General features: G+C 42.4%; 5 protein-coding genes and 1 non-coding gene across 26 annotated transcripts; 4 read left to right on the forward strand and 2 right to left on the reverse strand.

The window, feature by feature from the left end:
* The first annotated feature begins 21,119 nt into the window (after nucleotides 1–21,119).
* On the forward strand, nucleotides 21,120–26,315 carry LHX1 (LIM homeobox 1). Its single transcript, XM_026517531.4, has 5 exons — nucleotides 21,120–21,432; nucleotides 23,345–23,571; nucleotides 23,668–23,945; nucleotides 25,321–25,486; nucleotides 25,830–26,315. The coding sequence occupies exons 1-5, from the start codon at nucleotides 21,263–21,265 to the stop codon at nucleotides 26,207–26,209; spliced, it is 1,221 nt and encodes a 406-aa protein (XP_026373316.1). The 5' UTR covers nucleotides 21,120–21,262; the 3' UTR covers nucleotides 26,210–26,315.
* Nucleotides 26,316–32,177: 5,862 nt separating this feature from the next.
* On the forward strand, nucleotides 32,178–131,758 carry AATF (apoptosis antagonizing transcription factor). The gene is made up of 12 exons (XM_026517543.4): nucleotides 32,178–32,444; nucleotides 33,396–33,578; nucleotides 35,797–36,228; nucleotides 36,685–36,822; nucleotides 68,816–68,930; nucleotides 70,737–70,938; nucleotides 71,669–71,833; nucleotides 73,169–73,252; nucleotides 99,471–99,538; nucleotides 101,378–101,458; nucleotides 109,759–109,830; nucleotides 131,412–131,758. Exons 1-12 carry the CDS (start codon nucleotides 32,360–32,362, stop codon nucleotides 131,473–131,475), a joined length of 1,689 nt encoding a protein of 562 aa, XP_026373328.1. The 5' UTR covers nucleotides 32,178–32,359; the 3' UTR covers nucleotides 131,476–131,758.
* Nucleotides 131,759–132,982: 1,224 nt separating this feature from the next.
* Nucleotides 132,983–413,368, reverse strand: ACACA (acetyl-CoA carboxylase alpha). 15 transcript variants are annotated; one of them, XM_044390787.3, is made up of 57 exons: nucleotides 413,114–413,368; nucleotides 392,384–392,495; nucleotides 376,301–376,347; nucleotides 372,746–372,998; nucleotides 343,541–343,673; nucleotides 341,893–342,031; nucleotides 334,807–334,916; nucleotides 333,915–333,996; nucleotides 332,883–332,981; nucleotides 331,293–331,399; nucleotides 327,623–327,733; nucleotides 321,847–322,056; nucleotides 317,547–317,717; nucleotides 315,559–315,720; nucleotides 315,033–315,196; nucleotides 311,041–311,191; nucleotides 309,716–309,819; nucleotides 307,557–307,638; nucleotides 306,976–307,121; nucleotides 306,034–306,184; nucleotides 304,603–304,737; nucleotides 304,106–304,252; nucleotides 303,352–303,540; nucleotides 302,325–302,425; nucleotides 301,491–301,579; nucleotides 297,123–297,247; nucleotides 290,106–290,219; nucleotides 288,775–288,888; nucleotides 287,671–287,760; nucleotides 286,013–286,131; nucleotides 275,160–275,183; nucleotides 272,368–272,511; nucleotides 271,482–271,578; nucleotides 270,445–270,552; nucleotides 266,247–266,303; nucleotides 265,960–266,004; nucleotides 259,230–259,271; nucleotides 257,969–258,184; nucleotides 257,055–257,210; nucleotides 254,699–254,902; nucleotides 249,551–249,706; nucleotides 247,662–247,808; nucleotides 232,745–233,014; nucleotides 229,024–229,121; nucleotides 224,759–224,879; nucleotides 223,826–223,936; nucleotides 199,054–199,197; nucleotides 198,369–198,489; nucleotides 195,128–195,224; nucleotides 191,975–192,071; nucleotides 190,698–190,833; nucleotides 183,940–184,117; nucleotides 182,084–182,196; nucleotides 169,062–169,216; nucleotides 168,207–168,377; nucleotides 161,272–161,408; nucleotides 157,412–159,680 (listed from the first exon to the last, which is right to left on the reverse strand). In XM_044390787.3, exons 4-57 carry the CDS (start codon nucleotides 372,970–372,972, stop codon nucleotides 159,557–159,559), a joined length of 7,041 nt encoding a protein of 2,346 aa, XP_044246722.1. In that variant the 5' UTR covers nucleotides 372,973–372,998; nucleotides 376,301–376,347; nucleotides 392,384–392,495; nucleotides 413,114–413,368; the 3' UTR covers nucleotides 157,412–159,556. The 15 variants fall into 15 exon arrangements, with proteins under 15 accessions (XP_057173752.1, XP_044246722.1, XP_026373320.1 ...); XM_057317769.1 differs by lacking the exons at nucleotides 157,412–159,680; nucleotides 392,384–392,495; nucleotides 413,114–413,368 and adding exons at nucleotides 132,983–133,711; nucleotides 393,754–394,034; XM_026517535.4 differs by lacking the exon at nucleotides 392,384–392,495.
* On the reverse strand, nucleotides 175,909–176,099 carry LOC113269230 (U2 spliceosomal RNA). The gene has a single exon (XR_003321387.2). It is a non-coding gene; the product is annotated as a U2 spliceosomal RNA (small nuclear RNA).
* On the forward strand, nucleotides 399,888–416,811 carry CUNH17orf78 (chromosome unknown C17orf78 homolog). 2 transcript variants are annotated; one of them, XM_026517551.4, is made up of 7 exons: nucleotides 399,888–400,003; nucleotides 401,477–401,563; nucleotides 402,071–402,316; nucleotides 408,396–408,554; nucleotides 409,542–409,666; nucleotides 410,285–410,419; nucleotides 412,861–416,811. In XM_026517551.4, the coding sequence occupies exons 1-7, from the start codon at nucleotides 399,946–399,948 to the stop codon at nucleotides 412,936–412,938; spliced, it is 888 nt and encodes a 295-aa protein (XP_026373336.1). In that variant the 5' UTR covers nucleotides 399,888–399,945; the 3' UTR covers nucleotides 412,939–416,811. The 2 variants fall into 2 exon arrangements, with proteins under 2 accessions (XP_026373336.1, XP_044246728.1); XM_044390793.3 differs by lacking the exons at nucleotides 408,396–408,554; nucleotides 409,542–409,666; nucleotides 412,861–416,811 and having other exon boundaries at nucleotides 410,285–410,666.
* Nucleotides 416,812–416,874: 63 nt separating this feature from the next.
* On the forward strand, nucleotides 416,875–485,294 carry TADA2A (transcriptional adaptor 2A). Of its 6 annotated transcripts, none has more exons than XM_057317775.1 (18): nucleotides 416,887–417,088; nucleotides 419,248–419,347; nucleotides 435,208–435,361; nucleotides 439,893–440,020; nucleotides 445,923–446,029; nucleotides 447,130–447,189; nucleotides 455,945–456,036; nucleotides 457,962–458,119; nucleotides 459,392–459,480; nucleotides 460,691–460,763; nucleotides 469,212–469,275; nucleotides 470,627–470,670; nucleotides 473,863–473,973; nucleotides 475,854–475,925; nucleotides 478,870–479,002; nucleotides 480,221–480,264; nucleotides 482,390–482,463; nucleotides 483,798–485,294. In XM_057317775.1, exons 4-18 carry the CDS (start codon nucleotides 439,996–439,998, stop codon nucleotides 483,981–483,983), a joined length of 1,332 nt encoding a protein of 443 aa, XP_057173758.1. In that variant the 5' UTR covers nucleotides 416,887–417,088; nucleotides 419,248–419,347; nucleotides 435,208–435,361; nucleotides 439,893–439,995; the 3' UTR covers nucleotides 483,984–485,294. The 6 variants fall into 6 exon arrangements, with proteins under 6 accessions (XP_026373331.1, XP_057173758.1, XP_048079417.1 ...); XM_048223460.2 differs by lacking the exon at nucleotides 419,248–419,347 and adding an exon at nucleotides 426,739–426,841 and having other exon boundaries at nucleotides 416,888–417,088; XM_026517546.4 differs by lacking the exon at nucleotides 419,248–419,347 and having other exon boundaries at nucleotides 416,875–417,088.
* Nucleotides 485,295–494,667: the final 9,373 nt, after the last annotated feature.

Raw genomic sequence — 494,667 nt, forward strand, 5'->3', positions numbered from 1 at the left:
GTCCAGGGTCAGCACGCTTGGGTTCCTATCCCAGTTCTGCCTTTCAGCAGCTGGCGAGAGGGGAGGGCTGGCTAGCTCACGTATCTGTGCCTCGGTTTACTTCTCTGTAACATGGGTAGAAGAATAGCTATCACTTGTCTTGCGGTCATGTTATTAGGAAATTAAGCTTCCTCCCTTGTCCCATCTTGGTGGGGTGGGGGCAGAATTTGGAGTGAAGCCACAAGGAAGGGAGGAGAGAGGGAAGCAAAACTCAATCTGAGCCTACAAATCAAAGTCTGATTAAATTATCTCTACATCTGGATCTCTACACCCAGGCTGGCCATGAAAGTCCCTCCCACCTGTGTGAAGCACGCCACAGCTTATAGCCAGCCCGCTCATCACCCTGGGGCAGGGAAGAAACAGGTTCAGAGAGGGGAAGAGCTTCCTGGGTCCTATGCCACTGCTGAGCCTGGAGCCCAGACCCTTGGCTCCTTTGGGCACAATGTCCTTTATCCATGGTCTTTCTGAGTGATGAGAAACACAAAGGGGGTCCAGAATGGGTCACTCCAGCTGGCCAGGAGCAGGGACTGGCCCACCTCTGCCGGGACGAGCCTGGCCCAAGGTGGACCTCTGCACATGCAGGCTCCAGCACTCCAGCTCGGCCAATCCCCCTGCTCCCCCCCCCCCACCACACACACACCGGGCCAGAGACCACAGCACCTGAAGCTTTCGTGTTCCCTCCCTCACCATCTCAACTCTGCACCCCGTGGACTCCCAGGCAGGGTGTTTGATCATTTCACACTACGTCAGGATCTCCTTTATAAAGCCAGAGAGTCTGCAGAGATGGTCTCTAAAACCCTTTCAGACCCGCTGTTCTTGGATTCTGGGTGTCCTCCAAAGAATACAGGTCCCACGTCTGCCGTATATGCCCTGACACACCAAGGCATGCCGTGATTCCCCTTTCCTTTGGGGATCCCTCTCACCTGTAATGGCCTAATGGGTCCCCCCGTCACTCTCCATCACCCTCCACCTCCACCCCAACCTTCTCCTGCATAGTGATGAACCACCAGACATGGTCCCCAAGACACCAAGCCTCGGAAAAAGTTCTCCTTCACTCTGATCAAATCTGAAGTCAATTTGGAGGCCAGTGGGAGGAATGGAGCTGATTGAGTTTAATAAAAAGAGCTCAGCTGGGTTGTCTTCCGGGAGGAGTGTCTGGAAATGGAAATCTGCACTGCGGCTTTCTAGGGCTCAGTATGCCTTTCCTACCACTGCACCCCACCCCAGGGCCAGCGGGATATGTTGCAGGGAGGAAGGGGGATGCTCTGGAAGCAAGTGGTAAAGACGCTTTTCTGACTGCCCTTCCTTCCAGCAAAAAAAAATAAAAGCAGCACTATTGGATGCCCACCCTGTGTCAGGCACAGCACTAGGCCATTTACTCGAATTATCTGCGCTTAGAGAGGAGGGCATTTGCTCTGAGTTCGTCTCCAGGCGCCGTGGGCATCTGGGGCTAGGGCTGGCTAGCTTTGGGACCAAAAATCCGCCAAATTTGGCCACGAAAGGCAGAGCAGGAAAGTTGCAGTGAAAGATAAGGAAATTGCGGTCCGCTACGTCCCCGCAGCCCGTGTGCGCGCACGCACACGCACACAGGTGCACGCGCACACGGGCACGCGCGCAGGCGCACAGGTTCCCCCCTCTCTCTCTCGGCCAGGTGGCTGCAGGCTTCAGAGGCCAGAGACCCAGGGGAGGAGGCTGGCCCTGGAAGTTCGAACGTAAGAAGCCAGAGGTACAAGAGGTGAGGTGAATTCTCGGCTTTCCAGGAAAGAAGGCTGCCTCCGAACCGGAGTGGTGGGAGCCCCGGAAAGTCCGGGACGAGGCAAAGGGACGCGGGCACCGCGTCTGCTCTTTATCCCACTAATACCTCTTGAGAAGTGATAGCTCTCCAGAGCCAAAGCTCCTGCCACGAGGCTTAACATGGCCACTTTGGGGGGAGAAAAAAGAAAAACCCTCTGCTCCAGGAACGTAACAACAGAAAATAATTAAGGTCTAATAAGGTCAGTGTTCCACCTTAACACCTTTTCAGTTCCAGTTAAAACCTCTACTAATTTGCCAAGAAAAACCAGCCTCACTGGGGTCTTATTATTTGAATCACGTCCTGTCTCTTAATTTAAACGAGAGACTCACATAAGGATTTTTTTTATTTTAAATTACAATGCGACTTTCTTCCAGTTGATTACGGTATATGACTCTCTGTTGGAAGGCCATTATTTTTTGCTATGATTTACAAAGCATTTAAAGTGAAATCAATGTAATAAATATTGAAGTATTGTAATAGATAATTCCATATATTTAACCAGAGACACAGCACAGCCCTGGTCTGGGCAGCCGGGAGAGGAGCGGGGGGGAAAAAGTGGGGTGGGAGAGTGACCTGGTATTAACGCGAAGGGTGACGTCTCTGCTTTTCTCCTGGATTCATTTGGCAGGATTCACTGAGTACTCCTTAAGGTTCTGTACACTGGACGTGGGACTGTGGCGAGTTGTGGGTGCCCCAGCCGCGTCCTCCCGGCGCCGCAGACTCTGGAGAAATTCCCCTGCAATGGAGGGGACCAGAAGTGGAGATCACCGGAACCTGTGTAAGGAGCTCGGGGATGGGAAGGGGGTTCAACAGAGAGAAGAGGCCTCTGGGGAAGGGAACGGTGGGACAAGTCAGGAAAGGCTTTCCCTAGCTTCTCCCCTTCTTCCCCTCCCCTCCTCAGCTCTTCTTCCCTCCCCTTCTGGGTCCTCATCCCGCTTTGGATGGAGCTGTCTCTAGACCTCTGGCTGTAGCTCAGCTGGGAGCAAACAGCCCAGCATTCACAGCCCCGAAAGCTCACGATGCGGGAAGAGGTATGAAAGGGGAGACGGTGCACCGGTGTGACCTCGTGCTCTGTACCGCCATCCTCGTGCTCTGTACCGCCATCCTCGTGCTCTGTACCGCAAGGAGATGGCCTCGCTCCAGCCTCTTTACACATAAGGAGTCAGATTTGCAGCTTCTTGCTCTCTCCCTCCAGGGAGCTGGGCTGGAGCACAGCCCCCACAGTGCAGGCCAAGACAACTTCCCCAGCTGGCCTACTTTGCCCAGGGACAGGAGCCTTGGTGTCTCTTAAAGGCAAACGTCAAGCTGTCCTCCTACCTGCCTCCCCAGTCACAGAAAGTACCCAGAAGCAGGTTCCTTTCCAGCTGCCGCATGCCCCATGGGGAGCCCCCTGCTTCTTCCCGTCTTCGGACGTTGCTTGTGGGTCACACAGCTGCTCCCAGGTTCCTGGCTTGATTCGGAAATTCACACCCACCAGCGAGGGAAGCACACAGGGGGCACCAGCCTGTGGGTTGGTCCCCATCACACACCTCGAGTGTGGGCAATACACTCTGTCTGCAGAGCCGTTCAAGTGCCATGAAGGTCTTAGAAAAGATTTTGTGGTCTGTACGCTGCAGGCTTGCAATGGAGCATGGCTGGTGCTTGCGCAGGCACGCACACACTCGCACGTTTAGCAGGTCTCAGAGGAAGAAGATGTATTGTCCCTTGCCTTCCCACCCCAAGCCTGAACCCAAGCCCCAAGTCCCTAGCTCTGAACATTTTCCGCCATAAATCCCAGGAGGGGACATGCAGAGGGAAAGGGAGCAGAGAGAAGAGATTTACAGCAAACTTGCTTCCTGACACCTCTTTGGCCCATCCCATAAAATAACAATATCACCAGATAAATCACACAGAGTCTCGGGGGACCTTACCCTTGTCCTTGTGGGGTCTTTGGTGGAAGTCAGTGGGTCACGGTCAGAGGATTCCAGCCAGCTGGGTTCTCCCTGACAATATCAGTCCTGGATAGCATGGAGAGGGGGGTGACTCAGATCTAATCCCTGGAGCATGGGGGTGGGGGTGTAGAGAATAGGGTGAGGGTAGAGAACATTGGCTATCATCATCCAAGAGAGAACATGGCATGAGCAAATCCCAGCTGAAACTCCTAGCTGTGTGACTTTGGGCAAATTACTTAACATCCCTGGGCCTTGATTTATGTCTCTGTAAATGCAGGTCATAGAATATCCCCCAGACAGGGTATGTGTGAGGAGTTATTGAGAACACTATATGTCAGAGTTCCTGGCATACACTTAGACTGTGGTTAACTATTATAATCACAAATGTCTTCCCTCCCCTAAGATACAAAACACCATGGCAGTGTTCCCAGCAGAGGGGATCGAATGTTGGCCCTTTCCAGAGAGACACCAGGCTGCCTCCACTCGTCTTTGACTGTTGTTTCCATGTTAGCCTGCAATATTAGAAAGGCCGGGCTCCCCGTTAACTCGCAATGTGACTGTGAGCGGGTTTTTTCCCATCTCTAGGCCTCAGGTCCCCATCTGTAAAGTGAAGAGGGGGAAATTACTTGGTCTTTAAGGCCCTGTCCAACATCACATCATCACCCAACAATTAGGACCAATTCCCAATGGGCACTGGAGCCAAAAACGAGCAGGCAGGACGGAGGCTGCCGGCCCTGAGGCCAGCTGAGGTCGGCACGGGCATGTGGGCCGGGAAGCAGCAGTCACCATCCTGGGAAAGAACTGAAGGACTCCACTTGGCTGGTCTTCAAATCCCCGACCACCACAAGCAAGAGACCCCCTGATTACAGCCCAGGGCACCAGTCCGGGTCTGTGGCCTCCCAGTGCTTGTCCTGCAGCCAGAGGGAGGGCTGCGTTCCCGCACGTGGAGCTGGGTGGGCAGGAGCCCCCCTCCAGCCTAATCCCGCACACCTAGAGAGACATGGGCTTCCCTGCAGCAGGTGCAGCCCCCCGCCTCCCCCAACCCCCAGCCAAGTCTGGCTCCCCCACCCCTGAAGCATCTCCCTAGGCTCCAGCCCTCCCTCCTCCTCTCCTTCCTCTCCCTTCTCCTTCCCCATGTCCCCTCTTCCTCTCCAATGCTGCTTCTTGGCTTTATTTTCCTTCCTCTCCCCCCCCACTTCATTTCTTCCTTTCTCATCCTCCTCCTGGTTCTCCTGCCTGCTCCTTCCCTCCTTCATTTTCTTCCCTCTGGGCCTCGTTCCTGGAACCAAGGTGCCACTGTCTTGAGGGAGTGACTATGTGGGGGGCTGGGGAGCTGGAAGGGGGCACGCTCTGGCCTGACCGACACCCCCCCCCCCCGGGTCTCTCCAGCCGCAGGAGGATCTGGAGTTCACCCGCAGGGCAGCTGTCAGCAGCTCCAGAGACGGATGAATGAACACGTAGAGGGGTGGGGAGGCGAAGGTGCTGGGGAGGGAGCCGTCTTCAAATAAAAATGAAAGGAACATGCTGGACAAAATAATGGGGCTGTTTAATAATAAGTCCTGCCCAAGACACCTCTGCCCTAAGACCCAGCCCTCCTGCCCCTGTCCCCGGCCCTGAAGTTTCCCTCAGCACAGAGGCCCCCCATCAGTGTCCCCAATCCTTTGGGTAGGCCAGAGAGCAGGAGACACCCCCCCCACACACACACACACAAGTCCCCAGACCCCTGCACCCCTCCCAGCCTTCCCCATCTTCCACTGAGGGATGGGTGGGATTGGGGCCCCTGGCAACCTGTTCCCAGAGTGATGTCTGGGCAGATTACTGCCCCAAGGCTGGCAAGCCTACTAGGAGGCCTTTGTGGGGGAGAAGGTGGGGGGTGAGGAGAAGGGGATTTTCCATTCTCCAAGCAACTGGATTACACAGTCAGGGGATCAGGGAATAACTTGCTGCTTAAGCTGCCTCTTCACAGCCCAGCCTCTGCCCTGGCTCTCAGCCTCCCATTCTCAGCAGGGATTTTAGCCAGCCTAGCCTCGCCTGCTTATAAGGTGTCTTTCTCATGGTCTGAGTCAGCCTTGAGGGCAAAACCAAGTCTCACCTCCTTCTATCCCCCGGAGCTATGACACAAGGGAGGAGCTCAAAAGGGATCAGCTGGCCACTACCTCCACCAACCCTCACCTTCCATGAAGACCTCAGGTCTGGAGATGGAGCTGGAGGGTGTGGCTCAGAGAGGTGAAGCGACTTGCTCTGAGTCACACAGCACATGAAGGGTAACCAAGATGGTTTCCTGACTATGGCAGGATTTATGGAAGCATGTTCTCTGCAAAGTGAGCCAGATCTATGCCAGGGACGGGAAGGGGCCCTAGACTCTAATGTTCTTACTAGAAGGAGGTTTGCTGCTGAGTTTTCCTGAGCCCCACCATGAACTTTAGAGGGAAGGGAGCCCAGCTTCCATTTGGTTACTCAAGACCAGACCAAATCAGGTGGTGGAGGGCAGGGGAGGTGGGAAGGAGATTAGGCTTAAAGAATCCAAAGTCTTAAGGTCTAGTTCCAGCCTTACCACTAACTAGCTGTGTGGCCTTGGGCAAACCACCTCCCCTCTCTGAGCTTCGGTTTATCTTATCTGCAAAATGGAGATAACATCTCTTTCAAAATTGTTTTGAAGGTACTGGAAGAGCATCAGGCTTAGCATCTGGTATCTCCTAGCTGTTCCAAATAATGGTGGGAGCAGAATTGTATCTCCCTTACCCAGAGCTGCGCCCACTCCCCAGAACAAGAGGCCCCACTGCACATTCAGGCCACTGGTTCTTCCCACTGGGAGGGCAAATCCATCATGTTCAGCAAACTATTGCCCCACCCCATGTAAGGTTATTGGGGGGTCATGCCCCCACACCCTGTGTCCGCTTTCTAGAAAGAGGCCCAAGGCTCCCCACCCTAGCTCCATGTGGCACATAGAGCCCTCTTGCTGACAGAGGGTCATCTCTGACCTTCCTAATGGCCTACGTTCCTTCCAGCCAGAAAATTCTATGATCCTGTGACCCCTAAAAGCCCTGTCCTGCTAATGGTTTTATGATCTTCCCTAGGCATCCTCTCTGTGCCCTCCCTAACCCCCAATCCCTCTCAGTAGGTCCTAGTCAAAATAAACAACATTTATGACCAGAGCAGGATTCAAGGTCTGCATTGCAAACAAATGTGGAGCCCTTTGAAGGTGCCCGGGGAATCCATCACGTCCTGGGGTGTGATGCTCCCCAGGCCCAAGGGGAGGTAGGCCCTGGGAAGGGGCGCGGGCGTGGGAAGCTGGGCTCTGGCTCTAGATTTAGAATCCGAGGATCTTGTGCAGTGTCTGGGGCTCCCTCCTTAGCAACAGGCCTGCCCTCCGTGCCGGGGAAGTGAGGGGAAAGGAGGAAGGGTAGCCCGGCCCGAGGTGTCCGCTGTGATCAGCCACCTTTCCCGCCCTATGTGCAGGCTCCCCTGGGGGCCAAGGCCTGACTTGGCATGTCATCAGGGGGGACAGGAACAAAATGAAAGGGGGGGAATCAGAGGCAAAGGGAGAAATAGCATGCGTGGACGGGAGATGTAGAGCTGAAACCACAGAGGTCCAGGCCCCATCACGGCCTCCAGTGCCCAGTGGGCACACTAGAACAACTTCCCTAAAGAAAACTAGTCCAAACGCCTTCAGGGGAAAATCAACCCAGCCGAGCCTGTTTTGTCAGCCGGCCAGTGGAGCTGAGGAGAGAGAGGGAGAGAGTGGGAGAGAGAGAGAACCGGCCAGTGATGAGTTTCTCGGGGCGGGGGGGGGGGCATCAACTTTGGGGAGTGATAGCACGGAGGCAGAAGTGGAGGCCCTCCATCTAGAATGAACCCTTGTCCTCCACCATCCCCACCTGCCCCGCCTCTTACCAGCATCCCCCACCGGAGAAAGGGCCCACAGGCCGGCAGCCCACTCTTCCCGGCTCTGCCTTCCACCTGCCACGTGGCTGAGGCGCCCCAGCCGGGCTCAGCCTCCTCTGGCAGGTGCGGGACCGCGAGCCGATTTGTGTTCAAGGGGGACTGGCTCTGTCTGGGGAACAGTTGTTGGAGAATATTAAGGTAGGATTCCCAAAGGCCCAAGTCTGACAGCAGCTTTCTAGGACACGCAGCTCAAGGCTTTCTTCAGCCACTTCGCCAGCCTCCAGAACTGGGGCATGGGCCGAGGGGCTGCTGTTCCCTGACTCAGAGCTGGGGGAGGGAAAAATACCCCCCCCCGGGGCCTGTGCCTTATCATTTACCCTACTAAAAATACTCTGCCACCCGCCAGGTTGGGTGGGGAGCTAGACATAAAATGTGGGCAGGTGGCAAGGTTTCTATCAGTGATCAGGCGCCTGCTTATAGCATTTGCATATGTGGCATATAATTAATGTTTGATGAGTGAGAGTCTGAGAGAGGGGGGATTGGAACAAAGAAGGAAACAAAGAGACACCTGGAAACACGGGCATGAGTTTTTCCAGGATCCATATAGTTTGTTCAAAAATGATCCACTTCCGAAACTGAAAGAATGATTTTAATGGCCTCGTGGGGTCGTCAGCCAGTGAATCAGAACTTTCAGCAGAGTGCCCTGGTGCCCAGCATGGTGCTTTTATTTATATTTATATATATATAATTTTAAAAAGTCCTCCAGAGCACAGAGTTTTAGGGCTAGAAAGGCCTTAGAGACTATCTAGGCCAGTGGGTCTCAACATCGGTTCAATATATAGAATCGCCTGGGGTGCTTTTAAAAACATAAGATGCTGGGCACCCACCTCCAGACAGTCTGATCTCATTGGTCTGGGATGGAGCCCAGGTGTCTGTATTTTTTTAAAAACTCCCCAGATGATTCTACTGTGTACCCAGGACTGAGAACCCCTGGTCTGGGCCAATACTTCACTTTACAGAGGCAGAAAGTGAGGCCCAGAGAGCAGGTGACCTAGGCTTACACAGACAAGTGGCAGCAGAAACAGGACCACAGAAGCCACTCAGGTATCCTGACAGTAAACGAGCAAATAAAACATCGATGGGCTTGTGGAGGCGTCCCTAGCTGCGGAGACCAGCTACCCACCCCCCGTCCCACCCCCACCCCCCCAGTTTCATCTTATTTTCATCAGAGGCCAGGCAGGCTGGCATCTTGACCCCGTTCCTTCTGGCCTTCCATTCTGGAGGCCTCAGGGCTCATACAGGACAAACACCCAATTCAAATACTGTCCACCAGGTCTGGAGCCTCCGAGAGTAACGGGGCAGCTGCGACACCGTGGCCAGATGGAGTGTTGTCGCTGGACAGCCCAGAGCAGGGGTGTGGGAGGACGTGTGTACAAAGGTGCACGTGTACATAGATGCACACGTATGTAGGAGGCCCCTGCACGGGGGCGCTCGCGTGAGAACACTTCCATGTGTGCGTATGACTGCACCTGTGGGACGGCCTGCGCGTTCGGCATCCGTTTACGCAGCATGGTGTGAGACCGCACGTGGGAGAGCGCCCAGGGCTCTGAAATGTGCTGTGCGTGGTAAGTTGTATACGAGTGCGTCCAGCTGGATCTCCGCTTACAGCCTCGACGTTTACATCCACCGGTGGAGGCCCGCCTGTGACAGTGTGTGTGGGGCTGGCCGGCCCTGGAAGTGTACAACAGGCAGCCTGGGGGTGCAGGGGGCAAGTTCATGTGGAGAGAGAAGAGGTTTCTGCGGCTTCCATCACATTTCTTCCAAGTAATCACTGGGAAATATATGCGTTGGAAAACTCTATCTTTCATGCTTAAATATATCTCGGCAAATATAAATGAAACATGATATTGTGTCAGCTGAGATGCTACACATTAATATTGTTTATCATTGATAGAATTAAATAGCCCATGCAAGCCCCGGTAGCATTCCTTACGATTTTATTTAACACTGTTATGGCCGAGCGGCATTTGGCAAATGGCCGTAGATGACAGCAACCAGTGCAGAGTCTGCAGGCCGTCATATGCACAGGAGGGTCCTCTAACATCCGACCCGTCCCCATCTTTGAGCTCAACTTATTCCCCTTCTTTCCCCGAACCTGATTAAGACCCAGCCCTTCGCACTTCCCTAGGAGGTCTCTGCACCCTAAAGACAGATAACCTGGAGGGTGAGGACGTGGGGCAGGGAAGAGATAACGCTCTAAGACCCGGTCTCTGGAATGTCTCTGCTTCTCCCTAGTCTGTCAGAGGCGGCCCCAAGCCCCAGCATGTGTGAAAAACGGGAGACCAAAGGAAGCATTTTTATAGGTTCTGCAGACCCTCGGGGTTGACCGACAAAGTTATTCATTCAGAGTGAGTAAAAAAGAGCATTGGACTTATCAAATTAGTAATAAATCCTTCATTAAAAGAGTCACAAAAATGGTTCCTTTTTAAAGGGGTAGCCGGATTGTCCCTTGAGACCAAATGAGAACAACCTTCCACGTAGTTACTGGCCTGCCAAGCCCACCTTTCAAGATCTGTGCCGCCCCCTGGCCTAGGCTGTTGGCTAAGTCACGAATGGCCTGAGGGAAAAGAAAACTCGAGACCTGGAAGTCCAAATGGGAACATGAGCAAGAAAATGGAAGAACCACACACGAGGCTCATACAGGCCCAAAATGCACCTTCCCAGCCAGCGGGCCGTGAAAAGAGGTTGCATTTACTTTCCAAAGATGATGAATAAGTGGAATTTGTAGGTCTTTCCACAACTTGAAAAGGCCTTCTGAATCTCCCAGGAACCAGGGCCAAGATCCCACATGGAACCCCCAAACCCTGCTCTATGGGGTCTGTTTACCTGCCCTGGGCTTCATTCTGGCGTGGCACCAAGATTGAGCCAAGGAGCGCCCGACACCTGCGTTCCTGTGCCCTAAGTTTCTCTAACTTCTCCGCTACCAGAGCCCCAAGGCCTCGAAGGGGAGGACAGCCAAAAGTAGTTGGAGCAGCCGTTCGCCCAGCAGGTGCCACCGCAGTGAAGCGGCCATCAGAACTATGCTTGCAGACACCTGCCAGCCCCTTTCCCCCAGCAGGGACAACAGCCAACCTGCCCGGGGGACCGCTGAATGCTAGCACCAAAAAAGTATTGGATCATCTTCACACCGCTGAAGCCAGGAAGTTGGCTCTCCGGAGCCTGGTGCCGTGGGCTGCCTCCTGAGTAAATCTAGAAAAAGAAGTTTCCTAATGTTTGGATTGAGAAGTAGGAATGGTGAAAAGCACCCACCAATGTTTGTGCCTCTCCCCAACACACACACAGACACACGCACGCAGACACACATCCTGTCCATGCAGACAAATCATGAATCATCTCCGTGGCTGAACATTCTAGCGTTCGGCAGTAATCTCAGAGGCCCGAGGTTTTCAGGCAAATCCCAGGTCTGTGCACAAGGACACTGCATAAATCCCTCCCCTTATGAAAGGCCAGTCTGAGCAGATGGGACCAGTCTTAAGTAAACGGCAGAGCCCTCCCTTGGTCCACCTCAAGAGGAGTGGCAGAGGGCTGGTCCTACCAGCCCGGGGAGCAGAGAGTGGCAGAAGCTGCTCATTTTGGGGCTCATGTTCGCATCCCCAACTTATCTCTCCGAGGGAGGCGTCCGTTTGACCACACCATCCTCCCTCCCCTCCCCCAAGAGGGAATCATATCTGAAGTCAGTCCGGAGGAGCCAGCCACAGACCAAGTAGAGGCCAGAACTGAGAAACCAAACCTGAGCGCTGGAGAGTTTGGCCGGGGCCAGGAGCAGGGAAGAGGCCAAAGGGCCCCTCGTACCCAATGGCTCTGCACGCCAAGCGTGGGGAAAATAACCTCACACCTCCTCCACTTTCTGATAATCTGCTTCATTAATATTTATTAAACAAAAGATTGAGGAAAAAAAAAAAAAAGGAAAGGCCAGATAATTAAACACTCAGTGGCCGTAGAGGATTCCTCCACTCTGATCTCTTGCTGGCCTCCCACCTGCAGCCTAGGCCAAGCGTGTGCACTGTGCCATCAACCTCCTCGGCCCTGCCCATCTCCCCAGGTGTGTCAAGAAGACATGAGGCAGGTGGATGGAGGAAGAGACAGACCCAGGCACCCCAGGTGCTCACCAGGAAATGCATGGACTGTGAAATTACACCAGGGCTGGACAACTTACCACCACACTGGAACCCTTGGGACACTGAAATAATTAACTTGCTAATCAGCTACACCTTGCTCTTTCCTTTCTTCCTGGAAAAAAACAATCGCAGATCGCCTTCAACATCAGGTTCCTATGTCAATCACCTGGAGACAAATGATGCTTGAGAAGAAATAGACTCTCGGCCTCCATGCAGACCGCAATGGGTCGTACCAAGTCAGGCCTCCTCTTCTTCCCCACCCCTTTCCACCAGGCCCCGGGGAGGGTACACAGAGACAGAATGGTTCTGGAGATGCAGGGTTTTTTTCCGTCCACGCCACAGAGCTTTTCCATCTCCGCTAAGCTCTCTTGCTTTCAGCCCTCTTTAGCCTGCTTGCTGGCGCTAAACAGCCAAGATCCATGTGGAGAAAAGAGGATTGATTAGAATCATAATAATAATCCCTGGCATTCGTCCGGCTTTAGCGTTTACAAAATGTTTTCCCACATTATCTCATTCGGTCGGAGCTGGAAGGGACCTTAGCAAGCATTTAACCTAATACAGGTGGGGAAACTGAGGCCCAGGAAGGTTCACTCACTTCCCCAAAGGCCACAGCTAAGGACAGCATGGTTGGTTCCCCCCATGTTCATTGTCTAGAGATCCAGTGCCGCCTCTCATCCCCTGGAAAGAGGAAAAGAGCATAATCACCTTTTTGGTCCACAGTGGTTATAGAAAGAAATCACAACATTAGAAGAGGAGGACCTGAGAATGAATAGAACTCTTGGAAGAAATGGTTTGAGGGGTTGGGAGTAGGAAGACTAGTCAAGTCCTGAACGGCACACATCAATTAACACACTTCCCTCTCTCTCTTTGTCCGCTCAATCTCCCCCTTCTCTCCGGGTTCGAAAATACGAACATAATGCAGTTTGGGATCTAGGGCTTAATTCGGCCGTAGGTCCCGGGGGGAAGCGAGGAGTGGGGCGTGTTTCTCGGATTCCAATCTGGCACCTCCACTCCCAGGATTCTCAGCATGACGGGCTCGCGTGTGCGTACGTGTGTCCACCCAAGACATTGGATTTAGCGGTGAAAAACAGGCATCTTGATCCTTTCACAGATCAGATGATTTGCAAATTAATAGCACTTTCCCCCCAAGGCTCTGAGGAGGTGGGAAAAAAAAAAAGATTTCTGGTGAAGAGAGGGAAGAAAAGGGTGGAAAAATAGAAAACGGGGAAAGGAAGCACAATGACAGTGGATTCTGTAGGAAAATACTTCCCCGCCAAGGTGCGCGTGTGTTTGAATGTGGGTCTCCGCTTTTCCACTGGGCCACCTTGCCCACCCCGTTGCCCCAGCCCGTCGGAAGGGAAGCGGCTCCTTTGTGTGTTCATTTATTTCTAAGCTCAACTCTTTTCCCTCGAAAACTCCTTCTTCTCCCTGTTGAGCTGACCATGCTTCTGGATTTATGAAGAGAGATGTTTTAGCAGAAATCCCCCAGAGTGTCCCATCAGCCCTAAATCCCATGCCCGCTCACCCCCCCAAGACCCCATGACACACAGCATACCAACACGGCCTCCTCTTGCCTATGCATTAGCCATCCATTGCGGCAACCTGACATCTCTCACACATAAAACCGTAAGAGAGAAATAAAATATCTGTCTCTTGGCGAAAATAAAGCTTTGCCTCCCTCCTGATGTATAGGATATAAAATAAAGCCGCGGCTCCAATAGTGGCTTTTCCTTATGCCGGAGTTGCCTTTGCACACACGGAGACAATGAAGACCGATGGTTTGGGACGAGGCCCAGCCTCCTGGGGCCGCCTTCACCCTTTTTTATTAGCGCGTCTCTCTCCCCGCCCCCCCCCTTTTCTTTCTTCTTCACTTTCTTTCCTTTCTGGTTTGGATTTGCCTTTTATATGTCCTTCTCTTTCTCTCCTCTGGAACTTTATTCCTCTTGTTCACTTTCTTTCTACAGCGTGACAGAGACAGGGAGGGAAGAGCCACGTTTCTCACCTTCTTGGACATGCCTGCCAGGCCTCCCGCCTCCCCCTTCCCAGACCCCTAGCTCTCTCAGGACTGCCAGCCCCTATGACGAATTTTGCTGTTACTGCTTGGGCATTTGCTTTGGTCAAATGTACAAATGTTCCCAAAGGACAATTAAGAATGTGTTTAGTGGGGGGTGGGAGGGAAGGGGATTTTTTTTTTTTTTCTGGGGAGCTGCCCTTCCCTACTCCTCCTTCTCTCCAGGCTAAGCAGTTTATGCATCTCAGCAATTATTTATTTAGCCTCTGAGGAGTGCAACAGAGCAGAGCTGCCACCTCAAAGGGGTGAGAGTTGACATTCACCTCCCAAACCCAAGCCTCAAAGCCGCATCATCAAACCAACTGTGGGCCTTGGGCCCCTTCCGGCCAGCTCAGCTACCAAGGAGTTGATCCAAGTCCAACAACCTCTCCCCTGCCTCTTTCTCAGTCCTGAGAACTGAGGGTGCTGTGGGAGAAAGTAAGAGGGGCCCCTCCCCATGCTCTCACACAGATAGAATTGTCCCCTTCACAGTCACTGAGATGTGGTCATCTGCCCGCCTTCCCACATACCTGACACTCTCTCCCACCCTCCCAACCTTTTTTCTCCTCTGTCTCTGGAGACCTCGCTCTTGCCAGGTGCACTGTTCTCCTCTGTGCTTCTGTATGTCTCCACCTGTGTCTGAGTTGGGTTTGTTTCTAGAAGCTTCTTCCCATCCTTGCCCGGCCTCATCCCTTCCGCTGGTCTCCCTCCATCTACCCAAGGCTGCTTCCCAACGCATTCAAAACTTCACCTGCTCTACTAGGGGCTGCAGGACACATCCCAGGCCCTGGGAAGACTAAGTCGTGACTGAAAGAAGGGGGTGCAGGGCCTGGGCTCCTGGAGGAACAGCAGGGGAGGGGGAACTTTGGTGTTGCCTGAAGGTAGGAAATGTCCAGCAGAGGGGCAGTGGGTGCCTTTCAGCCTCCGAGATGGATGACAGGCTTCAGTGCGTATGTGGACAGTTTCCCGCCACCCCTAATATTAGATCTTTATGAATGTAAACATGGAGAGGCTGGTGAGGCAGGAGCATCTGTTGAATTCTGCCCCCCCAAAGGGGAGGGGGGCTTAAAGCTGCCAAATCCAGAAAGAACTCAATCCTAGACCCAAACGTGGTTAGCTTTAGGGGTCTCTCTCCCCCCGTCTTTGATATCTCTCCAGTTATCTGCAGTGACCACTACCATCAGGTAAGGGGAGAGAGTCAATTAGTGAGAGGATTAATTACTCTGAGGCTGGAGCCCCGTTTGTCTTCCTTCCTGGGTGTGAGTGTGTGTTCAGACAGAGGAACACGGGCACGCACCCAAATACACATTGTTGTCACGCCGTCTTAGACGTTTTATTTATTTGTTGGATTCCTGCCCAGAGCCGCTCACACGCTTTTCCACGGGCACTGAGTCGCCCACCAAACATGCCGCCTCCTTTTCTCCCGCCTACAAACGCGACTGTCATACACCCGCGCATCCACGAGTCCCGCCGGATGTCCCCCCAGCGTCTGCAGGGTGCCCGGCTGCACGCCTCTCCCCGCCGCCTTTTATGCGCTGGGTGTCTTTCTGGGTCTCTTCTGTTTCTTTTCCTCTACTCCACGCATTTCCCCCAATGCGTCTTCCCTCCTTTTATCCCTGCTTACTTTTCCACATTCCTTTTCTTTCCCCTGGTTTTCGGTCCTTATTCCCTTTCCCTGTCGTCTCCCCTCAGTTCCGTGTCTCTCTCCCCCTCTTTCTCCCCTGCCTCCTCCACTCACCCTCTCCTTTCGCGCCTACCCACCACCGGTCTCAGCTCCGCGGCACTGCCTTGCATCTGAGATCGCCACGCTTGACCTTCCCCCCCCTTTCCAAGCCCGGGGTCCCCCTCCCCCCGTCCCCAGTCCCCGTGGGAAGCCAGCCTTGTTTACCCAGCCCGAGCGCACACCGTGAAGCCCCGGCCGGATGCTGCCCTTTCCCGGCCTCGCGGTCCCCCACCCCCTCCCATCCCCAACTTGGGAACTACCGCTGGGGCAAAGTACACAGCGGTGCAAGGTGACATGCCCCCACCCCAAATTTCTCATCTTCCGTAGTGCACTGGCCCAGGGATCTCAGACCAACCGCCTAACTTGGGTTTCTCTCCCGGGGAAAAAGGAGATATGACTAATCCCCCCCCCCCTTCCGTACTATGTGGTTCAGGGGAGAGAGTGATATAAACTGTAAAGTGCACACAAGTAGGGCGTTTCCAGGAGTGAGTTATGGAGGGAGAGTAAGGCAACCTGAGTCAGGAGCGAAGGCGGGAGGGAAAGGAGAGAGCCGGAGACGTAGGATCAGATTCAAGGGCCCGGGGCCAAAGTTTCCTGCGTCGCCATCTGTGGCGTCCTACCGAGTCTGTGCGTTATGCGGACTCTGGGCCCCCTGGAAAAGACCCTCTCGCTCTCTCCTTCCTCCCTCTGCCTGCACCCGCGAGCCCGGTTGCGCCCGGTGCCTCAAGCCCCGCGCTGTTAACTGCCTAGAGTCCGCTCCACCGCAAGTGCCTCCTTTCACCGCCTCACCGGGCTTTTCTGGGGGTGGCGGGCTGCACAGGGGCGCGCTGGGCGAGGGAGGGGAGCCGCCAGGGGCGGTCGCCGCTCTCGCATCTACAGCAGCTGACCGTGCCGGGCCGGCTCCGGTCCTTGGGCCACGCGAGCCACTCGGGAACGTCAGGGAGCAAGGCGATCTGGGGCTGGGAACCACGGAGGTCACGGAAGGAAAGCGGATGCAGGAGGGGGCGCCATCAGTCCCCCCAAAACTGCAGGGCGTCCGGGGAGGGCTAGCAGAACCCCACCGTCCCCAGTTCCCCAGTAGGGTGCCGCCTCTCGGGACCCTCAAGGCGCTTCTCAGAAGGGAAACTCGTGCTGTGAAAGCCGCTTCCTGGCCCCTCTGGGGCCTTTTCCAAGAGAGCCTGGGGATGAGGTGGAGAGGATTCCGCGGCCACTGAGGGAAGACTCGGCGGCGAAATTGCACCCCGCCTAGAGCTTACGTGCCCTGGGGGCGGTGTGCGTGGTTGTGGGTCTGCTACTTGGAGGTCCTTGGTGGGAAAGCGCTGTGTGTACTTCAGGACGCCGGCAGTAAGTGTGGTGGTGAGGGTGAGAAGGGAAGGTTGGTGCTCTTCGCGGAGCAGCCATTGGTTTAAATGCAGAGCTGAGCTGAGAGCCTTCAGAGCCGGCTAATTTGGAAAGCTGGGTCAGTTTTCTCTCCATGACTGGGCCAAATACATTTTAAAATAAAAGCTCAATGGAAACGAAAAAAAAAAAAAACACAAACCACATTAATAGAGTGTGCTGTCGCCGTGGAGGCGTTAAATCTGGACTTTAAACCCAGAATCGGGAGCCCAGAGGAGCGCCTAGAGCTGCGCTCCGGGACTCCCTGGTAGACACCGGGGTTGGTTCCCGCAGACCTGTTTACTGAACCATCTGGACACAGGGACAAGCAGAGCCTGAAGCCCCAGAGCCCGAGTCCCGTTCTCGTCCTCAACTCCCCTATCGCGCTGGTCCGCCCGCAGGGAGGGGCCCTCTTTCCCCTACGTCGAGGTCCCAAGATCACAGCACCCCCAAACGGGTGGAGCAGCCCCCTCCTGTACACCCGAAAGAAGGCAGCGGGCCTTGGGTTCAGGAAGGGCCCGCAGCCGGGTCCAGCTGTCGCCCCGTAGGTCCCCGCCGGCCGCCTTCCACCCCCCGCGGCCCCTCTGCTTTGCATGAGAAGGAGCCCAGCTGGGACGGGGGCGGGGGTTGAGCCACTCGGGACTCGGTCGGCTTTAGATTCCAGAAAGGGGCGGTTGGGTCGAGGGCGCTAGCGGCGAGAACCAGGACAGCTGGGGGCGGGGGGGAGCGTGGGGACCGATGGACTGGACTAGCCCCTCCCGGCGGGTCTCATCCAACGCAGCGGGCTGGGGAGGCACCTCGGGCTCCGGGTGGAGGAGATGGGGTCCCCTGAGCCAAGCAGCTCCTAGCGCGTCCGCGGGAGCTGGAATACTGGCTACGGATCGGCTCGTTCCTGAGAGCGTCGGGTGGGCTGGAGGAGCACAAAAACCTACTCCGATCTCGCGAAGCCGGCCTGCGGGGTTGGAGAACCGCCCTCCCCTTCTTACTCCTGACCTGAGCTGGGCCCGGAGAGAGGCCCACGGAGGGGGCTGATGAGAGAGAGAGAGAGAGAGAGAGAACCGTCCGCAACACTCCGCCCTCCACGCAGCGGGGAACCCCAGCCCAGGTGTTTTTGGAGAGGGTGCGGAGAAGATGTTAGAGGCCCCGCACCCAGAGGTCTGGATGGGCGGAGCGCCAAAGAGGCGCACGCCGGACCTCGGCTTTGGCTTCCAATGAAAAGGTGACGCGGGAGGCAAGGTGGAGGCTGCCGGCCGCCTCGGGGTTGCAGGATGGTGCGGAAAGAAGATTGAAGGCAGGAAAGGGGCGTTGGCAAAGCCCTAAAACTCCACTCCGGCAGAGCGCAAACCAAATTTTCTGTAGCGGCTTCCCGGTTCGTCCGAAGAGGGTATTCCATTTAAAAGGATCCCGGGCCGGCTCAGGTTCATTGCAATGGCGTTTCAGTGCGCATTTTCCCCAACTTAGTCCCGGGCCCTTGTGTGGGATGTCCGAGTCCCGCACCACGAGTGGGATCGAAAGGCCAATTCCAAAATACCCGCTAGACCTGGCTAGCTGCCCATCCTTATTTTCTTCCTCACTAGGGTTGAATGCGCCTTCTTAGCACCCTCTCCCCTCCAAAAAACAAAAAAACAAAATACGAGGAGCAAAACCAGACTGCCCAGCCCTGCCACCTTCAGATCTCACGAAAAATCCCGGTTTAGCACAGAAATGGTGCTGTCGAAACGGAATTTGGTGCTCGACTGGAGTAAGTCAGGAAACCAGAGTGACTCTTCGAGGCTAGGGTACTCAGGACCCGGACCTGAACTCCACGTTTGGAATAATCTGCCCCCAGGCAGTGGTCCCGAGGTTATATTCGGAATTAGGGAGGTAAGGGCTCCCTGAGGAGTGAACTACAGGGGGTGTGGTCTGCGGTTGTCTCGGAAAGCTAGCCGGGAGCCTAGAACAGGGGAGGAGGAGAAGCCAAGCCGGGCCCACTCAGCCCGCGCGCTGCACACCCGAATCCATTGCAGCCTCTCGGTGGAGCCCCAGACGTCCCTGCTCCCCACTGCCACTAGGACCACCCGCCAGCCGCCACTGATGCCCTGCGGTTTCCCGCCTAGCCGTTTGTAAAAGGTGTCTCCGGATCACAGTTTTCTCACAACTTCTCGCCTGGGTTGCAACTCCTCACCCGAAGCGCTTCCCCACCCACTCCTTTCCCCCACCCCGGCGCAGCGCCTCCGGTCTCCCCCGCCCCCACCAGGAAACCGCCGGAATCAACTTTCCAAGACCGCGCCGCAGGGAACAGACACCCAGATCTCCCGGAGACCTAGACCCTGTGGACTTTGGATGGACTGGGGGAGGAGGCACGGAGGGACCGAAGGAGGAGGATTCTGTGGCCCTCCCTCCCCCACTCCCGCTAAGATGCGCGCTGTGCTCCGGACAAACTTCTAGGCCAAGAAAGCACGAAGAAGGAGGGGGGAAAAAAACACCCGCTGAATTGCAAAGTCAAACAGTTCACCAGGGCCGCCGGAGCTCCCGGACCCAGCTGCACCCCAACCTTCGACAAGGCTCCACCTTGGAATAATCCCACCGTCCAACAGTACTCTGCGCTCTGCCTGCGCCTACCCACGCTCTCTCTCAGTCCTTCCCATCGAAATCGAGGCCTTACCGGAGCAGGAGGGGCTCGGGCACCTCGATGCCCGCCGCCCGCACCAGGCCGGGCCGCGGATGCGGCCGCCACTGATCCTCTAAACGCGGTCTCCCGGCACTCTCCCCGGCCGGGGGATGCAGAATGGTTTACAGAGGGACCGCGAGCCGCTGATTGGTCGCAGGCCGCGGTGACGTCGGCGGGCGCTGCATTAAGGCGAGGGGGCTTCCAGAGCTCAGCCAACAGCCAGGAGCAGTGACCGAGCCGCCGGAGCTGGGGAGAGACGCGCCAGGGCGGCGGACTGGGCCAGGAGACCAGGGACAGAGGGACGCTTGTCCGGGGACGGCCAGCAACGAACTGCGGCCTGGGCGGCGACGGCAGCGGCCCTTGCTGAGCTGTTCCAGCCGCGCAGAACTGTAGCTGCTGCACCAGGACGTTTTTTCAAAGCTCTCCAAGCTACTCCTCCTCCCCCCGACTCCTCCCGCCGCAAAAGAAAAAAAAAAGGAAGGAAGGAAGGAAACTGGCTAGAAAGGAAACCCAGATTTGCCACCACAACGAAAAAAAGGGGGAAAGGAAAAGAAAGTCAAGCGACTGTGGGGTTGGACGCAGGCAGCCGGAGCGCGGGCCGAGCGATGCGGGGCTGCGCGCCCAGGCGGCCGCGAGTTGTGACTGGAGCCACGATGCACGGCCAGGCGCGGTGAGGAGCCAGAGCGTATCACCTCCCCGAAGGAGTCCAGGAGCAGGGAGGGCCGTTCCGAAAACACGGAGGCCGCCCGGCAGGCCACGGGCCGAGGTGACGGGGCTGGGGCGGTGGGGAGCGAGCAAGCGCACCTGGCTGCGTCCGGCTGGAGTTGTCCCTCTGCGTTCACGATTGACACAAACACTTCTCCAAACGGGGGGAATCTAAGCAACAACAACAATCAACAACGAGATCTTCCTCCTGCTTTCCCCTCCCTACCTCCCTCCTCCCTCGTCCCTTGGCCTGCCCCCGCCCCCTCCCCCAGGCCCACCGCGGGCGCCCCGCGCGTCCGGACCCGCTGCGCGATGCCGGCAGTTTAGGATCCAAAGCTTCTCCACTCGTTTTGTTCTTTTCTTAAAAAAAAAAAAAAAAAAAAAAAAAAGAGGAGGGGAAATCCCGGTCGGTGGCAGGCAGCCCGGCACACACACACCCGCCCTCATACCCCGACAAAAGCAGATGCACTTTGACTTCTGACAGCTCTACCTCAAGCCCAGGAGAACTCCACGGCGCTTTCCCTGCAACCCGAGCTCGCTGCGTCCTCCTCTTCCTTCTCCGACTCCGTTTTATTTATTTCTGTTCCCGTCGCCGTTCTCGGTGACCTTCAGTCCTCCGCGGGCTCTGGGCAGAAGAGTCGCTTTCTCGCCCGCCACAGACTCTTCCTTGCCCCAGGAGCTGCAGCGGTGCTGCTGTGCCCCAGGGCCCTGGGACTCCCAGGCTGCACACTCCACCGAGGTGCCCTCCGCTCCCCATCGGCCTCCTTTTCACCCCCTTTAGAGTTCCTGGTGCGGGTTTTGGCTTGCACCCCCAGTGTGTCTCCTCTTTTTGGAGGGGCTGGGGAGCTCTTGCTGACGTCTTCAGGAGTCGTCCCCTAGGCTCTACCTGCTCTTCTCTCTCCCGGCCTCACCCGACCAAACCAAAGACCATGGTGCACTGTGCCGGCTGCAAAAGGCCCATCCTGGACCGCTTCCTCTTGAACGTGCTGGACAGGGCCTGGCATGTCAAGTGTGTCCAGTGCTGTGAATGTAAATGCAACCTGACCGAGAAGTGCTTCTCCCGGGAAGGCAAGCTCTACTGCAAGAACGACTTTTTCCGGTGAGTACTTCCCTGGCGCGCCTCTGCTGCTCCCTCCCTGCGGGCCCTTCCCGGCCAGCTTCGGATCAGAGGTCAGCGTGGCCGAAGCAACCGCGTTAGGAGCAGCCTTGGAGAGGGCAGCCAAGTCCCACGGGCACCCGCCTCTTTGCCAGCTGGCGCGCTGGGCGCCCGGGACGCGGCCCTGCTGGCGTCCTGGAAATTGTGGGTCCCCGCTTGGCTGCACGTGCCTGGGAAGAAAGGGTGTGAGTGGGCTTGAGCCCAGGAGCCCCTCCAAGCTTAGAAGGAGGCAGCACAGCCTGGGGGTTGTAACCCCAGCTGCTGTCTTTCCCCCTCACACAGAGCTCTCCAGCAACTGCATTCTCCGAGCAGCCCAGGTTGCTCGCCCTCCTGGCTAAGCTTAGAAGCCCGGGCTAGATCCATGCCACTGCTTTTCGTCTCCAAAAGATCTTGGCGGGAACCGCTGAGGCTTTTGCGTTGGAGTGTGTGAGTCCCTTGCCTTGGCGGCGAAAGGGAAAAACTCTGCCCTAATGCCTACGGTGCACATTCCAGGGTGTTCTTGAAACCCCGACTGGCCTCCAAGCGCTGGCCTGGGCAAACTGCACCGCGCCTGTGAAATGCCCGAAGGCTCCAGCCTCCGGGAAGACTTTTCCCCTCCGCCTCCCGGCTGCCTGGGTTGGTGGGAGGGTCGGCCTCCACCCAATGCGAACCTCGGCTTTGTGGCGGAGGCTCAGCTTGGAGATCTCCTAAGCACTGCCCGCCATCCCCTTGTCCCACCTTCTTGCCGAAACCGGGAAAAACCCAGGCCTGGCTCGCCTGAGCCGGGACTTCTCCAGACGCCCCTCCTTCGTTTAGCATTTTAATTTATTCTCTTAAACGTCCTATCTTACCACGAAACCCACACAAACACAAAAGTCAACCGAGAAGAACAGGAGCAAATGCGAATTTTAATTCCTCTGTACTGGTTTGAAACCTCCCAGTTTACTCGGTTGACTTGGTCTCTGCTCTCCTCTGAGTTTTTGGTGACAGATCAAACTGGGAGGGGTGGGGGTGCAAAACCATCTGGGTCACTTTGCTCAGAGGCTCAGAACGCTCTGTCCCCAAAGCTGCCCCCGGAAGCGTGTCTCTGATTGCGGGGAACCACGGAGAAAAGCGCTGTGCAGGCTGGTGTCGCCGGGAGCAAGCGCAGGCTGAGCCTCCGAACCTCGGCCGCGCCTGGTGTCCCCGATACTGGCTGGAGCCGAACCGGAGAACGGCGAACGGTGCCAGTTGCCAGTGGGCCCCGGAGGCCTGGCTCCCGCAAAGCGCAGCCCGGGACGTAGAGCCCTGCGGTGGCTCTAGCTTGCGCCAGCCGGCTGGGCTTTGGGATTGAACGTGGCGGCGGCCGAGCTGCAGCCGTCTGCGCGCTCCGCGGCTGTTTCTTTACCTGCGGCGGGACTGGACCTTGCCAACCCTCAGCCTACGCGCGGGTCCTTCTGCGGTGAGAGGCGATGCTAGGAGAGAAAAGCGGCGCTCGGGACGCGTTTACATGGAACTCTAATTCGAATTTGACTGTTCTCTGCATCTAATAGGGAAATAAGTGCCTCCCTCCCCCTTCCAATCGCCGCCTTGACGCCTTCTTCCGCAGGCGCTCTTTTCTTCTGGGACAACACTGGGCATGAGGCTGGGGCAGGGGGGGGGGGGGCAGCTCGAGATCCCTCGCTCTCATTCTAACCATGCGTATCTCCTCACTGACTTTTCACTGGTGCCCCGCGCCCTCTCCTGCCTTCTTGCCTGCTCGATCGGCATTGTGCCTCTTTTTGGCTGTCTCTCTTCTTTTCCTTCTTCCTCTTCTTCCTCCTCTTTCTCTATCTTCTTTTTCCTGGCCTCTGTTCTCCCCCCGCCCCTTGCCAACCCATCCTCTCCCATCCCGCAGGTGTTTCGGTACCAAATGCGCAGGCTGCGCACAGGGCATCTCCCCTAGCGACCTGGTGCGGAGAGCGCGGAGCAAAGTGTTTCATCTAAACTGCTTCACCTGCATGATGTGTAACAAGCAGCTCTCCACTGGCGAGGAGCTCTATATCATCGACGAGAACAAATTCGTCTGCAAAGAGGATTACCTAAGCAACAGCAGTGTCGCCAAAGAGAACAGCCTCCACTCGGGTGAGGCCCCAATTCCCAGGTCGCTAGGGGCGGGCGGGTCCTGGGGGAAGAAGGCCCACTGAGGCCGCTGCTCACCTGTCCCTTCCCTCTCCGCAGCCACCACAGGCAGTGACCCCAGTTTGTCTCCGGACTCCCAAGACCCATCACAGGATGATGCCAAGGACTCGGAGAGCGCCAACGTATCGGACAAGGAAGGGGGCAGCAACGAGAATGACGACCAGAACCTGGGCGCCAAGCGGCGGGGGCCGCGCACCACCATCAAGGCGAAGCAGCTGGAAACTCTGAAGGCAGCCTTCGCTGCTACTCCCAAGCCCACGCGCCATATCCGGGAGCAGCTGGCTCAGGAGACTGGCCTCAACATGCGTGTCATCCAGGTCAGGGCCTGGGTGTGCCGCTCAGTTTGCCCCCTTCCCATTCAGACCCACATGGCTCCTCTAGGCAGGCACCCAGGCCAAGCTGGGGCAACCCAGCCTCAAAGAGGGGAGTGCGTCCTGGGAGGCTGGAGGGGGGAGGGCTAGAGAGGCCCAGACACACCCCTACCCTGTCGACCTGTGCTGTGCTGCCCCATTGCGTAGGGCATCTGGAAATCCCTAGGCTCCCTCCATTTCCCAATTCGAAGCTGGTGATGGTAGTGGCAGAGGGGGAGGGCTGGGGAGCTCAGCATGAGGCTGGAAGAGGGGACATTGTTGGACACTGCTAGGGAGTTAGGACCCTTTCTTCTGCACCACCCACCTAGTTTGGAAGGAGCCCACAGGTCTCTGAACATGCCAGAATTAATCAGCTCCACTGGCTTCTCCGCAACACAGATCACCCTCTGCGTCCCCCACCTACTTCGTGGGTCTCTTGCCTCAGTTAGACAAGCCCCAGAGCAGAGATGTCTTCTCCAGAGAGAGATGGGGTGTCCTGGTTTGAAGGGGGGAGTCCTGGGCTGGAGTCAGCTCAGCCTCTGGCGGTCTAGAGTGGGATAGGGACAGGAGATGGACATCTGGGCATCTGTGCCAGTGTGTTGTGAGGACTTGGGGCTGCATGTGATTTGGGCCTGAATCTCCCGCCCAAGGTTAGGTGTCTGGTTCACCTGCGGAGGCTCTGTGAGGATGTGGTGGACGTGCCTGGGAAGCTGAGTGTGCCTGGGCACCGAGGCAGGCTGCCCTCCACCGGAGGCCTTGCGGCCCCTGGGAGGCTGTGCCAACGTGTGCATAGTGAATGGAAGGTTGCACGTCTGTGTCCTTGTCAGTGAGAGGCTGTGGATAAGTATATTTGGCACTGGGAGATTTGCGTGGATGTGAAAAGGAGATTGTGGGTTTGGGTGTCACTATCATTGGTAGACTGAGTGTCAACAGGAGGCTGTTTAGTTCTCTGTCACGATCATGCGGAGGAGGGGGCTGCCAGGAACCGTGAACGGGAAGCTGCGTGTGTCTGACACTATTTGGGGAGGCTGAGTGTCAATGTGGGTACAGCCCCCAGAAGCTGTGACAGTGTGACTGTTGGAAACAACTCCAGCTGCCTCACGTCGGGCAGGGAGGCTTGCCCAGGTTCCCGGTCGGGAATCCCGTACATCATTGGCTCCCGGGCCGCCCCTGGCGGCCCTGCTCAGAGACATAACCCCCACACACTACCCAACACCACACACTCGGAACGCTAAGTCGAGCTAGCGGTTGGAAGGGTTAGGGGCCGATCGGCCGCTCACCTGAAGTGGGGGTGGGGGTGGGGAGGATCTCGGGGCCTCACTTCGCCGCGTGTGTGCTCCAGGTCTGGTTCCAGAACAGACGCTCCAAGGAACGGAGGATGAAGCAGTTGAGCGCGCTGGGCGCCAGGCGCCACGCCTTCTTCCGCAGTCCGCGCCGGATGCGGCCGCTCGTGGACCGCCTGGAGCCGGGCGAGCTCATCCCCAACGGGCCCTTCTCCTTCTACGGAGGTGAGTGTGCCGCCGAGTGGCAGGGCGCGGCCAGCCGGGGTTGGCTTCGTTGGAAGCGGGCGGCGGTGCGGGAGGCGCTTCTGGTTTTCTGGAGAGAAGTGGCGAGCGGGGGAGAGATGGAGAAGGCTGGGGAGTAAATCAGGGGTCGGTAGTCGAGACCGAGGGCCGAATTCCCGGCCGTGAACGAGGCGGGTGGGCTGGTAGGGAGCAGCTCCAGTGTTTGCACCAGGCCTCCTCCCGGCTGCCAGCCCCGCAGGGGGAGCCCCCCCGCCGCGAGTTCGGCGAGTCGCCTCTCTCGTCCTTCCTGCTCCGCCCTGACCTCCTCCGCCCCGCTGCTCCGCAGATTACCAGGGCGAGTACTACGGGCCCGGGGGCAACTACGACTTCTTCCCGCAAGGCCCCCCGTCCTCGCAGGCGCAGACGCCAGTGGACCTGCCCTTCGTGCCGTCGTCCGGGCCCTCCGGGACGCCCCTGGGCGGCCTGGAGCACCCGCTGCCCGGCCACCACCCGTCGAGCGAGGCGCAGCGGTTCACCGACATCCTGGCGCATCCCCCCGGGGACTCGCCCAGCCCTGAGCCCAGCCTGCCTGGCCCTCTGCACTCAATGTCGGCGGAGGTCTTCGGGCCCAGCCCGCCCTTCTCATCGCTGTCGGTCAACGGCGGGGCGAGCTATGGGAACCACCTGTCTCACCCCCCCGAAATGAACGAGGCGGCCGTGTGGTAGCGGGATGTCGCACGGTCCGCGGAGTTGGTGGTTGTACAGAAATGAACCTTTATTTAAGAAAAATAGAAAAAAGAAGAAAAAAAACATAAAAAAGCAACTCCCCCCCCCCCCCCCACACACACTTCCTTCAGCCTCGGGGACCATTTTCCGTCTGAGGAGTCCGGATGGGAAAGGGGGACAAGAAACAGGATCCAAATCCGCCGGGAGGTAGAACCGGGATCCGTGCGCCGTCTGGCAAGGTGCAGAACTGCGGCTCCCGAAGGGAAATGCAGACCTCTCCCCGTCTTCCACCTGGACCCGGTGGCGGGGACAGACTCCCCGAGCGCGCGCGCCTGGCCCGAGGGCGGCACAGGAACACCCACGGCGGCCACGGGGGCGCACAGCCAGTGGTGACGCCAGGAGCCGCGGCGACGGAGGCCGAGAGGCACAGCCGGGTGAGGGAGGTGGAGCAGCCCGGGCCACTCCGGGCCGGCCAAGAGGGTTCTGGCTCCGGGAAGTCTCTCACTAGTGTTGTCTCAGTGTTCAGGAGCCGCGACAACAAACTCTTATAGCTTCAGAAACGCCGACCCGCTGTGCATCAGGTGGGACTATATATATATATTTTTTGTCTATCTGGGTTTTTGGTTTTTGTTTTTGCCAAAATTGCAAAATTCTAAATGTAAAGCCCTCAGTATCAACTCTTCTACCTTCACAAAGCTCTACACACACACACACACACACACACACACACACACCCTGGATAGGATGGTCTCCAGCCAGACCTCTCAGTAAAATGACTTGAACATCAACTGTGCAAGAAAGTATTCTATCTTCACACATACAAAAAAAAAAAAAAAAGTTAAAAAAAAGACTATTGAACTAAAAACAGTCAACTGTTTACGTATAATGTTAAATTCAGGAGTTCAGTGTTTTATTAATAGATCCTGTTTTGAAACCTCTTGTTCAAAAACAAAATGTTTTGAGCAATCAACCAAAATTGTTCATTTTCTTTTCCTGTAGATGTTCTGACAGATTTGCAGGGCTCACAGCTCACTGTGCTAGTATGTAAAAAGGTGTTGTTTACACAAGGCAAAGAGAAAACATGATATTCAGACACTTGCCAAATAGAATAATTATAGCACAAATACTGTAAAGGTGCCTGGCACCACAACCTGAGAAAGTGTTAAAAAAAAAAAAAAGTGTTACAAGGTTTAAAAAAACATCTTTGCTAATTTTTAGTCCTGTTGAACATTCATGGAATTGTTAATATGACTTATATAGACCCACACAGGTTTTATTTTTGTGTCTTTAAAATAAAAGTCCAAAATATTTAAATTTTATGGTCAAATATGCAGTCAACAGCTGCTACTTTTTTCTTTATATATTAAATTTCTCATATGTCTTTTATTGTTCTGATAAACCTAAGCTTGTGTGACCTCCAGTGCATATTAGACCATTCACTGTATGAAAGAAAACATGTTGAATAAATTTGTGAGTTTTTAATAAAAATAGAAAATCTGATGTTTAGATAATTGGCGTGTTATTGCTTGTTTTAAGAAGTAGAGGGGAGGGGCGCCTGGGTGGCACAGCGGTTAGGTGTCTGCCTTCGGCTCAGGGCGTGATCCCGGCATTACGGGATCGAGCCCCACATCAGGCTCCTCTGCTATGAGCCTGCTTCTTCCTCTCCCACTCCCCCTGCTTGTGTTCCCTCTCTCGCTGGCTGTCTCTCTCTCTGTTGAATAAATAAATAAAATCTTAAAAAAAAAAAAAAAGAGGGAGGCCTGCTGGGGAGCTGAATGGCCCCTCAGAAGCCAGGAGGAAGAGAGGCAGAAGTGGGGTATCTTTTTACCATGGCTGTGGCTGAATCCCCTTGCTAATGCCAGTCTAGCTTTTCTCTGTGGCTTCCTGCTGTTATTAACTGAGGATTTGCATTCTGTGGGTTTAACTGATATAGTTGAAGAGATATTTGCTGATAAGTTAATATAGAATTTGAAATAGAAATCAAATCCAGGGCTAAAAATGAGTGCTCCCACTATGATTAGGCATGAGATCCCATGCACTCCATCTATCCCCCATTCTGCACATGTGGAACTGGACTTGGGAAAGTCAGTTACCTGTAAATATATAGTTAGAGGCCGTCCTTTTCAGTTTCAATTCCCTTCCCATAGATAATCCTGCTCTCTAATTTGGCGGTTTAAAAGATAATATAAAATGAATGTATAGTAAAGCTAGAAATTAAATACTTTAATCCCTTTCAGGGAACTGGCGTGAAGTAGTTGCTTTATAGTGTTTGTTACATTTGAAGTTTCCTAGAGGGAAAACTATTTTGCCTGGCACAAGAGACATACTACCTTTCTCTGAGAGATGAGCAAAAAATAACCAATATAGAAATCAAATTTCGCCTGGGAGTTGCCAATACGTTCTGAAAAGTACTTCAACCCCTTCCAAGCCTTCATTAAACATGGAAGGAATTTAAATATTTATCTACTATGGAATGCGTGTGTGTTTTAACTATTAGATGCTAGTAGAGTTCCCGAATTTCTTTATCACCTAGATTTCAGTCTGGATTATTTATTTCGTTTTAAAAATCAAAGGTTTTACATTAAATGATATGTAATTTCCATTGTCATCTTCATATTTTGTTAAGACACAACCAAGTGTATCTTTCCTGCAGGGAAGGCTTTAAAATAAGCAATATTTCACCGCATCCGTATGACGGTTTGTCTAATGGGGAAGACTATCAGGGAGGAACCTGACAGTGTTCTTTCAGAAATCCGAATTTATGAAATACGGGGAGATTTTTGAAACTCCTAGCCTCTGCCTGCAGCACAATTCTTTATCTGCTTTGTATGCAGTCCCTGGATCGGCTGTTTTTGCCCTTTTAGCATTTATATACATTAAATCACGGGCAACTTATTCATTATAGCCACCCCCTTTAAAGACATTCATTTAACTGAACGTACGCTCATGGGAAGCTGCATTTTTCCTATCAGGGCTGCTGAATTATTTAGCAGCTTTATTGTGGAATCGGGTACTTGTTAAGCGTTTTGAGTTGGGCGCTCAGTGTGGACTTATTCATCTCTCGGACTCCGTGGCAACAGGGAACCCTTCGCTCTTGGCTCTGTATACTGAACCCTAACAAATACCTGAACAGGTGGCAAAGCTTAGCAGTCAAATTGGGAGCCGCCTGAGAGGAAGAGGTCCAGAAATATCAGGGACCATTCTTGCCATCAGAGCAGCGCTGGCCCTAAGGCGCAGAGAGGTGCTGAGCCATCCGCAGGCGGTGCCTGGGGGCTCCCAGGAGAGGCTCCAGGGCCTCAGAGGAGTACCAAGGCGGTCCCCTCTCTCCTAGGACTGCAGTCTCCTCTCCAGTTGGGCTTGGCAGTTAGCTTTCTCCCTGCGGCCATCTTAAAGCTGTCACCTCTGTGCCTCTGGCCATCTGCCCTCAGGGTTCCAGCCTGCTCTGGTCTAGGGAGCCAAAGCTCCCCCACCCAACTCCCCCAGGCTGGAGGAGATTGGGGGCTGCTTTAGGGGTAGACAAGGTCGGGGAGAACTATACATGGAGAGCCAGGACTGGCATTGGCAGGGACCTGGGACCTGGGGATTGATGGCATTTGAGAAGGGAGGCAGGCAAGAACCGGGTTTTCCTAAACTCCTGAAACACCCCGTCATCAGAAAAGTTGATTGGGACAATGGGGGTGGGGGGAGTGGTAATCCAATGTCACCCCTGCCCATCTTCTGCTATTCCTACATCTGTCTGTCACTTTGCAGCCTTTAGGCAGCAGGCAGAGAACTGTGAACCAGGAGACCCTCTGACCTCCTCTGGAGAGGACTGTTCTTTTTGGAGAGTGCTCCCATTTATTGCCATCCCTCTGGCCATCAAATCTGCTCTCATCCCCGGAGCAGTCAGAGGCTTAAGTCTCTTCTAGCAGGTATAGCCTTTGAAATACCCTCTCTTGTAGTCCACCCTCCACCTCCAGACTGGTTCCCAACAGGAAACCCTTTCTCCCTTCTCAAGACACTAGAATGAAAGCAGGAAGGGCCCCCTAGAGAGAGCATTTAAGAGGGTGCTCCCCACCCCGTGCCTCAACTTCTCTCAGTTGCATATTAAGTCCTAGAATTCTTTCCTCTGGCCTCCCCTCCCTACCCTCAGTATGGGTTAAGAAAGCAGGAGCAACTTTTTGGGGGCCCTGGGATCTGTGTGACTGGAGTAGAGTAGTCTTGATTCCTTCTTCCAAAGGCTTCCCAAGTCAGTGGGGACCAGGACAGAGAAGAGAGAGTAGGGAAGAAGAACTCGGCATTTTCTGCCCAGAATCATCCACCAGTGTCCTGTTTGCATGACAGCATAGAAGTGGTCTCTGACCTGTCTTGCCTCCCTCCCCCTTGTCTCTCTTTTCTTTACCCTGAAGGCAAGGATTCTAAGCACTATTGTTCAAAATAGGAAGGGAAGGGGATTGGGGGAGGTAGTTTCCTAAACATGGAGAGAAACATTTTTGTCCTTTGAAGCCCAAGGGGCTGGTTCCCTGTTGCAGCCTGAGGGGCTTGCTTTTGCTCTGGAGGTCCAAGACCGCAGGCACCAGACTGCCATTACAGAGGAGAGGTTAACAAAAACAAACAAACAAAGCTGTTTTCTAGCCTGAATTCTCTTGGTGCTGATAAAAAGCAGTTTTCTTTTGCCTTAATCCCCTGCCTAGCGGACTCCCGTCCTAGCCTGTCATTCTTTCCCTTTCCTGTTTGTGGGGGTCTAGCCTATGACAGGTTCTCCTTCCCCTTTTGCAACCACCTAAGAAGGGGACATGCAATAAGCCTCACTAAAGTGATGGACTCTTATTGCTCCTGACCCTCAGGGCATATTAAGACTGTGAAAGTCAGGGACCCTCACTTCCCTTAAGATCCACAGGAAACACTGGTGAGCTGAGGGTTCTTAGGCTGTTCGGCTGTGGGATCCAACTGGCCTGGAACCATTAACACTCTTTTCTGGGCTCTTTTCATACAGTTTCTGTTTAGGAGGTTCTAGGTTTCTACAGGTGACCTCGAACAGATACTGGAAGGCTAGATCACTTTGAACTCACCCTCATCATCCCTTATTGCCATTTCTGTTTACAAGTTTGTCTGCCCCCCTGGGCTGATCACCTTCAGGAGAGAATTTAACTTGCTCATCTTTGTATCTCATCTAGCAGTGCCTGCCACACAGCGGGCAGTTAGGGAACGCTTCATGAAGGAGAGAGAATATAAAGGGATTGTATCTTTCCGTGTGACTGGGTGTAATTAAATTGATCCTATTAAGTCTTTATATTCTGAGTCTACTACCTGTGCCCATCTAACCGTAGACGTGAGTTTTTCTGCATTTGTGCACCAGTTTCAAGTGTCTGAGTACGCCTTCATCGTTGCACAGATATCAGTAATGAGGGTATGGAGTAGAGCAATCACCACCACCCCCTTTTCCCTAAGACAAGGCTACTTGGAGAAACTACAGAATTGATCTTTATTTATGAACAGTAGGTGCGATTTCTAATTATTCCTATTAATAACGACGCCCACAGTCCGCCTCACACTTACACATGCACATCCCCGACGTAGGATTCTTAAATCCTGACCACGACGGGTCACAGGCGTGTGCCCGGCCCCCAGACTCCTCCAACTTGTTAAATGCCAAACCTGTTTTGGTTCCAGTCTGTGCGTGCTCGAAAGCGCACCTGAGGCTGGAGATGCTTACCCTTCACTCCCCTCTCTTTTTTAAATCAGCCACCATAAGCCATGGCCACACCACACTTTATTTCTAAGTGAATCTCGGGGAAATCTTGAAGCGTATATTATGCAAAGGGACAAGGGTCGCGCGTATTGCAACGTCTGTTCAGCGCCAGCGGCGGCCACGTGCCCTCGCGCGCTCCCGGACCGCCTCACACCCGCCCCCCCCCCCCCTCCACGCACGCGCACGCGCGCCGGGACCCCGACAATCCCTACAGCCTTCCGCCTTCTCCCTAGCAACGCCCGTAGTGACACGCAGGCCCCGCCCCCTCCCGGAAGTGGCCTGCTGGAGCGAGAGCTGGGTTCTGCGCGGTCCCCGGCTGTTCTGGCGGTAGTCTCCCGGCGACAGGGCCCGGCGGGGAGAGAGCGACCCGGCCGGGGCTGCACACTGACGAGCGCGGCGCGGAGCGAGACCTGGTGACGATGGCGGGGCCGCTGGCGCTGCAGCTGGAACAGTTGTTGAACCCGCGCCCGCGCGAGGCCGATCCTGAGGCCGACCCAGAGGAGGGTGAGGCCTGACTGGGAAAAGGCCACGTGCGGAGCGGTGGGTCCGGCCCAGGGCAGACCCGGGCGGCGCGAGCGGGGCCGGCAGCCAGGCCTCTCCGCCTGCCCTTCTCGGCTCGCCGTGGCGCAGAGGAAAATAGCCTCCCGGGAGGGTGGCCCCGGGCTTGGGAGGAGGGCTTCTGCTTCTTTCTGACCCGCAGGCTAGACTTGGTGCTTGGGTGGGCGGAGCATCCCGGCGACTCGGGCTTCGAGGTCTGTTGCAGGGAACCCACGGTCTGGTAGTTGGCTGGAAGTTATCTTTCAGGATGCCTTTGCTGGTATTGAGTTAGAAATGAGAAGGAAGTCTCAGCCGTTTTTTCAGTCGTCCTGTCCCTGAGAACTTAACTTGGAGATTGAAGGAGAAGTGGGATTCCGTGGTGCTGTTAAAGCCTCCTTAGGTCTCAAGACACTTGCTCAGGGGCTGACGAATGAGACTGGTGCTCTGTAAGTTGGTGTTCAAGGTCTCGTCGGGAGTAATCCTGCTTTAGGCTGGAATCAGAGAAGTGTGAGGAAGGAAGAATAAGGAAGGATAAATGTGAGTGCTGGACCGTGTCTGAGGAATATTGGTTGAAGGAGCTGGGGCTGTTGAGCCAGGATAAGCAAACTCCCTTAGGGATGGGGTGGAGTGAGGATAGATGGCTGACTTAAAATATTTGAGCGACTGTCACAAATGGAAGAGGAATTAGACGCGTTTTTATGATCCAAGGCATAGAAATATGTTCTTCTAGTCAGTGCAGAGGTCAGCTTTCTGTTCAGGAACACCAGTAAGGTTGTGGTCTGTCTTGAAAGGTAATGAGTTTCCTGTTCCTGGAAGCTGGGATTTTGTAGAGTGTGAGTTAAAAGGGTTGGATAGGGTTACCATTAAAGTTCCTTCTAACCTGGAGATTCTGATTATTTTCCCACCCCTCCCCTACAGCCACTGCTGCCAGAGTGATTGACAGGTTTGATGAAGGAGAAGGTGATTTCCTGGTGGTGGGTAACATTAGGAAACTGGCATCAGCCTCCCTCTTGGACACAGACAAAAGGTACTCTGGCAAGGCCACCTCTAGAAAAGCTTGGAAGGAGGACCATTGGGAGCAGACTCTGCCAGGTTCATCTGGTGAGTAGACATTTGCATGGTACTTTCTCTTTCTTCCCTACTTTTTTGAGGTTAAAGTTGTGTTTTTTTGTGGGTTTTGGTTTGTTTTTTGTTTTGTTTTGTTTGGTTTTGTTTTTTTTTGATTGTCACTGCAAGACTAGTCTGTGTGTGCCCCCACTTATTGTCTTAGGAGAGACTATGATTTGGGCATTAGAAAGGATCTTAAGAGGTACTTAATTTCAGTTCGTAAGCAATCTAAAGCGCAGAGCCATTAAGTTTCTATAATTCTTATGTTTAGCCTAATGGTTCACCCTAAAATGGAGAGAAAAGGCAGTGCATATTGGGTATTGGACAGGGCTATAGGTTGAAAAAGAATGACATCTAATGAACAGGCTACTCATGGATTTTGACCCTTTTCCTTTGGTTTTTCTTTTCTTTTTTTTTTTTTTTAAGATTTTGTTTATTAATTTGACAGAGAAACAGCCAGCGAGAGAGGGAACACAAGCAGGGGGAGTGGGAGAGGAAGAAGCAGGCTTCCAGCGGAGGAGCCTGATGTGGGGCTCGATCCCAGAACGCTGGGATCACACCATGAGCCAAAGGCAGACGCTTAATGACTGCGCCACCCAGGCGCCCCTTCCTTTGGTTTTTCAAGTCTTGCGTTGGCTCACTGGATAATTGTAATTTGTGAAGCTCATTTTTTGCCATTGTAAATATAGCATAATTCTTCCCTCTCCCCTTCAAGAGCCTTCGGAGAATGTGAGGACATGAGCTTATAGGTTTAAAACATTATAAGTTTCTCAGTGGAAAAAAGGAGGGGCTGGATATGGTGATTACTGAGTGGATGCCATCTTTTTTTTCCTTTAGAGAGGTGTCATTTTGAGAATCCACAGATACTATAAAAGAAACTATCATTCAGGTCATGATACCCATGATTTGGCCTTTGATAAAGTTCTGGGGGCACCTGATAAGCTCATTTCACATTCTTTGCCTAGAGAGTGATAAAAGGACCAGTCGTGAGACAAATATTTATTGGGCTTTTACCATATGTCAGGCATTGTGGTAAGTTCTTTAAGTGCTAAGAAACCGGAACACAGCAAGTCTTCAAAAGATGTTACTGTTATCCTTACATGTATCATTTCATTTGATATTCCCAGTAGTTTATGAAGTTGATAGTATTTATCCCCATTTTACAGGGAAGGAAATTGAGGGACAGATTGGTTATGTAACTTGCTCAAGGTCATACAGCTAGTAAGCAGAAGAGCCAGGATTCAGATAAGGCAGTCTGACTCCAAGATCTATATTCTTAACTGCTACTCTATGAATAGACCTTAATCTGAGAAATGGCGCACATTTAAAGAACTTAAATGATTAATTTTTGCTATTTTTGCACTTAGTTTTTGTGTTTATATTTTGACAGTCCTCTCCATGTCTTGAGTTTATATATAGTTCTTTAAAGAAGTGCTGAAGACCTACCACATAAGCTGTTACGTATGTTTAATCAATAAAATTATAATGTCTCCTTAAGATGAAGCCAATTCCCCACCCTTTCAGGAGAGTTAGATGGATCCGTTTGCATACACCGTGTACTAATGACACTATAATGACAATAATGATATGAATGTTGGCAAGCATATCTACCACTCCCACCAGGCTATGAACCCCTCCCCACAGGTATTACATTCTGCTTGTCATTTCTTAGCTTTTATCTACACCTGGCTCATAATAGGTACTTAATACGTATTTAATAAATAGGGTACACTGGTGTCATAGAGATTGTACACTTGGGATGGTTAACGATAAATTATATTTTTTCAGATGTAGGTTTGGGAAAAGTGTTAATTCCCTTATTTGAAATCTTACTATTCTTCAAGGTCCAGACCAAAGGCTACCTCTTTCTTAAAAAGCCTTGTTTAAATCTACTTGTCCCACACCTAAAATTTCTACCTTCTCTGGGTTATCGAAACTTTGTCAAGTCTTGTCTTTGGTACAGTTTCGAAGGGTCAGTTTTTCCCATTAGAACCTTTCGTAGGGTAAGACCCATGTTTTGTTCATCTTTGCTTCTCCCTTTAGCATTTTAGACATAGTAGATGTACAATACATATTTGAATTGAATTGAGTACAATAATACATTTTATTTTTTTGATGGATGCTGTAGTCCTTTATTTGAAATGAAAGATCTGGCCTAGTGTTTGTCTCCAGGTAACATCCATCTTTTTTCCTTCTTTCGCCTCTTGTTTAGACAAGGAGATATCTGATGAGGAAGAGTCTGGAGATGGAGATTCAGAGGGGCTGGGTCTGGAGGGATCCGACGAGGATGCCCTGAGTGCTGCTGAGGAAGAGGAGTATGATAATGACGGGGACGGTAGTCCAGCCTGGAAGAAGCGGGGCCGAGGCCGCCCTGGGAAAACACCGGGTTTTAGTGTCCAGAGCATCCGTGACTTTGAAAAATTCACCGAGGGGATGGATGACCTTGGTAGCAGTGAGGAAGAGGAAGATGAAGAGGAGGAGAGTGGCATGGAAGAAGGGGATGGGGAGGAAGACTCCTCGGGTGAGAGTGAGGAAGATAGGGCTGAAGACAGGAATAGTGGAGACGACGGTGTAGTGATGACCTTTTCCAGTGCCAAAGTTTCCGAGGAAGTGGAGAAAGGAAGAGCTGTGAAGAACCAGATAGGTTTGTCCATGGTTTTGCTATTTTCAGAGTGTCTGCATTTTCTCTCCTGTTTGTTTGTTCTGGCTGTTCCCTCGCTCCTGTGTCCTTCCAGTTAATTTGTGATATGCCTCACCTACCTAGAGGCCTGAAGTCCCAGTCTTCTCTGCTTAGCCAGTCATTTCTACACTGGGATGCTTAGCTGGTTCTGTTCTAGGCCTTTGGCAGCTGTGGGATATTGAAGAGAAAACAGTTTTCTCTTCTCTTTGGGCTTTAGCTTTCCCTCTCTCGTCTAGCAGATATTTGCTTCCAAGATACTGAATTTATTTCTTATAATGGCGAGTACTGTCATGGCAAGAAGCTCTGATAAAGCTGTGCTTCGTAGAGACTGGTGTGATTTCCTATCCCTGCACCCCCCCCCCATCCCCCAACCCAGGAAGATTTTGTAACTGAGGAATGAAATTCCTTTGTCTTTCTCAGCACTGTGGGACCAGCTCTTGGAAGGAAGGATCAAGCTACAAAAAGCTCTGTTGACCACCAATCAGCTTCCTCAACCAGATGTTTTCCCTATTTTCAAGGACAAAGGTGGCCCAGAATTTGCCAGCGCCCTAAAAAATAGTAAGAATACTTATGCCATCTGGGGATACTTAGAACCACTGGGGTACATTGGGACACACTGAAATTGTGTTTTTAGCACCATAGAGTTGAAGAAGAGAAGATTTGGTTTTAGTGACAATATGGTACAGAATGGTTTTTACCTTTTTTTTTTTTTTTTTTTTTTAAAAGAACAGCAATATAACTTACAAAATGAAGACAACTTGGATTGAAATGGATTGGGTACTTGAGTCATGTCTATTCCACTTTTCTTTCTTTTCTTTTTTTTTTTTTTTAAAGATTTTATTCATTCACTTGAGAGAGAGAGAGAGAGAGGCAGAGCATAAGCAGGGGGAGAGGCAGAGAGAGAGGGAGAAGCAGACTCCCTGCTGAGCTGGGTGCCCAACATGGGGCTCAATCCTAGGACTTGAAGATCATGACCTGAGCCGAAGGCAGACGCTTAACCATCTGAACCACCCAGGCGCTCCTCTTTTTTTTCTTTTTCTTTTTCTTTTTTTTTTAAAGATTTTCTTTATGTATTTATTTGAGAGAGTGGGGGGGGTGGAAGGGAGCAGAGGGAGAGGGGCAAGCGGACGTCCTGCTGCACATGGAGCCCAGTGCGGGGCCTGATCCCAGGACCCTGAGATCGTGACCTAAGCTGAAATCAAGAGTCAGACGCTCAACTGACTGAACCACCCGGTGCCTCTGTTACACTTTTGTCTTACTGCCTTTACTTCTTCCCCCTTCCCTTGCCTTTCTGAGTTACTTTTTTAAGTAACTCAGAACTCTATTTGCAAACCCGCTGATATAGAACAAAAGAGAGAATGAGTGGCCAATCCCTGTTCATTTTGGTAGTATCGTGCTTACAAGGTGCTTTTCCTTGTTGGGAGGTTTCTACAAAACATGCTAAGACAGTCTTATTTATATCTCTCTTCGGGTTGCATAGAGTGAGCCAAGGTGATGACTGCAGAGGGAGGAAAAAGTTTTGGGAGAGAATTGCCGAGCTATAAAGCCCAAGAATTGTAGAAGAGGAATTTAGAAATTACTTGGTTTGCAGTCCCCTCATTTTACAGATGAGAAAACCAGGGCCCAGAGAGAATGAGTTGCCCAAGGTTATAGAGCTTGCTCATGACGGCAAACCAGACTCCACCTTTCCTGCCTTTACTGTTGAGAAGTCTTCCTTCTGCACTGCCTTGCGCCATACGGGCTGTGTGCTGTGTGCCCAAGGGCACCAAAGGAGGGGGGCAGAGTGAGATTTGGGCTTAGTGCACTGTGGTTGGAATCGCTATCCCTTATTTGCATGCTGAGACCTAAGTGTTTTCATTTCTTCTTTAAAACTTTTTTGTTTTTTTGTTTTAAAGATTTTATTTATTTGGGGCACCTGGGTGGCTCAGTCGTTGAGTGTCTGCCTTCGGCTTCAGGTCATGATCCCAGGGTTCTGGGATCGAGCCCCGCTTCGGACTCCCTGCTTAGTGGGAAGGCTGCTTTTCCCTCTCCCAGTCCCCCTGCTTGTGTTCCCTCTCTCGCTGTCTCTGTGTCTGTCAAATAAAATATTAAAAAAAAAAGATTTTATTTATTTATGTGAGAGAGAGCACAAGCAGGGGTGGGGGGTAGTGCAGAGGCAGAGGGCAAAGCAGATTCTCTGCTGAGCAAGGAGCCTGATGCAGGGCTCGATCCCAGAACTCTGGAATCATGACCTGAGCCAAAGGCAGACGCTTTTTTTTTTTTTTTATATTATGTTAATCACCATACAGTACATCCCTGGTTTCCGATGTAAGGCTCGATGATTCATTAGTTGTGTATAACACCCAGTGCACCGTGCAATACGTGGGGTTTTTTGTTTTTTTGTTTTTTTTTTAATGCAAAGGCAGACTCTTAACTGACTGAGCCACCCAAGCGTCCCAGAACTTGTTTTTATAGTATTACGGCGTTAGAGTTGTAAGGACCTGAGGAGGACATCTGCCTCCGGGTAGAATCACCTTATCCTTCAAAGTCAATATGTAGGATTTCTAGGGTAGGCAATTCTGCAAACCTTTCTTGTGGAAAATACCTGTTTTGTTTTGTTTTGTTTTGTTTTGTTTTGTTTTGTTTTGTTTTAACATGAACTCTGTGCCACACGTGGGGCTCAAACTCACAGTCCGGAAATCAAGAGTCACGTGCCCTATGGACGCAGCCAGCCAGGGGCCCCCGGAATACCTGTTTTTTTTTTTTTTTGTTTGTTTGTTTTTTTAAAGGATCTTCTTTTGTTTCATTATTTTATAGTTTTCATTTTTTTTTTTTTAAGATTTTATTTATTTATTCGACAGAGATAGAGACAGCCAGTGAGAGAGGGAACACAAGCAGGGGGAGTGGGAGAGGAAGAAACAGGCTCCCAGCGGAGGAGCCTGATGTGGGGCTCGATCCCATAATGCCGGGATCACGCCCTGAGCCAAAGGCAGACACCCAACCGCTGTGCCACCCAGGCGCCCCCGGAATACCTGCTTTAATGTGGAGTTGCTTCCTGGGGTGCAGCCTGTAGGTTTCACGTTCTGCTGTACTTGAAGTCAGGAGCCCTGCAGACACTGTGAGGGCAGGTCTGTACTATCTCCTCCGCCAGCTTTCCCCCCTTTCTTCCCTTAAATAAATGATAGGCAGTTTTCAAAATTTTTGAGATTTTTGGAGCACTTACCTGCTGTTTTCTTTTTCTTTCTTTTTTTTTTTTTTTCCAAGTAAACTCTTTGCCCAACATAGGGCTCGAACCCACGACGCCAAGATCAAGAATTGCATGCTCTGGGGCGCCTGGGTGGCACAGCGGTTGAGCGTCTGCCTTCGGCTCAGGGCGTGATCCCGGCGTTCTGGGATCGAGCCCCACATCAGGCTCCTCCGCTATGAGCCTGCTTCTTCCTCTCCCACTCCCCCTGCTTGTGTTCCCTCTCTCGCTGGCTGTCTCTCTCTCTGTCGAATAAATAAATAAAATCTTTAAAAAAAAAAAAAAGGAATTGCATGCTCTACCGACTGAGTGAGCCAGGTGCCCCATTTCCCTGCTATTTTTAGTGCCCTGGTACCCTAATTCTTGGTGGTATGCTTTGGAGTGAGGCCTAGACTGCTCTAGGTTAAATGTCTGAAGTGTTTCATGAGGAGACCTTCCCATTTTGTTATTTATTCTTGCTTGATCCTTTCCTGGTTTTTTTTTTTTTTTTTAATTCATCTTAAAATATTGTTATTTTAAGGTCAACACATTCCTGTTCTTGAGTACAGCGTAGTTTCCTTAGCTACTGTAATATTACTTAGTTTTATTTGCAACTGTTCTGCTCTTCTTAATCTTTTCTTTGTTCTTAACCAATTCCCTCTTTGTCTCATTGGTAAACTCCAGGTGATGCGACAGATGTCTGTTACAGTGTGACAGGATGGGTTGCAGTGGAGGAGGGAGAAGAAAGGCATGTTTGTTTAGCGTCACATATTCTAAGATGGGAGAGTGGAGAATATTCTGTTAAGTAGCATTTGTGCACATCTTAAGGGTGGCTAATTTTTTTTTAAGACTTCTCTTTAAAGACTTATTTATTTATTTATTTTGAGAGAGAGAGCATGGGATGGCGGGGCAGAGGGAGAGAGGGTCCCAACGGACTCTGCACTGAGCACAAAGCCCAACTCACGACCCTGAGATCATGACCTGAGCGGAAACCAAGGGTCGGACACTCAACCAACTGTGCCATCCAGGCGCCCCTAAGGTTTTATTTTTAAGTCATCTCTGCACCCAACAAGGGGCTCGGAACTCATAACCCCAAGATCAAGAGTTGCATGCTCTACCGACTGAACCAGCCAGGCGCCCAGGGTGGCTATTTTTTGTTTGTTTCCAGTCTTACAACAGTATGACATAATATGTTGTATCCCTCCCTGTGTTGGTAAACAGTTCTAGAAAAACTGAGCTGCATTACTCTGGATGTACCATTTATGCTGTGCTATAGCACAGTATGGCTGGTGTGGACCCTAGGCTGAATTTGTACTGACCCCAGAAGTGGCACTGGAACTTACTGTCTTTAATTAAATCTCTTGTCAGTTCCCTGGGTCTTAGAGTTAAAGTTAGACCGCCTGGCTTCAGATTCCATCTCAGTGGTGGATTTGCCTATTGACCTTGGGCAGGTTACTTAACTTCACAGCAAGGGGTCGATGGGATGGTTGTGAGGATTGAAGGGCATGATCGGTATAAAGCATTAGCACAGGGTCTGGCACACAGCGCCCCACAGATGTTAGGTGTGGGTATTTTTCTGCTGAAAGAGGCATTGGTAATGGTCAGCCATGTGAATCATGGCCATCAGTGTCATGACCATCATCCCCACTGTCTTCAGTGTTTTTTGATTTTTTATTAGTATTCAAATTTCCTATATAACTTAAATTAAGCATTTGTTCTGGAACTTGTAAGGTTACATTCTTCTTTAATGCTTTTTTAATTCAGCTTTTGTCTCCTAACTATGAAAAGATGCCCAGAGATTTCCTTGCCACCAGAGCCAGCTGCTACCTCCTTGAAGCATTCAACCTTTCCTTGAAATGTTTGGCTTTGGCTTTGGCTTTGGTGACACTATGAAAGCTGTTTGGGTTCTCCTGCCTTTCTGGTTTCTTCTCATTTCGTACTCCTTTTATCCTCTCAACGTCAGTTTCATCGCATGTGGGATCCTGTTCTCAGGTTGCGTTTTCTTGATATATTCTCTCCTTGTCACTGCTGTTTACTCTCATTGTCCTAAAGTAGCCTCTGAAGCAGCAGAGTTTTTAACCACAGTAAACGGATGAGCAGCGTGCCATTCTAACGTCAGCACCGTAAGCTCTGCCGCAAGCCACGTAAGTATCTCCTACCTTCCCCAGCACACATGCACTTAGTCCCCAATCACCGTGGCGTTACGTGTTGGTAATTATAACTCTTGAAGTGTTAAGTAGTTTCAGAGACATTCTTTGATATTTTAGTAGTTGCATACGTAGTAAGTCATAAAGTAACCTTAGCAAAATTCAGGGATTTTCTCTGCCAAAAGCATTTCTCTAAAGAGGTCACCTTTTCCTTTCTGTTTTTCTTTTTTAAAAGTTCTACAAGATTAGGAGGCAGGTCTTTTATGTTGGTGGCAGTGGTGTATAAGGAAGAAGACAAGTTACTTAAGGAAACCTGAGCATGAGTTATTAAAAAATTGTCATTATGGAATATATCAAACTTATATAAAAGCATGGAGAATTGTACAGTGAACCCACATACCTTTACCAGCTAAGCACCATCAACTCCTGGCCAATCTTACTTCATCTGTATTTATACTAGCTCTCCCTTTACTTCTGGATTAGTGTGAAGCAAATAGCAGACATTCTATCATTTTATCAGTAAATCAGCATGTATCTCTAAGAGGTTTTTTTTTTTAAGATTTTATTTATTTGTTTGACAGAGAGAGAGACAGCCAGCGAGAGAGGGAACACAAGCAGGGGGAGTGGGAGAGGAACAAGCAGGCCCCCAGCGGAGGAGCCTGATGTGGGGCTCGATCCCAGAACGCCGGGATCACGCCCTGAGCTGAAGGCAGACGCTTAACTCTTGAGCCACCCAGGCGCCCCTCTAATAAAAGGGTTTTTAAAAAAATCACAATACCAGGCTCAATGGGTTAAGAGTCTGACTCTTGATTTCGGTTCAGGTCCTGATCTCAGGGTCTCGGGCTCCCTGCTCAGTGGGGAGTCTACTTGGGATCCTCTCCCTTTTCCCCTGCCCCTCCCCACGCTTGTGTGCACACGTTCTCTAAGATAAATAAATCTTTAAAAAAGAAAAAAAATCATAATACCGTTATTTCACGTAAAAACATTAGCAGTGACTTCTTAATAAGCGTAACTGATTTTAATGGGTGGGAGAATTGAGAGAGCATTTCTAACAGGCCCTTTCTACTATCTTTTTCAGAGTTTGCTCTATAGCTTTAAATGAAGTGATTAAAGGAAAGCCAAACTTCAGCCATAATAAGTTGACCTTTTAGTGAAATGCATGTTATTAATGTATTTAATGAGATGCATTACAAACTGCAGTGAGCACCATGTTTCATTACAGGTCTAAAATGCAATATCATTAAAGACCTTTAATAGAAACAATGGTTGACATTTTGCTATTTCCCATAAGCAAAAGAATCCAAGAACAGAGTATAATGTAATATAAATATAGAGGAAGTGTTGAGATTCTTTACTTGCCTACAAGTATAAAAACAAATTCCACTGTTAATAAATTACATCGTATTTGCTCCCTCCCATCTTCCCACTTCTAGCTTACATTCACCCTCTCCTCACTCTGTGGCCCTTCCGCCAGCCCTTCAACTATTTTGACTTGAATAGACTACAGTTTTTAATGCTAATTTGATCTCAGCACGAGTAGACACCTTAAGAATAACTTTTCGTTTTTCTTTTTTTGAGTATTTATTTATTTATTTATTTATTTATTTATTTATTTATTTATTTATTGTGTGAGCAGGGGAGGGTCAGAGAGAGAGAGAGAGAGAGAGAGAGAGAGAGAATCTCAAGCAGACCCCGCACTGAGCGTGGAGCCCAGCTTGCGGCTCGGTCTCATGACCCTGAGATCAAGACCTGAGCCTAAATCAAGAGTTGGACACTTAAGTGACTGAGTCACCCAGTTGCCCCTTAAGAATAACTTTTTAAATTTTGAGTAAGTCATGGGCAGTCATGGAGTTTTTATAGCTAATGTTTCTGTTTTGTTTTTAAAATTTTATTTATTTTTAAAGTAGGCAATAGATTCACAGGGCTCAAAATTCAAAAGATATCAAACTCTTATATAGAAAATTTTGTTTCCTCCCCTTGTGCTGCTCAGGAATGGCCACCAGTTCCCTATCCCTTAGACAACTAGTATTATCAGTGAAATTCTCCCCTTTTTAAATTACTTAGCTGCCTTAGGTGACAAATGCATGAACATCTATTTCTGTGTTCTCTCATTTAATAACTTATGGGTTCATGGCAGAGTTTTCACAGATGATATGTAAAACCCTGGAACATTCTTAATTACTTGGGATAAGTTTAAGTGGAGCTTGGGACAGAGGTATTTGCAAGCTTCTCCTAGTGTAGCGTTGTGTAGGATTAAGGACCCTTGTTACTGTAGACTTCATCTAGCAAAAGTGATATAAGATTGATCTTTTTGTCTTAGCTGATGTCTCATTTTTTAAAATGTCTTTACTATTTTAATTATAAAATTATATCATGCTTACTTCAGAAATTCAGAAAATACATAAAAGCATAAAGAAGAAAATAAGGATTATCTGCAGTCCTACTGCCCAGAGGTAACCACAGTTGTCATTTTGATGAATAACCTTTCAGATCTTTTTCTGTGCTTACACACACACACACACACGCGCACGCACGCGCATACACGCGCGCGCGCTCCTTTTGGGAAAAAAAAATGGAATCAAATATGTACTATTTTTAAGCTTATTTTTTCTATTTAATATATCGTTTCATGTCCGTATATTTAGATGTACATCAGCATTTTCAGCGGCTACAGAATATTCCATTTTATAGATTTACTACAGTTTATTTAACCAATCTGTGTTGATGGATGCTTAGGTTTATTGTAGCTTTTCACTTCTATAAAGCATGCTTTGATAAACATCCTTGTACATATATATTTGTGCAATTTGTCTAAAAGTAGCCCTTTGATAGAAATATAATGTAAGCCACATATGTAATTCAAAATTTTATATTAACTACATTAAGAAAAAGTCTAGGAAAACACGTAAAATTAACTTGTATTTTCTATTTTATTTAACCCCATGTATCAAAAATACTTTAACATGTAGTCGATGTACAAATATTAGTGAGGTACATTATGTATCTTTTTTTCATGTTAAATCTTTGAAGTCCAGAGTATATCCTGTGTTTACAGCTCATCTCAATTTGGACTAACCACATTTTGGCTGCTCAGTAGCCACATATGGCCAGTGGATACTGTATTGGACAGCACGGATCTGTGTTCCCTGGAAATGCATTGCTGGGACAAAGGGATTGTGCTTTTTTTTTTTTTTTTAAGACTTTTGGAACATATTGCCAAATTGGTCCTTAGAAGAATTGCAACAATTGAAATTCTCATCTGTGACTGTTTTCCTACTCTCCTGCTACCTCAGAGCATTATTGATCTCTTATTTTTCCTAAACTGTAGGTGGGAAATGAAGGCAATCATTTCTTGATAACTTTCTGTTTGATATTTACATAATACCTGTTGATTTAGCAGTGAAATGTATGCTACGTTTTGTCTATTTATTGGAGAATGAGTTTTGTGTAGGAAGACTTTTCGTCCCTTTTGAGCTACTTATTACTTAATTTGTCCAACCTGGTTAATCAGGCATTTATGTTATGTAGAGAGTAAAATGGGGTCACAGAGCAGGTGCTTTTCCAAAGTAACTAAGTCGGTAGGACCAGGAGGAGAGGTTGGTATGCAGCAATTCCACCGGCCTTGAAGAGATGAGCCCTCGGTCGCCGAGCTGTGGAAGCATGAAAACAACTGACACCAGTCTAGTCAGAAAGTTCGTTCAGTCGGTTTGGGTTTCTTAGGAATAGGCTTGTCTTTGGCCGCAGAAGCAAGAAGCAACCTCGACTTGGAGTAGCCAGTAAGAGTAGTGGTTCCCGAATAGGATCACTTGACCTGTTGTATTCGCGGGGACGCTGTGCGCTTCCTTGTCTGTTGGAGCCTCGTTATATGAACATTTAATTAACCCACTTTTAGCTATAGGTGCCTGGCCAAAACGCGAAGTAGTGCAGAAATTCTGCCTGCCATTGTGTTGAGTGAGCCAGCGCCCCGGGGGAGCCGGCGTGAGGTGGCGGGCGGGGTCTGTAGTTGCCTCTCCAGTGAGCATCTCGTGGGACCGACGGGCTCTGGTGTTTAAACTTACAGCACGGCCCCTGAATGTGATCATCGACAGCAGTGTTCACCGGCTGAACCAGCTGTGTGCTCCGGAGCTTGCGGCGAGGAACTGTCTGGGTCCCGCTTGCGGAGAGACAGTGCAGCGCTGAACCTGATGGGCAGTTTCAGGGATTTTCCGGTTTTGTGAGAACTTGATTTCTGCTTTATGCTCAGGCTTGAGAAGCTAACCACTGCAGAAGATACTACTCTCCTTTATTACTGTTATTCGTGTCTTAAAACCTGTGTTTAAATCATTTTATTAATATCATACAGGAATATAATAAGTACTACCGAAGCATTCAGGAAGACAGCACTAGCCCTTTGTCTTACGTTTAGTCTCAGTCTATTTCTGTTTTACTTCTGTAATTTTAGATAGCTTGTTTATATCTGTTTCTTTTTTTTCTTTTTTAAAGATTTTATTTATCTGAGAGAGGGAGAGGGTGAGGGAGAGCAGAGAGGGAGAAGCAGACTCCCCACCGAGCAGCCCAATATGGGACTCCGTCCCAGGACCCTGAGATCAAGACCTGAGCCAAAGGCAAATGCTTACGTGACCGAGTGCCCCGGGCGCCCCGCATATCTGTTTCTTGGTTCATTTACTCTCTGTTATGACAGATGAGGGTGCTACTGACAGGCTGAGTAAGCTGAGAGTTGGCCGCTTAATTTAGCAACATACCTGGGACCTTGGTGAGCAGTTTTGGTGGAGTGGGATACAGGCTTGACAGGAATGGGTTTTGCATGAGGATGGGAGAAAGGGATTTGAGGTAGTGAGTGTAGACAACTCTTTGTAGAGATGTGGCTTTAAAGGGGAGCAGAGAGATGGGACATTAGATGGAAAAAGATGTGGAGTCAGAAGTGTTTTGATTATTTTGAGACTCGAGAAGTAAGCTGCGTGATTGTATGTTGGTAAGAATGATCCGTGTGCTGTAGCGCGTCCTTGGTAGGTAAGTGGACCTGGGACTAGTGCACAAGAAGGGTGGCCTTCGACAGTGGCATGGACAATTTAACTGTTCTGACAGCTGGGAAGGTAGTGTATAAATAGACACCAATAGGTAGGAGTCTGAACATTCTCTTTTGATAGTTCTATTTTCTTCGAAGTAGAAGCCAAGGTCGTAAATTGTGAATGAGGAATAGGGGATGAGATAGCAGAAATTTTGAGGAAAACGTATGAGACAGTCATCCCGTCTGCTTTCTGCTGCAGGACCAGGAGCCCAGTGCAGTGTGTTGACCCCGGGAGTTGAAAACCTGTAAAGTGCATTTACAGTGTTATTACCATGTAAATAGGGTGTAATGGCAGGGCAGGGAAGAACTGGAGACTTACACTTTTTTTCAGAGTCATGGTTTCTAGGCTACTCAAAGGAGAATGCTCTTAGTGTAGTTTAAGTTCCTAGTTCCTGTTTCCAGTAGATCTTTTCTTAATAGCCCTTCATCGGGCGGCGGCTGGCGGTCGGTTGATCTTCTGACTCTTGGTTTTGGCTTGGGTCATGATCTCAGGGTCATGGGATCGAGCCCTGCCTCAGGCTCTGTGCACAGCGTGGAGTCGGCTTGAGATTCTCTCTCATTCCCTCTCCCTCTGCCCCCTCCCCACTCATGTGCGTGTGCACTCTCTCTCTCAAATAAATAAATAAATCTTAAAAAAACAAAAACAAAAAACCTGCATCGGCTGCTTCAAACCACGGTGTATTTTTGTTTGCTTCACATTCAGACTATTAATCTGTTACATCATTTTTCCCTTAGGTCTCTGATCCCTACCCCCCCCACCCCCACCCCGTAGCTCAGTTTTAGCTCAGTCTTTTCCCCCCAAACTTTCAATCATGCCATCTCTGCTTCTGTGTTTTCCCAGTTTGAACTGGTTGTTTCCTGGGACATTTTCTTTCTTTTTTTTTTTCATAGCTCTTCTTGGAGCTATTTTTGGGCTCTTTTGTCTTCCTTAATCTCAGTTTACTTTGTCAGTTTGTTGCCCAAAAGTGTGTGGGGAGTAAATTTATTTGAGTTCTCTCTCTCTTTTTTTTTTTAAGATTTTATTTATTTGTCAGAGAGTGTGTGCGTGTGAGCACAAGCAGAGAGAGAAGCAGGCTCCCTGCTAAGCAAGGAGCCCGATGTGGGACTCGATCCCAGGACCCTGGGATCATGACCTGAGCCGAAGGCAGATACATAACCGACTGAGCCAACCGATTTGAGTTCTTGTAGATTTAAAAATACTGTGCCTCCATTCTTCATTGATACATTCTTAATTGATTGGGTATAAATTTCTAGATTGCAAATGACTTTCCCTCAGAGTTGGAAAGTGCTGCTCTGTTCTAGTTTGCTGCTGCTGCTGCAAGAGATCGGCTTGGTGCCTTCAAACAGCTCACGATTCATTTATTTATTACATTACAGTCCTGGAGGTGATAAGTCCTAAAACCAGGTCGTCATCATGGCTTTGCTCCTTTTGGAGGCTCTAGAGGAGCATGTTTCCTTGGCATTTCCAGCTTCTATAAGCTGCGCGCATTCCTGGGCTCGTGGCTCTGCTCCACCTTCAAAACCAGTGTCATCCCTCCAGCCTCTCTCTTCCTGACTCTGACCCTACTACCTTCCCCTTATAAGGACCTTGTGGCTACATTGGGCCCACCTGGCTAATTCAGGATGCCCATCCCAGCTCAGACCCTTAACATGTATCTATAAAGCCCTTTCGCCATGTCAGGTAACACATGCACAGCTTCTGGGGGTTAGGACGTGAGCTTCTTTGGGGGGCCATTCAACCTGCCGCATGCTCTCTTAGCTGTTATCTGAGTGTTAGTGAGGAGAAGGTTGCTGCTCTGAGTTTCACTCCTTTGTGGGTGCCTTGTGTTCCTCTCTGGAAGTGTTTGGGATCTTTACTTTTGGTTTTCTGAAATTGCCTGAAGGGGTATCTGGGTATGGGTCCTTCTTCATTCATTGTGCTGAGGACTTCCTGGGCCCTGTTTGCCTTAACACTGGCTTCCTTCAGTTTGGGGAAATCTCTTCTAATATGTCTTTGATAATTTCCTTTCCTCCATTTACTCCGCTCTCTTTTAGATACTAAACTGGGTTAGTGTGCCTCTTATGTGTTTCTTCTCTAGCATTTTCCATCTTTTTGTGATTTTTCATGTCTGTCTGATTTCCAGTTGTTGTGTTTTTTTTTGGTAATCCTTTTTTCATCTGTAAGAGACCCTTTGTTTTCTGAATGTTCCTTTTCTGTGTAATTCATATACTTGAGTATATTGTGTACACTTATAAATTTTTGGTTTTGTCTTATATTTACTGTAGTTCCTAAAATTGTTCTAGCTCCACCAGCTTTTCTGTTTACCTTGGAATTTTTACTCTTTTTATTTTTTTTAATGCTTTGTGTATTTTATTTTATTATTTTTTTAAAGTAATCTCTATATCCAGCATGGGACTCGAACTCATGACCCTGACATCAAGAGTCACATGCTCTACCAACTGAGCCAGCCCCTTTATGTAATATATATATAATATATATAAAAGATTTAGTTGAGAGAGGGAGAGTGGGAGTGAGCATGCGGAAGGGGGAGGGGCAGAGGGCGTCTCAAGCAGACTCTGCACTGAGTGTGGAGCCTGACCTGGGTCTCGATCTCAGGACCCTGAGATCATGACCTGAGCCAAAACCAGGAGTCAGATGTTCAACCAACTGTGCCACCCAGGTGCCCCTAAAGCAACAATTATATTTTTAATTATTTTGTTGGGTTTTTTTTGGACTCCATGGATTTCTGTCCATATCTCTAATTAACAAGTTTTGTTTCTACTTGATTTTTCAGTTTTAGGCATTATCTGTTGGTGTTTCATTATGAAAATGAGGATTTAGCTCTTGTTCCTACTACACTCATATACAGTTTCTATCCCTTCATGGTTGTATATTGTAATTTGGTTAGATCAATAGTCAGTATTTACATTATTATGTCTGTGTAAACACCATTCACAGCTGAGCCGTGTAATATATATACTATGATTATTTGTCCTTTCCCACACATCATTTTGTTTTCTAGAGTTAATAATTGTTACATTTCTGTTTGTATTGTTTTCTGTGCAGTTATTTAAGCCCAGACTTTTCTCTAGTTGTCTGAATCTCCTCTCACGATACTCAGTTGCATCAGATATTCTGCCAATTTATCTTCCTCTTCCAGGGTCTTTTGCCCTGCTCTAATCTGGACTGTTATCTTCTCTGGTGCCCAGCTATCAGGTCGGCATCTCCCTTCCTCAGCCTGGGGATTACCGTAGCTTCTCACTTCTGTGCGTCCCCTACTCCAGGATCTTTCTTGGCTTACTCCCTTATTTTGGTGAAGTGTATCCTTTAGTAGTTTGCTGAGAAATGGTGCAGGAGAGGTAAACTATTGAGAGCTTGATTGTCTGAAAATATCTTTATTCTGTCATCACGATTGATTGTATAGAATTCTATACAATATAGAATTGTGTATAGAATTCTATAAAATATTCCATTGCCTTCCACCCTCCAGAGTTGCTCTTGATAAGTCAAGCTATTCTGATTCCCAATCTTACTGTTTTTTCCTCCCCTTTTGGAAGCTGGGGACTTCTCTTTATCTGCAGAGTTCTGAAATTTCATGGTGCTGTGCCCTGGTGCAGATCTGTTCTATCCACTGCACGGAGTACTCAGGACGTTTTCTACCTGGACACCCATCTTTCAGGCCTGGAAATGTCTTTGAAATCATTTTGTTCATGATTTTCTTTCCTCTGTTTTTCTTTCTTTTTTTTTTGGAAGACCTATCATTTGATGTTAATCTGTTCCTCTGATTTCTTTCTTTTTTTCCTCTTCAACTTTCCATTCTCCCTTCTCTCTCCTTCTTTTCTTTTATGGTTCTACTTTTTTAAAAGATTTTATTTTATTTATTTATTTATTTATTTAAAAGATTTTATTTCTTTATTTGACAGAGAGAGAGACAGCCAGCGAGAGAGGGAACACAAGCAGGGGGAGTGGGAGAGGAAGAAGCAGGCTCCCAGCAGAGGAGCCTGATGTGGGGCTTGATCCCATAACGCCGGGATCACGCCCTGAGCCGAAGGCAGACGCTTAACCGCTGTGCCACCCAGGCGCCCCTAAAAGATTTTATTTTTAAGTAATCTCTATACCCAACTTGGGGCTCAAACTTTGAACCCCAAAATCGAGAATCGCACATTCCACTGACTGAGCCAGCCAGGTGCCCCTGGTTCTCCTTTCTAAGATATTTCCTCAGCTTTGTTTTCAAACCCTTCCATCCAGCATTTTTATTTCTTCTATCATTTCAATGTTATTTCTCTGAGAATCTACATGATACATATTTTCTTTAAGTGTTCTTCCTACATAGTTTGTTCCCTCCATGCTTTCTTTTTTTTTAAGTGTATGTATTCTTTTTTTTTTTTTTTAAAGATTCTGTTTGAGAGAGAGAGAGAGCGAGCATGAGTGGGGAGCCAGACGTGGGACTTGATCTCAGAACCCTGGGATCATGACCTGCGCCCAAGGCAGACGCTTAACCGACTAAACCACCCAGGCGACCCATTCCTTCCATGCTTTCTTTTCTTTTGTTTTAATCCCTGTAAAACATGATAGATGTTTTTTTTGGATGTTTGGTAATCCTTTCCTCTCTGTTGACTTTTAAGAGTAGGGTACTGGGGCACCTGGCTGGCTAGTTGGAAGAGCATGCAACTCTTTATCTCAGGGTCATAAGTTTGAGCCCCACATTGCGTGTAGAGATTACTTAAATAATTAAAACTTAAAAAAAAAAGTAGGGTACCAAAAAGTTAATTAGAAGTTCGTATGTTTAGATTGGGCTCTTTTCTGAGTTTTCCATTGTGAAGTGATCTATGCGGGCCATATTTGGGGAATCTCAGTGTCAGTATCTTCAGGTCTTTGTTCCTATGGGATCATAGCTAGAGGAATGCCAGCATTCTAACAGGTGGGCAGGCTAGGGATCTGAGCAGTCAGTCTCTGAACTTCAGTTTATTTCCTCTGTTTTTAATGTTATGGCCTTTGCCCTCCACTATGTCTGGTGTTCTCCTATCTAGAGACACTATGTTTAACTCTCTTCAGAGGATAAAGCTCTTAGCTTCTGCCTGTGGGAAAGGATCTGGTATATTGACTGCTTTTAGCCCTGTCTTGCTCTCCTCTTCTAGAGGTGCCTATCACTGCCAGTTCCTGAATCTTCTGGGGTTCTGTTCAAGGACCATAAGGGGACTGCTTCTCATTCTTCTTCACTGCTAACACCAGAGTCAACCTGCCCAGGTTTGTTAATGTCAGTTATTAATTTGTCTGTTTTTTAAAACCTGGTTTATTGAGGTGTAATTGACATGCAGCAAACTGTGTTAAGGGTCCCATCGCTCTGCTCCCCTTTAAAGCCATATCCCTAGGAAGAGTTGTCTGTATTCATTATCTCAGATCCCTTTTTCCTATTCTCTCATGAACCCATTCCTATTCTCTCATGAACCCAATGGCAGAATCTACCATTCTACCCAGACTGCCCACCAGGGTCACATGTGACCCCCCACTTTGCTGAATGAAATGGTCAGTTCTTAATCCTCAGCTTACTTACCCTGTCAGCATTTGTACAATTTGACGTGTATACACCCACGAAACCATTATTACAATGAAGACAATGAACATAGTCTTCATCCCCAGAAGTTCCTTCAGCTTCTTTATAATCTTTCCTTCCTGCCTCTCCCTGTCCCTAAGCAACCACTAATCTGTTTTCTGTCACTATAGTTTGTGTTTTCTAGAATTTTATATAAATGGAATCCTATAGTTGGTGCTGTTTTTTTTGGTCTTTATTTTGAGATTCATCTACGTTTTTGCATATGTCAGTAGTTCATTGCCTGTTACTGCTGAGTGATAGTTCCGTAGACGGATACACACGGGTTTTTTGTTCTAGTTATTGGCTATTACAAATAAAGTTGCTGTGAACATTTGTGTACATGTTTTTATATGCATGTACTTTCATTTCTCCTGGATAACTAAGAATGGAATGGCTGAGTCACGTGGTTAGTATATGATTAACTTTTTTTCTTTTTATTCTTTTTGTTTTTTAAAAAGTAATCTCTACACTCGGTGTGGGGCTCAGACTCACAATCAGAGTGTTGCATGCTCTACTGACTGAGCCAGCCAGACACCCCAGCATATGTTTAACTTTTAAAGGAACTGCTAAGCTGTTTTCCAAAGTAGTTATACCATTTTATAATCCCATCAGCAGTGTGCACGAGTTCCAGATGCCCCGCATCCTCGTAAGCGCTTGGTGTGGTCAGACTTCTTAATTTTAAGGATTCTTTTTTTTTTTTTTTTTTTTTTAGATTTGATTTGTTTATTTGAGAGAGAGAGTGTGCAAGAGAGCACAAGCGAGGGGAGGGGCAGAGGGGGAGGGAGAGAGAGAGATTCTCAACCAGACTCCGCACTGAGCATGGAGCCAGACTTAGGGCTCCATCCCATGACCCCAAGACCATGACCCGAGCCGAAACCAAGAGTCAGGCACTCAACCAACTGAGCCACCCAGGCGCCCCCCGGGCGTGCTGATAACTATATGGTCCACTGACTTGAGCTTAAGAAACTGAGTCACTATCCTCTCTTTCTAATACTTTGTCCTCTCTTTGTGGGTTTATTCCTTTAAAAGTTACTTTAATCAGTGGAATAGAATAGAGTTCAGATATAGATTCACAGAAATATGGACAATTGACTTTTTACAAAGGTACAAAGTCAGTTCAATGGAGAAGGGATAGTCTTTTCAACAAATGGTGCTACAACAATAGTACATTTATTTGCAAAAGAATGAACTCCAACCTGTAGCTCACACTTTATACAAAAATTAACACAAAAGAGATCAGTAACTGAAAGTGGAGCCAGAACTATTAGGTGTTTTGAAGAAAACGGGGGAGAAAAAGCCTCACGACCTTGGGTTAGACAGTTTTTAGATATGACATCAAAAGCATAATCCATAAAAGAACAAATTGACAAGTTGGGCTAATTCAGAATTAAAATCTTTTGCTCTGTGAAAAGATGTGTTCACAGAATGAAAAGACAGGTTACAGACCTGGAGAGAATATTTGCAAATTGGACAAATCTGACAAAGGACTTAGGTCCAGAATATATGAAAAACTCTCAAAAAAAAAAAAACAAAAACCACCTCTAAAACTTGAACAATAAAAAAGAGGGCAAAAGATTTGGACGGGAACTTACCCAAGGAAAGTATATGCTGGCAAAGAAGTGCATGAAAAGATGTTCAACGTAATCATTAGTGTTGAGGGAAATGCAGATGAAAACCACAATGAAATGAAAACCACAATGAAATGCCACTTCATACCTATTCGAGTGACTAAAAACTAACACCTGACAGCACCAAGTGACACCTAGGGTGCAGAGCAGTCGAGCTTTCAGACCTTCCTGGTGGGAATGCAAACTAGGGGAGAGTCGAGTGGTTTTTTTATTCAGTTAAACATACTTTTACCAGCTCTTCCACAGAACGGCTTAGATGTTTACCGTAGAGAAGTGAAAGCGTATCTGCACACAAAGCTTGTCCGTGCATGTTTATAGCGGCTTTATTCATAATCATCAAAAAATAGAAACAGCCCACATGTCCTCCAGTAGACAAATAGATAAACAAATTGTGGTACATTATTCAGCAATAAAAAGGAACAGGTTATTGATAAATGCGGAAACGCGGATGAAACTCAGAGGTCTTATGCTAAGTGAAAGAGGCCAGTCTCAGAAGTTCGATTATATATTTTACAGTTCCATTTATGTTGCCATTCTGGAAAAAGTAGAACTACAGGGATGGGAGAACACATTAGGGGCTGCAGAGATTAGGGGCGGATGAAGGGTCTGACTGCAGAGGGGCAACCCTGCTCTCTTTGTTCCTGGAAGTTTCTATTTTCCTCTTCAGTAGCCTCATTTCCTTGGAGTGTTTTCCACCTGTTTTTCCACCGTGGTTCCCCGCTGAACCCTACAGCTTGGCTTGATTGTGGACATTTTGCTTGGATTGAGGGGGCGGGGGTGGGGGAATAGTTGTGTGCTTATTCCCGGATAAGTCTGGGAATATTTCTTATGGTAATGGATACATGATACAGTACTTCCAGGGGCGGAGGAATGGGCTGCATCAACCTATAGTGTCATTTTTTGCTTGAAAAATATATCTTTGGTACTAAAACCTTACCCAGAAGAGAATAATAGATTGCACAGAGCTTCTAGGTTTTGATGTGGGTTAGAACTGAAAAATGAGATGTCTTTAAACTCTTTTTCCTTTTCTCTTTGATAAGTGATATAATGTGGTTTGGACACTCAGAGATTCCTGAGATTCCAGGTTCTGGTTGATGATTTACTGCAAAATTGCTTATAAATTGAAGTAGAAAATGTTTTGCAGACCTGGCAGCTTTCTGGCTTCACACCCATTTGTCACCCAGCATTTCCCTTTGTGTATAGAACAAGAATTAATTAGGCTGCACTGCAGGAAAAGTTTATGGCTATAATTTATATAGGATGAATTTCTTTTTAAAGAGACAGCATTGTTTTGTTATACCTATATACATATAAGTGTGTATATATATAAAGTGATTTTTTTCTCTTCAAGCAGTGTCTGTGAGCTTCCAGAGTAAGCCTTCATTTTTCTGCCTCATGCAAGACATTGGTGGACTAGATGCTTTTATAGTGATTGCTTTCTGATCAGACTGTTGGTTTTCTGTTTCTTGTTTTTAAATTCATTGTGTGCTAGCGAGCAGCACTCAGTTGTAGGTTTGCATTTTAGACATCGGTCAGACTTGTCTGGTTTCCAGAGCTTTATATTTTTTTGGTCTCTTCGAAGAGTTAGGATTCTGTCTTTTTTTTTTTTTTTTTTTTTTAGGGTCTTGCTCATTCAATTAATGTTTTCATAATCAATGCAAGTCAGAACTTGCAATTTGTTCCTGATTTGCACATTAAAGAGCTCCATTAATTAAGGATCCTGGTGTTTGGCATGTTCCCGCAGGATCCGTGCATTATTTACACGGTGAAAGTGCAAGATGCACGCTTCGCAGTTGTAGTGGCAATCGCAGTTAATCCTGCCTTTTCTCTTTCTTTCTTCTTCTTTTTTGCTTGTGAATAACAATTAATTCACAACTCATTGAAACTCCTCAGGGATACATTGGACCAAAATAGGAACAAGTGATCCAAATGAGGGGGCCACAGTGGAAGAGTAGAAAGTAAATCCTTTGTTTAAAGGGGGAAATCCCCCTGGAAGATACAGAGAATTGATGTGTTTGGTTTTTGTTGGTTGTTGCACTTGGCTGAATGTAGGAGGCATAATGGTGTTGAGTTGTAATTCTGTTTACTCTGATTTGGCAGATTTTTTTTTCCTCTCCGTAATAGTAGTTGTACTGATAAATGAAATTGCCTTTCAGAACCCAAATGACCCCAGAGATTTAGACAAACATACCTCTATGCTTGTGTCAAGTAAGCTGTTTCACAATATTCCTATTTTTAGTTGCTTTTTCGTGGAATCACTTTCCAGGGTGTTGGGCGCTGTTACCATTTCTTTGGAAGCTTCGTCTAAGGCAGAGGTTGTGTAAGAGGCTGTAAAAAGCAGTTGGAAACATGAAATCAGATCACTGGTTCAGCAGGCTCCTCCTTTCTGGTCTCAGCCATGGCTAATGCTTATCTATTCTTTTTTTTTTTTTTTTAAAGATTTTATTTATTTATGTGACAGAGAGACAGCCAGCGAGAGAGGGAACACAGCAGGGGGAGTGGGAGAGGAAGAAGCAGGCTCACAGTGGAAGAGCCTGATGTGGGACTCGATCCCGGATCGCCAGGATCACGCCCTGAGCCGAAGGCAGACGCTTTAACGACTGCGCCACCCAGGCGCCCCAATGCTTATCTATTCTTAATGCATTTTCCTAATAGTAGCTAGTCTATCTTTAAAAATACCATGAGAAGCTGCAAAGCATTTTCAAGAGTGGAGACATTTTTTCTCCAATATTTATGAAGCTTGCTGGGGATTTCGTGGGACTTAATTTGTCCCTGTGTTCTTCTGCTACTATATATGTAGATATAGATATATAAAATCCATATGTATCTTTATATAAGTGTATGTGTATATAATATTCACTGTAAAAAATAAATACACAGTATTGATGTATGTAAAGGAAAAAGTAAAAGTTCTCCCACTTTCCCAAATCGCTGTACCTTCTTCTCCGAGAAAACAATGTGAGGTGGTTTATCCCGGACATTTTAAAGTGTATATATTTTCTTCCACTATATATATTTTTTTCCATTAAGTTTTAGTGGAAGTTTGATGAGGGAAGAGGATGGGAAGACCAGTTTGAGGGGGAAAAAAAAGGGCTATAAGGTTGCTTAAGAATTGTCTTAGAGAAAATCTGAATATCATGATACCTTTAAAACATAATTCTCTGTTGATTATTGTAATTATTAGATTTATAACCTGATCCCAAATAAGTTTATCCATATGATTTGCTTTGAAAGTTTGTTATACTTGGACTGCACTTGACTTTAGTTTGAGTTCTTTAGGAATTTTTAATTCACTTTCATATAATATTGATTGTTTTGCTTGGTGTTTACTTTGAGATCTATCACATTCTGTTTTTCTTGAGGCACTTGGATAAATTTGCCTCTGGATAATACCCCAAATGCTACTATTTTGAGAAGAGTTCTGACTAGGTATTCATACTATTTCATACAAGGAAATTTTTTTTATTCTGTATTATTTTTAAAAAATTATTTTTGAAGGAATCTCTATGCCCAATGTGGGGCTTAAACTCATGACCGCAAGATCAAGGGTTGCACACTGTACCGACTAAGCCAGCCAGGTGCCCGCATACAAGGAAAATTTTTATGTGAAGACAAGCTATTTAGACAGTCTTAAAGATTCTTAAATTTTCAAGATGGTACATGAATGTTATGTGGTGAGGTTTGGGGGAAGGGCAGAGATAGACATTCTAACTCAAGTTCTAATTAGAAAGCATTTCTGGTGTCCTCAGTAAGACTCATAAAAGACTATGAGTGAAAAGAAATCAAATGTGACAATTCGAGAACCAGGATGATCAATTTACTTCTCTCTCGGTATTTTCATCACGCAAGTACAATGTCAGATGCCCTTATACTTAAAACTAATAAAAATAGCTCCAATTTGGTACTTGTGCGCTACTCTCCAGACACTGTGTTAAGTTCTTTACAGATGTCTCATTTAGTCCCCAAAGCATCCTACGAAGTAGGTGCTAATAACTGTGCCATATATATGAAGTAGTAAGGCCTTGCAGAGGGTTAAGGACCTTGCTCAAGGTCACACGGCTAGTTAGAGGCAAAAGTCAGTGTGGGTCTGCTCCACTGCATAACCTCTGCTCTTGGCCACGCCACCCAAGCACTGTGCATGCAGTTTAACTCTTTTGTCTGGATTTTTGTTGTCGTTGTTGTTTTTTAAGATTTATTTATTTATTTGAGAGAGAGCTCGCATGAGCAGGGAGAGGGGCAGAAGGGGAGAGAAAATCCCAGGCAGACTTCCCACAGGGCGTGATCTCTGAGCCCTTGGACTCTGAGATCATGACCTGAACCGAAATCAAGAGTCGGGTGCTCAACAGACTGAGTCACCCAGGTGTCCTGCTTTTTTCTTCTTTTTAAAGAAAGTATGAGGGTTACGGAATAAATGCCAGAGCTTGAAGAGGTGAAGGCAGGAGCAATATGGAGGTGAAGTTGTTGTAAAACAGAAGGTTTAGGTGAGTAGTAATTGTATCCTTCAGTTTTTTCTAAGATCTTCCCCACATACTGCCTTTCAGTAAGAGAGCTAGAAGGGCCCCGGGGTTTAGCTGATCTCTTCCTGTAGGTAGGTAAGCCTTTTTTTAAATGATAGAGAAATCTATCAATAGGCTTTTTTCTTACTATAACATATTTATGATATGGTAAGGAATTTATGATATGTTATGATAAGGAATATGATACATATTCCTTAAATCAAATTTACTAAACGGCCAAAAGAAAAGTAAGGGAAGTAATCTTCTCTGATCTCAGCAGCTCGAGTTAAGTACTTTTAATACTTTGTTGTATGGTATATATCTTTTCCAATTTTTTTCCCCACTGTGGGCACGTAGTTAGAACTAAGGTGGAACCATATTCTATATTCTGTTTTGCAATCTGTTTTTTTTTTCCTACTTAACAAAGATCATGAATATTTTTCCATGTCGTTAAATATCGTTCTACAGGATTATTTTTAATGGCAGCATAGACTTTCCATCATAGGGATAGTTTAACCGGTTTTTTATTGTTGGACATTTGGATTGTTTCCGGTTTTCATTTTTATAAGTAATGTACTAAACATCATTGTTACTAAATCTTTACTTACATCCATGATTACTTTGTTGTATAAAATAAATTTCTAGGTGTGGAATTAGTATGTGTTCTAAGGATACGTGAAATGTTAAGGCTTTTGATCTGTGTTGCCAAATTGCCCTCCAGAAAGGTGGTATCACTTCACATTCTGACCTTCTTTATATGAATGTCAAGTTTCCCTTATCCTTGTCAACACTGGACTTCATAATTTTGTTTCATCTTTGTCACTTTGATAAATGGAAAATGATTTCTGCTTATTTTGGTTTACAGTTTTTAAAATTTACACTTCCCAGTGTTGAATGAGGGTAAACATTTTTTTCCTTACATTTATTAGTCCTTGGCATTTCTTTTGTGAATCACACAGGGGAAATTTTAGACTAGTTCTAGGGATAGATGATCTCCTTATCAGTCAAACTAATGGCCACCTCTAATTTCTCCTGCCTTTATTTTAATCTGTTTCTCCTTGTTTGATTTTCTGTTGACAGGCAGAATTACTTCTACCTCAGAAGACCTCTTTGTACTATTGTATATATTTAGTCTTAATTATGTTTTTTAGTAGTCATAAAAGTAAAATGTGTTTATAGTAAAAATATATATTTTTTCAAACAGTATTGTTCCCCCTCCTCCCCAACAGTACTGAAATGTAACATGGATTGTGAAAGTCTTCTTTTTCCCTCCTGTAAATAGCACTCTTCAGAGGTAACCATTTTTAGCAATTTGGCATATATCCTTCCAGATACTTCGTCAGTTTAAACTTTTTTTAAACCATAAATGACATCCCACTTTGCATCATCCCATGTTAATGAATATAAATATGCCTTTTCTTTCTTAAAAAAAACACAACTTGGCTATCTTTGTTTTCTTTTTCTTTTTCCTGAAGTATTTTAAATTAAATTATAATCATCATGCCAGCTTGCCTCTAAATACTTATGTAAGTGGTTCCTAAAAAATGAGAATGTTTCTTACATAATACTGTCATCTCACCTAAGCAAATTAATACTTCCTAAAAATCCTAATGATACTAATGATATGTCCGCTCCATATTCTGATTACTTCCATTATCCCAGAAAGTATTATGTAGTTTAGTTTATTCAGAACAAGTTCTGTTTATAATTATCCTTTTCAACAGCTGTGCAGAAAGTTATCTGGCTAAACTAAATTAATTTAACCAATCCCCTATAAATGGGCCCTTAAGATGTTCGCAGTTTTTACCAGTTATAAACAATGCTAAAAATAATGTTTTTGGACCTGCCTCTTTTGCTCTCTTATCTGATTATTTTGTTAGGATTAATTTCTAGAAATGGAATAGTAGGGTCAGGTGGTATGCATGTGCAAACCTTTGATACATTTTGCCAGATTGCTTTCTGGATGTGTTGTGCTAATTAAACTCTTATCGGTTGTATATGAAGAGTGCCCCTTTCCTCACATTCTTGCCCACATCCAGTAGTATCAGAAAAATATAACATTGTTTTAGGTTTCTTTCTCTTTTCTTTCTTCTCTTTTTCTTTTTTTTTTTTTCCCCTTAAGTGAGGCCAAACATCTGTTCTGATGTGTTTGGCCATTTGAATTTTGGAGACTATTAATCCATTTCTTACCATTCTTTTTTTTCACATTAAGTAAATATCCCTTCATTTTGCCTTACCGGGCCTGCCTTCTGTCCATATAGATTTGGGCTTCCTTTACTTTCTCCACTTTGTTTTTCCTAGTGTGGGAACCAGATTTGGTCATAGCATTTTAACAGAGCCTGACTAGTATTGTATTTTGTTTTTGTTTTTGTTATTATCATGTAGTGGTATTAGGGAGGGAGGGCAGTTTTGTCATTTCTTTTTTTCTTTTTTTTTAAGATTTTATTTATTCATTTGAGAGAGAGAGAGAGAGAGAGAGAGCATGAGCGGGGGGAGGGGCAAAAGGAGAGGGAAAAGCAGGCCCCGTGCCCTCCCCCCCCCCCCCCCCCCCCCCCCGGGATCATGACCTGAGCCGAAACAGATGCTTAACCGAGTGAGCCACCCAGGTGCCCATGTTTTGTCGTTTCTTATAATTGAAAATGGCGTTATACTTTGCTTTCCAGATTGTTTTGATACGTGACCATTTAAGGAAACATTGATGTAGAAAATGAATAATATGTAGTTCTTTTTAAAGCTTGTAGTAGTGTTTCATTTTCTCTTCGGTATGACAGCGGTATGATAGTACCCACCTCCAAGGGTTATTGAGAGGGTTTAAATGAGTTGTGTAATACATAGAAAGTGCCTAGACTAGGGCCTGCCCCTTTGTGGGTTCTTCATGATGTTAACTGTTAATAGCGATAGTACAGTCTTTTCTTAGACTGTAGCTCTATGGCCACAGTATTTGTTTCCCCCTTCTTAAAAGGGTTATGTAAATGAATACCAGTACTATACTTGCCGTTACGCCTTTGAAGACTTCAAATGGACATAGAAGAACATGCCAAGAAATTATTAGGCTGCCATTTTTATTCATTTATTCATTCAGCAACCTGCCATCTGCCAACACCAGGCATACCAAGGTGAATTGTTCACAATCCCCATCTCCAGGACCTCGTAGTAAGTTGTGGAGATAGGTAAACCACTTCTAAGGCATAAATATTTAAGTGTTTTCACGTGAAAGCAACCTCCCAAAGTGTTTTCATTTTGGGTTGGCAAATCAATCAATTAGTCTTACTAATATTAAAAGAAACACGACAACAGTCTTATTTTCTGAGCCTCATTTCATCCATCTAAGTGGTGATGATTACTCTGTCTTCATGTGACTGCATTGTAACGTTTGTAAGTTCTTCGATCTGGTAAGATGGTTTTGAGACTCTTAGGAGTAGCCTGTAAAAAGTTAAGTTTGATGACTTTGCTTTTGTTAACAGAAGTCAGTTCGTCGAGGATACGTACTTGTTGCAGCTAGCGAATATGTAGTTCGCATTTGGTTGGCTGGTCAGCATTTACATTTGGAAATGAGAGTGTAATTCGATGTTCTGCCACGTGGCTGAGGAGGCATCATTGCTCTGGAACGAACATGTGTTTGTAGAATACTTTTTGGGGCCCAGGTGATGTGTTGGATGCCAAAGTGACAGGATGGGGTCTGTGCTCTCAAGTAGCTTACAACGTAGTGAAATCAGACTCAGCACAGTATGACAAGTGCTGGAGCAGTGGTGTGAATGAGGCTGAGAAAGGAGTGGTTGACTCTGCCTGGGAATCCCCATTTTCCCAGCCCACACAGTAGAGAGAATTTGGGCATTTAAGTTAGGAGTAGTTTCATTGCCTAAGAGGCTGTTTGTTTAAAGGCTTTTTCATAAGAAAGGATCAGGCTGTTTTATATGAAACGGAGAGGGTAACTTGAGTTGGATTGTGGTTCTAATTTTATTGTGAGTAGGTTTTCTGACTTCAAAGTTTACTTTAAATTTTAGTAACATTTTAAATTATAAAGGTAATATATGCTTATAAAATATTCAGCTGTTCAAAAGTATGTCAAGTAAAAATGAAAGTATCTCTTCTCTCCCTGGGTAACTCTCATTAGACAGTTTAAACAATTACTTGTAAATAAGCTTGGATTTTAAGCACCCCGTATTCTGAGCATTTATTCTTTCTGTTCAAAGGGGGAAAATACATTTCCCTTTTTAGGGAAGTACCGCGGAGCAGTGGAGGTTGTCTGGGGCCTGTGTAGTGGATTCCGGGAAGTACATTGATCAGTTAGGTTGCTGTGTCCTATAGGGCTTTTTAAGGATTTATTGACACACTTCATCAAGGTATTTGAGGCAGTATTCAGGGAAACCTAAGAAGTTCTGCAGTTCTTTTCCCTTCCTTATAAATTCACGCCTGGTCAGAAATTACAGCTTGAGTGGGATGTCCCTCCACAGAACTCAAATGCATGCTATCTATCATGTTACTTAGTGCGGTGGCAGTAATGTAAAATGTTACGGATTTTTTTTTTCTTTTTTCTTTTTGCTTCTTTCTGTGAGGGGGCTCACCCAACATATTTTATCATATGTCTCTTCATCTCTCCCTATTTCAGCTTCCACTTATTCCCCCAATTCCCCACATCATTCTCTTAAGAGAAAAAAAATCAGTTTTGTCCACCGAGTCCTCTTTCTTACTTGATTTAATATGTCTTGGGTTGAATGTTTCTCACAAAAACACTTTGCATTCAGAATTAGCCTATCAAACCGTTTCCTCCATGGACTCCTCCACAGACTGCACACTTTCCACTGTGGGGCCCCCTGAGGTATGGAAACCCAAGGCTGCTTTTGGCTTTAGCCGTCATGACTTTAGAATATCAGTCCCCATGCTCTGCTTTGAAAAGTTATCCTGCTGGTGGTTTTGTACCATTAAAAAAATTCTGCTTTCGGTCCGCAGAACCAACCAGCCAACCAACACACGGAGACAGAACTCCTTATCCTGTTCCAGTTAAAACCACAGCCCTCATAGTAACACATCACTTATCCAGATCTGGGAATACATACGTGCACACACTGTATATATGTATACATACGTGGAAATATACGAAGTCTAGGTGGACACACATTGGAGATGATAGCAGCTCATCCGTATGGTTGGTGTTCAGGAATTTGCAACCTGCAGTACTCTTTCTTACTGGCAACGCCATTCTGCTTGGGGAATATAGAACAAGCCCAAACAGTAATACTGACAGAATTCGGAATTATGATACAGTGGGGCCTTCACGTAATTCTTTGTTGAAGAAGTTAGGGCCTAAATGTTAAGCCTTATTGTTATTCTGAGTTGATAATCTCTGCCTTGCTTTAATAATTTTTCCTCATGCCTGGGTAGCCCGCGAGTTGCACAATAATCACTCACACAGCTTTGTAATCAATGCCCAAAGTAATAGGATTCCTCTGGCCACCGGCAATTAATAAATTTGTGTCTTTTTTAAAACACTAGCAAGTCGGGCCTGAAATACGACTGACTGGCTCTCCTCATTTGCATATTTATTGCAGTGGAAAAATTCTTACCAGATGATTGATGCTGAGCCTGCCTCTTGAATTCCAAGCAGCACATTATTATGAAATGAAAAATGCCGGCCATACAGTTGATTAAAGTTGAAGACAGTGGAATCGGTGTTTTTTAAGATTGTGGGAGAATTAAAGGCATATTTTAATAGATGTTGACAAGAAGTGAACTAACAAAAGCAAAGCAAAGGATTTGCTTGAAAAGATTTAATCAAACGTCTTTCTTGGGGGATTAATTGCCGGGGATGACTAGTGCAAGTGGCAGGCGTGTGTGGATTTGAATGAAAAGTATTGTTCTCAGGCCAATATATCGTGTGTCATTTTGACCTATAGTTTAGCTCTGGTTCTAGAGTTACTTTTGAAGGGGAAAAAAATGCTCTCGTAATCTATACATTCTATTCTAGTTCATTGTATTTATCTGGCGTAATAGGAATGTGGGAATTTATGTATACTTGTACATAAATTATTGTATGTTTTCAGGTTTATTTTTAAAATAACTGTAGAGATATTTAAAAACTGATAAGGTAAGCTTTATTTTAGTTATAAATTCACTCTCTGCATCCCCCCTCCAATCCCCTTGCCAGAAGTTGTACTTATTGGTTTATAATCTAATTAATGAACTGTGCCTATGTCCAAACTTATTCTCTGCCTCCAAGTTTATGTTGCACAGCCAAGATGAATCAGGGAGAAAAATAAAGCTGTTAGGTGAAAATGGTTTTTAGATTGGTGACATTTTATATATAGAACGCTTGCATATGGGTAGCGTGTAAGTGAATACTTAATACAGGAATCGATGAATACTAGCTCAGTCCTAGCACTGTCGATCAGTACAAGCACAACTTGAGATTTTCACCACGTGAAAGATGGTGATTTTTTTTGATAGTGATATACTTTCCATATCCACAGCATTTAAAAATGTATGACATGCCTTAATATATAAAAACATGTTTATTATTTTCCACCTAAATTCTGTGAGATACACAGACGAAGGATTATCTACATTTTACAGATGAGAAAATTGCGACTCGAAGATTAAATTGGTCTGCTCAGTATAAAATGACTAGTCAGTAATAGTGTCAGTTAGAATACAGGGCTCCTGACCCTTAGTAAAGCACTCTTTCCATTGATTCTCTACTTGGAAAATTATTCCTAAAGCTGGTGCCCAGATGCTCAGGTTGTATCTTGATAATATGGTGAGGCGTATGTCCTTCTTAATCTGCTCTTAAGGGAAAGGCCTCTGGAAATGGACCATGTAGGACAAAATAAACATATATATCCTTGACAGTCTCCATTTGTTTTGTGGCCACGTGCCAAGGGGGAGAGGAGAAAGTATATGCCTCTCTGCTGCTTTTTTTAACTTGTAACTCTGACAGTAATTAGGAGAAAAATAAACGGTGAATTAGAAACTGCTGGTTCCATTCTCTTCATTTTTCATAGGGTTGAACAAATAGAATTCGGTCCTATGTGAATGATAAAAAGAAGGTTCGTTGCGGTTTTGTTTTGTGTTTTGGCTGGGAAGAATCCACTGTCGGATTTGAGTCTCCAGGAGAGTCTTTCCTCGCTCTTGGCAGCTGTGGCTTTGAGGAGGCCTGCCGTATCCAGCAAAGGATTGTCTGGCCTCTTCGGATTTTACATAAAACCTTAGTGGAAGGAAATGTGGCCCTAATATTGCAAAGAAATGAGAATTGGGTTCTTTCTTCTCTGTCTCTTTAGAGGAAGCTGTCCATGTGTTGGTCACTGGTGACTTTACTTTGATAAACGTTTTTTTTCTTTTTCTTTATTTCTTCTTCTTCTTCTTCTTCTTTTTTTTTTTTTTTGGGTGTGTGTGTGTGTGTGTGTGTGTGTGGTTAGAAGCACAGAATTGCAGATTTCATCTCTGGTAGGTCTCTTGACACTTTGATGCATGGTGGTGCTATCCCTGAATGGAGCTTAAATACTTCAGGGCTACTTTCTGACTGGGTGAAGGGGTGTATAAAATGAGAACATATGAGAGAGTATTAACAGAAAGGCACACTTTGATTTACTGATATTGGCTCTCTGCTTTCTTGTTGGATTGATATGCTGTCTAATATATCTGCAATGGATTTTTTTTAAACTGACTTGAACAAAATAAAAAGGCTTGTATAGCTACTTGAAAGTGGCCCTTAAAAGTAGCAGTCTCTTCGTTGGATGTTTTCACAGTTCTTGGTTAAGCTACATGTGAGAGTCACGTTATGACCTGCTTGCTGGGGGCCAGCAGCTATGAGCGTTACAGACTGCTCTGCAGCTCACCCCCCGCTTGGCTCCTGATTTCCTGTTTTACATCATGGATGCATGGCACCTACAGGAAGTAAGGGGCAGGCACCTGCTTTTCTTGTTCTTTTTTTTTTTTTTTTAAGATTTTATTTATTTATTTGACAGAGAGCACAATCAGGGAGGGAGGCAGAGGGAGAAGCAGGCTCCCTGCTGAGCAAGGAGCCCAGCGCCGGGCTTGATCCCAGCACCCTGGGATCATGACCTGAGCCGAAGGCAGACGCTTAACCAACTGAGCCGCCCAGGTGCCCCTTTTAAATTTTTCATTGTGGCAAAAAACACATAACCTAAAATTTACCTAACATAGAATTTATCCTAACTGTTTTTTTCATTTTCCAAATCTATTTTTAAATTTTCATTCCTGTATAGTTAACATACAGTGTTATATTAGTTTCAGGTGTACAATATGGGGATTCAAAAATTTATCCTAACCGTTTCTAAGTGTACAGTTCAGTAGTGTTAAGTGTATTCGCATTGTTGTGTTACCAATCTACAGAACTTTCCGTCTTGTAGGACTAGAGCCCTATACCTGTTAAACAAGTCTCCATTCCCCTCTCCCCCAGGCCCTAGTAACCCCCATCCTACTTTCTGTCTCTATGAATTTGACAACTCTAGGTACCTCCTATAAGTGGAATGATACAGTTCCTATCTTTTTATGGCTAGCTTATTGCACTCAGCATAATGTCCCCAAGGTTCATCCATGTGTTGTAGCCCATGTCAGAATTTCTTTCTTTTTAAAGGCTGAATAATATTCCATTGTTTTTTTTCCCTGTTCTTTTTGACTAGGCTCAAGATTGAAAGGTAATAGATGATTTTTTTCTGTACAGAGATGAACTGGGATGGTAGAATTATTTATTATGCCCTGCTTTGGAAACACTTAAAGTGTTTTTTTTTTTCAATTGTGTTAAAATATACATGACATAAAATTTACCAGCTTAACTATTTATAGGTATATAGTTCAGTATCATTAAGTACATTCACATGGCTATCCCAACATCCCCACCATCCATCTCCAGAACTTTTTCATCATCTCAGTCTGAAACTCTGTATCCGTTGAACAGGAACAGATGTCCATTCCGCTGTCCTCTGCACCCCTGACCACCACCGTTCTGCTTTCTGCTTCTGTAAATTCGACTGTTCTAGGTCCCTCGTGTAAGTGAAATCACACAGTATTTGTGCTTTTGCGACTGGCTTATTTCACTTAGCATAAGATTTTCAAGGTTAGGTCTTGGGAATTTTGAAAACTACTTTGCAAATGCAAAATTGGTTTGTGTTTTCACTTTGGAAAACATGGGCTCTGTTTCTTAAGATATAACCTTTTCTAGAGAAGGCACTAAAAACTGTGGCTAATGCTAACTGAAGTTTGTGTGGGCTGAAGTCCATATGGAATATAAAGTAACAATGAATGTAGGGATTGCTAAATGAAAGTAGGGGTGCTTGTGAGAAGGTTATAGTTATTTAAGGGAAAGGGAAGGCGTGAGAGAAGCATGGCCAGAGATGATTCGACAGCCATTACCGATAATAAGAATGGAAAATCACACGATTTAGCAGTGGATTAAATACATCGAATAAGGGCACCAAAATGTCAGTGATCGCCTATGAAAACACATTAAACAGAGAAATCAGACAAGGGAGAAATCTTAGGAAGAACAAAGTTCTGGTTCTGATGTGGTGTATTTGGAGGAGTAATGAGCATCCACGTGGAGATTTTCTTGCAGGTGCTGGAAATGTGGACGCTCGATAATAGGAGAGACGTCTGAGTGCTACCAACGCAGAAACAGTGATTATCAGTGTCTAGTTAGCCCCTTTAGCAGGATTAGGCTGATAAAGAAGGTAAGAGTTCAGTTCTCAGAGGGCCAGTTTTTCTCCTGAACGTTCTTAGCCGTAGACTGTGTACTTAATCCTGACCAGCTGTATTCCATACGCATTCCGTCGGCTATGTGGAGAACCAGCTAAGAACATGTTCTTGATATGCAAAATTTTAATACACAGTTCAGTACTGCAAATAGTAAGTCATTAGCTTGGGTTTCGTACGTGAACAAGAACTTTTCATAGGAATATGTGCGGGGAGACTGTATGTATGAGATGGCAGTTCAAAGCAGAGGCAAGTGAGATCTGAGAGAGGGCAGTGGTGGTGGCGGCAGTAGGGGTCCCAGGACAAAGTTGTGCTCTTTAGAAGAGGAGGAATTGCTTAAGGAGTTGATTGATAGAGGGATAATCCAGGAGGTCGATGGGTTACCTGTAGAAACTAACACCATAGGAAAAACGATTGGTTATGGTGACAGGCAGGGAAGGAGTTTGTCAATCTTACTGAATTTAAGAACTCACAATTTATTGCAGACCCTTTCCTACACACCTTACGTATGTTTACCTCACTTGTTCCTCACAACAAGCCTGTGAAGTACGCACTGGAATTATTTCCTTTCAGGAATTCTGTGTTTCAGAAAGTTCTTAGTCCCCGGCTGCCCTTTGCCTGCCCCCCCCACCCTGGCCAGAACTGCTCGGGAGTCTTGAATTACAGGCATTGCCTACTTTGGAGAATTGTAGGTAATTGATTGTTCCTTCTCTGTGCTTTATTTTCCAGGTCACAAAGCCCTTAAAGCATTGTTGAGGTCACTGGCAGATCTTCAGGAAGAGTTGCTTTTCCAGTACCCAGACACTAGGTACTTAGTCGATGGGACAAAGCCCAAAGCGGAGAGGTAAGGAAGGAATGGAGCTATGGGGCTGCTTATTTTAATCTGAGTAGTTTCCCATCATTTTTCAAAAAGAAAGCCAACTCTTCTGTAGGCAGATATCAGACTTACTGTTAGTAAAACAGAAGGACCTTCTTACATTTAACTGGTGGCCAGGATGGCACACGAATTGGGAATTAGGTTTTCCATTTTTATATTTACTTGTACCTGCTTTTCTTTGTGGGCTTCCGCAAGAGGCTTGCCTTTTCTTCAGACCTATTGAAATTAGGAGATGAAGGGCGCCTGGGTGGTGAGTCAGTGGAGTGTACGACTCCTGGTTTCAACTCGGCTGTGGTCTCAGAGTGGTGAGAGGTAGCCCCGTGTCAGGTTTCGCACTCAGAGTGGAGTTGGCTTGAGACTCTCTCTTCTCCTCCCTTTGCCCCTCCCCAGCGCAAATAAATAAATACATAAATAAATACATAAATAAATATTTTTTTAAAAAATTAGGAGATGAAAGCACGTTTTTAATTTTTATTCTTTTTTTTTTAAAGATTTTATTTGAGAGAGAGCAGGCGAGCGCATGAGTGGGAGGGGTCAGAGGAAGAGGGAGAAGCTGATCCCCCACTGAGCAGGCAGCCAGATGTGGAGCTCGATCATGACCTGGGCTGAAAGCAGATGCTTAACCAACGGAGCCACCCAGGCGCCCCTTAATTTTAGTTCTTTTTCTCTCTCTCTTTCTCTTTTTTTTGAAGATTTTATTTGTTGATGGTGGGGGGGGAGAGAGAGCACAAGCAGGCTAAGTGGCAGGTAGAGGGAGAAGTAGGCTCCCTGCTGAGCAAGGAGCCTGATGCGGGACTGGGCCCGGGACCCTGAGATCATGACCTGAGCTGAAGGCAGGCACTTAACCGACTGAGCCACCCAGGCGCCCCTTAATTTTAATTCTTAATTAATGCTTATGAAGCACTTTGTGCCAATAGCATGGGATTGCTGGTCACAGCCGTCTCCTTATCAGTGAGGGGAAGAAGCAGTTATTTTGAAGGGTGGAAGATGTTCAGATAAGATTGGAATAAACTTTACTTTTTCTGAAGTTGTCAACATTTGATGAAGGATTTTCCACAGCCCTCCTCCACCACCCATTGTTTGAACCTGCTGTATATGGTACCTGCTTGCTTTTTTTCCTTTGGGCTTGTCCTTTGCTCCATTCTTTTTTACTGAATTAGTTGGAGGGACAACAAGCGAGCTCGCATTTATTGAGCACCCACAGCGTGTTGGGGTGGGTAGTCCAGTGAGTATAAGCGGCTTGATAGAGGCTGTATTACTCTCTCCGAGCAGTTGCCTGTTGCAGTGTAGTTGCCCACTGTTCGAGTTTTCTTCACATTCAACTCTCTTCCTTTGATTCAACTAATGTTATTCAGCTTTCCTGAACAATTGGTTACAGGGAGACACATTTCCCTTATTGATCTGGGGATTAAGGTCATAAAAGTATGATTATGTGTTTAATTTTTAAAGACTGTCTTGTAACAGTATAGGCCTGGTTCATACGCATTTCTAATAATGTTTTTACAACCTCATTTATTTTTACGGTTTGCTTACCTTCCAAAAAAATATTTCGAAGCCAGTAGGTTTTATATTTATTTGAAAAGTTACTTGAGTTTTTGATTGACCTCACGAACATTCTTTCCAAACAAAAAACGCCACCTTCACATCTGTGGTGGTTTTTAAAATGTAGACAGAATAGGGAAGGCCTAAATACTCTGGACTTCATGTGAGCCTAGCTTTTGACTTGGGTAATATTTGTTTACATTGAACTTAATGTTCTTACTGGTTTTTTAGTGAGGAGGAGATTTCCAGTGAAGATGAAGAGCTAGTAGAAGAGAAGAGGAAGCAGAGAAGGCCCCCACCAAAGAGGAAGCTGGAGCTGGAGGACTATCCCAGCTTCATGGCGAAGCGATTTGCCGACTTTACCGTCTACAGGAACCGTACACTTCAGAAGTGGCATGATAAAACCAAGCTGGCTTCTGGAAAATTGGGGAAGGCAAGTGTGTGTGTGTGTGTGTGTGTGTGTGTGTGTGTGTGTGTGTGTAACAGTTTGTGGCAACCTGAAGCAGTTTTAAGAAATTGGAACTACAGCTCGTTGATATGGATAATGTCATGATGTAATAGGAATCAGTCATTTCTACAGAAAAATTTACTGAACTACCATTCAGACCTGGGATTTTAATTTTATTAGAAAGAATATTTTGGGGACACCTGGGTGGCTCAGTCAGTTAAGCCTCTGACTCTTGATGTCAGCTCATGTCCTGATCTCAGGGTCAAGAGATCCAGCCCCACATCAGGCTCCATACTCGGTGAGGAGTCTGCTCGGGTTTCTCTCTTTCCCTCTGCCCCTGCTCGAGCGCTCTCACACGTACTCTCTCTCAAATAAATAAATAAATGACATCTTTTTAAAAAAAGAATATTTTGTTGTAGAAATTGTGGCCTTGTAAGTGTTCAAATATTTGGGAATACAAAATACTGAAAGAAATGGATTTTTCAACAGTTATGAAAGGTGTGGGAGTTAATCCCTGGGTATACGACCTGCCTTAGACTAATTTTTTTTTTTCCTGAGAACAATTACAGCCATTCACAAACTCAGTCGTAACACCAAGTCCCTCTGAAAGGAGGATTGTCTTTTTCTCTGCTGACACAGAAAGATAGAGAAACCAATGTAGCTGCCTTCAGCACAGACTTTCTGCATTATCTGACACTGGTTAATGTTGTTGCAGGGTTTTGGTGCCTTTGAACGCTCAATCTTGACTCAGATCGATCATATTCTGATGGACAAAGAAAGATTACTTCGAAGGACACAGACCAAGCGCTCCATCTACCGAGTTCTTGGCAAACCTGAACCGGCAGAGCAGCCTCTCCCGGAGAGTTTGCCAGGACAGCCGGTAAGAGCTCTGTGATGCTGGGCGATTACAGGGAGCGGTTTCTGTGAGGCTAATTAGCTGAAGAATCTGGTCACTTGCTTGTAGGTGTTGCTCTTGGTATAAGAAGGTAGTGAAAGAAAGGGAAAAAAGCACTACTTTACTAGATTGTAAATTTACTAGAAACAGTTTATGGGACGAGAAAGTTCTTTTAAAATGGAGCTATTATTAACTTGTGTGCAGTCTTCTCTTATTTTTGAGTTTGACATGAGTCTGGTAACGGAAGCATTCGTCATCCAATTTTTAAAAATTCAATTTTAAAGCTACTTCTCTAGAAATGTAGTACTTAGGAAGTGTGTACTTTAGGCTCTATGTCCGATGTTTCGATCCTATAGAAAAGGATCCAGTATTGGAACAAATTCTTTCGTTTAAAGGAAACTTTTATTTATAGAAATACATACTTGATGATTTTTTTCAGTGTTCAGAAGAATTTAAAATGAAAAGTGAAATTCTGCTTCTCGGATTAAACCAGTGTTCATAATTATAACAAGGCATTTTCTATTCATCTAACTGTATATGCATAGAACACACACACACACACACACACACATATATAAAACATGGTTCTATTTTTTTTAATGAAATGGGATGGATATATGTGTTATACATACATAAAATGTTATATACTCTATATAAAATCTTAACAGTTTTTTAAATTTAATTTTTCCTAGGCACTTTTCCAAATCATTACATAGAGATTTATCTCGTTTTTCCTAATATTAGGCTGTGGGGTATTCCATTGTGTGGATGTGTACTATACTATAATTTATTCAAACAGTGGCTATTTATGTTGTATCTAGCTTTAGAAGCAGTGCTATAGGAAAACATTCATGAGCATTTATAATACGTGTATTTGTGTGAACATGTGGATAGATTTCTCAAAGTGAAAATGTCAAATTAAAGAGAATACACATTTTAAAAATCCTGATAGATGTTACTGATTGCCTCCAAAAAGGTTGCATTAATTTCCATTTCTACCAGTTCAGTTTTCTGGTACTGAGTGTTGCCAGTTTTAGAGCTGAAAAATGGTGTGTTCTCATTTTAGTTCTCATGTATTTAATTTGAAGGAGGTTAAACATATTTTGTATGATTATTGATGATTTGTGGTTCTTTTCCTGTCAGGTGCCTAATTAATGTCTTTGCCCACTTTTTTATTGGAATGTTTTTGTTCTTTAATTTTAACAGCTCTTTATATCTTAAGGAAAGCTGCTTTGACTGTTAATACACATTATTTGTAGTAGCTACATTACTTTGATAACCCCTTTGAATTCACTACTTCCTTTTTTCTCCTTGATATAGGAGATCCTTCCTCAAGCCCCTGCCAATGCCCACCTGAAGGACTTGGATGGTGAAATCTTTGATGATGATGACTTTTACCACCAGGTGTGATTTTTACACTTTTCTTCTGTTACACATCAGGTTTTAGCATTTTTTTTTTTTTAAGATTTTATTTATTTGGCAGAGAGAGAGAGTGAGGAAGGGAACACAAGCTGGGGGAGTGGGAGCAGGAGAAGCAGGCTTCCCACTGAGCCTGATGTGGGGCTTGATCCCAGGACCCTGGGATTATGACCTGAGCTGAAGCAGATGCTTACCAACTGAGCCACCCAGGCGCCCCCAGTTTTAGCATTTTAAAACTAGCTCATAGAATTCTCTGACCAAAAGGTGGCTTACTTTGGAAGGAGGATAGAGTCAGGGAGTTAGAACTGCTATCTTTAGAATTGACTTACTGTGTAGTTCTGAGTCTTTTGGTGTTGTTGTTGTTGTTGTTGTTGTTTAAAGAGTTTATGTTTTTAAAATAATCTCTACATCCTGTGTGGGGCTCAGGTTCACAACCTGGAGGTCTAGAGTCTCACGCTCCGCCAGCTGAGCCAGCCAGGCACTCCTGTTGTTCTGCTTCTGTGTTGTATTTTTCCTTTTGAAATGAAAACGGCTACAACTACTTTGTTAGTTGCTGCAGAGTGTAAAGTAACTGTAAAACAGCTGCACCTTCTTTGAGTGAAGTGGTTTATTCTTTCTCAACCGTTTTTGCTAATGTTAATAGAGGACTTTTTGTTAGTTATTTGGTTTCTTGTCCTGTTGCTATTAGATTGGGATATGGAGCTAAAGGGCTGGGCTCCCAGAGTCCTTGAATTGCACTTCTGGTTCTATTGCCTATTAAGCGTCTTGTCTTTGGTGTGTGTGTGTGTGCGCGTGTGTGTGTCTGTGCTCGCATGTGTGCAGGGGCACGTGTCTGTTCAAATCAGTAAGTATGTATTGAGATTGTCTGCTACTATTGATAATAATAATAGTGTAGTGTTTTGAAGACAGACAGAATTGGCAGGAGTTGAAATGTGGCCAGTTCTTGATATTTCTTCCCAAATGTCCCCCAGTTCTTTCCCTGACATTATTATCTGCTGGTATGCTGCTCTTTTTAATGATGCTAGTGACTGTAAAGGTAGACTAAACATTTGGGCTGTTTTAAAGATCTAAAATAATTTCCTGTAATCCTGGGTCTCCTGATAAGTCATACTTAATGAAATGTGCTCTAGGATGTACCCTTTCTAGCTCTGGAGAATCAAGGATGCTGTTCAGCAGTGATACACCAGCTTTTGTTGAGCCATTACTTACTGAGATATTCTTTTCTTCTCTGCTGAATTTTTAGTGTGTTAACTTTTGTGTTAAATTTACAACTGCTTGTTGAAGGTTTAGCCATGATGACCATGTTATGTATTTGGAATATGAAGGAAGGAATGTGGGGAAAATTACACTACAAGGCCAGTAGAACAGGTGATTCTGTATAGGGGATAGCTCTGAGTCTTTGCCCTAAGAAGAGAAATAATAATCTTTCTATTCACTCTGCGATGTTCGGTGAAATTATTGCCGTAAGTGAGCCTTAGAAGTAATGATGAGAGGGTATGGGAAAGAGGATTGGTGTGTCCTCAGGTGTTCCTAGTCAGAGGTCCTGATTCTTTTTTCCTTTTCTTCTCTTATTATATCCATTTGTCAGAAGAGTAGGGAACTCTATTTTGTTCTAGGGTGTCTAAGGAAGTACCTGATATGGGATATTAATGCTGTATAATTGTGTGAGATCATGGGAGACAATCAGAAATGCTCCAGTCTTCATTAATTGAAGTGTGTATTGTTCGATGGAAAGTGCATCATAAATTAAATAGGCTTAATAAAATAAACCGAAATTACCGAGGAGAAGTTGCTTCCACTGGCAGTCCTTAGTCTGAAAGATTTTTAAAAAAATTTTTTAAATCTTTTTTTTGCCTGCAGGTCTGTTTAAAAAAAAAAATAGCATTACTTGATTGGCCCTTCATCCCAATTAATAATTTTACCTTCGATAAATTCTGATTTCAGAGTTATGACTAGTCACATCTTAGCTTTTCCCCTTGCTGGTTAATTGGGGTGCTGGGGTTAATCTAAATTAAAACTTAAACTAATAGAGGTCAGCAAGGCAGCTGAAACACCTGAGTGAAACAAATGGGGCTGCCAGGCGCAACTTTATCTTGGCCGTTTCCCAAGAGGGAAGTGGCAGCAAATTGGAGTTGTTTCAGCCTTCTGTAAAGGTGAATGATGGGTGACACTTGTTAATGTATAGCATCTCCGGAAGCATTCCAGATTGCTTTGCCGCTGTACCAACTGCTGCCGTCCGTGCACAGTCAGTAGGAACTGGACCAGTTGCCAACATCTGGCAGCACAGCAAGGAATGGGTGCAAGTCTCGAAACCCCGCCAATTCTAAATATGGTGCTTAGAACTGTGCGGGCTTTAATCACTTGCCACTCTTTGGCAGCGGGCTCCGACAGCTTATCCTAGCCTCGTACATCACGTCCCGACATCTGCGGAGCCGCGAGGCAGCTGCACATTCATTTTCTTTTCTTGCCTTTTCTCTTTGCCTCCTATTCCTCCTCTTCTTCTTCCCACTCCCCCCACCCCCCTGCCTCCCTTCAGTTTTCCTCTCCCTCCCCAATATACTTCTTGGGAGAGATGATCTGTAAAGATTACTGCTTCATTGTGTGCAAGTAATTGTGGTGATGCCGGGCCCTTGACAGACACAGCGCAGCACCTGTTCTGCTGACCTGGTTAATTTCTTCTGTTGAGTGGGATTTGCCCGAGATTGGAGCTGAAGCCAATTCAATGATAAGGCTAAAGAAAATGGCTGTATGTTTTCTGTCACCTCCCAATTAAATTGGCTTCATAAAGTGCTTTCCTTTATTTGTCAGGGTAGTAAGCCTGAGCTAAGTGTTGCATTCAGAAGTGGTACAATGTATTACAATGGGCCTGTGAGTTTTCATTTGTGTTTTTTTTATGTGGTCATATGGAAGAGCTGGGTGGTGAATATAATACACTTCGCCTTTTCTTTTTTTTTTAAACCATACTTGAAGCCAGACTCTTTGGGTCCATGTTTTGTAAGGAAGAGATTATAGCCACATTGAATTTTAATGTTTCATTGTAAGGGTTTAAAGGCTTACTTGGTTAATTCAGGCTGTGTAAATGCCCTCACTACTGAGGATGATGTTCAGGGTCAGAATACCCGACATACACACACATTCTCCCCCCCCCCCCCCCTTGTTTCATAATGGGCCTTAAATCACTACAACTTTGAAGATATATCTGTGTTATTTAATAAAGGTACATATGTATAGGTATGTACATGTGTGTGTATATACATATACGTAGAGAGAGGGGCACTGAGGGGTATCAGATATCATAAGTAATCATATCATACTTCCTGGAAGCCATGTAGTAAATGGCAACACGAGTACTTGATCTCAAGACTTTTTAGGCCAAGTCCTGTTCTTTCCGTTCCTATATTTCTTAAATATTTCATTCTTGAGCCATAAAAAAACTTCACTACAGTATTACACCTTTCAGTTTGTAAATAAGCTGCATTTTCTTAGAACCAAAGAAACATTATTTGTGTTAGGAAGTCATTCTTTTCTCTTAGAAGGCGAATGATAAATTGAACTCCTGTTACTTAACAATTCTAATGAAAAAATTAGCTTTATGGTTGTGCTGCTGGTTTGGAAACTGGAATTGCTGAAAGCTTGAAGTATACCCAGTGGGAAGATTTTATGAGAGAAACTGTTCACCTGCTGCAGGCGTTTCTGAGTTTCCCTCTCAAGTGGAATTAGTTTGCATTTGGCCTATTTCTTGTCAAAGCTCATCCCTAAAGACAATTCCACGAAACAGGAAGGTTGAAAATGACCACAAAGGATGAGCCATTGAGAAATGTTTTCAGTATCTGTTTTTTATTTTCACTATCCTGTTTACTGAGTTCTATGAGATGTGTTGTCTGTATCACCATGTAAGGTTTTTCTTTTGTTTTGACTTGCTTTTTTTAAACCATCAGTTGATCTTTGACTTGATACGCCTGCATTCTTAAAGATTTGAGGAAGGACTAACATTTACTGAACACTAGTTCTGTGCCAGCTCCTTGGCTGAGTAGATCGGTACTTACATACATCTTTATTTAATCCCCACAAGATCTCCAGGTTGAGATATGACTGCACTTAGCAATGAGCAATACGAAGTGACTGCTTTTATTCTTTTCATATCCCAGACCTCAAACTAGTTTCTTGTCACTTCATGAGGTATTTTGTTCTGAAAGGACTAATTGAGCTTAGATATTGACAAATCGATACCTGGATTTCTAAGGGTTCATTAGGATTTTGTATGTTGCTTCTAGCGCTGTTTAGTTTTGATCTGGTTTGTCCTGTCACTTTGAATTTAACCAGGAGTGTCTAGAGAAAGGGATAATAGGTTTTGCTCTTTCGATGACCACTTTGATTGGTTAAATTCCTCCTTTCACATGCCATCAGGGCATGTCTATAACTGACCTTGCCACATGCTGGACTTAGACATTTGATAATGCCATAAACAAGTGATTACTAATTCGGTGAACTATTAAAAGTCGATAATGTTAAGAAATAGGGAAGAGGCGAGCTTTCTGACGAGATGGTTTACCTTAATTAAATCGGTGAGTGATTAATATGGACGGTTGATGTGGTGGCTTTAATTGCATACGTTTAGACCTTAGCGTGAGTAAGATGTCTCAAGCCATTCCTGTGGTTAATGGCAATACTGTATTCTTAACTGTTGGTATAGATCTTTCCAGCGGTTCAGTTGATGGTTAATGATATATTTTAAAGTTTGATTTGAACCTACTCCTTTTAATTAGTTGTAAAAAAAAACAGATACCTTCTGGTTCAGAGCAGTATTTAATTTTTAGTTTTACTTTTAAATGTTACTGTTATTTGAGATGTGGGTTGTGTTTCTTAAAAATTTTGTAAAACTTATTACACATAGACCTGTATGATGGTTTTAGAGAGGATGTATATATATGAAATACATATACTTGAAAATTGAAATTATGGCAAAAATATAGCAGAGGATCAGGTTTCTTGAGGCATAGTATAAGTTTAAAAAACAACAAAACCACCTGGGGCACCTGGGTGTCTTAGTTGGTTGAGTGTTCGATTCTTGATTTTGGCTCAAGTCATGATCTCAGGGTCAAGTGTCGGGTTTCGCGCTGGGGCAGGGAGTCCGCTTGGGATTCTCCCCCTCCCTCTGCCCCTCCCCCCGTGCATTCTCTCTCTCTCTGCCCCCCTTCAAATAAATAAATAAAACTTAAAAAAACAAAACAAAAACAACTCAAACCAAATACCAATGTCCAGTTAAACTTCAGTTTTAATAATTACAAGATTATTTTGTGTACCATGTGTAAGAATTTTATTTGAGATACATTCTAGCTTCTGTGCTGCCATCGTTATCTGTCAGTGTTTAGACCCAAATTCCGCATCAGTATTGGCGTTCGATTGCTAGCGTGGGCTTGCTATTGTGGAGGCTGCGTGCGATACGAGACCCAAAGCCACATTTTAAATGCCAGGTCCAGAAATTTCATTCAACAGTGGTGTCGAGGGAAAGTACACGCGGCGGGTCCTCGTTTCGTTCAGTTTCCTTGCTTTAAAAAACATCAGAGCATGACTTAGTATTACTCCCTCGTTTAACAAAGGTAACACCTTGGAACAAAGCCTGGAACCGTACATTTTATGGAGCCAGCTAGCAAAGAGATAAGAATTGGCTTAGAACTGTTGAAGAAACTTTTTCAGACACAAGTGGTACCTTGGGAGTTTACTAGGCAAATATGTGGCCAAAATTGCCTTTTCTATACTAATAAGTACAATGTCACCCAGCTGAGTATAAATCAAACATAGGACTCCAGCAGTATTTTAGTGGCCCCAAGTGAAGAATTTGGTACTTCTCAGGAAATGGGGAACACTATCTGTTCCCTAAAGTGAATATGATGTCTTCTTATTAAATCATACTCGATGTATATAGCTCCTTTAAAGTAAATTGTAGGGAAAATGATTTGGCATAGAAAGGGGAAGTTAATAAGCATCTTTAAGAATTTTTGTGTATTGTGGATCTAGAATAGAACATAATTGCTTTAAAGTTAGATAGCATCTTTGAAGCACATCAAGGCCAAACTGTCTTTTCACACAAACTGGAGCCTAAAGCAAGTACATGCCTAGTAGAGGGTCACCCTACTTAGTGAGTTAGGACATTGAAATCCAAGAATTCTTGCTCCCGGTTTGATTTTCTTTCCAGTATATTAAGCTGCCCTTTGATCTAACATGTTTGAAAATCCATTTGAAAATTTCCTTTTCAGAACATACCTGTTTAGGAAGTTGGAGGCCCAGTGAGCGTGTCTGTTTGCACTCTGACGATTCATATGTATCACTTTTATGCAATTATGAACTTCATTCAATTAACATTTATTATACCAGATGCTAGGTTTATAAAGACTAAGAAGACAGAATCTCTGCCCAAGGAATTTGTGTCATCCAACAGGAGTGAGATTCTCTCTTAATTTGTATGGTCCCGTAGCTTCGCCTTCATTAAAGTTCGTGTGGAGAAAGTAAATGGTGAAAGAGAGTAATCAGGTCCTTGATACAAAAACATACATGTAGTTCTCTGGTGTCTGCCTCAAGCACTGATTTGCGTACCAGTTTTCCCCCAACATATACCTGATCTGCTTCCTAAAGTCATTTTCTATAACTCCTAAAAGACCCCAAGAGGGGTGCCTGGGTGGCTCAGTCAGTTGAACATCTCACTCTTGGTTTTGGCTTAGGTCATGATCTCGGTGTCCTGGATTGGAGCCCTTCGTGGGGCTCTGCACTCAGCGGGGAGTCTGCTTGTCTCCCCCTCTCTCTGTCCCTCCCCTAGCTTGTGTGTGCGGGCGCACGTGCATGTGTGCGCCCTCTCTCTCAAATAAAGCTTTAAAAAATAAAATAAAATAAAATACGCTAAGAGATGCTGTTTGATATAAACTCTGGATAGTATAAAATCCCTCTTTTCCAAGAATGTAGTAATTGTTACAAGCTGGATTGAGATGCCGGCATCCACTGAAACTTATTTCAGGTTTGGAGGGTATTGGTATTGGAGGGTTCATTTAGCTATGGCCTACTTTTGTATATTTCTGAAATTTTCTATAATATAAAGTTAAGGAGAAAAAAAGCCTTCAGATTTCTTTCTTCCTTGCATCATTTGTTCAATAAATATTTGTATACATGCTATGTCTTTTTGAGTAACTGCTATTTTAGGCTGTGCTGTGCTGTCGAATGCAGTAGCTGCTAGCCACATGTAACTATTTAAGTTTAAATTAATTAAAATAGATTTAAGTTATAAATTCAGTTCCTCAGTCATAATGGCCACATTTCAAGTGCTACATGGCCACATGTGCTATTGGCTATGCTACTGGACAGTGCACAGACAGAACTTTCCCTCGTCATAGAAAGTTCTCTTGGAGCTCTGTTAGGGGCTACAACAAAGCAAAGTTCTGTCGTTGTGAGCCTCCATTCTAGCTTAGAGCTAGGACGAAAGGGGAAATGTATTGTGACTGTACAGTAGAAAATTCTAAAACCGGGTATGAGTGAAGGGAATACTAGGGTAGGGATGGGATGGTTACTGTTCTTATGTAGGAGGTTCAGGGGATAAGGCTGTATTTGAGCAGAGACCCAAGGGAGATAAATAACAGCCATGCAGGTATCTGGAGGAAGTTGGGCACAAAAGGCAAGTGCAGAGGCTCTGAGACACAGTGGAGGCTAGCATGTTCTAGAAAATTCAAGGAGGCCAGTGTCACTGGGGTGGAGTAGACAAGAAAGAGTGCTGGGAGAGGAGGAAAGAGAGGTTAACGGAGGGCCAGGTACTGTAGGACTGTGTAAGCTACTCTAGCACTTTGGCTTTTATTGTGACTGAGATGGGAAACCACTAAAGGGTTTTGATCAGAGGAGTTGCATGATTGGACTAATATTTTAAAAGAATCTCTCTTTCTGGCTCGTGTTGAGAAAAAACTGTAGGCGGTAAGGTGGCAGACAGGAAACCAGTTAAGAGAGTCTAGTGTGATAATTAGGCAAGAGATGGTGGTAGCTGGGATTGGGTGGTTTTGTAGGAGTGCTGAGTGGTTGGATTCTGAATTTATGTTCAAAGTGAACTGATAGGATTTGCTGTTGGATTTCATATGGGGTGTGGGAAGAGAGGAGTCCAGGATGACTTTAAGGTTTTTGGCCTGAGCAATTGGAAGGATGAAATTGCCATTTACTGAGATGGGGAAAACAATGAGAGAAGCTAATTTGGAGGAGAAATCTGGAACTTAGTTTTGGTTTTATTAAGCTCTTCTTTTTCCCTCTGTGGACCCGTTTTGGCTTTAATTATTTTGACCATCAGTTATATTAAGTTTAGATTACCTCTAAAACATTCATATGGAGTTGTTGACGAGGTAATTATATCTATAATTTTGGAGTTCATGGGAAGGTCTGGGCTTGAGGGTATAAATTTGATAGCCATCAGCATATAGATTGTATTTAATACTATGAGACTGAACAAGATTACCTAGAGAATGAAACGAGAGAAAAAAAAGAATTGATTCAAACCCTGAGTCCTGGGACATTGAAACATTTAGAGGTTGGCAGATGAAGGGTAACCAGCAAAGGTGATTGAGAAGGAGCAACTGGTAAGCTAAGAGAGTGAAGGAAGAGTGATTTCCCAGGTTCCATATAAAAGTATTTCAAGAAGGAGGAAATACAGTGTCATCCTGATACCCAAACCAGACAAAAGCAGCACAAGAAAAGAAAATTACAGACCAATACCTCTTACGAATATAGATGCAAGAGTCCACAGAGTACTAGCAGACTCAATCCAGCAACACATAAAAAAGATTATGTACCATAACCAAGTGGGATTTAGCCCAGGAACACAAGGTTGGTTTAACATAAAAAAAAATCAATTAATGTAATACACCATATCAATAGAATAAGGACAAAAAACCATATGATCACCTCAGTAGATGCAGAAAAAGAACATTTAGCCCTTCCATGATAAAAACATACAGCTAACAAAAACAAAAATAAAAACACCGCCACCACATAATGCAAACTGGGATAGAAGGAACTTTTTTACTTGATAAAGAACATCTGTGAAAACCCACTTTCACCTACTCAATGGTGGAAGACTGAATGCTTTCCTCTAAGTTTAGGAACACAACAAATATGTCTGTTCTTGCCACTAACATTCAACATTGTTCTGGAGGTCCTAGACAGAACAGTTAGGCATGAAAAAGAAATAAAGGTGTCCAAATTGGAGGGGAAGAAGTAAAACTATCTCTTATATGCAGATGGCATGATCTATATATATTTCATATATAGAAGATCCCAAAGAAGCCACCAAAAAACTATCAGCTAACAAACAAATTCAGCAAAATTGCAGGATACAAGATATACACAAAAAAATCAATTGTGTTTCTGTGCACCAGCTGTGAGTAATCTGAAAAGGAAAACTATTCCATTTATAATAGTATCCGAAAGAATAAAATATCTGGGAATAAATTTAACCAAGGAGGTGAAATATTTGTACACTGAAAACTATAAACATTGTTGAAAGAAATTTTATAAGACCTGAATAAATGGAAAGTCATCCTATGTTCATAGAGTAGAGGAGTTAATGTTCTTGAGGTGGCAGTACTCTCTGGACTGATCTTCAGATTCAATACAATCCCTATCAAAATCCCAGCTGCCTCTTTGTAGAAATTGATAAACCGATCCTAAAATTCATATGGAAATACAAGGGACCCGGAATAGCCAAAACCATCTTGAAAAAGAAGAACAGAATTGGAAGACTCATACTTCCTAATTTCAAACCTTACTACAAATCTATAATAATTAAGGTGTTTTAGTACCAGCTTAAAGTTAGGTATATAGATCAATGGATTATAATCGAGAATCTAGGAAATAAACCTTTACATTTATGGTCAATTGGCATTCAACAAGGGTGCCAAGACTATACAATGGGGAATGAACTGTCTTTTCAACAAATAGTGCTGGGACAAATGGATGTCCACATGCAAAAGAATGAAGTTGGTGCCCTCCCTCAACCTACACAAAAAATAGTTCAAAATGGATCACGTACCTAAATGTAAAAGCTCAAAGTATAAAACTTTTATTTTATTTTATTTTATTTTATTTATTTTTTATTTTTTTTTTAAAGATTTTATTTATTTGTTTGACAGAGATAGAGACAGCCAGTGAGAGAGGGAACACAAGCAGGGGGAGTGGGAGAGGAAGAAGCAGGCTCATAGCGGAGGAGCCTGATGTGGGGCTCGATCCCGGAACGCCGGGATCACTCCCTGAGCCGAAGGCAGGCGCTTAACCGCTGTGCCACCCAGGCGCCCCAAAGTATAAAACTTTTAGAAGAAGGCGTAGGGGTAAATCTTCATGAGCTTTGATTAGGAAATGGGTTCTTAGATAGGACTTTAAAGGCACAAGTGACAAAAGAAAAAAATGGGTGAATTGGACTTCAATGAAAAAAAAAACTTTGGTGCTGTAAAAGGTACCTTCAGAAAAGTGAAAAGACCCACAGAGAGAGAGGGAGAAGCAGACTCCCTGCTGAACAGGGGGCCCAACGCGAGGCTCGATCCCAGGACCCTGAGATCATGACATGAGCCAAAGGCAGATGCTTAACTGACTGAGCCACCCAGGCACCCCTCCAAAGTAAATATTTGAATGACCAGTAAAAAGGTGCTCAACATCATTCGTTTTTAGGGAAATACAAATCAAAAGCACGACGAATGCCACCTTACACTACTAAGATGGCTATAATCAAAAAGATGATACAGCAAGTATCAGCAAGGATATGGAACATTTGGAACCCTTACACGTTGCTGGTGGGAGTATAAATTGGTGCAGCCTCTGTGGAAAACAGTTTGTCAGTTCCTCAAAACCTTAAGCTTAGAGTTACCATATGACCTGGCAATGTCACTGTTAAATATGTATCCAAGAGAAGTGAAAGTGTGTGCCCACACTAAGATTCATATATGCATATTCGCAGCTTTATTCATAATAGCCACAAAGAAAACAGTCCGGATGTCCCTTAACCGATAAATGGATAAACAAATGCTGTGTATCCGTGCAATAGAGTATTATTCAGCTATAAAAAGGAAAGAAGTACTGATAATTGCTACAGCATGAATAAGCCTTGAAAATATTATGCTAAGTGAACGATGCCGGTCACAAAAGACTGCATATTGTATGATTCTATATATATGAGATATCCAGAAAAGACACATCTGTATAGAGAGAAAGTGGAATAATGGTTGCCTAGGGTTGGGGGGGTCGTAGGAGGGAAATAGGAAGTGACAAGTCTTGGGTAATGGGTTTCTTTTAGGAGTGATGAAAATATTCTAAAATCGGTGATGGTGATGATTGCACGACTCTGAATGTACAAACCATGAATCGTACAGCTGAAATTGGTGAATTGTACGGTTTGTGAATTATATCTGAATAAAACTTTTTTTTAACTCCCAACCCTGAGATCAAGAGTCAGACACTTTACTGAGTGAGCCACCCAGATATCCCAAAACTTTTTTTTTAAAGAAGAGAGTGACTTATGTCAATTGCTGCAGATCGAGTGAGATATGGACTGAGAATTGACCATTGGTGGTGGCAAGTGGGAGTCATAGTGACCTTGACAAGAACTCTTTTGGTAGAATGATGGAGTAGGTTCAAGAAAGAATGAAAGGCGAAAAATCGGAGACGCTGCATATAGACAGCCGTCCAGGGGGTTTGCTGTAACGAGAATAGAGAACTAGAGCAGCTGGAAGGGGAAGTGGAGGTTTGGGAGAGTGTTTTGTTTTGTTTTGTTTTGTTTTGTTTTGTTTTGTTTTGTTTAAGATAAGAGATGTACTTTGTATGCTGATGGAAATGATTCAGTGAGGGAAATGGATGTTTCAGAAGAGAGGCGAGAATTGCTGGGGAGTATTCAGGTCAAGAGGGGTTGGTCTGACGGACCGTTCATCCATACGTATTAGAGGGAAGGCAGAGTATATGGGTACACTTGCAAGTAGATACGGTAGAAGCTTGTGGAAATTCTCATCTGGCTGCTTTTGTCTTGTTTTATTGTACTTTATGAATTAAGAAGCCATGAGTGAGAAGATGTGGCAGGGGCTGGAGGTTTGAGAAAAGAAGAGGTATGGCAGAGTCCCCTGACAGAGTGGGACAATGAGTGGAGATGAAACTGCTGGGGAATTGTCCGGTAGCACCAAAGATCCACGTGAGGTCAGTGCGAACGGCTTCACGAGGGGGAGACCAGTTCACACGGTCTTGTCTTTTTCTCCAGCCAATTCAGCTGCATGGATACAGGTACTGAGATTTAATATGGTTGGGGGTTTTGCCAAGGGAGTACAGATACATAATCCCTGCGTTTCTGAAGTTTAAAAAGTTCTGAAAACTCATAGTTTTTTGTTTTGTTTTGGTAAGTTTGGCAAATTTTTGTGGTGGCAACATCTGATCTGAAAGGTCACGAAGCTATTATAAACCTATAAGCCTTTATTTCTCCCACCTAGTGGAGATGATTCATATATTTTGCTGCAGAAATATTCATGTGTTAGACTTTAGTGTGCTGTCCCAGACTCTGCTGCGGCATTTGTGTTTTATACACTGTCTTATTCTCCTAAAATCCTAAAAATTCTGAATTCCAAGACCCATCAGTCCCCAAGGGATCACGAATCTGTTTGACAAAAGGATATTATATCATGCAAGGGAGTTGAGAGTGTGTACCAGGAGTGACTATCCTGATGGACTGTGGAGTCCTTTCCATCTGAGGAAGGAGGGGAGTGAGCACGTGAGGAGAAGAGGCAAGGTGCTGCAAAGGTGTGGGGATCAATGGGTTATTGATCCTGGTGGGGCCGAAGAATTATTGGAGTCTGAATGCTAGAAGGAGAATGTTGGAAACACAGGGAGAGGGTTTGTTTCAGCTGGACTTTCATCCCTAAAGGACATCATTACCGAGCACAAGTTGGTACTACCCTTCCAGTTTCTTCTTTGTGAATCCTTTTAGTAAAATTTTCTCTAGTTCTGAATGACTTCCTCCTTATTTTTCCAATACAAAAGATATGTTGTTTGATGCCATTAAAAGAAACATTGCCCAGGAATGCCCAGAAATAGTCAGTGACTGAGCTGGGGTTCCAGAGGATATATAACCCTTCTTCCCACCTTTATTAAAAATAGAAGGGAAAAAAAGATACACACCAGGACATCCATCTGGTGATCAGGGGGCATAATACTGGAAATGGGGACTGTTGGAAATTCTGAATAATAGAACTCTCTGTCCATTGTTACTTTGGTATGGATTAGAAAGAATGGCTAAATGCAGTCACTTGCTTCTTGTAAAATTGTTTTTATTTGTAAGAAAAAGAAAGGAAAAGCAATTGTCAAAAAAAGAAGTTCTTTAGCATTCGAGTTGCTTAATTCTTCCCCTGTCTGCACACATCAGGGCCTAATACTGATAGTGATTTACTTACACTCCCAGTTAATAATTAGACGTGGGGAGACATTATATATCATGCCTAATGGAATATATGGGATCTGATGAGAAAGTTTTCTGTTTTGACTAATAAATTTTAACCCAGATGGCCAAGCCTAGTGAAATATTATGGCCTTTGAAATATTTTAGAACTTGTGCTGAGAAAACAGTGTTACTTTATTCAGTGAATGAATTTATCATCCCTTCCAAATCATAGCTTACTTGGCTCTCGCTCTGGAGTGGAGGCCTGATGCAGCACTGAATCAGAAAGTGGAAAAACCAATCAAATCCTTAAAGACCAAGGGCAGCGAGGCAGAGTCAGGCCGACTTTCAGTGGTAGCCTCTAGCTATACGTTTTCTTATTTTAGTAACCGAAGGTGGGTTATTTGTAACGTCAGTATTAAGATGCTTCTTGGATTTTATTCACACATCCTGACTTCTCTCCATTCTTCTCTGTGCTACTCTTCCTGTAACTATTGTACTTGCCATTGCAGAAGCTAGGTGCTCTTCATCCCTGATCACAAGATCTAGAAGAATGCTTGCTACATAACTCTTGTCATTTTAGAAATGGTATGCTGTGTGCAAGGCAGCGTGCAGAGTTCTGTGGGAGGTGAGCATTTGAGTCATACTATACCCTGCCTTCGGGAAGCTTACAGCCAGGCAGAGGAGGTGACAGAAATATAAACAACCAGCATGCTTGGCGAGGGGATATGAAAGAACTCAGAAGAGAGCGAAGTTAAGAACAGTTAGGATTTGAGAAGCCTGCAGGGAGGAGGAGATGGCATTTGATCTGAGCCTTCAAAGGATAGATAGCACGTTAATAGAGTGAGACTGGAGACTGGCCGGAGGCGGGCTGGGGCTACCTCCCCCTAGGTGGGGCTGGGGCTATGCTACTCTCCCCCTGAATGGAGGGGATCATGCGATCAGAGGGTAGTGGCCAGAGTTGCAGGTCATGGAAAGGGGATAGCAGTTATGTTCAAATGGAATAAAGGGTAAAGGAGAGGGTCTCCTTTGCTCTAATTTATCATGGTCCAGTTTGGAAAAGTCCTATAACCAATAGCATACTTCTCAAGTATCGACTTAACATTTCTGTGAATTTTCTATGCTTTTAAATTTTCTTCATTCTGCTTTTTCTTCATTTTGTATCTAATCTGTCAAAAATCAGTAGAAAGGAAAACTGAATTATTGTACTCATTCATTGTTAGCATCTGTCTGGTGGTGATTTGGCTATGGAAAGTGTTGAATTTTTTTGCCCCAGGGGTGCCTGGGTGGCTCAGTCATTAAGGGTCTGCCTTCGGCTCAGTGATCCTGGCATTGTGGGATCAAGCCCCGCATCAGGCTATTCCGCTGGGAGCCTGCTTCTTCCTCTCCCGCTCCCCCTGCTTGTGTTCCCTCTCTCGCTGGCTGTCTCTATCTCTGTCGAATAAATAAATAAAATCGTAAAAAAAAAAAAAAAAAGAATTTTTTTGCCCCCAATGGGGTTTGGGGATTATTATTGTTATCTGATGTTGACGGTGTCTCTATTTATTGAATACTTAAATTTTGCTTAAATGCATTACTTTTATCATCTTCTAAAATACCAAATCAACTATTATGAGATAAAATTATTACTTCCTTATGGTTGAGGAAACTGAATCTCTGAAGAGGTCAAATAACTTCTCCCAGATTATACAGCTAATAAGGGGCATAGCTGGGATTCAGAACCCAGGTCTGTCAGACTCCAAAGCCATGGTGTTAAACTGACTCATGGACAGATATTTACAGTTAAACTGAATTATGCAGCACACACATTCACATAATGAAAGCTCATATCTAGAATCATTAGATTTTAGAAGTGGGAGAGGGAAACCTGAGATTTGGAATTTGAAAAACGTATTTCATAAATAAAAGATGTTTAAGTAAAAAAACACAATATTGAAATTAATTCAGATTTCTATAATAAAGATATCAAGGGGCGCCTGGGTGGCTCAGTCGTTAAGCGTCTGCCTTCGGCTCAGGGCGTGATCCCGGCGTTCTGGGATCGAGCCCCGCATCAGGCTCCTCCACTGGGAGCCTGCTTCTTCCTCTCCCACTCCCCCTGCTTGTGTTCCCTCTCTCGCTGGCTGTCTGTCTCTCTGTCAAATGAATAAATAAAAAATCTTAAAAAAAAAAAAGATATCAAGACATCTTTTTTTCAATAAAAGGACCATCTCAAAGAGACTGTAGAAAGAGGATATGGATGGACAAAAGATCTGTTCCCTCTCTTCTTTTCCTGAGAAGAACCAACCTTTTCCTTTGAGAAATGAGATCCAAGAGGGAGGCTAGATCTACATCATTTTAACATTAAAAGAATGAGAAGTGATTTAAGATCTTTTAATTCATTTGGATTAATTTTTGGTTTTGTTTTAAAGATTTATTTATTTAGGGCGCCTGGGTGGCTCAGTCAGTTAAGCGTCTGCCTTCGCCTTAGGTCATGATCCCAGAGTCCTGGGATCAAGTCCTGCATCGGGCTCCCTGCTCCTCGGGGAGCCTGCTTCTCTCTGCCTCTGCTGCTCCCCGTGCTTGTGCTCTCTCCCTCTCTGTCCGTCTCTTGTGAATAAATAAATAAAATCATCTTTTTTTTTTTAAAAAAAAAGGAAATTCTTTTTTAAAAAAGTTATTTATTTGGGGGGTGAGTGGGGGGGAGGGCGGGGGAGGGAAGGGGAGAGAGAGTGAGAGAATCTCAAGCAGACTCCCTGCTGAGTGCAGAGCCTGATGCGGGGCTTAATCCCATGATCCCGACATCATGTCTGGAGCCAAAATAAAGAGTTGGACACTCATAAAGAAGATGTGGTATATATATACAATGGAATGCTACTCAGCCATCAAAAAATGAAATCTTTCCATTTGCAACAACATGGAACTGGAGGGTATTATGCTAAGCAAAATAAGGGAGTCAGAGAAAGCCAATTATATGATCTCACTGATAAGTGGAATTCAAGAAACAAAACAGAGGATCATAGGGGAAGAGAGGAAAAAATAAAACAAGATGAAACCAGAGAGGGAGACAAACCATAAGAGACTCTTAATCATAGGAAACAAGCTGAGGGTTGCTGGAGGGGAAGGAGGTGGGGGGATGGGGTAACTGGGTGATAGACACTAAGGAGGGCACATGATGTAATGAGCACCGGGTATTCTATAAGACTGATGAATCACTGACCTCTACCTCTAAAACCAATAATACATTATATGATAATTAATTGAATTTAACTTTAAAAATGAAAAAAAAAAAAAAAAAAGTCAGACACTCAACCAACTGAGCCACCCAGGCATCCTGTTTTTGTTTTTTTAATTCAAGTACTCTTGGGATGGTTTTTAAAAAGGGTAATTCTTTTTTTTTTTTTTTTAAAGATTTTATTTATTAGAGAAAGAGAGAATGTGCACTCGTGCACAAGCAGAGGGGAGGGACAGAGGGAGAAGCAGGCTCCCCACTGAGCAGGGAGCCCAATGCAGGGCTCAATCCCAGAACTCTGGAATCATGACGTGAGCCGAAGGCAGACACTTAACTGACTGAGCCACCCAGGTTTCCCAAAAAGGGTAATTCTTGAGTTGATGCAAGGAAATGGGTCAATTCATATTTTTAATGCTGAGGTGCGTTGCACAAAGAAAACTAGTTCTGTAGCTCTGTAAGAAATAAACTTTCATGGACATATTCATTCATATCTTCAAGGATCTTGGTTTTATTTTCCTAATTCATGCAGGTTGACTATTATTAATGAATCAATGAGTAAGTCAAGAACAATATAATAAATGAAGGAGGAAACAAAGGGTAGTTCTCACCCACTTAAAACAAACCACCGACTTCTCTGGGCCCTACTAAGACATGTGGGAAAGAGAGTATTGTTTGGGGAGGAGATTTGCGGATAATGGTAATGACATCAGTTGCTTAGGTAGATTGTGGACTCTGGATTAGAGGAGAGGGTAGGCATTAATCAAGTAATCCGTTAACAACAAGTAAATTAAGTACAACAAAAGCAGAGTAGTGTGTGTATGTGTGTAGGGTGCAGTTAAGAAATGTTTCCCTAAAGAAGAGTGATTAAACCGAGACTACCGAATGAGTAACAAGGGAAGTGGGGCACATGCAGGTAAATGGTTAGGGAAGCATGCCCCCGGCATTGCCCGTGCAGGAAGGGCTCTGTGATGGGAGTGGGCCCGGGATCATTTCAGGTACAGAAAAAAGACTGTTGAGACTGGAGCACAGAGATGGAGGGTTAGTCTGGAGAGGGTAGATAAGGGACCAGACTGTTGAGCCTTGAGGCTGTAATAAGAATTTTATCCTCTGGTGTACCTGCATTTTAAAAATATTACTCTGACCGGGGCACCTGGGAGGCTCAGTCAGCTAAGCACCTGACTCTTGATTTCTCAGGTTATGATCTCAGGATTGTGAGATCGAGCTCTGCACCGGGTGTAGAGCCGACTTAAGATTTTCACTCTCTCCCTCTGCCCCCCCCCAACTTGTGTGCGCACATGCGCGCTCGCTCTCAAAAAAAATTACAATTAGGAGAGCAAAATGGAGGAGGGGCAAGAGTAAATATAGGGAAATTATACTAACTCAGGTGAGACCATGTCTGTTTTATTTTTCATTGTTTCCCAGCATATTTAATACATATTTATGGAATGAACGAAAATGATAATAACCTATAGTACAATACAGGCAGTGGAGGTAGATTAAAATGGACAGATTCATGAATGAGTGGGTCACATACACAGGACTTGGAGACGAATTAGATATTGAATGTAAAGGAAAAGGAATTCCAGGGATAACTCTGAGGTCATTGAAGTCTTGAGAACAGAATGAAACTCTTGGAGAAAGCACGTGGAGTGAGAAGAAAAAGCAGCTTAGAACTGAGTCTTGGGGAATGTTAGCAGGTAATGTTTGGGCAGAGAAGATGGCTGAATGTGGAATAAAACCAGGGAGATGCCTCAGATGCCAAGAAAGAGTGTTTTAGGAAGGTGAGAATGTCCAGTGCTTCTGCTTCAAGAAGTCTAGTAGGATGAGTCATGACACATGTCCATTATACATGGAGATCTTGAGACCTTGGCATGAGTTGTTTCAGTAGAACAATGGAGGCAAAAATTTTCGCTCTTGCAGAGTTGGTTGAGGAGTGAATAGGCAATGTGGAAAGAAAACAGAGAAAAAAGTTACCTATGGGGAGTGGGTTACTTTATGGCAATTTTATACTGTAGGCATTTACAGTAACTCCTTCCCAGCTATTTGAAATTATAGTATATGTAGATTTATTTTTTTTTACATACTTTAAATATAGTAGATAAAAATTGAAAGTAACTCCTTTGGGGGTTAATTTGAAAGACTGGAGAGCTGAGAACAAAAAAATGTGGTAAAGCAGGAAGCAGAGCAGAAACAGATATATTTTCATGAGGATTTCTTGTGGGAGCTAGAGAGGAAGCTGAAGGAAGAGTAAACCCAAGCCTTGGGATTCTGCTTTTGGTATCTCAGTGAGAGCGGGCCTGAAACACATGTAGGAAAAGTTGACTGCACTTGTTTTCCATGTGGTCTATGTATTGGGGAGGGAGTTCAAAAAATTCTGACTCAGCTAGACTAAGTAAGTTAAATAGAGGGTTGCCCCAAGCTTTTTTCCATCTCAAGCATCTGTGGCTATGAACCATGGAAGCCTGAAAGGTTAGGAATCAATAACTGTGGGTCACAAATTCAGAAAGCCAAGGAATATGTGGCCATAAAATCAAATACTTTAAAAAGTACTTGGTGTTTTTGGCAAGAGTGCCAAAGCAGTTCAGTGGGAAAAAGAATAGTCTTTCAGCAAATGGTGCAATTGGATATGCACATGCAAGAGGATGAAGTTGGACCCCTACTTCACAGCATACACAAAAGTTAACTTAAAATGGATCATAGATCTAAATATAAGAGCTAAAGTTATAAAACCCTTAGAAGAAAACATAGAAGTAAATATTCATGACTGTGGATTATGATTTCTTAGATATAGCCCCAGAAGCACAAATGACAAAAGGAAAAATCGGACTACAAAATTCAAAACTCTTCTGCAAATGATACCATCAAGAAGGTGAAAAGACAACCCACAGAATGGGAGTTTGATAAGGGACCAGTATCTAGACTATATAAAGAACTCTTACAGCTCAATAATAAAAAGACAGCCTAATTAAAGAATGGCCAAGGCATCTGAATATAGACATTTCTCCATAGAAGACATACGAATGATCAATAAGCACAAGAGGATGCTGAACCTCGTTAGCCGTCAGGGAAATGCAGATCAGAACCACACTGAAGTGATCCTTTATACCCAGCAGGATGGCTGCAATCAAAAAGTCAGATCATAACGAGTGCTGACGAGGATGTAGAAAAGTCAGACCTGTCCAACACTGCTGGTGGGAATGTAAGGTGGTCCACCTACTTTGGAAAACAGGCTGGCAGTTCCTCAAGATGTCAAACATTAGAGTTACTATGTGACGTAGCAATTCCACTCATAGGTATTTATCCAAGAGAAATGAAAGCACATGTCTGCACAAAAACTTGTCATGAACATCCATAGCAGCATTCATAATAACTGTAGGGTGGAGACAACTCAAATATCCCTCAATTAATGAATAGGTAAAATATGGTATTATCTGTACAATGGACTATCATTCAGCTATAAAAAGGAAGTACTGATATATGCTAAAACGTGCATAAACCTTGGAACACATGTTAAATCAAATATGCTAGTCATAAAAGACCATAAATTGTATGATTGCATTTATATGAAATGTCTGGAATGGGCATATCCTAAAGACCTATTAGGGATGGCTTAGGGCTATGGGAGTATGTGGGTGGGGCTTACTGGGGATGATAGCTAATAGGTTTGGGGTTTCTTTTAGGTGGAATGAAAATGTTCTAAGATTAAATGTGGTGGTGATTGTACAACTCTGTGAATTTACCAAAGTACACTGAATTAATACATTTTGCGTGGGTGAATCATACAGTAAGTGAATTATAGCTCAGTAAAGTTGTTAACAGTTCCTTGGTGTTAGCAGCAGCAAATCGAAGTCAGTGTTATCGGTATTATTTCTGGTGTGTTGCCATGTTTTGTTTTTGGGAGCAGAAAAATATTCATAAGGGCTTTAATCAATATATCCTAGATCCTTCTGTCTTTTTCCTCTGTGGGAATTACAAAATTTCTCAGTGTGAATTTGCAGACTGGCAGGATTTTCAGAACACCTGTAATGCCCTCCCCCTTACCACAGGGGATATGATCCAAAACTCCCAGTGGATCACCGAAACCATGGTTAGTACCAAACCCTAAATACGCTGTTTTTTCCTGCACATATGTACTATGATAAAAGTTTAATTGATGAGTTAGGCGCAGTAAGAGAATAGTAACAATAGCTAACAATGAAATAGAACAATTGTAGCAGTATACTGTAATAAAAATGTGAATGTGGTCTCTATCTTATTATACTGTACTCCCCCTTCTTGTGATGATGTGACATGATAAGATGCCTACGTGATGAGACGTAGTGAGGGGAATGGCGCAGGCATGCGACAATAGCGTCAGGCTCCCGTGGACCTTCTGATGACCCATCAGGAGGCGGCTCATCTGCTTCTGCACCCCAGTTGGTGGCGGGTAACTAGAAGCAGGGATAAGGTGGGGACTACTGTATACTCTGGACATTGCCAAATAAATCCCGATAAATTCTTCTTGGGTCATGCATTATCTAAGAAATGGTAAAGTATTATGTTGCTGAGAAGTTTTGGAGGGCAAAAACTTCCAATACTTTATTTGGGTTTTAAATAGTATGTTTATACTACTGTTGATTTATCAGTTTCAGTCATTTATCAAATCATCTTGAGTTCCCTTGTGGCAGTGAGCTGCTAGCCCTTCTGTACTTTCTGCCTCCACACTTCTCTTCTCCGTTCTCTTCGTGTACTTATTGTCACAGTTTTGTGAAAAGTCCCTGTTTACAATGTAATACCCAAGTAAATGTACTGTGATTATATTTCCTTGCACACTTGTTTTTTCCAAGAGCTAATAATGCCCGTTTTCAAAAGATATGCTTAGTGTTCTGTGTATCTCCTCTTTCCCCCCGCACACCGAATGCCTTGAATACATCATCGAACCTATCATACCTCCCCTCCCTCTGCCTTTTTCCCCTGGAGACCTTATTTCTAGGGCTCTCTGGACTCTGTTCCTTTCTGGAACGGTTGCTGTCTGGGCCTCTGCCATCAGTACTCTCGGGCCCTGCCTTTGCTGCTCTCCTGAGTTAGACCTGTTTTCTGACCTCTCCCGTCTTTTCTCCTTCTGCTGTATGCACTCCTTTTAGGGAGACGCATCTTCCTGGGAAGGAGCACGTGGAAAGTAAATCACGTGTGAAGATGTCTCCTGTAAGTCTCATACTTGGTTAATCCTTTGTGTATGGAATTTGCAGTCGAAAGTCCTTCTCAGAATTTTGAAGGTATTGCCCTGCGGTGCTCTGCTACTTGCTGTTGCTATTGAAACGTCTAGTCCCGCTTAGTTTTCATTTCTGAATATGTAGGGTGACTATATAATTTCTTGCCAAAACTGGGACATTTGAGGTACTAGCCTGAAAGAATACTAGGACAACAGGCATAAACCAGGACTCTCTGGGGTAAACTGGGACATACGGTCACCCTCTTTATATGTGACCTATTTTTTCTGTAAGCATTTAGGATCTTCTCTGTACTTCCGGTGTTCCACATTTCATGCTGATGTGTCTTGGGAAAGGTCTTTTTTCATTCGTTGGACTAGATTTTTGCAGGCTCATTCCTGTCCTTCGGTTTGGGAAATTGTCATTACTGTTTCTCTGATTGTCTTGCCTTTTTAGTTGGACGCTTGACATTCTGGATTGTCCTCTAGATTTTTTTCTTCTCTTACAGATAAGCAAGCGGATGTTATCTTTTTGCCTTTTTGTTTTATAGCTGAAGGATTTTTGTTCATTTTCCAGTTCTTCTATTGAAATTTATTTATTTTTTCTGTTTTGTGTTTAATTTCTTGTTTTACTCTTTTCTCACAGCATCCTGTTCTTATGGGAGTGTATTTTCTTTTCACTTCTCTAAGGGTGTCCATTCTTCTTTCTTTCTTTTTTTGAGTTTCTTTTGTTTTCCTCATTACTTTCCTGTGTTCCCTCTTCTCCTACCTGCTTTGGTCTGTAGGGACCTTAACTCAGATGCCAAGGGATCCTTAACTCTCTGCCTATTTAGTAGTAAGACATCCCCAATATCTCTGAAACCTGAGCAGAGCTTTTGGGCTCCTTTAGAATTGCACTGTGAACTAACGTCTTGTTTGGAATACTCTTCAAGTGACAGAACTTGGAGATGTTTTCTGGGGAGTGGAGGGATCAACCATGCAGTTTCTCCAAGAGCGACTCCTCTGCTCTCCTGCCTGGGGATTTTGTGTCAGGATGCTGTGTGTAGGGTAAGGAAGGAGGCAGAAGTTTCTAGGGATTGGCATAGCGCCTTTCCCTTCTCCCTCATCCCAGCCTTCTGTGCCTCACAGCCTTCTGTCTGGAGCTTCTGGGGCTCAGTTTTTCCAGAGAAGAAAACTTCTTTTCTCCCGGTGAGAGAGGGTGGGAGAGGGGGATAGTCACTTGTGGGATAGTGGAGAAGACCAGTGGCACTGGCCCCTCCCCCTTCTCCCTCTTCTGTGGTAACTGCCCAGAGCTCCTCCTCACAGGGATTCTGTGGGCCTCATTAGTTCCACCCTCACCTTTGTTCCCTCTGGGCACTTGGGTGATAACTGCCTTTTACTCTTCCATCTCCTGACTGTCTTTGAAAAATTTATGAAAATCTGCTCTCATTAACTCTCCCTTTCTCTTCTTTCTCGTGGGTTAATACATTCGTTTTATTCCTCTCCTGTCTTTTAGAGGGTTGAGAAGGGAGAAGAGATAAACTAATGTGTTCAATCTGCCATTTTTAACTGATTGTGGCGTGCATTTTTCTAGACAAAGTATTATAAATGCTGATTAGATGCTGAGCAGTACCATCAGGGCTATTGCTCATGTATGTTGTTATGGGTTAAATAGGTTTTTGTGGGCTGACCTGGAAACCTAACATCTATGATTTTCCCCTAGAACCAGAGAAGCAGTCAAGCTTTTGTGAGCTGACCCTGGAATTTAAACAGTCTAGAACAAAAATATTTCACGCATGTCTCCATTTTCCAAGTCACAAAGAAAATTACAAATATTGTGTCAGAAATCAAAAGCTCCAATAACTGTAACAGAAACCTGTATTTTAATGGAAAAGTCTATGCATAAAGTTAAGCTATAAAAATTGAACTGAGAAGCAAAATTAAATTATTCAGCCATATTCCTAAAGCTTAATTTTTCAGTAACTTTTCTGAAAGCAGTTTTACTAACTAAATTAAAACCCAGTGATTGTGTTAGCTGTGGGAAATAGCAATAGCCACGGGAACAGTCTGTTTACTTGTCTTTTCTGGCTGCTTTCTTATTCCTGCCTTGCACACAACAGGATTTTCTGCAACACCGGACTGAGTAAAGTCCACTTGGCCAGATTGACCAGTAAAAGCATCTCCCTTGTTACGAATGACTAAGAGTCGCTGTGCAGGGCACTTGAGTAGTGAAAATGCAGCGCAGAGTACGGGCAGTACAGAGTGCTCGAAAGTAAATGCCGCATCAACTTGGTGTTTGAATCGCGGGACCACTGCGAACGCAACAGACCCACGGTAGCCGTGCGGCTCCAGTCTCCAGCCTTCGGGAAGGGCATACGCATGGGGCTTTCTTGCCGAGGATCACCCTGTTGTGCTGGGGCAGCCTTCCGCGAGCACTTGTTCCCAGTGGCCATGACAGCCCCGGTCTCAAGGGATCAGAGATGATTAGGAAAATCAGAAACTGTTGTTCCAGTCTCTTCTGTGGCTGGAACAAGGTAAAGGCAATGGGTTGCAGCCCCTCTATTATTTCCCATCCCTTTTCGTATTTTCTTTCCCTTCTTTTTCTTCTGTTTTTCTTATCAGCCTCTCCCCCTTCTACCCCTCCCCCCCAGCCATGCTTCTGACAGAACATTGACTGGGAACCAGGAGCCCATTTTGGCTCAGCCTTCAGGGCAGCTGTTGACTGAGTAGCAGTGCTACACGGGTTTACTGTGTCGTATGTCTGTGTAACACTGGATTTGGATCTTGTATTTAGCTGCCAGGAGTGACTGTGATGAAGTAGGGGAGATAAACTGATAGATTGGCTGCCAGAAAGATGTTGGGAATCAATCAGATAAACAGGGTAGAGAAATAGCTTGCTGTTTTCTAGTGATAATAAACCAGTGGCCTCTGGTCCCCGCATTTTTAAACGTAATTGCTGTAGTAATAATGTCCAAAATAAGCAAATGAAAAAACATCACAGGAGGGTTTTTAATTGCGATCGAGATATCCTTTTCCCTTTTGCAATAAAGATTCATCTTATATGGAAATGAACATTTCTATAAATTTGTTTTACATCTTCCTGTGCCTCCTTACATAAACAAATGAAAATTAGAGAGTGAACTACTTTCATAGGAATTTATTCCTCCTTCGCTGTCCTCCCACAGACTTCAGCTGTTTAACTTGGTGACATATCTGTATTGCTGCCATGCCTCACCTACGAAATCATTACCTTTTTTGGTGAAGAAACAAGTTTTAAAGTCAAACCTGTATGACTGACAGATGATGAGCAGGATTGTTTTAGTGTCTCCCCTTGGAGTTCTCGCAGAAGACTTCTGGGATTTTTAATCTCCGTGGCTATTTCCCTGCACATAGCACTTGTATGGGAGAGATGTATCCAATTTTATTATCGTAATTTAAAACTCTCCTCCTTTAACGTTTAACCTTTCTTTATTTTTAAGCAGGCTCCACGCCCAGCGTGGGGCTCCAGCTCACGACCCTGAGGTCAGGAGTCACATGCTCTCCCGACTGAACCAGCCGGGCGCCCCTAATGTTTAATTTTTAAACATTACTTCTCTTCACCTAGGACTTTAAGATCCAACGCATATTCTTAAGTCTGTGGAAAAGGTATAGCTTTACACTCCGGTCATATGCCGTGGACTGCCCAGGACTAAGAGCAGAGTAGGAGAGCAGTTTAGAGTTCCCATGGAGTTCACTGTGTGGGATGAGAGACTGGTTCTCTTTGTAGTATTTGGGGTACACACATATGACTCCTGTCAGGTTCCCTTTTAAAATTGTCATGGCCGTCATTGTGTTGGTGTCATACGTGGTTAAATCTCTTTGTAGTAAGCATGGTGGAGTACCAGCCATGGAAAACAAGAGAATGAAGTTCACACTTTTAATTATATGTAATAAAGGCTGTTGCCTGAGGAAGACCTTCCTGACTATTGGAGGTTGTCGGTCAGAAGTTAAGCATGTACTATTATCCTATTGGTGAGAAGCTGATGTGTTTTCCTTTTTGCCATACAGCCTTTCCCACCTGACCTTTTAAAGATTCTCCATTGGTATCGATGAGGTGGACAAAACTAATCATAAAAGCAATGAAGGGAATGTTGCACACTCATTGATCCATTTGAAATGAACTGCAGTACAATAAGTCTTCCAAATGGACTTCTGTTCCCAGCTATTGCTATAGCCACCTTTTTAAAGATATATAAATATGAAAGGGTTAATGGGAATTCAGTCATGCTCTTGCCACTGGGTTGTCCCTTATTGATTGTAGTTTTAGAGCTGTCACTGTGCCATTCAGAATTCCTATTGTGCCCTTTTAAAGTCACTTGGTGCTGGGAGATGATAAATAAATCAGTTGCTTTCCTTTTTCTCCTAGCTCCTTCGAGAACTCATAGAACGGAAGACCAGCTCCTTGGATCCCAATGATCAGGTGGCCATGGGAAGGTAATTTAGATATGGCTTTCTCTTCATGCAAGCAGCCTGTATAAAGTTTCTCCCTTTGAGTCCCCTTAATTCTGCCTCAAAGGCAGTGATTGGCCCTGTAATTGTAAAAGTTAAGCAACATTAAAAAAAAAAAAATGTTAAGACAATAAGAGCTAGAATGACAAGGTGATGGAAATCCTGTTTACCCTACACCTTGCCTTAAGTGCAGTTGAATAAGAAATTATAAAGCCCTTATATGTCTTTGTTTTAGGCTTTGTTTTTCAAAGTCCTTCTTATGCTCTTTGCTCTCTAATTTGGGCTGTGATTGTATCTGTATCAGTCTCTGACCACTGGATAAAAAGCAACCACCCAAATGTGTGCTCTCAGCTGTCAGAATGTGGCACTGTGCACAACAGGTTCCTTGCTCATAGTTGAATCTGCTTTGTTCGAGTCTGCCCTAATTTAGACCTCCACCCCTTCAGTAAAAGCCTCGGCACAATTAGAAATGGAACATGGCAGCATTACCCAGATGTCAGGGTAGAATGTAAAGTAGTGAAGGAAGGCTCTTGTGTGTATGCTTCATCCTGTGGTTGGAAAATAAAAAGGGCATTTAGAGTGCTACCTAATGAATAGTGTACATTTAAACAGCCATGAGCCATAATTTGCAAAAGCATGAAAGGAAACAAAAGCTGCGAGTGCCAGAATGGGATTCTGGGCAGAGCAGCATTTTGAGAACGCAATCAAAAATTGGTGTTGATGAAATAATTTTATTTGAGTAAAATATTATTTGGGTTTTAGGATAGGATATTGTTGATATTTTGTGTATCTCTGGAATGCTATAGAGAGCTGTTCACTATAAATTTAATGTGATACAGCAAATTGCATTTAAGTGGTGATTATATTGTACATTTATCTGACTTTACAATAAAATAGATTATGGTAATTAAGATTATATTAAGATTACAGTAATTGGATTTCCCTAGATTATTTTTTTCTGATGTTGAGTTTTCGTTGTATAAATCAGGTAAGATGACTAGCTGCTGCTGTTTCTCCTTTTTTTCACATTTGTTCGTGTGAGGAATTTATGAAGATTTTTCTTAACCAGTATCCTTTATTTGAAAAAGTAATTCCTTTTCATCTAAAATGACTTCGGAATATGTGAATCTTGTTTGGATCCTGATTCAAACAAACTAACTGTCAAAGTGAGATGATCGAGGAAATTTGAAGACTGACTCAGTATTTGGTAGTAAAGAATTACTGCTAACTTTTTTGTAGGTGTGACAGTCATATTGAGACGATATTGGGGGGAAAGAACCCTTAGTTCTCAGCAGCACATTCTTAAATACTACCGATGAAATGAAAATTAAGATGGCCACAAAGCTAGTGTCAGTAATGAATAATTGTAAAAAATTAGCAAACATTGGAAAGTGCCAGAAAAGGCACTTGGGTATTAACAAAGGGAAAATGGAAGAATTCCTGTATTTAAACCAAACAGCAGTTGCAGTATTAGTGGAACATCCTGCACAGCTGAAACACTGAAAGCAAACCCAAACAGCTCTACTCAGTTTGCTGGCTTTTCCTGAGGACTGCGAGATTTAGTGCCCGTCACAGCAACTCTCGATACTAAGGAGCATTGTTAACCAAATTCGCTGTAGAATTTCCCAGCTGCCATTTGTTTTTTTATCATTGCACAAATCCTCTTCAATTGATTAGTTGCTTTGGCCCCAGACTCTCTTGAGGAACTTGATGTGGGTTGATGATTTCTTCTGCGGGGTTGCTAGTGAGAAAAATTCCAATTTGTCAATAGGTATAACTATTTCTGTTAGTGATGATGCATAACATTGCTTGTGAATTTCCCAGACAGTGGCTTGCGATCCAGAAGTTACGAAGCAAAATCCACAAGAAAGTAGATAGGAAAGCCAGCAAAGGAAGGAAACTCCGGTGAGTTACTTTTTAGAAAAGATTTTAACGTGTTACGGCTCTTGTATTTTGGCTGTTGTGTCAATTCTCTATTTCTTTCGATGATTCTGTTTTTAAGGATCAGAGAAATAACGAAAACGATATTTGGGCTTTTTGGGGACTCAGTTTTTCTTACTCTGAAATGGAAATACTATAGTTTCAGTTCCTTTTTGTTCTGCTATAAGGGGATGGGTTAAATTACACCTGCATTTTCCTGAAAGAGAAATAAGATAGCTGCAGTTGTCTTCGTTTTCTTAGGTTTTTGTTTGTTTGTTTTATTGTTTTTTTTCCTAAAGTGAGAGAAAATGGGAGTGGGGAGGGAAGGGGAGAGAGAGAGAATCCTAAGCAGGCTCCACGCCCAGCCTGGAGCCTGATGCGGCCCTCGTTCTCATGACCCTGAGACCACGACCTGACCTGAAATCAAGAGTTTAATGCCCAACTGACTGAGCCACCCAGGGGCCCTGAATTTTTCTTAGTGTTAAAAAGCGATGTCTATGGAACAATATGACAGTTTTACTTTGGATGCTTCTTTAGACTAGGATTATATCGGTCCATTTTCATGAGGCCATACATGTACACACTATGCTAAGAAGATACAAATGAAGGATCCCAGAGAATGTTAACTATGTGCTTAAATGAGATGAGAAATACAATTTTTTTTAAGATTTTATTTTTAAGCAAGCTCTTCACCCAACATGGGGCTCAAACTACAAACCCGAGGTCAAGAGTCACACACTCCACCCACTGAGCCAGCCAGGTGCCCAGAGAAATACAATTTTTATGAGAAAACAGATTTCTGACTATAGGAAAACCCTCAGTCTTGTGTGTGTGTACGTATGGTATACAGATAGATAATATTTTATTATATGTCTGTTACATAATATCTTCCATGTCAAAGAAACTACTTATGATTGAGGTGCACAAGAAAAAAAAATTCTTAAACTCATTGTGTTAGGACAGTTTAGACAGATAGCTAATTCCACATCCTTATTAGACTGCCTGTCATTGAATTCCCTTTAGACATATGTGGATCTGTCTCATATTTAAGTGACTTCAGAGAAGCAGATTTCACTCCTTAATTAATTAACCTGTTTTTGTTTTTAATAAACTCACCAGGAAATACGTATTTCTGTCTAACTTTGCAGAAGTGTAAAGCAGCTTTTCACCATCTTTTTATTCAAAGTCACTTTCTTAAATCTCAGATTAAACTGTTATGATTTAACTTTTTTCACATTTGGAATTTTCAAGTCTTCATACTTCTCCAGATTTGTTTTTAGTGGGATGGTTAAGAGCATAGACTCAAGAGCCAAACTTACTCTTTAATGTTGAGATCAGATTTTTCTCCAGTACTGTGCCTTTAAAATTGCAGCTTTATGAGACTATGAATGTTCTCTAGAGGGAGGAGCCTGGAATCCTGGGAGGCTTGGGTTCACTGTCTGGCTGTATGATTTTGGTTGTCCTTTTATCTCTGTAGCTCACTTTTCTCATTTACTAAGTAGCAATAATAATCCCTGCTTTATAGATTTGATTTGAAAATTAAAGTGACGTGTAAATGTCCGGTACATAGTAAGCATTCAAAAGTGTTAATTTCCTTGGTTTCTCTTGTGTTTACCTGTTGCTATTGCTGTTGCAAATATACCATCTTCAAAAGAATTGAGAGAGGAGAATATCCCTTTTCTATATTATTGTTAAGGCAAGTAGCTATATGTGTGTGCCCCTTGAGGGCAAGAATTGTGCTCCCTTATTCTTTATGACAATTCCAACCTTTCATTAATCAGCCAGATGATGTTTTGGGGTGATTATGTCGTTAAAATTAACACGCTCACCAGGTAGGGAGAAATGGCTATAACCTTAAACATAACACGGAGTAAGAAACCTGGGTGAGTGTTGGGAAAGTGAGTACTTTTCTAGCATGGCAAATAACTTAGGAGAACATGAGTCTGTTGTTTCCCAAATCAAAATACACTATCATGGTTATTATTTATTAAGTTGAAAGGAAAAAAACAGGAGTTTGTTTTAATAGCATGTGTTTTTCTTATATTAATTTACTAAGCTAACCTCAATCAACTGTTCCTTAGAGGTACGGTCACTGCAAATATATACACCTGGTTTTGTAGCATTTCGATAGTAATTTAGATTCACATCTGCCCATATATCCAGAGACATTTAAAGTCTTATTCTGGCAACAGGCAAGTGAGAGACAGACCTTCTATTTATTTTATTTATTTATTTATTTTTAAAGATTTTATTTATTTATTTGACAGAGATAGAGACAGCCAGCGAGAGAGGGAACACAAGCAGGGGGAGTGGGAGAGGAAGAAGCAGGCTCATAGCGGAGGAGCCTGATGTGGGGCTCGATCCCAGAACGCCGGGATCACGCCCTGAGCCGAAGGCAGACGCTTAACCGCTGTGCCACCCAGGCGCCCCCAGAACATTCTCTTTCAATGGGGCTAAACATTACAATGTAAGACGCGGTTAATTAAAGGTAAGAAAGGAGGGGCACCTGGGTGGCGCAGGCAGTTGAGCTTTCGACTCCTGATTGTGGCTGGGGTTATGACCTTGTAGGTTGTGTGATTGGGCCCCGAGTCAGGCTCCTTGGTTAGAGGGGAGTCTGCTTGGGATTCTCCCCCTCCGCCCCTCCTCCCTGCTCATTCTCTCTCTCTCTCTCTCTCTCTCATAAATAAATAAATCTTTTTTTTTCCCCAATAAAAAAGGATTCCTTCTGAAGTTCTAGGAACTGTATTAGGTTCCAGGTAAGACCCATTCTGCCGTTGAGGAGTATGTCCGGGAGAAGATGGCATTGGGGTGCCTGGGTGGCTCAGTTGGTTAAGTGTTGTCTGACTCTTGGTTTTGGCTCAGGTCATGATCTCAGGGTCGTAAGATCAGACCCCCACGTTGGACTGCACACTGGGCGTGGATCTCGCTGAAGATTCTCTCTCCCTTTCCCTCTGCAACCCCCTCCCCGCTCCCCCATGTGCTCTCTTTCTCTTAAAAAAAAAAAGAGAGAGAGAAAAGCCAACAAGCAATAAGCAGACAGCGATGCTGTGCGGGAAGTGCTGTGCTGGAGGTCCTCCTGGTGTCGGGGTCACCTGCTTGCCCTTGAGGGAGTGCAGGCTGCTCAGGAAGACTTAGACTAAGACGCCATCCACACTTCACACTGAGCGGACTAGAAGAGTCAGCCTGGCGAAAGGCCAAAGAGAATAATATTTGCCAAAACACAGACTTGAGAGTGTACGTGGCCATTTTGGGAACTGTAATTAAATTTGTTTTGGCAGAAAATTCACGTGACTATGGGGGAATGGCAGGAGATGAGGCTGTATGAGTAGGTGAGTGCTAGGTCATGGCCATGCTAAGAATTTGGGCTTTATTCTGTAGACGGTAGTGAGTCATGGAAAACAAAGGAAGACTGAGGAACTGTCGTAGAGTGAAGGAGACTAAGGAGATATCGCAGGTAGGTACAGTTTGGGTCCTAGATTGGATCCTGGAAAAAAAAAAAAGAACACGAGGTAAAAATCGGTGAAATTTGAAAGCTGTGTAATTTGGATAGTAGTATTGTGCCAGAGTTAATTTCCTGATTTTGATAATTGCATTATGTTTACATAAATTGTTAGCTCTAGAGGAAGCTGGGCAGGGGTATGCATGAACTCTCTCTCCTACATGTGCAGTCATTCTGCAAGTCTAAAATTACTACAAATTAATTATTGAATTAAAAAGTTTTGGGGGCGCCTGGGTGGCTCGGTCATTAAGTGCCTGCCTTCGGCTCAGGGCGTGATCCTGGAGTCCTGGGATCGAGCCCCACATCAGGCTCCTCTGCTATGAGCCTGCTTCTTCCTCTCCCACTCCCCCTGCTTGTGTTCCCTCTCTCACTGGCTGACTCTCTCTCTGTCAAATAAATAAATAAAATCTTAAAAAAAAAAAAAAAAAAAAAGTTTGGGGCTGGGTTGCCTGGGTGGCTTAGTCGGTTGAGTGTCTGACTCTTGATTTTGGCTCAGGTCCTGGTCTCGGGGTTGTGAGATGGAGTCCCATGTAGGTTGTGCGCTGGGCGTGGAGCCTGCCTGGGGTTCTCTCTCTCTCTCTCTCTCTCCCCCCCTCCCCATCATGTCCCCCACCAAAATAAGTTTAGGGCTCCACACTGGGCTTGGAGCCTACTTTAAAAAAAAAAGTTTTTAAAAAAGGTCCTATGTTTTGCATTGTTTTGCAGTTTTGTCATCCATATTCACCAGGCTTTCCTGCGACCAGGAATATGAGGGATGTGGTCAGAATCAGAGAATGATCTTTATTAATAGCAACAGTGATAACATTTATTAAACTCTGCTAAGCAGTGTACATACCACAGACTCTGGAGCTTACCTGTCCAGGTTTGAACCTTACTCTTCTATTTACCCGCCTGGAGACCTTGGGCAAGTTAGTTTACATCCGTGCTTCAGTTTCGTCACCTGTGAAACGCGTATATTCATAAAAGTCACATCTCGGAGGGTTGGTATCAGATTAGATGCACTAATTCCTGTAAAGTGCTTTGAGAAGAGAAGTAACTCACAGCCCGTACAGACCTGGGAAGTCACCAGTCAGGATTTGAGCTGACTGGTCTGATTGCGGAGCCCATGCTTTGACCTGTGGCCTGTTTTGTTTCTCTGGGCAGGACTTACTGGCCTCTGCAGGCACCAGAATGACATATTGGATACATTAGCGTTCTGCCCCGAAGGATTAAACAAGTAGCCAGGCTAGATGAAACTATTATAAATAACTTCTTTACATGAGACCTCAAGAAGGGCTGGTAGGTATGGCAGTGGTCGTCACCGACACTGGGTTCCACTAGGAAGCAGGTTCTGCTCTTTGTTTGTGGTAGAGCTGGAGAGAGAAGATTTCCAGAAATGTCGTGGCAGAGACGAACATTAGTTAAATGATAGCAGGTTAATGGCAGCTTGTTAGTTGGATGCTAGAAAATAATTTATTTTTTTAAAAAAGGAATATTTGTTTTGGGGAAATAATTATAACGGTTGATTATCAGTATTTTTACTACTTATATTTAAGTAGTTCTGATCTTGATTTAACCAGAATTCATAATGGAAGTGAATTAAATTCGGCCTTTTAGTAACAGGATGTCTTACTGTGTTTGTCTGTTCTTCTGCAGCAAAATGACGTTTATCTTTTCTTAGTATGCTTGTTGAAAGGTGTTTTAATACTAAAACATGCATCCCTCCTCAGCAGCACTGAGATTAGATGAAATCTACTGCATTAAGTACACATTACTAAATTGTCTTCAATGTGATTACTTCTTAAAGTCTGTCTTTCGTCATGCTGTTGATAGTTATTGAATATATTGTATTAAAATGTAAAGGTATTCCACAGATCAGCAACATCCAATAAAAATGTGTATTACATATGTGATGTTAAATGTTTTAGTGGCCACATTTCAAAAGTAAGAGGAATCAGGTGGACTTAATAATATATTTCACTTAGGGGCATCTGAAGGGCTCAGATGGTCAAGCGTCTGCCTTTGGCTCAGGTCATGATCCCAGGGTCCTGGGATCGAGCCCTGCATCAGGCGCCCTGCTCAGTGGGGAGCCTGCTTCTCCCTCTACCCTTCCCCCCTGCTCTTTCACTCTCTCAAATAAATAAAGTCTTTAAAAAATATTTAACCCAATATATCAAAAATATTATTACCCAATATTTCAACAATTTATTATTTTAAAACTATTAATAGTATATTTTACATTCTTTTTTTAATCTGGAGTCTTCAAAATCTGGTGCACTTCTCATTTTGGCACATCTGCAGCAGTCAGACTAGCCATGGTTTCAAGGGCTCGCATAACCGCACGTGGCCAGTGACTGCTGAATCGGACAGTACAACTGTGGAGTGGAGCTCGTAGTCTTTGTCCAGAGAGTGGATTAAACCACTCTTTGAATACAGCCAAGAAGAGTATTCCTTTTTTCAGATGGACACCAAAGTTTGGTGAAGTCTAAAGACATTAAAATGCATTTATTAGTAATACTTATGCTTTATACTTAAAAAAAATAGTTGTGTGAATATTTATATTCTCATACATCAACATAACCTTTGAGAGGGTATTTTGGTTCAGTCTTTCAATTTTCAATATATGTACCTTTTGATTCACCAGCAATTTCACATTTCAGAATTTATCCCGAAGAAATATATGAATATGCAATAATTTATATATAAGAAGTTTTTTAAAGATTTTATTTATTTATTTGACAGAGAGAGAGACAGCGAGAGAGGGAACATAAGCAGGGGAGTGGGAGAGGGAGAAGCAGGCTAACTGCCAACCAACGAGCCCGATGCAAGGCTTGATCCCGGGACCCTGGGATCATGACCTGAGCCGAAGGCAGAAGCTTAACAACGACTGAGCCACCCAGGCGCCGCTGTGTATAAGAATCTTGACTTTAACACTGTTTAGTATGGTTTTTAAAGGGGAGCAATCTATATAAATGCCCATTAATGGGAGTTTAAATAAATTATAATATATTGACACAATGGAATATTCTGCAACTATGAAAAAGATTAGAATATGACATGGTTCAGTGGGAAAAAGTGTCATATAGAATATTAAGTATATTACAATCTCCCTTTTGTGTGAAAAATGTATGAGGTTATATTGGTCTTAGATACGGAACATGCTACAGCCACACTTAACAGTTTTAGTTAGCAGGGATTATTTCTGGGGGATAGGACTACAGGAATCTTGTCAGTTTTCTACATGTTTGTATTTGAATCATTTTTATAAGAATTATATATTACGTTCTATAATTAGGTAGCAGACATTTTAAAAAAACCACTATGCACAGAGATTTTGTTTTTGCATCTTAAGAAACGTGAACAATGGGAAGCAATATAAATGTTCAAAATGTATTATAGTATTTCCACTCCTGGGAATTGTATACAGCTACCCAGATATTGTTATGGGACAGTGCTTACAATGCTAAGTGAAAAAAAGAGAATACAAAATTGTGTGTGTGTGTGTAACAGGATGACTATGAAAAACAGACATAACTAATCGAAATGTTAACAGCTCTCTGTAGGTGCAGGAACTATGCATTTTGTGTGTGTGCTTTGTTGTTTTTTCCCCATATTTTCTATAATGAATTTATACTTTTCCTATTACTCTTGTAATGGGAAAAATCTCATCACTATTGTTATTGTAAAATTCATTTGTTAAAAAAAAGAATGAAATTTGGGAGGCTTAGCTGTGGGTGGTATTATAGAGAATCAAATTACTCGATATGTGTAAAAATGTTTGTAATACTGTAAAGCTAACATTATGTACATAAAAATATTTATCGTATTTTTGTTTGTGGATAGTATTCTGCCCAAGTAGAATTTTGTGGGTTTTTAAAAAGATTTTATTTATTTTTTAGGTAATTTCTATCCGCAGCATGGGGCTCAAACTTACAACCCGGAGATCAAGAGTCACATGATCTCTACCGACTGAGCCAGCCAGGCGCCCCCCAGTAGAGTTTTTTTGGTTAGAGTTTTATAACATGCATATTGTCATACAGCCTCTTCTAGTATAATGAACAGAAAGGGCTACCTCCTGTGAATTCTCTTTGGTATAATTTGGTCCGTATAAGGTCATATAGTTGTTCAGCTCCTTTCATCAGAGGATCTCAAAGCACTTTGTACAGAAATACCCCTTTTTTTTTTCTGTTGGTGAGAAATGGAAGTGATATCATTTAAATTTCTATAACACCATGACTTGAAGATCTAAGGATCAAACTTGTTATGTACTCAGATGTACTCCTTCATTTAAAGATGGGTGAAATGAAAGACTGGATCTAGTGAATAGAGATGATGTGGAATTCTGGAAGCCTTTTCTGACTCAGAAAACCAGTGCTAATGAGCGATGGTGGTGCGAGGCATGGCATCTGGGTGTTGTACCAGTACTGTGCTTACTACCTCCTAGTAATGATTGAGATGTACTTAGAGGAGGAAAATGGGGTACTCAGGTCCTCCTTCTCGTCTATCTGGAGTCATGTTTAAGGGTTAGTATATTGCTCAAGGGCACAAGCGTGTCTCCTCTTTTTTGGAACTATGATGTAAATGTTGAACTGTTATTTACAATGTGCTGTGATGAGACTTTTCTCCTGTAATATTAAGAAAAAGAGGGAAATACATTTGTGATTAGTGTGTGCCTATGAATTGTTCTCCAGTCCACTCTGGAGTCAGATGTGATCAGTTCTGGAGTTTGTTAACTCATGGAATGTGTTTCCTTTTCTTGGTTATTAGTTACTAATGTCGCTGCCTGTTTGTTTCCGGCTTTATTTAGGTTTCATGTCCTCAGCAAGCTACTGAGCTTCATGGCACCTATTGACCACACTACAATGAATGATGATGCCAGGTGAGTAATAGATTAATTATGTGTCTCAAATGGCTTCATGACAGCCTGATATTGACCTGTTCTACAGCCTGTCGCCCTCTCCATTTCTTCTTATCAGTTAACCATTTGTCATTGGCATCATAGCAAGGGTCCTTGTCACATTTCTTCACCCCATAATTACTGTGGAACCAAACCAAAATTTCCGTAAATATGAATGCTGCCTCTGGTCGTTTTTTTGTTTGTTTTTGCTCTTTTGGTTTTAACTTTAGCCACCTGCTTAGGACATCTAGGCTTTTCTCTAGGACAGAAAGGTGGGTCAGGACAGCACATGCACTTGCTTTATGCGGCTGGGGGTTTTGTGTATATGCTCTCCTTTTTAGAATGTCTCTAGAGACTGCTCTAGAGATGTGCATTATGTTGTGTTTGTTCAGGCTGCTGTTGAGGATTTTTTTTTTTTTTTTTGTATTTTACAAAAGAAGTACATGCTCATTTTATAAACAGAAACAAGATAGAAATGTATGCAAAAAATCTGTCCTCAATATTGCAATTAATAGATAGCCATTTTTAAAGACTGATTGCTTCTATATTAGCTAGGATTCTGCTACATTGTAATATTTTTATATTACTTATTTAGCCAGTTGCTTCGCTTTCATTTGTTTGCCATTCATTTATTCATTTATATCAGTATGAACTCATGCTTTCCTATTTTATTCAATGAATTATAACCAATTACTGTCATTAATTTTTATTTGAAATTGTGCCACATTGATGGAAGCCCTTTCGAGCTGGCTCTTGTCCTTTTGAGATGACCCCATTCCTTGAGTATGTTCTTACTTTCTGGCACAGCAGGGTGTTCTAGGCTTGTCTTATACTTTCCCTGTTCCAGCCCTGGAGTCAGTCTTTCTCTGAGGAGTTCTGATTCTTTCTTGTGGATTGTGGTATTTAGAAACCAAGATCTGTGTGCTAAGGGTGTTCGTTGTCACCGGGTTTCACTGTTCCCAGGCGCTCTCAGTGGAGGGAGCTAGGAAATGTGCGCATGTAAATATATACACATTCAGGAGAGAGCCACTTGTAGCATCTCTGAATGTTTCCTTTCAGTCTTTTTAAAAAATTTTTCCTGTACGTTCTATTTATGTATGTCTGTATGTATTTTAATGTAATCTCTGTGCCCAACATGGGGCTCGAACTCATGACCGTGAGGTCAAGGGTCACGTGCTCCGCTGACTGAGCCAGCCAGGCACCCTCCTTTCAGTCGTTATGAGTTTCCTTTGAGAATGTTCTTGTTTTTCTTTAGAATATGACTAAAATTGTATTCTGTTGTGAATTTTTTCTCTTAAATATTTTGTATACTGTGAACATTTTCACGTCAGTCACATTCAAAAATTTTGAATGACTGTATAACATTTTTATATTGCTTATTTAGTCATTCCCTAATTGTTGGACATTTAAATGATTTTTAATTATTGTAAATAATGTTGTGATAGACATTTGTAAGCATAAATCTTTACCAAGTGAAATTATTGGTCCTAGGGTAAGCACATAAGGGTTTTGCCAGCTTTATATTTCAAAGTACACTTAACCTTTTTATTTGAGAATATTTCATTTGCTACTAAGCCTCATCAGATTTTCTATCCTGGCCTAAAAAGTAGTAGATCTGCAAGTTGAGGTGAACACAGTAATTACTTATTTTTTGTTTGCTTTTGTTCAGTACTTTGAGTACAAAAGAGCTTATGGAGGGTCCTGAGTACATTTGTACTCAAAACTTTGTGACTTCACGTCCTCTCCTGTGCTTTGCAAATGAATGCCTTTGTCTGGCTGGGGTTTTTTTGTTTATTTGTTTCCATTTATTTCTGGATCTACTCTGTTTTTTTGAAAGTACAGAGTAAATTGAGTGCAACTTGCAATCCCTGTCAAGACAACATGGGAGATTATATGAACAGGAAAGGAAGACTAGACGCTCAAAAACGAAAACAAACCCATTAAGGAAACATGATTACCGCAGGCATAAAGTGTGAAACTCAGCATAATATTAGTGGCGTCTTTTGAATACAGTATTACTACTAGATCATTTAGAAACAACTTTTTGTCCTTCGTAGTTGGGATTTTTCTTGAATCACCTAATATCCCAGGGGCACTTAGTTTTCCTGAATCTTATTTATTCACATAATTTCTGAGGGTTGCTACCAAATGCTAGCCAAAGATGATTTGAAAATCACTGTATTTAGGATTATGTTGGACTTGGTCTGCAAGAATCTTAAAACCTGCCTACACTCAGGGCGTGATCCCGGCGTTATGGGATCGAGCCCCATATCAGGCTCCTCCGCTATGAGCCTGCTTCTTCCTCTCCCACTCCTCCTGCTTGTGTTCCCTCTCTCGCTGGCTGTCTCTATCTCTGTTGAATAAATAAATAAAGTCTTAAAAAATAAATAAATAAAACCTGCCTACAGAGGCATAAGCAAATGAGTTTATTTTTTTGACAGAAAAATTTTAGGGGTAGCATGAAATTATTGGCAGTGGTTTTCCCTTCTCAGTGATATAAGGGCCAGCATCTCTTAGTCTTTCTCTTGTGGTCCCAAGATGGCGGCTGCAGTTTTAGCCATGAAACATGTTCACGGTAGGAAGAAGAGAGGAAAGAAGTGGTGTCAGATTTATCTGCTCTCTTTTATCAGAAAAGTAAAAGCTTCGCTAGAATCCCCTCCAAACGTCTCATATCTCATTAGTTAGAACTGTACTACCTGGCTACTTCAGGTGGGGCAGGCAGGGGAGAAGGGGTTGGGAATGTTTGTTGGGTAATAGTCCTTCTGGCATTCAGTGTTTCTGGGGGAGAAAAGGCTGTCCCTTGTGGACTGATTGCTTATTATCAGCATTGTTCTCCAGCTCGTTTAGCCCACTTAACAAGGAATTTAATAAAAGTCTTGTAGCTGGAGAACGGAGCATGTGTTTTTGCCACAGTGCACTCTATTCCCATTGTGTTTCGTAAGGAGAAGAGGCATTTATCCACATTACTGCTTGGGTTCCATAGTCTGAATAAGCCAGATTAACTGGGGGTAAAGGAACTGGGCATTAGCTCTCTCTGCTTCTAGTATCCAGATTCTCAGGGCAGAAGGAGGCAGTCATAGCTTGACCTATTTTGTTTTTCTTTGGGTAATACCATAACTGGTGACAGTCTGGCACTACACCTTTTTGTCTCCTGCTTTGTATACCACAAAATATCACTGAGGAATTGGACACGTTCGTAGTTGTTAGAATACCAATATCGGCGCATAATACTTTTCTTCAAATGAATAGTTTTGGGTTTGCTAAGTTACAGATCTGTCATTCTTGGTGTGCATGTATGAATAGAGAATTTTTTTATGATTTTGAGATAGAGAAGGACTTTGTAAGCATGATACCAAGGCCAGAAGCCAGAAGCCGTAGGGAAAAATATTAATAGATCTGACGACCTGAAAGTCACATTGAAAAAGACATCGAAAACAAAGTGATAAGTAAATGACAGACTGGCACGAAAAAGTTCAATATATGGCATTTTTCTTTACTATGTAAAATCGTAAAGAATTTTTACAAGTCTCTAAGAATCCCAGTAAAAATAACGGGCAAAGCATGTCAACAAGCAAACTTAGAAATCATTAAAAAAAAATCTCAAATAGCTAAAAAACAAAGACTGTCAACCTCATTAATCAAAGAAATGCAAATTAAAATGAGATTTCATTTTTTCCCCTATTAAATTATAAAACATTAAAAGTTTGGTAACCTCCTGTGTTGATGGTGTGGGGAAACAGACGCTTCCTTGTACCATTGTTGGGAATGTAATTGGCAAAATGATTTTGGAGGGCTGTTTGGCAATGTGTGTCAGAATTTTAAATGTATACTTATCTGATGACCCAGAAAAATCTACTTCTAGGAATTGACCTGAGGAAGTATAGCGAGTTGGCAGATATATTCGTATGAAGAATCTTTACATTGTGTGTCAACTGTACTTCAGTAAAATAAATAAGTAAATAAATATGATCTCGTGGGTTTTGAGATTGAGCTTGAGGGATTCTCTCCCTCTGGCCCTCTCCTCCACTTTCTCCCCCCCTTTCTCTCTCTCTCAAATAAATAAATCTTAAAAAACTATTTAAAAATAAATAAATAGGAAATACAGAACAAAACAGGAACCTTTGTTGCAACATGATTTATAATGGGGGAATAAACAACCTCAATGACCTTCAATAAGCAACTAGTTAAATAAATCACAGTAAGATCATTCAATGAAATTGTAAACGGCTGTTAAAGGATGAAGTGACATTGTATTAACAATGTTCAGCTACAAAATACTATATTATAATCCATCTTTTGAGTAAATAGGTATGTATGATAGGAAAAGAAAAGTGATACCTTTAAAAAAATTGATTATACTATCAAATTTCCAGGTTATTTTGTTAACTAGAAAAAGAAACCATGTTTGTAACATGATCCCCTTATGTTTTGAAAATAGAGATTCAACAGGCATATATGTATAGATATGTATGTATATGTTACAGTGGTTAGGGAAATGTCTAGGAAGACCACATATGCATCATAATATTGACACTGTTTACCTGTGGGGAAAGGAATGGCATGAAGGAAGGGCGGTGAGGGAAACTCAGTGTTTTGTTTTTTATGCTTCTGTTTTGATCCGGTCTTTTGCCATAAGAACGTATTCGTAGAAGTTACATTAAAAAAAAAAAGTTACATTAAAAAGTATGAATCTGAAATAATGGATATCAGACTCCACATACTTGTTGCTGGGTGGAGGGAGTAGAAAACGCATTTTACTTTCTAGTCTATGCATTTTCATAGTGTTCGAAATTTTTCTGCAGTAAGCTTATACTGCCTTTTATCAACAGAAAAAGAAAAGGACATTTTCGATTTGAAAATTATATATATAATATACAGAGGAAACGGGAAGGTGTTGATTATTTCTGTGTTGAAGTATGTGAATGAAAGATCTTTTCCTTATGGTTTCCACCGTAGGGACCATATGGATAAAACTGGCTTTTTAGTACCTGCCTAGGGTCTCTTCCCATTACCCTCTGCCCCCTTTTTAAATCATGGTAAAGTACACATACATTTTGTAGCACTTTTGATTTCTTATTCCCAGAAGCAGCTCCGCCTGTGGTTCCTACCTTAGCCAGGTCTGGAGAGAGAACCCTTTCTCTTTGTCCCTTGGTTCCAGTTTATTGTTCTACATGTGGCTAAATTCCCCCATGCTTGGGTTTTCGGGGGGAGAAGCGGGACAGAATCTGAGTGCCATTTACTCGTTCTTGAATCCCCAGTTTGAGCTACAATCATCCAATTTGAGCTAAAAAAAATTTGCGCCTGGTCAAATTGAATTGAAACTGGAACATAGTTCTCATTAAGGGAGAGGATAGAAGAGATCTTTAACACGGGGTATTAAAATACCCTTAGTGGAGAGAGAAGTGTTATCTTTAAAAGGATCTTTAAAAGGCAATGGCATCTTCATTTTGTTTCTCCTGTGATGTGGTCTGTGTAGTGTTATCTGTTTAGTTAATTTCTGCTGATACATATTCTTTTCTCATGCTAGGAATTTTCTTCAAGAGATCTTTTTTTTTTTTTTAAACCTTTTAAATGCAAAGTAGCCAGTTTGTGTCCCCCTGTTACGACATTTCCCTTTGGGGACATTTCTTTGTAGATAAACTTTGGGTACTAATTTCAATGCTTTTTATGTGCTTTCAGGTTGCCTGTGTTAGTGAAAGTCTCACGAAAGCCCTGATACTCTTTACGTGCTGGGCCAGTAGATCTTTACTGCATTAGGAGGCAGGCGCGTGGTTTCTGTTGCAGGCCCGCTGAACATCCCCAGTATTGAGAGAAAACCAAAGAAATGCCGCTTTGCCCGTGTGTTACGTGTTTGCATGCAAGGAAGGAAGTTACCAGAGCCTAACGATGATCGCTGACTTTGCCAAGCCCTTGGTACTCTTGGCGCGGGGCAGCTCAGCTCCAGAGCAACTGCCGTTTGCCCTTTGGGGTCATCTTTGCTAAGAGGGAAAGTATTGTGTGATACTGGAGAGACAGGGTTATCAGTGGGCTAAGGGAGAGAGAGGGCTGGGGTGGGGGGGTTTGCCTGTGTTTTTCAAAGACCCTCCGAGGCAGGATTTATAAAGAAGTGAATTCTTCCTCATTTGTCGACGTAGGTCAGATATAAAATGCTGGTGTGACAAATAGGAGAAGCAGATTCTGGGCAAGACCTCTGAGACAGGTCAAGCAAGATATGTTCCAAACCGGTGGCCACCGCCTCAGATTTGGGAAGGAAATCCACGTGCACCCGGCACTCCGTCTCGTGGCACACCCCTCCCCAGAGCATTTTGGCTGTGGGCCCGGCGAGGGTCTGCGTGGCCACTGGCGGCCTGGTGCGCTCCAAAGAAACGTCGTGTCCACCTCGCATGCGCTGCTGCTTCGGACAGCGGCTCTTACATAAATTCTGTTCGGGGACCATCGGTTTCGAGGTTAGCTTATTAAGTATTTTCCTGAGAAGCTGTGTTTCTTATTACAAAAATGATAGCAGTATTAACACTTTATAGGTACCCTATTCCTTTGCAAAGAACTTAAATTCTCAGTAGAAACAGTAAGAATTTCCATGTTAGCCCCCAGTTTTCTTCCCCACAGTAAAGAACCACTTTTCCCACTCCTTCTATGAAGCTGCTGGCGTTAAAAGAGAACGAAGAGAGGACCCTTTCATGATGACCACTAAACAGCAAGTACTTTACTGTTTTACATCTGGAGTTTTAGAAAGGAAATGTACAAAGGTAATCCAGCCTTGTAAAGTGCTTTGTCAACATCACTGCCCCGTTGTTCTTGAGGTGCCTTGGTATAATGGAATTCGTACAGGCAATTTATCTTCGGCTTGCCATTTTTGTGTGTGGGTCTGCACCCTAGACATGGGCACATTCTACCACTCTCCCGATGATGCTCTTTTCCCCCCAGTTGGTAACCCAGAGGTTACATAGGCCATTTTTTACTCCATCTGCCTACTTTACCCCTTTATGTAATAGAAATGTACACTGCATCATGGGGAAGTATTCTGGTAGTTTGCTTGGCATTTGAGAGCACATCAGCTAATAAGCCCAGAAGTACCCTCCACAGAGCGTGTGTGGTTGGTTAAAGACTTGCAAGCGAGAATGGTTAAGATACAGATGCTTTCTCTGAGGCTTCTTATCTCCTAAAAAGACACAGGTTATTCTGACAGGTGAAACAAGTCCGGGCAAATATGCAACATTGATCTAATCAGCAGGAACGAGAGCAATATTTTCCCTGGTGCTGCCTCTTACCAGCGTCATTAAAGGCTCCCATTACTCTTTTATTAGAGGTTCCCTCTCTTCCTTATCAGATTACAGAATGAACATAACTCACAGCAGTGATTTGATCTCTTGTTAAAGAGGATTACAGCTTTGCATTAACTCGGATTGACACAGTTTATAATTCGCTTGTTGATACTCGGGTGGGCGGCATCACACGTTTGACCCCCCAGCAGTGCTGAGGGAAAGGACCCCCATATATCATCATTAAAGATGGCGTCCAGCACAGAGATAGGAGGCGTGGGGCCTTCCTCCTCCGGTAATGTCAGAAAGGACAAAGGAAACATTCTCAAGTTCAAAGCTGAGACGTGGGCCGGAGTTTTAAAACTGGATTGAAAGCTGTGATTGTTTCTTCTGTTTTTCCTGATTTGCTGCTGTTCAGTCTTACACAGTTCTAGTGAATTTGCATTCTCAAATTGAAGCCTTGGTTCCAAGCAGGATGTAGAGTGATAAAAGCACATCTTCTAGAAAGAGATTGTGGATGTTGAACAGATAAATCTTTCCTCAGAATGGGGCTTCTTGACTATAGTTCTCATTCGGTTAAGTTCCTGTCATTTCTTCAAAGGATCGTGAATCCTTTTTTTCCCCCAAAGGGATCTTTCACATTCTTTAAAGTGGTTATAAATGTTTCTCTTAAGAACTTATTGTTTTTAAGTTCTGGCATTTTATTATTACTGTCTTTTAAAATATATTATCTTACAACATTGTATTAATCACAGCCAAGTATCCTGCAGGTGGATAGGCAATAGCTAAATGTTTTTCACCTAATTTAGATTAAGTCCTACATTTCCCACAATGATCGCTGAGCCAATGTTAGGTTGCTAAGATCTGTAGACCACTTCTGTTTCTAAGTGCATTCATCCTTTGCTCTGAGTTCTTCACCCTGAGCTACCCTGTTTCTGATGGGCAACGAAATGACACAGAGTAATAACATCATATTCCACTTACTGAGCATTTACTATGTACTAGACCCTGCATTAAGCCCTTCATGTACCTTTTCATTCAGTCCTTCGAAGAAACCACTGAAGTGGTTGACATTATCTGCCTTTTATGATAAGAATACTGAGGCATAGGGGTGCCTGGCTGGCTCAGCCAGTAGGGCGTGCCACTCTTGATCTTGGGATTGTGAGTTCGAGCCCCACATTGGGTGTGGAACCTACTTTAAAAAAAAAAAAGAAGGGGCACCTGGGTGGCTCAGTCTGTTTAGCATCTGCTTTTGGCTCAGGTTGTGATCCCGGGGCCCTGGGTTCAAGCCCCGAGTTGGGCTCCCTGCTTAGCTTCTGCTTCTCTCTCTTCCCTGCTTGTGCTCTCTGTCGCTGTCTCTGTCTCTCAAATAAATAAAATCTTTAAAAAAACAAAAAAGAACCCTGACGCATAGAGCTATTAAGTAACTGGCCCAAGTTAAACAGCAAGTAAGTAGTGGACCTGATCTGTGCATTTGGGAATGTGAATTCAAACCTGCTGCTGTTTCCAAGGCATCAGCAAGCTTTCAGAAATGTCTGGGAATGGCGCGCCAGAGGGAAGCTCCTTCTCCCCATCCTCAGTATACGTAGAAGAACCTTTCTCTCAATTAAACACTTGTTTGGGGGTGGGCGGGGGAGACTCTTTTGGATTAAAATGACTTTTTCTTTTCCTTTTTTTGTTTTAAAATAGAGGTGCTTTTTACACGGGAGGGGGGGTTGTCTAACACCTCATTCACATCTTAGTATGAATCACTGAATTTCCAGACCTGCTCTTATGCCCACACCATTCTTCTGGTTACAAAGACCCTGAACCTTATAATCAGCTTTGAAACCTCATTTAGAGTATCAGTCAGCTTGCCCTTACAGCTTGCCCGTATTCGGCTGCCTGTCACCTACTTTCCTTAGAGGTGGTATCTTCTTTTCCCCCTGTAATAAGAACAATACATGCGTATGGAAGAAAATTTGGAAAATACAGAAAAGACAAAGAAAAATTCATCTCTTATGTGCTATTGAGAGTTGACATTTATACTTTCATATGTTTTCTTACAGAATTTTTTTGTGTATGTGTTTTATAAAGATATATTTATATATATGTTTGAATCCCCTTTTTTGATGAACTTTGTTATAAGCATTTTAACAGCATTAAGTTTTTAAAAGACATTGTAATATGTAATATCCAATTATGAAATATTGTTTCTGATTATTTTTATTTCTCTTTAATACTGCAGTGAACGTATTTGTGCAGAAGTCTGTATTTTAAGTTTTGCTGTGTCTTTAGAATAGATTCTTGGAAGACTAATTCTTGGGTCAGAGGCATAACTTTTGAATGATTCTTGATTGGTCCGACTAATTTACATGCCGTTGCTCCCTTGCCAGCTGAGGCTTGTCATTACACCTTCGGTCATATGAAGGGTTATGTTTCGAAAGTATTTTCAATTTTGAAGTGCTGAAAGTTATTTTTTTATAAGTTTATAACAAGTGACAGACACTTTACTGATCTACGGGGTACTGGACACTGAACTAAGTAATGTTTATTTTCTCATTTAAGAGTAAATTTGAAGAGTCCGTGTATTTATTAATCATTCATATTTCTGCTTTATCCTTTAATTATTTTTCTTTTGAGTTTTAGTTTTTCTTTGCAATTTGTATGAATTCTATCTATTATGGTTATATACCATATTTCCTAATTTTTGCAGATTTTTTCCCATTTTGCTTGCCTGTTGATACATTTCAGTGGCCTCTACTGTCTGTCTCTGTCTCTTTTTAAGTCAGACCTTTCTTTATACTTCGCACATGGACTATTGCACCGGCAGTCCCTTAACCACCAGTCTGATCTAATCAGCTCTGTGTCTCGCCAGATGAGACCTTCCTAGAATACCGCTTCGAGCATGTGTTCCTTGTTGCCTGTAGAATTGAACCTGTGCTCTCGACCCTGCCCCTCAAGGCCTTGCTCCCTCTCTCCCCTCATCACGTTTGGGTATGTACACCTTGTGCTGTCCCCAGAACACCCCCCCACACACTTCTTGCACTCCTGTGTTTCCATTCTGCTCACCTAACCCAGGGCATCTCCTCACCCCTTCCTCACCTTGGTTGGGATGTTCAGAGCCCTCAACCAATACAGCCTTTCTGGGGAGACCTATGAGTCCCCTTTCCACACTGAGCTGGGGGCTCGCTCTTCCTTGAACCCCTACTTTATTTGTTCTTCTTTAATGCTCTTTATTACAGCTCACAAAAGCACTTGATATGGGGGTTTATCTTCTCGCTAAGAACGCTTAACTTATGGAGTGCCTGGCTGGCTCAGTCGGAGAGCATGCGACTCTTGATCTCAGGGTCGTGAGTTCGAGCTCCACATTGGGTATAAAGATCACTTAAATAAATAAACTTTAGGAAAAAAGAACAAGAATGCTTAACTTGTAAGTCAAAGTAGCGTGCATATGTGTACTGTAATCTCGTATTTGGTTTTGTATCAAAGTTTTATGCTCATACATTTGGAAAATATGTTTTGCTTCTAGTTTTATCTCGCCTTATTGCATAACATTTTTGTAGCACAAGTATTATTTGCAAAACCATATCATGTCCTTTCCACGTTGATGTCAGCCTCCCGAAGCTAGAGAACTAGCGCGGGAGGGCACCTGAGCGCGTTTTGCCCCGGCGCTCATGCGGCGCGACCCCAGAGGACGCTTCCCTTGGTGACTTCGTCTCCTTTTTTACGAAGCCAAAATAGTCCTTGCTTGTGAGAGTCTTGAGAATGAAATGTTCTTTTAAATTTTTTGTTTCTGAGGAGGACTATTTTAAACGTAATCTGTACAATTACCTAAACAAAGAAAATGTATGTTTTCACATGGGTAAATATCATTGTCCCTTTGCCTGCAGCACAAACATAGCCATTTCTGTGCAAACTGAAAAAAGTTGGCTGTAGGTCTCCTGTCTGAAATGCCTTTAAAGGCTTTCAGCTTATAAGTCTATTTACAATTTGCTGGTAAGACTATTTTTGCAAACAGTCCTATAAGACAGATGAACAGAAGTTTTTGCCTCTTTCACCGAAATCTCCAAATCTTCTAACTCCTTTAATATCCTTTCCCCAGCTCCCCAGCACCTCGTCCCTGTCTAGATCGCATGCTGCATTCGCCCCCTGGCCGCGCCCCTGAGGAGCTGTGGGTTCCGTCTCCGGGCAAAACATGGCACGCGAGCGCCATGTTCTTAGCTCTTGGCCATGTCGGAAGATGCCCGGAAATGAAGAGTCCAGCTCTGGGACTCCTCATTCCCAACCCTTTACTTAGAGAGTTTTTGAGGTCATTTTTATGGAGGATGAACCTTGGGAAAAGATCTTTCAAGAACACTCTTGTATTTCTGTCACTTCCAAGAGCGCACACTATAAACTTTGTATTCTGTAGGAGGTTTCCTCCTGTCCGTCTTGCCTGTGGGACCTACACTGGATTTGGTTTCTGGTGGCCCTCCTACAAATTATTGGTTACTGTGGAAATACGGAGAACATAGACAGGGCTCTGTGATGACCAGTTACAGCTTTAGGTCAGTTTTTTGGACTGCTTGCTGGATTTGTTTGATTTAAGAAGAAAACCGTGTGGAATGGATTCTGGATGTGCGTTAGCAAGGCGTAACAGTCCCTGGTTTACCTTTTGTTATTTTTAGTGTTGGTAGTAAGTGTCAAACCAAAAAAGGATATTTAGATAAAGGGCATTGCCTCATTGTACGTTGAGTTCAAGGTCCTGGGAAGCGCTGCATTTGTAATGGGAAGCTATTACTAACTACCCTGGAAATGAGGTCTTGAATGAGCCATAACCACACCTTGTGTTTTATCCATTGTCTCCCTCTGGGGAGCAGAACACTTTATAAACATTAACTCTTTTACCCTCTGGGCACCTCCACTTAAAAGGTAAATAAGACTGAAGGCTCTTTCTTCTCCAATATAGATGAAGCAGCATCAGCCCAGTGAGGGAAATTACTTGATCAGAGGCAGGGGAGGCGTTCGTGGCCTGAGGTGTTCGGAGTCCCAGTAGTGGGCCTGGACAGCGTGGTGGCCGCTGACACCCAGGAGACTGCCGCTCTGTGTGGTTCCCCTTTCCGCTTCTCAGCCTGGTGGGGGCTGGGCCTTTGTCTCACGTGGAATGTGAAATGCTGCAGAGACGCGCGATTGTTCTTCAGCGCTTTGTGCTCCTTTATAAGAAAGAAGAAATCGATACACGTTTTCTCCTACACGCACTTGGCAGCCCTCCGCCTCCTCGCCCACCGCCCAGTCCTACATGGGAGGCACAGCTAGGCCCCCGAACAGACTCCAGCGGCGGAGATGCAAACTCCTCGTTTTACACTTAGCCGTTGGGCTTTTTAAAACCCGCCTTCTAGCTGGCCAAGGTCATCAGACTGCTGGCTGCAGTGACTGGTCGGTGACCCAGGTTGGGGGAGATGCCCTGTTGCGGACACCCGGAGGCCACAGGGTCCCGGTCGCTACTCCTGGGGAGGGTTGACGTGGCAGATGTCTGGGACAAACCTTTTTTCTCAAATTTCCCATTTACAGGGAAGAGGAAGAAGTTCTTCGAAGGATACTACTAAAAACCAAAAAGATCGACAGAGGGAGGGCAGCATCAGTTTTCATTCTATCAGTTAATACAAGTGGACTGTCCAAGCCAGAGCTCTGTCTCAGGGTGTGTGTTATGTTCGAATCAGAAAATGTGCTGTCAATACCTGGAACTCTGGAGCTTCCTGCCGATAAGCAACTAAGTGTGGGATTTGAGTGACAAAGAATATGCTGCCATTATTAACAGATGGGAGTTGAGGTGACAGCCAGCGTAGCCTTGCAGGGCCCAGGGCACAGTGCCTAGGTGAGGGCATCGGACCCCGGCGGTGGAGATTGTTAGAGCTGAGAGCGTGGATGAGATTGGTGGGGGGGGCGGGGAAGAGGCAAGAGAGGAGGGCCAAGAACAGAGGCTAGGAGAAGGTCTATACTCCCGGCCAGGAGGAGTATGAAAAAGACAAAGAGGGAGGAGGAGCAAAGGACAACACAAGATCCTTGCACCCCAGTTGCACCCCAGGGCGGAGACTGTCAGGACTTAAGGGTCAGCAGCTAAGGAGCCTGGCCCCGAGGGCCTGCTGGTACCTTACGCCCCACCCTCAGGCCCGGCCACAGCAGGGTTGGTGCCTGGTGTTCGTGTGCCCTGTCGTCGCTGCTTTTGTTTGGAGTGGTCCTGGGCTTTCTTGTTAAACAAGTCCTCCAGCTGATTACCAGGAGTACTAGAAAGCCGTGCTGAAACTCTGTGGGTTGCCAGTAAACACCTTCACTAATTTCCATGTGTTCTGACCCCCAAAAGTAGGAGTTAAACTGGAGCTGAGAGACGCAGCACAGGCCGCCCCCCAGGCCCTGGGTCGCTGGGCAGCAGCCTTGATAGGGACACAAATGTAACTCGCGTGTCAGTCTCCCCTTCAGTGCGGTTGGAGGAAGTGATTCACGTCTAAGCAGTGAAGCATCCCCGGGCTTTTAACAGGAGCTGTTAGAGGGGCTGCTGTTTGAACAAGGAGCTTCATCTTCCTGAAGCCAGCAGTCACAAAACCGTAAACACAACACCGGCCAACTCTATTGCCAGGATCGTGGGGGCCTGACGTTAATATTAAACATCTCCAGCAAGGCAGAGAGCTCTGCGGCCCAGCCACAGAATAAAAATAAATAAAAATAAAGAGAAAACCCTGCTAAAAGCGGTGAGATGATTTGTCGTCTTTCCTGAGCGAGGCCATTTGTCTTCTCTCGCATCAAATCTGTTATAAAACAGTCAAACTGTGAAAGTGGAAATCATCCCAGGAATATGGAATATTAATGCACAGGGAAGGAGGCCACATCCCTTTTGTCTGGAGTGCCAGTGTCGTCCCCCCCACCCTTTGCCACCACTACCCTTTTTTTGCTAGTCCACCACGGTAAGTTATTTTTCTTTAAAAGAATTGGACTCAGAGCTAGCGGTAGGGGTAACAGAAGTTTCAAGTATTTTCCTTCCTTTGTTCAAGCGAAGTGAGTGTAGCTGACTTGAGGACCAGGAAGGAGCCCGAGTGAGGAACCAGCCCTGTGTAGATTCGGCCCCCGTTCCGTCTCTCCCCGGCCCTCTTCCCTCTCCTTCCTTTCCCGAGCCTTTCAGTTCCTTTGTTTGGGCCCTCAACCTGCTTCTGTGAACATTTATAAATCTCTAGTCTGTCTGATCTTTAGGAGACAGGCCAGAGGCCGCATGTCACCATCTGTAATTTAAAGCTGCAGAGCTAAAAGCATTTGCAGAGGTTTGAAGGACCTAGTTCTGACCCGACCAAAAGAGCGAATTGGAACAGACCTTCTAGAGTCTCCTTCAAGCACGGGGAGGATGGTGATGAGGGCAGACACACTAGGTAATTTATGGGCCAGTTTGCTGGGAGCCACGCCACTGGACGAGTCCTTAGAACCGCGTCGTGTACTGCCACCTCGTGGCGGACTCGGGCGGCTGCCGATCAGCCCGCGGCTGCTTGGAGACTTGCCTTGTCTCCAGATTTAGGTAATTGTTGATGGATGTGGGCATCCTCCGAGTCCTGCTACTTGGCTAACTTGATCCTGTTAAGAAATAAGTCCTAGTTAAGAGAAGGTTGCTTTCTTTTCTTTTTATCTCATTTCTTGGGTGTGTGTGTTGAGGAGGGAGTTGGTATTGAATTGTGATGAGATTCTGGAAAGGAGCCTGTGATCCACTTTTTGTTGCTGGGGGATGTTGGGAGGAGAGCGAGGGAGAGGAATCCTAAATTTTCTACCGTCATGATTTCTGTATGTTGTCCTAAGAGCTGCCTGTGTGTGTCTCTTCACTTGGCTTGCGCCCCTGACAATCCAGTCTTGGAGACAGGTTCCAGCACGTGTCTGTGCCTCTGATGCCATTCCTGTGACGTGCTAGGGTGTACCCTGCACCACAGCCCCCAAAGAGCACAGGGCAATTGCTTGCCATTTGGATCGAAACATTTCCCGTTAGATCACGGAAGCATTTCTCACACACCTTTCTCTCACCTGTAAAGTCACTGATACAGAGTAAGAATGGCTCTCGGTCAGAGGAGGGAGAAGGAATGAAAGATTAAACGAAGGCACCATTTTGTGTCTCGTGTTTTGGGGAGCTGACCACAAAGCATTGAGAGGGTCGGGGTCCGGAGGATCGCTTTGTTTGGGGTCATTGGTATGTGTCTAGCAGGGATTGGCAAGATACCTCTTTCAGGCGCTATTAGGAAGAGAGCCGAAGCTCCGTGAAGGCAGGGAAGTGCTGAGCACAGCGGAGGGAAGAGAGCCGCGCTCGGCCCACTTTGACCTAGCGAGGCTGCACCCGGAGTGTCAGGATGGGCTTGGAGGGCGGAGGGCCTGACCGTCGGGATGCCCGGGCTTCGTCACAGCAGGAAGGAACGGTTGGTTTTCACCTAGCAGAGGGCAGATTTATTTAGGGAACGACTTCACATCATGGAAAGGCCACTGCAGGGAAGGGCAGCGCGCTGCGTTCCTCTGGGCTCTGGAGGGCCAGCCGGGGGCCCGGGGGCGGCACAGACCGGCGAGCGGGGTGCCACGAGCGGAGGAGCCCCTGCTGTCGTCGCGGCCTCGCAGTCTGCCACACAGCCTGACGCCGTGCACACAGGCGGTCTGATGGGTGTTGGGCATGGATCGTACGTTTGCGTTCCGTTTTGAGGTGGGGACCACATCTGATCGTGTTTCCAAGCTTCCGCAGCTCTAGTAAGCACCTGGCTTTCAGAACACTAACGCGGAACGGGGCAGGCATCAGGAACGTGGCTGGGGACTCTGCAGAGCACCGCTGTTACCCGCGACCCCGCGGGTCGGGGCGCATTTCTGTTCCACCTCTTCCTACACTGACCCCTGCGGATTCGGATCCGGTCGGGATTCCGCTGGTCGGAAGGAACCCTGCGTCTCTCTTCGCTTTGTGTGCGTCCTCATCTTTTTCTTCTTTGGTGGCCATGTAGGGGCTGGAGTGAAGCAGGCAGATGCTGCGTGCTTGTGTGGGGGCCGCGGCGTGCGCGGGGTGCTCAGGGAGAGGGAGTCGGTGCAAGGAAGGAAGGGCCACGGCGTGCTCGGGGTTGTGTCAGGTGTCTTTGGGAAGAGCCCCCCACACACCATGAAGCAACAAATGAACAATTTCGAATTAATCAAGGGCAAATTATGTGTATAATTTTAATCAGGAAAGCACAGTACTGTCTCCGCTGGCACATTTGGGGGACTGGCTCAGAACTGTGCCGAACACTTGCTCGGAGAAGGCCGTGTGCTTGGGGGGCCATGCCGGGTTCTCCAGGGAGCAGCGGCTGTGCTGCTTGCTTCCCACTCTGTGACCGCCCCTGGCCGCAGGGACAGGTGTGTAGAGCTCAGGGATGTCCCTGAAGCTTTGGGGCGTCCGAGACAAAGTAGGAGGAGGGCGGTGCTCGGGAGCACGGCCAGTGCGGTTCCTCCTGGACCCCGACGCTGCAGGCCGCTGACCTAGTGAACTGAAAGCCCCACACACGTCCTGTATGGTGTGATGGGCCCCTTTGTACCGACTGCCCCAGCAACACCGTGAAAGACACGGGTTTATGTTGCGGTCAGTGGGAAGTGCACGTGGAGAACCGAAAGGAACACATTGGGGTGCAAATACGCAGGTGCACCCCAGTCTTCTTACACACGCCTCCTGCTCCCGCCTCATGGAGGGCTGCTTCAGACCTCGCCCACCGCCCAAGTGATTGTACCCCACAGATCCCTCGACTGCGGTACTTTGAGTCTCTCCAGAAGAATCATGTCATAAATAAGCCGAATCCTAACACACACACACACACATTCTGTCTTTATGGAAAATGGCTGCTAATCCATGATCATTTTTTTTCCAGAAACAGGTTTTATGATAATATAGTAAAAATATTAAATTAGAAAATGCCTCACTAAGGGTTATAAAACCTTACTACACTAGAGATAGGTAATTATCCCCTCTACAGCCTAAATGACAGTTTAAAAGAAATAAAAATGTTAGTGCTCATTACTTGCTTTTGTAGGTTGCAATAAAGGGTAAGTTAAATTTTAATTCAAGGAAGGGCCCCTGCTATCGACCTTCTACCTTAGGTCCAAGTCTTGTTAATTACTCTGTAGGTTATTCTCCTGCATGATACGAACATTAATACATTTTCCACAGTGGACATTCCCACTGGCCATTGAGGCCGGGAGGGTGGGGGAAGGGTAACGGGGGAAGGTGTTTCAGCTCAGTGATTCAAATCTTGATTCTTGAAGTGATAGGGAGCAGGAATTATGTTTTTTTTTTTTTAACCAAGTTCATTATGCATAGCCTTAAGGGGACCTCAAGTATTAAACTGTACACTTACCCTAGAGAATCAGACGGAGACAAGGTTAACCTGAAGGATTGATAGTTGAGCTTCTCTGCATGGCTAAATCCCGGTTCGGAAAGATGCTGCAGGGGAAAATGTTCTGTGTGGCAGAAGGCAGTCTGACCCGCTGTCCCATGGTGCCTTTTTATTACCCAGTTTTATTTTTAGTTTTGTTTTCCTTGGGATGGGGAAAGGGATATGGACAGGTTCCTTTTTTTTGAAGATGCCTTTGCCTTCCCCTCAGCACTGGCGCCACGTCGTGTGCGTGTGTGCGTGTGGGGGAGACGCAGTGCTCCCCGGCCCTGAGTCTTCACACTGGGGTGTGCAGAGACTCCCCAAGGGGAAAGGACATACACATTTTTGGAGAATAGATTTCCAGATGTGTGTTCTTTCCCCGAGTGGGGCAGCTGGAGAATGCACCTGGGCCAGGGCCTCCGGTCTCGCCTGTCACAGTTGTCCCCCCACCTGCTGCGCAGCCCACCGAGCCCCTCCTCTCTCTGACGTGGAGGGTTCCCGCTCCTGGGCGCTGAGCAGGAGCGGGCCTCACGGCACGGATGCGGGGATTGAGAATGGAGGGCCCCAGCACTGGGGAACAAGGCCCTGTGGCTCGGAGGGGTCCAGGGCTCTATTTCCTACAGAGCTGCAGGACACCCTAATTGAGCTGTCAGCTGGCACATCATTAAAATCAGTTTTTGGTGGTAAATCACTGTGCGGTTTTGGGGGGTATGTAATTCAGAAGGAATCAAAAGGACTGGGGGACATTGCTGTAACAAAACTCCCCTGTCCCCGTGTGCTTGTTCACATGACGAGGTGTCTCTGCACTTGTGTTTGCAAAATCCGACAGACAGGAATGGCCTGGATGCTGAGCACTCTTTCATTCCGGCGATAAATACTGCTCACCACGGGTACGCGACAGGCCTCGTCCGTAGCATGAAGACATGCGGTTCCAGTAACGTTTTACACAGTTACGTGTATTAAATTTTCACCAAAATTATAATATGGTTTATTTTACTATTGTATATGTCGATTGTATTCTAATAATAATAATTGTGTAATAATACCACAATCCAGAAGTACTTTTTTAATTACTTAGAGCCTTATGGTGTCAAGAGATGAAAATATTTTCATTTCAACCGCTGAAATTTCAAAAAGTGTTTCAATTTACATACTTATTTTTTGTGGCCAAGAAGTATAATCGGGTGATCAATAAAAGACTTTCAAGCATAAAAGAATTAGGACAAAAATCTGTCGGGAAAAATCAAATGGAAATACAAGTTTAAAAAGGAGAGAAAGCTATAAAATTTCCAAGGTAAAGAGTATGTTTATGTGTTATTTAAATGAATGATGATGGGTATCAAGTCAGTATGGCACGTACATTCCATTGGGTGCTTTACAGAAGAAATGTACAAGTTTTATTCCAAAAGTTAGTATTCACAAGATCCTGGTAATTATGTCCTTTGTGACTATTAAATTTAGTGAGAAAAATTCCTGTTTGTGAGGGGGCTACGTGATTTTGTAGAACTGTTGCAGGAGGTGGGCAGGCAGACTCCGGCCCGGCCCCCACACCGCGTGGCCGCCTTGGCCCCCCGCCCGCCGCGTGGGCCACCGCAAGGAGCCTCTGCGGGGAACGGCGCGCTGGGGCCGCACTGAGCAGAGCCGTTGGCGCCGGGGGGCTTCGTCCTGGTGGTGCCCCGCTGGGGCTGAGAAACAGCAGAGGGGGGAACGGGAAAGTCCGTTCCAGGCCGTCGCCCTGTTCTTGGTCAGCGACAGTGAGACTGGAATGGGGGGGCAGGGGGGTTGAGATGCTGTGACGGTAGAGCCGGTCACTGAGGAGGGCCCGGGGCTGCAGTGACATCGGAGGTTTTAGATCGGAACCATCCCTTGCTCTTCGTGTGTGTGTGTCTCTCTCTCTCAAACTGTTGTAAGACCCCAGACCCCTCAGCCTTCCAAGTTGCTTTGCCACGAACAGCTGCATATGTTTGTCAGCTTTGTCCACCTGCGTGTGAAATGATGTTCTATCAAAACACGGGTTTCAGCATTTCACTCGTGCTCCCGACACGCGAACCCCGCTGCGGCCGGTCACCGGCGCGGGCGGGCTCCCGATGTCGCCGCGCCGAGCGGAGGCACTCGCCGTAATGACGGGGTCCGGGCAGCCGAGCAGGTCCTCTCGTCGGCCCGCGCAGCCTTAAAGCCATACTGTCCTTTTGTCCTGGTCGCCATCCCCTCCGTGCCGTGTCGTTTTGTGCGGGGAAGTGACCAGAGAGACTTGTACTTGTGGGCAAATAGGCCACCGCGAGATCCCGGGAGGCCTGCTCCGGCCGCTGTCCTCCGGGTGATGGAGCTGGTGATCTGGAAGCCACCGCCTCTGCAAGTGGGGCTTCGTGCCTCCCGTTTGCGTGCGGTCAGCAGCGCCCTCCACGCAGCCTGTGCCCGCGGGCTGGCCGGGGCGGGCGGGCAGGTGCCCGGCGGAGGAAGGACGGAGGGAGCGGAGCTGCGGGTGAGGCTGCGGCCCCTGTCTCCAGGCCTCGGAGCTGGTCGGTAGTTCAGTGCTGCTGCTGGCCTGTTCTTAGGCACAATCCCCGCGTAGTACTAGAGACCCCCGTTTCCTCGCCTGCGCCCCTCTGCCTGCCCTCTGCTCCCCAGCACAATAGGGTCAGGCTGCATTCCGGGCCACTGCGGCTTCTTCTTGAGGATTTTCCCTTTTTTAGAAGTTTTCATAGGCTACCTTTATTGCTGGACTTTCTAATGATAGTACGCTGTTGCTGGCCACCACCAGAGCAGAATGACATAGGACACAGACTCGTACGCTTTTGTGTTGAAGTCTTGTTACACCGAAATAGCTGTTTGAAGGGTGTGCTTTGGTGTTTTGTGCTGTTTGGAAAGTCAGATTTGTGGAAGTTGGCTCTCAGGTAACGAGGACACTTTTAAAAGCCATTTTCTTAGCCAGGATGGCAGGCTATCTTCAAGGGTTAGATCTTGAAGGTGTAAAACAGAGCAGACACAGCTTTCTTGTGGGGTCGTTCCCTGGCTGGCACGTGACTGTGGGCGCCCGGCCTCCCTCCGTGAGCGTTAGTGGCCCGACCTTCACGCAGAAGCAGCTGCGGGGCCCCCGCCTCTGCCGGCCGTGTTTCCTCCGTGGCTCAGCACCCGCCTCACATCTCCGCAGGGAGAACCTGTGCCCTGTGCACAGGGAACGTGTTTGGGAGCTCCAGTGACGAGGGCAGGAGAGAGTCCTACCTCACCCCTTTTCAGATTTCTGGGCCTTGGCAGAGGACTTTGGCCTGGTGGTGGTGTGTGTCGCATTTAACGGCAGAAACAGAGGTTGGAAGGGATACTTTATTTTCAGGGACCCAAGACCCTGGCATACTATCCTTTTCTAAATTTCGAAGCCCAGCTCTAGAAATAAATTAGCCGATCGAATTATTTATTAGATTGAAAATAGATAAAAGGGGCCACGGGAGTGGGGAAGAACCTTGGTTCTACCACCAAACGGCTGCACATGTGATAGTAATTGGAATCTTGTTGCCAGGTCATTTTCATTGTTTTTCAAGGACTGCCAAGTCTAAGAAAATGTATGAAAACTAAATCATATCCCCCTACATCCCATGTCTGATTGAATCCTCCTCGTCGTGTGGCGGTCTCATACATCCTATTAAAATATTCAATCTTGTTTTCTTACTTGAAGAGCCTGTCTGTAAAGGGCAAACTTATAGAAAACTCATTCCCTGGAGACAGGTATCCAGCCACACCGGACTATTGACATATTTTACTATTTGATTGGCTGCTTCTAGGTTCTTCCTTCCTTTGTATTTGTGAGTAAGGGCTCTGGGATGCATTTTTAATTACGCGACTGTGTTGGCCGTTGAAGAAACCAGTGGGGGCATTTCCCAGCTTCTCGGTTCTTGTTGAACCTTGAAAACGGAACCAGTGTGTTTACCAATTTGTTTTGTTTGTCTTCCAGGACCGAGTTGTATCGATCTCTTTTTGGGCAGCTCCGCCCTCCTGACGAAGGCCAGAGGGACTGACCACACCCGCCGCTCTTGCTGCAGGCCCGAGGCGGGGCCTCCGGACACACGGACATGTGGACATGCGGACATACCGCCTTGGCCAGCCCCAGATGCAGGAAGCCATCGGTCCAAGGCTTTGGGCTAGTTGGGAAGTCCTGGGAAGGTGCGGGGTTCAGAGCATGTGCCTAGTAAGTCCCAGGAAGCCTGGAGTCAAGCGTGCCTGCCCCCCACACTTCAGTCTGCCGGGGACCCACACCCCACGCTCGTTCCCCGTCACAAATAAACCATGTTGTTATGGCCACTGCCGTGCGCGTGGTGTCTTAAGCAGCACGGAGTAAGTCGGCTTTAGAGCTCTGGTCGGGGGACAGGTTCGTGGGAAGGGTTTTCACTTCTTTCTAGTCACATGGCCTCCTCCCACGATATAAAGTTCACAGAAGCCAGGATGCTGCTTATGGGTGCATCACGTTTGGTGATGGATCGTGGCTCCGAGGAGGAGGGGGTCCCCGGAAACCTATCAACTGTGCCCGGGAGACTTTGTAACTGGGAGGCATTTGCCTGTTTGTGGCAAATACAGATCCCTGACTTCTTTCTCCTTTCCTCTTTTTCCCCCTATAGATTCTTCCAGAGTCCTTTTCCATTCTGACCATTCTTAAATCACTTTATTGAGATGAGCTCTGGTGTAAATCTAGCAAGAGGAAATGATTCACTTGTTTTTCATCCAAAGGTCAAAAGCTGGAAATTAAATCCCCATAAGGGGGATTTATTGGCCTGCTGTGGTCAATATGCAATGAAGATTATCTTGCATAAGTAATGTGTGCGTCCCAGCGCTCACGACTGACCACCCCCAGCTCCTTTGGCCACATCTTTACGTAGAGCTGCGGAATTCGAGAAGAAGCGTGCATTCAGTTGCAGTGCGTAACTAGCCACTGTTGTTAACGTCAGGTTCCGATACTGTTTCAAAAAGTCAGAACCAAGTGACAGATTTCGGTGCCCGGGAATCCCACATATCGCACGGCCTCGGTGTCTGGGGACCGCGCATCGTGCCTGGAGGCTGGGCTCCAGATGAAGTGAGTCGTGCGTGTAATCTGCTTCCCAGTGTAGGGTGAACATCAGAGTGGCTGCTGAGCTCGGGATGGGGCAGACGGGGGAGGGGGGTTCCATCTCACATTAATTGGACCTTGGTACGTGGTGATTTGTTTCTCTTGTCTCAGTAGTTCCCTCTTGGGCTTGACTGTCAGGGAAATGTTTAATTTTCAGTGTGTCTCCAGTTACCCAAAAGATCAATCAACAGGAATAGAGTTACCTCACATTTACTCCCTTCAAAATTATCACTTTTTAAAATAGAGAACTTCCAATCCTGTCCACCTAGCCTGAGGAGTCCGAATCACGCACATTAGAACAGCAATAAGTAACCTCCTAGTACTGAACTTCCGGTGAGCCTGACGCTGACCTCCGTTTCCTAAAGAGATCGAATCTTTGTCACGGTCACCCTTGACCTGATGAAGAAAAAGATTTAAACAGGTACTTGAAGATATTTGGAGTCCGACGTGTTTAATTAAAATGAATTAAAATCAGGAGAGATGAGAAAGGACAGAATTTTCAGTAAAGAGAAGCTTGCATTTTAAAATTCAGAAGACCACCCTCCTTCCAGCCAAGAATAAATTGGAAACTATTTTAATTGACACGGATACTGCAATTCAACTGTTATTAGAAAGACAGATTAGTTGATTGATTTGCATTTTAATAAAACTAATACTTTACATTTTGGTAGCTAATGCTGATTTTCAAATGAGGTGAGAACTGTTATCATGAGTTTCAATCCAGGGCCCTTTTTCAGTGTTGACTGAAGCATTCCTCCCTTTGTGTGGAGTTTGCTTATTTTCTTTTTGCCCAGCTGACTACACGCACGACACCCATAAGCCACAGACCTTGGAGAGCTCACCGGGACGGCGAGGCGAGGCGGTGAGCTGCTCCCAGCGGGGCTCCTCCGATTGCACCCCCGACGGGGCTGGCAGAAGGTGGTGGGCCCCTCCCCTCGGGGCTGCTTTCTTGCCTTAGATTATTGTACACTAACAACTAATGACAGAAAAGTAGAAGGGACAATAAGACTTAAGTCTCGGCCGAACTCCTACCTCCCCCAGAAACAGCCACCTCCCGTTATCCACAGTTCAGGACTCCAGAGCCGTCCTTCCTGTACGGGCGCCTCGACGTGGCGTGGCCTGTCTGTTCTCCCCGTCTGTTCTCCCCAGGGCAGCTGCGGGGGGAAGACTTGGTGTTTACTTCAGCTTGTTTGACATTTTCTACTCACTCTTTTAAAAAAAACAAACTATGCGTGCGGCCACACCTCCCCCTCCACATAACACATACACCCCCACTGGGAACCACTGGCGCATACAGAGAATCCTGCATTCGAATATTAATAGTACAGTAAGAGGGGCATGCCGCTCCCTGTCTCAGGGTTGCAAGTGTGAGCCCCATGTTGGGTGTAGAGATTACTTAAAATCTTTAAGGGCACCTGGGTGGCTCAGTTGGTTAAGCGTCTGATTCTGGATTTCGGCTCAGGTCATGATCTCAGGGCCCTGGGATCCAGCCCCGTGTCAGGCTCCGAGCTTAGCAGGGGGTCTGCTTGAGATTCTCCCTCTCCCTCTGCCCTCCTCCCACTTGCGTTCTCTCGCTCTCTAAAATAAATAAATCTTGAAAAAAATAAAATCTTAAAAAAAGAGGTACAGTAAGGGATTATTTCCGTGTTTTTACAGGTACCTTTTAAGTCATTTAATTGCTAATTAATAATTCCACTTGGGGCCTGTATCTTCAGCACTTAGCCCTGCAGTTAAACATTTAATTGTTAACAATTATTTGCCATTACGAATAATGTTACTGTCCAATATTTGTACATGAAACTCGTTTATTGTCTTTTGAAATAATTTTTTTTTAGGGGCACCTGGGTGGCTCAGTAGGTTAAGCGTCTGCCTTCGGCTCAGGTCATGATCTCAGGGTCCTGGGATTGAGCCCAGCATTGGACTCCCTGCTCATCGGGGAGTCTGCTGCTCCCTCTCCCTCTGCCCCTCCCCCACTTGCGTGCATGCTCTCGGTCTCCCACTCAAATAAATAAAATCTTAAAAAAAAAAAATTTTTTTTTTGGCATATATTTTTAGGAGTAAAGTGAACCAAGGGAAAGAAAGTCAAACTATTTGGAAGGCTCTTGGTTCGTATTATGGAGGCTGATTTTAGCGCCCTGTTCACTGCTCACTCGCCCTCGGCCGCCGCTCTGCAGCAAAGGGTGTGGAGAGGCAGAGAGGAGACTGGCCCAGGAGCCTGATCCTGGGGTTTATTTCTTGCCCCCCAGGGAACCCTGCAAATCAGCATCCTCCTCTGGGAGGATTAAAGAGCTGCCGCCTATAATGTGTTTGGAGATGCTCCCATGAAGGATGGCGGAGAAATAGAAAGCGACACCATCATCTCCCTCCTCGGCCCCCATATCTTTTTTCTGGCTGCTAGGTCGGGTATAATTTGCTTTCCACTCTCCCCTCCAGCTTTCAGGCTCGTGCTGCTTTCGGGGTCTTCATCCTGGGGATCCCGCAGGTGGGTTTCCCTCGCCTCGCATGGCTGTGCGCTCCTCCCCGCTGCTCTGTGTGGTCCTTGGCGGGTCGCCGTTCTCTCCAGGGGTCGCCATCCAGGAGCATCATTCGGAAACCCTGAGAACCAGCAGAGCACTGGGGCAAGAGCAGTGGGGCAAGCCCGCCCCGAGCAGTCCAGCACCGCGCTCTGTGTCTCCAGCTAAGAAACACCGTTTCATTTTAGAGGTTGGCTTTCCCGGTCCCCCTGTACTTTGCTACGAGCTCTCCAAGATCGCCGCCTCTTCACCTCTTCACGTTTCCTCTGGAGGGAGCTGAGTTCGAGGCACAGAATGAATCCAAATGCGACATTCGTCATCAACCTTGGAACTGCTCCCCAGGGACATAGCAGACACTGTGACCGTGGGATGTGGTGATGCCAAGATCCAAGTCTCCCCGGGCCAGACTCACGAATGAGGCAGCCACCTGTCTCAGCAAAACTTCGCAGACAAGCCAAGGTAAAGGTCAGGAGGCCCGCGGCCACGGGTGCCCCAGCGCAGGGGTGTCATGGGGGGGCTGCACGCCGCCCCGCCTCTGCGGCCCTGCGTCCCCGCATCCCCGTGCTTAATAAAGACAGATCCAAGCAGCGAGCCTCAGCCCAAGCAGAGGAACCTTGTTTTCTACATCTGAGTCTGTGTTTTCACTTCTTAAATTTAGGCGCGTGCGTGGGTGGTGGGGCACTTGTGCGAGGAATTACATCACACTTGCCTTCGTCATTTTTTAAAGCTCATGTACCTCATTTCCTTTCCATCTTTCTTGACTTTCTCTTTCTTCTTAACGTCTCCAAAATAATTGCCAGCAGTTTGGCAAGTTGGTTCACTAATCCCCTCCCAAGCCGCGGGTGCAGGCCGCCCTGCTGCCCCGGTGGATCCGGGTCGTGCGCAGCCGTGCTGGCCGAGCCCCGCCGTGCCTCGGCTCTGCCTCCCGCCCGCGCCGGGGTCTGCCCCCGGGCCGCTGCCGCAGCGGCGTCTATACTCCTGAGAAGGCTGCTGCTTTTATTTCCCCTTGTTCCGGGTTCTCAGTTCATTTGTCGAGGTCAAGGACACTGAATTCTCGGGAAAGAAAATTTAAAAGAGTGTAAAAACCACCACCACCACCACCCAACCACCACCAATCCCGCATCACTGATAGGGTAGAAGAATGTAAGGTCCCCAACAGGCACGGTGACAGTAACATAAAGGTCCCACCGCCCCCCTTCCCCCCCCCACCTTCCTGTCTGTGACTGGAGAGGAAATGAGCTGGGGCCACTCTGGGTGGCAGCCTCCCAACACGGGCTGGGGCTGCCCCCTCCTCCGGGCCTGCCCTTCCCCACCGCGGGGACTGCTGGGTCCATCTAGGGCTGGGGTTACGGGCGCCTGCAGGGACTCGGGGGCACAGCCTAGTCCAGGAATGGGTGTGTGCGGCCTTCCGAGCAAAGCACGGATAGGAACAAAAGGTGGAGCGGGAAGAATCCTGAACTAGAAATGAAACCTGCTAGGGTTTGACCTTGAGGAAGTCGGTTAACCTCTGGGCGTCAGGCTCCTACTTAGTAAGGTGAGGCTCAGTTAACACTTCTAGGCTTCTGTGTGCAAGTAAAGGCAGCTCCGAAGACTTGGTTTAGCGGAGGCTCAAGGATGTTGTTCACGTCCATTTACACATATGTTGTCGACCTCCCGCCGTGAGCCAGGCCGTGGAGGCTTAGGGAAGGGCCGTGGGGGCAGCTGACCCAGTCTCTGGGTGCATGTCTATTCCCCTGCACTGGAGAGTTCTGCGTGCTCCCACTTGGGTCTGATCAAAGCTGCTACATCCTCTGGAACTGCCTCTGTTAATCCCGGCGGGCAGTCCTGGGAGGCCGGGCTCTGAGCCCCCTTCCAGGCTTGGCGCCACTTCCCACGGTTCTGGTTCCCCCGGGTGAGAGCTCGGCCTGGCGGGACGGCACTGCCCTGGGGCTCTGCGGTCCGGCCCGGGGTCCTGCGGCGGACAGCCAGGGGCCAGGTGCGTTGCTAGCGTCCCGCGGCGGACAGCCAGGGGCCAGGTGCGTTGCCAGGCAGGTGCGGCTGATAACGGAGCCCAAAGCAATGAGCCCGCGGCTCTGTGATTTCTGCCCCTCCACAGCCTGGGCAGCTTTGAGCTCCCAGTGTCCCTTCCGCTCTCCCGTGAGGAGTTCTGCAGAGCCCAGGAGAAGCTTCTAGGCCTAGCTGTGTCCCGAACATCTAGACCAGTGTCGTCCAACAGAACTTTCTGGGATGATGGGGTATAATCCCGTCACTCTGTGCTACTGCATACACTCGTCACTAGCCACATGTGGTTTTGGGCGTTTGCAGTGTGGCCAATGGCTTACTCTACCGGATGGCTCAGGTCTGGACAAGTATTTCCCAACTGTTCGCAAGTCACAGCGAACATGGAACACGGAGTCGTAGATCAACAGAGGGGGCAGCGAGCACTACCAGCCGTCCCAGGACAGAGGGGTGCAGTGTCTTCACACGCCAGGTATGTGAGCAGAAGGGCCTGCTTGAGACTTTGGGGTGGCTGGGCTGTGACCTGGGGTACAAAGTCGGGGTGGGGAGGCAGGGGCTTCCTGCCTGGGTACCCGGGGTGGTGGGGGAGGCGCCTGGGAGGCTAGCCCGGCCCCACACCTCCTCCTGAAGGATCCTCGAGACTCCCCGCTGCCTTCAACTTACTCTGCGGCTTGACTCTTGCGTCCTTTAAAGTTGTCGCGCACTGCACTTGGTTTTGAGAGCGAAATGTAAGGCTAATACGGAGCCCTTCAAATGTGATAACTCCCGAGTTCACATTGTTTGAGGAGATAAGCCGCAAGGAGCAGGTGCTTTTGAATTCACTTATCAGCGTTTTAGCAGGCTCCTCGTCCGGCCTCGCCCCCCACCCAGGTGCTGTGATGTTCTCAGAGGACCTCGGCTCTCCAGGCCCCGGGGCCACCGTTTCATGTGCTGACCTTGCTGGTAAGGTCAGGCCTTTGTTCCCGGCGGGGTTGCGCGGCCCAGGTGTGCGTAGTACCGCGGGTGGGAGAGGGGCTCCGGCTGCCGCCTGGGGACTGAGCGCCCCCTCTCCTCCCGTGACGGGTGACTCAAGCCTTTGGAGCCCTGTGGAAGGGGTGCATTTTAGAGTCACATCCTGTTCTTCCTGAAGGAGGGTAAGAGGAACAAAAGGAAGCCCTTGTTCTCCGTTATATAATTAAATGGAGATTTTCCTTCCTGAAGGAGCAAAAAGAGGCCAAGGACAGCCTAATTGAAACCTCAGGATTGCTTCTCCAAGAGTGGCCTGAGCGGGTGGGCCAGGGGAGACTGCCACCTCTGGCTGGCGGGGGCCCACGCCAACGGGCTCCTGGGGCGCCCTGGCTGCCCTCCTCCGGAGGGGACAGTCTGTTTGGCCCGGGAGCCTCCCCTTTGCTTCCTGTTGGGAGAGGCCCAATTGTCGTCCTGGTGGGTCTGCCGCTCCCGCAAACAGCAGCCCACAGCTGGTCACGACAGGGCCCTAGGGCCGTCGCACGTCCGAGCCTCTCTTCAGCCAGACTGGCTCTTCTGAAGTTATTCCTTTCCAAAGAAGTCATGGAAAATAGTGATGTTTTATTAATTGCAGATATGGCTGCTAATTAGAACCCAGGCGTGCGCTCTCTCTACCTGTTTATACACTTGCTCGGGAGCGGAAGGACTTTCTCCTCTCTCCTTCCCTCTCCCCCACCCCCCAGATGAGAATTTCAACTTTAAGACAAACAACTTCATTTACAAGTGTGTCTCTAATTAGCTGCAGAATTAGGAAAGCTGAGTTTTCCCCCATAGATCGGCTAAACCCTCGAGGGAGACTGGTGGAATAGAGAGAATCGCATTTCCAATTATTTTGTTGAATTGCTAATTTAGTTATTGTGCCTGGTGTAATTGTGATGGGTATTGGGTGTGCAATTCAATTTGTTTTAAATATTTGTGGGAAGGCTGATCAGTAATGGAGCTGACCTATTTTGTGGCCCAAATTGAGAAAAAAAGACTAAAACACAACAGCCACAAAGATATAGTTTGTTTCCATTTTTATTTTGATCTCTCTCATCCCTCGTAAGACCATTGATGCAACGAAAGGATTAAATTAAAAGATGGCAGCACTTTGATCTTCTCCCTTTGAAAGCTGAACCGTCCTTGGCAGTTTAACATGCAGATATTTTAGGGTAGCGTTTTAGACGCGTTGCTGGAGTTGAGTACTTTCCACCTCCCCTAATTGCGTTTCTGTGTGTGCCTAGCAGCGGTTTGGGTGTGTGACTTTTGAATAGTGAAGAAAGTCGTGGAGGTAGTGCCTGCAGTGAACAGTGCAACGGGCGGGAGCCCGAGGCAGAGCCCAGAGCCTGCGTGGTCAGGAAGGCGCCTTCCCCCCCAGGGCGGTACCGCTCCAGGGGCTGGTGACCGGGGTCCCCACCCGGGTGGCACTGGCCCGGTGCTCCCCCCACGATGGGCCCAGCTGCTGCGTGGGGGAGCCTGTGCCCTTGTGACAAGGGTTCGGCTCAGCGTGCGGTTCCCGGTTCCCACGCTGCTGGCGGTGAGTCGGGGGGCGGGGGGCTCCTCGCTGGCCAAGCTCGATCTTGCTTCTTCGGAGTCTCCCCACCGCTCACCAGCCTCTGAACCGGAGGGAGCATCCATGCCGTAGTATTGCTCCCGGGCCTGCTGAGTAAATCCCTCCAGTCTGGGCCTGGAGTGGGGCTGTGGCTTGTCAGGCTGATGAGCAGAGAGGGCTCTGCAGGGACTGGAGGCCACAGAAACGTGCAGGACCCCAGAACACGGAGTCCTCTGCCCCGTTACTGGGACATGTGTGGGTGGATGCCAGGTATCGCCACGGTCAAGGTTGCTTTCTCGGGCACAGCGTGTAGGGTGTGCTTGGGCTAGACCAGAGGGTGGCAGGCCAGAATAGATTTTGAGGAAAGGTAATAATAAATAAGATGGGTCATAGAAGCAGCTGTTTTAATGACTTCGATCCTAAAAGGATCGTGTTGTAACTCAATTAACTTAGAAAGGTGCCAGGGTCTGTTTCGTGCTTAGCCGCCCAGTAGAAGTTTGGACTTCACGATTCGAATGCAGGAGCTGCCGGGGGCCTGGGCAGGCGCTTCGGGCCCAGGTGGTCTTGCTTCTCTGGTCACCAGATCCGGAGGAGGAGCTGGTCCTGCGGGAGGACAGGCAGGAAGACGGTCCTCTTCCAAGCAGTGCCACGCGCTAACTGTGAACACTACCCTGGGGTCGCGGAGCATCTCCGCGGGGAGAACCGTGGGTGTGGGAGGGGGGTGCAAAGGCAGGAGGCAGGCTTTTGGCTGCTGGTGGTGAGGTTCGCGTACGCCTACCCTTCTCGGGTTATGGACTCGCACACTTTACGTACTGAAGTGTGATTCACGTACCATGAAGTTCACAGGCTGTAAATGCACAATTCTGTGATTTTTTTAAGTAAACTTGTGCTACCATCCACACACTCCTAGAACATTTTCATCAACCCAACACGCACCTCGATGCTGGTTTGCCGTTCCGCACGGTGGCTGACGTGCTTTCTGCGGCCGTGGAGCTGTCTTTCTGCGTGTTTCCTAGAAGCAGAATCCTACCCTGTGTCTGGCCTCTCTCACTCAGCACAAGCTTCGGCCACGTCGCATGCCACGGCGCTGGGTTCTTTCTCGGGACCGCCGCCGTCCCCACCACGTTTGGTTTGTCTGTTCACCCGCTTACGAACACCTGGGTTATTTCCAGGTCTCCGCTGGCATGTGTAAAGCCGACACAAACCAACACAACTGTTTGTGGGACGTGTTTTTCGTTTCTCTTGGGTGGATACCAGGCACGGAGTTGCTAGGTCATACGGTAAGTTCATGTTTACTTTCTTAAGAAATGGCCAAACTGTCTTCCGAAGCGGCACCACACTGCGTTCCCACCAGCAACGTGTGATGTTCCAGGCGCTCCACATTCCTGCTAATACTTCTTATTGTCTCAGGATTCTAGCCATTCTGGTAAACAATGGACTCTTGCGGCTTTAATTTATATTTGCCTAGTGACTGACGATGCGGAACGGCTATCATGTGTTTATTAGTCATCCACATATCTACCTTCCTTGGTGAAATGTCTATTCAAGTCTTTTGCTCATTTTTATTTTTTTAAAAGATGTATTTATTTTAGAGAATGTGGGGGGGATGGGAGGAGAAGTGGGGGGGAAGGGAGAGGAGCAAGCTGACTCCGCACTGAGTGCGGAGACTGATGCTGGGCTCCAACTCGCAACCCTGAGACCATGACCTGAGCTAAATAAAATCAAGAGTCAGATGCTTAACCAACTGAGCCACCCAGGTGCCCCTCTTTGCTCATTTTTAATCGAGTTGCTTGTCTTACTATATTATGAGTTCTTTATATATTCTAAATACAAATCTTTTCTCAGATAAGACTTGCAAAACATTTTCTCCCAGACTAGTTTTGCTAGGCTTTTTATTTTCTTAGTGCTGTCTTTTGACTCACAAATGTTTTTAATTTTGATGGTGTAATTTATCAATTTTTTTCTCTTATGGGTTGTGTTTTTGAGGTCATATCTAAGAAATCTTTGTTCAACCCAAGGTCACAAAGATTTTCTCCTCTGTTTTCTTCCAGAATTTTTGTTAAGTTTTAGAGCTTACATTTAGGTCTATAATCCATCTTGAGTTAGTTTTTGCCTATGGTGTGAGGGTCTAAAAATATAATTTTGCATATGCATATCCAGTTGTTCCAGTACCCTTGGTTGAAAAGACTATTTCTCCCCCCCATTGAATTGCCTTCATTTTTTTGTCAAAAATCAATTGACCATAAATGTGAGGATGTATTTCAAGACTCTTAATTTTGTTCCATTCTGTTTGCCAGTATTTATACTAGCGAGAGTTTTGAAAATGGATAGGTTAAGTCTGCCAAATTTTTATCAAAATTGTTTTGGCTATTCTCGGTTCTTTACAATTCCATATAAATTTCAGTATAAATTTGTTAATTTCTATAAAAATGCTTAATGGGATTTTGATAGGGATTACATTTACTCCATAGATCAAGTTAGGGAGAATTGGGATCTTAACAACATTGAGTCTTCCAATCCATGAACATGGAATGTCTCTTTATGTTCAGTTTCTCTCCACGGTGTTTTATAATTTTCAGTGTACAAATACTGCACTTCTTTTGTTAAATTTCTTCATTACTATTCTACCATTATTGATGCTATTGTCAATGCATATTTCTATAGTTTTATTTTTGGGTTGCTCCTTGCTAGTATACAGAAAGACAGTTGATTTTTTTTTTTTTTTGTATATTGATCTGACTTTACTGAATATTTTTATTCTAGTTTTTAAAAACCTCCTCCCATACGATCATGCCCTCTGTAAATTAAGATAATTTTAATCCTTTCTTTCCAATCTACAAGCCTATAATATTTATTTAGCAACTATTGCACTGGCTGGAACTCCCAATATGACACTGAGTAGAATGGCAAGAGTCAATATTCTTGCCTTGTTCCTGATTTTAGGAGGGAAAAGTATTCAATCTTTCACCATCAGGTATGATGTTAGTTTGGTTTTTTTTATAGATGCCCTTTGTCAGGTTGAGAAAATTCCTTTCTTTTCATTGTTTGTTGAGAATTTTTATTTAGAATGGGTGTTGAATTTTACCAAAGGTTTTTTCTGCATCTATTGAGGTGATCATGTGGTTTTTGTCCTTTATTAGTCTGGTGTATTACATTAATTGATTTGGATGTTAAACTAACTTGGCACTCCTGGGACAAATCCCACCTGGCTGCTGTGATGTATAATTTTTTCTAATATGTTGCTGGATTTGGTTTGCTAATATTTGCTAAGAATTTTTGCATCCATGTTCATGAGGGATATTGGTCTGTGGTTTTCCTTTCTTGTGATGTCTTTGCTTTGGTATCAGGATAATACTGACCTCAGAGAATGAATTGGAAAATGTTTTCCGTCTTCTGAAAGAGTTTGTGGAAGATTGGTATTTCTTCTTTTAGAAATTTGATAAGAAAATTCATCAATGAAGCCTTCCAGGACTGGGCTTTTCTTTGTGGGAAGATTTTTTATTATTAACTTGATTTCTTCACTTGTTATAGGTCTATTCAGATTTTCTGTTTCTTCTCAAGTCAGTTTTTATAAATGGTGTCTTTCTAGGAATTTGTTTATAATATTCCTTTATAATTCTTTTAATTTCAGAAGGGTCACTAGCAAGATCTCTTTCATTCCTGATTTTGGAAATTGGTGTCTTCTCTCTTCTTGTTTGTCAATTTTTGTTGATCATTTCAAATAACTGACTTTTGGCTTTATTAATTTTTATTTATTGCTTTTTGTTTTCTGTTTCATTAGTTACCACTCTCATCTTTCTTTTTTACTCCAGTCTGCTTGCTTTGGGTTTAGGTTTTTTTTGTTTTGTTTTGTTTTGTTTTTTCCAGTTTCTTAGGATGGAAGTTTAAGTTATTGATCCAGACCTGTTACTATTGACTTCTCTATTTCTTCTTTTATTTACTTCTGTCAATTTTTAAGATAAATAATCATGGTTCTTTATTCAAATGTATAAATATTTACCATGGCCTCATAGTGTGTCTCCTGATTTCTCCTCTAAGTTCACTCTCCATAATGTTCATCGTGCCCAGGCCTCTGGCCTCTAGGCATTGTTCTCTTGCTAGGATGATCAACCCTCCTGGTTTGACCAGCACATTTCCATGGCTTTTAAATTTTTTTAAAAAATGTAAATTGAAGTATAGTGGACATATATTAAATTAGTTTCAGGTCTATAAACAGTGATTCAATTATATACATTACAAAATGCTCATCACAAGTGTATTACAACATTACTGTCTGTATCTCATTGTGGTTCACCTCGCATTTCTCTAGTCATTGGTGATGTTGAGCATCTTTTCATATTCTTTTTTTTTTTTTTTAAGATTTTATTTATTTATTTGACAGAGAGAGAGACAGCCAGCGAGAGAGGGAACACAAGCAGGGGGAGTGGGAGAGGAAGAAGCAGGCTCCCAGCGGAGGAGCCTGATGTGGGGCTCGATCCCACAACACCGGGATCACGCCCTGAGCCAAAGGCAGACGCTTAACGACTGAGCCACCCAGGCGTCCCATCTTTTCATATTCTTGTTGGCCCTTCATCTATAATCTTCAGAGAAGTATCTATTCAAGTCATATACCCATTTTAAAATCAGGTTATTTGGGTTTTTGTTGTTGAATTGTAGAAGTTCTTTATACATTCTGCATATTAACTCTTTATTAGATATGTGATTTGCGTTTACTACATATTTTTAAGTCATTTTCTTGGTGGTTCTAGGGATTACATTACAGGTTATTTGAGAGCACTGACTCCTAATGACTATACCACCAGGGATATTTGAGATTAACAAAGATCAATTTTTCTTCCCCTTACTCTGTGTAGTTGTAATATTTTTTACATTTATATATGCTATAAACCCCCAAATACAAAGATATAATTATTGCTTTAGCAATCTTTTTATTTTTTTTCTTATTCAGCTACGTTTTTCTTTTTTTTTAAATTGAAGTGTAGTTAGGCCATCCACTTCTGTATCAGTTAGGAAGGCCGTTGGGTTTGAGGTTGGTGTTGAGGACAATAACTGTCATGACTTCCAGTGCTTTGATGAGACCTCAGATGTGAGGCCTTCTGGCCAAGGATCTGTGATTTCATATTGTTGGAATGTTTGCTGTATCTCTGGGGGTCGCAGCTTTCTATAAGTTTGCTGTGGCTGAGCCAAGAAAGAAGGCGTATGCAGATTTCTACAGAAATTACGATTCCATGAAAGATGTTGAGGAGATGAAGAAGGCTGGTATCTTTCAGAGTGCAAAGTGATTTTGGAATGTAAAGCATTTCTTTGGGTTGAGTTCCATTGAAGTTTGTCACTGACCTGTGTTCCTGAACTATGAAACATGAATATTGGGTTATGGAATGGTTTCTCTTGATAAATAAATTGAAAAAAATCGAAGCATAGTTAACATGGAATATGTTTTATGCAATCTTATCTATATATTTACCTTTTCAAATGCCTGTTTATTTCTTTGTGCAGATTCAAATTACTGTCTGGGATCATTTCTTTATAGCTTGAATGATTGCCTTTAGTATTTCTTGTAAGGCAGGTCTTCTAGCAATAAATTCTTAAGGTCTTTTTCCTGGGAATGTCTTTATGTCACCTTTGGTTTTTTTGTTAAGATTTTATTTTTGGGGCGCCTGGGTGGCTCAGTCAGTTAAGCATCTGACTCTTGATCTCAGGTCAGGTCTTGATCTAAGGTCGTGAGTTCAGGCCCCATGTTGGGCTCTACACCTAGTGTGAAGCCTACTTAAAAAAAAAAAAAAGGATTTTATTATTTTTTTTAAGTGATCTCTACACCAAAATGGGTCTCGAACTCACAACCCTGAGGCAGCCAAGCACCCCTCATCTTTGTTTTAAGGATAGTTTTGCTAGGGGAGCATGGGTGGCTCAGCCATTAAGCATCTGCCTTGGCTCAGGTCATGATCCCAGGGTCCTGAGATCGAGCCCCACATCGGGCTCCCTTCTCGGCGGGAAGCCTGCTTCTCCCTCTCACACTCCCCTTGCTTGTGTTCCTTCTCTTGCTGTATCTCTCTGTTAAATAAGTAAATAAAATCTTAAAAAAAAAAAAAGATAGTTTTGCTGGTTATAGGATCCTTGTTTGACAGGTTTGGGTTGTTTTTTTTTTTTTTTTCTCCTTGCAGCACTTTGAATATATCAGTCCACTGCCTTCTGGTTTCCATTGCTGTTATTTGTCATTTGGTTTTTGTTTTGTTGTTCCTCTATATGCAATGAGTTCTCCTAGCTCCTTTCAAGATTTTCTCTTTGTATTTCAGCAGGTTGGCTATAATGTATCTAGGTATAGTTCTCTTTGTATTTATCCTTCTTGGGATTTATTGAGCTTCTTGGATCTACAGATTGTTGTCCATCATATTTGGGAAGTTTTAGTCATTATATCTTCAAATATTTTTTTTCTGCCCCTTTTTTCCCTCTCTGCTTCTGGCATTCTCACCACACGTAAATTGGCATACCTGATGTTACCGTGGTCTCTTAGGCTCTGTTCTTCACGTTGGATGATTTCTATTGCTCTACAAGTTTACAGATTTTTTCCTTCTGCCTTCTTGAATCTACGATTAAGTTCCACTAGTTAATTTTTCATTTGTTATTGTACTTTTCAACTCCAGATTTTTAAAAATTGTGGTAAATAGGGGCGCCTGAGTGGCTCAGTTGGTTAAGCGTCTGCCTTTGGGTCAGGTCATGATCCTGGAGTCCTGGGATCGAGCCCTGCATCAGGCTCCCTGCTCAGTGGAGAGCCTGCTTCTCCCTCTGCCTGCTGCTCCCCCTAGTTGTGCTCTCTCTCTCTCTCACTCTCGCTCTATCTCAAATAATATAAAATCTTTTAAAAAATTGTAAATATACATAACAAACTTTACTGTTTTAACAGTTTTTAAGTGTACAGTTCAATGGCATTAAGTATATTCACACTGTTATGCAACCATCCCCACTATCCATCTCCAGAACTCTTTCATTATCCCAAACTGAAACCCTGTACCCATAAAATGATAAGTCCCCATTTCCTCCTCCCTTCAGCCTCTGGTAAGCACTATGCTACTTTGTCTCTGTGAATTTGACAATTCTAGATACCTCATATAAGGGGAATCATGCGATATTTCCTATTTTGTGTCTGGAGTAATGTGTCATTTAGCATAAATGTCTTCAAGGCTTATCTCTATTATAGCACATATCAGAATTTTATTCAAAATTTACTTCACAAATTTCTGTAATAGATGATATGAAGCCTTTATCTGCTGAGTTCAACATCTGCACCTACAATGAAACAGTTTCTATTGTCTGTTTTTTATTTCTTCTGAGCTGGGGATGGGTTTTGCTCTCCTGTTTCTTTGATTGTCTCAATTTTTTTGTTGAAAATTGCACATTTTTATAATATAGCAACTATGGATTCTGACTTTTCTCCCCAAAGGTGTTTTTTTGTGTGTTTTTTTTTTTTTTGCTTTTGTTTTGTTTAATAACTTGACTAAATCTGTGGATTCTGTTTCCCCCATGGTATGCAGAAGCTAACGTCTCTGCTCAGGTTTTCTTTTTAAAAATTCTTGCTTTGGGGCACCTGGGTGGCTCAGTCAGTTAAGCATCTGCTTTCAGCTCATGTCATAATCCCAAGGTCCTGGGATCAAGCCCCACATTGGGCTCTCTGCTCAGCGGGGAGCCTCCTCCCTTTCCCTCTGCCTGCCACTTTGCCTATTTGTGTGTGCTCTCTCTCTCAAATAAATAAATAAATAAATAAATAAAATCTTTGTAAAAAATTTAAAAAATAAAAATTCTTGTTTTGGGGCACCTGGGTGACTCAGTCAGTTAAGCATCTGACTTTAGCTCAGGTCATGATCTCAGGGTCCTGGGATCAAGCCCCACATTGGGCTCCCCGTTTAGTGGGGAGTCTGCTTATCCTTCTCTCTCTGTCCCTCCCCCTGCTTGTGCTTTGTCTCTCTCTCAAATAAAATCTTTTTAAAATTCTTTTTATTTTTTAAAATTTATTTTAAAGTTATTTTAATACCTAATGTGGGGCTCGACCTCACCACCCTGAGATCTAGAGTTACATGCTCTTCTGACTGAGCCGGCCAGGCGCCCCACTCATTCTTCTGTTTAAGCCTAACTTCATAGGTATCACCCTTGTGACTGATGGTCAGCCAGTCACCTAATGGTCAGTCAAAAGTTTGAGCAGATGTTGCACTCAAAGACCTTGTGCCACTAAGGCTTCTACTTTCTGTTAATTGTGTGTGTGTGTGTGTGTGTGTGTGTGTGTGTGTGTGTGTGTGTGTTGAGGAACACATTAAAAATTTAGGCAGTTTTTTAATCTGTTCTGGCTTTTGCTTTCTGATGGGCCCTCTTGCATCTCCTCTACACATGTGTGTAAGTTCACAGCCAGTTTGCTGTGTGTGGATAGATGGGACCCTCTCTGGTCTTTCCTTCCTGGAGAACTTATAAGTCCCCTTATATAAGAGTGTCTTATTTCTCATGGCTGTTAAAGTTTTGGCTAGACTGCTGGTCTGTTGTTTCCCACTGAGATTAATCCTGTTACTGACAACGTCACTGGATATGGAATGTTTTTACGCAGACTTTAGCTTCATCCATGATCCCAGATTAGAATCCTTCTAGATATGGAAGGGATCTTAGGGAATTTCTCATTCAGCCTCTCCTTATACACTCTAGGGAAACTAAGACTCCAGAAGGCCCTTGAGCTGCTCAAGGCCCCACTGTAAGCACACCCAGACTTAGAGCTCAGCCTTTTCTGTCTTAGTCCATTGGCTGCGGTAACAAAGTACCACCAACTGGATAGCTTCTAAGCAACAGCAATTCTATTTTTATTTTAAAGGTTTTACTTATTTGAGAGAGAGAGAGAGAGAGCGAGCAGGGGGAGGAGCAGAGGGAATGGCAGACTCCCCACTGAGCATGGATCCCAGAGCAGGGCTTGATCCCACGACCCTGAGATGACCTGAGCCGAAATCAAGAGTCGGTTGCTCAACTGACTGAGCCACCCAGGCGCCCCAACAGAAATTTATTTCTAACAGTTCTGGGAGCTGGAAGTCCAAGACGAGGGTACCACGTGTTTGGATGAGGGCTTTCTTCTAGGTCATAGACTTCTTGTTATATCCTCACATGGCAGAAGGGGTCTCTCTGGATTCTCTTTTATAAGGCACTGAGCCTATTCATGAGGACTCTGTTCTCATGACTTAAGTACCTCCCAAAGGCCCCAGCTACTACTACCATCACCTGTGGGGGTTGGGATTGCAACATAAATGGGGGGAGGAGAAACATTTAGACCATAGCATTCTGTCTCCAGCGCTTACCATTCACGTCCTCATCACATGGACACTAGCCTTTCCATGCCAACAGCCCCAAAAGCCTTAACTCATTCCAGCATCAACTTAAGAGTCTAAGAGTCAAAGTCTCATCTAAACAGCATCCAAGTCAGATATGTGTGAGACTCAAGGTATGATTCCTCCTGAGGTAAATTCCCCTCCAGCCACGAACCGTGAAATCAAACAGATTAGGTACTTCCGAAACACAGTGGGGGGAAGGCACAGGACAGACATTACCATTCCAAAAGAACTAGAGAAAGAAGGGGTGACCGGTCCCAAGCTAATCCAAAGCCCAAAAGGCAAACATTAAATCTTAAGGTTGAGAACCGTCTTTAACTTGATGTTCTGCCACCTGCCAGGCACACTGAGTGGGGGTCTTGTCTTTCAGACACACTGGACCCCCTGGGGTCTACCTGCCCCCATGGCTTTGCTGGACACAGTCCACACAGCAGCTCTCCTGGGCTAGAATAAAGTGTCAGCAGCACTACCGTGGAGTCTTCAGGAGGGGCCCCACCCCACGGCTCTGCTGGGCAAGGGTCTGGTGCTTTGGGTGGGCTCATTATCTGGCCTATTAAAACCCAGGCAATGTGGGCCCCCCAGCCCCCAGCCTTTTGCAACTGAGGTGGCTCTCATGATCTCTGAATTGCCTTTGGGGTCCTTCTTCCCTTGTCTTTCTTTTTTTTTTCCCCAGTAGGCTGTATGCCCGGCGTGGGGCTCAAACTCATGACCCCTAGATCTAGAGTCACATGCTCTACCAACTCGGCCAGGCGCCCCAATCTTCTCCCTTGTCTTACAGAAAAGAGCGTGTTAGAAGCTGAGTAGTTCTAGGATCCCCTCCTGTAAAGTCTAAGTCCAACAATCTTCCTCCTTTGCTTCCAGTCTCCTTCCCCTGAAGTCCGCGCATTATGCTTACGCTAATTTCCGTATCAAAGGGTCCCTGGCCCTACCCTTGCGTTTTCTTCAGAACATCCTTCCTCATTTTTTGCAATAGGGATATGGAGCATTTTTCAAACTTTACATTTCTGCTTCCCTTTTCACAATTCTCCCTTTCAAGTCCTTTTTCTCTTCTCACATTTTACTATAAAAATTCAGGAGAAGCCAAGCTGCACCTTCAATACTTTGCTTAGAAACAGCTTTATTGCTCCCAAGTTCTACCTCCCACAAAATACTGGAACATGAACGCAATTCAGCCAAGTTCTTTGCCACTTTTTAACAAGGATCACCCTTCCTCGAATTTCCCATAACACATTCCTCATTTCTGTTGGAAGCACCGTCAGAATGACCATATTTCTATCAGCATTCAGTTGGCCGTCACTTATGATTCTCCAAGAAGACGGAGGCTTTCTCTACAGCTCTCTTCCTCTTCTGAGCCCTCACCCAAATCACATGTAAGGTCTGTCCATGGCAATGTAGGCTTTTTCTCCAAACCTCCAAACTCTTCCAAAGCCACTTCTACGTTTTTAGGTTTGTTACAGCTCCTCACTCCTGGTATCATTTTTTTTTTATTTTGGCTTTATTGAGGCATAATTGACATACATAATTGTAAGATATTTGAAGTGTATACTGTGGTGATTTGCTACACAGGTGCATTGTGAAAGGATTCTTTCCATTTACTCAACACTGTGTGTGTGTGTGTGTGTGTGTGTGTGTGTGAGAGAGAGAGAGAGAGAGAGAGAACACAATTCCTGCCGTCTTATATTTCCATTATATGATACAGCGTTATCAACTGTAGTCCCCATGTTGTACGCTAGATCCTCGGACCTTATTCATCTTATAGCTGCAAGTTCGTACTCTTTTCCCAAACCCTTTCGCCCCAACCCCCACCAAGCCCCTGGCAATCACTTTTTCCCTCTATTTGTATGAATTTGAGGGTTTTGTGGTTTTTTTTTTTTATATTATTATTCCACATACAAGTGATACCATACAGTATTTGTCTTTCTCTGTTTGGCTTCTTTTTTTTTTTTTTTTTTTAAAGATTTTATTTATTTATTTGACAGAGGCAGAGACAGCCAGTGAGAGAGGGAACACAAGCAGGGGGAGTGGGAGAGGAAGAAGCAGGCTCATAGCAGAGGAGCCTGATGTGGGGCTCGATCCCAGGACTCTGGGATCGCCCTGAGCCGAAGGCAGACGCTTTAACCGCTGTGCCACCCAGGCGCCCCTGTTTGGCTTCTTTTACATAGGATAATGTCCTTAAAGTCCACCCGTGTTGTCACAAATGGCAGGATTCCCTTCTTTCTCGTGGCTGAGTGGGGTTCCTTTATATATGTGTGCATCTCACATCTTCATTATCCATTCGTCTGCTGATGGACACTTAGCTTGTTTCCATATGGTGGCTATTGTGAATAATTCTGTAATGTGGGAGTACAGATATCAACATTGTTTTCATTTTCTTTTCTTTTTTTATAATAATTTTTTATTATGTTATGTTAGTCACCATACAGTATATCCTTAGTTTTTGATGTAATGTTCCATGATTCATTATTTGCGTATAACACCCAGTGCACCATGCAATATGTGCCCTCCTTACTACCCATCACCAGCCTATCCCATTCCCCCACCCCCCTCCCTTCTGAAGCCCTCAGTTTGTTTCCCAGAGTCCACAGTTTTTCGTGGTTCATTCTCCCTTCTGTTTACCCCCCCTTCATTCTTCCCTTCCTTCTCCTACCAATCTTCCTGCTATTTCTTATGTTCTATAAATGAGTGAAACCATATGATAATTGTCTTTCTCTGCTTGACTTATTTCACTTAGCATAATCTCCTCCAGTCCCATCCATGTTGCTGCAAATGTGGGGTAATTGTTCTTTCTGATGGCTGAGTAATATTCCATTGTATATATGGACCACATCTTCTTTATCCATTTGTCTGTTGAAGGGCATCTCGGCTCCTTCCACAGTTTAGCTATTGTGGACAATGCTGCTATGAACATATTGCCCTTCTCTTCACTACAGCTGTATCTTTGGGGTAAATACCCAGTAGTGCAATTGCTGGATCATAGGGTAGCTCTATTTTTAACTTTTTAAGGGACCTCCACACTGTTTTCCAAAATGGCTGTACCAACTTGCAGTCCCACCAACAGTGTAAGAGGGATCCCCTTTCTCCACATTCTCTCCAACAATTGTTTCTTGCCTTGACAATTTTTGCCATTCTGTCGTAAGGTGGTATCTCAATGTGGCTTTGATTTGAATTTCCCTGATGGCTAATGATTTTGAACATTTTTTCATGTGTCTGTTAGCCATTTGTATGTCTTCATTGGAAAAGTGTCTGTTCTGGGGCGCCTGGGTGGCTCAGTTGTTAAGCGTCTGCCTTCGGCTCAGGGCATGATCCTGGCGTTCTGGGATCGAGCCCCACATCGGGCTCCTCTGCTATGAGCCTGCTTCTTCCTCTCCCACTCCCCCTGCTTGTGTTCCCTCTCTCGCTGGCTGTCTCTCTCTGTCAAATAAATAAATAAAATCTTTAAAAAAAAAAAAAGAAAAGAAAAGTGTCTGTTCATATCTGCTGCCCGTTTTTTGATTTATTTCTCATGTATTGAGTTTTTCTTTGGCTGTATACCCAGAAGTGGGATTTCTGGATCACATGGTAGTTCTATTTTTAAATCTTTAAAGAAACCGCATACTATTTTCCATAGTGGCTGCACCAATTTACATTCCCACCAACAGTGCACAAGTTTTTCTTTCTTTCACATTCTCCCGCAACACTTGTTATCTCTTGTCTTTGATGTTAGCCATTCTGACCGGCGTGAGGTGATATCTCCTTGTGGTTTTGATTTGCGTTTTCCCTGATGATGAATGGTGAACACGTTTTCATGTACTTGTTGGCCATTTGTTGGTCATCTTTGGAAAAATGTCTATTCAGTTCCTCTTCTTTTAATCAGATGGTTTATTTTGCTGGGGGTTGTTATGAGTTCTTTATATATTTAGGATATTAACCCTTTATCAGATAGATGGTTTGCAAATATTTTCTCCCATAGGTTGCCTTTTCATTCATTCTGTTGGTGGTTTACTTTGCTGTGCAGAAGCTTTTTAGTTTAATGTAGTACCACTTGTTTATTTTTGCTTTTGTTGCCTTTGCTTTTGGTGTAAAATTCAAAAAATCATTGTCAAGACTGATGTCAAGGAGTTTAGCCCTTACGTTTTCTTCTAGGAGTTTATGGTTTCAGGTTTTACATACAAGTTTCTAATCCATTTTGAGTTGATTTTTTTTGTTGGTATAAAGGTCTGGTTTCATTCTTTTGCATGTGGCTGTCCAGTTTTCCCAACAGTATTTATTGAAGCAACTATCATTTTCCCCTTGTATATTCTGGGTTCCTTTGTTGTAAACTAATTGACCTTACATGCCTGGGGTTATTTCTGGGTTCTCTATTCTGTTCTATTGATCTGTGTGTCTGTTTTTATGCCAATACCATGACGTTTTGATGACTATAGCTTTGTAATATAGTTTGAAATCAGGAAGTGTGATGCCTCTAGCTTCATTCTTCTTTTTCAGTATTACTTTGGCTATATGGGGTCTCCTGTGGTTCCATGCAAATTTTAGAATTATTACTTCTAGGGGCGCCTGGGTAGCGCAGTCGTTAAAGCGTCTGCCTTCGGCTCAGGGCGTGATCCTGGCGTTCCGGGATCGAGTCCCACATCAGGCTCCTCCGCTGGGAGCCTGCTTCTTCCTCTCCCACTCCCCCTGCTTGTGTTCCCTCTCTCGCTGGCTGTCTCTGTCAAATAAATAAATAAATAAATCTTTAAAAAAAAAAAAAAAAGAATTATTACTTCTAGTTCTATGAAACATGTCATTTTGGTAGAATATTTTGATAGGGATTGCACTGAATCTGTAGATTGGGTAGTATGGATATTTTAACAATACTAATTTTTCTAGTCTGTGAACATAGAGTATTTTTCCATTTATTTGTGTCTTCTTCAATTTATTTCATCAGTGTCTTATAGTTTTCAGCGTATGGATCTTTTTCCTTGGTAAAATTTGTTCCTAGGTTTTTCTTTTTTTTAATTCACTCACAAATGGGATTTTCTTAATTTCTCTAATAGTTTATTATTGTATAGAAATGCAACTGATTTTTGTGTATTGATTTTTGTATCCTACAACTTTACTGAACTCATTATTCTAATAATTTTTTGGTTGCATCTTTAGGGAGATATATATAATATATTTAATTTTTGCTTTGACATGATACATATATGATATATAGATATATCAGTGATATGATAGTGATATATATATCATAGTGTTTTACTTCTTCCTTTCCAATTTATATGCATTTTCTTTCTTGCCTCATTGCTCTGGCTAGGACTTCCAGTACTACATTGAATAGAAGTGGCAAGAATGGGCATCCTTATCTTTTTTTCTGATCCTTTATCTTTTTTCTGATCTTCGATCGTAGAAGAAAAGCTTTTAGCTTTACATCGTTGAGTTTGGTATTGCTGTGGGTTTGTCATATTGGTCCTCTGTTATGTGGAGGTACATTCCCTCTATATAGCCACCTGCTTCCACATGTTTAGGTTTGTTACGGTACCATTGTGGTCCGAGTTTTTGGTCTTAGTCCATTTGGACTGCCACAACAAAATGGAAGTCTGAGACTAGAATGCCAGCACGGTCAGGTGCGGGCTCTCTCCTGGGGTCCCCGACTTCATGTTGTATTTTCACATGATGAAAAAGGGAAGGGATCTGTCTGGATCCTCTTAGAAGGCACTAATCCTGTTCATGAAGGGTGCACCCTTATGACTCAAGCACCACCCAAACCCCCACCTTCTAATATATCACTGTCGGGGGCTAGGATTTCAACACATCAATTTTGGGGGACCTTCAGACCATAGCAGTCCTCAGTGACACTTTTGCATTGTGTCCATGTAACTAGTGTCTGAAGACAATCCCTAGATTTCTGCTCAGGTAAGGGGGACGGTTCTCTGAAAGCTTTGAGGAAGATACTCCAGAGCGATGAGAGACCCTGTATCTTGTGAGCACAAGGAAGGGGTAGAGCATGGAGAACCCTAACATATATTGAGAATTTGCTGTGATGTCCGTCGCTTGATTTGTGTTAACTAACAAGGCAATTTTCCAAAAGCCCCTTTGAGTTCTTTGTTATTATCCATATTTCACAAATTAAGGATGCACGAACTTTTCCAAAGAATAGGAATGAGGGACCAGATATTTGAAACCAGCTCAGGCTTATTCCAAAGTCTGTGCTCTTTTACGTGGCCTGAAAATACCCACCCGTGTTAGCATGGACAAGAGTGTTCTGTTAGCTTTTTCTCAAGTTAGGGCCTGGGTGTCTTTAGTCCTTTCTGTCTCTCCTCACCCCCAATCCTTCCTGCTCACTCCAGATCAGTCGTCGATAAGAATGTTTGGGATTAGGCCCATCATTAAGCCACCTGTGAGCTCCAGTCTGTTTCCTCTTCTTATGGTGCCCAATGGGCAGAGCCCACTTGGTGGCTCCAGGTCCTCTCAGGGCTGAGACACCATTATCCTCTCCCACCCCATCCTCTTTGCACCCCTCCCCCAACCTCAGGGAATCTTGTTTTTGAAGATTTTGCCTACTCAAACACTGCATTTATGAAGATGTCCTGTTCCCATTACTTATTATCATTAACTGGAACTTCTGGCCAGCATGAGGTAGCCAGCACTACCTGGGGTGGCAAACTGTCATCAGAAAGACAGTGGCAGGGTGAGCCTCAGCTGAGGCACACCCAGGATTGCTGGAGTATTGAAAACAGCTGACAGTTGCTTATTATCTCTATGCCTCCTGGGGTGGCCTGGGCTTATTATCCTAGGTGACCCCCCCGGCTCACTGACATACACACATGGAGCTGGGCTTGAAGCTAGATTTCCTGGCACACAAGGCAGTGGTCTTTTCACTCAGGCTGCTTTCTAAACTTTTGTACCCTGTCTTCCCATGCCCCCAAACCACCAAATGTCTCCCACTCTCTCCAGGACCAATCTTCTTCCTTGGCCTAGCACTTAAAGGGATCCGTGATCGTCACCTGCTTGCTTTCAGATGTCATTGTCCTTCCTGCCCTAAAGCACTGCTGTGTTCCTCTCCCAACATTCCTCGCGTCCCTTGAGAACTTTGCAAATGTTGGTGCTCTGACTTGAGACCCCTTGCCTTCCTTTCCCTTCTGGAAACCACTCTCTACCGGGAGGCTTCGGCCCTTCATTGTCTGCACACTCATGTGGCTCTTACCACTTTCTGCCTCACTGTCTGGAGCAGGTGGGCTCAGCTTTCGGCTTTCCAGTGCTCAGCCAGGGAGCCAGCATTTGAGTTCCCCTCCCAGCTCGGTTCCTCTCTGGGCCTCTCGGCAAGCCTTGCACATTGGGTCCTCCCTGTGGTGGCAATTAGGCAGTTGTATTCATCACGATGGCCGTGTTTTTCAGCTGGGGAAATGTTGGCGGGCCTAGGACTAGAACACGGAATCCCTGCTGTTCTTATTATCCCGGTAATACCAGTGAAGGTTTTAAATTTTTCTTTTATTAAAAAGACTAATGAAAGTAATATCACTCCCTAACAGAAGAAAGCATTGTGTGTGTCAGGAAATTTCCCGGAGCAGAGTCTTTCCCCATTCTTCTTGCTGACCTTCCCCAGAACCACCAACAGGTGTGGGCTGAGAGCAAGGACAGCTTCAAGGTCCTATCTTGGGGTCTGCCTCTCATCTGCGTAGGGAGGAGGGAAGCAGGCCCAAGGCCTCTAAGGCCAACCAGGATTCCCTGCCCATGGAGGGCGGCAGCTGGTGGCAAAGAGTAGTAATTTCCCCTCGGATCTCCCTTCTTATTATTCTTTCTAAGAACATCTACCTTAGAGTGATTCAAATGGATATATATTTACAATATATTAATTATGTAGACATATAAAATATATTTAAAATAAAACATTTAGGAAAAACCACCCTCTGCTTTGCTAAACATCCCAGACAGCATACCAAGTTTAACAATCAGCATAGGTCAGTGTCTCCTTTCCCTACTGTCTTGTGGCTTCTACCTTTCTTTGCAAATGTTTAGGGATTGGTGTTTGCTCTTTGCTTCAACCACATGGATTTATAGAGAGAAACTGAGGCAGAGGGTTGAAGGCACACAAGCATGAGATTCCTGCCCCTAGTGCCTTTTTGTGCCCAAAGTTAGGGTTCAAAATCCATTAAGCAGCTAAATTATTCAGAGAATCCATAACCTTTCCATAAAACTGGCTTGAGGTGAGCTCTGAAAATGGTTCACTCTTCACTTGACCCAGAAAATTCCACAAAATCATGCAAACCTTTTAAGACCACCCCTGAAACTGCCAGGCCAGCAAGGGTGTGTGGTCTGAAAAGCCCCGCAGTCTCTGAACGGTGTGACTTTGCAGAAGCCACGCATGCATGCTGGGCTGTCCCTCTAAGGGTTCAGCTTCAGCAGCCAAACAGGGGCTCACCCTACCACTGCCGAAAGCTCCCCTGCTCAGGGGAACACGAAAGAGGTCGCTGGGCACGGGTTGAAATGACAAACAGTGACTCTTCTACAAATGTGGAGGTTTATTTCAACAAAATGTGAAAAGAATACAATTTACTGATGCTCCTTGCTCATCAGGGTATGTGTCCCTCGAATTCTCAATGAGACCAGTGAAGGCTGCTTTGTGAACTAAGTGAATATGGCCATCTCAGCTCAGGCAAGTCTTGTCAATGCATCACTGATACTCCTCCGAGCTCAGTAACCTCACGTATGCAACGGGCTGGGGGAGTATCAGGTTGCTCACGTTCTATGGCTCTTCCTGGCTTCTCTGTAAGAAGAATCCCCGTCCGGGGGAGACCTGCAGGGAGGCACTCTGGGGACAGGGGGGTAGGCCATACAGACATCTAGAGAGGAACTCTGGTGAAGGGGGAGAGGTAAAACAAGTGTGACCCGCCCTGCCTCTGAAGAAATGCCAGGGCAAGCAGAGGGGTTTGTACCGCCTACAGGTATACGGAATCTTACTAATTACGGAAAAGAATAATCTGGTCCAAGACAAATCCAGTTTTTACTTAAGCTGATACCAGCAGTAGTGGATGCTTCTTTCTGGACTGAACGTTGTTCCCCACCCCTTCCTGCCCTCGTCGATGGTGCTGAACGCCTGCACTTCGCACCAGGGCAGCCTGGCCGAGGCGCCGAGCTCCCGAGAGCAGTCAGTGATGTATCCGGTGCCCATCTGCACAAGCGGTTCCCGGAGAAGGGAGGCGGGGCTCCTTGTGCGCGGACTATAGCGTTAAGGCTCAAAACTGTAGCTCGTACGAAAGTGTTCATACCACTGCACCGAAATGTCTTAGTGATTTATTTCCTCCTTGGTCATCAGTGACAAATGCAATTAGCTGCACCGTAAGACCCGGACGGTCCACCAGCCGCTCTCGCTTTAGGAACACCGACGGGGGAATGCGCACGCTCTCTCCTCCTTGAGTAATAAACTCCCTCCACCACTGGTGAGGAGGCCCCTGCCGCTGGCCAGGGAGGGACCGGTGAGCCCGGAAGACAGCAGCACCACGACGGAGTTGTAGGTCAGCTTAAGGTCACGTGGATTCTGTGTTCCCGGGAAGCCTGCTCACACGGGGAAGGCCGGCTCCTGGTGCTGAGAGCAGAGACGTCAGCAGGGTTCCTTTCAGCAGCTGTGGGGAGACCAGCCGTACCGCTGCTAGGAGAGTCACCCTGGAAATAGAGCGGAGTGACTCTGTAGGCACTAGTGACCTTTTATAACTATCAAAGCTCCAGGCTTCATAGTAAGTAGTAACCTTCCAAGTCCTAAAAAAGAGAGACTGTCGGGCCCACTCCCCCTGTGGCATGAAGTAACTACTTCCCATCAGCCACAGAAAGGGCCGCTCCCCCAGGCTCCTCTTCGGCCCCAGCTCAGGCTACTGCACTATGTGACTCCCAGCAGGTCAACAGCTGGTGAGCGGTGACATGCAAGGTAGGGTAGGCCAACCATCTTTCCATTTGCTCTAAGGGAATCAAACCCACAGTCGAGGCCCCTAAATCAACAACAGTGACTCGGTCTGCTTCCTGGATCATGGTTTTGCCCTCATCTTTGAGTTCCCACGGAGCTTGCAGATTTTATACTCCATGAAGAAGAGACAGGTACCTTGGTGTGAGTAAATTGGGAACTATTCCTCTCCAGCACCTAGTGCGTACCAGGCTGAACATGGAGGTAAAAAAAAAAAAAAGAAAGACTCGGGGCTTCCTCCTCGCCCTGGCCCTCGTCTGTTGCCGGCGGCCGCAGGCTCATGGGGCCAGGGGCGAGGGCGGGCTGCCGACTGCCTGACACCGCCGCCCATTTCCCTGGGCTGGGGCCGGGGAGCTGTCAGGCCAGGAGCAGCAGCCCTGCTTTTGTGTAGTGAGGCCTCATGGTACAGTCTTGTACCCTTCATTGCCTTCGCAGGTCCTGGCAGGGACAGAGGGCTGCAGTCCCAGACAAGGTAATAAATACTGAACGGGACAGGTGTGACCGCTGGGGGCTTTGTGATCCTATATCCCGGTACGTCATGCATAACCCGAAAACGTTCAAGGGGAAGCAAAATGCCACTTGGATTCCAGCGCTGGGTCTCCTGTGCCTTCTCAGTAGAGTGGTTTTGGCTATAAGAGGCAGCTCTAGCCCTTTTCTCCAGAGGCAGGGCGGGGATGGGCAGGAAGCCCTTTCTACGTTGAAGGGGAGTCCATGGTGGAGAGGATCCGCACGACTTCTGCTCGCTGCGTGGGTGAGATGTGCTGAGTCATGTGAACGATGGAGTCCATGGCAACCTCGGGATTGGCCTGTACCAAGCTGGAGAGAGGATTGCGGACGGTGAGGAAGAGAGAGCAGCAGCGTCTAGATGACGGGAGCTTAAGAACTGTCTGGGAGCATGCTGACAGAACCCACTGCAGCTTCCCCAGCCACCCCTCACCGGATTTGTCTTCCTACATGAAGAGTCGCCAGCAGCAAGGCAACTACGAGATGGACCTGACACGTTTCGCTACGCCAGAAAGTAAGGAATTAAAACAAAAACAAAGACGAAAACCCAAAAAAACCCCCTAATAAAAGCAGTGGGGGTGTGTCACAAAGAAAATGGAACCGGCACAAAGGTGTTCCTACTGGCTCAGTCTGGGACATTTTGGGCATTGAAGTGAGTGTAATAATGAATTGCAAATTATTAAAAAAATAGAAATTCATTATTGGTGTAGACTAATGAATACATACATGAATGGAGAAAGAAGACTTCATGCTTACAGGAGAACTGGAGTGGGGACTGTGGAGGACAGAGTTGGAAAGTTATCCTTTTGCAACCTCGCCGTAAAGGCCGGCTCAGACCAGAGCCCTCCACGGGTGCTGGATCTAGGCGGGAATCCTGCTGAGGAACAGGGTACCTGCGACGGCCCTCCAGTGTCTCCCCCCAGACTGACTGTTTATCGGGTGCAATGGGGGAGATCAGTAAGTAGCATCTTGACCAGGTGATTCTAACACCAGGAGGGGCAGATGACATCATGTCTCCAGATGTGGTACCCCCGTGAAGGCCACTTCAGGGATGTAATATTCCAGTGTAATATTAATCATGAGAAAACATCAGATGACAGCAAAACGAGCAATGTTCTACAAACGGTGGACTAGGTAAAAGCTTCCATCAGTGGTGGGGCGCCTGGGTAGCTCAGTCGGTTAAGTGTCCGACTCTTGACTTCGGCTCAGGTCATAAGATCAAGCCCCGCACTGCACTCAGCACAGAGTGTGCAGCCTGCTTGGTATTCTCTCTCTCCTTTCCCTCTCAAAAAAACCCCTATCAACGTTAAATTTACTAAAATTGCTCCTACTGTGGTTAGGTAAGAGCAAACACACTTTACTATCTGGGGCAAAGGGCCGTGATCCATGTCACTCATCCTCGGTAGGTTTATGGGAGGGTGTATCTATGGGAAAGCAAGCGCACTCCTCACAAGTGATAAAGCAAAGGGGGTAAACTGTAAATAATGGGTCCCCCTGAGTACAGATCTGTCTCCCGAACTGACATTTATGTCCCCAGCCGCCTCCACCACCCACTCGATGGAGAACACTGAAAACTCTTGGCTGTGGGAGGGGAGGAGCTGCTAGGCCGTGCTTTTCGCACAGAATCGTTCGTCCAGTCTGAGGATCACTTGGAGGTACCGGTCGGGCACAGTGAACTAGGCCTTCGTCTCGTGGAGATCCCTAAGTGCCCGAGGGACCAGGAGCGGAGAAACAACTGTGTTTCTGGGCTCTGTTTTTATCAGAGGGTCAACTACAGCGGTCTCAAACAGAAAACCCCACAAAGATCATAAGGCATCTTCTCACGATCTGTTCTTAAATCTTTGCTCCTTCCCAGGAAGCGAGCCCAGCTTCTCCTACAGAAATCCCCCGCTGTGGGTCTCACCTGCGGATCTGCTTCAGGACGTAGTCTCTGCTGATATACTTGATGTTTTCCTCGATTACTGAGCGAACACCATCTTCCTCGGTCAGCTGCTTCTCCAGCCACTCCACCAGATCCTTGTTATTGTCCCAAACGTAGGCCTGCAAACAGACAACTCTTGGTCAAACACCAGAGGCTAAGCCAGGCTGGACACCCTGATTGTTCACGGTTCTGCACGACTGCTGGCCTTGTAGTGGAAAGAGGCCTCAGGACAGGAGTGTCCTCATTCTCTTTTCTTTTTTTGGTACAAGATGCCTCTTGAAGCATCCACTTGGGCTCCTGGAGGCACCCAGGTTCACACTCTGACTTCAGTCCTATCACTGTAGGTCTCTACCTACTCCACAAAGGCTGACAGACTGGAACCAGCTGATGGGCTGGAGAGAAACAGTTAAAAGCCCGAATTGTTTAGTGCAGTGCTGATTGAGAGGCGCCTGCCTGGCTCACACAGTGGAGCACGTGACTCTTGATCTCGTGGTTGTGAGTGTGAGACCCACGTGGGTGTAGAGTTTACCTAAAAAATAGAAGTCAACGTGTGTTTAAAAAAACCTAAGGGGTGCCGGGGTGGCTCAGTCGTTGAGCATCCGACTCTTGATTTCTGCTCAGGTCATGATCTCGGGGTTGTGAGATCGAGCCTGGTGTCCAGCTCCATGCTCAGTGCAGAGCCTGCTTGAGATTCTCTCTCTCCCTCCCCCCTCCACCCCCTGCTTGCGTGTGCACTCTAAATATCTGTAAAAAAAATTCAAATGAAACGTTGTCTTTTCTGAGGAGGTGATCCACAATTCTTAAACTGTAAGTCTCTAGCCCCTGCCAGGCTGGCAGAGGACTTGCGCGGTTGGGGAAGCCTTGATGCTAGGGGAGAGCCACTAGGTCAGAAACCTACCCCCCATTTTACTGTCTGTGAGAATATTCCAAAGGGGTAAGGTGTCTGTAACCCTGAAAATCTCAACAAACCACCTTGTGCCTCCTTTTTTTCGAGATCATTTAGCTGAGTATTTCCTAGGTAGTTGACTACATAATAATTCAGGAGTGTGTTAGAAACCTAATAGCCTTCTCCTTGCTCTCTTCTCCTCTCATTTTCTTTACAAATCATTTAGGAATCGTTTTGTTAATGGTTTCCGGAAAACCAAGTACCACCATTAGGGCTCATTCATATTTATGTCATTTTGTTTGGGTAATTAAACACAAAGCTCGTCATTTAAAGGTGCGCTATCCTTCTCTGTTATCACTAACGAAGTCAAAGTCAGAATGACAATGAGTTTGGCGCTGTAATTTAATAGGTGGGTGCATTAGGGACTCTCAGAGGCTTTGAGGCTTGAGACGTGGCTCAGGAAACCTGTATACAAGCAAGGCGTCGGAGCCATGGCTGTCACTGCAGGAGCCAGGAGGCACAGAGGGAATGTCGTCTTCACCCCCCTCAAGGGCAGCATGCAGTCAGAAACAGCGCTGTGCGGTTTTCTAACTTTCTACTTCATGCCTTCAAAAGGAATGGCTTCTCGTAGACTCTCACTTCCACATCTCTCACTTAGCCGGTGAGTTAGCTGTGACCGCTTATTTATTACATCATGTGACTGGCTTCCACGTTTCTAAAAATTCTTAAGGAGCCCTTCACAGTGGAAGGATTAAGGAGCAGGGGATTAAGGGTCAGCAGTGTGCCCTTCCTCGTTCTTTAATGCAGTTCTTTTTCTGGCCCCCAACGTGCCCTCTGTTTGGGACAGCGGATACAAAGATCAGCTCTCCTAGCGAGGGTGTGATGGCCAAGCCAGTGTCAGCCCGAGCCTCGGTCAGGACTTCTGCTGCCATCTCTGAGGCAAAGGGCAGGGAAGTGTCTTGTTCGGAAGGAAAGGAGGTGCGTGGCCATGTCTTCCCCACACTGCAGTGGTCTTCTCTCCGGTATCCCCGGCGCCATGCGCCCCACATATGGACTGGATACATTGGGACTCTTACCCACTGCCGCCGAACTCGGACATCTCCAACTCTATCGTTGGTAATTTAGACTTCTCCATGGCTTGAGGACTTAGGCACAGGCCCTTACTTATGCAGATTTTGAGGGTTGGAAAAAATAAAACAGTGAATGCTTCTTGGGTTTCAGAATGGGAAACAAAACAAAACTAGATTTACCCAAGAATCCCAAAGCCTTTAGGAGAATATTTAATACTCTTATTAATCATTTTTAATCCGTTTGCTTTTAATTAAGAAACAGCATGATGCTTTCCTATCAACATATGCCAGGGAGCAGATTAATTGTGGCTTAAGATAACTCTCCTTGATTGGTGTAATGTATTAGCTAACGAGACGCCTGCTTCTAACGATGCTCAGACACTGCGCTGGAAAGCCAGCTACCCTCTAGAGAGAACTCTGCCTTCCCCTCCCGCAGCCACAGGATATGCCAGGTGTTGAAATTAACCATTTCAAAAGTTCCTAGACAGGAATTAAGGGCAACACGTATGAAAGATTTGCTGTTCGCTCTAAATACGACAACTGGACGACAACCACCAAGCCAAACCTCAGTCAAGCGTCCATCATGGCAGCGTATGCCAAGGCGATGGGGTCCCAAACCCTCGTCAATAGCATTTGCAGCAGGAACAAACAAACGTCAGCACCCACAGTGCCACAGGGTTTTCTTAACGGGCCTGGGAGGGTGTAGGGTACTGCAAGGCTCCCTTCTACGGAGTTAAGGAGGCTACAGTTCCCTACCTGCCCTCCGAGAACCAAGATGTAAGGCTCATCATCCCAGCCATCCAGAAGGACGGGCCAACCCTATTCCCAGAAAGGGAAGCCCTTATCATTTCCCTCCTTAACATTATGAAAACGTGGCTGATTATTTCCAGTGTGGATTTTAAAAGCAAGTGTGAAATGCTGGGCTGCTAATCTCATGACAGGCCTGGGCTCACGAGTCGCCTGCCTCACACTCATCCCAATCGAACATTTTAATACCAATAAAGTATTGATAATTAAACATCGCCACACTGGCCTTACAGTACCTGTTCAGCGGATGCTTTATCCTTCTCTGCATCAGTGGATAAGAATCTCGGGCACTACGCAGCCTCACTAATTGTACGTAGTAATTAGTCTATCGCACAAAATCTAAATGACCTGTTTAGAAAGTCTCCTTTCTAAGGATTGGATAGCTGTTAAGTCCTCCTTATTCAGTGTACAGGAGGACCAGAGAGTGACCAGGGCACAGTCTGATGAATCTGAGTCCTGATTACCATGCCCTGTAGATAACTCAACTGGGGAGCTTTCTGGAGATACCTCCGGCAGTGTGATTTTTTTTTTTTTTCTGAGGCTTTGGAGTAAAACAGCAAACAGCCATGTGGGCTGGGGTGGCCTGTGGACCCTGTCTCCTCAGAGCTACTCTGGTCTCAGCCCCACCCAGGGCCAAAAAAATGTTTCCCAGGTTCTGTCTTCCCTCCTCCTTCCCTGGCCCGAAATCAGAAGTTCGGTGCATGGGACTTGGCCAGGGGTAGCATGAGACCGGGCTTTGGGGACAGGGGAAATCAGACAAGCCCATCAATGGTGCTTTTTCCTCTGTCATCCTCCCAAGGGCCTCCACTGACCGACCATCTCGTTTGGAAATCCAGAGTAAGCGTGAGTGGGTGGTGAATGACCCGGATCACAAGACCGTATTACGGCACCCTAGCCTGTGGGTAAGTTAGAGCAAGCCACGTCAAAGGACACGTACTGAGACTCGACTGTGCTCACGGCTCCTGCCACAATCGTGAAGTCACACCTGTAGCTCTTAGTTCACCCTCTGATGTGTGCTGAGCTGAGCGAAGAGGAGCGAACAGGCGTCTTTTGAGTGTCTACTAAGTGCCAGGCACTGTGCTCCATACCTTCTTTATCGTGTCATTTAAAACTCACTCAACCCTGTGAAAGAAACGTCATCTCTGCTTTACACAGGAGGGGACGGAGGCTTAAATAAACACCATATCCAAGTCTGCAAGGCTGGGGTGTGCAACGTTTGTGAGATTCCAAGACCACGTTCTGCTCACGGCCCCACACAGAGTTCTCATCTCGGTTTCTACTCCTGGGGCTTGGGGGAAAATCAGTCTTTGAAATACCACATAACTCAGACTGTGGATCTAAGAATCGAGACCGAGAACCTACCCGCACAACAGACACGCACTGTGTTCCTATGACCCAATTTAAACCCCAGTTCTTGGTACTGTTTGCAGGGACCTGCAGTGATGCTTTGCCTCTCTCTGCAGCGAAGCCCTAGGCCATAAACCTTACTATTTCCTACAACAGGACTGTCCCAGTGGGTTCCGGTGGAGTCCCGTGACTCTCAGGAAGAGTCCTCTATGGGAAACAAAAGACTTGCCCTGCTAAGTTACATAACATCGCAGTGTCTTCAAATTTTCTGTCCCCAAATCTCTTTAGGATTAAGATTAAAAGACAGATTCTCTGGGACAAAAAAACACACCGCATGGCTCACAGATACCTATCGCTAAATGCCTTTCCCTGCCAGTAACCGCACTGAGGATCAGAAGGTTACTTCCCGGTGCAAAGCCAAGGTCTGGACTTGGCCGGTATTTGCACCTGAGACACAGTGCACAATATCTATCACTGTTTGAAGAACCAATGGTGGGGGGGATGACATTTTTAAGGTTTTAAGCCATTCCCAAATACGGAGCCGATTCTGTGTCAGCCCTTCCCAGGCAGCAGAGACGGCGTTTCAACTGTGCAACACTTTCTTCTCTCAAGGGCGCTCCAGATTTTATCACCCACCCCACACTAAACTAGGTCCTGCTGAGGCTGCAGAATATGGAAGGAGGTTTCAAAGCCACATCGCAGCATCGCCGCCCGCCCTTTCTCTCCTCAGCTGTCGTCCCGTAGTACGGAGCTCAAGAGAATGTGGTCTTTTGTAGGCAGGAGGGAGGGAATAGCCTTAGTTCCTGGGTACGGTTGGTTCCCAGCACCTCGGGCGGCGGCCTCCTGCCTGTGGGGCCGGGGTTGTCTCCTGCACTCGATTTCCAGCTGGAGTCTGTGCACACACAGCCCACTGTTCTCTCCACCTCGACGACACGGCAAGGACTGGCTTCTCCGGATGCACCGTCCCCTGGATACAGGATGCTAAGGAACTGAAGGGCCTATTCACTCACTTCATGCTCGGAGGGAAGCTATTCCTTCTCCTCATCCTTGTGCTTACTGAGGCCATGCACGTCCATTACTGACTAATGTGGTAGGGAGGCGGTGCGGGCCTCTCCTGGCCACACACACACACTCCATTTACCTAGCCGGCCACTCTGAACTGGAGAACAACCTCTTATTTTACACTTGCGTGACTTTCAATGCCAACTTCCACTAGGAGCTGCCAGTAGCCACTGACAAAATTGTCTCACTCAATTATGATGCCACAGACTGACCTTAACCTGAACCAGATGTCACATAAGGCTGCGCTTGCCTGCTGCACATCTGAAATATTTATCTAAAAAAGCTTTTCAGTCGTAAAGAAATGGGTAGGCTTAACAGAGGTGAATCTTAGAAGCACCCAGATTCACTGGCTTTAACAATGACGGCAAATCTTGGGAGTTCCTCCCTGAGAACAGTCCGCAGAGACGTCAAGCAACACTTCGCAAGAAGAGGCTGAAGGGACCGCCCTCCCTCAGTACGCTAACCCATGAGGCACCAAATGTTCCGATCAAAACAGCTATCAGGAAAAGACACTTTCGGCACATACACCAATATCCTGATAAATGGATATATGACCTGTATGATTTACTTTTAACTCATATAATAACTATGAATGAAGGTCAATTTCTTTTTCTTAGTAAAAGTAAATAGAGAAAAGTTCTAACTCTTTCTTCTCATCCTCCCATAGACTGTCTTGTGCAGCCCACAATTCCAGGGGCAAATACTGGTGTCTGGTCAACCTGGGCTCAGACCCGCCCATCCCAGTCCTGGGGCAAGAGCACCAGGGACACTTTCTCAGTGGGGGCACTGGTCCAAGCCCTGCGTCCTCTCCATGAGATCATCCCAAGAAGATGTGGGATTCTTGGTTCCCTGCAGACAGGGTGGACACTTCCTTCCAGCTCAGATTTGAAATCAGAAGATCTGTAGTTGAAGCCCCAGCATCTTCCTGCCCACATAACCATCACCTCTGATTAGGCTTCTTGCTCCTGACTCCTGCAGTTCCACCCCCCAGCCAGCCTCCCAAGTGGCCTTCCTACAACACAAATCAGAGTATGTCACTCTGCTGCTTTAAATACTTCAGTGGCTCCCCGCAGACTGCAGTCCAAACCCTCAACACACCTTCCATGGCCCCGCACGATCCCAGTCTCTTGGGATCTCTTGCCATCTTGAAATATTTGCAGTGCTTTGGATGCATGACACTCTTGCTATCAGGCCCTGAAACATGCCATTCCTTCTTCCTGGAACGTTCCTCCTACCTTCCCCCCACCCCTCACCCCCATCCCAACCTTTTCTTCTGGTTCATTCCTACTTTGTTTTCAGGTCTGCTGAGACACCACTTCTAGAAGTCCTCGACTCTCCTTCCCACAGAGGGGCTCCGGTGTCCTCCTCTGTGCTCCATGATGTCCTGGGTTTGCTATGTGTAATATCGGCCACACTGTTGTACATGACCTCTTGGCCAATCCATCTCCCCCTTGAGATGATGGGCTCTGTGTCAATAGGAAGAGCATCTGCCTCTTTCACTTTCCAGGGCTAATGCAGTATCTGGTACATAGTAAGTCTTCAAAAAGGTTTGCTGAATGACAGAATGAGCAGCAAAAAATGTCCTATGACCTCTTCTAACAAGCCACTGTGACATGTCACTGTGTGGAGAGGAAACAGGGCTTAGGCCTGTAGGCTTCCCTTTCACTTCTGCCTCTAGGGGCCTGAGGATTCTCGGGTGGGGTAAGGAGCAGAGCACGAAGGCTCTTCTGAGGGCACCCACCTACCTTCACAGTTCCTTCCACTTCTACAAACCAACGCCGTAACATGGCCTGAATCTGGCCATCGGTCAGCTCTGGGTTGGCATTGTGGATTTTCTTTTTGACCAGGTCCTCCAGCAGGAGACGCCTCAGCCGCCAGTAGAAGAAGGTACGGGATGTTTTCCAGTCCAGGATATCCTACGTACAGACAAGAATAAGCCTAGTCACCTCAGCCCTAATCCTTGCCCAGTGCCCAGTCCACAGGGAACTCCACCGGCACAAAACCCTGATCACTAGCAAGCCCCGTAGAGACATAACAGCTGGCCGGGACTCTAGCTCCTGCCGCTGTCTCCCCAGTTCGGAGCTACAGCCCCCTGTCCAGAGTACTGCGCACGGCAACAGGCCTCGTTAATGTGAGCCCCACCCATGGCTGAGATGTTCTGGGGAGGAGGCTGTGAACCTCCAGATAATGAGACAATACGGACCTGGTTTGGAGCAGAATGGCTCGAACAACCTGCACACGGATCAAATGTGAACTGCCTGCTGCGGGAACCCTGACACTGGGTCCACAGCCTGAGGACCGCTGGGGAAGCTGTCCCCAGTGGAGCCACATGAGACTCAGTTTCCCACCAGTAAAATGGAGCCTGCCTTCTGAGGAGTCCATGGTCATGTAAATCAGAAATTGTTTTGGGGTGATAACAGATACACGAAAAAGGGAAAAGTCTCTCCAAAAAAAAAAAGGAAACGGTTTGATCTGCACAAGTTGTTTCAATCCAACCCTAACAGTTCCCTGCTTGTGAGCCTATGTGCACGAGACATACACTCGCTTGCTTGCTCGCGGGTCTCTGACAAGTCAGGAGAAGTGGCAACCACTGTACTTACGTTAATAACACCCTTCTCCTGCATCCGGCCTGGTGTGTCGTGCAAGTCAGCAAACTGCACGGCTACCTGATGGTAAATGGGAATTAGGAATTCCTCCCGCTCCTTCAACTTGTTCTCCAGCTCCTTCCGCTCAGCTGGGCTTAGCTCTGGGGTGCCTGCAATTAAATAAACCTGCCCGTCACACTGTGTGGTGACCAGGAATCTCTCTGCACAGAAGCAGCCATAGTCACAGGAAGCTCAAAAACACTGCCCCGCTCTCTGTGGCCTGGCTCTCCATTGTGTTTACCACCTCTTTGCTGAATAACAGAACTCTGTGAGATGCCAGACTGGTCCTTATCTTGCCATGGGGAGCCCACATGTCCTCCTCTCCCTGTGGAGGTCACAACTGTAAAAGCAGCCATGGGAGTCCCTCTCCCCAGGTCTTTCTCTGAGCAGGTGCAAACAACGGCCTAGGGGCCTGTGTCTCTCATTGTCTCACTGACTGACAGCCAGGCCCCTCCTTCCCCGTGCAAGACACCATGCCCGTGCCTGACTGACCAGCATTAGAGCAGCTGGACTATTCTGCATGTGCGACAGGGGAGGGGGGCAGTCGCTATGCCTCCAGGCCCAGACCAGCAGCCCCTTCTCCCATGTCCACACAAGTCTCCCGCCGGAGGACTCCTACAGTTGCAAGCTGCTGTTACTCCACAGCTGCTAATCTCAGGTTTGAAAACTCTTAACCTGAAATCAGAACAGACTCTAATTACAGCCAGATCTGTGTGTCTTATGCCAGCTCAACAGATGGGATTAGCCAGCTTCCTAGTCTACACCTGGGCCGCTACTGCCAGAGCCAACCCCTGACCAGAGTGATAAAGACATTCTAGTTCTTGGGCTAAAAGTGAAGCAAGAGGGGAAAAGAGAATGAATGGCAGTCCACAAATCCTATTTGGATCACTGAGCTTCTAAGCACACAGTACCCTCACTCAACAGATTCCTGTAAAGAATCTACAGTTCTTTGTAACAGGGAGGACCCCCCTCCCCCACCTTCAGTCAGTCGTGTCCCAGTAGAGGTGCTGCTATGTTATGCTTTTCTTCCTAATTACTCCCAGAATAGGACTTGTAATCAATACTGAAAATTTAGCTGCCTGCCTAGTAGAGAGTGGTAAGTCTAGCTGAAGGAGCAATAGGTGACAGCCCCTGGTGTGGGGGACAACCTGAAGTGCTTTGTCACCAAAGCTGACAAATAAATACATGACCACAGGTGATGGGCTGCAGAAGAGAAAGGTCTATTTCAAGCATGTCCGTCTGGGAACAGGCCTTGCTTTTTATGCCACTATGAATCATATGCCATAAACAGCCTTGGGCTGCTGAGTGAGCTGTAAGTATTACAGATAAACACATGTTAATAGAACAGGGATGTAGCCACAGGACCCAGTTTTATTTTTATGAGGCTTTTTAGATGCCCACCTCCACCTCCGTTGTTTTTTTTTTTTTAAAGCCCATCACTACTTGAAAACCACAAGGAAGAGAGCTGATGGCTATCTCTTCTTGGGAGCTCACACAGGGCATATCACATTGGGGCCCTAACACTCAGCAGCCTTCTTTCCACACCAGGCAGAGCAGGGCTGTGGGATCAGATGAAGGCCCATCCATTCTGGGGTGGATCTGCCTAAAGAATAGATGGGAGGAGAGCCAACTGATTTCTTCTGAGATGAGACGATCTCAGTTGTAACACCCTAGACAAACATTTTTCCTTCTCTAGTAAGAGGAACACAGACTCCTTGGAGAAATAGCTGATTCCAGGGCTGGGGCAGGAAAAACAGAAGATGAGCCTGGAACACACTGTCATAAAAAGCAAGAAAGCACTCAAGTGATTGAGACATGTTAAAAGGACACAGGAGTCAGTGTGAACGTGTTCCCACTGGCCAGATCTGAGACAGTCTGAGCATCAAATTCATCAAAAATAGGACAATGATATTAATTACCAGAATATTTATGGAATGAAATAACCTGTGAGTCCATCCTAATATAAATAATTAAATGGGGGAAGAGGGAAGGGAAAGTTCTCCCTTCCAGCAGAATATTTAATAGACGTCGAAGGAATGATAGAATTAGGAAATCACCATTTTACCACCATCACAGCACTTGATTCTGCCAATTATCAATGGGTACGAAAACTAGTGGGTGAGAGTTTGTTGAGGAACAGAATATTTACATTGTCTCAAAGTATCTCCTCACAAATTACTATTAGCAAACAAAACCTGAAACAAGTAATCACAATTACCATCACCAAGAGCAGGACAAACTTACATATGCCTCCTGATATGATGTCCTGATCATAAATAACACTTCTGGAATATTCCTGCCCAAAATGCATTATCTGAATTTAGCCATGGGGAAATAGAAACAAAACCCAGACTGAGGAACATGCTACAAAAAAGGGGCCTGTGGTGCCTGACTGGCTCGGTTGGTAGAGCATGTGCCTCTTGATCTTAGGGTTGTGAGTTCAAGGCCCGCAATGGGTGTAGAGATTACTTAAAAAAATCTTACTCCCACCAACAAAAAAAAGGTGGCCTGTATTCTTCAAAAAAAGGTCAAGATGATGACAGACTAAGTAATTGAAAAGAGGTTGCAGTGTGTGGTCTAGGGTTAGATCTCAGATCTGAACAACAACAAGTCTGTAAAGGATATTATTATTCATATCAAGTGACTTGATATGAACCATGAATCAGATAGTAGTATTGTATCAGTGTTCTAGTTCCTGATGTAGATAAGTGTCTTGTGTTACAGAAGAGAAAGCCTGTGTTCTTAGAAACACACACTAAATATCTATGGATAAAGGAGCATGAGGTCTACAAATGACTGTCAGATGGTCTGCAGAAACTGTATGTGGGTGTGCTTGGAGAGAGTGGGCAAGCAAGCCCATGTACGTGAACACACAGAAACAATAAAGCGAATGGGACAAGATGTTACCAACAGGTAAATCTAAGAAAAAGGCATCAGAAGTCCTTTGTACTGGGGCGCCTGGGTGGCTCAGTCGTTAAGCGTCTGCCTTCAGCTCAGGGCGTGATCCCGGAGTCCTGGGATCGAGCCCCACATCAGGCTTCTCCACTGGGAGCCTGCTTCTTCCTCTCCCACTCCCCCTGCCTGTGTTCCCTCTCTCGCTGGCTGTCTCTCTCTCTGTCAAATAAATAAATAAAATCTTAAAAAAAAAAAAAGTCCTTTGTACTATTCTAGTAACTATTCGGTGAAATTATATCAAATGGAAAGTTAAAAAGTAAGCCAAGCTAAAGAAATGTTTTTCCTGGCTCCCTGATGCCTAAAATCAGAAGTCAAAGTTAATATCTGTGGGTACAGGGCACTATTCTAAGTGCTTTGTATCTATTAACTCAATCCTTACGACAACCTCAAAGCTGGTATTCTTACTATCCCCACCTTACAGGTGAGCAAACTGAGGCACTGAGAATTTATCTAACTCAACTCACCAAGGTCACAAAACTAGCAAGGGGCAAAAGCCAAGTTTCAGGTACAGCTGCATGGCCCCCAGAGATTTGGGGCACTATGTTATCTTGTCTCTTCTTGCTTACTTGGGTCAGAGGACAAGGAAGTGCTTCAGTAGCAGAATCTCGTTCATTTCAGGAAAGGCTAAAGGATGATGGCAGGCTTCTGGCTGAAACAGCTCAAGTTCCATCTTAGTCCCATTCCGTAACTGAGACCAAGACAATGTCTCCAATAATTCCTGCTCTGTAGATCAGACACGGTTTCCTGGGCACGCCTAAGATTTTTTTTTTTAAACTTTGTCCTAATATATATTTCTTAAAGATTTTATTTATTTATTTGAGAGAAGAGACAGAGCACGAGCAGGGGGGAAGGGGGGAGGGAGAAGCAGACTCCCCGCTGAGTAGGGAGCCTGATGCGGGACTCCATCCCAGGACCCCGGGATCGTGACCTGAGCCAAAGGCAGACACCGAACTGATGGAGCCACCCAGGCGGTATGTCCTAATATTTTTGTAAACACTGATCATATTTACCACATTACATTTAAAGTATCTGTTTATAGATTACCCTGAATCAGGCATGTCTGTTGAATTGTTTCTTTATACCCCAAGTCCCGAATAAAGAGTGTGGCCCGTAGCATTACTCACTGAACATCCATCCTCCAACTTTCTTTACATTCCGCTCACCCACCTTCACGTTGCTATGAACACAGTGCTACGTGGATTTGGTTGCACTGTTTCAGAACACCCAAAGTGAAGTTTTTATGTGAGCCCAGACCTGGTTCCTTGGGTGCCAGGGTGAAACAGAAATGTTCACTTCGTCTGTGAGTGGGCAGTCAGCTCTCCATTAAACAAGCAAGCAGTGGCTTTAAACTCGTTCATTACAGTGCTCCAAGAACTTGCCCTTTTGATGCTCTTGGGGAGTGTTTAAAAGTTCATGTAGATGGCTTCTGCGACATGGGACCTGAAAGGCACTGGGCCTTTCTCTCTACATCACTTGCCCCCCTACCCTCCTTGTCTTCCACTTTTCGGTCTAAGGCTGCCCATGACTTAGAAATTATGCACACTTCTCACTAAGGGCAGAGTGCTTGGTATCCCCTGTGAATCACGTGACTGTATGTTTTACTCCTTAATCAGACGGTAAGTCTGAGCTTGGGAGAACACATTGTTTGCTCTTGTAAGAAATAGGCCGGACTCTAAGTCCAGAGCCACATTCAGGCACAGCGATGCCCAGGCAGGAGACTGGTTGTAAGCGGGACTACAGTCTTACAACACTTCTGTACCGGCTGGCAAGCAGTCACAGTCCTAAGCGCCCTGAGCATCCACTGCCCCCACCCTGGGAACTGGGGCCACTCATGCTCCAACCCCAGGGCCCCTGAAACCTGCTGGGCAGGCCTAAGATTTAAGGGTAGCTCCTCATGTTACTGTGAGATCAAGAACCAACAACAGCGGGTAAAATCACAGCCCGGCCAGGGACAAGGGATGGTAGGACCAAGGATATGGATGAATAGAAAGTTCCAGACCTTTAGAACATCCTCCCTCTGGGTAAACCACCAACACTGTGCTTACGTATGTGTGCACCCGCACGTGTACTGTATATGTACCCCTGTACTATCTACAGCGCACACCATTTACCGAGCACTCACTGTGTGCCAGGCGCCACACTTAGCGCCTTCGGGATCACATAGCTCGTAAGTCACCATGCACAATTCAGACCTAGTTCTGGTCAGCTGTTAACACTGCTACCAAGCTGCAGTCGTCAATGTCACTGAGCGCTTTCCAAATTGCTTCACACACATCGTCTCTAATCCTTATAACAACCCAACCTTACAGACAGGGCATCTACTTTACAAATGAGAAAAACCAAGGCTCTGAAATGTAAAGCTACGTGCCCAATGGCATCCAGCTCTCACGTCGCAAAGTCTGGATTTAGACTTGGGTCTGGCTATCTCCAAAGCTTGTGTTCTTCCACACGAAATGCACCCACATCGGCCAAGCAGCTATCCTGGCAGTGGCCACAGAAGGGCAGATCAGCTGGAGGGTTTGGTTCACTGTGTTAGGAAAGGAGTTAAGAGCACGGCTCAGCGCCGGGTGCAGAGGGCAAGGACTTCTGGGCTTAGGAGCATGGCATTCTGGAAACAAGGTCTTGGCTTTACAAAGTTGGAGGGACAGAAGGGTGGCTCCTGGACTAACAGAGGTCTTGTCAAGCCAGTCAAGCTATTCCAGAGCTCTAAAAGAGTAACAGACTAAACACCTGCAATGCTCTGGCCCTCCTGAGACTAGGAAGATCAGAGCATTCCCCCAAAGGTTGCCTTGTTTGACTCCTTCCTTAATGCCTCTGATCGCAGTTCAAGACCTACCTCAAAAAAGCATCAAAGCAAGGAACAGACAGATGTAGAGGACGTGTGTATTTTAAAATGCACACGAGAAAGTCAAGGATTTGTGTGCTTTAAGTGGGGGGAGAAAAGGTTTGCTAAATTTTATTTTCTAAAAATACGAGGCTGCTCTTAAGCTAGTTAGACCCTTGTGTAGCACACCAAGGGCCCCCCTCTCCTTGTACAGCAAAGCAGCCAGCCCTGGTAATGATTTAGGGGAGATTAACAAATATGTCAATGTCTATTTTCTGCTTAATTTAAAAGCGGCGTCTATAAAGATTTTTGACTTCTGAACCCTGTTCGCCTGAAAGAAAGAAGGTAAGAATGAGGAGGGGGATAAAGAGTGATTACCCTATCATTGATCGTTTGTCAGGAGCATTCCTTATTCACTGGACTATTGTAAAAAGCTAAGCTCTCGATCAATCCTGTAAGCTCCCTGTACAATTAAATATCTTGGAATGGTTTTCTTTCTTTTCTAGCCAGATTGCAGGGCCTCAGGGTTTTTAGGAAAGCAAGTCGTTGTGTGCGTGTGTTTAAGAATATGCTACAGGGAGGAAAGTCATTCTTTTTCTAGAATCCTACTTTAGGAAAAGGCTGAAATAATGGGAGAAGAAAGGTAGATTACTCCCATCTCTACCTTCCCCAAATAAAAAGTCCCCATGAACTCCCAAAAATCCAACCTTAGAGTTAAAAATATTTTAATGTAAAGAGCTGAATCCAGAAGGAGGGTATACTAGTCCGATCAAATGAGGAAAGCTAACATTACTGTGGTGGTACCATGTGCAGAAATGCTGAAGTACCTTTCCTTTCCTCCTCACAAACACCCTCAAAGATGGGTACCTTACAGATGAGGAAACCGAGGCTCAAAAAAAGGAAGTAACGTGCTCAAGGCTGCGAAGCCAGGAAACTGTGGAGCTGGGATCTGGGCTTAGATAGTCTGGCTTCAGAGCTCATGCTCTTTTTAAATTCATTTTATATTTTTAAAATTTCCCCCAGAGTGGGTGCACGGTTCCTGGAAGTACTGCAATAGCAGGTCGACAAGTGCAGTGGACGGAGCAAGCTTCTATTCTGTCTCCTAATTCCAAAAATCCGTTTAATATATTGTCCTCGGATGGAGGACGTATCAGATATTAAACTGATAAGAACAGATACTATACTTGATCTTAGCCAAAAGGCCGAGAAGCGATATAGAGCCAGTGCCCTTTAAATGAAACAAGTTAAATTGACCCACAAGTGTCCACAGGGCAGCAGCCTGTCAGGTGTTCCTGGGGCCAGGACATAATGAAAAGCCACGTTTCTCCTCCATGGGGTCAAAGCTGGAGAGAAGCTTCCGAGGAGAGACCTGATTTCTGTAGCAGGAGGTGTTTTTTACCCAGCCATGACACTGAAGGAGGGCAGGAGGAGGGGAGCCTCACCCTATGGACGGGCAGATCACATCCTATGGTGGAGGATTTGGGGGCAGGGGTGAGACCTTCAAAGCTCAGAATAAAAATCAGACTGGTAGGCTGAAAATTCTCCTCTCAGCCAAAGACAAAAGAAATCTCTTGTGCTCAGTTTCTCGTTTATGTAACAACGATCCTAAGCTGGCAAAAAGGAAAAATGTTTAATAAAAGAATGTGATATTAAAGTGTTTTTTATTTTCTAGTTACACTAAGAAGCCTATGTAAATTTAAACCCAATTTCAACTTTTATGGGTCCTTCTTCCTTGTCTTAAGAAAGCAATTTGCTTTGATTGGTTAAATACTTATGAAGCCAAAGAGAAGGACGAGACCACTCTCCTCGCTCAACTCCAGAATATCTCAGATACAAGAACACACATCAGTACCTCAACCTGGAGACTGAAAAATCAGCATAAAAAAGACTGGAATCTTATTAAGATTCAGAAGTACAAACATAAGTAGCTGTTTAAAAGATCTGTGTAATCACATTTTCGATGTTGAAAGAAATTTCCCTGTAAAGATAGTAAGATAGGATGGAAAAAAAAACAAACAAAAAAACCCCTGCAAAACGATTTCTGTATCCATCACAGGTGTGCCTTTCTTTACACAAAAGCATTCTGGAAAAACTGAGTAAATCAGATCCTGTTTTAAATGCCTTCAGGGAGCTATTTAGAAGGAACCCTGCAGTGAATCCTTTGGTAAAGCAAATAATCCTTTTGTAATGGGAATAATTTCTCCCACCTATCTAGTTTTTTTAAAATCCCATTTTCATATATCTGCTTTTCTTCAAAGGGGGCCACACCTATCTAAATATACAACTGCATTTGCATACTGATTTTAACAGCAATCCTCTCAGGGATGTTTAACCCTAGGTTCCTTGCTATGGTGTTAGTACTCCGCTGTTCATATTTTTAAAAATCATTACAGTAAACCAGGAGATTTCCAAATAGGAATCAAAGACTCTGTTACTGCCCCTGCAGCCCTGTGCCCCCACGCAAACAGTCCACGCAGAAGAGTCAGGAAGCCGCACAGAATTCTCTGAATTCTTGAGGCAGTTAAGTCTCAAAGTCTTTACTATTTTCCTTTCCTTAGTTGCTAGCCTACTCCCCCAGTCTAGCAGGTCAAGGGATGGCATGGCTCTGGGTCAACTGAGGCCAGGCAGGGAACAGGGTCTCTCAGACATATTCTGATGACAGCCCACAGGCAGACAGAAGCTTACGTTCAATTCAACAAAAATGCCAGCCAGGTCTCTCCGTCTGACAGAACTGTGAATCACTGCTTCCTGGGATGAGGCAAGCCCAAGTGCTTTTAGAAATGCAACCTGATGAATGGAACAGACCAAAACAGCCCCTTCTCCTTCCCAGAAAATGCTGTCACTATTGCACCAGATTGCCTCACACCGAAGACCTTGTAAATCAGCGTGATGAGGTGCGTGGCAGGATGCCGCTAATTCAGGGAAGAGGCACCATCCCATAATCTCTCCTCATGGGCCTGCCTCCCCCAGAGCCCAGTGCTTGGACGGCCATGGTGCCAAGTGAGGACACTGAGTGTGTACAAGAGTTGACAGGGCAAGAGGCCACTTCCCACGCTTTAGAACCAGAACTTCTTTCCCTTCCGCCTTTCCGGGCAAGAGATGCTGCTTTCTGACTCAAACAAGCAACTCTAGCTCTTTTCAGTTTACAACATTTTGAAGATGGACACAAGTGATGGAAAAGCACACACAGCTCAGATACTTCGATCACTTCTGCCAGAAAACCAGCTTAACCCCAGAATCCCCTTAACCCAAGGAAGTGTCCTTTTCCTGTTATCTGGATGCTAAAGAGAAGGCTTGGGAGGAAGGCATTCCCGTAGATGTCTGCGGACATATCTATCCTCACCTGAAGCCACAATACTGCCTTGGGGAGAGGGTGTGCTGGGTGGAAGGGCCAGCGCGGGCCAGCCTCAGCGCTCAGCCGGAGCTGCCCTTGCTTGAGTCAGACCGTCCCTCTCAGGGCGTGCTCCATGTAGGCACAGCCAAGCCGCTGCCTGGCAGGCTGCCCGGTTGGCTGGGAACAGGGCCACGTTCGAAACGTGTGTCTGGAGCAGGATAGCATCTCACGAAGTGGCTCCTTTGCCTAAAGACTGTGTTGAGGGAGAGAGATGGAGGGGAACTTATGATTGCTTCACGCTTGGACTGGACAGCGCTTGCTCTCTCTCAATTGATTTGTCATTTCCCTCCTAGCACAAGATGAGGGTAAGGATCCAGGAGAAAATCTCAGGTCCTGGCGTCAAGAGGCCAGGCTAGGAAGGCCATCTTACGCTGCAGCCACTCCCTGCTCCTGGCTCTCTGAGGAGGCAGAAGGATGTCAGGGAGACACGAAGAGGCCATGGACGGCTGGGGCTCTATTTCCAGAGAAGGAATTCAATTTCCTTAAGGTAACCAGACTGGTAGGATGTTATCTGCCCTGCACGGACTCTACCAAGCCTGTTCTGAGAATCCGGCAGTGCGACACTATGGTATTTGGGCTTATATCACATTTCTTTCTCTCTTTACCTCTATCAGGAATCAACGTATGTGCTGTGTTCATGCTCTATGATAATCATGTAACGACAAACTAGTAATTCACCTTCTACCCAAAAGAACTATATAAAATGACGAAAGGTCAGCTTTTAAAAATAAGAAATCCAAAAGAGATGAAGTTAGCGGTTCAGAAATTAAATATTACTCATTATCCTTAGAGAATAAATAGTAATTATGTTTTTGAGCGCAGTTAATCAGTTGTGCATTGGTTTGTCTAAGTGTTCTGACAGCATGCTCCCCAGTGCAGAGGCCGATCTGGGAAGAGACTGGGAACATAAGGTAACATCCACTCCTACAGGCTTCTTCCTGAATCAGATTTTTCTCAATGGAATTGGCTTTAGATGACAAAGGGAAAGAATTCCTGTTTAGTTTTGATCAGGCTCAGTACTCAGCTGAGGTAAAATCTGGGGAAATCCTGAGAAAAGTAGAGCACAGGGAACTACAATCCCATTCTGGGCTCTCACGTACATTATTTTGTGTCTTATGATTTGAGTCTTCTTTTTGCCTTACCCTCTCAATCTGGAAAATGAGAGGTCATTTTCACCCACTTTGTGAAAAAGCACCTTGGCAGTCTTTGGTTCTAGGCACTGATTGAGAAAGAAGCCAAAAGCCGAAGCAAACCCCAAAGAAGCTGAGTTCCTAGCATGTCCTGTAACACCCCTGCTGGCCTGTGACCCCACAAATACACCTGGTATGTATGATCTCTCTGAAAAACCACAATTGCCTGAGGGACAACACCACTTCTTCTATTTCTTTCGTATTTCGTTTCCTATACCACTTGTTCCAAAAGTAGACCCATGCCACAGAGATACCAAACGTGGCTGCCTGCTTCTTCTGACGATTCGTGTGGGAAGGAAATGACACCAATCCCCATGTTTGAAAAATGCTTCGTGGATTCAAAGCGAGCGCACATTCGTCTGATCTTCACAGTGGCTAGGTTGGGGGCGTTATCCCCACTCTTAGATGAAGAAGCTAATGTTTGGAGGAGTTAAAACAATTTACCTGCACGCAACCTAACCGAAACTTGTACATGATTATTTTTATTCTAGATCCACTCTCGCGTTCCCGCCCTGCCCTGGGCCGGAGCCTGCTTCCCATTTAGCAGACTAAGGATTCTTTCTCTAGTGCCATTTTGGTCAAGGTTAAATAAATACGGTTTTCTTCAATGTGGAGAGGAAATTGATAATGAGATGATTTGTAACAAATGATTAAACGGCCATCACTTGGGAATCTCCTCCCTCTCCCCTTCCTGTATTTCAAAAGTGAAAAGGTGCTGGGTGAAGGTGGGAGCGATATCACTTTCCTTCAAGAGAAAGAAGCTTCGGCCCCACACCCCTCACCATCCAGTGGTTCTGCAAACAGATGTCAGAGAGGATCCCTCTTCCTACCACCCAGTTACTCTGAAGGGATGATAACAGCCATTGGGGGGTTAAAAAGAGGCAGTGAACCCCCAGTTAATGAGTAGGAATTCAGCAGGCAGTGTAAGATAAATGGAGCTCTCTCTGCTTCTGCTAGAGTCAGCATGAACTGCGGCCCTGCGGCTTGTTGGTGGCAAATGGAGTGCGCGAAATATCAAAGGGCAGTGATCCAGAAGAAGACCGACTTTGACAAATTTTAAATTGGCCAGAAAGAAAACCAGCAAAAAAGGGGGAAAAAAAAAAAAAGAAGAAGAAGAAGAAGAAAAAATGAAAAAAACAAAAAAGGAGAGAAAATTACACAATTCACTGTGTCCTGCAATTGTGGCACTGCTGCCTTTGTACAGAATTAGTGGTAAAAACAGCAGCGACGATTGCCTGATGCTGGGAGCAATTATGAGCCATCTAAGTGAGATGCTTATCAGTGGCCGAAGCTTTTAGAGCTCTCTCTCTACACAGTTGTGAGTAACTTGCTCTCGAGCTGCAGTTCCTTTAATTAAAGTGTATAGGGCTGGTCAGAAGTAATTATCCTGTTTGGTGAAGAAAGAGAAAAACACCACCTCAACAATTCTGGGTGGCAATAGATTTTAGAAACAGCTTTGCCAATTCTTGTTGTATGTGTGCGCTTCCCATAAAAGGATCAGGCCAAGATGGGTTAGAGTTATTGGCGGTTGTTACCTAATGGCAAACAATGGGACGCACACAGGGTTCATTAGAACCGCAGTCACTGTGTTTGGCAAGCAAGCTGGCTCAGCGCTCCAAACTGCCGGGATGTGCAGTCTCTGGAGTGCAGACAAGCGCTTGGAAATTTTTGTGTCTCTAGATGGTGAGCGTATAAAGAGGCCGCAAATAGTACTTTATTAATTTACTATTTGAAACAAAAAATGAACTAGCACCTCTCTTTTTTGTGCCTTCCATTCACGGAGTTTCACTACCTTTTAAAGCCAACCACTGCGTTCCTTTAGAAAAACAAAACCAAAACAAACCAACAAATCAAAGAACCTCAAGCAATTATCTTCACTAACCATACACGGCAAGGGGCTCGATGGGAGATCTGGGCAGAAAGGTGTGTTTTAAGGGACCTGAAACTCATTTGGTCTCTGGACTCAACACAGGGCTCCGAGGGTTCAGGCCTATGTGCAAACTGCAGCGTCTTCCAAAAGCTCCAAAAACAAACGAGCAAGAGAGTAGTGGCCGGAAGCATCACGCGCCAGTGTTCCCGGGCTACTGCTGCCACGGCCTCTGTGTGGAAGCGCACAGGGCACAATCTTTAGTTCTGTTTCTCTAGCTCGGGATGGCCCCCGAACACCACCTGGGTAGGTCTCCAGCTTCTCTGTCCCAGGACACTGACTCTCACATCCCTCAGAAACGAGGCAGGCTAGTCCAAAGACATAGACAGAAACAGGACATTGAAGCCTAGCATACTCTCTGCCTGATTAGGCTGCCCCCCCGACAGCAACTTCTAGCTAATCATTCTTTACAAGGACATCCACACGGCCAGAAAGATGGGCTATGTGCATGATAAGAAAATACCAGAAGAAAACTTGGGTGACTTTTGCTTTTTTTAGGTCCCACTTTCCCTCCTATTACATACACTATTTCATTCTACCAGGGCTCTTACCATATAGAGGACAGTAAATAAAGATTATCATGAATTTGATCAAATGCTTCAGTGCCTCCTCCCCTGGCCTATGAATGCACTCATTACAAATCAGCTGAATGGCTCATTGATTTGCCAGGAGGACAAGCAGACATACCCAATCGCTCAGCCAAGCGAATGTAGACTGGGTCCACCCGACGCATGGTTTTCACCAGATCCTTTCTGCGGAATTTGATTTCTACTGTCCCCTCTGGCTCCAGAACTGATCCCCTGGATCCAAGAGAAACAAAACAGAAATAGAGGCACTTTAAAGGAAGGAGACAACAGAATGAGGCCGGTTACAATTTGCAGACCGGGAAATAGCTTCATTATGGTTTTGGCCACCCATGGCTCACAGAAGGAACCCCGGGGAGGGAAGCAGGCATCAGAAAGTGTCTATGTGGGGTGTGAGAAAGGCCAGGCAAAAAGCAATTAAAATAATTCTCATTACCACACCAGTCTACTTCCATCTCAAAAGAGGAATACAGATTCCACCATCTACAGCTGATAAGGGTAACAGGAATCACATTCTTTTCCAGGAAAAAAGAAAAAGACGATGTGGGCACAGTGGCAGGGGAACAACCTCCAGCACTTAGTCTGTACAATGAGGGGTCAATGCCGATGGGTCCCACACACAGCGGTCAGTCTGCTGGCAGGATCCCCACGGGAGGGAAAACATTCTGCCTACCGCTATGGAGAGGTCTCAGGGTCATTTCTAGTTTCTAGTGCATACTGATGATGTCCTATCACCAGGAACTTGACAACTTAAAAAACAACCACCACCACCTTTTACATTAAGAAAAAAAAATTACAGCTAATACTTACTATGTACATGGCACTGTTCTAAGTGCTTACATATAAAGCTTCATAGCAATCCTATACGAGTCTGCATCCCCTATGAGGGAAGCAACGAGTATCCCTCAGCTTACCGAGGAGGAAACTAAGGAAACTAAGGGCATTAAGAGACTTGTCCAAGCCTAACACATGACAGGACTGCACCTGCAGTCAGGTGGTCTTGTTCCACAGTCTGCAGAGGAACTGTCTGTGATCTGGTATCAGATCAGGGGCTAGATTTGGATTTAAAAATAGTAAGTCCCTCAGTACAGACAGCTAGCCTAGTGATTTTGCAATAAAACTACTGGACTCTCCCAAGCAGCTGTTGAAGTAGGAGGCTAAAATCACGGGGAAAGACAGAAACAGGTACTCTGATAAAATGATCGGACGCAGGAATTGGCATGGAAAATGTCAAGGAAACACAATGTGAAATTTACCTGTTTTGGAAAGGGTTGAAAACAGATTATGAAAGTAAGCTGGATGTGGTCTGTTTTACTTAAGTATTTTCAAGGACCACCTCCCGACAAAAGCCTGGGACTTTCTCTTGCAGTTCTCTGGGTGCTGTGAGCACGGTGCTCTCCAAGGCTTCTAGAATGCCAGAGTGAGCAGCGCTGGTTTGGAGTCACAGAATGTGGGTGCTGTGGGGGCACCTCAGTGGCGAGCAGCTCATCCCACAGACAAGCAGCAGCGGTCCAAGGAGAGTAAGGCTGCTTCAGGTTCCTCGCCAGCCAGTGGCAGAGCTGGGTGAAGACCCTAGAACTCCACAGACTAAGAATTTAGTCCTTCCACTCCAACTTGCCTTGAGCTCCCTCTGTCACATGTCTAAGAAAGAGAGAGTCATCAGGCCTATCTGCACAAGAACAGGAGAGACTCTCTCCAAGTCTCTCCCAGTGCCTGGAATAGAGGACATTTTGGTAAAAGAATCTGGGCTGTGGGATCCCACTGGGAAAGCCTGACTCCCACCTGCTTTCCTTCTCATCCTAGCAGACACTATTTAGAAAATCTCTTTCGCTGACCTTGGAGACCTCTGGGAATAGACAGATTCAAATAAAGTTCTCTTGGTTATGATGTTCTCCAGGAGGAAACCAACAGTTAGAGGATCCCTAGAGGCAGGGAATGGAAATGAAGAAGGAACGCTACCTGCTCTCTCGGTCAGCATACATCTCCATGTGCCGGGGGTTGATGGTGGGGTCGATCACAACCCAGGAGCCCCCCCGGAGCTCAGCCTGAGGAGGAATGTACACCAGCACCGGCTGGGAGCACTCCCGTAAGCTATCCACAATGTAAGCACCAAACTTCAGCACTTGGTCGTACATATCTGTGGAGAATGAGACAAATCAGAAATCGTGAAACAGTGCTTCCAAATATTGTTCACATCATGGCACACATAGAAAATAACACAGTGTGCCTCCACGAAGAGACTGCTCATACCAGAGGTGACAGGCCTGGGGGTTCAGCCACCCCGGGTCCTGTCCGGCCACCCGGAAGACTGAGAGGAGGGGTATTTCCACCTGTATTCTGTTCAAGACTGCAGGGGATCTTCAAAAGCACAAGAGAAGTGTACTGTCTTTCATAAGACACAGTGTGCAAGCCCTATGGATTGCCTATCCACTTTATAGCCTTTCTGAATTGCTGGATTCGGGTCTCATCACATTAATTCACACTTGCTCTACAAATGCTGAGTATTTTTCATGTCAATATGTGATCTCTCTCACTACATTAAGTTTTCTGAAGGAAGGAACTATTCGAGCTCTTTTCGAGTCTTCTCGTGATACTTAGAATATGATAAGCTCTTAAAATGTGCAGCTAATGGAAATGAAGCCTTCAAAAATTTTATCTTCAAAAACGGCCTCTTTCCTCTTTGTATCCCCAGTGTCTCGTCTGGTGCCTCGAACACAGTCAGTGCTCAGGAAGCGTCTGCTGAAGGAGCGGGTAAGCACATACACACGTCGGAGAGAACACAACCAGAAAGAACAAATTCTTTCTCAGGGCATCAATGAGAGAAAAAACTGAAAATGCATATGTAGTTATTGGAAATGTCACACAGCCACGTAAAAACAAGAGTCACCTCTTCATTTTGCTAAAGAGCACACCTTGTAACCCCCCAGGGCCAGGAGCAGCCTGAAGAAAAGGCGCCCTGGTGCATCAATAAAGTGAGTCCTTGGAAAGTAGGATTGGTTATCATTTATTTCCCAACAATTTATGGACCTCTTCCCATCTCCTAGCCCCCTGAAGTCTACACATGGCTAAAGTTTTAGGTTTATGATTCTAGATGTTTAATGAGCACTTCAGTGGAACCACAATGGATCCTTTCTAAACACCAAATAACAGGTTCAACGGAGTTCAAACTTTCCTATCAAAGCAAGGATCTCAATTTGGAATAAATCAATTCTGGAAATCCAAAGCAGAGAAGCATTTTTCAGAAAGTTAAGAGCAAACCCAAATAGAAAATGCTTTCATTGTAGTTACTGGCAAATTAAACTGCCACCTTCTCCAAAGTAAAAATGGCTCTCTCTGTACAAACCATCAGTGAGCACACTTCACCGCAAAGTATATGCCTCTCTCTATTGCTGGGCCTGGCCGCTCTGGGACGGCTTCAGAAACTCCAAAAATGCAGAAGTTGCTCCAAGGAAAAACTCCCTACTCTATGAGGAATGTGTATGGTCACATACCCTGTATATATGATCAGAGCAAAGACATTTATTCCTTTGGGAGGAAAGCAAAGACCAAAAAAATTTACTGCTAATTACACAACTGCTGTATGAAGAGCAGGAATAAAGGACTTTAAGCGCTTTACGCTAATTCTGCGGTTATGAAAATAATTGCTCAGTTCAAATTATTTTAACTAAATTAATTCTTTAGTGGATATTTCAACCAGTGCTACATAATAAAATAATTGTGTAATTAGCAGTACATTTTTCAGTGTTGCCAAGAGTACAGTCTCAGTCTCAGAACAAGTAAGAGAAAGGAGTGGCCCTCGGTGGTATTGCGCGCAGAGAAGAAATGGAACGCGGATAAAAGGAGAAAGCGAAACAGCAGAAAACAGTGTGCAAAGTCATCCTATGTGAGAGGAAAAAGTAAGCAGAGGGAAACGAAGATAGTTTCCAGGCTCTTCCCTCACTTCTGTTTGTTAAAGATCTAAATTAAAATCTGTCCGTACTACCTACGATGAACAGACCCAGCCCCTAGAAAGAAAGGAAGGACTTTATTTAAAATGTGCGCCCACTTATTTAAATTTAAAAAAACCCAAGTTTGTAGGATATGCAGTTTGGGAGGAAGCTGAATCTGTGTGCATTTTTTGCTGTTGTGAAATGAACTTTGGTCTCTCTTTTTCATCACCATGGCTAATTTGCTGTGCACCATGGAGCATGATTTCAGATACATACACATATGAATCGTTTAATCATTAGAAAACCATGTTCTTACATCCATGTTATCGGTGAGTAAACTGAGGCTTAAATAAGTGAATAAACGGCAGAGGTAAAATTCGAACCCAGATCTTTTGGGCTCTGAAGTCCACTTTCCGTGACTTCGTTCTTACTGGGAGGAAAGAGCATGAGGCTGAGGTAACCCGCTTTCCGGCATCTGATACAATGGCTGAGTAAAATCAAAACCAGAAAAGAGACTGGAATAAATGACTGAAGATTTGTAAAATTCTCCTGGATGTTTTTGTATGTTCGGAAACGTCAGCAATTGTACTGATGACACTACTAGCTACCTGAAGGGCTTGGGTCTGACTGCCGAGCAATTATCTCCAGGCCCCACGACTGTGAGTAGCGAAGGGGTATCAGGCTTCATTAAAGCTGACAAGCTTGGGACCGCAAACAATGCCTCCATCTAACCTAGAACACCAACAGACCTGCAATCCAGCCATCAAAACACCCAAAAGCAACAAAGGCTATTAAAATATAAATGGACACACACGAAACAAACTGTACAAACAACACGCTCATGATGAATCACAGCGGCCCCAAACCACACATTCTGAAAGGCAGGTTGAAGCACCGGCTACAGTCTGACACACGTTTGTCTGAAATCCCTTCACATTTGAGACAGAGCAAAAAAGCACAGCCAAGAGTCGCAGGGGAGAATGTATTCCCGGGGGTTTAGGCTAGACCTCAGTCTAGGGAATTTTAAAGCTATGCATATGCTGACTGCCAGTTCTCAGGCCATGAGAAAAGCAACTGAGAATGGAAAATACTGATAGGTTCTTCAGTGGAGAGGCGGGGGCTTGGCACTTCCTAAGCACTATGAGCAAAGCACATCTGCATATGCTCACACAGCCTTTCCAGGGTGTTCTCAGCATCCAGGCACCAACCCTGCCTAGGGCCTGCATTGTTACACAACATGGATAAACCGTGGCAGCCACATGCACCAAACAAGGGAGCAGGGTGGTAGGGTGTTTCCACAGTGCCCCATACTCTTGAAACTGGAACAGATCTTATTGGCTTGGGGCGAGATTATCTGTTAGAAGCTGAAGGTAAACATTAGACACACACAAGCCGCACATACATAACGTGTCTCATCAGTTCATTATGGCCGGCTGACACAGTATTTCGACAACCGAGTAATCAGAGACTTTAAAATAGACTTTCATTTCAGTTAAAGTTTTCAATAAATGTTTTTTTATTGTTATTTATAACCTGTCCCAGGAAAAAATAATAAGTATAACATGAAAAGCCAACTGAGAGTGACCCTGTAGCACCAGCAGTGAGGCAGCTTAATATCACTGGGATTTGCATCCTATCAAGCTATTCATGCTGAGGCTGGGACCCTGGTGCTAATTTCTAGTAAATTTCACGCTTGATGTCTCCCTGTTGTGGGTCATTGCCGGTTCGTCTAAATAAACTGCTTCCAAATGGCTCTTCCATCTAAATATTCAGCCAGTTTTTATAATTTAATTTTGCATTATGCTGAATAGCCTTCCGGCCAGATAGAACTCATTGGAAAAAAAGCACCAATACCATCTTGACATACTTTTATTTATTTATTTATATTTTTACTGCTCGAATTAGACCTCCTAGGCTGACTAGTAAAGAGTTTTTTTTTTCCCTCCACTAATGTCAATTTTCAGCATAGCAAGAGCTGTCTCTAATCTTTTCCTACTCATTACACACAATTTTGGAGTCATTTTACCCACAGTGCAGTCGGCTCCTGGCTGTGTGTTTGTGTGCACTGAGGGATGGCATAATTGTTTATTTTCCCTCCCTGCATAATCCCCAGCCAGTATTGAAACCAAAACTGCAAACATCTCCCCAAGGGATATGGAATGACTCTCAGCTTAGGTCCCTTTACATGAGATAATATGTAGAAAACATCCTGACCTGTATGTAAATATGAACGGCGATGTTCTTTCCCCTCCTACGTTCACACTGATCTCTATCTTCCCCAAAGCTTATTTATCTTAAGTGATGTGTGAACGGATGCAGCAGCACCAAGATTCAGAAGGCAGAACTGGCCCTCGTCTATACCGGACCAGTAACTCATTTTTGACCAGGGGCAGGGGAGTAGGGGGATGGGGGAATTTATTGTTTAATGGGTACAGATTTTATGTCATGGATGATGAAAAGGTTTGGGGTATATTTAGTGCTGACGGTTATGTAACACTGTGTATATATTTAATGCCACTAAATTGTACAGTCACAGATGGATAAAATGATAAATATTATGTGTATTTTGTGGCAATAAAAAAAATATACAACTCCTATCTGAACTCTTGAAGTTTCTTGTCACAATAACCAAGAACAACTTCAAAGCAGAGGGCAGGTGGGTGGCTAATAACTTTCTCAGGAACCTACACAGTCTATTCTAGAGATGTCCTAGTAAAGCTGGCTTGGTCCTAGGCTCTAAACTCAGCCAACTGTGCTACAGGAAGCCAGACAGATCTGTGTTCCTCTCCCAGCTCTGTCATTTTTTTGCTAAACGATCTTGGGAAATTTACTTTACCTAAGTCTCAGTGTATATAAAATGCCGATAAATAGTATAGCCTACCCCTTAGAAGGGCTTGTTGTGATGATTATGTGACGATAGTGCGTGTGAAATGGTTAGCACAGCCTCTGGTAAAAGGAGCTCAACAAATCTTAATTGTTGTCGTTCTTATTGTTACATGGCTAGCAGCCAATCTGGGCCTGAGCCAGAACATGCAGCAGGGCTCAGGCTTTTCCTACAAGCGGCAAACTTCTGAACTTTGAACTCCTTAGGACAAAAGAGCCAGGCTGGCTTACTCCTAAGTAATGTCAGGAAGAGTGAATTCCTGATGGCCCCTGGGAAGAGGGGTAACTAAGGAGTACCAGCATTGCCTTCTCAAAGTCTTAATGTAAATCTTCCAGCCAAGAAATCTGGGATCAAGTGAAACTGGATGCCAAATAAACCTCACGTATATGAATGAAAGGCCTTTCAGGCTCCTCCCCCGGAAAAAAACCACTTCAGGACAGTATCATACTCTTTTCAACACCGTAGTATTCTGTTCAAGACATTTTTCTCGACTCCTTGAGGCAATGTCTGTCGCTGACTCAGTTTTGTTTTCTCAGAAGTAGCTAGCAGAGGTGCTACACATAGGAACTCAATAAAAATGTGCAGGACTGACTTGTTTAACCTATGCTTTCAACATCGCATGGCATTTCCACTGATTTATTCTCTTCGTCATAAAATAATTCACCTGAGAGTCTATAAAAATATACAAACATTAATTTGCACATACAGCCCAAGTCTCCCCCAAGAAAAGTACAAAATGTGGTAGTTCTCCAGCAAATATGGGCAAAGGGGAACTTTACAGCTTAAAAAAAGAAAAGAAAAACCACCCTAGTCTTCTGTATTTTGCCAGGGAAGCCTGGCCGTCCAGGGCTTTTCCGAGCCAGGTGAAGGGAAAGTTGTTGGCACAAGGTTCGAATCTTTCTTCACACACAGCTGATCATCTATAAAAGGGTAACTTTCTCAGGCTTTTCCTCCCTCAGAGTGAGAGATGCTCCTGCCCCAAGCTATTTCTGGGTTCATTGTTTCACATTTTATACGTCCTTATCTCTGAGGAGATAAGGACGTATAAAATGTCCTTTTTATACACTCTACTCCAGCATTGCCAACTCCTCCCTCCTTCCGTTCCCCTAATTCATTCTACTACTTCAGAACCTTCAGGTGTCCCCCAGCGAACAAAGTTGACATTGACCAGTGTATTCATCCCCTCCTGGTAAGTAGTCTCTGGCCCCAGCATGGCCACCAATCTCTAGCCACTGGAGAGAGCGCTTCGCTGCTATGAGAGGGAGAAAGAATTTCCTTTGGTGCCCCTGAACCATCCACGGTGGCTCTGCACAGGGAGGATTCTCAGTAAACGGTGATACTAGCTGCCTACATCACTAAGTGATTCCCATAGCACAGAACAGAGCCTGTATAATAATGGTCTAATATGCTGGAGCCACCGGCCCAGGGCTGTTGTTGGATAATAATAAAATACACCACAAATTACCACAAAGAACAGCTTCTGGTACAGAATTTGTTTGTTTTCTTCTGGTGAAGGCTAATTTCAGTATCTACCTCAGTCATGATAGAGCGTTAGAGCACAGCATCAACAAAGATCATGCCCAGAAAAGAGGGACAGAGGCTAGCACGATCACAATTCACCAGGACCATCGAAACAGTCCATCATTCACCTGTGACAGCTAAATCCACAACAGCAGCCCATCTAGATCACACTAGTAGACTGTTCTGAAATTTTGTATGGAACTGAAAAACACACAGTATGTATGCACTCACGCTGCAACTCAGAAGATGTATTTCAGAGGAAGTATAATCCCCAAAAGCCTAGGGTGACGGACTGTCAGGACACCCGTTGGCTCTGCCCAGTGTGAACCCTCCCTCCCTGTGCTGTACAGTTATGCCCCTCCAGCCCAGAGCAGGCCAATTACCTTTCATCCCACCAGAGAAGCCTCTCCAATTGGCAAAGACCATGAGAGGCAGCCCTTCACGGTTGAAGTCCTTGATAGCCTGATAGGTCTTAAACGCAGAGTCTGGGAACCAAACCTGGCCAGCCTGCTGGATTATCTATGGGGGAAAGTCAAAAAGGAAGACACGATTAACAACAGAGCTTGAGGAGGAATTTTGACAAGGTGAACAAGATTGTACTTGTTTACTTTAAAAACTCAACCAAAGCAGACAGAAACTGTCGTTCATCGAGAGGATCATCTTTGAAGTCAAAAAGAAGAAAGGACCCTGGATCTCCGACTTTGTTAAATACTCTACTTTTTAAGTCCTGATTACACCACCACTCCTCAGTCAGGAAGAGGAAACCTTGCTGCTTCTAATGGAAGAACGCAGTCTCGGGAATCCTCATTGTAGGCTTCCTGAGGGCAACGGTAAGTCACTCAACTCCACTGGTCCTCAAAACAAGCCGACTGTACGCAGTCTCCAGTCCTCTGACCCCTTGTTTAGTACAAGCATTCTCTGTACCACGGTTGGTCAACAGACACTTGGTGTGACACTGCTGAGTAACCTGTTTCCTCGTCCCTCCCACCCCTCATTTTCTGACTCTTGTCAGGATGTGAAAATATAATCTACCCTTTTAAAACAGAGCTGAGTGATGGTGTTCACATTTGCCATTAGGGCGGACTTCTTAATTCTAGTAACAGCTCACCCATGTGTGTGTTCAGAGAATCTGGGACCAAAGAGCCCTCAGCTGCCTTTCCGTAAGACCATCTCCCTAACAAACACAGACTGTTCTCTAGCATCAACAAGACCACTACAAAGGCCTAAGTAATTTTTTAGTAGAATTTAGCTGGTAGTCCATTTAGAGTCATCTTTTTTTTTTTTTTTTAAAGATTTTATTTAATTGACAGAGTTAGAGACAGCCAGCAAGAGACAGCCAGAGAGAGAGACAACACAAGCAGGGGGAGTGGGAGAGGAAGAAGCAGGCTCATAGTGGAGGAGCCTGATGTGGGGCTCGATCCCACAATGCCAGGATCACGCCCTGAGCCGAAGGCAGACGCTCAACCGCTGTGCCACCCAGGAGCCCCCCATTTAGAGTCATCTTAAAAGTGAACACATGACAGTCTGAAATTATTCAAGGATGCAGACTACCATTCCCTCCAAAACTTGTGGCTTGCAATGCCCCCAGTATATCCACAGGCTCTGCAGAAGGGAAAGCCAGCTCCGAGCACAGAAGCACAGGGTACTCGAGGTTACCAACCTTGGCTTCAGAATCCAGGTTTGCAGGATCAGCGGGGATACTCAGTTCCACTGTTCGGGTTTCTACGGCAACTACTCCCACAGGTATTCCTCCTAGCCTGATAAAAAATGAGCCAAAGAGGAACCCAACGTATGTAAACAGGTCAGTCAGTCATTTCTTTTCCAGACCCACGTCAAAAGATTAGGGTGTGTGTGGGGGGGAGACTGGAAACTGCAAATACAGAGAACAGGGGGGAAATCTGACTCTTCTAGGGGTAGGAGACTACCCTCAGAATCACTCCTGCTCTCCACCACATATACATTCAAACCCAGGGTTGTCCTAGGGGAATCTCAGCAGTTAGACCCCACAGTCCGGATGTGTGTGCTCATACATGTAGGCGTGCACGCACACACCGTTTTCTGTGGACGCCAAATGAAACTTCTCAGATCGTTCTACAGCATCTCTTTGGTGAAGACAGAGGGAAAAGGTCTGAAAGGTAGGAGGCGCCTGAAATCCCACTGGGCATGCGAATGGGTGATGTGTAGGTGTGTTATGGAGATGATGAAAAACATGTGCCAAGGGTACAGAGGTGGTTAAATAAGCCCTTAACTTTCTCTTTCTCTGGAAAAGAGCAGTGGCACAGGGATAACTTGCAATCGTTACTCTCGGTGAAACAGGTGATCTATATTGAAAGTATGCATTTAATCTCCCACATGTTAATTTAAAAAACTCTTCAGGAGCTCAAAGCCTCTGCATCTATGCTGCATGACACCTCCCAACTTGATCCTCAGAAAGATTTCCTAGTAAAAATCAGGAAGAAAGAGAGGGAGAGTGACTGTGGGGGGAGGGGTGGCAGCTGCTGCAGGTACAGGGTGAGTCCTTACTCTGGAAAACGTGATTCAATCTTCACTTGCTCAGCTGCATTCCTTGGGGCCGAGGCTGGGATGGGTTATAGTCTCTCATTCCCCACAGCATCTCCATAACAAACTTTTCCATGAGGGATGGTCTTTGGCTGTTACACTGGCTACTGGAAATGGATTCTTGTCATCACAAGAGGCCTGACAGGGGCCTGAGTGGGGACCACCCACCCCCTTGTCACTTGCCTGCACTGAATCAGAATCAAAAGCCCTCTAGACAACCAGACAACGAGCAGGAGGTACACAGGAGGGTTTAGAAATATTTCTGTTCACAATGATTAACAATCCAACTGGAAACTTGTAATTGCAAAAGCCACCCTAAATCGGTAACTTATAACTTATATATTAGGGCCCATGTGACCTAATAAAGAACATCTTTATCCGAGTATTACAGTTATTTATTGAACTTGAAAACAGCTCAGAACAACTTCTGTTTTCTATTATACTTCATATAAATTTTATCAGGCTAGCACATGAAGATGCTACATCTTGTTTTATAGTGTGTCCCTGGACAAGGTGCCATGGAATAATAAAAGACAATTTACAGCCAATAGCACACATATTCCAAACATACATACCAAAGATGAGTTTTGGCAGCACTTACAGTAACAATCCCAGAAGAATACATTTATATTTATTTCTCGAAATGCCATTGCTTTTGAAAGAAGCTAGCTCCATTTGTGTTTTATATACTTGTGAGCATGTGTATGTGTTTGGAGTAAGAAGCCCAGAACTCATCAGATGGAAAGAAAGGAAGAAGTCAGAGTGAGGGTTGCAATAAACAATGGCGGAGCTAACTAAAGCCAGGCTGACTGATCTTGCTCACAGAACAATCCCTTTTCTTCCAATCATAAGTGTAAAGCATTATTCTCTTGTTTCCCGTGGGAGGATCTTAAAAGACCTTCACAAAGGTTTCGCTTTCTGTGGCTTAAAATCTGTCATGTTTTTAACAGACAGGGACACTGAAGCAGCACAGGTAACAGGCAAATTTTCAAAAAAGTTGGTCTGAGTGTGATGTGAGGACCCTCTGTAAAAAAAAAAAAACGACCGATGCTGGAAAGGGGGGCTCTCTCTCTAGTGCAACCCCCACGCCCCCTCCCCAGTAGGAATTTTGCCAGGCACAAAGAATAGTTCTCACTGGGCCCCAGAAGCCTGTGGTGAGGGTAGAAGACCTGAGACGGGAGAGAAAACGGGAGCTGGCCCCTGTGAGTTTCAGTCTGGGCTGACTCCAGGCCGGACTCTTATTCTGAGTCACAGTGGAAGATCCTGTCTGTTGGATTTGCCATCTGATGGCTCCTTGTCATTGGCAGCGTGAGACGTGCTTACCTGCTGTACTGAGAGAACCACAAAGCCTAGAATTATTTTCAAGGCTAGAATCTAAATCTCAACCCAATGTGGCATGTTTGAGAATCTTGAGCAGGTGCCACTTTTCACCAAGATAAGGAAAACTGATTGCCCCCGAGAGGAAGGTGAGCTCCAGATGTGGGTCCCTAGGGCAGCATGTCTCTGCAGTGCAGAACGAGATTAAGATCAGCCTTGGCAGGTGCTCGTTATAGCGAGCGCCACAGATTATCTCGCGCAGAGCTTGCTGGTGAGTGAAGCACTTCTTAGAGTGGGTATTAAAATTTAATAGAAACTTCAATTTCCCATTTGAAAAATAGAGGTAGCCCGGCAAATCTATTCCAGTTTATTTTACTCATTCCTGTTTCAGGTAAACTTTTTTCTTTGCAATTCAAATCTGATGATAAGCCAGTGTCGTGAATTTGTTACACTTAAATAATCTTGATGCCAGGACGGAACTTCTTCTAGGTTACATAGATCTTTTGGGTTCCATGGCAAGGTAGAGGAGTCGGGTTCATTTGTCACCTACTTCAGAAAGAAAAAGGTCTTTGGGGAAGGGGAAGGTCACTGGTGGGCTGTGGCTATTGTATTTGGGCTTTACAGCCCTCAAAGAGCTTTTCCTTCAGTATTACAAAAAGGAAATGTGAAAACCAGACTTCAGATGAAACGCATTGTTGGAGTGATACAGTAAATGACTACTGGGAACCAGCACTCCAGTTATGCTGCCTTGGGCATGTCTATAATCCAATATTCTTAGAAAGTTTAGACAAAGAGAACATTATTGGTAAAAAAAACAAAACCAAAACCAAAACCAAAAAAAAAACCCAATAACCCAAAAACCTCGATAGTCATGGCCCCTTCCTTTCTTATTTTTAGTTGGGAGGAAGAAGAGTTTCCAAAACAAGAGCGCCCTTACCTGGCTCTGCCGACCACCACAGTCTGGGCCCAGGGCTGCATGATCTCTGAGAAAGATCCATAGTCAAAAAATCCACTCAACCACTGACCTTTCTGGGCTACAGAAGGGAAGGAAAGAGGACAAAGGGAATAAAGACCGTCAATCCACTGAAAAAGCACCGGAACTGGCAAATTTAAGGTTGGATTTGGGGGACTGTTTTGGGGAGGTTGTTGGTGTTTTTAACCATATTATAATAGATGCAGGCATTACGCAGCTGAATGCTCATCTGCCTTCAGACACCATCTCCTATTTCATTTGCTAGTCTGCATAAAAAGAATCATTTATCAGCAAAAGCATCATTTATTGTTAAACGATGGGGTTCAGCTAGCAGAGAGTTTGCATGCTTTTAAATAAATAACTTGGCTTTTTTCAAAACGCTCCAAAAATTTGTCAAAAGGCAGGCAAGTCATTAAAGTGTTTTCAAAATGTCTATTTCTATTTTAAAACTTAGCTTACAGTTTTGTTTGATTCCACAGACTTTTTTTAATGGAAAGCTGAAGACAGCCAATTATAAGTATTAATGATCAGATGAGGACCCAAATTTGGGGAAAAGAAAAGGGACTTGGCTTCTCTGCTAAAAAAAGCAACAAGATACGTCCACTTTACTTACAGCTCAAAAAGTATAATCTTTCTACAAGAAAGGGCCATGCCCATATACTCTTGACACACAGCAAAAATATAACGGTTAAGATGCACACACTTAACGTCATTAACCTCCCCTGCACACAGAATTTCCTTCGGTGGCAAGAAACGTAACTTTCGACATCGTAGGTTAAGAAAAAAACTTTTGTTCCACAGGTATCCGTGTTTGACCAAGGCCCCATAAAAGCTTCTGCAAATAACTGTTTCCTAGCTTGCCCCTCAGCTCACGGTTTCTCAGTGATCCTTCTAATTTGAACATGGCCCTCCGCCCCCTAAAAACCCAAGTCCAAAACCAATTAAAAGTGGAGATCCGAGCAAGCTAACCTCTGCTGACTTAAACAGGATGGAGAGTGTTTTATCAAGACTAAATTTGTAATTACTGTGTTCTACATTCCTTGCCTCTATGGCCCCAGTGTAAAATGTGATCATCCATTTCAAAATTATCTCTCTATCGTGAGCCCAAAGCTGATCGTTTAGATTCTGGTCTCGTGTTGGGCGTCAGTTTGAAGAATATCACAGCACTATCTCCTCTAATAAATGACTTTAACTTTTCACCTAGAAGATATCTGCTTTAACTTATCACAGGGAATCATCTGCTTTCTTTAACGCTTCCACTAAATTAAAATCTGAAGTCACTCGATTTGGGAGCGAGCGTTAGCTGTGCACAGACAGCAGGATGAATTACTAGGGAGTCGATGAAAAAATATTATCCCAAAAACAGAAAACTTAGTTTATCACAAATTTCATTTTATTCTGTGGATCTCATTAATAATGGCCAGGATAATGCCCACCTACATACACACACATCTGTTCACCCCACGAAAGAGGGCTCAAATTTTGATGAAGGTTCTAAATCAAACTTCTAAGTGCATCAGGATACTGAAATTGTAACCTCATATGCTTGGATCATTTTATGATTCTTACTTCAATTAAGAATGATTTGGAACAACAGAATTCATCAAAATGGAAGGGTTTCTTTAAAAACCCTCCTGCCTTGTATGTTGATTGGGGGAGGGGACTCACTGGTGGGCTATGGCTAGTGTAGGTAGACTTCACCCCCCGATCCCCCAAAGAACACGTTGTGTTCAGTTCAGATGTAGAATTTAGAAGCCAGCTAAGATGCACCCACCTCCTCCCCGGATGATTCCCAGGAGGACTCACAGATTCCTGCTCTGAATTCTCCCAGAAAAGTACTGGATTTTAAGGCTGACAGGTGTTTTAGGTTCATAGTTCTTATCATAATCATACAAATGAGAGGTAGGGAGATTACTATGGTGATTTTTCTGGCTATGTAAGAAAAACTAGTTTTATCAAGAGCAGCAAGAAAAGGCATTGAAGACAATAGGTAAAATTTTAAATTAAAATTCCTCTCGTGATTTTTCTATACTATCTATAGTTGGGCTGTAGATTAAGCCCTAATTCCTAAGTAATAGCTGTGTGACCTTGCACAAATCACTTAACTTCTCTGGGCTTGTGAAGTGGTAATCTCTTTTTATCTCTGAGAAGTAGACAGCCCAAATAAGATAATGTATACGGAAGTGCTTTGTAGTCCCACCTAGCTCAGAGTGGGTACTGACAAAGGTTTAAGTCTTCCTTATGCAGACTTCTTTTTTCTTTCAACAAAATCACAGTGACTCTTAAATTTAATGAATTATTTTCTGCACTTGCTTTCTTTGAAATAGTTGCAATAAATATGCAAAAAAAGAACAAACACCTTCTCAAACAACCTGAAAAAAAATAGATGCAAAATGTAGCAGAGGGATTTGGGGCTTCACAAAAGAACCACCTGACCAGCAAAGGTTTGTTCAAACAGCTTAATGGACCGACAAACACGAATGTACACTCACCTTACCTGGAGACACCCCTTTTCCTCTGTTTTGTTTTTGTTTTAAAGATAGGTAAAACCAGCCATAAGACAGAGTGATGTATTACATAAACACGTGGGAAAGGTTTGTTCTCACTCGATATATTTATAAAATTAAGAGTTCTGGACAATCTCTTCGTGAATGATGATCTTACAAAGTAACCTTACATTAATAACTAAAGCAAGTACCAGTACTTTTACCAATATCATAAAAAAAGAAGGGTACGTGCAGGGTGCATGCTCGGAAATAGCTTGCCGAGAAGAGTGCAGTCACGTTCCACACCAAAGGGCCAAATACCTTTTCTAAAACTGATCTGATTAATCTCTGTTTACAGAGCCTAGACGGTCAAAGGTTCTATGACTTTATTGCTTAGATTTAACTGTTTTAAAGTATTTGAACCTGTTAAGTAATAAGTGCTTTAATAACAGAATTAACAGAAGGAATGTATTAGTGACTGCCCTGCGTATGCCTCAGTGACTGACTTATACATCTAATTTCATTTGGTTCTCATTTGTTCTTGAAGGATTTTCCACCTTGATCTTCAGAGAGCTGTTTTAAAGATTTGTCTCATTTGCACAGCTCCTTTAGTAGCTCTGTTTTGTCACATACTATTGTGCAGCAATTGGTTAGTGATTAAAAGGAAGACTGACAACCTGAGGGCCAGGGTACTACCGGACCCTCAAATATATACCTACTTGGGTGAGGTCGGCCTGCTAGCATCCATCGAGGATCATATGGGGCCTTCGTGGGAACAAACTCGATGATTCTATCTATAGGATCCTTGGAGTTCAGGAGAGGAACTGAACTGCACACACTCTAAAAGTGGTTGGGAGGAAAGAGCACAGCAATCAGTGAAAACAGCAGGCCCATGGTCCTGATGCAGCCACAGTCGTTACAAGGACAGTAGGTACCAAATACAGAATCGTACCCATCCGTCCCAGTCATCAGCTACAGGCGTCCCGGCTGTATGCCAAGCCCTGAGAACATGCCCAGGTCTCAAGTCTCATGTAGGAGCCTGGCAAAAAGTGGTACATTCTGACTCTTGATTTCCGTGTACCCACACTTGATGGGAAGCTTCCCGGGGGACGGATGGCTATTATGAAAGAGAAAACCCAGTGATCTGAGCCCAGAGAGGCCATCAAGGCTTCTGTGACTGGGGAAAACATCGGAAAGGGGCCTAACCAATGGAATCCAAAGGCATTTTAAAGGTAGAAGCCCAAAGATGGTTGCAAGAAAAAGAGAAACCAGTAAGTTACAGAGGAATATTTCATTAAACAGTTTCTCCACCATAAAGAGGAGACCTCAAACAAAGAGGCCGCGTGAGCTGCAGTGGGAAGGCCAGGTGCTGGGAGCTTTGTCTGCTGGCTGGGAAGTGCTCACCTTTGGCATGTAAGACAGCCAGTGCAGGACAGTGAAAACCCCTTCGAAGTCATCGCAAACGATGCTGTGGGTCACCCCATTGTTGTGCATGATCTGGATGCCCCCGAGCTGGTTATTGGAGGTATATACCTCCCGCCCAAGGACCTGGAGGAACAAGCAAGAGAAGACACTTGTCTTGACAGAAATAAAGGCAAAGTCTATTCTGTGATTCTCAGTAAAATGGGTTTTTTTTCTCCACAAGACACAGATTCCAGCCTCTGTGGGTTGTTCGGAGGGACTATCTGGACATTTATCTTAAAAAGAAAGCTGAGAAAATAAAAAAGGCTTTTTTTGAACAATCATAGATACCGTTGCAATTTAAAATCCAGCAAGCCTCTCCCTCTCCCTCCTAGCTGCCACAGACAGGTGTTAGCACACTTCGACTCACCTAGAACCGTGGGGGGGAGGGGGGTGAGGTTGTGACCCGGAGGTGCAGGCTACCCCAGTGTCTGCAGGCCGGCGGATTGCTGCACATATACACAGAGGTAACATGCCTGTCTTTTGACAATCTTCAGTGACAAGTCTCACTTAAATGCTGTGAGGTTTGCATCCCTAATTTTTTTAAAAGGATTACTTTTCCCCTTACATCTGATTTTTAAAGCTGGTCCCCACACACAAGTCTTAAGGCTGGCAAAATCCGGAAGCATCTCATACATACATGAACCCTTGAGTTTAAAGTCATCTTTGTGTGCTGGGTGGAGGGCAGTGATTTATACCCAAGCCCGCCTCTCCTCTGTCCTTCTCTCCCAAGGTTCCAGGGAATACAGAAGGCCTCTATCCCCGGTATATTCCTGGAGGAGTTTAACCCCTGTGAGGTTGAAAGGCACCTGCAATTGGAAACCAGGACGTTTCCTTTAAAGAAGGAGAAAAAATAGGAAGAAAAAATATTCGTGGACTTGGAAATTGTAGGGTTTCTTTTCCCGTAGAAGACTGGTTAATCATTTCTTTCAGGGAGGGAGGTTTTCTGACCCAGCAATGGAAGCCGGGCAGCCTGATCACGGACTACTGCCAACTGCTGAGTGTGTAGTAATTGCCAGGCATCTAGGGTAGCCCTGGAGAGCTCTAAACAGTTGTAGAGCGCTTACTGTGTTTTACCTTTTCTCTTCCCTCTCCCCTCCTCCTTCAGAAAATAACCACAACACAAATTTGCTTCCTTAGTAACTTTCATTCATTTTCAGTCTCTGGGAAGAATCTAATAAAGGGAAGGCCAGCATGTTCTACCTGTATATTCCCATCTTGCCCCTTCCTGTTAGGAGCTTTGAGATGTTCCCTTCATGCTGGGTCAGCCCTGACATCAAGTCCCTGAAAAGGATGAGGAAGTTGGCCACCAAAGTCATCACCTCAGTGTGACCCAGCTGGCCTCCGTTCCACTGAACTTCAGCTGGGAGGGGAGGAAGAGAGTCTTCTGAAAGGAATATGGAAAGCCAAAGTGCTTTCCTTGGTAAGGAAGTGCAGAGAACCAGTCTTTGTAGACAGCCCTGAGCTGAGTGACATGCCGGCAAGTCCTCTGAAGGAGCCCCAGGAACAGGGGAGACTGTATGTGACCACTGGGCTCCCCCTCCTCCTCTCAGTCTGTCTTTAATCTCAGCCCAGGCACTGTGGCTCCTTTCTCATTCTCCTGCTGTCTCTTTCCATTTGCCCTCTCTCTGACTGATACACTGATCTCTCGGTCACTCGGCTTTCTGCTCCACTGAGTCCATATTACTAATAACACCTCCGCCACGGCCAGTTTACCTCATGAAGGCAGGAGCACATCATTACAAAATAAACTCATAACTTTGACATTCTAGCAAATACACGCCGTTTGTTATTTTGATGGCTTTAGTCTTTCTAACAGGCAGAGGGCATTACATACCTGTTTCATTTATATCTTTAAATGTGTGCACACATGTATAGTCGCACATGCATCAGGAAACAAAACAGAACAAAAAACCAACCCAAAACAAATATCCAAAGCAGTCAGTTGATGGGGGACCCTGGTGGAAGCAAAAACCCTGTCACTCAGGGAGGCCATGCTCTGATCTGGCTCTGGTTTTATGGAAGTCATAAACCCGATGGCCCACAACTGGTCCTTCTGGGACAGATCGCCTCTCTGCCAGAAGTCATTCAGCGTGATCAGCAGTATTTTTAATTATTAAAATAAAATTGGAAAGGGGAAAAAGAAATAAAAAGGAGACACTGCACTGACCCTGAATATCTGATATTTGCAATCTGTGTCAGGAGCCAAGAACTCCTTGCTGCCTAGAGGAGAACTGGGGCTGTTTCCTACTCAAAAAGATGGTCTTCTTTCCTAGGAAACACTATTTCTAGTAGTTGATAATGTCCACCTTCTTAGAACCTCACATCCCTCCAAAATGAGTGATGGATTAAAGAAGGACCAATCTTGGCAAAAGGGACCAAAGCAGACCAAGAGCTGCTCAGCTGTCCGAATACATCTTCCTCACACATCTTTGTCCCTCATTTCAAAAGAAAAGAGCATCCAGGACCAGGGCTACTCTCGGAGGCTCTGCCACTTGCCCATTCCATCCCATATTCATATAAATTAATGGGAGACAAACCTGGAGGGAGCAAGAGTTTAATCACCTAGCACACCTTCCTTTTACAAGCAAAACTCAGCTTCTGAAGCTTTGGCATTGTTCTGAAAAGGCAGTATTTGTACACTGGATTCAGAAAGAAACCTAACCAGGGCTTACCACAACCAAGCACACTATTTCTGGACTAAAGAAATGTTTGTCATGTGAGAAAATTCATTTACTTTGGGAATTAAAAGGGAAAAATTAGAGGCTAGACTAACAGAGCCTCCAAATGGCTCTCTCTGACCAGCCCTATCTTAGGGGGTGGGGGTGGGGAGGGAAGGACCCGCAGAAATGAAACCTGCTTCACTAATCACAACCAAAAGCTAACAATCATAGCTACTTTACAATCGGTGACGGGAAAGCAGTACCCTCCGGTTCATCTTCAATGACCGTATGTTCGGAGCAGGCACCAGTAGAATGAGGGTGCACACAATCGCTCCTGATTTATAGGGGTCGTTGCTGACTCAAGTGGTTTTAATGATTTTAGAATACTTCACAACAAAAGCTTCAACCAAAGAAGCAGGATCTGGGCTAGGACAAAATCCATTCTGCCTAACTCTGAAATGATCACGCTGGAACAGTTATGCAAACCCCGATCAGCATCTAGGAAGGCAGAGAAAAGAGCCCACATAGACGGTACCACTGTTTTATTCTTGGGCGTCGCCCTACCATTTCACAGAAAAATGTGGGGTGAACAACCCTCACTGACTTAGTATCTTCATGAAGTAGGAGAGCTTTATTCATCAGCTTCTCAACTGCGACATAAACATTGCTACACAGATCGAGTTGCTGGCCATCTTCCATTTTCCCAAATTACGTTTCTCACATTTTCTACTGCGTGATGCAAACTTTTAATTTATCTTCCCAACAAGCGTCAGTAATCATATTTCAACACAGGAACCATTCTAACAGAGGTGGCTCCCGAGGCCCCACGTTGCTGCTCCCCGGGTTTAGGTGCAGAAGCAGTACCGTAAAACATTAGGAACAGGCACCACGTCAGGGGCCGCCGCCGAAGAGTGCCCTCCCCACAGAACTGAACAGGGCCGACTCTGAGGGGAAAGACGATCTTCATTCACTCGATATAAACTTAAGTCTCATCCAGCCCTTCATTCACTGCAGCTGGCAGACCTGAGCATGAAGGGCGCCACATAAAAGCCAGTGATTAGCAGAGACACAACTGTTAAAGGCTCCACCGAAGACGCTACACGGCCTTTGGAAATTTCGAGATACAGAAGAAGTACAAATGAATGCAGTCATACATACATGCTAAGGCCTCTGCTGCTGTTGCTGCTTATCTAGAGACACTGCAGACAGCTCAGGTTTACCATAGCTGACAGGCAATGAAAACAGTCTAATATACCGCCTGCTCTCTCCCTTAAATCCCTTTTTGGAGATCAAGATAAACACGTTCTTCCTTTCCCCAGTGCTCCAGACGTTTGACTGAAGTGGCAGAGCATTGTGAGGTTTTGTGCAAATGAAATCACTATGTAATACTGAATAAGTATAGTATTTACTTGTCAGGTTATCTGTCAGCACAGGCATTGAGATTTCCAAGTTTCATAGATGCAACTTAGCTCAATTTTTTAAAAAACTGCCTTTGTCCTGATATACACATTATGTTAGGGGCCTTTAGACTTACAGGCAAATATTTGCAATCATGTGCTGAAGATGTGAAAAATAATGATGCATATCGATGGAATAAAAAATGAAATCTGCTGCTTTTCCCCCTTTAGCCAATCTTTCCCCCTTTAAACAATTCTTGGGTCAGGGCAATCTTCTATTTAAAGAAGCAGGAAGTATAAAATTCCTCTTGCATCTAAGAATTTAGGCTATACAAACTGAGTCCTTGCTGCAATCCTCCTTCTCGTTAGAATATTTTCACCCTCAAGAGGATGTGAGGAGGGGTTTTGTACATTTCCCAAGCAATTATCATTACTGGACCTCGTTCATGATTCTAGATATTAGAGTCACTGTGGGATCTGTCAAGTTATTGATAAAGGTTTGGCTAAGGCAGAAAGAGAGATACGGAAAAAAAATAAGTGGGAGCAGGAAAAAAGTGGTAAAATAGGGACAAAAGAAAGGAGGAAAATGAGAGAGGAAAAGGGAGGGGGAGAAAAGAGGAAGGGAAAGAAAAAACTGCAATAGCTCATCTACTCATGCTGCTGACACCCTCCTCCCTGACCTGAGAGGACTACATTTTTAAAAGCTGACAAGTAATTCAATCTCCAATTAACAATTTTAAGTGGTGCAGCACATATTACTGTGTAAATGTTTCTCCAGGAATATATCCAAGGGTGAATGGAATTAAATCTCTAGGGAGACAGAACCGGTGCCAATGCAACCAAGAACATTTGGGGTTCCCAAAACACAGCCTCTTGATATACAGACTCAGGGTTACAACTTCCTCTCCCCTCTTCATTGCCACTTGTCACTGGCAAACTGGAGTGCTGGCTGGCAGCTGGTAGTCTAGAGTTGGGGGTAGAGAAGGGACTCAGCCTCTGACCTGAGCCACAACTGGATTCAAGACCACCCACTGCAAGACCAAAAACCTCTCCGCACACAGCAGTATTATGAAGTGATCGGGTCTGCTGATGGGTAAATTGGGAGTAAAAAGGACTGCGCAATCAGTGGTGGGAGAAGATAGTTAACCAAGGGGAGATGAAGATACAGGCCACTGGAAGACCTCTGCTTACTGAAAGGTGGGGAAAACAGAGGAATGAGTCAGATGGCAGAAGGATGACAAGGATTTGAAGGTGGACTGTGTGAGGAACAGAAATGCATTTTTAATGTAATGGGGGTAGAGAAGAGCCACATGACTGCTTACCTATCAAATGTATGAGAAAAGGCATAGGCTTCTGGAGCGAAAACTGCCAAAGAGAAATCACTTCTCTCAGGGATCCAACAACTGTTCATTGATCTACAGACTTGAATGTACTGACAATAAATTGCTTCCAAATATGGAAATTTTAAAAAGTCTGGTTTATTGAGGTATAATTTACATATAGAAAAAACCATTTTTAGGTGTAGAATTCTATGAATTTTGGCAAATATATATATACTCATATAACCACTATCAAAATCACCCCAGAAGTTTCCCTCTAGGAGGCAGGATCGAGATGGTGGAGCAAGAAGACCATGAGTTCACATTCTCCCACGGACAACCCAGAACTATGACTACATACAGAAAAACTCTCTCTGAAAATGAGCTGAAGACTAGCAGAAAAGATTTTACACAACTAAGAATATAAAGAAAAAGCCACATCAAGATGAGGAGGCAAGGCAATATTAGGTCTAGTCAGGACACACACCCCTGGCATGGTGACCCACAAACGGGAGGGATATTGCAACCACAGAGGTCCTCCCTGAGGAATGAGGGGTCCAGGCCCCACACCGGGTTCCTCAGTTCAGAGGACCTGCACCAGGAAGCAGAGCCCCCATAACATCTGGCTTTGAAAACCAGTAGGGCTTATGTCTAGGAGGGCAGCAGGAAACAGACTATACTTAAAGGGCTCTCACAATTTTACTCCCTCCAAATCCCAGTGCAGAGGCAGTAGTTTGAAAAGTGTGGGGGTTACATGTGAAGGAGACTCACTGACTAATTTTAGGGCATGTGCTAGAGGGGCAGAGATCTGCTGGAACATTCTCCATGGAAGGAAGCGTGGGCAGGTACAATTTTCTTCACCCCCTCTTCTACCTAGTTGGCCCGGTGGTGGTGAGAGACAGTTGTGACACTCTCCATCTCCCTTGCTAGCACTACTCACCACACTCCAGCATTCCCCTATGGACTCCCCACCCCCCCACACCCGGGGGAAGCCTCTGCCAACACCAGAGCAACACCAGAGCCCCTCTCCTCCAGTGACCCCTGCCTTGAGGGGCCAGCCTCACACACCAGCAAGTCTGCACTAACTGTGGCTCAGCCTCAACAGGAAGGTGCATGTGGCCCGCAGGGGATATCCCAGGGGGTACCTGGATTGAGTGAACAGGGTGGTTTTGTGCTACTGGCGCCAAAGGATACTCTCTATACAAAGACACTTCTTCAAGACTAGGAGGTAAAACTGATCTACCTAATACATAAAACAAACACAGAGAGTTAAGCAAAATGAGGAGATGAGAGAACACATTCCAAGTGAAAGAATAAGACAAAAATCTCAGGAAAAGAACTAAATGAAATGGAAATACGCAATCCGCTAGATAAAGAGTTCAAAGTAATGATCATAAAGATGCTCACTATACTCAGGAAAGGAATGGAAGAACACAACAAGAACATCAACAAAGAGAAAATATAAAAATGAACAAATCAGAAGAATACAATAACTGAAATGAAAAACACACTACAGAGGATCAACAGCAGATTAGATAATGCAGAAGAATGGATCAGCAATGTGGAAGATAAGAGTAGTTAAACCCACACAACGAGAACAGCAAAAAGAAAAAAAAGAATGAAAAAATGAGGATAGTTTCAGGGACTTCTGGGAAAACATCAAGCATACCAACATTTGCATTATAGGAGTCCCAGAAGGAAAAGAGAAAAGGAAAGGGACAGAAAACCTGTTTGAAGAAATAATGGCTGAAAATTTCCCTGACTTGGGGAAGGAAGCAGACATCCAAATCCAGGAAACACAGTCCCAAATAAGATGAACCCAAGGAGATCCACACCAAGACATAACACTATACTATACATCACTATATTGATTATAATACAGTATAATCAAAGTGTCAATAGTGAAAGAGGGAATCTTAAGGGAAGTAAGAGAAAAACTTATTATGTACAAGGGGACCCCCATAAGACCATGAGCTGATTTTTCAGCATAAACTTTACAGGCCAGAAGAGAGTGGCATGATATATTCAAAGTGCTGAAAGGAAAGAACTTACAACCAAGAACAGTTCACCCAGCAAGGTTATCACTCAGAATAGGAGAGATAAGGAGTTTCCCAGACAAGCAAAAGCTAAAGGAGTTCATCCCCACCAAACCAGCCTTAACGAGAAATATTAAAGGGACTTCTTTAAATGGAAAAGGCCATCACTAGAAATAAGAAAATTATTAAAATTATTATAAAGAAAAAGTCTAACTGGTAAAGGCAAAAATATGGTAAAGGTAGTGGATCAACTATCTACATAATTAGCATGAAGGTTAAAAGACAAACGTAGTGAAAATCATCCAGACCTACAATAGAGGTCAAAAGATACACAAAATAGTAAGATGTAAAATATGACATCAAAAACATAAAATGTGGGTTGGGGGGTGAAAATGTAGTGCTTTTAGAATGCACTTGAACTTAAGTGACCATCAACTTAAAATAGCTCTATATACACAGGATGTCATATATGAACCCATGGTAACTCCAAACCAAATATCTATAATAGATACACAGAAGATAAAGGGATGTAAGCATAACACTAAAGAGGTCACCAAATCACAAAGGAAGAGAATATGAGAAGAAAGTGCCAGAGAAGATTAACAAAAACATCCAGAAAACAATCAACAAAATGGCAGTAAGTACATATGTATCAATAATTACTTTACACATAAATGGACTAAATGCTCCAATCAAAAGACATAGGGTGGCTGAATGAATTAAAAAAACAAAAAAACAAAAAACAAGACCACCTATATGCTGCCTACACTTCAGATCAGAGACTCACTTCAGAACTAAAGACACACAGACTGAAAGTGAAGGGATGGAAAAAGATATTCCATGCAAATGGAAATAAAAGAAATCTGGGGTAGCAATACTTATATCAGACAAGATAGACTTTAAAACAAATACTGTAAGAAGACACGAAGAAGGGCATTACATAATGATAAAGGGATCAATCCAACAAGAGGATATAACAATTTCAAATAGCTATACAAACAACATAGGGGTACCTAAATACATAAAACAAATATTAACCAATATAAAGGGAGAAACTGACAGTAATACAATAATAGCAGGGGACTTTAATACCCCACTTATATCAATGGATAGATCACTCAGACAGAAAAATCAACAAAGAAACAGTGGCTTTGAATGACACATTATACCAGATGGACCTAACAGATATGTATGTGTATGTGTATATAACATTCCATCCAAAACCAGCAGAATACACATTCATTTCAAATGCACATGAAACATCCTCCAAGACAGATCATATGTTAGGCCACAAAACAAGTCTCAATAAATTTAAGAAGACTGAAATCACATCAAGCATCTTTTCTGACCACAATGGTGTAAACTCGAAATCAATTACAAGAAAACTGGAAAGAAATACAAACATGTGGAGGATAAACACTACACTTGCTACTAAACAACCAATGGGTCACTGAAGAAATCAAAGAGGATATCAAAAAATACCTTGAGACAAATGAAAATGGAAACACAACATTCCAAAATCTATAGGATACAGCAAAAGCAGTTCTAAGGAGAGATGTTCATAGCAATGCAGGCCTACTTCAGTAAACAACAACAACAAAAACACCTCACATAAACAACCTAACCTTAAACCTAATGAACTAGAAAAAGGACAAAGCCCAAAGTTAGTGGAAAGAAGGAAATAATAAAGATCAGAGTGGAAATAAAATGAAACAGACTAAAAAGACAACAGAAATGATCAATGAAACTAAGAACTGGTTCTTAGAAAAGATAAACAATTGATAAACCTTTAGCCATACTCATAAGAAAAAGAGAGGGCCCAAATAGGTAAAATCAGAAATGAAAGGGAAGTTACAACCAATACAACAGAAATATAAAGGATCATAACAGACTACAATGAACAATTATATGCCAACAAATAGGACAACTTAGAAAAAAATGGATACATTTCTAGAAACATACAATCTTCAAAGACTGAATCAGGAATAAATAAAAAATCTGAACAGACCAAATACTATTAATGAAATTGAATCAGTAACCAAAAACTCCCGAAAAAACAAAAGTCCAGGACCAGATGGTTTCATAGGTGAATTCTACCATTTAAAAAAGAGTTAATATGTATCCTTCTCAAACTATTCTAAAATATTCAAAAGAATACTTCCTTTTTTTTTTTTTTAAAGATTTTATTTATTTATTTGACAGAGATAGAGACAGCCAGCGAGAGAGGGAACACAAGCAGGGGGAGTGGGAGAGGAAGAAACAGGCTCATAGCGGAGGAGCCTGATGTGGGGCTCGATCCCAGAACGCCGGGATCACGCCCTGAGCCGAAGGCAGAGGATCACTCCCTGAGCCGAAGGCAGAGGCTTAACCGCTGTGCCACCCAGGCGCCCCACTTCCTTTTTTTTTTCTTAAAGATTTTATTTATTTATTTGACAGAGAGAGAGCACAAGTAGGCAGAGCGACAGGCAGAGGGAGGGGGAGAAGCAGGCTCTCCACTGAGCAGGGAGCCCGATGCGGGGCTCGATCCCAGGATCCTAGGATCATGACCTGAGCTGAAGGCAGCCGCTTAACCAACTGAGCCACCCAGGTGTCCCGAAAAGAATACTTCTGAACTCATTCTATGAGGCCAGCATTACCCTGATAACAAAACCACAAAGCACGACCAAAGGGAAAAAAAAAATTACAGGCCAATATCCTGATGAACGTAAATGCACAAATCCTTAAAAAAAAAAAAAAAAAAAAAAAAAAAAAAAAACTAGCAAACTAAATTCAACAATTCATTAAAAGGTTAATACACCATGATTATGTGGGATATATTCCAGTGATACAAGGATGGTTCAATATCTGCAAATGAATCAATGTAATACTCCACATTAACAAAAAGATATATAAAAATCATATGATCATCTCAATAAATGCAGAAAAGCATTTAATAAAAATCAATATCCATTTATAATAAAAACTCAACAAAATGGGTATGGAGAGAACATACCTCAACATAATAAAAGGCATAGATGACAAAGCCACAGCTAACATCATACTCAACAGTGAAAAGCTGAAAACTTTCCCTCTATGATCAAGAATAAGATAAGGATGCCCACTGCCACCACTTTTATTCAAAACAGTATTGGAAGTCCTAGCCACAGCAATCAGACAAGAAAAAGAAATAAAAGGCATCCAAATTAGAAAAGAAGTAAACACCTATTTACTGTCATGATTTGCAGATGACATAATACTATACAGAAACCCCCAAAGGCCCCACCAAAAAACTATTAGATCTGGGGCACCTGGATGGCTCAGTCGGTTAAGTTAAGTGTCTGCCTTCGGCTCAGGTCATGACCCCAGAGTCCTGGAATCAAGCCCCACATCAGGCTCCCTGCTCAGCGGGGAGTCTGATTCTTCCCTCTTCCTCTGACCTTCCTCCTGCTCCTTCACTCTCTCTCTCAAGTAAATAAATAAAAAACTATAAGAATTAATAAATGAATTTAGTAAAGTTCCAGGATACAAAATTAATATACAGAAATCTGCTGTATTTCTATAGATTAATAATTAACTAGCAGAAAGAGAATTTAAGAAACCAATCCCACTTACATTTGCAACAAAAAGAATAAAACGCCTAGAATTAAATTTAACCAAGGAGGTGAAAGATGTACTCTGAAAACTATAAAACACTGATGAAAGAAACTGAAAAAGACACAAATAAATGGACGGATATTCCATACTCATGGACTGGAAGAATTAATATTGTTTAAATGTCCACATTAGCTAAAGGAATCTACAGAGTCAATGCAATCCCCATCAAAATACCCTATCAAAATGGCATTTTTCACAGGACTAGAACACATAATCCTAAAATTTCTATGAAACCACAAAAGATCAAAATAGCCAAAGCACTCCTGATAAAGAAGAACAAAGCTGGAAGTATCACACTCCCTGATTTCAAACTATATTACAAAGCTGTAAGTAATCAAAGGATTATGGTATCGGCACAAAAACAGACACATAGATCAATGGAACAGAATACAGCATTCAGAAATAAATCCATGCTTATATGGCCAATTAATTTTCAACAAAGGAGGCAACAATATACAATAAGGAAAAGACAGTCTCTTCAATAAATGGTTTTGGAAAAAAATGGACAATTACAGGCAAAAGAATAAAACTGGACTATTTTCTTACAGCATATATGAAAGTACACTCAAAATGGCTTAAAGACTTAAATTTAAGACTGGAAAGCATAAAACCCCTAGAAGAAAACATATGCAGTAAGTTTTTTGACATAAGTCTTAGCAATATTTTTTTGGATTGGTCTCCTCAGGCAAGAGCAATAAAAACAAAAATAAACCAATAGGACTTCATCAAACTAAAAAGGTTTTGCACAGTGAAGCAAACTATCAACAACATGAAAAGGCGACCTAATGAATGGGAGATATTTGCAAATGATATATCCAATAAGTAAATATCCCAAATATATAAAGAATGCACATAACTCAGTATCAAAAAAATGAACAATCCAATTAAAAAATAGACACAGAACCTGAATAGACAAAGATCTATTCTGTTCTCCAAAGATGACATACAGATGGCCGAGAGGCACATGAAAAGATCACTAATCATCAGGGAAATGCAAACCAAAACCACAATAAGATACCACCTCACATCTGTCAGAATGGCTAGTATCAAAAACAAACAAACAAATGAGAAATAACAAGTGTTGGAGAAGGATGAAGAGAAAAGGGAATCTTCATGCACTGGTGATGGGAATGCAAATGGGAGCAGCCACTGTATGGAGGTTCCTCAAAAAATTAAAAATAGAATTACCATATGACCCAGAAATTCCACTTCTGGGTATTTAACCAAACAAAATGAAAACACTAATTAAAAAAGATACATGTACTCCTATGTTCATTGCAGCATTTTTTACAATAGCCACAGTATGGAAGCAACCCAAGTGTCCATCAATAAATGAATGGATAGTGAAGATGTGTGGGGTGTGGGTGTATAATGGAATATTACTCAGCCATAAAAAATCTTTCCATTTGTGATAATAGGATGGACCTAGAAGATATTATGCTAACTGAAATAAATCAGAGAAAGACAAATGCCATATGGTTTCATTTATATGCAGAATCTAAAAAACAAATGAACAAACCAAACAAATGGACTCAGAAAACAGAATGGTGTTTACCAGAGAGAAGTGTGTGCGTGGGAGGGTGGACAAAATAGGGGAAGGAGATTAAAAGGTACAAACTTCTAATTACAAAATAAGTAAGTCATGGGCATGTAATGTACAACAGAAGGAATGTAGTTAACAATATGGTGGGGCACCTAGGTGGCTCAGTTGGTTAAGCAGCTGCCTTCAGCTTGGTCATGATCTCAGGGTCCTGGGACTGAGTCCTGCATTGGGCTCCTTGCTATGGAGAGCCTGCTTCTCCCTCTGCCTGCCACTCCCCATGCTTGTGCTCTCTCTCTCTCTTCCCCTGACAAATAAATAAAATCTTTTTAAAAACCCCAATATGGTAACAACTTTGTATGATAACTGATGGTAGCTAGTTGTACGGTGGTGATCACTTCATAACGCACACAACTGTTGAAACACTTTTGTTGTATACCTGAAACCAGTATGGTATGTCAACTACACTCGAATTAAAAAATTTCCCTTATCTCTTTTGTAATCAATTTCCTTCTCCCATGCATTCTGCCTCGACAGTTTTAGCCTTTCTAGGATGTTATATAAATGGAGTCATATGTTACATAGTATTTGGAATCTAGTTTCTTTCAGTTAGTGTAACGCATCTGAGATTCATTTATGCCAACGTAGGTGTCAGAAGTTCCTTTTCACTGCGGTGTAGTATTCCATTTTATAGAAATACCTATAACTTGTTCATCTGTTTGCCTCTTGGTGGACAGTTGGGTAATTGGGTAGTTTCCAGTTTGGGGGAAATTATGAATAAAGCTCCTATTGACATTTGTGGACAGGTTTTTGTGTGGATGTAAATCTCATTTCTCCCAGGAATAGAACTGCTAGGTTGTATGGCAAATGTTTAATATTTTTTTTAAAAAAAGGTGAACGTTTTCTCTTTTCTTTTTTTATTGAAGTACAATTAACATACAGTGTTATACCAGCTTCAAGTATACAACAAAATGGTTCAGCAATTTTATATATTATTCAGTGCTTATCTAGATAAGTGTACTTTTAATCCTCTTCACCTATTTCATGCGTGGCCCCCATCCAACTCCCCTCTACAAATCACCATTTTGTTCTCTGTAGTAAGAGTCTGTTTTTTTGCCTTTTTTCCTTTGTTCATTTGTTTTGTTTCTTAAATTCCACAAAGGAGTGAAATCACAAGGTATCTTTCTCTGACTGGCTTATTTCACTTCGCAATATAGCTTCTAAGTCCATCCATGTTGTTGCAAATGGCAAGATCTCATTCTTCTTTAAACTTTTTCAAAGTAGCTGTACTGTTTTACATTTCCACCAATATGTACAAGAGTTCCAGTTGTTCTGCATTCTCACAAATACTTAGTTCTGTCAGTTAAAAATTTTCTTTATTAAAAACATAGTTTTCCTTTATTTTAGTGGTACCTAATTATGGTTTTAAATTTGCATTTCCCTAATGATGAACATCCTTTCATGTGCTCATTTACCATCCTCATATCTTTTTGATGAAATGTCTGCTCAAATTTTTAAAGAAAAATTAAACCCATTTTTTAATTTTTAAAAAAGATTTATTTTAGAAAGAGTGTGGGATTGGGGGGGCAGAGGGAGAGAAAGAATCCCGAGCAGACTCCCCACTGAGTGTGGAGCCCAGTATGGGGCTCCATCCCACAACCCTGAGATTATGACCTGAGCCCAAATCAAGAACTGGATGCTTAACTGACTGAGCCACCCAGGTGCCCCCAAATTAAACCCATTTTTAAAATGACTGTGTTGTTTTCTTATAATTGAGTTGTGAGAATTCTTCATATATTCTTAATAACATTCTTCTATCAGATGTTTTCAAAAGATGGAAAACGTTTCAAAAATCCCAGTGGTTTTCTGATGAGGATATAAGACACGAGGTTGGTGTGGAAAGGCAGAGGGCTGTATGCCTGTGCCCACCAGCGGCTAGGCAAAGAGTTCAGTGCTTGCTGGGGCCTGGCTTCTTGTGGAGTCACACCAACTGCTCATCTCGGCAGCCGTTTTGTGTTTTCTTATTTAAATGTGGTGGGCAGCGATTTTATGTTTTTACCCTTAGAACACATGAAAAGTCTGTTACTGTCTTTCAAGTCTAAATTTGAAGCTCCATGAAAGCAGAAATCATCCTTGTATACCCACAGCACAAGAACAGAACTTTACACATAACCGGCATGCAGTAAATGCATACGAACTGCCATAATTCTTAGTGCTCTATAAAAACTCAGCTTTGATTTATATTTTCAGCAAGTTGAGCTACTACAAGCAAAAGAAATCTTCCATATTAGTGTTATAAAAGTGTAGCAGCTTTTTTAAGCAAAATGAGTGGTTCAATTTTCCCATCCTTTTAGTTTTCCCCAGTGCAGACACTGGGTTTTTCTTTTGAAATTCTTTACCTGAGCCTGAATTAAGCTAGTAACTGTAATATAAAGTCATATTATATTAGGGTGGCTCTACTGAGCTGCATAAACCTGCTTTATCTGTTGAGAAAAGGCATATTTTATCAATGGGTCAGATAGAAAATGAAGATACTGAAAACTTGATTATATGTTCCAATGGTCTTCACTTCTCATATTTGCATCTTATGCTGTTAGTGAAATTTGGGTGGGTTCTTTTCCTTAATAACATTGATTTCTCAATTTCTCTTCTGTGCATACTATTTTGAAAGGCTTAAATTCCAGACACTGAGACATTATTAAAATTAGGAACCAGTCAAGAATCAACCAGAAAAACTTGGCACTTGGGCATGGTAATCTGTAGTTCAATCTAACCAGCTCTTAAAGCTTCTCCTTTCATAATTCAACACTCCTGACTGTGTACATTAGCTGATTAGATGTGTGAAGATGGCCACTATGAGTGAGAGGGGACATAGCTAGATTTGGATCCAGCATTCTAGGGAATGTCCCCCTAGAATGATGAACAGCCAGGAGCCAGGTTTCTAAACAGTCCCATTTCCTGTGTCTTTATCATATTCACACCGCAGCCTGTGCACAGCTAGAGCCCAGGTCTGTCTTTCTCCCACGAAAGACTGGAGTCCTTGCATTCCTAATCTACCAACGTGTGCAGTTCTTGCACTTTTAATTTATGAGTGTTTGGGGGGGAACTCTCTGACGTGGGAACATATTGGCTCGGTCTAATGCTTGGAGATTATTAAACTTGGAGCTATGCTCCACTATCAAGTCTACAGATCTTTTATTTAGAAGATATGGTGCTCTAAATGCACAAAGAGCTCCCTGTCACCTTCACATTAAAGCCCCTAGTGCCTGGTAAATGGAATTATATAGCTGTCATCTCCTTTCCCCAAAGTTTTAAGAGTACAATGGGCTCATTTTTTCACACTCCATCCCAGCTTCAGAACTAAGAGACCTACTTTGTATTGATTTAAGGTCTCAGAAATAAATAAACCTGCTTCACCGCTGTGATTCACAACAAATTCATGATACACTATTGCATGATATATTTCAAGCTCTTGCTCTGGCTCTCTTTTTCCTCTGGTGAGTGATGGGGGAGGTGGGAGGTAGTGGGGAGCTGCAAAGCTGACAGCCTGATGGTTATTGGAGATGGCTGCTGACTGCAAATCCAAGAACAGACACTGTTGGAGGAATATGGTTTTTTTTTTTTTTTTTTAAACTGGGGGGCAGGGGTGAGAAGCTAATTTACTTGGGTTTCAGGCTGGGGCTGGGGAGAAGAAAGGTTAAAGGGAGAAGAGAAGGGTAAATGGAATAGCAAAGCTTCCAGTGAGCACTAATTTGCAAAGACAGAGCTACGAACATTTATAGAAAGAGAGAAAGGTGAAGAAAATCCAGCATAAGAAGGTGTAACATATGACTGACTGGAAAATGAAGAAGCTGAACTGCTCTGCCCAAGGTATCATGCTCACAGTCCTAAGAGGGCTCTCAGCTTGAGTTCAGGGACAATGTTTTGCTAGAGGCAGAAAGCGCAGAGACCCTGCATGCTACGGAACCTGTAAGACAGAGGCATTTCTTCACTCCAACACTCAGAAAGCAGCACAATCCTGGAAGTTGGAATGGACACTCTGGAGACAGGGCGGAGAGATGACCAAGGTGCACACATAGAAAGTGAGCCGGAGACTGCTCGCTGATGTGAGAGGGAAATAAATTCTAGCATTTTAGATTTGGTTGTGTGCCCTTAGAGCTTCAGAGTACCTCAGTCTACATTACCTTTACTGATTCCTGAAAGAAGTACTACCTAACTTTGGACCCAGTGAGTTTTAACTAGCATCTAAATACACAGCACCCAAGAAAACATCCTCCAACCGTGTATAGGGTCAACAAGGTAGGTGGTGGGGAAGCAGGAGATAGTCAGGCTGTTAAAGCCTTGCATGACACTGTAGACCCCCAACCTTCTAGAGACTACTTCCAAATGGTGTAAGTTTTAGCTGTTCCTCTTGTAATTCTGACTTATTTCACAGTTTTGACTGGCAAGAATGTTATTTACGAATCCAGTTTCCTTTCTATCTTTCGATAGCATTTTCATCTTTACTATGCTTGTTCTTAAGACAAGGCCAGACTCTGAAAGCAAAGTACTAGGGAAAGATTTTAGTTCCATTCAGTTCCACACAGGTTACACCATAACACTGGGAGCTGCTTTGCTAATTTTGAATACCACTTTTTAAGAGGAACTAGTCTGTCTATGCCAAGGAGCAGACTAGCTAAATGTAAGAAAGAACTTCATATAGATGAAAGGGACTGGCTCATAAAGTACTGAGCTCCCGTTCAGTTGGGTTTTGCAAGCATAACCGAATGAATATTTGGCAGTGGTATTACAGAGGAAATTCAAACAATGGACTTTTGAGGAACTTCCACTCCCAACAATTATAATTCTACGGCCAGTTGTTGTCATCCACAGTAACAACATTACCACCATCATTACTATGTGGCATTTATTTTTTTGTAATATGGATAAGAAATGAGATGAAGAATTTTTTTCAATAATTATGCTTTACAACTCCCATTCCTAATCTTGCTACTATGTAATAACTTCACACATCACTAATATGTAATCTTTCTAGTATATAACACCCTAATATGTAGCAACTATTTTAGATCTTACCCACACTCATCCCCAATCTATCCTCTCCCTCTCCAGCCTAACATGGTTCCCTGGCTACAAATTAATATACATCTTCACAGCATAAGACTACTAGAAATTAAAGAGAATTTAAAGTTAAGAGATCTTCTGGTCTTCACCTTAAGATGGGAAATATGTTTTATAAAGAGGAAACTGAGGCCCAAATAGATGAAAGCCCAAAGTTACTCACCTAGTAATGGCAGGGAGGGGAATGATCAAAAGTTTTTGTTTGCTTTTTCTTTCTTTCTTTCTTCTTTTTTTTTTTAATCTAAAGGTTTTGTAACTTCAAGAAGTTTGAGCAAATTTTAAGAGGCTGTCCAAGACGGTAATTCCTGAGTCTAAATGTAATGCCCCAGGCAGGGCCTCAGAGCTTCCACTTCATCTAGAAGTTCAGCACTGATACTTATCTGAGGTTCTCCCAAGTCATTAGTTTCCAAGCCACCATACCTACAGAGGGCTCTCAGAGGCAATGTTTCCAGTGGAACTCTGAAGGGAAATTCTACCCTGCAAGATCTCCAAACCAGAGGATCAGGCTGAGGGCAGATCACAATGACTCACTAATGGAGTCAAACATACCTAAGGAACCAAGGTGAAACATAAAACACCCCCCTGAAGGACTACCAAACCCGAGGAACATCAAATGAAACACAAAACCACCTCCACACGGGGCCAGGTTTGCCCGTCTATGTGTGTGTGTGTTTGGGGAATTGAGGAACAGGGCTAGAAAACTAAGGAGATGTGCCCATTGCAATCCCTTCTGAGAACTCATTCATAATGCTAAAGAGAAGCTTACTAAGAAAGGAAGCTCAAATGCCCTCTTTAAAAGGAGAGCGAGCCCATCTGGAGCTTCCGGAATACAGGGACTGTCTATTGTGAAAATAAGTAGTTGGGGACTTTTAAAAATGCAAATTGCTGGTCTGATCCTTAGAGTGATTATGGGCTATTGTATCAACAAGTCCTTGGGGACTCCTGTAGACAGATGACTGACACATATACTACCCTATCAGGACTGAACATGGTGCCTCTGACGTTAATGGCTTTCCAAAGTACGGTAATTGTCTTTAGATAACATCCATTGGGAAAGTCAATACATGAACGTATTGCCAATGTGAGGACTGACATCTAACATTTTCTTAAAGGAATTTTTGCCCTCAAAGGACCAGAAAGTATAGAGAAGGTTGTGTTTGTATTTCCTTCCCAGGGCCTGGAACATAAGTTGCAATGAGAAAGGACTCTATATTCATCTTAGGGAACACTACAACAGTGTCAGTGATTTACCTATATTAACTCATTTAATCCTCACAAGACCTGGTGAACAGGTACTATTATCATCCTCATTTACAGTTAGTACAACTGTGACCCAGGAAAGTTAAGAAAATTGCCCCAAGGTCATACAACTAGTAGGTGGCAGAGCCAGGAATTAAACCCAGGTAATTTGGCTCTAGTGTCCATGTTCTTAACCATTCCAGCTCTTTAAGTTCTGTGAAAGTTACAATGCTGACTCACAGCAAGAGCTAAATTATCTCTCCTTAAAAAAAAAAAAAAAAAAAAAAAATTATTTTTTTAAGTAATCTCTACACCCAGTGTGGGGCTCGAACTCACGACCCCAAGACCAACAGTCACATGCTCTACTGACTAAGCCAGCCAGGTGCCCCTCTCTCCTTCCCTTCTGAGCCTCCATGACTCTCTCATCTTGTGTCACAGAGTCACAGGTGAGTATAGAGAACATACAGTACAGGTCACTGGTGCCATGGGAGGAACTCTGATACTGTATCCAACAAAGTGAGTAACAACTTCACATTTCATATTGCACAGATACATAAAAACATGTTTGAAAACTGAGATCCAGAGAAGGACTTGTATCATGTCTCAAAAGCAAGATTACAATTAGGGCCCTACGGGCCTAACATATATAGCCCTAGCCACACCACCACATAAGCTCTTTTTTTCCTGGCAGATTCAGTAGAAACAGGGAAAGGGAGATGATATTATGGGATCCCCCCCCCCCAAAGGAGAAGCTTTAAAATGTCACATATCAACTCCTGAACGAATCTAGAATCCATCTATCATAGCCATTGGCACATGCCTATCTCCACAGACAATTAGGACAGGCTATAAACCGCAAATTCTGATTTCTCTGTGTATACCTCACTACGTCTGGGGGATGGACTGGGAACTAGCAGCTCTCATTTACATCAATGTTCCCTTACAATACTAGTCCTTCAAGCCTGCCCACAACCTAATGTCATGTTAAATATATTGCGAAGAAACAGAGAGGAGTGATGGAGTGGGGCAAGTAAATCTGAAAGTTCCTGGAAATACCCAGTGGCACCTTGACTCAGGAGTTTATGACTATACAAACTGTCCCAGTCCCTTAAGGTCCCATCTTGCCAGCTCCCCAAGCACATAGGTTGTTGTCTTTCCCAGACTAGCATGACACCCTTCGAGCCATGTAGTTTGTCCATCCGGTCTGCCTTACCACTCGGTGAGGCATTCTGAGCCATCTGCCACCTATAGCCTACTATCTGTAGAGCTAGGAACCTATGGTCTTCTACCTTGGGTGACATGACATCGCAGACCCTTGGAAGCTTCTCTAAGTCATGGCATCATGCTCATGACATTTGCACAAAAAGGAAAATGACCAGAGCAACTTCTCTTCTCAGGCCTTATGGACACTAAGCACAAGGGACTGAGCCCATCTTGAATGAAACTTGGGGGACATGGAAATTCACGTTCTCATGCTGATTTAGTCTCTGCCAATGGAGCCAAGTCACTTTATCTCTGTTTTAGTCTTCCCATCTGTGAAACAGCCCTGACACCACTAGCTCACCCCAGAAGGCCGCAAGGAGCTGGACTGATGTCCTTGGTTTTAAGTTTCAAATAAAGTCATCCAGACTGCTTCTAATCACCAGCCCACTGCCTTTAGTTCAAATGGCAAATCTGTTCCTGCAGCACTTAAGAAAACCCGGGTACCACACTTCTCAACTTGGTAATATTCTGAATGTTTTACAAATAACTATGGGCAACCAAGAGCAAGACAGACAAGGAAAGAGATTATACAAATACTAAGATAACAAGGGGAAAGAGATAAAAATACAAATGCGGAAAGCACTTTCTGGTTTTGGAACAAAAGACACAGTGGCAAAGGATTGTGCCCATGAATAAAATGTGTAAATGTACAGTAAAAACACTGAACGTAAAAAACAGGAAACCGCTAGAATATTTATATTTTATTTGCAGGTTACTACTGTTGGCTACAAAAAGAAAACCTTTAAAAAGTAAGAGTCTTTGGAAGCAAAAGGTAGGAAGGTCTAAACTAATTAAAAACAGGCCGGCTAACGACGGGCAACATCACGTGTGCACGGAGATGGAGTGTGGCCATAAAAGCTTGACGCATGCGTGCAATGTATTAAGTTGGGAATGTGTGTCTCTCCAGCTTCATATCTATTAAAGGAACAAACAATTTACATGTTGCTGTATCACAGGAGTATGATATGTGGTGTGTCAACTCTTTCTCTTCAAACTGAACCATGGTAAGTCAAATCAGTGATGGCGTTTGGGGGTGGGGTGGGGAGGGGAGGAGAAAAGCAGGGAGAAAGAAAGTTTCAAAAAAATCTCTGCCTCAGCAAAAGTTTTCATTAAAATTTTAGACAAATGATCCCTGTGTCCTTCTCCCTTGCTGCCTGGGGCTCCATGCTATTTCTATGCAAATAACAACCTCGTGGTTTATATCTTATTATTTCCACCGGAGCTGCAGCGACATGACCTGAGACGTGTAAGAGGTGGGGGGGGGGGGGGAGGGAGTTGGAGAAGAGAGAGAAAGAGAGAGAGAAAAGAGGGAGAAAGGGAGAGAGAGATGGAGTGGGTGTTCACTCAAGTGTGAAAAAATATTGTCAGGAGTGAGCGTCAAGAACAAAAAAAAAATTGCAGGGATAACGTGTTTATTTCAGTCCCCCCACCCCCAACCCCCACCCTACCCTCCCTTGCAAACCGGCACCTTTTAAAATTCATTGGGCATCAGGCGATCATGCACAATCCATCTGCTTTCACTTTATCATTTGCATTTCATGCCTCCTGGCTTTTGATGTGCTGATACTTTGATGCAGTCAGGAGACGCGCATTATCATTATTTCAATTTTCAAAGGGGTCAACGGGATCGGCACTTGCACACACAGATTTCTTTTTTCCTACAACCTCTACACACCCCCTCCCTTCCTATTCTTCACCCCAATGTTTAACATAAAGGATGAGGACTCAGAAAGGTGGGGGTCAAATGTTTACAGTCTCAAGCTTGCGTATACCACCTCCATTTCCACTTTGCACAGGTACACGCATACCCGAGCAAAATGGCCAAGGCTTAAGGAGGCTCTACACTGTTTTCAGACACACACAAAGACTTCCTCACACATGGATACTCAGGGAGGCACACAGAGAGAAGGAGAGGGATCAAGAAGCAAGATACAGACACAAAGGGACAGAGACGAGCACTCACCCAGGAAGAGGCTGGCACTCAAAGCGACCTGCACACACCCAGAGACAGAGAGACTCCTACAGAAAGAAAGGCAAACAGAGATGTGGAAAGACACCACTAGACAAAGACAGAACAGGCAAAAGGAGTGAGTCGGAGGAAGCAATCTTAAGCGTGCAGCTTCCGTATACTGTCCTTTTTCATACTGGATAGGCGAAGGGGCACACAGGACATTCTGAATGAATCTGCATGAAATCGGGTGTCTTCCAACAACATGTTTGTGTACATAAGAGGCGCTGACGTGAAAACAGTGAAGCCGGCAGAGCAGGATTAGGTAACCTCTATAACTTGATCACTCCCTTCAGCTACAAATGATAATGTCCTTCTGGAAAGGAGCATTGTTTGGTAAGTTACAGCTGCAGCTTTCCTCGTCTTTTCCCCTGCAACTACACTTCTCCTTCAACAAGCAGCCCAGTAGGCTAGGAAGAGGGGGAACATAATAAATCTGATCAGAACAATTCAACCAGATTTTAAGAAAAATTCCCTCGTGCTTTCTTTATGGCACAAATGAAATTCAACTAGCAAGTTTTAAGGCAAAAAAAACCCCCAAAACCCAAACAAACAAAACCCCCCAGAAGCAGCAACAACAGCTTCGCTTTTTGTATTGTTTTTTGTGTATAACATATCATTAGGGAGAAAATAAGAAAACGTAACTAAATACTTTCAGAAATTAGCTCTTTGTCCAGGTATGGGAACATCGTGCGAATACAGGAGTCTTCTTTAAATTCCACCCTTACAGATAATCACACCTACGATTCTTTTCAACATTCATCAACATCTCGTTCTAAGAAGATATCCAAAAGAGCAACCTAAAAAAAAAATTAAGACTCTCAGCAGTTCCTCTCACTGCAATCGTCTCCCTTCAGTTGTGGCAGGTCACAATCTTTATTTCTAAGCCACTTTCCAAAAAGGGACCGGGGTATCCAAGTTTGCCATTGTTAGCACTGCTTTGCCTTTCCTTGGAGGGAAAAGCAAGCCCAGAGAAGGATACGGACCTCATAGGAATGTAGAGAGCAAACTGATCACATCAAATGTTTCTCCTCATCTGACATCTCCGAAAGCTAATTGGACCAATGGATGTATCAACTTTTAAAAAACGAGGTAACAGGACACTTGATTCCTATCCTTCCACTGCAAAGTCAAGGCTTGATAAAGTTTGTGCAAGGCTAGTAAACCCGGTGTCCGATACAACTCGACATGCATATAACTCAAGATAAAGCACCAAATCATGTAAGACAGAAGAAAAGGGAACTGAAGCTGTCATGAGGACCAACGCTTTGCCAGGTGCTCAGGTACTTTTACTTCTGTTTTCTCATTTGATCTCTACCACATCATTTAAGTGTGTAAATTATCATCCCCCTTTGACAGATAAAGAAAGCGGAGGAGCTGAGAGGTTATATGAGTTACACAAGGTCAGCCAGCCAGTCCCAGACTATTACATATTCCTGGCTCTGGAGAGAAAATAATTTTCCTCTGTCTGAGGGGAGAAGTCAGAACTACATCGTCTTTTGTATACCCAGGTATTCTTAGATAGTTTCACTCTTACAAGCAGTGACCTCACCAACTTCTCCCCCCCTTTGGAAAAGCCCCTATGAGCTTGGATTAAAAAGGCACAAGAATTCTTCCTTCCTTCCTTCCTTCCTTCCTTCCTTCCTTCCTTCCTTCCTCCCTCCCTCCCTCCCTCTTTTAAAGTATTTATTTGAGAGACAGAGAGAGACAGAGGGTGAGCACGGGGTGGGGGGGGGGGGTGGGGGCAGAGAGGCAGAAGGAGAAGAAAGAGAGAAACCTCACGCAGACTCCCCACTGAGCACAAAGCCTGACTCAGGGCTCAATCCCACAACCCCGAGATCATGACCTGAGCTGAAATCAAGAGTCAGACACCCAATCGACTGAGTCACCCAGGCATCTCGTGCAAGGGATGATAAATCTTTGACATACTCTTTCCCAGCAATCCATCCATGCATCTGTCCACTCATCTCTCCATTCGATATTTACCAATTACTTCCTCTATGTACAAGGGGACCACCCTTAAGTGTTCTTTTTAAGAGGTACATTCACAAATTTCTCAGAACGTTAAAACTTGATATTGTCAACACGTTCAGAAGATGTTTCAGAGACAGTTCTGCGTCTAGGAATAGATCTCTTCACTTATTCATAGATGAGAGAAAGGGAAGGAGGGCAGGAAAAAAGCATTCAATTAATTCTCTTTCTAGAAAGACATCAGAATGTAAACCCTTTGAAGCAAGAGTTCTATATTTGGTTTGTTCACGAACATATCCACAGGGCTTGGAACAGTGCCTGGCACCTAGTAGGTCCTCAAAATATTTAATACAATAAATGAATGAATAGGTAAGCAAGGCGATGGTCAGGAAAGATGGAGGGAGAGGGAAATAGATTGAGGGAGGCATGGCCTGAATGGTTTCTCCTCAATCAGGATCTTGAATTAAGAATTCACAATCATCTTCAAACAGCTTCACATACTTCTCCCAGACCCTAGAAACTTACTTTGTTGAGGGCCCCGGCTCCAGTCAGAATTAAGTGAGAATTTTCAACCTGGATGGTTCTCTGTCCCAGCCGGACAAGGTAAGCTCCAATCCCAATGGCCCGGCATGTAACCTTCAAAAAGAATAAATTAAAAAAAAGAGAGAGCGAGAGAGAAAAAATAATAAATTTTACATGTCATGTATTTACGTCCCTCCCAAGCTGTAAGAACTAAGGCACAGATGTATATAAAATCCACATTAACGACAATAACAAAAAAGATTGCTTTTTACAAAGTTTTCCTTTTTTTTTTTTTTAAAGATTTTATTTATTTATTCGACAGGATAGAGACAGCCAGCGAGAGAGGGAACACAAGCAGGGGGAGTGGGAGAGGAAGAAGCAGGCTCATAGCGGAGGAGCCTGATGTGGGGCTTGATCCCAGAACGCCGGGATCACGCCCTGAGCGGAAGGCAGACGCTTAACCGCTGTGCCACCCAGGCGCCCCTTTACAAAGTTTTCCTGATTAATAATATTAAGCCCCATAATTCCCCACAGAAAAGAAGGTAGAGAATTTGCTGAATGATTCAAGTATTAGACACTCAAAGGTTCATAGGCCCTTTACTTCTCTTATACTTTTGCCTCTTTCACAGATGCTTGGTATCTACACTAGGGGTAAGAATAAGGCAAGCAGTAAAAAAGAAATTCAAGCTGTTACAGCTCTGTTAGAATGGTTAGAGAAATAAAAAGTTAAACTAAAGGCTAAAACGAGGTGCTAGGTTTATCTGGGAAATTCAATTATTTACATTGTAATGCACAGTTAAAATCAAATTGCAGATATATAATTTTTAAGAAATGCTCTCATTTGGGACTGAATAGCAGAGATGGGACCAAAAAAAAAAAAATCCTCCTAGTCACACAGTCAGTTCTTCAAAAATGTCACATTCTGTTAAGATTTACCAGGCTGATGGTGATGATCTCATCATAGGCCAATGAGGATTCTCCAGCAATCATTCCAGAGCCTCGAAGGTTCTCTACTCCAAGTCCCTCTTCCTTCCCAATAATATCAGTTATCTTGTACCTATTGGATACAGCCATGCCAAATTATAAAGGTTAAACACAAGAATTACAATCCATTAAAATAATAATCACCATTAAAAGGCTGCTAAAAGCATCCTAAAAGCTTATTTAAAGCCAGCGCTCTCTACTCTTCTTATACTTTTCATTCACGTATCTTTCCTCCTTAGCTTGGTGCCTATTTTTGCTGGAAGCAATACAGTATAGCAGAAAGAGCAAATCTGAAATTAAGCAGACAGGTTTAAATCCCTGCTCTAACACATGCAGCCATGTAACTCTGCAGATAATAGTAACTTCTGTAAAATGGAGATAATGTCTACCTCTAAGGGTTGACATGAGAGTTAAATTAAAGCAACAAAGAAAGGGCTCGACACATAGATGGCGCTCCGATTTTAGATGCCCTCTCTTACTTTCTAGAACAAGTTTCTTAAAAGTGGGGTCAATGTAGATCTCTCTATAATCAGCAAAAGCCATTAAATCAACACTTTTAGATAAATGTTACAAAGGAATAAAAAAAAATTCAGAGGCGAGTGAGAATGCTCAGCCCAATTTCTCAAGTCAAAAAATCCTTTCTCTTTCTAAGATGGGGACTAAGGGTTAAGACCAAAACAGTACATGCCCATTCCTGCTCTTTCGTAAATATTCTGTACATACAAGGAGGGGTCCTGGCCCTGATGTTCTGGAGGGGCAAGTGGAATGTGTGTGGAAGTGAAATACTGGCCAAGTGTCCAGAAAGCATCCTGTGGATCCAGTGGGAACCACTCATCCGTCTTCTTGGCAGGGGATTAGGAGTGATAGCTGATAATGGGAAGTGGGAGATGGGGAATGCAACTAATAAAAGAAAGGAAAAATACAAAATTGGAAGTAGAGAATGGTGTATATTATTTACTGTTCTGTGTGTACCCAGAAAGCTTGGCACTGGGCATAGCTTAATAAATTGAAATAATAAATAAATATCCCACAGTGGCTCTTAAACTACTTTTTTTGCCCTCATATTTCTCTGTTCTCTTCATTCTTTACTTCTAACCTTCTACCAATTTCCTCCCTTTGCCCTTATCCTTGGCCTCTGGCTTTGCATCTTCGCTTCCCAGATTCCCTTGCCTTTCTATTTTTAGCCTCTCCCAGGAATTCTCCAATTCTTCCTTTTGCTCTGTACCTAGGCTCTAAATTCTACAGTTATGTTGCAGGTAAAGCTAATCTCCCTTAAGGGGTTAATGAGCCACAATAATTGGAGGGGGGCTTAAAGTGTCCTTTTTGGAAGGCTCACATGCCAATGTAGTCACAAACACTCATGGGTCCAGTCAGCCTTCCCTGCAAAGCAGATCTTTTCCCTCCTAAGGACTACATATCGCTTCACAGGTATTCATGTCTTGCTAAATGGCATCTTCTCCCTTTGTATTACATGAAAAAGAATACAAATTTCCTGTTTTCTGCTCTACATTCTGAGTCTTCTACCATTAAGACTATCATTCTTTGAAGTAGTACTAAATTTTAATGTTATTTGTAATAAAAATCTTTGTATGGTATAATACAATTAACAAAACACATTCGTAAATACATATTATTTTTGATCCTCACAGCAATCCACTGTGATAGGTAAAATCCTATTATTACAGATAATAGTGGCCAGGATTTTTGGCTGCTAACTATGTACTCAGTGCTGTGCTAAGGGCTTTACATTTATTAATTTACTTAATCTTCATTTTACAGATGAGGAAACTGTAGCGGAGAGAAAAATGACTTGCTTTAACAAAAGCAATATACAAAATCAATAGCTTTTTTTAAAAAAAGATTTTATTTATTTGAGAGAAAGCACGAAGGGGGGGAGGGGAGAGGGAGAAGCAGACTCCCCGCTGAGTGGGGAGCCCAATACAGGGCTCGATCCTGGGACCCCGGGATCATGACCTGAGCCGAAGGCAGACGCTTAACTGACTGAACCACCCAGGTGCCCCACAAAATCAATAGTTTTTTAAAATATCTTTAATAAAGAGTTAAAAAATACAATGGGGAGGAAGAATCCCATTCAGAATAGCAAGAAAAAGTGCAAAATATTTAGGAATCAACATTTAAAAAGTGGCAAGATCCCCTTATACCCACATTGTGCACCACGGTACCTCTGGCGTCACAGTGCAATGCCAGGGGCACTGCAGGATATTTTAAGTATCTGGGAGAAACACTATGTTATGTAATATCTGTTGGGTTCCACATGAACTACTAGGTTTAGGTAGTTCATAATTAAACATTAGACAATGCTCCATTCCTTTTGACAGTGTCCTATCTTTGCAAGCTGGGTTTTCAGTTTCTGTGAAAAAAAAACCCAAGTTCTGTACAAAAAAAATCAGTCCAGAATAAGAAACAAGGGTGGCTATATCCAAGCTGAATCTTGGATTTGTCTTGAGATTTCGTACAGATGCAGATATCCCATTAGTAAGTAATTGTAATTATTTAAAAATGAAAAAAAAAAGGCTTTCCATTTATGTGTTTGATACTTCCCAAATAATTATCGTTAGAATATAGATACTTATGAAGTTGTTTGGGTCTGACTACTTAATAAACAGAAACATTGGGTATATCTTTTAGCCCAAAGGTGCTGTGAAAACATTACTGAGACAGCAAGGGTGTTATGAATCAAGAAAGACTGGGAACTTCTAGCATAACCTACACGAAGAAAACAACAACTTTAAAAGATACACCTGAATAAATGGAAAAACATATACCATGTTTCTTGCTGGGAAAAGTTAATATTATGAAGATGTCAGATCTTCCTAAATTAATTTATAAATGTAATGTAATTTGAATCAAAATCATTACGGAAAGTTTTGGTAATTAAAAAAATGAGTCTAATATAAAAAGATAAAAATAGCTAATAAAACATAGTGAAAAAAATTAAGAATGTGGGGAAATCTGCCCCATTAGAATAGTTAGAATAATGTGGCATTAGCTCAAGAACAGACAGCACAAAAAAAACAATACAAAGCCTAGTAATTGAGTTGAGATTATTATAAAAGTGAGGAAAGCATGCATTATTCAATAAATGATACTGGAGTAGTTGATTAACATTCTGGAAAACACTTGCAGATAGATTGTAAAAATGTTTAACCTCACTAGTATTCAAAAATACCAGTTAAAGTAATTGTTGTTTTTATCTTATTAATTGACAATAATCAATATTGGCAAGGGGGGAGAAAAATTAAAGGGGAATACTCTCATATTGCTGATGGGTGTGCAGATCTTGGGAGGGCAATCTGAAATTATCAAAAATATCTTTAAAATAGACATATTTTTGGCCAGTAATTCCACTTTTAAGAATTAGCCAAAAGGGAATAATGAGAGATATTCCTAAAAGTTTTTATAAAAAAGCATTTAGCCCAGGAATATAGCAGTAAATAGTGGGAATAATCTGAATGTTCAAAAAATATATATTTATTATGATAAAATACTATGAAGCCATTAAATATCATATTCTCAAAAAATATTTTAAGAATACATAAAAATTTCCCCCAAAATAGTTTTTAGTGAAAAGAACAAATTACAAAAGAGTTTTTTATTATGATTCTGATTATGTAGAAAGAAGGCCTATATATACAGAAAAGACAGCAAGAATATAATATACATTAATAATTGTTATCTCTCGGGCACCGGGGTGGCTCAGCTGGTTGAGTCCGGCTCTTGATTTCTGCTCAGGTCATGATCTCAGGATCATGAGATCGAGCCCCATGGGGGGAGGAGGGGCTCTGCACTCAGAGGGGAGTCTGCTACAGATTTTCTCTCTCTCCCTCTCCTTCTGCCCCTCCCCCAGCTCACACTTGCGCCCTCTTTCTCGAAAATAATAAATAAATCTTAAAAAAAAAAATTGTTATCTCTCGGTAGGATTGTAGCTGATTTTTATTTCTTCTTCATAATTATTTACATGTTCCAACTTTTCTAAAATGAATAAATGCTATGAACATAATTTAAAAACCTCAATCAATAAGGTCTTTCAGCTAATTAGTGGTAGAGCTACGATACAAACCTAAGAGTTCCAGATCACGTAACGAGCAATCTTCACTGCTCTTCAAGGTCATGATCAGCAGGACAGTGAGGAAGAAATGATCATATTCTCCTTTCTTTAATCCATGGCCAAGTTATTCTACTACATGTACACCTACCTGGATTCTCCCTCGTCCTCTACATGTTCACAGTGGACAGAGTTGAGAGCACTGACTCTCTTGTAATCCTGAGGGGTCAGATATAAATATTTGTATCCCTGTGAAGCACAAAGAGTTTTTAACTCATTATTTGCCATCAGCACATAACCAGAAGTCCCAGCAGAGCATGCATAACACAGCTTCTTCCAAAGCCAGCTTTAAATCGTGCCACATCGTTTCCTAGAGTTCGTCAAATACAATACCAGCATCGACAGTTCTCCTTTGAAAGATGGAAGGTGCCTATTTCTCCAGCCACTGACTGTCCTTGAAACAAGATATCTTGTAGCTACAACTGGAAGTATATTCCACCCACTTCATTTTCATCAGGGTTAAAGCGTCATTTTCTGATCTTTTGTGACACCTCTGTTAAAGATGTCAACACAAAATTAAAGAACTGTGTGGATTACTATTCTTTAGGTTCTCAAATCCACAGCACAATCAAAATATAAATAGGTAAGAGATAATCGAAAGGGTCACAAAGCTGGGAGGGCAATATTAAAATCGGAACTCTACGCAGTGATAATCACCAGTGAACGCTGAATTCATGCTTTTTGCTGTTTTCAATAAACAACTCGTAATTTCTATTTACATTTAAAAAATTATACTAACTTTTTGTAATTATTTTTGCACATACATACACACACAAAGTAGGGTTATAGGATACATGTGTTTAACTTAAGTGAATTAGTCACGCAGCCAAAAGAAAAAAAAAGAAAGAAAGAAAGTAAGTAAGCAGAAGACGACGTTTTAAATACTGTGAGAAATTATGCCAGCGTTTAACTCAATGAATTTGTCCCCCAGTGAGCACAACATGGGAGAGACATGAATCTGCCACTGAATTTGTATAACTTATGACAAGAACCTTGTAGTGCTGAGGGTCATTAGTATGTCAGTCACCACATATTTACTGAGTGCCTCTTATGCATAAGGTACTATTCCAGGCACTGGAAAAACAGGAATGAACAAAACAGACAAAATTTCCTGGCCTTATGGAACTTAAATACTAGTGAGAGAGACTGAAAATACACAAATAGATAAAACGTATACTATTAATGAGATTATAATGTTTAAGGAAAAAAAGAAAGAGTCGAGAAAGGAGACAAGCGTTGCAAGGGTTGAACTTTTAGAAAGAAAGGCCCAGGGAAGGCTTCACTGAAAGTGGCATATGAGTAAGGCCTTAAAGAACAGAGGAAACAAAACACAAGGATATCAGGATGTGTGTGTGTGTGTGTGGGGGGATTCTAGGCAGAAGGAACTGTAGGTGCAGAAGTGCGGAGGCATGACTGTGCCTCATGAAGTTCCAGAAAGAGTAAGCAGGCCTATGAAGCCAGCGTGGAGTAAGACTGTCTGCAGCAAGAGATGACGGCAGGGTGGTATTGGAAGGTAAAGCTATGTAGGGCCTTGGGTTAAAATTCATGTAACACAAAACTGGCCATATTTTTTAAAGTAAGCTCTATGCCTAATGTAGGGCTTGAACTCACAACCCCGAGATCAAGAGTCACATGCTCCACCAGCTGAGCCAGCCAGACACCCCAAAACTGGACATTTTAAAATGAAAAATTCAGTAGTTTTTAGTATATTCTGATGCTGTGCAACCATCACCACTCTCTGATTCTAGGGCATTTCCATCACCCCAAAAAGAAACACAGTCACCAACAATTTTTATACACTTTTAATATGAGTTCTATTGAAGTATAATTTACATGCAATAAAATTCATTGATTCATTGATTTTAAGTGTGATGAGTTCTGATGAATGTTGATACTTGGGAAATCACCACCATAGTCAAAATATAGACTATTTCCATCATCCCCTGAAACACTCTTACATTTAGAAGATGTCTCTGTGAAGGAGACTGAAGAGGAGCAGTTAGGAAGATAAAAAGGAGACTCTGGGGCCGTAGAAGCCAAGAGGAGAATGTATTTCAAGGATGAAGGAGTGACCAACTGTGTCAAAGGCTGCTGAGACATCGAATAACTCAGATGAAGACTGAGAGTTATGACAGAATTTCACGGTATGGAATCCACGATGCCCCCGACAAAGCAGCTACAGTGGGCTGGTGAGGGTGCGCGCCTAACTGAAGCGGGTTCCAAAGGAATGGGACGAGAGTATCTGGAGATAGCAAGAAGAGACAATTCTTTCAAGAAGCTTTGGTGTCAATAAGGATAGTGAATGGAGGACTAAGTAGATTCAGTAGAGGGGGAAAAACGAGGATGCAAGAAGGAAAGGGTTAAGCGTGTAAGAGGAGTGATTGGCCGTAGATTGGAGCAGGGGCTGTTCATCCAAAGTACAGGGGGGATGGCAGAGAATAAAGGCACAGATGCAGATATGTGAGAGCTTGTGGATGCTCTCTTCTCGTTCCTTCTAATTCCTCAGTGAACTGGGGAGCAAGGTCGTCAGCTAAGAGGGGGGAGGGGGCAAGAGGGTTTCGGCAGTTTAAGGAGAGAGGAGAAGATGTGAAATTGTCATTCGGGAGGCTCATACATGAATTTAAAGTAAGACCAGTCTATAGCACGGGATATTTTTCTCTATCAGCGTTCAGCTATGCAGGTTCACGTATGTGAGTAGATGGAGAATATTGGCTTTAAACAAGGTTTTTTGTAAAGAGACAGAGTAAGCAGAATAAGGAGAGAAGCAAAAGAGTTGAGGGTATAGGGAAGGTGGTAATTATAATACAATTATAATGATTAACCTATGATTGACCATAGAATGTAAGCTGAGCATGTGAGGGAGAGAAGGATAGAAGGTGGGAGCACCGACAGCTGCAGGTTCCGGTGGGTTCAAAGGATTGCTGGAGTTGGTGTACTACAGAGAAAGAGTTGGAAACACAGGATGGAGGGGTGGCAAAGAAAGGGATGGCTGAAATCAAGATCATGGGGAAGAGGAGGCAGACAGGAAGTCAAGGATCTAAGAGGCTGAATTATGGGATGGATCGTGTATATGGATATAGAAGTCACCCAGAATTATAACAGGGCTCATTATGTTGGGGAGAGTGACAGTGTGCCAGCAAATAAAACATGCAAAGAATGAGAAGGAGTGACCGAAGAGGTGGGGACCACTCTAGTAAGTGGTGGTGTGGCACAGTCTGATGACATGAGATTCGAAGATAGGCGTTTCCAGAGAGAAAGGTGGGGGAGAAGGGCCTGGAAGTAGTGATGAGGCACAAAGAAGACACTCTTCTCTCTCCAGGCTCAGTGAGACAAGGGAAAGAGAGAAGAGAGATATCAGTCACTCTTTAAGAGGGCTACAGGGAAAGCGGGTGTCTTTAGAGGACAGGCAGATTTCAAGTACAGAACAATCAGAGAAGAAGCTGAGGATACAAGGGCTTTTGTAGATGACTGACCATAAGTCCTGGAAGCCACAGTGGAATAGTTTAAAGATAGATATTTCTGGCTTAGCATGTCTCATGCTGAATGCATATCTATTTCCTCTAGTGTTCAACCCAAGAAACAGCAATCTATTTCAAAGCTGGAGGGAAAAAAAAACTAGGTGAATATACTGAGAGCCAATTTGTCTCCAACATGGTTATGGCTCACTGTAAGTGCTGACTTTTGAACTTAAACCTCTACCTCTTCCCCAACCTCTTTATTTGTGTAGACGCATGCACACACACACACACACACACACACACACACACACACCCATATATTGTCTTGAAATTTTATCTTTGCTTAGTCTGTACCTTGTAAGGATCCTCAGGATCTACCCAGGCCACATGAAACATATGACGAATTTCTTCTGCCAGTCCAATTCTTGCTCCACTGTTGGCTGCTACAAAGATGCGTGGGATACCCTCTGCCCTGGCAAGCTCAGAAGCTCTAAGAAACAGCAAATCCTCCTGCGGCCCAAAGGACCCAATTCGGTATGTGATGTCATTCCCAATAACAATGATATCTCGGCCTTCTGGGTATTCAGGACTTTTAAGGGTCATTTTCCAAGCTACCATGCCAATCTGCAAAGGCATAGAGAAACAAATAAATAGAAGCTTCTTACATGCAGAGTTTTTTTCAGGTTCCTTGAAGGTATCAGACTATACCTTAGACACAGCCTTCATGTAAAGATATATAGTGCTGAAGAGCCAAGTTTCCTGTGGGAAACTAAAACAAACATTCTAGCACACTTCTCTAGGTTATGGTGAGAATAGCTGGCTTACTATGTATTTCACAGTGGTGTCAATCTGCTTAAAGATGGAAAAACCAAAGTCTAAATGCACTCAAGACACACGTGGAAGAATGCCATGGTGCAGGGAATTAAATCCCAAACTCCCTAAGTTACTATCCTATCTACTAACAATCTAGTTCCATCTTCTGTGAGATTCTTTCTGAGAAGCTTCTTACACATGTGAGGAGACCAGAAAGAGAATCACCTGTCACGAACTATACCACTTTTGTGAACCTGGATCCTTTCACTGTTCTCTAGCACTTGACAGGAGTAATAGCAGCGTTCTTTACCGGCTTGCCTTAGGTATCTTCCATTTCTGCAAGAATTCACTAGAGCTCAACACTGCATCCTTGTAAGCATCTTTTGCCACTTTCTTCCGGCACCAGAAAACCAAAGCACACAAGGAACGATACATGTAAATCTCTGTTCTCTGTTCAGTAGCATCTGACCAGCCACATGAATAAATGATATTGACTCAGAAGGCAGGGGGTGACATGTCTCTTCCCAAACCCTCCCAGCCCTCTCTTCTTTTAATCCCCTTCTGTATGAGATCTAGTCAATCCTACTTGTTTATTTGCTAGTTCCATTTCTTTTCTATTCACTCACACCCCAGTTACAGCTGCAGTTTTTCATGCCTGCCTGTCTGTTTCCCTATACCTGGATAAGTAATGTTTTCCATTCTTTTTTTTCCCCCCATTTCTTTCTGTCTCCCCCACACACACTCCCACCCCCTCCACTCGCTCCCAAACACAAAGCCTACCAGATGAGCATTCCTGGTCCTGCCTAATGGAGCCCAGCCACATCTGCAGCCTTGGTCCCTCATCCCCAGGCTGCTGCATATCACCTCATTGGGGAGCCGGCCATCAAGAAGGGCCATTAACAGATGTAAATAGCAGCATCCCTGGAAAGCCACATGCATCACCCAGACTCAACCGGGCCAGTGATCATAAGCTCTGAGTACACATTCCTCAATCCAATTGCACATCCACTGTAATCAGGCTGGTTGAAGCTTTCCACACAGCTATTTGTGATTCTCAGCATTAAGAAATATATATATGAAACACCCACAGATAAATATAAACTATTTAATGTATCATACCATTGGCCAAATACAAATCAAAATGGATATAATACACACACAAAAAAATCCAATCACCTTCCGAGATAAGGTATTACTCTATCTGCTCATTAAAGACACAGAAAGGAAGGAGAAACAGATCTTCCAAAATATAGCAGGGAGAAACTGCAAACATCGGGATAACTTTGGTCATGGTTTTTAAGAAGCTCGCTAATATAATGCCTGTGTGGGGAGAAATATTTTACACCTGCCTTCTCACGTGGCCCTCTAACCTAACATCTCTTTTGTTTTTCAGGAAGGAAAAGCTATTTCCTCTAAATGCATTTGTAGGTAGGAAGATTGGGTTTTACACCAAATTTTATGATATATTAACCTTAGCCACCTAGGCTAGAAGTAGCTTAGAAACAAGCCTTGAAGACTACTTCAGCATTTGCATGCTAATGCAAACATTGTGTCTGTGTGGTACTGGGCAGGCAAATAATACTCTTATCTTTTGTTATTACCTGGGGACTCTAACTGTGTCACTTGGGCAGTCAGTTCAGCAATTGGCTAGGTCATTATGCTTGCAATATTGACTTCTAATTAGGTGTCAACACAGCAGCACCAAGAACACACTACTCTTTATCAATGTCTTTCCAAAGTGTGTTCCTCATCGACCACCTCCCTCCTCCTTTAAAAGTACCATTACAGAACAGAGAGTTCTATCCCAGTCTTTGTATAGTCAGATTCCCTACCAGAAGAGATTAAGTTTTGAGTAAGTATAACGGATAAACATCCAAGAAAGCATCTATTGCTCAACTTATCCTGAAATTCAGATTTTATTGCTAACTGTTCAATTAGTAGGCCAGAAACGGTAGGGCAGATAATGGAGAAAATGGGCTTTGGAGTCAAACTAACTTGGATCCATATACAGGCCTTATCACTTGCTGATTGTGTGACCTTGGAAAAACAACTGTATTGAGCTTCAGTGTCCCCACATACAAAAGTAACCATGCCTACGGGTTTGATGAATCAACTATCCCAAACGGTAACCTATTATATTAACTTCAACATACAGAATTTGCCCGTTTCTCTCCTCTCAATCTATCCAAATCTCACCCATTCCAAAAAGATTCATTCAAATTCCATTTCCTCAGTAAAGCTTTGCCTAGCCTCAAGTGACCCCTTTCTTCTCCGATCTCCTACTAAGACCTTCATGTAGAGAATTCATTTGATAATTAATCATATATTGCCTAGGACCGTTTTTAGCTTGCCAGCCTAAACCATTATATCATCTCCTCCAGTGCCTAGCAGGATCCCTACACATAATATGGGAGTAATAAATATTTGCTGGTTCCACAGTCATTTCATTTTTTAAATGATTCTTGGAAAATAGTCAACACCAAGGGCTTAGAAAACTGTCTATGACTTATCTCTAGGGATCACAGAAAAACAGTCCTAAACATCATTCAACTATGTTTTTAAAAAATAATAAGAATAATAGCTACCATTAACTGAACACCTATCACATGCTGTACTATACTAAATATGGACAAATACTGACAATAGTTAAGAGGTTGGCCTGGGGAGTGTCAGCCTACCTTGGTCCAAATCTCAGCTTTATTCTAGCTGTTATCATCTTGGACCAATCACTTAATTTCATACAGTCTCAATTCTTCCAATTATAAAAAGTTCTCAAATTATTGCCATGAGAAAACTAAGGCGTAGAAGAATTAAGTTGTCCTTATAGCTAGTATGTTTATTTTTTAAAATACAGTTCACAGAATTTCCTTTACTAGAGAAATTAAGGAAGCATATTCCAGACTAGTGCCATTGCAATTAGCGGAAACAATATGGAAAGATGAACATCAGTTATAACACAGACATAAACGTCACTGACACCTAAATGCAATGTGATATTCTGGAACAGAAAAGGGACATTTGTAGAAAAACCGGTGAAATCCAAAACAAAGTCTGTATTTTACTTATTAGTATTGTACCAATGTTAGTTCAAAGTTTTGATAATTATACCATGCTTATACAAAATGTCAACATTAGAAAAATCAATGGTTTCACTTAGATATGTTTTAACACACCTCTTTCAGCAGACAAAGATTATTTGAGCAAAAAGAACAACGTAAGATGTTAACATTAGGAACTCTCTGTACTATCTTCGTAACTTTTCTGTAAATCTAATATATTTTAAGATAAACAGTTAAAAAATAAATGTGATGATAAAAACTTTTCCCTCTTTTGGAGGGAAGTAAACAGGCTAATAAGGTCATCATTAGTATTCTGTACAGCCTTACGAAATGATGGCTATGAAGACTATGAATAGCATATTAAAATACCCATGATATGATACTAAATTTGAAGAAGTGGTAAAACAAACTTGTCTGTATACCATAATAACTGTGAGACGCAAAAGAGTGTGGTGGTTAAGGACAGAGACTCAGAAGCCAGACTTGGAGAATGTGAATCTAACAGAATCTGACTCTGACAGAATAGAGATTCAGTCAGTTTTCTAGCCATTTACGTAAGTTCCTGACCTCTACGTACCTCAGTTTCCTCATCAGTAAAATGGGGTAATAATACCCTCTTCTATAAAGTTTGTTGTGAGGATTAAATCCATGGTGAGCCTTAAAACAGCATCTGGCACGTAATGTTACAACACTATCTACAGGCGTGTTGGGGCGGCGGGGGGGAAATGGGGACGAAATGAAAAAAAAAATAGCAAAATGAGATGATAATTATTTTTAGAATGATGGGCTTGTGTAGGGCTTTTTTTCCCTATTCTCTAAATTCTCCTTAAATGTGTTTAAAATTGTCAATGCGATATAAGTTTAAAAAGGAACTAAGAAAAGACTACCAGAGCTCTTCGCTGAGGGACAGGTATATGAAAACTTATATTATTATCTCTACTTTAGCATACCATAAAAAAAAATTTTTTTTAAAGGGAAAAGTATCTCCCCAGCCTGAGGATTTCTCATACTTTACAAAAGGTGACTCTACATTTTAGTCTTACCGCAACAGATCAGATTTATATAAAGTTAGAAGGAGAGAGAAACACATGAAAATTAAAAATAAAGACTCACCTCGAAGGGAGAAGAATATGAAGAACTGCCTTAGTTTGTTGGGGCTAACGTTTCACTTTTAAAAAAGAAATGCTCTGCAATAATGTAGTAGAATGTAAACATATGTATATATAGGTTTATACAATATTAATATCTCTACCTGAGAAGTAACTGCTTCAGTGTTTTTCTGGTCTGATGGTTAAATACATATTTATACTTTTAAAGTCAATATTTGTACAATAGACAAGAACAGTGCCTATCAGCTAAATACATATTTAGGACTGTACCACATGTATTACAAACATGTACTAAAATCGAAAGCTTATATTTATACAGAGCCTTTCATCTTGAAGGGGGCTAAAGAGCTTTACAAACATATGTACATAAAAGGATGTTCGCACTGATAGGCAGGCAAGGTATCCATTCACCCACTCCCCTATGTCTTCCAGCAGCCCGGGTTAGGAACACATGGTGTCAACAGATGCAGGTCTATAACAGCTGCAAAGACATGTAACACAATAATCCGCCTTGTGATCCACAGTCATTGGAAGAGGGCTTGCAACTTGAGAACAGCAACCGCTCTCCTCCAGTGCAGAAGCACCACGGCCATTTCCAGCTTTGTGTTTTTAAATTATTCTCTACCAAACTCAACTAATCACTTGACAAAATTGAATTTGATACTGGAAATGGTTTCTGAATGCAAAATACTTTCTGTCTGATGATGAGAAGTAGGTTGAGAAACGCTTCCCCCTGCCCTTGTTAGATTTAGAGAGAGAGAGGGAGAAAAAAAAAAGGGTCACAACATTCAGGAGAAATGGTTCAAAATATGCTATCTAAGAATAGCTTTGTCTCAGAGGATTGGGTCATTACTTCAGAAGACAGTCATATTCTCCCCCTATTTAATTAGGACACTGTAAGTTTTTCAGTCAAATTACTTTATATAGATGGGTCTATCTATGTTATATACACAATGGAGACTTTATATTGAAAATTCTGCAATCACTATAAAAGCATACACAAGTGTGACAATGTGATTAGGAATGTGACATTCACTGATTTCACCTAAGCCCAAGTTGCCTAGTCCATTAACTGAAAAATAATAACGAAAGGAAATTCCATCACTGCATCCCCTTCTTCCAGCTTCTCTCCCTCCAGTGCTTTGATGCAGGAGCAACCTGGTGAAAATGACACTCCAGGACTGAGGGCAGCAGCCTGAGAGGGTCTGCCAGAGTGGGTGGGTTTATGGCCTCAGGAGGTTCAGACTCAGGCGCCGAGGCCGGGGCAGTGCACAAGCTTCTCTCCTGACCACTGACTTACCAAGTGGTTCCACCCACTTCCTGCCAATTACGTTTTCATTAACATAGCCATAAATAATTTAAAAATATGTAATTTCAGATGATTTTTGATAACAGGATGTTCCGATTAGCACGTTTCTTAGGTTTAGGGTTATCAACCCAAACTAATTAAAATGAAAAAAGGGAAGAGGATCAAAAGAGTTAGTGTGTAACACCCAGTGCACCATGCAATATGTGCCCTCCTTAATACCCATCACCGGGCTAGCCCATTAATGAATCATGGAACTTTACATCAAAAACTAGGGATGTACTGTATGGTGACTAACATAATATAATAAAAAAATATTATTATTAAAAAAAACCCAAAAGAGTTAGTGTGAATAAGCAAAAGATGAGCAGAAATAAATATCTGTCTTACGCAAGTCCTAAGGAAGAAAATATTTCTTTGGCCACAGTCTGATTCTGGAATAAACACACGCAAGTGAGGGAGGAGGGGATGGGGAGGAGAAAGCAAGCAGAAAAGAACAGTCTTATTTAACTGTTTTTATGTGGGTAAAATGATTTGTGCCACAGTATTTCCATAAGAAGTGGGACCATTATTTTCCTGTAGAAACACATTTGGTTTGAAAAGTATCACTGGACAGGATGTGAAAATCAAACCGAATGAATTATTCACAACCCCCGATCAGAGGTGATCATTATTTCTGATGCTCCAAACAGTGATTAGGATTCTGCCCTGAGATGTCATTTTCTCGCTGAGTAACACCAGCGACACAGAAAGGCATTATCTATCTATCCATACATGTATTTTTTCTCCTGGGAGGACCTTGGTTTCATGTTACTATAACAGATACTAAAAACATGACAATATTAACATTTATTCTGATGGTGCCCATAAATGCCATTAGCCTGACACAAAGTGTCAACACTAATCATGACCCAAAATTAACACCAAAATTGACATCAACATTAATTGTACTATCAGTGTGAGCCGAATGTGCAACTGTACACATGCATGCACGCACGCGCACACACGTACACTTTCCAAAGCTGCTGTTACTACAAAATAAAATACTAATATTAGCTCAACCAATAAATTTGAAGGGAAAGCTGAGGGGCAAAACAGGACAGGATTGTGTTTTTAAGAATGTAAGAAGCATCCATCAACTGTAGCTATGCTGTGGGAAGCAGTAAAAGAATATCTTTGCCATGGTTGCCTTTCTTATATCTCCCCACTTTCAGTTCAGCTGTAATAATAGTTTTCTAGGTGGACTTAAATATAGGTGAGACTGTGGCTGATATGTTAAAGCTTTATTTTCCATGCTAAGTCTAAAAGTTGAAATTTTCTGGCAAAGCCTCCCGTAGCTATTGTTTTACTACTCCTCATGCCAGAGGACCATCCTGCAAGGCCCTGGAGCGGCAATACAAAGAATTCTAGAGCGTTAGAGCTGAGATGGACCTAAGCATTATCTGCACATTGAGGATGAGAAAACCAAGACCCAACGAGAAGGAATGTGAACTTGAGTTCCTTTACAGATACATAATAAAGTGTGACCTCCCCCCTTTTGTTTTTCTTTTTGTTTTTTAAAGATTTATTTGCTTATTTAAGAGAGAGAGAGAGGGAGGGAGAGAGAGAGAAATGCGCACGCACAAGCGAGCATCATCAGGAGAGGGAGAGGAGAGAGATTCACAAGCAGATTCCATGCTGAGCACAGAGTCCAACATAGGGCTCGATCTCACAACTCTGAGATCACGACCTGAGCCGAAACCAAGAGTCAGAGCTTAACCAACTACACCATGCAGCACCCCAACCTCTTCCCCTTTTGTATGTTGTGTGGAATATTAAATCTTCACTTTCAGTTAGATACTATCAAAAAATAATTACAATATTAACTCATGTTAGAATCTCATGAAAAAAAACATATCTGATGGAATAGTAGAAAATACTGTATGGGTGTTAAAATGTGCCTTTTTAAACCACAAGGCAATACGATATTTGACATAATTTGTGCCATTCAGAAAAACCATGCTGAAAAAATGTCAATGCCTTTCCATATTGTAATATCTGCTGGATATCATATGCCGTTGCCTAGTGTTGTATGATCACATAAAAGAGCTGAAAACAATTTTCTTAACAGCTGAAAAACTCTCTTTTTCATGCTTGGATAATTCAAAAATGGCAGAACAAACTTACCTCAACCTTTCCAAAAAGCAATAAAAGGGTAAGAAAAATACCATTTTTGGAGCAGAAAAATTTCATCCCAGAGGTAATTTCTTGAAAATATTACTGAAGATTAGAAACAATAATTTTGAACAGGGGAGTTATCTCTCCCTGCAATATTTATAAACATGAAACCACAGTAATTTTATGCATAATACACACAATGCTTTTAGGAAACATACCAATTTTTTTTTAAACATGCAATAAAGCACATATAAGCCAGGGGTGTTTGAGAAATGGGGCACAGGAGTAATTGGATGACATGGAAATTAAGCAAGTGGGCCTACTCCAGTTCAAGAAGCCTTGCCCATGAATCACAGAGACGAATATGAACTCTGACGCGCCACGCTACCCCTCGTCCTCTGCTGTCATCTGTTGCTGTCCTGATGTTCATTATTGCCTTTATAGTTGGAGCTTGACATGGGCTACTATATCACATCCTTTTTCCGTAAAATCTTAAAACTTAAGATGTACAAAAATGCTGGCAAGTACATTCTTTTGTTTAAAGGCTATCTCTAGGACTGACTTTTGAAGGGGACTGAGGAGCCTCCACAAGTTCTGCTTTAGTAGGCCAATGGATGCATTAGGATTTTCAGCCAGTCAAGCTCATTGGGCCTTTGTTTGCTAATAATGAAACGAGTCAAACGAACGAATCCACCTGTTGAAAAATCTCCAATACCCATAGTAGCCACTTAGAGGGAATTCTGAGAAAAGTTATATGCAAAGTAAATAGGTGACGGGGATAAAGGAGGGCACTTGTAATGAGCACTGAGTGTTGTATGTAAGCGATGAATCACTGAATTCTACACCTGAAAATAACATTACGCTCCATGCTAACTAGCTGGAATTTAAATAAAAATTTGAAGAAAAAAAAAAAGCAAAGTATAATGAATCCCAAAAGAAGAGTGTTGGAAATTCATTAGAAGTAATTCCGTGGCAGGAAGACCTATTTTTCAAAATTAGCCTCAATATTTTTCTAATGGCGGGCTCAACTCTGGTTGTGAGGATCATTTTAGACAAAGACTCATACCCAAACATGCTCACTTACAAAGATGGTAAAATAGCAGTTTTAAATAAAACTATCTTAACCACATATTTCATAACCTGTCTTTTTCTGTACTTGAAATTCATATCTTATTAAGCCTAAAAGGATTCAAGAGTAGGGTTTCCTTTTTTGAAGCCCTTGATGAAAAAATAACACAAGCACAAATTATGAATGTTTACATGTAATCAGTGGCGTGTGATACTTTTCTGCTGAGGATCTCAAAGCACTTACAAACATTTCCCCATCTTCAGGGACAGATTGGTGGCAAGGACCATTAGTCTCTTTTTATAACTTGAACAATCAGTGCACAGACCATGGTCCTGTTTTTCAGATCTGCCTTCTTCAGGTCTATTTCAAAGCTCACCTTCAGCATACTGCAGTACAAATATGCCTTTTTTCTAACACATATCTAAAAGATTGACATGGACTCAATTTCTACACCCAGCATGAAAAGGTAAACTGATTTCAAAAGAATGAAACAAAAGCAGAGTAAAATACATCCAAATCAGCTTCACATTCATGAAGCTATTCTGAGGTTAAATCGAGTAAAACAATACACAGAAGTCTAATGCTAGACTAGAAAAATATTTGGGTTCTGTGTGCATGAGAAATGGACTCAAGCCCACAAATGTACACACTCTTCTTCAGTCAGTTTCAAAGCATAATCGGTTCCACTAGAATTTGAGTCCAGGATAACCCAAACAATGCCTTTGAGAGCATAGAAAATGTCAACCAGGTGAATTCAGACAGAGGGTTATGGTGTTTTTCCTAAAATAAGAGGTCCTTTGGGTTAAGAGGTCCAGCCAGAATTGTCAAAGTGGATCTGATTTCTTCCCATCTTGCAGGCTTCTGTAAGCTTACCAATTTCCTTTTCCTACTAACTCCTAAATTTTTTTTTGTTTTTATACTCAAATTAGAGATTTCAAAGGATCACAACAACATAAAAGTGACGAGCAGTGTGAAAATGATAGGATCTGTTTAAGCAGTCATTAGATGCAGGGGTTTTTGTCATATCACTCTCTGTATTTTTCCGTAAGTTTAAAATATTTTATAATTAAAAAAATCACAGACACTTACACCTTGCTGAAACTGAACATCAACGCATTGCCAACAACTAACTAGGGGCAAGGCTGAGCAGTTCTAGAACTGAATTCCTAATTCCCACCATCCCTACCCTTCCACCTCAAGAGCATAAAAGATACCAGTCACGAGGGCAACCAGCCTTTAAACTTTAATCTACACCTTTTTTTCCTCCTTAATCATCCTCTTCCTAAAAAAAAATGTGTCCTGTAAAAATGTGTAGTAAGGTTCACCAGATCTGCACCGGAAGAGTTAAAAATGCAATTGCCTACTGGAGGAACACCAGGCAAAGCCCACCATACCAACTGAAAAAAAGGGGTTAAGATACCACTGGATCAGCCTCACCAAACAGGGCAATTCCAGAGGCTTGTCTAAATGCCAAGGTGCTGAGAAGGAAAAACCCTGACACCTAGCGCCCATCTGAAGAAATGAAGCCTTGCGGTGACTACAATTCTTAAGTGTGGTAGTAGTGTGCGTGACGGTGATCGTTAAACTGCATTCAATTTCCAATATGCTAATGTCCCAGAAAAAAACTTTAAGGAAAAAATTTAATACCACGGAAGAATTCCAGTCCTTCATTACTGATCCTTTCGGAATACAAATCCTGTACCTAATTATTATAGCTGCTTCTAAACAGAGAATCTTCTCATCTCAGTTTCTCATTATGACAGGAGAGATGAGAGGGAGGGTCTGTGTTTTTAAAAAGCCTGTGTGCCAAAAGAGTAAGGAAAACAGGGTCCTACTTTCTGTCCACACCAAAAGTGCTGTAAAAGTTGCCTATCCTATCTTTCATCACTGCCCAATTTAGAGATGCATGATCTAAGTTCACAAAGCAGTTAAAGGAAATACAATAAAAGAATGCTAATAACATTTCAGAACAACAACAACAACAACAACAACAAAACTCGGTTTCACGAAGGCTAGTGTTTCCTTTGTCCTACACCAGGCTAAGTTAAGTTGTTCTCTGTCAAGTCCGTTACCACCCTTGGCTTGATCTTAGCCTGAGCCTTTTAATAACAGGATTTAGTGCGACAAGCAGCTGCAGTGGATTGTGAACTGTTACTCAACATGTTCCCACCTGCAATTATGGCTTCCACCAAATGATCAAAACAGGTTAGCAAACTGGCAGGAAAATGAAAACAATTCCTCCAAAATTGAGAAGCAGTAAAACTAGAACTGTTGGTTAGCTGCATTTCCTCTATGTCCAGGCTCAACAGCACACATTCATCTAGCCGTGTATTTACATACGGTGCCCATCACCGTAGCATCATAGCCGCTAGAATTGAAATAAGTTTAGTCTATGTTTCAATCACATTTTCCACAATTTTCATCTTTACTTGAAACTATTAAAAAAAAAAAAAAAACCCTAGACAACTCATCTTTGGAGCTATTTGCAAGTAACATAGTTCACAGATTTGGTCTACATCTCTTTTATTCCTACTCTAAATTCATACTAAACGCAATGCCATTCAAACCTGACAATGAGAAAAATGTGCTCTCCTCTACTTCCATCATGAATAAGGTGGCATGCCTTCAGTTATAGCTTTCTTGATGCGGAAGGGACAACTAGGAAAACAGAGAGGAGAAAGTGGCTAACACCACATCAGAAAATCTCTCTTTCTCCCGCTTTTAACATGGGTACAATGTTCAAAATGCAGGTCACATCTCTGCTGAAAACAGCCAATATTCTTTCTCAAATGGCAAACAAGTTACCTAAAACTAAATGGAACTGAATTGTTCCAACTCCTGGTCCCATCACCATTTTACCTATTTACTGTCCTGGGGGAAAAAAAAAAACAGGGAAGAAAGCCTGGCCACCCATACAGTCGGTGGTCTGGTAAGTACAGGTTTTCTGCCTTTGATTATGGGGAAAAGCATCTCGATTCATGGGAAACTCTGCAGGAAGCCCTTGTTTTACCTTCATTCCTTACATCCATGCGCTAGCTTTTAACCCAGAAACTCCATCCTTTAAGGTAACGCAGCATCCCCCACAATGACGACCTGGCAGAGCCGTCACCTTTGCAGACCACCACATTATGCTGATTTAATGTCTATGCAGCACCAGTGCATTTACATGGAGCCTTGGCTCTCAGAACATTAACGGGTCAGTTTTGTATTCCTTTTTTTAATAAAACTATTTCTCAAGGCTCTGTTCAGATGCCCATTCTCTTTGGGACAGGACAGGTTTGCTCCCAATCTCATCAGCATGAGCTCTTTTCTTTCCCTTCACATCACTCTTGGGGTAATACGTAGAGTGCCAGGCTCATGACAAACTTGTCTCTTTGGCCAAAGAAAATTAAACTGCAATAGCTGAAAGTCAACTTGCTCCGATAAAACTGGGCTCAGCATGAGGAAATACATCCCACTGACACCCCGTCATCTCTTAGGCACAGCTGTCGTTCAGGGTTCTGAGTGCTGAAACTCCATCTTTAGATTGGTCAGTTTCTCAGCGGACATGCACCATTGTATGCTCAAGCTATTGGTAACGGAGTTTGATACTAATACCCCAACCTCATTCCTGTTGCGCAATGCCCTATAATCTAGCTGCAGCCACTGACTGACTTCACCAGCCGTCCCAGGCATTAGTCACTAACTGCTCACAAAAGAACATCAGTCTTACTCCTCCCGAGCTCAAAGACTCAGAAACAGCAAGCTAACAACTCCGCCTCAATCCTAGTCAATCATGTGAAGAAAAGGAAAAGAGAACAAAGAAAATAGGCAACTAAGGAGGGAAAAGAGTAGAACAAGAAGAAAGTGAGAACTGACAAAAAGCAAAAAAATAAAAAATATAAAAAATTTCAAATACAATTAGATTTCTCGATTTCAAGATTATTAAAGCACTGGGCAAAGGGAAACATATGGCCCCTATACTGACTCTCTAATCCTCATAATGATAGTACTCTTCGGCTCTTTAAGACATCCCTCTTCCACCCAGGTTTGTTGGGTCTTAAAAGGGTTAAAAAAAACCTTTAATTTTTTTTTTTTATTCTTTTCTGTGTGTGTGTGTGTGTGTGTGGTCTTTGGGTACAGAGTCCCGTATAATAAGACTATTTGTATTCATACTGGCAGAGTAAACACTACATGTTCATGCCCAGGCAGCTCTGTGCTTGTAATTTCAGCAAGAACAGAGCTCTGTCCCTCTGGGACTTCACTATTCCCTCAGTCTCCATTCGCTCAAACACAGAATGAGAGCAGAGAGAAAGCAGAAGAGAAAGATCATGGCAAGAGGTTTCACACAGCAGTGCTGCTAGCTTTCACGTGGCCAAATATCTCATCTTTTTGTTTTAATTACATTAGTTAAAACCGTTTTTCTCTCAGGCCCATGTTCACAAGGGTACCTTCCATTCCTAAAGACTACACTGTTGAATGAATCAGAAATTAAGTCTACACAATGAAGCTTTTCTTTGCTGTTGAGGGGCTCACTACGTAGATGCTACATTGTGGCACAAACCACAACTTTGTGTGTTAACAAGTATATGTCTATTCTCGTCAAAATTCCATGCATCTTTCTTCCTTTCACCTCTCGCTATTGCTATTTGTTGAGGCGTTAGATTAGAAGAACTCCTATAGTCTGACATTCTCCACCTAGTCCCATGCTTGCATCCATCTTAATGCCAATTCATCTACTTTTGGCATCCACTGGTGTACTTACTGAAACAGCACACACCTTGTATATACAGTAACATTTTTTGAAAAAGATACTGCAAAAATGGAAAATGCCACATATTACCTCCAAAGGTCTACCCAGCCTGTTTATGGAGAATACCTGGGTAAAGATAACTCTTTCTAAAGAATGAGATTTATCTATTCTATCTAAGGTTGAAATAAAAACCTATCTCTTTTTAGGTCTATTATTTTTGTTATTTTGATTGTAACTGTACATTAGAAGCATAAAATCAGGAAGAGGAGGACACAGGCCATGGGACAGAATACGACTTTGTATCATTATTCACAGTGCACCATAAGAGAGGGGATTCCAATGCCAGAAAATGAATTCTTAGGTAACTATCAGAAATGGGCTTCTGCTACTTTCTTTTATGTTTAAATCCCTGGTTCTGACTGAGCCCCTTTAAGAATATATTTACCATGATCATAACAGCACCATATCAAATTACCTGAGCACAGAAAACATGACCAAAAAAAGTATACTAGTATGTAAGTATTCAAATAAAAAAAAAACATAAAGCAAAACAGTATTTTAACTGTTTTTATTATAGACAAATCTCAAAATTTCAAGTATGTACAAGAATAGAGAAAATGGTCTATTCCAATGGACCTATCATCCAGCTTTGATTAACAACTCATGAACAATCTTGTTTCATCTATAGTGAAATCTCACCCCTCCATTACTCTGAAGCAAACACTGGATCATTTCACCTGTAACTATTTTAAATAGGTATGTCCAACAGAAAAAAATTACTCTTTTTTAGAAAAATTGCAACACCATTTAAAAAATACTATCACACCTAAAAAATTAATAATTCCTTGATATTTAGTCAATATTCTCTCCCTAAAGACCTCTACCAGCAAGACTACTATGCTACCTACGTAGCACCTAAATTAATGTAGGATCCAAATTAATGCTATTTAATGACCACCTCCATGGAAAGCTGCTACTAGTGGACACAGAGATTAAGGAAAGGGGGAAGGGGACTCAGCTACTTGCCTCATTTCCTCCTGGAAGCCTGTTCATGTGGACCAGCTGACCTTGATCATCCAACACGAGCTCCGTATAGGTCAGCATGTCAGAAGGCAGAGGGGGTGATGGAAGGAATGCTTGAGTGGACATAGACTCCCAGAGTTTGATCAGAGACTAGGGGAGGAGAGAAGTTTGACTCATCAGTGACAATGAGCAATTCAACATACACAAAAATAAATATTAAGTTTCAGTCAATCTGGTTTTGCTCTTTCCTTTCCAAGTGTTCTGCTGAGCATCAAAGCATTAGGCCAAATTCTGCACCTCTCATTCTCAGTGAAAAAACAGATTTGTAATTATTTTTCACATAATGTTTTTCACATGTCTAAAGCAGGCACTTTTCCAACAAAGTCAAATTGCTGAGTGATTCTGAATCAGCACTAGAGCATTAACTAACACAACAGACCTAACAAACAGACGTGACTACCCCCCCCCCCAGGAAAATTAAAATAAAAATCGGAGTAAGTACCATTAATCCCTCTTTTAAAAAATGGAAGAAAAACCCAGAAGAATAGAAAAAGACCTAGGAAAAGTGCTATGACATTCAGCAAATACAAAGAAAACCTGAGAAGGCAAGAATAAAGCTTCTACTAGAGGGTCAGGGGAAGCATCCTCTTTCTAATGCCTTTTCAGATCTATTGGGCTGAATTTTGCTCAAATCTGAGCAGACTGATCCACTTAAAAACCATTATAATTTCCATTTCTAACTTTGTTTTACCAAAACAAATGCCTCATGAAGTGGGAACTGGTTGTTTCTTTGCTTGTCTCAAAGCAACATTTAAAGGCAATATGATGCATTCATACCCAGATGTTCCAATCACGGTGTTTATGTCTAGTCTATAGGGAGAATTATATAGAATGACATTTCTATTTATAGTTCTGGCATTGGGGAACAGAACCAACACTCAACTTGTAGGCTAATAATGCTGGTAATACTAAATGAAGATAGCTATGTTTCTAGAGAGAGAACTTGTAAACAAATGACTACATAAAGGAAATCTTCGGTACTTGTGAATAATACAGGAATTACAGATAGACTATTTACCAAGGCCACATATATTACTTTATTAAAATTCAAATGTAGTAATACTGGTAGTACTGACTAGGAGACTTGGAAAAATCCTATATTCATAGATTTTTTTTTTTTTTTTTAAGGACAAATTCAGTATTCTTTTGATACTTTGTCTGTTGCATTTTCTGCTGCGGATGTACTTTTCTTGCCTTCCATTGACGGAAGAAAAATCTGCAGCACGGAGATGATTCACCATACAGATCAAAGGAATTTATTTTCATATAAAGGATGAGAATCATAATGCCGTATTTTCTCACACTAGTTTTTATTCAGCTATAATAAATCTCACACAAAAGAATTGATACTTTAAAGTGTGTGTCATGAACTCTATATCCATTTGTATATGTTATCGGCATTGATTCTCATCATATTAACCTAGGCTATCAGCTAAAGACCTGGGCTATCTTGGAAAATAGGAAAAAGAGAATTAGAGTTTCAAACCTCTTTTTTAACATCCATAATTTGATTATAGGTTTAAGAGATACATACCTGAACATAACTCCTCACACAGGTCACTGTAACCTACCATCACAGGCATGCTGTCTCAGTTTACTTTCTTCTACTTAACAGAGGCTTCTATCCTCACTACTCCCCCTTTTAATTCATAAAGAACTACCCAATATTGGAGTTGGCAGTAACCAAATCCCAAACGAGATAGAAATGAGTGGTGTTAAGATATTTCCTGCTCTTTGGGAGTGTCCCCATTTCAGGCTAAGCTGCCTCTAGTGGAAATTCAGGAAAAACCCTCTTTGGAACATACGAGAGCCCTCCAGTTAGCCGCCTTTACCTGTCGAAACATCTCTGGGATATCATATATGTATGTTGTCCCCAAGGATTGTGCCTGGAATCTCTTTGATTGAAGCAGGTCTTTGGTGACGTATGGAGTGTTGATTAACATTCCATGCAGTGGTCCCTGTTTGTCCCCATACGCCTGAAACATGATCTGCAGGAGAAAGACAATGGTATGGGGAATTCAGAAAGAATAAAATCAGCTGCCTAGATGGGCTTTTTTCATAAATGCTATTTCTTGAAACACATTTTTGGTGGGTTGAGTAGCTAAGACATGCCTTTACACATTGGGTAGTGTTCTCACCTCTCTACAGATGATCCAAAAAATGGTATGTGACCAATGACACACCATGGGCTGCTCTCACTTTTGGATTACTGAAATCAACAAGAAAGCATAGTACAACTTCACATCTCAGAGACAGACTGACAATGCTTGCCTTCTAAAGTGACTTGAATCCATGTACTCAGAAATGAAGTGTGTCAGCTAACAAGTCTGAGCAGTCCTCACAGTTAAGTTGAGGAACAACTACGCACGGAAGAGAATTCTGCTCTTTCCCCAACAGAAGGCCAGGTCAAGGCTCTACCCTACTATCCATGCTTTAGTCTACTTGATAAGAAGGTGCTTCATGTTATTAGCCAGACAAAGGCTTCAAAGATTTCTGCCAGAAATGGATTTCATCCATGAATCTAGCTAGTCAGTTCTCGTTAGCTCATAAGACATAGCCTGTAGTAAATGTTATTATATATATTTATATGATGTAGATATATATGTTTATCTCCCCAGCATACTATGTCTACAACTAGTGAATAGCTTCTGCAATACCTATATTGTCACCTAATGAAATCTCCACAACAGTTTTTAATCATTTTAACTCAAACATTTCTAGAAGAGTACTTCATACTCCCTATATTTAGATAGTTTTATTTGCTTATGAATATTTATAAGGGATGCCATTACTTCAATTCAGTTAATATTTACTGAGTGCCCAGAGGTTGTATGACACTAAACTAGGCACTTTATGCATGAATACATAAAATATAGATTCCCAACACAGTGAATACAAATGTGGGAAATAAGGGTATGTGTGTATACTCACATACCTATTCTGGTCTAAAATAGATAAGCTTAAGTCCACCATTAAGGAATAGATTTGTGAACCCGATACATAGGCTTAACAACAGAATTAAGTACTTTCCCAAACCCTGGACGCCATTTAGCTAAGTGAATCCTTAGCCTCCTACCTCAGAGGAACAAATATGTTCTACTGACTTGTCAGTCGGGTCCTATATTGGGCAAAAATTGTCTTGGGCGGCTTATAACCCCACAGAAGGGAGCTTCCAGTCCTATTCCACATGACTAATAATGGTCAAAGTCACTGGGGAGGAGGTAGAATTAGCAATGTCTTAGGTAGAAATGGTAATGTTTTAAGAGATTCAAAGTGTTAAGTGAGGTCAGGGTGTTAGAATGAGAAAAATAGACTCAGGAGAGAAACTAAATCAAAATAAGAAGAAGGAGTAAAAGCAGGAGGTTCTTGAGACTACATTCCTGTCTGTTGGGAAAGACAAGAGCTGTGGGTAGAGTCTGAGACTCACTTTTGCCAAGGTGGAATGAAGGCAGGCTGGTCATTAGTTAAGCAACGTAACTGAGAAAGGGGACTGGAGAAAGCCCTCTAGGTAGACTCTGCTGGTGGGAATTTAAAATAGTATGACTACTTCGGCAAACAGTTTAGCAGTTTCTTATAAAGTTAAACATACACTTACTGTGACCCAGTAATCATACTCATAGATTTACCTAAGAGAAATGAAAACGTATCTACATAAAGACTTGTAAATGAATGTTCATATGGCAGCTTTATTCATAATAGCCCAAACTGGAAAATAAAACTTCAAATGTCCATCAAAAGGTGAATGAATATAAAAATTTTGGTACATCCAGGGATGCGTGCGTGGCTCAATTGGTTAAGTGTCAAACTCTTGATTTTGGCTCAGGTCATGATCTCAGGGTGTGGGATCAAGCCCTGCAACAGGCTCCATGCACAGCAGGGAGTCTGCTTGAGATTCTCTCTCTCCCTCTCCCTTTGCCCCTCCCCCTGCTCATGTACACACTCTCTCTCTAAAATAATAAATAAATCTTTATAAAAAAATTTTTTTTGGTATATCCATTAAACAGAATACCACTCAGCAACGAAGAGGAACATACCCATTGTCTATACAATGTAGATGAATCTCAAGAATATTATATTGAGCAAAAGAAGCCAGATACAACATTGTACATAGTGTCTAATATATATGAAATTCTAGGACAGGCAAAACTAATCTCTAATACTAGAAAGCAGATGAGTGGTTGTCGAGGGCTGGGGCTGGTGACTCTACCTTTGACTGCAAAAGAAAATAGGAGACTTTTTAGGGGTTGTAAGATGTTTTCTATCATGACTGTGCTGGTGGTTATACAGGTGTATACAATTTCAGAATGAACTGAAGTATATGTATATAAAATAAGTGCATTATATATGTAAACTGTATCTCAATAAAGATCACTTAAAAATGTACAGTTTCTCCCTTATACTACACATTGGAAATCAATTAACATATGCAATGGATTACCCAAATCTCTTCTCCCCACTATGACTGGCTGATATGTCTTTATTACAGCTAATAACACAAAGACTTTACCAGGAAAATGAAACAAAATGGAGCTCAAGCCAGTCAACCTTGCTTCTTGTTGTCAGAAAGAATAAACAAGGGGCACCTGGGTGGCTCAGATGGGTAAGCATCTGCCTTCAGCTCAGGTCATGATCCCAGGGTTCTGAGATCAAGCCCCACATCAGGCTCCCTGCTCAGTGCGGAGCCTGCTTCTCCCTATTCCACTTCCCCTGCCCCTGCTTGTGTGCTCATTCTCACTCACTCTCTCTCAAATAAATAAAATCTTAAATATTAAAAGAAAGAAAGAAAGAACGAACGAACCTCTTGCTGTGCCAAGAGGTTGATGGTAATGGATACTGCTGAATGATCAGCTACCTACAATAATTCCATTTTCTACTATAATGGACATAGGAGTTAAAAAAGGGTAAAGTGTATGTTTTACAAGTTCATGAAAACATGTATATATTTTATATATCATACACCTTTCACCAGGAGCCATCCACAGGGCTTCTCTTGAAAAACAATCTCGGATCCTATATAGTCTGCTCCCGTAGAACCTCGTACCTATTTTATGATAGCACAAATCATAATCATTCTACAGAGAAACTAATTATCTGTTGTCTCCCCCCACCCCGATGTAAATTTCTCAAGAATAGAGGTTACTTTTTATCTTGAATCCACAGTGCCTGACACACTATAGGTGGTCAATCAATGTTACATTGATGAACAAATGAATGAATGATACACAGGGTTCTACATTATTTTAGATTTACATAATGACTCACTAGAACAAAGACGGAAAAAACAAATTGGCAATAAGCATTAGGTAGACATTAAGAGCCCCAGAGCAGAGCTGAAGGCTGTTTCTTTTGCTGGTTCCCTCCTCTAGCCAGGGGCTCTTGGGCTCCTCAGTGGCTGCAACTCTCTCAACTGAGGAGCCTGAGGGAGACCTCTTCCTTCAGGGCTTCCTAAATATGCAGGACCCAAGGTAACAGGGGTTTTCCCTCAGGCAAAAGGTAGCTCATTAATTCTTTCGGATACTTATTGAGTGCTTATTTTGTGCCAGGCATAGTACTAAATCCTGACTGAAGGCATCTGAGCTTTTCATGCCCCTGTGCCACCACTAGCCAGAATGAGGGAAATCTAAGAACTCTCTAATAAAAGAAAGGGGAAAAAAAAAAGTAGTTATGAAGAACAAACATATTTATCAAAAACATTAAAATCTCAAGTGGCCATCTTATTTTTCACGAGAATAGACCTGCCTTGAAGCCATTGTAGAAGTTAATTAAAAATATCCCCGACCACGGAAAGCTTTGACTGAAAATGTCTTTAAGGTTGTCCTGAAAAACATCAAATGCAGCAAAAATTACTGTATACTCTTTCTCTTGCTCACCCCTTGTGCTCTTGTGCCCCCACTCTTTCTGTTTTAACTGTTCACTTCTCACTGGATAGATTTCTCTGGCGCTCTAACTGGGAATCAAAGCACAAAATGAAAGGTCACGCTAACAACCATCCAAACTCAGATTTTTAAAATTCGTCTTCCAAATACTGGCAAAAATGTCTTCTCTTGCCTCTATTCCTGGATTTAAAAGGACCTAGATAAAAACAAGAGACATATAATCTCTTCCTGGTACCTGACGCATAGAACAAACTGAGACCTTTGTGTACACACACATCCCAGAGCAAGGTCATCCTTTAACCAGAAGAAAGGCACGTCCCAAGTTCAGGTCAAAACCTAAAATAACACCCCGGTTCTTAAGAATATGTGAGCCACGGCAAACCAACCTAAATCCAGTATCATAGCAAATGGCACGAATATTTAGAAATGAAGGTGGGAACATAGATTGAAAGGAATTCTCTGTTAGGACAGAATCAATCTACTGAAAGAGTCATCGTCCAATTTCACATTCTTGATTTTTCTACCTGAAAGGGGGTTAAAGTTTGCTACTTTGCTCTTTTATAGATATATAACACTCTGAGCTCTTAAAAGGAAAAATAATGTGTGTAAATGGAATAACATAATGGGTGAATATGACACTGTTCAAGCTATTATATTACACTGAAATGTTTCTTCTTTAAAATCAAAGCTCGTGACGTACTTCAACAATTCTTTCTTTACTTGCCAATGAGTAGACTATCTAGGCCAAACACAGGAAGAAGGACAGACCAGACCAGACAAGGTAGTTCAGGTAGCTCAAGAGCCCTCTAAAAAAGAACCTGAACTGCGGAACTACCTCTGGAGTCAGGTTCACTTGGCCATCTGTTAGGGCTCATCAGTATGTCACAAAAGATTGAGGGTTTCCTAACAGCATGATTAAGAACACAGGCGCATCTTATCAGGCAAATGAAGTTTTTCAAATTCATGTGACCATTTAAGCTGACAGAGGGTAACTCCGCTACGTGAACCAATGGGACTTGTGAGTTTGGGTCTTCCGTACCAAGGACCAGTAGCTCATCTTTAGGACCAAATCAAAACTCTGAGGAGCCTGCTTGACTACTGTACCTGTGCTGTCCTGGAGTCAGTCACTTCCTTGTACAAGCTGATGTCCAAGTAATAGCCAGACTCGTTTGTCAGGAAGAGGCGGATGGGAATTGCTTTTCCAGTCGGTGTCAGGCGAATGTTGATTTTCAGCTCTGCCTGGAGGACACGTAATTTCCACAGCCGACTTCCATAGCGCATTACCATGCTCCGCACAGATTCCTCAATCTGTCACAGGCACATCACCAAGCACAAAACTTAAACACCTTGTAACCAGAACCTGTTTCAGGTCTGCCCATCTTTGGGAAAGAAGGAACTGAAAAAGGTGCTGGTTTCTGAAGATGTTCACTACATGTATTCCATATAAAAAGTAAGATAATTTCTCCCCAGCCCTACTCTCGCTTAGAACAAGTCAGGGACAATTTCATGGCAGCATGGCATTTGAGTGGGGTTCTCTGGCTCACAACACCCAAATCTGTGTAACTCCCTACCCCTTTTCCAATTATATTCATATTCTATATCAAAGATCTGCAATATCTAAAATTACAAGCTATGGGATTTAAGAGAAAGCCCCAAATAAGAATAAAATCTCTAGTTAAACAGCTATTAAGTAGCATTTATATGCATGGTAACTATGTTTCATTGCATTTACAGGACCTTAAATCATCACAGCAATTACCACCATGAGCTTTTTCCTATACAATTTTATTCAACTTTATAATATATGCCTCTTAGTAAATTGCACAAATTAAAGAGAGGCAATTTGTAGGTGGGGCTAGAATGTTCTCTCTAAACAGAGCTCTGAAGCTTGGTCATTGCCAAGTCCAACTGGGATTTAAGTAGATGAGGTGGATGTTCCATAGTTTCTCGAAGGCTTATACCAAGGCAGCTTAGCGCTCCTAGTTTTCAGGTTTAGGCAAGTTATTTTAACCAAATGGCCTTCGATGGGATTTTTCCTTATTGACATTCTAATGTGAAATTTTGTTTTCCCAATATGGCTGTAGGCAGCTAGGACATACTACTAAAATTAACATTTTCTTAAATGAAGTATCTTTCTAAAATGCTTTCTTAACTTAGAAAATATCAAAAATATCTTCTACCACCCTTCTCTTATGGTTCTTCAGAAGTACATGCCACCCTTGCAGTCTGTTTTTGCACCACAGAGTCCTAGATTAGAATGAATTTCAAGAAGTTGACTTCCCTAGTCCCACACTTGCTTGTTAACCAAGAGGTATCTATCTATTCTTTTCTTGAGGGAACAAAATCAACAATCTCTAACATACAGGAAACTGATAGCTCTTTATCACTAGAAAGGCACAGCTACGGTATACGTGTATTTAGAGTGGAAGCAGAGAGGCAGATATAAAAAAAAACTCACTGAGAAATGGTAAGTCAAATCTAAAAATACATATAGTTATATAGCGTCCTGGACATGTTTTCAGTTTTCTAGCCTCATCAATCCCAGAATACTTAGGAGAACCTTTACTTAAACTAGATGATGAGACTTGATACTCAATGAGTGGTCCTTGGTTTTCTTGACAGACTAAAGCAACCTATCAGTCGTTTGGAGACTTGAAGAAAAAAAAAAGCAGAAAATGATTTTTCAGGTCTTAGAAATTAGTTCAAAAAAGCAAAAGTCCATGCCTACAATTCATCTTGAGAAAGGGGGATACTGGTTGTCCTAACAAAATTCCACAATACCATGATAGAAAAAGGTTAGAGGGAATACAAACAGAGAGCAGCTTGTATTTATTACACCTAGGATAAAAGGTCAAGTACAGAATCACCCTGTTTTCCTTCCTTAAATTATATGGAATGCATTTTAGAATAGAACCTTAGGATAGAAAACATACATAATACATGTGAAAATTCCTTATCAAACAAATCCTCTCCCTGTGGAAAAATACCGAAGAGAAACAGGTTAGGCATTTGGGAAGGTGCATTGCCTCCCTAAGGCCACCAGGTAAGTAACATTTAGTGCAAAGCAGCAGCAATTTTGCCAAAAGGCCCAATAATAACAAAGTTATTTCAGATGAGAAATCCTAGGGAATTATATAAAAACAGGACCACTATGGTGACAAATATCATCAGCAGGTACCAATGGAATAACAGAAAAACTTCATGTTTCTGTACTGCTAAATGACCAGCAAGATAACATCATACCTAACCTTCTGTTTTGACGTCTATTCTCAGTGGCTATATCAAATTTCTGACAGCCTCCTGGAAACCCTGTCTCACAAGCATTCCATAAACTTTAAAGATCAAGGGCTCAACTAGCTGGCCAAGAGTACCTGTTTCCAGGTCCAAGTGAGAATAAATATGGATGAATCTCTCTGCTTGTGTTTGGTAGTGCGGGAAGAAAAGCTAAGGAGAAATGTACCTTTGATGGGTCCATGATGACCGTGGGCACAAAGTTGAGGAAGATGTGGTTGCAGTCCGTACGAACATTTGTATTATTAAAAGCGACTTCCAGCTCATCCATGGCTTCTAGGAGCAGCCTCTCCCCTTCATTTTGTAGATATTCAAAAGAAGCTTCCTATGCAAGAAGAAAATCACCATCCACATTAGTGTGTTTCAGAAGAGTCAATAAAGAACTGGCTATTATAATAACTTTAGTAGTATGTCATGAATCATAAGGCCCCTGCTGATGTTACCTTTCTCCCTAAAGTCAGCTCAATGACTGTAGGTGGCAGAGGCAGGCAAGGGTCAGAGAAAGAGTTCCTGCCAGCCCTTCTTCCTGCCCCCTAGCAAGCCATTTCCTTCCAACAGGTGGACGTGCTAGGCATCCCCAAAGCTCTACCTCCAATAGGATTACAATTCAGGTATGGCAAATGCAGCAGTTTAGAAAGTAAATCTGTTTGGAAAGTAAAAGTTGAAAAAAGGGGTATAGCTATGGGGCTATGGGATGCAATCATTAACATGTCAGGAAGTGCCTTGCTCTACACAGAAACTACCTACCTCCCCATGGACTTACAACAGGGCCTTCTCTAACTTTTCTCTTTATCTTCTATCGTCATCTAACTTTCCCTGTGATTTTTCTGTGAAGACGCTTTTGCTTTTCTCAAGTGAGTGCTTTCATGCTACCACTGCGAAGGAAAAAAAATTTTTTTTGGAGTCTTCTATAATATGGAATATTTATTTCTGTGAGAGAAAGGACTCTCAGACTTCTGCTGGTTACTGAAGAGTGGGAAGAATAAGAGCCTTGATTCAAAAAACGAAAACCTGATTTTGAACAACGCCTGCTTCTCTGCCCTTTCCCTCGGGGATAACGTCTCACCAAAAAACAGTACCCACCTTGGTGACCAGATCAGAATGTCTGATGATTGCGCGAACGAAGAACCTGTAGTCTGTCACTTCTGTGCCCACTTCCACCTTGGCGGCCCCAAGATACAGGTGCATCTTATGGTTAGCACATGGAATGGCAGTAAGGTCAAAATTTCTCATCCGGTTCAGCTCTAACTGGAAAGCCAGGGCCGGTTCCAGGTGACGGTAGATACGATCCTCCTCAAACTGAGCACAAAAGTGGAGAACAAAAGAGCTCACGAGAGGCAGCTACAAGATTATAGTACGAACGTGTACGTAAAAGAGAGGCTTGAAAATAGAGACATAAGCGATGATGTGCAAATAAGCAACAAAAATGAGCTACATACAAGGCTAATGCTATAGCTTACACAAGATTAGGGACTAAAGCGCCTATTTACTTCCCAAGCTTTCATCATTTATGCTTTTACAAGTGGTGACGCTCTCCATTAAAAACAAGCAAACAAAAACACCAGTCCCCTCAGAACTCCCACTGCATTACTGTCCATACAATTCATTTTTGATAATTAACCCCAGACTGCTTCATATGAATAGCTACTTCACATACCAGTGTTTCGGGTTTACCCAACTAAAATGTTTACAGGCAGGGCCTGGTTTTATCCTCTTATTTCTGGCACCGTACAAATGACACAGTAAATACTCAACAAATAAACACCATATAATTTTTAAAAACAAAAATATTTGGTTTTGGAATATCCTCTATCCCTACAGATATATAATTATTTATATATCTTTTTAAAAAGTTATATTTACATTTACTGCATGTTTTGCTGAAATACTGTTCTTCCAGAGCACAGGTCAACTGAGTGAATGGAGAGGGAGAGCCAAAGCCAGTAACAGGAAGAAACCAACACTTTTCTGAAATTCTGTATTTTAAAATTGAAAAACAAATGCACATAGGCAAGACTTGGGTATAAATGACTATCTGTGGGTGACAAGAATACTACTACTAAGTATAACAGTCCTTTAACATCATATCGTTAGGATCATCCTAAAGCTAGGGCGGATTGTGAAAGTTATCGCTTTTTCCGGATGGCTCAGTATGTTGTTTCCTAAACCAAACTCTTTTAGGAAGGGGTCTTCTTTAGTTCCAAGATGCATATAAGGCAAAGGCAAGCACAAGTTCAGTTAGAGAAAGGAGAATGGCAAGAAGAGCACATGGCAAACATAAGATTTAAGAACAAAATGAAGATTAAAAAAAAAAAAAAAAAAGCGGGAAGGGATCAGTCCTTACCTTATCCCTCGCTCGGAAGGTGAAAAATTTAGGAAATTCTCTCTGTATTGAAGAAGGGGAAAATGTGTCAGTCTTTCACAGATACGGCTCTTTGGGAATAAACACATAGTAAGTATAGAAATAGTCATGCATCGAGAAGGCAGTTCCTAGAAAACATGCTCCTTACCTAAGTTTAGCCCAGGGAATATGAATGATCCTCTGGGTAACTACCACTTTGACCCCACTTCCAAATTTGAAATCACCACACTATTACCCTAACTTTAACAGCTACCCTCTCCTAGGGAAAAAAAATTCGTATTTTTTTCATCTCCCAAGTGAAAAGAAAAAAAAAAAAAAAAAAAAAAATCTTCCCGGGTGTTGCATTTGGCACAACCTGGCAAATAAAACCATTATACCCTTATGCTGCAGCGTTGCAATAGTAGTTACTGGACTGATTTCCCAAGTTTCTCCTTAAGAAGCTCTTAAAATGTAAACTAGCCAGATAGCACAGGATCCCCAACCCATGTTTTTTCCACATTTGCTCTCAAGTCAATAATTCCAAGGGTTTAAGCAATAACATTTCGAGACAAAGGAAAGTGTAAGATGTTCCTTTGGTCACTACCACTCTACGTATAGGAGAGAATGGGATGGAACTAGTGAACTTGTAGTCATTAGGTCTTACTGCTCTTTTGCAGGGCATTACACAACAAAGCAACCAATTTCCTAGAACCTTATTAATTAACAAAGATGAATTCAATTAGCAGAGTCCATTAGTTTCTGAAATTTAACTTATTAACACCAAATACTCCTGTTTCTCAGATGGGAAGCTCTACTGGCAGTGTTGGAATCAAGTCATTACTATTTGCCTCTATAGGAGGTTTCATTAGGTATCTTCTTCATTATGAGTGCAATATAATCAAACACTTATTGGTACAGGCAGAAAGACCAGGACTAGCTAGCTGCCTAAATATGCCTCAATGAGCTTTAGGAAGCATGAAGGAAAGAAACATGAACTGAAAGCCTTCTAGGTGGAAGGTGCTCTCATGTGCCGTCCCATCAAACGCTCTCAACAACCTCTCAGGTATACATGATGACCCATCTTACAGCTCAGGAAGCCAGGGCCAAGCGATATGCCCAGGATTATTGAACCAGAACATGAACTTGAGTCTCTCTGATGGCCAGAGCCTACAACCTTTCATTTCTACCACTCTCTCTCGGGGCGGGGGGGGGGGGGGCACTACCTTTCTACTCTTGTCATAATTCAAATTCCTTATTTAGATGACTTCTCCTTGAGGAGATTTAAAAAAAGAGAAATTAAGGCTTTAAAGGAAAAAAAACAAAGCAAAACTGCTGAAAACTTGTGGTTCTTGAATTTACTGAGAGCTTCTTGAATACTTTCCACAGGTATTTACACCACATACCTTAACTAAAGCTTACGGAGTTAATAAATCACGTTACATTTCCTTGGCATTTTGACTATAAAACTGCATTTAACAGGCTTCTAGGAGCTTGTTTAGCAAGCCCAGGAAATCCCCTGTCCAGGCTTGGGTCTTTAAAAGCCCTTTGAAAGTGGGTTTTACACAGCACTGATCTTTTACTGATGATGTTTTGTTCTAAATAATTCCCCTGAATGATAGTGAAGAACATGGGGATGACTTCAAGGTTAAGCAGGAAGACGTTCAGCTGAGTTGTCAGTAGATTTCATGCTCATGGCTTTATACAGCCTAGTTCTGGTTTTACTCTTGAGAGGTATGGCTTTCAGAGCATTAGCTTAAAAAGCAACACAGGTCAGAAAAAGGAAAGGTAATAAAATCCTTCCATGAAATTTTCTGAAAGAGAAGGAAAGTGATAATAAAGTCTTCAAAGCATACACCCTATTCTGCCAGAACTATTAATTAATTAAAATATTTATTTAGTGTACCATTTATTCAAGTGTGTATATATGCAGGATCAAAATCATTTTTCTTCAAAAACATCACAATAGTAACCAAAAAACACTGTCTTTACTATTCAGCCAATTAAGAAAATTTATAGTAACTGAAAGGCATGGGAAGCAAGCAATCTGAATGGAAATACCTTTCTTTACAACAAACAATGAAAGAGGTTGACTAGTTCTTGACAGAAATGGCCAAAGACTACCAAAATCGAAAAACCACTTTCATTAAGTTTAAGAAAAAGTGTTATGAGATGCTACAGGCAAACTTTTTTTTTTTTAACTTCTGGACAAATTTTTAGTTCCATAGTGAGGTCCTCAATTTAAGTGTGAAACATTCGAAACAGGAGATGGCCAGAAGTTCTGTGTGATGAGAAACTCGGATTATTGAGCGATCCTTGGAAAGCTATACATGTTCTGAAGACTTTTATAGGAAGTCACCTCTTTTGGTGCTCAAAAAAATCACTGAAACACAGAGAAGAAGAAATGCAGAAGTCTGGACCTATAGTTGTAGTAAATTCCTTCGCCCTACCTCATCCTGAGACTTCCAATTTTTCCACTAACAGCATTCATGCTTATTCCATCACTAATGTAATTGCTTTCCAGGCATTCTACTAGTGTTATGGGCAAATATCATAATTGAATGTACACAAAGAAAAACCCTCTTAGTGTTCTGGTACCAAAAACCAAAAGAATGCAACATTTCTCAGGAAGAAATTATACCCCTGCTGTGTTCTAATCAGCCAACCATCATCAAGACAATCAAAATAATTTGCCTAAATTAGCCAATCAAGACACCCTGCAAATCAGAGAATGTGAAAACCTGCAACAGAAAACATCATAGCTGATTATGATACTAATAATCGTGTTAAAAACCTAATGAGATGAAGAAATTGGAAACTTGCTGGTGCAATTCTCTTTTACCTCAACATGCTGAGAACTAATTATATAGACTGTAATTAAAACAAAAACCCAAACCAAACCTTCTGAAAAACTAATAGTTGATCCACCAGCAAACAAAACTACCAATTTTTTCCAGCTTTATTGAGATATAATTGACATACCAATTTTTTTTAAAGAAATTAACTACTCACCATGATAACTATTTTTGATAGTGGGTTCTTCCTTCAGGCCCAAATAATCCAAGCCATTTTAAAGAAGGAATCACTCCTATAAAACCCACAGAACTACAACTATCTCCTAGGTGACTTATAGCAGAATTTTTTAAATGTCATAAAATCTTACAAACAAGAAGCAAAAGTGAGATGCAAAACTGATTTTAGAATCTTATCAACGTGTTTGGACCTAATGCTTTTGTTTAGGTTGCAAAGGATCAGAAGAAATCCTGAAAATTTGCATTTTAGTATCCTTAACAAAACTGCAATGAAAAAAAATATGGAAAGCTTCAAAAAGCATACTTACATCCCAATCAAACAGCACCTTCTGCTGCACTTTCTGGAATTCTAGATCTGAAATGTGACTGAAACTAAGAGACTTAAATACTACATAAAACTGGAGAGCTTATTCAGCTGCAGAAACTCAAAGACCCTGTTCTTTTGCTTTCAAAGCTTCAATTTTTTTTTTTTTAATATGAAGGAGATATTTACTAGGATGGGTTTGCCTCAAACTTTGTTTAAATATCAATGTTAAGCAGTTATTTGGGCCCTGTTTTGGGCACTTGATTTAATTAGAGGCCTGGAGACCAAGCCTCCTTACTGTTTGTGGATAGGGCCAGCTCAGAAGAACAGGCTCCGTGTTCTTCGAGTCTCTAAAAGACTCAGCAGCTGCAGACATTCCAGTGCTCAGCTCTCTGGGGACTGTGGTGATTAGACAAGGAAGTTTTGCAAATGCTTACAGCCTTCACTGGCATCTGAATAAGCACCTAACAATATACACACTCTCTAGGAATCTTTCCTCCGTCTGGCTCATGGGATGGTTCTGGTTCTGAAGCAGCCAGAAGACCATGCAACAGCATAATGGCCTCATTCCACACCAGCCAGTGTTGTACTTGGTAACCTTCCTCCTCTCCTTGCCCTGTCATGTGCACGTTCTCTCTTCTCTTCAATAATATAGGGATTTCACAGTGTAGAACAGGGGAGGCTGCATACATCACAGTGGATTACCAAGAAGCCAGAGAGATCAAGGGATTCATCTCTAACACTCCCAGAAAGCTTCCTCTTTTTCACACTACACTAACTATGGGGCAAGCACACATCAGATGACATGACAGAGGCTAAGCATCCTTCATGAATGGCAAGCTACCACCAGCAGAGGAACTCACAGCCATACCGTGAGAGTGAGCCCTGGATTTGTACAACTCCTGCCAAGGCTTCCTGGCTATTGTAGATCCTGGATGGAGCTCAGTAATAGTTGCCCTTGCCCCCTGCATAACCACTAACCATTTCTAAGGAGCCTAACATAAAAACACCCCAACTCCTCTGCCATTCAATTCTTCGGAGAAAATCCAATCCACACCTAAACCTTAACGTTCTCTATGTCCTAAAGCAACCTTTCCTCCACTGGTGACAAAACACTTGATAATTTAATGGATTTCCCACTTGATGTCACTATAAATAGGACCTGGACAATGATTCCTGGGGAAGAGCAGCTGCTGGGCTCATTTCCTAGCAGATTTTGCCTATACATGTCCCTATTTAACCTATTGGATAGCAGAGAGGAAAAAAAAATGTTTTAAAGGTGTAGATACACTCTAGGACATGCAATAGATTCAGAGGTAAGAAAGTACAAAAGAAAAATAATGCCCGGTTGAACTAATCCCTTTGACTTTTTAGAAGTTTTAGTGGAGGGTTTTAATTTATCATGGAGTGCTTATTATAGGAAACCAGTTACTGTGCTATAGACATGAAGACTCCACCTGAACTATTAGGGAAAAGCAAAATAATTTTACAAGTTCGCTATTATTTCCCAGAATATTATATTACTCCAAAGTCAGTGAGAAATGAAATATCCATTAAGACTTAAGAACCTAGCCCAGGGGCACCTGGGTGGCTCAGTCAGTTAAGCATCTGCCTTTGGCTCAGGTCATGGTCCCAGGGTCCTGGGATGGAGCCCCACATTGGGCTCCTTGCTCAGCAGGGAGGCTGCTTCTCCCTCTCCCTCTGCTTGTAGCTCCCCCTGCTTGTGCTCATTCTCTCTGTCAAATAAAGAAATAAAATCTTAAAAAAAAAAAAAAAAAAAAAAGAACCTAGCCCAATACTCTTCCCAAACCCAGGTCTCAGCTCTGGCACATCTACCTTAGTTCTGATCAGCATTTACCAGCCATACTATTTATTCACGGGCTCCCATATTCTATCCCAAGTATCAATTTTATACTCTAAGCTCCTGATTTTTCTTCCTAAAGCCCCAGGGTTCTCCTTAAGCTCCTCATACTTCTCCACTGCCTCCAGTTTCCTATCTAAAGTTATTGATTGATATATATCTGCACTCCGCTTGATTTCCTGCCATCAATAACACAGGGGAGTTGTGCAGTCCACAACATTTCCTAAAGCATTTCAGAAAATCTTAGCTCTTTAGCTTGCAGGATAGTCTGTCTTGTTTCTCTACAGATTAGACCAAAAAGGTGAACTGTGAGAAGGAAAACAAAATGTCAAGTACTACAGACCTAATAAACAAAGAGCGATAAAAGCAATCACACATAGGTCCTTGAATTTAGAAAGTCCTTTCCAGAATCCCAAACGCTATCTTCATTATTGCAAATGAGCAGTGCTTGAAAACTAACTTAATTATCTTAATTGTTAAAGCAAAGCAAAACAAAATTCTTATCAGGAAAATTAAGACTTCCAACCTATTATCTTCTGGAATCATATTCAGTTACATTAAGGTCAATTTTTAAACAAATATGTTGACTATAATCAGTCATTTTAGAAAATGATATCATGATTGCAAATGGATTTTTGACCTTATGGGTATCATCATACTAGGTATGATCATGGATACACCATAGTTTAGATGCCAGGCTATTAACTTAGTTCTCTTTTCAACAAAATTGTTAATTTCATAAACATTAACAGTTAATTCAGTTAAACGGGAGAACAAGCAATTTAATGCTTGATTTTATTTATTTCCTGTTCCTAGAATTAATACAAGACAACACCAACTTGGGTTCTGTTAAAGCATTTTAAATAATAAATGACTGTTTTTCAGAACTGAGAATTCTCAATAATAGAACTTGAATCCAACTTTGGTTGGAAGCCAAGACCCCAAAGTACAACTGGCAGTTTTTTTTTTTTTTTTTTTTTTAAGATTTATTTATTTATTTTAGGGAGAGAGGGAGAGAGTGAGGGAGAGCATGCGAGCATGGAGGGGAGGAGCAGGGGAAGACAGAAACCCAGGCAGACTCTGTGCTGAGCTCAGAGTCTGACAGGGGGCTCAATCTCACGATCCTGAGATCAACACCTGAGCCAAAACCAACAGTCGGACGCTTAACCGACTGTGCCACCCAGGAACCCTCAACCTGCAGTTCTTGATTACTGAGTCCCTATATTCACCATGTACACACAAGAAATTACTAGTTAGTTCCTGCTTCTTCCTCAGTCATCTGGATAAACGCGTCTATTCATTCTTAACTATTTCTTAGAGTGATACTGATAATTCGTTATAGGGTTAAAAAAAAAAAAAACACCACCAGCTTGCACACTCTTATAGAAGCGGAAGATGCATTTTAACACTTTCAAAAAGAAGAACCAAATATCAGTTCAGCCCTTTCTAAATAACCCAAACATATTCTATATATTTAAATAATCAGTGGCAAACAGATAAAACAATAAGTAATCTTTCATTGTGGTTCCTTTTACTTACATGAAATCTCTGATCCACCTCACAGTTGACCTGTTTCCTGAAATCCTTTCAAATGAACAGCAGAAAAGAAAGAAAAACAGAAGCTGGCAATCAGTAATAAAATTAAAAACAAACCAAGTAAAAGGCAATGAGCTAAATTAATGCTTTTTCTTGATTAAATTTATAGAAAGTTATTTATTTGCATAGATTCTACAAGTAAGCATATGATTATAATTCCATATTTTATTTTTAAAAGTTCTAGCAGCAGCGTAAGACACATTGAAGAGGCATCATTCACACACCAGTACCTTTTGTGCAACCAGGAAAGTAAGGCGCCGTATTCCATGCTCAACCAGGGTAGCTTTCTACGAACAAACATGTAAAACAGAAGACAGATGAGATCTCCATTCATCTTCAATTTTACCCTACGTGGTCTTCATAAAGACCTTACCTGATTGGGTAAGCACCCTTTTTGGATCTCTACATCTTGTCTCAGTACCTTCAACTTGCAAATAAACAAATCTCAACCTGGCTCCAATGGAATAGGTTTCATATATTGATCTGGACAAAACTGAAGGAGAACTTTGTAGGGAAGGGTTATATGAAGTCACCTAAATTCTATAAGGACTGATCTATCTCAAGGTGGACCTTAACACAATTTCTGCTTATAAAATCACACCTGGTGGGGCTGTATTCAACTGTGTAGATTAATACTGAGATAGAAGCTAAATGTAATCAGGTAGAGGGAAAAGAAGAAATTTCCATAAAACAGAAAATTCAGGTGCTACACTGTTATTTACAGATATTATCTATCATCAGATACTGCATTCCTAGAATTCAACATAACAAGTCCTGAACTTTTCAATTCTTCTCAAACATTTCCCCCCTACTTTACATGAAGGTATTTTTTAAAGATTCTCTTTAAAAATTGGTAAAAGCAATGTTTAACAGGTTTTTAAACTTAGTGGTTATTTACATCTCCACTTGGCACAGGCAAGCAGTATATCAGGAATCAACAGAGACCAGCGGTTTGAAGACAGACCCTTATATAAGTCTTGGGCCTTTGCATCTAAGCCTTCCTCTATACTGTACTGCTCACTTATCTCCAAAGTAGAGACAAAGAAGCAGGTTAATAAATTAAGTAAGAGACGTGCTTTTAAAGGTCCCTAACAAAGAGTGGCTACATGGCAACAAACAGAAAGGCAATTCCATCATCTGAATGGCCTGAGAGAATATACAAATAACACAAACAGAAAAAAATACATGGACTTTCACAACCTACATTCAGACTGTAGTTTGATCACATTCCTTGACATAACTCAAAACAAGAGCTATGTTTATAAATCAGTTCTTAACTTTCATGATACTATGCATTTTTTACATCCCAATTAGCTTACCCTTATAAATAAGCACACTCTGGAGCCATTTTCCTCCTACTTCTCCATTTCTACTATGGCACTGCTTAGTAATAAAATTAACAGCATAAACAAAAGATAACTGGAAAAATTAATTTTCTAATAATAAATCCCCAGGCCAAATATGAATAAATTTTGGCTTACTAACATTTAAAAATGATCTGTACTGGCATCATAACCATTAGTGTAAATAACCAAGTATCGATACTACAATAAGAAAAAACTATTTTAAAAGAACAGAGCTGAGTGGGGGTTGTGGTGGTTATCTGTCTTTCAGCATGCCCAGAAACAGAAACGTTATTTTTTTTTTTCCCCAACACCAACAAAGAATTCCACTACAGCCAAGTCCTTCAAAGACAAGCATCAATAGCTGTGTTCTGGCAAGGGAAGAAAATAACTTTAATAATGCCATGATTTAAAATCAAAATTGTTATTGCTTTTAAGATTCCACAAGTGGCTGACAATAACAGCAGAGCAACAGGATTCTGATTACATTGTAATAATGCGGGTCTCACAGCAAGTCCACAGCTATTACCCAGCGATTAGGCGTCAGCACCTGGAGAAACTCCATTTACACTGACTGCTTCAATCTCCTCCACAAGTCATTTACAAATATATGATCCTAATTTCTATGAGAGAAAAAAAGACATGCTGGGACTGGAAGATTATTTGGACAATTTGGATCAACCTATTTGATAGTTTAATGTGTGCTTAAAAAAAAAAAACTTTTTCTGAACTGCTAGAAGCATGATCAAGAACTGAAAAACAAAACTAGTTATGACTTCAGGTTTTTTTTTAATTGCTTTTCCTTCCTTTTCATGTCCCCCCCCCCCCCCGCAAAAAAAAACCAAGGAGGTGAAAATGCCAAATATTCCGAGATAAGCACAGTACCTGATGCAGTGAATAGCTTTTCTGGGCTTAGAATGTCAGCACAGAGTACCCTTAGCCTTCCAAAAAGCCATATGCAAAGATGCTGGATTTCTCTGTGCCTCACTTTACAAGTTCGGTAAAGGGAAAAGGCAATTTCCTATTGCCAGTTAATGTTACAAATATATGTAGTGAAAATAAGGAAACTGCTTCTTTAAATCAACGTGTGATGATATAGAAGACGTGGATCTGAGGATAATAAAAAACCTAAAGTTGAGGTCAGAACAACCTCATATAGGCAGTCAGTGCCTCAAAACCTGGGAAGAAACAGTCGTAGATGACTTCATCAAGCAGCACAACCAACAGCCACACACAGTAGGTCTCTTCCAGCTGAGGTTACCTTGGTCACTGGTCTCAGGTTAATTTTAGGTGGTCACTAGTCCAGGGTAAGAAGGAAGGTAAATTTCTAAAGAAAAATTCCCAGGCATGTCCCGTGCCTTCACTTCTCTGGAAGCACCCCTTCTTCATGTTGGCCACTACAATCTCACAGTCAGTTTATGTACTGTGAGAGAAGAATGGATTAAATGCTAAGACTTATGTGAAGCACAAAGTGACCATTATCGTCCGGAGTAGCTACCATTAGCATGATGTGAATGCCTATGGCACTATTTGTTTATACTGCAAAATTAAATTTTAAAAAACATCTACTGACTTCTTTATAATAAGCGCTACGAACTAGGTGTTTTCCATTCAAAGAAAACACGTGGGTCTTGTCATTAAGGGCAGATGGAGAGAGGTGCTTTGACATGTATCATGTCACAATGAAATAAAACTACAGATTATTATTTGAGCATGCCTAACCATTCCCTCCAACTAGACTATAAGCAACTCCAGGGCCAAGAATGTATTATTTACTGAAGCACCTAGATCTGTGCCCCCTAGAACTAGCATCACAAGTTTTCCCTCCTTCCTTCTTACCTCCTGCTTGTTTTAAGAGCTGTCTCAAATTTCATCTTTCATGAGGACTTGAATAGCCCTCACTAAAATGTAATTTTCTTCCTTGCATTTCTAATTGGTCAGTAGTAGTAATAATTTATTTCTTAGTAATAATACTTTTTATTTATAAAGAACTTCTATGTAAATTTTTTTCATTTGCCTCTTATCACAATCCCATGGGGCTGGATTAGTCAGGAATTATTCTATTGTACACACGGGGAAAAGTTCAAGCTCAAGTAGATTAAGACCCCTTGATCACCTGCTGGTAGATAATAGATGATATAACAAAAACTAGATTTTAAGGCTTGTCACATAGCGTATCGTGAGGGTGAGAAAACCATTGCCGAGTGGGAGAATAACTTAATATGGGGGCATTTTGGACATTTAATTTTATGGAGGTGAGCAGGATGGAAACTGGAGGGAGAACAAGGGGAATACAGGTGGATCATAAGTAAACCTGTTGCTGTGCCTTGGATGTGAGGCAAGAGTTTACACTAGAATGATGGCAGTCCAGAATTTAGAAACTGAGAAGAAAGAAACGGTAATAGACACTGCAAGAAAAACCTCACAGACCTTGGTGACTGACCAGATAGAAATAAACAAGTATAGATTGTGGGTAGAGGGGTAGATTAATGGAATAGCAACGAAAGGAAGAAGTCAATGATTTCTGAATGACCAGGAGTAAAGGGTTTTGTTATTTGGGTTTGTTTTGTTTTTTTGGGGGGGGGGGAGGGTTGGGGAGTCATATAGAGGTGAAGGAAAAAGGAAATTTAGGTTTAAACTATGACGTTTGATGTCAACACAAGATACCCAAGGGACACAAAATTGAAAGGAGGATGGAAGTGTAACTGTTATTTTCAAGGGAGGGGAGGAAGGACACAGAAGGAAACTCGGGGGAGTTTGGGCCTAGACATGTGGAGTAAAGTCACCAAAGGTAAAATATTCAGTAGGTGAATGGAAGTTCAAGACAGAGCCCTGAGAAAGATTTAGGAACACAACTTACTTTCCTTAAAATATTTTGAACACTTGAGGTCTATTATTTCTTGACATAAGACATTCATTATGTACTGTTAAATCACTTTGGAATTTTATTCCTATAGGCAGAACTATGTAAAAGACATATCCATTATCAGTGATAGGCCTTATACGTGGCGACTGATAAAAGGGTGGGTAGGATACACCAGCAAGAAAGTGGCCACCATCAGCTTCCACCCAACTGAGGACTTACGTTTTGTTGGGTAAACTCTCTGAACATAGCTGCCAGTCCGTCATCCTCAATATCACAGTCAGTCTTGATAGCCACATTCAGAATGTGAATTGGTTCATCCCTGGGGACCTGTAACTCAAGAACACAAGACAAAGAAATTTAGGAGGCCAGCTAATACAGAGGCAGAGAGAAGTTACAGTACTTGGTAGAATACCTGAAAAAAAGATACACCACACAGGACATTCTGGTTTGCCCACTAGTACGAATAACCAAATTGAAACCAGTGCCCAGCATCCACAACAGGGAGTAAATTAAGTGAAACACCTAACTTTTCAAAGATAAGGCAGTAAAGGCATTAGCTAGAGGCGGCCTCAAATCTTGACTTGACATGAACTTGAAGACAACTGTATCCTCAACTTTTTCACCAATAAAATGGGAATGAAACCATTTGCCACATTTCTTCACAGAATGTGAAGCAAAATGAGTGAAAGAAGCCATCTGAACATATTCCCACATCATATATTTCCTAACAATTTATCAAACAAAGGAAGCATCAAACCATGGGAAAATAACCTCAAAGGGAAAAAACAGAATCATCTCTTTACTGAGAAATGAAAAGAAGGGATTTAATAAAAGGACAAAGTTTTAAACAAAATGCCTCTTTTTCCCTGCCATCTAATGTCCACAATTTCCTGAATACTACGATAGCAGCATTCTGCAAACATATAAGTCACTGCTAAGAATTACAGCAACCACAGCTCAGGTCTTTAAAACAACATTCAGAGACTCAGAGGCAGCTGCAATGGGTCTAGCTGAGCCCATTTGCTATTCTCACTATGGATTCCAAGATTAATACCGTTTTGTTTCGTTTTTTTAGGTTAGAATTTATATTTCATCTGCTTCCAAAAATACTTTGATGAGGCATATACAACTAAATAATATAAAGTAGGGTAAAAAGATGAATTCTTCCCTATAATGTTCCAAAGTCAGAAAGAAAGCATATACTACAAATCCTGTGTCTAAAGTAACAAAGCAGCTTCCCAAAGGGCACACTATACCTTGTCTTCATCGTATAGAGATGTGTGACCTGCCTCAGGGAACGTGGGGCTTTGGGGTGGGGAATCGCAGAAGCAGCCCATCACTTCATCAAAGATCCTGAAAAATACCAGGGGAACACCCACCATGAAAACCCAAGTGGCAGAAAACCTAAGTGGCAGGAAACTAACGCTGCCGTTGCCAGCCCAGTCCACAAGAAGAATCTATCCTACGCCATGCTCAACAGTCAACTGAATAGAATCACCAGTGGCTAGAGGTGACATGCAAAATTTCACCAAGTGGCAGAAATTAGGAGGATGGATTGTTTAAACTTTAATAAACCATATATATTTTTTCTTTTAAAAAAAAAGAATGATCTACAGCTTTTTTTTTTTTTTTTTCATATGTAAGCTATGAGCACCGCTGTCATCATCGGTCTTAAAGTAACAGAGAGAGCCTGGGACTAGAGCAGTGACAGACCAATGTAATCACCCCTCCCCCTAGGGTAATGCATCAGTATACATCAAGAGATAGATGCTGAATGCATTTAATCAAAAGATGTATCATCTCTGGTGGGGCTCACTCTGGTGTTGTGTTTAATTTCTCCTGACATTTCACTCATCACAGAGCAGACAGCTTCTTCTGTTAGCTCCTAAGGAAAAGATGGTTTTTGTTTGTTTCTTTTTTTCTGACCAGGCTCATATAACAAGTAGAGGCTTGTAGAGTCTGAATAAGAGGTAGAAATGGAAGAACATATACCTCTCCAAGGACACATACGGCAAGGGCTGTATCTCCTTAGCTGGCTCATGGCTATTCTCAGGGCCTTTATTCATTTGGCAGAAATCGGAGACCCCAAAACAGAGATGCCCACAGCTCCCCTTGCGCAGACACAGTTCCACAGTGTCTTACCTGACAAAATCTTCAAAAGTCCGAAAAGAGACCATTCCGCCCATCCGCTGACATGGTGGAGTGAATGAGTTGTCCAACAGCACATCACTGACACTAGCTACGTGAGTCATGCCATAGTGGTTGAGGTTGGAGGAGAAGGACATTCTAAATGGTAATTCAATCAAATGCATTAGACAAGGAAAGTAGGAATAGGATTGGGAGAGTAACGACAGAGAAAAGAAACAGGAGAAAACTCTAAAGTAGGGTCAGGTTGCAGAGCAGATTTGGTTTTTTACCCACTGTGGATAAGACTGTCTTGATGGATTTAATATGAACCCTTTCATTTGAATTTACCCCCCACCAATTATTTTTAGCACCCCAAAATTTCTGCAATTAAAAATCTAAGGATAGTCAAGAACTACGCAGCAGTTTTAATACAATGAAACCATGAAATGTCTAATGAATGAACAGCACATAGGGGTTAAAAACCATCCTGCATCTTCCCCTTCCCTAAAACATTCCCTCTTATAAACGGAAGCAAGCCAAGTGGGTTGTAACTAGGCAACACTTAATCTATTAGAATTCCTAGAGAAAAATGCCTTAAGTATTCACAGATAGATACATGCATGTACAACAACTAACTCATTTGGAATGGTTTAGTAAGTCATTGTAGAAAACATTATTTATCATACAGAAACAAGTCACAGTCTATAAAAGGAACTTTACTACGGTATTTACTTCTTCCTTTACTGGGCTGATGGGGATAGCAGTTATAACGAATATAGCTCCTCCCTTTTTTGGAAAACAGACATTTTTCAACTCAAAGTTGCAAAATTTCCTTTTTTATATTTACATACGTCTATATCAAAGGAAGCATATCTTCAACTGAAAGCCCTTAGTAAGTCCCAGCAAGATGCAAAAGGGCAGAGCGTGGGTCTCAAAGTACGTGTAAGCATGACAAACAGGTGCTAAATGGAGATGTTCAAAGAGAACGGAGTTGTTTGGTCTAAAAGCATAAGGAGTCTGTATATTCCTTGATGCACCTCACCAGTATGCACTGGTAAGTCATACTGGGAAGTATTTCCAAATGCCCAGTCAGGACAACCTGTTAGGAAGGACCAAGTAAAGGATGCCTTCATGACTTGCCTGACATGCTACCGGCATACTGATCTGAAGCAAGTTCAGAGCAAGGCAATGGCCCCTGAACTTTGGGGGGCTGCTCAAAAATCTCCTTGCAGTGTACCACCTGCCGTGCTGTGGGGGCGGGGTGGGGGGATAGGCAGCAATGCAGACTGGAGATCTGGGTACAGACTGTACTCTATTCAAAGTGTAATTATAAAAGGCAATGGAATTTTCCCGGGGATGGGAGTGCTGCTCACACAGACTATAGAGACTGACACTCCAAGTTTTTATTCCTTTGGCAAATGACGACTGTGAAAAAGGCACTTCATCTTTTGACAGTACTACAGAATAGAAAGGCAGAGTGGGAGAGGAAACCATTGATACCATGAATGAAACAAACAAATGAAACACACATCAAGCAAGTCTTACACATGGTGCTCACTAGAAACTGGGATTCGGAGTTGTATGAACTCAGAAATGCTACCATCCTCTTTTCTAGGATCACCAAATACATTTACTAAAGGAGCAAGTTTGTGAGGCATTATATCTTTTCTACCTGCCTGGCATTAGACAGGAAAGGTAAAAGGGCTCCAGATAGCACTCAAAGGGAACTCCCTCTGAATAAGCTAACAGACTGTATTTGTGGCAAACATGGGGTTAAGCATCTTTTTCACTCAACTGAACCCCAGGGGAAACAGCCACTATTCAGTTTCCCCCTCTACTTTGCTCAGGGGCCAGGGCATAGTCCTCGAAGGCAGGCATGAACCAAGCCCACTCTCCAAGGGCAGACACAAAGACCAAATCAAAGCACTTCCCTTTTCTCTCCCCATCCAAATTGGACTCTAAAAGCTATAATCAGTTTTGATTACTTAATATTGAAAGGGAGAGGAACAAAATAAACATAAGCCTATAAATATTTCAATGTGTAATTGATCATCTACAAAGAGCTCACCACCCACTTATTACTGCTTTGGCATTTTGTATATTCAGTTCCAATCAGAATGGCTATCCTCTCAAACTTGCATTGTGTTGCCTTGCTTGGCTCAGAAGCAGGAGGAACTCAAAATACCAAAATATCACATGTGTTATATTGGCCTGGAAACTTCTTCACAGGGCTTCACACATCAAAACTTAAATACACTTTTCAAATGTTAATCTCATGAGTCTGAGAAAGTCAAACAAAATTTGACTTTCACATCATTGTTAACACTTTAGAGAAGTAGCTAACAAGCTAATAAAGCTAACAAACTGATAAAACATGAGATCAGCTATTCCTGCATTTGCATTCTTCTGAAAGGAGAAGCAAACTTGAGAAACTAAAAACTGAAAAAAATTGTGAACAATTTGCCTTAAAGGCTTCTCCCTCGAAAGCCCCAAACGAGACAGAGAACGTAGACGTTTACAGCAAAGCTGAACATCAGGCGGACAACTCCCCTATCGTATACAGCTAGATGGCGGGGGCTTCTCCATACTGAGGCTTTTCAAGTGTTGCTTTTTGAACAGCTGAAGAAAAGCTGAAGACATGTTTTCCAAAGAAAGAATAATTTAGTATGTCCAAAGGGGAGCTCAGGACTCCCTAGCAGAAGACAGCATATTACTTGTCCAGTGTAGTGGTATTTTTTCCCTGATTTCACTATTCTAAGTTACGACAGAGGTGTTTTTAATTGGAAAAGAAACTAAACATACGATACCTGTTTAGCGTGGGGATGTTCCCTCTGTAATTAAACAACCACAGTTAGTTACTGGTAGGTTAGCGAAAGCCATAATAAAAGAATTGTCAGAGCGGCTACAGACCGGTCATGAGGAGCTCCAGTCTGGCAGCTCTGGCATTCAGCAGACATAATTAAGTGCTCATTACCCTTTACCCCCAGGGTGCCTCCAAAGAGGCATGCCTCCTGACCTACCTCACCTCAGCAACTGTTGATGGAAAGGGTCGAAATATATTTACCATGGATTTTTAAAAATAGCTCTATGACAAAAAAAATCATGCAGAGTAGAGATAAAACACAGCCTCATGAAAATTAATTAAGCTATATGGATATGGTATATTATCTTAAGCTTCAACATGAAATGTCATTCTTGACAAGATTCTTACAGAATCTTCTTTCTTGTTCCTATTTTACTGAAAATTTAGTAAGGAAGTCCAGAGAAGTTGATTCCACAGCCCCCCCCCCCCCCACCTTAACTGCTTTTCTAGCATATGAGGCGAACTCAACAAACTCTCCTCCAAAGAAAAGTAGCCCGGAATCTGGATTCCCACTACCTTTACTAGGCCCCTTTACCTCCTCCCACAGACCAGGAGGTGGTGAGAGGTGGTGGTGGTGCTGGAAATGAGTGTACTCCGAACTACGGGAGCTTAAAAAAACTGAAAATCATGTAGGGATGTAATGATAAATGCTTCTATGACTAGAGTGATATACTTTGTCAAAATTAAGTAATTTGTACTTTTTAAATTAAATGATCTTAGGGTAATAACTTTTCAAGATTGTTGAAAGCTCAAAAACTCCAGGCCTCTCACAAATTAAACCATACCTAAATTCGGCCAGCCCTAGGGCTTCCTGACCAACGCTGTGCCAAAATCATGAAAGCAAGATTAGGGTAAGAATGGAAACTGCAAAGCAAGTCTCCTGCATTCTCTTTGGTCTTTGCCACCAAGGCTTTCCCTCCCCCCTCCTTAATTTGACTTAAGTCATTTCCTCAATTGAAGAAAAAAAAAAAAAAAACCAAAAAAACCTTATTTTCAATGTTAAAAGGGCAAAGTTATACTTACCACCCACAATTTAGGAGTACTGTAAGGGCATTGATTGGTTGATATCTTAACCTTCTAACATTCTTTTATCAGCATTTAATCATTGTTGGGGTTTTCTGGCACACACAGGACTTAATGGGCAGAACATAGTGGGTGGTGCTGATGATATGTGGGAAGGAGGAGAGAGGGAGGAAAATGATGCACTTTCCATGGCAGTGAAAGGAGCAGAATAGACTGAGCTGGCCATATAAATAAAAAACTGTGACATATCACTGCACACAAACTGTATACCTCGTGTGATTTGTGAGTAGCAATGCTCTCTGCATCAAACCTGTATCACAGAGCAAATTCATAAGGCAGCAAGAGCAACCTCTGAGTGCAAAAAGCTGCACCTTTGCTGTTTGGATTCTTTGAGCCTCTCATTCAGGGAATGGGTTTCATTTTATCAGAGCTCCTTAGTTACAGTGCACGGTGACCATGCTCAACAAAAAGTATGCCCAGGTTCTAGGGCAGAGGGAAACGGACCTAAGCAGAAAACTGACAGTAAACGCTATTGAGAATATAGGAAAGTCTTCCTTTTAAGATATCGAGGATTCTAAAGAAAGAAGCCACCTGCACAACCTCCTACCATGAACCTCCGTTCAGAGGGAAGAATCCTACAACCAAAGCAATCTCAGGCTCCATTCATTCAGGTTTCTGGAATTTGGAAACCAGTATAATCTCTCTCCACTGATAACCAATTTCTTAAAGGAGTCAAGTGGTGCCACTGTTTCTGCAGCTGCACCATAATCCCTTCGGGAGTCTTCACAGGACGAGGGCCAAGTTTTCAGCAGAAAAGGACCCGGATTGAAAAGAACATCCCCAACAAAAAGCTGGCCCTTCTTCATCAGCAGTTGTCAAAGCTCTCCTAGGGAGCCCCCTGCTGCTGTGTTATAGGAACCTGCACCATCTACACAGCACGGGGTAAGAAGAAAAACTCCCAACAGCTCCAGTGTTTAACAGAATGGCCCCCAAATCATTCATGGGAGACATGAGTTTAGACACCGCTTATCCTCGTGGGCAGAATAAGAATCTGTGGGGCTGCACAGGAGATGAGCAGGGAAAGAAGGATCAACTCTACCACCAGGTAAATACTTAACCATGTCCAGAATGACCGTTTGTATATTTCGTTGCTCTAGGCAGGGGCTCTTTGCTCAGTTTATGTCCAGTGTGGGATACTGCACACTACTGTGACACACTAGAAAGCTAGATCCATGGTCTGTATAAAGATGAACCACCAACAAAGAGACTGTATAGGAGTCTAATATTCCATTTATAGAGCTTTTAATAAAATCAAATCTACCACATTTCACTGCAGACTCATCATGCAAAAATAGTTAAACTACTCAGTCTCTGATAAGGCAGTCAACTGCATTTTCGAATACATACATGGGATATAAATTCACTACTCATTAGACATTTGCTGTTTAAACTACTGGAAGCATTTATCATAATGAATCTTTATTCACAGTGTTTTGAAAAATACGGGAATCATTTTCCTTGCAGCAGATTAGCTCCATTTTCCAGGTATGATAACTGAGAAAGCAAAGGGAATGTTTTCCAAGGACACTGCTCAATACAGTGTCATAAACCAGATTCTAGACCTAGCATTTTCTCATCTCTGTTCCTGAGACTAGCATTCCACATCAATATAGACTAAATTTAAAGAAGGACAAGAGAAATCCTTTGAATTCGGAGGTTCTTGGCATTAAGTCACCTCTGATTTTATTGATCTGCCTGCACAGAATGGCTGGAGAGCCTGCTTCAATATGAATGCAAAGTCAGAGTTGCTGCCTGCTAGCTGAACCCTCTTTATTTAAGGAACTCTGACTTCTCTTGCAGTCACAAGTTCGCTCAGCCTTTCACCATCCCTTCCAGCTGAATTTCATTTTGCTCGATTCTAGCTGGCCCTACATAAATCTTTTATCATATAAAAATGCCCCCGATTCTTTCGCCTTCTAACTCGGAAAAAAAAAAGAAAAGGACCCTATATGAAAATGATGGGGTGCATGCAAACAAGCAGTGGTTACATCAAGCTGTGACTGAAAGCCAGGATAGGGCAAATCTTTTGAAATAAGGCAGCAAAGCAGAATCAGAAGAGGTCGGCTGAATAACCTACTAGCAGTCGCTAACAGCACTACCATAGGAGAAAGAGCAATTTGGCTGGCTGTGACCAGTGGTGGTCTCCTTGTGTGACTGTATTTCTGCAGGAGAATCCAAATCAAGAGCTGTAAAACACATGTGAACCATGTATTTCTATTGGCATCTCCCCCACCACCTCCATGCCCCAATTCCACTGTAGAGCTTCCGTTTACAATAAACTGATCATTGCTTCATTCATTTGCAGCTCCTTCAAAGCCCCTTCTTTGCTCTGCTGGAAGGTTTTGTTCTTTTTGAAACAAGTACGCCAACAGAGCTACAGCATATTACTGTTGCCTGCTGTATAATTAACTACAAACCCACAGCACAAAACTACAGGGATTTACAGGTGCCCTGGATTCTGCTTTTCCTTTCCCCTGGAATCAGCTAGTCTTCTTTGACAAGAAGGGACCTTGGGCTACCCTAATGATATATTGAGAGTTTTAAACCCAGCTCTCCAATCTTACAAGTCTAGAGTGCCAAAATAACACAGCAGAGGCTAGAAGCTGAGCCATGGATACAGGAAAACACTTTGGCAAGCACTTAAACCTGCTGAGAATCTTCTCCTCTGCCAGATGCTTACATCTTATCCGCAGACTACCCTGAATGAAGGAAGCAAGCACTGTAGGATTTTATTTATTTATAGCTCATTCTGGCCTGCTAACTACAACCAAGTGCTCCCACTGCTAAAAAATGCTACAAGTTGGATGACTTTTGAGTGTCTCAGTACGATCCAAAGGACGCTCTAATCTCTGGGTGTCAGAGATGATCAGAATCCTCAAGAATGGCAGCAGGATGCTCATTAGTCACAGGGAAGGCTTCTGATTTCTAAACTTCCTCAAAACCTTCTTCATAAGAAGAAGGTCCAGAGGCCACCCACTGACAGCTGAACACTGAAGGTGCCAAGCAACCTAAACTCAGTCATGACCAAAACACGTGCCGTCAGGGGAGAACACAGCCAACCTCTTCTGGATGTGAGACATGTGAAACAGCAAGTGTTTGAATTAAAACATTCCAACACAGAAGGCCAAGTTCACAAGGAGCAAACAGCAGAGAAGATGCAATGCAACTTGACTTAACTGAAGCATGGATTTCCATCTAAGAAATAGGTGGAAACAAACACCAATAGGTCCTCACCCATTATGTATGTACAGAAACATACAACAAAATATACTTCTATCAAAATTGATGCTTTTCATTTGAATCACAGTTCAAAAGTTAAAAAAACCCAACAACTATGTTCACTAATGTGTATTACTTATGAAAATCATTTGGAGTTTAAAATTTCACACTCCCAGATCATCATAATATGTACAGCCACAGAGTTTATGGGATAATATTTTACATATGTTTGTATGAATACAGCTATATTTAAAAGATCAAATACATAGACTGACTAAAGAACTTATGTTTTCAGATTATTCTGAGTTACTTAAATGTGCTCAAAGCCAAGTGAAATCCTAAATGTCAAATGATTCCATGAGTTGTCAAAAAGAGACATTGAGAACGATGCTTTAGTTTAACAAGATTTTCCATCACCAGCATCAGAGAGTGATCAACTAGGGTTTGGGGATGGGAAAAAAGACACACACACACACACACACACACACACACACACACACACACAATCTCTGGGGCTCTAAGCCCTGAGCCTCACTGGAGAAAGGAAGAGAAAAAGGAACGCTGAATGATCTAGTCTGAGCTCAAGGATCAATCCATGCAAAATACTAGTTGAATTCACTAAAGAGCTGGGCTGATGGAATCTTAACAAGAGAAATAAATCCTAAAAGTCTGGATAATAATAAAATGTTCTTTTTAGTGCAGGCCACCTGTCCTAACTATTCCTACACCAAGAAAATGACTGAAAGAACTCACTACTTTAAAAACAATTGCTAACTGGTTCAAGGCACGTTTGAAAAAAACCACAAGAGGGGCACCTGGCTGGCTCAGTGAGTGGAGCATGCAACTCTTGATCTTGGCCGGGGTCATGAGTTCGAGCCTCACAGTGGGTGCAGAGATTACTTCATATGTTTAAAAACAAACAAACAAAAATAAAAATCCCTTCCCATCAAAAAAATTCTCATGCAATTAGAAAGAGCCTTTAAATCTCGAAAGAAACACAAACACACACACATACCACACATATATATAGGCTTCCTATTATGCTTAAGTCAGGAAAATCTCTGCAGCTTCTGTTCAAGTGAAGGGACTTTAAGAAGAAGAGGGTCTATCTATACCAGGAGCTTCCCTTGAGTGGAGCTCTAATAACTGGATCCTCTGGTGAATAAGAGCTGGAGATGTCAAATAAGTTGCAACTACAGCTCCCAGAAAAAACTTGGAAACCTTGGGTAGAAGATCAAGAAGGTAACATGCCATGCCTTGACTGAAGCCTACCTAGCAGGAAGGATGATGCAGAAAGTCAGAGAGATTAGAAAGAAACTGTTCAGTCATCTTTTTTTTTTTTTAATATCGAGAGGAGTATTAGAAAAAAGCCCACTGTCCAATTAAACTGAAACATGCAGTAAGTAAATGTCAAGCAAAAGTTTCAGTCAAGCAAAATGAGTAAGCACTAGAGATCTATTGTACAACATTGAACCTAAAGTCAACAGTAACGTATCGTACGCTTAAACATTTGTTTAGAGGGTAGATCTCACCTGAAGTGTTCTTCCCACAATAAGTTTTAAAAGTATTTGAAAATGTCAAGCAATGCAAAGTCCCATGATGAATTTAAACAAAAATAAAAAGGCACCAAACATGTTGGCCACACACTAACTGCCCAAGTGTGCCCCAAAAGGGTGTCTTCTCTCTTCTTAGAGGCTGCTCCACTCATCTGCAATGGAATTTGCTTGTGTTTTGCCTACTTCTCTAAAAATCAAAACATGTCCCAATGGGATGGGTCTTCAATTCAGACAGGATCTAAGGCATTTTTCAGAAAAAATACTCTTACTGTCATCAGTTTGCAGAGAGCCATGCTTCATCCCAACCCACAAGGGCTAAATCACTAGCCAAAAATAAACTGCAGGAATGGAATTCCACCAGGTGACCCCATACACAACAAGAGACTGTAGTCTTGCTTTAATAACACTTAGAAAGATACCCGCTTCTAAGGATTTGCTGGACAAATTTAGTCTACTTCAAACGAATGCCTAGCTAGGAATGTGAAAACCAAGCACCAGGAAAGAAAACGCAAAAAATTGGTTTAAGAATGTATCTGTTTTCTCCCCCAAGAATTTTTGGTTTGTTAACCCCAACTGGGAAAAATATTGTAAAATTCTGTTTTGCACTGATAAGTAAAATATGTACATTCATATGCTTGCTCTCTGTTCTAGAGTAATGTTTAAAGCGTGCACAACATACTGTAGAATACCTATAGTGTCAGGTGTGGGTAATTCCTGTAACTACTAAGAACAAGAAACATAAGAGGTTTCGTTGTTTTGTTTTTTTTAATCCATCCCAGGGGCACTACTATTAAAAAATAAAGAGGGCTCGGTGTGATTGTCCTAATTAATTTTTGGCCTATAGTTGAGCTATGTGGCTAGGAAGTGCTTGATATATGGCTAATCTGTATTGAGACACGCTATAAGTATAAAATACACTCTAAATTTCAAAGACTGAGTATGAAAAATGAAAAATATCTCATTACTAATTTTTATTACATATTGAAATGGTATTTTGGATATGATGAGTTAAAGAAAATGTTGTTAAAGGTAATTTTATCTGTTTCTTATTACACTTTTAAATGTGGCCAACAAAAAACTTAGAATTTAACATATGTGGCTTGCATTGTATTTCTATTGGACAGTGATCCTTAACTGCAGGTGCTCATCACAATTCTCAAAGAATGGTCCCCTGGAGTTTGGTTCAAAATAAATCAGAATCTTGGTGGTCAGTATTTTTAAAAATATTTCCTAAATAATTCTGAGAATCATTAATCTAGAGGTTAGCAGACATAATTTTGTGTCCTTGAGCCTTATAAGATTGGGAGTGGAATAGACACTGGCAGGTCATCTCTTGTAACTTACTTCTGTAGAATAAAAACCAATATGCTCATTCCCGGCTTGTTGGAAATTGCCTCAAAACTAGTTAAAATTAAGAGACCCTTGGGCACCTGGGAGTCTCAGTTGGTCGAGCGTCCGACTCTTGGTTCTGGCTGGGGTCATGACCTCAGGGTCATGGGATCGAGCCCCACGTTGGGCTCTGGGCTGAGCACAGAGTCTGCTTGAGATCCTCTCTCCGTTTGCCTCTCCCCCCGGCTTGTGCATACTCTTTAAGAGACCCTAGAATTCTTTCATAAGATGAGTCAGCCTATTATAAAGAATTTGACAGGCCTTTGTCCCTGGTTCCTGGGAGAGAGATTCTAAATCCTAAATCCTTGTAATTTCTCAAAAGACAGAAGTATCTTCATTATTCATATGCCCCTTGGATTACACCTGAGTTTATGCTAAGGGATGAGATAACTCAGCACAGGGGTTGCTCACTAGGAAGACCGACTGTGTGATTAAAGGGTAGGGGGCTTTGAGCCAGCTGGACCTCTGCGGAGGGGAGAGGGATTAGAGATTGAGTTTAATACGATCCGTGATTCAGTCAATCATGCCACTGTAATGAAACCCTGATATAAACTCTGGACATTGAAGTTTAATAGAATTTTGTGGTTGGTGAACGTACGGAGGAGGAGTACCTGAATCCAAAGGGAAAGAACAGCAAAGTTCTGTGTTCAGGACCCACCCAGACTTTACTCCATGTGTCTCTTCACTTGGCTGGTTCGGATCTATGTCCTTTATAAAAAAACTGTGTTCGTAAGTATAGTGCTTTCTGATTTTTGTAAGTTGTTCTAGTGAATTATTAAACTGGATGGAGTCATGGGAACCCCCAAATTTGTAGCCAGTTTGTCAGGACTGCAGGTGGCTTGGGAACTCCACTTGTGGCCCCATCTGAAGGAGGGACAGTTTTGTGAAGGACCAAGCCCTTAACTTGTGTTATCTAACTCAAGGTGGTTAGTGTCAGAATTGAATTGCAGTACACCAGTTGGTGTCAGAACGAGGTCATAACTTCAAATTGTAACTAAAACATTTGTAAGAAAATATAAAATCTTATAAAACTAAATTCAAGTAGCAAATTTATAGTTCAGTGAAAAAGCTATACTCTAAATTGAACATATCATTTGGTGATTAAATCGGATAGCACGTTTTACATTCCTAAACTAACAAAAGGACTTTAGATCTAAAAAGGCATTAAAGCAATTTTAACATTTTTCTGGTTTTCACAAAGTTTATTTCACCTTTCCTCCTTTACTTCTCCTTGTCTTCATCTTTACATCGATACCACTAGTACTACTGCTACTGACAATAATCTAGCAGCTTATAATTTTATATACACACAGCCAAGGAAGACTGGAGAGAGAAAACAGGATCACAGTTCTGTTCAAGTCTGGTTTTTATCCATAGGGATGTGTATACCTCAGACGTCGGGAGGGACAAGCATCCAAGTTTTGAAGCCATATGAGGAATAACCAAGATTCATATCCTTGAGATGGAAAGGTGAATAAGATTTCTGAACAAGCAGTTAAGAAGCATTTCTCTCATTTTCCAGTCGACTTTCCTTCACCAAACTGGACACGTATCCTCAAATAAAAAAGTAGGACAGGGAGAGCAATTCAGAGAGACAAGGGGAGCAATGAGGAGGGAAGGAATCAGAAGCAGCTCTGCAGCCTGACTACAAATCACTGCCCACAGGGAAGAGGTAGTAGAAAGCAGGAAGAAAAGGAGAATGTCCTGAGAATTACAAGGAGCATTAAGTATAGCATGTAGTTCTCTACAATTATTCAAGGAATGCAGGAAAAGAAAGAAGACCGAGTGCTGAGCCCATGTGTGCCGTGAGCACTTCGCCGCTCGCTGAAGGACAACCATTCGTTTCTAGAAAATGAGATTCTGAAATCCATGGAGGCAAAAATGTACCGAGAGATGCTTGCTAAATCAAGGATATATGCTTTTCTCTGCCAGCCATAAGGTATTTTCGAGGTGGAGATGTGAAAGGATCTTCTGAGACAAAGAAGAGAAGTACTTTCTCTGAAGATGCCTCTGCCCATCTGCTGACCTCTGCTGGATCAACAGTGGCATCCAGTGGCCAAAAGTCTCAGCACAGACTTCTTTGTCTCCAGGAAGGGTTTCTATTGCTCTGGGTGAAGTAGCAATTCAGAACAAAACCATTTCTGTTGTCCATAACCAAGGATCCCTGAAGACACAGTACTTTGTAATACGAAGTGAAGAACCAAAGGCCATAAAGAAGAAATGGAGGGGGGCAGCTTAAGATTGGCTGTGGTATTTATATTTCCTATGGTATTACTAAAAAGAATGAAAATACAGGAGGGGATGACCATAGGCGTGGGTGGGATTCCTCGGTTTTCACTGCCTCAGAATACTTTAAAAATAAATCAGTGTACAAGATAAAGTATTTTCATCTTAAAACCAAAGCAATACTGAAAATTTCTGTATGTACATCTTATTTCTTAAAGGGCTTAGGAAGGGAAAAATAATGGAATTAGAATGGCTTAATTATATAGTTTAGTCAAATTTCAGTTTGCTTCTGAAGTATGATTTTTATTATTTTTTTAATCTATTTTTTTTAAAGATTTTTTTTTAAATTTATTTATTCAACAGAGAGACAGCCAGCGAGAGAGGGAACACAAGCAGGGGGAGTGGGAGAGGAAGAAGCAGGCTCAGAGCGGAGGAGCCTGATGTGGGGCTCGATCCCAGAACACCGGGATCACGCCCTGAGCCGAAGGCAGACGCCCAACCGCTGTGCCACCCAGGCGCCCCTGAAGTATGATTTTTAAAACCTGATTTAAATTTCCATTAACCTATAACAAATATATAGAAAAGAAAAGCATTCCGCCTGAGTTCTTTTTTTTTTTTTTAAGGTAGGCTCCAACTTGGGGTTTGAATTCATGACCCTGAGATCTAGAGTCAGATGCTTAACTGACCAAGCCACCCAGGAGCCTCCACCCAAAATATTTTCATCTTCCAACTGTTTGACTTAAACTGCTAAAAAAAAAAAAAAGAAAAGTGATTTTCTGGCAAAGTTCCAGCAAGTAAAATGCCAGTAAATTCTGACTTGAAAAAAGAAAAGAAAGAAAAGAACTAGGTTTCCTCAGTGACATAATACAAGGAAACAGGAATGATGGAGTAATCCTCAAATTTTTATTTTTTTTAAGATTTTATTTGAGAGAGACAGAGTACACGTGTGTGAGCCCAGGTCGGGGGAGGGGCAGAAGGAGAAGCAAACTCCCCGCTGGGTAGGGAGCCTAGGGTGGGGCTCGATCCCAGAACCCTGAGATCATGACATGAGCCAAAGGCAGCTGCTCAACCAACTGAGCCACCCAGGCGCCCATCAAATTTCTATCTTAATTAGACTACACTTCACCTCTCCAGGTCAAAGATTTAAAAAAAAAAAAAAAAAGCAGGTACCAAGAGGCTCTTCTCTCATGATTTAAATTTGTTCATTTTCTGCTCTGTTTCTAGCCGAAACCAAAAACGCATGGAATTGTCACATCCGTTACTCCCCCTAACTCTCCTGATACATATCTGGCTGGCTCAGATGCACGTCCCAGTTCAAACTCACCTGTTTGGATGAGAGGTGGGCAGCATGAACTGGAACTCCACCACACAGGTGTTGTCCTTAAGCTGGCGGTGCTGTACACTGTTAAGTTCATAGGCAATATAAGCCCTTCGAACATAAACCTGGTGAAAAATGAATCCTCAGTAAATACCACCTCAGGAACAAAAACTAAGAGATGCTTAGCCCAGGAAAAAGACAGTCCTGAGAAGAGGTATGCGATGTAGAAGAAGGCTCTGAACATAAACAACTTGCTTCAATTAATAAGGCTGAGGTCTTAAAGCTATACCGTGACTGTAAATGGAACTAAAACTAGCCTGCGCCTGTGGGACACCACTGGCTGGGTCATAAACCCTTCACACTAAGCCAAACTCACGAGAAAGTTCGATCATTAGTAAAAGCGAGCATACAGAATCACGACTATTAACTCATTGCGCACAACCGTTTCAACAGAAGATAAAAGCAAGCGGTGAGAAACATGGGAGGTACTGGTGCTGAGCCGCCTGTGGAGTGAAGGCAGGAGACAGACAATTGTTGAACACTTCAACTCTTTTACTATCCTGCATCTGTTTTCCCACTGCCCCGAATTATTTTAGATGACTTATATCCTCCAAACCGTAGGCAAGAGCAGTAAGACATAACGTGACGTAACAGCTCACACGCACCAACCTGACTCAAGAGTTAAAAGAAACAGCAACAGGCTCCGTCTCAGCAAAAACCGCCCGTCTGATCTTGTGCACTTCACAGCCAATTTGCCATGCACATAAAATGCTACAAGGGATTCTAGCATCATGTGAGGTACATAAGGAGATTTCTCATTAAATGACTTGAAAGCACTCTAAGACACTTAGATATTTTCCAAATTTGGTATTTACTGAGTAGGATACATTACATTCTATCCACAGAATACAAATAAAAAGTAAGCCAAAGGAGCTTGCAACAGATTGTAGTGATGCCGTGTTACATAAAATCATCTAAGATACTCCTTTTCTTCATTTTCAAAAGACATCTGCTTGGCAATTTTACAGTAGTATTCAGGGCCTGCAATTTTTGTGCTTAATGAGGTAGAGGGCTGTAGTGGAAACAGAAAAGTCTTTGAGTCCGACTGACCTGGGTTCAAATGCAAACTCTTCCACTTATTATCTACATAAATGTGGACAAGTCACAAACTCTGAGTCTCACTTTCTTTTTACTTCATGAAGTAATGGTAGGGGTAAATGAGAAAAAGAGTAAAGCACCTAAAACACAGTTCATTAAATGTTATTACTTTCTTTCTCAGGACAAAATATTTCATAAGAGCTGCCTGAAAATTCAGAAGATAACTAAAATCCATTTTATTTGGCCCAGATCATAAAATGGAATATGTTCTGGTCAGCCATATGGTTTTTCACTTATTGTTTTATAGGGAATCCTAATTCAAATATCTGGAAAAGTAGAGACTATTGAGAACTGTTGGCAGCTATTTTCCTAAGATTGGAGCCCGAAGTGGTGATTAGTTCAGCTGAAACACTTGACTAAAAGCAAGTGTTTGTTTCAGAGGAAAAAACGACGCCAAAGCACCAACCTTACGGCCGAAGAAAAAGGACTGACAGAATAGCCAAGTGGACAGAAGAAATCAGCTAGAAACCTAGAAAAGGTCACATCATGTTGCTATGAAAACTCACCTCCAGAGCTGCCATCCTCACTACCTGGTTGCTGTGATAGAAGAAGTTTGGTAGGACGTCAAAAATAGATGTTTCAGACAAGATGAGTTTCTGGAAGGCACAGAGACAAGCTTAAACAACTACATCCAAAAGAGAACAATTTCAGTGCACAATATTTTGCATTTGAAGCACTCAGAGTAACCCAAGAATTCTGTCGACGAATGTCATATATGAACTTAACCTTCTTTGTGTCCCAGCTTCCTTAGTTACAAAATGGGGAAAATGATACCTATCCTCATGGGTCTGTTGTGAGTATCAGAAGAATTAATATATGTAAAATTCTTAAAAGTAATACACTAACAACTCATCATTAGTGACCATAATTAATATCCTTCCTGACACATATTTGTACCCAACCTCTTAAATATTGTCTCAATCCTCCACTATGGTAAACCACAGATTTGGACCCCAGTTGAAACCCTCTGTTTCAACTATGAACCAAATAAGCAAAAACATCCTCCCCCTCCTCCCAGGTTCCCCAGAAGGAAATCTGACAGAAAGCCTGAAGACTCCCTTGGCTAGATAAAACAATATTACTCTTATTTAAAGGTAGAAAAATAGAATGTCATTCCTGAGGAAATGATGTTGTCAAAAAAGTAATAGTCAAGGTCCTCTCAATTAGTAGTAAAAGTAGCCAATACTCCTCTATAAAATAGGCTCTGTATAAAGCTTAATAGTAAGCATTATAATAAAAATGAAACTGAAATGACTTAAGTAGTTTTGTCTCTAGAAGACTACCTACCTATTTACACATCTGATTCAAATATCAGACATCAACCAGTGCAACCACTTAATTCTAGCCTAGAATATATTCTGGATAAAAAGCATAAGAGGCAAAGACTTCAACAGGACACGTCTACCAAGGCAGGCCTATCTGATTTTTAAGTTCAACCACAATTCTAACAGCATTTTTATGAAAAAAAATATAGTAAGTATACATCATTTTATAAAGTCAAGGCATGAAACTTCACTACACAGAAAATCAAAATAGAGCGATTAATTAAATCATGCTTGGGAATAAAGGGGACAAGAGTGCACAGTGGTAGAAAGGGACTACATGTATACCTGCAGGTTCTCAATGCAAAACTGATGTCCATACATGTCAATTGCTGAAAGGAAGATGGACTCTACTTGGTTATGGCGAAGCTCATATGATGGCAAATGGGACGCAATAAGAACCTAGAGTGAGAGCAAAATAAGAGGCATAAGTTCCTGAGGGAGTGATTATTCTAGCCTCCTATTAGGCAGCTCTGATACAAAAGCAATAAATATAAATCTGTAAGTGCAGGCATCAAAGATAAAACAGAGACCAAGTAAAACAACTTCTAGGTCCTGTAACGTAAAGCCAATGCCACCAAATATTGCATCTCGGTTGACTCTAGCTGTGATTTGCGTTGTGAGCAATTTCCCATGGGGGGGGGTGGGCAGCGGGGGAGGGAGAGAAAACAGCTTCAGTCAAGTTCCCTCAGCGCATGTGATTTACCATTGCAAAGCTGCTAGTCCTGGAGACTGCATGACTAGCTGTTAATTGGGAATCAGGTCTGGCAGGGAGCAGCTGTGGAGAGTGGAGGCAACAGAGCTAGGCTTTTGCAACTCCGAAGTAGAAAGGACTAGGAAAAGCTGCTCTGACAGCCCCAGGTACTTGGTATCAAGGAGAAGGCGTCGGGATGGAACACCAATGCGTGTGAGGAGCAGTGTCACAAACATACAGGGACACGGTGGGACCTGAATAGTCTCAGCAGGTCACTGAGAGGTTCAATAACTTTGAGTAGCTCAGTGACATGGATACAATTGCGGAGAAAGCAGAAGGTCACTGAACAGCTTCAAATGCTGCTTCCTTGTCAATGCCCGTGCACTGCAACACAAAGGGAGGGCCACTTCTTGGCTTCCCTGCTGAAACCTTTTGGAATGGAAATGAAGACTACAGGGTGAAACTAACCAGACTTCTCTAGGGTTGTTCTGATTGCCAGCATTTCGGATTCATTGCATTATCTTTCTGCTTTCCACACTTGATTTTTTCCTACACACTTAAAAAAGTTTTCACCTGCTTCTAAGCTCCCTTTGGGAAGTGAAAAATATTGAGTTTATTGCCATCCCTTAGCCTCCTTTCCTCCATGTGACCCTGGTTTACTATCACAAGGCTCCTAGGAAAGGTAAACGGTAACAGAATTATATAAGAGGAAAAAAGCCTTCTATTTTAAAGAGACTCAACGTTAATGTTTTCCTTCCTCTTTAAAAAATGTACCACATGAAAACATTTGTTCTGAAGGCAATGAGAAGACATGTGGGAAAACGCACGATCTTTGTCAGGTGACAGAGTCAACGCTCACTGTTTCTAAGAGCACCCAGTCTATGAAAACCATTTTTCCCTCAAGATAACCAACACAAAGCCTTACCTGGCGTGCTCGGAGCGCCACTTTGGCATTGGTGGTCTTACTGAGCTGAGTTAGCTCTGTGAGGATATTCAGCAGCTCGTCGGTGAGAGTAGGGTCCCGACCGCACAACTGGTCCTAATTGTTAGTGTGAAAAAACACATACACATCCACATTAAAAAGAATTGTGGCTAGAACTCTGAAATAGGAAAAGGGGACAAAAACAAAGTAAACATAGCGGGATTAATAAGAAAAAAAAATTACAAGAAGTTTGCATTAAGATTTTATTTATTTATTTGACAGAGACAGCCAACGAGAGAGGGAACACAGGCAGGGGGAGTGGGAGAGGAAGAAGCAGGCTCCCAGCGGAGGAGCCTGATGTGGGGCTCCATTCCAGGACCCTGGGATCACACCCTGAGCCTTAACGACTGAGCCACCCAAGGCGCCCCAAACTTATTTTTATTCCAAACAATGTGGTCAAGAAGATCCCAGAGGAAGCCACTGATAAGGAGAAACCCAAATCCCTCAGTCATTCATATTCAAAATTCCTAGTGAATTTCTTTACAAATCGACACTGTACTTTTAACATGAAGAAATCATCCCAGACCTTTTAAGGGGTCTGGGGATTCTGAGTAAAACCTAACAGATGAGGCCTCAGAGTTTTAAGAGGGGGGACTAAAGGCTTTCCTGTTCCCTCTCCCACTTTTGGAAAGAAGGCATAATAAAGCAAAAGGAACCACTCCTGGTGGTTTTCATTCCACATGCCAAATGTTCAGCATCCCAGGAGGGTGCAAAACAGAAGCACAAGAACAAATTATTCATTTAAAAACACACACTAAATAAAAACACCATCTCATATGCTGACAATTCTATACCCGAAATCATGTATCCTCTTGCTGTACCAGGAATCATTCCAGGATAACTAAACATGGTGAATCCTTAGCTGGATCAGAGGGAAAAACCACGCTCCTACTATACAGTCCATGGGTTTATTCAATTGGGTACTTCCTCTCCTAAAGTCAAAACTTAAGAAAAAAATTCTCTATCATATTTTGAGAAAAATGTTTCTTCTCCAGTGGAATATTAGTTCACTCCCAAAATTCATCTATTATCCATGTAATTTTCATCTTAGCTGAAAAAATCCTGTTTTCTGAAATGTCTGTCCTTTTCTGAAATTTACAGAGCTATTTATAGAAGTTCCTAACACCATACCACATAAAATATACACGTTTAGGCACAGTTCCTCTACTTGGAGTTTGAAACAACTTCCTTTATATTGCAGTGAATTTTTATTCTCCCTCTACTACCAACAGGACATGAAAGATGACCAGATTCCCAAAGGCTTGCTGTTGCTGCCTTCTGATTTTCTTCCTACCTTGATTATCAGCCTTTTTCCTGAAGAATCTCCAGGTTATACTTACCTTCCTCATCTCAGGCATACTCTTTATCGTCCTTTTATCACAACAGTATAAACAAAAGTTTGAGGCTTTCGGGGCAGATATGCATTTCCCAAAACACCTTTTCTATAACCCCTACTACCTTCCACATCACTGGGTAAACAGCTTTGGAGTACTCAGCACCACCATGCGGAGAAGAACGTTTCTCAAACATTTTTTTTCCTCTTTTAAAGATTTTTATTATTTATTTATTTGAGAGCGAGCGAGCAGAGAATCTCAAGCAGACTCCATGCTGACTGCGAGCCCAACACGGGGCTCGATTTCACAGTCCTGAGACCATGACCTGAGCCAAAACCAAGAGTCGAACACTCAACCGCCCAGGCCACCCAGGCCCCTTTTCAAACATTATGAAACAGGAAATAGTTTCTGGTTCTCCAGTCCACCAACCAGAAGTCGGCTCCAAATGTCAAGACATAAAACAGATGATGGGGTTTATAGTTAAGGAAGTGCAAGTATTGTTTTCACCTGTTGAAAACAGGGAATTCACTGATCTGAGTGAGAAGATTCACCTGTTTAGTGAAAGGAATTTACGAGGGGAGGAGAGAAGTGGCTAATAGGTGACTGTAAATCCAGGGTTTGGTTGAGGGTGGAGTCATGGACCAGAGGGCCTCTCCACGTACCCTAGGGCATAAAAGAAAAAAGGAGGGAAACAATGCAACTAAGTTGCATCTTTTGTTGAAAACTAAGGAGCAAAAAGACAATTTCAAAGGAATATATAAAATCACCAGAGACAAGACCACAGGAAGACAGAAGAACAGATAGGTAACAGTGGATAGGGAAATCAAGACAAGTTTTTCCTACCAAATCCCTCTTTTCCCAATGTTCCTAACAGAGAAAAGTATTCCTTTCTGAGGTTCTTACTCCACTCATCAGAAAGACCCACTGAAAGATCTAAAAACCTAACAGGTGTCCTACATAATAAAACTCAGCTACTCTGCAAACAGCCAGATTCAAGTCTCAACATCTAACAAGAAAAGCCAACATGACAAAATAAGAACATTAGCTACCTACTTGTATTGGACGCAAGAGCTCTGATGGGGAATGTTTTCCCTTGAAAGGAAATCCAGGTTTACCTTTTGAGATTAAACTAAAATACATACATAACAATGGAGCTATCCTCTTGCCTAACTACAGATCATCTTCTAACTTAACACACAAAACCACTTTTTTAAAAAGCCACTTTTTTTGGATTCATCTTTCCACTATGAGAGAAAAGGAAGGGAAGCAGGGTAGGGAAAAAGAAATAGTATCTGAAAGAAAAGTGAACTATGGAGATTAAAAAAAAAATAATCGGGACATAATTATTCATTCACAATCACCAAATGACAGTCTTCCCAGGCTCCTTGTGATAAAGTACAGAAACCAGACCTTTCTGGGACATGAAGCATCAAATACAGTATCAAGAAACCACTACCTCCATTAGTTTATCCTGACTTGGATTTTCCATTCAAATATTATTTCTCCATGGTCATCACGACTACTTAGAAAAAGACTGGCAATAGGAAATCACATATAAAGTAACCTTCTCAACCTTCTCTTGTCCCTGACCTGGACAATGTTCAGGTCCTAAAAGAAACCACCAGGCACTAAAGACCATTCTATTCATCAGAACCAACCATCCGAAGATATAAACATCCAGAAGGAAGTTTATGGCCCTCTAGCCTAGAGACAGGCTTCCTATGGGAAGCCCAACATCGCCATCTAATTCTGGTGAACACTTTGTAACAATGACATTAAATGGCAACTATGTCAGCAGATGTGTTTCCTCAATATAAAGACGTTCTTTTAATGAGCCTAACTGCTGATTCTGGGATTACAGATTGCAAAAATCTGTAGGCTAAAGTGAACATAATTATTCAGTAATGGCTAAGGTTGGTATCACTTATTTCTTATATTTATTCTTAAACTGGATGGTGGCTAACAACAGGGAATATTTCAGATTTGCAGAAATATAACAAATATGCTTAAGTGTCAAAACCATAGTCAAAGTTATGCAGCAATATCACCCTTTTTCAGTAAACTTGGGTTCACTGAGAAAGACAACTTCTTTATTTACACATTGGACAAAATTATTTGCAGTCATGTTAAGAGCAAGAAGGAAAGGCTCCCCATCTAAACCAAATCAGAGGCTCACAGGCACGGATGGCATTACTCATAAGGAGCATGGTTGTTTATCATGGTCACGTGGACCATATCAGAAGTAGTGAGGGGAGGACTACCTAGCATCAAGGCGGCTACTGGATACGTACTTTGCTATTTAGACAGCTACAAGGATGTTGATACTTTTTATTGGTGCCAAACTGCTTAAATTGGCCAAACAATCTTAAATAAGGGTATCTGGGTAGCTCAGTTGGTTAAGCGTCCAACTCTTGATTTCGGCTCAGATCTTGATCTCAGGGTTGTGAGATCAAGCCCTGCGTTTTATCAAGATTCTCTCTCTCCTCCCTTTGCCCCTCCCCACTCGAGCTCTCTCTTAAAAAGAAAAAAAAAATCTCTTAAGTATCTCTAAGTAAACATAAACAATGTTCTAAGCTTTTTCCTATGAAATCAAATGTAAGAAATAGAGCTTTCAAAAAAATTAATTTGGTCTTCCAGACTTTGGTTTTAATCGAGGCACCATGTTCCTCCAAATAGAGGAAAAATGATAGGACTTTAGCATTTTACTTGGTATTCTGCTTTCCAGACAGGGTGAAAGATTAGAACAAATTTGCTCAAGAGTCCTGGAGGCAAGTTACTACTGGGCGCTCTGCTAACGCCTGGAGGGGCTGAGGGCTTCCTCGGAGCAGCCCACGTTTTGTAGCACTGATTCACAGAAGCCTGATTGTCTTGATCCCTCCCTCTAGGTTCAAAAGCCCCAGAAATCATCATCTAGCTCAGCAAAGCACACCATCAACAATCCTACTTCTAGAAAGCAAAGATTGAAATGCCGGGCACATAACCATCAATCAGGAAGCCAAGGTAAGCAGAGAAAGGGGAAGTGGCAGAGAACATAACCTGGGGAATTCGAATGCTACCATGTCCAGGTGATATCTGTAAAAGGCAGTGAGACCTATAGAAAGAGTGAGCCAAACAAGTACAATAGCTTTTACCAGCCACCAATATTAATGCAGATGTGGGGCGGGGTGATGGCGGTGAGACCTGCCCATTACCAAAGAAGGAATGAGGAGACCCCCATCTGGTGTTCGGTAAGATCAGATCAGAAAGGAACACCTCTTGAGCTCTCATTCCTGCTGCCTAATAGGACAGGGCTAGCTGGCCCTCAGCTCAAGCATATCAATTAACTTCTTGATTTACAAATCTCTAAGATAAAGTGAAAGTAGCTGATGTTTCAAGAGAAATTCAATGATATGAAAGCCTACAGATCCTAGGCTTTGTTTACTGAGTTTTGCTTTGTTGTTGTTTTTTTTTAAGAAAAATGTGAAATGCCAAAATAAAGAAAAGGACAAATCCATCTTTCTGGTTCACATCTTCAACCTTTCCCTCCTCCTCTTCCTCCTCCCCCTCCCCCTCTCCTCCCCATCCACCCTATTCCTCCAAACCCAAACACTAACAACAGCTCTTTTCTCCAAAGAGCTCAGCCTGTTGGAAAGAAAGTTTGGGCACTATCCATGCAGGTAAGAAGTAATCAGGATGACAAGGTGGGGAAAAAAAGAACAGCAGCAAGTCAGAGTCCCATTGGCTTCTGCCTGTCCTGACTGGCAAAAGCAGAAAGCAAAGCCTCAAACCAGTTCTCTGACAGGGCCCAACGCCTCTGCAGCACCCCCGTGTAATTACACACTTGAGTGACTGGACTCTGAAGAAAATTGAAGGCCTGAGCTCCGAACAGCTGCCATTTTCTCTCTCCATCACACCAGCGTGATTACTTGAGAAATGAACAGCCCCGGCTCAAAGCTACTCCAGAATTCTCAGAGGAAATATGGCTCCGTGTTCCAATAATGAGATTCTTAAGGCAAGCGTTACTTACAATCACTCCGCAAAAGGAGCGAGCCGAGCCCCTATATCTTACAAATTAGAATTTAAGAAACCCAGCGACAGTCCTGGACGATCATTACTCTTCTGCTGCTCCAAGGATTCTGGGCTTTGTCTATTTTTAGTGCAGAAAACTGTTAAGTCCTTAAAAAGGTAATCATAATAAAATGAAAACTCACCATCATTAGCTCCCTAAAAAGGCAAATACACCCCATTTTAGGTCCAAACTGAGAGATTCTTCCACTCCCTCCTCATTATCCCTTTCTGCCGAAAAGTCTTGTTTTATCCAAATGAGAATTAGCAATCCTTGTATTGAAATTTTAAAAAGCAACTAACTGGCCAGAGATTCCTTCCTTCTTTTGATTGAAGGAAAAAAAAAATCAACAAATTGCCATAGATAATAGCACTTCTTTGCTGAAACCTGTCAATTGGGGAAGTTGAAATATTACATAGTGCTGATATATATTTTTTCCTTTCAGATGCATCTTCTGATTTCCCCACCATCTAGCCATTCTAGGGTAGCAAAAGTAATGAACTCTCCCTGTAATTACATGTTTTTAAAAGTGACTATTCTAAAAAAATGTTATATCTTGAGAGTTAACCAGCGAGGCAGACAGGAAGTTGTGGCACTGCTGTTAACCAGAAACGTGAGCTAGTTTCCCTTTATTCTGAACTATGAAATAAAAAACAGCAGTGACGATTTATAGTTTTTTTTTCCTCTGAGAAGAAATAATGGAATCAAGGTACCAAGAATGCCAATTCCACAAAGGGACAAAAGAGGAAATTCTAGGAGTGAAAAGGTACTTTGGTCTCCAAAAAAGACCAACAGACAGTAGCCGGGCAGCTGTTCATGGGCTCTAAGAATAGTACTACAGTTCTTTTGATTCCTAGAACTAACCCAACTGGAAAACTCTAGGAGTGAAGGACTTACAGATCATCTTTAAAAATTCTTAAGTCCAAAGTCCACAAAACTTCTACCCACTGGTCAAATGTACATTAATTGTAATCACATTTACTAGTCTCGCCTCTATTTCCCACGTTCTACTAATTCTCATATTACGAGGTTATGGGGAAAAAAGCATGTATCCACTACCAGTACAAGAATCTGAGCTTAGAGTTCCATGTAAGTAAGAGAGAAAGGGACCTAAAAAAGATGCAGAATAAATTTAAATTTCTTTGGTGGGAGGGGCAGTACTGAAATTCTAACACTGTTTCTTGTTCTTAAGTTTTGGGACCTAAGAGCCCTTGCTGATATTCATGGAACAAACAAGAGTTATCATGACAAAGTATACTGGCTAGATAACATTTTAAAGCTACTGTCGTGAGTGACAGCAGAAATGGGGACGCACAAGGCATCTCTAAGCCGAGTCAAGAGATCTGAGTTCCTGTGCATGACTCCATGTACAACACCCCCAACAGTCCTGTCCTGGCTGGAGCAGGTTCCTTCAGGTCAAGGACAGAGGGAGAGGTGAGAAACTGTTCACCTACAACCCAAGCACCACTCATCCCCAAATTACAAAAGACAGGAGCTTTTCCTCTGACCACAGAACCTCGGGAAGGAGAAATGCTTTCTTCACATCAACCATCCTTATACGTTCTGAAAAGTGGTACTCACAATAAGCATTGTGACCAGAAGATTCTTCTTGGTGACTTGAGCGTGAGAGAAGATATAGTTCAGTACAGTGTTCATGTCACTCTTGTTCTCTTCTCGAAGGGCGAACACACATTTGTCATAGTGACCTGCAAGCAGCAAAAACAATGGGTCCTCATCCATGGATGAATGTTCACAGTAACATGCAATTTGTTTTTTTATATGATTCACCTGATAAGCAGTGAGAGGAAACATCTCAAGAATTTTCCTGGATGAATTTGTACAGAATTGGCAGTGAGGTTTAGTAAAAGAAACTCTGGATGAGGAGTCAGGCAATCTGGTCTAAGACCTGGGCTCAAAGCCTAGCTCTGTTACCAATTTCCTTTGTGCTTCTTGGCAAATCGCTTTACCTCTCTGAGCCTCATTTTCACACACCCCCCAAAAAGGGTGGAGGGAAAGTATGTCTTAGAGACTGGGTGGTTGGTGATAATTCCAACCCCCCACCCTCACTCTGAACTCTCTCATTTAGCTTCCTGGAATGGTTTCCTTAGCAGAGAGGGTTCTGCTGCTTAAAAAGAAATGCCAATACCATTAAACTTGATGATCTCTAAAGTCTGCCCCTGGCTTGAGATTCTGGTTTCATGTCTGACTCACTGAAAATGTTTCACCCTAACTGTAAGGAACAGTTTTAGCTCAAAAATAAAACCACACAAACTTGTCAATATCTACAAGAGGGATGGCTGCTACCTCTGAAATCAACATTTTGCCCTGTAAATTCATGGAACAGCTAAGCAATGCCTAGGCTTCCAAAACCATATTAAGGCAGAGATCAAGGAGAACTTTGCATGACGTCAAAAGGTCTGTGAGGAGAGTACGGTTATGCATATTTTCACTGGCCCTTCATAAGGCCACCAGGGGCACATTAGTTCTGACAAGGAAAGTTATGCTTTGCAACAGAAGCATAAGCTTCAGGTTTACTGTGGTGATCTCTACTGTGGGATATAATGTTCAGTTCTTCACAGAAAACAGCTTACCTCAGAATTAAATTTCCAAGTAAAGGAGAATTAGTGTTTGAAAAGACTCAAGGTCAGAATTTTATGAAAATCATGAAAATACTAAAGGATTATCACCTCAGTTCAGATTCCATGTTAAGTTACAAACCAGAACAGTTCGACTGTGTTACCATGGATTCCTAGAATACTGAGTACATTCAACCAGGGTAACTCGGCTGTGTTTTAAATATTAGAGATTGACATAAGATTTTTTTTTCAAAATGAAATATATTTGAATAATGGTGGGCTACAATACTTAAGAACTGACAATTTCATACAAGATCCATTGAGAACAAAATAGAGGCTATTTAAGAACTGGTCGCCCTATACAAATTCATACTTTTCCCAACCAAGACAGCTTTGAAGAGACAACAGAAATCTACCTTGGTAAAGGGAATTACTAGGACCAGGAGAAATAAAGACTACTTACCCAGGGAAAAGATAGCAGAGACCCTAAGCAGAAAGAAAGCAATGATACCAACTGTTCTCTTTTTAAAAACTTTTTTTTTGTGTGAAATACACATACAGAAGAATAAACACCCAGGTAACTACCACCTATTTTAGAACATTTTTAATTATCTTTGAAGGATCCTACGTGCTTCCCTCAGAAACGACTGCTAAGCTGAATTTTATGTCACTCACTCTTTGGCTTTTCTTTACGTTTATTCCATTTATCTCTCAGTGTTATGTTTTTGAAATTCATCCTTTTGTTCATATGTGTAACTTGGTCCATCTACTTCACTGCTGCATAGTAATCCATTGTAGAAATATACCAGAATTCAAGTATCTACCCTACCTGGGTATGTTCTAATTGTCTCCTGTCTTTTTTGCTATTATGAATAATGCTACCACGAATAGGCCTGTGTATGTCTCCTTGTATGTAAGAGTTTCTCCAGATTCTATTATCTAAAAGTAAAATCGCTACGTTGAAGAGTATTTAAAAAGCTCAGCTCTATTAGGTTCTGACAAACTTTTCCAAAGTGGTTTGCACTTTGGAAATTTGCACTGTCACTTACAGAAGCAGTGGAAGCTGATCTGACTTTTTAATGTTTGCCAAACTCATTTATGCTCACATTTCTCTAATTACTAATGAGCTTGAACATCTTTTCATAAATTTGTGGATCATTTGTATTCTCCCTTTTGTGAATTATCTTTTGCCCATTTTTCTATGAGGTTGTCTTTTACTTATTTACTAACACCCTTTGTTGGGTGCAGGTTTTGTGAATACATTCTCCCACTTTGTGGCTTATGTTTCCAGCCTCTTTTTGGGATTTTTTCATGAAAAGAAGCTCTCTTGCGGGGTCAAATTAATCAACCTTTTCCTGTATAATTTGCACTTTGTTTGTCTTCTACGACAAAATTTTCCCTACCTTGAGGTCATAAGGCTATTCTCCTAAAAATTTAGTAGTTTTGCTCCATAGAACATGTTTAAGTCTTTAATTCATATGGAATTGATTTCTGTGTGTATGGTTTAAGGTAGGGATCCAATTTCTTTTTCTGGTTTTGTAAATAAATAAGCCATCGTAGTAGTACCATTTACTGAAAAATCTATCCTTTCCTCATGATCTATAATGCCTGTTGTGTTATGATGTAAATTTTCATATATGTGTGGATTTGTGTCTAGGCTATTATGTTCTATTGGTCTATTAATCTGTCCCTACACTAATATCACTATCTCCTCATTAATACGGCTTTGTATTAGGTCTTGATATTTGACTGGACAAATCCCTCCACCTTGTATTTCTTTAGAAGTATCCTGGTTATTGTCAGACTTTTCTTTCATGTAAATTTTCGAATTAGCTTGACAAATTTGATGGATATTCCCTACTAGGATTTTTACTGGCACGTCAATGAATCTACAGATGAATTCAGGGAGAATCAATACTCGGCAAGTGTATATTCCAATCTAAGACTGGGATATTTATTTAGATCTTTATTATCATTTACTCATTATAATTTTCTTCAAAAGAGGCTTGTACATTTTTTGTTAGACCTATTCCTTGGTATTCCATATTTTGGGTTGCTATTTTAATGGCCTATTTTTCTAAACTACTTTTCTAAACAAATGTTATACTATAAAGATATACAAAACTACTGGATTTTGTATATTGACTTTTGCATTCAACAACCTTGTTAGACTTTAATTCTAATAATAAATACGTGGCTATTTTGAGGTTTTCCAGGTAGACATCATATCTAATAGCGGCAGATTTATTTCCTTATTCCTTTCTAGTTCTCATACCTTTTAATTCTTTTTATCTTACTGTACCGGCTGGGACATCCAGTATGAGGCTGAATACAAGCAGTGAGAGCAGGTGCCCTTGTCTTATTCCTATCTTAAAGGGAATGCTCTCAACAATGCTTTCAGTTTTACCATTATGCATGAAGTATCCTACGGATTTTTCTGTGGGGGAAATTTACATGTTTAAAGACATTCCATTTTATTCATCATTTGCCAAGAGTTTATTTCTCACGAATGAATATTAAATTTTGTCAAATGTTTTCCCCCCCGTATCTTTAGATGACCATGGTTCTTCCTCTTTGAATCTACTAGATGATACATTACAGTAGTTGGTTTTTCTAGTATTAATCAAGCTTGCATTAGTGGGATAAAGACAATTTCGTTGTGACGTATTATTTTATACATTGCTGGATTTAGTTTGCTAATTCTACTTGAGTATTTTTGCTGGTTATGAGTGGCACAGCCATCCTTTAAAAGATGCAGAAGAAAGCAAAACATATAAGAAAATGTTACGTAGTATTTCAAATTCTATGATGTTTCACTGCCACCTTGTGGCATGAAGCAGTATCAGCAGCACGCAGCTTTTTAAAATCTTAGCTAGAGTTGTTTCACATTTAGAGACTTCATACATCATTTAATGAAGCTCTTCAGAGAAAGCCAGGGATAAATTCCACCAAAATGATACACTGAAAAGTACTGGAAAATCTGAGCCTTTTTCAGATGACTGTGGCTCAATCCGTGGATTAGCTGTCAAGAGGCAAGCTCTTCAGATAGTGTTTTTCAATTTCAGCCTGGTCATGACTCAACCAACTCACACTAAACAAGGTCAAGAAGATATCAACAGGGAATACTAATCTCTACCAGAAAAATTATCTCAACTCTTTCTCAGAAGCACACCGGATTCACAACTTCATCAAGCTGTGTTTTGTTGTCCTTTCTTGGCATTGGTGGGATATGGAGGTTTAGTTTTTAAGGAAGGGGTGACAGGAGGACAAGTTTGTTCATGGGAGGTGTTCGTGACAGGAAGAACTGGCTCAGCGGCTGCACAGTCTTACAGGGAACCTTTCTCAGAAACAGAGTCCTCAGGAAGAGGCTTACCATTCTGGAACTGGGTCTCTACTCGCAGGTACTGCCGCAGCAGATCCATCACCACGGCCTTCATGTGGCCTCGGATGCCGCTTCGGTACCTAGGAGAGCAGAAAGAGTCTGCACTGAAAAACTGCACTGAAAAACTGCACTGAAAAACCCGACAGGCTAACACTGTTAAATAACCTGGAGCCTAGGTTTACTTTCTAGATTTTCTACTGAACTGCTTTCCCTCTGAACTCTAGGACAGGACAGAAGCCAGCCTAAAATCAACTAACCGGATCAATCTGAAGTCTAAACCTAAGAAATCTGGCTACAGACAAGACTCTTTTTTTTTTTTTTTTTTTTTAATTAAAGGAGAGAGAAAAAAATGAGGACAAAACAAACCCCAAAACCACTCGATAGCCCTACCTAACAGCACTCTGGTTCAGTTCCCACTAAGTAGAAGTGATCACTACACTCGTGAAATGGCTAAGGGCTATCTGAAAAATTTATGAGCATCTCAAAGTTGGAAATGTTCTGTCAATGTTCCTTCAGTCCAACAGTTGGCTCCATAAGCTAAGAAGAATGAATGTCATATTCGGCCCTGTGCCAGAAGAAAAATTGGGAGTTTCATCAAAATTGAAAGGAAAAAGCTATGAAATTTCTGTGCCTAAATAATCGACAGAAAAGATGTAGACTAGAAAGAAGTCATCAGAAATATTTTAGCTCACAATTCTAAGATATTTAGAAAATCTAAGGTATTTTCTAAGATACGAGTGCTTTCTAGTTTCTCTAGTCAAACCTGAGGTAAATCTCTTGGTGACTACTTAGGGAAAGGAATCTTCTGGAGTCACACGTAAGTACCTCTGTACCAGCTGGACAATGCTCTGAGTGTTCATGAAGAAGACTTCCCGCTCGGATTTCCGGTTCAGTGTAGCCGCGTGGCTATCTAGGGTGTTGGCGATCTAAAGCAAAAGAAAGAGAAAAAATGAACCCAACCCAACAAAGGGGTACCCAAAGTATTAGCCTGTGTAGCATCCCCACTAGTAATCTCCATTATACCATGATCATTTCCGTCTTTCACATGTTGGGAGCAGCTGGAAGTTACTGGGCATAGTTTAGAGGCTTGTGTTAAATAAGCAACTTTAGGGGCGCCTGGGTGGCTCAGTGGTTAAGCGTCTGCCTTTGGCTCAGGGCGGGATCCCAGAGTCCTGGGATCGAGCCCCCCGTCGGGCTCCTCCGCTGGGAACCTGCTTCTTCCTCTCCCACTCCCCCTGCTTGTGTTCCCTCTCTTGCTGGCTGTCTCTCTCTGTCAAATAAATAATCTTTAAAAATAAATAAATAAAAATAAATAAATAGATAGATAGATAGATAAGCAACTTTACTTTCTTTTCACCCCTTCCCAGATGAACTAACGCGTGTATCACAAAAGCTACCACCTTACCAGAGACCCATGACAGGCAGGATACGCTTATGGTCAAGGTCACAACTTTATGCCCTGCTTGCCTAGCTTAACTCCTTACATGTAAATTAGCTTCGCAGGCAAAGGGTAAGCACGCTGCTGGGGGTAGTAAGGACGTCGTTGCTAATAAAACTACAAATATCCCCCTACTTTAAATTCACAAAATTCCTCTACTTAGGGCACAGGCCCAAGAATAAACCTCTATGAAGTACATGGCCAACAGGTTTTCCTCATAACCACAAATACTTTACATTTCACATATAATACTTTTGTTATTGGGCTTATATCTTGAGACACTTTTTGTGAAGGGCACAACACTCAAGACTGCAAAAGCACATCCAGAGAGAGGATCCACCCAGGAAGCAATCCTACAACATGAACTCCAGAATTGGTAGCTAGTAGAGAATGACAGTGTCACTCTATATATACCTGCTGGCTGGGAAACTGACAGAGGACTGATGTGATGTTGCTAGCGTACTGAGCCATTTCCTTCTTGATAGACTTCTCCACATTGGGGGGAATACGGCCAGAGACACTGGTCATGATATCCTGCAATTCTAGCAGAGGCAAGGAGGGATCTCTGAGGGTCTTCATCAACCGCTCAACCCAGTCTTTTACCTGAGTAGAAAATAATAAAATAAGATCCAGACAAAATTAACACAATCCCCAAAATAAAGTGATATATCTGAATCCAGTACCATACAGTATTTACTGTGAAACTGTAATATAGGCATCTAGCACTGCCCTTGTCCTCTGGTTTAAATCCCAATTAAATGTGAAGTCAGTAACATAGATACGAAACAAGGATTTAAAGACTACAAATCCCGGGGCGCCTGGGTGGCACGGCAGTTGAGCGTCTGCCTTCGGCTCAGGGCGTGATCCCGGCGTTACGGGATCGAGCCCCACATCAGGCTCCTCCGCTATGAGCCTGCTTCTTCCTCTCCCACTCCCCCTGCTTGTGTTCCCTCTCTCACTGGCTGTCTCTATCTGTGTTAAATAAATAAATAAATAAATAAATCTTTAAAAAAAAAAAAAAAAAGGACTACAAATCCCATAAATCAAGGTCTCAGGCCAAACAGCTTTCTTTCCCTCCCTCTAAAGAAATCCTCATGCGACTTTTAAACTATCTTGGAGAACAGGTACCCTATGTGTACATCGTCTCCCCAAGAGAAGTGATTCATACCCTGCTGCTAAAAAAAGGATCTGGAAGGCAGTATCCATTCATTACGTTGACCAGATTATCCAGGACATAGTGGAACACTCGGTGGAGCTTCTCGCCTCTGAGTGCTGTGCTCTGGATCCGTGGCAGACTACCCGTGTGAAGCTCAGCCTGTCAACCCCAATGAGAGATCAAGTCATCCACTACCTTCTGTTCAGGTTATACACGTAGAGTCATCATTCAAAATTAAGACATCCCTTTATCATACCCAGCTACAAGGAGAGAAGTCAAGGGAGGAAGCGTCATGAGGAAATCATAGAATCTTAGTATCATAGTAATTCTTGCAAAGTCTAGTTCCATAACGCGATAAGCACAAATACAAGGCATGAGATCAGAGGGAAAGAAGCTTAAGAAAAGAAAAGCTTAAGAAAACTAAGCACTGAAATCATCTGCCCCTCTAAACTACTACTACCATGTAATCAGCCCTTGGAGAGCAAAATTGAAAATACCTTCCCACTCACCTGTTGGACCTTGCTGGGGTTGTCCAACTGCATTTTGGCTATCACACAGCCAGGGTCAAGAGCTGTTCCAGGCCGTTTGACATAATGGATACAGCCAGACTCTGCAGCTGTTAAGGTCATTACCATCTTCATCACCTATAATGAAAAATAAATTAGAGTTTACCCTCTCTTTATGAATGATTTAAAGAGGCTAGTTTTTCCCTCAACATCTAAGTCACACTATCTCTAATTCAATCCAGAAAAATGAGAAACCTGAAACCTCCAAGACAGTATAAAGAAGGCAATTAGAAAATCTCTCAGGATCTAGCTTTAGGGATTAATGACAGCTACTGACATTTCCTGTTTCTAATGTTTAAATTGATTTTGCCATAGTTTGTGTTTTACTTGTTTTATTCTTAGAACTGATTAACGATTTAGCCTCCTCATACCCATGGATTTAGGTGCTCAGTCTGTCCACCTAAGATTCCCACGCCAAAACCTGAGGGTCATTCTTTGCTCCTCTTTCTCCCTTACCTACCAATTATCAAGCCCAGCCAAGTACCTCTTCTAAACCTCTCTCAGAAATCTTCCCCTCTTGCCATTGCTTTGGTTTAGGCCCTTATCATGTCTGGCCTAGAGCACTTGAAAAGCCTCCCAACAGAATCCCCACCTGCTATACATCTTCAACGAGGTCACTAAATGCAATCATCCTAGAGCCCAAATCTCATTGTATCACTCTTCTGTGTAAAATCCTTCAGGGACTCCTCACTGCCTCCAGAACAGTCTCAACATCTTCGTATGTCTCATAAGGTCTTTCACGATCTCAAGTTCTGATTACTTATTTAGTATCTTTGCTTGCCACTTCCCATTTAACCATAGTCCGTTCTCAAGCAATACCAATATGTACTTGCAGCTCCCTAAATATACTGTACTCTTTTCTGTGCCTTTGTACACACTGTTCTTCCTTTTACACATTCGCCCTGCCCTTCTTCACCTGGTGTATTACTATCTACCTTTCAAAAGTAAGATCAAAATCCCCTCTCTTGCAGGAAGACCTCCCCTACTACCTACCACATCCACCAGCTGCACCCCAATCTGGGTTAATGGCCCCCTGCTCTCTCAGAATTCATACTTCATTACTTGTCTGCTTTGTGGCCCCACTCCACCTATCATATTTTTTTCTGTATAACTAGCACTTAGCATGACTCTTGTCACTTAATAAGTGCTGTTGCCTAGTATCTATTTTTGGAGGAAGAGATTCCTCATCTGTCAAAGAAAAACTGTGAGCTTCTTATTTGTTTTTAAAATTGTATTCATAAGCCAATTAAACCAACTAATGCTCTTTACTTTCTATTTTCTATTTCTTTTGTGACTCTTCAGTCCTAGTCCATCCCAGCAGACACTTTTCCTACCTTCCCTCCCATGCCCTGAGAGCCCCGTCCCCACCCTGACCTCAATCTCGGCATAGCACTGGCCAGCAAACACATGGCCTCCATCCTCCACAATGTACTGGATCAACTTCCCAGCAGAAGGTGAGCGCAACACCGAAGGGTCATTTTCCTTCTCAAACACACAGGTCTTATTGCCGATCGTGATGCGATATCTAGGAGGTAAGTAGGAGTATGTAAGCCAATATAACCTTGGGTTATAAAAGAGAATGGTAGAATGATGTCAATCTTAAACAAAACAAAAACACAACACAAATACACAATGCGCGTGTGCCAAAACTGGAAACTTTATTCTACAAACACACAGACACAAAGAACACTCATTCCATCTTTGTTGACAACGCAAATAACCAAAACTTCCTTCAATAAAGGTAAGATTAAATAAATTATAGTATATCCATACAATGGAATACTATATGACAATTAAAACGAATAGACTCCTCTACTTAAAAAAAACAAACATGAAGATGATGATGATATAAGAGCTAACATTTCCTGAAACCTTACTATGTTCCAGGCAATGTTCTAAGGACTTTCCACGTGCTAAGTCATTTCACTGTCACAACAACACTGAATGACTGGTGTTGAACAGTCTATACTCTATGTTAAAGGAAAAAAATAAAGTGCAGAACAGTAACTATTCACAAGAAAAACAGTATATACATATACATAAATTATATATACATATAAAATTTCTGCAAAAATAAATAAACTGTTAACAGTGGTTGCTTAAAGAGAGGGGAACTTATTTTTCATCGTCTACTCATACTGGAGTCGTAGAGAGACAATATTTTTAACCATAAACACTTTTGAGCCCCTGAAATTTTTGTGAAGTACATGTACTATTCTTTACCCAAAAAGACCTTGAAAAAGCCGCAGAGCTACTGACTACTGAGAGGGAAGGTTGACACAATGACCGGCAAATGGCCCTCACGCAGCCCCTTACCTATCCACTTCCTCCTTCATGTATGTGGTATAACTGCTGCCATCGTAAGACAGGAGCAGCCCTCCGTCACTCAGCCGATGCACGTCTACTTCTACGCATGAACCATTCATGATCACCACATAGGAGTTGGGAGACTGCCGGGTCACCTGCAGGGAGTGAGAACCAGAAGGGACAAGTCAGTGTATCCCTTCCAGGTGGAGCCCCAGAAAAAAATTTCAGGACCTCAAAAATATAGGTAAGAAAGATCTCTCAGAGAAGAAGGTGCTCTTAGCATCGGTGTCTGTGGGCAGGGCTCAGTCCTGCTGCAAGCTACTAGGGCAACGTCAGATGCATTTCCCTAGTTTGGTTGTTCACTGACTCCTTTATCTCTTGGCTGCCTATGTCACATTAAAGAACACTAAAACATTTTCATAGAAACAGCAAATACTGCTTCAGGCTACTGACACAAATAACAACTATAATTTCACTAATACCCTGCCCTGCAGTAAACCAAACATTTCCCCCAACCCTTGACCTAAAGAAAGCAAGCTAACAAAGACAGACAAAAAGTAAGGTGTAGTCTTCAGTGGGGTTCAGCATACCTTAAGTACATATTTGACTCCCCCATAGATAAGCTCAACATCTACTGTATTCAGAAGTGTATGCGCAGGAAGGACTTGACCCCTGAAAGAACAACAACGTGAGTCACATTTACTTCTAGAAAGTTCTAGAAGGTTATAAGGAAATCTCCAAGGTTATTAAAAGTAGCACTTCCTGGAATATCAAGACTGGAAACAACCTAAAGGAGCATTAGGAAGAGACTGATAGATGAATTATGAAAAAGCGCTGTAATGAAATATTATATAGTCATTAAAAAGAAAGAGGCTTTAATGTACATATTTTTTAGTTTATTTATTTATTGACAATCTCTATACCCAATGTGAGGCTTGAACTCACGACCCTCAGATCAAGAGCTGAATGCTCTACTGACTGAGCTAGCCAGGTGTCCTGAAAGATGAAGGCTTTGATGTACTAATACAAACTACTCTCCAAAATATACTGTTAAGTGAAAAAAGCAAGTTAAATTGTGCACAGTTTCAGAATATGCTACCATTTGTGTTTATAAAAAATAAGGGTGGGAAGAAATAAATATTACATGTATATGCTTATATAAATTTACAATATGTCTGGAAAGTTACAGAAGAAACTGGTAACATGGGTTGACTACAGGGAAAAAAAACTAGGTGGTCAAAGAACAGAGGTAAGAAGGAAACTTTTCACTATCTAGCTTTTTGTGCCTTTTGAACTTTGAACCATGTGAACATATTACTTGTCATTAAAAATAAATAAAATTAAAACTTAAAAAAAAAGAGAGAGAAATGCCCCCAGTAAAATCAACCCCCATCTACTGCTCCCAACTGGGACTTCATTTGGGGTAGTAAAAGAAAAGAAAAGGCAATAGGCCATGGCTGGGTTCAAGGGAAAGGGAAGGACATTGCCAAGGAGGGAAACATTATCAAGAAAGACTTTTGACAAGAGAAAGAGGGAGTGAGTGATAAATCAAGTGAGGCAAGACGTTAATAACTAGTGAATATGGGCAAAGAATTATATAGAAGTTGTTTTTACTACTCATGCCACTCTTCTTTAAATCAAATTATTTCAAAATACAAGTTTTAAAAATAAATAAAAAATAACTAACATTAAAAAGGTAGAGGGAAGCTTCCAGAGGAGATTATGCATGACACATTTATACACTAGTAGGGAAGCCATTTAACTAGATTAGAGATTGCATGGTGAGGAACAGATGTAAGTAAAATTGGACTGGTAAAAAGGGGCCAAAGTGTATAGGGAGTTGAAAGTCACATTGAGGGATTTAGATTTAATACACAAGGGTAATGTGAGCTGCTGAAGGTTTTAGTGCATGAAAGCAACACAATGAAAGATATTTATCGTAAGACTTGAATAACCGTGCAATCTCAGTTCAATTTTTAAAATTTTGTTTCTCCCTTTCAGACACCTTAAAAGAAAGCTGATATAAGTCTAACAACACAGAGGAAATAAAGTGCCTGTGATTAAAGTGCTTTAAAATGATTAGCCCCTCGGACCATTCCTTCGGGGACTCAAAAGGCAGAGCTTAGTCTCTAGAATCAGAGTTAGAAATTAGTTTAGCCCCATACAGTCTGATCCTCTAGTTGCAAGACTCATGAAGTCATCTTGAATATCAGCCTCAATTATGAATTTCTGAAAAGTGTTGCAGGGTTTAATTCTAGAGAGAAACACCAGATTTTCATCACTGCGGGGGGGGGGGGGGCAGTTGGAGAGATTTAATGCTTGTATAGGAGACAATGCTTATTTCAGCTGGATTTGTTTTTAAAAAGCAACCCATCCTTGGGCAACTGGATGGCTCACTTGATTAAGCATCCAACTCTTGGTTTTGGCTCAGGTCATGATCTCAGGGTCATGATCTCACGGTTGTGAGATCAAGCCCTGCGTTAAGCTCCCCACTCAGTGGGGAGTCTGCCTGGGATTCTCTCTCTCCTTCCTCCCCTCCCTCTACTCTCTCTCTCTAAAATAAATAAATAAATCTTTAAATAAAGAAATAAATAAAAAGCAACCCATTCTCCCACATCTTTTCTCTCCCCCGCCTCCATGATCACTGAATAACAGGTAGCACTCACAAGCTGCCAGGAATAGAGAGAAGAATAAAAGGATCTTTGAACCAGGACTACTGGTTAACGTGTCTGTAAGAAACAAAGCCTACCTTTCTAAGGAGTGAAGGAAGTTAGAGATGCTATTCCGTAGGCTCACATCTGCCACGTGGAGAGCCCCACATACAACTCCCAACATGGTGTCAGGTCGCTCTGCCTGAAAGAAAGAAAAAGAAGGCAGATCAAAAGCATGATCCCTTCGCACCGTGGCTCCTCAACTTAAATCAGGCCCAAATTTGCTCTGAAGAAACAGCTAGCATGGGGAAATTGAGAACCTCCATCCTTATTACTCAACTGATATTTGAGATAAAAACACATTTACTTTTAGACCTTGAATAGAGGCAAGGGTGCCCGGATGGCACTGTTGGTTAAGCATCCGACTCTTTGTTTTAGCTCAGGTCACGGTCCCAGGGTCGTGAGATTGAGCCCCACACTGGGCTCTGCTCTGGGCATGGAGCTTGCTTAGGATTCTCTCTCCTTCTCCCTGCCCCTCCCACTTGTGCTCTCTCTCTCTGTAGAATGAGTGAATAAATCTTTTTTTTAAATTAAGATTTTATTTATTTATTTGACACACAGAGAGAGACAGTGACAGAGGGGCCAGAAGAGGGGGAGCAGGGGAGAGAAAAGCAGGCTCCCCACTGAGCAAGGAGCCTGAAGCGGGGCTCGATCCCAGGACCCTAGAATCATGACCTAAGCCAAAGGCAGATGCTTAACGACTGAGCCACCCCTGAATAAATCTTAAAAAAAAAAAAAAAAAAAAAGAATTTTAATAGAGGTTTCATTTGAATAGAGATGAAAAACACCTTTCTCTCTCCTCTCCCTAAGATTTCCACTGAACCCATCAAAGAGGAGCTCAAAAACAAGATTTTGTCATAAATAAAAAAGGTACAAGGATCTGGCCACTGTTAATCTCAAATAAAAATGGTACATAATCAAAATTTGGACCTTCCAATAATTTAGATCAATCTAATGATTTTACATAAAATCTTATTTAGAATAGCCCAGCAATCCAGAAACAAGGGGTAACTGCTGATTTAAATGAGACCCCCTCTCATCAGCACTTGGTAGATGGATATAAAAGTTGGTCGCTCTGAAGGAGACTTAACATCAAATGAGGACAGAAGTATTTCAATCCCTGGATGCCTCTCTTCAAATACACTCCAGGAAGTAATACTAGAACCCATAAACTAACCAGGTAACACAGGCACGAGGACTCTACGGTGCTAAAATTACACTGACTCCTAGATTTTTTCCAAGTAGATCAAGCATCATTCACATTAGAATCAAATACATTTTCTCTAGTGACATGGACTGATCACACCACAACCCTGTAAAAACCCAATCCCCAGAGCTGCTTGGCAAGTGGGGAAATACACACCTGTACTTTCTCTGCTATCAGCCTGTCCAGCCAGCCAGTGTCAATTCTATTCAACTGAAAGCTTTCAGTCTCCAACAATTTGATGAGGTATTCAACTGTAGTTCGAAAGTCACCCCGAATAGATAGCTCCTTCAAAGCCACCACCATGTTTCTGGGAGAAGAACAGAAGCAGATCTGTTTCAGCAGCAAACATTTTCATGTTTTTCAATCATTTGAAGGAATCGTTTCAATCCTTTGGAGGCTTAGGAGGGAGGGGAGAGACTGTTCCACAAACATGAGGGTGCACAAGGAGGTGTGCTCATTCGTGTGCATTCCAGACAGGAGAATGTGTAAGTCAGTAAACTTAAGAGTTCTGACTGATACTACCATAAAAGCATCAGCAAATCACAGATACGTCATTACGTAGAGGACAGAACAAATTATGTGCAAATCATCTTCAGTTTTCACTTACTGGGTTTCTATCATTCCTGGCTAACTAGGATTAGGGTATAATGCTCCCCTCCTTACACCTATTTTATTAAAGCATATTTTACATATAATAAAATATATTTAAGTATACGGTTCAATACATTTTGACAAATGCTAATACCTTAATTAGGTTCCCATACAATGAGGCAACTGGCTGGGTACAGTCAGGTATCAGCCTGACCTTGCATCTGAGAGTGTTTTTTTACGCTGCAGTTTAGACATCTGTGGAAGGAACTGCTCATTACTTTTATCATTTCCCAATTAAGTGTAAAATGATCTAATTTAACAAAATTTCAAATACTATGAGTTTTTTCCTGTATATTTCTGCCCAGTGTCTATCTTGCACAGGGCAGGTCCTTACTTCCACAAATACTTAATTAGGCACCTCACAGACTCAAGACACATACTAGACTCATCAGGGAAAGAGAATATAGATACAAAAACTGCTTTTAAAATATATGGCAGAATATCATAAGTGCCAGGAGAGATATAAGCAAAGTGCTGGAGTAGTTTTAGGAAGGGAGAAAATCCACCTCCCTATGGTTTCATGAAGAATGTGGAATCTGACATGGGATAAAAGTATAGGTGGGATTATGACTACGATAGGAGGATCATTCCAATGGTCCAGGCATTCCCTCAGCCTAGAACAAACATTATTCTGTTTCTCATCTCCATCCCCCTCTCCACACCCTCTTGGCCTGGCTTATTCCTGTATGCTTCTCAGCTGTCAGTCTAGATGGCACTTCCTTCTGGGAAACCTTCCCTGACCCCTCCAGACTGAGTCGGCTGACTCAGCTATATGTTCCTGTAACACAGTTATGTAACCCCACTATCATAAACAACATTTGCTACACTGAGTTTTGTCACTTATTGCCCATCTTCCTATGGACTATAATGCTCCATTAAGACAGAGACTATTTGGGTCATCATTATACTGCCATCAGCAAAAGATATTCAAAAATATCTGATGAATGTAGTGAATGAAAGAATGGACAGAGGAAATAGCAAGAACAAAGGGAAAGAGGGACAAAAACATGGGTCGTGTTCCGGTAACACGACTGAAGCAGAGGATATGAGGACAGGAACCAGTGGCAAAGCCATTCATTGAACAAATATTGACTGAGCATGTACTATGTTTAGAGGAAACAGCAGCAAGGCAGACAGCAAGGTCCTGTTCTCATGGTATGTGGATTACCATCTATGGGAAATAACGCTGAAAATGGGGATTGAGGCTATTCTGGAGGACAAGTATATGAACACCAAGCTGAAGAATATAGATCGAACGTTATGCAGAGAAAACGAACTGAGTTAAAGAATGAACTTCTAGCATGTCGTCAAGAAGCAAGCTTATTATAGAGACCATATATATTTTTAAAGATTTTATTTACTTATTCACCTGAGAGAGAGAGCACACGTGAGTGTGTGCAAGTGTGGGGAAGGGGGAACGGAGGGAGACGGAGAGGGGGAGGGGGCAAGGAATCCCAAGGAGACTCCTCGCCAAGCACAGTGCATAACGTGAGACTCAATCCCAGGACCCTGAGATCATGACCTGAGCTGAAACCAAGAGTCGAACGCTCAACCAACTGACTGACCCAGGTGTCCCAAGACCGTATTTTTAATGTGCTAAAAGTTAACGTAGTTAGCTTTACACTGTAAAGGAATTTACAGATCAGGTTAGAAGGAAAGAGGCAAGGCTTCTGAACCAAATTAGAAGCAAGGCTTCTAAACCAACCAATGGCCTGTAGGAAATACTCAGCGGTCTCCTTAATTAGGACTGTACACCTAAATACCAACAGAGGCCCCTCTGGGAATGTAAATGAGTGAGGCAGAATGGGTGGGGGCTGGATGAACGAGAGAGTTCATGTTTCCTCTAAAAGCAGCAGCCACACAAAGCTTCAGTTAACTTTTGCCAAGTGGAATATAAAACCAGTGTTGTCATTATCATCCCCTTTTTAAGAGAAGGCAGAAATCCATGTATCTATTTCAATCTCCCAATTTTTAAATACTGGCAACTTTTTAAAAATTAACACTCTGCAAGCCAATCAAAACACATCTGTGGCTCTGACTAGTCGGAAAGCCATCAATTTGCAAGCTCTAGTCTAAGCTTTCTTCACTTTGGCAAAGCAGGATATGGCTGCGAAGGAAAAGGGCAGCTTTATAGCAGATGGTTTTTCTGGTAGCGTTGCTTTAATTCTGAAAAACTTTACTTATAGTTTTGAATAAATGGGAAGAACAGTAGAGGACAAAATAGAGAAAAATTAAGAGTTCCCTACTTCTAAAAAAGTTATTAAAAAACCAACATTATTAATAAATAGCTATTGATTACACAGTCTATGTGTTCTGTTTGAAGGTCAAAGAAATGGTTATAAATGCTTGGTATAAGAAAATAAACAATTATGGGGCGCCTGGGTGGCTCAGTCATTAAGCGTCTGCCTTCGGCTCACGGCGTGATCCAGGCATTATGGGATCGAGCCCCGCATCAGGCTCCTCCACTGGGAGCCTGCTTCTTCCTCTCCTACTCCCCCTGCTTGTGTTCCCTCTCTCTCTGTCAAATAAATAAATAAAATCTTAAAAAAAGAAAAAGAAAATAAACAATTATGGGGCACCTGGGTGGCTCAGTTGGTTAAGCATCTGCCTTTAGCTTGGGTCATGATCCCAGGGTCTTGGGATCAAGCCCCGTATTGGGCTCCCTACTCAGCAAGGACCCTGCTTCACCCTCTCCCTCTGCTGCTCCCCCTGCTTGTGCTCTCTCTCTCTCTGTCAAATAAATAAATAAAAGCTTTAAAAAAAAAAAAAGAAAATAGACAAAAAATAGAAAGTACTAGTTCAATTTTTTATTGATATTCTAAAACATATGAAGTGTAAAATTACCTCCTACAGCCCTACTTTTCAGGCAAGCAAAATTGCTTTTAATATTTTATGTTTAATTAATAAATAAAATAAAAATTAATATTCAATGTTAATGTTTAATTGAATATTAATAACATGATATAGCAGTTATGTATGTACAAGCTGTGTGTATTTTTCATAGCACACCAAGGACTCTTATGTAAACAATGTGGACAGTTCCCTTATGTCATTTTCATGTAACAAGCAGTTTAACTTTATTATTTTAAATGGCTGTAGGACATTTACAGCCATATCTTTATTTTGATGACAAATAGCAGATCTTATCTATGATTTTACATGGTGCCAAGCTCTTGGTCAAGAGTCTACCTCCCCCCAAAACAATACTATAATAAAAATATGATTTCTTTAAAGCAACCAATTTTATAAATTTATCAAAAATATTTGAAAGTAAAAATACTTGAAAAGACTCAGAACAAACAGAAAACCATCTGCCAAACACTGCATAATTTACCACAACATGATGCAAGTACGATTGAAGATATATTTCTTCCAAAACACTGTCCGTATCAGTACTTTTGTAGCAGATAAATGATTCCCATTCCCAAGCTCACACCTTCAGTGAAGATTAGCACAAATTTATTTTTTTAAATGCAATCAAATGTTATTATACTTACGAAATTGCTTCCTCTCTGTTTTCTCCCCAGGAGAAGCAGTGACCAAACTGAGAATCAGCAAACTCATGAAGGCCCCCTGCAGCAGCAACACTGAAATAACCCCAAACATTCTTATTGCTTCGGAAATTCAGTTCCTGAACTGTTCCTGAGCTGGGCTTAAAACCCTGTTAGAGAATGAAGAATATAAGAAAGCATATTATATTTCCAAGGAAGAGAACATTTGTATATTCATTGTTTAGGCTCTGTGTTAATCACATAGGAAAGCACAAATAATGCACAAAAATCAGAAAGGCTCGAGAGCCATCATTCAGTGCTACAGACCCAATCAGGACTCTATAATGACTAACGTTGGATTAAATGGCCAATGGAGCAGTGATCACTTATTTGTCTGCTCTGATGAGACTTCTATAATTTCCCTCTCCAGAGGTAAGTCCCAAGATATTTCAGAAATAGGCCTTCAGATACCATATTGATATTAAAGTTCACAAGAACAAAAAAAGTGTAAACCTTTTAAGTGGTGGGTTACCTCATCTGGATTTTCACTGGTGATCCGAGCAGCAATAACATGGCCCCTTGGGCAAGGAACATGAGCAGAATTTTCAAAATCAATGGGAGCATCGCCCCAGGGAGATACCCCATACATCATACGAATATCCTTGATTCTGTACAGAGGGATCCCCATGGCAATCTGAAAGGAAAAAACATCACTCACGGCAAAGAAGACATCCAAATGGCTAACAGACACATGAAAAAGTACTCAACCTCACTTGGCATCAGGGAAATACAAATCAAAACCACAATGAGATACCACCTCACACCAGTCAGAATGGTTAAAATTAACGAGTCAGGAAATGACAGATGTTGGTGAGGATGCAGAGAAAGGGGAACCCCCCTACACCGTTGGTTGGAATGCAGGCTGGTGCAGCCACTCTGGAAATCAGTATGGAGGTTCCTCAAAAAGTTGAAAATAGAGCTGCCCTACAACCCAGCAATTGCACTCCTGGGTATTTACCCCAAATATACAAATGTAATAATCCGAAGGGGCACCTGCACCCCAATGTTTATAGCAGCAACATCCACAATAGCCAAACTATGGAAAGAGCCCAAATGTCCATCGACAGATAAATGGATAAAGAAAATGTACATATGTGTGTGTGTGCGTGTGTGTGTGTGTGTGTGTGTGTATACACACACACACACACACACACACATAATGGAATATTATTCAGACATCAAAAAAATGAAATCTTGCCATTTGCAATGACGTGAATGGAACTAGAGGGTGTTATGCTAAGCAAAACAAGTCAATCAGAAAAAGATAATTATCATATGATCTCACTCACGTATGGAATTTGAGAAACAAGACAGAGGATCATAGGGGAAGAGAGGAAAATGAAGCAAGACGAAACCAGAAAGGGAGACAAACTATAAGAGACTCTTAATCTCAGGGAAAAAACTGAGGGTTGCTGGAGTGGAGGCGGTGGAGGGAAGGATGGGGTAGCTGGGTGATGGACACTGGGGAGGGTATGTGTTGTGGTGAGTGCTGTGTATTGTGCAAGACTGATGAATCACAGACCCGTACCCGTGAAACAAATAATACATTATATGTTAATAATAAAAAAAAAAAGAAAAACATCACTCATTTTTCATGGGTACTTTCCTTAAAATGTGGAGCTATCAGATTAACTACGAGATTTTTCATTTTAGTAGCCACCACCTAAAACATTCTATTTCTGTTGTAGCCCGCATTCTACAACAATCGAATAAGTAAGTTGTGTGTCTACTGACATTTCTCCATTAAGGGAGCAGGATTAAAATATATTAAACGAAGAGTCAGTGTAAGTGACTATCCAAGAAGTTCAGACAGCTAAAAAGTCCTAACTGTGTCATAATTATTTCATAATTATTCCCATAAACCACTGAGAAAGTAAAAAAATGTTTAGTACTTAATGGAAACCCAGAAGGAACTCCCATTGTGGGCAAAGAATGTGTGAGATACAAATAATATCAAACCTCACCATTAGCCATCACGGCTTCCCATATTTATTTCCCGGGCCGAATGGAGAAAACAAGATTGACAATTAGCACTTTAAACATTACAAAAATAAACAAGTGCTACCAGAGTCTTGCCAGGAAAAAACTTCCACCACCACTCTGATGTGGAATTGCTTCATTAGAGAACATGAGTTAAAAAAGGAGTGGAGGACAAAGTTGCTAAGGTTTTTTACAATTAAATTAATTGAATAAAGCATATTATTTTAAAATTTTCTTTCTAAACTATGACAGTTTCTATGAGACGTGTCTGGCTAAAAAAACATGATAGTATTACCAGATTTGTACCACATCAGGAAAACCAACCCACACATCACAACCCATATAGCACGAGATGAACGTGAGATGAGACTCAGATAGGAGGTGCTCTCTTATCAGACACTGGTTAAACCTGTTTCTCGGCATCTCAGACATTTGGAACTCCTGCAGGCAACTGGCTCAGCCAAGATGAGGGTGATTCACCTGGAGTTGTGCTGCGGGGAGGTTGACATCAGCCACCATCTCTGTACAGGGGTGCTCCACCTGCAGCCGAGGGTTCAGTTCCAGAAAGTAGAAGCTCCCATCCTGGCTGTAGAGGTATTCCACAGTCCCAGCACTCACATAACCAACCATTTTGGCAAGTTTCACCGCACACTCAAAGAAGAAACATAAGTCAACATAAGCATGTCAACCTTGACCAGCTGGTGGACCGCTGTAGCCCCCCCCTCCCCCGACTCAAATATCCACCGTTTTTAAGAGCTACCAAAGGCTTTCAGCCACACAAGAGTAAATTTACCCTCCCTGATTACTACACAAGGTCTCTAAGACATAGATGGAAACTCAATCCAGAGGTAGGGGAAGACTGTTTCTCACTTGGGATCACAGGCAACCTCACCCTCTCACGTGTAAGTGTATGTAGGAAGAAAACAAAAACAAAAACAAAAACAAAACCCTACCGTGGCAAACTATTCAGTGTGCCCCGGTTTTTAGTATTCCTAGGAATCTTCCTAGAAACATAATATACAGCTAGAGACTAGATTTTCTAGATTTTCTAACCTCTCTTATAGCTAGTGACTCAGTTTTGACATATGTAATGTCAGCATTAGTGAGTAATACTCATAAGCCCTGAACCAGGTTTTGGAAAGGAAAGTACTCATCCTCTATTTCTAGATTTTCCCTTCTGTGCACTGGAACACAGTCACAATAGTTTCTACCATGCAGATGACAACACACTAAGAAGGGCAGAAGAAAACAGAAAAAACCTGAATTACAAGATGGCCTCAGGAAGCAGAACTGTCCTACCAATCCTGGAGAGCTCACCTCAGATTATGATGGGAAGGAAAGATAAACTACTACCTCATCTGGGTCATTTTATTTTTTGGATCTCTTTATTAAACCACTTAAGTTGTATACTAATCAATACAGAAATCATAAAATTCAGGTAGGATGCTATTATTTAAAAAAATTAAAATATGGGACGTGAGCTTAGCAAGAGAGTAGTGGGTAGCAAGGAATCAAATACTGCAGACTGAAAGGAAAGGTTGTGGCCTCATTGTTAGGCTAATAAAACATTCAGTAAACTGTCTTCCGCAATAACTTGGATGGCAGACAATACACCAAGTAAGCCCTAAGAAAAAGTTAGAAAAAGTCAGAATGTAAAAAAACCAACTGCTTTTGTACCCCAAAACCAGGTTAGATTCTCACCCGAAAGCAACCCAGTATCAAAGATCCACTAGTAGAGGAAAACTTAATGTATCTAGAAATCGTGGGACTGTGGTTACTACTACCCGAAGCTGGCTGGAAGCAAATAATCCAGAAATTTAACTAAATTTTGAAGGAATTGTATTTCTAAACATACCACAAACCTGGCCTTGAAAAGCCTGTGATTGATAACTAGAGTAATATTTGTGGCCCCACTCTTGCACCAGCTTTGCCAAAGAAGGCATAGTCTCCAAGGCCTAACCACAGAGAAAACTCAATGAGAAAGAACTTTGCAGGGAACGAAGCCAGGTACCTCAGGGATGATGGGCAAGGGATTTAGTGCCAGAGAGCAGAACCAGAGGCAGTGAGAGGGCTAACTGAAATCATAATTCCTGCCTAGAAGGATCTGCTAACTGCTATGGACCAATGATTATTGTATATTTTTCATTCTTCTTTCTTCCAAATGGGAGTTATTCTGTTCATATTGGGTAGATGCTGGAGGGAGGTGACCAGGGATAGATAACTTGTATTTTAGGCCACTGGCCCATGAAAAGCCACATGAACGTTTAATGCAGAGAACCGTATATGACCTAGAGATCCCGGACTCTGAGCTGACTGTAGTAACTGGATGAGACTTTGGTCTGTCCTCTTTGGGGAAAGACTAAGTATGTTAGTGGAAGTAAGAGTGAGAACAGGGGTGTGAAAAGATAATGAGTAGCCAGACGAGCAGATTGAGGCAGATTATTAAATGCCCTCCTCGGGGTGCCTGGGTGGCTCGGCTGGTTAAGCAGCTGCCTTCAGCTCAGGTCATGATCCCAGGGTCCTGGGATCGAGCCCTCTGTCTGGCTCCCTGCTCAGCGGGGAGCCTGCTTCTCCCTCTCCACCCCACTTGTGCTCTCTTGCTATCTCTCTCTCTCTCTCAAATAAACAAAATCTTAAAAAAAAAAAAATGCTGTCCAGTGATTTTTCTGTGTGTCATTCATCTAGTAACAGCATCTCCTGAATTTCAGCTGAGTATATGGCCACCCAGTTAGTGACTACAATTCCCAACATCCCTGACAGCTAGATGTGATTGTGTAACTGAATGTTGCCCAATGGGATATGAACAGAAGTAATATGGGTAACCTCTAGATCATATTTTTATATGCTTGCCCTCCTAGTCCTTTGTCTCCTCCTCCCACAGGCTACAGTATGAACCTCATCCTGTGAAGCAGCTTTAATCATGAAGATAATAACACCTTAGGGCAAGGACTGGCAAACATTTTCATTAAAGAACCAGATGGCAATTATTTTCGGCTTTGTGGCCTATATAGTTTCTGCCACAACCACGCAACTCTGTCATTGCAGCGATAAAGCAGCCAGATCAGACAAAGTAAATTAGCATGGCTGTGATGCAATAACTTTTTATTTACAAAGAAAGTTGGCAGGTTGGATTTGGCTAATAAGCTGTAGTTTGCTGACCCCGTTCCTAGCACAGCAATAAGCCTGGGTCCCTGGTACCAACTCATCTCACAATGATGGTGAGAATGAGAAAGAGAATTTATACCTTGTTTAAGCCACTGAATTTTGGAGGCCTCTTTTTTTTACAGCAGTTAAAGAATAATTCTTAATAAATTTACATAATGTAGGAATTAAACTTCCAACACAGATGACCATATATTTAGCTTGTTTGAAATTCAGGAGAAAAGAGATGGAAAATATATTTCCAGTAATATGACTCAGTCACTACTTCAGAAAAGACCATGTTCAGACCCCTAAACTGCAACTGTTTTCAAGGGACACTGCAAGATTGCTGAGAGATTCTTTTCTACACAAAAATATAGAATATATAAACTTTAGAGATGTGTAAAGGACCTTTTAAGAGATAATGGATTTGAATAAATATATCTGAAGATTCAAAGATAATCAACTAGAAAATGGAACTACCTGCTTATCATGAGCTTATTAAAAAAAAAAAAAAAAAAATCCGGGGCGCCTGGCAGCTCAGTCAGTTAAGCATCCACTCCTGGCACTCTTGGTTTCAGCTCAGGTCATGATCTCAGGGTCATGAGATCGAGCCCCATGTCAGGTTCCGTGCTTAGCACTGAGTCTGCTTAAGATTCTCTCCCTCTAGGGGTGCCTGGATGGCTCAGTTGGTTGAGCGTCTGCCTTTGGCTCAGGTCATGATCCTGGAATCCTGGGATTGAGCCCCGCATTGGGCTCCCTGCTTAGTGAGGAGCCTGTCCCTCCCTTTGCTCCTCCCCCTGCTTCTCCCCCTAGCCCCTTCCCCTTCTCGTGACTTCTCTCTCTCTCAAATAAATACAATCTTAAAAAAATAAGTGATTCTCTCCCCCTGCCTGTTCCCCAACTTGTATATGCGTGCTCTCTCTCAAATAAATAAATAAAATCTAAATAAAAAAATTAAACAGTAAGATTAAGAATCCCTTGGGGCGCCTGGGTGGCACAGCGGTTAAGCGTATGCCTTCGGCTCAGGGCGTGATCCCAGCATTATGGGATCGAGCCCCACATCAGGCTCCTCCGATATGAGCCTGCTTCTTCCTCTCCCACTGCCCCTGCTTGTGTTCCCTCTCTCGCTGGCTGTCTCTATCTCTGTCAAATAAATAAATAAAATCTTTAAAAAAAAAAAAAAGAATCCCTAAACATTTCTTTTCTTTACCCCTATTCAAAATAGTACACTAGGGAAGCCTGGGCGGCTCAGTCAGTTAAGCATCTGCCTTCAGCTCAGGTCATGATCCCAGGGTCCTAGGATCCCACATTGGGTCCTTGCTCAGTGAGGAGCCTGCTTCTCCTGCTGCCTGCTGCTCCCCCTGCTTGTGCTTGCTCTCTTTCTCTCTGACAAATAAATAAAATCTTGAAAAAAAAAAACAGTACACTAATTTTTTTCAAAAGCATTAACTAATTAAGAGCCCGAGATGTTTAGAAAGAGAACAGTAGAATCAGTTTTCCTTTAGGAAAAGAATATAATCTTATCAATTATCTAGAACCACTGTTCGAAATTGTACTATTCTCAGACTAGTATATGAATTGAATGAGCAGTAGTCCTGTGTAAGAAAACACACGTTACAGCTTTTCACATACACACCTGTTCCATATGTTCAAACACAGCTGGAGTAGCGATCGCAGCAGGTGCTTCCTCAATAATCTTCTGATGCCTGCGCTGTACAGAGCAGTCACGGCCAAAGAGAGAGATAGCATTGCCATACTGATCTGCTAAGATCTGTACCTCCAGATGACGAGATTGTTTGGCTAGTCTCATCACAAATATAGGAGATCCAGGGACTTCAGCTTGCACCTGTATTAGAAAAGGAAATAAAACAAATTCTTAAGTGGTAAGCATTTTTTCTATCCTGAAAAGCTGCTTCAATTTCAACAGGCAGATGCCTAGAAGTGTCAGGGACCACGTGAATTAGTAGCAATACAGAAATGAATAAAACATAGCTCATGCCCTCATCTATTTTTAAGATCCTGCATTCCTAGTTATATAACCAATATTACTTGGTGACTATGAAACATAGGAACATCCAGTGTGTTACAAAAGTGAAAAACAAAATAGTTTGAAAAGACACACACACAAATCCCACAAAAGGGTAAAATACTGCCATCAACTACAGACAGCCAAATATACACCCTGCTCCAGACAAGGCGCTTTCCTGGTTCGCATTACGTCACGGACAGTGTTGTAGTCAAAGGACTTGGATCTTTAGTGTTGAGGCACACTGCCACTGGAGATAGAGTTCTACACTGGCAGTTGCTTTCTTGTAGAACTTTTAATGATCATCCAATGTTGTCTGGCTTCCACTGCTCCCACTGAGACGTCAGCTATCAATCATATTGTTACTCCTTTGAAAGTAATATTTTTACAGCTGCTTTAAGATTTTCTCTCTCTCTTTTTTTTAGGGGGGGTGAGGTAGCAGAGTTACTCTGGTAATCTTAGATGTGGTTTTCTCTATATTTGCTCTGTGGGGCTCATAGTATTTTCGTAAATCTGTGCTTGGTATCTTTTATAAGTTCAGATAATTCTTAGCCATCATCTCTTCAAATACTGTTTCTGCTCCATGATGTCATCAAATATTGCTTCTGTTTCATTCTCTCTCTCCTCAGAAATTCCAAGCGCAGGATGTTAGATCATTTCACTGTATCCCATAGGTCTTTTATGCTGTTTTGCTATGTAGCAAGTCTCCCCAAGACTCACTGGGTTGCTCAGGACATCAATCATTTTATTTGCTCATGATACCATCCTCGTCTGGGCAGTTCTTCTTCTGGTCTTGCGTGTGCATTTCATCATCTGGTAGTTCAAGTGGGGCTGAATGTTCTCACTCAGATGTCTGGTGACTTGTGTTGACTGTTGGCTGGTAGGTCCAGGGAACCCTGACTGGAACAGCTCATCACTATAGATGTGGACTCTCATCCCCCAATGGGCTAGATCAGGCTTCTTCAATGCAGTGTTCCAAGAGGATGAGGGCAGAAGCTGCAAGACTTCACAAGCTCTAGGCTCTAGAATTTACACGACACCACTTTTGCCACACTCTAATGGTATAAGCAAGCCACAGGGCCAGCTAAGACTCAAAGGGTGGGAAAAGAGATGCCACCTCTTGATGAGAGGAAAGGCAATCACATTGCAAAAGGATATACATACAAGGATGGGAGGAGTTATTGTGGCCATCTCTGCAAACAATCTACTATGGTCCGCCCTCTGGCCACAATAATTCATATACCTCCCACATGCAAAATAGACTCACCCCCTCCCAAGACCCCCAAAGTCATCCAATCATGGCATCAGGCTTGACGTCCATTTTCTCATGAATCATGTCCAGATGCGAATGAGACTCCTTGGGTGCAGCTCCTCAGGTGCAGTTTCTCTTGATCCAACGATCTGGGAACTAAAAAGACAAGTTATCTGCTCCAACACCCCCAGCATTCAAGGATGAGATGGGGAAAGGATAACTGTCAAAGATATTCCTGTTCAAAGAAGAAAGGATGGGAAGTACACAGCAGTCACTGTTCCACAGCAACTCTTTAATCCAGATGGATGCATCTCAGGTTCCCTGACTCTAGGGGCAGGAAAATTTTGTTAGGGTCCTTGTTCTGCTCCCTGGGAGTGATTTTCCTCATCCATGGCTTTCCTCTGCTCTTAGCTCTGCCCTCTGGGTGCCCAGCTCTGTTCTGACAAATCTCTCTTTTTATTAGAAATGACTGATATTTACAGCTGAATAGCTTTTTCAGTCTGCTTCTTGTTTATACAAAGTTGAAGACACAGAAGCCTCTTTGAAGTCTGAACTACCTCTATCCCTTTTGGACTCTTTGGTGTAATCATCAGTACAAGTTTCTTGAAAATGTTGTGGGTTTCCTATGAATCGCACTGGGGGATTTACTCCTTGCCCCAAAAGATACATCCATAACTTTTCTGCGCAGACGTGTCTATACTTTGGGCATATCAGGCTGCCGTGGGACAACACCTTTAAGATTCTCTGAAGCTCTTTCCTGTTAACTGAGAAGGTAATCTACCAGGTAATGTCTTAAATATTTCTGAGGCCTTAAAAGATCTCACAGGTATTCTTGACTTGGCCTTTACACTGAGGTCATTTTTTACTTTGCAGATCTTTTGCTAGGTGGAAAGACTGGGAATGAGAAAAAGTTCTATCTTCAAACTCAACAAGCTTGAAACACTTTCATTAGCTCATCTCTCTCTTATAGGTTCCTTAGCAGAAGTAACCAGAAGGATTTAACAGATGCTTTCAACACTTTGTCTAGAGATTTCCTTAACTAGGTCCATGAGTTAAACACATTCTCTATCTTCCAAGTTACCTCAGGCAATTGTTCCGTCATTATAGAACATGCGTTAACCTTTTTTTTCAGACTCTACTAACAAGTCCCTTACGGCCTATCCAGCCTCCACTAAGTTTGTTCACCATTCCTCCGGCCTTCATTAACAATCTCCTCATCATTTTTTCAGCCTTGACCTATGAGCCAGTCTTAAAGCCAATGTCATATATTTTACTTTTTGTTATGGCAGCATCACACCTTTGGGGTATCAGTTCCTGTGGCAGCTACCCATTGATGCCTAACAAATCACCAAAAATTTAGTAACTTACGACACCAGCCTTTTTATTTTATTTGCTTACAGCAATTTGAGCGGGGCCCAGTTGGGTAGTTCTGCTGATCTTGGCCAGGAGCTACTCATGCAGCTGTAGTCATCTGGCAACTTGGCCGTGGCTGGATGGTCTAACAGGGTCTCACTAACATGTCTCAAATATGATGCTGTCAGCATGTAGGTCTAGGAAGTCTTAGCTGGGACAATTCATCTCTGTATCGTGTGGCCTCTCTTTCTCCAAAAGACTAGAATAGTTTCTTCACTTGTAAGTCTGAAGCTCAATTCAAGAGGGCAAGGGCAGAAACTACAAGACCACTTGAGGTTTAGACTTCAGAACTTATACACCATTTCTGCTACATTCTCTTGGTTAAAACAAGTCACAAGGTTAGCCAAAATTCATAGAGTGGGTAAAAATAAGACAGTCTTGATGGGAGGAGAGGCAAAAATCAAAGGGGTCTGCACAGAGAGACGGGAGGAGTTATAATGATCATCTTTGCAAATAATCTCTTACATGCTCTTTTCTGTATTTTTCATCCTTTTGTCTCTTCATGCTTTGGTCTGAATTTTCTTCTGAGCTATCTTCCAGTCACTAATTCTCTCTTCAACTGCATCTGATATGCTATTAAATTCCTCTATTGACTTATTTTTAGTTACTGTATTTTCAGTTCTAGAATCTGTTTCTTCTTTATAGTTTCCAGTTTTCCAACCAAATTCTTGTATTTAATTTCCTTGACTACATTAGGTATAGTTACTTTAAATTCCTTGTCTGACAGATCCATTATCTAAACCCTCCGTGGGTCTGTTTAAAATTGACTTCTATTTTTCTTGATTTTCAGTCATGTAATTTGATATGCCTGCTTACTTTGAAATGGCTATTTGATACTGCATTTGAAAAATAAATAGAAATAACCGAGGTTCTGGATGTTATTATATTTGCTTCTTTCTGGTGGGTAGTGACATCAGCAATCCTAGAACCCCTTGCTTGAATCAAAGGTTGAGTATTCTGAAGCTGAGATTTAGTCCCTGTGAGGGTTGGTCTATTTCCGGTTTATTTTTACTCCTAAGGTATAGTCCCTTCAAGATCCCAACCTAAAATGTGGGAGGTTTTCCCAGGGAAGCCTCCTTAGCAAACCCTAAAGGCTAAGTTTTGTTCTTCTAGTCTTGTAAGACTGTTGAAAACTCCAATCAGCTTTTTAACTGCTTCTTCTCAAACCAGAAGACATCTCTAGGGAAAAAGTGGCCTCAAATGCCACCTCCTTGGGTTTCCTTCTTCTCTTATACCTTAGCCCTATAACTCTTTACTGTCTTGAAAGGTCTCTAATGCCTTAAAATAGATTTAAAAAAAAAAAATCTTGTCCAGCTTTTCTAGTTTGTTCTCAATGGGAGGATTGGTTTGTTATTTAGTTGATCATTATTGGAACTTGAGCACTTTCATGTAAAACTTCTAATCTTAGTGTTCTAGATTCTTCAACTATTTGATTCCACAGTAATAAGTAGTTTTGAAATATCTAAAGGAGTTATATTTTTAAAAAATTAACATGCTTTTTCTTTTGCTTCTAAGAGCAAAAGACCTTTTCTTTAGACCCCATGAGGCATTGATCTACCTATGAAAGTAGGTAAACTACAAAAGGAATATAAAGAAAAAGAAGGGTAATATTTGAATTCTGACATTCAAAATAGGACAATGCAGCAAAACAACACCTTTATCACCTTTATCAGATTGCTGTTGAATGGCTTAAAAAAAAAAAAAGAGGGCAAATAGAAGGTGGCTAGAGACACTAGTAAAAGGTAGTGCAAAGTAAAACAATGTTGGGAAAAATAAAAACAGTGGGAAGCTAAGAGAGTGAAAGGCCAGAATATGTCCCAATTTTCCTTTTTCTGATTCCTCTTTTTCTGGGAGGAGAAAAAAAGTGAGTCAAGTATGTGAGGGTAACTCTAGGGCAGGAAAGAAGAGACTTTTGTCTCCCAATTATCTCTCTAAGATTCTGAAAAGAGATCATTTTTTTGGCCTCCACAACTAACTTGTGGCCACACCACTTGGCTGCAAATCAGAGGGTTAGACACACAGAGATTTGAGGTTTAGCTTTCCTAGCCACCCTCTGTTACAGAATGTGGACCTGCCATAGGGTGCCTTGCGTGTGGTGGCCAGTAGCACAGACTAGGGTGTAGACTGCGGAGCTGGCCAGGTAGATGGGACACACAGCAAAAACTCCAGAGCTTGCAGCCAATTTGAACTAAAGTGAGATTAAATCAGTCAGAGAGCCTGAGCCTGGCCAAGCCAAGAGCAGCCAGATCAGGAGTTAACCACACACTTTATTTACAGTGCCAGCAGAAGAGGGACACAAAAATGTACAAAGGCATTTTGACTCTTCCTTATCACTGTGAGGTCCCATGAACCACATGCACCATACAAGGAAGAGATATCTGAGAAACTGAGCACTTCTACATAAGAGTGAATAACTACTGTCTGAGTTACCTTATTGAATAAAACCTTACACTGGGTAAGGTAACCTTACACTGCTCCAGCAGGTAGGAGCTAGAGAGAAAAACTACAGTACTTATACACAAAATTAAAATTAAATATTTTCTGGACATCCAAATTATATTATGACTCCTTATTATTATCTTTTACTTTATTGAGGTATAATTGACATACAACATTATATTAGTTTTTGGTGTACGACATAACAGTTTATATATCTAGTGTGAGTTAAATCATGTATCTCTGACATACATGTAAATTCAAGCAAACGAACTTGAATTCTACCTGTCTGAAGAGATTAGGGAAGTCATCTGCACTGTTGACTTTTCTGATTCCTTTCCCTCCACCTCCTTCTGAGGCCTTGATCATTACTGGATATCCAACTTCCTCTGCTGCCTTAAAGAAGAAAGAGAAAAATGAAAGTAAAAGTAGTATTAATAGGGAAGGAGAAAACTGGCACCTTCTCCCTTTAAGAATGCTATAATTGGGGGCACCTGGGTGACCAACTCCTGATTTCAGCTCAGGTTATGATCTTGAGCCCCATGTTGGGCTCTGTGCTCAGCATGGAGTCTGCTTAGCATTCTCTCTTTCCCTTTCCCTCTGTACCTCCTCCTGCTCACGTTCTCTCTTTCTCTCTCTCTAAATAAAAATAAAATCTTAAAAAAAAAAATGCTGTCATTGGTAGGTCCAAAAGTAGTAAAATAGAAAGGTCCTGAAGACATAGGCAGGGAAAAAAATAGTGACATAGGTGAGAAAAAAAAAAAGTAGTGACAGTGTCTGTAGCATTAGGTTGAACCAAAAGAAAGTGCCTTTTTTTGTAGGTAAAAAAAATTAAAAATAAAATTTTTTATATGGCATTTTCATATTGTTCAAGCTAAGGCAATCCTGTATACGTCAAAAACAAAACTACATGTTTATGGGGCACCTGGGTGGCTCAGTAGTTAAGCAACCAACTCTTGATTTTGGCTCAGGTCATGATCTCAGGGTCACGGGATCAAGCCCCCATCTCAGGCTCCACGCTGAGCATGGAGTCTGCTTGTTCCTCTCCCTTTGCTCCTCCCCCACTTGCACTCTGTTTCTCTCTCTCTCTCAAATAAATAAATAAATAAAATATTTTTTAAAACCTATATGTTGGGCACCTGGGTGGCTCAGTTGGTTGAGCAGCTGCCTTCAGCTCAGGTCATGATGCCAGGGACCTGGGACTGAGCCCTACATCAGCTGAGCAGGGAGCCCTGCTTCTCCCTCTCCCTCTGCCTGCCGCTCTGCCTACTTGTTCTCTCTCTCTCTGTCAAATAAATAAATAAAATCTTAAGAGGAAAAAATAAAATAAAATAAAATAAGACCTATATGTTTATATATGATTACATATTCATTCATATACCCACATATCAGGGTGTTAAAAAAAAATACACCAGTGGTGATTTATAGAAGGAAGATGGGTAGATATACTTCCACTTTTTATTGTATTTATTTCTCTATTATTGGATTTTCTTATAGTATGTAGGTATTCATGTATTACCTCTAATTTTTATTTTTAAAAAAGGTGTAAGTAATTCACTTAATAAAATGCTGATGGTCCCAGCAGCTTCTGACAACATATAAGATTCAACAAATCAGAACTCTCATGTATCCAGAAATTATTTCTCACTCAACTTTTTATAAAAGATAAAAATAACAAGACACTAAAATATTTAAAAAATTAGTCAGGAAACTAATTTTCAACACAGACTCCCGTGGTTTTTGCATTTACGGCATTTGATAACGAGCAGGTAACAATGCTAAATCTTTCTGAAAATTATTATATATTTGTTAAGGAGGGAGCTAGTTAAATCAAGATATGTTCATCTATTAGAATACTACGCAATTATTAAAAGGGATGAGATGGCTTTTACATGTAACAATACAGAAGATGCCCAGACTGTACTGTTATGGCAAAAAGTAAAGTGGGGAAAAGTTAACCAAAATTTAGAACAATGAAGTCATTCCTTTGTCAAAACATTCCAGTGGTTTACGGTTTCCATTATAACGATATCTAAACATGTGCCAACGGAAAGAAGAGTATTTCAAATGTTGAATTAGTCAATTAAGCACAGTCCCATCGCTTCTAAAATTCTCTTACCTCTATTCACTTCTATGCTTATAAACAGAGTTAGCCTGATGAAACAGTGTTATCAAAGAAAGAGTTGTCACTGAGTGGTAAGTACCAAAAACTCAGCCACAAATGTGGAAAAGACTTAAAATAAGATAGTCCACATGATGTCAGTAAGAAGGCAGGCCTTTTAAAAAGATATGAAGTTCTAGGCACAGGTCATCCATTTAGAATTTTTTTTTTTAAAGATTTCATTTATTTATTTGAGAGAAAGAATGAGACAGAGAATGAGAGAGAAAGAGAGAGCACAAGCAAGGGGAGAGGCAGAGGGAGAGGAAGACGCAGGCTCGATCCCAGGACTGTGGGATCATAACCTGAGCCGAAGGCAGAGGCCCAACCGACTGAGCCACCCAGGTGCCCCTTTTTAGAATATTTTAGGAGAATTTTAATGTCACCAGGAAAATACATATACATAATAAAAAATAGGAAAAGAAACTGGGATTACTAAGTTATATATATCTATATATAGAGATATATACAGTAAGACCCTAATTTTATACTTAGCATAATAATTATAAATATGGGAATCTATTAATAAAGATGATCACTATATGATAATAATATATACTATGAATCAAAAAAGCTGAAAGAAGATGTATGACTGTGTTATGAATATATCTCTATCTCTGGATGGTGGGTTTATGGGTGGTTTTATCATCATCTCTTTTCTGGCCTTCTAAATTTTCTACCAAAAATTTTTACGTTTAAAATTATGACCAGGGAAAAAAGGAACTTCAATTGATAAGCAAAATAGCTAGTTCCTTACAAAGGGCTTCTACTCTTTTGCAAATTATAGCAAATAGAGTATAGCATTTGCCATTCAATTAGAAATATTAATTATTCTTATTAAGGAGACTACAAGGGGGCTTAACTGCGTTCCTCTTGAATTTATAACATACAAAGTCAAACACGAATACTGTGTTTTTCTAAAACAGCCTCTTTCATCATCTACTTGGAAGCTTAACTGACACTTCCAACTATTTAAAAAGTGAAAGGGGAACAAACTGGAGAGAACTATAAAGGAAAGAAAAGGCAATGTTGGAGAAAGGATCTCCTTTTGCTTGGGTTCCTGTTTCTACAAGGATGGACAATAATTAGACACTTTCAGCCTCTCTTGGCTTCCTCCCTTACCCCTCCCCAAGGGAAAAAGAGTGAATTGTGTGGTTGGTCAGTCTACAAGGAGGAACTGAGCATGCATAGCTCAGCCTCTTCCCCTTTGGGATCCACCCACTGCACAGAACATACGCTCTTTGTCAGCTCTCAGTGATACAAGAAGCTGAATGGTGAAAGCTCTGTCTCTGCCGCGGAAGTCAGTAGTTACTCCGCACCGCCAGTACCCAGTGCGTAAGCATACTGAACTCAGACGTTTAGATTACAAATCTGATAGCTGCTACACACTGAAGCCATCTTCGCCAACATCTCTATTTGTAATAAAGCTGCCGTTTCTCTGTCTGCCTGGTTTCTTGGTTCTGAATTCAAACGGGAAAATGTGTGTTGTTTGCTGCTCGGTCTACCCCCACCACCATATACACACACTAACAGGTGGTAGAGAGCAGAATTGATACTCCCCTAAAGCTCTGATTTAGCCACCTAAGAAATGTTATGCCCAAGTGAGCAACTGCTTCAAAACAAATTTAAATTATTTTTGATAAATCTAGGTCACTTCCTTACTCTATAAACTGTATCTTCTGTTCTTACAATCCCAATGCCAACATGGGTGTATATCATGAACCAGGCTTCAAGTTACTTTGTTTGTGACTCTAATTGATCAGTTGAAAGACATCACTCCCTAGAGTTTGTACCTACCTTCAGCCCATCGTCCACATCCTTCACATAACCTTTTTCATATAATTCCTGGGGAACATTTAAGATACGTTTTGAAAAATCATTTTCATGCCAGTCCACACGAAGACCTGTAATAGATAACAGTGACTTAAAAGCTGCTATAAAAGCTTCTGTTCTTGTCAATTTTCTGCTATTCCTTCTTTAAAATGCTCTCATAGTTATCCAAAATTGAGGGTAGATGTGAGAAAGAAGGATGCCATAAAAGCCTCATTAGTCCGTGGGGTTAGCGGGACCTGGTAACTCTGGTTCTGACCCAGAAAGAAGCCAGAAGAGCTAATAGGGAGCAAACTTATAAAAATGCAAGGACATAAAAGACAACCAAAAAAAAAAAAAAAAAAAAAAAGCCCATGTCAGACTTTTCACAGCAACTCAGCAGGCAAAATACCTTCGATTTGTATGTTCAGGCCTGCTCCGGGGCCAGAGGTCTGGGAAATAATTCAATCTTTATGAGCCCTTGGAAATGGGAATGGCGGTTTTATTGGCCTCAGCAGAGTCATGATTCCATGCTCCCTGAATGTCCCTGTACTCAGCCACAAGGGGAATGCTATAGCCTCTCCATTCAAACAAGAACAAATTCAACCTTTTATTTTAAACTGTTTGACCCAGCAGGTCTGGAGAGGATATTGCAATTCCCCTGGAGAGCCAGAGTAACAAGAGTTCAAATCTGTTCAGCCTCAAGACAATGGTCGTTCCCATTTGAAAGAGGTTTTAGAGTCTGTCTGCTCCCTGTACTGGAGTACTAAAACCGGCAAGTTCATATTGTTATCAGCTACAATGATTCACACGGCACTCTTTAAGAGATTAGTCACATATAAATCATTTAAGAAAAATTTTATTCTTCTGAATGCCTGGAAGAAAGGTTGACTATTGACCTCATCTTCTGCATCAAGGGCAAAGGAGAGGTTGAATGGTATTAAACAGGCAAAGCAAATCATCAATAGACAGTGGGCTGACATTAAGAAAACACTGGCAGGCAAACATTTGAATAAGTGGGTTTTAGGTTTTTCTTAGTGATCCAGGTCACCTGCCAGGCAGGTTCAAAGGCGTAATTCTGCCTAAGTCCATCTCTGACGAAGATTCTAGCCTACCCAGAGCAGATCCCAATCTACAGAACCATATGAGTTTTCCTAGAGTTTCTCCCAATTCAAATTAAGCCCCTAAATCACTTAAATCACAGTGTAGCATCTGTGCATCTGGTACAAAATTTATATTCCTAAGACATGATAAAATCACAGGTGTGTTAATTAGGCTAGGAAATATAAGATACCATAAATCGACCTCGATTCTATTTCGTATCATATATGTCATTACATTTTTTTCTTTTCCTAAATTTAAATTCGATTAGCCAACATACAGTACATCATTAGTTTCAGATGTAGTGTTCAATAATTCATCAGTTGCATATAACACCCAGGGCTCATCACATCACGTGCCCCCCTTAATGCCCATCACCCAATACATTTTTAAAAAACTTAAGAATTAGGCCACAGTACCAAATAGCCTACTGAGCTTTTCTGCACTTCAAACTACAAACAAGAAATACTTTCTTACCACTGCCACTCCAGGGAAGAGTTGGGATACCTGCAGTCTGAGCCACTATGGAAGATGCAATCTTATCCCCCAAAGCCCACATGGCCTGGCTTGGAGGACCTAAAAACAAGAAAAGAACCCCGACTGTAACATTTTGGCCTCATTTCTGTCACACAGATTTTGTCTTCTATTATAATTATTTTTGTATTTGTCTTGTCTCCCCTACATAACATATCGTGGAGATCATGAACTTGATTAAAGGGATTACTGTGTTATGACTCAACCTGATATAGTGAGCTCTTAGCACACAGTGAGAGTTCAGTATACATAACGAATCAAATTCCTAACGAATCTACTGATTTTATCATCATTCATGATCCAACTTGACCAGATTATCAAAGTCTTTTTTTTTTTTTTTTAACCAACCCTAAAATAAGGACTAAAAAGTTTGGGGTTCAAGTCTGAAATATGCCCTTCTTGGTCTTAGGGGAACCCAAAAGGAAGATTTATCTTTAATAGGGTTTACAAAACATAATCACCATTGTGGAAGGTCTCTTGAGCCATATACTCTTGATTTCACTCTTTGCTATAGGAGAACAAAAAGTCAGAAGAAGCAGCTCTCACAAGAATGGAGCCTATATACTTAAATGTGAAGGTGCTGATTCATATTTAAGGGCACAGTGCTAGGGTATCCTAATACTCAATTATCTCTGCTATATAAAAAGAGGTCCTTTCTCCACATATTTTCTTAAAATTAATGGCAAAGTTTTAAAAGGCCAGTGTTTTGGAAATCAGAGCCTTCTCCGTATCTCATGGAAAAGACCTGGGGACAGAACAGACAATCAAGATGAAGAAAGATAAGTAGGATGTAAGAAATAAAGAAGAGAAAAAAAAGAAAAAGAAATGAAGAGGGTTACTCTGAGAGTTGCTAACTGACAAAAAATAAGAGCACAGTGCATGTCAAACAGAAGAAAAGCAGAATACAGAATGGAATACGGGCAAAACTGACAGAGAGAACCAGAAAGACAGGAAGAGTATGTCAGAAAGGCTTACCCATGAAGGCGATGCCATTTTTCAAAAGAAGTTCTGGGAGCTTGGGATTCTCAGAAGCATGACCCCAGCCAGCCCACACTGCCTATAAGGGAAGATCATATGATTTGTTCTTAAAATTCATACTAAAAAAATACCCATGATAGACTGCATTACTCTCTACCAAGACTGGCCCTACTCCATGAGGTATAATAGCTCCACAGGAGCCCAACGCTTACTTCAGCTTCTATGCTTGATTCTTGGCGAACTTTTTACAGCACAAGAATAAGCAGTCCATGGCAAAACCTCTGAAGAGGTCAAAACCAAGCTGAAGTTGATATTAAGACCCAGCTAGCCTTGTTGCTCTTTAGGAAACTCAATTCATAGCCTTTCCACAAGACTCTACAGAGCCCTTTCTAGAAATACTGGTTTTCTTTCACAGATTCAATTACTTTGGCCGCCCAACTCCACATTTTTATCTAGTGGTTATACTGCCACATAAATCTCTATTTTTTTTCTCTCTGGGCTTAAGGATGTTTATCCTAAATTTCCTAACACAATATAACAGGGAAGAAATAATCTGCTTCTCCACCACCATATTCTGAGCTTAGAATATTCCACTGGAAACATAGGGTTTTACTTACTTGACATAGTTTGAAGGTAAAATGGGTAACTATATAAATAATCTCTGAAAGACGCTTACAAACCTCCTGTTTGTATTATGTTTATTTTTGACTCATTCATTTTCCCCATCTTTCTTTTCCCAATCTGTTATATCCCACATAAAAAAAGCTTTTATCAAACTTTCAATGAAGATGATTTATATAAAAATTTGAAGTTCTTCTCTGGATAGCCCCTTGCATCTAACAGTCCAATGGCTAAATCTGGTTTGAAAGGACACACTGGCATCTCTTACTTGTACTGGAATCCTTTTAGCAATATCAAGAATTAATTCCACGTTTGCATAGTTGTTGTTGTTTGGTCCTCCTGGCACTGGCACATAGTGATCTGCCATCTTAATGTATTCTGAAAACGCAAGCAAATTAATAGAGAACACATGCTTTATTTTCAGAAATATAACAGCAGAGCAAAACTTTGTAAAGGGCAGATACCATCACAGGTAACAAAAGGACAAACTGCATTGAAGGGTAAGTCCCAGGACCAGGACCATTCAGTTAGAGGCTCTGACTTTATTAAGTCAGGACACTAATATGTGCTAATCTCATATTTAGGAAGCTCTTATATTAAAACAACAGTTCTCAAACATTTCATTACGCAACCTTTTAGAAGGGTCTTTAAGATCTCTATATTAAGGATGACGTGTCACTTAGAGACCCCTCTACAATTACTCTATTCTGACAAAAAGTTTTAGTTCTGATGCCCTTTAACTTGCCGTGTGCTCTGAGAAAGCCCTTTTTCTGATGCAGAGCCGGTACAAACTGGGAAAAGAGGGTAGAGCCTGAAGGGTTTGTAGACTGGCTGAACAGGAAAGGTTAGTTACAGGCATCTACCAAGTGCTTGAAAAGAGTTTTATCTGGAATGTTGGAGATAGTAGGTATTTGAAAGACACTTTTAAAAGATAACTTCTTTCCCTCCCTACATTTTTTCTGTTCAGTATTCCCCGATGTCTCTCCCTTCCTGTTCTGGCAGCAACTGCCGCAGAGCAGCAATAATGTGCAGTGACGATACTAAGCAGTTTACATATATTATGTAATACTCAAAAATCCTACAAGTGATAGGTGTTACGGGCACCTAGTTGACAGGAAATTGCTTAGGAGCAGTCAAATAACTTGCTCAAGGTCCATCTCTACCATATCTATTACTGTTTCTTCTAGATAGTTCTTAACTTTTAAAGGTTTCATGTCCTTCTAAAAAAATTCCAAAGTAAGATACAAAGGCCTAAAGTTTGTTCAAAAGAAAAACAGGTTTATTGTTCTCCTTGAGAATAAAAGGGAGAGCATGTGAACTATAAAAAAACAATTCGGTAACATATCAGGATGTAATAATACTATTTTTTAACAGCTGAAATCACTCATTGTCCCACCACTCAAAGATAATCGGTTCATGCTTTGATGTACTAGAAACCATAAATTGTTAACCAATCTAACCATATATTGTGGGTATCTTCCCATATATGACATAGAGATATATTTAATATGTATTTAATATTTTAGATATATTTAATATATACTTGATATTTCAATGGCTGTCTACTACTCCATAATGTCACAATAGTCCATAATTCATTTAACCACTAACTTATTGTTGGACATATGAGTCATTAATAATTTGGAAAATATTAAAATAATGCAATGATGAATATCCTTGTACTACTGTCCAGTTATACCCACAGGATACATTCCTAGAAGTAAAACTACTACGTCAAAAAATAACCACAATTTTCAAAGATTGAACCACATTAGACTCTCATTAGCAACATGGGTGACAAATTGTACTCTAATCTATATTAGATATTATCACTCATTTATTTATTTTTAAAGATTTTATTTATTTATTTGAGAGGGCACGGGGGGAGCATGAGCAGGGGGAGGGGCAGAGGGAGAAGCAGACTCCCCACTGAACAGGAAGCCAGCAAGGCTAGATCCCAGGCTCCTGGGAGGCTGGATCCCAGGCTCCTGGGATCATGACCTGAGCCCAAGTTAGACGGTTAATGGACTGAGCCACCCAAGTGCCCCTTATCACTCTTTTAAACTTTACCAGTCTTATAAACTAAAAAATCCCAATTGACTACTGTTTTGGTTTACATTTCTTTGATTACCATTAGTATCAAATTTCTTTTCATATGTTTATTGTTCCTTTTTCACTCTTTTATTAACTACCTAATTCATGTCCTTGGTTCATTATCTACTGTAGGGTGTCATTTTCTCTCTTACAGGTAGACAGTCTTTGCTGCAAAATGTTTTTCCAGATTAGCATGTCTTTAACTTTTTTTCATTTGCTAAACAAAAATTTGTATGTAGTCAAATCCATCTAACTTTTCTATTGTGGTTTAGTCTTTTCTGAAGTTCTATAGCCCTGGGTACAGAAAAAAAAAGTGATATTAATTGCTGACCTACTTCACACATGCACACGCACGCATATGCACACACACGCACATGCACACACACATAGTGTGCAAAGGTACTGCAGTCACCAACCAACAACAGTTCAGAGTTCTACACCAACTGTTTTCTATCATCACTATTGCAAACACTAAAGGGAAGCCCTGGTAAGTAGAAGAAGAAAGCGTATCTTAGTCACACAGCTTGGATTTTCCATCGTTTCCTGGTTCCCACAGTTGCTGTAATTACCACCAGAGATGCTATTCTAGAGAATATTCACAAATGACCAAAACCCCTCAGAAGAGAACCCTTGGTTCTTTACCACAGATTACACTAATCACCCACCTCTCCAACTTTCCCAATAATGGGCATAACATAAAAATATGCAACTGGGTTGATTATTACCACCCTCACTTAACCTGTTAAGAATGCCTGCTCCCTTCCAGGTCTCAGAGCATGAAGTCCTCCTCCCATGTGAATAACCAACTCTTCCATCTAAGGCTCCTTATTCATAATCTTCTAAATTGCAAAAGTAATTTATGTTTTACACTGGATTCCTATGATAACTGCACATCGGTACAAGTTTACTAAAACTCATAGAACCGTAAACTTTTTATGGCACATAAATTATATTCCGTAAAGGTACTAAAATAATTAACACAATAGAAAGGTTAGAAAAAAGGAAAAACCATCCAAAATACTAATTCCCTAATTCGATACCACTAGTATAACCCTAAGAGTTCCATTTTTCAAATAACTTTTAAAGAAATTGTAAAATTGTATAAACTCTGTAAAAAAAGTTGGAAAAAGGAGAAACAGAAATAAAAATACCCCAAAATACCACCCCGAAAGACAACTAGTAGTGCTGTTGGTATATGCCATTACACCTTTGTTTTTCTGACTATATGCAATGTATTTTTCCCTATTATTATCTCACCCTATAGCTGACCTCCTTCTTTGCAACAGTAATGGACAGACACATTGTCTGTTCCCACGATCCCAGTTTCCAGGTCTTCATACCTTAGGGAATCCCCCTCTCCTTGTGTGTGGACAAGATCTATGACTTGCTTCTAGCCAAGAGAATATGGCAAGGAGAGGGAGCTGTCACTTCTATGATAACGTTACATAAGAAAGTAACTGATCTTACTAGAAGACTTTCCCTTGCTGGCTTTGAGGAAGCAGGCAGTCATTTTGGGATGACAAGGAGTCAAGAGTAGTTTTTTTGCCAATAACCAGCTAAACATTCAGGCCCTCAGTCTGACAGCCCATAGAAAACTGAAAGCTGCCAACAACCACCTGAGTTTGAAAGTAGATCCATCCCAAGCCAAGCCTCAGATGAGACTGCAGACCCAGCTGACAACTGATTGCAGTCTTGTGATAACGTGAAGCAGAAGACCCAGCGAAGCCATGCTCTGACCTACAGAACCTGCGGGCTAATGACTTGTTGCTTTAAGCTGCCAAGTTTATGATAATATTGTTACACAAAAATAGATAAATAATGTAGCAATTTATTAGACTGCATTTCAGACCAATAAATGTTATGCCACAAAATATTTTTTAATGTCTGCATGGTACTTTGCAGAATTGGTGTTGCACAACTTATGTAACTAATCACTCATGTTGGACACTTAGGTTACTCCCAGTTTCTCATTACTTTTTTTTTAAGATTTTATTTATTTGTCAGAGAAAGAGAGAGAGTGCAAACAAGCTGGGGGAACAGCAGGCAGAGGGAGAAGCAGGCTCCCTGCTGAGCAAGGAGCCTGATGCGGGACTTGATCCCAGGACCCTAGGATCATGACCTGAGCTGAAGGCAGCCGCTTAACCGACAGAGCCAGCCGGCATCTCAGTTTTTCATTATTTTAAATAACACTACAATGAATATGTATCCTTGTATGAATACATCTGCCCCATTACTGATTTTTTTGTTCCTCGGAATAAATACAGGGAATATGCTTATTTTTGTCCACTTGTGCTCTAGACCAAGTTCCCTTCCACCTCCTCCAGGTCCCTGTGCGCTTCCACCCCTTTCCCTCTTCGGCTCCTTCCTCTCAAACTATAAACATCCCCAAGTCTCTTTCACTCTAAAAAATAAAAATCCTCCCTGACCCTGAATTTCTCTTTTATTACTACCTTTTCTTCTTCCCTTCTCATTCAAAATTCTTAAAAAAAAAAAAAAAAAAGTCTACATTGGCTATCTCCATGTCACCTCCCATTCATTCCTTAACATCCTATATTAGTGTGCACACTCATACTGTTCCACTGAAACTATTCTGCAAATGCTACCAGTGATTTCTTAATTATTCCTACTTCATTGGATTGCTGACTCATCTGACCCTTCCTTATGGAAATTCTTTTTTTCTCTCTTCTGTTTCTTCTCTCTCTCCAGTCATCTCTTCTCAGCACTGTTTATGGGCTGATTTTCCTGAATCTATCCCTAAAATTTTACTCTTCTATAAAATTTCATCCTTAGGTTCCTCTTCTCTTCATTTTCTATCTGTTCTTTCAGGGCAGGTAGCATTAACTACTATATGTTTGCTGATAATGTAGATTCTTAGCCTCCAGCTCTTATTACTTCTAAGTTCTGGAAAGATATATCCAACTTTTTACAGGATTTATAGGATCTGCTTATACCAGAACTACTCCAAATCTAATTTGTCTACACCCCCTCCAAACTTTCCTTTTCTGGCTAAACATTATTATTTTGCCTTTCTTGATGATACTGGAATCTGCCTAGTATCCAAATTAGAAACCTAACAGTAATCATCAACTCTTCCCTCTATCACCAAATCTTGCCAATTTTACCTCCCAAGCCTCTAAACCATCCCTTTCTTCTCTCTTCTCAGCCTCATCATGTTCTGTAGGACTGCCTTCCATAAATGGATCTTTCAAGATGCTATCTGAATTGTCCATCTAACTGCTTTTGTTTCAAGAAAAGAAAAAGTACCTCTAAGAGATACACACTGAAATATTTATGCATGAAATAATATATCTAGGATTTGCTTCAGAAATTGTGTGTGAGAGCGGGGAGGAGGTGAAAGTATAGATGAAACAAGATTGGCCATGAGTTGATAAGTGCTGATGCTGGATGACAGGTAATTGGGAAGGGATTCATTATACTCTTCTACTTTTGAATTGTTAAAAACAACAACTAATCCATTTAAAATGCTAATCCTTTAATCTCCAACACACAGACCACACACACATCCCTAAAAAAAGGCTATGCTCCTGAGGATGAAAATCAACACCCTCCTTGAGAAATATTAAATCACATCTTGCACTTTAACAAGCACACCTGTAGTTTCCAGCAAACCATTGCATCATGCCTTCATACACTTGCATAGACTGTTCTTTGTGCCTGAAACACCCTGCCTGGAATGTCCTGTTGATTGCTTCACTAACTCTCGCTCATTCTTGGCTAGGCATTAACTTCTTTCCGAGAGCGTTCTCTTAACCCTGCTACCAAGAGCAGGGGTTAGAGGTAAGATGCTCAACTCTGTGTTCTCACAGTACCCTGTGCATATTTCTGTTATAGCACCTACCTCACTCTACTGAAATTATTTGTTTCCTACAGCAAGATCACATTTTATTCAACTATGGGTCTCTGTGTTCACCGAGTAAATGAATAAAGGAATTAGTAGGAGTACCAGGTAGAAACAGATGGGGAAAAAGAAATCATGCAAGGTAGTTTTATGTTTATTATAGACAATTTCATCTTTGTAACTATCCAGTGAATTAGACATTATGATCCTCCTTTTACAGATACAAAAATTGTGGCTCAGAGATGTTAAAGGGTCAAACTAAATGATTTCACATAACATATGCTTTCCAATAAAATGGTACCTTATCTGTTTCTAAATAAGATAATATAATTATTCCTACTCCTTAGGAATAGTCTTAACATCATTGTCTCAATCGAGAGAGAACATACACAGACCAAAACAGGTTTAAAAAGATAGCTCTTTAAAGAGCTAATGTTATCTGTGGGTACACTACCTTGGAGATTATACTTTAGTGATAAAAAGTACAGAGAGAAAAGACTAGCCGTATCATCTCAGCTATACTAAAATAGTCTTTATCTACAACTCTCCGATGGAGGACCATTTGAGGAGAGAGAATATGCAGAAGAGCTTGCAGAATAAAACCCAGTTGGGACCCTCAGGAGGAGGGTAAAAAAGAATCTTAACCCTAAGATTCTCTAAAATTCAATGTAGCTTAGCCTGTAAGGGAAATAGCCATTTTCTTCCAAATCTTTCCACTTACACATGCTAAAGTATGTAGCTTAGCAAATACTTGACACTGGAAGGGCAGATATCTGGAAACCCCAATCAACACTGGTTAAATTTCTACTTAGTTTTACTTGGAACACAGGAAACTGTGTTGAGGTTAAGTATAGTATAATCATTTGTATATGCCTATTATTGACATTTTTTTAAAGAGAAATCCTTGGGTTTGGCAATCCCCCTAAGTTAAAATTCTCCTACTTAAGACTTTGCTATTTCAATGGTTTATGCTCAAGGGTGATGATGCTTGCTTTTTTTTTTTTTTTTTTAAAGATTTTATATGGGCACCTGGGTGGCTCACTCATTAGGCATCTCTCTTTGGCTCAGGTCATGATCCTGGGGTCCTGGGATTGGACCCCATGTTGGGCTCCCCCTTCGGTGGGAAGCATGCTTCTCCCTCTCCCACTCCCCCGCTTGTGTTCCCTCTCTCGCTGTCTCTCTCTGTCAAATAAATAAATAAAGATTTTAAAGAATGAGAGAGAGAGCACGAGAATGGGGTGAGGAGCAGAGGGAGAAGCAGACTCCCTGTTGAGCAGGGAGCCCGATGTGGGATTCGGTCCCAGGACGAATGACCTGGTGACCTGAGCCAAAGGCAGTCGCTTAACTGACTGAGCCACCCAGGCGCCCAAGGGTGATGCTTTCTTAATGCTAATCACTCACCTGCATTGGCTTTCAGGTCTTCGGGTGTTACCATAACAACAAATCGGATTGCACGTTCATTTCGAAACATCTCATAAGACCATCGACGGATAGACCGCATGCATTTCACTGCTGCAATGCCATTGTTGGCAATAAGAACCTGGCAGAGTGGTGGGATGGGAATTGGAGAGAAAAGTAGAAAAGGCAGGCAATGACAAAGGAAAAGAAATGAGACCATTTCTGTAGATCTTTCTCTGGAAAGCCAGATTTTCAATTAGGAATTTATGCTGCTAGTCTAGGCAGTTAGGGACCAGCTCCCACATGATCAAGGGATACTTTAAAATGTTAGCTAAGCAAATACTTTAATATGTGCCAGCTAAAACTTACTGGTTCTAACTTTCATTTCTTGAAGGGGAAAATCACAATGTTTCAAATCTTGTGAGTTTGTGAATTATTCTACCATACATGTTACTAGGGTAACAGAAGACAAACTTCAGAAGGACGATATATTACTAAGGAATGGGGGACGACTAAACAGTGTAATGTCACACACTATTCTCTGTTGTATTAAACAAGGCACAGAGTCCCGAACACGTGTAAAAACGCTGGCACCAACCACTCTCTCTCCAAAATGCTGAACCCTAAATACCTTAGAATTGTAGAGACTGCTTTACAAAGAATGGTCACAAGAAAAAGAGTAGAAGAACCAACGATCCTGAGATGTCTCTGTAAACAAACCTCTCCTGACCTGTCTTGCAATCATGGCCCCAGGATAACAGAGGGTAGGAGATACACAGTCTGTCTTTATTGGAAGGTTAGCGGAAGGACACCACTGGAGCAATACTCCTAAAGTGGGAGTACAGGTCCCCACGCTTTATTTTTTTAATCACTGAGAGCTCTTTCAGCCAAGTCATCCTTTCAGCTTGGATATGGTTTAGATAAAAGGGGCACAGAATTACTCCTAACATTTCAAAATATATGTAATCTCTTTAGGTATTTCTTACGGTGTATTGCCTCCAAACACCTCAAATATCTGCTGGAAGCCATTAAGTCGCAGTGCATCACACCATTCAAGTCTTCTGTTCTGAAACTCCCTCCGCTCCCTTAGCTCTCGCTCCAATGCCGTGACACAGCTCCTCCCCGCTACCCCACAAGCTAATGGTTTCTCATACCCTCTCAGAGTGGGGCAGCGCAACCCCATAAAACCGCAGGATCTTTTAAAAAGAACTTTTTTTTTTTTTTTTTTTTTAAAGATTTATTTATTTATTTGACAGAGACAGCCAGCGAGAGAGGGAACACAGCAGGGAGAGTGGGAGAGGAAGAAGCAGGCTCCCAGCGGAGGAGCCCGATGTGGGACTCGATCCCGGAACGCCAGGATCACGCCCTGAGTCAAAGGCAGACGCTTTAACGACTGCGCCACCCAGGCGCCCCTAAAAAGAACTTTTTGACCACCACTTCATCTTTTTAATTAGCTCTGCCTAAATAATCAGTGGTAAACACCCAGAAAATGGTGAAATTCACAGGACACCATGGAGGCAGAGAGATTAATTCTGCAGAAAGAGGCAGTCACTGAAAATCCAAATGTCGGTTTTGAGCAAATCTAGACATCAAGTCTAGGCACTGAATCTCATGAGCTTTTGAAAAAATAATTCAGCAAGTTATAACTTACCTTCTCAATCACTTTATTCCCCCCAAAACGAGTAACAAATTCTGCTGGAGAAGCTACAGTGAAATCTCGCTGGGAGTCTATTTTCTTTCGGTCTCGACCTTGCTTTACTAGATGCAAGCCAGACATGCTGGACCTGTAAAAACAGAGAAACCATGAGAGTCTACTGATAGGATTTTTCACACCATCTATCTCCCCTGGAGATCTGCTTTTCACAGCCATACTTACAACAGCACTTCCAACTGCACCCTTGTGAAGACTGCATGATGAGAGATCACATACTCTTTGAATAGAAGAGAGAAAGAAGATCCTTGCTTGTGGAAATTTAAGAAAAAAAATTAAGTGTTCTTGAATAATAAAAGATAATATTAAGGCTTACCAACAGATGCCATCACAAAGAGATAGGTAAAGGACAGGATGAAATGAGATGGTAGAGATAACAGAGAGACTGGGAAAGCTAAGAAAACAGCGGGGCTGTTGTTGGATCATGATTCTGGCATACAGATGACCTTCACCTCTGTATCTCTAGCCTCCATTTTTCTTATGAGGCTAAACTTTTAACTGCCTACTAAGTGCTTTATTTGTGTATTCCACAGGCATTTCAAAATCAGTAACTCCAAAACCAAATACTTTACAAGGCAGCATAACGGATCATATTTCATTGATAATAAGACACTCCTCCTTGGGGGCGCCTGGGTGGCTCAGTTGGTTAAGCATCTGCCTTCAGCTCAGGTCATGATCTCAGGGTCCTGGGATCAAGCGCTGTGTCTGGCTCCCTGCTCAGTGGGAAGTCTGTTTCTCCCTCCCTGTCTCCCTCTGTACTCTCTCTCTCTCAAATAAATAAATAGAATCTTAAAAAAAAAAAAAAAAAAAGGACACTCCTCCTTAAAAAAAAAAAACTTTAAAAAAATATCTGAAATTGGGGCGCCTGGGTGGCTCAGTCAGTTAAGCATCTGCCTTTGGCTCAGGCCATGATCTCAGTGTCCTGGGATCAAGCGCTGTGTCTGGCTGTGTCTGGCTCCCTGCTCCGCGGAAAGTCTGCCCCTTTGCCCCTCCTTCCCCACTTGTGCTCATGCTCTCTCATATAAATAAATAAAATCTTAAAAAAGTATATCTGAGGGGCGCCTGGGTAGCGCAGTCGTTAAAGCGTCTGCCTTCGGCTCAGGGCGTGATCCCGGCGTTCCGGGATCGAGTCCCACATCGGGCTCCTCTGCTGGGAGCCTGCTTCTTCCTCTCTCACTCGCCTGCTGTGTTCCCTCTCTCGCTGGCTGTCTCTCTGTCACATAAATAAATAAAAAATCTTAAAAAAAAAAAAAAAGTATATCTGAAATTGATGCAAATCTTAAAACTGATGGTGTACCTTATTTAACTGGCAGTATTTTTTTCCTGAGTGGTACATACAATAATGGTTCCTCTAAGAATCAATGGTGTGTTAAGGATAGATGAAATATGTAGTGGAAACAGCATAGGCCTGGGTTTAAATCCAGATCTGCCCACTTAATAGCTCTAATGATCTTTAACAAATAATTTAACCTTGCTCAGCTTCAGTTTTCTCTTTGCAAAATACACATAGTACACTCTGTTCTGGTTATTTACTAACCAACTGTCCCTCAGCTCCAAGCTCACCCTTTGATGCTCTGCTCTGTGACAACAGAGCTAAGACTTTGCAAACTTGTTCAGTTCTGCCAGTTGGAAGGCAGGATGGTAAGAATAGGGATTTCATTCTTATTTTCCAGCTTTTATCACCATTGCTCCACAATAACGGAGAGTTAATTCCAGCCTCTAGCATCTTTCAACGTTCCTGCCTAGAGTTTCACTGCAACCCTTACAGGTACCAGGAGCAGAGGATTATGGCTCCTTGGCAGAGCCCCAGCCTTGCCATACTCACTCATCCTCTGGGCTACGCTGCCTTGGCCTAACAATCAAGGGCCTGCCCGGCCAGGCTTCCACCTGCTCTGAGCACCAGCTACTCAAAGCTTCCTCTCAGAGGTGCAAGTGCTGGCCCCCAAGGGCCTTCCTTCAAGCTCCTATGTTCTGGTAACCCTACCTCTTCCTTTTTGTTCTCCCAGCCTTAGGGGTGGTAGCTACTTCCTACAAGTATTAATTTGAGGCTCCTTCAGAAAACACCCGGGTCACCAGTCCTCACTATTGAATGCCCACTGTTGATAATACTTAATGCAGTTTCTCTTTCCCTGACTGGACCTTGACTGACAGACCCTCTTTGAAAAGGTAAGTTTTGGGGTTCAATGAGATAATAGCTATAACTAAGCACTTGTATACACTGTTCAGGGGACAACTGTTTTCTTATTCCCACCTTTTCTTCCTTTCTCCTGCAGTCTGGCCTCGATGCTGCAGTAATTTCTTTTCAAAATACAGGATGCCTGGGTGGATCAGTCAGTTAAGCGTCTGCCTTCGGCTTAAGTCGTGATCCCAGAGTCCTGGGATCGAGTCCCACATCAGGCTCCTCGCTCAGCAGTGAGGCTGCTTCTCCCTCTGCCTGCTGCCCTCCCTGCTTGTGCTTGCACACGCTCTCTCTCTCTCTGACAAATAAATTTTAAAAAATCTTTAAGAAAAATTTATTTTCAAAATAAAAGGGTATGATTAAAATTTTTCTACATAGAAAATACCAGGTCCAGACGGTTTTAAAAGACAAGTTCTAGCAAACTTCTAAGGGCAGTAGTCTACCAGACTTATAGACAATAAGAAAAGTAAAACTCCTCAGCTAGAGTAACACTGATATGAAAACCAGACAAAGACGTCACATAATGGGAAAAGTCCAGGTCCATTTTATTCGTGACTACAAATGTAAAATTCCTAAGTAAAATATTCTAAATAGTAGGGTATTGGTGCAAGGATGGGCAAAATATTAGTAAAAAATGCTACCCCATGACCAAGTTGAGTTTGTCCCAGGTATGCAAGGATGGTTTAATTTCAGAAAATCCATAAATGGGGGCCCCTGGGTGGCTCAGTAGGTTAAGCGTCCACCTTCAGAGCAGGTCATGACCTCGGGGTCCCAGGATCGAGCCCCACATCAGTCTCCCTCTCAGTGGGAAGCTTGCTTCTCCCTCTCCCTTTGCCCCCTTCCCCCTGCTCATGCTCTCTCTCTCAAATAAATAAAGATCTTTTTAAAAAGTCCATAAACGTAAAACTCTGTTAGATTTCCCAGCAAGTAAAATAAAATGGAAAAAATAATAAATTAGAGGCATTAGGATTGCAAATGAAGAAGTTAAATTGTCATTATTTGTGAGTGATATAATCATTTACATAGAAAACACAAAAGATTCTGCAAATTATTAGAAATAATAGGAGACTTTAGTCAAGTACCCAGATTAATATACAAGAACTCCAAAAATATTATATAAAGAAGGCTGCATACAGTTTATGAATTTAAAACATATCATAAAGTTAAAACAACTAAAATTATATATATTTTTGGAAGATACATGTAGATACAATAAAAGTAAGTAAACAGGAAGATAAAAGACTATGATCAACATGTGATTAAGAAAAATGATTATCTGGGTGGTAAAAGGCAGGGAGAAGCACTGAGGAAGAGAGACCACATGGTTAGATGAGGTGATAGCCAGGGACCAACCTGTTTTAGGTGGTGGGTTTTCAAATTCTTTTCACATTATTTTTTTTTAATAATGCAATAACTAACCAAATAAATAATAGTAAGTCACATATGGACCAATGAGTGTGCCAGGAAGGATTATGTTACATAATTCTATACACCTAAATTTAAACACACACACACACACACAAACTCCTCAGAGATCATCTGTCAGTTATTTAGGGAAGCACTGAAGGGACAGGTAAGTCATAACTTAGAACCATTAAGGAGCTGGGGAACCTGGGTGGCTCAGCTGGTTAAACAACCGACTCTTGATTTTAGCTCAGGTCATAATCTCAGGGTCATGAGATGGGCCCCGTGTCAGGTTCTGCACTCAGTGGGGCGTCTGCTTGAGATTCTCTCTCTCCCTCTCCCTCTGCTTGTCCCCCAACCCCACATTCCCTCCCGCTCTCTCTGTCTCTCAAATAAAATATAGGGGCACTTGGGCAGCTTAGTTAATTAAATGTCTGGTTCTTGATTTCGGCTCAGGTCCTGAGCTCGAGCCCCACATCAGGCTCTGCGCTCAGCAGGGAGTCTGCTTGAGATTCCCTTTCTGTCTCTGCCCACCCTTCTAGGATACATAAATAAATCTTTAAAAAATAAAATAAAAAGAAAATCTTTAAAAAAAAAAATCAATAAGGAGGTACCTGAGTTTAAGACAAGAAAGGAAACAAAGCATTGATGAAATTAAAGTGGAGAAGGGATTGGTCATAAGATTTAATCAGTAGTTTAAGTGCTCTGAGGATCATTTATAATCAAAAAGGGGAGAAAAACAAAAATCTGTCTTACTGGGGCACCTGGGTGGCTCAGTCAGTTAAGCATCTGCCTTCGGCTCAGGTCGTGATCTCAGGGTCCTGGGATAGAGCCCTGAGTTGGGCTCCCCGCTCAACAGGGAGTCTGCTTCCCCCTCTCCCACTGCCTGCACCCCCCCCAAGTTGTGCTATCTCCCCCTCTCTCTCAAATATATAAATAAAATCTTTTAAAAAAAATGTATTTATTTATTTGAGAGAGAGAGAGCACACAGAGGGAGAGAAGCAGACTCCCCGCTGAGTGGGAAGCCTAACTCAGGGCTCCATCCCAGGACCCTGAGATCACGACCTGAGCCGAAGGCAGATGCTTAACCAACTGAGCCACCCAGGCACCCCAATAAATAAAATCTTAAAAAAAAAAGTCTTACTTTTAATGAAGGGATCCTTCACATAGTCATATTCTGAAGTAAGGCGTCATGCTGAAAACAAGGGGATCGGGTACAAAGATAGAATAGATCTCAAAATCTTCACCACTCACCTATCTTTTCTCAGGAAGCAATTAGAGAATATTGTCTTCCAAAAGGACGGAGTAAACCAAGAAAAAGGAAAAGAAGGGACATAAGAAACAGAGAAGCCAATAAAGAAGAGGAGAGAAGGGAATTCCCTAGATGACAGTTCAATTCGGAGGACAGACTGCTCCAGGAGGGATGCCTCTGTGAAAACAGTAGACAGATCACCGGTTGTATTTATCCACAGAAAAACAAAACTGTGTGTGTGTAATATATATGTATGTTTTGTTTATACGTGTGTGTGTGTGTGTGTGTGTGTATGATTGTTTTATATATAAAAACAGTAAAATAGTATTATATAAAAATGTTTTTATATACACTATCATTTTTATTATATATGTGTGTGTGTGTGTGTGTGTATGTGTGTGTGTGTGTGTATAAAAATAGCTCAGATGCTTTTTAGTTATTTGACACTCAGTGGAAGTTCTGCTTGGTTTTCCCCCTAAAGGGTGGAAGAGGTCAAATGAAAAGGAAAGGATGATTGTTCTAAAGATAAATCTTGTCAACTAGGTGTTTATTGCTTATTTTCTGTTTCCACCAAAGTCCAGTTTAATTCCCAGGTAATATTTTTCAGAGTAAGAACTCTAGTCTGCAAAAAAAAGCAAATAAAAAAAAGATAATGGAGGAGCTCTTACTGACTGCTATCAAGCCCATCATTCAGGTCTTTCATGTGAATCCTCTGATGGAGAGGCACAGACCTGCGAGAGACTTCAAGAAGGCCAAGAAGGCCTGACTCATTTCCTCCTCAGCCCCAAGTTCTCCGGGCAGGAAGAAGAAAGACCCCAGGGTGAGAGAGCTTGGTACCCTCCACAATTCCAATCCAGCTGCCCATCATCACATTTCAGGGCAATGGTGGCAGGTACTCTCCCAGCACGAGAGACACATTTTTAAGAAGTTTTTTCAAAACTACCTTCCACAGGATGTTCATACCACACAAAAACTACACAGAATTGATAACTCCCTTTGCAGTAGGTGAAGAGACATCACTCTTGAAAAACCAGCCCAGGCCGGTGATCAAATCTGGCACAGACTGAGATCTCTTAACAAAAGAACAGCACAGCAAGGTCTGCTCAGGGGTGCTTGTTTTCAAGTAGCTACAATATCACACACGTACTTGGGTAGCTTTGATTCAAATTCTGAATGTAAAAGAAAGGTCTAGAAATCCAGGAGCAAATATGGGAGTTTTTATTCCTTTCTTTTTTTTTTTTTTTTTTTTTAGGTTTTATTTATTTATTTGACAGAAAGAGAGAGACAGTGAGAGAGGGAACACAGGCAGGGGGAGTGAGAGAGGAAGAAGCAGGTTCCCAGCGGAGGAGCCTGATGCGGGGCTCGATCCCAGGACTCCGGGATCACGCCCTGAGCCAAAGGCAGATGCTTAACAACTGAGCCACCCAGGCGCCCCTATTCCTTTCCTTTAAATAAAAAGGCTTCTTATAGGGGCGCCTGGGTGGCACAGCGGTTAAGCGTCTGCCTTCGGCTCAGGGCGTGATACCGGCGTTCTGGGATCGAGCCCCACATCAGGCTCCTCCGCTATGAGCCTGCTTCTTCCTCTCCCACTCGCCCTGCTTGTGTTCCCTCTCTCGCTGGCTGTCTCTATCTCTGCCAAATAAATAAATAAAATCTTAAAAAAAAAAAAAAAGGTTTCTTATAGATACAAAAATCATCAAATCAAATTTCCCCAAAGTTCCAGGGCTTAGCTGTCAATGCCTTACTGTTTTTTAAAGGTACGTATTGCCCAACTATGGCACCCTAAAACTTACCTTTGAAGCATGTAATATCTCATCTCCTTAATTTCCTCTGCAGAACCCTCCATATCAAGATGGCAAAGGAATGGAAGATTTTTTCTTCGGGTTTCAGCCTTGTAAACACAAGCTGCAGTCCGTCCTCCTGTTGCAGGTGCTTAAAACCCAGGAGGACAAGAGATACTGTGCCTTCTGCCTACTTCTTGGCCCTGCTTCAGTCAGACTGGAGTATTCCTGATGGCATCAAACTACAGTCTTTTTGTCTACTTTGTCCCCGATTTCCATATTTCCCCCACCTTTCCTCCTTTTTCTATTTTCTCCCTCAACTGGTTCACACACAGAATTGGTTATTTCCCAAGGGGACTAAGAGGAGAGGGGGAAGAATATAAAAGCTTGTATAATCTTAGCTCTGCATTCGCCACAGCAAACATGTTTCAACAACGGTCACTTTCTTCTGACAGTCACCAGAGAAAAGCTCCACAGCCTCTCCTGGCTGCCAGGAGCACATGACAGGGAGGGCCGCCGGCAAAAAGAAGACAACATTTACAAGGACAACTAAGTCAAGAGAATAATGGGGTCATGAAATCCAGAGGGAGGAGGACAGCACACAGTCTAAGTAGGTAATTTCTGAGATCCAATCAAAACAAATAATATTCATCATCAGCCTGCAAGGAGGGGGAAAGCAGGTCAGGCAGTAAAGAAAGCAAGTAGAAAGGACAGGACATGCCACTACTAAGGAACTTGGAATAAAGTGGGAGCCACAGTTCTAATTTTCAGGCCAAAGTAGTAATACGTGGATGCAAAAACCTTTTTGAAACTAACAAAATCTGAGATTTTATTCACCCAAACTTGAGAGTAAGAATGGAGCTGGGACAAATGGGATATAGAGAAGATGTGGACAAAATCCCTGAAAGGAAAAGGGGCCCAGACAAATATTTTAGATACCGAGGTAGGGAAGTAGGGAAGGAAAAAAAACCCTGCCTAAAAAGGCTACTGGGGGGCACCTGGGTGGCTCAGTCGTTAAGCGTCTGCCTTTGGCTCAGGGCGTGATCCCAGAGTCCTGGGATCGAGCCCCACAACGGGCTCCCCGCTCCGCTGGGAAGCCTGCTTCTTCCTCTCCCACTCCCCCTGCTTGTGTTCCCTCTCTCGCTGGCTGTCTCTCTTTCTGTCAAATAAATAAATAAAATCTTTAAAAATAAAATAAAATAAAATAAAAAAGCTACCAGGACATGTATATTGCTATAAAAGCAAATCTGCCAGAGAGACAGTTCCCTTAATAAAATAAACAGTGGCTGAATGTTATATAGTAACAAAGTCCTACTTTAGCTTCTAATAAAACTGATGTTAATGCTATTGCTCCCTTGTAATGGGAGAGACTCCAACAGCTAGAATCTACAGAATCACAATTTCCTATGATAAGTCCTCCGGATGAATAAAATTCACCAGAGTCACGTGGTAACCTGATTCATGCACCACAGAAAAATTCTGTCCCACCAAAATGCTGGATAGAAACAGTTAATCATCTGATGCCAATTATGTTAAGAACCTATTAATCTTCCAGAAAAACCCTCCAAAATAGAAATATACAAATAACCTGGAGCAGAGATCGAAGATAAATGATCGAACAGAAAAAGAGATGATTAAGGCAAACAAATCCTGACCCTTGGGACATGCAGATGACTCGACCTGAAAAGACTCAATCAGGCCACTCAACATGACCACCAGCCATAACAGAAAATGTACGTCCCAGGTTGTCTTCTGGTCTGTACCACTTCGCATCATTCCTCACACGCTATGCCAATGTCCAATAAAGTTAGTCAGGTTTACTTTTTCCTTTGAAGAACCAAGCTGATGCAGAGGAGCCCTCCTATCTTTATGACTCTCCAGAATAATGTGTCTCAAAAACAGAGCGCTGAGGTCTTTGTTCAGAACAATTACAGTGACCACAGATGTAGAAGCAGTTTGAGTTTATACACATCTAAGTGTCTCCAGATGTGGGCAGTTCCCAAAAGAGAATCACGCTCTGCCTTTGTTATGTAAGGTCAACAACCAAAAACCAAATAAAGCCCGGAGCATAGAGTGAAGCAGGCTACTCTGCATTCGATTATATCACAAAAATATACTAAAAAGGTACTCTGAATAATCGAGTTTGTGCTTCCTTTTGCCAGAGGGATCTTTCTAAAACAACCAAACACTAACACAGCACACCCAGATCCAAAAACAAAGCTTGAATTTCTAATCTTTTATGGATGCTGCTCACAATCCTTCTGTAATATTAGAACACAAGAAATAAAAAAGCCATATTCATTCCTCCCAATTCAAAGCATCCCCATTTTCATCTACCATGAATAGAGAGTGTCCAAAGTAGACACATACCTGGCACAAAATCCAACTAGAAGCCCACAGTGATCCCAGCATTGTAACATGCCAAGCACCAAGGATGACGTAGCAGTTTATCCAGCAGACAGTGATGCATGAGCTGGCGTGATTGCAATGCAGTCTGAGTTATACTGCAGCACACACTGCGAGAGACTGTTTTACACTGGGCTTTCCCAGGCAGAGAAACCTTGGATCAAGGAGAGTCCTCTTTTGCAAATCAACTCACCAGATATAAAAGGTTTAGTTGTGGACTCTAAATTCTGTTCTGATCTATATTTCAATGCCACAGTGCCTTGAAAACTAGGGCTTTACAGCAAGTTTTGAAATCAGGTAGTGTAAGTCTTCCAACTCTGCTTTCCTTTTCGAAAACTGTTGTCTATTCTAGGTCCTTCGGGCTCTCATGTAAATTTTAGGATCAGCTTGTCAAACTCTAGAAAGAAAAAAAAAAAGCCTGCTGGGATTTTGATATGGACTGTGAATTTAGGGAAAATTGCCATCTTGACAATACTGGTTTCCCAATCCCTGAAGATGGATTGTCTCTCCATTTATTTAGGTTTTTAATTTCTCTCAGCAATGTTTTATAATTTTTAATACTCAATTCTTATACTTCTTTCGTTAAATGTATTCCTAAGTATTTTATTCTTTTTGATGCCATTGTGAATGAAATTATTGTTTATTGCTAGCTAAGCTAGTATACAAATATAATTAATTGTTGTATATGGATCATATAGCCTGTGATCTTGCTAAACTCATTTTGAAATTTTTTAACAACTTTATTGAGATATAATTCACACAGCACGTATTTCAGCCATTTAAAGTATGTAACCCAATGGTTTGTAATATATTCACCATTATGAACCATCATCACAATCAATTTTGGAACATTTTCATTACCCCCCAAAAAAACCCTCATAGCCAGTAGCAGTCACTCCCTACTTCCCCCAACCCCTTCCTGTTCTAGGCTACGACTAATCTACTTTCTGTCCGCATAGATTCTGTTTACTTCACATAAATGGAAGGGTATAATACATGCTCTTTTGTGACTGGCTTCTTTCACCTAGCATAATGCTTTCAGTGTTGTAGCAAGTATTCATACTTAATTCCTTTCTATGGATAATTAATTTTCCATTGTACGGATATACTACATTCTGTTTATCCATTCATCAGTTGATGGATATTGGATTGCTTCCATTTTGTGGCTATTAGGAATAATGTTGCTGTGGACATTCATGCACAAATCCTTACGTGGACATGTGCTTTCATTTCTCATAGGTATGTAATGAGGAGTGGAACTGCAGGATCATATGGTAAATATGTAGTTTTATAAGAAATTTCCAGGGGCGCCTGGCTGGCTCAGTCAACGGTGGAGCATGTGACTCTGATCTCAGGGTTGTAAGTTCAAGCCCCATGTTGGATGTAGAGATTACTTAAAAAAATAATAAAATAAAATCATTAAACAATTTTTTTCCAAATTATTTTCCAGGGCAGGTCTATCATCTTACATTCCTACCAACTATGTACAAGTGACCCCATTTCTCCATATTCTTGCAAACATTTGGTGTCATCAGCTAGATTTTATTTTAGGCAACCTAACAGGTGTGTTTGTTTATCTCACTGTTGTTTTAATTTGCACTTTCCTAATAGCTAATGATGTTAGACATCTTTTCACGTTCTTGTTTGCTATCTGTATATCCTCTTCGATGACATTTGCCTCCTTGTAATCTCTCTCCTTGAGAATTTTATTTATTGATTTGCTGTTGTCATACTTAAAAAAATTCTTTAAACATGTTTTCCTTTGGTTCTTGGAATGCATTTACAACAGCTGCTTTGAAGATTTTTGTCTGCTAAATCCAGCATCTAGGGACACCTGGAGACAGTTTCTATTGACTTTTTTTCTTTCCAAGTATGGGTCACATTTTCATATTTCTTTTCATGTCTCATGATTTTGTTGAAGACTCAACATATTAAATAATGTATTGTAAGAAGTCTAGAGTCTGCTTTCTTTTACCTATGAAGGTTGTTTTGTTACTATTATTCCCTCTCTATATCCCTTCCTTCCTTGGCTTAATAACTTGCCCGAGCTAAATCTGTGAATCTGCACACCCCTAAGTGTGCAGTCACTGATGTCTCCACTTATTCTCTTTATATTGCTTGTTTTTACGTTGAAACCCGCCTTCTAAGGTTTAGCTTAGCTGTCTCCCAGTGATTAGGCAGGGGTTATGTTTAAACACCTGAAGTCATTAAGGCTTCTGTACTCTGTTCATGCATCTGTGTGTGGGGTAGGGCAGCACATTCAAAGTTCAGGACATTTTCAAGTCTGCTCTGGCTTTTACTTCCTACTGGGCCTTATCATGTCTACTCTGTGCATGCACGCAATCTCAGCCAGCAATATGCTTGCTCCAACTACAAACACATCTCAGTCTAGTAGAGCCATTGGCCCATCGGACACAGCCAATGCCAAGATAATCATTTCCACTGACAACAGCAGTGGTCATGGGCATCATCCACCCAAAGTGAGTAAGCTCCCTTCGACCTCAGCATCAAAACGGACAATTCCCGGGGCGCCTGGGTGGCTCAGTCGTTAAGCATCTGCCTTCAGCTCAGGGTGTGATCCCAGGGTCCTGGGATCAAGCCCCACATCGGGCTCCATGCTCTGCTGGGAGCCTGCTTCTTCCTCTCCCACTCCCCCTGCTTGTGTTCCCTCTCTCGCTGGCTGTCTCTCTGTCAAATAAATAAATAAAATCTTAAAAAAAACCCAAAACTGGCAATTTCCCACTGGCAAAATCTCCACACCAATCAAACTGAGGGAAGGGTATGGGAACAGACCTAGGCAAGAATACCATTAACTCCTCCTGTTCTTACCAAATTTCAGCAGTTTTTCAACCTTTTCTCAGATTGTTGTATGCCTTTTGGTTGATCTCAAGGGTGCTGAAATGGTTTTGTCAAGCCTTATATAGTTGCTTTTTGGGTTAAGGATTTATTGATCCTTACTCAGCAAGTCCTGCCTGTTTTATTTACTTTTTGAGATATAACTTCATATAAAAAAGAGCAAAAATCTTAAGTATACACTGAATTTTACATATGTATATAACTATATAACCAACCACTCCATTAAGATACAGAATATTTCCAGAGTCTCAGAAGGCTCCCTTGTACTCCCTTTCCAGTCAACATCCTCCCCAGTGTAAACACTATCCTGAACTCTCATTGCTACACATCAGTTTTGCCTGTTCTTGAACTTCATATCTATCATGTCAATCTGAACGTATTTCAACAATACATTGTCTATGAAATTCATCCTTGTGACACAGCAGTAGCTTGTTCATTTTCATTGCTGTTTAGTAGTCCATTGTGTGACTATCCCATAATCTATCTAGTCTACTATTGATGGACATTTGAGTTGTTTATGAATCCTGACTATATTCATCCTTGTATTTGGTTTTTGGTGGACAAATGCATTCATTTCTTTTGAGTAAATACCTAGGAGTGGACTTGCTTGTTGATAGAGTATGTGTATGTTTAACTTTAAAAGATACTACCAAATAGTTTCCTATTTTTTTTTAAAGATTTTATTTATTTATTTGAGAGAGAGTGAGCGAGAGAGCATGAGAGCAGGGTGGGAAGCAGAGGAAGAACCAGACTCCCCCCGCTGAGCAAGGAGCCCGATGTGGGACTCGCTCCCAGGACTCTGGGATCATTACCCAAGCCAAAGGCAGATGCTTAACCAACTGAGCCATCCAGGCACCCCCCAAAAAAGTTTTCTAAAGTGGTTGTGCCAACTTACATTCCCACCAGCAATTTAGGAGTTCCATGTAGTCCACATCCTTGCTAACACTTAATACTGTCAGTCTTTAAATATTAACCTTTTGGATTAGGGTAGTACTTAATTCACTAGAATTTTAATTCACAAATCCCTGATGACCAATGATACTGAACACCGTTAATAAGCTTACTTGCAATATCTTCTTTTGTAAAGTTCAAGTCTTTTCCCCATATTTTTACTGGGTTGAAATGTCTTTATAAGACACTGAAACATCAAGGAACCAACCAGCAACAAGATGAAAAGGCAACCTACCGAATGGAAGAAGGTATTTGCAAATAATACATCTGATGAGGAGTTACAGCCAAAATATATGAAGAACTCGTATAACTCAATACCAAAAAAGCCCGAACAGTCCAATTAAAAAATGGACCGAGGATGTGAATAGACATTTTTCCAAAGAAGACATCCAGATCGCCAATAGACACATGATAAGAAGCTCAACATCACTTATCATCAGGGAAATGCAAATTTCAAAACAATGAGATTATCACCTCACCCATATTAGAATGGCTTTTTTTTAAAAAAAGATTTTATTTATTTATTTGATAGAGAGAGAGAGAGAAAACACAAGCAGGGGGAGCGGCAGGCAGAGGGAGAAGCAGGCTCCCTGCTGAGCAGAGAGCCCAATGGGGGGCTGGATCCCAGGACCCTGGGATTATGACCTGAGCTAAAGTCAGACACTTAATCGACTGAGCCACCCAGGCACCCCTAGAATGGCTTTTATTAAAAAACAAGAAAAAACAAGTGTTGACAAGGATGCAGAGAAAAGGGAACCCTTGTGCACTGTTGGGAGGAATGGAAAATAGGAAGACAGTATGCAGGTTCCTCAAAAAATTAAAAATAGATTTAAAAAATTTTTTAAAAATTAAAAATAGAACTACCATACCACCCAGCAATTCCACCTTTGGGTATTTCCCCAAAGAAAACAAAAACACTAATTTAAAAAGATACGTACACTCCTATGTTCACTGCAGCGTTGTTTACAATAAGATAAGGAAACAACTAAGTATCCATCCATAGATAAATGGATAAAGATGATGTGGTATACACAGACAATGGAATATTACTCAGCCATAAAAAAGAATGAAATCTTGTCAATTGCAATGACATGGATGGGCCTAGAAAGTATTATGCTAAGTGAAGTCAGACAGAGAAAGACAAATACCTTATGATTTCACTTATATGTGCAATCTAAGAAACTAAACAAACAAAACAGAAACAAACTCATAAATGCAGAAAACAAGCTGGAGGTGGCCAGAGGGGAGAAGAGCGGGGGGAAGGGCGAAATAAGTGTGGAGATTAAGAGGTACAAGCTTACAGTTACAAAATAAATAAATCACAGGGATGCACAGGGAATATAGTCAATAATCTATAATTACTTTGCATGATGATAAATGGTAACTAGACTTTGGTGGTGATCATTTCATAATATATATAAACATTGAATCACTATGTTGCACATCTGAAACTAATGTAATATTGTACATCAACTATAGTTCCATTAAAAAGACGACATTGAGATATCTTTTTCTTATTGATTTACAGGATTCTAGAAGCAAGATATTTTATTCTGGTTTTACCAACTGACAGAACAAGTGGGGCAGGGAGGGGGAGTCAAAGATACTGAGGAACAACAACTGGAAAACTGACATATATAGAATTCTATAACCAACAACTGCAAAATACACATCCTTTGCAAGTGTTATAAAGCTTTATCAAAACTGACCATATGCTAGGGGTGCCTGACTGGCTCAGTCGGTAGAGCATGTGACTCTTGATCTCGAGGTCGTGAATTCAAGCCCCATGTTGGGCACAGAGCTTACTTAAAAATAAATATAAATAAATACAACAGAAATTGATTAAGAAAAAACTTGACCATATGCTAGTCCATAAAGTATCAACAAACTTCAAAGATCTGAAATCACATAGAGTATATCCTCTGAATACAATGAATTAAGCTAAAAATCAATGACGAAGATATTAAAATATGTCCAAGTGATTTTAATATATATGCAAGTGTCTTGATATTAACGACTCCATTTCTAAATAATTTATGGGTCAAAAAAAATCACAATGAAGGTGAGCGAAATGGGTGGAGGTTGTCAGAAGGCACAAACTTCCATTTATAAGATAAATAAGCCCTAGGGATGCGATGTACAGGATAGTGACCATGGTTGTGTATTACTGGATATTTGAAAGTTGCTAAGAGGGTACATGTTAAGTTTTCATCACAGGAAGAAAGAAAAAAACTGTGACTATGCGTGGTGATGGATGTTAACTAAATTTATTTCGGTAATTATTTCATTATATAAGTATTTAAGTTTTACATGTATATATAAATATATAATACATAAATATAAAATCATTATGCTGTATACCTAAAACTAATACAATGTTATACGTCAATTATATCTCAAAAAATTAAAAAATAAATCACAATGAAAATAAGGAAATACCTTAAACTGAATGATAATAAAGATATATCAAAACTTGGGGGATATAGTAAGATGAACTGATGAATGGATACAGAGATACAGAAATGGATAAATGAGAAAGCAAGTATAGAAAAATGTTAATGGTAGAATCTAGGTGATGAGTAAAATCTAGGCGTTCTCTGTAAAATGCTCTCAACTGTGCTATATGCTTAAAATTGTTCATAATAAAATGTTGAAAAAAGACATGAGATACAGCTAAAGATGGGTTTGGGGGAAGTTCGTAGTATCAGTACATAGCTTAAAAAAGAAACAGCTGATAATCATCTATCTCAAAAGGCTAGAAAAAAAAACAAATTAAACCTAAAGAAAGCATAAAGAAGACAATGAAGAGGATAACAAGATATCTGTGAAAGAGAAAATAAGTGTACAATAAAAAAAATCAACAAAGATGGAAAGCTGGTTCTTTGAAAAGGCTAATTAGAATAATAAACTTCTATTAAGACTGATCAAGAATAAGAGAATATGTGGGGGGGCGCCTGGGTGGCACAGCAGTTAAGCGTCTGCCTTTGGCTCAGGGCGTGATCCCGGCATTATGGGATCGAGCCCCACATCAGGCTCCTCTGCTATGAGCCTGCTTCTTCCTCTCCCACTCCCCTGCTGTGTTCCCTCCCTCGCTGGCTGTCTCTATCTCTGTCAAATAAATAAATAAAATCTTTAAAAAAAAAAAAAAAGAGAGAATATGTGGGGCACCTGGATGGCTCAGTCAGTTAAGTGCCTGCCTTCCGCTCAGGTCAAGATCCCACGGTACTGGGATCAAGCCCCATGTCAGGCTCCCTGCTCTGCCGCCCACACCCCCACTTGTGCTCTCTCACTTCAAATAAATAAGTAAAATCTTAAAAAAAAAAAAAAGAATAAGAGAAAATACTAGCTCAATATCAGTAACGATGAAGAGGGAACTCACTACAAATCCTAAAACATGAAAAAGAAATGAGTATGTTATTGTGAAGTTTATGCCAATAGATTTGAAAATTTAGATTCAGTTGGTAAATCCTTTGAAAAATAATATTCTGGGGCGCCTGGGTGGCGCAGTCGTTAAGCGTCTGTCTGCCTTCGGCTCAGGGCGTGACCCCGGCGTTCTGGGATCGAGCCCCACATCAGGCTCCTCTGCTAGGAGCCTGCTCCTTCCACTCCCACTCCCCCTGCTTGTGTTCCCTCTCTCACTGGCTATCTCTGTCCGTCAAATAAATTAATAAAATCTTTAAAAAATAATAATAATAATAATTTTCTATTCCACCCAAGGAGAAACAGAAAATCCAAATAATCCTAAATGTACTAAAAAGATCGAATATATATGCAAAATTTAGGATACTATTGCCTTTTATGACGGCCCCTGGCCAATCTTGTTATCTCTCCCATGTATTCAACAAATATCTATTGAGTGCCTACTATATGCTATAGAAAGTGCTGGGTATACAATTGCAAACAAAACATATATGATTTCTGCCCTCATATTAGTTACAGTGTAATAGAAACAAGCAATCAAATAAATATGCCAGTGAAAATATTAGAAATTGTGGTAAGTCCTTTGAAAGAAGAACAAAAAGATTATGATTAGTAAAAGAAGGCCTCTCTGAGGAAGTGACATTAAATCTGAAACCTTAAAAAAACAGGCCTCAAGTAATCACTGAGAGAGTAAAAGAGAACCCAAGCGGAAGGACAAGCATGTGTGGCCCTCAGATAGTAAAGGCTGGCACACCAGGATGAGTGAAGCACTGTCAACACATTGAAGCTGACAAGTCAGATCATTCAGGTCCCCAGGAGCCAAGCTAAGAATTTAGTGTCTTATGCGAAGTGCAACAACAGGAAATCGGGAGGCAGAGAATCCAGTTACGCGACCATTCCAGCAGTCCAAACAAGAGCTGACGGGCTAAGGCTTAAATTAAGGTGATGGCAAGTGAATGTATTGAAGTCAATACTGGAGACAGAATCAACCGAACTGAAGTATGATTCCACAGGTTTCTGACTTAAGCCAAGTGACCAGAGGCGATATTTATAAGTAAGAGGTGGAAGATTATAGAGCGATCAAATTTATTGAGGATAGAGGGAAATCAAGAGTTCAGGTTTAGGGGTGCCTGGCTGGCTCGGTCAGTAGAGCATACAACTCTTGATCTCCGGGTCGTGAGTTCAAGCCCCATATTGCACAGAGAGCTTACTTTAAAAGAGAACAGTTTGGGTCTATTCACATTCAAGTGAAGACTTCACATAAAGAGTTGAACATAACAAGTCAGCTCAGAAGATAGGTATGGGATGGATATCATAAAAAAAGTGAGTCACTGGCATATACATAGTAGCAAAGAGATGAGATTATATAGGAAGAAAATGTATACCAAGTAAAAGGAAAAGAAGGTCCAAGACCAAGCAGGACTAATTGCTGGAAGAAACATGAAAGAGGAGGAGCTTGCAAAGGAGATTAGAGATTAGAGAGAGTACCAGGGATTTAAAAAAAAAAAAAAAAAAAAAAAGCATGGTTTTCAGCAGAAAAGAGAAGGGTGTGTTTCAAGGAAAAAGTAATCTACTGAGAGGCCTGAAAGCATGAGAACTGAGAAGCACCCACTGAATTTAGCAATACAGTAGTCACTGGTGATTTTTAACGTGAGCAGTTTCAGGAGCAGAGTACGCACTAATGCAGCTTGAAGAAGGAATGGGAGACAAGGAAGTAGGAGCTCTTCTGAAAATCCTGGCCATGACATGGGGCAGACAATTAGGGCAGTGGTCCAAAGGGAGTGTGCCATCAAAGAAGAATTTTATAAAGATGGGAGTAATCAGAGCATGCCTGAATGCCAACGGGAATGATTCAGTAGAAAAAGGAATATTTAAAATGTAAAGAAGAGGATGACCAAAGGAGGGAGGACCTGAGAAGTCCTCGTAACAAGAAGGAAAAATGAGAACATGACTACAGATACAGGTAAATTTGAAATTAGGTGTTAGAAGGAAGAATTTCTGGTGTGACAGTTTCTATTTTCTCAATGAAACAGGACACAAAGTTACAAATTCAAAGTGTGTCTAGAAGGGACAGGGGCTAACTTAAGGGGGACTTTTGGTTTGAGGACAATGAAGAAAGAATGCAATTGTTGTTGTAAAAAATGAAAGGTCAAATAACCGCCAAATACCCAGAAGAGAAAAACAAAATAGGGGAAAGAATAAGAAAAGTTTCAAAGCACAGACCTTGTTCAAAAAGGATCCTTAAAAGTGATGACCTGAAAAGATGAATGGAACTTCAACAATCAGGGGAAGGGCATTCCAATAAGAAAACATAGCAAGGGAGGACAAGAGAGAAATCCTTCTACCACCTCAAGTAACTGCTCTGTTTTCTTCCTTGCCACCAACGTCTTAAAAGGGTACATACCGTTGACATTACTACTCCTTCACCATGTATTCCCTACTTAATCTCTTGCCATCTACTAAAGCTGTTCACCCCAAGATCCTCCTGTGTACTAACTCCAGAGCTTTGTCTCAGTTTTTTATCTCGTACAGCTCTTTTCAACTCTGTATGTTGCATCTTCCACCTTAAAATTATCTTTTCCTTGGTTTTCTTTCTCCTTCCATCTTACTGATCATTTCCCATCTTTTTCCCGATTCCTTCCGTCTCAAGGTAGACATTTCCTAAGACACATTTCCCTTCTACCTATATACTCTCCCTCGCAGTGATCTAATCTACTTGCACAACTTTAACTTCAATGCAACGAATATTTTTTAAGCACACGCTACATGCCAGGCATTGTTCTCAACTCTGAGAAAGTGGTTCTCAGCTCAGGTTTCATATCAGATTCACCTGGAGAGCATTGGCATGTAGGCTGTTGAGCTCCATGACCAGAAACTGTCTGGGACAGGGCTTAGGAATGCATAGGGTTTTTTTGTTTTGTTTTGTTTTGTTTTGTTTTAAGATTTTTTATTTATTTGGGGCGCCTGGGTGGCACAGCGGTTAAGCATCTGCCTTCAGCTCAGGGCGTGATCCCGGCGTTCTGGGATCGAGCCCCACATCGGGCTCCTCTGCTGTGAGCCTGCTTCTTCCTCTCCCACTCCCCCTGCTTGTGTTCCCTCTCTCTCTGGCTGTCTCTGTCTCTGTCAAATAAATAAATAAAATCTTAAAAAAAAATAAAATAAAATAAAACTCTCCTGCTTTATAAAAAAAAAAAAGATTTTTTTATTTATTTATGTGACAGAGAGACAGCCAGCGAGAGAGGGAACACAGCAGGGGAGTGGGAGAGGAAGAAGCAGGCTCCCAGCGGAGGAGCCCGATGTGGGACTCGATCCTGGAACGCCTGGATCACGCCCTGAGCCGAAGGCAGAGGCTTAACGACTGCGCTACCCAGGCGCCCCAGGAATGCATAGTTTTTTAAAGCTCCACAGATGACTCTGTTGCACAGCCATATCTAAATACTGTTTTCTATTTTATATGTCTTTAGTGTGACAGGCAAGATGCTTAATGATCTCACCTCTTACTTGCCTCTTCTTCCACGACACTCAACATCCTGTCTCCCTTACATTCTGGTAATACTCAATGACTTACAATCACCTGAACATGGTAGATGTCTCAGTCTGGTACCTTTGCACATGTTGTCAACCCTACCTTCACTAGTGTTCCTGCTATATATATATACTTATCTTTGTTGCTTGCCCGTTTTCTGTTCGAAACACAGTTCAAACAAATCTGAGACATTATTAACCCTTACAGATCGCAACAAGCCCACCATAATAATGATGAAAACTCTTGTACTGGAAATATTGTTAAGAACCCGGCACAACGTTTGACTAGACACTAATATATCCTATTGGTAAAAGGGACCCACTGAAGTAATGCCATGAGACGATCAGTTTACCTTTTAGAAAGATTTCAATGGCCATGTGGAGCTTACTATCCTGACAGGAGAAAGAGATTGCAGAAAAGCTAAAATACTACTGCCATAATCCAAATAAGTAATAAAGGCAAGAACAATGGCAGTAGCAATGGAAAGAAGGGAATGGATTCAAGAATTATTGGGGTAGGGGCACCTGGGTGGTTCAGTCAGTTAAGCTCCCGCCTTCGGCTCAGGTCATGATCCCGGGATCCTGGGATCGAGCCCCGCAATGGGCTCCCTGCTCAGTGGGGAGTCTGCTTCTCCCTCTCCCTCTCTCTGCCACCTTCCCCACTTGTGCTTTCTCTCTAATAAATATATAAAATCTTTAAGCAAAATTATTGGGGCATAGAATCAATAAGCATACCTAATTAGGTGTGAGGGATGGAGGAGAGAGGAATCTCACATAACATCCATATTCCTGGCTTGGGAGACCAGAGCAATGCCAGTGCTGTTAATTAAAGTAGATCAAAAGAAAGGATGTAGCCTAAGAGAAGAGGGCTACAGCCAGGAAGTTTTGCAGAAAATCAACAATTAAGGGGCATGTGAAAAAAGCCAAGCCTATTCAAGAACTTGAGAGGGAAGGGTCAGAAAGGTGAATTGGGAAAGAATGTTAATAAAACATAAGGAGTAGTTTCAAGGATGAGTGAAAGGTCAACACTGTCAATTCTGCCCACGAAGAGATCACTGGTGAGTCTTCTAGGTGTAGTTTCAGAAAAGTGGTAGAAGCAGAAACCAATGGCAATAGAGTAAGAAGCTAATGGAACTACCAGGTGAAAGTAGCAGACTGAGCATTGGTGTATTACTGTTCTCTGACAAAAATCACACAAAAATGACGGTAAAATAATAAAAGAGGCATAAAGACATAAGAACAAAGAATATGAAAGAGGAGCCTCTAACAGATACAGATGTCAAAAAAACTGCAGAAAACAGAAAGTGAATGGTCAAGAAGTAACTGCCTTGGAGACCAAAGAGCCTATCGTAGGGAAAGCCACTTAGAAACAAGCATGATTCCACTTTAGCACTCGGGAAAAACTCCGGAATTAGAATTGTCCAGTAGATCTCTGTTTGCAAGGGTGGAGACAGAGCTGAAAACCAAATAAAATTTGTAGCTTGCTTTAAAGTATTGTACCAATGTTAACATACTTAATTTTATTAAATATAGGATTGCTAGATAAAATACAGGATGCCCTTTTAAATTATGCATTTCAGGCAAATACAAAAATTTTTTTTGTAAGTATGTCTAATGCAGCATTTGCAGTATTTAATTTTTTTATACAATTATTCATTGTCTGAAATTCAAAATTAACTAGGCATCGTGTATTTTTATTTGCTACATCTGACAACTCTAGATAAATGTACTTGGTTATGAAAAATATTAATAGTAGTGGAAGGTGAGTGAAGGATGCACAGGAACTCTGTGCTGTCTTTGTAACTCTTCTGTAAGTCTAAAATTATTTCAAAATGAAAAGCTAAAAAAATGAAGCTTATAAAATACTTTTAGTGACATAAGAAAATGGCGTTTTTATGAAAGAAAGCAAATAACAGAGCTGTGTATTCACCATGATATCATCCATGTATGTGTTTTTTAATGAAATTTATCTTTACGGGATAAAAATCACCAAAGGGAAACATCAAATATTAATAGCAATTATCACTGGAAAATCATATTCTGGATTGTTTCTATTTCTTCATGCTTTTTGGATTTCCAACTTTTCTATAATAAGTATATATCTAATAATTTGAAGTTTTTTTTTTTTTTTTTTAAGATTTTATTTATTTATTCGACAGGATAGAGACAGCCAGCGAGAGAGGGAACACAAGCAGGGGGAGTGGGAGAGGAAGAAGCAGGCTCATAGCGGAGGAGCCTGATGTGGGGCTCGATCCCATAACGCCGGGATCACGCCCTGAGCCGAAGGCAGACGCTTAACCGCTGTGCCACCCAGGGGCCCCGAGTTTTAAGTAGTAAATGCAAACTTCATTCATAAATTAATGTTCACAGAAAGAAAGGAGGGGAGAACTGTATGCATTACACTAGAATAAATAAAAATAATAAACATTGTCAAGTGGCCGTCCTGAGCCCTACTTACCATATTCATAATTTCATTTCTACGATTAGCAAGTTTATAGAAAAAACTCTGGAGATTATAATACATACACAGACAGCTCCTGTTTTCTGAATGGAAAGAGTGGGTGGGAAATAGAGCAAACTATTGCCTTCAGAAAAAGTACCAAGTTGCCGATCTCATAATGACCTTCTGTCTACTCACTTCTGAGGCACCATGGCAACTGGGAACCTCAGAATATCAAGGAAGGAGCACTGAGAGTAAAGGGTTTGGAAAGCTGCTGGGGGAAGGGAGCAAGCTAAGGGAAGCTGAATGAGAAATGTGAAGAAAGCCAAAACATAAGAACACGCTCAAAGGCCCATCTACAAGCAAAGCTATAATATAAACTCAAAACTACAGCTAGTTGCCTTATTTTCCATGTTAAAGCTTGGAGACAGGTGAGTCAAAGATAGGAAGGAAAAATGAAATTTCCTGCCCTCTCAATAATGGTTATTCTCAACATCTGAATTATAACATTGACAGTAATATGTGTACTGTAATTAAAGCCTTTCAAGTCTAAATTTCCAAGTTATAAACGCTAATATGTGAAAGACTTAAAAAAGTTTTTCCAGTCAAAAAGTTTTACCTCGTAAGAGCACTCCTTCATAATAAATAATATCATATTATGTAGTATGGCACACTTTACTCTTCCAAAAGCTTTTGCAGATATTATTTAACTTCACCTCCATAATTAGATTTAAACAAAATCACTTCAAACTCAGGAGTTTAAAGTGAGAGACTAAAAAGGAAAGAGAATTTCTTTCCAGGTCAAATAAAAACATACACAACTAAAACTAAAAAGCTCTGCCCTTCATAGCTTTTCATCAAATCACACTGTATTTTATAATGTCCACTTTCATTTTGACTATAAAATTCATTAAAATATCATCATTAGTGCAACACTAAATTGTTTTGCTACAAGTGCTATAACTGTAAAAAATGTAGAGGTAAATTATCCTTTATTTTTCCTTCCATTTCTCTTTATACGACCAAACTATTACCAGTAGCCATATACTTTCATGATTTGCTAACTTCCTTTTAAACAAATGGCTAGGCACTGTCACAAATAAGGGAGGGGGGTGGTAATATGATATTGGGAAATTTAAGAGACAGAATACACAATGTATGGTCTTAGACTGGATATGAGTTTGGATGAACCAGCATTTTGGAGTCAATCGCAGAAACTGGAATACGGTGTTTTATAGCGAATGAGATGAAAATGTATTGAAATAGAAAATTGGGAATTTTTGACAAAAAAAAAAGCACAGATTATAAAACAGTGTATATAGGATGATCTCATTTCAGTAGAAAGAAATGCATATATATATATATATATATATATATATATATATGCATCAAAAAGGATCCAGAAGACTATACAGTGGTATCAGCAGGAATAATTTCTGGGTGGGGGATATACAAGGATTTATTTTTGCCTTCTTATATTTTGTTTCTAGGTTTTTTACTGCTTCTTTAATAAAGCAGTATTTAGAAATATATTTTCTAATTTCAGTATATTCTGACTTCTATATCTTTTTTTAAGGATTTTATTTCTTTATTTTATTAGAGACAGAGAGAGAGAAGGAAAGAGCCTGCGTGTAAGCAGAGGAAGGCACAGATGGAAAGGGAGAGAGAGAATCCCAAGCAGACTGAGCGCTGAGCGCAGAGCTGAACACAGGGCTCGATCTCACAACCCTGAGGATCATGACCTCAGCTGAAACCTTGAGTCGGAGGCTTAACTGACTGAGCCACCCAGGCACCCCTAACTTCTCTATCTTTTTAATAACGTTAACATTTAATCAGAGGAAAACTGCTCAAAGGGAACAAACGTATCTATTACACCCAGGGTTCCAGTTTAGCATCGTGGCTGACAGTATGGGCTCTGACTGGATCCAATACACAGTTAGCTGTGTGACCCTGGGCATATTATTTAACCTGTGTTTCTGTTCCCCATCCATAAATTGTGGGTAATGACAGTACATTACTCACCTCATGAGGTTGTTGTAAATATCAAGTATGGTACTCCACGTAAAGCACAGCAGAGTGTCTAGCATATAGTAAAGCACTTGATGAACTTACCTATTATTACTATTATTATTCTAATTAGTCACTGAGAAAACAAGATTGCTAATTCTCACAGATAATGTGAAAAATAAGATAGGCTGTAGCAGCAATAGATCAGCTTTATCTCTCACTACCGTTGTCCCCTAAACTTCTAAATTTCCTTCTTGACCCAATGGGAGCAAAAGCTGAAAGCCACTCACAGATCCTCTCAGAATCTCACCTCATTGCTATGTCCTCTGGATGAAGGTCCGTACAGCTCTACAATATATGTTTCTAAATGCCAGTATAATTAAATATATAGTCTTCTATTAGTTTCAGATGTACAATATAGTGACTCAATAACTCTACCCGTTAGTCAGTGTTCATCACAGTAAGTGTACTCTTAATTCCCTTCACCTATTTCACCCATTCCCCCACCCACCTCGCTCTTTGTGTTCTTTAAAAGTCTATGACAGAGGATGCCGGGGTGGCTCAGACAGTTAAGCATCTAACTCTTGATCTCAGCTCAGGTCTTGATCTCAGGGTCATGAGTTCAAGCCTTGCACTGGGCTTCATGATGGGTGTGAAGTCTACTTTAAAAAAAATCTATGACCAGGGATGTATTTATCTAGGAGATGGTCCCCAACTCAGTATATTATCTGTTTGTATTCCATGACCAGTATCATTGGACAAACTTTACAGACTATTTTTAATTAAAAAATAACTTCACAACTCTCTACTTAGACTCTTCCTAAGAGTCAAAAACACTTCATAGGCAATCACATATCTGGATTCTAAATTTTCTAAGATCTTGATAAAGTACTTTTCTTTCGAGACCAGAAAGGAGATAGTAATGTAGCTCACCTTCAAGAAGCCCTTCCTGAGTGAACTTAATCTCTCTCTCCTACCGAAGCAGCAACCACTGTCTTAAAACCAGCTACAGAGCATCATATGATGGATTTATGTATACAAAAATAACAGCAATTACAGATTGTTCTCAAATGAAATCACCAACAACACGCTTGCTAAGCATAAAATGTTGGCCGTTTGATACTTTGGGCATTTATTTTAAGAAGTTTAAGGGAAAACTGAGATGGAGTTTCAAATACTGTAACATTAACTATGGGATAAAAAAGGTTTAAAGAACTCATACTATCCTAAGAGAGACCCAATTGTGAGGCTCACCTGTTTCCAACTGGACTGCAACAAAGAATTCAGTATACTAGTTGACAAAACGGATTACAATCTTTTTTGGTTGACAGTGTGATTGTGGGGTGATCTGGATTTACACTGCATTGTAAATATTCAGAACACTCTGACTTCAAGTGGCATCCCACAAGGAACAGATGTCATTATCCATGCAACTAGATAGCTCTATTATATGCTACCAAATCACATATAAGTTCTCAAAATTAAGATGCCTACATTGTCTTCAATGATCTTTCTTCTCAAATATTCAATTAAATATTAATAACGAGGTTCAGAAATATATCAGCCTAGCTGATATATCAATCCCTAGCTGATCTTATCTAAAAATAAAAAACCAAAGCACAGGTGTCTACAATGAGGCTTATATATTCCACCAAGCTATAACTTCTTTCTCTCTCTCTTTCTTTCTTTCTTTCTTTCTTCTTTCTTCCTTCCTTCCTTCCTTCCTTTCTTTTTTTTTTTTTTACTATAACCTCTTTCTTAGGGTATTATTTTCAAATGTTTGGGTCGTAAAGCTTAGATTGATTTTATTATCTCTACACCCAACATGGGACTTGAACTCATAATCCTAAACTCAAGAGTTGCATGCTCTACTGACTAAGCCAGGCAGGTGTCCCTGGGTCATAAAGCTTAGAAAGTGATTCTCCTTCAGTGATGTTCTAGAAGATATGTGCTGCAAGTCACTTCCATCTCTGTAATGGTCTATTTTCTATTCCTGCCTATTCATCATGCCCATCAGACTTCTCATTTAGCATAAAAAAACCAAGCCCTAAACTTGAGAGGACTCTCATCCCATACTATGGCAGTCACGTTACTTGGTTTTGGATGACCTCTAGTAAACATCTCTTAGGAATGCACCTGCCCTTTTAATCTACATGGCCTGTAGAAGATTAGATTATTCACTCAGGAAGGTAATCCTAAACTCAACCAGTCTCTAACTCTGGGTTCAAAGAGTGAAAAAGAGTATCTGAACCAGTATTTTCATTTTCATAGATGAGGAAAATGAGTCTAAAGAGGTAATTTTTATGAATTCTCTGTGGTCACATACCTAACTGGTGGCAGATGCAAGAACAGAGCTCTCTCTAATATCAAGTGAATTTGACTCAATTACCATATCCACAAATGACTTAGAAATGGATCAACAGAAAACATGTATTCTATTTTGGAACATCCAGTAGCTGAGAAGCAGGTGGGAACTCCTCCCCAGGCTGCTGATCACACTTCAATTCATTGTTCTGCCATGAGCTTTGGGGCACGAGTTTTGCAACAGTTAGGGCTTGCAAAACAAATTTTCAGGCACTCATACCACTGACCACACAGTCTTTGCAATAAGAAACATCAACTTTGGGAACAACTTGGCAAGTACAAGCTGCCTTGCAAATCATTGGCTGAGTTTCCTATAATGGTGTTTATGTCACCATTGCCAAACTCACAATTTCCTAATCCAACGAATGGACAGTCTATTTCACATGGTCTCAAAATTGGACAAATTTTACAAGGTGCTGTGTGGCTTTGAAAATTTAGATTTAGATTTAACCCGGTCTTTCTCTACAGGGGCATTATGACATTTTGAGGACAATTCCTGGTTATGTGAGATTATCTAGTCCACTGAAGAAGGTTTAGAATCATTGATCCTCTTGTACAGTAGTCCCCCCTTAGCCGTGGTCTCACGTTCCAAGGTTTCAGTTACCTACAGTCAACTGCCGTCCAGAAGCAGATGATCCTTCTCCTGACACATCATGAGAAGGTCAATAGTAGCCTAAAGCTATGTCACAATGCCTACATCATTCACCTTACTTCATTTCATCCCATAGGCATTTTGTCCTCTCACATCATTACAAGAAGGATGAGATTGGTGAGATGAGAAGGATGAGACTGGTATAATATGATTTTTGAGAGACAGAAACCATTCACATAACTTTTATTACAGCATATTGTTGTTATGGTTCTATTTTATTATTAGTTATTACTGTTAATCTTTTACCTTGTCTAATTTATAAATTAAACTTTAACACAGGTATGTACGTATATAAAAAAACACAGTATATATAGGGTTCAGTACTATCTACGGTTTCTGGCATCCACTGGGATGTATCCCCTGAAGTCCCATCAGTCACAACCCTCACACATTTATAAATGACCTCAAAGAGTAAGATATCACCACCAATATTAGCCTTCAGGTCAACTATTAAGTGAACTGTAAAGTTACAAAAAATATTTACATAAAACCTGACGCCTAAAAAAAAGACTTGAGCCCTTTTATCTGCCACTAAATACTGCCCTCTATTCCTCTTTTTAGCCCAGAGATTAGATAAAATCCTTTGTTCATCAACTCCTGAAAACCAGCTTTGTCTAAAGGAGCTATATAATTAAAACACTTTTACCATCAGGGAAGTAGAGTAGGAGAGTTACTGAAATGGAATCAGGGCACCTGACTTCAAATTCCAGTTTTCTGGCTATTCATCCTTAGGCAAGTTATTTCTCCTCTTTAAGCTTCAGTTCTCTCATCTACTTAAATAAAAGGCATTAGGCTATATTATCTCTCTGGTTCATTGCAGTTCTAGGAATCTGTGACATAAAACATAATTAACTGACTTAACTCTTTTCTTTTGACCTCCACATAGCTAAAGGGGGGTGACCATCGACACTTACTACCTCATCTTTCAGAAGCAAGGACCCCAAAGTCCCCGGAGAGTCACATTCAGCCAGAGCCGGTATGGGATTTTACTACACAGTCTATATCTTGAGTATATAAAAAGGACCTTAATAGTTTTATGATCCATTAATAATAGAAGCACCAAGATAATAACAGCAATAGCCACTCCAACTAATGTTTATCTCTGCTAAACCTATCATCTCAACCTTGGCTGTACATTAGAATCACCTGGATAGTTTAAAAAAAAAAAAAATGCCCCGGCTCCACACCAAGCCAATATAAATGAATCAGAATCTCTGGAGATGGGGCTCATTTCTTAAGACTCCACCAATGATTCAGATATACAGTGTAAACCAAGAACCACTAATCCAGGCCCTTTAATCCAAGAAATACAAAGCAATGACCAAAGGTCCGTATGTCACATACTGGTTGTATAATCAAATATCAATAAATAAGAATACTCCAGTGTTACTATTTACTAACATTCTCAACGGAATGGGATGATAAAGAATTCCATTTCTAGAGAAAAAGGGAGGTTTATAACAACCCTTTGTTCCTGCTGCAGGTTGTTACTGAGGACTGACCTTGCCAGAATTAGAATATACCTTTCTGACATGATAAAGCACTTCAAAGAAAGATTACTGTAAATTTGCCCAAACCTGCAAAAGTCCTATCAACCATTAAGACAGTTACAACCTTAGTCAAAGTAGTACAGAAACCAAAATTCCTCAACCTAACTCTCACTACTAGATGTCACTAAAAGACCAAGTATGTAGAAAGAACAGGAAAAAGTTGAGAGGACTATTTAGGAAAAGAAACTGTGAAAACTGCACTTCATGCAAAGTGCATTTACTCATCAAAGCTTCAAGTCCAGTGATGCAGGAAAAGGTGGTGCAATCTCGGCTAAAATTATTCTTGCTCTCTCCAGAACAAAATCAGTGAAACCAATAGGTCATGTTAAATAAGTGAAACACGAAATTTCTGCCTTACCTCATGTGTAAGGCCAAGCCATCCTGTAGGCTGGAGATCCCCAAATCAGAGAGTGTATCTGAGCCAACAGACGCCGGTGACAGAGAGCCCTCCTTCTCCTCCAGTAGATCCAGCTTCACCAGGTTGCTAATTTCATCCTCTGAGTTATCTTCAGACACAGAACCAATTATGAATCGGGAGTGCTGGTTCAGCTCCAGAGGTTTGGCCAAAGGGGATGGTTCATCCATTATTCCCTCAAAATGAGCTCTCAGAGCTATGAAGAAAATGAGTGAGAAAAGCAGGTTATGGATAATCACCTGTATCAGAGGACAACCACAGACTATACCTAATATCCTGCAGCTGGCACTTGGAAGCAACGTATAGTTTGAGAACTAGCTTCTTTGGCTATTCTATTTCAGGGCCTCTGTTTTCTATAAGGGAAGAAAATCCAGATCACGAAAACCATGCATAAAAAATTAAAATTACCTCCCTCTTCCTCAAAGAAATCTCTCTCAAAAAACTATAAGCCATTCCCAATCTCTTTACCAATTTGGTAATGTCCAAGAGATAATTATGATCAATGGGAAAACCTCTGCAGTAGGTGAAAGCTGCTCATGATATTGTGACTTCAGTTGTCAGTACCGGGGAGAATGCAGGAAAAGATTCAGGGAGAGTGGTGGTCGTTTCAAACTAGGTATTTAGAGTAAACGATACAACTATCACCTCGTTCCAACAGTACACCGTGAGAGGCTGTGAATTTTACCTAAGTGTATTTTTGTATAAATACATACACATAAAATATATTGACATTGATATATATATAGGACACATATACATACATACATATATATATACACATACATATATATATGTATGTATGTATGTATATGGTCCACTTTAAAGTAAACTCATTTTTTAATTAGAAAAAAAATCTTTACTTGTCCTTATGAGTTTTGTCTTCAATTACATCTGTTAAAAATTCACCCAAAAATGTCTGCTCTTGGCTCTAATGTGCTGACACTGATAGGGAGAAAATGAATGTACTATCAAATTCAAAATCTATAATTAAAATAAGGGTCATCTCAATTAAGTATTAGTTTTCTAGGTATAGGACCTTATTAGTCAGAATTAAATATTTCCAACTACTAGCAAACAAAGACCAGGACAGTTCAAAGCCCGCAAGAACAATAAACACCAAAGCTAAAAGAAACAATATTTATTCTGTCATTCAAAAAATCCTATTAAAGGGGCGCCTGGGTGGCACAGCGGTTAAGCGTCTGCCTTTGGCTCAGGGCGTGATCCCGGCGATCTGGGATCGAGCCCCACATCAGGCTCTTCTGCTATGAGCCTGCTTCTTCCTCTCCCACTCCCCCTGCTTGTGTTCCCTCTCTCGCTGGCTGTCTCTCTCTCTGTCAAATAAATAAATAAAATCTTTAAAAAAAAAAAAATCCTATTAAAAAACCCTTCAGGGGCACCTGGGTGGCTCAGTCAGTTGAGCGTCTGCCTTCAGCCTAGGTCATGATCCCAGAGTCCTGGGATCAGGCCCGGTGTCACGCTCCCTGCTCAGTGGGGAGCCTGCTTCTCACTCTGCCTGCGGCTCCCCCGCTTGTGCTCTCTCTTTCTAATGAATACATAAAATCTTTTTTTTTTTTAAAGATTTTATTTATTTATTTGACAGAGAGAAACAGCCAGCGAGAGAGGGAACACAAGCAGGGGGAGTGGGAGAGGAAGAAGCAGGCTCATAGCGGAGGAGCCTGATGTGGGACTCGATCCCATAACGCCAGGATCACGCCCTGAGCCGAAGGCAGACGCTTAACGACTGCGCCACCCAGGCGCCCCTGAATACATAAAATCTCAAGAAAAAAAAAAAAAACCCTTCAGAACTACACATCAACTTAGTACTGAACCTCTTGCAGCCTAACGATTTTAATTTAGAAAGCAATATTCCCAATACTGATTTCAAAGTGCTCTAAAAGATGGCATATCAATAGATAATAAAGTTATTTATTTAATAAATCATACTGTAGACTACATTGAAGTTATAAGAGTAGGTAGAAAGCAGTGTTCTTTGACATTAGATAACAAAACATCGAGATTTAAAAATGTTCGGGAATCACCATTAAACATGTTAAAATGACACATGCACCATCATTCTTGTGTAGTTGTGAATCAGAGCCTATTCATTGTGAATCAGACCACTCTGAAGAACACCAAAAGGTACAGCAACAAAACAGTATCTGTAAATGATACAGCAGCGGTTCTCAAAAAGCGTAGTTTCCAGACCAGCAGCAGTAGCAGCAGCAGCACCAGGGAACCTCTTAAAAGTAGATTCTTGGGCTCTACCATAGAGCAACTAACAGTATCACAATCTACAGGCTGAGGTCCAGTAATCTATATTTTAACAAGTCCTAAAAATTTGAGAACCACTCTGCTAGAAGAGTAAAACAGTAATAACAAATTGCCAGGAATGCTTAAAAAAAAAAATTACTTCTAGATATTTCCCAAGAGTGAGTTAGAGATTACTTCAGTTAACTTTTATTTTAAAAACTAGAGTCAAATATAAAAATGGCATGCAACAGGAAAAGCGTGACATGTAAATTTACTATACATTCCTCCCTAGAATATAAGGTTTCTTTAAAATAATTTTTAAATGTCGCCAATTTTTATTAAGATAGTCACTTCCAGAAATCTAAAAGAAAACCAATCATTTAAAAAGAGAAAAAGGGAAGGAAGGAAAAAGGGAGAGAAGGACAAATTGAGGGAAGTAGAGAAGGAAAATTCTAACAGATTGACCACTCTGAAGAACACCAAAAGGTACAGCAACAAAAAATGCTACTTCTTTCACATTTTAGAGCAGTTAATCAAGTTAAAAAAAAAAATAAGACAAGACCTCCCCACACACCCCACCACAGAATTCTAAATTCCATCTCAACTAACACAGAAAATAATGGCTGCCTTCTTCACAGGAGAAATAGATAAGGTATTCAAGGGCATGTTCTAGTTTATAGTCTCACTGAAATTAGAGGACTACACAAAAAAATAAAATTCACGAGAAAAGAGCAATTCTCTGATTCCATGGGAGAAGAAGTGATTAACTAATAAATGAGAGGCTCCATAAGGTCAACTTCAAATTTTTCTTTCCTAGCCAAGAAGAACATGAAGGCAGCCTCCCCTGCAATGTTGTAAAGATTGGAAGCAGCTCAGTTGTCAGCAGCTAAAGAGCCTATCTACCAACCAGCAATTCTACTGAATGGTATTCCTGGGCACAAGCCTGCAAAGCACCAAAAGAGAGAGGTCATGTATGGAAAATCACTGAGTAGCTGTCCAGACACTCTGGAAGCTACTCCACAGCCCGTCCCACTTCCACTGATCCTAGTCCTGAATTAAAGAGAAAGAAGGGTGGAGTACTACCACTGTCAGACCATTCACTTCAGGTTATCCACCCCCTAAATCTGTTCCCTATGTTCTTTTGTAGAAGGCAACTTTTAACATAAATGTCTACGGTTTAATATTTAGCACATGAACATAAAATTTTTATCACACTGTAAACATGGAAGAATATTATTTGTAACTGACCTCTTATAATTCTTACTGTCTGAGCAGATATCCACCTCCAAAAAGAACTAGAGAGAAAGAAAGAGATTTGAAGTGTTTTTTTAAAGAAATCCAAATTTTAGCAATTCCTGTTTTGCTCAGCATAATACAAAACTGATAGTACTCAAAGTATCATTTTTCTGATCAAATCTATTATTTAATTTGAAGCATAAAGTTCAGTTGTTTAACTATTATTTGTTCAAATCTATAAATCAAAAGCATTACACAAAGACTTTGCTTTTTCATGAGAGTATTAAACAATAATCCAAGCTTACCATTTCACCAGGTGCCTTTTCCAATTGTATACTTCGATGAACATATTCCAACCCTATGATATCCAACATTTCATCAAAAAAGAGGCAGTGGGGAGAAGAGAACCACTAGATCCCTTGGAACTCAGACTCTGATTATATTTCCAAATGGTTATACCCACATACAAGGTTGGAAGCCAGGAAGGGGACGGATCTTGGATTAAATTAAACTAAAAACTAAATCCAAATCCCTTTAGATCCCTAAAACTGTAAGGGATCAAGAAGTCTCTAGCTACTTCCCACATCCTAGGTTTCCTTCCATGCCCAACAATTTATATGTATCCAGGGCAAAAATTCTCAACTTTGATTACGTGTAATAATCACCTGTGGAGCTACTTATTTATTTAATTTTTTTTTTAAATTTGAGTATAGTTGACGCACGATGTTATATTAGTTTCAGGCCTGTGGAGCTTTTGGGGGGGGGAGGTCAGGCAGTTTAATTTATGATGGCAACTAGAAGACTCCACGCTTAGGAGCATGGGCAAGATAAGGACTGAGCCCATGCCTTCATTTCTCCTTGGGACTGCTGGGGGCAAACTTCTCCTGCAGTTTCTCCCACATTCCTTTATTCATTTCCTTTTTTTAATTTTTTTTAAGATTTTATTTATTTATTTGACAGAGAGAGAGAGACAGCCAGCGAGAGAGGAAGCACAAGCAGGGGGAGTGGGAGAGGAAGAAGCAGGCTTCCCGCTGAGTGGGGAGCCCGATGTGGGGTTCGATCCCAGGGACCTGGGATCAGGCCCTGAGCCAAAGGCAGACGCTTAACGACTGAGCCACCCAGGAGCCCCCCTTTATTCATTTCCTTAAACTCTTCCAAGATGTCTGTGGACAGGATCAGCTGGGACTCTTCTGCAGACAGGCCAGTGAAGCTCATGTCTCTGGGGCAAGGGTCCTTGTGTTTGTAATAGTTTGAATGAAGTCATGCTAAGCTCTCACACACCTGATCACTGGCCTCAGGCTCTACGGTCTTGAGTATTCTCTCCCTCTGGAAAGGCCTGTGCTATTCCTCGCCCGTTTGGTCTCCTCCACTGGAATTCCTCAGAGTTTTAGGAAACGCTGGCAGAGGCTGGCCTCCATTTTGGGCCACACCATGGCACTTTTTAAAAACATGTATGTCTAAACTCTACCCCAGATCTACCGAATCAGAATCACTGCTGGAGGCCCAGAAATCTGAATATTAAGTTTCATGGCTGACTGACACTGATACATATCCAGGCTTGAGAACCACTGGCAGAGGGTGGAGAAGAAATCCAGACCTTCTAAGAGAAGACCTCGAATGACAAGTGACAGGACTGGGGACAGTGCAGGTATGTTAACGGGGGAAGCCGGATTTACCCAAATACATAGTTTAAGCTAGTATTATTCCCTACAGTTATGGTAGGGAAGGGGGGCGTGAGAAGAGGAAGGAAAAAGGAAGTAGTTTCGATCAGATGCAACCAAAGGTGCAGTGGAGCTGGAGTCAAAACCTGGAACTCAAGATCAAATTCTGACTTTGCCAAATATTGGCAGTGCAAACTTGAACGAGTCACTTAACGTCTCTGATTCTCATCATCTGTAAAAATAAAAAGGTCATATGTTACCTCAGGGGACTGCTGTGAAGACGGAGAGTATATGCAAGTCTTCTGTAAACTATGTACTAGACCGAACTATGGGTTACCACCAAGCGGAATACTAAGAAATAAAGTTAGAAGGTTACAGCCAACATTTTAAAAATGAAGGGACCCCTGGCTCAGTCAGTAGAGCATGCCATTCTTGATGTTGGGGTTGAAAGTTCAAGTCTGGTGTTGAGCACAGTTTACTTAAAAAAAAAAAAAAAAAACAACTCATTAAACATGAAATAGAACAGGATGCCTGGGTGGCTCAGTCGGTTACGTGTCTGCCTTCGCCTCATGATCCTGCTTCTCCCTCTACCCCTCCCCACTGCTGGTGATCCCTCTCTCTCTCACACAAATAAATAAATAAAATCTTTTTTAAAAAATGAAATAGAACAGAAGATGTTAAGAGTACACCATAATTTATAAGGATGAATATTGTTTTGTGCATTTTTTTTTATCAGTTATATGTATGTCAAAAAAGTCTTAGAGCCACAATGAATCCTTGCTCTCCTGCCTCCTCCACTTTATGCTCTCACCAGAGAGCAAACACGGTGACTTAATACCTAAACCAATGGTTCTTAAACTTTCTTAGGTCAAGACACTATTAGAAATCTGATAAAAGCTATGGACTCTTTCTTGACAAAAATTCACCCTCACACGAAATTCTGCTTGCATACAAGTTTAGGACCCCCAAAGCCTTGCCATGAATCAGGTTAAGATCCTTTTCTCTAGAAAGAAGACAAAGAATGGAGGTGATCTCCGGGGAAGGCTCATATAGCTACTGTCTTACCACCTCCAAAAGAAGGCCTTTCCCCAGACAGAGTGGTAGCACAGTCTGCTTATCTAAATAAAAATTTTCTTCATTAGGGGCGCCTGGGTGGCACAGCGGTTAGCGTCTGCCTTTGGCTCAGGGCGTGATCCCAGCGATCTGGGATCGAGCCCCACATCAGGCTCTTCTGCTATGAGCCTGCTTCTTCCTCTCCCACTCCCCCTGCTTGTGTTCCCTCTCTCGCTGGCTGTCTCTATCTCTGTCGAATAAATAAATAAAATCTTTAAAAAAAAAAAAAAAATTTTTCTTCATTAGATCAAACTGTTAAATTCTCTTTTATTTAAAAAAAAAGTGTTTAAAATGTTCTTGAACTTTTAGTTAGAAACTCTTCAAAATATCTGCAGAAGGCCCCCTATGTGCATGAAAATGGGATAAAGCTAATTACAGCTAAGGCACTTATTTAAGAGTCAGCCTGCATTTCACTCAGGGATATTTCTCTAAATAAAACAATAGATTTCACCAAACTTATTTGTTTCCCTTGAACTCAAGTGACACTATTTTCCAAGTGATTCTAATAAAGAGGCATCAATTAGTTTTCATGGTCACTGATAAAAGTATCCAAGCTGGGGACACCTGGATGGCTCAGTCAGTTAAGCATCTGCCTTTGGCTCAGGTCATGATCCCAGGGTTCTGGGATCAAATCGGACATCGGGCTCCTTGCTCAGTGGGGAGCCTGTTTCTCCCTCTGCTTGTGCTCTCTCTCTTTGACAAATAAATAAATCTTAAAAAAAAAAAAAAAAAAGTATCCAAGCTGACACAACATGTCCTTGCCATTTAAGTCATAGTAACTTCATTTAAATTTCTTCAAAAAGAATCACTTAATTTGCCTTTTTCATTTTTATCATTTTACTGATGAACTTTTAAATGGATTTTAGTATTAATTCAGTAACCATAAGAGAGTTTTTTAAAGCTACATTTTATTTTCCTGCAAGTTTTAAATTTTAAAGATTTTATTTAGTTTTAGAGAAAGAGAGTGAGTGAGTGTGCACGAGCATACAGGTGTGCAAACGGGGAGAGGCTGAGGGGGAGAGAGAGAGGGAAAGAATTTCAAGCAGACTCCGAGCTCAGCACAGAGCCCAACTCAGGGCTCCATCCCATGACCGCGAGATCATGACCTAAGCCAAAGCCAAGAGTTGGACACCTAACCAACTGAACCACCCAGTGTCCCAAGTTTTAAATTTTAAAACAACAAGCACTTGTGTCCCAAATAGTGAGATGGATGATGTATACTAAAGGGTAAAAAAGATTTGGTCCCTGGCTAAGATGCTACAGATACCTAAAGAAACAGACAAGTACAGTAGTGTAAGAATCGCTAGGTGTAGAAACACGGTAAAGAAAGATACTTTATCCAAACTTGGAGGTGGTAATGGGGAGGACAGGGATCAAGGAAGATTTCCCAGAGTGGGAAGACATTAAAGATGAAGAACTGGGATATAAACAAGGACACAGAGGAAGGAGCACTCCATGTAGAAGGAGCCACTGAAGAAACATCCAGAGTTTAGAATACAATGACTTATGAGAAATACCAGACCTGAACAGCTTCAAGAGTTTGAGGTAATTTCCTTCAAGAGCCAGCTGGAGACTTTTTGGTTTTTTTGGTAAAACAAGAGTATATTTCCTTAGGGTAAAGTAGAGAAAATAACACTGTGTAATTGTCTATTCTATTCTTCATTTTTCAGCCCAGGGATACAGAATATTTTTCAAGGATGAAGCTGGTGAAAACTTCTGCATCTTTCAAGAAATCTTTAAAGAAGCCTCACCAAACTTTTGGATAAAGATGGTAGGTTCGATACATATCCATTTTGCTCCTGCCGAAAATCCTACTAAAAAAACAAAAGTAAAGGGGCGCCTGAGTGGCTCAGTCAGTTAAGCATCTGTCTTTGTCTCAGGTCATGATCCCAGGTTCCTGGGATTGAGCCCCACGTCGCTGGGCTCCTGCCTCCCTCTACCTCTCCTTCCACTGGTGCGTGCTCGTGCTCACTCTCACTCTCTGTCTCTCTCTCTCTCATGCTCACACTCCCTCTCTCTCTCAAATAAATAAATAAAATCTTTTAAAAAATTAAAGGAATTTTTTTTAAAGTATAATTCACAAAAGACCCCCATCTCCTCCCCAAGCCACACACACACACACACACACACACACACCCCGGTAAGGAAAATCAGGGGAGACAACAGCAAGATAATTTTCTTGGAAAGCAGATGGAAACATGCCAAATGACTACACAAACCTGGGAAACTAAATCATAAGCCATCTGTGGTAAACTCATAATCAGTACACTTTATATCAAAGAATCCTGAAAATGTTCAGAAAATGGAAGTCAATGATGGTGCTAAAATAAAGAGGATCTAGTTGAAATTTTGTTTCAGAGGCTTCAGATCCTTTGATTTTTTAAAAAATATTTTATTTATTTATTTGACAGAGAGAGAGAGACATCCAGCGAGGGAACACAAACAAGGGGAGTGGGAGAGGAAGAAGCAGGTTCTCAGTGGAGGAGCCCGATATGGGGCTCGATCCCAGGACTCTGGGATCAGGCCCTGGGTGGAAGGCAATCACTTAACGACTGAGCCACCCAGGTACTCCCAGATCCTTTGATTTTCTTCCCAACTAGTAAAGCCAGGTGTCTGCTGCTCTACCATCCTGATAAGAGATTAGAGATTTATTCTCTAGAGAGGGTTAAACATGAGGTTTCCAGACTGGGGGATACCAGCAACAGTAAAGGGGAGAGCACCATGTTGAAAATGGAGAAATTAAGTATGCACATTGAGTAAGAGCTCCCAGCCTTCTTTCCCAATTTTTACCAACCAGGAGGGAAATGAGAAGATCATGCTTTGCAGAATCTAACTAGACCAAGGGGGAAAAAAACCTCAAAAAATAACACTGGAGTTAGCTAATTAAGATGTACCACCAGATCACCCTACAAGGAAGTTAATGGTCAACCAGCCTCATTCACATTCTCATAATCTTGAATTAGCTTTTCAATCACCCTCTGTTAAAATTAAGCAGACAATTAAAGATTACTATATGTTTGAGAAAAACCTCCAACAGGAAGAATCAAAAATAACTACCTGTGGGGAAAAAAAAATGCAACTAGAAGAAAGGGATTATGTGGAAATAGAAAATGTTAAAAATTGGTGTGGGGAGGGCAGTGATATGATTTTGTATGTAGAAATGTTTTTTGCAGAAATAGAAAAGCCTGTCTTAAAATTCGTATGGAATTCCAAGGGACCCCCAAACAGCCAAAAAAATCTTGAAAAAGAACAAAACTGGAAGACTCATGCTTCCTGATTTTAAAACTTACTACCGGGACACCTGGGTGGCTTAGTCGGTTAAACACCTGCCTTCAGCTCAGGTGATGATCTCAGGGTCGGGGGATCGAGCCCCATGGCCGACTCCCTGCTCAGCAGGGAGTCTGCTTCTCCCTCTCCCTCTGCCCCTCTCTCCGCTCTCTCTCTCTCTTTCAAATAAATAAATAAAATTTAAAAAAAAATTTACTCCAAAGCTTAATAATAAAAGTATCAACATAAAGAAATATATACAGACCAGGGAAACAGAACAGAAAGCCCCAAAAGAATGAGATCTTGCCATTTGCAACAACAGGATAGACCTAGGGAGTATAACAAAAGGTAAAATTAAGTTAGAGAAAGACAAGTACCATATGATTCCACTCATATGTGGAATTTAAGAAACAAAACAAATGAATTTTAAAAAGAGACAAAGAGGAGCACCTAGGAAGCTCAATTGGTTGAGCATTTGACTGTTGGTTTTGGCTCAGGTCATGATCTCATGTGTCCTGAGATCAAGTCCACATAGGGCTCCAGGCTCAGGGCAGGGTCCTCTTGAAAGAACCTTGAAGATTCTTTCCCTCTGCCCCTCCCCCCACTGGTGCTTGCTCACCCACAAGCTCTCTTTAAAAATTAATGAATCAATCTTGAGAAACAAATAGTAAAACAGACTCAAATACAGAGAAGAAGCTGGTGGTTGTCAGAGGGGAGATGGGTGGGAGGATGGGTGAAGTAGGTGAAGGGGATTAAGAGAACACTTATCATGTTGAGCACTGAGTAGTGTTTAGAATTGTTGAATTATATTATACACCTGACACTAATATAAAATTGTATGTTAATTATACTCCAATTAAAAAAAGAGAGAAAGCCCAGAAATAAACCCTCCCATATATGGTCAAATGATACTTGACAAGGGTTCTAAGACCATTTAATGAAGGACAGACTTTTCAACAAATGGTCCTGGGAAAACTGGATCGCCACATACAAACAAATGAAATTGGACCCTTCCCTAACACCATATTAAAAAATTAACTCAAAATACATCAAGGCTATAAATGTAAACCCAAACCAATAAAACTCTTACAAGAAAAGGACAAAAGCTTCATAACATTGGATTTGGAAAAGATTTCTTGGTTATGACACCAAGAATTAGCTTAAGAAAAGAAAAAATAGACAAATTGGACTTCTTGAAAATTAAAAAAAAATTGCACATCAAAAGACACTTATCAACAGAGTAAAAAGGCAAACCAAAGAATGGGAAAAAATATTTGCAAATCATGTATCTGATAAGAAATTAATATCCAGAATATATAAAGAACTCCTAAAACTCAAACCCAATTCAAAAATGGCCAAAGGGGGGCGCCTGGGTAGCGCAGTCGTTAAAGCGTCTGCCTTCGGCTCAGGGCGTGATCCTGGCGATCCGGGATCGAGTCCCACATCAGGCTCCTCCGCCGGGAGCCTGCTTCTTCCTCTCCCACTCCCCCTGCTGTGTTCCCTCTCTCGCTGGCTGTCTCTCTGTCACATAAATAAATAAAATCTTTAAAAAAAAAAAAAAAATGGCCAAAGGACTTAAAACGAAATTTCTTCAAAAAAGATATATGAGTGATCATTAAGCACGTCAATATGCTCAACATCACTTATCATTAGGGAGACGCAAATCAAAACTACAATAAGATACCAACCCATACCCATCAGGATGGCTACCATCAAAAAAACAGAAAAAAGCGTTGGCGTGGATGTGGAGAAACTGGAACCCGTGGGCACCATCAGTGGGAATGTAAACTTGTACAGCCACTAAGGGAAACAGTATGGTGGTGGTTCCTCAAAAAATTAAAAACAGAATTCCCATAAAACCCAGCAATTCCACTTTTCGATATATACCCAAAAAAACTGAATATAGGCTCTCAAAGATATATTTGTATATGCAAGTTTATAGCAGCATTATTCACAATAGCTTAAACATGGGAAAAGCCAAGTGTGCACTGATGAATGAATGGATAAGCAAAATGTGATATATATATATACAATGAAATATTATTCAGCCTGAAAATGGAAGGAAATTCTGCAATATGCTACAATGTGGATGGACCTTAAGGACATTATGCTAAGTGAAATACATCAGTCACAAAAAGACAAATGCTATATAATTCTACTTACATGAGGTACTTAGTCAAAATCATATAGACAGGAAGTAGAATGGTAGTTGGCAGGGGTTGGGGGAAGAGGAGAATGGGGAACTATTGTTTAATGGGTATAGAGAGGTTCAGTTTCACAAGATGAAAAACGTTTTGGAGATGAGTGGTAGTAACAGGTGCACAAGGTTATAAATGTATTTAATACTGAACTGTAAATCTTTAAATGGTAAAGATGGTAAATTTTTTTTAAAAAGATTTTATTTATTTATTTGATGGAGAGAGAGACAGCCAGCGAGAGAGGGAACACAAGCAGGGGGAGTGGGAGAGGAAGAAGCAGGTTGCCAGCAGAGGAGCCTGATGCGGGGCTTGATCCCAGAACGCCGGGATCACACCCTGAGCCGAAGGCAGATGCTTTAATGACTAAGCCACCCAGGGGCCCCAAGATGGTAAATTTTATATGTATCTTACCACAACAAGAAAAATTGAAGAAAGAAACACCTCACAGGTTACATATTAATTGCAAGGGGGAACAGGTACTTTTACGATAGAGAAATATGGTGATCACTTTAAGTGTTTAAGTATCACCACTATTAGGACAAACTGACATGAGTTGCCTCCTGACGTGATGCAGCTAAAAAAAAAAAGTCAAATGCTCATGTTCCATAGTAGGACATCAATAGGAAATGCCTAAAAAATGAACAATGAAGAGGTAGCAAGACAATGTTACATACAGATGAAAGGGTATAGTAATATATCACCTAAAATAAATGAAAGTGGGAAGGGGTGAGGGAATGCTGTTTCAGTGTAACAAACTTTGTAAAACGATAAGACTTTTTAAACTATGTACATGTATAACTTTGATGAAATAAAAATGTAGAAAGTTCATCTTATACTGTTAAGCAAAGAAACAAAAGGTGAAGAATGGTGCGTAAAGTATGCATAATTTATATTTAAAAAATGGCAGAGGGGGCTAGAATAGATGAGCATGTTAATTATCTCTGATAATTACTAAGAAATTAACAACTTTAAATTTAAATCGATATGTCTGAGAATGATTGAGAAATTATAATAAGAAATTAAGAGACACCTGGGTGGCTCAGCCGTTAAGCGTCTGCCTTCGGCTCAGGTCATGATCCCAGGGTCCTAGGATCTAGTCCTGCCTCGGGCTCCCTGCTCAGGGGGGAGCCTGCTTTTCCCTCTCCTCCTCACTTGTGCTCTCTCTTTTGCGGTCTCTGTATCTCTCTAATAAATAAATAAAATCTTTTACAAAAATTAAAAAGTTTTTTTTTTAAGATTTCATTTATTTATTCGACAGAGATAGAGACAGCCAGTGAGAGAGGGAACACAAGCAGGGGGAGTGGGAGAGGAAGAAGCAGGCTCACAGCGGAGGAGCCTGATGTGGGGCTCGATCCCATAACGCCGGGATCACGCCCTGAGCCGGAGGCAGGCGCTTAACCGCTGTGCCACCCAGGCGCCCCATTAAAAAGTATTTTTAAAAAAAGAAATTAAGAACACTGCTTGCCTCTGGTGACGGGACCTGGGTGGCTGCAAGACAAGGTTGGAGGGAAACTGTCTTTTTGTATGTTTAAAATTTTGAACTACATGAATGTATTACTCATGTGTTAGCAACTGAGGATTTTCAAATAAGTTTAAACTTTACCAAATTCCATGCCACTCTGATACCTCATCTCATATCTGCCCGAGCATTTAAGGAGATAACAAGTATGTCATTCACTTATTTATTAGTATGTGTTACCGTGTAATTGACTATGAGCTACCTCCTCAACGAAGCTGGGAAAGTTATTATCTCTTCTAATTGTTTTAGATCCACCACCCCCAATACCACACAATGCTGTGTAAACACCAGGCCTTTGCAGGCTGAGTGTTCCCTAGGAATTCAAATGAACATTGGAGTTACAAAACTAAGAGACAGGAGCCACATGCTTATTTCAAATATTATCCCCTAGAAACATTTGGAGGCCTCCAGGTAAAAAGCCATTTTGTGAATTCAAAAAGGTCTGGGATTATGAATCGATTCGTCCTCATAATCTTTTTTTTTTTTTTTTAAGATTTTATTTATTTGACAGAAAGAGAGAGAGAGCATAAGCAGGGGGAGCGACCGGCAGAGAGCTAGGGAGAAGCAGGCTCCCTGACAAGCAGGGAGCCCAATGCAGGGCTTGACCCCAGGACCCTGAGATCATGACCCAGCCGAAGGCAGACACTTAAAACCTGAGCCACCCAGGTGCCCCTAGGGAGACAGTTTTAAGTTGAAAATAATGAAGAACTCTAAAAAATTAGTTGCCCTGTGATGCATTAGGTCAGATGATGAACTGCCTATAGTTAGAAGTCTTCAACAGGAGTATTAGATAAAATATTCTCATAATGAGTAGAAAACTGGACTAGAAAATTCCTAAGATAAGGGCACCTGGGTGGCTTAGTCAGTTAAGCGTCCAACTCTTGATCTCAGCTCAGGTCTTGATCTCAAAGTCGTGAGTTCAAGCCCCGAGTTGGGCTCTGTGCTCAGTGGGGAGTCGGCTTGGGATTCTCTCTCTCCCTTTGCCCCTCCCCCCCAGGTGGGGACACTTTTTCTCTTCTCTCTAAAATAAATAAATAAAATCATTAAAAAAAGAAAGGAAGGAAGGAAGACCGACCGAGGTCTAATTCCAACAATTTTTATTTTACTTCTTTCTTCAACCAAGACTATTAAGATTTTAGCTATCAAAAAAAATTTTTTAAAGAAAGAAAAACACTAGCCCCAGACCTGTTAGACCAGTCTGTGTGACAGGTAAAAAAGTTTTCCTAGTCATTGACTAAAAAGGAAATAGAATGTTACATAGTGATCTACACCTGAACCAGTTCACAGCATTTAAGAGAGGTAAGTATCAGATGAGGGAGTTCTGAGGCTGGCTTCCACAATGCCAGTTCTTTGACATAACCTAGTCATTATCTGATCTGTAAGTTCATTAAACCAAATGCCACCATTTCCCTACTTTTCCTCCCATTTTAAAACAATTAAATCTTATGCTTGATGTATTTCTATTCTGCACTGGTGATTCAAAACAAAACTTGTGGGGCGCCTGGCTGGCTCAGTTGGTGAAACACGTGACTCTTGGTCTCTGGTTGTGGGTTCAAGCCCCACGTTGGGTGTAGAGATTACTTAAAAAAATAAAATCTTTAAAAACAGAACAAAAATAAAACTTCTGCAACACAAGTGAACACAGGCAGATTTGTAAATTAATACTATGCCTTTGACAACTTCCATATGACCACTGTACAATGTTTAATTATTCTTGGATTCACAACAGTCCTCTTGTAATTAGAAAAAAGGAAACTGAGGCAAGAGAAGTGGGAAGAGACTTGCTACTTTGTAGCAAGTAGGCACCCACCTGGACACTGCAGCTGCTGTCCTACTCTACTGGACCACAATACTTTCCTTTGCCTGTCAAGCGGCGCCTGGGTGGCTCAGTTGGTTAAGCATCTGCCTTCTGCTCAGGTCATGATCCCAGGGTCCTGGGATCCAGCCCCATATAGGCTCCCTGCTCAGCAGGAAGTCTGCTTCTCTGTCTCCCACTCCCCTTGCTTATGCTCTCTCTCTCTCTCTGTGTCAAATAAATAAAATCTTTTAAAAAAAGTGCCTGTCAAATAGCCCAGAACTCCTCATCACAGGTATCCAAGGCATCTCGAACAAGAAGCAATCAGAGAATTCCTACTCCCTGAGGAAAAAGAAACTAGGTAACCCAAGCATGTTTCTCAATCTGCACTTTGGGTTGGAAAAAAAAAAATGAATGAAAAGAGAGATTCAAGGGGACCAACTTCTGAGACTGAAGACCAAATTATTAGGTTTATTCCACCAGACACTGGGAAATTACAGAAACACTGCTTAAGCAGAGATAAAATCAGGAAGTCCTCCGGTCTTTTGATTTCCATCCTAAACTTAGACCCCCAAACAAAAAATTTCTGAAATTAAAGTATTTCCCCTAAGTAGTTATATTCTTATATACTTCTATAAAACCCACAAGGCCTACAGAAGTTCTTGATATTTACAGCTGATTCCAAGTGTCCACAAGTGTTCACTTTCCCGTCTTCATATCCAAAATAATGTTGGCACTGACCCAGGGAGGACCTTCACGCACATTTCCCTCTGAAATCATTAGCTTCACATACACTTTCAAACGTTCTATCTCCAATAGCTTCCCTTGATCAGTATAGCAAACGGGAAGGAGAGTAACAACAGGCATGTACATGTACTACGTCCCTCACAGAAAACATAATAAAATCCCAGGAGCAAGAACTGGCAAGGGACAACTCGCCTGGCCCTGGCCCCCACCACGATACAAAGACAGAGAAGCCAGGGGCTCTGCACTCCACACCTCACTCTGCGAGAGAAAGACTTTCAATGCAACTGGACCTAATCCTCAACATCTCTCTCCCACGTGGATCTTCTCCCTCTCCCGAGCGCCGGGTCGGATTGGAGAGAGGTCTGGAAGGAATCAGCCCACGCCAAGGCTGGGGAGGGGGATGGTGCCGAGCTCCCGGCAGACACCCCCGTTCCTCCTTAGAGGCCCTAGGCTGTACAACTCCCAGTTCCGGGGGCTGAACTCCCACCTCCCACCCAAGACCCCAGTCCCCTCCGCGTCTCCCCAGAGGGGGAATTCAAGGGCCCAGGGCTACCGAGAGGGCTGGGCTGCCCCGCACAGATCCGGACGGGATGGAGCCCGGGCCGCGTGCGGGCGGAAGATGGGAGGCGGCCCCCCCTCCGCTGCCGCCGCCCCTCCCAGGGCCCCAGCTTCTCCGGGTCCCGGATCACAGGCTCTGGGGCAGCCCTCACCTCACCTCAGGGCGAAGGCGTCCGGGGTCCGGCGGCGCCGGGGAGCCCCTGCGCAGAGGCGGTGCTGAGCGGGAGGAGACGCCGGCAGCTCCGGCGATGGCTGACAGGCGCGCAGCACCAGGCCAGCCCGGCACACGGGGAAGGGGCGGGGCCTCACGGGAGGCGGCCCCGCCCCCGCCCCGCCCCTGCCTCCCACCTCAGCGTGCGAGCCCCATGAGGTGACTACGTCCGGGGTTACTCCGGGCCGTTCACCTCCGACCCCGCTCCCGGCTGCGGCGCGGTCTGGCCGGCCTCGAGGAGAGGCGCGGGCCCCGAGGGCCTGGCGACAGCCAATGAGAGGGCGGCGTGGGGCGGGGCGACGTGAGGCGATGCCGATGGTCCGAGCGCCGCTCTGCCATTCGGGGCCCAGCGGCGAGAGGGCGGGCGGGTTCCGGGCGATCGCGGCGCCCCCGGCTTAGCCTTCGCCACCCCTTTGGCAGGGGCGGGGGCGGGGCCGGCCGGCCTTCTTCTCCTCCTCCTGGCCGTGGCGGAGGGCGGAGGGCGGAGGGCGGAGGGCGGAGGGCGGAGGGTGGGGGGAAGCGGTGAGAGAAATGGCCCCACGTGCACCTCCCAGCAGGCAGAGAGGCGCTCGGGCCACAGAAAGCGAGGGGCCAGCAGGCTTGCAGCACGGGAAGGGAGTCCAGAACCAAAGAGGCCTGAGCGGGATAGGCAGTGTTCTGGCCTGGAACGATCTTATGGTTTTCAATACTAACCCCTGAGGAGGTGGGCATTGCATCCATGAATTGCCCAGGATCACACAGGCTGGTTTCTGAGTTGGTACAGGCTAACTAACCCCTATTCTGGAACAACACAACCAGCCCCTTGGCTTGCTCAGCAGCCCCAAAGCAGCCCACCCCAAAGGGTTCTGAGTGGGGGATCCTGGAGCATTGAGGGAAAGCCTCAGTAAAGGAAGCTCAGTAAGAAGGGCAGAATGCCAAAGGACAACAGTCCTTTCTGCCTGCCCTGAGCAGAGAAAAATAGAGGGCAGTAAATTCCCGATTTTTCAGATTGGAGCGCGCCTCCCAAACACCATTGTGGTTACACAAGTCACTGAATGGAAGCCAACCAATTTCTCTGGCTTTGCCGGTTACTTCACTGCAAGACGTTCATGATGGCTGTTGAAAAGTAATAGTAACAGGAGAGAGTCCCAGTTTATGATACAATTATTGGGTAGAAAAGAAAACATTGAAGAAAATTGCACTTCAGAAAAACGGGGTGAGTTTAACCCCTTACAAAAATTTAATGAAGTACCCAGAGTACTTTCCTGATCTTTACACAGGCTTGTGCTAAAGGTCTGGAGAGGTATGGTGAATGATGATCCAGTGGGAAGAAGTTCTATGCCAGAGGACAAAAAGTGACTAGGGTAGAAATACACATCCGAGGTCAGAAGTTCTTGGGCAGAAGCAGAGGCAGAAAGATGGGACGACTGATGAACAAGAATAATATTCACCTAGGACTCCTCAAAATATCTTGGTGGTGGCTTCTCTAAGAGTTTACCAGCCTACTTTAGTAGGGACTGGAAACAGAAATTTGGAAAGATTTGGACTTTACAGAGCAGTGAACCATATTTCACAATACCTGTGTCTGTCATTGGATGCATCTGTCAATGAACAGAGATAGGAAAGTTAGAACTTAAAGATAATTGGGCATATTGCTGGAGGAGAGGTGGATGGGGGATGGGCTAAATGGGCAATGGGTATTAAGGAGGGCACCTGTGATGAGCACTGGGTGCTATATGTAAGTGATGAATCACTAGATTCTACTGAAACCAATTATTACACAATATGTTAACTAACTAGAATTTTAAAACTTGATACAAAAATTGTTTTTAAAAATGTTTGGGGGTGCCTGGGTGGCTAAGTCAGTTAAGCATCTGCCTTTGGCTCAGGTCATGATCCCAGGGTCCTGGGATCAAGCCCTGTGTAGGGCTCCCTGCTCAGCGGGGAGTCTGCTTCTCCCTCTCCCTTTGCTGTGCACTCTCTCTCGTTCTCTCTCCGTCAAATAAATAAAATCCTTAAAAACTAATTTTTTAAATAAAAAAAATTTTTTTTAAAGATAATTGAACATAACTTCCTGGTTTAACAAGATGTTTGGCTTGACTAACTAGGGGGAGAAAAAAGGCCCCAGGAAGAGAGAAGCTTTGCCTCTCCCTAATAGTGCTCTCTCAAGCTGGAATGAAGGAAAAGACTTTGGAAAGAACTAAAAATCCTGAGGCTGCCTCTTTTGCTTTTCATATACCTTTCCTATTTCTTATCAAATAATAGGAACTTCGCCCCCAAGAATGTTTCTTAGTGGTGTTGCTGTTTATCAGCCTTAGGAGCACTGCAAAACCAGGGGGTTACTCTCAGAAACTGTTCTTATGTGAAACTTCAGTGAGCCCTTATTCTGTTTTCGTCCTCACTGAATATTTTAAATAATTGAGCCCTGAGAAAAACCAGACAAGGAAAGGCCTGATGAAAGAACTACAGTGGAAGGAAACGAAGGATGAGTTAGAACATCCCAAGACCACTTATACAAGGTCTAGTTATTATCAAATGTTAAGATGAATGGGCAGAGAACTTTGTCTTTAAAACACTACATCTACAATGTCAACAGCTTCTCAGTGCTGTGTTGTTTGGTGCATGCCACAACCTGCCAATCTCTAGTATAGACTCTTCAGAGCTGTTCCCTGAGTTCTGGTCACACAAGGCAATACACCTGTAAGAAGTGGAGGAGGAGGAGAGCCAAAGGGTGGAGAGAACTTACTATACAAGATTAACAGGTGCAAGATAAGAGAGTGAATGGAGTGGCACACTTCTAGAAGCTGAAACTAGATGGCTATAATGGGCTGAATTGTGTTCCAAAATTCATATGTTGAAGTCCTTACCCCCATCACCTCAAAATGTGAGTGTATTTGGGGACAGGATCTTTAAAAAGGAAATTAAAATTTTAAATGGGGTCATTAAATGGGCCCTAATTCCAAATGACCTGTGTCCTTATAAGAAGAGATTAGGACACAAGGAGAGAGGGAAGACCATCTGTGAATCACAATTGATGAAGCACTTACCAGGATTGTGGCTCTTATGCTGGAGAAGATGGCCATCTACAAGCCAAAGAGAGAAGCCTCAGAAGAGACCAACCCTGCAGACACCTTGATCTCGGACTTACAGCCTCCAGAACTGTGAAGAAATAAATTTCTGTTGTTTAAGCCACCCAGTTTGTGGTACTTTATTATGGCGGCCCTAGAAAACTAGTACAAGTTCCCAAATACCAAATGGCTTCCAGGTCTTGCAGGAAGGTTATATGAAGGTATCAGGGATTTATCCTGAGCATTCCAGCTACTTTCCATCCTTAGACATGGTCTCTCACCCTACTGTGGGGAAAGTAAGAAGACTCCCGAGCAGTCTCTGTCTTTGAGGTGATTACAATCTAGTTAGGAAGACAAAACTAAACACCAAAACGGTATCTATGTCTTGCTCCTTAGATGATAGCCATGTGGATTTTACAAAAGTCATAGATGGGAGAGGATAAATTCTCAAAAATGAGTAAGCCTTGAAATATATAAACATTATGTGTGTCAATGTCCAAGCCATTTTGGCACTCCATCGTCCATTCTATTTTAGTGTAGGGCAGTGTTTCTTAATGTTCCACTGACCACCTGAAACAGAATCACTAGGTGCTTGTTCAAAATTCCGATTCCCAGCCCCACTGCAGACTTTTTAAAGTAGCAATTATCCACCCTGAAGTTTGACAACAATAGTTTAGGGGTTATCATTATTGTTCCCTCTTTGCTGCTAGTGTCTCTGTTAAACAGCAATGTCTCCTACACTTGCACTTCTGAGACAGGAAAGTCTCAGGTCACGCCAGAGTTAAACCAAGGGAGGAAAGAAAGTGCCTCAATAGGAAACAGAACTGTGAAGAGCCCCCTGTCCCGGTGGTTGGCCATGGTTCCAAATTCCTTAGGTAGCAAGGTCAGTGATTAACCTTTACAACAGAGGATAGAGGAAACACTGGGATGTTATTTCCCACGGGCCTCCAGTATATAACATCTACCCTAACCTGGCTTCTAGTTCTTGCCATGCCTATTCTTACCTTTGCTGATGCTAGCCAACTCATTCTTCCTCCCTCCTATTTTCTGAATCCTTCTAGTCCTTGGAAGTCCCATTTTCTCTGAGATCTCTTTTACTTCTCCAGCTTTCACTGACCTATCTCTCCTCTGAATTCTTGTACCAATCTGGTCACCACCACACGGTTCAGCATTTATTAGGCTATCATTTTTTGTGTGTATGGTGGTTTTAGCTCTCCAGTTGAATTTTAATAATCTTAAAGAAAGAGCATTTCTTACAGTTTGGTTCTCCCCTCTGTAGCTCTTAGAGTAGGCTTAGGTATAGATATTAGTAAGTGCTCCACTGACTGAAGTAAAGATTAGCTCTGTACCTGAGAGGCCACTCTGCTCCTGATGTCTGCTTGTCCGTCTTCATGTCACCTCTGGGAGGCAAAGACGCCAGTAGGATATTTGGCTACTTTATAGATGGACAGACTTCATCAAGAAAGTCAGTGCCTTGACCAGAATTGTGGCTCCAGTTGTGAGATAAGGGAAAAAGACATAAAGGCCTTATCTGAACACCACACTTCTTTGCTCTGGTCAGCCATTCGGGCTTGTCCAGAGTTAAGTGCCTGAGGGAACTTCACACCATAAGGTCAGAAAATGTCCTCAGAAAAGCCACTTTATAAGTCTGGTCCAGATGATGAAAGGTAGGATTACACAATGAAGGACATAGTTCACAGTGGAGACTCACCATGATCTTTTCACATGGACACTTGGTTTTCACATGCGTACTTAGGTTTTCACAATTTCAGTTCTCCCTCCCTTCTTGTTATTTAATCCCAAACATCTAGCCCTTATCCATAGTTGGCGGTTACCTAATCTTAGCTGCTTCTTCCACAACACCTTCAAGATCTTTTTTTTTTTTTTAGATCTTTTTAAGTCCTACATACCTCACAACTAAACAGCTAAGGACAGTTTAAAGGGCCCTTTTATCTAGAGGCAGGAAAATGAACAAGATGACTCATTTAGGTCTTGCCCAGTGCTGGGATTTTGACGTTTTATATTGATCAGCTTTACTTTTCTCATCTCTGACCTCACTCTCTTGCAAACCAATGAAAATGTTCCCGGTGAGTTTACTTTCTACTCCTGTCCTCACCTTCTCTTCAGACTTCTCCAGTGTCTCCATTACTCCTTACATATCAGACTCAGCTTTTTCCTGCTATATGTTTAGGCCGCCATCTATCTAACCCAAATAACCTCACTCTCCATTGTATTATTCTGTATGCAACACAATAAATAATAAAATACAACCGGAGTAACTTTTATCAAACCTTTCCTTTCAAGGAAAATTGAGCCATCACTCAACTTCCTTTCATCCTTTTCTTCAGTCTTGAAGTTTTCCTGTATCATAACTTGGACCAGAAGATTTCACAATATTCCTGTCTTTTTTTATTCTCACCTCTAGTCAATACATCAGACCAGAAGGTAGAAAGCCAAGTCCCCAACACAAGCTTTGTTCATCAGTGGGCCTGCTGTCTTGCTGATGTACTGAATTTTCTTAATGAAAAGGAAGAAAGGATAAGGGAAACCAAAAGTGAATGAAAATAAAATGTAGTTTAAATCAATGAATGGGGGGCATCTGGGGAGCTCAGTTGGTTGAATGGCCAACTCTTCATCTCCGCTCAGGTCATGATGTCAAGGGTCCTGGGATGGAGCCCCGCATCAGGCTCTGCACTCGGTGGGGAGTCAGCATGGGATTCTCTCTCCCTCTCCCTCTGCCCTTCCCTGCTCTCATAAATAAATAAATAAATCTTTTTTTAAAAATCTTTTAAAAAAAATAAATCAATCAGTGAATGAGATGGCCATAATAAATCGAACAGCATAGTACTAGGAGTCAATACAGGTAATGAGAAACGAGAGGAGCTGATTCTAGAACTGGCAATCTAAGCCAAAATTCCTCAAAAGCAGCAGGGACTTGTTCTATATTGTAAAGAGCTTGAGCTCTTTAATCAGATAGACCAGGCTTTAAATCTTGACTCTGTCAATAATTAGCTCTGTGACCTTGAGCAAATGACCCCTTTTCTGAGCCTCAGTTTCCTTGTCTATAAAACTGAGGTGTAATAGCTACCTTGGAAGGTTGTGTTTTGGAGGAAATGTTATAACCAAAATGTGAAGTCTCTAACACAGAGCTTGGAACATAACAAGCACACTGAAAATATCACTTCCCCTTCCCTTCTGTGCTCCCTTCCATCCCCTACAAGTGCTCAGTACAAGAACAAAATATCCTATGGATGGTCACTTCATTCAGGAATGATTATGTTATTAAATTCACCACCCCCCTCACCCAAGGCCAATATTACCAGCGTAACAGGGCATGTGATCAGAGACCTAGAGATCATTTGAATCCTTTACCCTCGTTTGGATGGAGCAAGTAAACAAGAGACCTATGGCCTGAGCTTCTGAAAACCAATGGAAGGGTTAGCACTCTGAGTCCTGTTCAGTCCCATGGCTGTACCACACTGAAAAGTCTCTTTGGCCTCTTTGGCAAGGACATGGGACAACAGGAACTTTCATATATTGCAGATAGAAGTGTAAATGGGGACAACCTCTTAGAAAAGAGTTTGGTATCAATTAGTAAAGCTGAACATACCCTGTCTACCTTATAACCCAGCTTCCATTTCTGAATTTATACTCTAGAGAAGCTTTCATATGTGCCCAGGAACATTTTTCATTATGGCCCCAAACTGGAAACAACCCCATGTGTCTCAGCAGTAGAATGGGTACATAAATTGTGAGGCATTCATACAACGGAGTGTTACAAAACAATGAGAATGGACAAACTGATGCTACGTGAAATATGGATGAATTTTACAAATATAATGTTGAGCAAAAAAATCCAGACAAAAAGTACGCTTCCTGTCATATAAAGTTCAAAAATAGGCAAAACTCATCTGCAGGAGTACAAGTCTGGATTACGGTAACTCCTGGCGACTGGGAGAGGTCACAAAGAGAGGTATATCCATTTTGTACATAATAAACAGTTTACTTTAAAAAACATAAAGAATGATTCCATTTGGGGAGCCTGGGTGGCTCAGTCGGTTAAGCGTCTGTCTTGGGCTCAGGTCATGATCCCAGAGTCCTGGGATCGAGTCCCATATGGGGCTCCCTGCTCAGTACAGAGCCTGCTTCTCCTTCTCCCTCTGCCCCTCCCCCCTGCTTGTGCTTTCTTTGTCAAATAAATAAATAAAATCTTAAAATAAAAAGAATGATTCCATTTATTTAAGTTCAAAAGCAGGCAATAATAAAAAAGTCTATTTTTAGTGACATAAATACAGATAGTTCACTATTTTTAAAAAGCATGGGTAAATAATGATTGGGAGGAGGGAAAGAAGTGCGCTCAGAAAATAAACAGCTTCTAGGACACTGACGATGTTCAATTTCTTCATTAGGGTGATGGCTACATAGTGTTGCCATTATTATTACTATTATTATTAAAACTATACTTATGTTCTATATAGTCTTCTATATGTATGATACATTCCACAATAAAAGAATTTAAAATAAATAAAACCTACCAACTCAAAAGCATGCACCTTTAAAAGAAAGGAGAGCAGAGCATGGCATTAAGATAATAATTTTAGAGCTGTAAGAGGCTTTCAAAATCATCTTGTGTAACCATCTCAAGAAACCAAAATAGAGGCCAGAGAAGTTAAGCGACTTACTCAAAGGGATTCAGTCAATTACAGAGCCTAATCTAGAACCTAGGTAAACCTCCTGGCATCTTGTCCAGTGCTCCTCCCACAGACCCACCCTGATTGATCCATCCAGTCCTAGTTTCCAATTGTCTTCCAGAGTCACATCTCTCACCTGCACACATCAGAAAACTCACCTATGGCAGAGCTTTCTTTTTTCCTCCTGAATTACAAAGCTTTGCTGTGGAGAAAGGAGATCGGGAGAGATAATCCTCTCCTCTACAAATACTCTAAACACTTCGAAAACCAGTCAAAATATCTAGTAGTACAGAAAGAGACCCAGACATTTTGCCTTGTTAATGCAGCTCTCTTGCTTCTCTGTATCCCACAGTACAGCTACACCAACATGCAGGCTGACTTTTGTGCCTTTGAGACACAAAGAAAAAAGGAAGGGTCTGAAAATTGATAAAAGAAAACTCTTCCACTTTATCTTTGTCCAAGCACGAGGTTTCCTTTGGGAAGAGCGAGCTCTTCTGCCACCTTGTGACACAGAATGACAATACCGAGCCCTAGATCCTTTCCTACTCCTGCTCCAGGGGGCAGCACTGTAACGTGACATCTAGGAAGGAACTCATCTACAGAATATTTCAAATAGACAGATGGGGTTGGGGCGGGGGGGAGTATCTGATATCATAAGGGAGCAGAGAATCATGTAATCATGTTAAGGAAAGAGTAAGCAAAAATCATGAAACTTGGGAAGGGCAATGGAGCCCCTTATTCTGCCCTAACCACCTGCCCTGCGAAGAGAATCAGGCAATTGCAGCAGGGAAAAAGGGAATGAGGCAGTGTTGCTCTGGGCCAACAAAGATCTGAGGCACTTATGTTCCCTCCACTCAGTGGCCTCGCTTCTCTGTTTCTTTCCACAGCGAAACATCTTGAAAAAGGTTATGTACACTTTTTCACCTCCAATTCCCTCTCAGCCCTCTCTTGCTTCCGCCACTCTGCTGGAACTGCTGGCACAAAATTGTCAAACCCACTGCTACTGGCTTTATTCTTACACAACCTCTCAACACTTGACCACCTGATTCCTTCCTTGCAAGACTGTTCTTTATTGGCTTCTATGCCATCCACTCTCCTGGTTTTCTTAGCTCAGCTGTCACCTCCTCAGAGAAGTCTGTCCTGATCACTGTAAATGTAACCTCTGCCAGTAGCCCTTCACCTCATCACCTGTTTGCTGCTTCACCACAACTATCACAACCTCTAATTACCTTGTATTTGCATCCACGTGTTATCATTAGCCCTCCGCACTGTTTTCTGTCCAACTGTATTTATTGTCTGCTTCCCATCATTTCATGTGAACACAGATTTGGTCTGGCTCACTGCTAGAACAGCAGCTGGCACACAGTAGGCCCACAATACTTGTTGAACAAAAAAATGAAAGGCACTGTGGCTGAATGCTCAACCCTTCTTCCACATTTCAGGCAGCATGCTGTCCTTTGGTGACATCTCTTTCCATTCTGTTTCCCCATCAAGATTTCCCTTGAATTCGGGGCACCTGGGTGGCTCAGTCAGTTAAGCGTCTGCCTTTGGCTCAGGTCGTGTTTGCCGGGTGCTGGCATCAAGCCCTGAGTTGGGCTCCTGCTTGCCGGGGGGGCCTGCTTCTCCCTCTCCCTCTGCTGCTCCCCTTGTTTGTGCTCTCTCTCTCTGTGTCAAATAAATAAATAAAATCTTCAAAAACAAAAACAAGATTTCCCTTGAATTCAATTTAACCAGATTTCAACCTGAATTAAAATGCCAGGAAACAGGGTAATATTTCAATTATGATTTGACTTGGATCTCATGAACTCCCTTATGGGAAATCCCTTGACTCAAGCTCCCTTCACATCATTATCAGAGTGTCAGGCTCCAAGACCTTCTCATGCACAGCCAGACCGATGTTGGCTCCGATGAAGAAAATTTACAGTGAGTAGAAAGACTGTAGAGGCTCATGACTTTGGCGGAGGATCTGCATAGATCTTCATTCCTACTGCAGGATCCGCCTGGCTATGCTATCACAAAGTCTACAGGGTATTACACTGGATGTAAACTCTTTGCTAAAAGATACAATTTTAGAAAACTCTTCAAGACGGTTATCTGTCTAGGAAAACTTTCCCAAACTGTAGACGGTATCACTCACCCAGTGTAATAGTCATGGCAATGTGGTCTACCTATTCGGGGCTGTTAAAATGTGCAGAACTAGGTAGATATGTCTGTACTAATGTGAGTTTATGTGTACAACTGTGAATGAATTCTAGAGATTATTTGGTCGGAATTCCCCAGTTACAGAGGAGAAAATGGAGATTCAGAGAAGTCAAGCCATTTTCTCAAGGCGATATTAATAACAGGGTTTATATTAGAACTCATGTCTATCAATTCCTAGCCCGGTGCTCTCTCCAATGTAGTTCACTAACTCATTCAGTCCTACTTTCCTGTTCTGTTCTTAAATCACCTTCCTTAATAGAAATCTCTACATCTCCTTATGTCAGTGTATAAATCTATGTGCTTGTGTCAGTGAGCATGCATGTGAATGTCTACGTGTCCACGTACAAGTATTTGTAAAGCATATCACTGGGTGTTTATGTCCTTTCTTCTAGGGAAACCTCTAGGTAATTACAGTTCCTTATGTCGGCACGAGCTATGAAGTCAGAGGAAGAGTTTTTGAGTCAATCATTAACAAGCACATTTGGTCCTCTCTCCAATCAGCTCTATTCCTGGGTCTTCAGGAAATGGGGCAAAAATAGTTAGGGTGGAACCAGACTCTCCCAGGGTCAAACTTGGTTCCAGGGCAGCGCGAGCACCTAGCAAGAAGACAGGGGCTGTGACAGATTAGCGGCATGTGCTCCCGCTAACATGGATACCATCTTGGTTTTCAGCCTAATCATTACGTCCTACGATGTCGGCAAGAAAGGTAAGTACTTCTGTAGTCAATATCCTAGAAAATCCAAAGAGAGACCTAGAATGTGTTTGGGGGTCTATTCCACCAGACTGAGAAAAAGCCCGTACTCAGTAGGTGATGCTTTACGGTCATCCCGTGTACTCTCTTGCTTCTAGGTAGGACTGTAACTTATTTCAGCTCGGAGAGATAGCTGTTCCATGGTGAGAAGTCTTCCCCCCCCCTTTTTTGAGAGTTTATTTATTGATTTGAGAAGGTAAGCAAGAGAGAGAAAGAGCCAGGGAGGAGCAGAGGGAGAGGGAGAAGCAGACTCCTCCAGACGCAGGGTTCTATCCCAGGATGCTGGGATCGTGACCTGAGCCGAAGGCAGACGTTTAACAGACTGAGCCCCCCAGACGCCCCCACGGTGAGAAGTCTTCAGAGAACTCGATGCATTCTTCTGTCTTATTCATGTAACTAACATTGAAAGTGCTCTCACTGTTAGATAGCTTTCTTTACTGAAGGGTGCTGTCACAGTTTCAGTATTATCAACACCGAAGACTCTCAAATTCATAACCCTCATAAGATGTTGTCTTCCTTTCTAAGGTGGTACATCCAAACAGACGAGGATGCTCTTGGAAAGGGAGGGGCGACGGGAAGGGGGACAGGCTGGAATGGCACCATCTGCTGCTCTCTGATAACTGTTTATTAAAACATGCTTTTTCAAAGTGTCTAAACATTTCATCTCTAAAATGAGCTAATCAGAGTTATGGCCAAACAGCTCAAGGTGCAGCAGTAACAAATTTAACAGATGAAGAAAACTCACAACATCCCGTGAGTTATGCTACGAAAAGCATACATAAACTATGACCTATGGTTCCATGGAAACCTGAAGAGATACCTTGTTCAGAGTTACATTTAATAATCTTTCAAAAGTTTTAATATAAGAAGGCAGATAGTACAAGAAGGAGAAGAGGGGTGCCTGGGTGGCTCAGTCATTAAGCGTCTGCCTTTGGCTCAGGGCGTGATCCCAGGGTCCTGGGATCGAGCCCCACATCGGGCTCCCTGCTCTACTGGGAGCCTGCTTCTTCCTCTCCCACTCCCCTGCTTGTGTTCCCTCTCTCACTGGCTGTTTCTCTGTCAAATAAATAAATAAAATCTTAAAAAAAAAAAAAGAACAAGAAGGAGAAGAGATAATAAGCAGCGTTTGGAGGAATGGGTTGGTTGGTCTTTTCATTAACTTATTCATTAATTTCACTTAACACTATTTCACCTTCCACCCCCCAAGTGTAATGGATTGAAACTCAGTTTTTTTTTTTTTCCTCTGTGCTAGGTTAACTCTTACTTGGATATATTTTAAAATATTTTTCTGACAGTGTTTGAGCCCCCCAAGTGCCAGCTCTATGAGAAGGCACTGCATCCTCTTGCACCCCCCTCTCCAATACCTGGACTTCTAAACAGTACCCGATAAATTATAAATCCTGACCTTTTTTCTCTTTTTGTTTTCAGAACTCAGAGATAGCAGCTGCCACGTGGAACAGCTGCCTGGACTCTTCCCAAAGGATGTGAGAAAAATCAGGGATGTGCTGATGCAAGGTAGGGAACAGGCCCGTCCCGAAAAATCACCTTGCCATTCCAGAAAATCTTTACCTTTAAAAGATGCCCGTCTCCCCCATTCCTAGCCCAGATCTCAAACATCCTATTTTAAAGATATGTATCCCCTCAAGAGGTTTTCTGGAAACCAAGTTTTAAGTTAACAGTTATTACCTAAGGCATGGCTCTATAAATCAAACAGCTGAAGGTGAAGAAAGAGAAGGAGTCAGCGCACAACCCTCTCTGCATTGGAGAAGCCAATCTGTGAGCGTTTCTCTGGGCTGAATTTATGGCAGTCACCTATATTCATGAGACCCATGGCAGGAAGGAGGAAAGGCAGGGCTTGTATACTCAGGACCACAAACTCATGTTGAGGAAGAAGTAAACTAAAAAAGAGAACCAAGTACAGCATTGGAGTTTTAACACGGGTCATGAATGGAAGGTGTTTAGCTGGGTCCCATTCAGATTAAGAACCAGCTTCATTTTTCTGTCTGGCTTTTCTCCTTCCAGAGGCTCAGGCAGAAGCCCAAAAGTCTACATTCATTCAGAATCAGACTGTGGCTACCCTGCAGTGCTTTGGCCCTGGGAGCAAAGTCAAAGTCAACCTTGTGTATTCAGAGAGAAGGTCAAAGGTCAAGCAGACTCTGAAGAACCTGAGAGTCATCGCTGCTCCCCATAGAAACAGCACTGCCTCCCCAAACTGTCACTTAACTCCCACATCCAAGTTTCAGACTGGAGCCCTCCTAACAGGCAAAGGTGAGACTGGAAAATGAGATGGAGGTTGGCACTGACTTTAAGCTGACATCCCTGAAGCCAGGTGGGGCTTAGTAGTAGCTAAAGCCTCAAGGATATGGATTACCCTCTCCTTGGGCAGATCTGCGTCTTCTCTGAAAATCAGTTTTTTAATCTCTATGGGCCCTTCTCACCCTGACATGCTGGGATTTTCATGCAATTTCCATTTCTGATGGGTCTTCTTTTGACAATGGTTATTGGAATTTTATTTATTTTGAATGCAGACAGTAAAATATTTAAACAGCACAGATTTATAGTGAAAACTCAGTCTCCCTCCTACTCCAATCTCTCAATCCTTCAGTTCTCTAGGGAACCACTATTACCAACTTATGGAATTTCCTTCCTATTCTAAGCAAAATGGACGTATATATCTTAAAAACATAAATGGCAGCATTCCATACACACTGTTCCATACCTTGCTCTTCTGGATCTTATAGGTTGTCACATACCAGTATGTATACATTTGTCTCATTCAACAATTGTACAGTATTCCTTTGTATGGCCATGCTATAATTTTTTATTTCCTTAAGTAATCTCTAAGCCCAGCATGGGGCTTGAGCTCACGACCCCAAGGTCAAGAGTCGCACACTCTACCGCCTGAGCCAGACAGGCACCCCTGTACTATAATTTATTCCACCAGTTCCCTATTAATGGATATTTTGGTTTCGAATCTTCTATAAACACAAACAATATTGCAAGCAATTACCTTATCCATTCTTCTCTGTGTACCTGCAATTTATCCATCTGATAAATTCCAAGAGGCAGGACTGCTGCATCAAAGGTCTGATAGCTACTGCTACATTACCCTCCAACCCGGTGATTCCATTTGGCCTTTCCACCCACACTGTGAGAACGCCTGTTCCCCCTAAGCTACTGGGCAATGGTTCTTGACATCAGCCTTAAGTTTCTCTGTTCTGCCTTCTTTCCTGCCCCCACCCATTCTTTCTGTCAAGCAGTGTATGATGTTGGCAGTTTCCCTTTACATACAGGCCATCCCCTAGATGCTACTGGTGCACGGCCGGAAAAATAAAATAAAACTTGACACTTTTAGAGAAACTGGGGGTTCCCAAGCAGAATAATGGGGGGGGACCTTAAAAACTACAGTCTATTTAGATGACTAGAGATTGGGAAATAAGTGGATAGATTCTTGGGATGTGTGATTCTAGATACAGTAAATTATATATCCTCGCATGGTATGAATGTTTTCACTCCCTTTATTGTACTTTCTAAAGTTCATATGGTAACAATTTGTGTAAAAAAAAAAAAACTCTTATTGAAAACTGAAAAAATTCTGACAGCATTTGAGGGTTTTTGGTTACTCAATATTAATGTAAAGTAATTCAACCAGATTGTTTTCCTCCCAACATATGACACCACCCCCCCTTGTATCACCCCCTTGAAGCACCAATGGCAGGTGTCAATAATAGTGAACTTCAGTCATTCTGGAGTCTAGAGCACTCTGTGCAGGATGGCTTTTTCTTGGATATAGTGCATTGTTGGATTCCGGACAATTAAGGACACCAGTTCTTAGAAATCTGGGACAAGGAAAACTGGGAGATTAAGGGGGTGGAGGGATGCCAGAGATCAACCTGACCTAATTCAAAAATTTGCCCTGGGCATATTTCTTCCTCCTTCCTTCATGGCATGGTGGTTGGTTCCCGAATGCAGAATTTAAGCTAATACCCAGGACTCTTTGAGCTGTGCAAAGAGATTAAATGGATGTTTGTGGGCTAGTTGGTGGGCCTAATCAACATTCATGATACATTTCTATGGAACAATGATGAATTCCAAACAACCAACTTAGGGACTTCTGAAATATCACCCCATTTATAAGTTTGAAACTGCCCATTCTGAATTTAAATTTACATTGAATACCAGGATGTGAGAGACACCAAGTAGGATAGAAATAAAAATTAAATAAATGGTCCAATATACAAGGTCATAAAAGAGATGCCCTCTGAAATTACCGTGCTATGGCTGACATCAGTCTGCACAAAAGGATGTCCCAGAAACAATCAGAAGACAGTTTATGAAAATGTTCCTAGAGCAAAGTAGGAATTTGAAACGGGAAGGACAATAATGTACTACAACACAGTCATCAGAAGATGTGGGTCAACAGGGACTGTAGAAAATGTCAGATGGAGACTATTTGTTACTGTTTATGGAATTGGGCCAATGAGAAGATTCTCTATTATGAATATCCCGAAATTTCTTTCGGGTGGACAAAGATGACTCATTAAGTCTTTTTCACTTGTGGTATAGTTTATGCCATCTACTTCCTATTTCTCAGATTCTACATTAATCTAGAATTTCTAATTAGATTTAAAAAGAACCTATATGTTTAGAACAGGGTACCTAGAAGAGAAAAATTCTACCCAATCCATTTGATGGATACATTCTCCTATGTAACTTTTTTTTAAAATGTCATTTTAGTAGATAGATTAGCCTCCTTGGAATTTGATTAGTGTGAGCCAACTCCTAAGGACTGTTTACCCCTTGTGAAACTGGGGTGTAGGAGGGATAACATCAAACAAGTTTTATTCTGGTATTATTTATCATCTCTGATGAGTTACTCCATTTCTCCAGTGCTCAGTTTCTACAGCTACAAATGAGAGATTTGACTAGATGATAGCATGTGTAGATATGTAAAGGGAGGTTTTGATCTGAAAGACAAACCCAACAGCAATATGGAAGGCCTCTTTAATAAGCCCTTTTTTTTTTTTAAAGATTTTATTTATTTAGTTGACAGAGACAGCCAGCGAGAAAGGGAACACAAGCAGGGGGAGTGGGACAGGAAGAGGCAGGCTCCCAGCAGAGGAGCCCGACGTGGGGCTCGATCCCAGAATGCTGGGATCACGCCCTGAGCTGAAGGCAGAAGCTCAACGACTGAGCCACCCAGGCGCCCCTTTATAAGCCCTTTTCGACCTGCTAGTATTATTACAGAATAATCTCCAAGAGAGGTTTCCATTAAACATACAGAACCTAATGTTCCCTATTTCAAATGAATTATTTTGTAATAAAGCAAAGCATCATCTGCTAAGTTATCCACTTCATGGATGTGGAGTTTGTACATCTCCTGAAAGGGGGGCGTTCTTGCTCAAATATGCTTAGCCAACGAAAAACTAGTATTGCAATTCTGTCATCACGGGGAATGGAGTGGTTGTATTTACAGACGTGCTCCACCTTAATGCTCAGTTACCTAGCAGATGAGACCTAAAAGAGCTGCCAACATAGACAGACATTAATTTCAAAGCTTCAGCAGAACTGAAAATACACTGACAGATGAAGCCTATTAAGAAGACTTTGAAACAGTGGCTCCCAGGAGGTGGGAAGACATGCCACATTGAGATAGCATCATCCCTGCGGCTAGAGGGTACAGCTCTTCTACCAGAGGATTGCTCGGTTTTTCCTTCTCTTTCAATCATAGTATCACTCGGTGTGCAGAGTGTTTTCACACCTGCTTCCTCATTTTTATTTGTTTCCGATCTTCCCATTACCCCTGTGAAATAGGTAGGCCAAGAATTACTCTATTATAACCATCTTACAGATAAGGAAACCAAAACACAGAGAACTTATGTGACTCGTCCTAAGTGAAATTTGTTTATCTTCCATCTCATCTGTCTCAGAAACACATAAGTTATTACTTCAGAGAACTGACTGGCACCAATGCTGGAAATACTTCATATAATTTCCTTGTTTTTCCTTTTCAACCTGTTGGCTCTCCATCTCTATCTTTGCCAACATGGTCTTCCTGATTAAACTGAAGGCAGGGACTATTCCTTCCTCTGTAATTTCACGTGCAGTGCCTGGTACTGTGGCCATTGGCCTCTGAAGTCAAGAGCTATCATTTCACATGGACTTAATCAAGACTTGGGAAAGTAATTTAGAAAAGTCAAGTAGGACTTACAGACCTTAATTTAATAAGCAATGATTAGACACCATTAGAAACAAAATAGGAACCAGTGTCTCAATTGGATTAGGTCAATTATGGAGCCAAGTGACGTTAGTTAGACTACAGCCAGAATCCAACTGTCTCAACCCTGCCGCACCTGGTTTGAGTCACCAGCATTTTCGTTTGGATTTCTGCAACAGCCTTCTAACAGGTGTCTCTGCTTGGACCCTTGCCCCCCTACAGTCTAACACAGCACTCCAGTGCTCCTTTCAAAACAAAGCCATCCATCACTCCTCTGCTCAGAACCTTGCAATGGATCCCCGTTTCAATCAGAATAAAAACCAAAGTCCTTAAACTAGCCTACACGGCTCCTGATACAGGCCCGTTTCCTTTAGAACTTTCCTGATCTCCTACTACCCTGTGCTCACTCCATTCCAGTCTCACTGGCCTCCCTGCTTTTCCTCTAAAACTGTAACATGTCACACACACTCACTCTGCCGCAGGGCCTTTCCCCGCGCTGCCCCTTCTGCCTACAACACTGCTTCAAGCCTTGGCTCACTTCTCATTTTCTCAAGGAAACCAGCTTATATTGCAGGTTGCCTAGCCACTGCCCACCCACACCCCCAGACTGCTCCCTAACCTTGCTCTGCTTTTAGTTTGGTTTTTTTTTTTAGTAGCACTTACCTTCTTCTAAAATAACATAAATCTGGGGCGCCTGGGTGACTCGGTTCAGCGTCTGCCTTTAGCTCAGGTCGTGATCCAAGGGTCCTGGGATCAAGCCCTGTGTCGGGCTCCCTGCTCCACAGGGAGTCTGCTTCTCCCTCTCCCTCTGCCTGACACTCCCCATGCTTGTGCTCTCTCTCTCTCTCCCAAATAAAAAAATAAGATCTTAAAAAAAATAAAATAAATAAAATGACATAAAGTTTACCGTATTTACTGCTGTCTGCTTCCCCATTCCTCCTCAACCCTCCTTTCCCCTTCCTTGGTCTTGCTAGAATGTATCCAACAGATATATCCAAAGTACTGAAGCAGTCCCTGGTACAGAAAGGATATTCATTTAAAGATATTTGCTTTCGTAAATAAAATCTTTAAAGGAATGGGCACCTGGGTGGCTCAGTCTGTTAGGTATCTGCCTTTGGTTTGAGTCATGATCCCAGGGTCCTGGGATTGAGTCCTGCATCGGGCTCCCTGCTGAACTTCTCCCTCTCCTCCCTCTGTCCCTCCCCCTGTTCATGTTCTCTCTCTCTCTCTCTCAAAGGAATAAATAAATAAAATCTTAAAAAATATATTTACTTTCTGGGTTGCCTGGATGGCTCAGTCAGTTAAGCGTCTGACTCTTGATCTCAGCTCAGGTCTTGATCTCAGGGTCATGAGTTCAAGCCCCATGTTGGGGGCCACGCTGGATGGAGCCTACTTAAAAATTTTGTGTTCTGAAAGAATGAAACTGAGGAGTGCATGAAGCTGGGTGGTCTCTCCTTCTTCCAGCTCCCTCTGCTTTCCCCAAACCTCTCTCAAAGAAGTTGACTTAGGACTTCAGTTAGACCTGCAGCAATCATTAAGGCAAATTATGGTTATTTCACATTCTTCCTTGGACTTTGGAGCCAATTTTTTTAAAGAGGGAAATTTTCAACAGTGTTAACGCCCTCTATCATCATTATTACAGCCTTAAGAATGATAAACTTGATATGGTCTACTTCTCCACTTTGATCCTACATTAGTCAAGGCCTCCTCAGGGATTTAATACATATTTCTTATTAGTATCTCTATCCTCATTTATTCTTGGCATATTTTGTGTCCACTCCCTAAACCTATGGAGTCACATTAAAAGTTTAATATTAGCTGGGTAGAGATAGGGTTTTGTCAGGTAAAAAACAAAGGCAGGATGGGGGCGCCTGGGTGGTGCAGTCGTTAAGCATCTGCCTTTGGCTCAGGGCGTGATCCCAGCGTTCTGGGATCGAGCCCCACATCGGGCTCCTCTGCTGGGAGTCTGCTTCTTCCTCTCCCACTCCTGCTTGTGTTCCCTCCCTGTCTCACTGGCTGTCTCTCTCTGTCAAATAAATAAAAATAAAAATAAAATAAAATAAAATAAAAAACAAAGGCAGGATGAAGTTTTCTCAGTTGTTTTTTCATTGTTTCTTTCTTGTTTTGTAGCTTTTTTACCAGGGATCTCCCAATGTAAGGTCTATGCAGTGATGAGGGCTGCATCAGAGACTTTTTCTACCACCACGACCACCACCTCCATAACTCCTGGGAATAAAGAAGGAGAGAAAACTACAAGTATTGATGATTTTTCTAGCCCTTTGAAAGAAGGTACAGAATAAGGAGGAGTGAGACAAGAACAGAAAGAAAAAGAAACACTTTTAGCCCCAACATGAGTTTGAGTTTTCTACGGTTTTCTGGGAGGTTGAGTAATTACATGGATTTCACATCAGAAAATCACTCCATTTCTTATGGAAAAAAAAATCAGCTTCTCTAAAGAAGGTCCCAGAAATGTACGTAGTTTGACACTATTAATAATCTTTTACCTCCACCCAAGTGAGCTGGTGGCCAGGTTGGGGGACAGAATGAATCGTATTTGTGTAGTAGGTGATTCTAGGCATTGCATGTGTAGACGGACAACGTTTCAACACTAAGCATCGTGACAATGAGGACAACAACCAACTGCATGTTTTCATCTACACTGTTTTTAGGAAATGGCTCTCCCCAAATTGGCCAGGACTCAACTTCTATAATATTCCAGTTTAGTTTACATCCCAGTTCCCATGGGAGAAATGTAAATATAAGATTAGTAATAACAAGATGCATATGAGCCATTTGTCCCCAAGTTTGCCTTTTGACCCAAAAGAAATCCAATTCACCTTTGTTCCTTTACTCCCCACTGCAGTCAAGAGAAGCACAGGGAAGGTGATTTTCTGATCCCACACAGTGTGTCTGTCTGAGCACAAGGGGAGAGACCCTTAGAGGGTGCTGGTGAAAGAGGAGTTCAGAATTCCCTGAGCACCAACCCCCTACCTCCCCTGAAAGTAACGCAAGAATCACTCCTACTTGATCATGGCCAATCCCAAATTCCAGGGAAGGTGACTCATTGGGAAGAGGCTTCAAAGGAGATTAGAGCAGAGCCCAAGATGCCTACCCCACTCCTGACTGAGATGGAACTGGAAATTCAGCCTATTGTGTCTGCATCCGGTGGGGTCCCTATTAGTCTGGGGAGCTAGAAGAACTTCATGTCAGAGGATCAATCTCTTCCCTCTCTCAAGTTTTCTTTTCTCCCTCTTCTACTCCTCTCTCTGCTTTTAGACACAGATGAGAACCTAAAGAAGAGGCAGAAATGGAGCACTGTGGTCAAATTTCTGATTGCTGTCACCCTGTTATTCAGTGGAGTCGCCATTATAGTGTTTGTCATTTTTGAAGTCCCATGCCCTGTAAGTTTGTTGATGTATTGGGTCCCTGGACTTGATCTATAAACACTTTCTTCTGGGGGCCCCTGGGTAGCTCAGTTGGTTAAGCGTCTGACTCTTGATCTCAGCTCAGGTCTTGATCTCAGGGTCATGAGTTCAAGCTCTGCACTGAGCTCCATGCTCGGCATGGAGCCTACTTTAAAAAAATGTTTATAAAGACTTTCTTCTGTTCCAGAGGCAGGCTCACATAATGAAAAAAGTGCAGACTCCGGGGTTTGGATAGAACTGCCACTCACACTCACTAGCTGCTTGACTTCTCCAACATGAGCTGGCTCATCTGTAAAATGGGACTAATGATATTTGCCTCTCCTGGTGTGTTTGAAGGTTAACTAAGATCCCGTGTGAAAGGCACCTGGCACATTGGCGGTGCTTGCTAAATGCAAGTGCCTGCCCTCTGCTGTACTTGACATTCTCTAGGGAGGACAGATCCAATGAGATTGAATGTTAAAAAAAAAAAAAACAACAACCAAAAAAAAAAAAAAAACCAAACAATTTTCTTTAAATGGCCTGACAGGAGGTTTGCAAGGTAACCAAAGGCATACCAGCCACCTGAAATTAACACCAGCCACTTTCTCCCTTCAGAGTCAATGCCGGGGAGCCAGAGAGCTATGCCAATGCCAGCGGTTGTGGAGAAGGCAAAGGAAGGAAGGCCAGCAACCTGCGGCAGCTGAATCCCAACCTGAGTCTCAGCCCAAGAAGGAAAGTGGTCTCTGTATGGTTTATGTCATTTACTTGGAGAAAATGAGGTTAATATCTAAGTGCTGGGAGACGGGGAGCTGCTTCAGTTATGAAGCTAATGTTGGTGTTTCTTTTATGTGTCACGAAATCGGTAGGTATTTGTACTACTGTTTTGTTTTCCTAACATCAGCACAGGGTATTTATTGAAAATATATTATTTCTGAGCCCCAGATATCATCAGTCAGAATGTCTACAGTGGGGCCAGGAATCTTATTTTTTAAGATTTTTAATGACCCCCCCTAAGTAGAGGTGGATTTATTGTGAAATTAATGAAGCTTAAACTTTAGGACCCATGGGTCCTGTATAAAGCTTGTATCTAATTTTGTATTCTTAAAATTCATATTCTTTTTCTTAAAAAAAAAAAAGGTACCCCCAAATTGTAAGAATTCAGAACCCACAGCATATGTATCCACCCCTGCCCCTAGGTAACTCTTACATACGACAAAGTTTAGGAATCACTGTCCTGAAAAGTTTGAATACTTGGCAAAGTAGCTTCTTTCCTCCTGGCCCTTGGGTTTCCAGACAGCATCATAAGCTCCTATTGCCCTTTGGTGTCTAAAACGGACACAACACCACTGTTTCAGCACGGCTGCTTTAAATCCAGTTTCCCTACCAGAAGTGGACTCAGCCTTTCAATACCAGAAACTGATGCGTGCCTTCTCTATAACATCTACAACACTCACGAAGATGAGGTCTCCAAAACTTTTAATATTAAAGAAGGGGGGGGGCGCCCGGGTGGTGCAGTTGGTTAAGCGACCGACTCTTGGTTTTGACTCAGGTCATGATCTCAGGGTCGTGAGATCAAGCCCCGTGTTGGGCTCCCCACTCAGTGCAGAGTCAGCTTGAGATTCTTTCCCTTTCTCCCTCTGCTCCTCCCCCCATTTGCACTCTTCCTCTAAATAAATAAATAAAGATAAAGAAATAAAATCATTCAAAAAATTAAATTAAAGAAGGAATCCACTTTTGCAGAATTAGAGCATTGAGAATGGGTCTCAAAGATTATCTAGTCTAGGATGGTACACAGTGGCTACTCTTTAATTCTGTGTCGACTGCACATGTCAATAATCAAGCACAGTACACTAGAAGCTGAATAAGTTCTGGAGATCTAACACACAAAACAGTGATTATGGTCAACAATACTGTATCGTATGCCCCCAAATTGCTAAGAAACTACATTTTAAATGTCCTCGCCACAAAAAGAACTGATAATTATGACATGATAGAGGTGTTAGGGCGGTAATCATATTGCAATATGTAACCATATGTGGTTGGGCGCTTGGGTGGCTCAGTTGGTTAAGTGTCTGCCTTCGGCTCAGGTCATGATCTCAGGGTCCTGGGATCAAGCCTTGCGTTGGGCTTCATGCTCAGCGGGGAGTCTGCTTCTTCCTCTGCTTCTGTTCCTCCCCACTGCTCATGCTCATTCTTTCTCTCAAATAAATAAATAAAATCTTTTAAAAAAATAAATGTATGCAATCAACACACTATACACAAACTTACACAATGGCATATGTAAATTATATCTCAATCTTTAAAGCTGAAGCATAGCTTTTTCCATCCAAGCATGGTATCAGAGTATTTCTTATCCCAGTGTTTCACGTACCTAATGCCAATTTATTTGTCATCTCTGGTCTAGGTTACTACTTTCTATAATCTGGTTTCTGCTAATATTGGATGATGAGCTCATGTAAATTAGTATGATTTAATCATAGGACGTATGTTTAGTTCTTTATTCCAATCTGCATTTTCATTTCTACCGAACACTGGGAGAAATAGGCCTGAAAGGGAATAAAAAGACTAGTCCAGAGTTAGAGGTAACCATGATTGAGCCCCACACTGGGCTCCCTGCTCAGTGGAGAGCTGTTTCTCCCTCTGCCCCTTATCCCACTGGTGCTCTCTCTCAAATAAACAAATAAAATCTATAAAAAAAAATAGTTACGCCTTTAGAAAGAACACAGAAAGTCAGATGGGACATGGAATCAGATACACCAAGAGTGGAATGGGATTAGTAAAAAATATTTGGTCCACAGAGACTCAGATCTCTGTCTCTTTTCAAACATAGTGAGAGTGTGTGAGTCTGATTCAAGAAATGAAATACAATCCCTGTGCAACTGGGATCCAAAGTAGCTGCATACCCAGAGCCTTTTCCATTCAAGGCAAATGGGTCAAGCAAGGGGTGGATGGGCTCTTTGCTAGTGGGTTACAGGGTCCAACCAACTGTAGGTTCTCGTGCATAAACAAGTGTACTTGCTGATATTTTCTGTGTAAATACAATAACTTTTCCTAGAATTACTGGGTTACAAAGAGGCAAATGATGTGTACTTGGAATTAAATGGGGTTTTGTACTAAGCCATCTCTGCGTTGGTACATGAAGGAATACCCATTTGCATCCTCTTTATTGCGTATTTCCTTTCAATTTCTAGGTTGGACAAGATGCTCCCAACTCATCAAGCTCGAAGAAAACTGCAGGGATCACTATCATCCATGAGACATACTTCTGAAAAGCTCGTCTCTGTTTCACACACTGAACAAAGGATACTGCACTGTCTTCTCCCTATTATTAACCAATATCGGCAGGTTCTTGGGAATTTACTCATATCTTCAGCAGAGACATTACAATCAAACACTGACGCCAGGCCAGGGAAGGAGGAGCCTGGGCTTAGCAGTCAGACTTACCTTCATGCCACTACAACTGTCTTGGCCACAAGCCTCTGAGATTCACTTCATCCATCCACAGAACACGGGTATCTTTTCATCCCATCAAATGAGAACAAAAAGCCTTCCCTCTGAGCACTATGAATGGACCCATTGCTCTCTTTGACAAAAGGTTTAAACACAGCCTCCAAATGGCAAGGCAGCCACTAGTGTGGCACAGTTCACCAACTCCTCTGTTATCCTCACAGCTGGTTTCATGCTCACTGGCTCTCAACTGGCTTCGGGTGGGGATTCCTGTCTTCCCAGGCTGATGTTCATAGGGTTTTATGATTTAGCCTCTGCCCTACATGAGCTAACCACACACTGGTGAGGGGAACATGACCCTAAGCATTCCAGAATTCCTTCTTCTAAGTCATCCCCAAGGGGGTTAGGGACTGCATACGAACAGGACACACATGAGGTCTCCTGATAATCCACAACTCTTCAAGTGGGCCTGACATTACACCCCAAACCACAATGCTGAGCTGCATACATTTTTTTTTTAAAGATTTTATTTATTTATTTGACAGAGAGAGAGACAGCCAGCGAGAGAGGGAACACAAGCAGGGGGAGTGGGAGAGGAAGAAGCAGGCTCACAGCAGAGGAGCCCGACGTGGGGCTCGATCCCGTAACGCCGGGATCACGCCCTGAGCCGAAGGCAGACGCTGAACCGCTGTGCCACCCAGGCGCCCCTGAGCTGCATACATTTTGAACAAGGATTCCAGAGCAAAATGTTGATGCTGATTTTTCTTACAAAGGCATAGCTCCGAGTCAAGTCTGACCTGCTCAAGTAAGAGTTTGTCTAGGAAGCAGGAACAACGGATGGTGAAGGGAACAGGGGTTAAGAAAAGGGAATGGCAGGAGGGATAAGACTGTTGTCCTGCTTCTAGTATTAGAGTCTTGAAACCATTCCATTTCATTTTGGCAAGCTGTCCTTGTCACTAAGTAATTCTGTTTTCTTGGTTCTCTGGTAAAAACCACCTATGGATTGTATCCTTCTCTCATTCACTTCAGGTACTGTCCAAAAAAGTGATTCTTAAAACTATACCAGCAGGGGAAAATATCTCGCTCCAAGCCCCGATTTATTATTCAAGCTGAGCCTGGAAGAGATGAAACAGATACAAAGCACGGAAGATGATAGTTTTGAAAATACAGGAGGTAGAGAGTACAGTGCACTGGGGCTGCCATTTGGATCAATGAGTATATTATTTGCACCCCACACTGATTCACAACACCGCCTCCAGTTTATCCTGCCATCTGTGGCTCAGTCTAACCATGAGATAGGGGGAGGAAAAAAAAAAAAAAAACTTGCTCCTTCCCAAGACCACTAGGGAGGATGATTAAAAACATTCTATACTTAGAAGCTCTTGGTCTAGGACTGATGCCTACATTCATCCCCACTCTTCCCAGCCTCACCCACCACAGAATGTCCTTTCATCCAGAAACATGAGGTTCCCCAGGAGACGAAAACTGTGGCAAAGTTTACATGTCTTAAATCTTCTGCAAGAGCATAATTTGGGTAACATTTGTACCGACTTTAGAGAAATTCACTGATGGAATCAAAATTGTGTATTTTGCTTTTTGGACAATTTGTTTCCTCTGACAGAGCGAGGGTCCTCTGAGGATTTTCTGACTCTCTCATTAGTTAACAGTTTTGAATCCCATATTCTCGTCCCAGTAGGGATCTTTGAAAACTGAGAGACGGGAGAGACAGCAGAAGGGAAGGGAGAACTCTGCTGTGGAGTTTGGGATGTGAAGTTTTAGTCTGCAGATCCCTTCACAGCAAGGCACAGTTCTCCCTGTCAGCACCATAGACTCAGCTATAGACTCAACTCGATAAAACAGTTTCTAAGGAGTGCCAATTACTCCTTCGGGAAGTGACAAGCCAGCAAGACTTCGACTGCAAATTCATTCTTAAGTTAGCATACTTTGTTTTTTGCTTATTAAAGGAGATTCTCATTGTAACAATTTTTAGGAAATGCTGGCTGTTGAAGGGAACAGGTTAAGAAACAACATCTGCTGTTTATCCTGTAAAGAATAAACGAAAAAACAAGAAATTATACCTAATCCCCCTCCCCAAGATAACCAGTGTCAATACTTTGATGTATCTCTTTACAGACATTATAAATACATATACATACATATAAAGACACGTTTCACAAATAACATCATATTCTCCACACCATTTTCAATCTGTCCTTCTTTTTTGGCTAATACATTATTACTGTGTTTCCAGTTGGCACAAGTAATTTTTATTTATTTTTTTTAGATTAAAAAAAATTTTTTTAAGTAATCTCTATGCCCAACATGGGCAAGAGGGCAGCATGCTCACAGCCCCGAGATCAAGAGTCACATGCTCTACTGACTGAGCCAGCCAAGCACCCCTAAATTTTTCTTTATTTTTTAAGTAATCTCTACACCCAACGTGGGGCTCAAAATCATGTGAGATTAAGAGTGACATGCTCTACCGACTGAGCCAGCCAGGCACCCCTAGTTGGCACAAGTATTAAGTCGTGCATTTTTTTCAAGTCTTAGAGTTGAGAAGCCTGGAAGTCATTCTATCTTTTGAAGGGCTCAAGTCACCTCAAAACTTTCTGATAGGCCCAAAGATTGAGGTGGGTTAATTGCTTAGGACAGAAAAGGCACATTCACAGGAACCCTTCAATTTAAACTTTTTTAAAGGTATTGCTGAATCACATTAATAGTTGCCATTGTGTGTTCATAGCAGCAATGTCCACAATAGCTAAATAGTGGAAGGAGCCAAGATGCCCTTCAACAGATGACTGGATTAAGAAGCTGTGGTCCATATATACAATGGAATATTACCCAGCTATCAGAAAGAACGAGTTCTCAACATTTGCTACAACATGGACGGCACTGGAGGAGATAATGCTAAGTGAAATAAGTCAAGCAGAGAAAGACAACTATCATATGATTTCTCTCATCTATGGAACATAAGAACTAGGAAGATCGGTAGGGGAAGAAAGGGTTAAAGAAAGGGGGGTAATCAGAAGGGGGAATGAAACATGAGAGACTATGGACTATGAGAAACAAACTGAGGGCCTCAGGGGAGGGGGTGGGGGAATGGGATAGACTGGTGATGGGTAGTAAGGAGGGCACGTATTGCATGGTGCACTGGGTGTTATATGCAACTAATGAATCATCGAACTTTACATCGGAAACCGGGGATGTACTGTATGGTGACTAACATAATATAATAAAAAATCATTAATTAAAAAAAATTTTTTTCTAAAAAAAAAGTTAGTTGCCATCGTGTGTTACAAGCATAACTTTCTCCAATGTAAAGACTTAAAATATACAACAGTTTTATATTTTGTTTTGCCATTTATTTTTAACCTGTGATTCATTTATATACCTATGATTCAAAAGATCAAAGTGACCTAGGACTCCCTGGACCTCTGAAAGGCCTGAGCAGGACACCCACGTCCCTCTTTTTCTGGGTTACTAATCAGACAGGGACTTAAGGATGGTTCTATCCTAATCATCCTCATCCCGACCCTTCTTATTTTAGAGCCTCTTTGAGCAGTGTTCAGCAGATTCTGACCCAAAGCACTTTTCCTGTGTTTATGTCCAGAAATAGCCACTTTCCAAGGAAGTGTGGCTATATGTACTTATGACTAGGAGCTAGGAACCCTTCCTTTTTCTTTGCCTTGGACAGGCTGACAGTCTTATGACCCCTCCTCGCCTCACCCTCGGATCCTCTGCTCTCAGGATTCTACTTCTGGAGTTCACACATGCTGCCCTGAGTTGTCCGGTACACAGCCTAGTTCTCATGCTTGAAGCCTGAAGTTGCTGTGTTAATTTGTATATGTCTCTATTATTCTGAATCTGACAAAGCACGGTGTGCACAGAAGACACTCGAAACATATGCTGATAATGTCACTCCCTAAATGGATAGCTGCCGGCAGCATAACTGACTTCCTGGAAGAAAATAAGGTAATCTTTACTTTAAATCTAAGCTGCTGTTGCTTACCAGCATACAAACCAATGAGAGGCCATCCTGGAACTGTTGGTAACACCTGAATTTATCTCTCTGGACCTATATTCTTTTTTCTCTCATATTTATCCCTTCATCTTTCTCTTCCTGTTCCTTGTTCTAACATTTTCCTGTTTCCTTCTTTTCCTTTTCCTTATTCGGTGACTTGACTAACCAGTCATCTCATACCAGAAATTTACCTTAATCTGAATTCTTAGAGAACTTGGATCCGTGTCTATGGTTACATTTCAGGTCCCCAAAGCCTTTTTTCTAACTAACCTTCCTGTGTGTGGTAGAGTGTAGACCTTGGGCTGGAATATACAAACTTTTACCAGACTCTTGTGAATTTGCGCCACCCAGTGGCCGAAGTTGCTAACTTCCTCCTTTAAAAAAAGTGGGCAAAAACAAATGAAAATAAGCAAATGTACCCTCCTTACTACCCATTCCCCCTTCTGACATATTGCATGGTGCACTGGGTGTTATACACAACTAATGAATCATCGAGCCTTATATCGAAAACCGGGGATGTACTGTATGGTGACTAACATAATATAATAAAAAATCATTATTAAAAAAAAAAAAGAAAATAAGCAAATGTAAACAAATGTGAAGTCCGTATGTATTATTGGCCCAAAGGGGAGGGGACATTCATAACAGCGAAATTCTTTCCTATTTTAAGTCTGTTTTCTAAAATTTAAAATAGGATGGAGAAGGATATGTTCAGAAGCATAGTGTCATGGTCTCCACAGAATAAGACGATGTCCGGAAGATCTTATTCAGAAGGATTTATTCAGGTCATGACTGCCCCCTAATGTACTGGAAAAGAAGAATAAACAATGCAGTCTATACTATAAAGTCCTTATTGCCCTCTAGAAGAACCAAACATTCAACAGAAGAGACACTAAAATTGAAGACTCACAATTTATACATATGATAATACCAGATAGCAGTTTATTTCCCCTACAGTGAATCTTCGGGGGGTGGGGTAGGGGTAGTGCCTGAGTGGCTCAATCAGTTAAGCATCTGACTCTTGATCTCAACTCAGGTCTTGATCTCAGGGTCGTGAGTTCAAGCTTTGCGCTGGGCTCCACGCTGGACATGGAGCCTACTTTAAAAAAGAAATAATTAAAATGAATTTTCTCAGACATGTCTGTGTCTAGGACATATAATAAGGCGTAGAATTCATGGGTTGTAGGTTACATATATCTTCAACTTTGCTAGACCGCGTATAGTTTTCCAAAGCGGGTGTACCAAATACATTCCCACCAGCAGAATATTATCCCACTATCTCCCTAACTTGAAAATCAGACTTAAAACTTTTCGCCAATCTTATCTCTATGACGTAATATGTCATCGTTGTTCTTATGCATATTTTCCTGCTTAATAGTGAGGCTGAGGATCCTTCCACATATTTGCATTCAGGTTTTCTCTTGCTTGCTTATAACCTTTCCCCCTTTTTTTTTTTTCGGGTTGTTATTGATCCTTTTTTTCTTTTCTTTTCTTTTTTTTTTTTTTTAAGATTTTAAGTAATCTCTACACCCAGCATAGGGCTTGAACTCACAACCCCGAAATCGAGAGTCCCACGCTCTACTAACTAAGCCAGCCAGGAGCCCCTGTGAGTCTCTATTTACTGTTATATAAGTCTGTATTCTTGGCTATATTCTTGGATACTAATTGTCTGTGAAACATGTTACAAAGTGTATTTCTAAGATATTATTCCTCAACATGCACATTTATACATAAAAAGCAACCATCAGGCTCTGAAGCTCTGGGAATCCCATTTGGCTCCAAGAATTTGTTTTGACTTTGCCTTCCATGGCTGCATTTAAAAAGCTGTTTGACAAATTAAAACTCCCACAAAACCAAACGTATTTCTTAGAAGGATTGCAAGGACTCCCATCTTGGAGGACTCCGCTTTGCCAACACATCCATGACAAAATAAAGTAGTTGGGTCCTCAGATTGTCCAACCCCATTCAACTCTTGATGGCAGGAAGAGAAAAAAAAAAGCAGGTCTCATGAAGCTACTAGTATCTGCCATTGTCTTATTCTGAAATTAAACCAGCTAAGTAACGCACAGGTTCAATTTCAGAATGATTTATTTAGATATTTTTTTCCTAGGCATTTGTGATGACTCCATAGTGTTGAAGAGAACTGCAACATGCAGGGATAGCTAATCTCCTGGGCCTGTTTTCCACTAAAAAGCACAGAGCTCTCAAGGGTAAGCCATAAAGTACCTTTGCCCAACATTTTTATTTGTCTAAGCACGGGGAAGATGAACTTTGGCAGAATAGACAGTCCATGAGCCAAAGCAACATCCCTTTAGGGAAGCGTGGCCTCCTTTTCTCTCCGTTGCGATGTCACTATTTACCCTTTCAGCTCCCTCCTTCCCATCCAGATAGGAAATAATCTGATTCACATACTCAATGAAATCCTTTTCCCTCCACCTACGCATTCTTCCTGGTGGATGAAGTTTAAACCTTTGTCTTCTAACTGTAGATGGTAGTAACAGCTAACATTTCATGCACATCTGTTAAGTAAGAACAAAGGCTTTGTCCTCTGCTAAAGTAACATTAGGAAAACAAGTATGTTAAGGAGCATATCGCCAGCCTAAACTACTACAAGAGCCTCTATCTCCCCATACTTGCTCTCTTTTTTTTAATGTTTTTTTTTATTATATTATGTTAGTCACCATACAGTACATCCCCAGTTTCCGATGTAAAGTTTGATGATTCATTAGTTGTGTAAAACACCCAGTGCACCATGCAATACGTGCCCTCCTTACTACCCATCACCGGTCTATCCCATTGCCCCACCCCCCTCCCCTCTGAGGCCCTCAGTTTGTTTCTCATAGTGCATAGTCTCTCATGCTTCATTCCCCCTTCTGATCACCCCCCCTTTCTTTATCCCTTTCTTCCCCTACCGATCTTCCCAGTTCTTATGTTCCATAGATGAGAGAAATCATACGATAATTGTCTTTCTCTGCTTGACTTATTTCACTTAGCATTATCTCCTCCAGTGCCGTCCATGTTGCAGCAAATGTTGAGAACTCGTTCTTTCTGATAGCTGAGTAATATTCCATTGTATATATGGACCACAACTTCTTAATCCAGTCATCTGTTGAAGGGCATCTCAGTTCCTTCCACGATTTGGCTATTCTGGACAATGCTGCTATGAACATTGGGGTGCATATGGCCCTTCTCTTCACTACGTCTGTATCTTTGGGATAAATACCCAGTAGTGCAATGGCAGGGTCATAGGGTAGCTCAATTTTTAACTTTTTAAGGGACCTCCACACTGTTTTCCAGAGTGGCTGTACCAACTTGCATTCCCACCAACAATGTAGGAGGGATCCCCTTTCTCCACATCCTCTCCAGCAATTGTTGTTTCTTCCTTGTCAATTTTTGCCATTCTAACTGGCGTAAGGTGGTATCTTAGTGTGGTTTTGATTTGAATTTCCCTGATGGCTAATGATTTTGAACATTTTTTCATGTGTCTGTTAGCCATTTGTATGTCATCATTGGAAAAGTGTCTGTTCATATCTTCTGCCCATTTTATGATTTGTTTGTTTCTCGCGTATTGAGTTTGAGAAGTTCTTTGTAGATCTTGGATACCAGTCTTTTATCTGTAGCATCATTTGCAAATATAGTCTCCCATTCGGTGGGCTGCCTCTTAGCTTTTTTGACTGTTTCCTTGGCTGTGCAGAAGCTTTTTATCTTGATGAAGTCCCACAAGTTCAATTTGTCTTTTGTTTCTCTTGCCTTTGGAGATGTGTCATGAAAAGGGTTGCTTTGGCCGATGTCGTAGAGGTTGCTGCCTATGTTCTCTAGGATTTCAATGGATTCCTGTCTCACATCGAGGTATTTCATCCATTTGGAGTTTATTTTTGTGTATGGTGTGAGAGAGTGGTCAAGTTTCATTCTTTTGCATGTAGCTGTCCAATTTTCCCAGCACCATTTATTGAAGAGACTGTCTTTTTTCCACCAGATGTTTTTTCCTGCTTTATCAAAGATTAGTTGCCCAAAGAGCCGAGGGTCCATTTCTGGGTTCTCTATTCTGTTTCATTGGTCTATGTGTCTGTTTTTGTGCCAGTACCATGCTGTCTTTGTGATCACAGCTTTGTAGTACAGCTTGAAATCCGGCATTGTGATGCCCCCGGCTTTGTTTTTCCTTTTCAACAGTTCCTTGGCGATTCGGGGCCTTTTCTGGTTCCATACAAATTTAAGGACTATTTGTTCCAGTTCTTTGAAAAATGTCATCGGTATTTTGATCGGGATAGCACTGAAAGTGTAGATTGCTCTGGGTAGCATGGACATTTTAACTATGTTAATTCTTCCGATCCATGAGCATGGAATATTTTTCCATCTTTTTGTGTCTTCCTCAATGTCTTTCAAGAGTGATTTATAGTTTCTAGAATATAGGTCCTTTACGTCTCTGGTTAAGTTAATTCCAAGGTAACGTATGGTTTTTGGTGCTATTGTAAATGGGATGGATTCCCTAATTTCTCTTTCTTCAGTCTCATTATTCGTGTATAGAAATGCAACTGATATCTGAGCATTGATTTTGTATCCCACCACATTACTGAATTGCTCTATAACTTCTAATAGTTTGGGAGTGGATTCTTTTGGGTTTTCCACATAGAGTATCATGTCATCTGCGAAGAGAGACAGTTTGACTACTCTGCGGATTTGGATACCTTTTATCCCTTTTTGTCGTCTGATGGCTGTTGCAAGGACTTCTAGTACTATGTTGAATAATAGTGGCGAGAGTGGGCATCCTTGTCGTGTTCCTGATCTTAAGGGAAAGGCTTCCAGCTTTTCCCCATTGAGAATGATATTTGCTATAGGCTTTTCATAGATGGTTTTTATGAGATTGAGAAATGTACCCTCTATTCCTACACTCTGAAGGGTTTTAATCAGGAAAGGATGCTGTATTTTGTCAAATGCTTTTTCGGCATCTATTGAGAGAATCATGATTTTTGAATTTTTCTTTCTGGATAAAATCATGACATTGATTGATTTGTTAATGTTGAACCACCCTTGCATCCCAGGGATGAATCCCACTTGGTCATGATGGATAATCCTTTTAATGTACTGTTGGATTCTATTAGCCAGGATCTTGTTGAGGAATTTGGCGTCCATATTCATTAGGGAAATCGGTCTGTAATTCTCCTTTTTGATGGGGTCTTTGCCTGGTTTGGGGATCAAGTAATATTGGCCTCATAGAATGAGTTTGGTAGCTTTCCTTCTGTTTCTATTTTTTGAAATAGCTTTAGGAGAATAGGTATTATTTCTTCTTTGAATGTTTGGTAGAATTCCCCAGGAAAACCATCCAGGCCTGGAGTTTTGTTATTTGGAAGGTTGTTTATCACGGACTCAATCTCTTCATAATTAATTAGCCTGTTTAAAAAATCAATTTCTTCCTGTTTTGGTCTTGGTAGTTTATAGGTTTCCAGGAAGGCCTCCATCTCTTCCAGATTGCTTAATTTATTGGCATAAAGCTGTTGATAAAAGTTTCTAATAATCCTTCCAATTTCATTGGTGTTGGTTGTGACCTCTCCTTTTTCATTCATAATTTTATTAATTTGGGTCCTTTCTCTATTCTTTTGGATAAGTTTTGCCAGTCGTCTGTCAATTTTATTAATTCTCTCAAAGAACCAGCTTCTAGTTCTGTTGATCTGCTCTACTGTACTCCTGGTTTCTAATTCATTGATTTCTGCTCTAATCTTGGTCAACTGCTTCCTCGTGCGTGGATTAGGTCTGTCCCTCTGTTGCTGTTCCAGCTTCTTGAGGTGAGAATATAAAAACTGCATTTTAGATTTTTCTATTCTTTTGAGTGACGCTTGGATGGCTATGTATTTCCCCCTTAGGACTGCCTTTGCAGTATCCCATAGGTTTTGCACCGTTGTGTTTTCATTCTCGTTGGTCTCCATAAATTGTTTAAATTGATTTTTGATTTCCTGGTTTATCGAATCATTCCTGAGCAGGATGGTTCTTAGTCTCCAAGTGTTTGAGTTTCTTCCAAATTTTTCCTTGTGGTTGAGTTCCAATTTCAAAGCATTGTGGTCTGAGAATATGCAGGGAATCATTTCAGTCTTTTGGTATCGGTTGAGACCTGTTTTGTGTCCCAGAACATGGTCTATTCTTGAGAGTGTTCCATGGGCATTAGAATAGAATGAGTATTCTTTGGTTCTGGGGTGTAGTGTTCTATATATATCTATGAGGTCCAACTCATCGAGTATGGCATTCAAAGCCCTTGTTTCTTTGTCGATTTTCTGCCTGGGTGCTCTGTCTATTTCTGATAGTGGAGTGTTGAGGTCCCCTACTATTAACGTATTTTTATCTATATGTCTCTTTATTCTGGTTAAGAGTTGGCTTGTGTATCTTGCTGCTCCCCTGTTGGGGGCATATATATTTATAATTGTCATATCCACTTGTTGGATACATCCTTTAAGAATAATATAGTGCCCTTCTGTGTCCCTAACTATAGTCTTTAGTTTAAAATCCAATCTGTCTGATATGAGAATTGCTACCTCAGCTTTCTTTTGAGGTCCACTGGCGTGAAAGATGGTATTCCATCCCTTTACTTTCAGTCTGAATGTATCTTTAGATTCAAAATGAGTCTCTTGTAGACAGCAAATGGATGGGTCATGTCTTTTTATCCAATCTGCAACCTGTGGCGTTATGGGAGCATTTAGGCCATTTACATTGAGACTGAATATTGAGAGATATGATTTTAATGATGCCATGTTGCCAGTAAAGTCTTTGTTTCTATCGATTGTGACTTTCTGTTCTGTATTACTCTTGGGGCCTTTTTACCTTTATAGAACCCCCCTTAATGTCTCCTGTAGGGCTGGTTTCGTGCTTACGAAATTGGTCAATGGCGATTCTGGAAGGTCTTTATTTCTCCATCAATTCCGAATGACAGCCTTGTTGGATAAAGGATCCTTGGCTGCATGTTTTTCTATGAAAGAGCTTTAAAAATGCCCCCCAAACCCTTTCTCTCATTCCAGGTCTGTGTAGACAGGTCTGACGTAATTCTGATACCTTTGCCTTGGTACGTGAGAAATTTCTTTGCCTTGGCTGCTTTCAATACTGTATCCTTGGATCTAATATTTGCGAAATGCACTATGACTTGACATGGCGTAGGTCTGTCATCGTTGAGCTTGGGGGAGGGGGTCCTCTCTGCCTCTTGGACACGAATGTTTGTTTCCCTTGCTAGATTAGGGAAGTTTTCAGCTACAATTTGTTCAAATATCTCTTCTAGACCTCTGTTTTTCTCCACCCCCTCAGGGATGCCGATGATTCTGACATTGGAACGTTTCATTGAGTCAGTAATCTCCCGTAACCTACATTCTTGAGCGTGGGTTTTTTTAAGTCCAGATTCTATTTTAACTTTCTCTTCTACTAACCCATCCTCCAATTCGCTGATACGTTCTTCTGCCTCATTCACCCTGTCCATCAGAGCCTCTAGTTTTGACTGCATTTGGCTCATAGAATTTTTAATTTCTGCCAGATTCGCTCTCATTTCTGCCCTTAGAGATTCTATATTCTCATTAACATTTTTGTTAATACTTTTTTCAAGTCTACACATCATCTTGACCATTGTTACTCTGAATTACATTTCTGGTAATTTGGTTATACCCATATCCATTAGTTCTGTGGCAGAGGCTATAGACTCATTGTCTTTCCTTTGCTGGGGGGGATTTCTCCTTCTCTTCATTCTGATGAGGAGAGGTTGTGGGGTTGTCCAGAGCTGAAATTATTGACCAGGACCCAGGCCGTGCGCCCTTGTTTTATAGGGATCTTAGGGATGTGGGCTTCTTGATTTTTCAGCCTGCCTTCTGGGGGAGGGGCCTGCCACGCCGATACTCAGGCAACCCTGTTTGAGTAGAGTCTTCGTGTCCCCTGCGAGGGGGATGGGGGGGGCACACTGTGAGCCAGTATTTCCAGGCTTTTGTTCTCTGGCGGCTTTCCCTGGCGGTTTGCTGTGCCTCTTCTGAGAGTCAGAGCAGCAGTGGCCAAATCTCAGCCTCTGTCTCAGAACAGAGGGATCGTGGACCGTTCTCCACTGATGATCTGGCCACTTTAACTCTGTTTCTGTTGGTGCTGCTCAACCCTGCAGTGTTCCGGGATGTGCGCCCCACACCCGGCGTCCCAGCCCTCACTCCCAGGGCCAGCGCGTCTCTGTCCTTTGTGTTTCTAACACTGCCAGCCGCCAGCCGCCCCCGCGCGTTCCCCGGCTCACGGTCCCAGTCTGCTCTCTCGCGGGTGCTGGTCCTCAAGTCCTCCCGCTCCCCCGTGCAGGTGGCTACCGTTTCCCGGCGCCCGAACGTGGCGGCTCCCTCCTCCTTCCGTTTATCTTCTGATATCTTGCACGGATTCACAGCTCCCCGCTTCGTACCTCAATACTCAGCGCTGGAGATGTTCATTTGTAGAGATCCAGATGTATCCTCCTGCGTCTCAGGCTCATTCCATGGATGTTCAGGCTGGTCGGGTACCTATCCAGCTTGACTCAGGGGACCGGCTGAAAAAGGGGTCCCCTACTCCTCCGCCATCTTAACTCCTCTCCCATACTTGCTCTCTTGCTTCTCTTTAATCTGTACACAGTTCTCCACACTGCAGCCAGAATGAGCTTCTCAACATGCAAATTTAATCGTGCTACTCCTCTGCTAAAAACCACCCAGGGGCTTCCCACTGCTATCAGGATAAAGCCCCAAATCCTTAACGAGACTGCTAAGGCCTTGAATAGTCTAGCCTGTCTCCTTCTCCAGTCTCATCTCCCCTCCCCGTTCCCCTTCCTCTAGCTTCGGCCACAGTGGACCAGTTTCCTTCTTTCTTGCCTGGGGGCCTATGCTGTTCTCTGAGGCTCCAACACCGTTTCCACTCCCATAACGCACCTTCCCCCTCCTTCACTACTCTTTGCCTATTTAACTCTTACTCATATTTCAGATATTGGCTCAACAGCTACCTCTGCCACGGAGTCCTCCCTGACCTCTCAAACTCCACCAGGTTTATTGCGTAAATGTCCTCCATGGAATTCATCTGTTTGTCATTGTTCTCCTGTGGCATTTGATAGACGCCTCTCTCATAGAGATGAGATACATTGAGAGCTGGCACTGTGCCTGTTTACTTACATTGTGTCCCTAGTTCTAGAACTGTGTCTGAGATGTGTAGGAATTTCATAAATAACTGGCCTTCCTGAAAGGTGAGACAAATAGGGGCTGAGTTGGTTCTCTTCCTGAACTCTCTTCCCTTGAAGGTTCTCAGATCCTAGAAATTTATTTTTTTTAATTATTTTTTAAAGATTTTATTTATTTATTTATTTTGAGAGGGAGAGAGAAAGAGAGCATGAGCAGGGGGAAGGGCAGAGGGAGAAGGAGAAGCAGGCCTCCCTCCCACCGATCAGGGAGCCTAACACACAAGCTTGATTCCAGGACCCTGGGATCATGACCTGAGCCAAAGGTAGATGCCTAACCGACTGAGCCACCCAGGTGCCACGATCCTAGAAATTTATAACCCATCCTCTCTGTGTCCTCCCTTCTTTCACCGTGAGTCACCAGCCTGGGCTCCACCTCACTTAACCCTCTGAACAACCTTCCTTCCTCTGAAGGAACTACAATTATTATCTGCATATTATGAAGAGAAAATGGAGGATCGGCCACTTGCACAAGGTCCCAGAGCTAGTAAGTGACAGAGCTAGGATTCCAACGCAGGTAGGTGACCTCAAAATCTCTACTCTCTTAACCACTACATATAAGCCCTGGCAATTTACATCTTCAATTGATATTTCGCTTGACTGGTTGACCTCTTCCTTATCTACTTCTTTTTATAGGGAGGATTAGCCCTTTGTGATATGAGTTGCAAACGTTTTTCTATTTTGCCACTTACGTTTTGACATTGCTTAAGGTGTTAGTTTGTTTGGCAGAAATTGTGAGCTGTGTGTAGTCAAATTATTAACCTCTGCTTTTACATCTTCTGTATTCTGAATCATAATTAGATTTTCCTTCCCCGTGCCAAGATTCTAAACGAGTTTTGTCATATTTTGTTTTCAATTTTTATATTTTTAAAAATTTAATCAAGTTGGGGTTTATCCTGGTGTGAGGTACAAATTGACACTCTTGTTTTCAATTTTTATATTTTTATTTAAATATTTAATAAAGGTGGGGTTTATCCTGGTGTGAGGTACAAATTGACACTTATTTTTTCCCAGATGGTTATTCAATTGTCCACACCATTTACTGAGTAGCCCACCTTTACTATATACTAAGCTCCTGTACTTATTTTGGTTTATTTCTATACATTCTATTGTTACATGCTTGTATAATTAGTACTTTTTCTTTTTTCCAATGAGCATTTTTTAACGTTTATCTTTGACTTCTCCATAGTATTTGGCACTGTTGACTAATTCATTTTCTTTGATGTACTTTCAGTGCTATATTGCTAGATTACTGAACAGGTGAATAAACATGTACTTAGGGCACGAGCAAGTCAGGGGCAGCAAAATAATAATGATGAAGATATAATCACAGAGGTCACCATAGGAAAAATCAGAACTTTGTTTGACCGTCCCTACACATAGTTTATGGCTTACAATATTTTTATTTTAAAGATTTAAAAATTTTAAAAAAGATTTTACTTATTTGAGAGAGAGAGAGGAGAAGCAGAAGGGGAAGGAGAGGGACAAGCAGACTCTGTGCTCAGAGCGGAGCCCCACAAGGGCTTGATCCTACGACCTGGATGCCACGACTCATCACCTGAGCCAAAACCAAGAATCAGAAGGTTAACCGACTGAGCCACCCAGTCACCCCTAAAATTTTTTTTAAAATAAACTCTACACCCAACGTGGGGCTCCAACTTATGACTCTAAGATCAAGAATCACATGCTCTACTGACTGAGCCAGCCTGTGGCTTCAACATTTCCACCTGTTTGTGCTAACTCCCTAATCCATGTATCTGACCTAGACCTTTCCCTTAGCTTTTGAATCTGTCTAGTGAAGGTCACCTGTACATCCTACAGACACCTCACACTCAACATATCCCAAACAAAACCTCCCCCTTTCCCTTCAGGTCTGCTCTTTGCCTGATGTTCTCTCTCTTGGTGAGTAGCACCATTATCCATCTAGTCAAATATGCTGGACATTGGAAAATCATTTTTAATTCTACCATTTATCACTTTTCTCTCCCCAATTAATTGCTTTTTTAAAAAAGATTTTATTTATTTATTTGAGAGAGAGAGAGAGAGCATGAGAGGGAGGAGGATCAGAGGGAGAAGCAGACTCCCTGCTGAGCAGTGAGCCCAATGTGGGACTCGATCCTCGGACCCCAGGATCATGACCTGAGCCAAAGGCAGACACTTAACCAATTGAGCCACCCAGGCACCCTAATTAATTGCTTCTTAAATGCCTTAAATCCATTTCTTCTTCCTCATCCCCATTCCAATGGTGCCAGTTCAAGCTCTCATCATCTCTTACTTGGGATTGCTGAACCCCCTGGCCTTTCATTTTGCTACTTTTTAGTCCACATCACTGCCAGAGAGATTAAGGTCTAAAACTCAGATGAATGATAACACTCATGCTTCAGTGGCTCTCCATGGCCACTGAGAGAGTAAAGGGTCAAACCCACTATGGTCTGGCCTCTGTCTACCCATATGGCATCATGCACAGTGGCCCTCCTTTCTTGCTCCCTGTACTCCAATCATATAGACCAATTGGCCACCCTATTTCATGCCTCTGTCCTTTGAATAATTTGTTCCTTCTGCTTGGAATTTCCTTCCCACCCTTCTCCAAGACTTAACTCATCACTTTCCAGAGACTTACACCTTAATTCTCCCTACAATTGACTAATCTCTTCTTGGAGCTCTTAGTGTATCTAATACATCTGTTAAAACACATGTTATCTTGTATTGTAATTATTTCCATGCATATCTGTCTCCCCAACTGGACAGTGAGGATCTTTTTTTTAAAAAAAATGTTTTGTTTATTTCAGAGAGAGAGAGAATGTGAGCACATGAGCGGGGGCAGGGGCAGAGGGACGAGCAGACTCCCTGCTGAGTGTGGAGCCTGCTGCAGGCTCGATCCCAGGACCCCAAGATCATGACCTGAGCCGAAGTCAGATGCTTAACCAACTGAGCCACCCAGGCGCCCCTAGACTGTGAGCATCTTTTTGAAAGAAGAGACTATTTCATTAGTCATTGAATCTCTAGTACCTGGCATAGTCCTTGTCCTAGAGTAGGGCTAAATAATATTTACAAGGTAAAGGAATGAAGACATAAGAATGTTCTAGAAGTGGGATGCCTGGGTGGCTCAGTCAGTTAAGCATCTGCCTTCAGCGCAGGTCATGATCCCAGGGTCGAGACTGAGTCCCACATTGGGCTCCCTCCTCAGCGGGGAGCCTGCTTCTCCCTCTCCCCGTGCTTGTGCTCTCTCTCTCTGACAAATACATAAATAAATCTTAAAAACAAACAAAAAAGAATGTTCTAGAAGTTTCAAATAAAAAGATATGTTCTGTAGAAGACTAGTAGGCTGTCTGTCAGAAGGCCCCTCAGGCTGTTTTACAGGCTTAGAAACCCAAATTTTCCACACATGGAGAATGGTCCCATTATTTAGGACCAGATTCACACTAACCAAGCTTATATGTAAATTTATCAATTTATTACTTACAACTAGTAATATAATTGTCATAGGTAAAAAATACTATTCTCTGTATAACTAGCATATCCTGAACCTGAAGGTAAGCCTGCATGGGAAGCTGCATTATTCATGAGTAATTGTTTGCACTCTCCATGGAAGGAAAAAAAAAAAAAAAACTAATTCTTGAGGAGCAAAAAAAATCTTACTCTCTTTATATATAAAGTACAGGTAGACATATAGTATATAAATAGATATCTATCTGGCATATTTATAGTATTAAAACTTCACTAGGGGAAGCAATTTGGGAAAAAAACATCTAAAAGGCTCTTCAGGGTTGACAATAATGATAAAAAGCTTGAGAAACACTAGTTTAACTCCCATATTGATTCTTTCTTAGGGAATCAGAATTAGTTGGGTTAATTCTAAAATTCAGATATTTGATGGCATTAGGCTGATATGGTGTCTCTACAATATCACAGCCTGTAACAGGGCGATTATGTGTGAAATTCATTGGCCAAGACTCTTCTTGAATGGGCACTCAGGAAGTCAGCTTCTGTAGGCTTCAAACCTTCCACTACTAACGCCTCCCTCTTTCAGGATGACTCATTCTTCCTTTGGATATACTATACATATTTGGTATTTCTCAGGAGCCAGTCCACTTCCTAAAAAAATCTTTACATATCTTGGTTGGGATCCATCAACTTCCGAGGTTGTACAAAGTAGTGGTTACGAGTTGGAGATAGAAGTTTGAATCTCTACTATGCTACCTGTTTACACTCTCTCAGCATCAGTTTGTGCATCAGTAAAATGGGAGTAACAACACCTCCCTTAATGGGTTTTTAAGGACTAAAATGAGAAAATATATATAAAAAGCCTTGAGCGATAGCTATTTTTAATATCGAATTGGGATGAGAACCCTGCTGTGTCATTTTGAAAGTGTGTTTGTGTGTGTGTGAATTCATGATTAAACAGTAAAGACACAGGGAAAACTGTTGTCCTTGGCATGATTACAGATTCTAGAAAATTAATAAAGTGAGCAGACAAACACTAAAAAATGTGTTTTGCTGTGTAAAAACAACCAATTACAGTCATTTATGGAAACAGCTTAACATTTAAGGCCTAATTATCATGCAGCACAATAACAATTACATGTATCATTAAATATGCATCAGATTAACCTTGTTGTAAGTTTTATTTGATTATAATGGTAAAGTACTCATTCTGTACTCTAAGGAACAGTCTGTACTCTAAGGAACAGGAGCAACAGTTAATTGCTTACAATGCCTACGTCTGTTCACTATTTACATTAAGTAAATGGGACATAGCTCCGGAGTTTGCTCTGCACGACAGGTAAAGCTGGATTATCCAACCTTGATTGCAACTATGCATTTGTTCTGTGACCTGTGAGATAAAGTACACTCCCTTACTTAGGTATAGTAAGGTGCTAAAGAACCAAGCAGCGAAAGAAATTCTATTTAATTGCTCAGTGCTCTGGAAACAGGTTTCTAGTACGTAGAAATGATTCAAATAATGAAAAAATTCTAATGTTGAGCACTGACCAACCTAGCCTCCTACAACTTCTAAACAAGTCCCAGGGTCATCCTATGGAGCACTTCTAGAATTAGAATTACAATTATAATTTATTTGACTCCCACCATGAACTAGGTATTTTATATATATGGTCATATCCTTACAAAACTCTAATGAATTAGGTATTATAATTTTCATCTTACACATGAGGAGAAAAAAGGCACAGAAAGATAACTTGCTTAAATACTTGAAGGTGGTAAAGGGTAGTAGTTAAATTTTGTAGTTCAATTTTTCAGATAAACAGAAGTCACTCAGCAGCAATACATTCCTAGTTCACTTAACTTTTTGGATTCAACCCAAAGCCTAGGGACTCATGAGACAGATATTTTGTACTTTGTACAGATTAAAAAGAAGTCAGGGTGGTGAGGAAGAGGCGGAAGAGATGGGTAGCAAAAGCCTGGATTCATGGACACTCAGCTTAATGGCTACGGCATTATGAAAATCCTGATATCTGCTAACTCTTCAGTTTTAAAGAGTCAAAGGTAGTTTATTTGGCCAGATCTGGTTTTCATGCTGGCTGTGCTACCTAGTCACTAAATGACTTTGGGCAAGTGGTTTTACCTTTCTGAGCTTTATTGTTCCTTATTTGTAATGTAGGATGCAGCAAGGCCCTTTAGCAAAAAACTTTTTTCCCCTCTTGTTCACCTCTGAGATCTTTAGGGCCCTCTTCCTCAAGGCAGAAGCAACCCAGACATGCCATTATGTGGAGAAATGGCTATATAGGCCTTACATTTCTGTAAATAGATTAGCAGGAGTGCTTCCACCTTGCCTCTACAGACTGGTCATAGCTGAGGTGGATCAAGTTAAATAAGCAGTCTAGGAGCCTTCTGGAAAGAAAAGGATTGGTTTCCTTTACTCCTTTGACGAGGGTGGTCACAAAGAGAGAAAAATAAAGGAGGGTGGAGTAAGGGGGCAGAAAGGAGGAAGGCAATGCTCCCAGATGCAAAAGGCAGCAGCAGAGCCTGAGGAGGCTGGTACCAGTCCTGCACTGGGCCACAGAGGGGGGCCTGCGCTTCTGGGAAAGTGACTTAGTGTGTGTGAACTCACAGAGCTGAAAGCGAAGAGCTGTAATCCTTGAGGCTCTCGCCTTTTGTGGGGTGAAATCCTCACTTCTGAGTGCATCACAGGAAGATCCCTTGCCTTGAAGAGCCCTAGTAATTGGCTAAGGACTCTGCTCTAGGACCTAAATCTCTGGCTAACTTACATGTACCAGGTATGCCTCAAAGCTTAAAGGAGAGGAGGCTGAAACCCAGAAGAAAGAAGACTTTTAGACTTTCTGTTTTTATCTGTTTGTATACCAAACTACAAAGAACCACCTCAGAAGAAAAATTAGTATGAGATGAGATAAGGTTTATAAAGACTTTCAGCACTCAGGACAAGTGAGTAACTAGAAATGATAGAGAATCATATCCATAGGGAGGGAAGTTCAGAAACTACACTTCTGATTCTAAACATAGCAGCTTAACAGTTGAAGAGGAGCTGTTGGGATATTGTGGTCTCAGTCAATGGCAGCTATATTATAGACCCTGCAGTAGGATACAATTTTCCCTGCTGGGTTTCAAGTTCAAAGGCCAACCTCCTCCATTAAGAATGGAAGGGCTTGGGGCGCCTGGGTGGCACAGCGGTTGGGCGTCTGCCTTCGGCTCAGGGCGTGATCCTGGCGTTCTGGGATCGAGCCCCACATCAGGCTCCTCCGCTATGAGCCTGCTTCTTCCTCTCCCATTCCCCCTGCTTGTGTTCCCTCTCTTGCTGCCTGTCTCTGTCGAATAAATAAATAAAATCTTTAAAAAAAAAAAAAAAAGAATGGAAGGGCTTGGGGCACCAGGGAGGCTCAGTCAGTTAGGCATCCGACTCTTAATTTCCACTCAGGTCATGGTCTCAGGGTTGTGGAATCGAGCCCCGCATCGGGCTTGGCACTCTACGGGGAGTGTGCTTGAGATTCTTTCCCTCTTCCTCCCTCTCTGCCCTGCCTCCTGAGCATGCTCTCTATAAATAAATAAATAAATAAATAAATAAATAAATAAATAAATATTTTTAAAAAATGAATGGGAGGGCTTGGGGAATGTGATACCAATTTGTCCTGAAGGTCAATCTTCAAAAATATTAATTCAACATAAACCGATCTGGGACATTATTAATATAAATTTCTGTCTTAAGATGTTTTTTCAAGGGTGCTGGGGACTCAGTTGGTTAAGCATCTGACTCTTGATTTCTGCTCAGGTCATGATTTCAGGGTCATGAGATCAAGCCCCATGTCAGGCTCTGTGCTGGACGTGGAGCCTGTTTAAGATTCTCTCTCTCCAGGGGCACCTGGGTGGCTCAGTTAGTTAAGCAACTGCCTTCAGCTCAGGTCGTGATCTCAGGGCCCTGGAATTGAACCCCACGTTGGGCTCCCTGCTCAGTGGGGAGTCTGCTTCTCCCTCTCCCTCTCCCCTCCGCTCATGCTCCCACTCACTGTCTCTCAAATGAATAAATTTGAAAAAATTTTTAAAGATTCTCTTTCTCCCTCTCCCTCTGCCCACCCCCTTTTGTCTCCCTCTCTAAAATAGATATATATGTGATATTAAAAAGATGTTTTTTAGGTTCCTTTATAGACATGTTTAGTGAGGGGAGAAAGGAGGCACTTAGTCATCTCTGCTAAGTACCAGGTGCTCTGGAAGCATACTGGAGAGTTACTTAACCCAGAGTCTGGGGGGTCAGGAAAGATGTTCCTGAGGAAGTGATATCTAAGTTGAATTGGAGGTACCTTGGCAAAGGAAGCGTGGAAGTAACAGTGCATGAGGGGAAATGGAGGTCCTTCTGTCTGGCTGGGGAATGAAGAACAACATGGGGCAGTGCTGACAAAGAAATATGAGGACGCTAGTTCCTAAAGGGCCTTCTACAAAGATTGCCCATATAATTTATTGTACAAACTGAGACATTTCTTTTCTTTCTTTCTTTTTTTGAGAGGCAGAGAGAGGTGAGGGTTGGGGCAGTGGAAGAGAGAGAATCTTAAGCAGCCTCCATGCCTAGCACGGAGCCCGGTGCAGGGCTTGATCTCAAGACCCTGAGATCATGACCTGAGCCGAAATCCAGAGTTGGATGCTTAACTGACTGAGCCACCCAGGCGCCTCCAAACTGAGACATTTCTGAGAGTGAAATGAGACAATATTACTAATTATAAGGGACAACAGGAGTAAACCAGGACTGTCCTGAGCAAATTGGGACTTCTGGTCACCCTAGTTATAAATCATGTTCAGGTACTTGGACCTCCAGTGAAAGCAGGGAATCTGTTCTCTTTTTACTTTATACATTTTGCCTTAGTGACTTCGTCCATACCTTTGCCTTTACTTGCTCATTTTACAAATATCTGTCCAGGATGCACTTATGGCCACAGAAGTTACAAAGAAGAAAAGACAGTGTGTGTGTCCTCAAGCTCTGTCTAAAGAAGACACACACCCAAAGAAACAATTGTAATACAGTTATACAACTTTAGTCCTGGCCTTTCCTCTGAGCTCTAATATATATCTAATAATATCATTTCCATTCAGATTGCAAAACACAAATCCAAAACAGAACATTTAATTTCTTCTCCAAATCTGTTCTTCCTGTAGCTGGCCTTATAATTGATGCCACTATCCACTACATTGCTGAAGGCAAAAACCCAGAAAAGCATTGCCTTAAACAGTGTTATCCTTGCTCTCACTGTGCATTTTAATTTCTCCACATCTTTCTTAAACACAATGACTAAATTGGGGCTTAGAATTCTAATGAGAGCCTAACATCAACTGAAGCAGAAGGGTAATTTTCAGGTGCTTGAATGCTATGTTTCTAACGAATAGATCCCAGTATTAATGTGGGATTGTTTTTTTCCTCAACAGTACAACATTGATGACTCATATTCAATTTGTTGACAATCATGACATCCAAATCTGGATATATGCCCTACCCAGTCTCAAAAAACTTCAGTTTAGGTGACAGAGACATGAAGATAAGTCCTCAACTGTCTGACGGGATCTCCTCTTTGTGGAGAAGGTGAGTGGTTGTAGAGGTGTAAAGGTGTAGGTGAAACACCAAGGTTGATAAAACTGTTGAATGATGACTGTGTAAAAGGACAATTAATGCTTTAAGGAGTCACTTTAATGTTTCTACCATCTTATTCTCCACAGAGCTGCCAGAGTGATCCTTTAAAAATAAATCTGACTACCTACCCCACCACACACCATGGAGTCTTTCATGAGCCATCTCTGCAAAGAAACTGCTCTAAAATCCATGAAATTCGAATCCACACTCCTTGGCAAAATAAGTTTTCCAAATTGTTAAACCCTAAATAGAAGTCTCCTTCAGTCAAAAAAAAAAAAAAAAAAAAATCCGATCACTCCTTTGCTCTCAACCCTTGCATGGTACTCCACCACATCCCCCCAAAATCCAGTCTAACCATGGCTTACAAGATGATGCATGATCTCGTTTCTACCTGTTTCACAACTTATTTTTGCAATTTGCTGTGCTGCACTGGTCTCCTTGCTTCCTATCCAACAGGCCAAGCAAGTCCCTATCTCGGCCATTAGAATTGCTGCTTCTCTTCTCCTAGAGTAGTTTCCCTCTGGAAATCCACGTGCTGCTTCCCTTAATGATTAGGTTTCTGCTTATGTGTTCGTTCAATTAAGAGGCCTTTCTTGTCTACCTCATCTCAAAGACCATGCCCACATCACTCTTATGGCTTTATTCTGATTTTTTCCCATAAAACTTGCCACATTACTGGGCATTATCTATTACTTAGTAATATGTGTATTGTATCAATCTCCCCCACTATTATACGAGGCAGAGACTGTTGTGTTCACTGCTGAGTTCTCAGCACCTAGAACAGGGTCTGCTCATTAAATATTTGTTGACTAAATGACTAAATAGATTCAGGATATGTCAAATGTAAAACTACACTATAACGTATCTATTGACATGAAGCATAGGAAAATGTCTGGAAGAGTATACCAAAACGTTAACTGTTTATTTTAACACAGTGGGAGCTGGTGTGAATTTTTGTTTGTGCGAATTTTCTGATTATTTTTTAGAACGAATTTGTAGCATTCATACACTAAAAGATGAATCAAGAGGCCACACCAGCAGAAAATGCAAATGAATTTAAAGAGAGGTTGGGCAAATTCATGAAAGACAGACTTCTAAATAGATGTAAGAGCATAAATGGTGAAGATTACCACGGCTGGAATCCTCTTCCCAACACTTTCTAGCCATGTGTTCCCAAGCTATTTATAAGCCAGTCTAAATGTCTTCACCTGGAAAATGGGGATAATAGTGCCTACCTCATAAGGTTGTTTTTGAAGATTAAACGACACCATGGATGCCACCTCCTTTGTAACAATGCCTGGCATGCAATAAATACTCGACAAATGGTAGCTATTATCATAATTAGTAGTAGTAATAAGAGATGTTGGGACATACCTAGCCCTCAAGATTGACATCAGAGTGGACCACCACATCCTCTCACCATTGCGCCTCAATCTGCGCCCTTGAAGCCCAAAGAGGGGATGGTTCTTTCCAAAGAAGAGAATTTCGACGTTCCAGAAGCATCTGAATTAAACGTACCCAGTTTACCCTCGCACCACTCAGTCTGTTTAATCCACGAGCAGCACTGCAAGACCCGCAGGGCCTTAGCTGCCTTCGCTGCAACAGGGGCGGGGGGAGTGAGAATGTTAGAAACACAAAAGCAGGACGGTACCGGCCCGCTCCACCTCACCGCACTCTGGAGCGGACCGAACGGCGCCACGCACCGGCAAGCCTCTGGCGACCGCAACGCGCCTCAGGCAAAAAGGACTGCTGCCCGGGCTCGAGTCAGGCAAGCTGCTCAGTCCGCCCTATCCCCCCGGACCTCTGCGGGAGGACGGCGGCGAGCGCGCGGCGAGGCCGGGGCGCGGGCCGAGGGGGCGGCGGCTGCGGCGAGACCGCGAGGGCCGGGGAGGGGTGGCGGCGGCGGCGCGCTCGCGCCTGTGCCGCTCGAGAGCGAGCACGTACGCCCGGGGGCGCGCGCGGCTGGCGGCTCCTCGGCGCGGGGAAGTGGGACGCGGCGAGGTGAGGCACGAGGCGCTGCCGGGTGGGTGGCGGCGGGGCGCGAGCCCCTCTAGCAGTCGAGGGGGTGGCGGGGACGGCGAGGGGCGGCGGGGACGGGGGCGGGCTGCGGGCCCCGGCGGTTCCGAGGGAAACGCGGCAGGCGAGCGGGCGGGCTTGCGGAGCCGGGCCACGCCGCGCTTGGGGGAGGGCGGCGCGAGCTCGCCTGAGCCGTCGGCCCCGCCCCTCGGCGTGCCTGGTGCGCCCCGCCCCTGGGAGGCCCTGCGCTGCCGGAGCTTCGGGATTCCTGTCTCTGCGGGGGTGCGCCTGATTACGCTAAGAACAGCCGCTCTGTGTGCTGCCCCTGACCGATGTTACTTTTCGAGTTTATCAAATAGGCCTTGCACACTAGGTAGTTTAAGCTCTGTTTTGGATCTGAGGCCTATTGAGGCTCAGGTAAAATGACTTGCCCAAGATCACACAGCTTAAGGAACGAAGTGAGGAGCTTCGCCTTGTCTGCGTAACTCCAAACCTGGCCTCTCCACCACAGCGAACACCGTTCTTCGCGGTGCCTGCCTTCCTCCTCCCAGTAACTTTGAATTTGTCAGATGTTAATTTGGAGCTACTATCCATCCTTTCATGGATGTTAGTGTCAGAAATGTCTCTTGTGAAAAGAAAGAAAAAAAATTCTGCTTATTGCGATATTGTGCTTATGACATGCAGTGTTTATACATTCTTTACTTGACTATATTAACCTTTGTTAAAGTGTCGCTGCGGTTCACTACCTTTAAGACATTGTGCAAGTAGCAGTCTCTCAGAGCTTCCTTTCCTTCTTTGAAAAAGCAGCATCCCTGAAGGTTGTGAGCATTCAAAGAGATGATCCACATACAGTGAGTGGTACCATGGTACCTGGCATATGAGAAAAGCTCAGTAAATGTTGGGCATTATTTTATTATTGACTGCATAATACCACTTGCTAAACCCATTTTTCGTCAGAGACTAACTCTTCCTGGGACTAGAGCAGGGTGAGAACCATTCTATCCCAGCCCACTTCAAAAAAGACAAGTTCATCGACAGCCATGTTATCTGAATGTCATATAGGCTTAAGGATGAATTATACCCCGGGCTCAGGGTACCAGGTGAAAGAAGTCTCTCCAGGAGAACTAAAGATGAATTAACCTTTTGTAAAACTAACATTTGTCCATTATGTTTTGTTAATATTGAGTTCTTTCTCTGTATTTGGCACTTTGAAGCATACAGATGTGTATTGGCTAGTAGTCCCTGCTTTCATTTAGTCTAGAAATGGGAAAAAGTATGCGTTCAGAAGTAATCCTCACAATGGGATGCCAGAAAAGAGATAGCTAAGAAGCTGTGGGACTATACAAGAAGAAGAGATGTTTTCTTGACTTGGGGCAAAGTATGATTTCATTTCTGCCTTCAAGAAAATACTTTGTACATTGTTCAAACATTAAATATTTGTTCAAAGAGTAAGTGAACAAATATATGTTGTAATATACAGGGTTCCTTGGTTTCTAGTAACAGAAGGTCATTCATATTAAAGTATTATTAGAAAGATAGAGAAATGAGAAAAAAATCTAAACAGTTGGGCCACCCTTGGGGATTGGGATCTCAATAGCCAGAGCTCATGGACCAAATTCTTTGACTAATGAGTGCTGGGCTCCAATTGATTTCTGCCCTTATATGTCTTACTCAGAATTGAGATTTTCATAAGGAATCTGGCTGCTTTAGCTTTGGGGGTGGGGTAGAGAGTATTGTGATTGGTAACCCCACCAGAACCATAGGAAATGTGGGTGAGTCAGTTTCCCAAAGGAAAGAGGGTTAAGGAGAGAAGTCGTACTGCGTAGAGAAAAACAGTAGTTGTTTATTAGAGATATGTAGCCTTTATAGAGGGCTCACTACGGGCCAGGCACCACAGTGCATTATTTATGTGGATTTTGGTATTTAATCCTCACAATAACTAGGAGGTAGATACTGTTTCTCATAACCACTTTACAGAGGGGGACACAGGCTTATAAAGACAAACTAATTGGGGAGCCTAGCTGGCTCAGTCAGAAGAGCATATAACTCTTGATCTCAGGGTCATGGCTTCGAGCCCCATATTGAGTGTAGAGATTACTTAATTAAGTAAAACAGGGATGTCTGGGTGGCTCAGTCGGTTAAGTGTCCAACTCTTGGTTTTGGCTCAGGTCATGATCTCAGTGTCGTGGGATCAAGCCTTGTGTCAGGCTCCACAATCAGTGGGAAGTCTACTTGAGATTTTCTCTTTCTCCCTCTCTGCCCCTCCTTCTGCTCTTGCATGAACTTTCTCTCTCTCTCTAAAATAAATAAATCTAAAAAAAAAAAAAGTAAAATTTAAAAAAATAAAATAATTTGCTTAGCATTACAAGGCTAGGATGTGGTAGAATTGAGTACATTGCATTGTCTTCTTGCATCTTGTCCCTTTGAATTATTTTCTGATCCATATGCCACTTTTGTTTGTTCATAGGGGGTCATCAAGTTTGGTGTATGTGTTGCCCAGTTCTGACATCTCCTTGAAGGAACGCTGCATTGAGGAAGATCAAAACAAGACTGTTCGCAAATTTTAGGGAATGGACCGTTTGGGTTCCTTTAGCAGTAAGTATAGTGGGAACAAGTCCCAGGTGAATATTAACAGCAAACTCAAGTGGAAGTTGATCAAAGAAGAAAAATAAGCACTTTGAAGTTAAATAAAGCCCTACAAATCTAATCCTAAAGGAATAAGAGTATCAAATCAAAATAAAATTAACCAATACTTATTGATTGCCCACTAAACACATGACACAAACATATCACCCTACGTCTTGTAAGAAAACTATGCTGAGGCATAATATGATTAACCTGCAGTGAGACTTAAGAAAGCAGTTGTATTTGTCTTTAGAACCAATAACATACTTTAGATGCCTTGATGAAAAATAATGTCAGTGGTAGAATAAAAGACATACTTCTCACCCCCTTCCGTTTTAGGGGGAACTTGTGTTCTAAGAGTGAACCACAATAATAATAATGCAGAAAATTATGGGGTGTGTGTGAAATAAATTCAGGCAGCCACAGCTATGGGGAAAAAAATACACTGCCTTTTCTTTGTTTTTGATAATAAGAGATTCGGCAGAAATAGAAACTATGTTAGTAGTGTCCCAATGAGAAGAAACAGAAAAGCACTTTTGGGGTATTTCCTTTTTAGCAGTTTCTTAAAGGACCTCTTATTTACTCTCTCATCACACCTATTTATATAAATTTAGGAAAGAACGAAGTCTTCAAACACATCTAGTTCAAATCTCTCATTTTACACATGGAGAAAACCTGAATGAATTTTCCTGATGCTGAAAGTGTAACCTGAAACCACCCCCATTCCCTTTTTAAAATACTAAAAAAAAAAAAAAAAATATATATATATATATGAATATGTATATATATATTTTTTTTTTTTTTAAACTTTTTATTTGGAAGTAATTTCAAACTTATAGGAAAGTTGGAAGAATAAGAATCATACAAAGAATCCCCATACACTGTTAACTTCTTACTCTATTTGTGTGTTTTCTCTTTGTTTCTTTATAAATACATATTATATACATTGTATGTAATAATATCTGTATACTATACTATGTATAAATAGATATGGATATCCCCCCCTTTTTTTTTTCAGAATAATCTAAGGGTAAGGAACATGTATCATGGCCCTTTACTCCTAAGCACTTTAGTGTTTATTTCTTAAGAATAGGGATATTCTGTTATATAACTTTAGTAGGGTTATCAACTAGTAAATTTAACATCCATAAAATATTTTTATCCGATCTACCATCTAGTTTATTCAGTTTTGTAAGCTGACTCACCAATGGCCTTTATGGTGTTGTTTTCCTTCTAATACAGGACACAGGAGTCAGGTCTTACATTAAGTTGCTATGTTTCTTTAGCCTCCTTTAAACTGAAACATTTCCACAGCCTTTGTCCTTAGTGACATTCACACTTTTGAAGAAGATAGGCCCTTCCTCCCTCCTTCTTTTTAAAATTGAGGTTTCTTGTTTTGGGTTTGTTTGGTCTTGCTCTACACCTCGTTGGTGATAATGGTTTTGAAAACCCAGTCATAGTATCTCTGAGTTCTCCACTATATAGTTTGTATTTTTTCCTTGGGTATAAATAAACAAGCCATAGGGAGATACTTCCAGGCCATAAAGTATCCCACTCCTCATCAAAATTTCTCTCGATTTAACATCCATTATGATTTTTCCTTGATCCAGCCTTTAATATCTTGCAAAATAATGTTTTTTTTCAACTCCAGCACTCTCCACATTTGCTAGTTAGCACTTATATAATTCTATATGTTACTATACAACTATATCTATTACATGTAATATATAATAATACATATTATATAATTTCTTGATTATACAATCAAGAGACCTGTCTCCCTTATTTTGACGTATTTATTTATTGTAAGCATGGACACGCGAATTCCTATTTTTTTAAGGGTTTATAATTCATTATCCTACTTAAATTATTTTGGTTCTCAGAATGTCCCAGTTTGACCCCTGTGAGCGCCTTCATTCTGGCTCCTGCATCCTTAATAACACCTGTCACTTTTTTGAGCATCTCCTTACCTTTTGGCTATGTGTTCCAGGTGCATCTTATATCTTCCCTGCCCCACCCCTGGAATCAGCCACTTCTCTGAGAAGCCGTGATTCCTTTTAATATTAGAGACTAAGATCTGGTCATTGCTACCAGCATGTTTTGTATCTTGGCTCTTAGGCCCACAGAGCTATGAAAAACACATGCATATATGCTATGTACATATACACCAACATATATACATATTTACCCATACATATACTTTTAAGAAATCGAGTTCCCATTGATACCTCCTATTCATCTTCATAAGCTTTTTTCTTGTTTCCGCCCATTCCTTATTTGTGTGTTCTTTCCTCAGTGAGAACCTTGGCACCCAACATCAGCACATTTATTCATTTGCTCAGTCTTCTAATACATCCAAAATTATGTCAGAGTTGCTTTTCACATACCGCTACATAAAACAGACCTCCTTCAATAAGTTCAGGATTTGTTTGCATCACCCAAGACTGAAGGTACATTGTTAAATGTCCATAAGTTATTTAGATTTTTTTTTTCTTTTCAGTGTGGTTATAGTAGTCTTTTGAAATACTGTGAGGTTCATCTGTTCATAGTGCTTTTAGTTTTCCCTTTTTATATTTACTGATTCAGTTTTTTAAATTTGGGGAACGTAAGTATGCTTCCAAAAGTCAAAACTATACAAAAATACATGTTTGGAGAATTGTTACTCCTTCCTATGTCTCTTCCACTCCATTCCCCCTCCCCCAACCCCTTGTAGGTATCCAACTTCATTGTTCTCTAGTTTAGCTGTCCTGTATTTTTGCAAAGATAAGCAGACATACATGTGTTTGTTTGGGGTTTTTTCCCCTCCTTTTGTACAGGAAAGATAGCGTGCTATGTGTGCTTTTTTTGAAGTTTGGTTTTTTCCACTTGATAGAATCTTCTGGAAATACTGTTTTAGTTTGTAAAGGTTGTTCTCATTCCTCATTTTTTTTATAGTTGCATAGTACTCCGTTGTGTGGGTACTTCATAGTTTATTCAACTATTCTCCAGTATTTGGATATCTAGGTACTTTTTGTAATTCCAAATAATGTTCTAATGCATCCCCATCAGCAGTATATGAGAATGCCTATTTCTCCATATTCTTGCTAAGAAAGTATTATCAAGCTTTTGAATTTTTGCCAGTCTGATAGGTGAGAAGTTATATCTCAGTCTAGCTCTCTCTTATGAGTGAAGTTGAGTGTCTTTTCATATGTTTAAGGGCCATTTTTTTGTCTTTCTTTTTTTTTTCTAATTATCTCTTCATTTTTTTTGCGATAGGATTTTTGTTCTTTTTTCCCCCAGTTTTTTAAAGTTCTTTGTATATGGGAGACTTTAGCCCTTTATCTGTAATATGTTTTCAGATATTTTCTTCTAGCTTATTTGCCTTTTTATGCTGCATATGGTGTTTTTTGCCAAGGAAATTTTTTGTTTGTGTTGTTTAGGTAGTCAGATTTATTAACCTTTCATTGCCTTTGGATTTTGAATGATGGTAAAAAAAAGCCTTTCCTTACTCTTAGGTTATAGAAAATCTTAGGTTATAGAAAAGTTCTAGAATATCTTTGTGAAGGATGGTTTGGCTATGTGTATCAAAAACTGTATGCTCAACCGTTCTAGTTCTTGAAAAATATATATTCTGAGGAACACAACAGCATTCTTCATAATAGTGAGAAATTAGAAACAACATAAATGGCCACCAGTAGAGAACTGATTAGATTAGTAGTTTCCAACCTTACGAGACCCCATGTTTTCTTTTTATAATATTTTTAAAGCCCATTTGCTCTTTAGAAATGAAATACATAGATAACATAACACATCTACACCCATGATGTCAAAGAAACAGAAATAATAATGCCCTAAGTGTAATACAAAGGATAAACAAAAGAGAATAATGAACTAATGTAATTTATTATAAAATAATATGTATCTCAATATGTTTAGACACGATTTCAGTAGAAGACATAATGACTTAAGTAGTCAGATGCTTGCACCCATATGTTGAATCACCGTGAATCTTCAAACTACAAAAGCACAGTGATTCATGTGTGTTGTATTGGTGAGTCAGAAATCCCACAAGCTTGAATAACTCTTGGTAAAGTTCTGAACAAAACAAGATATAATCTCCTGTAAAAGTACATGCAGTTGCCTTCCTGAAAAATTAAATATATATTAAAATTGTCAAGAACATTTTGTATTATAGGTAACATGGAATTAGGTTCTTGGTCATGTAATTATGAACCAACTTTGAATGTCAGGTAGGATATTTGAAAGTTGTACAGGACACAGGTCACTTCTTTGTTGTGTAGGAATGTCTGGAGTCTTGTAGGATATCTAGCATCCCTGGTCCTCACCTGCCAAATGCCAGTAGTGCTCACTAGTTATTGTGGCAACAAAAAAAGCATTTCCTCAGATTTCCAAAATGTCTTCCTAGGGGGCAGTTGAAAACTATTAGGTTAGATGATTGATACAATGGAATATTATTCATTCATTAAAAAGAACAAGGAAGATATACTGTCATGAAAGATGTTGACAGTATATTGTCAGGTGAAAAAAAAAAAGCTTCTAAAACAGCACGTATAATATCACTTTTGTTAAAATATATACACACGCATACATCAAGAAAGGCTAGAATTCAAAATAGTAATAGAGGATGACTTTATGCTTTTGTTGTCTAAAGTTTTTTAAAACTATAAATGGGGTTACTTTTACAAAATAATTACTTCTTGACATAAGGGTTTGAAAGCTTTTTACCTTTTTCCCCCCTAAGGAAAGGAAAGCAAGCTTATATCATTAAAGGATGTGAGGAAGAAGGTAATTTGGTAAAAATGGCACTTAATGTAAAACAGTTTTTGTTCTTCCATGTCAAAATTTAAAATGGGAGAAGTGGGGTAGTTGCTGTTCTATATATTTATTTTGAAGCTGTTGCCAGAAGGATTATGTTTCTTTCCCCTGTTATTTTCCTCCAGGTCTTCATTTAGAAACAAATGAAAAGAAAGAAAAAAAAAATGAAAAGAACAATAATCAGTTGAAGGAGGGAAAGGTGCCTTGAAGAGTGTTTCTTGGGCTTTAGGAAGGAAAATGCTATTACTGAATGTGAGAAATCCTGCCTCAGGCTAAGCAGATTAAATTCTTTCATCTACCTTCAAAGCCTGTGTTTTCTTAGACTCCTGCTGTTCATCACTGAGAACAACTCTGCTAGCTTGCCCTGACTCTAGAGAGGCAGAGTTTGGGGCAACCAGGGACACACATACTTGCTTTTTTATCACTTCAGACAGTTTAAATTTTACTTCTTGCCTTAATATTTCGGAGACAATACGGTCATTGGAACCAGAGGAAGATGAGCCGTGCTCTCTGCTTACCGTGAGAGAAAAGGAGCTTTCCTGGGTTTAAATCTCAACTCAGATATAAGGTAGTATATCACAAAACATATTTAAAGGAGTTTTTCACCCCTACTTTTTATTATGAAAGTTTGTAAATTTATAGAGAAGTTGAAAGAACAGTACAGTTGGCCACTACCTACATTCAACAGTCATTAACATTTTGTCAGATGTGTTTTATCTAAAAACACATATGTGTGCTGTGTAAGTATGTGACATTTTCTTTCCCGGAAAAATAACTAGGAGAGAAAGCTTATGTTTGTAAGTTTCTCTGCAGAGAAATTTACTTAATGCTGTTTAGAGTAGTAGATACTACTATAGGAAGGAACAGAGCTGCCTTGAAAGAAAAAGGAATGTAATTTCTGTTTTTTCTTACTTAGAATGAGCTCATCTGGTCCCCAAGACAAGCTGAGTCTTCTGCACAGCTCACCACCTGTGTAGTTATTTGCAGATTTTCACCTTCTTGCACTTTGGTAATCATAACATGTTTTGAGGCTGATATATTTTTCTTTTTGTTCTAGATGGTCCCTCTGATAAGCCACCTTGCCGAGGTTGCTCCTCCTACCTCATGGAGCCTTATATCAAGTGTGCTGAATGTGGGCCACCTCCTTTTTTCCTCTGCTTACAGGTAACTCTTCCATTCACGTTTTACCAGTGAAAAGTTGGGGAACAGTGCAGGTGGATGACACAGACTGTTGAAAATTCTACATCTCTATATCAGTTTAATGCTCAACACTGTTTTTGCCAGTATATTTAAAGTATTGGGACTACAGGGACGCCTAGGTGGCTCAGTCGGTTGGGCGTCTGCCTTCAGTTTGGGTCATGATCTCGGAGTCCTGGGGTTGAGCCCCGAGTTGGGCTCCCTGCTCGGTGGGGAGCCTGCTTCTCCCTCTCCCACTCCCCCTGCTTGTGCTCTCTCTCTGTCTCTCTGTCAAATAAATAAAAACCTTTAAAAATAATAAAAATAAAGTATTGGGACTACAGGAAACAGAATTGGTGGATTATTCCTTTTGATAGCACCAATGACAGTGTTATTGAAGAGTGATCTTTGGGCAGGTGACAAGGGAACAAATCATTCTGTGGGTGATGATAGTAATAATACTAATTACAAGGGCTTACTTTGTTGTCGGGCACTCTTTTGAGTAATTTACGTGAATTAACCTTTAGTTCATCACTATAACCCTATGAAGTCGGTATGATTATCATCCCCATTTTATAGAGGAAACTCAGGTGAAGAGAGTTTAAGTAATTTGCTCAAGGTCACACAGCAAATACCATATTTTATTGGACCCAAGACGCTATCAATTATAAGTAGCATCCCAATTTTAGAAATGATAAATGGCTGATGGAAGTTCTACTTTTTATTAAAAGATGAATCCTCATTTTAGAGTTTTAAAATATGAAAAAATACATGTCTTAGAATTGCCTAAATAGTTTAAGTTTGGAGCCGGGATTCAAATTTACTCAGTCTGATTCCAGGGCTTATGCTTTATCAAAAGAGGAGATGTCCTAGGAAAAAGTCTTTTTTTCAGATTATTTTTTCCTCTCTGAGGGCCACTAAAGAGCTGTGATCAGGAATGTAACCATCCTCTTGTGGCTGCAGACAACTTTAAATGAATTCTTAAAAACTCATGATAAGAGTAGAGCATCCCCAAACTGTCTTTTATCCTATAAGAAAGCATTTCAAAAAGTAGCTTTTTGGTAACTTACTTTTCCTTTCTTTTGCAGTGTTTCACGCGAGGATTTGAGTACAAGAAACATCAAAGTGATCATACTTACGAGATCATGGTAATGGTGAAGTTGAGGGAATTTCCGTTCATTTGTCAAATATTGTACTGGGAATGTCTATTTTTCTTCATCTCCAAGTATCTCCTTCCCTTTTCTTTCCTCCTCTTCTGAATTAGGTAATCATTTCCTAGTAAGTGTTTTAGGGTTTTATGGATCTGCTAAGGCATTTAAGTCCAAAAATCATTTTACATACTGAGATTTTTGTTTCAAACTTGGAAGGAATTTGCAAGTACTCACTGAGGGGTGCCTGGCTGGCTCAGTCAGTAGAGCATGTGACTCTTGACTTCGGGGTTGTGAGTTCAAGCCCCACGTTGGGAGTAGAGATTACTTTTAAAAAATTTAAAGATTTAAAAAAAGTACTTATTGAAATTTACTGATGTAAGGATAAGACGTACAGTGCATTTTAGGTTTGCTGATAAACAGATAGTAAATGTGTTGTTGCTGTGTTTTGGCTAATGATGTTATTATGTGGTTCATGTGGGCAGTGGTGAAGTTTACCTCTGGCACTCCCTCTTCCTGCCTTGGGGAAATTAGTTACCCTGAGAATGAAGTTATAAAATGAACATTGAGTGAATGGTATCATAGACTGGCTTATAGGCCAGAATAAGACTTGACTGGCACTTGATTGATTGTATTGCCACCTCTAAAGAAGGAATGAGAGGCAGATATTGGTAGCAGCCCTTCCAAGCTCTAGCCGGAAGAATGGGCACTTTAATAAGCCAAAACGAATATCTTGTCTGCTTGGGAGGTGTACATATCTTCATCAAGACAGTTTTGTCAGGGGGCGCCTGGGTGGCACAGCGGTTAAGTGTCTGCCTTCGGCTCAGGGCGTGATCCTGGCGTTATGGGATCGAGCCCCACATCAGGCTCCTCCGCTATGAGCCTGCTTCTTCCTCTCCCACTCCCCCTGCTTGTGTTCCCTCTCTCGCTGGCTGTCTCTATCTCTGTCGAATAAATAAATAAAATCTTTAAAAAAAAAAAAAGACAGTTTTGTCAGTTATCGGAAAATAACAATTCGCCAAGTAATTTTCTTATGTTCAGCCTCCCATTCAGTTGTTTTTGTTTTTGTTTTTTTTACAGGAAAGAATACTGGCTGGGCATCTTAACAGTAATAATTTCACATTGTGAATTAATCCATTTATACTTGTATTAGTTTTCTATTGGTTCCATAACAAATTATCAAAAATTAAGTGGCATAAGATAACACAAATTTATCGTCTCACAATTCTGTAGGTCAGAAGAGCATTAGGCTCACCTAGTTTGCTGCAGGTCCCATAATGTCAAAATGAAGGTGTTGCCAGCCTGGGCTTTCATCTAGAGACCCCAGGAGAGAGTCTGCCTCCAATCTGCTTCCATTCTCATTCAGATTGTCGAGAGAATTCCCTTCCTTGAGGTTGTAGAACTGATGCACTATTCCCTTATTGGCTGTTGGCCAGGGCTTGCTCTCAGCCTCTAGAGACCTTCCTTTCTCCATAGTCAAAGGTAGCAGTGGCCAGGAGTTCTTGACGGTGATTGATGAAAAATGCCTGGAGTTTTTCTGACCTCTTCTGCTTCCTCTATGCTGAGTCTCCTGCTTCCCTTCTTCTTCTTTATTTTTAAAGACTTCATTATTTGATAGAGCACAAGCAAGGGGAGGGGTGGGCAGAGTGAGAGGGAGAAGCAGACTCCCTGCTGAGCAGAGAGCCCGATATGGGGCTCGATCCCAGGACCCCAAGACCGTGACCCGAGCCTAAGGCAGATGCCCAACTGACTGAACCACCCAGGCACCCCCCTTCTTCTTCTTTAAAGGAAATTTTATTGGAGCATCTGGGTGGCTCAGTCGGTTAAGCATTTGCCTTCAGCTCGGGTCATGATCCCGGGGTTCTGGAATCGAGCCCCATATCAGGCTCTCTGCTCAGCAGGGAGTCTGCTTTTCCCTCTCCATCTGCCTACCACTCTGCCTACTTGTGCTCTCTCTCTTTCTCTCAGTCAAATAAATAAATAATCTTTAAAAAAATAAAGGAAATTTTATTTATTTATTTTAAGTAATCTCTACACTCAACATGGGGCTCAAGCTCATGATTCCAAGATTAAGAGTCACATGTTCTGACTAAGCCAGCCAGATGCCCCTCTCTTGACTCCCTCTTCTACTTTTAAAGGCTTGTGATTACATTGGGTCCACCCAAATTATCTGGGCTGCTCTCCCTATTTTAAGGTCTGCTGATTAGTGCCTTAATTCCATCAACAGGGTCCCCTCACAGCAATATATAGTTACTATTTGATTGAATAATCAGGGGACAGGAATCTTGGGGGGAGAGGGGCACATCTTTAGAATTCTGCCTATTACAGTGCCATCATGTATCTACAAAGTATAGAAAGAGTGAATTAGCATCTCTGAGTCTGATTATTTGTGGGGTCCTGTTTAAGATGAGTTTCTAGGCCTGTAATGTTGAGAGTCAGACCCTAGTCCATAATTAATAAAAGAAAATGCTCCTTAGAGTTCTTGGCAGCCAACTGACTAGCCTTCCCCTACTTCTCTCTAAACACCTTCAGTCTTATAAATAGTTTCTCCACTAATTATAAGATTTGGAATAAGGCTTTTTTTTATATTAGACTTTGTTTTATAGAGCAATTATAGGCTTGTAGCGAAACTGAGTAGAAAGTACAGAGATTTCCCATACATCTTCTGCCCCAATGTATGCACCGTCTCTCCCATTAACATCCCCCACAAGAGTGGTACATTTGTTATAACTGGTGAACCTGCACCGACACCTCATTATCATCCAGAGTCCACATTTACATCAGAGTTCACTTTTGGTGTTGCACATTCTGTAGGTTTATACAAATATATAATGTCATGTATCCACCATTATAGTATCTTGTGGAGTAGTTTCATGGCCCTAAAAATCCTCTGTGCCTTGCCTGTTCATCCATCCCCCCCGACCCCCCACCTCTGAGCACCACTGATCTTTTTACAGTCTCTATAGTTTTGCTTTTCCCAGAATGTCATTATAATTGGAATCATGCAATATGTAGTCTTTTCAAATGTGCTTCTTTCACTTGGTAATATTTAGGTTTCCTCCGTGTCTTTTCATGGCTTGATTGGTCATTTCTTTTTAGCACTAAATAATACTCCATTGTTTGGACATACCACAGTTTATTTATCCATCCACCTACTGAAAGACATCTTGGTGCTTCTAAGCTTTGGCAATTATGAATAAAGCTGTTATAAACATCCATGTGCAGATTTTTCTGTGGACATAAGTTTTTAGCTCCTTTGGATAAATATTAAGGAGCGCAATTGCTGATCACATGTTAAGGTTGTTTAGTTCTGTGAGAAACTGCCAGACTTGTCTTCCCAGGTGGCTGTGCCATTTTGTATTCCCACTGGCAACAAATGAGAGTTCCTGTTGCTCCACATCTTCACCTGCATTGATATCAGCGTTCTGTGTTTTGGCCATTCTAATAGGCATATAGTGGCACCTCTTCATTTTAATTGACGTTTCTCTGATAAGATATGATGTGAAACATCTTTTCATATGAATAATTTTTTTTCTCTTGTCAACTGCAAAATGAATGAAGGATTGGGAAAACGTGGTCAAAGTATCTATGACTTTGAGTTCATTTCACCAATGTATCAGATCTTCAGAAAACTGGTTTATTCTGCCCAAATTCACCCAAAAATGCCTAGAACCAGAACAGAAATTTTTTCCTTTGAATTGTTTTCACAATTCCTTACAGGATACTTCAATATAGGCTGGGTAGAATAATGATTATCCACTGTAGGAAAACTGAGCGTGCATTCTCTCTAGCTGTTCTGGGCACCATGCCTTCCACATAATGCTGAAGGCACTAAGTCTCACTCAAAGGCCAATTAAGTCTTCTGATTACATCATCCTTTTCTCACATATTCAACACCCATACAAACACATTTCAGAATTCTGTCCTTTACTTTGGGGAGTTTTGGGAGGTTACTAATACTCTCTTTTTTTCCTGCCAGTCTTATCTGTTCCCAGATAAGGAAAAGAGGAATCTTTCCTTCTATAGGAGTGATGACCAAATTTTGGCTTTCTACACATGAAGCCACTAAAAACTTGATTTGTGTGTGTGTGTGTGCATATGAAGCCACAGAAAACTTTAAATGGTTTTTAGTACTTTTGTCATCTCACAGTGTTATATTTTTGGAAGTTACTCATGCTGTGGTGGGTGGTGCATTAATCAAGATTTCTGAGTTCTATGCCTATTTTTGCCTTATAATTCTTAGAACCTTGAACAAGTCAAGGCACCTCTTTCTGCCACACCCTTTATACCAGGAATTTTAAACTTTAGTGCCTAAGAATCACCTGGGAGCTTCTTAAAATTGTAGATTCCTAGGCCCTACTCTTAGCAATTCTGGTTAGTAAGGCTGAGATTGGGTCCAGAAATTGAATAACACTGATTCAACTTTAAGAAAAACTCCCTTCTGCCTATTTAGTTTTTGGTGTAGAAAGTTTTTCTTGGGGCGCCTGGGTGGCACAGTGGTTAAGCGTCTGCCTTCGGCTCAGGGCATGATCCTGGCGTTCTGGGATCGAGCCCCACATCAGGCTCTTCCACTATGAGCCTGCTTCTTCCTCTCTCACTCCCCCTGCTTGTGTTCCCTCTCTCGCTGGCTGTCTCTATCTCTGTCAAATAAATAAATAAAATCTTTAAAAAAAAAAAAAAAAAAAAGAAAGTTTTTCTTGTTTAGCTTGCAGTAAAGTTGGTTAGGACTAATTAATTTCCAGTAAAGTTGGTTACGACTAATTAATTTCCTGAAGTACAGTTGTAGAAATAACATAGGCTCTTCAACTGTGAGTTTTCGTATTTGTATATATTTATGCCATTTGCCAGATTATTACAAATATAGACATAGACTGAATATATGACATAGACTGTTCTTTTGGATCTCATGGTACCTCATGTGCTGGGCATATTCATAGTATGTGCTCAGATAAAAATGTGTTACTTATTAGCAGTGTAATTTCACAAATCATGGAAGTTTGTGGGGTTTTTTTGGTCATCAACAGAAGGTATAACAATTTCTAAATGCCCATGTAATCTGAAGACCTCTCCTGTCACCTTTTAAAAATAACTTATTATAGAAAATTCAAAAAAAAATTTTTTATGTACACCCTAAAATAGAATGGTGTTTTAGTTATCTGTTGCTACCTAATAGGTACTTCAAAACATTGTGGCTTAAAATAACAACTATTTTATTGTCTCCCATAGTTTTTTGGGTCAGGAATTCAGATTGGGCATGGCGAGGGTAGCTTTCATTTCCACATGATGTGCTGAGGCTTGAAGTCCACAGGGCTTTTTTCACACTCTTGGTATCTCAGAATGGCTTGCATTGGTTGGGAGACAGCTGGAACTTTTTTTTTTTTTAAGATTTTATTTGAGAGAGAAAGTCTGCAAGCAAGCTGCAGGCAGAGGGAAAGAGAATCCGAAGCGGACTCCGCACTGAGTGCAGAGCCCACTGTGGGGCTTGATCTCAATGACCCTGAGATCGAGACCTGAGTCGAAACCAAGAGTTTGGCCACTTAATCAACTGAGCCACCCAGGTGCCCCCAGCTGGAACATTTTAACTGTCTGGTTCTTCTCCAGGTAGGCTTTGTGCCGCTCCCTCTCCCTCAGGCCTCTCCACAGGGGCTTTCCAGCAAGGAGGCTGGGTTTCTTACATGGTGGTTCAGGGCTCCCAAAAACATAGAAATGAAAGCTGCCAGGCCTTAAGCAAGTCACGGGTCCAGCCCATATTAAATGGGATGGGACTGCAGCAGGATGTGAATTCTGGAAGTTAATGGGGAGCTACAATTGTAACCCAACTCCCACATACAGTACAATGTAATAAAGTCCCATGTACTTGGTACTAGCTCTTAAAATATCAACCCATAGCCTATCTTGTTTCATCTAAAGCCCCACTTCTTCAGATTATTTTGAAGCAAATCCCCCAGACATCTTATTTCATTTATAAATGTTTTACTAGATCTCTCTAAAATTTAATTCAAGTCACTTTTCATTATTCCCCAGTCATGTCATAAAAGCTTTTTAAAAATATCTCTGCTCCCTTCTCTACCCCTGAAAATAATTACTGTTCTGATTTTTATCACCATAGATCAGTTTTGCATATTCTAGAACTGCATATAAATGGATTCATACTGTATGTACTTTTGTTTCTTTTTTCTTTCAGCATGTTTTTGAGATTTATTCATGTTGTGTATAGTAGGTCATTCCTTTTTGTTATTGAATATTATTCTGTGGTATGAATATGACACTGTTATTCTCCCATTGATGGACACCTGGGCTTTGCCTAGTTTTATGCTATTATGAATAAAGCTGTTATGAACTTTCCTGTATAAGGCTTTCTGTGGTTACATGTTTTTTTGTCCTTGGATAAATACTTAGGAGTGGAATTGCTAGGTCATAGAATCAGTGATTATTCATATTTAACTTTTAAGAAACTGTCAAGAAGTTTCCTAAGTGGTTGTAGTATTTTACACCTCTGCCAGCAACGAATGAGAATTCTGATTGTTCCACATGCTTGCAAACTTTCGATATTGTTGCTTTCTTCATTTTAGCTATTCTAGTGGGTTTCATGAATGTGTAGTGATATCATAAATTTTTTAAAAACTTTTACAATTTGTTTTAATTGGGATATAGATAAGGTCTATACATTCCAGTTGGTTGCTTCTTACATGTTTTCTGTTCTGTGGGTGTTCCACTCTACCTGTCCCCCTTCCCTCACTCTTTCTCTTGTTTCTTCTAGTTTATTTGAGTTTTTAAAAAACATAAGTTCTCTAATAGATATTGGTACAGTGTGAATTTTGCTGTTAGCATGTTCTTTGGCCTTCTGTGTTTCCTATAAATCGGTAGTTACATATGGCAGCTGTGTCAGATTCATTTATGATCATTGTGTAGATCTGTCCATCAGGGATTGCAGAATAGTTATCTTTTAACCCTAGCACTAGCACACTTTTTTTTTCTTTTTTTTAAAGAGAGTACGCACACAATAGGGGGGCGGGGAGGGGAGAGGGGCAGAGGGAAAAGGAGAGAGAGAATCTAAGCAGGCTCCATGCTCAGCGCAGAGCCCGACATGGGGCTCAGTCCCACGACCCTGAGATCATGAGTCAAATCAAGAGTCAGACGCTTAAGTGACTGAGCCACCCAAGTGACCCCCAGAACTCCTTTTAATTTATGAATTAAAATAATTCAATAAAAAGAAATGTCTCATCTCTGTGGCCACCCCGAGGTAAAGTTCATACAGGAAACGCAGATAAATACCTGATTATTTCACTTTATGTAGTAATTTTGAAAATATGAGTTGGTTCCCTGGCATCCTCTAGAAATTTAGAAGATTTATGTATTTCAATCCTTTGCAGTTATTATCTTTGTTAATGCTCAAAATGTTCCATCTTTGGTTAGTGGGAGCCTCTACAAGTTGTCCTCTGAATCCTTTTGACATGACCCTTAGAGGCTTTGAGAGCCTCTTTGCTTTCCATTAGGACAAAATGTTCTAGTCTCATCTGGTACATTTTCTGACTTGAACCTAGAATCAGGTCTTTCTTCAAAGAGCCCTGTTTCCTTTAGTGGGAAACAGTATTTAGTGGCTGTGTACTGGGCATTAGAAGTGTTCATTGCTACTGGGTTGGTCATTGTTTCCAGACTTTTTCATCGAACAGTGTTAGGAAATTATTCTTCTCAGACAAAGTACATTGTAAGTTCATACTAAAATTTCAATTCAAATATAAGACTATAAGGTTTTTACATAAGCATAGATCTCATATCTCTATCTTTATAAACCCCAAGCCAGAAATCCCGCTGCCCAATGACACCAGCGAGATTACTTACTTGCTTTATCTCATAACACATCCACATACAATAACCTCAGGATAACTATACCAACACTCCTGAAAACAGTGTAAGACTTTTTTTTTTTGGCGGTTCTTTTTACTTCTAAGGGGTATTCTACTAGAGATATATAATCAAATCTCTGTGTTTTAAAGTCATGTGGGATATTTCTGTGATTATGCCTTAAAATTAACTCATAGGTTTATTTGTTACATTTTGCTTTTGGCTCTTAGGATTTTAAATTTAGAAGTTAATGTACAATATTTATATTTCAAAGTCAGATCTATAAAACAAGGAATATTCAGAGAGGTTTAGCTTCTATTCCTCCCTTCCCCATAGGTAACCATTTTTTAAAAAATGTATCGTTTATATGTGTATATAAATATACACATATTTATATTGCCTTCTTTCTTAGCTAAATGGGGAGATACTATAATATTTATCTCCACATTTGTGCTAAGTTTAAAAAATATTTTGGGGTGCCTGGCGGCTCAGTCAATTAAGCGTCCAGCTCTTCATTTCAGCTCAGGTCATGGTCTCAGGATCGTGGGATTGAGCCCCATGTTGGGTTCCATGCTTGGCATGGAGTCTGCTTGAGATTCTCTCTCTCCCTCTCCCTCTGCCATTCCCTCTCCTTGCTTACTCTCTCTCTCTAACTAAATAAGTAAAATCTTCAAAAATATATATGTCTACATGAGTTACATGGCATTTCTGAGTGATAATGTTTATTGGAGGTTCTTGTAGTTAATGGTGGAAATAGAGGTGGGAGAGATGGACAACTAATAAGAATATACTTTAGGTACCTCTCAAAACCATGAGAATGACAGTCATTTGAGTATGAATTAGCATTACATTTCAGGTTGCTGGGTTCCATTTCTGCATCTGTTCTTAGGCAAAACTTTTTCTTCCTTAGACCTCAGATTTTCCTGTTCTTGACCCCAGCTGGACCGCTCAAGAAGAAATGGCCCTTTTAGAAGCTGTGATGGACTGTGGCTTTGGAAATTGGTAAGAGCTTGGTGTTAAGGGTTGTCCTGCCCTAGTGGGCTCAGAGAGGGTAAAGGGAGGAACCTCAGAGAGGGTAAAGGGAGGAACCTCAAAAAGAGGAGTTTGGGGGCCATATGTTACTTTTCTGTTGACCCATGACTTAGAGATACGTCCTCTTCCATTCTGCATGTTATTTTCCATGGCTGAAATGCCTCACAGAGATATGGTATGTTTAGTTGTCCATGACTGGGCAGCTCTAAAAGGCCACTTTGGATATATCAACACAGGGAAGGTTGGTTCTTTCTTTCTGAATACTGGGGAAGTTTAGACTTACTAGTTATTGCTCCTTTCTGATTTTAGGAATTTTTCTTGACTATAGATACCCTCATCATTTAAGTGAGTCAGACTTTAGGTAGATGGCCATAGCTTACTTGAGACTTGAGTTTGGGAGACCTGTTACTTGCATTCCCTCTTTTTAGCTTGCAGATAAGTCCAGGCCTGGCAGAACTGAATAGCAGTCATTGCTGTTTCCCTAGGAGGCAATGCCACCTAATAATAATACTGTCACTTTCACTTTTACCTTTTGGGAATACTTTCACACTGATGATTTCATTTTGTGAAATAGATAGTAGGGACATTATTAAATTATATTTCGTTCATGAAGTATCTGAAGCTTAGGGAGTTAAGATCATTCCTCATGATCACATAGCTTATTAGTGAAGGACTCCTAACTAGATCCTCCCTGTCCTACTTCCTAGTATAAGTAATCTGTCCTAATAGTCATAGAATATACTGTGCTACCTCCATTGTGTCCAGGGCCCTGAAGAAGGAAACTTGGAGTTCAGTTCACATTTTGCTTGTATTTATTCAGCATTTAGTAAGCGTCATAAAATATTGTGTACTATGGGGAGTACCAAAGAAGATAGAAAAAGTGATCACTTGTGAGGAGCTTGCTAATCATCTTAGGCCTAGTTTTTCATTTTTTGCTTGCTATTCTGATGTTCTAAAATGGACTAGTCCTCTCTGTTCCCCTTCCTCCTTGGTAAAGACCATCCAAAAAAAGAGACTATTGTTTCTCTGTCAGCTGTGAGTAAGACACTAATCTTGGTGGTGAGGGTGGTAGAGCTAAAAATTATGACATGTATCCTGCCCCCAAGAAGCTTATAATCCGGTAGGGAAATCAAAATATATATGGGGACGATTGGAGTACACGAAGCAGAGCATAGTGGTGCCTTAGGAGACGGGCAAGGGAAGTACTGGAGAGGAGAGAGGTCAAGAGGGAACTTGGAGAGCTTCCACCTCTCCTCCTCCCGCATCTGGGCTTAGGAGTCAGGAGTCTGAAGTACAGATTCCGGCTTTGTGCACTTACATGTTTTATTTTCTCAAGCAAGTTTCTTAATCTCTTTGGGCCTCTTTTTTTCATCTGTGACACTGAGATAGTAAGCACTCAACACTACATGGGTAATACTAGGATTAACTTAAATTACGTCGTGAATGTTTCTAGCCTACTGCGTGGCCTCTAGTAAAGAAACGTTTGTTGACGTGAAGTGTTTTGTAAACTATAAAACATTATGCAAATATGAAACTGTACTTATGTACATTTTGAGTGTTCCGAAGTGGTTTATTATAGCAGTTCTTTTCCTGAGGCCTAGCTCACACGGAAATTTACAAATTTCCTAATGGTCTTCCTTGCCTTTGGGGGAAAGGAAGGTTCTTTTCTGATATTTTTGTATCTTGGAATAGAATCTGATTTGGCACATCAGATTACACCAATATTAAGCTTATATTTCTCTTGTTGTTCAGCTGATATCTCCATGATACTGGTTTGGAGGTAACAATTTCCAGACATTTATTTAGATGGGACTTAAAATATGGAAAGAACAAACCATGCTTTGACCACTCTGTATAAATGGTCAGAGCTCTCGCTCTTCCTCACGATCCTCTAGGCAGGATGTAGCCAATCAGATGTGCACCAAGACCAAGGAGGAGTGTGAGAAGCACTATATGAAGCATTTCATCAATAACCCTCTGTTTGCATCTACCCTGCTGAACCTGAAGCAAGCGGAGGAGGCAAAAACTACTGACACGGCCATTCCGTTCCAGTGTAAGTCCTCCCTGTATTGGTAAGAGATGCTTAGCTCATCGTCCGGCCCTGTTGCAGGAGCAGATAAACAGTGGTTTGGGCACCTGAGGAGCTTGTGGAAGATGGGAGGAGTTGGCATGGCAGATACTGAGAGTCAGGGCTATAATGGGGCAAGGAGGGGTCGGAGTTCCGTACCAGAAATCCCGGTGCCCAGAGACAGTGTGTAGGCCCACCCACTCTGAGGCTTAAGAACATGTCCGTCAACTTTAATGCTTCTGCGGATAAGATGTCCAAAATGAGCCAAGCTTCCATGCTTTGGAGGGTTTACTATTATAGGTATTAGTTACTTAAGAGAGTCCAGTATTTGATTCATTATTATTAATCATCCCAGTGTTAAGTCCAAGAAGCAGTTTGTTAGTTTAGTTCACTTAGTTATGATAGTAATAGCGAACTTTTTTTTTTTCTAATTTCATGTGGCTAAGGGACTCATGGGTCTTCTAACAAAACATAACTAAAACCATGGTGAATTATAAATGGACATATTTGCTGAATGATTCCCAGAAGCACAAGTAATGAGATACAAATGTTTTCTCCACCACCACCACCCCCACCCTGCCCTCCCCGCCCCTTTCCTCAGACTCTGTAGAAGCAGTTTCATAGCTGACTAACTCAAAGCCTGATGGTACCTGTTTGCAAAACACTTTGGATGGTAGCATTTTGTTTTCAGATCCATTAGATCATTTGTTCCTCATAGCAACCCAGTGAGATAGGCAGAGCAAGTGCTTTTGCTTTATACATGAGGAAACAGATTCAGAAAGGTTAAATAATTTGTGCCTCGTGGGACTAAAAGATATTAGAGCTGGGACCCAATTCCAGCTAACTTCCAAATCCTGTGGGGTTTTTTTGCTCAGTTGGGTGAGATTTGTAAATTGATATTGGTCCTAAGGGGTAAGGGAACTGAAGCAGACAGGGTAAATACTTATGTTCTGTAATATGAAAGAGGAGATCCTTGGTTTTCTATTATGTTAAGAAAGCACAAATCAGAAGGAATATCCCTATTTTATTTAGAGAATTCCCTAAGTCTTAGTTTCCTTTTTAAGAATCCAGTCTGTTTCTGTAATACTTTATCTTTCTCACTTTTCCCTTTATAAAAATGTTTTGAATTTTATTTATTCTCTCAGACACTGTTTTTTTCCCAAACAAAAATATTTCAGAGTGTAAATGAGGATGATCTCTCTGTCACTTTTTCATGCCAATATTTTATTATCTAACTAAGAACCTAAATTCTTCCAGCTGCAGATGACCCTCCCCGACCTACCTTTGATTCCTTGCTTTCTCGGGACATGGCAGGATACATGCCAGCTCGAGCAGATTTCATCGAGGTAGGAGAAACTTGTTTTTGTTTCACATGAGGCTTATATCTCTTACCTGTAGGTCCCATACCACTAAAAAGAGATTTTCGAAGCACTGTGATTTATAGGGCCTTACGCAGCCACATTTTCTTCCATTTGAGTGCCTTTTCTCATTTGTAACATTTTCACATATAAAATGTAAAAGTTTTACACACCAAGAACCTATTTCTTAAGTTGCAAAGATGATGGCTCTCACTTCCTTACGGGGTTTGTGTAGTCTGGTTCTCATTCTACCCCTCGGGCATTTCAAAGTTGTACAATGTCAGGGGTTGGCAAACTTTTTCCTTTAAGGACCAGATAGTAAATATTTTTTGTAGACTGTCAAGTCTCTGTTGCAACTAAACTTTGCCATTACTGTGCAAAAGCAACATAAGTAATGTGTAAACAAATGAACATGCCTGTGCTCCAGTAAAACTTTATTTACAAAAACAAGCAGTGGGCTGAAATTGGTACATAGGCTGTAGTTTGCTGATCCCTGTTCTGTAATCACAGGTATATAAGGCATTATGAATGTGTATAAAAACTGTATGTTCCTTGTTCATCCATGGAGTTAAAAGCCATGTGAAAGTAATTACAAGTCTCTTGATTTATCATCTGATCCACCATCACAAGGCTCCTGGAGATTATTTGGAAGTTTAGCAGACTACAAATAATTTTGCCAGTCATACGCAGGTCAGCATTTTGTTCGTGGCAGCTGATATTGTAGAGCTACCCCATAGACACTGCTGCTACAAATTGTACTCGTTGAGTCGAATATGAACAAATCTACCCATTGAATTATATAAGCAATATCAAATACAGAGAGCCCTCAGGAGGTAGTAGAAAGGTAAATGAATTAATGTAGACGATGTTCTTATCTAAATACTTGATGGCCTATTCAGAGTTAGATTTCTCATTTAGATTTATAACAGATTACTTTTAATTTTTAGCACACTAGGTTTGGCTTTATTCCTGGACTCCTAACTTTCTCATATTTTTGCTGTCTCTACTGCCTGAAAGCCTCTCAAGATTTTTCCCAGGACTTCTTCTTTCTTACAGTAGTATCTGACCATGTACTTCTCCATTCAGTACTTTTTAACAAGTGTTTGTTTCTTCTCTGTTTGCTTCTAAAGCATGGCTACTGTGAAGGCATTACTCAAAGCTGATGGGTTTGGGGTGGGAATTTTTTTCCCCCAAACAGGAGTTTGACAATTACGCAGAATGGGACTTGAGAGACATCGATTTTGTTGAAGATGACTCGGACATTTTACATGGTAACATTTTATTTCAGCACACGTTTTTATCAATTGTAAAGTACGTGGTGACACTGTGTTGGGTGCTAGGAGTGAATAAGGATGAATAAAACAGGTTCCCTGCCCTTACGGGACTCAACACCTGGTGGGGTAAGTTGCTGAATTTACCCTGTTGTTGTGTTTTGACCACAATGAAAAAGATCATTTGTGATGAGGGTGGGAATGTGGATCATGTAATGGTGGTTGGTATCCTGGTCTTGGACTATGTGATCTTTCTTTTGACTGAGGTAAGCCTACACGGAGGTAGTTGGTTGAATGGCTCTCATTGCCTCCTTAGAAGGAAGGGAGTCAGTGTGAACGCTTTGGGACTTCAGTAGCAACCGATGACGCTAGACGGTCACTGTAATTTGTTACCCCAAATTTCACTTAGCAGGGAAAAGAATGGAAGTTCTTCAAGGGTTTTTAGACCAAGATAGGGAATTTGTTTCTCCGTACTGTTGATTCTTAGCACTTCGGAATTCTCACCTAAGATTAGTCCTCTAAGGATTTGTGTCCATTCTTGTGTTATAACGTAAGTAGTTAATGCCAGCAGGGCTCTTAAAAGTGGGGGGTTAGACTTTCATTGAATCTCTTTTTTTCCCTTAAATCTATATCCCAGGTGGGAAAGGCAAGTAGAATCCTTGTGGAATTATAAATCAAGTTTCTGTATTGCATTAACAGATACTCCGTCACTAAAAACTGATACTCTGTCACTTGCTGCTTCTCTCCATACAGGAGCCATTTAGGTGTCCCTTACACCAGATCTTAGACTGAGAGAGAGTCTTCATAAAAGTTTTACCTTCAGGATTTTCTGTCTACGTATTTCTTGAGCTGTTTTCTTCGCAAAAGTTCATTCCTCCCCTTTTCTCCCACACAGCTTTGAGGAAAGTGGAAGTGACGCAGATGGAGCTAAAAGAGGAAAGCTTGAAAGCAAACTCCTTGAGCATTCACTAGATACACTGTATTTGTTCAGTCTTCCACGTCAGTCTCTTCTTTTCCAGCCCAGTAACTGGCGTGCTGGTCTTTATCCCCTCTGGCGGCGGTGGTGCCTGGACTGCCGTGTGCAGATTGCCTCTCAGTGTTGGTCAGACACACCAGCTTTAATTAAAATACTATTGTTTCCTGACTTGCATCTTTCTTATTCAGAATGAAAAAAAAAGTAGCTCCATAAATAATCTCCCTTTTAGTACTATTCAAAAGTACCAACTTTTGAAAGTCAGGATTTTTCATGTCAGTAATGGCTCAACTATGTCAGAGACTTGCCGAATCACTTCTTCCCAAGGTCTTCATTCTTTAGCCTCCACATTATCAAGAAAACTATGGTAATGGTTGGTATTTAATTTCACTCTTCATTCTTTGTAGGTTTGCAGTTTCTTCTGGTACACTGCGGTCCTTTCTGTAACTAAGTAGGGGCAACAGGAAAAAATCAGAAAGAAGCTGTTGATTAGCAGTTTTTGTTTCAGTTAGCATTTCAAACCTAGAACATACTTTAGTTTCTTTGTGTTCTTCCTGTAATTTCTACAGCCTGGTGAGGCACTTGATTCTAGTTAATTTGAACATGAGAATCAAAGCATCAGTTACTGACTGTTACAATAAGCAGCTTGAACAGAATGTAAGTAATAAGGCCTGCCTCCTTTTTCCCTCCCTTAGTGGCAAACTATAAGATGTTCAGATGGGTGCTTTTTAAAATATGTTAACCTTTGAAAGAGGGTTAGCAGTGCTTGAGATCAAAGGGGTGACTTGCTGGTGCCACAAAAAGAGCCTTTGTTTATGGTCTAGAGTTCTTACTTAGCTCCTCTGGTGGCATGACCCACTGTCCAGTGTTGTGTATGTGTGGCCCCTGAGCTGAACACTTTCCCCCAGAATACTCACTGAAGGGGAGGGACTGGGAACCCACTCCCAGTGGCGAGAGGTTTTCTTGCCAGAGACAGGAAGGAATGAGAAGGAGCTCTTTGACCACACCTGGAACAGAGAGGGGCCCATATTTTGTGCAAATTAGGACACTGATTCTACTTCAGGCCTGCTTCTGAGTCACTGTGTGATCTTGGGCAAGTCCTTGCAATCTCGCTTGCTGTTTGCGTGTGTGTGTGTCCACTGCCAGTAAAGAAGGGGTAACACTGATTAGTCAGAGTGTGAATGTCTCCAATGAAAGACGGTACGTAATTGAGATTGGTGTTATTACCATTCCATTACACCATTATACTTTTAATATTACTGAGTGTTAATAACATTCCTTTTATGTTCCCTTACTTACATAACTACTGCAAGGAAACAAACTCTTTGGCTGGGTTTTATATTCCATCCCAGGGCCGAAGCCACCAAGCTCTTTTCCTCACCCAAAATGTTTGCTGTGATTCATGGAATTTGTCTAATATGATGGGTTTGAATGGTCCATTATAGAGGCCTGGAATACAATGGAGGGATAATTGATTGCATTCCAGCCATACCAGAGGCTTTCAGAATGGGCCTGGAAAGGATACTGCAAGTGAAGCAGTGTCTGAGGAAGAAAATAAGGAAGTTCTGGGGTCCCTAAATGACACCACCATGTATTTATTGAAACAAGCAGAAATTACTGGTTCAGAAAGAGCGATGCAGAAGACTCATAACTCGGCATTCTCCTGTGTCCTGGTATGTTTGGGATCTCGGTGTAGATGCACAGTGGTGTTCCTTTTTCCTGTGGGCCGTCTCTCCCCAGTGTGCTTTCATTTGGGAAAATTGCTCCTTGATTTGTGGCGTCTCCTTTCCCAGAGTTTCACAGGTTCTAAAACGCTGAGTGCAGCATCTTCTAATCATTGCTGTCCTATAACTTAGGCAAGCAACAGGCGTTGTGCGCTCCTTCCTGTGTGTTGGGTTGGTGTTTTCAACACTTCATAGGGTTGCCCATTAGGACAGATTACTCTCCCTCTATTTGGAAAGCTAATTTCAGCACAATTTCTTGGCCACGCGTGAATACTCCCCACCTTTTTTTTTTTTTTTTCACTTCTTTGGCTCATATTGTCAGCCTTTAGATAATTGAATGGTTAGTAGATTAGAGGTCCGGCCCTGTCACTGCGTATACTTAGCTTCTCTCTTATTCTTATAGGCAGTGCCCTTCCCTTTAAAGGCATGTAAAGCATGTAAAGTTTTATGCTTAGGACATTTTAGACATCGATGCTATTAGTAATAATAGCTGATACATGCAGCCCTTACTGTCTGCCAGGTACCATTCTATGCCCTTCACACATGTGACCTCATTTAATCCTCACAAAACTTGATGAGTTTGGCATTATTGTCACCATCATCATCATCATCATCATCCACATCTCGATTTTATAGATGAGGAAACTGAAGAATGGAAATATGAAGTAACTTGCCTAAGGTCATATAACCTGCTAGTGACAGAGCCATCTCCTGTCCATGTTGTTTATACTGTACAATATTTATCATCTTTACAACCTTGCATTTTTATTGCTGGGTTTTGAGTGTGTGTTTGTGAGATGTCACATTTGTTATCTTCAATCGCTTAACTACATTGCTGAGAAGTAGGGGTAGATATTTTCCCATTTTACAGTCAGGAAAGCGCACAAAGGCCTTAAGGAACTATGGCTTCCTACTTGCTGACTTTAACCATTAGGTCACATAGTCTTCTTTCCTTCCCAGAATTACTTGTGTCCATCTTGACCCAGAAGCTTTTGGGGAAAATGACTTTTCAAAGCTTTGCTTCTGGGGAATACCTGAGTCACAGGTTTGTGCTTGTGTGGTTGCAATAGGGATTTTGATTGGCTTCCCTGCAGTTAAGGTCTCTGAGTTGGTTTTCTTGCCAAGCAAGCAGTAAGTGCCTTCTGTCAGGAAAACAGAGACATGTTGCCAGCTATTTTGAACAATGTTAGAAATACACTGCAGTGGGAAGGAACTGCCTCTGACTTCTGCCCACTTCTTGAAATATTTTAAGGCCAGCCGTTTAGAAACTTTGTTATCAGTCCCCAGTGTAATCACAGGGAGACAATTCTTCTCCCAAAGCTGAGATTTCAGGAGTGAATAGGTTATGGGTGGTTTTTGTTTGTTTTCAATGATATCTGGTTCTTTGTTTGCCCGCTTTCCTGGAACTTCCAGTCACTTTAAGTAGAATGTGAACCAGGGATTCTCATTCTTTCAGTGTCTGCCTTCTCATTTCTGTTCTGCCTGCTGTGGTGTGGTCCTCCCTGGGTTATTCATGCAGTTAAGATTTTATAATCAGTTGCTGCTATCTGAGTATACTTTATAAAGAAAAGAGACAGCTTCAAATGTGCCTTTTCCTCTGGGAGAATTCCAGTTCTCCCATTTGTTTCTGTGTGTGCCTTTCCTTCCCTTTGTTCTCCAGAGCCAGTTGCACAGTTCAAACTATTGAAATAACCAAGCAGTGAAACCATTGGTCGGTTTTTATAGATTTTTTTTGTAGTCTCTTCAGCTGTTTTTTTTTCTTGTGTTAATTAAGTCATTCCCAAACAAATCTCAGGAAACAACCTGATAAGTTAATATCTTAGAAAAATTACAGAAATATGTTTTCAGAATTAGCAGTAATTTCCACTGGATTTTCAAGTCGTTTTTTTCCTATTGAACTCGTCTTGTTATTAGGTAGGTAAGTAAGATGAGACCCACAAAGAGCTTAGAATGCGATAAGTACTCAGTTGTGTGTTAGCTGTTTACGTATTTTTTTCCTCCTTTTTTTTTTTTTTTTTTTTGCTTCTCCTGCTTTGAACTGTTGACTACCAAGTTCTGTTTCTCATATGAAAAAGAGTTAGAGTCCACTGTAAAACTTGTGTTTGGTTAGAGACACATCGTCTCCTCCCTGTTTGCACCTGCCTGCCTATTCCACCACACAGGCATATCAAGTGCATCTCCACCAGCACAGCAGTCTAGAACTTACCATTCTACAGCTGGGTGTTAGAAAACGGTGGGGGTATGTCATGGCACCTGGGCTTCTATATGGAACAACCTTCTACCTCAAGAAAGAGCTCACTTCTAGAAAGAGTTGTGCTACCTAAAAGAAAGTTTGAAAACCATTGCCTTAAATCTTGAATCTGATATTATTTGAGTCATGGACAGTTGTGAGGAAAAACAAAGCAGTGTTGTTTAAATTTTGAACTTACTGGATCGCCTGGGTGGCTCGGCTGGTAAGCATCCTGGGATGGAGCCCCACTTCTAGCTCCCTGCTCAGCGGGGAGCCTGCTTCTCCCTCTGTCTCTCCCCCTGCTCGTGCGGGCACGCTCTCTCTCTTTCTGTCAAATAAATAAAATCTATATATATTTTTAAAGATTTTGTTTATTTGAAAGAGAGAGCAATAGCGAGACAGCAGGAGCAGGGGAGCAGGGAGAGGGAGAAGCAGACTCCCTACTGAGCAGGGAGCCCCACACTTAATCCCAGAACCCTGGGATCATGACCTGAGCCGAAGGCAGATGCTTAACCGACTGAGCCACCCAGGCGCCCCTAAATAAAATCTTTAAATAAATTTTTGAACTTACTAGAAACGAACAAAGAAAATCCGTAGTAACCAATACTTTTTTCTTTATACTTAAACTTTAAAAAATAATGCATCCCCTTACCTCTCCAGATCATCCAGATAGAATTTATGTTATTTTTATCTCAGACTCAAGGCAGAATGGCCTAGAAAAAGTATTCCTGGTCATTTCCCAGTGATTGAAGTTACATACATACATAGTGCATGTGCTTGTAGCCCTGCCTGTTAGATGTGGGTATTTCTTCCTTCTAATATGAAACTATCCTGAGGGCAGGTAGCAGTGAGCCTCACAGTAACGAGTCAGCATGGAGGATCCAGAATTTATTTCTATTATTTTTGTCAGGGATACTGTATTGACGGTGCCTCAGAACTGTATGTTACTCAACTCTTCTTTTATATAGTAAAAGAAATTCGTGATTGTAATGAGCCATTGTGTACTGTTCTCTTGCTTGATTGTTCGCATTTTTTTCCTGACTTAAAATCTAGTTTCAGGAAGCAAAAGTGTGGGTTTCAGACTGTTCCATGGTGTTACCCTCAGGGACTACTACTGGGAAAGGTAGCTGGAGGTAGAATAGGGAGAAGAGGTTCAGCAAAAGCTGATCTAACTTGTCCATTTCAAATAAGAACATATTTGAAAACAACGTTTAAAAAGTTACTCTAGGAGAACGTGCAAATCTCTGTGTTGACTCATTGCCCCCATGGGTTAAACTTGAATTTGTACCTCACATCCTTCTGATGAGCAATGAGATTATATTGCCTTTCTTGTTTATCAGTATTACAGAGGCTGTAGGCTTACTGTCCTGAAAGACGTGATTGTCATACACAACTAAATTCTTTGCTGCACGGCTGGTGTGTTAAATTTTATTACCTAACATCTGAACAGCATATTTTAGTTTTCCAAAGGACACGTGTCAGGTCATTATGTTGTGCTCTTTCTTCTGTGAATACATTCGGTAATTAAAACAAAACCCATCAGACTCTCAACTTACACAAAGCCTTAAGGGGATAACAAGTTATTAAGATAGTTCCAGAATCTACTGAGATCATTAAATTTTAAGATTCCTTCAGAATCCATGTGCCTGCGTGGCTCAGTCGGTTAAGCGTCTGCCTTCAGCTCAGGTCATGATCTCTGTCTGCATCCTGGGATCAAGCCCCCTATCAGGCTCCCCACTTGGCTGGGCGTCTGCTTCTCTCTCTCCCTGTGCCCCCCCCCCACTTGTGCTCTCTCTTCCTCTCTCTCTTTCTCTCAAATAAATAAATCATTAAAAAAAAATAGATTCCCTCAGAATCCATGGATTATAGTTAAGAATGGTTTGTGTAGCACAGTGTCAAGTCGTAGTTTCTTCTAGAGCTGTTAATGGTTGGTCTTTATTTCTTAACTCTAGAGGGTCTTCAGATTATAAAAAGCCTGTGGGAATTGTTTACTTCTGAGGTTTTTTTTAAAACACTCATTTCATTTTTAGTTAAGCCAGATTTCTCTACTCTCACAGAGAAAGTAAACATGTTGGGCAATTTCAGTGTCTTTCCTACTCTAAGGCTCTAGAACCAGACTGTCGGGGTTTGGATCCCTGCTCTGTACTTGGCAGCTGTGTGAACGAGGGCAGATTGTTTTGCATGCATGGGGTATAGGGCATATGCAGGAATGGTAGGAAACGAGACTGGGAAGATAGGGAGATTCAAGGCAATAAGGGGTTTTGTATAATATGTGAGGGTTTGAACTCCCGTAAGTGGATGGGAAGCCACTGAAAAATTGTCAGCAGGGGAAATGCACCATTGGATTATGCTTAAAAACGTTACGCTGGTACCATTTGAAGGGTTGCATTGGAATAAGGTGGGACTGGAGTTACTAAAAGAGTACGTGCAGTGATCTAGGTGAGATAGGATACCCGAGCTAAGGAATTGGATTAGAGACAAAGAGGGAGAGATGAATCTGGGACAGACTGAAGCATTCAGTATAGGTAAGACTCACTGACTGACTGGATATGGAGGGAGGGGAGGGAGGTCAGGCTGATTTCTGTCTTGGACAACAGAGGTTTGGGAAGGAGGTAGAGTACAAGTTTGTAACTGAGGACCGTGTGAGTAGAGATATCCAGATAGGGTCTGGAGCTTAGAATAAATATCTGAGTTTGAAATTATATATTTTGATGGTACTTGGAACCATAGGAGTGGTTGAGTTTATAGGAATAAGGTGAGGGGTGAAAAGAAAGATGAGAACAGAGCACTGAGGAACAACGAGGCTGGAAAAACTGGCCAGGGAAAGAAAGAGAACCAGAACTATTGTATTGATGAAACCTTTTGCTGTCTACTGACTGTATTCTCCTAATTCCCCATATTTTTAACATGAGGCTAAAGCCAGGAAAGGATTGGGACATGGGCAACAAAGCAGAGCATAGCTTTGGGGTTGTTAGGCCATTTCATAGAGATTTTCACTACTGAATGCAAAACTATCCCCTAAATAGTCGTTGCTCCCCAACTGAAAATTGCTACTCTGGGAAAGTGTCTCTGCTGCACCTTATTCACATCAGTCTTGTTTTGATATTGTCTCCTGAACTTACTCCTGTGAGGTTATAACCCCAGTCAATATTCCTTTTTATGACTATTCTAATAGATGCAATTTCTAGCCCGTGTATGACCAAAGTTTCAGACTCCTGTTATATGAAACCTAGTAATATGCATAATAAGTCATGGCCAAAAGAGGTGTTCAGTAGAAAGCAGAAATTGTTACCTATAGGGTAATGCCATATAAGTATATACATAGGGAAAAAAGATCTTCAGTGTAATTTACTGACAAAGAAATTCAGTGTCCTAGGATATTTTTGTTTCCAAGTGATGAATTGCCTAGACAGTGAGTGTGGAATAGTTGGCAGTATGAGGTTCAAAGTTTAAGACAGTTCGGGTCAAAGATTTATTTTTGTGTTGGCTTCATATCTATGTGTGTGTGTGTTTGTTTATAGCTCTGAAGATGGCTGTAGTAGATATCTATCATTCCAGGTTAAAGGAGAGACAAAGGCGAAAAAAGTAAGTACAGAAAACCATCCAGCCTTCTTTCAGGTATGGACTGATTGACCACATATAGGCCATAAGAACATTCTACTTGTGGCTTGTCTTGTGACCTCGAGGAAGACACTTATCTTCCTTGGTCCTTAATGTTTCCATCTGTCAAATGCGGATAAAATACTTGTCCTTTTGTTTGTTTGTTTTTACCTCCTCCTTTCTTATCCTTTCTTGATGTTATGATGACCATTGAATAATATGGGTGCACTGTTTTAAGGAAAAAAGGAACAAGATAAATTCAAGGTATTATCAAATTGTTATGGTTTTTTTAATGCTCTCATTCTAACCGCTCATTTTTTTATGAGGAGGCTTATTTAAAAGGATTTCAAAGAAATTCTGAACAAGTTTCAGACATTCTCAGTTACTCCTTCTCTTTGCAACAGAACAAAAAACATACATTCAGACTGAGAAATTATGGATCCCAGACCCCTGTTAGATTACAGAGACCGTTAACAGTGCAGGGAAGGGTATGCAGGGGTATGAGCATACGTGTGTATCGTCGTGCGCACGTGTTACAGCCTAGAAACACAGTGGCATCACAACAAAAAAAGAGGAATAGGACTTGGGAGGCACTCTTGAGGGACCAAGCTGTGACCTAAAGTGTGTCTAGAGTTAGCTTCTGCGAAGTGCTGGGGAAGATTACCCAGCTGCCCCTGTGAGAAGCTTCATCACTAGTCATGAATACCTGCGGTATAAAATCAGAGCTTCCAGACATAGCTCTGCATGGTTTAGCTCAGTTCTGTTTTTGCTTAAAACACATAATTCGAGCTAGACAGTATCATGGAACTCAGTGGTTGAGGATGCTGTTAGATCTTATGCCGAGGCCCTTCCATTAAACATGCACAATATTTATTTCAAATAGCTTCAAAGCGTTCTGTGAATGTACACATGTATGGTTGTAAATGTTGAATGTGTGATCACGGCGCCCTTTATGGTTTAGCCGCTTCCTTTAAATGACCTCGCAATTATCAGTTCCCTAAATTGAATAGGTTAATTGTTATGACACGGACACAGATTCCCTTCTGTTTCATTCCAAGTTATAGACCTGTTTTTCAGTATTTTTGAGTGCTCGTTCATTCATCCAGCAAATAGTAACTGAGAGTCCATCATGTCCAAGGAGAGGAAAAATATATGATGCTTGAAAGCCTAAAATTATGTTAGCAGACTCACTACCCTTCAGAACTTTGTGAGGAGTCATGTCTTTGAACCTCAGTATGCCACCTCATCGTGTTCCAGATGTATAAGAAAAGCTGCATGTGGAAGACATTAGATGTGGAACTAATTATAATATACATTATTGTGGTTTTCATCCTAGAATTATAAGAGACCATGGATTAATCAACCTTAGAAAGTTTCAGTGTAAGTATTGGCTGCTTTCTTTATTTTAAAATTTCTTCTAACATTATTAATAAACAGTCTTGAACAAATCATCTATGGCAGTAGTTCTTAATCCAAGTTGCGTATTAGCATCACGTAGGTAGCTTTCTCTCTTTTTTTTTCTTTTTTTAAGTAATCTCCGCACCCAATGTGGGGCTCAAACTCACAATCAAGAGTCAAATGCTCTACCAGCTGAGCCAGCTAGGTGCCCCAGCATATCACGTTGGAAGCTTAAAAAAATTCTGATGCCTGGGTATCACCCGAGACTAATTAAGGCAGAATCTTTGAGGCTTAGTGCTAGAGCATTTTTAAGAAATCTTCAAGGCAATTCTGTTACGTAGTGAGAGTTCAAACCATTAATATATGATCAGTACTTATATGATAATTCCTTTTTTTTGTTTTAAAGTAGTGTAGTAATTACAGCATGAATATTAATGGATCATTTTCTGGAACTGGGTAGGAACTATACGTTAAACATAACATAACCTTGATCATCGGGCTGTTAAACATTTTTATGGGAAGAGCAACCATTATTTTGCATAGTAGTGGACAAACATAAGACATTAGCATTGTATGATGGTGATAGTAAAACTATAATGACTTCTAAGTGAATGAGTACTTTGCTCTTACTGTTTTAAATATTGGAGATACCTAGGCTGAGCAGAAAGAGTTCCTGTACTTTTTCTTCTTCTACATTGTAGAGTTTGTTCAGCAAATAAGAATGATGTTCTCATGATTACAATATTTATATAGAAATGTTTATAATATAATACTTGTATGTCACAGTAGTCCTTTTTGTAAAAGTAACGATTATTGTGCTTCTTATCCTAGCTGATACAATCTTATAGGGCTTGACACTGTGCCGTTGTAGGGTGCAGGTCAGCCAGTCATGGGTTAAGTGTTTTTTAATATAGTTGTGATCATAAATAAGTATGTTACTTTTTTCTCACTTTCTGTTACACTTTTTCAAGTAATTATGGTGTTTTGAAAATGTCACCTTATTAGTTATGTAATATGTTGTGTATATATAAATAAGTATATAATATGCTAAGCTTTTATTAGATATTTAGCTTATTTTTAGTTTGTTTTTTTTTTTAATTTTATTTATTTGACAGAGATAGATACAGCCAGCGAGAGAGGGAACACAAGCAGGGGGAATGGGAGAGGAAGAAGCAGGCTCATAGCGGAGGAGCTTGATGTGGGGCTCGATCCCATAACACCGGGATCACGCCCTGAGCTGAAGGCAGACGCTCAACGACTGCGCCACCCAGGCGCCCCTATTTTTAGTTTTTTGAATCATTATAAATAATCCTATGAAAAATTTGTGAATAAAGCTTAAGTATATATTTAGAATTTTTTAAAGGTAGATTCCCAGAAGTGGAGTTAATAGGTCAAAGAATGTGATCATTAAAAATGCTTGACCTTTGCTGCCAGATTGTTTTCCAAAAGATGGTTGTATCAATTTATATTCCTTCTAGCAATGGATGAGATTGCCTGTTCAACCTCATCCTCACTGAAGACTGTGGGTTTGCAGAAGTAACTCAGGATCAGATTTCCATTGCCCCTTCTATAGACAAATATTGGTCATATTCTGGTAGCTGCAGTAGTAGGTTCCTGTGTCTGGGCTTTCAATAATACGTCAAAAGGGTTTTGACCTTTATTCGTAGTAGACCTTGACTCTCATATAAATTCTATTCTCAGCTGGTAAACAGAGGTCAGTTTAGCCTAATTATTCTTTTAATTGTATTTCGTACATGTAGAGCTGAGAGGAGGCCCTGTTGCTTTGAAGTGTGGTTTCAGAGATTTCAATTGCTATTATAGTGAGTGTATGTGACCTTAATATTGTAGGCAGAGGGGTTTTTTCATCAAATTTAAAGTTTTTACTCCTAATTCTTCTGTATTATCCCTGTAGGGTGTTTTTTTGGCTTGGGCGGTGGGGGGGGGGGGTTGGTAGTGAAAATAATCAGTCTTTGCCTATCAAATCAGTACCTGGAATTTGTGGATAAGAATGTCTCCCTCAAGGAAAGAGATTCAGCTGAAGAGAGGACTTAAATAACTGTCATAACGGAAAGCCTGTATCTTTCGTCTAAAAGTGAGCAGAACTAGCTTCGTTACTGCCTAACTCATCTGATCACCTAGTTTCAGCCTAGTACATCTGGTTGAAATGACCAAGTAGCAGTCCTTGCTACTCCAACCTACCACTTACTGTTGGTGGGTTTTACTGCCCATCTTCTTTGCCGATACCACTTTTTTATTAGAAATTTGGTTGTCAGTGATCCTCAGGGTTACTGACTGTGGTTACCCTGTGTATATGACCATTTACACGAATGATAGTTGTCGAAATATAACTTCATCAGTAGTAAATCTAGTTGTGGTACTTAGTTTAGAGGAAGGCAAAATGACCTTAATAGTGAAGAAATCAACGCCTCACTTGAAGCTGTGTTGGTAGGGAGATTTCTGGTGGGGCATGAAAGATACCACACATTTTTTCTAGGCTAGTCTACCTCTTCTTTTTTTTTTTTTTTTTTTTAAGATTTTATTTATTTATGTGACAGAGAGACAGCCAGCGAGAGAGGAGTGGGGGAGGGGGGAGGGGGAGAGGAAGAAGCAGGCTCCCAGCGGAGGAGCCCGATGTGGGACTCGATGTGGGACTCGATGTGGGACTCGATCCCGGAACGCCGGGATCACGCCCTGAGCCAAAGGCAGACGCTTAACCGCTGTGCCACCCAGGCGCCCCTAGTCTACCTCTTCTGGATGGATTATTGTGTCTGCACTTTCCTTGTTTTCCTGCGGAAGTTAATACCAGAAATTTTCCCCAGCAATTTTCCTAAGAAGACATGATCTGCCTTTAATCGTCTTTCCCGTTACTGCCAGTAGTCCCTGTGCCTGTACAGATGAAGAGACTGAGGTGTGGAGGTCACCAGGGTGCGCAGTGATGCAGGCGATCTGCAATTCTCCAGGGATAGCAACGTCCTGATGTGATAGTCACTGGGATGCTCTTATCTTTATGATTAGTGTTTTGCATTCTTGGCTTTCCTGTTTGCTTCCTGTCATGGGTAAATTAGTCATGTGAGGTTAGGAATAGTGTCCATTTCACTTCTTGTAAAAGAAATGCAGAGAACGTAGAGATTTTTATATTCTGTATGGCATGGTTGTGTTTTATTTTCTCTGTAGTAATGGAACGGCGGTATCCCAAGGAAGTCCAGGACCTTTATGAAACAATGAGGCGATTTGCAAGGATAGTGGGGCCAGTGGAGCACGACAAGTTCATTGAAAGCCATGCACGTAGGTGGTTTTTAAGCCTTGCGCAAGTATTCGTGTGTGTGTCTGTGTGTGTGTGTGTTGATATAAATAGGAGAGATAATGGTATGTTTTAGGTGAAGTTCTATAAATAAATAAATGGATGTTTTTATCTTTTCTTCCCCTTTATTACCATGAACTAAATTTGGGACTTTGGGGGTGGGACAGAAGAGGCTAAAAAGGCTAGTAGCTTTCTTTTTTCCCGGCTAAGCAGTAGTTTAGTAGTTTCTCCCCCCACTTTTTATTATGGGAGTTTTCAAATATATACAAAGAGAAATAGTGTAATGAACCCCCATGTATCCATCACCCAGCTACAGCAATTAACACATGGCCAGTCTAGTTTCATTTTTACCACCCCCTCTTCTCTCTTACCCTCAACTGGATTATTTTGAAGCAAATCCCAGACATCAGATCATTTTGTTCATAAATATTTTAGTATTAAAACTAGTGCTCAAAATGGGGACAAAGTTGGATGGCTCATGGAGGTAGTACTTCCATCATTCTCTCTCTCTTTTATTTTATTTATTTTTTAAGATTTTATGTATTCATTTGAGAGAGACAGAGAGGGACAGAGCACAAGCAGGGGGAGAGGCAGAGGGAAAGGGAGAAGCAGACTCCCCGCTGAGCTGGGAGCCTGACGTGGGGCTCAGTCTCAGGACCTGGAGATGATGACCTAAGCCAAAGCAGGTGCTCAACTATCTGAGCCACCCAGGCACCTCCATCATTCTCTCTCTTTTTTTTTAATTAAAAAAAATTTTTTTTATTTCCTTAAGTAATCTCTACACCCAGTGTGGGGCTCGAACTCATGACCCTGAGATCAAGAATCCCATGCCCTATGGATCGAGCCAGCCAGGCTCCCCAGTACTTCCACCATGCTTTTGCCTGTCTTTCTGAGAGACCTCTACCCAGTTACCATTTGATTTTTCACAATAAAAAAATTGAAGTTGTTAAGGCAGGAAGGCCTACACTTTAAAAAAATCTGGATTGGGTGGCTTAGGCTACCCCTTTCATCACTAGATTTGTGTATTTGACCGTCAAATTTAGTTCTGGGAAAATGCTTTACCAAGGCTCTTACCCTGTTCTCATCATGCAAATATTTCTTGCATGGCGTTGTAGGCATTTATCTGAGCCAGGTTGGTTGTCCTCGTCTGTTTGGTTGGCATTCTTTGTGTGGTTTGTACTGGGTGACTGATCTTTTACTTCCTGTCCCAGTTTGTGCCGTCCCTGGTTTCTGTGTCATTCCAGAGAACTACACCCCATAGATTGTCCAGGCTCTTCCTTCATCCTCTCTTTCAAAGCACTCAGATTTGAATGTTCTATCACGTAATAACCCAAATAGTTGCAACCTGAGCTGTGTGCTCAGAGGAGGCAGAAATCTTTGCTTTATGGAAAACAATGCTCTTTTGTTCCTATAGGAGAAAAGCTGTAAAGAAACTGAGACTTGAGCATAGAGCTTTTGTCCTTTGCTTGCAAAAGGGCCTCATCAAGTAATAGCAGGGACAGGTTTTATAGAAGAATTTGGTTATGTGGATAGACCTGTTAATAGGGGATAAATAGAGCGGGGAAACTTAGTTGTTTAAAAAAATTATATTTGTTATTTCTATAGCTAAATGATCTCAGCCGGTTCACTGTATGTTCTCAGGGAGACAGTGCCAGCTGCTTTTTCCAGGTGGCGATGGCAGCCAAAAGATGGCTAGCGTAGGTTTTTCTCAGCTTTTGGGTAAAATTTCTAATGAGATGGCCCCAACATACAGGATCCCTCAAATGGAAGACAGAATTACTGAAAATACTCAACAGCAGAAGTGCTTATTGATGATGATTTTGTTTTTCCAACTTTTCTCCTTCATTCTTTTTGGGATAAACAGTGGAATTTGAACTCCGAAGGGAAATCAAGAGGCTCCAGGAATACAGGACAGCAGGCATTACCAATTTTTGTAGTAAGTATGCTTAAGCTACACATTGTATCAGGGGGCAGGTGTCTTCTAAACACATAGAGGAAGTCTCTGTTTGAGGCCTTGTGGATTTTTTTTAAACAAACTTTCCTTTTTTGGAGCGAGTTTTTGATCTTCCCCGTAAAATCTCATCTGTTTAATCCTTACAAATGCTATTATATGGATTATCTCAGGTAAAATAAAAGTGACAACACAAGAGAGAAGTGCTGCTTTAGATTCGGGAATCTGCTGTGGCCTCCAAAAAAAAAAAAGGATTTTGTATTCTAATTTTTAGCCTCGACCTTTTAAACTTTTGTGATGCGTGGTCTGGTCATTTGTATTAACCAAGCCTTAAATGGCTCCCCATGCTTGCATCCCAGTTACTGGAGGTAGTAATCATAATTATGTTAATAGCAGCTAACATCTAAATAGCAGCAGTTCTCCATACACCAGGCCCTGTGCTAAGCATTTCACCTGGATGGTATCGTTTGATTCTCATAACAAACTTAGGAGATCGGCATTGTTATTTCCGTGTCATGAAGAAACTAAGGTTTGAAATGGTTCAGGAGATACTTGTAATAGAGCCAGGACGTAAGGGAAGGCAGTGTGTTACGGTGGTTCAGAGCTTGAGGTCTAGACCTGGGCAGGTTGGGTTTGGATTCTGGCTCTCCTTTTTATCAGATTGGTAATTCTGTTTGGGTTTCAATTTTCCAAGTCTCTTAGAGTTAGTAAGAAGAAGCAAATTAGAGATAATGCATGAAAACCGCATCGTACCTGGCCCACAGTAAATGCTCAATAAATGACAGTTTCTCTTGTTCCTTTGGAAAGATCTTTAGCATTCCCTCCTTCCTGTTGCTTGAACGCTATCACCTACTGACCACGAGAAGTAGCCTTGTGGGGTGTAAGTTCAACCTCGTGTAATGAGTCTTTATTTTTAACGATGGAAAACATTTCAAAATGAAATTTTACGTAGAGCCCTTGTCTGTAAATAAGAGGGAGGTGGAACCACTTTGAAGCCGGATGGTGCAGGCCGTGTATAGAACCCAGGACCACCAGTGCTTGGTGGTGTCTTTGCTTTTCACAGTAAGCCCCGAGATATTTTCATGGGATCCCGGGGCTTTATGGAACATGATTTAAAACTCACTGGTGTGGTTACTTTGGAATCTGTACACCTTTGTTAAGGTGTAGAAAACACCAAGCAGCCTTTGTTTAACAAGATGCGGATACCAGGTTTTGATTACCTGATATCAGTTGCATCTGGGAAAGAGGGGAAAGGAATCGTGCTGGTCAATGAGGACTTACCTTTATTTGTAATTTTAATTGGTTTTTAAAGAACAGTGTATGCATATAGCACTTGTGTAACTTTGAAAAACAGAAAAAAATAGAACAGGAACCAAATATGACCGTATTAAAAGTTAGTTATTGGTGGGGGCGGTAGAAACATAAGTGACTCTTACTTTCTTTGTATTTTTCTGTTTGGGGGGCTTTTCTCTCCAAATTTCTTAAAGCTAGGAAGAGAATAAAAATATTAATTATTTCTTGTCAAAAAAAGAATTCCTTTTTTTTTTTAAGATTTTATTTATTTATTTGACAGAGAGAGAGACAGTGAGAGAGGGAACACAAGCAGCGGGAGTGGGAGAGGGAGAAGCAGGCTTCCTGCTGAGCAGGGAGCCCGATGCAGGGCTCGATCCCAGGACCCTGGGATCACGACCTGAGCCAAAGGCAGATGCTTAAGCAACTGAGCCACCCAGTCACCCCAAAAAAGGGATTTCAAACTAGGGGAAATCACATTGCTCTTAAAAAAATAATTGTGAGTGCCTAGGTGGCTCAGTTGAGTATCCAACCTCTTGGTTTCGGCTTGAGTCATCTCAGGGTTGTGAGATCGAGCCCTGTGTCTGGCTTCCCACTCAGCACAGAGTCTGCTTGAGATTCTTTCTCTCTCCCCCGTTTCTCCCCCTGCCTGTGATCTCTCTCTCTCTCTCACTCTCTCTCTCTCAAATAAAAAAATAGCGACACCTGAGTGGTTCAATCAGTTAAGTGTCTGACTCTTGGTTTCCGCTCAGGTCATGATCTTACGGTCGTGGGATCAAGCCTGGGGTGGGGTTCCTTGCTCAGTGTGGAGTCCACTTGAGATTCTCTCTCCTCCCTCTGCCCCTCTTCCTGCTCATGCTCGCTCACTCTTTCTCTCAAATCTTTAAAAAAAATAAATAGGGGTGCCTGGGTGGCTCAGTCGGCTGGGCGTCTTCCTTTGGCTCGGGTCATGACCCCGGGGTCCTTGGATCGAGCCCCACATCGGGCTCCTTGCTCACTGGGGAGACGCTTCTCCCTGTCCCTCCTGCTTGTGCTATCAAATAAATAAATAACATCTTTTTAGAAAGAAATACATAAGTAGAGGGAGGGAGGGAGGACGGAAGGAAGGAAGGAATGCAGGCAGGCGCCTGGGTGGGTCAGTCGGTTAAGTGTCTGCCTTCAGCTCAGATCGTAATCCGGGAGTCCTGGGATTGAGCCCAACATCGGGCTCCCTGCTCAGTGGGGAGTCTGCTTCTCTCTTTGCCTGCCGCTTCCCCTGCTCCTTCTCTCTCTTGCTTGCCCACCCTCTCAAATCTTTAAAAAAAGAAAAATAATTGTGGAAGCAGTTTTTTTGTGTTTTGTTTTACTAAAAATTTGTTTATTTTAGAAAGAGAGAGTGGGGGGGCTCTAAGGGAGAGGGAGAGAATCTCAAGCAGACTTCTCACTGAGCACGGAGCCCTACACAGGGCTCGATCTCACGACCCTGAGATCATAACCTGAGCCAAAACAAAGAGTCACACACCTAACTGACTGAGCCACCCAGATGCCCCAGAAGCAGTTTTGCAAAAGAAACCAATAAAGACGTGCTGGTCAGTTAGAAAGCCTTTCCGTGAGTTCTGCCACGTTGTCATTGCAGTCATGCTGTTTTCTACACCTTCAGGTGCCAGAACCTATGACCACCTCAAGAAGACGCGAGAGGAGGAGCGCCTTAAACGCACCATGCTCTCCGAGGTTCTCCAGTACATCCAGGACAGCAGTGCTTGCCAGCAGTGGCTCCGTCGGCAAGCAGACATGTAAGTGCTTAGTGCGGGGAGGAGGAGCGTCTTCTTGGATGCTTTGGCTTTTCCATGGGTACCCTACCCACGTGGCAGAGTAGTAATAATTGCGTAGCTAGAAAAACTCAGAATTCTAATCTTAGCAATCTGTCTCAGAAACGCTGCAATACTGACAGTTCTGGGAAACATAGCTGGCGTCCTAGAATTCTACTTTGCTACTTTGATCTTCTTTTTAAAAATTAGTAAATTCCTCCACCATGCGTCCTCTTTCCACCCCATTATCTATTGGAATGATTTCCATTGGCAAATCATGTCTCTGTCCTTTCCCCATCATTAGTTTCCATGATGTTCCAGACTAAGAGCTGTTCTTAACAAATCCAGGCGATTTCTTACACCCCACAGAACAGATTACCCTTCCTGGTTAGTATAGAGGGATATCCTGTAAAACAGTACCATTTATCTCTACATCCCTTTAAAGTAACCAACCTGGAGCACCTGGGTGGCTCAGTTGGTTAAGGGTCTGCCTTTGGGGGCGCCTGGGTGGCACAGCGGTTAAGCGTCTACCTTCGGCTGAGGGCGTGATCCTGGCGTTATGGGATCGAGCCCCACATCAGGCTCCTCCGCTATGAGCCTGCTTCTTCCTCTCCCACTCCCCCTGCTTGTGTTCCCTCTCTCGCTGGCTGTCTCTATCTCTGTCGAATAAATAAATAAAATCTTAAAAAAAAAAAAAAAGGGTCTGCCTTCGGCTCAGGTCATCATCTCAGGGTCCTGGGATCAAACCCTGCATCAGGCTCCCTTCTCAGCAGGGAGTCTGCCTGTCCCTCTCCGTCTGCCTCTCCCCCTGTTCATGCTCTTCTTGCACACTTTCTCAAATTAAAAAAAAAAATTTTTTTAAGATTTTATTTATTTGTCAGGGAGAGAGAGAGAAAGAGAGTGCAAGCAGGGGAAGTGGCAGGCAGAGGGAAAGGGAGAAGCAGACTCCCCACTGAGCAGAGAGCCCAAAGCAGGACTCGATCTCAGGACCCTGGGATCATGACCTGAGCCAAAGGCAGACACTTAACTGACTGAGCCACCCAGGTGACCCTCAAATAAAAAAAAGTATTTTTAAATAAATAAATAAATGAATGAATAATTGAATAAAAGTAACCAACCTGATAAATGACACCCAGTCCCACATGAGCTTTTGGAAATTGCCTTCTTTGGTGTGACAAGTTAAATTTGTCTTCTTTGTTTTAGTGATTCTGGCCTGAGCCCTTCTATTCCGATGGCTTCAAATTCAGGTAATTATTTTTCAGGCTGGAGCAAGTCTTGATTGTGAAGTTTTCGTTCTAGGGATTCACCCAGTAGTCCCTTCCCCCTTGTGGAAGCAGGGTGCTTAGGCAGAACAGGTAAGTAAGTGTTATCCCAATTTAGAAACATCAGCAAGTTTTCAGAATCTTCATGGCCAGATAGGGATTATCTTCAGGGTTTGAGTACAGAGACAGGGAAGAAAGAGCTCCAGAGAAGTGTTGTCTGTATTTTACCAGTGTTCATGAGCAGTTAGTTTACTGTGGGCTGTGGTTATATCTCCCACAAATTTTGAGATTTATCTCACAGGACATAACTTTTAAAGGCTTTGTATCCTGAGCAGAAACACAAGGATTTCTTTATAAGTTGGAGACTTGAGGTATTTCTGTTTGTTTTCTTTACCTCTTTGGGTATGCCCTCTATTTTGAGATTAGTTTTCAGAGTAAGCTTAAGCCATATGTTATCTGGTAATCCTTGGTGCTTGATAATCAATAAAGGGTAATTTGGGGTGGTGTGATTTATAGAGCTCTGATCCAAAATTGTGGGGGTTTTTTGCCAATTCTTTTGGTTGTTATTCACCCCTGCTCCATATGCTAGCTTAGGAACTTTTCCGGATCAGAATATACAGACCACTACCCTGTAGAGACTGGACTAGTGAAAAAGATGACCCACTTGCAGTTTTACCATTCTCTGGAAGTTTGAAACAATAGACGTTGTGATCGCATTTAAAATCTCTCAGACTCAGGATCTAGACAGGGCTCAGAGAAGATTACTTTAGGGATACTTTTTAAAAAATTGATTCCTTTGTTTCAGGTGATTATTTCTTAATACTTAGAAAAGGGAGTCTTTAACAGAGTAGTCAGGACAGCTAAATCCAAATTTAATTTTACAAGTTTCTTACTTCTAACCCTGCCCCCTGCGTCTAAATACAGAAATACAAATAACAAAAATGTGGTACAGTGAGAATTAATGATTTGGTATTTGCATTTTCAGAACCATCTGTACTCATTCAGTCTTTGTTGCTTCCTAGGCTGGTGTTGGGCCTTCTCCCCCCGCCACATTTAGGTTGAGGAGACCCCTCGCTCTTCTTCATGCTCTCGTGGCTCGTGAGGCAGTGCAGAGTAGAAGGCCTGCATCATTAATTACAGCCTAGCCTCTGGTAACTTTGGTGAGGTACCAGATGATTTCAGTCTCCCTTTCTGAGCACTTAGGGGAAGGCTAGGCCTGTTGGTTATGGAGAAGCTCTTATCCCCTTGCTGATACTATAGAGAAGCCTGTTTTCTCATGGAGCAGCTTATAACAGTCCCTCCCTATTTCTCCCCACCTCCTAAAGGACAGCCCCCGTAAAACTTGTTAATACATTATTCTGCATCTTCTTTTGCCTAACTCAGCCCACCTATCTCCCAACTGAACACTAATTCCAAATATATATTTAGAACAAAAGCAAAAATCTTGCACATGAAACTTCCCATCCTGGGCAGTGACCTCATACTTGGGTTTCTTTCTCAGTATGTGAGTTCACCTCAGCTTCTGGTTTGCCATATAATGGCTCATTGTTCCTCTGTGTGGATCTTTCAGGTAAACAGGGCTTCTTTGGAAGGAACAGATATTCCCTCACATAATAAATAAGAAGGGCCTTTTGCTGGCCTAACAGTCTGCCTTTGATCTGAAGGCAAATGGTACTTGGTTAATTAGCGTGTTTGCTTCGTGCTCCTGGCAGAGGCTGAGGGCTGGGAAGTGTCTCTCCTGTGGAGTCGTTATTTCCATTCATCAGCCGTCGGGGCGGGCAGCATATGACCTTTCTTCACTGGGTGACATCTGGACTTTAGAGTTTAGAATCTTACTGGGTTGGAAAGAGTAGCAACTGGGTTGCTAGGGTGTGTGTGATTGTGTATTTTAGCAGAGCAAAGGGCATGTGAATTACCACTTGTATTTTCAGGTGAACGTTGGGGTGCCCACGTTGCCAACTAGACTGAGGCCTGGGGTGATGGGTAGAGATTTCTTAGAGCTGGACATCATGACCTCATACCTAACTGGCCTGGCTGCAGTGGACTGTGTTACTTCACACCTGAAGAATTGTCACTCCGATGAAATACATGCCTTTTTCTGTGTCTGCAGGTAGACGAAGTGCACCACCCTTGAACCTCACTGGCCTCCCTGGCACAGAGAAGCTGAATGAAAAAGAAAAGGAGGTAACAAAAAGAAGGGGAGCTAGAAGAGAGAGAGTAGGGTTGATGATGATATATAAATCTAAATATGGCAGCTATCGTTTATTGAGCATTACCGTGTACCAGATACTGTACTAAGTGCTTCAGTGAATGAAATTGTTTATAAATCTAAAATAACTCGTTTATGAAAATGGCTATTTCCTATTAGAGTGGTCACTTTGATGAGCTCTACGCTTATTCCAACAATATAACCATCACTTAAAAGATTGTCTCCATGTATGTAAGCGATAAAGAAGGGACTTCATCATCACATAGTCATATTACTAATTTTGATTAAAATTGCCATGACCTACTTTTCTTTTCCACTAAAATCGTCAGACTTGTCTTCATATTACTTTTGGCTGTCTCAAAAATTTAAAGCCAGCCTCAAAGGAGTCCTCCTGAAGCATTTTCAAAAAAATATGCCTAGCTCTGAAGTCCATTCCAAAAGAGGAACCGTCTTCTGTTCCTCACGCGCTCCTTTTACAGTTCCTGAGATCAGTCTCCCCATCTGCCACTCCATATCGTTATTTCAGGTCAGACAGTAAGGGGAGTCATAGAGTAGGGGCTGTTAGTCTTTGATTTCAGCCACTTGCAGCAACAGTGAAGATTAGTTTGGGAATAGAGAGGAGTGTATGTTCTATTTCAGTATTCCTGAAGGTCACAGGCCTTTCTGAGTCAAGTAGTGAATGGCCTGGAGTTTTAAGCAGGTTTTATCCTTACCCACAAGCAGTGACCTCACGCTGCTCATTGCTGTGGGGTGTCATGACAGGTGAACTAGGACTGAGCCAGCTTTCTAGATTTTTAGCAGCTGAAGTAGCCTCTTCACACACAAGGTCTCTATATCTCCTCCTTCAGAGTAGGAAATGTAATCACAAAAGCAGGGACTACTTTATGGTGATACTAAAAATAATGTGATTCACACTTGGGAATCCAAGTATCTGCACCCCCGCCCCTCTTGTGCCCTGTGGCTCTTCCCTGACTGGCTGTGTTGGAATGTGCTGGGCCGAGAGCTGTGTGGACCCAGGCTGCTTCTCAGGACACATACTTGTGCTCCTTGACAGACGCAGGTGAGCCCGCTGACACGTGCTGCGGTCTCTCTCAGCATCAGACTCTGGCTTTCTCTGCCTAAGTGTCTGTCGTGAGGGAGGATTCTCTCCAAGGAAGAGACTAAATGGAATGTGGTCCAGCCACCCAGCAGCTCCTATAAATAGTTGGAGGTTGATGTCACTTTTTAAATTTTATTTTGGCTATACCTCCTGGATTAAATTATGAGAATGACAGATGTTAATGTTTATTAAATTTGCCGTGTCTTGCAGCTCTGTCAGATGGTGAGGTTGGTCCCAGGAGCCTATTTAGAATACAAATCTGCTCTATTGAACGAGTGTAACAAGCAAGGAGGCTTGAGACTGGCGCAGGCAAGAGCACTCATCAAGATAGATGTGAACAAAACCCGGAAAATCTATGATTTCCTCATCCGAGAAGGATACATCACTAAAGCCTGAGGCTCTGAGGGCTTGGGATCAGAAATCACAAGTTTGGAATGTGGTGGGCCAGAGGACAGCACGGGCATTCTGGAGAGTTTCGTTCCTGAGCTGAATCCTCATTGTAAGAGGAGGGGAAGGACAAAGGAACCTTACGTTGTATTAATATCTACTTTCTTCTTCACCCTGCTTTAAAACACTCCTGTTGTTGTGTTGTGCTGCAGAGTTCTGTGCTAGATAAGCTATTATTAAATGTGAGTGGGCCTTTATTCCCAACACCTCTTGTAACTAAAACAAGAACCATAGTACCTCACATCAGAGTGTCGGTAGAAATAGAACTGAACCAGTCTGTAGTCCCGGGAGTCCAGCTCAGATCTTTATACTTGGGAGGCTGGTTTTCTGATTATCTGTTTGCCTTCAAACATTACAGAGAGATCTAAAATAAAGACAAAGGTTGTAGAGCATGAGAAAGCGTTCTCTTTCCTTCTGAGGATTTTTTAAGCTGACAACTTAGGTTTATGAGCAAATGGGAGGAAAAATCTCCCCGTGATGGTCTTGTCCCAAACTACATCTTTCCCTTTTAACGTCTGGCTTTGTACTTTGCAGTCTGACTGTCTGATCTGCAGTAGACTTTTGAGGAGGTGGCACCGGATATAAAATGTCTCTGTTATTTTTAGAATTAATGGATTAAAATGTTTTGCTACTTAATTTGTGGGTGTGTCAAGTATTCTGGTAACTAAAGCACACTTAGGGTGTTGAATGCCCGCCTCGTCACGCTGCACTGTCTCTGCTAACATGTGTGTCCTGGAGTCACCCTGTTCTTACCCTGGGTTTCCCAGGATACCAGGCCCCTGAGGATGGAAGTGACAACTGACCTTGGCTTTGCTTGGATTGAGACCTGAACGCTAATTTCTCAATGGTGACAGGCTAGCCTGCAATAAAAGCTACTTTTAAAACAAAAGTAAAGCAGTTTCATATGGGGGACTCACTAGATATGAGGGTGAGTAACCCCACCACATCTGAAACTTGATTCTCAAACCTTTCCACAAAATAAGCCAAACGTAGAGTCGTGGTCATCCTATTTCTGTTAGAAACAGAGTCGTGTGTAGAAATAACGTCAGGACCCGCACAGACTGCCTCCAGTAGCTGAACGATTCTTCAGTTCTTCCAGCATTCAACACATCTAATTAAAATAGTATATGCTTTGTTGTAAGTATATGCTCAAACTTTTTGACTCATGTAAATATGCATGCTTATCCGGGGGTTGCAATTGAAAAGAAAACTCTTAGAGGATCTGAGGGAATTAGAATAAAAGACTTCAATCTTGAAAAAGGGTGGCTTGTGGAAATGCTGTCTTTTCTTTGCATTGTCATATCTCTTAGAAAACGTGCTCTGCCACTACCATGCCCCCTACTTGGTTATAAAGGGATTGCCTCTTGTTCCTGAAAGGTAATTCCTGTTCTAAAAATTTGGGATGCATTAGACGCCAAGGTTAGGTGGTGTCTCTTGTAGTCCCAAGAGTCCTTAGTCTTGATTAAGGAAGGCTCCCTGGGAGAGGTGAGCTCCTGAGGCAGTGATAGGACTGAGAGGAGAGAGAGAAAGTGGCAGATGGAAGTGGGAGACTGTTGCAGACATAGTGGGTGGAGAATGATGTGGAGGCAGCAGTGGGAGTGAGGGAGATGATGCCAAGAGGTTTAGTTGGCGAGGACACAAGGGGCAGCTGGGGTAGTTGGGAGTGGGAGGATGGGAGGACAGTCTGATAGAAACCTTGGAACCAGTTAAACTCCAAAAAAACTGATGGGGGCAGGGAGGGATCTGGATTTGATGAGGAAAACGGCACGGTTGAAAATAGTGATAGAAAAATAAGGCTATAATTTCAAATGACTAGATTTTAAGAAGTAGGAGTATTATTATGGTAAGCCCAACTGCACAAAATTTGTGACCTAGAATCCCTGGTAGGTTCCTCAAAGATCAAGTCATATTTTGGGTAAGGGCTACCTTGCAGACACTGAGACACCATCTTTTTGCACTTACACTAGAAAAGCACTTGCTGATACTCGGCGTGGCTGGCTTAAGTATGTTATTTCCTTCCATGTTCTCATCACCAAAGAAGGCCCTTCTTATTACTAAAAATTCAGAGCTAGCAAGGGCCTTAAAAGTATATTCTATCCTTCCCCTTTGTTGCTAGACAGAGCTGGGTATAAACCAACTACACTAATCGAGATCTTAGTCCATATTGTTCTGAAGAGCGAGCGTTTACTCAAACTCAGTGACATCAATACTTTTTACTGTTGGGAATTTTTATGGCAATTTCAAGTTAAAGGTTTCTTATGGAATTTTAGGTATGTCCTTCTCTGCCAGGGGTGGGAAATACAGATCAAATTTCTTCTCCTGTTGTGACCCTTTCCATGCTCAAGTATCTAGACTCTCTCTCTCTCTCGATGAACTAACTCCATGGTTTATCTCTTTTTGGGTTCCAGTTTTCATCCTTTTCTTGTTTACAGTATCCCCGGCTGCCCCCCCCCCCCCCATTTAAATCTGAACTCAGCTGACTAATCAGTCCTTGCTGGAGGTAAGAACAAGCATCCTAGTTTTGAGTCATGAAATCAGCTTGTGGTTAGCCAGAAAGGGGAGAAGACCAATGACATTCATCAACAAAATTCCAGGTGGTAAGTCACTCCAGCTTTAGGAACTATGTAGGTATGTAATAAGAGAACTAAAATTTCCAGTGTAAAGAATCAGAGACCCAAATTATAAAGAGAAGCTTGGAAAAACTCATCCATAACACTCTTCCACCTCTCTCTGGGCAGGGGAGTGGTACTGTGTTCTAAACAGCATCCTGGAATACTGCCCATCCATTTTTAAGGATGTCTTTGTGGGTATCCTCTAGATACACACTGTATTACTGTTAACGCAAAAAGCCTTCCCACAACTCCTATGTACCTGGTTTTTCATTTGTCTGAATTTCTAAAAAAGTTTGGTTCAAGAAGTACTGATCTAGAAGTGTTGCTTTCCTTTCCAGTCTGCTTAGCTAGATGTGGTTAACTTGCCCCTGACCTGCCAGAAAGGGATACCGCCATGCCCATAGCCTTGTGTAGAAACTAAGACAAAGAATTTCTCTTCAATCAGACACAGTGACCACCTCTTCTGAGTGCAATGTAAGTGAGATTGAGCAGGCTCTCTGATTGCAAACAGGGTCAGAGCAGCCTGGATAGGATAGTAATGGGCATGCCGACATAGGCACTTAGTGAGAACAGTAAGTGAGCATTTAGTATTTGGGAACCTAAGTAACCTAACCGTGAAGTATACACCGGAACTTGGTTTGCTGCTTTTGAGGGGTTGGGGGCTGGAGGGTGGGGACAGGTGAATCACTTGAGAAGCCATGAAGGCCAGTTTCTAAATCTAATGGAAGGGAGTTCTTCTTCTGTTTTCAGTTTTGCCTACCGTCTTGGCTTCTGTCAGCTGAGATGTGCCAGGATAAGAGTATCGACTGCTCTTTGATTTGACTGACCAGGCTTACAAGTCAAGAGACAGGTATTTAAGGGAAGGATGACAGTCTTACATCTGACATTAAAAGTCCTTCGTCACAATGAGTTACTTGATTGTTACCCATTGTGTACTGGGCCCTCTTTCCTGTTAGGAGCAGGAATAATGAGGAAGTTGAGATAAGAATCCAGGAAGTGACCATTAAAAGGTTTAAAACCGAGAGCTACCAAAAAAAAAAAAATTGATTTCATAGATGTACCTCCCTTTGTCTTTGCAAGTCCTATAGTTAACCTTCGCCAGCCCAGACTTGTTAATGTCTTTCAGGGCTGGGTAATTAAGTCTGAGGCACTTGTTTTCTCCTTTGGAGCACAGGAGGTAGATTTCTGTGGCACCACACTAATTACTTGGTTGAATTAATCTCTCATTCTTAACCAAGCAGCACTCCCCCCCCCCCCCCCCCGACTTGCTCTGGTTTCCCCTGAGGTCTTCCGTGGCGGAGAGCTTCCGGGTGGAAGCTTGCTGATAATCCTGCCTTGGGCTAGAGTTACGTTGAACAGAAGTAGCATCTTAGGAAGTGTGGAAAGGACGAGACCTCACAGTTGTTTTAAGAAACCAGCACTTTATTAATCAAAGTAAAAATGCTGAAATGCTGTCATCTTATCACCCTTCAGTGAACTGACAGCCAAGTGCCAAGTCATGACACTTCTAATGCATCTCTCCTCTCCTTGGAGAGCTATCTGCCAGGTATACACTCTGTTTCTGAAATTGTTTGCAATGACCTAACCTTCTCTTTTCTCCCATTAAACAGTGGATAACTCCTGATTTGGATTTTCCCCTATGATCACCCTTCATTTAGGGAATTCCTTAAAAACATAAAAATTTATTATTTTAAGAAATAAAAAATTAATGGAACCTGCACTAGGGAGCTTAATTTTGAGGATTTTATTTATTTGACACACAGAGAAGGAGACGGAGAGGGAGAAGCAGACTCTCCGCTGAGCAGGGAGCCCGACGTGGAGCTCGATCCCAGGACCCTGAGATCATGACCTGAGCTGCAGGTAGACACTTAATGGACTGAGCCCCCCAGGTGCCCTGGCGCTTAATTTTAATGTTCCCAATCAATGTCCCCTGTGAGAAAACGTACTGAATTGGGGCTGTGTCTTATGTTTTATGTCCATTTTCAATTTTAGGATGTTGTCTAAGATGAGAAGGGCAATTTCCAGGGTTATTTAATAGCTTTCCCCCCGAAAAATATTGAAAAGGAGTGAAAAGTTCAAAAGTGCCACGAAGACACTAGCGTCCAAGTACTAGGGGCCTTAGGGTTGGGTGGACGAATTTGAACTCTCCGTAGAGGAGGAGGGGGCAGCAGGGTTCCAACCCTGACCCCATGGACAATTGCGGTCTGCTTTGGAGAGGCAGAGTGGTTCTTCCATACAGTATCCTGCTGAGGAGCCTCTTTTTAACCAACGGCAGGCTGCAGCAGAACGAGCCACTCTACTGGGGGCAGGAGCCAGAGCTCTTCTTTTTTTTCCCAGAGGATGGCACTTTGATATATTTTTACCAGAGGGTATTTACCTAAGCTCTAGCCACAGATTCGTGACAGCAATGCCAAGCTGACCTGGCAGCCCTCCTCCCCCACCCCACGAAAATCTTTGCCTTGTCTCGGGCGTGCATGGTCTCAGATTCAGGACACCTGTCAGATTGAAGTCAGCATAGTTTTAACTTCATGATGCAAAGCAAAATGCTTTTGAGAGCAAAATCTCCCAGGAGTGCCTCCGCCCCCAGCAACTGCAGAAAAGAAGGCGTCTGTGGGAGAGAAGGGTGGCTACAGACGTCATTGCATCTTCCAGATCCCAGCTGTGACCTGGCTCAGAGTTTTACAGTTAAAAATAACCATGGCTTAGAGTTGGGGGAAAAAAGTAAACTGTTGGGTCTCCATGGAAACTAGGAGAGGGATAAAAGCAAGCCACGGATTTCCAGCAGATGTGGCAAGATGGGGTGGATATAGGCGTTGGAGCTTAGAGGCTCTCTGGTGAAAGGGGATACCCCTGATTAGCATCCAGGAAGTAACCACACATTGTTCCAGGGCTCTAGGGACACCCTTTGCAGTCAGATATGTTTGCAACTACAATGTGTACATCTTAGGTCTGGTGAAGAATTATTTGAGGCATCCAACTTCCTGTAACACAGATTTGCTACTATTTGGCAAAGCAGAAAGCTGGTGAACAGCATAGTAGGTTAGATGTCGCCTTTTAACCAATCTGGGAACCTCTGCTACCCGTTGCCTCCTTCACATTCCACTCTTTCATTTACAAAGTCAAAGGCTTGACATGACTTAAGTAGCAATTTATAACTAGAAGGGAAGTCTTCAGGCTCTTGAGTTGACATGGACATCCACTCCCCTTGAGTGGGATCAAGGTTTTTTTGTCTTTGATGTTATAGTAGATTATGCAAAGTGGCATTAATTACCCAGGATGTCACATGCACCCCGATGTTCATAGCAGCAATGTCCATGATAGCCAAACTGTGGAAGGAGCCATGATGCCCTTCAGCAGACGAATGGATAAAGAAGATGTGGTTCATATGTACAATGGAATATTACTCAGCCATCAGAAAGGATGAATACCCACCATTTGCACTGACATGGATGGAGCTGGAGGGGATTATACTAAGTGATATAAATAAAATAAGTCAAGCAGAGAAAGACAATTATTATATGGTTTCACTCATATGTGGAATATAAGGAATAGCGTGGAGGACCACAGGGAAAGGGAGGCAAAACTGAATGGGAAGAAATCAGAGAGGGAGACAAACCATGAGAGACTCTGGACTCCAGGAACCAAACTGAGGGTTACAGAAGGGGGCGGGGGTTTGGGGATGGGGTAACCAGGTGATGGGTATTAAGGAGGGCACGTGTGGTGATGAGCACTGGGTGTTACAGCAACTGATGAATTGTTGAACACCACATCAAAAACTAATGATGTACTATATGCTGGCTAATTTAACATAATAACAAAAAAGTTAAATATCTAAAAAAAAAAAAAAAGTGTATCTCTTACCAATTCTGGTATTGTTACTACCAGAGGTGATTAACTCACTCTTGGGGGAAATATCTTATTTCTTCATTTACCCTTCTTTAAAGGTCTTTTTAAAAACAATTTTTTTTTTCAAGAAATACATGAATATATTATTCTGGTTGTAAAAAAACTTTTAAACTCCTCAGGGCGCCTGGGTGGCTCAGTCTGTTAAGCGTCCAGCTCTTGATTTCAGTTCAGGTCATGATCTCAGGGTCCTGAGATGGAGCCCCATGAGAGGCTCCACACCCAGTGGGGAGTCGGCTGGAGATTCTCTCTCCCCATCTCCCTCTGCCCCTCCCCCACTCGTGCGTGCATGCTCTTTTTCAAATAAATAAATCTTAAAAAAAAAAACAACCTCTCGTTTCCTTTCTTAATGACATTTATATGCTTTCTTGTTACCTGCCCCCATGTGTTAGAAAGACCTGAGTGCTAATTCTTGTCTGCTACTTAATAATAATTCAGCCGTGGGCAAGTTTCTCAATCCCTCACGTCTAATGTGTGTTTGATAAAACCTACCTGACTTGGTGTGATGAAAATGAAGTGGGATAACACAGCTGGCACCTCCTTTCTTTTTTCCTTCCCATCGAACCTTTGATATTTTCATTTAACTCCAGCCAGATATGAACAGTGCTTGATTTTTCTGTGCCACACAATTCATACTATTGCTGAAGGCTCACAGAGGAACAGTAAAAGACACAGAACAAATGTTAAAACAGGTAGATGTGCCTTTTTCGAGGATATTTCTTTGGAATTCTCGGCACTGTGCATCATTGTCACAGCCCCAGCATTGAATTAAGGGCAGAAAACTTCAGACACAGATATTAAATGACCTAGTTACCATAGGTATGTTGTAATAGTCTCTTATATAATGCCTAGCTCAAGAAGCTTGAAGTCAGGTTACAAAACTGTATATACACTCTGATTGTAACTGTATAAATAAAACTAAAAAATCATGTATAGAAGAAAGACTGGAAAGAAAAGTTGCTAGTTGTTTTGGTAAAGTAGTAAAATTATGGGTGATGCTTTCTCTCTTTTTTGGTAGTGTGACACTTCCTTATTAATGGAAAAATAATATTTTATGAGAATGATGAAAACTCTAAAAATAGAAATTTGGAATATTCTACATGTAATAAAATTAGTTAATCCTTATGCTAGCCATATAAGGTGCTATCTTACATCTTATAAAATAGCACAAGCCTTCAGCAAATTTCTGTAGTAGATAAAATGTGTATTTTTTCAAAGATTCTATTTATTTGACAGATTGAGAGTGCAAGCAGGGGGAGCGACAGAGGGAGAAGCAGGCTCCCGGCTGAGCAGGGAGCCTGATGTGGGGCTCAGTCTCAGGGTCCTGGGATCATGACCTGAGGAAAAGGCAGACACCCAACCAACTGAGCCACCCAGGTGCCCCGATAAAATATGTTCTGGGACTTCTGTCCTCCTAGTTCTTTTATCTTTTCCATATTTATAGAGTTTCCTCCCAGATACCTGGTGTCCACTGTTCTTCTCCAACATATCAAAGGACAATAAAGATTTACTTCTTTAGGGGATTTGCATCTTTATAGCTATCAATAGCGTATACTCTGGAATTAGCAAGCGGGTATTCGAAACATCTGTGAGCCTTGGGACCTGATGGCACCTGGAAATCAGACTTCTGTAGATCAGGGGAGCCCTGATCACAGCTGTTCCCCAATGCTGACAGATACATCAATGCTGTTGCCAATTTGTTAACCAGAGCCAATCATACGAATGGAATGAATGGAAGATGCAACTGTTCTTTCTAAGGGACTCATAAAGGTCTGATTAGTCTAATCTAAGTCATTGCCCAAGCAATTAAGGAGCATATTTCTGGAAAAGCAGACTTCAGAAGCCAAGCAGAGTAGAAGTTTCCACCCTCTACTTACTGCATCTAATCAGCTCTCATTCTGCACGGAACCTGCACTGCTCCAAAGCACTGCTTGTTTAGACGCAGTTGGGATCAACCACCCCTTCCCTGGGCATAGACCAGTCATACTTTTGTAGCAGATGGCCTCTAAGATGTATCTACATCTAAAATAGTTGTTATAAAATTATCTATGTACAGTCTAGTAATGTGCTGTCCCGTAAGGCAGTCAGTCACTAGCCTCATGTGGCTATTAAATTTATTAAAATTAATTAAATAAAAAATCCAGTGTCTCAGGCACACTAGAGCCACATTTCAAGTGCTCAGACATCACATGAGGCTAGTGGCTACTGCAACAGTGCAGATACAGAGGATTTCTTTTTTTTTTTTTTTAAAGATTTTATTTATTTATTCGACAGAGAGAGACAGCCAGCGAGAGAGGGAACACAAGCAGGGGGAGTGGGAGAGGAAGAAGCAGGCTCATAGCGGAAGAGCCTGATGTGGGACTCGATCCCGGAACGCCAGGATCACGCCCTGAGCCGAAGGCAGACGATTAACCGCTGTGCCACCCAGGCGCCCCCAATACAGAGGATTTCTATCACACCAAGTTCTACTGGACCGTCTGATCTAGAAGATAATACCTTCAAACTGCATTTTTGTAGAGGCACAGGTCAGCCCGCACTTAAAGATGTAAAGCACCTCCCTGCCCACAGGCATATATGTAGTCACTAAGTGGTCTTACTGACTTTAGCATTTCTTCCTACTTTCCGTAATCTCTAGATCTTTGCGCATACATCACACTCAACACAAACTCTATTTTAGCCCTCCTCCCTCCTTTTCACTGATGAGGATATTTTTCTTTACGGTAGACTTAATTCCTATAATCCGTGAAAATGCTCAGCTCGTTGTCACTAACTACAGCGTACTGGAAACCTGCCTTGTGTAACAAACAAGCTTGAATCTGAAGAGGGATGTATCTATTTGTGTTGCTGAGTCATTGAATTGACTGAAGGAAGGTCTGTGGGGGGAGAAACGAAGCTGCATACAATCGCTTCTATTAGAGATTTTGCTATTTTGGTATTCGCATGTCAAAATAAGTCACTAGATGAATTGATGGTGGAGCAATTTAGTGCCGGAAAAATGCCTTTCCCAGGCAAGATGTGAACTCCTAGTGTTTTTTCTTGAATCAGATTCTGTTTTGTTCTCTTGCCGAAAGATTAATTTTGCCGAACTTTAAAGCTTTAACTCTCTCTTTAATGGAGGCAAAAATAAACAAATCTCTCCAGTCCAGGCCTTTTTAGCTTCCCTAAGATTATCACTAAAATGCCTTCATGTTATATTTTTGTCTGGGAAACGGAACTTTTAGACATTCCTGCACCCACGGGATGACTCTGAATCCAGTCAGAGAGATCAGGAAGAGCATGGAAAAGCCTCAAAGCTTTTGGTTGAAGGTGCCCGGGAGATGTAAACCCATCGCGCGTTTTTTTTTTTTTTTTTCCTTACCTTCCTCCCCAACCCCTCCCCCCAAACCTAGGACTACTCGTTTGACTGTTGAGCAGTTCTGATGCCGCCAACGATTTACAACGGTGAGGAGCTAGGGCTGGTGAGTAAAGGGGCTGGGCGTGGTCAGGACTCTTCGGTGTCTGACTCACTGCAGAGCCTTGAGGAAGTCCTTTATGCCTCCCCTCACCTGCCAGAGCAGGTTGTGCTGAAAAAGTCCGTTCGCATCTACTCATGTTACAGATGGGCAAACCTAAATTTAAAAAGACCCTCACAGTGACACAGCAAATACGCCCTCCACGAATCCATGTGTTCAGCCTGGGGTTCGGACACGCTACAGCTCTACCTGGGACGCGCGGTTTGTGGAGCTGGTGTTTTGAGAGTCCGACCGCGCCTGCGGTGTATGTTGGTGGGTTGGCGGTCTCGGGGATGGCCCTACGTGTAGCTACTTTTGAGTCTCGGGCAAAACAGCCTCCCAGAGTTACAAGAAACTGCCTGTACCCGCCCAAGCAAAATTCATCCATGAGATTTATTTTCCCTTCACTCTTCGGTCCCAACTCCTGGGCTCTCTCGTGCTGGTTACAAGGTGGGGGTGGGGTGAGAGGCGGTGATTAGTCACTTACTGCAGTCTTCACACCTTTTATATTTGTATTGTTTCCTTGCCTTTAACCCTCTCGCATCCAGAAATTACTCCAGTACACCACCCCTGCGCCCCAGCCCCAACCCCTAAGAGGCGACGATAGGGGTCGTATGTTGTGAAACA

Source organism: Ursus arctos, unplaced genomic scaffold (genome assembly GCF_023065955.2).
Source record: "Ursus arctos isolate Adak ecotype North America unplaced genomic scaffold, UrsArc2.0 scaffold_24, whole genome shotgun sequence".
Classification (NCBI taxonomy): domain Eukaryota; kingdom Metazoa; phylum Chordata; class Mammalia; order Carnivora; family Ursidae; genus Ursus; species Ursus arctos.

Coding starts and splice junctions, on each gene's coding strand:
- LHX1 (XM_026517531.4), top strand. CDS start 21,263: ATGGTGCACTGTGCCGGCTGCAAAAGGCCCATCCTGGACCGCTTCCTC. Junction 21,433..23,344: donor TGCAAGAACGACTTTTTCCG/GTGAGTACTTCC, acceptor CCCATCCCGCAG/GTGTTTCGGTACCAAATGCG. Junction 23,946..25,320: donor TCAACATGCGTGTCATCCAG/GTCAGGGCCTGG, acceptor TGTGTGCTCCAG/GTCTGGTTCCAGAACAGACG.
- AATF (XM_026517543.4), top strand. CDS start 32,360: ATGGCGGGGCCGCTGGCGCTGCAGCTGGAACAGTTGTTGAACCCGCGC. Junction 71,834..73,168: donor AGAGTTTGCCAGGACAGCCG/GTAAGAGCTCTG, acceptor TCCTTGATATAG/GAGATCCTTCCTCAAGCCCC. Junction 101,459..109,758: donor AGCAAAGGAAGGAAACTCCG/GTGAGTTACTTT, acceptor GGCTTTATTTAG/GTTTCATGTCCTCAGCAAGC.
- ACACA (XM_044390785.3), bottom strand. CDS start 393,797: ATGAAGACGGACAAGCAGACATCAGGAGCAGAGTGGCCTCTCAG. Junction 332,982..333,914: donor AAATGGCATCGCCTTCATGG/GTAAGCCTTTCT, acceptor TCTTGTTTTTAG/GTCCTCCAAGCCAGGCCATG. Junction 182,197..183,939: donor TATGCTGACCGAGAGAGCAG/GTAGCGTTCCTT, acceptor TCTTGGATCCAG/GGGATCAGTTCTGGAGCCAG.
- CUNH17orf78 (XM_026517551.4), top strand. CDS start 399,946: ATGGATACCATCTTGGTTTTCAGCCTAATCATTACGTCCTACGATGTC. Junction 402,317..408,395: donor AGCCCTCCTAACAGGCAAAG/GTGAGACTGGAA, acceptor CTTGTTTTGTAG/CTTTTTTACCAGGGATCTCC. Junction 408,555..409,541: donor TTCTAGCCCTTTGAAAGAAG/GTACAGAATAAG, acceptor CTCTGCTTTTAG/ACACAGATGAGAACCTAAAG.
- TADA2A (XM_026517546.4), top strand. CDS start 439,996: ATGGACCGTTTGGGTTCCTTTAGCA. Junction 473,974..475,853: donor GTTCATTGAAAGCCATGCAC/GTAGGTGGTTTT, acceptor TGGGATAAACAG/TGGAATTTGAACTCCGAAGG. Junction 482,464..483,797: donor TGAATGAAAAAGAAAAGGAG/GTAACAAAAAGA, acceptor CGTGTCTTGCAG/CTCTGTCAGATGGTGAGGTT.